Source organism: Anabrus simplex, chromosome 1 (assembly GCF_040414725.1).
Source record: "Anabrus simplex isolate iqAnaSimp1 chromosome 1, ASM4041472v1, whole genome shotgun sequence".
Classification (NCBI taxonomy): Eukaryota; Metazoa; Arthropoda; class Insecta; order Orthoptera; family Tettigoniidae; genus Anabrus; species Anabrus simplex.
Window position 1 is genome coordinate 1,319,465,371 of NC_090265.1, and position 576,716 is coordinate 1,320,042,086.

Consider the following 576,716-nt stretch of genomic DNA (forward strand, 5'->3'; position numbering starts at 1 on the left):
TCATATACTGGCTCTATTTTTATTAGCAAGACGGTGTGCAAAGTGGCTGTACTGCTAAGATGTTATTTTTCTTGCAGTCTCTCATGTGCGGCGCTGAAGAATTCGAGTGTCAAGTAATGAAACTAACACCCCTTACCTAAGCTAGCTGGCCTGCCGCCGTAAATTGCTGTCGGGGGACTGTCGAGTTAGCTGTACTTGGCTTGGCTTAGATGTTCGCAATTTTTTAAACATTATAAAAAGCGTTCTAAGGAATAATTAGAAAATGTTAATACAAAGTACTTTACCCCAGCAGCGCTGGGATAGATGGGGTTCAGTGCACGCCACTGATCTGAGTGCAGTCTTCAATAGGTTTGTTTTGTGTGGTGCAGTATTACTTTCTTTTCTTTTCTTTTCTTTTCTTTTCTTTTTTCTTAATCCGTTTACCGCCAGAGTTGAATTTTGCCTAGGACTCAGCGAGGGATCCCAAGGGCCTCAAGGGTAGTGTCCTGAAGCGTGAGACTTTGGGTCGTAGGATACAACTGGGGAGGAGGACCAGTACCGCACCCAGGCGGCCTCACTGCTCATGGGCCTTGTGGGGGGATGGAAAGATCGGAAGAGATAGACAAGGAAGGAAGCGGATATGGCCTTCAGTTAGATACCATCCCGGCATTTGCCTGGTATGAAAATGGGAAATTACGGAAAACCATCTTCAGGGCTGCCAATGGTGGGTTTCGAACTCCCGAATGCAAGTTCACAGCTATGCGACTCTAACCGCACGGCAAATTCGCTCGATTTGACCAGGTTTATGATAAAGCCCATCCAACTCCTTCCTAGGTATTGCACAGTGCTAATAAACAAAAATATGGAGTTCTTTAGAAGCAAATAAGCACTGAGAAAACTTTCTCAAATTCATTGCGCAATTGCGGTTATCGTACACATCACCTGGACTCTGAATTCCTTAAACTCTTCTATTAATCAGACTCCTCTTTGCAAATATGTAATAAAGTACGACATTTTATACTTGATAGTTGGCTGCATTGGTTGTATCATAACTCAGGTAAAAACCGCTTGCGAGCAGATAAATGGAATCGACTTTTTAAAAGTGCCTATAACTTATCTTATCAGAACTTGGTCCTTTAAGACCGGCCTGGAATGCAATAGATAGTCATAATAGTGATAATTATACAATCATGATGATCAGCATTATATCGTCATTAATAAGATATGACGATTCCAGAAACACTCTAATTTGGCCTACTTGAGATTGAAGAGCTATCGATTACACCATAAGCTGATCCTTTTTAGGAACCGAGCTCGATAGCTGCAGTCGCTTAAGTGCAGCCAGTAGCCAGTAATCGGGAGATAGTGGGTTCGAACCCCACTGTCGGCAGCCCTGAATATGGTTTTCCGTGGTTTCCCATTTTCACACCAGGCAAATGGTGGGGCTGTACCTTAATTAAGGCCACGGCCGCTTCCTTCCTATTCCTAGGCCTTTCCTATCCCATCGTCGCCATAAGACCCTTACCATTGCTCACAACGCCACATTCTCGCCTGGTGGCATAACTTGGAACTAAAATTCGCGAGCGCATTGCTTGGTTAACATATCTACGAAATTTCAGACTCCTATCATCATTACAGCCCGTGCTGTACCGCGCTGAATACCATAACTTTATGTAATTGTGCACACCCGATACTTCCCACGAGGAAAACTACTTTCGGAATATGAGAAATAAAGCGTTTTTTTAAACCATGAAAATGAAGTGAAATGGCGTATGGCTTTAAGTGCCGGGAGTGTCCGAGGATATGTTCGGCTCGCCAGGTGCAGGTCTTTATATTTGACTCCCATAGGCGACCTGCGCGTCGTGGTGAGGATGAAATGATGATGATTATGATTATGATGATCATGATCATGATCATAATGACACATACACCCAGCCCCGTGCCGGCGAAATTAATCTATGATGGTTAAAATTCCCGACCCCGCCAGGAATCGAACCCGGGAACTCTGTGACCAAAGGCCAGCACGCTAACTATTTAGCCATGGACCATGGAACTAAATAATTTATTTTGATTTTTTAAATAATACAATTGGTTACATTTAGTCCAGAATTGTCCGACTCGTTAGCTGAATGGTCAGCGTACTGGCCTTCGGTTCTGAGGGTCCCGGGTTCGACTCCCGGCCGGGTCGGGTATTTTAACCTTCATTGGTTTATTCCAATGGCTCGGGGTCTGGGTGTTTGTGCTGTCCCTAACATCCCTGCAACTCACACACGACACATAACACTATCCTTCACCACAATAACAAGCAGTTACCCACACATGGCAGATGCCGCCCACCCTCATCAGAGGGTCTGCCTTACAAGGCCTGCACTCGGGTAGAAATAGCCACACGAAATTAATTAGTTCAGTATTACCATTATACCACTTTTCTGAAAAGCGTTCAAACACATCCCATGCTTTGAATTAAAAATGAAATACTGAATAAGAAACGTCAAGCTGTCACTTTGACAGCTGCTGAAATGCACATACGCACCGATGAATTAAATGATATCATTGAGCTAAACAACAAGAAAACATGTATGAACGGTACATGTCTGGAATCTAGAAAAAACCAATATCCGTACCGGCCAATATATACATATATTTTTGAAAAATTCTTGAATATGACTGTAAGGAGGGTCGATGAACACCCAACAAACATTAATTTGAAATGCAGGAGTCAACAGTACGAGAGGAGGATGGCCATAAAATGAAAGGGTGTGTTGAGAAAAACAAAAAGAAGGAAATATTTTATGAATATAGTGAAGTATGCTTTCAAGGTCAGCTAAGTAATTCGTAGATACTATTTAAAAGTATTTTAAATACGTTTAGAAAATTCAAGCAGTGATATATACTTTCTTCAAAATTTCCACAGCTTAAATTCATTTCACTGAACCAGTATTCACAGCTTCACTGGGAACAGTTTCTGAACTGACTAAATGAGCTCTTGGAAAGAGAGAGCAGAGCTTAGGGTTTAGCATGTAAAAGAAATGAGACGAGAAATGGTGACGTTTAAATAAAGTTCCCCTCCACTGAGCAGAAAGTAAATTTATTGAAATTTAAGAGGAAGTAATAAAATATACACTGGGGACCTTAATTAAGACCACGGCCGCTTCTTTCCCACTCCCAGCTCTTTCCTGTCCCATCGTCGTCATGAGACCTATCTGTGTCGGTGCGACGTAAAGCAACTTGCATATATATATATATATAACATGTCAAAAGTATTAATCTACCTATAACTTACTTGTTATAGTTTATTTGACTACTACGTACCGTCGAGGAAAAGGAATCATGTTGATGCATCTAGTTTCCAATAGTGTTTTCTCTTTACCTAATGTTGGCAGAACCTCCTTGACAGTAGCCCTTTGATGAACTAGTCTCTTATCAGTTTGAAGTAAATTCGAGCATGCCATATTAACCTAAAGTCAAGTCTAGATGAGGAGTGAAAGGAGAGGAGTAAGCAAAAGTTAACGTGAGCGGTTGGAACGCACTGCCTTGTAAAGTGTGCTTACAGCTGACATGTGAAACAGTACTCCCCTCCAACAGTACCTCAGTGACACACACAAATGCAGTGGTGGCCACAGTCATTTTTCCCACACCTCTTTCTTGACAAATTTGACACAAAAGAGGAGAGCAAATTGAGATCTTAAGGCTGCTCTTGTTGCCACTTGGATATACACTGACTGACAAAGCAAATGCAACACCAAGAAGGAGTGGTTCGAAAGGGATGAAAGTTGGGGAAAAAACAGAGACGGCACGGACGAATAATTGATGTTTATTTCAAACCGATATGCAGGTTACACAATGCGCACGGCATCGACTCAGTAGGATGTAGGACCACCGCGAGCGGCGATGCACGCAGAAACACGTCGAGGTACAGAGTCAATAAGAGTGCAGATGGTGTCCTGAGGGATGGTTCTCCATTCTATGTCAACCATTTGCCACAGTTGGTCGTCCGTACGAGGCTGGGGCAGAGTTTGCAAACGGCGTCCAATGAGATCCCACACGTGTTCGATTGGTGAGAGATCCGGAGAGTACGCTGGCCACGGAAGCATCTGTACACCTCGTAGAGCCTGTTGGGAGATGCGAGCAGTGTGTGGGCGGGCATTATCCTGCTGAAACAGAGCATTGGGCAGCCCCTGAAGGTACGGGAGTGCCACCGGCCGCAGCACATGCTGCACGTAGCGGTGGGCATTTAACGTGCCTTGAATACGCACTAGAGGTGACGTGGAATCATACGCAATAGCGCCCCAAACCATGATGCCGCGTTGTCTAGCGGTAGGGCGCTCCACAGTTACTGCCGGATTTGACCTTTCTCCACGCCGACGCCACACTCGTCTGCGGTGACTATCACTGACAGAACAGAAGCGTGACTCATCGGAGAACACGACTTTCCGCCATTCCCTCATCCAAGTCGCTCTAGCCCGGCACCATGCCAGGCGTGCACGTCTATGCTGTGGAGTCAATGGTAGTCTTCTGAGCGGACGCCGGGAGTGCAGGCCTCCTTCAACCAATCGACGGGAAATTGTTCTGGTCGATATTGGAACAGCCAGGGTGTCTTGCACATGCTGAAGAATGGCGGTTGACGTGGCGTGCGGGGCTGCCACCGCTTGGCGGCGGATGCGCCGATCCTCGCGTGCTGACGTCACTCGGGCTGCGCCTGGACCCCTCGCACGTGCCACATGTCCCTGCGCCAACCATCTTCGCCACAGGCGCTGCACCGTCTGCCTTCATTCTTGCCTGTGCACCTGTGTGCTGCCCGGTTCATAGTTCAGAGCTATTTTCCAAGGGACTTATTTATCTCCAATTTATCTAGTTCGACAAATACAGCTTGACTAATTCCGTATATACGTGATTTTCATATCAAATCCTGAGTGATGGTATCGTTTGAATGTAATAATCATTGTGCACTGACTGACAGAGCAAATGCAACACCAAGAAGGAGTGGTCAGAACTTTATGCCAATTGCAGGGTAGACTGACGTCACTGAGGTATGCTCATGATGTGAAATGCGCCGCTGTGCTGCGCACGTAGCGAACGATAAATGGGACACGGCGTTGGCGAATGGCCCACTTCGTACCGTGATTTCTCAGCCGACAGTCATTGTAGAACGTGTTGTCGTGTGCCACAGGACACGTGTATAGCTAAGAATGCCAGGCCGCCGTCAACGGAGGCATTTCCAGCAGACAGACGACTTTACGAGGGGTATGGTGATCGGGCTGAGAAGGACAGGTTGGTCGCTTCGTCAAATCGCAGCCGATACCCATAGGGATGTGTCCACGGTGCAGCGCCTGTGGCGAAGATGGTTGGCGCAGGGACATGTGGCACGTGCGAGGGGTCCAGGCGCAGCCCGACTGACGTCAGCACGCGAGGATCGGCGCATCCGCCGCCAAGCGGTGGCAGCCCCGCACTCCACGTCAACCGCCATTCTTCAGCATGTGCAAGACACCCTGGCTGTTCCAATATCGACCAGAACAATTTCCCGTCGATTGGTTGAAGGAGGCCTGCACTCCCGGCGTCCGCTCAGAAGACTACCATTGACTCCACAGCATAGACGTGCACGCCTGGCATGGTGCCGGGCTAGAGCGACTTGGATGAGGGAATGGCGGAACGTCGTGTTCTCCGATGAGTCACGCTTCTGTTCTGTCAGTGATAGTCACCGCAGACGAGTGTGGCGTCGGCGTGGAGAAAGGTCAAATCCGGCAGTACTGTGGAGCGCCCTACCGCTAGACAACGCGGCATGATGGTTTGGGGCGCTATTGCGTATGATTCCACGTCACCTCTAGTGCGTATTCAAGGCACGTTAAATGCCCACCGCTACGTGCAGCATGTGCTGCGGCCGGTGGCACTCCCGTACCTTCAGGGGCTGCCCAATGCTCTGTTTCAGCAGGATAATGCCCGCCCACACACTGCTCGCATCTCCCAACAGGCTCTACGAGGCGTACAGATGCTTCCGTGGCCAGCGTACTCTCCGGATCTCTCACCAATCGAACACGTGTGGGATCTCATTGGACGCCGTTTGCAAACTCTGTCCCAGCCTCGTACGGACGACCAACTGTGGCAAATGGTTGACATAGAATGGAGAACCATCCCTCAGGACACCATCCGCACTCTTATTGACTCTGTACCTCGACGTGTTTCTGCGTGCATCGCCGCTCGCGGTGGTCCTACATCCTACTGAGTCGATGCCGTGCGCATTGTGTAACCTGCATATCGGTTTGAAATAAACATCAATTATTCGTCCGTGCCGTCTCTGTTTTTTCCCCAACTTTCATCCCTTTCGAACCACTCCTTCTTGGTGTTGCATTTGCTCTGTCCGTCAGTGTATAAAATCATATTTCTGACTCAAAAGCAAAGCAAAGCAAAGCAAAGTCTTCTCAGTACAGGCCATGAAGGCCCTGGGAGGGGTGGAAGGTAAAGGCTTCCACTATCCGTAACCTTGGCACTTGATGGGGTAGAGTGGTTAGCTCTACGCTCGGCCGCCTTTGCCCCCAGGAATTAACGTGGTACTCATTTTTGGTGTAGGCTGAGTGAACCTCAGGGCCATATGCATTTCTGACTCAAGTTTTTGTATATTAACGCGATACTGGGTTTTTATATTGGAAAGGACAATAATAGCCTGTTGGATTCAGTTTAATTTTTGTCTATTTGTCTCTTACGGCATCATGGGAGAACGGATTGGAGGCTTTTCACGAAACTTGGTATTTAACTTTAGGAGAAGAGCAAGTAGAATCTTAGCTATTTTCTGTTCAAAATATTCAGCAAAAAGGGGGCTTCACAGAGGTTAAAATTATAAAATTCAATGTGTATTTTTTGCGATTTTTTAAAGGAAAATTGCTCATAACAAAATGTATTTACCAACTTATTTGTTCTATATCATTGTCGGTGTGATTAAGTTCAATAGTCGATAACTAACTCTATGGAAACTGCTATGGCAATTATCATGGCAACGTTTAAGGGCTCTGAACATCTGACTATATTCTATGTTTTGGATACTAACCTGATACCTCGATTTTACACTTGAAGGAAGTTACAAAATCAAGAATAGTAACAATGCAAAAAAAAAAAAAAAAAAAGGATGAAACTACAAAGAGCCACAGAGAACAGGAAAGTGAATGGTCTGCATGAATGGTCGACAAACTTGTAATCATGCACATGTTAAGTGATTGTCCCAACAACAATAACAACAACAACAACAACAACAGCTTGTTGCAATAACTTAAAAAATAATATTAATAATTTCGTGTGGCTATTTCTAGCCGAGTGCAGCCCTCCGATGAGGGTGGGTGGCATCTGCCATGTGAAGGTAACTGCGTGTTTTAATGGTGGAGGGTAGTGTTATGTGTGGTGTGTGAGTTGCAGGGATGTTGGGGACGGCACAAATGCCCAGCCACAAACACCCAGCCTTCGAGCCATTGGAATTAATCAATGAGAGTCAAAATTCCCGACCCGGCCGGGAATCGAACCCGGGACCCTCCGAACCGAAGGCCAGTACGCTGACCATTTATCCAACGAGTCAGACAAATGTAAACTCGTGTCCTCATCCCGAGGTGGTGCAGGTCTTTTCAGGCACACCCCCACTGGAGGTGAGCTACATGTAACCCTTTCAACCACATACCAGCCCCCCTGCCATTCTTAAATTTCTGGCAGTACCGGGAATTGAACCCCGGATCCCGAGGACGACAGCTAACAACATTAACCGTTACGCTACGGAGGTGGTCACTTGGATATAATTAAAATGTATTTACTTGTATTTACAGTCTTATGAAGGAATAACGCTGTTGCAAATGATATGTTTTGTAGCCTAATATTTAAGCAGTTTCATCCCAATGATAAAGAGAAACAAAAACGAGCATTTCGTACTACATGGAACGAAATTAAATATATACTTTCAACATTTTCTAGCAAACCACTGAACATATACTTAAGCAAAGACATATGATTAGTTCTGAATATCGGTTAAGATGAAGGTTAAATTTTTACAACTTGATCTTCTAGTCATCTTGACATCGTTAGATTCTGCAACGTATATATATTGAACGCGAACAAAGAGTGAAGATAGGCTCCCAATCAACACAAGGGAATTGTTAGCACCAGATGAAGGGCAGAAACATTTTAATATTCTATAATCATCTTCTTATATTGGCAAGATTCCATGCATTCGGCTGAAATTTGCACAACTGATTCTTTCCTCACTATTGTTGATCGACGATCTGAACCACGCTGGACCAAGAGCTAATTTAGATTCGTATCGTGGTTGTAGTTACCGGTACTATATTTTCCAAACCTGATTTATTTATTCCCTCTTTTTAATTTCATTCTTGGACTACATTAATAATTATTTATGTAGTTAATGATATCTTGTAGGTGCGACTTCTGAATCAAGGTTCAACAGGGAATATAACTGGTAACAGAGTTATTGGAACAAAAGTGACAGGGATGGGAATTTGGATAGGTAAGCCAAGAAATTAGTGGGCGTAAGGTGTGGCATCAACGGACCCCGAGTTGAAATAGAAAATATCTCAATTGAGGTCGACAGTGAGAATTAAACTCATATCTCAGTGCTGGTTGGATATTAAAATTACTTTGCTATTGTACATAATAATATATTCTTAATCTGCTTTGAAATGTACAAAATTTCCCTGTAAGAGGATGCCGTAAGGAAGAGATGAAAGAATGGGCAACACTGACATAGGTTGTCAGGTTTATGCAATTATTGTTCAATATAATATTACGTGTAAGAAGGAAAAGAAAGAGCCAGTAAAAATTTTATTAACAACATATTAAATAACAGTTCCAAAAATATACAATACATGCTTTTAGTCTTTATGGCCAAATGTTAAATCTGTAATTTTCACTGCTGACTGAGGTAATTATTTACTTTGATTTTTAAAATAATTATTTCAATTTCTTAATTATTTACAAAATGTATTTTTTTTTACATTATATACAGAACACATTACTGGACACACAAAATACTCATATCCTTTTTGGCCACGACTTTAGCTACAGAGCAACTCAGAGCTCAGTGACTCTGAATCAGAGTTCACAGTGAAATATAACCCGAGAAGGGTTCTTAAATTTGACTTAACAATGCATAGGGAAAATGAGGAAGCGATAAGAAATCTACACATAAAACAAGAATTGTGTGGTTACTTCAGGAGGAGTAGTTTAAAGGCGGGTAAACATTAACAAACTGCTGCATGTAAACTAATGGTTACTGCAACCACTTCTTCACGTGGACGACATTTCCATTGCCTGTTGCAACGACGAGAACCACAGTGCTCACAATAAGCTCGCCGTAAAGACATCTTTAATATCTCGTGAGTTAATTGCTCGTGTATTGTATATCCTGATGACGGTAAGGGACCACGGTTATACAAATAAAGGACGGATTCTACTTTAATTTTGGATTTACAATAGCAAACATTTAGTGGTCATTATAAAAATGCAAACCACTTGAATCCAACGGACTTCGAATATTTGAGTCTTGTTCGACTTTTAGAATTAAAAACTGGAGCGTTAATTTAGAGAAGCAGTCTCGGTGGAAGCTACATTGGTTGTGACCTTAAGATATTGGCAGCTGAGGTTTCTATTTAAGTTTAGAGTGTCAATTCAGTATACTGAAGCAAGCTGTCAGCTCTAATGTCACATATCCACAAGATTTGCTTGTAGTTAGCACCTGCAGTATGCGTAGCAGCAGTAATTTCAATCCAAGCATCTCCTATCAGGTGTTTCTTACAGTCATTTCTATCTGTAGGCTCCCATAATATCGGCGTAATCTTATATATTTTAATCGATTCGGCCACTTCTTATTGTCTCACTTATAGTGCTTTACAACGCTACTCCTCGATCGGAGGAAACACATTAACAAACCAGCGCGTCCACGAGGCTATTATGAGCACTTTTTGAGTTCTTAGAAAAATAAAAAACAACAGGCAATTAGCTTGCACGTCACGTTACAGAGTGCGCTCAAAGCTTGGAAGGCGCACTTGCAGAATGTGGTTGCAGTAAGGAATATATTACATGCAACGGTTTGCTAGTGTGTACACGTCCTAATGATCATAATTACCGAGTTTGAGAATGATATTTCGTCTGTCATTCTAGTTTAGACATTTCAGTGATGTGCAATACTTCCCGTGATGCACAGGAACAGGGCTATTCAAACCTGAATATTGTTGCTGCATTGGAGGCTCAGCTAAATCCGCAGTATGGCTAATTCCGCAGTAAATTAAATATAACTTTACCGTGGCTTTAACCCATCTTTCGGAGGAGGTTTGATCTGTTTACTAAGTCATCTTTTACTGTGATGGTAAAAGAGGTAGGTGGTAGCATCAAGGAACAACGGCACTTATCCTATTTACTCTTCTACAACATTTAGTGCTATTTTCAAGTAGTGTTACTTGCAGTGTTATTGAACTAAAATCCATGGACTAGTGCGGAATCAATTATAACATGTGGAATTACTCAGAGTGCTGCGGATTTAGCCGAATTATTACAGTTACAATGATGTGAATGCATTGCAAATAAATAATAATATTGTTTTGAAGTACTAAATAAATATAGCATAAGTAGCAGTTGTTCCAGTAGGCCTATGTAAATATTTTGAAATTCTCAAAATGCGTCATATTCCAATTTTGCCTTAATACTGCAGATTGAGCAAGTTTCGCCTGCTGTCAACCATTAGAGATAGTGCTCATTGTATTTTCAAAAGAAGTTTACAACAATTCATTTAGGTACAGTGTATGGAGGATTATGATTTGGCAGTAGGCCCTATACATTTAACACTATTACAAATAACCATTATCATGATTTCCTACACTAAATTATTGCAGTTGTCCGTCAGAATATTGCATAGAACATTACACACGTCATAATCTATGGTTTACTTCAACAAAAAGAAACTAGTTCGATGAACTTTTTCACTTACTATGAATTGTAACACTGAGTACTGAGCAGGCCTACATTTATTTTACAGTAGTATGGTGCATGTAAATCACACGTAAATGAACATCTTAAACTGAAAATGTATGAGCATGTTAGTACTGAAATTCAAAAGTGTGAACAATTTAGTTGTGTCACTGACACGACATTGACAAGTGGCAAGATTGACTTCTGGATGTAACCTGCAATGAATGTTTCACACTGAGGTAAACTGTGGAAGTATTCTTTATCTTCGATCAGGTATGATCAGGTTGGATTCACTATGATGTGAAGCGACCGTCACGTAGCGTGCGGAGTACCTGCCCGTATTTCACCGTATGTTATAGTGCCATCAACACACACACTTTGTTAAATATTACATCTTATTATAAAACAACAGTGCCAGAGCTTGGTTGTGCCATGCCGCAAGTTAACTGGTACGTCCTGATGCTGAGGTATAGTGTGTGGTTGACTTTAGAATATGCCATGAAATTCAGACAGGTACTCGACGTGCTATGTGGCAATCGCTTCACACCATAGTTTCAAGATAGAGAATCCAACCTAGTCATCCCTGTCTTAGGTCCTGAGATATAGTTCATCTCTACAAGGAGAAAGTCTTATATTCTGACAATTTTTGAACACCACATACTCCTCGTATACTATCTGTTATCACATAATACTGCTGTGACTGGGGCAGTAAATAAAGGGCTAAGATGACGTCATTGGAGGTGGAAACCATCCACCAAAACCTTTTTCTAATTCTTCAGCGACTGCTAAGCATAACCTGTCATGGTGAGGAGCTGCAACAACCTGAAAAAATAAATATGTTTGATCCCTCTCTGTCGAAAATATGCTTTAGAACAGAGGTACACAGCTCAATATGATTATTTTTTACAACAAAACATTGAGAGTACATCGAGGTAGCTATGGAGATAAATAAATAAATACTAATCAATCCATTTAATAGGTTTCTAGATGCATGCTGGTCACCAAGCACAAATATATAATATACATTCCAAAGAGTTCTAAAGGAAAAGGAACTTCGTTTTGCATCTTGCATTACTAAGACAAGAGTTGATACAACGCAAGCAAGCAAGTTCTTTATTCGTGGCGAAGTTAGGGCTCAAGGCCATCTTGTACTCTTAACCACAACACTTCAACAAAATTTAATCGAAATGTAAAAAAAAATATTAAAAAATAATAAAGTAGTACTAGTAGCAAGTATGGAGATAGTAATAATAGACAAAATTATAGAATGCACAACATGACAAAATAAATGACGATAATAATTATACAACTAACAATAGTAAGTTAATCATAAAAGAAACACAGTAAAAACCTATAACTAGCAAATGCATATCCAATTGTTGTGAAAATATGCTCATTCACGCACTCATTCACATTTCACTCATCATACAAGTCAGCTAGAAGTATTCAGCAAGTGATTTAGGCAATCCATCCTAAATCTCGTGCGAAAATGCGCATCTGTGATGTTAGTAGGGAGTGTATTCCACAACCTCGAGGCAGTGACTACAAAGAGCGGTTGTAAGCCCTGGAGTAACTGAGAAATATAGTTAAACAGGAGCCAAATCGTGTAGGTATCGTGGTTATGATAGGAGGAGAGGTGGTTAAAGTTTGATGAAAGTTAATTCGGTACACTTGACTTTAGAATTGCATGTATAAGGGATAACATGTGGAGACTGTGATCCTCGTGCACACGAAACTATAAGAACTGCCTATAATGTGGTGAAATGTGAGAATCATAACGTAGCTTAAATATAAATCTGATATAGGTGTTTAAACTCCGTTCGAGTATCTTATTACTGTCTTGAGATATGTCCGTATGTACAGTGTCGCAGTCGTCAGTCGTCTAGAACAGGTAGAATTAGGGATTGTACCAGTTGTATTTTAAGATGTATTGGAAATATAGTAGAGTAGGGTTTGGAAGGAAAAGTGAATTCTGAACTTTACGGCATGTACACCCCGGGAAAATGAATAAGAAGACCTTGATGCTAGAGAATGAGGCCTGCCATACTTGCACGGTGCACTATGAGAGGGCAGTGCGTGCGATGATCAAACACGCAGCGCTGCGAACACACCACGGACCGCGGTATCAGCTGTGAAATGTTGCAAACTGCGCAACAGTTGGTCACCGCCAGAGCCAATAGCAGCCAGTTTGCCGTGACATATGGACCTCTGTCTTTGCCTGCAACTTTGTTAGCATGCCGCAACAGTGTGTACGTGAACCGTTTGTACAATTGGCTGAGTTTGAGCGAGGGCGTATAGTGGGCATGAGGGAGGCCGGGTGGTCGTAGCGCTGATTTGCGCAACACGTGTGGCGAGAGGTCTCCACAGTGCATCGATATTGTTACCAGTGATCAGCAAAAGGCGCACATGCCCGCCGGCCTGGGTCTCGACAGCGGCAAAGCACAGATGCACACCAAGACCGTCGCATCTAACGGAGTGCCGTATTGGATCCCACCGCGACTTCACAACAAATTTTGGACACTGTTGCTCCGGGGGTATCAGCGAATACCATTCGCGAGCGTATCTGTGAAGCGGGGCTGTGATGCTGCGTGCCGTTAGGGCGTCTTCCGCTCACGCTCAAAATTCGGGAACCCCCCTCCAGTGGTGTCGCAATAGGGGCTTATGGAAGGATGAATTGAGACGTGTCATCTTCAATGATGAGAGAAGCTTCTGCCCTGGTCGTACGCGTGTGTGGCGTCGTGCAAGTGAGTGGCAACGTCTGGAGTGTATACGACAGAGGCACACACGGCTAACCCACGGCTAACCCACGGCATCATGGCGTGGGAAGTCATATCCTACACTGGCCGTTCTCCTCTGGTGATCGTCGAGGACACCTTGACCAGTGCACGGTACGTCCAAACCATCATGCAACCCGTCGTGCTACTGTTCATGCACCAACAAGGCAATGTGCTTTCCAACAAGACAATGAACGTCCACATTTTTCCAGTGCCACCCTACGTGCTTCTCGAAGGTGTACGGCAATCACCCTGGCCAGCATGATCCCCAGATCTGTCCCCCATTGAGCATGTTTGGGACGGGATGAAACGTCATCTTGCGCGGTCTGCACGGCCGGCAGGAAATCTGGCCCAGCTGGGGCACCAGGTGGAAACTGCATGGCAGGCCATTCCGAAATACTACATTCGTCACCTCTACGATCGTCTACATGGGAGAATTTCAGCCTGCATTGCCGCAAAAGGAGTGTGTACAAGGTACTATCGCCTCAAGAGTGTATCAATAAAATTCCTCTCGCCTGGGTCCTGCGGGACACCTATTGACTTGTTATGCCATCCTGAGTACATTGTTCCCACTGATACACGTTGCCGGCTGTCAGTAAGGTAGGAGCTAAAAACTTTAAGAGATGTCCCATTAAATTTGACAGTACAGAGTTTGAGCAGTAGTAACTCAGGGCTAATGTGTCAAAGGCACTGCTTGGGTCTAGTAGTGTTGCTACAGTAACATATCGTTGGTCTATTGCATGTCCGATATCGTCTGTAACTCTCATGAATGCTGACGCGGCACAATGTCCTTTTTAAAAGCCGCATGAAGAGGATCAATGAGGGAATTCTGGGTCAGGTATTCGGTGATTTGTGCATGAATCAGACGTTCGAATATTTTTAGAGGGTTGAGAGAATGGTCACGGGGCGGTAATCTGATGAAGAATCCAAAGTAGTGTTTGTCGGTATTGGCCTTATTAGCGTCATTCCAAACGTAAGGTAAAACTCCATTGGTCAGGCAGTAGTTGAATATGTGAGAAGTATTGGCAGTACAGCCCTGATGATGTTTTTAATTAATTTTATAGAGATACCATCATTACTTATCGCATCGGAAGTGATCGAGTACAGCACACGTTTAAAATCATTTGCGCTAACGGTGCGGAAAGAGGACTGGTCACGCTTGGAAAGGCATAAGGAGCTTAAGGGGTTAGTCGGTAGTGGAACTGGTTCAACTTTGGGCTGAGAAAAGTAAATATTTAACGTATCTAGAGATATGTAAGAAATGTGCTCCTCTATGGCTTTGCCTATGCCCAAAGATCGTAGCCTTATCCAGATTTGGGTTAAATATTATTATTTTCTTTTCCACTGAGTGTTGGGAGTAGTGGTATTTACTGTTTCTAATTAGCTGTTTAACTTTGTTCCTAAGTTTCCTGTATTGCTCAAAGTCCTCTTTATCACGCGTGCGTTTGTATTGTCTGTACCAACTGTCACGGCTGGCCATAGCAGATCTTATCTCGATCGTCAGCCAGGGACAAGGGGGGCGGGTAAATCATACCTGCCTCTTCGGAACATGTTTTTCATACAAGTTCAGCACTAATGAGCTGAATCTGTTAACTTCTGAGTCAATGTTATGAAGATTACGTAATGTCATACCACGGTAAGTTACACGCATTACTCCGTAGGTCATCTAAGTCAATGTGCTATATGTCTCGTAAAACAATGTAGCGTGTTTTATACTTCGGTCCTCTGATCGAGTAACATACTGTAAGTACAATTAAGTCGTGAATTGAAATCCCAGGAGCTGGGATCTGTCCATGCATTTGCAATTATAAGGTCAATGAAGGCGTGAGTCGAGTAGGCAGGGTAGGTGACGTCGATCGTAGCGTTAAGTGGTAGGATTTCCATGCTCAGAGCATGGAATAAATGGCACAGTTTGTTCGATTCACTAGTTTGTTTTAAAAAGTCCGTATTAAAGTCATCCACGACTATGACCTCTTAGTAGACCGATATGAAATCTGTTAAAGCTGCTTCGAAGTCATCCATTCGTCTAATTTTAGCTGCTTATATACAAGTCCTATTAATATTTTCTTATTATGGTTGAGTTCAAAAAACATACTGTGGTCTTTTGTATGTAAGGATCGACTGTTGGTCTCTATCATGGAGATGAGATATGCAGAAATACCCGCCTAATTCTGAAGTTGTGATGATGCAAAATCTTGTAGATGTGTTCGTCAAGTGTATGTACATTTATCTATCTCCAATTTAAATGAATCTTCGACCAGATATGAACTATATTCATGTATCATATTCCAATAATTCATTTTATTAATTGTCGGAACCATCTGGTTATCGTAACCTACATAATTCGGACATCTACTGTCTATTTGGGTCACTCAATGACTAGTTTGCCGGACCAGTTCCGCGCCATTCTAATTTGAGACTCCGTAAGATGCATATTCTCTATTCTTACTTCTACTAGTTGACGTCGTAAGCTATAGAGTCTCCATGGGTGAAGTTTGTCATGAGAATCGTATATATTTAGAGTACGATGGGGCAAAATGGTAATTAATTTGGTGGAAAGTTACGAAATATCTACAGTATTTGTTGTGAAGCAAGCTACGAACCGCATTGAAAGTGTAAAACAGTGAATGTGTATTTGAATAACATATTTTTATATTATATACTAGCTGATGTACCCGTGCTTCGCTACGGAATTCTACATTGTATACAGAATTCTAGGCTACGTAGTGTACACGTTGTGAGCAAGATTGTATTCAATTGCATAGCATTTAACGTTAACCTAGGAACCCGACGGGGTAGTCACCAAACATCTTTTCTCATATGAAGACTGGGTTAGGCCCTCTTGCCTACCATCAGTCACAATCAGGTTGAGGAGTTTTCATTATAATGGCAGACACTCACTCTCCACCTGCTTTTTTACATCCTCAGAAAGACTGTCTTAGTATTTCCCAACTGAAATGAACATAGGTCATTACAAAGACGTCAGTAGGAATGGCCGATTAAGAGCAATGCTTTCATATGAAATATTCGATCAAATGAAAAACCACATATTTTCTCACTTTCAACGAACAGTACTACGCTGCCGATCTAACAGTCCAATGTTCGAAAGCTGGAATGACCAAGCCGCAGAAAGCCGTGAACACACTTCGTCTTATTTCAGCCGGGTGGGGGTGTCGAATTGTAGAGACTCCCAGGGCAAAAAATATGCCCTTTTACTAATCTGTTTCCTGGGAGTACCCGATGACTCGGGAAATCTCAGTTCACTGCACAGGGGGCGGAAAAATCTATCTCCAAGCCAGAGGAGAAACCCCCTATTCACTGCTAATTTAGAATAAAATGAATGTAGAATTTAATAAAAGTGAAGAGAAAGGAGCTTTTCTTAAGAAACGGCTCTTTTCAGGGCTGAATTTTGAGTTATTTAGTGAATTGTGGCGCTAGAATTTCGAATATGCCTAAATTGTAATTCTAGACCGGGTCATGCAACTACAACAACAACAACAACAACAACAACAACAACAACAACTACTACTACTACTACTACTACTACTAACTGAGCCTCTGCCTTGAGTATGCACACTGCTCATTCAAACAACCGCGTCAGAGTAGGGATCGAACAGCTGGAATAACTATGATGAACCAGTCTGTTACGTACCGGCAGTATCAGAAATTGTATGAACCAGAGGAATGTCATGTTTTACATCTCCCCAGCTATTTCCTGCCAATATTCAGTCAGGCTGTTATACTCGGTACGCAGGAGTAATCCCATTTATCTGGGTTGAGCGGCATCATAAGAGACGAAGAACATCACAACAAACAATGGTCAATATAATATTATTGTTGATCAATGTACGGTAATGAGCTTTCAGTATTGTAGGCCTTCACATTTAGTTTCCTTTCGCCTCTGAAATACCACTCTTATCATAGTCGGTATGGTAAAACTGAATAAAACATAAATGATCGAAATTGTATTCTTTATAACTTTTGTTATGTAGTACTTTTCGATAGGACCAATAACATAGGTATTTAAAAATTAAATTTTAGGCGCCTTCCCCTAAAATACAATTTTATCCAGGGTGAATAAAATTGTTTATAACTTAGACTGTAGTTTCTTATTCCCCAACTGTATATACCGACATTTATTAAATTCTGTTCACCCATTTTCTCGTGGCTTGGCGTTGATATGGACTTGGCAACACAAATACAAATTCATGAATATCTGTGTTATTTAAGCCGGTACGGTAACAATGTATGACATAAATGATCGGAAATTTAATTCTGTTCAACTTTCGTTATACAGTATTTATCGATAGGACCACACATAATATAAATATTCGAGAATTAAATTTTACGCCTTCCCCTAAACTACCATTTTACTCAGCGTGAGTTAAATTATTTATAGCCTAGATTGTAGTGGCTCATCCCCCGACTTCACATACTGATTTTCATTAAATTCTCTTCAGCCGTTTTCTCGTGATGCGTGTAGACAGACAGACAGACAGACAGACAGACAGACAGACAGACAGACAGACAGACAGACAGACAGACAGACATTACGGAAAATTAAAAAAAGTGCATTTCCCTGTTACTGTGGACACGACTGATACAGAAATCCTTTTTAAATTCTGAGCAATGTACAGACAAAACTCTTATTTTATATATTGGATATAGATAAGAGAAAATGTTATAGGACCAACCATGTAGAAGACTAAAAGAGGCGTCTGATGGTGAAATCTTTTTGCCGATATATCAAACAGTTTCAAAGCAGTAACTCTTAAATAAAGGTCTGCACTTATAGACGTGGCCGTCTATATCTGTATGAATAAAGTTGTAGGGGGTACACTCTCTGTAATTTCGTTTATTTTGCCAATTTTTCAGACATTTTGTCCGTTTCAGATCAACTCAAGACCGTATCAGTAGTTTTTATTTTTCGTGTCTGTCTGTTTGTTCCACCATCACGGTGAAACGGCTGGATAGATCTCGACCAATCTTCATATTTAGAGTATACTCATCCCGGGGAAGGTTTTCATATGCATATGATTTAAAAATTTCTGAATAGACGGGAGTTTATAGGACAACCAGAACAGTTTTCTTCGATTTTCTCTTATACTATTGATTTTCTTGTGAAATCCGTGGACTATATCTGAAAGGTCCCTTCATTATAAACAACTTTATTATGTACATAATTTCGCTTACTCTTCAAATGACGGAGAAAATTACTAGGCCTATTTTCTGCGGGTCTCATGCTTTGCATTGAGTGACCAACAGACTGACAACGAACCTGCAGGTTACCATGGCAACGTCTATGATTGCTTGCCAGCAGGGAAGTAACATATTACCATTTTCGTCATCATTCCTGTAAACTCGTGGTTGTTCCCTGGGTAGAAAGCAAGAGAGACGTCAATCGGCCATTCTGCGGGATATTGGCGGAATACCGTTATAGGTTACAATCGTCCTCAAATAACACTAAGGGGCGTTGTTAATATTTGAACAGTACCGCGGAGTGTAGCAAATTATTTCGCACCGTAATGTGTTTTCTGGCATTTGCTATAACTTTTATTGTGTTTCTATTCTACTTCTGATGTCCGCTTTAATTTCTTGCCTCTGTCTTGCTTCTTTAGTCTTAAGTAATTACACCATAAGTCATCTTATCTGTTTATCTAAGAATCCCTGCCCCTAAATTCCTCTTCTGTTGCCGCCTTCTTATATTCGTAACTCATACCATCAAATGTATTGAGTGGCCTTTTATTTTCAGATAATTCCACTTGGTATTTACATGTTTGTCCTATCCGGCTGTCCTCAGTTAACTTTTCTGGATGTATTTTTTCTTCCTTAATTACTCCGTATGTATGCGATTGCTAATCCCGAAACCTGGACATTCTTTCCTCTGAGAAAATATTCTAAGTTGTTCAAACGTATAATTTTTGGCTCCGAAAAATATCGAAATATGGATGCAATTTAATGACGATGCAGACCTTCGTTTCGGGATGATTGGTGGTTAGCGGTAAGTCGAGTTACAAAACAGATAGCAATATCGCCGTTCAATTTTGTGAGATCTACAACTTCGTTTCTATAACTTATTGTCGTGTCTCGATTGTTGATAAGTTAGATAGCGCTGCATTCCTCGATTATAATCAAATCTCTCCAGCTCGATTGTGACTGGGCATTAGGAAAAGGGCCTGTCTTTTTAGTGATATCTCTTCATCTCTACTGTGATTGACAGTTGCCAAGTGAGCCTGCCGTTCTGGTAGAAACTCCTGAACTCGACTGTGCTTGGCAGTAGGAAATGTGGCCTGCCATTATCAACGAAATTTCTCCAATGCCTACCATGCATCGCAAACAACGTATGGTGTCCTCCCTGCTTTGTTTCTCGGATAGCGCTAAGAGATATGCGATTTAATATAATCTAACTCATTGCCTTTACAGTAATTTACGGAGAAATCCGTATGCAGTGTAGAATACCGTAGCGAAGCACGGGTACATTTGCTAGTTATCAATAAATTCAATTCAATTCAGTTCAATTCAGTTCACTTCTCTCCAAGGCAGTACAAACAGTATTCCACTCCATACGTGGCGATACTCTGACTCTGGTTGGGCACAGACAATAATCAGCTCTACTGCAGTGAAGCACCAGTCACTCACTTTGCATTGGTACACGGACAGTACTCCAAGGCAGTACACATATGTACTTCATACTCCGTACTCCAATACGATGCTCGGCACTCTGACACAACAGCAGCTCCTCGTTCAGACTCTGGTGAGACACCTGCGACAGCCAACACTGCTGTCGATCCTGTCCAGCTACCAAACTCCAACACTGATTCCAACTCTGTCTGACTGTTCGCGCTAGCCTCCTTTTTATAGCTCGAATATATTTGCCATGTGGCAACATTATTATTGCACCTCCCAGAAGGTTTATTTAAAAACCATTAGGTTGTTCAGTCTGCCAAAACTAATTTTGAGTAAATTTATAAACTGATATTAATGTTCTCTTTTCTCTCCACTCTAGCATAGAATGCAAGGTGTTGTAAAATCGTGCTCTGTCCTTGGCGCGTGTCAACATCTGGCAGTCTATGCTAGAAAGGAGAAAAAATATAAGTTCCAAATTTCAAGTTTCCTGAGTATTAAAACAGAAATAAATATACATGTTTATACATTTCTAAATATTTGAGTGTGATTTGATAGAATTTGATGATGTTCCTTCAAGAACGAAGCATGTCGTTCTACTTTAATGAAAGTTTTTTCTTTTTCAAGTATAATAGTTATCATATGTTTTATTTTTCAGGTAGTTTATAAATTGGTTACTCAAAATTAGTTTCAGAAGACTGAAGAATCAAGCAGTTACAAATTAACTGAGTCAAAACTAAAATGAGACAGCTCCAGATATTACAAATTACAAACCTCCCAGAAAACTCGTGTGAAAACCAGATAAAGAGAACAATACACGGAAAGACCGGCCATGCCCTCAGTTTGGGAGCTCCCTGTTGACTCATTAGCTCCTTCCAGCAAGTATTGAAGGGGCTAAAACAGGCCTGGCGCATTACAATATTTTGAAGTTTTTCATGGAAAGCAGTTCATTGATTTTTCGCTTGAGACTCCTAACCTCAATTTGGGAGACATTTCACGCAAAAAAAGGACATAAAAATGAGAACAGTGGGGACAAATGCTAAAAAAGGGCTAGCCAAGCAGAAAAAAAGTTGGGAATAAATTGTGGATGTGGTTATTGTTGCTTTAAGAGACAGCAACAGAATTATGAACTCCACTGAAAATTTTAAGAGAAGAAGTAATAAAAAATTTCAAGCTTTGATTTGGTCAGGGAACTTTGAAAGAAAGAAAAACCTTTTTTTAATTTTACACTAGAATAAAACGAACGCACACTGCAAGGAATTACATATCTCCTGAATAATTACCACATATAAATATAAAAGCATAAAGTCCATTCTGATTCACAATGTGAATGGCAAGTTCAGAAGTTTTATCGATATTAGCTTACAATCTATATAAATAAAATCGTAACGACCGTGTTTCTGTACATTGACTATTTTGGCGAAATTTCCGTACAGTTATCCGTTTCAGATGTAATAATGACCATCGGCATAATTTTTAGCTTTGGTGTCTGTTTGTTGGTTTGTCTGTATGTCTGTTTGTCTGTTTGTCTGTCCTTCTATAACTTGAAAACTACTCGATATATTTCCACCAAACTTCATAATTAGAATCCACCTGTCCTTGGGTAGGTTTTAGCGCAAATATTGTTTCTAAATCCCTGAACTAACTGGGGATTTATACGAAAACGAAACCGTGATTTTACACTCGCTCAAAATATGTACAACCAAACTTAATGGAAATCTACTCGCCTTAATGAAAATTAATTTCTAAACCTTTTTTCTCATGTGCATCATTTCAATAACAGGATTAATAAGGGAGATATCATTAACGGACCGTTTTTCGGTACAAGTCCCACCAGATATAACTCAAGAGGGGGTGCGTGTAAAGCGTATACAACTTGAAAACTACTGAAGATATTTGAACCAAACTTTATATTTAGCACCCACCTGTCCAAGTGTAGGTTTCTTTGGTGTCTGTCTGCCTTTCTATAACTTGAAAACTACTGGATATATTTCCACCAAACTTCATATTTAGAATCCACTTGTTCTTGGGTAGGTTTCAGGGCAAATATTGCTTTAAGTCCCTGAACTGATTGGGGGTTTATACGAAACAGTGATTTTGCACTCCCTCAAAATATACACAACCATACTTAATGGAAGTCTACCTGTCCTAACGGAAAATAATTTCTAACCCTTTTTTCTCATGTGCATCATTTCGATACCAGGATTAATAAGGGAAATATCATTAACGGACCGTTTTTCGGTACAAGTCCCACCGGACTTAAACGAAGAGCGTGTGCGTGTAAAGCGTAATTATTACAACTTGAAAACTACTGAAGATATTTGAACCAATCTTTATATTTAGCATCCACGTGTGCAAGGGTAGGTTCTAAGATCAATACCATTTCAGATTCCCGGAATGGACTGGGGTTATATAGGGAAAGTAAATGGTGATTTCACTCTCCCACAATATATAAAGTACAAAACCAACCTGACTGGAAATCGACCAAACTTGATGGATATCCAATTCTAATTTTTTTCTAATGTGCATTTCTCAAAAGGAGTATTAATAAGGGAGATATCATGAAAGGTCGGTTTCTCAGCTTAAGTCCAGCGGACATAGCCAAGAAGGTGTTATACGTGGAGCAGATTCCTTATCTATCTACATAAATCATATCGTAACGTCCGTGTGACGGTGAATTGACTATTTAGGCGAAATTTCCGTACAGTTTTCCGTTTAAGGGGTTATAATGACCATATGCATATTTTTTAGCTATAGTTTCCTGAAAGTTCTAAATTTTACCCCCGTCACCCAAAATCAAGATTGTCTCACAATCTGCCACACGAGCTGGAAAATTCAAATTAAGCAATATTTATACGTTTCAGCCGGTAACGCACGGAAAACCTCCAAGATCTTTAAATTTTACACTTTTTATGCCGAAAAATATCGAAATATGGAGGCAATTTAATGACGGTGCAGACCTTCGTTTCGAGGTATTTCGCGGTTAACGGTAAGCCCTATCACAAAACGGATGTCACAATATCCATTCAATTTGGAATGATCTACAACTTTGGTCCTGTGACAACTTATAGAAAAGATACAGTCATAGAATTTGGCACGCACATTGACACGACCAAATTTGCGAAGCAAATGTCATTATTCTAGCTTCCACATAGGTATGTGAAAAATAATGTAAAATGTTAAAAATGTACCCAAATTTCACCCCATTCAAATATCGTAACTCACTCGAACCTATAAATATTGGAGATACGAGAAAGGATTTTAAGACCAAACGTGTAGATAAAAGGGATGTCTGAGGGTGCAAACCGTTTGTTGGTATGATCTACCTTTCAGGAGCAGTAAATCTCGAAATGAAGGTTTGCACTTACGAACGTGCCCATGCTTATCTGTCATCTATATAAATATAATCGTAACGACCGTCTGTCTGTACATTGACTATTTTGGCGGAATTTCCGTACAGTTATCCGTTTCAGGTGAAATAATGACCATTTGCATCTTTCTTAGCTTTGGTGTCTGTTTGTCTGTTTGATTGTATGAGTTTTTATAACTTGAAAACTACTGAATATATTGCTACCAAACTTGGGATTTAGAATCCACCTGTCCTCGAGTAGGTTTTAGGGCCAATGTTATTTCTGAATACCTAAATTTACTGGTGGTTTATCCGAAACCGGAACCACGATTTTGGACTCCCTCAAAGTATGCACATCCGAAATTAATGGATATCTACAATCCTCAATGGAAATCATTCCTAAAACTTTTTTTTCATGTGAATTTTTCGACAGGAGGATTAATAAGTGAGACATCATGAACGGTCGGCTTTGCAGGTTAAGTCCAGCGGACGTAGCTCAAAAGGTGTTGTAGGTGGAGCAGATTTCTTTCTTATCTATCTATATAAAAAAATCGTAACGACTGTGTGTGCCTGTACATTGACTATTCTGGTGAAATTTTCGTACAGCTACCCATCTGAGGGGTAATAATGACCGTCTGCATATTTTTGGTGTAGTTTCCTGAAAGTCCTAATTTTTAATCCCCTCACCCAAAATCCAGATTGCGGCATAATCTGCCAGACGAGCAAGAAAATTGAAATTTGGCAAAATTGTACGTTTTAGCCTGTAAAGGACGGAAAACTTCCAAGGTCGTTAAAATTTTCACTTTTGATCCCCGAAGAATATAGAAATATGGAGTCAATTTTAATGATGGTGCAGACCTTCCTTTCGAGGTATTTCGTGGGATAAACGGAAGGTCCTATCACATAACGGATGGCACAAGTTCCGTCGAATTTGGAGTGATCTTCAACATTGGTCTTATAACTTTTTGTTAGATTCGTCTCTATTTCTCGATTTAAAGTAAATTTGGAATTTTTACCTGCATAATTCATACTTTCAATCACTTACAGAAAAGATAGAAACATCAAACTCCACACGAACATTGGCCCACCTAGTACCCATGTTGTTGTTTCAGTTATCAGTCCATAGACTGGTTTGATGCAGCGCTCCATGCCACCCTATCCTGTGCTAACCTTTTCATTTCTACGTAACTACTGCATCCTACATCTGCTCTAATCTGCTTGTCATATTCATACCTTGGTCTACCCCTACCGTTCTTACCACCTACACTTCCCTCAAAAACCAACTAGACAAGTCCTGGGTGTCTTAAGATGTGTCCTATCATTCTATCTCTTCTTCTCATCAAATTTAGCCAAATCGATCTCCTCTCACCAATTCGATTCAGTATCTCTTCATTCGTGATTCGATCTATCCATCTCACCTTCAGCATTCTTCTGTAACACCACATTTCAAAAGCTTCTATTGTATTTCTTTCTGAGCTAGTTATCGCCCATGTTTCACTTCCATACAATGCCACGCTCCACACGAAAGTCTTCAAAAACATCTTTCTAATTCCGATATCAATGTTTGAAGTGAGCAAATTGCTTTTCTTAAGAAAGCTCTTCCTTGCTTGTGCTAGTCTGCATTTTTATGTCCTCCTTACTTCTACCATCGTTAACTACCCAAGTAACAATATTCATCTATTTCGTTTAAGACTTCATTTCCTAATCTAATATTTCCTACATCACCTGCCTTCCTTCGACTGCATTCCATTACTTTTGTTTTGGACTTATTTATTTTCATCTTGTACTCCTTACCCAAGTCTTCATCCATACCATTCAGCAACTTCTCGAGATCTTCTGCAGTCTCAGATAAAATAACAATATCATCAGCGAATTTCAAGGTTTTGATTTCCTCTCCTTGGACTGTGATTCCCTTTCCAAATTTCTCTTTGATTTCCTTTACTGCCTGTTCTATGTAAACATTGAAAAGGAGAGGGAACAAACTGCAGACTTGGCTCACTCCTTTCTGGATTGCTGCTTCTTTTTCAAAGCCTTCGATTCTTATTACTGCAGACTGATTTTTATACAGATTGTAGATAATTCTTCGTTCTCGGTATCTGATCCCTATCATCTTCAGAATCATAAATAGCTTGGTGCCATCAACATTATCGAATACCTTTTCTAGATCTACGAATGCCATGTACGTGGGCTTGTCCTTCTTGATTCGATCCTCTAAGAGTAGACGTAAAGTCAGGATTGCTTCACGTGTTCCTACATTTATTCTGAAGCCAAACTGATCTTCTCCCTCTCAGCTTCAACTTGTTTTTCCATTCTTCTGTAAATAATACGTGTTAAAATTTTGCAGGCATGAGATACTAAACTAATGGTGCGGTAGTTTTCACACCTGTCAGCAACGGCTTCCTTGGGAATAGGTATAACAACATTCTTCCGAAAATCGGATGGCACTTCTGTCTCATACATCTTGCACACTAAATGAAATAAACTTGCCATGCTGGTTTCTCCTAAGGCAGTCAGTAATTCAGAGGGAATGTCATCAATTCCAGGTGCCTTGTTCCTATTTAGGTCTCTCACAGCTCTGTCAAACTCTGACCTCAAAATTGGGTCTCCCATTTCATCAGCATTAACAGCCTCTTCATGTTCCATAACCAAATTATCTACATCTTTACCTTGATACAACTGTTGGATATGCTCCTGCCATCTTTCTGCTTTGTCTTCTTTCCCTAGAAGTGGCTTTCCATCTGAGCTCTTAATATTCATACACCTAGATTTACTTTCTCCAAAGGTTTCCTTGATTTTACTGTATGCAACATTTACCTTTCCTAGGACCATACAACTTGAACATCCTTGCACTTCTCCTTCAGCCATTCTTCCTTAGTTACCTTGCACTTTCTACCCAGTTCATTCTTTAATCGCCTGTATTCTTCTCTGCCCTCTTCATTTCTAGCATTCTTGTATTTTCGCTGTTCATCAATCAGGTCTAGTATCTCCTGAGTTATCCAGTTAGTTGATCTTTTCTTCCTTCCTAACATTTCTTCAGCAGCCCTACTGACTTCATTTTTCATGATTCTCCACTCTTCCTCTATAGTGTTTCCTTCAGCCTTTTCATTTAGTCCTTGTGCAACATGTTCCTTGAAACAATCCCTCACACTCTTTTCTTTCAACTTTTCTAGATCCCATCTTTTTGCATTCTTTCCTTTTATCAATTTCTTCAACTTTAGATGGCATTTCATGACCAACAAGTTGTGGTCAGAGTTCACGTCTGCTCCTGGGAAAGTTTTGCAATCCAAAACCTGGTTTCTGAATCTCTGCCTAATTATAATGAAGTCTATTTGATACCTTCCAGTGTCTCCAGGTCTCGTCCACTTATACAGTCGTCGTTTGTGGTGTTTGAACCAAGTATTGGCAAGGACTAAATTATGATCAGTGCAGAATTCAACCAGCCGACTTCCTCTTCCGTTCCTTCGTCCCAATCCGAATTCTCCTACTGTACTACCTTCTCTTCCTTCGCCTACCACTGCATTCCAGTCTCCCATCACAATTAGATTCTCGTCAGCTTTGACATGTTGTATTAAATCTTCTATCTTCTCATATATTCTTTCGATTTCTTCATCATCTGCTGAACTAGTAGGCATATAGACCTGCACTATTGTGATGGGCATTGGTTTGGTGTCTATCTTGCGACAATAATTCTTTCACTATGCTGGTCGTAGTAGCTTACCCGCTGCCCTATTTTCTTATTCATTATTAAACCAACTCCTGCATTTCCCCTGTTTGATTGTGTGTTGATAATTCGGTAGTCGCCTGACCAAAAATCTTGTTCTTCCTGCCAACGTACTTCACTTATACCAACTACATCTAACTTTAGCCTATCCATCTCCCTTTTCAGATTCTCTAACCTACCACAACGATTCAAACTTCTAACATTCCACGCTCCGGCTCACAGAATGTCAGTATCCATCTTCCTGATGATCACCCCTTCTCGCGTAGTCCCCACCCGGAGATCCGAATGGGGGACTTGTTTACCTCCGGAATATTTTACCCTGGAGGAAGCCATCATCAGTACATCATTCATAGAGAGCTGCATGTCCTCGGGAGGTAGTTACGGCTGTAGTTTCCCGTTGCTTTCAGCCGTGTAGCAGTATCAACACAGCTAAGCCATGTTGAGTATTATTACATGGCCGTATCAGTCAATCATCTAGACTGCCGCCCTTGCAACTACCGAAAGGCTGCTACTCCCCCTTCGATGAACCATTCGTTAGTCTGGTCTCTCAACAGATACCCATCCGATCTGGTTGCACCTGCGGCTCGGCTATCTGCATCATTGGGACACGCAAGCCTCCCCACCGCGGCAAGGTCACATCTAGTACCCATATGTGAGCTAAATGCTATATCACATAATTATTCGAAAAGTAATGCAATGTAAGATAATCTTCCACAAATTTCAACCTATTCAATGTTTCTAACTCAATCTGACCCATGAATAGATGAGATGCGACAAAAAATTCATAGGACCAGCCATTTAGGCCGCTAAATACAGCATCTTATGATACAATCTTTTGTTGATATGACGTACCGTTTAGCAGAAGTTAATCTGTAAATGAAGCTCTGCAACATTGTAAACATGCATATACAGTACTTTCGTACCGGTATGCCGATCTATATATATTCATTGATGTCGATTTGTAGCGATCGAGAAAGGGTTTGTCTGCCATTGTAATCAGTGCTCCCCACACAGACTTCTATTGGCAGTAGGAATAGGGTCCTTCTCCAACTCCTGTGTAACTGGCATTAGTAGGAAGGGCGTACCATTGTAATGAATAATTCACTTCTCGATTTGACTTGCTGAAGGCAAGGGAGCATGCAATTTTGTTCAGAACTTCCCTACCCGAATTTGGCTGTAGGTAAGGGTGCCCGCCATTATGAACAAATGTACCCATCTAAAATGAGACTAGCATTAGGCATAGTGGTCTGCTATTTTAATGGAAATTCACCAAGTCTGTGTGACTCGCAATAGGCTGGCTGGAAGAAGGTAAAGGGGCCTGTCATTATAATTATAACTGCACAACTCAATTTTGACTGGCATTAGGGAAGTTGCCTGTCATTGTAATAAAAACTCCTCAACTGTTATGTCTGGAACTAGGAAAGGGGACGTGCCGCTGTAACGAAAACTTCCCAAATCGATTGTGACCGCGCAGTAGGCAATGGGGCCTGCAATTATAATGTAAACTTCCCAACTTGATTGTGAATAGGTGTAGGCAAGTGAGCCTGCCGTTATCATCACAACTCCGCAACCCACACTTTACAATGGAAACGACGTATGGGGACCTCCCCATGCTATTTCTCGGATTTCGCGAAGAGACATGCAATTTTAAAACAATCTTATTTACTGCACGTACAGTATTTACTTCGATATCCGTATACAATGTAGAATACCGTAGCGAAGCACGGATACATGTGCTAGTATGACGTACAGGGTTTCCATAAAAGAACTCCGAGGTTTAAAAAATTCATATCTTAATAACTGTAGAAGATAGCAAAATGTAGTTAATTTCTCTGAAACGAGTAGCTCATCAAGTTTTACTCATACAAATTGGGAATGTTTTCATCAACAGTTGGACCGAGCTCGATAGCTGCAGTCGCTTAAGTGCGGCCAGTATCCAGTAGTCTGGAGATAGTGGGTTCGAGCCCCACTGTCGGCAGCCCTGAAAATGTTTTTCCTTGGTTTCCCATTTTTCACACCAGACAAATGCCGGGGCTGTACCTTAATTAAGGCCACGGCCGCTTCCTTCCACTTCCTAGGCCTTTCCTATCCCATCGTCGCCAAAAGACCTATCTGTGTCGGTGCGACGTAAAACGAATAGCAAAAAAAAATCAACAGTTGGCAGCCCTGTGGGGCGTTGACCTTGAAACAACGTAGCGGCAGTCAGTGCTGTCTGGACTGCCGCGCTATGGCGACGCCGCAACAAAAGGCTCAATGTGTTATTTGGCTAATAGAAACTCATTCTGTTGTTACGGTACAAAGAAACTTTCGACGCAATTATGGTGTTGACCCGTCTACGGATAAAAACATTCGTCAATGGTTAAGTGCTTTCAACCAAACAGGGAGTGTTTTAAAACAAAAGTCGCCGGGTAGGCCGCGTGTGTCACAAGAGAATGTGGACAGAATCCGAGCTTCATGCCTTCGAAGCCCTAAGAAATCATTGACAAGACGCAGTCTGGAGTTGGGGTTACCAAGATCAACAGTTCATAAGGTAGTTCATAAAAGACTTCGTTTAGCTGCTTACAAACTTCAACTGTTACACCACATTAAACCGACAGACAAGATTAAGAGATTTGACTTTTCTGTTTCTATGCTAAACGAAATCGATGAAAATAACGATTTTTTAAATGTTATTTTTAGTGATGAAGCGACTTTTCATGTGAACGGGTCTATAAACAGACATAACTGCAGAATTTGGGGATCAGAGCCGCCCCATGAGTTCGTAGAGTATGAATGTGACACGCCAAAAGTGAATGTTTGGTGTGGTCTTAAGCATGATAGAGTAATAGATCCCTTCATTATTTTTGAAAGAAATATCAATGGTGAGATCTAATGTGACGTTAGAGGTATATGTTTTTCCTCAGTTAGATGACATTGAGGCGGAGAAAAGTTTAGTCTACTTCCAACAAGATGGGACACCGCCACACTTCAGTTTGCGTGTGCGTGAGGCATTTGACTCTCGACTTGGCAACAGATGGATTGGAAGGGAAGGCCCTATTCCATGGCCTCCAAGGAGCCCTGATATGACTCCGTTGGACTTTTCTTCTGGGGACATATCAAGAATCTTATGTATGCGGAGAAAATTCGTGATGTTGGCCATCTCAGGGAACGAATAATCAATTGTGTGGCAACCGTTCTCCCAGACATGCTGGCCAGGACATGGGAAGAGGTGGAATACCGTTACGATGTGTGCCGTGCCACTAAAGGGGCTCATTTTGAACTTTATTAAATTGTAAAAAACTTGAAAATGCAACCTTTCCAACCGTGTATTAAATATTAATATAAGTTTTTTACTTCATTACAATATTTTGCCTCAAAACCCCGGAGTTCTTTTATGGAAACCCTGTATATTTTGTCTGTTTAAGATACCCTGTAAGATCAACAAGTTGTTCACGCTCAAACATTAATAAGTTGTGCACACTCAATCAGTTATTGTCAGCCAATAATAAGGAAAACATCTATATCTTGTTTTATATTGTTTTGTATATATCCGTTTGGCTACCAAGTACAGATTAGTCAATGCGATTATATTCCCACTGTTCATGTATGGATGTGAGAGATGGACACTGAAACAGGCAGAGAAAAGGAAGATCGACGCTTTTGAGCTCTGGTGTTGGCGAAGAATCTTACGAATACCATGGACTGCAAAAATCACCAATAAGGCAGTTTTAGAGCGCATCAAACACCGTATGTCATTGGTTGGTAAGATTTGGCCACGTTATGCGATCAGATGCATTGGGAAAAACAATCATGCGAGGAATGATCAGTGGTTCAAGAAGACATGGTCGGCAAAGGACTCGTTGGTTAGACACCATTAAAACAGACATATTTTAGAAATGGCGACTATGGCCAGTCACGTGTAAACTTGCTCCGCACTTACCTGCCTAATTATCAAGATAACTAGCAGCTGGGATTCCTTGAGTGTGTTCAACCGTCATCATGAAATTCACGTTTTGATTTAAAACGGTCAAAATGACTCTCAGGACGTCGAGAAGCGGTTGGCAGAGTACGAGAACCGTATGCCTGAATTTCAAGCTCGCTTGGAAGAAGCCATGAGGGCTTCCGACCGCATCCATTGACTATCGTACTAAACTTCTTCCGCTAGAGCATCTAGCAATCGCATATGTGTATTGCTAACCTATGTGCACGAACTTAAAGCACAAAGAATAGCCATGTTTAAAGCGTGTACTCATCACTTATCGATTTTGCATGCATCGACTATCGTACTAAACTTCTTCCGCTAGATTGTGCAGAAATTGTATAAGTGTGCTGCTATCTTAGCATAACCTATGTGCATGAACTTAAGGCACAAAGAATAGCCATGTTTCAAAGCGTGTACACATTACCTATCGATTTTGCATGCATCGACTGTCGTACTAAGCTTCTCCTGCTAGATTGTGTGCTGGTATGCTGGTATCTTAGCATTTTTAACCTATACGCACGAATTAAAGCACAAAGAATACCGATGTTTAAAAAGCTTATTTTATGAACATAGCAGTAGTAAGAATAGCAATGTTTAAAAGTGTGTACCTATCGATTATGCATGCATCGACTATGATACTTAACTTCTTCCGCTGGAGTGTACAACGATCGCATGTGTGTACTGCTATCTTAGCATAACCGATGTGCACGAACATAAAGCACAAAGAATAGCTATGTTTAAAAGCGTGTACACATCACCTATCGATGATTCATGTATCGACTATCGTACTAAATTTATTCCGCTAGATTTTACAACGTTCGCATGTGTTTGTGCTGCCATCTTAGCATGACCTATGTGCACCAACATAAAGCGCCAAAAATAGCTATGTTTACAAGTTTGTGAACATAGCAGCAGTAAGAATAGCTATGTTTAAAAATCTTGCGAACATAGCAGCAGTAAAAATAGCAAGGTTTAAAAGCGTGTACACATCACCTATCGATGGTCCATGCATCAACTATCGTACTAAACTCCTTCCACTAGAGCGTGCGACAGTCGCTTGTGTGTGCTGCTATCTTAACATGACCTATGTGCACGAAATTAAAGCATAAAGTATAGCTATGTGTAAAAATCTTGTGAACATAGCAGAGTTTTAATTACGTAGGCGTTGATTTTGAACTTCGCATGCTGACGTAGCATACCACATGACCGTGACGTCCCGACCACGTGCTCATGTTTGTAAACAAGGCCACGTGCTTTTTGACAGCTGTCATCTTGACGGACCCTAACCTCACTTTTAAGGACAATAGAGCATCGCTATCATCACTGCTGCCATCTTCACGGCGCTAAGCCTCAAGGCTGCCACCTTATGCATGTCATAGCGCGGAATTTAAAACCCAACAACAGAACAGAGCTAACCTCAATGCTGCCTTCTTGAAAAGTTCCGTGTTCCAAACACTAAAAACTATCACACAGATACTGATTTCTGTTAGAGAAACGCAACTCATTGCACTACTAATAGATCGGGGATTTTATTGGGTAATTCTGATAAGACGTGACCCCTGGGTTCCATTCCCTGTTATGTGTGGCATGGATTTCTTCGGTTCTGAACACAAAACCATTTACCAGTAAAGATTAATTTGCTACACTTAACAAAGTAGATGCGTTCTTGCTAATAACAATCGATGAGGATGTTGCTGCTGTTAAAAATGTACCCATTTCATCTAACTCCTTCTAGGAGGAGGAGGGCGTGGTGAGGCGGTAGAGGAGTCCATTTGTCCTTTAGCCCTTTATCCCTTTAGCCCATTAGCCCTTTAGCCCTTTAGCCTATTAGCCTATTAGCCCTTTAGCCCTACAAGGAATGTGCGGTAAGGAGGAGGAAGAGTCCTTTCATCCTTTTGCCCTTCTGATAAGACGTAAACCCTGGGTTCCATTCCTTATCATGTGTGTAGCACGATTACTTTTTCGGTTCAGCATTTTGCATAGAAGCCCTCGCCTGCACAAGCTACATGCTTGTAACCCATGCCAACAGATTGAAATAATATGTTTCCGAACCGATATTTAATGTGGCATATTTATGTGATAACTTGTTCAACTGCTAGGGACTTAAATGTAAGCAGTGTATTTCTTATAGCACTAAGCGTTCTGTTAAATTTTACTGTCCGCATGAGCTACATGCTTGTAACCCATGCCAACAGATTGAAACCATATGTTTCCGAACCGATATTTCATGTTACATGTTTATGCGATAACTTGTTCGACTGCTTTTCGCACAAGACAAATGATAGAAGGCAAATAATTTGAAGTTGTACTGTTGTCGTTATTCATATTATCGTTTACCGAGCGAGTTGAATACGCAGTATGTGTACTGCCTTATGCATAAGATCACGTTGTATGTTCGATAGAGATATGCCTTAACCGAGCGGGAAGAGGAGGAGGACGTTATAACAGCCGCTATCTTGCGAAAAATGTTCAGAATTCTAGTCTTATTATTTTTTTCTCTGTTCGAATCCATCTTCTTAGAACAAAGGTATCCGCTGACATGTTCTGAACACATGTTGTATCGTGTATCGTGTATCGTGTTCTATTCTAGTCTTGATCACTTATTTAGTGTTCTAAACACATCAATCAGTGTTCTAATCACATGTTGAAGTTAACGACATCGAGTACAGTGCTCGATTCTAGTCTTAATCACTTCTTTTGTAATCTAATCTTCTTAGAACAGAACAAAGGCATCCCCTGACATGTTCTAAACGCATGTTGTATCGATTCTAGTCTTGATCACTTATTTAGAGTTCTGAACACATTAATCAATGTTCCAATCACATGTTGAAGTTAACGACATCGAGTACAGTGTTCGATTCTAGTCTTGTTATATTTCAATCCCTTCTTTTGTGATCTGATCTTCTTAGAACAAAGGTATCCCCTGACATGTTCTGAACACATGTTGCATCACTTCTTTTGTGATCTGATCTTCTTAGAACAAATGTATCCCCTGACATGTTCTGAACACATGTTGCATCGACTACAGTGTTCGATTGTAGTTTTGATCACTTATTTAGTAATCTGAACACATCAAACCATGTTCTGAACACATGTTGTATTGTGTACAACCGGGCGAGTTGGCCGTGCGCGTAGAGGCGCGCGTCTGTGAGCTTGCATCCGGGAGATAGTAGGTTCGAATCCCACTATCGGCAGCCCTGAAGATGGTTTTCCGTGGTTTCCCATTTTCACACCAGGCAAATGCTATGCTGTACCTTCATTAAGGCCACGGCCGCTTCCTTCCAACTCCTAGGCTTTTCCTGTCTCATCGTCGCCATAAGACCTATCTGTGTCGGAGCGACTTAAGGCCCATAGCAAAAAGTATTGAGTATAGCGTTTGATTCTGGTCTTGTTATGTTATCTTATGTTTCTTGTTATGTTTCAACCACTTCTTTTGTCATCTGCAAGTCTAAACATACATAATGATGTTATCGCTGTACACTCTTGCCCTCGCGATGCAGGTTTAAACTTGTTCGATAGAGATATAAAGCTATGCCTTGAAATAGGAGGAGGCCTTAACAGCTTATGTATAGCCGCTATTGTTTAAAGATGGCTGCTGACAAAGAAGCACGTAGAATTTTTCAAATTACCCGCCACCACATTTCAAAGGTATGAGATTTAGTGCTGTAAAGATAGCAGCACGATGCTCTGTTGATTAAAGATGACAGCTGTCAAAAAAGCACGTAGCTTTGAAGAGCATATGGAATTTCAAATTGCCCTCCACTGCATGCATAACAGCAGCCGCCATCTTGCGCAGTAGCCTCTAAGGTAGCTTTCTTCATAAGAGCAGCCGCCATCTTGTGCGAGCACCCCTAGGCCGTCTCATAAGGAGCTGTATATAGCCGCCATCTTGTCGCTGCTATCTTGCGCAAGCAACCCTAGGGTATCTCATAAGAGAAGTAGCCATCTTGTACAAGCGCTCTTAAGCCGTCTCATAAGGAGTTATGTATAGCCGCCATTTTGTGTCCGTCATCTTGCGAAAGCATCCCTAGGGGGCTCATAAGAGCAGCAGCCATCTTGTGCAAGCATCCTTAAGCCGTCTCATAAGAAGCTATGTATGGCCGCCATCTTGTAGAATTAGATAGCTGCCAATGCCAAAAGGCCTAAGTAGGAACCGAACCGTCGATCTCATCATTAGACTACTTTTTTCTTATGCTATGATGTTCCTGATACTGCGAACCTGGGTTAGGCGGAACAATTTTGACCGTTTTGCTCTACGACGCAACGTTTTCGAGATATTTAACATTTAGCATTTAAGCCCCAAATTTAATAAATCGAACCAGCATGGTACGTTATACTCTCTACCATACGAAAACCTGATCAAGTTACGAAAACTTGCTTCAATACAAGCTAAAACAGACCGAATGCCAAAGGGCCTAAGTAAGAACCGAACCGTTGATCTCATCATTAGACTACTACTTCTTATGCTATCATGTTCCTTATACTGCGAACCTGGGTAGTAGGCAGATAAAATGTGTCCGTTTTGCTTTACGACGCACCGTTTTCGAGATATTTAATATTTTGCATTTAAGCCCCAAATTTAATGAATTGAGCCAGCACGGCACGTTATACTCTAAGCAAGCTTTCTTGATAAGAGTAACAGCCATCTTGCGCAAGCACCCATAAGGCGTCTTATAAGGAGCCGTGTATAGCCGCCATCTTGCGCAAGCATCCCTAGGGAGTCTCATAAGAGCAGCAGCCATATTGTGCAAGCACCCTTAAGCCGTCTCATAAGAGCAGCCGCCATCTTGCGCAAGCATCCCAAGGTCATCTCATAAGAGCCTATGTATAGCAGCCATCTTACAGCCACCATCTTGCGCAAGCACCCTTAAGGAGTCTCATAAGGAGTCATTTATAGCCGCCATCTTTTGCAATTGGCGTCGAGAAGTGCATCCGGCCGTAAAACTGAGGTTAGGTCCTTCTATGAGGTTAGACTTGCTGTCTTGCGTGTCAAACGTTATTGCGCAAGCATCCTTAAGGTGTCTCATACGGAGTCATTTATACCCGCCATCTTGTGCAATAGACGTCGGGAAGGGTATCCGGCCGTAAAACTGAGGTCAGGCCCTTCCATGAGGTAGGCTTGCTGTCTTGTGCGTTAAAAGTTAGGTTAAGCCCCTCTAAGATAGCGGATGTGAGGTTAGGCGGTGTCTCATAAGGAGCCATGTATAGCCGCCATCTTGTGCAACTGGCGTCGGGAAGGGCATCTGGTCGTAAAAATGAGTTTAGGCCATTTCAGGAGGTTAGGCTTGCTGTCTTGTGGATCAAAAGTTAGGTTAAGCCCCTCCAAGATAGCAGATGTAAGGTTAAGCTCACTCTCTTAGGCGTCAGGAAGGGCATACGGCCGTAAAACTGAGGTTAGGCCCTTCCGTGAGGTTAGGCTAGCTCTCTTATGCATAAAAGTTAGGTTAAGCCCCGCCAAGAAAGCGGGTGTGAGGTTAGGGTCACGCTCTTCAGCGTCGGGAAGGGCATCCGGCTGTAAAACTGAGGTTAGGCCCTTCCATGAGGTTAGGCTAGCTCTCTTATGCATAACAAGTTAGGTTAAGCCCCTCCAAGATGGCGGATGTGAGGTTAGAGTCGCGCTCTTAGCCAGCGTGAGGAGGAGGCCTCTCCCGAGAGCGTGTGGGGGAGGTGGTGGAGGAGGCCTCCCCCGAGAGCGTGAGGAGGAGGAGGATGCCTCTGAGGAGGACCGGTGGAGGTGGAGGCGGCAGAATCCCCCACTTATACTACTCATATATTCAATCACTGTCTCAGAAATGGAACTTTCCCTGCATTCTGGAGACAAGCTAATGTCATCCTAGTGCCTAAGGCCGGTCTCCACTGATTAACATTTAACAACAACATGTTAAATTTTAAAAGTGTTAAATGTTAATTGGTGACACCATCAGCATGTTAAATGTTAAATGTCAAATACTGTTTCATTTAACATTGTGTCCACACTTAATAAACATGTTAAACTTGACATTCTTTGTTTATATACAGGTAGTTCATCATATCAATTTTTTGGTAATACATTTAGGTGGTCTCTAGTATTTTTAAATAAGGACAATGGACTCAGATGAAGAGGAATTGGCCTTTGTTCTTGCCACTGTTGCTTCTTGTTATGATTTAGAAATGCAGTCTTATTAGGCACATTTTCTCCCCTCACTCTGCTCATTGCTTCAAAAGCAAACCACTTTGAAGTATAACATTCGTCCGCTCCCTACTACCCAATTTTCTAAACTTTCTGCAATTCTCGACTGTACTGGGAGCGGAGGGACGCTAGTTTTTTTTCGATTTACTCGCGGGAACAATTATAGATATTTTCGAGTTCCTGGAAACTGTCGGCTTTCTTCGCTTTATATCTGTATTCCTCTGATGAGACATCCCACAAATAAGGCCTTTCTATTAGGTATATCATTAATAAGTCCAGAGTAATCTCCTCGCTCTACTCCATTTCTGACTATACATTTTAGTGTAATGCAGAGAGAACGACACACGTGTGCGTACTGTATTTGTAGCTTATAACAAAGAGAATCAGTGTTGCAGATTGTTGTAATTATAATCCTATTTCATGAGGAGCACGTCGTTTGCGTCGTTTAGGCTATGTGTTGGCATGGAAACAGCATGGAAGCTGCCGAAGCTGTGCCGACATCGCACGAACAACGAATTGACTTGACATGTTTTCCACTTGGAGCGGAAAACACGCCAACATGTTAAAAGTGTTAACTCAACATTCTGAGTTAACATGCAAAGTCAATTGGAAGACACAATCACAATATACATGTCAACTGTAACATGTTAAATTTAACATGTTGGTGTTAAATGTTAAACAGTGGAGACCGACCTTTAAACTGACCTCTTGACTATCGCCCAGTTTCTATTCTTCCAGCTCTTTCTAAGGCTTATGAAAGACTGGTGTATGATCAAGTATTGAAATATTTAAATAACTATTCTCTCCTTGAACCATTACAATCGGGCTTTAAGAAAGGGTACAGCACTGCCACGGCTCTCCTTAAAGTGACAGAAGACATCAGACTAGCAATGGAACAACAACAAGTTACAGTACTAACGCTACTGGATTTCAGTGGCGCATTTGATACAATAGACTTAGATTGGAGGCAGCGGGTGATAACTCGCGAAAGAAATTCAGAATGACATACAAGGAAAGTGGGCACGCCACAAGGAAGTATTTTAGGACCGTTGCTTTTTACATTGTATATCAATGACATTTAATCTTCTCTAAAAACTTGTAATTATCACCTATTTTCCGATGATCTCCAAATATATTACAATTGCAGTTTAAGCGAATTACCGAACGGAGTAAAATGTATAAATGATGACATGAAACAACTGAGCGAATATGCTCTCGCAAATAGATTTCTCATGAATCCATCAAAAGCGCAAGCTATCATTATCGGTTCCCAGAAGCTCCTACACAAGATCAACGATTCGATCATTCCTCCTCTGCAAATAAATAATAGCACAATCTCGCACAGTAAAACAGTGAGAAATCTTGGGGTAACTATGACTGAAACTCTAAATTGGACAAAACATATCAAAAATGTAGGTCAGAAGGTGTTTGCTACTCTACACCCACTGAAATTAAATAAAGACATTATATCATTAAATATGCGGCAAAGACTAACACAGACCCTAATTCTTCCTATCCTTGACTACTGTGATGTAATCTTGCTAGACGCTACTAAAGAACAAACTAGGAAACTGCAGCGTATTATGAATTGTTGCCTTAGATTCATTTTTAACCTAAGGTATGATGTGCATATTACTCCTTGCTATCAAGCACTGAACTGGTTAAAACCTGATAAGAGACGTGAATATCATATATTTGTCGTAATACACAAACTTCTGCACAGTAACTCCCCGCAGTATATTTCATCTAAACTTCAATTCCTCTCTTTCTTGCATAACCATAACACTCGCTCGGGCTCCACTCTAGCTATTCCTCTTCACCACTCTTCTGTGTATAATAATTCTTTTATTGTAACCGGTTCCAGGCTTTGGAATTCCCTGCCAGTAAGTGTCAGGAGCATTGACACTTTCCTCAAATTTAAAATAACTTGCCGAGACTTCCTGTTGAAAGTAACCGATTGAAGCGTGTATATGTGCGTGTGATTGGTAATTGAAAAATTTAAAAAAATTGTTCTGTTAATTTTATATCATGTAAACGTAAGGGTAGTTGATAAGTGTGTAAATGTATGTGTGTGTGCAAGTGTCTATGTGAGAGAGAAAAGAGGACTGAATTAACGAGCTAATAAGCTAATAAGCTGCATATTGTGTGGGTGTGTACTTTAAGCTTAATTGGAAATAGTATGAGTAGTATAATTAGTATAATTAGTAATAGGCAGTCTTAATATTATTTGTTGTATTGTGGTTTAGTGTAAGAGAGGGCCGGGTGCCCTAACTTCACCACATGAAAGAAGCCATAATAAATAAATAAATAAATAAATAAATAAATAAATAAATAAATAAATAAATAAATAAATAAATAAATAAATAAATCCTCACCCTGGTAAAACTAAAGGAGGCAGTGTGGAACAGGACAACTTGGAGAGCGCTAATTCATAGAATCGCGGATGATCGTATTCGACTGAACGAATGACATCATCACCATATTTTCTTACAGCGAATGTACAAATAGCTTTTATTTCTGAAGAAGGTGAAATCAATTTAAAACTGTAATATGTTATATTTACAGATATTTACAAATGATTTTAATTCGTGGATATTTGGAGGGCCCAGTAGTTTATGGGTACATAACTAATGTCCACAATTAAGATAAAATAGCCTGTTGTTTTTCTTTCATATATATATACACAGTTTTTTTGACCCATACAAATGAATTATGTGACTGTTTCTCAAACAGACCTACATAATAATACGCCTGCTACGCATGGTGCCTTAAATGTTTTTGTGTGTAATTGAGGTGTTTTTGCTAAAACGAATCCAAGTGGTGTTCTTACTTACATCGTGAATAAGCTCTACTTTCGTCATAACAATTAGTAACTGGAAGATAAATATGAGAGACTTAAACAGTAATTGAGAAAATTTTGGATTACCTGAATTCCTATTGGCATGCCATGGCTGTTGAGGCCTAAAGGAACTTGAGTTGAAGGCATTCCGAGGAGATTGAAGATCGTCGTGTACAGCACTCCTGCGGTTGCCATGTATGACTCATTGTGGTACAACGCTGGAGTTGGGTGTGTAGGGTACAGGAATACACCATTGTCTCCTAGGGTCTCCTGTGAATAGAGAAACATGATGATGTAAATCATAATACATCACGCCATTCTGTAAAATAACTAGGGGTGACATCGAGAGAAAACTGGGAGTTATAGGTCTTACAGTAATCAGATTCTGTGGTCAGCTATGCATGAATTAACTAAGCTAACTTTTAGTGCTGCATCCTGAATTGACCAAAGCTTATATACTAGGGTAACCAGGTTTCCAAAATAAAAACAAGCGGAGCAACAAAGGGTGTGGAGAAGTAAAGGATGCCGTCATGGGCGCCCGCGAGCGGGGTGGGCAAGGGGGGCACTTGTCCACACCCCCCTGGGTTTCTAAAAAGGTTGATGCCTTTATGTAAACCTCAGAAATGTTAAGAATATTGTGGGATTAGGCACATTACCTGGTAGGGTGTGTGTAGTCCTGCTGTAAGTAGTAAAGAGCGTTGTATACACACAAGTAATTCTATTGATTCATTTCAATATAACAGATGCCACTGTGTGTTGAACCTGGGGTGAACTATGCCATTTTAAGCTAAGACTGAATGCAGTGTATAGAGTGCAGTACAAGCTTCAGCTAGTGTTTACGTTTCATAATTATGCAATGCATATTTCCATGTTCGACTGATCCAGAATTGTGCCATTGATTCAGGATAGAGACACACACACTGCAATGTCACACATAGTAGGGGTTACCCAAAATGGAATGTCAAAAACGTGGAGAAGGTACTGTAAGACCAATACTGTGAATGAGAAACAGAGGGTGACAACGTCACGTCAAAATCGGTATATCTGCATAACAGCGCAAACGAGACCAACTTCGATTGTTCAGCATTTACAATATGAGTTCTTGAGGGCAACCGGGGTCCGTGTATCTGTACAAACTGTACTCAGTCGGTTGCATAGTGCCCAGTTGAGGTAATTTTGACCGATTCAATATGGTCCACTAGTGAATCGCCATCCTGTTGGGAGGAGAAGATGGGCCATCCAACATCTTAATTGGGGGTTGGATGAATGGCATAATATCATGTTTGCAGATGAAAATGGATATCACTTAGACCAGATACACATCGACCAACAAAGGCTGTGGAGACGTAAAGGACGCAGTGGAAAGTACCAGCATGTTCAACAGGTCCATGCATTTGGAGGAGGTGGTGTAATATTTAGGTTGGAATTATACGTGGCTGGTGTACACCTTCGATAACAACTCGAGGGACGTTAACTGCCCTGCGGTATACCGATGAAATTATTCAACCATTTGTACAACCCTTTAGGAATGAATGTGGTGCTGAATTCATTTTCGTCTACGAAAATGCTCGCCCTCATCGAGGCCTATCCGTAAGACACTTCATGGGAGAGGCGGATATCAACCATTTGAATTGGCCAGCTAATTCACCAGACATGAACTGTATTTAGTATGCTTGGCACATGTTGAAAATATTTGTTTTTGATCGTCCACAACCTCCACAAACAATCACAGACAGCATTAGAATAGCCCAGATGGAATGAAAGCTTCCTTCTCAAGATTACATCAATGTACTGATCAGAAGCACGCTACAGCATATCTCTTCTCTTGAGATAACAATTGACGCTTCCTTCTCCTAATACAATAATTGATGCTATCCTCCTGATCAGAGAGGGACTGGATACTTATTGAAATGTAGTTTATTTTATTTAAAACACAAAACAAATACACTCAAGATATTGAAAGTAAACACACTAGACTACAGACGAAAATCAACAAGCAGAGAATAGGAAAAGTGTTTCCAGAAGCAGAAAGAAAATTACGTTCAGAAGGGATGAAACAGTATTGGGTTGAGAAAAAGAAGAAAAACCTCCATAAACCTGACTAAAGAGTCCTATGTTGGCTAAAAACTAAAATAAATAAATAAATAAATAAATAAATGAATAAATAAATAAATAAATAAATAAATAAATAGAACAAGAAGAAAGGAATTGGTATTATTTATCAAGTGAAATGGTCGACAAATTTCCAAGTTCTTTGGAAACACTAAAAAAAATGCTAGACAACCACTACTGATAGGGAATTGCTACCTGGGCGACAGTCCTAAATGCAGATCATTGATGATTGATTGATGATACTATCCTCCTCCTCCTCCTCCTCCTCATCCTTCCCCTCAGCGACATGTAATGAGTCATGTAATATACTGTATCTTCTTTCCGTTTCCTTTACTAATACTATCGTCTTCATCATGATGTTGTTATTTTATTCCCAATACCGATTAAGCGGGCAGTAGGCGGGCTTTCAATTTCGCCGCTGTTGCCAAGCAAATGATGAATTATGCCATTATAACATAATTTTTGCCCTATTACGATGGTACTCGTAGGGTAATGCGTTAATTTTAAATTAGTTCCTGAGTGTTTATTATTCATCACAGCATTTAAACAGGACATTAAAAGGAAAACCTAATGTCTACTCAGCAGCGGTGGTTGTTTATCCCAAGTTCCTCCGCTCGTGTTCTTCCCAAAATGCACTAGCGGAAAGTATTACACCGTGAAGTACCATATTTATCAAACTTTGTGGAGTTGTTCATCACATAACAGGTGTTAAATGATGAAACTTTCGGTCCATTTGGAACTGTCGATCATCATGATCATGAGTACGAGATATGGCCCCCATGGGCACGAATACACTCTTGTATTCGGTGTTGCAGGGAAGAAAACAACAAACATCCGAATGTCATCTTGAGCGATTACTTACCATGCCTGAAACACGTGCTCTGTCATTTCATGAAGATTGCTGGCTGGAGGCTGGTATGACCGTATGCGTCTTCCCATCACATCCCAGACATGCTCTATGGGTGACAAATCAGGGAACCGGGCAGGCCAGTCAAGGATCCGTACATTCCTCAAGGCGTTTTTGGTGTGAACTGCAGTGTGGGCTCTTGCATTATCCGCTGGAATATGCCATTTGTTACCCTCGTCACGAAGGGTATGACAACAGGGATTACCATTCTAGCTACATACTGGCGAGTATTTGGTCTTGCTTCAACAAGTACCAAATCCATCCTGTTGTCATATCTAATAGCTCTCCACATCGTGATTCCAGAAATTGGAGAGATATGCGCCTCGATAATCGCTGCTTCCTGTGACCTTCCACCAGGTCGTCTACGGTCATGTTCACGTCTATCTCACCGCAACAGACAGAAGCGAGACTCTTGATGAACACCACAGAATGCCACTTAATGTCCCAGTTGTCTCTGGCTCTACACCATGCAAGTCTCCGTTGTCTGTGGTTTGATGTCAGCGGTAAACAACGCATGGCAACTCGATATCTCAACCCAGCTTCCAGTAATCTCTTCCTGTCAGTTCGTGGTGACACTCTGCCTGTAATCTCTGCCCGGATTTCAGCTGTTGTCATCCGTCTGTTCGTCAGAGCCAGCCGACGAATCCTATGATCTTCTCTCTGTGTAGTCCGTCTGCAAGGATTCCTGCCTACTCTTCGTGCCACACTGTTGTCCTGAGTCCACTTTGTCATTACTCGTTCTGCAGTCATTGCACTACAGCCAACTGTCTGCACAAATCGGTATGTTGCTCCCTTATTCCTAATGCCAATGATTCGACCTTTCAAAAGGTCCGAAAGATGGCGATAAGCTGCCCTACACAGCCTCTAGGCATGCTGTGTTGCAATATCTAAATGAAAAGAAACAGTAACGTAAGACACACCCAACGGCCATCACGTACATACACCAGCCACCATTTCTAGGAATGGAGTTTTCCTGTACTAACAATTAGGTCGTATGAGGATGAAATTTTAATCAACATATTTCACAGGCATGGGCATACTGGGGTATCAGTTTGGTTGCATTCGGTCAAGGTGTTCGTGGTGTAACACTTTCCATTTCCGCTAGTGTATAAACATGCACTCTACAGTTCCTTATCACATTGTTACTGCACCTTAGTCCTTAATTCATACAACATTTGATTCGTTGCTGCTGTTGGCTTTGTTTCAACACATGAAATGACCAAAATTACTTTTAAATACTGCTGGTACCACAATGCTCGGCGTAAATTGAAATTGGGTACCAGTACCGGTAGCCTATGTGTTGCGCATGTGTAAGGGTTTTCTTACATCACACTTTCCTGGAGTTTACCATACTTTCACCATCAATAATTTCATTGCAATTATAGAATAAATAATTTTTGTAACATATTTCATCGGATTTGGACAATAACATTTCTAAACATCTGCTCACCTCAAAGCTTTTAAGAAGTGATGTCATCTGTTTGTAATATTGGGGATACTTGCTGCGCGGCACCATTCCGTTCATAGAAACTAATATGAAGAACAATAGCGCTGACATGGAGTACTGCGAAGTGCCCATTAACGATTTGCAGATTTCACCGATGAGATTACTCTCCACCTGAAAGGACAAACACATGGGTAATGTAAAGCCAAGGAAGCTTCTGTTTCTCATGAAGTTACTTTCTAGGTATTTTGTAAAAGCGTTCTACTTACAAAATATCAACCAAGTTTTACACTGTTTTTTGTTAACATGATGCACCCGTAACAGAGGTTTCCTCTTGGAATTTAAAATATTAAAATGTATTTAACTACAAAAATGATCATTCTCAGAATCTACATAAATATGGAGCCAGTCAATAAAAAGTTCACCTCAGATATTTTCAGAGCCGCTAAAGGTATCGATATTTTATTATCACTTTTCTATGGTATTAAAGGGATCGTAAAACAATATTCTGCCATTTTCCGTGGGGTTGTTAATGACGGAGATATCGATAAAAACAGCTTTCATCCTCCATCACATCAGAATTAAATTACGAAAATTTTGCAGTGTGCTTGTTCATGAGGAAACAATCCTTAGGGAGAAAATCAGTACTCTTTCAAACGTGACGTGGATGTTGTTCAGCAGCAGCAGCAGGAGGAGGCCATTGACACTTTAGTATTTAATGTAAACGTAATTGTTTGCTGTTAAATGTGAGATGTTCAAATGAAGCTACTAATACTTATTTAAGAGTAAATTCGGGGGTGGGGTTGAGGGCCTAATAAGTGCACTGGCTTAGCAGCTGGCCTTTCACCCGAATAACTGAGGTTCGAATCCCCGTGAATCCCAAGTCGGAATTACTTGTATTTGACTCTGACGTTCAAGTTAAGAGGTTCGTCACTGAAGAGTCGTCGAGGGTTTTTCCAAGGCTGCAGGAAAGTATTTTTGGTTTGGTATTACCGTGAGGTAGAGTGACGAGTACAAATGAAATGAAATGAAATGAAATGAAATGAAATGAAATGAAATGAAATGAAATGAAATGAAATGGCGTATGACTTTTAGTGCCGGGAGTGTCCGAGGACAAGTTCGGCTCGCCAGGTGCAGGTCTTTTGAATTGTCTCCTGTAGGCGACCTGCGCATCGTGATGAGGATGAGATGATGATGGCGACACATAGGCTACACCCAGCTCTCGTGCCAGCGAATTTAACCAATTATGGTTAAAATTCCCGACCCTGCCAGGAATCGAACCCGGGACCCCTGTGATCAAAGGTCAGCACGCTAACCATTTATCCATGGAGCCGGATAACGAGTACAATATTATGGTCTCATGAGATCCAATATTCCAACCACGTGTTGTCACTAACATACTGGGGCTATAAATATTTTACCCACAGCTGGAAGACATACGTCAACTATGTACCAAAATGTGACAGAGCCCCCCTTGCTGCTACAGCCCTGATGGGCCTTAACCTATCAACTGAACACTGCTCAGCCCAAAGGCCTGCAGATTACGAGGTAACGCGTGGTCACCACGACGTATTCACTCGGTCGTTATTCTTGGCTTTCTAGACCGGGTGCGTTGTGTATATCAGATAGTTTCTCAATTGTTCTGACGTAGGGTGATGGACCTCGAACCAGCCTTCAGATCCAGGTAAGAATACTTGACCTGGTCCGGAATCAAACTCCGGGCTTCCGAGTAGGAGGTAGATTTGCTACTCCAAACCCACGGGACCAGGCGTAATGTGATAGAATATGAAACAAAATAGAAACTTGCATTAGTACTGCAGTATTAATTCATGTGAAACATTTGCCTGACCTGGATCATTACAAGATTATACTCTATTGGGGATTAAATTACTTTAAATTGAAGAAAAATAGGTACAAATAACTATATCAATCCTATATTTCTCAGCGGTAAATGTAGATACATTAGACCCGCTCGTATCCATCACTTACGGGGCCCAGGGCAGGTACAAAAACAGCCTTTGCTATTACGCAGGACAAGCATAATCATTTTGCAGTATCTAAAAACAAAATTTCACATAACACTGTGACTGTGTAACTGTAATAATAATAGTTACATAGTTCATATATTTTGTATAATTAATTAAATGGACGCGAAGAAGCAGATTACAGTTCTGTAAGCCTACGGGTTTTTCTTTCTTTCTTAATTAGTTTACCCTCCACGGTTGGTTTTCCCAGAGACTCAGCCGGGGATCCCACTTCTACCGCCAGTGTCCTGGAGCGTGATACGTTGGATTGGGGGATACAACTGGAGAGGAGGACCAGTACCTCGCCTAGGCAGTCTCTCCTACTATGCTGAAAAGGAGCCCTGTGGGAGGATGGGAAGATAGGAAGGGAGAGACAAGTATGAGGGAAGGAAGCGGCCGTTGCCCTAAATTAGGTACCATCCCGGCATTTGCCTGGAGGAGAAGTGGGAAACAACGGAAAACCACTTCCAGAATGTCTGGGGTAGGAATCAAACCCTCTCTGCTCAGTTGACCTCCCGAGGCTGAGTGGACCCCGTTCCGTCATACTACTTTTCAAATTTTGTGGCAGAGCGGGGAATCGAGCCCGGGCCTCCGAGGTTAGCAGCTAATCAAACAAGGAGAGGCCAGACACTGCGTCCAACCGATTTCAATGAGCTTCAATGTACTTGTTGGGGGACACTTAACAGTAACTCATGTATAGGTTTAGGTCAACACGCTTTCGTTCTCGTAAAAAAAAAAAAAAAATAGAAGTCAAATGTCATGACACAGCATTCGCTTCGGACCAAATGGAGATGATAGAACACTAAAAGGCGAAGAAACGTTTACTTAAACATGTCAAGTCCGCAATCAAATAATTTCCGAAAAACTGATGAATCTCCGATTTCAATGTAACGCATATATACTTATGGGACAGAGTACGTCGGGTATTTAATCGATATTCGCAACTCGTTTGGTCCGTATTATTAATGTAATCCGGATAAAATATTTAGACAAATTGTGCCGTCTGCTTGTGGAAGAGCTTTACTGCTTTCAGCGGACTTTCATACGTCGTTGTAATCTTCAACGAGACATAACGGTATTTTATGACGTAACGTTGTTGGATTCGATGCTTTTTCTTGAAATCTGTCACCAAGGAGGAATAAGCGGTAAGTTTGAAGTCGCTATCAACTGTATACTGAAGTGCTGAACTTGAAGGCCACTGTTGCAACGTTCACGTTGTAACGTTCTCGTTACGTCACGTTGCTTCACCAAACCGATTGAACGTCCATTTATCTATGGTCTCGCACTTATCCAAGGTTTGTACCCCCTCTGTCGATATCTTTCTATCATAGCGATAAGTCTTTCTTGCATCCGAAAGCAGACGTCACTTCAATCTTCTGCAATGATCCACTTCGGATGCTCTTTCACTTGAGTTACTGCCATTATCTTAACGTCAAGTGATATAGCTTCAAAATGCGTTTTCTTGATTTTGGACGCATGGCTGTAATCGGTAAGTGATAAAGAAGGTTTTGATTGCGATGACAGTACTTCCGTCTCCGGAATAGGCACGGCTTTTCGACAGATTTCTATTTCGTCGTCGTCTTCTTTGTCAGCGAACGTCATTTCAGCTTGCACATTCCAAAATCGTTGCAAAATTTCCTCTTCTATCAGTTTCAAGCACACAGAAATACAGATGCTTGTTTCCGGATTTATAATATAACCCTTTCTCCATTGTATTGACAAAAAGGTGGACAGCATAAATCAATTCTCGTTTTGCTTCTTCCGTCACCGGTCGTAGGTCACGGAACCAGGTTAGTCTGACGGACACACGCTCGTCGAGGGATGTTTTTCATTCATAACTTACTGTGAATTGATGTAACCTCCAGAGCAACACTCGTACGCTTCAAATAGGTTATAAAACCTGTAATGATGGACGTAATTTACTTGAAATATCTTGACAAAGTACAGGTAAGTAACAACTAAATATCACACATGGAATGATTCACTCACCGTAGCTCACTGTGGTGATCACTGATCGGTAATTAAACACGTATTGCATTTATAGGCCTATCCCTATTTTACTAGTCTTTCCTAGCGTGCTCGATGGCTCAACGAACCGACAAGCAACTACCTTCCTGGCCGTTTACTATTCTTTCCTTCTTTCTTTCTTTCTTTCTTTCTTTCTTTCTTTCTTAAACCGTTTACCCTCCAGGGTTGGTTTTTCCATCGGACTCAGCGAGGCAACCCACCTCTACCGCCCCACGGGCAGTATCCTGGAGAGTGAGACTTTGGAGTTGGGGATACAACTGGGAAGGAGGGCCAGTACCTCGCCCAGGTGGTCTCAACCGCTATGCTGAACAGGGGCCTTGTGGTGGGATGGTGAGTGTAGAAGGTGTTGACCAGGAAGAGGGAAGGAAGCGGCCGTGGCCATAAGTCAGGTACCATCCTGGTATTTGCCTAGAGGAGAAGTGAGAAACCACGGAAAAGCACTTCGAGGATGGCTAAGGAGAGAATCTAACCCTCTCTACTCAGTTGTCCACCCGAGGCTGAGTGCCTGAGGAGACCCGGTTTCGATTCCCGGCTCTGCTATGAAATTTGGAAAGTGGTACGGGAGAACGGGATCCGCACAGCCTCGAAAGGTCAACTGAGTAGAGAGGGGGAGGGGGAGGGTCGATTCCCACCTCAGCTACCCTCGAAGTGATTTTCCGTGTTTCCTCACTTCTTCTCCTCCAGGCAAATGCCGGGATCAAGGCCACGGCCGCTTCCTTCCCTCCTTGTCTATCTCTTCCGATCCCCCATGTCCTCACAAAGCCCCTGTTCAGCGTAGCAGATGAGGCCACCTGGGCGAGGTACTGGTACTCCTCCCTATTGTATCCCCCGACCTAAAATCTCACGCTCCAGGACATTGCCCTTGAGGCGGTAGAGGTGGGATCCCTCGCTGAGTCCTAGGGAAAAACCTGGACGGTCAACGGATTAAGAAAAAGAAAGAAAGAAAGATGTGAATTTAAATGATCTGTTGTGATTTTTGTTTCAAATTAGAAAATTTCGGTTTTGTATTTCTATACCCAAACATGTTATCGCTGAATGTTTTCCGATGTGTTTTAGTGTGACATCGAACGTTGCTGGGAATGCACTTCAAAAACGATAAAACATGAGTGCAATTCCTCAATAATCGAGCACATTTATTTTAACGCAAGCGGGCGAGTTGGCCGTGCGGTTAGGAGCGCGCAGCTGTGAGCTCGCATCCGGGAGATAGTGGGTTCGAACCCCACTGTCGGCAGCCCTGAAGATGGTTTTCCGTGGTTTCCCATTTCACACCAGTCAAATGCTGGGGCTCTACCTTAATTAAGGCCACGGGGGCTTCCTTCCTATTCCTAGGCCTTTCCTGTCCTATCGTCGCCATAAGACCTATCTGTGTCGGTGAAACGTAAAGCAAATAGTAAAAAAAGGAATGGGTCTATGCTGCTGTTTATTGGGTAACAACATCAACGGTCTCAAGTATTCAGAACGAAATCTCCCAGGACTTCTCGCAGCTTTTGCTCGTAGCGTTGTCTCTTATTTGGATCAGTGGATTCAACTCAATCAATATCTGGAACTCCTATCTCTTCAAATTCCTGTAGAAACATACTGGGTGTTAGATGAGTCAAATGCCTGGGATTTTGAGACACATAAGTTAGGGGACGAGCATTGATGGCAGCCTCACAATTGCACAAAATTGTCTGCATCTCCGCGTAGTCAACTGATGTTCGTCCTAGGACACGACGTAGCAGTCTTCATTATTCCGATAAGCCGCTCGCGCCAACCACCCTACCAAGATGCAGTTGGAGGATTAAACTTCCATTTCATTCTTCTGGCAATGCTGAAAAGGTTAATAGTATCCCAGTCCAATTTTGACATGCATTATCAGTGCCAGAAAAGTTAGTACTGTTGTCACTATAGACAAGCGATGGCCGACCTCTTCTACTAATAAATCTCCTAAAACTCTGAATGAAGCTGTCAGGTGAGAGGAGAGATATAAGCTCCGTATGTACTGCTCGATACACTCTACAAGTTTACAAACACACCCATGCCATTTTATTACTGTCCTTCTCCTTCTTGGGGTATAGCGGACCTGCTAAATCGACAGCAGTAACTTCAAATATCTTAGCATTCTTATCTTCAGGAAGAGGTGCCAGGTTTACTTATAAATGCTTGACTGTTTGCTTCTTACATTGAAGACATTTATTCAGAACTGACCGAACAGTCAGTCTTCCACGAAGGATCCAAAACTTTTCTCTAAGGAAACTCATCATCATCTGTGGACCTGCGGGACACGATTCTTTATGTAAATCAATTATGTGTTAGGCGAAATACAACAGGATGCTCGGGACTAGGCAAAACAGCTGGTTGACAAAATCATATAGATCCTTCCTATGCGAGACTCTTGTCATTAGCCGTAGAACTCCATTACTATCAATAAATCGGACCAAATTAGACAACTGTTTCTGAACCATATTTATAACTTCAAGCTCAGCCACCACTAATTCTTCTGTTGCCAATTTACCATGGAGTCTGTCATGTTCTTTCGTTCGACAGTTCTTCACAAAGCGATATAACCAACAAATTAAACGTACGTTTTGCCTAAAAGTAGAAACATACATACATACATACATACATACATACATACATACATTATCATTAAAGACTCTTATGCCTTTCAGCGTTCAGTCTGCAAGCCTCTGAGAATTTACTAAACGTCGCCACAATCCTCGATTTGCAACTAGTGTTGTGGCCTCATTTAGTTCTATACCTCTTATCTTTAAATCGTTAGAAACCGAGTCTAACCATCGTCGTCTTGGTCTCCCTCTACTTCTCTTACCCTCCATAACAGAGTCCATTATTCTCCTAGGTAACCTATCCTCCTCCATTCGCCTCACATGACCCCACCACCGAAGCCGGTTTATGCGTACAGCTTCATCCATCGAGTTCATTCCTAAATTAGCCTTTATCTCCTCATTCCGAGTACCCTCCTGCCATTGTTCCCACGTGTTTGTACCAGCAATCATTCTCGCTACTTTCATGTCTATTACTTCTAACTTATCAATAAGATATCCTGAGTCCACCCAGCTTTCGCTCCCGTAAAGCAAAGTTGGTCTGAAAATAGACCGATGTAAAGATAGTTTCGTCTGGAAACTGACTTCCTTCTTACAGAATACTGCTGATCGCAACTGCGAGCTCACTGCATTAGCTTTACTACACCTTGATTCAATCTCACTTACTATATTACCATTCTGGGAGAACACACAACCTAAATACTTGAAATTATCGACCTGTCAGTGGCGGCGCGTGACTTTCATCACTGGGGGTTCAAAAGAAGAAAAAATTGCCTCCCCCCAACCTCTCCTCTCCCCATCTCCGCCAGCTTCTCTTCCATCGTAGGCCGTAACCTCCTAAACTAAGATGACATAAGTTCTAGAAATGTGATCAAATACGAGAGGAGCAGAAAATACGGTAGGCCTACATGCCGAGTTTTACCACATGCAAAATAAGAAATAACTGCTTCATTGAAGTCCGCAGAGTCTCGAACAAAGTTCCTTTCAATTGACAACATAACAAGAGCAATAAGTCTATCCTCGGTCATTGTACTGCGCTAGAAAGTCTTTATTCACTTCAGGGTAGAGAAACACCTTTCTGGTTCCGATGTCATGGGAATAGTATAATAACAACTATATTTAAAAGTTTTCATTGGTATTACCTTGCCGCTATTCTTTGCCTCAATGATTTTTGAGTTAAGTTTCTCTCCAAAAGGTAATTATTCCAAAGAAGGCAAATTAATAGGTGTTTAGTAAGTAATGATATGTTTGGGATAAGATATTAATTGGAATTTGACAGTTTAATGTGACTTTTGGTAGTAACGATGCTTTTCAACACTAGCGCTAGTTAGGTGCACTATTCTCTGTTGCCTTCAAATTCCCGTAAGGCCAACAGATGGCAGGCACATACCCCAACCCCAACATCACGGCTAGCTATAGTCTTGAGACAGTGGCCTATTGCGCATGCGTAAAGAACAGAGATCCGTTTCTGCGATATCCTGGTCTTGCCTTAGTGCTGGCTTTCGTCCCCCCGCACCTCGCCACTCCCTTCGCCTATGTACGGACGGAGGGATCGCCTTTGCAAGGGGGTTCATTCCAGACAAGTATCCAGCCACAGACCTTGCGCAGCTCACATGAATTGAAAGCCAGTACGAGTATATTACGCATAGAGGGACTTAGCAAGAGCTTCGAGATTGACAAGGGAGTTATGAAAATTACATAGTTGAGTACAATTTGATATAAACTGGAGGTTCATTGCTCCATTGCGCTATACCAGAAACCGCCACTGCGACCTGTTCTAGCTTTGTATCACCAATCTGACATTCAATTCTGTTGAATTTCTTACCTACTGACATCAATTTAGTCTTCGAGAGGCTAATTTTCATACCATACTCATTGCTCCTATTTTCAAGTTCCAAGATATTAGACTTCAGGCTTTCGGCACAGTCTGCCATTAAGACCAAGTCGTCAGCATAGGCCAAAATGCTTACTACATTTCCACCTAACTGAATCCCTCCCTGCCATTTTATACCTTTCAGCAGATGATCCATGTAAACTACGAACAGCAAAGGTGAAAGATTACAGCCTTGTCTAACTCCTGTAAGTACCCTGAACCAAGAACTCATTCTACCATCAATTCTCACTGAAGCCCAATTGTCAACATAAATGCCTTTGATTGATGTTAATAATCTACCTTTAATTCCATAGTCCCCCAGTATGGCGAACATCTTTTCCCTCGGTACCCTGTCATATGCTTTCTCTAGATCTACGAAACATAAACACAACTGCCCATTCCTCTCGTAGCATTTTTCAATTACCTGGCGCATACTGAAATTCTGATCCTGACAGCCTCTCTGTGGTCTGAAACAACACTGGTTTTCATCCAACTTACTCTCAACGACTGATCGCACCCTCCCTGCCAGTGAATACTTTGCCTGGTATACTAATCAATGAGATACCTCGATAGTTGTTGCAATCCTTCCTGTTCCCTTGCTTATAGATAGGTGCAATTACTGCTTTTGTCCAATCTGAAGGTACCTTACCAACACTCCACGCTAATTTTACTACTCTATGAAGCCATTTTATCCCTGCCTTCCCACTATACTTCACCATTTCAGGTCTAATTTCATCTATTCCCGCTGCCTTGTGACAATGGAGTTTATTTACTATCCTTTCCACTTCCTCAAGCATAATTTCACCAACATCCTTTTCCTCCTCCCCATGAGCTTGGCTGTTTGCAACACCACCATGATGATTTCCTTTTACATTGAGAAGATGTTCAAAATATTCCCTCCACCTCTCCAGTGATTCCCTGGGATCTATTATGAGTTCACCTGAATTATTCAAAACACTGTTCATTTCCTTTTTCCCTCCCTTCCTAAGATTCTTTATTACTGTCCAGAAAGGTTTCCCTGCTGCTTGACCTAGCCTTTCCAGGTTATTACCAAAATCTTCCCATGACTTCTCTTTGGATTCAACAACTATTTGTTTCGCTCTGTTTCTTTCATCTACGTACCAATTCCTGTCTGCCTTGGCCCTTGTTTGGAGCCATTTCTGATAAGTCTTCTTTTTTGCGTTTACAGGCTACTCTCACTTCACCATTGCACCAAGATGTTCGCCTTTTCCCATCTTTACACACAGTTGTTCCCAGGCATTCCCTTGCTGTTTCTATTACAGCATCCCTGTATGCCACACATTCACTTTCTATATCCTGAACCTGCTTACTGTCTACTGTTCGAAACTTCTCACTAATCATATCTATGTACTTCTGTCTAATTTCCTCGTCCTGGAGATTTTCTACCCTTATTCGTTTGCAGACATATTTCACTTTCTCTACCATAGGACTAGAGATATTTAGTTCACTATAGATCAGATAGTGGTCTGTATCATCGAAAAATCCGCGGAAAACTCATACATTCCTAACAGATTTCCTGAATTCAAAGTCTGTTAAGATATCGTCTGTTATGGATCTGGTACCCCTAGCCTCCCATGTGTAGCGGTGAATAGCCTTATGCTTGAAGAATGTATTCGTAACAGCTACACCCATACTAGCACAGAAGTCCAGCAAACGCTTCCCATTCCCATTAGCTTCCATATCTTCCCCACATTTACCAATCACCCTTTCGTATCCTTCAGTTCTATTCCCAACTCTCGCATTGAAATCGCCCATTAGCACTATTCTATCCTTGCTGTTGACCCTGACCACGATGTCACTCAATGCTTCATAAAACTTGTCAACTTCATCCTCATCTGCACCCTCACATGGTGAATACACGGACACAATTCTTGTCCTAATTCCTCCCACTGACAAATCTACCCACATCATTCGCTCATTTACGTGCCTAACAGAAACTATGTTCCGTGCAATGGTATTCCTGATAAAGAGCCCTACCCCAGACTCTGCCCTTCCCTTTCTAACACCCGTCAAGTACATTTTATAATCTCCCATCTCTTCCTCATTATCTCCCCTTACCCGGATATCACTTACTCCTAGCACATCCAGATGCATCCTCTTTGCTGACTCAGCCAGTTCTACCTTCTTTCTTCCATAAGCCCCATTAATATTGATAGCTCCCCATCGAATTCCATTTCGTTCGCCAAGTTGTTTCCAAGGAGTCCCTCGCCTGTCAAATGGGAGTGGGACTCCATTACTCCCATAGGTCCGAGGCTTGCTTAAAGTGTTCTGAGCTCGGTAAATTCATGAAGCAGGATGCTGCCCTACTTGCACATATTCCAAGTGAGGATCTCTCCTCTAACGGGTTATGGAGCACCGGTGAATTGTATAGTCGTAGCCGCCTGAGCACAAGGAGGGCCACGACTCAGAATATGTCCGAGATGCCCACTCCCATTCCATAGCAACTGGTATCCCGAATCTCAGGATCACTTACTAGGCCACTCAGCCGTTGCCCATGGTTCACGAACTAGGACGTGACTACAGTAACCCACAAACATGAACCAGTAGAAAAGCGGGCAAAAAACCAATCCGATTAAACTGTAGCTGAGAGCATGGAGGAAACAACTTTTCTTCTTGCCACGGGTAATCTCTTCTTCATCAAACGGTACTTCTACCTTAGGCCATGAACTTGGTTGTTCTCGTAGCCAGTTAGGTCCATCCTACCATCTTGATTCCAACAACAAGGGAAAGCAGGTCTGCAGGATTCATTGTGCTTGGAACATGCCTCGATTCCTATCCTTCGGTCAGTTCCCTGATTTCCTTCATTCGGTTGGATATGAACACATTCCATTGATCTTCCCTTTGAATCCATGCTAAGACAGTAGTTACGTCACTACAAAATATCGTCTTAACACCAGGGATGTTGAAATAATGAGCAATGTTAGAGTACATCCTAGAAGCTATTGTTGAAGCTAACAACTCCAACCTCGGGACTGTCATTTTCTTCTTAGGCTTACTACAATAGTTGGAGAGACTCTTGCTTTAACGAGAATGAGCTGGACATGAACCTGATCCTGATGTTCAACACGTAGGTAAGCCACAGCTGCATACGAGAATTGTCTTGCGTCGCAGAAAATATGAAGTGTCCAGTTTTCTTGCGAATCTGACCTCGGTAGTCATCCGGGAATTTTTATTTCTTCTAAGTATGGTAAATCCCGTATCCAGGTCAAGAATTGTGATTTAAGGTCCTCATTTACTTCCTGATCCCAGCCTATACCTGATCCTCATGTCTGCTGCAAGAGAAGTTTGGGAAGTAAGGTGACACTACAAGCTACTCCAATGGAGTCAAAAATCCGATGTGCTGCTGACAGAAAAATCTTCTTGGTGATTTTCTCCAGGCTGAGGGAATTTACATTCTCTACATTTATGTATAGGACACCTTCTGACTTATCCCACAGCAACCCAGGTAGGCTTCGCTGATGGCAAATAAGGGTTTGTGAACTCCCACCCTCGAAGCTAGAACATTTTCTCACTCATGATGGAAGTTGCTTCGTCAATGAACTGCTGCAACTGGTTTATATAATCTACACTGGCCAAACAATTGTCAACATAACCACTCTGAGCTAACAGTTCTACCAAATCTGGTCTAGTACAGACTGCAGGTGGTACTTGATTACTGTTCCAAGAAGATATGGGCTACATGTCACTCCAAACACTACACGACAGTGTTCATAGATCTTCAAGGTACCGTACCCTGACGGTCGATCCACAAAAATTTCAAAAATGGCCGGTCTCTTTTGGAGATGCTGATCTGCAGGAAAGCACGCCCGATGTCGGCCATTACTCCAATTCTCTTCAACCGGAAACGAGCCAATGCTGAAAGAAGTAGTTCTATGAGATTCGGTCCCTCTTTAATACAACTGTTAACACTGGGATTCTTATTTTCAAATGCCGATGCATCAAACACAGGACGAACAGGCGTTTTACGATGTGATGATGCGGCAAATAATGACAGGGAAATCCATTGTTTCTTCAGGTGCCTTTTCTATTACACCTTCCTATATCCACTCGTCTAGTACAGACTGATATGTATCATAGTAGCCTTCAGATTTTAGTCTTTTAACTGTGGAATGGACTCTTTCCAGCCATATTGTAGTTGTTAGGTAGTGGAGGATGATTTTCTATCCAGGGTAGGCAGCACTCAAATCTACCATCCTCATTGATCCTTACTGTGTCCAAGAAATGTTGATGAGCAGCCTCTTGAAGTTCTAATTTACTTTTCTTCTAAGCAGGGTCCATTCTGCCAAGGTCATCCAGAGTCTAAAAATCTGATACACGGGCTTCTCTTGTAAGCATAGCTGTCATCACCACAGCCAAACTTTCCTCATTACTATGTCCTGAAGGTACTTTGCCCATTAAAATTCATCCCAAACGAGTTTCCATAGCCACTAGTCCAGTACTAGTATCTTGTGTCCTTCTGTAAAAATTTGCCTGCATCATCAGCTCCAATTAATATTTATATTGGTCAATAATATTCAATGTCTCACAAAACAATGCCCTGACTACTTAGTACCTCAACCCAAGGACCTTGATGTACTGATGGCATGGTACCATAAATTCTTATCTTGTCTAGTGTTTCAAAGTGACAGTTGTAGTTGTTGCTACCATACAGACTAGAGAGATAAATAGTGTACATACAATGATGGTATACTCCAGTCGTTGTACTTTCAAACAGCGAGTGTTGGATATTTTCCTGTCAGCTAGTTTGATATTACATTTACGTGGCTATACTCTTCAAAATGTAGGAACGTCGAGATGCTGAATCAATCAATGCTCTTACAGTCCGCTCAACTCCTTGTCCGCGAACTTTGACAACTAGTGTTTGCATTAACACCCAACAACGGTTCGACAAACTAGCTAAAAACCTTACCTTTCTGGACTTGCGCAATAGAAGCCATTTTGTCTCCTGCTTGAGTTCGGTCTCTCTACGGCTGAGTCTACCTGGGTTTGTGGGAACTTATCACACATAACCACAAAATGTCCTCGACCACAAATGATGCACCTAGGCCTATTTATACATTTCTTCGCTGGAAGTCCGACCTTGAGACAAGAAAAACAACATATTTTAGTCTCAAGTGCAAGACGACGTTCTTGCAAAGTAATCTTCTGGGCCTTAATAGTCTTGATACTTGTGATTAGACGAGCAAAATACACACCCTGTTGTTTCTATTTTAGATGCAGTAAGGAGACCTGCCGCTGTACGTGTAGGAATGTTCTCATTCGGATTAGTGGTGTAATTCAAGCTCTTGTCCTTCTTTAGACCACCCTTGACAGCTACCGAAGGCAAAATAACAAAACCTGACATAGCCAAAGCAATCCTCTCTTCCTGTACTACTTCATTTCTAAGCAATTGCATCAGGCTGTCTAAACGATTCTTGGAATTCATACTCCGGTCACTGACACCAACACCCCCGATTCAGCAGCTGAACAACCTGAGGAAGACTGGCCAATGGGTGCGATTAAAGAAGTTCTTAGAATATTCTCGGGCAAACATGACTCTACTAGCGGTAAAAACATGGAATTACACTTTTCCGTTGTGACACCTAAGGTTCCTATGTGGCTCTGAAGCTTATCATAGAAGGATGATAAACATATCTTATTGGGGCTCGCAGCATTCTGTAAGATGAAACTTAACTCCCCAATGTACACTTCTACAAGCAAATCATCCTTCCCATAACGTGCTTTGAGACTTGATATTGCTTTACAATAATTTTCTCCGGTAGCAGAAAAGCTCTCAACTAAATCTCTTGCTCTGGATCCAGAAATGGAGGCCTGTACAACCCCCGTACCAACCCACTGAGACATCTCCGTCTACAGCTGCAGCAATGCCTTCGTCACCATCATCTACGCACGCTGCCGACGCCGCAATCTCTGCCACAACACCATCCACGCAATCCTCATCGACCTGGCACACCATGTACAGTTGTGTGATCCGCGGAGTGGATCCTGCTCGCCCAGCCCGAACGATTCTCGAGGAACTTCAAACCACAGGCGTCCCAGTCCGTCGCGTCTTTCAGATCAAGAACTCCTCCGGCCCGACGTATATAATCCGCGTCCACCTTCCAACTGCCGAAGATGTCCAACGACTTATTCCCAATGGAGCCTACATCTATCGCCATCGTTATAAAGTTGAGCCCTCTCTCTCCTCACCTCAAACTATTCGTCAACATGTCAATCCACCATATCGCCGCCCCCAGTCAGCCACTCCTTTTCAACCTAGTACACCCGTCTGCTTCCGCCTTTCCCCACCTAGTTTCTTCACCCAACCACCTCCGACGCTACACATCATCCGACTCCTCATCACTTCCCTCAAAAATATCACAACAATTCTGCAACTCCTCAGATTCCATCTACACCCTGTTACATTCATTTTAGCGCACAACTCCTATCATTCTTATCTAAGAAGACCCACCGTTCCTTCCCCATGACTTTTCACATCGTTCTACCCATCTTCCTCTTCTATCACACTTCCTAATTCTTTTCCCTTCTCCAGGCACGAGAGCGCGCGTTACGCTTTGAGGGACCCGCCCCGTCCTTCCGGCGGGGAATGAAAAAATGGAGGCCTGTGTGAGGTGCTAGAATTTGTCACTAGTGTCCTCGTCAATTTTCTCAAAATGCGACCAGAAAGGAAGCCAGTCTTTTAGTTCACCTCCGAACTTCTTCAGTTCCAGGCAGTTTGTATGAACGCTTAACTTGGAGTGACTTTTTTTTTTATGCTATTTGTTCGGGGCGTCGACCTATTGAGATCTTTTGCCCCTACTTGCACCATTATGAACCTGCGTGTAATTGGAATGGAGGAAGTGTAGAGTGTTGAATGTGAGGGAAGGAACGTTAAGGACAACACAAACACCCAGTCCCCAAGCCAGGGATATAAATCATTTAGGATTAAAAACCCCTGACCCAGCCGGGAATCGAATCCGGGGCCGCCGTGTGACAGGCGGACACGTCGCCCCCTACACCGCGGGGCCGGACGAGTAACGAGTTAAGATTTAACTGATAATGCAGTTGCTTATGAGTTCCGATCTTCATTTAATAATTTCGTAACAAGAGTCTTAACCGTATAAAATTTGAACTTTTACTCGTCGGCCATAATGACTTCTTTGTCTAACTCGTCATCCTTAACCCCCACGGTCTCAATCCTATTAGCGAAGATAAGAGTATCCATACCTTTTCATCATCATCATTATCTGTTTACCCTCCAGGTTCGGTTTTTCCCTCGGACTTAGCGAGGGATCCCACCTCTACCGCCTCAAGGGCAGTGTCCTGGAGCTTCAGACTCTTGGTCGGGGGATACAACTGGGGAGTATGACCAGTACCTCGCCCAGGCGGCCTCATCTGCTATGCTGAACAGGGGCCTTGTGGAGGGATGGGAAGATTGGAAGGGATAGGCAAGGAAGAGGGAAGGAAGCGGCCGTGGCCTTAAGTTAGGTACCATCCCGGCATTCGCCTGGAGGAGAAGTGGGAAACCACGGAAAACCACTTCCAGGATGGCTGAGGTGGGAATCGAACCCGCCCCTACTCAGTTGACCTCCCGAGGCTGAGTGGACCCCGTTCCAGCCCTCGTACCACTTTTCAAATTTCGTGGCAGAGCCGGGAATCGAACCCGGGCCTCCGGGGGTGGCAGCTAATCACACTAACCACTACACCACAGAGGCGGACATCCATACCTTTTAATTCATGATATTTCGTTTCTAATAGATCCATATGTGCGCTAATAATTTGCGTATCTTCCTCCGGCATCTGTAGCAACGCGTCGAGCTCATTGTAGATCTTGGTTATTGATCGTCGTAATACCGCTCATTATTTCTTTGTCACTGCTATATTCACTTCCATGCTTGAGATACTACTTATGAAACTGTTCCTATGATTATATACTGTAACTGTCTAATATGCTATCACGGTCACCAAATGTTGGGAATGCACTTCAAAAACGATAAAATACCGGTATGGGTACAGTTCCTCAATAACCGAACACATTTATTTTAACACACACACACACACACACACACACACACACACACCCACACACACACACACACACACACACACACAGAGAGAGAGAGAGAGAGAGAGAGTTCAAAATAATCGATAATATTCAAGTCTTAGGCTTATTTCTGCAAACGTATGCTTGGCCGTCATAGTGACTAATCTTTTTGTTTCCCTCTTTATCTTCATTATCAACGGCCGTAGCCGTGCTGAAACGCCGGATCCCGTGAGATCTCCGAAGTTAAGCAACATTGGGCGTGGTCAGGAGTTGGATGGGTTGCCACGCGCTGTTGGTGGGGGGTAAGGGAATGGAGGAGCGGAAAGGAACTGGCCACCCTACCGCACGTAAACTCCGGCTGAGGAACACCTCTGCGGAGGTTTGGACCTGCCTTCGGGCAGAATAACCCTTACCTTACCTTATCTTCATCGTCCCTGTAGGTGATCTCAGTGACGTCATCTTTAGCTAGCTACACTTCTACCTTGGTCTATTAAATGTCCCACTGAATAAGTTTATTGATCATGGACGATTTTTGCTTCGTCAGTATCAAGACTGCCAACAGATTCATTACTTTCGGAGTTCTCGAATTGGTTGCGAGGTCGAACTTCCAGAGCTCGAGTTGATTCCCGATAATTTTGAGTCTTCGATTAGGCTCCAGTAAGTTTTAGGTCTCGAACCATTTGATACTTATATCGAAAACTGATAATAATCACATTAGACAGTAATGGTACTTCCCTATATTTTCGGAAACCATGAAATGTTGACAGTTATATTGCTTCAGACAGCCAATACCGACTTGTAATTCGGGCAGAATTTTCATGTTCGACGGAATGTATCATTAACAGCTATGATTTTCTTCACAGCAAATTCATTGGATAGTTTTATTTCCCATATCCGTATATTCAAAGCGAAATGCAGTGCGAAAGGTACATCAAATTAAGGAGAGAAAATAAAACCATGCCTGAAAACTCGCGAAAGAAGAATATGTGCAGAAGTGGACTGAGAGGCTAAAAATGGCAGTATAACTAGATACTCATTCTAGCAAAATATCTATAAAAAAATGTAATCATCCACGACTGAAGATGGTCGCATAGGTATACTTCTTCTTAAAACAATAATCAGCACCACCACTCATCCATGACTTTTAACATAATTTTAGACTTTAATTAATTTTAACATATAAATTGATTTATTTCACCTCGAAACTGGGAAATTACTGATACTGTATAACAATATGTTTTAACCACAACTACTGTAGTAGTAGCATACAGGTCTCATTGTGTTAAAAACGAAAATGTTTACTGGATAACCGACTCCCGTACCGTCCCTTCAACAGCTTGGGAACCAACTTGAGTGCCTCCTAAAAAAAATAGTTGGGAACCAACAAACAGGCATGGGAATCAATTAAAAGATATGGGAACCAACTCCAGTCCAACCATTACCTTGCTTCATATGATTTTCGTAGAGTGGTTTCTGTGATTTCATCCCATGCATGACAAGCAAACTGCGGATGGTCGGATATCGAAAATAATTAATATGTTCTTTTCATTACAAAACTACCAGTGCACGCTTTCTGGTTTTGAACAGAAAATTAAGCGTATTTCAAAGAAGCTAGAAAGGAATTTAAATGAGATACGTGTACGTTTCCAGTCGCTCTTTTTTCATTTGGAATAAAAATGTACAGAAATTAAGTTTCCAGGTAACTATAATTAAATTCTCTCATAACTAGAATGATTGGCCTAAATAGTGCAGAAAGCAAATATGCAGTTCTTTCTTGTTGTTGAGTTATAATTAAGTTTATACTTGCATATTTATGCTGCATGGCAAGGAAACAATATATTCATTAGTACTTAACTTACCTTTGAACTGAAAATTTCCCTCATCATATCCGGCAAACCTTGCATCCCGAAGAATACTGAGCAGCTGATATCGACGGACTCTTCCAGGTATTCGAAGTTGCCCTTCAGAGAGAAGACAGATACAAAAATATATATTAGACCATTATCACCTACGATATTACCAAACTATTACGAATAATCTTTATTAAATGAGAAACAACAAAGTCTGGGATTCAGGTAATCTCGATTGAGACTTAAGACAATATTTAATATCTAAATTTGCATAAATAAAACAAAAGTTTTGTCTTTACTTTGGTCTCCATTTTTAAATATAGGTGTAGCCTATTTGTGTTGCTCTATCCATCTGTATGTATGTATGTATGTATGTATGTATGTATGTTTGTATGTATGTATGTATGTATGTATGTATGCATGTATGTATACAGGATGAAGAAATTGGCGTACCCGAAGCACCATCTTTAAGACAAAAGTTTATCTAGCAAACTAAAATCGGGTGTATCTGAAAACACAGGTAAGTGAAAGACGACCTAGTAACATTGTTACTACGAGCGATGCCTCGGATTTTAAACGGTTCACCTCTATGGTGTAGTGGTTAGATTACTGGCTCTTCCACACCATTTGAAAAGTGGTACGAAGGATGGAAAGTTGTCCACTCAGCCTCGGGAGGTCAACTGAGTAGAGGGGGATTCTATACCCACCTCAGCTGTCTTCGAAGTGATTTTCCGTGGTTTCCCACTTCTCCTCCAGGCAAATACCGGGATGCTACCTAACTTGAGGCCACGACCGCTTCCTTCCCTCTTCCTTGTTTAACCTTCCGATCTCCGCCTCCCACAAGGCCACTGTTCCACATAGCAGGCGAGGTCACCTTGACGAGGTACTGGTCCTGCTCCACCAGTTGTATTCCCCCGACCCAAAGTCTCATGCTCCAGGACACTGCCCTTGAAGTGGTAGAGTTGGGAATTCTCACCATGTCCCAGGGCAAAACCAACTCTGGAGGGTAAACGGATTAAGAAAGAAAGAAAGAATGAACGTGCATAACGTCGCCTCTGGGAGACGGGTAATTTTCGTCCACAAGTGGATAGATGTCGTCCAAGTACTAGACTCTACTCCACATATGGAGGAAGATATTCCTGAAGCTATTCACCAACAACCTCAGCGAGGTACACGTAGGATTGTAAGCCAGTTTCGGATATCTCCAAAACTGGTTGTTGGCGTATTGAACGATGAAGAACTGTATACATATCATTCATTAACTGAATATCAGCGTCCAGAAGACTGCATTCGACAAGTTCAGTTTAATGAATAGTTTCAGCAACACATGGAAGATAATGAATAAAGTGATGTGGACTAACGAATTAGCTTCACTCGAGAGGGTATTTTCAACAGGCCCAACAGCCTTTATTGGTTTGAACAAAACCCTTATGTTACCCGAGAATATGGCTTTCAGTCTCACTTTAGCATAAACACATGGAATGGAATCATGAGAGAAGTACTTCTGAACCCTTACATATTGCCAGACAGTTGAATGCGTCACTTTATCGTGCGTTTATTTGCAACATTTGCCTGACGCACTAGAAACCGTGCCACTTGATATTCGGTGACGACTGTGGTTGCAACACAATGGTGCACCCCCACGCTTTGGAATGAATGTGCGCTGATATTTAAATCGAGCCTTGCTAGGGAAATTGATTGGTCGTGGAGGTGTAATGTTCTGGCCTCACACACTGTGAGGGTATTTTCATACGTTTTTGCAAGTTTATACTACTCCGCCTGAGACCTCACGTACATATTGCTTCCGCAATGGTGAATGTAGATGTTTTGAACAGTGTTCAGAGAAGTATCCAGAGAGTGGATAAATGTTTGGAAATGCACTGTGATCACCTTGACCATCTTCTCTAAAGAGACCGTTGCCCATAAGTGTATATACTGTCTCACCAAAGAGAAACGTGTACTTCAAAAGTAAATAGTGGAATTGCATTGAACAATAGGTATCAGAGTCCTGCACAGCGGTCCAGCCCATGAGCAATAGACGGCAATGGGCTTTAGAAGGTTCGAACATAAGCAGAACGCGACGTCATCGCACGGGTCGAGCTGGGCAGCGCTATGTCGTTCGTACGCGGTGAGTAGTGCTATGGGCTGACTGCTTCAATGTGTGCAGTGTATTGCGTGTCAGCGGAGTGCGTTGCATTACGGTTGAGTGAAGACGTTCATGTTTGCTGCGGTTTTTTATTTGACTTCCCCGTCTATCCTGTTTTCGTAAATAAGTGCAGACTGTGGCTTCAAAAGAAAGGTGAAGTAAAGGAAAAACTAGAAATCGGACAATACAAGACTTCTGAACCGGATCCGAACATCAAAAGTCGTATTTGGTCGGTGTTCAAGCCTGTAGTTGACAGTGATGGGAAAGAAGTTCATTTTGTGTACTGACCGATCTGAGCAAGGCGTGTATGAGTGACGAACATTCTAAACTTTCCGGGTCATCAATCTCCATGACTATGTCATAATCTGCCAAAGTAATGAATGAAGTTTGCTTCATGGGCTAACGTTGAAGATGGCCCTATTCCTACAGATGACCTGGAAAGATATTTAAACCAACATTGTGCAATGGAAGAATATATAGCATCCTATTAGAGGATAAATGGACAAAACGATCCAAAACTTCACCAGATCGCCAAAACAGTGCTATGTATGCAAGCGTCAAGTTCGCCTTCAGAGAGAAATTTCAGTTGGTGGGCTTTATTCTCATCACATTGTGGTCTCCTGTGCACCCAGACAAAGTTGATGCTCTTCTTTTTATTATAGTAAGTACATTACCATTTATCAATGACCAATAAACTGCCCACGTCAACGAAGTAAAAGCCGTAGTCAGGTTTTTTCATATAGTTTTAGTTTGTATTTTAGTTCATTTTGAGTTAAACGTGAGAACGGCACCTTGAATATGCAACCCCTGTGGGTGGGGGGTTAGGATAACACCCACGGTATCCCCTGTCTGTCGTAAGAGGTGACTAAAAGGGGCCGAGTGACTCTTAAATTGGGAGAGTGAATTGGCTACCATGGAGCCCGTAGCTGAGTCCTGGCATTGCTTCCACTTACTTGTGCCAGGCTCCTCACTTTCATCTATCCTATCCGATCTCCCACGGTCAACTCTTGTTCTTCTCCGACCCCGACGGTATTAGAGTATCTGAGGCGTAGGGAGTCTTTCATGGTCATGCCCTTCGTGGCCCTTGCCTTTCTTTGGCTGGTATCTTAATTTCTCGAAGTGTCGGATCCCTTCCATTTTCTTTCTGTCTGATTAGCGTTAATAGAGGATGGTTGTCCAGTTGTATGCCCTCTTAAAACTGTTATTATTATTATTGCTATTGGCTTTACGTCACACCGACACAGATATGTCTTATGGCGACGATGAGACAGGAAAGGGCTAGGAGTGGGAAGGAAGCGGCCGTGGCCTTAATTAAGGTACAGCCCCAGCATTTGCCTGGTGTGAAAATGGGAAACCACGGAAAACCATCTTCAGGGCTGCCGACAGTGGGGTTCGAACCCACTATCTCCCGAATACTGGATCCTGGCCGCACTTAAGCGACTGCAGCTATCGAGCTCGGTCTTAAAACTGTAATCACCACCACAACCTTGAGTACGCTTCGTGTTATTTAGATTCGTTTTCAGTTAAGTTGATGCCAATTACAGACGAATATTAGAGTTTTTAATTAAGTTTTTATTTTTCATTATTATTATTATATTATTCCTTCGTTATGCCCATTCATAGAGCGCGTTTGAACTTGATAGTTGGTTTGATGGTTTGTGCCTTCTTATCCTCCCAAAATCTCTTCATGAATGCACTGTGTTGCATCTTGCGTTCTGTCGACCACTTCCTACCAGTTGTCTTTTTTGCTTTCTCCCTAAATTTATGATTAGCTACTTTGGTTCTAAAAGCTCCACGATTTTCCATGATGTCGTCTGTAATATTTATTTCTTGGAGGTCCGCCTTAGTTTCTTCTAGCCATTTTATTTTGACCTTCTTTGAGTTGATTACTTTGAATAATCTTTTAGTTAGTCTGTCGCTGTTCATTCTGTAGATATGGCCATAGAAATTAAGGCGCCTTTTCCGTACAGCATCAGTAAACCTGTCGGTGAAGGAGTAGAGGTCCGCTGTTTTCCTCTTAATCCACATTCCATTTTCTCTCGTAGGACCGAAAAATTAATTTATTTGATACTAAACAAAATATATTCTTTAAATACTGACTTTTAACGAGTGAGATTTACTGCGATAATTCAAAAGATAATATAAAACTCTGACATTAAACAGGAGGAAACTCTAGGCATAACATTCGAAATTCCCTTGACCGGACATTTAAAAGTTGTACAAGAAATTTATCCCTCCCCTGTTCACTTTACAGTACCTTCAATACTTTGAGAGTTATTACGACGTATTCCTTTGAATTGGTATCAGCTGTCAAGCCTAATTTGGTGATGTATCCTTTTAGTTTCACAAGCGAGATATAGCATGGCTTGAAATTATATTCACACTTCACAATCAGCTTTACAAGTAATTCACTGATAACTGTTAGTCTGCACTACGACGACTCAATATTCAGCTGTCACCGAACTGACACAAGAACTCAACCGAACAGATACACGAAACACACTCCGAACATATAATCTATTTGGTCACTGACGATTACGTATCCATATCACTGTTCCCCATTTGTCTTCTTCCAATTGACTCCAACTGACTTCAGGGCAAAACTCTCCATTCATCTTCTTCCAACCAACAGCTTCCAACCAACTGAACTATCCAACTGACTGACCGACTGAGACCTCTCCATCCAAATGACTAACACTATAGGATACAGCCCATATGTATAGCCATTAGTTGACACATGGTATAACATCCACGTCAGAGCTCCAAATAGATGTGATGTCACTCCCACTCGGCTATAAACGTTACATATTTCGTTGAAATAGCCTAAGGCACATACGGAACTCCCTAAATATGATCCCATCGCCAAATGCATACAATGACAGAGTGATGAGTCGACAGTTACGGTAGCAGTATTACACCATATGTTACAATGTCAAAAGGTTTCACAAAACATATCTACGTAATATTAGGCATTAAGTCTCACTCTACATTATTTTGATGCTAACACACACACACACGCACATTATATATATATTGTGCCATTTCACTGTGTACAAAGGTTTATCCGGAGCAAAAATGGCGACTATGTCGTACGAACGCCAGACATAGAACGTCAACGTCTGCTTGAATGATAAGAAAATGATACTCCCGTCAGGTAAAAGAAGGGAAGAAATTACAGAAGGCGGTGAAAAAAGATGACATCGAGATATTGTTAAAATATGCTTATTAAGAAAAAAATTGGTTTACACTGGACATACTAGCTGAGGAATACACAGAGCTTGTGGAGGAAGACTGATTGAGAAGAGGAAAATAGATAAGAGTTGGAGATAAATAATAACAAACATCTTCACAAGCAATAGAAGTCATCGGCGAGATAGAATTTGTAACATTTCTTAATGTAAAGCTACACAATTTAATTGTAAGAGTACCGTAGTACGATGTCACGGGAGACCAGCAAGAACTTGTATACAACGAAACGAATTCAATATTAAGAAGGCGCAGAAGAATAATAATTGTTGCGCAAGAAATAGAAAGAATTATATTGCGGTTTAATTGAAGCTTTAACGGACGTAGAGATAGATTCTAAAATATCATAAGCAACATAAGAAGCAGCAACTAGACTAATAAGTAGCTCATAGTAGGCTTTTTCCCAGCAGATGATCTGTTTTTCCATGTTCACTACGCAAGAAACCGGCTACGTCATGTGCTAGACGTACAGAGGCAGAGGCTACCTAGATGATGGTATCACGATCGACAAGTCCAGCCCATGGGAGTCGGAGACGAACGAAGACCATTGAAAACGTTCCCGACAGGCTAATGTGATGCCGTGAACCCGGAGACCACATGTCCTAATACATTGGAAATGTAACAGCAGCAACGACAGCGGGAGGAAAAGATAAGTCTCGACATTATTCTAGTAAGTAGTTTAGATATTTGTTATTTGGAAAGTACCATTTATATTTGCATTCTTTACTCGAAAGTGCTACTTTTAAGTGTCCTATGAGAGTGATGTTACGTGAATGGTTATCTGAATTCACAGTATCAGAGGTTAGTAGGTAATCTTCTAACATGCAAGACAAATCCATTCATATAGGAAGTGATTATCCAGTGATAACTTATTTTCTTTTTGCGTTCGTAATGTTGCCCTTGGTGAAGGAGAGGAGGTTAGTTCATGTAAATGCGATATTAAGCTATATTGTGTTTGACATTGGTCTATGATAATGCATGTACAATCAAGCTGAGGTAAGATATGATCATGGAAAGGTTGTTATAACATCGTTGCAAGACATAACGAGATAATTTATGGAATTCGAAGAAAGGTTGAGAATAAAATAGGATATTTGATGGATGAATAACGGCGAGGATGTAATGTGCGTCAAGTTAAGGTGAACTGTGATGTTGTTACAGTATTAAGATGAGACATGAGGCGTGTTATATGAAATAAATGAATTGTATAGGAAGAATAGTAATATGGTAGGAGTAATGATGATGATGATTACATCGCAAATGAAGAGATAGATAGTTTCTAGAAATGAAAGGAGGTAAATTGATGCTATTCGAGATAAATAATAATATAACTGTTCTCAAACATATGTTAATCTTTCAGGAAGCTTTATACATTGTCAATTACAATCCAAATATCGTATCTAACTTAGCAACTACTTATATGATAATCGAAAATGATTCCACACATAGATGATATTAGGAATGCAACTTATGTCTGTAGAATTTCCTAGCTATAGGTACTTTTACTTATATATATATTTATGCCAGGTGGCTCACGGACACCGTAATTTCTACTTATAAAGGTCCCGCATGCATAAGTGATGTGTGGGGTGTCTACCAACTGATTTTAACAGGGGAACTACTGCCAGCGGGCACATTACGTCAGAATACGAAGAGATAAGAAACAGAGTCACACTCGCAACATGTTACTCAGCGCTGCCGGTCGAATGCATCCCTTACATTCGTAAACATCGTTTTCGACCGCATAGTTCTAGCCTGGTGTATGGCACAGCCGCACTATATTTTCTGTCTGCATATCGGCAATGGCTAGTGTGATCAGCAGCGGTGAATACATAGACATTATTTTAAGCTGGACAACCTGGTCGGAATGCAACAGAAGCTACAAACAGACGTACGCCTTCTACACACATATTTCGCCGAACAGTATTCGTTTTTGTTCCATGCAATCATCTCTTTTATCGACTTGAATGTCTACACGTGTCTAAATTAATAAGTCATTAGATTTCATTTACTGCATCTTTGGCGTGTCTACAAACAGTAGCGGCGGTTAGGGGGTGGGGTGAGGAGGGACAGTCGCTCCCACCCGCACTTTGTAGATAAAATATGACATTTATTCCATTTTAGCCAGCTGGAACTATGAATTATTTTTAAAAAAAGCTATTTGTACAAGCCTTGTTGTCTTATATGCTAAATCTTTCCTTTAATGTATAGCGCTACGGCAAGTAGTGGAGACGTTGCAGGTGCTGTGAGGAAGGGTAGTAGGGGTACACATTTTTGCCGAGGTCGTGGCCACGGAGTTATAATTCACCGGCTTGCCATGCGCATTCGTCAGTCCGGCAGTCTCTTTATTGTCTGTTAGTTTCTTAGTGTGTATTCAAATACTAAATGATTATTAATTGCATAATCATGCCGTACATCTATGTAATTGTACAGGGCGGTCTGACCGTGGAGTTATGGGCGCGTAGTTGTGAGCTTGCACTCGGGAGATAGTGGTTTCGAATCCCATTGTCGACACCACTGAAGACGGCTTTCCGTGGTACCCGATTTTCATACCAGGCAAACGCTGAGGCTGTACCTTAATTAAGGCCACGGTTGCTTCCTTCCCATAAGTTCTATCTGTGTCGGTGCGACATAAAGTCAATTGTAAAAACAGATATATTTAATTGTAATTGTAATTTCAACGCGAGAGAATACAAACTTTACATTCACCGGACTAAATTATTTCCTTTATATTATGCTTTTTTATAAGTAAATGTAATTAATCAGCCCCGTGGATTAGGCTTATTCGTAATAACAGTTTTTTGAGATTTGGATTCAATGCTGTATAATAAAATTTTCACCAGGTCTCACAAACATACTACGGGGCATTTACTTAATAAATAACATAACACAAAGAAATAACGTAGGAACGTTGTTATTAGCTCCTGTTGAAATACGGTTACAACTGAATATTTTCTCTTTTACAATTGGCTTTACGTCGCAGCGAAATAGATAGGATTTATGGCGACGATGAGACAGAAAAGGGCTACGCGTGGAAAGGAAGCGATCGTGGCCTTAAATAAGGTACAGTCCCAGCATTTTCCTGGTGTAAAAATGGGAACCCACGTAAAACCATCTTCAGGTCTGCTGACAGTGGGGCTCGAACCCACTATCTCCAGATTACTGGATATTGGCCGCACTTAAGCAACTGCAGCTGTCGAGCTCGGTAACCGAATCTTCTGATGTATGAGCAGGGTTTGAATCTTATGGAAACTACCCACGCGATTTTTCTTCTTCCGTTACCTGATGGAAGAAATGCGTCAAAATGTCATCTTGCTACCTTCCTGCCTTTATTGTCTTCTTGGAAAAAATATAGGCCCAATTTTTCGTCTTGAACTGACCGAATACGAAAATACTGTGTTGTAAAGATAACTGTCTCACCATGTTAACAAATGAGATTCAGACTGGCAACGGATGCTTGTCAGGTCGAACATGTACAATATGTGATTATGTGATTATTACCCAAAACCTAATACTGGGCCTCCTTAGAGTCAAAGGGATGTGACATATTTGGGGGCAAAAAGATACAAGTACATGAAATGTATTTAAAAATATTCTTGCATCAAATCCATTGAACAGGATTCAATTATAGTGTAGTTACATTTGCATTCATGGCTCAATAAGCGAATGGTTATTGTATAAAAGTTAATAGTGTTAATCTGCCGAGATACTAATGTTTATTTGATTCACACTCTTATCACCATAATGATTTTGAATATCACGAAAGTGTTGTTTCACTATTTACAAGTTATTCTGTTTAAATATTTTAAAACTCATAGACAGAGCTAATATGCCGAGATACTCGTTATAGTTACTGGATCTACATTTCCATACTCTTATAACAATAATGACTGAATAGCCGTAAAGTATGCCTTTGCTGGCAGGATGTAGTGTTTACAGTGCACTATGTCTTCTGGTATGGGCTAGAATAAAATAATTTGTTACTTTCATTGACCGGTCTCAGTCTCATCCTTGGCTTTGACAATATGAAAGTGACCGAGGTATGAACGATTCTAGTAACACCGTTCCTTATGCAGCCAGTCCCTGTTATGAATGGTATGAAAATATCGCTCATAGTGTCGGTTGGTGCATGCATTTCATTGGGCTTGGCAGATTGATATGTATTAGCAACTTCTGACTCAGTGAGGAAAGCAACGGGAAACTACCTCACTCTTCATTTCCCTACTATGACTCTTCAGTGACACCCAGGCTATCTATGACAGCTGTTGGTGGAGCTGTAGAGGATCAAACCAGCCTTTGGGCTGAATACCCAATATACACAGCCGTAAAGTGTTGCTTTCGATATTTGCAAGAGATTCTGTTCAGATCTAAATATTTTAAACTCATAAACAGCATTAATCTGACGAGATATTTATGATTGTTTCATCCACATACCAGCATAATGATTTCGAATGGCACCGATGTGTTGTTTCGCCATTTACAAGAGATTCTGTTTACAAAATTTAAATCTCATAGACAGATATAATCTGCCGAGATACTCCTATGCTTACTGGATCCACATTTCCGTACTATGATCGCGAAAATGATCGTGAATAGCACCATAGTGTTGCTTTACAAGGCAGAGAAATAGAAAGAATAGTCTCAACCAAACCTGGTTTTAGCCTAGGCCATGGCCCTCTTCATGTAACATCAAATAAAATCTTATACCAAACATCACAGTCAAAGAAACTTCAGCAAAATTTATAAATTACTTCCCTAGAAGTAATGTGCGTTAATAGGAGCTTTATTGTATGTTGTCGCACATCATTGCCATTATATGAGAAGCCAACAGTTGTCTCACTTACAGCAATACGATCTGACGTGCTTCTGCGAGTAGATCTCTCATTACAGCTATGCGATCAGACGCGTTTCTGTGTTCAAAATAAAATAAAAATAAAAAATCTCTTTATTTGCAAATGAGATGTCTACCTCGGTGGCAAATGGTACACTAAAATACATTATTGTCAAGCACTAAATTTTAAATTAAGAAGAGAAGCAGAAAATTTTCCTAGAATACAATATTATACAATTTACACTGACAAATTCTTCTATTAAACACACAGCTCATCCTTAATAAATTTATATTGTTTAAAAAATTCTACTTATAATATCTCATGTACTTACGAACATAGTCAACTCATATACAGTATGTGGAATTACTTCAAATAATACTATACAACTGGTATAAGATTAAAATTTACATTGCATTTATTTACCTATTTATTTTTTACCCATTTTGGAACCTAAGTAGCATAACGACCTGCTGCGTCTTAACCAGAGCCCCTTTTGCCACCACTTTTCAGAGTTCCTGAAGGGCCTTCACAGCTACTGTAGCGGTTCCAGGGCCATAGACCAGGGGATGGAATTAATTTCTTCACACACATTTTTTTATTTACAATAACCTGCACTGGTTGAATGCCCTCTAACATTTCATTTATTTTCTCTGTTGCTGTTTATTCTCTTCTTGTATATCTGTATAGATTTTGGAAAAGGAACAAACACTACCCCCTGGTAAATTGTTCCACTCCTTCACACCCTTCCCAATGAATGAAAATTTACCCCAATCGCTTCTGCTAAAATTCCTTCTAAGTTTATACTTGTGGTCAGTTCTGCCGATATAATTATTTTCCAACTGAAGCCCCTCACGGATATCTGCCCATGCTTCTTCTCCTGTATAGGCTCTATATAATCCTATAAGTCTAGTTTTCTCCCTTCTCTTACTTAAAGTTTCCAACCCAAGTTCCTCTAACATTCCTGATACACTACTTTTTCTCCTGAAATCCCCTGTTACAAATCTTGCTGCTTTCCTCTGCATACTATCTATTTCTTTTATTAGGTATTCTTGGTGAGGATCCCAAACACTGTTTGCATATTCCAATAATGGACGAACGATACTTAAGTTTCTTTTAATTCTTTCTTGCATCCTTTAAGTAGCCTCATTATGACATGTAACAATCTGTATGCTTTCCTAACAATGTCATCAACATGACCCTTCCAGTGCAAATTACTTTCAAATCTCACACCTAAGTATTTGCACTTGCCATCTTTTGGGATAACTACCTCATCCAAAGTATATTAAAATTCAGTTTTAAAGCTCCTGTTTGTAAATGTTGTAACAGTTGATTTGCCTCCACTGACCTTCATATTATTTTCTTCAACCCAGTGTTGGATACTCTCAAGGTCCCTTTGTAATTCTGAACGATCCTCAATGTTATTTATTTCGCTATAAACAATTATGTCATCTGTTCTCTTACAGCTTCACATTTCAGTAACTTTCATTCGTCATACACATTAATGTATGATTAGGAGCTTTATTCTGTGTTGTCGCAGTTCATTGCGTCAGCATGTTTTGATCCTCTCTCTCTTATATCGTTCCTACTTCAATTATTTTTACATGACTCTGTGACACATCATTTTGAAGTATGTACAATATAATTTGACACTATATGTGCTATTTTATAAGGTGAGGGACTTCAGAAAATGTGGAGCCTTTGTAATCGTTAGACCGAGCAAAGCCGGAGCGGGAAGCTAGTCTGGTATAAACATACACTGATGATGTTTCTTCGTCTTTTCAATTACGACAAAATCGTGGTCGTATTCTATGTAGGAATGGCCAGAAATCAGGAACTTACGTTCTGTTTCTAAATATGTATTCGTAATTATATACTTCCAGAACTTAAAAGATATTTTCGTTTTTGTTCTGGACCTGAGAATTATCGCTAAAAACCATCGGTGAGATGCTTCACAGAGGCAGAAATTTGTTTCATATACTTTACCAGATTTTGTGAGCCCCTTGAGTCCTCACTTTCACGCCGCATAAACATGGCCTGGTCAGCAAATTGATAGATGTTGAAATTGTATGTCCACAACTATCTCATGTAATAGACTTGACTAAAATTTAAGAATGGGGTAGGTGATATTTTTTCCAGATCAAATCATATCGCTTCAACTGTTGTAGGGTTTTCTTTTGCCAGCTGTTTTGTATCACTTTTATCTGATATTGCTTTCTCAGCTCGTCGCAAATGTAAGTTGTCTGTTTACCTTGCTTAATTCAATAACCTGAGGGTCGTCATTACTTATGACTTCATTCCTAAGTACGTCACAAGTGGGACATGTGTCGGTGCGGGGGTACTTAGAACTTAGATTGTAGCTCTTTAACGGGATTTTGTATTTGATTCTTCTTACAAAGCTCCAAGTAAAGTTCATGCATCTTATGAATATTGAGATTGCCACAAAGGTGTCTCGTCTTTGGATTCTTATGACGAGGGTAATGACTCGTGTAACTAGGAAAAGATTCAACATGTTGTTTCACCTTTCGGACGTTACTTTCAGTGATCTTATTATGAAGTACAGCATGTGTCTTCCTCTCTTATCTCTCGGGGATACACCTGCATATCGACTACACTTCAGTACATTGTCATATCGTTTTTGGCTTACGTCTAGAATTAAAAAACAATTGCACAGTATTATATCTTCCAGTTTCAGAACAACGCTCACACCTTTAATGCGCAAGTGCATAGTTGGACTTTTTTGTGCTGACTAAATTCCATACATGCATAAATGAATTATGTCTGGAGATCCCACGACCCTAATTCCCAAATGTATTTTAAAATGCCTTTCCTCCCTTCTTCAGAAATACTTTTCCTTCATATCTACAATTATGTTCGTATGGTTGGACATATTTTCTTTCTTCTCCAATCCGTTTTTCCCTACATACGCTTTTCCCATACCTCGAAGTTTCTTTGAACTCTTTCTGATCCAAGTCATCTCACAAGTACCATTTTCCTTGTTCTTTTTCCTTTAATTTCACTTTCTTCGGATGAACAGATACGTTAGTCTCTTGAAAATCTCGGCCTTGATCAGGGCTATCTGCTGCTTATGTCGATAAAAACAAACATTTCTTAATATCTAAATAAAATATGTAATCGGCTTTTATGAAGCGTATGTTAAAGTATTTCATTTCTATCAGCAATAATCTCTGCCTACCTCAAAATAGAATAAATGATGATTGATCTTTCCCATTAAAGGTGTATAAAGTGGATTAAAATCACATTCATAAGCTGAAGGAGAGAATTTTACATTCTCGAAACATATACTTAAGTGTACTTATGTATTTGATCGTTTAGATATATAATACATTTTTGAATTGTATTGACAAGGCGGACCTTGACATAATTAACTATAGTAATTAAGTCAGTACGGACCATTGGTGGCTATCATGGTCAAGCTACTAGATACTGCTTAGGCGATATACCCGAAAGAAGCGTCTCGGTATAACACTACGATAATACGACCTCATCTCGGTATAACACTACGATAATACGACCTGGCCAATCACAACGCATTCTCGCAGTATGTGTGAGTGTGTAGAACCGCTGTTATTCCCATAATCCTCTCGCTTTGACGATGGTGAAAACTAGTTTGTTTACGTTGAACAGCTGATGAGGGCTTCTATGATCGAATCGTTGCTTACGCTATTACGCAAGGCTGGGAAATACAAGGCCTCGCTGTTCGTGAAACTGGTTCCCGCTCGGGTTCGTGAAATGCATCGTTTTGCCACTAGGTGCGCGCTTCTTAGTCATAAAATTGCGCGGACGAAGTACTCATTCAAACATTCACGAGCATCTCAAGACGTATTTTTGTACTTTATGAGTTTTCTTGTGCTAGTGCGGGTGATTATAATTTAGTGACTGAAATGAATGACGTATTTACGTAATTATTTATTTAATCGTATGGTGATTTTATACAATATATATTTATATATACAAGGCAAAATCAAACTTTAAAGTCTATCCTTCTCAGCCATTCAGTTAAACCGGGTGTGAGAGCGAACAATTCGTCAGGAGTGCCAGGGTACGAATGAAGAGGACAGCGTTGGACCAGGTGCTCAATCGTCTGTTCTTCCAGGTTACAATCACACATTTGTGAACTGATCCAACCCCACTTGTACCTCAAGTAATTGCAACAACCGTGTCCAGTCCTTAACCTGTTGATACGGCACCAGAGATTCCTCGGTAGGCTTCTTTGTGGGATCAAGATGGTGGACACTTGTTCCCAATGTTTTTGTTGACCAGTCATGCTTCCAACTTTAATTTAGGTCAAATCCATCTGCAATGAGTTGCCCTGCAGTGATTGATTGCAGTCGCTGCAGTGACGGGATGACAGAATTCTTGGTGCAGTGGCAAAGAGGGTGATACAAAGATTTTCTTGGCTTCCCTTAGTAGAACTTGCTTCCGCCTTGAGTGAGGTGGAGTGATGTGACTCAGCACAGGTAACCAGTGATATGGAGTTGATTTGATGGTACCAGGAATGCAACGCATTGTATCGTTCAATTTAGTGTCCACTTACTTCACATGTACACTTTCCAACCAGACAGGAGCACAGTACTCAGCAGCCGAGTAGACAAGGTCGATGCCAGTTAAGCGTAGACAATCAGCAGAGGCTCCCCAGGAGGTACCACAGAGCTTATGCAGTTTGTTGTTTCTTGCGGCGACTTTATGAGAAAGCTTAGTGATGTGCTCTTTGAAATTCAGGGTTCTATCGAAAGTGACTCCAAGATATTTTGGGAAAGGATTGTACCTCAACTTTCGTCCATTGAGCAGAACTCTTAGGTTGTAGTTTGCAGCACGATTCACTAGATGGAAACAAGAGACTTCAGTTTTTGTTGTGCTGGGGATCAATCTCCACGTCTTAAAGAAAGTTGACATCTTCTTGAGGTCCTCCGTAAGAATTTGTTCACCGTCTTCAAAGTTATTGCTCTGTGCTACCAGTGCGATGTCATCAGCATATGAACTTATTTGATGTTGTGGTTGGTCAATCATGAATGTACAAATTGAATAGCAATGGTGATAAAACAGATCCCTGTGGTAGACCGTTATTTAGTTTTCGTTTGAGGCTTGTAGTGTTGCCTAGAAATACTTCGAATTGTCTTTCGCTAAGCTTGCTATATATTAGATTTACGATTTCTCGACTTGGTACAAATTGCAGTAGTTTGTAGATCAGTCCCTGTCGCCAAACAGTGTCATATGTACCTGTCAAATCGATGAAAGCAGCTGTTGATCTTAGTTGTCCTTGAAAACCAGCTTCGATATGTATAGTTAGGGCAAGAACTTGATCGGAGCAGCTCCGTCCATGTCTCAATCCAGCTTGTTCAGGAGGAGTAACAGCTTCAATGAATGGAACTATTCTGGTTAAGAGGATACGTTTAAGAAGCTTGAATATGCAACTAAGCAGTGCTATTGGTCGATAAATTTCGGATAAACTTAAAAAACATGGTGTACTGTAGTGTTCCTTACTGTAAATCAAAGGCCTCAAAAAGATGTGGTATTTAATTGCACAGATTTCCGAAAGACGAGGCACTTAAAAATAATGTGATTGGCAATTTCTCGTCAAGGAAATAGACTGGGATCTCTGTGGAAACCTGGTGTACATTCCAGTGTTTGCAGTAGGCATTTTAAGGATTCCAATTAGAGTATAAGCACAGCACTAAAAATCTTACTTCTGAACGTCATTCCATCCGAATTTCAAGTTTTTCCCGGACACAAACAAACACGATCACATACAGGAAGACCACATAAGAGAAAGGCTACATAATTGGGAAATGAAGCAAAACTCTACAAGACAATTGAACTTCGTGTGGAACCAACCATATCTACAGCCAGTGAAGAGAATGACCCTCCTCGTGTAATTATCAGTGAAACATTATACAAAACCACAGACACACAGTGTTCTATTAAACTTAAACCCTATTGCATTACAGCAGGTTGGAAACTGAAAATAATAGTCAAAAAATGTAGGAAACAAAGAGCACTTGTAAGAAGCAGAAACACTTCAAAAGAAAGGATGCATCAACTCAAGAATGAAAAAATTAACATTTACTTGATAGTCGACTAAATAAAATTACAGGAATAGCTGAACAAGGTGATTTGAAAGCAAATCTCCTGATTGAGCAGATTCAAGCTTTTTGTAAACAAAAGTGTAAATTCAGAGAGAATACAATAAAGGTTTACGTATTACTGTTCAACTGGTCATCCACAGGCTAGAGGTTTCTAAGATGTCTTAATATTTTGCACCTACTACACCAAACAGCTTTAAAAATTTACATCGGCCATTCCAGAGAGAGTCACGAATTACTTCCTTGGTACGAGCTCGTCTGATTGCAGAAAAGAAATCCTTACAGCACGATAATGAAGAAGAAGTTTCTCTCACCATAGATTACATGGCAATAAAATCAAGGCTGGTCTATGACAGGAATTTGGATATGCTTCTTGGAATGACTGATGCGGAGAGAGATGCTGTCGGTATTGAAAACAAACTTGCTAATAAATTGCCCTGCATTCTGTTCAACGATCTTTAAACACACTACAGGATTCCTGTGTCATATCATTTTTCACACAGCCCGACAGGAGATCAACTAGCCAAATTAAGATGCGAGGCTTTACAGGTTGTTGAAGACTGTGGATTCCAAGTCGTCTGAATTGTTAAGTGAATGCGGCCATGTTTCACTCCTTGTGTGGAAAGGAGGCAGAGCTTGTACATACCTATGTAATTCAGCACCCATTAGATTACAGCAGGCCTATATATTTGAGTTTTGACCCTAGCCATATATTAAAAATTTAAGGAATGAGCAGGAATTTTAAAGTAAATGGTAACGTGGTAACTGCAGAACACGTGAAAAAGCTGTATAACCTGCAAAAACGATTGGTAGTGAAACCTGTGCGGAAAGTAACTAGTACAGTAGTATATTCTACAAATTTGGAAGAGATTAATGTTGCAAGGGCTGAAGTAATATTCTCGACAGACACTACTGCTGGCCTAAGAAGTTTGGAGAAAGTAAGCCCAGAATAAATCGGTGACAGGAACAGCTTCAATGAAACCACAAATTTTCTTGAACCGTTTCAATCATGGCATCAAATTCATGATTATTTGCACTACAACAAAAATGGATCATAAGCAACATTCAGAACACGTGGTTTCTCCGTATCATAATTAGCTATACAATGGAGAATTTTCACAAGCACTTGTCACAAGATCCATGCAGAACATAAGAAGACATTCCAAACTTGTGTCTAAGAAAGGCGATCCTAGCGGTAGAACTGAAAACTAAGTACGGTGACCCTAATTCTCATTGCTCATTTCCCAGCCTTGTATAATAGCGTAAGCAACGGATCGAATCCAGCCTACTTATGCCATATACACTACGAGTTTTTCTTTTAACCTAAAATAGAATTAAGTTGATCAAAGTAATATTTAAAACACTAATACGAAATACAATAATGCCATTTTTGCGTTTAAGGTACTATGAATGATTTCAGGTTAAGTTACTAAAAAAATCGAGGCAGTGATTTTATTAGTCCTTGTTAATAATTATGGAATGTTTTCAGGTTAAGTTACTCAGAAATCCGAGTCAGTACTTTTATTAGTCCCCCTTTACAATTACGTAACTGATAGTTTGTATAAGGTGTTAGACTTTTAAAGCTTTGTTAGCAGAAATAATGAGGATTAGGAATGTTCTTTTACTTATCATAATTTAACTGATGAATTATGAAGGATTCTATGAGGTCAATCACCACCGATCTGCATTTAAGACTGTCTATACTTCGAGGAATTCATGTCAGTGCTTTTATTAGACCACATTTACAATTACATAACCTGTGGGTTTTTACAAGTTGTCGGAATTTTCAAGCTTTCTTGCAAAAATAATGGGGATTAGGGGTGTTGCTTTACACATTTTAATATAATTATTAAATTATGAAGGATTTCATCAAGTCAATGATCACTGATCTGCATTTAGTGCTGTAGCCCAGTTGGCAGATTCCCCATTGTTTTATCTAGTCTTTTCTTAAAACATTTCAAAGAACTTGGAAATCTATCAAACATTTCCAAGCGAACTTATTGACCACATGTTGAGGCAATTCAAACAAATTGCAAAAATTATTCAAACGAATGTATTGACCATATGTTGACATAATTCAAACAATTTTTCCCTCCATCTATACATACACAGTTGCTTATCAACTGTCATATTTACTACAAATCACAGCAGCCATACTTTTCGATAATGCATTCTGATTTGCCAGGTCATATTACCGTAGTGTTATACCGATACGCTTGTATATAAATAACAGTTTGGCACCATAGAGGTGTAAGTGCACAAGTATAATTTGCCTTGAAAGGTAATATAATTTTTCTTAAACAGTTTTTAGAAACCTCACCCGAAAGCAACACAGATCTATGAGTAAACTTCTATCCCTTTGCCAATAAGCAGTTTGATATGTCTATTATGCTCTGGGTCACTTATCTCAAATTTTCATATTTTTTCACTTACACCCCTTTGAGTGCAGCGGATATCCCTTCCAAATGTATTTATATGTTTGTTAAAAGTAAGTCATTTTATTGATTCAGCTTCGTGGCAACTGAAATTGTGACCAGGTGTTTGGCGATAGCCATGCTTACTAATTCCTACTTGAGACAAGTACCGGTACGTGTTATTTTTAGTGCCGTTTCTTATTAGTTAATTTGAAGGTGTCCTTCGAGGTTTTGGAACAAATGCTTCTAGTGAGTAGTCTCAACATTATGCATAATATATTCTTCATTTTTTCTGAGAGTTATTAATTGTCCAATATTTGGGAATATAAGAATAAAAGAAAAAAAGCACGTGGATAAGTAGATATTTATAGTAGTTTCTCAATGTCCAAATTCGTTTCAATCGACTCCTCATTAAAAGAACGGTCTTGTACAATACCACAGTTTAATAATGTGATTTCATGTCACTTACAGTATAGGTGCTTGCAACTTTCGAAGATTTGTTTAAAATTTTGAATTTTCTGGAACTACTTATAGAACAATCACCGGCCACCACTGATATAATCTGTAGTTACATGTTTTATTTTTTAGATATTTTATAAATTTTATTATCCTAAATTCGTTTCAACAAATTGAAGAACCTAACAGTTGCATAATGAAAGATTTTACATAAAGTATATTGTCCAAAATGGGAGAGAAGATACCGGACAAGAAGAAGAAATCTAGAGTTGAAAGGTATGTTTAGGACAAGAAAATAAAAGGCAGCATCAAGACATGGGTATGATATGGTATAAGAATGGAAAATCAAACGAGTGTTACACTTTAAGATTGAAGGAACTCTTATAACTTGGAGACAGACTGCGTAAAACGTGGGGATGTTAGGGCTAAACTAAGAAGACCGTAAATATAATAATAATAATAATAATAATAATAATAATAATAATAATAATAATAATAATAATAATAATAATAATATAATGTGGCTATTCCTAACCGAGTGCAGCCCTTGTAGGGTAGACCCTCCGATGAGGGTGGGCAGCATCTGCCATGTGTAGGTAACTGCGTGTTATTGTGGTGGAGGATAGTGTTATGTGTAGTGTGTGAGTTGCAGGGATGTTGGGGACAGCACAAACACCCAACCCCCGAGCCACTGGAATTAACCAATGAAGGTTAAAATCCCCGACCCGACCGGGAATCGAACCCGGGACCCTATGGACCAAAGGCTAGCACGCTAACCATTTAGCCATAGAGCCGGACTTCATAAAGATAAAGAAGTGATTATGTGTTCTTAATGGTATTCAATAATAAATGCAAGTTAATTAACTTCGAAAGTTCTCAGGTCATTTGACAACGCGTCAAATGAATTACATAATTAATTAAAGTAATTACCTTTTGTACAGGTATGGAGAACTGCTCTTGTAGGTACTTGGCAGCCTGACGTAGACGATCCTTCACTTCGATGTCCACCTGCAGGGCTGCCAGGGAAAAGCCAAAATCTTCCATGTAAAACGCTTTAATTTTATGCAGGTCAACCTGAAAGACGAGAGCGTCGCATTTAATTTCCTTTATTCTTTCTGCTGTAGTGATACTGGGGATATTGATAGTGAGGACATGATTTTATTCGCAGGATATCAGGCATTTATCAACTTTTTAAGATGAATTAGATTTAGTGGTATGTAACACTAAATGGTTAGTAGCATCACACCCTAGCAACCATTGTCCCAGTGTTGGATGACATTTGTAATATATCTAATCTATATATATATAATAAAATAAGAGTTTTGTCTGTACATGGCTCAGAATTTGAAAAGAATGGTATGTCTGTATCTGTCATGTCCACAGTAACCAGGAGATGCACTTTTTACTTTTCCGTAATTTCTGTCTGTCTGTCTGTCTGTCTATCTGTCTGTATGTATGTATGTACACGCATCACTAGAAAACGGCCAAAGAGAATTTAATGAAAATCGGTATACAAAGTCGGGGAATAAGTGGCTACAATCTAAAGTATAAATAACTTTACTCAGGCTGATAGAAATGGTAGTTTAGGGGAAGGCCTAAAATTTAATTTTCAAATATTTATGTGTTTAGTAGTCCTATCTTAATAAAAATTGGTATGAAAAGTAGAGGAATACATCGTTACAATCTAGCCTTTGAATAATTTTGTTCCAGCTGAATGATATGGTAGTTTAGGGGAAGGTCTAAAATTTAATTTTTAAATATTTACGTTATTAGTGGTCCTATTTCATTGAAAATTGGTATGCAAAGTCGAAGAATGAGCCACTATAATTTAAGCTATCAGTAATTTTATTTACACTGAGTGAAATGGTACTTTAGGGGAAGGCCTAAATGCAATTCTCAAATAATTATATTATTAATTGTCGTATCGATAAATACTACAGATAATTTATAGAGAATTAAATTTCCGACCATTTATGTCTTATACATTTTTACCGTACCGGCTATGATAACACAGATATTCATGAATTTGTATTTCTGTTCCTAAGTCCATATCAACGCCGAGCCACGATAAAATGGGTAAACAGAATTTAATGAAAATCGGTATGTAGAGTCGGGGAATAAGAAACTACAGTCTAAGCTATAAACAATTTTATTCATCCTGGATAAAATTGTAGTTTAGGGGAAGGTGCCTAAAATGTAATTTTTAAATACTAATGTTATTGGTCCTATCGAAAAGTACTATATAAAAGTTATAGAGAATACAATTTCCGATCATTTATCTTTCATTCAGTTTTACCGTATTTCAGAGTCGGAAGAAAACGAAAACGAAATGTAAAATACTATAATACCGAAAGTGCATTACACTGATCAACAATAACATTACATTGATCATTGTTTATTGTAATGTTCTTTGTCTCTTATGCTGCCTCTCAACTCCGATAGATGGGATTACTGCTGCGTACCGAGTATAACAGCCTGACTGAATGTTGGCAGGAAATAGCCGGGGAGTTAGAAAACTTTCTTCTTTAGCATGCCATTCCTCCGGTTCATACATTTTCTGATACAGCTGGTACGTAACACACTGGTTTATCATAGTATTTCAGCTATTCGATCCCTACTCTGACGCGCTATTTTGAATGAGCAATGTGCATACTTAAGGCAGAGCCTCACTTAGTAGTAGTAGTAGTATTATGGCCTGGTCTAGAATAACAATTTAGGCCTTTTCCAAATTATAGCACCACAATATTCACTAAATAACTCAAAATTCAACTCTGAAGAGAGCCGTTTCCGAAGAAAAGCTTCTTTCTCTTCACTTTTATTAAATTCTACATTCAATTTATTCCAAACTAGCAGTGAAGAGGGGGTTTCTCTTCTGGCTTGGAGGAAAAATTTGCCTTCAAGTCAGATAGATTTTTCCGCCGCCAGTGTAGTGAATTGATATTTTCCGACTCATCGGGCACTCCTAGGAAAAAGAAGAGTAATTGGGCATAGTTTTTGCCCTGGGAGTCTCCAATATTCGACCCTCTCCCCGCCGAAGAAAGCCGAAGAGTGGTCACGGATCAGGGCTGTCTGCGGTTTGGTCATTCCAGGTCTGGAACTTTGGACTGTTAGATAGGCAGCGTAGTCCTGTTCGTTAAAAGTGAAAAAATGTGTGGTGTTTCATTTGAACGAGTATTTCGTATTATGAAATCATTGCTTTTAATCGCGCCATTCCTATTGACGTCATTGCATGTTCATTTCAGTTGGGAAAACCGCTAAGACAGTCTTTCTGAGGATGTAAAAAGGCATTATAATGAAAACATCCCAACCTGACTGTGACTGATGGTATGAAATTGGGTCTACCATTACAGTGAAAATTCCCACAGTCTTCATATGAGAAAAGATATTTGGTGACTTCCCGTCGCGTTTCTAGGGTAACGTTAAGAGCTATACGTACAATTTAAGGCAATCTTGCTCACAACGTGTACACTACCTAACCTAGAATTCCGTAGCGAAGCACGGGTACATCAGCTAGTATATGAATAAATATACGCCTCACACTTGGGCGCCATTTGTAATATTAAATAAGTATAAATGAAATAATTAACTGAAATGTCCGGAATTTGGACGTCAGAATTCACCTAAATGGATCCTTCGAATTTTCATAAGAGCATTATTAGGCCTATTCTTTCTCCCAGGGCAGGAGCTATTTTGAAGCTGCGTACTTGTATATCTGCTTCGGGCAATCCGAAAACGATTAAGAAGGTAGGAACTGCACCTAATCGATATATATTGAGAGCGCCAGCACAATTTAGCCCAAATTAGCAAAACAGGAAAAAACGATAAGATTTAGTGAAAATTAAAGAAATATCAATGAAAAACACATTTTCACCACAAATTTTCCAACATCTAAAAATCAACAGTTTTTGCGTTCGTCGAGCCTGCACGAAAACTTGCAAAAAAAGAGAAAACATAAAAAATAACCCAAATTAGGAAAAACGTCAAAACCCTCTAAAAATCAATCATTTCGCGAAAATCTGAAAAGTTGCCCTGAACGAACCTGAACTCAGTGCCCCAGTGTTTTAATTGTAATTATAATATATTTTTATTGACAAAACGGATTTAAATTCAATTAAAAAGCATTGAATTAGATTGTATTTATCCTCCATTTTCCTTTTAACCAAGAAGGAGGAGCTATTTTGAAGCAGGGAATGGCTGGCAGATAACAGAAAACAGCTTCAACCGGAAATTTATAATGGCTGCCGGCAACCCGTTAGGTACTGGCATCTGAAGGAAATAATAATAAATATAAATACGCCATCTGTTACTTTAAGTAGGAACTATAAGAAGTTAGTCATCTATCGGATTATATAGGAACTACTAGTATTCCATAGTTATCTCAATTAACATATCCTGTTGGGGGCAATTTGTGGTATGTCACTGATAGCTGAGTGGTTATAATATTAACATAGTGTTCCCCACATTTGCGGTTCAAATCTACCTTCTTGCAGAAATTTCTGAGGTATATCCAATATTAACTAATATATATATATAACTAATATAACTAATAAATATATCTAACTAATACTCTTAAGTTAAACGCCAATCTTTGCCTGCCGTGGTAGCTCAAGCGGCTAGGTGTTGATATGTTTAGGATTCTTATTCTTAGAAGTGTCAGGGCCCACACTTCTCTGGTTCGAAACTCTATTCATTCCTTCAATCAAGAATTGAGTGAGAAAAGAGGAGGAGTTCGAGGAAAGAGAGAGATAATCAGTGGAAAATAGCTCTCCATGCTCATAAAGTAGTCTGAGATACGAGGAAAGGAGAAGTGGCCACTTCGGGGAAAGGAAAGAGTAAAGTGTAAATGTGTGAGAACCTCTGGCGTAGATGTAAAATATCGCAAGTTCATGAATGCGAAGTAAAAATCCCTTGGATACGACGAGGATTAGAAAACCAACGCTAGCTTCGAAAAGACCCAAGAGGGTTTTCCGTGGAATCACAGTTTTGCAATTTGTTTCCTTACGCTCGCTGTTATCTCTTATCTCTTCCGATCAACCCACTCACATATAAACTATTTACAAACTAGGAAGTTTGTGACTCGCGAACTATCACCCCTAAAATGATTATATATTATCACGCATGGGTATTTCAATATCCGGAGTGCATCACTTCGATTCTGAAAACAAGTATAAACTTCTAATATCTATAACGCAAACATTTATGGACCGATTTTAACAAAACAAAGTTTATTGCGCTTTATATTAATAAGCGCATTATATTAAAGAATAAACGTGTTATATTATATTAAATTATTATTATTCTGATATCTACACTATTTATTTAAAAAATCAAAACATACAGTAAGTAACTCAAGGAATTCTTTTAACTCCTTATTCATTTATTACTAAAAATTTTCAGTTACTACTCTGTGTTTAAAATCATGGGTTAAATTCTTTTCACCCCACGTAATTATTTAAGAACTGTGTTATCAGGAGTGTTAGCATTAAATGTCGCACAAAGTTTCATAGTAGTTTTCTGAGTTGTTACCACATTTCTTCGTCTAATCATATTGATAACATATATAGGATAATACGTAATGAACTCCCGAGGATTAACAGAAGGAACCGATTTTAAAGCAGTTACACATTAAGTTCTAAAAAGTCGTCGTAGGCTTAGATATAAGTCTTAGGAGGATTTATATTCAATAATCCTTCTGAAAATATCTCGTTTCTTCCATTTTTCACGTAAATGTTTTGAAGTTCAACGTGGTCAAAATTAGAAGAATCTACATCTTGGTTACCTTTTCTATTAGTTTGTAACATAACAAAAATAAAATACCACATATCAAATTGCATTGAATTGTAGTAATTTATAATATCTATTTCGGTTTTTTCAACTAATACCAGAAATTTCTTTTGTAGGTCATAGAATGATTGGGTATATTTGGTTCGTTTAACATTGTTGCCTTTTTTCTTGCTCATAAGCTGGTTCGTATTTAACACTTGGTATTCTTTTTTCCATCGAATTTACAGTAACTTTTCCCTTGTCAGGCCCATTTCCAGCGACATCAGCTCCTTCGGCAGTTTTAGTAAACCATCTCTATAAAGCATCTTTTGCATTTTGGCACCAAGTAAAGGTATCTGTTAAATCACCTTCCCACATTACTTCACTATAACCTTTAAAAAAAGCTACCTAAGAGTCTTAAGGATATAAGACCTCATTTCATTTTCCTGCAGTTTATTATTATTAATACAATTAACTTCATACATTAGATTATCACTCTAAGTGGAAGTTAGGCGATAAAGAACTGTTGAGGTGATATTTAGACCGGGCGAGTTGGTCGTGCGGTTAGGGGCGCACGGCTGTGCGCTTGCGTCCGGGAGATAGTGGGTTCGAATCCCAATGTCGGCAGCTCTGAAGATGGTTTTCCGTGGTTTCCCATTTTCACACCAGGAAAATGCTGGGGGTGTACCTTAATTAAGGTCACGGCCGCTTCCTTTAAAATCCTAGGCCTTTTCTATACCATCGTCGCCATAAGACCTATCTGTGTTGGTTCGACGTAATGCCACTAGCAAAAAAAATATTTGGATGATCAATTCGATAGATAGCATATCCTCGCTTCATTACAGTTACTGTTTACCATAATTAAGTGGGAAAATTTTCAATTAGCTTCACATTTGATTTTCCTACATAATTAGTATACCAGTTCAATCAGCATGAGCTGCATCGAAAGTAAGATACAAATAGGCATTGTATAAATCCAACCATCATCAACTTTAATATCTATTTCTACATCCTTGTTAGGTAAATTTAATTTTTTTAAAGTTTTTCTTTGATAGGAAATGACTGCACCAACAACCTTCTGCTTCATCCATTCATTTTTATTACAAAAAGTAATTTTAAAAATTTTCAAACGTTTTACAATATTTTTATTTCATCTCTAAAATTACTGTTACTTTTGCACCATTAAAATCTATTAATTCATCATGTTCATTGGTTATAGTTATTTTTAAGTTTTGAATTATATCAACAAATGAACAAAATATTGGATGTTTTAGTTTATAAATTATTGGCATACCAAATATTAAATCCGGTTTAAAAGAAGCAATAATATTTATTTCACGGTGAAAATGTTCAGCATCTTTTATAAACATACCATCAGCATAGTTAAAATGGATTTTATCATTTCGAAAGGAATTATTTTTGGCAAGTTGTGAGCAAGTGTTTTGGTTTTCGGTTCTACAATTTAGTTATTAAAACCTAAATTTGAACTAATACTTCTCTTTATCAAAATATGTTTTAAAATTACTAATTATTTCCAATGTGTTTAGAATTTTATTTTGTAAAATACTTATCTTGGGTTCTTGACTTTGAATAGCTTTATGTAAATTTTCTACATTATATTGCCCTGTTGGAATAAGTATTTCAGTTATCGTACCTGATACCTTTTCATAGTTTAGTTTATTATTATTGTTGTAACATTTGGACTTAAGAAAGTTGAATAAAATCCTATTAATCCAACTTTTAAAAATTCAACTCGCAGTGGAACCTTTAATCTTTGTTTCTAAAACAGATCATGTACCACTTAATTAACAAATTCTATTAATTTATTATATTTTATTATATAACAAATAATAAAATGAGTGAAAATAAAAAAGTAGATTGGGATCCAAATGTAATACTTCCTGATAAAAAATAAAAATAGACATAGAACTTTTAGCAAATTCTATTCGTTGTGGAATCATTGGCCTTAGTGGTTCCGGCAAAACAACTTTAATGACTGATAACTATATTTGAAAACTTGCGTGGTTAAACTGGAGTAAAATAAGTAAACTTTATATTTATTCTAAAAGTTTAGGTCAAAGAGAGTATCAACAGTTTATGAAAGAATGTAAAAAATGAGCAAAATCAGGGAAATCAGTTGTTCATTTTATTAGTGATGAAGAAAGTGTAGTTCATTTCGATGAATGTGAAGAAAATGCAGTTGAAATATTTGATGATTTTATATTAGAAAACCAAGATACTCTACGTGAATATTTTACTGGAGGAAAACATAAAGGCATTGATTGTTTTTATTTAGCTCAAACATATTCGAGAAAAGAAAACAGTTGGTTAGAGAAAACTTAAAATTTTAAACATATTCAGACAAGATGACACCAATTTAAATTGTATTTATAAAGAATTTGTGGGGGGAGATATGAAGTTAGAAGATTTTAAGGGTATTTGTAGCAAATGTTGGAATGAAGAATTTGATTGCATCGCTATTGATATGAATAGCAAAGCTAATGATAGCAGATACCGAAATAAAATTAAAACATTTCTACAAATATAAAGACGTTAACATTAACATAAACAATTCTACAAATATAAACGTCAACATAAACATCAACATAAACATGAATGTTAACATATTTTTTCTTAAAAATAATGCTTGCTCATTATGATGCTGAGGCTCTTAAGAAAGCGAAATAATATAGGAAGAAATTTGTAGAAACGAAAGAAGAATTTAAGAACGGAAAGGCAGCCTATAAGAGAATATGGGAAATATTAAAATGGATCAACCTGTTATAGATGCTGTTAGTGTTTTAGGACATGTTAAATAATACTGGTGAAATGTTATTAAAGCTATAGAAGAAAATAGAGAAGATGAAAAACAATTAAATTCCTTATAAAATGAGTATAAGGAAAATTGTCCTTCTAGTTCGGAAGATTCTGTTGTTATAGATGAATTTGGTGATAGTAATGGGAAGAAAGAAGCTTTAATATCAGCAAGAAAAGTCGGAAAAATGTAGAATCAGAACTTCAAAAATAAATTACTATATTCTATTAAACTCTTAGGACCAACAATTTCAAAATATTTACCTAGAATGAGTGATCCTAAATTTGGGTTACGTTATGATGTGGATTTCCGTACTCATTTTATAGGTGATTCAAAAGTTGAATTTGATAATGATATTATATTTACAGGTAATAATTTTAAAGCCACCATAGGCTTAATGTTATTTTTAACATCAAATGATATACCAAACGATGAAGATTACGCTAATTAAGACAGAACTGCGTTTGAACAAATGTTAAAAATGACAAATGCAATGCATCAAAATAATGATCCAAATAATACAAAGCCTAAAATTAGTGTTGAAAAATATAGTATGTTGATTAGTGATATATGGTATTCTGAAAATCCAAATAGAATACAAAGATCTGCATCTCTATCCACACCTCCTGGGTCTGGATTTGGTTTTGTTAATAATATTCAGACGCACCAATTGAATATCTTTGTGAATGATGTTAACATTTAATAGATTAATTGTTATTTATGATGAAGAAAATGCTGGAAATAAGGCTTATCACAATGAAAAAGTTGGAATAACAAAGATGCATATGAGTAAATTTAATGATTTTGTTATTAACAATCCTAAAGGAATTCTATACCTAATTAGATATTTAAATAGCATTCCTCATACATTCTAGAAACCAGACAAACAGGGAAACGGATTTATAAATTGGGCTTTAAATAATTTACCAATACCTGAAATGCATTTGCCTCTATATAGTTACTGTGGACTAAACTTGATGAAAGATTAGCTAGAGGAGATAAAGAAATAAATCAATTAGACGAAGCTTGTAAACAACATGATATTGCTTATACAGATCACAAAGATTTAGAACATAGACATGAAGTTGATTAACAATTACAATAAGCTCCAAAAGAAATAATATTGAGTAAAGATGCAGATTATAAGGAAAGATTAGCAGCAACAGCTCTTACTGGTATTATGTTCGTAAAAATAAAATTAGGAATGGGTATTGAAACAGATGAAAATCGTTGGTGTCTTTAATAATATACATTAATTTTTCCTTTCATAAATGAAGGGATTTAGTATTGCGCCGTCTCCCGCGTCCAGGATGCTTTGTGTCGAAGAAATCCACGACTAGGTTCGGTAGGCATCTCAGGGTAAAAGTTAAATAAATTTATATATATTCTCCTCTTTTTATGTGGATCCACATATAAGAGAATTACGATTACTCACGCCTTGGTTCAAAACGCATGCGTCTCCACCAATATTCGAACGTAACGATGAATATTCAAGATGCAACTGCCTTAATATAAACGTACATACTGTATCAACTACCCATAAATAACGTCAACGTTTATCCTACAATCCAATACTTATTCAAGAGAAGAATAAATTAATATAAGGGATAAAGAAGTTTGTTAAACTCTCATTTGAGAAATCTCAAAATTAATTACTTCTCTACATCATTCTCGAATTATTAATATGCATCCGTTTAAAATCATCTGACTTTAAATAATCATCATTGAGCAGGATATTTAATTTAACTTCGCCTTGGCATGAAATGAAAAATAAATAAATTAACGAGTATTTTTAAATTTGCATGGGTAGGAATCATTTACATTAATTATTATATGGTCTTGTAGATGATAACGTCTTTCACTACAATCACAATATACTTTCTTTATCACTATTACGAAAGTCTTTGCATTTTCTTCAAGTTTCCTAAGATAGACGGATGCAAAATAAGAATAGTTTATTCCTATGTATCTTTCAATGGATACAGTTTATTTAAAATCAACTAATTATTACCTAACAGTATTGTATTAATATCACTGATACATGGAAAATGAATAATCGTATCATAAATGTAGCTTCTCTATTGAGTAATTGGAATACTACAGATGAAAATCCTAAATTATTCAGTCATTAAATGTTTCTGAGGACATATTTGTGACTATATATATGCCGATAACTGTCTGCCAATACTTGTTATAACCAATTACTACAAGGTAAGAGTAAGAATCTGTCCCTGAAATTTACCTTAAATCGAATAATTGTAGTTATCAGGACTTATTTTTGAAGCTAATGCCCTATCAGTGTTCCTCAAGTATTGTTTTTAAGTTGCTATTTATCACAGTATGGATAATTCACCATATAACTATCGTTATTGCATCAGTAACATATTATAGATCCGTGTCTGCGTCAATAAATTCCCCTTTATCACCATTTCCTTCATTTAATCTATATCATCGCAGCATTATCACCATTTATTAAATCATTCCTTCATATCACCATTAAATATCATCGCATATTCCTATTCACTTATTTCATTTCATATATCCGACGAAACGCATTTAAAAATTCATTTAACTCATATTGACGCAAAATTGTTCTCATCTTTCAATAAATTCAACCTGCGGATCAATATTGATTCTTTCAATATCAGATACGTATTCCGTATATATATTGTGCCATTTCGATGTTTGCAGTGAAGTTTATCTGGAGCAAAAATGGTGACTATGCCGTGAGAACATCGGAAATAACACGTCAGCATGTTCATAAATGTTAAAAGAATTATGCTTTCATCAGGTACAAGAAGGGAATGAAACATAGAAGGCGGTGAGAAAGAAAGACGGCAGAATATTTACAAATTTGTTATCGAAAAAATTCGATTTCACTGAAGACGTACTGGCAGAACGGTACGCAAACCAATCAAAGAAGAATGCTGAACGGGAGGAAAGAAGTATAACATTAAAGATAGATAACAATAAACGTCCACGAGAATATTTCGAAACATCGGCAGTTGAGAATTCTTACAACTTCATAATATAAAACTGCACAGTCGAATCGGCAGATTACCTCATTGCTACGTCATGAGATACCGACAAGGAGACGTACATTACGAAAGGAATCGTAAGAAGTTAGAGAATAGTAATAACTGTTATGCCAGACACAGGGATTATATTACGGTCAGATTGAAGCCTTACTAGCCATATTGAAAGACTCCAAAACATCAAAAGATATCATTATAAGAAGCAGTAATCACAGACTATCAATAGATCATAGTAGGCCTTGTATCCATAAGATGACGAAAATGACCATGTTGATGTGCTTTTCTGTTTCAACTGTGCAAGAAACCAACTACGTGATGTGCTAAGCAGAGGCGGAGACTACCTAGATGATAGTGACACGAGCCGACAAGTCGAACCCAGGATGACCGGAGATGACCAAAGACCTTCCCAGACGTTTCCGAGAGGCTGATACAATGCCGAGAACGCAAACACAGCATGTCCTAGCCAGCTGGACATGTAACAGCGACGATGGAAACAGGAGGAAAAGATACGTCATCTAAGCTCATTTTTTTCGTGGGTAATTCAGATAATATTTTGTTTGGAAAGTGCCATTTTATATTTCTTGAAAGATACATGTGAAGTGCTATTTTAAGTTTTCCAAAGAAGTGATGTTATGTGAAAAGTCAACCAAATTAACAATATTAGAGGTTATTAGGTAATCATCTAACACGAATGACAAGTCCATAGGAGTAGGAAGTGCTTAACCAATGATAATTTAAATTTGCGTTCGTAATGTTGCCAATGTTGAATGAAAAGGGGTTAATTTAGCGTAAGTGCAAATAAGATGCGATATTGTGGTTAACATTAGGTTTATGTTACGGCATGTACTGTTAAGCTGAGATGAAATAAGGTCGTATATAGGTTATAATAACGTCGTAGGAAGACACAGTAAGATAATTTATGGAATTTGAAGAAAGTTGAGAACAAAATAGAATATTTAGATGGATGGTTAATGATGAGAGAGTAACATGCATCAAGTTGAGATGAATTATAATGTTTATGGTAATATAGGGTAAGACATGAGATGTGTAATATGAAATGGATGATTTATATGTGAAGAATAGGAGAATGTTATGAATAATGATGGTGATGATTATTGTTTCGTCGTGAATGAAGAGATATATAATTTTAGCGATGATATTAGGTCGATTGACGCAATTTGAGATAGAGAATGGTTATAATTGGTTCTTCAGGAAGCCTCATATAGTACCAGTTGCGATCCATGTAACGTGCCTATGCATGGACGCCCATATGACAGTTTGCAGGGGGGCTAGACCTGGGGGTATGTAGTCCTTTTAATATTTGGAAGATGAATAGTGACTTGTATACCGCGGTAGATTAACACACAAGGTATCCCCTGCCTGTTGGTGGGGGGCGGTATTACTACTTCTACGTAATACAGACTTTCAAATAATTTCCTTGAAAGAAAAATACCTGACTGCATTACAGTTATCCTTTTCCTGAGAGCTAGAAGGGGGCCGCGGCCCTCCCTTGCCCTCGGACATGGGCGCCCTTGTGCCTATGTTAACAACTACTTATTAGATCATCACAAATAATTCCACATAGGGAGGACAGCAAAAATGTAGCTTATTTCTGTACACATTTCTAACCATAGATATTTTCATTCAGATAAGAAAAGTTAGGAAGCTTATATACTTGCAATGAATGATATCACTGGTAATATTATCCGTAACTGAAGGTTGATGGTGATTGATAGAGTCTTCTTACAAGCCGGATTACTTAATACCCAGCTGAATTCCATTAAATAGTTGTCAGATATGAATTATAGCAAAGTATCAGATCACATATAATTACTGTACTGGTACTTAAATTAATTTTTTGAAATCAATATTTATTTTAATGAACAATTCGACTAAATAACGCTAATGACATTCCCGTTATTTTATTTTAAATGGAGGTATGACTTATTGAATTATCTTTTCTTCAACTTAAATGAAATAAAACATCGAGAACTTTGAAATGTTTGAAATATATGAAATGTTTGAAAGAGTTGAGAAAATACTTTCTTTGACAAATATTATTGCTGATGATTGAATGTGGACAGCTACTGGCAAATGAATCCATCGTACTCTGAATCGATTAGGGAATATATGTAAGTAAAGCAAGTGAAAGTTTTTAGAATCAGATCATGTAATGAGTGACGAAAGGTGAAAACGTGATTTTCATTTTATTTATAATCGATTCGGTGTAAATAGTTTGTGTCTGACACATTTTCTAGCTCCCAATCAAGATTTGTAAATATTGTGAACATATTTTTAACTTAGTTGGAGGCCTCTAATTTGAAAATATTTTGAAAATAATTGATGAAATACGAAGTCAGTTGATTACTAGTCATTTCTTTAACGTGATATTTAAAATACTTAAATAATATTTCAATATCTTCTTTTATTAAATAAAATAGTATTATATAAAACTTAATTATTCTTTCCATGACTTCCTAGGATAAGTACTTAGTCTTAAGTAAATGGCAGGTTAATAATTATACCAAGGTATGCAGAAACGAACCGGATCGCGACTAGGAGACGTCCGTTGCGTAGGTTATTTTTATCCGACAGTATACCCCGACGGTGCTCTCTCGATACGGAACCCATAGCTCGAAAATTCGACTTTAGTTGGAAATTGATGTTGTATTGAGCTAGGCTGGATCTTACGCGACTCGACCTGGACGCGGGGCGGCGCAATATTTTATCCATATTTAATCTCAACTGCTTCAATTATGGCAATAAACAATCTATCTCCATACAAACTAGACTCTAGTATTCGTAACATTACGTACAGCATCCTATTCTCGAAACATTTCATCTCGGTTATGGCATGATCTATAATAACGGACTGTTGTTATCGAAATTTAACTATCATATCATACAGTCACTTCCCTACTATGATATAGCTTTAACTTTTATGAAGAATACCAAGTAACCTTTATAAATACGTCACACTGTAAGATTGCTCGTGAGAAAGGATCATATATTGAACATATCCCGAAGATATTACGACACATCACGTTCTAATCCAATGTAACCGTACAACAGTGTTACAGACTCCATTCTGTATTTATTATTATTATTATTATTATTATTATTATTATTATTATTATTATTATTATTATTATTATTATTAACCAGATTCATTAGATTTTATATATTCTGTTTCTCATCATTTAGACTGTAATAATTAGGTATCACGTATATTATTGTATTTCATCATAGGTTAAGTGAATATGTTTGTAATTATTCTGTATTGTAGTAAGTGAGATTTGTTGGTTTCATATTGTCATGCTGTGGCTTGTAACTTTGGCTAGATGAGCTGGCATAGTATTTTGCAATCGAGGCTATGTTTAACTGGGAATGTTGTGTACAAGGAGATTTCCCGGTGACGCATTCGGTATAGTCATTCTTGGTCCGCTTGGGTACGCTTAGACAGCGCGTGACTGATGACATCAGTGCGTGGACACGTGATTGCGACCAAGTGTCAGTATTCGCCAGCTACTGTATGTGGAAGTGGAAGGGATGAACAGTGAGTGGGGAGATGAGTCGTCATCGCGAGGTGATATAAGTCGAGGCAACGGTAGTGAGAGAGGCAGATGATATCATTCAGTAGATGGTACTCAGTTCATAAGCAGTTCATATCGTGCAGATCATATGTAACAGTCAGATGTATAAAATGGAAGAAGTGGTCTTAGTGTGATGGTCAGAGCTAAGAGTTGTGTTTGAAGAAGTAATAATCGAGGAGGTCTACAAGTGGTGGTTGTATCCGAGCAGAGACGGGTACTATGCTGATAAAGAAACATCATCTTCTTGTGAGGATGGACTTCACAAGATGTTTCAATAATATTTTCCAATTATTTAAAATATATTGAGTGGACGTAATTACATTGGAGCTCCCTACACGCGTACATGGTATGTAGGCCAACTCCTTGTGACATAAGAAGATTACAGCAGACGGCTCCCGACTTCAGCTCACAGGTTTTCCCAAGAATTTCAAGTTCAACAGCGGTGTATGCAGACAACAGGTAATTAAAGCATCAGACATGTTATGCATTCATAACATGAAGAAGAGTGTAATCAGCGGCGATATCACATCTCACTTCAAGTTCATGCCAATAGCTTTTTTTGTTTAGATTAAATTTTCCTTTTCTTTGTACCGCAAATCTCACGATATATTTCTTTTGTTAAAATTAAAAGACGTAAATGATTGTTCATTGTGACGTAAATTTAGTCATAAACTCAGTTTTATTTTTAATTATAATAAGTGATTCCAGTTCCATGTATAATCCTCAATTGTGGAAATGCAACAGTAATTTAATATTGTCCTGATCCATATCCCTGTATATTGCCAAATATGTGAGTTTATCACCTCACGCCTTGAGATAATTGATATAAGAGGTATGTTCTACCGAATTTTGTTGTTTTTCTTAAAAAAGCAACTGGCGCTCAAACAAATGTTATGTATATTGTGTGAAGGAGATGTAAGTATAAGAGTAGTGGTTGGAGTAGCCACACCAAGAATACACAATCTATATTACCTAAAAAAGCTACAAAAATGAACTTATTATACTATCAAACATATATCATCCTGCAATTTGCCTGCCGGGATTTGGTTTGGTTGGTCTCATACAGTACATCAGCTGCATCAGTCCTGTACGATACACATGGATTGGTCATCTGGCATCTGCTTCTTGGCAGTCAAGCTCTTGTCTGCCGGTGAATGTCGGCTGGGTTCCTCCGGTAGTCATCCCCACCTCCCAGTTTACATATCCATCATGACGTTCTCTTGAGCATTACCGGTATATAAATTCAAAGAAGAAGAAATTAGTGCATACATACTTTCCAAATGCAAAGCCTTCTTATATTAGCAATGCTGTCTATATATATCGGCATAGTTATTTTTTTCTATTTGGCTTTTGAAAACACTACAAAAATGTCGGTTTTGTTATATAGTTTTTGTCAATATGCTCTGCTATATGAATGCTTTCTTTAAGATCTGTCTGCTAATGAAATCTCTTTTCTCTTGCGGACTAGGCTTATACAATGCCTTCCTCTATTTTCTCTGCGAAGTTCCACGCCGTACTTCGTATTTAACGAAATTTGCTGGGTTTTATAATAAAATTATACGTGTTTATAGGTATTAATGTATAATATCGCCTTCTGAACTATTTAAACTTAATATCTGGACGTTTCTTCTTCCCAATACTTCTTCTTTTCTTGAAGTAGAGCGTGCTAAATTGCTTGCGAGTGTGCAGTCCTATTCTCTTGTTCCAAGTGTTGTCTTCTAACAATTTGAATGTTGCATTTTTCTCGCTCACGGTCACTATGATTCAGATTGTACCTGTATCAAATACTTGATTTTTCTAACATTGACTTCTAGTGCGTACTGATTAATTTCGTTCGCGGTTATCGCGTGTATTTTAGCTGCGTGTATTCACAAACAGAACAATGGAACGGCACAGTATTGATTATAATATTTCTGCAAAATGCGATGCAAAACCTAAAGCAATTAAATTTAAATTATCAAATGGAGATTTGAAAACTAATAACATTTACATAACTACTTAACTGATACAAAAAGAATCAGAAATCAACAAAAATAAAAAAAGAAGAAGTTTATTATTAACATTAGCAATTCCAATTGTGAAACAAATATATGATTATCTAGAAATGAAAAAAGAAGGTTCTGGATTAACAAAATATGAAGGAGGATTTTTGCCAACATTACTGGCAACATTCGGTGGTATCGGATCATTAGCTGGCGGTGCGGCAGCAATTAAAGTGCAGTTCATAAAAAAAGAAGATGCTGAACTAGCTGAACAAAAAAGACATCATTTGGAAATGGAAAATGAAGGTAGTGGAATTAGAAAACAAACTTGTAAAAATTTGAAAAAATAATTAAAAGATATAATAAACAACCGAGTAGTTTTGATTTTGAAAATTAGATAATTAATTAAAAGTAAAATATTTTAGATATGTTTCTGTAATTGATGAATTCCCTCAAAATCCTCATAAAAATGAATCAGGAATTGTTAACTCAGATACTTTTGATCATGCTGGCGCTCACTGGATTTGTTATTTTAAAACAAATAATGAAAAATTCGTTTTTGATTCATTTGGAAGTAATAAATCTGAACTACTAGTTAATGATCTAGGTTCAAATAATTTGTTTTATAATAAAAAATAATTCAAAATTTTGATAAGTATATACGTGGTCATTTGCCTATTTTTGTTCTAAAACTGTTTTCAAAAATTATAACTTTAATGCCGTTTTGAATATCATAAATGGATATACGCGAAAATAAAATTAACGATGATAAGAAAGAAATATCTCCACTTAACAAAAGTAACAAGTTTAATAAAAGCTATAGATGATAATGTTTGTAAAATGATTTGTATTGACAATAAAATTAAAAATTTAACGTCTAAAGACAATTTTGATAAAGAAAGAATATCAAAATTAATAGAAACTATAGATGATAATGTTCATTAAAAGATATAGACAACAAAATTAAACCTTTTACATCCTAAGATAAATTTCATGAAGAATCAAAAAATTGAATATAATGTTTGCAAGAAGACAGATATAGGTAATAAAATTAAGGCTTTGTTATGTAAGGTAATTTTGATAAAGGTTTTGAAAAATAATCTAAAAATGTTAGAATTAAAAATGATGTTTATACGAAGACAGATGTAGATAATAAAAGCATTCATTTGTTACCTAAAAAGAAATTTTATGATGGATCCAAAATTATATCATAATTAAGAAATAATATTGATGGTAATGTTTATAAAAAGACTGATATAGGTGGTAAAATTAAAATGTAGTTACCTAAAGAAAATTTTGTTAAAGAATTCAAAAGCATATCAAAATTAATAAATAATATTGATGATAATGTTTATAAAAAGACAAATATAGATAATAAAATTAAAGATTTGATATTTAAAGACAAATTTGTTGAAGAATTCAAAAGAAATATATGGTATACTGGTGAATATTTTGGATTTAGAAAAAAGGTATTAAGAAATATTAGGGATGGTGTTGAGGATGGTGTTGCGGTTAATTTGAAACAAGTTAATAATGCAATAGAAAAAGTCACCAGTTCTAAGGATATATCTAATGACAAGTTCAAAAAATATTATACAAAAAAGAAATAGAATTCTTGTTTAATGAACATTTAACAGCTATCGAAACAAAAACTGATGAATTAAAAGAAATGGTAGAGGAAATAGAAGAAAAGTGTTTGATAAAATTGAAATAAATAAGACCTATTCAACAAAGAAAGATGCTGAAATGGTACACACATTTTTGTATGAAGTATATATATTAAAAGTAACAAATCTCATTATTATTCCGTATTGAAGATGACGCTAGGCATAGAATCTCAAGGATAATTTAATAAAACCACCTATTCACTACTTATTCAAATACTTGAATAGGTGGTTTTACTAAATTATCTTTAAGATTCTATTCAATACTTGAATAGTCTGTTTTATTAAATTATCCCTGAGATTCTATTCAATACTTGAATAGTCGGTTTTATTAATTATCCTTGAGATTCTATGCCTGAAGTATATATAACAAAAATAATTGTTTCATTTTCTAAATCCAAATATCCCATTCCTATTAAATATTCAGGAGGTAATATTAAGGAATTTTGTTCTGTATATCTTAAAAGGGATATATTAAAATACACTATTACATATAGATTTGCGTAAATCATTTAAAATTGGTCCTTAAATTAATTTTTAAAGTGGTGATTGACCTAAGATTTTACCTACCCAAGTGAAAATTATTGTTTTGTGAAATAATGCTTGGTGCAATTGAACCTGATCCCGATGAAGGTGTAGCTTAAATAATTATATTATATTTCATGTTTAATAAATACATGATCATATTTGGTGTTTGAAATGTAAAAAATTACTGAAACATATCATCCTCATAGAATAGGAACTAAAACAGGACGAACTGTAGTGGAAGGTGTACGTTCAGAGTATGGAAGTAAAAAAGTAAATTTGTAAAAAAAAAAATAAAAAAAATATTACAGAAGAAGTAATAAATGAACTTCACAAACCCACGAGAAAAATTTACAAGACAAAAGGTTATAACTTATGATATCGATGATCTTTGGCAAGCCGATTTAGTAGAAATGGACTCTGGAAATTTCAAAGATATATACAAAATTAATAAAGGACAAACATTTATTAACAGTTATAGATATTTTTCAAAATATTCTTGGGTTATTCCTGTTGAAGATAAAAGTTGTAAAAATATTGCTAAAGTTTTCAAAACTATTTTTAAGGATATAATTTCAAAAATCTGCGAACTGATAATGGTAAAGAATTTTTAATTATGAACCCAAAAATGTAATGATGGAACACAATATTAATCATTATTCAACTTATTCAGAAATGAAGGCTTGTGTAGAAAAATTTAATAGAACTTTCCAAAATAATGTGGACAAAAATTGATATTCAAGGCCATTAAAATTGGCTGACATTTTATCTAAATTAGTGGATAATTATAATAATACATAATACTAAGCCGTATCCTGCCGGCCCATAATAATAATTAGAATATTATTTGACCCAATATGTAAAATTTATTCATAAAAGTTACAGTCTAACATGGTAAAGCATCGTATCCCAAGATAGTTGATACCGGATGTTGAGCAAGACAGTTAGTCGCTGGATATTGCTTCATATTTCCGTATGACCGTGAGAAAGGATAGCGTACCCAAGCGCTGGCAAGGATCGACACGTGTATTAGATGCTGACCAAGCAAGATATTTCAGCCAATGGGAACTTAAGGATTTGGCAAACCTCGAGGCTACACCGCGCCAAATCTTAATTCCAGGATGACCAACGTGCTCCGTTGATAAAGTCAGTTTCTGTAGGAAATCGGTTTTCCACAGTTTCAGAAGTCAGATATATTTGGAAATGTAATATAAAAATTGGTGGAAGAGATTTGCTAGTGTTTGAGCTGTGTTTTGTAAATATATTACAATAAGTATTGTGTCATCATATATGACGAACTCTCTGATTGGTGGTTGGTTCAGACACCCGGGAACCCTAGCATTAATGGCGTCACCGAAGCCTCCTCAGTAACCCAAGCTCTGGAGAGCGTCACTCTGTGTTAAATGCTTGGATAGTGCGGAAGCACAAACTTTGATTGGTAATCGTGATTAACGTGGTGTTATTCCAGTAACAGTAACTGGTTCTCAATGATACTTTAAATTGTGCAGTTGCAATATTTTACTGTACTTGAGTAAATGGAATAGTATAATTTTGGCAGAGTCTACTTTCAATTGATAAAGACGGTGTTTAGTGACCGCTGAGTAACAAGTGTAGTGGAAACGTGCTATTGTTTCACTATTTCGCGACGGGCGCGTTTTCACGTGGAACTTCCGTAACGAACCGTGTGCTGCTTTTCAAACTGTATTTTTACCCTTTAAGTGAAGTGTGTAATATATATGTGTGAATCAGTGTGTTTAGCTGATTTTGTAAAGAGAAAGGGTATTTCGGCTCGCAGCATTAAGCAGCGAAGATATTATCAACTATAGTCTTCTGTGTTCCAGTGAATTATTTTCCAGCAAGATGATGGATACGCCTGCAGAGGAAGGAAGTGCATTCCCACATGTTAATGCTGTGATTAACATGGTGTAGATCCCTAAATCAGTGGGGATGTAAGCTGCTATCCTGGTATCTCAAGAGTCGTAATGTAAATACAGTAAGGCGCATGTCTTATTTATGGCATGATATGTAAATTATGTTAAGGTACTAGGGCAGTGTAGATAGAATTTTTATTTTCATGTAAAGTAAGCCTGACGGCATGTGTTTGTTTAATTTTGTTAATATGATAGATTCGGATACGAGAATAATGCATGTTTATTTTATTTTCATTTTGCTTTATGATTAGATGTTCGGGAAAATGAGGGATTGATAGGATCAGTTGTTGTTTATTTGTGTATGTTACTTAGCGTAGGATAGTCCGAGTTTTCCTTAAATATATGCTAGAAGGTCTAGATGGACAGGTTCATTTTTATACAACGTTAAACACGTATTAGATCATTTTATTTCGGTTATTCAGAGAGACAGGTATAGCTATTCTGCATGATGCATGATTTTACAGAAGCTGATTGAAGGAGCTGCAGAACGTCGTTGTTAAAATAAGATCTTTGAAGTTAAGTTGGATTCTGTTTGCCTGATGGTCTGCCAAGGACATGAACTGCGTCTCATTATGTGGAAAGGCCAGTGGGATTCATGAGAAATAATGAGATAAAAATTGCATGCTGAATTATAATGTATTGGTGCAGGCTGATTGTATGCCTGACAAGTTAGAGTGTTGTGCAGATGTGTGTGCCTGCCTAGTGTCTTCTGAGTGTATATTGTGATCAGAATGGACAGTGTTAATTCCAGACTATTGAGTCTGATGTTGTTAAATGGCCCAAGCATGTTAAGGAGGAATGAATATACGTGAGTTTCCGTGTAGCCGATGAAAGGCGTTATCTCATGGCAAGCTGATTTCTGGCCTGTGTTTATCTGTAAGTGTGAAGGAGACAGTATTTCCTTGTGGCGGCCTCGGGAGACAAAATCCAATCTTTAGCATAGTGGAGTTCAACATTTCTTTTCAGCTCGTAATCTACCCGGAAGTACATGATGGATGACCGCGCTGTTGAGCGCTCAAACGCAGCAGAAGGAGGCAATGTTGCCCATTGCTTTCTTCATGATATCAAGGGTTATTTATATGTTTTCCCTTATAGGATGATGTTTTACATCGTTATTTGTGATTGTATACCTTGTCTTGTTTTTAAAGGGAACAGCCCGAGTGCTGAAGTATTGTTGGTTTATCTAGTTCTGTCTAGATCTTTTGCAGTGAACCGGGATTCATATTAGAATCAATGTAGCATTTAAGATTTTACTCGATATCCGATGTATATATATGTTTAGTTTGATTAATTGAATTGTTGTAAATACAGTATAGGATATGCCCCTAGTATTTTGCATAACTTACATAGCGTCCATTGCGTCTTGATTATTTTTCTTTCCGTCGTAATTTTTCTTTATAATGTAACTTTTATTTTACGGAAATAGTTTGACGATTCTCGGGATTAACTTAACTTTGAAACCGTATCGTTGAGATGCGATAGTGTGAAACTCCATACGGAAATACCACATGTCAGTGTTTGCGTACACTTGTTGCCATACAATATAAACATTGGACTATAAGAAGAAACTCAGTCTTGATTTATATGAATGTTCTTTGTTGAACTTGTTTTTTTTAATGTCAAATTTTGGTATAATCATTCAATTAACGTTTCTAATTTCGACTTATTTCAATACTTTGAGTTCATTTTTTTACAAATTATTATTTTTCTTGATTTAATTATTTTTGTACCAAGAGGAACTCTCCTTCGTCATGTACTTTTAAATTTACAATTCATACAGGTCGATCTGCATATATTATATCTTTGTAACATGTGTGTTTTTTCTTCTTATCTTAATAAAGTACAAATGTTGTCCCGTTCCCTTATGGCCCCAGGGAAATGCGAAATTATTTCCGCCCTGGTGGCACCCTCCAAATTGTGTTGGCAAGCCTTCCTCCGACCTGCGCACTTGTCGTGTTCTCTCTCCACCTTGCCCCTCCTCGCCTCTGCCGAGGGATGGCACGGTGCTCGCAGAAAACTTCGTGCAGTTCGCTTGGAGCGAGCAAGCAGCTTGGTCATCTAGCCGCGAGCGTGGAGGTAGGAAAGCTTACCAACCAACGTTAGGCTTAGGGAGGGAGTTGCCTTATATTGAGAATGTAACGTGTTTGTTCTCTTGTTAATAGAGGCTAAGGGCCTCAGTAAATAGAATAGTAAGAGGGTTTACTTCTGTAAAAGTTAATGTGTTAACGGGGTTTCTTTTAATTCAACATGTTGTCACTAAAAGGAGTTTGTTAAGAATTGAGAATTGAGAGTTGTAATATTTGAATTGTTGGAGGGCAGGTCCCCCAATGAATACGGACTTTATTTGTGCGCACTCATTATTGTAATAAATGTTCAGCATTACAACGACTCGGTTTTCGCTGACTGCGTTATGGCTCTCCTTGCTCGTCACTGGTATTCAGCCTTCGGTCTTGAAGCCCGCACCTTCCTTATTTCCATATCGCTGCCAATTGTACTTGGTGCAGCAGTCTGGTAGCAGAGCGTTTATTTGTGCTCCTACCAGTTCTTTCGGGCAATTTTGAGCGTGCGTGGTCTCTCTCTCTTTCGGTTACGGTGTTTCCCGTTCAGCTTGGTGGCCGGCGATATCTTTACCATGGCTACTCGAGACGTGGCATATCCTGGGTCTCTTAGAAAAGAAGAGTTGTTATACGAACTGTCAATTCGTAATGTAGAGTCTAAAGGGACAGTTAAAGCGGATGAGTTATTATTACGAACTAATTTAGATAAAATTGTTGTGGTACCCAAGGTCTCTGACGGTGAGGCTGCGAGTGTGGCGTCCCTTATTCAGGCCAATTTGACTGAAATATCCTCAGTTATGGATTTTTTAGAGAACGATGTAGCGTCTCTCCATCAGTTAAAACGAGTACAAGGGCGTCTAACCCATTATGTTTATCGGACGGAAGATTTACTCTCCTTAGAATTAAAGGAGGAACTAGTAAGTCAAATTGGAGCTTTGAAGGACAAGGCGGTCCAACTTTTAGGAAAGGTTGAGGCTTGGTTGGCCGCACTCTCCATTAAATCTAAACCTGTCACTCCTTCTGTTAATCGGGTTGACGAGGAATCCAATAAGGTTATTGGTAATCCTGAGTTGGATGGTGTGCAAGGCTTGCTGGAATCGCAGCAAGGTTCCTTACCTAGGATTCTCCCCCAGGCTAATCTTCCAGTTCAGCAATCGATCTTGCCTTCTGTGAATTTGCCCTTTTCTAGTATCCCTCACCCGTTAAGTAGTATGTTGAAAAACGTTCCTCGTTATTCGGTAAATTCTGCCGATGATGTAGTTACCTTTTTGCGATTTTTTGTGGAATTTCAGGATCATGCTCTTGTGTTCGGGCTAACTCACGTTCAAATATTGCAAATTCTTTATCCGTATACTACAGGAGTGCTTTCCAATAAAATAGTTAGTGCTATTTCTGATCAGTTGTCACTTCAGCAGTTTCATGCTTATTTGCTTACTCATTTTATTCCGGCTAGGGCTCTCAGCTCTCTAGTGCTGAAATTTTATTTCAGGGTTCAACGCTCGGACGAGCCTTTAACAGAATATGTTGCTGATGTTAAATTTTACGCTAGGGTGTTTGCGTTACATTATACAGAAGAGGAGATCGTTCTCACGATCGTAGAGGGCATTTCCCCGTTATACCGCTCCTGTCTTTGTTTTGCTGCTCAACCTCACAGTTTTGCGGAGCTCGAAGCGATACTGGTATCGGCTGAAGGTGTTCGCCATGCGGACTCACTTCGTATTACTAGCTTGCCCCCGGTTGGTTCTAATGACAGGGAGTCTGTGGTGGTTCGTAAGCCTAACTTATTAAGAAAGTGTTATAATTGCGGTGCTTCTAATCATTTGCGTAATAAATGCCCCTCTCGGTCTCGTAACAACAGTCAGGGTGCTAGTGCTGGTTCTAGGGTAGAGGTTCCGCCCAGAACCAGTAATATTGTATGCTTTCGGTGCGGGGTCGCAGGTCATCTTGCGCGACATTGTACCACCCATTCAAATAGCTCTTGACTACAGCGGGAGGTGGTGCAGGACAATGGTACCGCCTTGCCTTCCCCTGTTATTAATCAAACATCTTGTTCGTTTGGTGAACCGTCTCCTATTTGCCCTGTGGGCTGTTTAGAGATATCTACGGAAATTAAAGGTTTGAGTCCGTTGGTTGAGGTCGAAATAAACAATGAGCCCGTTTCGGCCCTTCTTGATTCTGGTAGTGTGGTGTCATTTATTAGTGAAAGATGGTTTGCTTTACATAAAGCTGTCTGTAAATTTCCTCATTTATCTCCGGTTTTGCATTCGTTTGTATCAGCCAATTCTTCCAGAATTGAAGTCCTGGGACTGGTAAAATGTAAAATTCGTCTTTCCAATTTTACTTGGAAATTTTCCTTGTATGTTGCGAGTAATTTACCGTATCCTGTCATTCTTGGTTCAAATTTTTCGATCATTCTGGTTTAGTCTTAGATATTCAGGAGCGTTCATGTTGGTTTAAGTTTTCACAAATGAATAAAATACCTTTGCACATTAGTAATTCTGCTTCAGCGTCGTCGGTATCGCCGCCTCAGGACGAAGTGGTGTCAGATCTTAGCCATTTGACTGAGGATGAGGCGCAGCGTATTAGGGAGTTGTGCGAGGCCTACCCGGATGTGTTTACTGAGAAATTGGGGATGACGAATATCTTAGAGTATAAAATAGAGGTCACGGATTCGGTCCCTGTCAGATTTCCGCCCTACCGTTTATCTCCTCCTAAGATGCAGGCATTAAAGGAGATCATTAACAACATGCTTGAGGAAGGGATCATCCGCCCCTCTACTTCGGCTTACTCTTCCCCCATTTTCCTGGTGCCCAAGCCCCAGGGTGGTTATAGGCCTGTTTTGGATTACAGGGCTCTTAATCGTAAAGTGGTCTTGCAGTCTGTCCCGCTCCCGGATTTACATACGTGTTTTTCATGGTTCAAGAGGGCGAGGTACTTCACTGTCCTGGACCTCAATCAAGCTTATTACCAGATTCCGCTCGCGGAGGAGTCTCGTCATCTGACGGCCTTCGCGACGGACTGGAACCTTTATGAATTTTGCCGGCTGCCTTTTGGGATCTCGACAGGCGCCGCCGTTCTCACGAGACTCCTTGATCAGTTGTTTTCCGACATTAAATTTGACTTCCTTTATCACTATCTTGATGACGTAGTTTTGTATTCGGAGACGTTCGAGGATCATCTCCAGCACCTCGATGAAGTATTGTCACGCCTGAGGAAGGCTGGCTTGACAGTCAAATTGTCCAAGGTCTCGTTCGCCAAACCTCAGATGTCCTTTTTGGGGCATATTGTATCCTCTAACGGTGTCTCGGTCGATCACTCCCGCACTCAGGCCATTCAGGATTTTCCTCCTCCGCAGGATGTGAAAGGTGTGTCCCGCTTTGTCGGAATGGTTAACTTCTTCCGAAAATTCGTCCCGAATTTTGCCAGTCGTGCGGCCCCTCTTAATGCACTCCGGCGTAAGGGAGTAAGGTTTCAGTGGGGAGCTTCTCAGCAGGCTGCTTTTGACGATCTCAAGCTGGCCATTTCTAACGCTCCGGTGTTAGCTATGCCGGATTTCACTAAGGTCTTCATAGTGCAAACCGACGCTTCTTCGTCAGCTGTCGCAGCCGTTTTGCTCCAGGAATCTGAGTTAGGGAGACGCCCCATTGCTTATGCTTCACGGGCTCTTACCCCTTTAGAAGCTAAGTACTCCGTGTACGAGCTTGAAGGCTTGGCTGTTCTTTTTGCTCTAGAACGCTTTCGTGTGTACCTAGAGCATGTTAAGTTTGAGCTTGAAACTGACAACCAGGCGTTAAGTTGGGTGCTTGGGAAACCACGGAAAACTGGTCGCTTGGCTCGTTGGGCCATTAGAATTTCCGCCTTTCAATTCAACGTCCGTCATATTCGGGGCTCTGAGAACGTTGTAGCGGATACTCTCAGCAGGATGTTTTCTGAACAACCTATTCTTGATGACGAACCAGCTCCTTCTGAGTCCTCTCTAGCAATATCCTTGGTTGGAGCGATTTTATCTGATACCCCTCTCTTGTATCACGATATAGGTAAATTTCAATTGGAAGATCCGCTCTTGGCTCCTATCGTCCAAGACTTGAAGGATGGGAAAATTGTCGATCCGTACGTATTGAGGAACGGAGTTCTTTGTTGCCCCTCCCGTCATGATCGTAAGATGAAGGTTGTAATTCCATCTGTGTTGGTCCCTATGATCTTTAAGTATTTTCATGAAACTCCCCTCGCAGGTCATCAGGGAGTATTTAAAACAAGGGAGAAGATCAGGGAAAATTTCATCTGGAAGGGAATGGACGGAGACGTTCGCGAACTTGTCAAGGCTTGTAAGATTTGTAGGATTAGTAAGCCATGTGTTAATTCTCGGGTTGGGTTGTTATCCTCTACCCAAGCTACCCGTCCTATGCAACGTCTATATATCGATTTCGTAGGATCTCTCCCGAGATCGAAATCTGAATCAAATAGGTTTATTTTGGTCTGCGTGGATGGCTTCACTCGTTTTACATGGTTATTTCCGACGAGGATGGCCAACGCTGAAACAACCATTAGATGTTTAAAAACCATATTTTCATCATTTGGTCCTAGTCAGTATTTGGTTTCAGACAATGCTAAAGCCTTTACATCTAATCTATTTAAGAACTTCTGTTTTAGCCTGTCAATTACTCACGTCACGACTTCCCCTTACTACCCCCAGCCTTCGTACGCGGAGAGAGTTAATAGGAATTTACGCTCGGCCCTCATAGCTTTCCATTACCACGATGTTCAGAGGTGGGACACCACCTTGCCGTGGCTGGCTTATGCTTTTAATACTGCGGTGCATGAGGCGCACCAGTTTTCCCCTTTCTCTCTCATGTTTTCGTTTCTTCCGAACTCGCCGCTTTCCAATTTGTGGCATATTGATGATTTGTTGCCTGAGAGGGTGGATCCTCTTAATATTCGCGCGAACTGGAAGAAAGTTAAAGAGAATCTTCAGGTCTCCTACCAGAGGAAGAAGGAGCGCTACGATAAGGGGCGTCAGCCTACCAGCCTGGCTGTCGGGGATGAGGTATTCATTAAGAATTTTGTTCCCTCTGGGAAGTTGGCACCCAGGTTCCGTGGTCCTTTCCGGATTATTGATTTTCTTACCCCGGTCACCCTGTTGGTGAGAGACCCCGTGACCGAGGGAGTTTTTCGTGTTCATCTTTCTCAGCTTCAATCTGCTCAATGAAGTTTTTGCTTTAATTGGTTGGCGAGAACCGATACGTCTGTGGTGTTCATGTTTGCGGGGTTTGTTCCCCTGTTGTTTTGCTAACTTCTGTATTTTATGGGGAGTTGTATTTTACTTAGTCTGTAAGAGTTTTTAAATTTGGTATGTGAGCCCTCCTGCAGCCCTACCTAGCCTCCTACCTCCACGCCCGGCGCGCTGACCCGGGATTGTCTTCCTCACCTTGACTCTTACATCTTATCGGCTCTTGTGAAGACAAAACTGCTGGCCTTAAACATGTATGTTTCAGCATTATGGAGGTTCCATCTTCGCCGTCGCTCCGTGAGAAGGGCCCCTCATGTGGGCGTGTTTTGGCATGCGCTGACTCCATCGGCCGTCCTTCCGGGCCGTTTTTCTGCATGTTGTATGTTTTGCGCTGGCTAGCATTCGCTGCCAGTTGTGGCACGCATCGTCCATCTGGCTTATTGCATCTTGGTGTGCCTGGTTGCCGTGTGTTCGGCATTCGTCATTCATTTTGAGCCATGCCAGTTTCGTCGTCTCTTGGACTTGCAAGCCGGTAGCTCGCCCGGCGATTCTCCTTTAACTTATTCTAATCTTGTTATTGAGATGTGCATCTTGAAATATGGATTCTCACGGACTGGCTTTTATTGCCTTTCGCCAAGCTAAAAGGTGTTTACCTAATGAAATGTTAGGCCAGTTGTTGGTGTATCCTAAGCAAAGACTCTTTCCCCAAGTGTTTTTAATTGCTTAAGCAAACTGTTATTTATTTGTTTGAAAAAAAGAACCTTTTATCAAGAGCTCTTGTGGTGTCTAAAGTAAAAGAAGAAAGACTTTTTCCAACCTGGTTGGAAACTTAGGGAGGGAGGTCTGTACCAAGAGGAACTCTCCTTCGTCATGTACTTTTAAATTTACAATTCATACAGGTCGATCTGCATATATTATATCTTTGTAACATGTGTGTTTTTTCTTCTTATCTTAATAAAGTACAAATGTTGTCCCGTTCCCTTATGGCCCCAGGGAAATGCGAAATTATTTCCGCCCTGGTGGCACCCTCCAAATTGTGTTGGCAAGCCTTCCTCCGACCTGCGCACTTGTCGTGTTCTCTCTCCACCTTGCCCCTCCTCGCCTCTGCCGAGGGATGGCACGGTGCTCGCAGAAAACTTCGTGCAGTTCGCTTGGAGCGAGCAAGCAGCTTGGTCATCTAGCCGCGAGCGTGGAGGTAGGAAAGCTTACCAACCAACGTTAGGCTTAGGGAGGGAGTTGCCTTATATTGAGAATGTAACGTGTTTGTTCTCTTGTTAATAGAGGCTAAGGGCCTCAGTAAATAGAATAGTAAGAGGGTTTACTTCTGTAAAAGTTAATGTGTTAACGGGGTTTCTTTTAATTCAACATGTTGTCACTAAAAGGAGTTTGTTAAGAATTGAGAATTGAGAGTTGTAATATTTGAATTGTTGGAGGGCAGGTCCCCCAATGAATACGGACTTTATTTGTGCGCACTCATTATTGTAATAAATGTTCAGCATTACAACGACTCGGTTTTCGCTGACTGCGTTATGGCTCTCCTTGCTCGTCACTGGTATTCAGCCTTCGGTCTTGAAGCCCGCACCTTCCTTATTTCCATATCGCTGCCAATTTTACTTGGTGCAATTTTCATGTGATATGATCGGGGATATTTATTAATAAATCCATCTTACCCCCTATGGTTGTTTCTCATTCGTGTATACCTCCATTTCCTGTCATTGATTGCTATTTTAGTGTAGAACTTCGACTTTTTATCCTGACCCAATCGACAACCAACCCACACTCTGCCCAACCCTGAGTTAGTCGGATGTTCATACAGGAATGGAGGTATCGTCCTAGAGGGTATTTACCCCTGGGTACGGTACAATACAACAAATTGAAACCAAAAGAAATAAATCAAAATAATAAAAACACATTTTATAAGATAGTTTTAATGAAGATATAACTTTGAGGAATAGTCCAAAATATAAAATTGGTGATAAAATTCGAATAAGTAAAATGAAAAGAAATTTGAAAAAGTTATACTGCAAATTGGTGCACAGGAATATTTGAAATTAAAACGTTTTACTAACTAATCCAATTACCTATAAGCTAAAAGATATAACTAATGAATGTATTGAAGGGAAATTTTATGAATTAAGAGTTACAAAAACAAAATATCCTGATATGTATATCCTGTTGAAATAGTTTTAAGGAAGAATGATGATAAAGTTTATGTTAAATTGTTAGGATTTGATAATCCACATAATAGTAGGGTAAGTAAAGATTATGTTATATTATAATTTTTCCTATATAAATGGAGCTATTTAATATTTTAAAATAATTAGATAATTGTAATATAAGTTATAACTTATTAGAAACTTCGAATGTAATATATGATAAAAATGATGAAACTTAATTTTGGAAATATATTTTTATATAAACAATTATGATAAGGAGAAATTTGATAATTCTAGAGAAGTTTTAGGAGATATTGATAATGACGATGGTTGCGAGTAGAGATGGGCACTATCGACTGAAGACCACTATCGACTAATCGGGCAATAGCCCCTTTGAACTATCGACTGAATAATCGAATGTTTTCAGTCGAACAAAAGTATTCATTACTTCCTGTCGAGAAGGCTGAATAGTCGAATGACTTTAGTCGAATGATAGTATTCATATAACGGAAGTAGTCAGTCGTTCAATGAAAAACATTCGAATGTTTCCAGTTGAAACTCTTCGTATAAAAAGCGGAGAATCGTACTTTTACGAATTCGACTTATGTTAACGCAATTTGCCCATTAGAAAAACATTAATGTTATACTGAGTGACTTACAAATGTATTCAAAGCGGCCCACGTTCGCAGCCGAGAAGTACACTCCGCTCCACATTAGGAATAAGAAGCTGCACCATCCGCAGATTCCAGGTTTGTATTCCATTCACTGACAGCGGATACCGTATCCTTAATGTAGTTTTCCATGGGGTTTTCTACATTCATTCGTTGCAAATGCCACAATAGTACTGTACCATACCCCAATCCCAGACTTATATAATCACACTATCAAGGAACTCACAGTTGCATAGGTTAAAATCTGATTTTCGCACTCGTCCGTACACGGGGCTAATAGACAGATGCCCTTAATATGAACCAATATCATACGAATGGACTTTCTTGGTGCTAACTGGACAGTGAAACGTAGAAAGACGATAATGAGGCTCTATTCCTGAACAATGCTAACAATAATATGTAAAACTACCGAGCTCGATAGCTGCAGTCACTTAAGTGCGGCCAGTATCCAGTATTCGAGAGATAATGGGTCGTACCCCACTGTCGGCAGCCTTGAAGATGGTTTTCTGTGGTTTCCCTTTTTCACACCTGGCAAATGCTGGGGTTGTACCTACCTTACTTAAGGCCACGGCCGCTTCCTTCCCGCTCCTAGCTCGTTCCTCTCCCGTCGTCGCCATAAGACCTATCTGTGTCGGTGCGACGTAAAACAACTTGTAAAAAATGTTAAATTTGTTGCTGTAGTACACAATCAGGATATAATTATATGGGAGTAGCCAAACACACTACTACGCTACTGCTGTAGTTTCTAGATTATTATTGTAGTTATGCCTTATTTATGAATGACGTAATTAATATATACAAATACCTATACAGCGAAAGAAGGAGCACATAAGCGACAAGAGAATATCACCATATCAAGTAGGTACAGTACCTATAAGTTAACATATATATTACATATTCGAAGTGACCATAAACCGATAGTCCCATTCGCTTTCGCGTCGCTGTGACGGGACTGCGACTGAATTCAGTTGACTTGTTTTTTAAGTAGTCGACTGTTACGATAGTTTAAACTATCGACTAGTTCGATAGTTATCAGTTGAAAGTGTCCATCCCTAGTTGGGAGTTCACTATTGTTCATAAGAACATATAATAGATTTATTTCTCGGTGGAGATCATTATTATATAAATACAGATATTTGATAGACCTAATTGTTTGAGAAACGATATTAGAAAAGTAAGAGTTATCGGAAGATTTTGGAAGAAAATTTGAAGATAAAGTTAATCGGAGAATAATTTCTGAAAATCAAAAATTATCAGAAGACTTTACAAGATAATTTAAAGATAAAGTGAATTGGAAAATAATTTCTGAATATCAAATATTATTAGAAGATTTTATAAAATAATTTAATGATAAAGTGAACTGGAAAATAATTTATGAGTATAAAAAATTATCAGAATATTTTATAAGCGAATTTCGATATATGTTTGATTGGAGAACTATTTCTGAATATTAAAAATTATTAGAAGGTTTAATAAGAGAATTTCAATATATGGTTGATTGGAGAAAAATTTCTGAATATCAAAAGTTATCAGAAGATTTTATAGAATAATTTAAAGGTGAAGTTGATTGGGGAATATTTTCCGAATATCAAAAATTATCAGAAGATTTTACAAGAAAATTTCAAGATTTTGATTGGAGAATAATTTCTGAATATAAAAAATTTCAGAAGATTTTATAAGAAAATTTAAAGATAAACTGAAATGGAAAGTAATTTCTGATTATCAAACATTATCAGAAGACTTTAAGAGAATATCTATGAGTCATCCACTTTTTCTATTGATAAAGTATTGCATATATAAATGGATAACGATTTAGAATATTGTCAGATCTGTGGAAATTCTAGTATATTAGATAATCAATGTTATAATTGTTGTCTACCGACGGTAAATCCACATAACAAATATAACTATAGACAAACATTTTCATAAATACTTGTTATAATATTTAAATAATTGCATTCAGTTTGTAATGACCATATGGTAAAGTATCTATTTTGTTTTCTAAAATTACTCTTTTATTATAATGGGGACTTGGAGCCTTTTTATTCACTTCTAAAATGCCGTATATATTTCATGTTTCTCACTTCTTATCACATTCATTGTTCTGTATTGCTCCTTATTATTAAAGAGGCAATCTCTATAATCTTCAAATGATATTTTATTTTTGACTACGTGTTTCTTCATCCCTTTAGACTTTCATTCCCTCTTACATCAACTTTTTACGCGTACGTTTTTGCTCTTAATCCCACAATTCTGTTATAATTTTCCCCTTACCGTCATCATTCATCTTTCCTAATACTTTCTTACTAACTTGAGGAATTTTTTAAATGTTGTCTTCTGGATAATCATTTATATCAAGTAGTTCAATCATATCTTTCATATAATTGTAAAAATCTTCTGCCTTTATATTATATATGTAACTATCCGTATATTGATAGCACAATTCAATACCATCTCCATACTTTGGTTTCATCTTATTATAATGGAACTCATATATAAGTACTTTTGATACATCTAAAATGCTCATACCCACATAAATTGGCTTATTAAACACAATTTACGTCTTCTGCATATTTATTTCAACCAAGTTTTCGTTGAATATTGTTCTCCTTTTAATGTTTGGTTTAGCTATTAATTTATCACACTTTTTAGTATCAGATACTAATCTTATATCCACTATTTTTCTTATATTTTCCATTGTTTTCCCAAACGCTGAATTGTTCATCAGTTTAAAGAAATCTTTTTCAAAATAATTTTTTGCTCTTGTTCTCATTTGAGTATTCAAGTCTATATATTTATTTAATCAATCCGAATGATTAATTTTAGTATTCTATGTATTTTTTTCATTTTCATTCCTAGACTTAAATATTGTTTTAGATTTCTGTAGTGAGCAACATATTTACTTTTTTTAAGTAATGCCGTTGTATGTATGTATGTATGTATGTATGTATGTATGTATGTATGTATGTACTGTATGTATGTATGTATGTATGTATGTATGTTTGTTGGGTATTGAGCCCGAAGGCTGGTTGGATCCTCAACAGTTTCACCATTAGCTGTCATAGATGGCCTAGGTCACTGAAGAAGCGTACTAGGGAAATTAGGTAGTTTCCCGTTGCTTTCCTTATTGAGCCAGAAATTGCTATTGCACATCAGTCTGCCAAGCCCACTGAAATGCCTGCACCAACCGACCCTATGTGCGACATTTCCACACCATTCATAGCAGGGACTGGCTGCATAAGGAATGGCATTACTAGCGTCACTCATACCTCAGCCACTTTCATATTGTCAAAGCCAAGGAAGAGACTGAGACAGGTCAATGAAAGTAATAATTTTATTCTAGCCCATACCAGAAGACATAGCGCACTGTAAACACTACATCTTGCCAGCAAAGGCATAAGTAATGTCGTTATAAGTTAATGTTCCTTTGTTCCTGGAATAATTTTTTTGGAGCAAGTGGAAGATCGTTATGTTAATCTTGTAATTATTTTGGATATTCTAAATCCATTTCAAGAATGTATCCCTGTTCTGAAATATCTTTCATATTCTTTACAGTTTTTCCCAAAACTTTAAATAATATTGTGATTAATTTATCCATTCAAATCTTCCATAAGGTAAATATTATGACATTGCGAATCCATATGAATTATTAGCTTCAAGGTACAATAAATAATGAGATTCTTTTTCTTTGTCAAAATATTTTAAATATTTGTTATTTGCTTTTACGTATCTTTTACAGCATTGTGATATTACTCCTTTAATTCCTTTTTCAATCACCATAATCATATCATAATCATGAAATAACTCAAGAGGTTGTTCAGACATTTTCAGCATCGCATCCCTACTTAATCCTGGTGCTGTATAATACCAAGCTGGATTCAAACTATAAGCTTTCATACAAGTTTCTCTAAAATTTTCAAAAACATCAGCTAGTAATAGAACATCAGTTTTTAGATATAAATCATGATACTCTCCCAGGCTCTGCATATAAAAACGTTTGCCAAACTAATTTTGCATGTTCATAACCTGCAGTAGTTATATATCTTCATAAAATTTACTATTGCATTCAGTTTTTGATGTAGTTGTGTTTCTTCAAATCTTTTCCAATTATCCATATAATCATAATATGAATTCTCTGCATTTTTGAACTATAACAGATGGATATATTTATCTTTCTTATTATTGGTTATTTTCAGAGGATAAACATTATATTTTTTAATAAAGTGAATATATATTAAGTGATATATCTAATTTCATCTCAATTTTTGAAATATCATCAATTTTAATTGGATATTCAAGTTCCTTTAATTTTTCTTCAATTTCAAGTCCAACATTTTTATATTTTGATACTCGTTGAGGATCTATATCTGCTGGATATAATGCTGATTTTATTGGATCTAGAAAACATATTTGTTCATTATTTTTTTACATTAATACAATCTTGTTTTGCTTTAATACTTTGTGGTAATTCAATATAACGGGCGGAGAGCTAACCACTCTACCCCATCAAGCGCCGAGGTTACGAATAGTGGAAGCCTTTACCTTCCACCCCTCCAAGGGCCTTCATGGCCTGTACGGAGATGACTTTGAATTCAATATAAGATGATCCTCCTAGGATATTATGTCTGTTAATTGATAATTGTAATCCAACAACTGCTTCTAATGTCCATCCTAATCCTTTTATCTCAAAATCAGCTTGTCTTGTTAATATTTCTCTTTTAGTACTCTTAAAATATGTTTTGATATCTTTTTCATAAGTAATGGTATGATTATATGAATGAAATTGAAATGTCTTAACTCGATTATTATCGGGTAAGTTAATGTTGCAGAATAATGACATTTAATTTTAAACCATTGTGAGTTAGGTTGTCTTTAATTAAATGAAACCCATTATGTTCAACAGAAGTAAGGAAACATTGTGGATCTATCAAGCTTTTTGTATTTTCAATATTGAAGGTCTGCAATCTGTCTTCAAAAGCTTTCTGAAGTAAATAAGTGTTGTTGGTATTACTTGTTCTAGGCTTTTCAGTTACATCTGTTGAGAAGGGAATATTTCCTTAATTTCTTTCTTTTTGACTTTTGAACACATCTGTAGAGAATGGAAATATTTCATCAACTCCTTACTAGTTGGCTTTTCAAATACATCTGTTGAAAATGGAAATATTTTCTTCAGTTCTTTCTTTGTTGACCTTTGAAACACATCTGTGAAGAATGGAAATATTTCCTTCAACTCCTTGTTCGTTGGCTTTTCAAATACATTTGTTGAAAATGGAAATATTTTCTTCAGATCTTTTGATTTAGATTCATAAATTTCTTCTATATCTTTATTAGGAAATGGAAGAGCATTAAGATTTTATTTCTTCACTTTATAAACAGTATAATAATGACTAGCAATGATGCTGATTAAAGTATCTTTATTCATTCTATATAATCCTCTTACACCCAGAGTCTTCGCTAGAGGTTGAAGTGCAGAAAATCTCATTGTGTTGAGATTCTGAGCTCTCAGATTTCTCTCCATTTATCTAGGAAGAAATTTTATCAATATTTATTCAATAATTTTTGTGTTCTCCATATTCGTGATTCTCTCCAAATGGGCACCTATTTTGATATTCTTTGAGATATGTTTTACAGACATATTTACCCCACTCACAGAAAATTTTCTGAAGGACTTTTTCTTTTTCATAGTATCTTTTAAGCCTATCATTATTACAATTTGTTTTTTTCTGGATTTTTTACATAGTAATGAAAATATCCTCAAATGTTATCACTGGTACTCTTACAGTATTCTTTATGCATCTCATGTTAGCATGGCTTACATGTGGTAGAATGTTTATCTCTTGTATTCTTATTTTTATAGAAATAATCTAAGCTCTTGGTCTCACCACACACATATTACACATCTTAGTTGACAACGAATTTTTTGCTTCCATTTATTTAGAATTATTTAAAATAAATAAATAAATGAATAATTTTTCCCTATATAAATAAGTACTAACATGGCTAATCAATTGTTCGCTAAGTTAAACCGTTCATATCAGTTTATGAGACTGACTGAACTTGAGATTAATAAAAAATATAAAGCATCTAACTTTGAAAATGCAAATACAAATTTCGGTAAGAAAGTCATGTGTATTTTAGATGGTCAATTTAAAATTACATTACCAGATAGATATGTTAACATATTTGGTAAAAATACTCTGAAAGCAGTGAATGATAAAAAAAATTCTTCACATATAAAGGTTTAAAATGAACAAAAACTGGAAAACAATGATGAAATACTTTTATCTAATGAATGGATCAGTGATGTTCTACATTACTCATGTGGGGTGATTTATGTTTTGGACATTGTTTATTTGCCCTGCAGGCTTGTTCAGGCTCATTCAGGGTGATTTTTCAGATTTTCGTGAAATGATTGATTTTTGGAGGTTTTTGATGTTCTTTTTCGTAAATTTGGGTGATTTGTTTATGTTTTCTCTTTTTTAGCAATTTTTCGTGCAGGTCTACGAGCTCAAAAAAAGACGAATTTGAGATGTTGGGAAATTTGTGCTAAAATATGTTTCATTAATATTTATTTAATTTTCACTAAATTTTAAAATTTTCCGTGTTTTGCTAATTTGGGCTAAATTGGCGCTGGCACTCTTAATATGTATCTAATCTCCAATAACTTCTTCACTATTGTAAAATAAGTATCTATATTCTGTCCTAACCGTAATCTGTATATTAGCACTTCATCAACACACAATAAATATAAAATAAAAACACACTCAATAAATATGTACAACTGCTGGAAGACTCCCTATGTGCATTCAATAACCCTAGAACAAACAGCATTAAAAAAGGACAGCCAAGACTGCACTACCATTTGTAGCGATCCCGTTGACCAATAGTTAAAATGCGTATATATGTTATATTGCCCTTCACTGTTGTATGTGTATCAACACAAATTGTCGGCTATCACCATCAAAACATAGTAAGCCTCTCTGATACTGTAGATCAATCAATCAATACTGATCTGCATTTAGGGCAGTCGCCCAGGTGGCAGATTCCCTATCTGTTGCTTTCCTAGCCTTTTCCTAAATGATTTCAAAGAAATTGGAAATTTATTGAACATCTCCCTTGGTAAGTTATTCCAATCCCTAATTCCCCTTCCTATAAATGAATATTTGCCCCAGTTTGTCCTCTTGAATTCCAACTTTATATTCATATTGTGATCTTTCCTACTTTTATAAACGCCATTCAAACTTATTCGTCTACTAATGTCATTCCACGCCATCTCTCCGCTGACAGCTCGGAACATACCACTTAGTCGAGCATCTCTTCTTCTTTCTCTCAATTCTTCCCAACCCAAACATTGCAACATTTTTGTAACGCTACTCTTTTGTCGGAAATCACCCAGAACAAATCGAGCTGCTTTTCTTTGGATTTTTTTTCTTGAATCAGGTAATCCTGGTGAGGGTCCCATACACTGGAACCATACTCCAGTTGGGGTCTTACCAGAGACTTATATGCCCTCTCCTTTACATCCTTACTACAACCTCTAAACACCCTCATAACCATGTGCAGAGATCTGTACCCTTTATTTACAATCTCATTTATGTGATTACCCCAATGAAGATCTTTCCTTATATTAACACCTAGATACTTACAATGATCCCCAAAAGGAACATTCACCCCATCAACGCAGTAATTAAAAGTGAGAGGACTTTTCCTATTTGTGAAACTCACAACCTGACTTTTAACCCTGTTTATCAACATACCATTGCCTGCTGTCCATCTCACAACATTATCGAGGTCACGTTGCAGTTGCTCACAATCTTGTAACTTATTTATCACTCTATAGAGAATAACATCATCCGCAAAAAGCCTTACCTCCGATTCCACTCCTTTTCTCATATCATTTTTATATATATAGAAAACATAAAGGTCCAATAATACTGCCTTGAGGAATTCCCCTCTTAATTATTACAGGGTCAGATAAAGCTTTGCAACTCAACCCATTCAGTCACTCTTTTGTCTAGTCCAATTGCACTCATTTTTGCCAGTAGTCTCCCATGATCCACCCTATCAAATGCTTTAGACAGGTCAATCGCGATACAGTCCATTTGACCTCCAGAATCCAAGATATCTGCTATATCTTGCTGGAATCCAACAAGTTGAGCTTCAGTGGAATAACCCTTCCTAAAACCGAATTGCCTTCTATCGAACCAGTTATTAATTTCACAAACATGTCTAATATAATCAGAAAGAATGCCTTCCCAAAGCTTACATACAATGCATGTCAAACTTACTGGCCTGTAATTTTCAGCTTTATGTCTATCACCCTTTCCTTTATACACAGGGGCTACTATAGCAACTCTCCATTCATCTGGTATAGCTCCTCCGACCAAACAATAATCAAATAAGTACTTCAGATATGGTACTATATCCCAACCCATTGTCTTTAGCATATCCCCAGAAATCTGATCAATTCCAGCCGCTTTTCTAGTTTTCAACTTTTGTATCTTATTGTAAATGTCATTGTTATCATACGTAAATTTTATTACTTCTTTGGCCTTAATCTCCTCCTCTATCTCGACATCATCCTTGTAACCAACAACCTTTACATACTGCTGACTGAATACTTCTGCCTTTTGAAGATCATCACATACACACTCCCCTTGTTCATTAATTATTCCTGGAATGTCCTTCTTGGAACCAGTTTCTGCCTTAAAATACATATATATACCCGTCCATTTTTCACTAAAATTCGTATGACTGCCAATTATGCTTGCCATCATGTTATCCTTAGCTGCCTTCTTTGCTAGATTCAATTTTCTAGTAAGTTCCTTCAATTTCTCCTTACTTCCACAGCCATTTCTAACTCTATTTCTTTCCAGTCTGCACCTCCTTCTTAGTCTCTTTATTTCTCTATTATAATAAGGTGGGTCTTTACCATTCCTTACCACCCTTAATGGTACAAACCTGTTTTCGCATTCCTCAACAATTTCTTTAAACCCATCCCAGAGTCTGTTTACATTTTTATTTACCGTTTTCCACCGATCATAGCTACTTTTTAGAAACTGCCTCATGCCTGCTTTATCAGCCATATGGTACTGCCTAACAGTCCTACTTTTAAGACCTTCCTTTCTATCACATTTATTTTAACTACCACAGAAACAGCTTCATGATCACTAATACCATCTATTACTTCAGTTTTCCTATAGAGCTCATCTGGTTTTATCAGCACGACATCCAGGATATTTTTCCCTCTGGTTGGTTCCATCAGTTTCTGAATCAGCTGTCCTTCCCATATTAACTTATTTGCCATTTGTTGGTCATGCTTCCTGTCGTTCGCATTTCCTTCCCAATTGACATCTGGCAAATTCAGATCTCCCGCTACAATCACATTTCTTTCCATGTCGTTTCCCACATAGCTGACTATCCTATCAAATAATTCCCAATCCGCGTCAGTGCTACCCTTTCCCGATCTTTACACTCCAAATATATCAAGTTGCCTATTATCTTTAGAAATGAGCCTTACACCTAGAATTTCACGTGTTTCATCTTTAACTTTTTCGTAGCTTACAAATTCTTCTTTCACCAGAATGAACACTCCCCCTCCCACCCTTCCTATCCTATCTCTACGATACACACTCCAGTGCCGTGAGAAAATTTCTGCATCCATTATATCATTTCTCAGCCATGATTCAACTCCTATTACAATATCTGGTAAATATATATCTATTAAATTACTTAATTCTATTCCTTTCCTTACAATACTTCTACAGTTCAACACTAACAATTTTATGTCATCCCTACTTGATTTCCAGTTCCCTGTTCCCTTATCACCGCTCCCTAGGCCATCCCGTTTCCCTGAATGTACCTCCCTATTACCCTTCCAAACAAATTTCCTAACTTATACGTACCACTGCGGTTTAAATGAAGGCCATCTGAGCGCAGATCACTATCTCCTACCCACCCATTAGGATCTAGAAATTTCACTCCCAGTTTCCCACATACCCACTCCATAGTCTCATTTAAATCCCCAATCACCCTCCAGTCAGTATCCCTTCTACACAGTATTCCACTAATAACAATCTCCGCTTTCATAAACTTCACCCGTGCTGCATTTACCAGATCCCACACATCTCCAACTATGTTGGTACTTATATCAGCTTGCCTTACATTGTTGGTACCAACGTGAAACACTACCACCTTCTCCTTCCCCTCCTCCCTCTCTTCTACTTTCCTCAACATCTGCCTCAACCTAATTCCTGGATAACACTCTACCCTGGTACCCTTTCCTCCACACACTTTCCCCACGTGTCTAACGATTGAATCCCCCATGACCAGAGCCTCAACCCTACCCACCTCATTTGATTCCCTCCCCTCCTGGTCAGCCCTATCTTTCCTGATAGCTGCAGAAGCTACTTCCTCCTCCCTTTTCTCCTTCCCATGACCCTGTTCCACCTGTCTTTTCCTACCCTCTACCCTACATTTTCCTTTCCTATCTTTTTCCTTCCTCCTACTTCCACACATCTCAGCAACAGTTCCCTGTCCCTCATCTTCCCTCTGTTGTTCTACCTGGAGTGACTCGTACCGATTTCGCACAGACACCTGTCCTGAATTCTGATCCTGAATAGAGCCCTTAGCCTGCAATCTACTTCCCCTTAGAACATTAGACCACCTGTCTTCTATAACTCCTCCCTTTCCTTCCCCTCCCTCTTGTACACCTACTGTAACCTGTACATTGTTTGAGGGAGTCCTATCTTCCTTCCTGTCTTCTGTGAGAATCCTAATTATCTCCCTCAAACTTTCCAACTCCTCCCTCATACCCCTCAATGCCTTGCCACATCCACAGTAAGTACACTCGCGCTCCTTAGCCATTCTTTACGGGGGATAAAATGAAATGAAAAAGTAAAATATCTTATTTGCAAAAAATAAATGAACGGAGGGATATATTGTCTGGGATAGTACACAACAATAAGGTAATTAATATACGACTACACTACAATACTACTTAGTCGTGCTCTATTTTTTTTATCCTACAACCCCTGACAGGATAAAACTGCTGTTAATTACTGAATATCGAAAATAATAGCCTACACAAGAACTACACAATTCCAAACTGCCATTAAGCCTATTCTAATTACAACAGTATTTTAGTAAGAGTTTCTACGGATACCAGCAAAACAGCGGACCCCATACTTTGGGATAAACGCTAGGAAAGGGAGAGACGGAGAGCTCAAGCAAGTAAACTACAACACTGCTACATTAATCAATAATCGATCTCAAATAGTCAATAGTACACTAGTTAATGTTCACAGTAACAGTCATCGTAGGTAATGTTAAAGAAGTGCCCAGGATCACGTCTTTGCGAGGTATATGTAGATTTCCTCATCCGCAGTCCATTTCGATACGTCCAATCTCGTTCACGTATCAGTCCAATCATGATCGAGAGATTTCCCACGCCATGGTAACATGTGGCTATATCCCGACTACGCCTGAACCTTTAAATTCAGGATATCCATGTCTCATGACTTGGACTCTCCGTCTCTCCCTTTCCTAGCGTTTATCCCAAAGTATGGGCCCGCTGTTTTGCTACATCTCCTCCATTTCGTCCTATTGCTGACATCTTCAGGTTTTAAACCAACGTGCATGTCGGCCTTGATATTGTTGGTCCACCGCTTTAAAGACCATCGACGTGGTCGTATTCCTCCCGGATCGACTTGGAGAGCTGTTTTAGCAACTGAGCCGTCCTGCCTTCTCATAACGTGTCCGTACCAGTGGAGACGCACTTCCCTCACTTTCTTGACAATTGGAGCGACGCCAAGCCTTTGTCGAACATCTTCATTTCTTATGTGGTCACATCGAGTCAGTCCAAGAGTCCATCGAGCCATCTTCATTTCTATTGTATGAAGATTCTGCTCATGCTTTGTTGTCATTGGACAATATTCTGTCTCGTAAATAGCTGGTAGGTGTACTACGGTCTTGTAAATTTTTGCCTGTAGACGGTGAGGCATCATTTTATCGCAGAGCACTCCGGTGACTTGTCTCCACTTGAGCCAAGCTGCATTTACCCGCGCTCGGGTATCAAAAGTAGCATCACAGTTCGAAGTGACAACTGACCCTAGGTATTTAAAATGCATGGTTTTCTGCAAGTCTTGATATTGATCATTATGGTCCCACTGGTTTGGGGGCCACATTCTAGGTATTCGGTTTTCTGGGTGTCGAGGCACCGACCATTCTCAACTAATTTGTCGGTGCTTGCTTGTGTCTGGTGTTGGAGTCCAAGGCGTGTTTGTTGGGCAAGAACCACATCATCCGCATAAAGAAGGGATGCGATGTCTGTATGTCAGCCGTTGCTGTATCCAAGCAGAGGATGAATAATAATGGTGATAGAGCCGAGCCCTGATGTACACCTACGGCGATATCAAAGGGCGGTGAGATTCCAGCTAGACTCCGGACCACACTATTTGTATTGTGATATATAAGTTGTACCCAGCTTACATAGGCTTCCGGGACTTCATGACTACGAAAAGCTCGCCAGATGAGGTCATGTGGGACTCGGTCAAATGCTTTTTCTAGGTTCAGAAATGCCATCCCCCTGTGGGTGGGGGCGGTAGAATAACACCCACGGTATCCTCTGCCTGTCGTAAGAGGCGACTAAAAGGGGCCTCAGGGGCTCTGAACTCTGGAGCGTGGGTTGGTGGCCACGGGGCCCTCAGCTGAGTCCTGACATTGGTTCCACTTACTTGTGCCAGGCTCCTCACTTTCATCCATCCTATCCGGCCTCTCTTGGTCAACTCTTGTTCTTTTCCGACCCCGACGCTGTTAGGTTTGCGAGGGCTAGGGAGTCTTTCATTTTCACGCCCTTCGTGGCCCTTGTCTTCTTTTGGCCGATATCTTCATTTTTCGAAGTGTCGGATCCCTTCCATTTTTTCCTCTGATTAGTGTTATATAGAGGATGGTTGCCTAGTTGTACTTCCTCTTAAAACAATAATCACCACCACCACCAGAAATGCCATGTGTACACTCTTCTGCCTCTCCCTACGTTTTTCCATCAATCGATGTGTGGCATTGCTGGCATCAATGGTGATGCAGCCCTTAACAAATGGATGTTATTTTGACAATGTTTCTGAGCCTGTTGCTCAGCACTCGTTCAAATAGCTTCAGTGTATGGCAGAGGAGTCGAATAGGGCGGTATATTGAGCAGTCTTTCACGTCTCCTTTGTTCTTCCAAATTGGGACTGTCGTGCTAGATGTCCATGCACTGGGAAGTTTGTTCTCGATGATGGTCTGGTTAAAGAGTGTGGCTAAGAATTCTGCAGCGGGCTTGCCAATAATTTTCTGGATTTCTGCTGGTATGCCATCTGAGCCAGTTGCTTTTCCATTCTTCATCTTCATTATGGCAATCATTACTTCCTCTGCCATAATCAAAGTCACGGATCCATAGAGGGGATCAGAGCTTGCAATCGGTGGATGATCTAATTCATTGTTGCTGATATCTGCAAAATAGTCTGACCATCGTTGAAGGATCGCTTGTTGGGCTCGTAGTAATTTGTCAGCTCTCTTGATATGCATGACATATCCAATGTCCTGGGTTGAACGGTTACGGGAATTCCCATGGCGATAAACTTTATTTTCTTCTGCTGGTGTGTCAAGTTGGTCGTACAGATCCTGGTAACAACGATATTTTGCAGCAGCCAATGCTCTTTTCTCTGCTGATTTCAGCACTTTATATCTCTGAAGGTCAGTATCCAGGCGTGTCTTCCACCAAGCCTTAAAGACTTGGACTCTCAGTATGACTCACCAAACTTTCCCTGGATGATTTTCCTAACCTGGAAAGAGCTATGTGTCTCCCAACTGCCTGTACAAAAGAAATCACTAATACCTAACATGGAGACCTTCCAGTTTCAAATATGCTTACATTAATACACCAATAAAATAATAATAATAATAATAATAATAATAATAATAATAATAATAATAATAATAATAATAATAACTACAGTGCGGGGTGTTATATATCTACCATCACAGTAGGGAACGACATTAAAAATGCCGAAAATATTGTTAGCCTCTACCTGTCATGGTATATGCACAGTATCGCTGCTTCCAGTTCTCGTCATTTTGATGTTAACATATTTAGGTGCACGGCTTTTTATGCCATTATCTCTCAGTGTAGGCTGTCCGCATTATCTGTAGATTCACGTCAATTTGTCCTTGGTTCAGTTCCCAGCTCTAGAACGAGTTTGACCTTTCCCAACCCAATTATGCAATATGGCAACACTACTTCCCATGTTAATGTGGGATGTGGATCGTTGTATTGGTCATAGCGGGGGAGGGCTTCGTGGTGTAGTGGTAGCGTGCTTGTCTCTTAGCCGGAGGCTGCAGATTTGATTCCCGGCCATGTCAGGAATTTTTACCTGAATCTGAGTGCTGGTTCGACTTCCACTCAGCCTATGTAATTAGAATTGAGGAGCTTTCTGACGGTGAGATAGCGGCTCCGGTCTAGAAAGCCAAGAATATCAGCCGAGAGGTTTCATCATGCCGACCACACGACAACTCGTAATCTGCAGGCCTTCAGGCTGAGCAGCGGTCGCTTGGTAGGCCAAGGCTCTTCAGGGCTTTAGTGCCATGAGGTTAGTTTGGGGGAGGGTTAAGGTCGGATGCTCTTACAGTCACCATGAACTATTCCTGCTGACAATCCCAGTGAAGGGACCGGTATTTGAAGTCAGGACAATCATGTTGGGAGTTGAGTGGTTAGACACTTCGCTAGCATCGTTATCTTCCTTAATAAAGTGCACTGGAAGTTTTTAAGGACGTCATGTGAGACCATGATGATATAACCTACATTCTGGTGTTAGTAACCGTACAGAAATGGTTGTTGTTTTAAGGCATGAATAGACATTTATTGGTTCACGAACCACACCTCCGCACAAACTACAAGAGGTCGCTTTGCGGGAGATCGGTGTCCATTCGTCCATCGCTCTTTCGTATCGTTAATCTGAAAAAGTCGGTGGCGGACAGTGGTGCAGTTTATACTACCTACCTTTGTTTGGACCGGTCGAAACTGGCTAAGAACAATCAGGAGCTGAATCCGGGCCTCTTAGACTAATGAACAAAGTGTAAAAGGCATGTCCCCAAAACAGAGAGACAATAACGTAGAGTAGAGGTCAATTTAAATGAATTAAGTTTATTAACATACAAGCAAATAGAAACGGTCTGAATATTAGCCTAAAACAAATTTGTGGGTATACGGGGAGTCAAATACTTAATACTTACTTACTTACTCCTCGGCGCTACAGCCCTTGCAGGGCCTTGGCCTCTCTGACGATTCTAGCCCAATCTTCACGATCTTCTGCACGCCTCCTCCATCTTCTTATTCCCATCTTTCTTAAACCCTCCTCCACCTCATCAAGCCATCTTTTCCGGGGTCTTCCTTTCCATCTTCTACCACCTGTATTTCCTTTGTAGATATTCTTGACAGCCCTATTATCCGACATTCTCTCCACGTGTCCCAACCACCTTAATCTGTTGCTTTTTATTTCGGTTACGATACTTGGATGTCCATAGAGTTCTTCCAATTCCTTGATTTTCCTTATTCTCCAAAATTCTCCTTCCTTCACTGGGCCAAAAATATTTCTCAGTATTTTTCTCTCCCATCTGTTCACCAGTTCTTCATCTGCTTTGGTCATTGCCCATGTTTCAGAACCATAAGTTACCACTGGTCGTAATACTGTTCGATAGACTGTCAACTTTAATCTACCAAGACTGCGTGATCTAAACACTTTCAGTAAAGCTAAGTAAGCCCTATTGCCTGCAGGAATCCTCGCTTTTATTTCCTCTTTCATGTCATTATCTTTTGTCACCAGCACTCCTAAATACCGTACTTAAACTTTTCACATCCCTCGTAGTTAATCCCATTCAATTGTATGCACTTGTCTTCCATAACTATGGTCCTAATAGATGCAAACAGGTAATGAGTTTCGGGATTATTCACTCTTAGACCCATTTCTCCTCCTTCCTTTTCTAATCTATCCAGTCCTTCCTCTAGGTCTTTCAATCTTCTACAAAGCATATCAACATCATCAGCATACGCCAGATTCTGTGTTACACGGTTGAACAGCGTACCGCCTGGATTACTGACCTCCACCTTTCTTATCACACGCTCCAAAATCACATTGAAGAGCAGGGTAGATAACACATCCCCTTGCCGCAAACCTTGGTTTACTGGAAACTCTTTAGTAAGATTTCCTTCTATTTTAACCATGCATTTAGTACCTGTTAGGGTCATTTATACCAGTCTTATCAATTTAGTTGGGAACTCCATGTCCATCATTGTTTGATAAAGTTTCCTCCTTTTCACTCTATCATAAGCCTGCCGAAAATCCACAAACAGCTGATGCACATCCACATTATACTCATAGCATTTCTTCATTATTTGCCTGACAGTGAAGATGTGATCTGTTGTTGATCTACCCTGTCGAAAGCCACTGTGGTAGTCTCCTAGAATCTGCTCAACCAGTGGAGTGAGTCTCATAGACAAAACCTTGGCTAAGACCTTATAGACCACACTAAGCAAAGATATACCTCTATAATTTTCACAATTTGCTTTATCTTTCTTCTTATGAATTGGACAAATAATTGCTAATCTCCAGTGCTCTGGCATTTGTTCCGTTTCCCAAACTTCCACAATTAGTCGGTGAACAAGTTGCGTCAACTGTTCACCCCCGTATTTAATCATCTCAGCCGAGATGTTTCACTTCCTGGAGCCTTATTATTCTTCAAGTACTTAATTGCCGTTCTCACTTCTTCTACAGATAGTACAGATACTGGTTTTAAATCTAGGCTAGGATCTTGCCAAGGCTGCCCAGCCTCTTCTTCCTCTGTTTTCAATCTTACTGTCTCTGCAGCCATATTCAACAGTTCACTAAAGTCTTCCGCCCATCGGTCAAGAATCCGGTCTCTTCCCTCAATCAAGTTTACTTCTTTATCTCTACAGAATACAGCATGTGGTTGAAAACCGTTCTGTAAGTCCTTTATTTTCCCAAAGAACTTCCGTACTTCTTGCATATCACATTGTTCCTCCAAATCTGTAATCCATTTCCTCTCTGCCTCTCTATTTTTTCTCCTGCAAACTCTGTCTGCCTCTTTCCTCTTCTTCCTAAATTCTTCTACATATGTTCTTGTTTCCCTGCTAAACATTTTCTTCCTTGCTTCATTTCTCTCCTCAATTGCTCTTCTTCAATCATCATCAAACCATCCTTGCCTTTCAGTCCTTGCTTCCACTCCTAGTACTTCATCTGAAGTTTCCTGCAATGCATCCCTCAATAAAGTCCACTTTCCTTCGATGTTTTCCACTGCCCAGCTTTGTTGTTTAGCCTCCAATTTCTTCTCTATCCTGGATTCATATAGCTGCGCAGTTTCGTTATCTTTAAATTATGAGACCATATATCTCCTTGGAACTTTCCCTTTCTTAGCAGATATGTAAGTTGCAATACGTTGCCTGTATTTTACACGTACCAAGTAATGATCCGAATCACAATCAGCTCCCATACAACTGTTAACTTGTAGTATATCAGATGCATGTCTCCTATCGATTACTACAGGGTCTATTTGATTAAAGGTGACACCATCTGGTGAACACCAGGTGGCTTTCCATATATTCTTTCTCTGAAACCATGTTCTCTTCACCACCATCGAGTTTCCTATGGCAAAATCAATTAGCGTCTGTCCATTATAATTCGACTCATCATGCATACTTTCCTTCCCAACTGTCTCCCTATAGGCTTCTTCTTTACCTACTTTAGCGTTGAAATCTCCAAGTATGATTTTTGCATCTTGTCTTGGGATGCATTCTATTTCTTGTTCCAATTGTCCATAGAACATATCTTTCCCTTCATCCTCAGTCTCTTCTGTAGGTGCATACACACACACAGGTCATATTGAAAAAATGGGCCTTCATCCTTAACGTGCATATTCTTTCATTTACAGGTTTAAAATTCAAAACTGCTGACTTATATCTGTCATCCACTAGGAAGCCTGTGCCACCTATTGTACCCCTGGCTCCACCACTATGCAGCACTGTATATCCACCACTTCTAAAAACACCATTTCCTTTCCATCTGACTTCTTGAATTGCTGCTATTCCAATATTATATTTCTCCATTTCTTGTTTCAGACTATTTAGGGCTCCTGGTTTATTCAGGGTTCGCACATTCCAGGTTGCTATATACATATCATATTTCCGTTTGCATCTTCCATTTCCTCGCGTGGGTCGTTTACCACTATCATCAGTCCGGCTATTCTTGTCTATGAGTTTCGTAACGAGTTGATTTTTCCGATATAAGGTTGTTAGCTCCATGATCAACCCCCAACCTGGAGGACCAGGGTATCCCTCTTAGTCTAGCCTATCACCTTTGACCTTTCCGGCTTGGGTGGCCCTACCAGGAGCTTATGCTCCCGCCCGTATAGCTCCCAGGATCACTTAGGCATGCACGCTCCCACATCGCGACAAGATGAAGATACCAGCGTGGGAGGGGGAGTCAAATACTCACATAAATAATGTATAACGATGCTCCAACCGCAGTAAAAACTACTTCACTCATCAGTCGGTTTTCTTTGAATCTGATCCAATGTATTTCTTTCTTAAAAGGGAGCCATTCACTATCTCGAGGTGAAAATAACAGCCTTCACACAATAAAATTTGACAGCTCCCAGATAACGTACAGCTTTCATAAATATGGCTTCCGACAATCCTCATAGAGATTACATTCCATAAATCAAAGACACCAGTGAATCAAGACTGGCAGAAAATTACACAAATATGGAATACAAGAGGGTAAGAAAAGAGTTGCCATAGTTACAGAAACAAATAAACATGAGTAAGAAAGCAAGTAAAATTAGAGCAAAATCCCAAAATAAACATATTAATCGGCCTAGGAAGCCGGAAACAATGTTGTTGTTTGAGTCATCAGTCCATAGACTGGTTTGATGCAGCTCTCCATGCCACCCTATCCTGTGCTAACCTTTTCATTTCTACGTAACTATTGCATCCTACGTCTGCTCTAATCTGCTTGTCATATTCATACCTTGGCCTACCCCTACCGTTCTTACCCCCTACACTTCCTTCAAAAACCAACTGAACAAGTCCTGGGTGTCTTAAGATGTGTCCTATCATTCTAACTCTTCTTCTCGTCAAATTTAGCCAAATCGATCTCCTCTCACCAATTCGATTCAGTATCTCTTCATTCGTGATTCGATCTATCCATCTCACCTTCAGCATTCTTCTGTAACACCACATTTCAAAAGCTTCTATTCTCTTTCTTTCTGAGCCAGTTATTGTCCATGTTTCACTTCCATACAATGCCACGCTCCACACGAACGTCTTCAAAAACATCTTTCTAATTCCGATATCAATGTTTGAAGTGAGCAAATTTCTTTTCTTAAGAAAGCTCTTCCTTGCTTGTGCTAGTCTGCATTTTATGTCCTCCTTACTTCTGCCATCGTTAGTTATTTTACTACCCAAGTAACAATATTCATCTACTTCCTTTAAGACTTCATTTCCTAATCTAATATTTCCCGCATCACCTGACTTCGTTCGACTGCACTCCATTACTTTTGTTTTGGACTTATTTATTTTCATCTTGTACTCCTTACCCAAGACTTCATCCACACCATTCAGCAACTTCTCGAGATCTTCTGCAGTCTCAGATAAAATAACAATATCATCGGCAAATCTCAAGGTTTTGATTTCTTCTCCTTGGACTGTGATTCCCTTTCCAAATTTCTCTTTGATTTCCCTTACTGCCTGTTCTATGTAAACATTGAAAAGGAGAGGGGACAAACTGCAGCCTTGCCTCACCCCTTTCTGGATTGCTGCTTCTTTTTCAAAGCCCTCGATTCTTATCACTGCAGACTGATTTTTATACAGATTGTAGATAATTCTTAGTTCTCGGTATCTGATCCCCATCATCTTCAGAATCATAAATAGCTTGGTCCAATCAACATTATCGAATGCCTTTTCTAGATCTACGAATGCCATGTACGTGGGCTTGTCCTTCTTGATTCGATCCTCTAAGATCAGACGTAAAGTCAGGATAGCTTCACGTGTTCCTACATTTCTTCTGAAGCCAAATTGATCTTCTTCCAACTCAGCTTCAACTTGTTTTTCCATTCTTCTGTAAATAATACGTGTTAAAATTTTGCAGGCATGAGATACTAAACTAATGGTGCGGTAGTTTTCACACCTGTCAGCACCGGCTTTCTTGGGAATAGGTATAACAACATTCTTCTGAAAATCGGATGGGACTTCTCCTGTCTCATACATCTTGCACACTAAATGAAATAACCTTGCCATGCTGGTTTCTCCTAAGGCAGTCAGTAATTCAGAGGGAATGTCATCAATTCCAGGTGCCTTGTTCCTATTTAGGTCACTCACAGCTCTGTCAAACTCTGACCTCAAAATTGGGTCTCCCATTTCATCAGCATCAACAGCCTCTTCATGTTCCAGAACCAAATTATCTACATCTTTACCTTGATACAACTGTTGGATATGCTCCTGCCATCTTTCTGCTCTGCCTTCTTTCCCTAGAAGTGGTTTTCCATCTGAGCTCTTAATATTCATACACCTAGATTTCCTTTCTCCAAAGGTTTCCTTGATTTTCCTGTATGCAGCATCTACCTTTCCCAGGACCATACAGCCTTCGACATCCTTGCACTTCTCCTTCAGCCATTCTTCCTTAGCTACCTTGCACTTTCTATCCACTTGATTCTTTAATCGCCTGTATTCTTTTCTGCCCTCTTCATTTCTAGCATTCTTGTATTTTCGTCGTTCATCAATCAGAAGATAAAATAAGAATAATGCCAAAAATATCCATAACACACTGAAAAGTAACACAGGTCCGATAACCATTCCACACCCACACACACTCTGAGACCAAACATGTGAAGCAGAGGGTATAAAAATATAATAGCAAGACACGTTACGACAAAAATTGTAACAGCATGACATGATTCAGTCAACGACTCATAAGCTTGACCTGAGTGCACAGATCAGAAATCTTAGTTGCCGCAAAGAGGCCTGGTCCACCCAGTCAAAATACATAACGTAAATAACTTGCACGCCGCACAAAACGTATTCATATCGCACATCTAGGCGAACATGAATCGTATGGTATCAACGTTAAACCACAACGCAGAACATAAGCTTGAACCAAAACATCGAAGATACAGAGAATTAAAAGGTCTCCAATCAAAACAACAAGCAAACTCATTACACACACACAAAATAATCGTACCGGTGCTACCTTTCGCTCTATTGCAGGAACGAGTACACATAAGCAGACATGAAAAGAAAGGAAGGACAGTGAAATAAGTCTGTAGATAAATTATAAAGTATAATACATTAAGCAAGGGATCTCTCAGTAAAAAAACTAGCATAACTATGGCAAGCCAGGAAAGGATAAGTAGGATAAATACCTCGAAATTGAAATAGTCATATTCACGACTCTAAACATAGAGAGCCATTTAAAATAAAGTTTACATATTTTATAGTATCATTTGTACGAGACGAAAGCCATCTCGCAGGTCAACATCTCCATGTTTTCTCCAAACTTATTGTTGTCAGACGACCAGAGATAACTCGAATCAAAGGTAAGCTAGAAAGAAATGCTTTGGCAATTCTCTGTTACATGAGGTGCCATAATACCAATATAAATGGTCCGTTATTGGACATTATAAATTTTCCAGCTAACTCATTCCTGGTTGCCAGCGTTTTGCCTTCGTGTGCTAGGTTTGGCTCATCAGTTGGTACCTAGCACACCTACCAAGACGCTGGCTAGTGCATACCGTGTAGGCCACTGCGTAGGGTACTTGGAGCCACCGGCAGTGCCAATGCACAATGATAGACTTTGAATCATTACCAAAAATTGATGCCTGCTTGGCCATCAGATGAAATAGATGTTGATTCCCATAGGGAATATGAAATATTTGTCCCGAATGAGTAAATTTATAATACCAATATAAATGGTCCGTTATTGGACATGTCCAATATTGGTATTATAAATTTACTCATTCGGGACAAATATTTCATATCCCCTATGGGAATCAACATCTATTTCATCTGATGGCCAAGCAGGCATCAATTTTTGGTAATGATTCCAAGTCTATCATTGTGCATTGGCACTGCCGGTGGCTCCAAGTACCCTACGCAGTGGCCTACACGGTATGCACTAGCCAGCGTCTTGGTAGGTGTGCTAGGTACCAACTGATGAGCCCAACCTAGCACACGAAGGCAAAACGCTAGCAACCAGGAATGAGTTAGCTGGAAAGTTTATAATGTCCAATAACGGACCATTTCTATTGGTATTATAAATTTACTCATTCGGGACAAATATTTCAGATTCCCTATGGGAATCAACATCTATTTCATTTCATGAGGTGCCATCTGTCTAATCGGGACGAACTACACGTCAAGTCTGGCATAGAGAATACTAAGCAGCCATAACAGACTGATCTATAATATCGTAAAGTTTGTGATATCTGTAAAATACACCAGCAAGATATGGAGGTAATGAGGTGCGGCAGAAGTTTCAGTTGGAAAGTCGTCACGACACATTCAAAAGTAATATCCCTTAACACTGCTTGTTCACTGTAGTAAGGTATATTTTAATTAATTTTTTACAATTTGTTTTACGTTGCACCGACACAGATAGGTCTTATGGCGACGATGGGATAGGAAAGGGCTAGGAGTGGGAAGGAAGCGCCCGTGGCCTTAATTAAGCATTTGCCTGGTATAAAATAAGAAACTACGGAAAACCATCTTCAGAGCTGACGACAGTGGCGTTCGAACCCACTATCTCCCGGATGCAAGCTCACAGCTCCGCGCCCCTAGCTGCATGACCAACTCGCCCGGTAAAGTACATTTAAGCCGTAATCAATATCTGTCGATGAATCAACAATTAATCCGTGGTTTGCCCATAATATGTTCTCAGCGGTAAAACCCTAATAGCACTGAGCAGTCTACAAGCGAGAAACGCCAAGCATTTCTGCAAAATTTAGAACCTACTCAAGATAAGAATAGGGAAACATTCCCTTATGATCCAGTGATTTGATTTTTTACTTCGACACTTCGAAGAATGAAGGTATCGGTAAAAGAGGGGGAAGGGTCACGAAGGCCGTGAAAATAAAATACTCCCAAGGCATAGCAAACCTAGTACCGTCGGGGTCGGAAAAGAACGAGAGTTGACCAAGGGAGGCTACGTAGAAGAATGACACAGCTGGGTACTACTTTTGCTCAATAAAATAAATTGTAAAAAGCATGCAAGGTTTCCATTTGGCTCATCCTTGTATACCGTAAACATCCTTGTATGGAGTAACAAGAAATTCATAATAAGGTGCTTCACTTCCGTCGAGCTTTACTTACCTTCTCGTCCAGCTTGAGTAATTCTGCCTTGTTTCCAGCCATTATCTTGAGCATTGGCTTAAGATCCATAGCGTATCTCGCCATAGGGCCCAGTACCAGGTACCGGCAGAACTCAGGGTCCTGAGAATAAGGGTAATGTCCGATCACTGGCACATAACCTGTAAAGTAAAACAGTGTGAGATGAGAGGTGAAGAGGACAACTTCCCTGACTTCAACCTTGATCGTCAGTATGATCCTGGGCAACTTTCAGGGTCGGGCATCGTCCTTGGTTCGTTACAAACTCAAAGATTCAGTGATGTGCAGTAAGTCAACACAAGTAAAGCAATTTTCTCATATTTATTGATAACTAATCCTGTTATTAGTAAGGACGAGACCTCCAGTTTTATGTCTAAACTGACCTTTGGATTTCGAAAGACACTCTTGCATCAGCCGGGATTCAAACTACATTCTGCTCATAGGTATAAGAACTATGATAATGTTTCCTGAGAAGAAAGAGAAACTTATGTGGTGCTCCGAATCTCATTATTCAACATCACCCATAGCTCAGCAGCTTCCAGGCGTCAAAGCCATGGATGAAACTGAGACTTCAGTGGAAGCTACGTATTACCCTGTCCTGTGCCAAGTGACAAAGTTCTGTATCCATCTCGAAATAGCAACAGTCCGCAGTAGAATGTACTGAAACTGGTATTGAATTCCTTCACTCCATCATTGAATATCACTCGAAACGGCTGTGACAACTGTTCAACTTAAGAGGAGTTATTCACAGACTTTTAGTTGACTAAACCTTTACAATTTTGTTCTGTTCTCATTAATCGATGCCTTTACTGGCGAGATGTAGTGTTTACAGTGCACTATGTCTTCTGGTATAGGCTATATCAAATTTGTTACTTTCATTGACCGGTCTCAGTCTCATCCTTGGCTTTGACAATATGAAAGTGACTGAGGTATGAGTGATGCTAGTAATACCATTCCTTATGCAGCCAGTCCCTATTATGAATGGTGTGAAAATATCACTCATAGGGTCGGTTGGTGCATGTATTTCAGTGGGCTTGGCAGACTGATATGTAATAGCAACTGCTGGCTCAGTGAGGAAAGCAACGAGAAAGTACCTCACTCCTCATTTCCCTAGTACGCCTCTTCAGTGACGCCTAGGAAATTTATGACAGCTGTTGGCGGAGCTGCAGAGGATCAAGCCAGCCTTCGGGCTGAATACCCAACACCTTATAAACTGAAGACTTATGTTGCTTTGCAGTTAACAGAACCTCATCCGGAAGCTATCCTGAATGTAGTAAACATAGATTTAGGATTTTGTTTTGGAAGTAGTCCCTTGTTAAGTTTATACCATTGTTTTAAGTTACTTTATAGGAAGGTCGGGCATTGCGGGGCGGATCCACTGATTGTTTTAAGTTCATAACTATTGTTTATCATCGTTGATGAAGTTTGGAATCATTTAAACTTTCGATATTGTGAGTTGGATCCGCTGATTATTTTAAATTCATATTCATTTATTCATCATCATATTTTGAATGGTAAGTAGAGGAATTTTGGAATTTTAATTGTTATCACATTTCGTCTCATCTCTTACCATTAGGCGCTGATGACCTAGCTGTTAGGCCCCTTTAAACAACAAGCATCATCATCATCATCTATAAGTCTGACACCGCGGTTAGCCGGTAGAGTCCTACTCACGGTTACTAGACTAGACGGTAGGGGTCATCAGTTGGGTGCGCAGTAGCAAGCAACGCCTCCTGACGTCACGCGGTCCTCAAGTTCGCTAAACCAAGCAGAGCTCCATTAGTCTACTGATGGTGTTTACCTTCGTAACAGTGTAAGAGTTCAATTTTTCTCTGCTGTGCCATGGTGTGTTGTGCTGTCGCTGGTTGCTTTAACCACGACAGACACCAGAAGGACTTATACATGAAATGCCATCGTTTTCCAAAGAACAGTGGCATTAAATTAAAGTGGATTAATGTCTGTAAACGGGCTGATTCGTTAACTGTTGAATTTGCTCGTGTGTGCTCTGTACACTTCGACGACTCGGACTACATAAGGGACTTGAAGAGTGAGTTATTAAACCTTCCAATTAGACGTACTGTAACTTAATTAGCGTGTCAGTACTGTAAAGATCGTGAAATAAGGGCACAAAAGCGAAATCATCGTAAGGAGATACGGAAAATTTTACGATTGCAGGCACCAATTGAAGCAGAAAATGTTAATAATGCAATCTTTAGGAAGGAATTAGATAACAAAAGTAAACATCAATGTTCCTGTGATGAGAAAATTGTTGAAGTGACTGCTGAATTGGAGTTAATTAGACTAGGAAACTGTGACTTAAAACAGCAAAATAAGGATCTTCAGGACCGTCTTAGTGTAGCTAATACCGAGATAATAAAATTTAAAAATAATCAAGTTTTCGAGGGTACTTTTTCTAAAAGTCAACAGCAAGCTTTAGTAAACGGCAGAAGCTCAAGCTGGCCATCTGAGGACATTGCTTACGGTCTATATCATTTTTTTTTTGCTAGTTGCTTTACGTCCCACCGACACAAATAGGTCTTATGGCGACGATGGGATAGGAAAGGTCTAGGATTTGCAAGGAAGGGGCCGTGGCCTTAATTAAGATACAGCCCCAGCATTTGCCTGGTGTGAAAATGAGAAACCACAGAAAGCCATCTTCAGGACTGCCGACAGTGAGGTTCGAACCCACTATCTCCCGGATGCAAGCTCACAGCCACGCGCCCCTAACCGCACAGCCAACTCGCCCGGTAAAATGAAGAAATGATTAGAGGACCCCATGATAATGTCCAAGTCATTGTAATGAGAAGTTTAGCTCAAAAGTGGATACAACCTATCTACTACAACTTTGATACAGCGATGTCAGGAGAACTGTTAGTAGGAGTAATTCATGTCGTAGAAACCACTGCATTTAAAGTTAGAGCAGTTGTATGTGACATGGGACCTTCAAATAGGAAATGTATGACTGATCTGAGTATTTCGTTGGATAAACCCTCTCTGGAAAACCCATAAAGTAAAGAACGTATCATGTGGTTTTCTTGCGATGTACCTCATGCACTTGAATTACTGCTGAAGGATATCAACTGAAAACTGGGAAATCTGTTACAAAAGAAGCATTTACAAAATTAATTGAAATGCAAAGTGAGGGCGAAGACCTGCAATATGCGCATACTCTTTCAATCAAGCATATTCCTGTGACTGGAACGGAGAGGAAAAATGTATGGAAAGCCGCTAAACTTTTATCACTGACTGTGGGTAAAGCAATATGCCACAACTTTCCAGAGCTCAGATGTGTAGAAGCGACTGTAATCACTATTAATAATGGATTTGACGTCCTAAATTCCCGTGTCCACGTGTGTGGTACAAACAGCTTAAAAAGTGGCTATGGGAATTGTATAGAGCAACAAAATTATGCTCTTGACAAATTATTCGAATTAATTTTCACCATAGGAAGCCTCTTTCCCCTAAAAACGAGTGACCCCTGACATGGTGGAAGAGGTTGACGTTTCTTGAGGGGCTTTTCACGGCCAGTACACATTTATAAATAATTACTTATACAATAATATAATGTTAGGTTTCTAGAATACTACTTAATACAACCCGCCAAAACAACGGTAAAAAGCATCCCATGCGATTGGTCATGTTTCTTTATTTTTAGTAAGTAGTTTTATAAATAAAATTGCGTATAAAGTCTTTCTAAAATCACTGGATGGATAGAAAATACGAAAATCGAAACGTAAATACTTTATTTGCGTGGCGAAAGATAGTTTAGTATTGAGAAAGCTACTAGAATTGTTCGTGTTAAGCAGTGTTATTATATTACTTGTAATGCCCTGAAAAATACTGAAATAAATTACAACATAATTATCTACACATAACAACTGGCAATTATATTTGACAAAATTGAAAAATATTAATCATTGGTTAAATAAAAACAAGCAAATCATTAACAGAAACGCAAAATTACAATGGGTCGTGTTCACTGAAAGCTCGGCAGTGGAGGCCATATGATGTCACCAGTCAAAGCGAGCCTGCGCGTGACCGTCTAGTCTAGTAACCGTGGTCCTACTGGTGAAACGAAGATCTCCGTCGGAATGTTGGCCGGCAGGGTAAGAGATGTGATGCTATACAGTGTCTGATCACTAGAATGTGTGTCAAAATCCTGGTTCCAATGTATGGGACCCTCACTATGCTTACTTGATTCAAGAACTGGGAAAAAAGAAAAAGCCAAAGGAAAACAGCTCGATTTGTTCTGGGTGATTTTCGACAAAAGAGTAGCGTTACAAAAAGGTTGCAAAGTTTGGGCTGGGAAGAACTGGGAGAAAGAAGACGAGCTACTCAACTGAGTGGTATGTTCCGAGCTGTCGGCGGAGAAATGGCGTGGAATGACATTAGTAGACGAATAAGATCGAGTGGCGTCTTTGAAAGTAGGAAAGATCACAATATGAAGATAAAGTTGGAATACAAGAGGACAAATTGGGGCAAATATTCATTTATAGAAAGGGGAGTTAGGGATTGGAATAACTTACCAAGGTAGATGTTCAATAAATTTTCAATTTCTTTGAAATCATTTAAGAAAAGGCTAGGAAAACAACAGACAGGGAATCTGTCACCTGGGCGTCTGCCCTAAATGCAGAGATTGATTGATTGATTGATTGATTGATTGATTGATTGATTGATTGATTGATTGATTGATTGATTGATTGATTGATTGATTGATTGATTGATTGATTGATTGATGTAATAGAACAAGATGATCGTACTATTTCCACCAAAAATCAATTTGTAGTTTTTGAGGAGAACAACAATTACAACATATCTAGTCTTGAAAGGTGTGCAGTTGAAGAAAGAGATGAGGGTTATGAACTGCCACAGGATGCTGGAAGTGATAGTCGTGAATCACAACATAGAATGGATGGTAAGATCGAGTTATAAATACACAAAGATTAACAATGACGAATACTTGGTACAAATATTTGCCAATATATCCCGTTTTCCTCTCTCCTCCTGTATTTGTCTTTGCAAATGGTCATTATCATTTATTGTTTGCTGTTGCTTGATCAAGGTGTTCTTGAGGAAGTTCCCGAGATTGGTACTGCCAATTACTATATTTCATCGGAAACACTAAAGTGGAAAAGACGACGTTTTGCAGACCCTGCAAACTGGAAGAGAAACGTCAAAAAGGTAAATTGGCTGGCTGGCAAGAGTTACAGCGACGTCAATGGTCGAATTATTCCAACCAAGGCTGTGAAGCTGGATGACTCTGCATGTAGATTCAGATGCCTAACGAACATCACTCAAGAACACCAACAAACACTGTTCGACAAATATTATGGTTTCGAGAATAGCGAACGCCAAAAGAATATGTTGTGCAACTTTGTTAGTGAGCAACTTGTTCAACGGAAGAGAAAAGGGCAACCGGATTCGGAATTCAATAAAGAAGTCAGTAGAAAGCATACGTTGCCAAACGTATCTGGAAATGCAGTTCGAGTAAGTCAAAGATTTTTTCTGAATACGTTTGCTATTTCGAAGAGTGTAGTAAACGTGGCTTTGGAGTATAAGAGCCCTCACGGATCCTACTTAGGGCGAGATCGGTGGGCTGGACGACCAGATCCAAATGCAACTCCAGAACGAGTTGTTCGCCACGTTCGTGCCTGCACTAATTCGTTTCGGAAGGTTCCTGCTCACTACTGTACAAAGAAGAGCAATTGTCTCTACTTGGCACCGAGCATATGCATGCGAACCTTACATTACCTGTACAGCAAGGTTGCGAATCGCCCTCAGGTGTCAGAATCTGCATTCCGGGCGATTTTTAATAAGTTCGAACCATCCTTAGCCATTTTCACCCCGAAGAAGGATCAATGCTCGAAGTGCGCCGAGGCAGAACGCACCAAGACAACTACCACCAACTCGGACTCTTTGGACCACATCACTCGTAAGCTTCAAATAGGATAAATGAAGAAAGAAGGTACGAAAACTGCGGCTGACAATCCAAAGTTTGCGTGTGGAAATTTGCGGGGGACTGCCAAATTTACTATAAGAGAAAACCCTCAGTTTTTTAACTAAACAGTTTATGATTCATTCAAGAATGGAACCTGCTACTTGTGGGATGAGACCCATGGTAGAAAAGGGAGTGCAGAAATTGGCAGCTGCCTGCTGAGTTACAATAAGCACTTGCATCCGGAAGTTGAGCATTTAGTCCTGTATGCTGATACATGTGGTGGGCAGAACAGGAACCAAATCGTAGTTTCTGCTTTGCTCTACGCAATGAATATCAAAATGTACCCTAACTTGAAAACCATCTATATTTTAATTTTTTTTATGAAAACTAAAGTCAGTCAGTCCGGCCATTCTATTCGGTCGATTTCCTTTTTTTAACTGAAAGGTATTCATGCACAAATTTGTCATCAGGTACTTGGTTCTAATTGAGGTACGGAGTTCGTTTTGGCCTATGAACACTCAGCGGATCAAGCTCTTTCTTTTCAGCTCGTAACTATTCAAATTGGTTGATTCTGAGGAAAGTTATGAGTGCACATTCAATTTGACGTCTCATTTCTTCAACACTTTTTCCCATTGAAGCAATCATATATTTCGTTCTAATATAGATACGCAGTTCGTTTTGGTCTAAAACCAATCAGTGGATCAAACGCTTTCTTTTGAGGTAATAGCTACTTAAATTGGTTGATTCTGAGAAAAGTTATGAGTACATTTGTCTCCATGACGAAGATCTTTGAAGGACTTTTTAACATTTCGGCGCGTAGTGTTGTTCCAAGGAACGTTTAATTCAATTTCTTTGTGTGATATATTTTGAAGTGTTTTGTTGACATAATACTACATTCTATTACCACAGCGGATCATGTGTTTTATTTCATTAACTCGAAACTTTCCAAATACATCCGTGAGGATAGTAACGAACAATATACTTTGTACATTGCGGGCGGAGCCAGCGGGAAACTGTTAGTAGACTTGAAATTTATGGAGAGAGGCCATAGCTACCTTGAGGCTGACTCAATTCATGCCGCAATAAATAAATGTCCAAAACACAAAACTATTTATACTCCATATGAGTATAAACTTGTAATCGAAATGGCCAGAAAGAAGCCTCGGCCTTACACTGTCATTCAACCGAGCTACAACAGCGTGTACGACTTAGAACAGCTGACAAAAAACGTCATGAAGAATCGAACAAGAGATTCTATGAATCAGAAAGTCAATTGGCTTCACGTAAAGTGGTTTCGTTTCCAAGAAAATTGTTCGACAATTCACTTCAAGTGTGGTGTGAAGTACGATCTCCACGAGTTCGTGGTGAATCCATGTACAATTGGTTGGGCAAACATTTCTCTGGAAGTAAAATACAGTGCTCAGCTGTCCATTTCAGTTCAGAAAAAGAAAGATTTATTGAATCTGGTGAAGAATGGTGTAATTCCATCTGATTACAAGGGCTTCATCAACAATTTGCCTTCTGAAAAGGATGTCTGTGATGACGTTTACGGGCACCGACAGCGGGCAAGGATGATTAGAATGTTCCAAGAATATTCCAGTGGTCGTCTTTCTGTTCTGTGTCTTTTTTACATTTGATATTCCATTGTACATTTTATCAAGAATATTCCAGTGGTCGTCTTTCTGTTCTGCGTCTTTTTTACATTTGATATTCCATTGTACATTTTATTGTATTCAAAGTGCTACAATGTCATAAATGTTTTCCTTACGGTTAAAATATTGTTTTTGTTGAAAATATCCTGTTTACGCCTTTGTGACACGTAATAAAACTGTCAGTACTATATCGAAAAATGGTATACGTGTTATTGCTCAGTTGTGCTATGTCCGAATTAAGTGCAAAAAAACATTAAAATAAAAAATTGAGAATTTTCACCTAAATTCTTTAGAATTACGGCTCAGATGCATTATGCTTCATAAGAAATCAGTGTAATAGCATATAGGAACAATGGATTATTACGAAATATCAATTTCAAGTTTTGTTATGCGATTTCCCACAACTTGTTAATAGTGGACATAGGATTAGTGTGCTTTAAGGTATTATTATCTTGGCGTCGCAAGTATCTGTCAACAATTAAGAAATATCGAGGCGAGGGATGGAACATTTTTTACACTGATGAATCATGGGTTAACACAGGGCATACAACTGGGAAAGAATGGAAAGATAAGACCATTTCAACTCTACGGGATACTTTTCTGTTAGGACTCTCATGCGGTCTTAAGTCACCTACAGGTCGTGATGCGCGGTTCGCGTTAGTGCATGCCGGTAACGACCATGGGTTCGTGCCAGGGGTGAAATACATGTTTCAGTGCAAGAATAATACCGTAGATGCTCATGACGAAATGGATGGTGATTGTTGAGAAATACTTTAAAGAACGTCTGCTACTGAGCCTGCCACGAAACTCTGTCATTGTTCTTGACAATGCCTCCTATGACAGCAGCAAGAAAGAAGGTCTGCGTACGAAGGCGTGGAAGAAAGAGAACCTGCAATCATGGTTTCGAGAATGTGGTGTAGTATATAAGAAGAACATGCTTAAAACAGACTTGGTATCCCTCGTACACAGTGTGCGATGGAAATACGATCACCACAGAATCGATGAAATGGCAAAAGAAAGTGGTGGCACGGTTCTTCGTTTACCACCATATCATTGTGAGCTGAACTCTATTGAATTGCTTGGGCGCAAGTGAAGCACTATGTTGCTATGAACAACATCACTTTCAAAATAAAGGATACGGAAAGACACATAGATGACGGTTTCTTATGCGTGTCTGCTGAAAACTGGGCGAACTACATGAAATACCTACGTGAAATATATTGAAGCGGGCATGTGAAAATCTGATCTGATGCAGGACGAAATGGAGCCCTTCATCATTGCTGTCGGCAGTGAATCTTCGTACGATTCAGAATGAGAAAGGACTTCAGCCTGCAACGGCAAGGAAGTAACATTCGGTTGGATAATTGCAGATATTTAGCTTTGGTTGTATATGGTATGGTATTATTGTGTGTTCTATTATTTTCGTACTGTACAGAATTTATTACTGAAAATTTTGGTGTTGTGGTGTGCAGCGATTCGTCAAATTCGCCATGTGTTTTATTTGTGCTTGGTTTTGTTATTTAGCTGCTCTTTCTTAAGCGCATTTTATTTTACCACTCTATTTTCGCGACCGCATTTAATTCTTACTCTTGTTTTAGTGAAGCGATACGACAGCACAGTACTACCCGGCGTTGTCTGGGGAAATGTGTTAAATGCAATTAAATGCATCCCTCACCCCTCGATCTCATAAAAATTATTATTTGTCTATTTTCTCCCCGAATTTGCCTTACACTTCGATGCTGAGGTTTGTATGTGTCGTAGTTTACCTTTGATACTGTAAAAACCGAAACTAGCTCCTGTAAACTCCCCGTCCCCTTGATTTCATATAAATAATTTGCAGCTTAGTTTCTTTCCCTTTTTACCTTGAACTTAACTACTGAGTTTCACAAATTTATGTGCCTCCGTTTTCCCTTGATGCTGTTGGGCTGAGCCGTAGGAACACGTGAAGCAATCCTGACTTTACGTCTGATATTAGAGAGCCGAATATTGAGAGGGCAAGCCCACGTACATTGTGTTCGTAGATCTAGAAAAGGCATTCGGTAATGTTGATTGGACCGAGCTATTTGAGATTCTGAAGGTTATCGGAATCAGATTACGAGAACGAAGAATGATCCACAATCGGTATAAAAATCAGTCTGCAGTGATAAGAATCGAGAGTTTTGAAAAGGAAGCAGCAATCCAGAAAGGAGTGAGGTAAGGCTGCAGTTTGCTCCCTACCCCCACCTTTTCAGTAAAGTGAAATGGCGTATGGCTTTTAGTGCCGGGAGTGTCCAATGATATGTTCGGCTCGCCAGGTGCAGGTCTTTTGATTTGACTCCCGTAGGCAACCTGCTCGTCGTGATGAGGATGAAATGATGAAGACGAAACCTACACCCAGCCCCCGTGCCAGCGAAATTAACCAATGGTGGTTAAAATTCCCGACCCTGCCGTGAATCGAACCTGGGCCCCCTGTGACCAAAGGCCAGCACGCTAACCATTTAGCCATGGAGCCGGACACCTTTCCAGTGTTTATATAGAGCAAGCGGTAAAGGAAATCAAAGAGGAATCTGGGAAGTGAATCAGAAGCCAAGGATAGGAAATCAAAAGCCTAAGATTTGCCGATGATACTGTTATTTTATCTGAGACTGCAGAAAATCTGGGGAGATTGCTGAATGGTATGGACGGAGTCTTGAGTAAGGAGTACAAGATGAAAATAAATAAGTCCAAAACTAAAGTAATGGAGTGCAGTCGAACGAAGTCAGGTGATGCAGGAAATATTAAATTAGGAAATTTAATATTTAAGATGTGTTCTACCGAGCTCGATAGCTGCAGTCGCTTAAGTGCGGCCAGTATCCAGTATTCGGGAGATAGTAGGTTCGATCCCCACTGTCGGCAGCCCTGAAGATGGTTTTCCGTGGTTTCCCATTTTCATACCAGGCAAATGGGGCTGTACCTTAAATTTAAAGGAGAATTTAAAGGATGTAGATAAATATTGTTACTTGGATATCAGAATAATTAACGATGAAGTAAGGATGACATAAAATGCAGACTAGCACAAACAAGGAAGGCCTTTCTTATGAAAAAAGTTTCCTCACTTCGAACATTGATATAGGAATTAGATGTTTTTGAAGAATTTCGTATGGAGGGTGGCATTGTATGGAAATGAAACATGGACAATAACTAGCTCAGAAAGAAGGAAAATACAAGATTTTGAAATGTGGCGTTGGAGAAGAATTCTGATGGTGGGATGGATAGACTGAATCACGACTGGAGAGATCCTGAATCGAATTGATGAGAGGAGATCGATTTGGCTAAATATGACGAGGAGAATAGAGATTGACAGAACACATCTTATTATTATTATTATTATTATTTTTTTGCTAGTTGTTTTACGTTGCACCGACACAGATAGGTCTTACGGCGACGATGGGACAGCAAAGGGCTAGGAGTGGGAAGGAAGCGGCCGTGGCCTTAATTAAGGTACAGCCCCATTTGCCTGGTATGAAAATGGGAAACCACGGAAAACCATCTTCAGGGCTGCCGACAGTGGGGATCGAACCTACTATCTCCCGAATACTGGATACTGGCCGCACTTAAGCGACTGCAGCTATCGAGCTCGGTAGAACACATCTTAACACACCCAGGATATGTTCAGTTGTTGTTTTTTTTTTTTGCTAGGGGCTTTACGTCGCACCGACACAGATAGGTCTTATGGCGACGATGGGATAGGAAAGGCCTAGGAGTTGGAAGGAAGCGGCCGTGGCCTTAATTAAGGTACAGCCCCAGCATTTGCCTGGTGTGAAAATGGGAAACCACGGAAAACCATCTTCAGGGCTGCCGATAGTGCCGATAGTGGGATTCGAACCTACTATCTCCCGGATGCAAGCTCACAGCCGCGCGCCTCTACGCGTACGGCCAACTCGCCCGGTCAGTTGGTTTTTGAGGGAAGTGTAGGTGCTAAGGTCCGCCTCTGTGGTGTAGTGGTTAGTGTGATTAGCTGCAACCTCCGAAGGCCCTGGTTCGATTCCCGGCTCTGCCACGAAATTTGAAAAGTGGTACGAGGGCTGGAACGGGGTCCACTCAGTCTCGGGAGGTCAACTGAGTAGAGGTGGGTTCGATTCCCACCTCAGCCATCCTGGAAGTGGTTTTCCGTGGCTTCTCACTTCTCCTCCAGTCAAATGCCGGGATGGTACCTAACTTAAGGCCACGGCCGCTTCCTTCCCTCTTCCTTGTCTATCCCTTCCAATCTTCCCATCCCCGGCAAGGCCCCTGTTCAACATAACAGGTGAGGCCGCCAGGGCGAGGTACCGGTTATCCTTCCCAGTTATATCCACTGACCCAGAGTCTGAAGTTTCAGGACAGTGCCCTTGAGGCGGTAGAGGTGGGATCCCTCGCTGAGTCCGAGGAAAAAGCCGACCCCGGAGGGTAAACAGATAAATACGAATAAGAAGAAGTAGGTGCTAAGAACGATAGGGGTAGACCAAGTTATGAATATGATCAGTAAATTATAGCAGATTCAGGATGTAGAAATGAAACGATTAGCACACGATAGGGTGACATGGATTGCTGCATCAAACCAGTCTATGGACTGATGACTCAAGCAACAAAACAACGACAATAGCATATTGCTCTGATGTTGGAGTATCGAATTTTCAAGCAAAGCAAGCACGCTTCTAGTTTTATGTGATTGTTCACGTCGTGATTTTAGCCATGGAACTTCCAGTTTTAGGTGGAATCTGAACCACAGTGACGTGACTTTCCTTTCCAAATAAATTCCACATTTATTGCTTGGGATTGGTCAACTTGGCGGGATGTAATGGTGGAAATCGTATTTTCAACGGAATTAAATATTAATCAACTTTACATTAATTAACTTTATCAGATAAGCTCTTGGACTTTGTGACGGGACATTATGTAGACTCCAGATCGAGTATACACACCACCGTAAAACACTGAACTGATGTGAGACACGAAAGAATCGTGCTTTATTTAGAACTTTATACGATCTGGGATACTCGCCGTTGCTCCTGGAGATATGAATCCAGGGATCAGTAATGAATGGCCGGCGACTAACTACTGTACCACAATCAAATCATGGACTGGTAGTCAAGGATCACTCACTGAAAATATCTGGGAAAATATTAAAGGTGGAGAAAACTACCGCCACTACTCCACTCCCGCTATTCTCTGTACATATTTAGATTTGTGGAGGTTTAAACCCAGGACCCTATGGGGAAAAGCCGGTAGTTAACCACCTGAGATAAGTGGAGGCTGGTAACTGGTAATTCTCAAATTCCGGTTAATGTTAATCGGTGCGAAGCCACTTTAATACAGCCCAATGTGACTAGGCTAATTCCACGATTCAGCAGGAAACGTGTATGTTCCAAAACTAACTGGAAACGTGTTTATGCATACACCAGCGAACAGAGTTAGCCAAGGTGATTCAAACTGTCCATTGGAGTTACTAAGCAAGTGAGGACTAGTGAAGAGTAAGGAAGGCCAGCAGTTAGGGAAGCCTGGGTGACGTAATTTTACCCCTTTTCCGACCGTACAACGTTTCACGGCAGAACGAGATTTATTTCCCATGGGTACGGTAACGCGTGACACAAATACCGGTACTTCAAAAACTGAGCGTTCTAGAGTCTTAAAATGAGGATTTTGGGGTCTTTGGAATTTCCGAGTTCGGTTTTTCGTAATAAGACACTTTTAATGAGCTCTGCCCAGTCCTTTTACGACAATATTAATGAACATGTTTTGACTTTCCCTTAACCTCCCCCCCCCCACTTCTCTCTCTCTCTCTCTTTCTTTTTTCTTTGTTCCCACCTTAGCCTTTATCTCTTTATTCCGAGAACCCTTCTTCTGTATTTATGCTAGGGGACAAACATGTTTTAAATAATAAATTAAAGGAAAGATTATAAATTATATTGACCGTAATTACTGCATGTGTTCTGCTGGAAGTATGAATGATATTTAAGACCTTAGCGGTCCCTTTGATGTTAGTCAGACTTCTGGTCGGTGAAAAGGCTTCCGCAGCGCCAAATAGTTCCCTAGGTTTGTTACTTGTTCCTGAAGTCAGGAGCTTCCTTCAGTTTTGTTAGATATTCTGGTGAACTGACTTGACGAATTAAAAATGTTTGCCCTGTGTAAATATGGAAAATATATCACAGGTTGTATGGTTCGTTACCAACTCTGATATTTTATACGTAGATGGCTACGAATAGTTATTGTTCTCAGTGGTGTATGTAGCAAAATAATAATTATTAAATATGATATTGATATTTTATTGCACTGTGTACTTAGTAAGCTTTGTTCGAGTTCATTCCATTGCTGATAAGTTCGCATTATATGTGCGACGTTGAAGATGGATCCAAGGAAACTGTTGGCAATACTGGGCTACTGGCTGCATGTTCAGTATTTATAATGGCTGCCAGCTGTAAGACGTGTGTGATGCTGTGACGCTTGAGTCCCCTGTGAAATACTTTAAAGCTAACAAAAGTGGAGAAAAATTAAGTGGGAAATCTAAACCAAATTGTTTTAAACGTTTACAGTAGCCTACGAGATGAGAATCCGCTGTGGACTGTGGAAGACGTGAAAAAGACCGCGCAGCTGACCGGCGTTTCTGTGTACAATGTTTACGCCGCTCGCGTGGAATTTAATCTCCACGGAAAATCCAAGTCTCCAGCGAAAGGTCGATGTGTCACTCGCCGTAAATAAAACAGGAAGGGCCTTAACACGGTATGGGAATAGGATCCTTGTCGTATTCGATAATAATAATAATTTGTACTTTGCTTTATGTTCGTAGCCGCCCTCTACCTGCAGAAATGTTGTCATGAGGGGATCTTGAGTTCGTTTTTACTTTCCGCATGACGAGACTACAATATTTACAACATTCCTGGAAACATTGTATTTTGCAATCCCACTCACAGGTGGTTTTTTCAGCCTTTTGAACTGTGAGAAACTGCCACTGACAGTCGTTGCACGAGAGCGGAATCGTATACTTATGTTGTAAGCCCCCATGTGCCTCACACAAATTGCATTATGAAATAAAAATAAACCTTGCTTCTCTTGCCTTGGTATTCATCAGTAATCTGTAGGTTTTACATGGTCAATAAAGGAATAAATAGGTATGGTACGTGATCAAAGAACAGCTATGTGAAAGGATGTGATTTCGTTTGATGCTTCACTATTTGAGAATGAAGTACTTGTCAGACAGACGCACGGTGTTAATAACAAGCTGGTTCCAGTTCCCTCTTAGCAGTGCTCGTGTGCAGTTGAGTTGACAGTTGCTGTGAGGAGGTAGCGTGGACGGTATAGAGTAGTGCTTTTGCGAGTGTAATACGTAAGTTATGGGGGAGCAAAGTGGTGGTGAGGAGTCTCCTGATCCTTCAACCCTCAAAGTTGCTCGGGAAGAGACAGTTCAAATGGAACAGGATGAGGATGATAGTCTAAGTGAGAATAGTAGTACAGTGAGTACACCTAATACACCCAATGAGGTAGTGAATAAAGAGACTACTACTTCGAATTCGAAGACTGAGTCGCAGGAACTTTATCCTAGTACTCATTATGGACCTTTCATTATTTTTGTGGAGTCCACAGCATCAGGCAATGTCGGTAACATGCATCCTATGACCCTAGGTAGGACTTTCTATGAGAACAATATTCCAGGCATAAAATCAGTGGCCCGCAAGGGACGCAATAGGGTACAAATAGAATTTGTCTATGCTGTACAGGCAAATTCATTTTTGAAACACCCTATATTAGTTGAGCTGCAGTTACGGGCATACATACCTAGCTCTAATGTATTGCGGGTAGGAGTCATCAGGGGAGTAGAGAAGACCTTGACTGAGGATGCCATATTAAAGCACTTGAAGTCTCCTGCTACAATAAAATCTGTAAAACGTTTGAACCGTCGAGTTGTTAACGAAGAAGGCACACAGTATGTACCTACTGGATCTATCAAAGTGGTTTTTCGTGCACAGAAACTTCCACAGTACGTGTCTTTATATCAAGTGCATTTAGAGGTGGAGCCATATGTTTTTGCTCCCATCATCTGCAAAAAATGCCAGCGGTACGGGCACGTTGATAAGCATTGCAGAGCAACAAGTCCCAGGTGTGGGAAATGTGCATTGCACCATACTACGGCGAACTGTACTGAAACTTTCTTTCAATGTGTGCATTGTCGCGGTTCCCATTCAACTGGCAATGTGGATTGTCCAACGCACCAACAGCAGGTCCACATTAAAAAGATAATGAGCCACCAGAATTTATCTTTCAAGGACGCTGTTCAAAAAGTCCAACCTAGGGAATATAATCTAGTAGACACTTCTCAAAATTTTCCCCCTTTAAATGGGGAGGGGCAGACTCCTACACAGTCGAATCCCCGTAAGAGGAAATTCACTCAAGTAATTTTAAAATCCCCGAGACCAGCACCAGCCCCAGGATATGATAAGGAAGGTTACCAAAATTTGGTTCGCGAGCTTCCCCGCATGGAGATGGCGGCTTCAAGACTTACACCTGTTTACGGCGGCGCAAACCGTCGGATGGAGGCACCTTTTGACGAACCTGTTGCCACGAGTAGCGCATCCATGGCGCAGCCACTTTCGTCATTTCATAGGCAAAGAGAACATCTTCAAAGTGGTCTTTATCAATCTATTCAGCAATTAGTACAATTATTGGGTGATCACCCCGCGTTAGCGCATAATGTATTCCAGTTAAGGGACAGGATTTGTAATTTTATTCAATTCTATGATCAGAATCACTCAATGGAATGCTAGAAGTCTCATGAACAAGCGTCATGAGCTATATAAATTAATACAGGAAACAGTACCTCACTTCGTAGCTATACAAGAAACTTGGTTTCATCTAGAGACTCGCATCAAGTATCCAAATTACACAGTTTTACGTAATGATGGACCCGGTTACGGGGGAGTTGCCTTTTTGGTCCACTCATCCGTGACATATAGCATCCATTTGAACATTCAGGCCATACCCCATACATATGTTATAGGTTTATATTATATGCATTTTTTACTTGTGAATATCTACTGTCCTCCTGAATTTTCCATTACTGAGAGACAATGGAACCAATTCTTTCAACAATTTACTACCGAACCATATGTTTTTATCTTTGGGGACTTTAATCTTCATCACACCCTGTGGGGAGGACATTTGGATACCCTTCAAGGTACACAGTTCCTTAATGAAGTAAATAACCATGCTTTCGCTATTTTGAATGATGGCTCTCCTACGCGTTTGACTGCGCCTTCTGCCCCTCCTAGCGCAGTAGATTTAACATTGTGTAAGCGAAATATGGTGTCTATCGCTACATGGCATACTTTGAGTGATACTTATTCCAGTGATCATTTCCCTATTGTTATTACTTATGGAGTAGGCAGACCTTTTTCTCCACCCCCCCACACTGTTTCACATAACATGATTCGATCTTTAAGGAGTTTTAAACCACAAATATATACCGCCTACATTGAGGACGCGTTACAAAAAATACCTGTAAATACTTTTTCATATCAAATTTTAATGCAGATTTTAACAGCTTATATTAACCTTCATCACCCCATCAGCGCTTCACCTCCTTTATCTTCTAGAAAACCTGTGCATGTTAAGTGGTGGGATGAAGAATGCCATTTGATGATTCAAACTCGTAAAGTACTGTTTCGACATTATAGGCAGCACGCAACACCTGAGCATTACTTCCGGCTCAAACGACACATGGCACAAACCCGCCGACTTTTCCATCGAAAACGGCGTGACGCTTGGAGGGAGTTTATATCGTCCTTCACACGCCAGGTTCCGATTGCAGACTTGTGGAATGCCATCAGGGCAATCACAAGAGTGACGCAGCACTCCCCTGCCAAGACCATCCCAGGTCAAGTATTATCAGATTTTCTTGTTAGAGAAACGCCAGATTTTGTAGTGCCACAGTATGTTCCTTACCAAGACCCACTAGACACACGTTTTTCCGTATTGCTACAACCCTGCGACTATCAGGAATTAGAAGCAGTACTCCGCTCATGCTCAAATTCTTCCCCAGGTCCAGATAATGTTTCCTATCAAATGCTCCAATTACTACCTATTCGCGCAAAGAAGGTATTACTAAATAGGTATAATGATATTTTTCGCAATCACAGTACACCTGTTAGTTGGAATGAATTTTTCCTAATCCCCATTCTTAAAAACAAGCAGTTACCCACAGAGGTAAGTAATTATCGCGGTATAGTCCTCGGTTCGTGCATCCGTAAAGTGTTTCTAAAGATCTTACTTCGAAGAATCCTATGGGTATTAGAATACTATAACTTGACGCCTCGATATCAATATGCCTTTTTTAAGGGACGCAGTACATCTGATGCATTTAATAGTTTTGTTATCGATTTACTTTTAGCTCGTCATAGAAAACATAGTACCATAGCGGTTTTTCTTGATATTCAACGGGCTTATGATTCCGTACCTTTGCACATCTTATGGGAAAAACTTGCAACTCTTAAGATTCCTGAGGGATTTATTAGCATTCTCCGACAACTGCTGACTTATAGAACACTACGATTTAAATCGACGCCTTGTACACTCCAGCCCCGGCAGGTAAGTAATGGGTTGCCTCAGGGCGATATTCTGAGTGGTATTCTTTTCGCTCTTTTTATGAAAGATTTTGAAACGGTCATTTTACGTCATGCTCGCATACAGGCGTATGCTGATGATTTTTTGATTTATTGTACACACGAAGATTTACAGCTCTGTAGACAACATATTAGTCTCGCGCTTTATGAAGCTAGAACATGGTTAGAGGCCCATGGGTTAAATCTTTCCATAGCGAAATGTCGAGCAATGATATTTACACATCGCAGAACCTATGACCGATCGCCACTTGCCTTTGATCAGTATGAAATACCAGTGGTTAGCCACCATAAATATCTTGGGTTATTTATCGATCAAAAACTTACATGGAAACATCATTTTTTATATTTGCGTTCGAAGAGTGAACGGTATATTCAGGTTATACAGGCCGTAACCCGTAGGCAATGGGGGGCAGATCCCGTTGTGGTGCTATCTCTGTACAAAACCACTATTCGGACGATATTGGATTACGGATCACATATTTTCGACGTAGCATCTTCTACTAACTTACATATTCTTAACACTTGTCAATATCAAGCAATACGATCCTGTATTGGAGCTTTAAAATCCACACCTACCAATGCCCTCCTCGTTGAAGCCTGCGAAGCTCCCTTACAAGTACGTAGAAAAATACTTGCAACGAAATATTTACTTAAAAAGTTTCCATTCACAAGTCATCCTCTAATTCCGAAGTTACAGTTACTCTCGGAGTATTATTCAGTTAGGCGCCAGGGTTTAAGCAGATTGCCTGCATTGTTTCATGCATTTAATACATTAAAGTCGAAGCAGTGTACCTTAATACACAGTGCTACTTTACTACCCTATACTTTACCCTATCCGGTTTCTCATTTTAAGCCTCAAATCATTTGGCCTATGCGTAATGGCTCTACTACATTTCCTTGTCTGCAGGGGATCGAGATATGTCCAGTTAAACGAGTGAAATTTTCTCATATTCCACGAAGCATAAACATTTTTACAGATGGGGCAAAGAACATTAATGGAGTCGGTTCCGCTTATTATATACCTTCTCTAAATTTTAGTGAACAATATGGTTTGCCTAGTGACTGTTCGATTTTTACGGAGGAGCTATTTGCCATACAGCAAGCCTTACTTTTTGTGCAGCGAAAGGGATATACGCGAGCTACAATCTATACGGATTCGCTGAGTGCATTACAATCTTTGGTTTCTGATGAGTTATCCTATAATTGGTATATTTACAATGTCAAGAGTATCCTTTATATGCTTGACAATGTCGGTATTTCCATAACTTTAGTATGGGTACCAGGTCACGTGGGTATCGCCGGTAATGAAAAAGCAGACTGTTTTGCAAAACAAGCTTCTCGTCTTCCTGTTCCGAATACTAACAATATGGTTCCAGCTTCTGATTATGTAGTTATTTTTCGACAGGAGGGACGTTCAGACTGGCAGAATTTCTTCCGACAAACTGCACAAGTCAAAGGTAAATTTTATTATCATTTACAACCAAGCCTTTTAGTTAAACCTTGGTTTATACGAGGATCTTATACTAGACGACATATTATTAACATCATTCGGTTACGGTTTAATCATGCCCTCACACCACAATATCGATCACGGTTCCATTTAACGCAAGATACCAACTGTTTGTGTGGTACAGATATCCGTAATGGCGATTCTAATCACATCCTCTTTGAATGTTCTTTGTATGCTAACCAACGTAAAAAACTTATGGCTAACCTCCAGCGACTTAAGCAGGTTTTTCCTACCAGTGTTTCTTGTTTGCTCTGTAATCCTACAGAAGAGATTATTAGAGTGCTAAATTTGTTTCTAGATGAAGCCAAGATCGTGTTATAATTTTGTCTATAATATCCAGTGAGAATTACTCATGCTTTCTCAGGTTCCATTTGAGTGATTCCTCATATCATTAGTGTATTACTTGTGAGTGCTATTTTGGATTCTTCGTGTGGGTGACGCTTTAAACGCAGTGTGATTGCAAGATTGGAAGTTTCCCGTATGACAACAGTCTATACTAGCAAAATGGGGTAGTTATGTGATATAGTGAAGTTTCGTGTTTTGTGTTTTTCTACTTGCAAGTTCAGGCATCAACTATTGAATTGAAGTGTTTTCATTTAGACTAGTGTGTTTACATGCGTAAGCGAGTATTGACTGGGTGAAATGTCGTAGACACAGCCCAATAAGCATCAGCAAGCAAGCAAGCAACAAGCTGGTTGTGGCGGAGATGGAGAACGGTGACGACGGGAAGGGGGAACAGGACACGTGCTCACGTGCGGAAGGATACTTTTCCTTAGCTCTTGACTTGAATTTCAGTTGATAACTTGCCGATGAATAAATTACGAATACCATGCTTATTGCTGATAAATAAACACATTTATTTTCTCAAATAGTATCAGTACATTTAAGTTATACTATTCGTAACATATTCACTAGCTGAGACCTTGCAATATTTTATCATAATGGAATCAAAGAACTATGCCCAAAATAAGACTTTAAGCTATAATAGGTTAAGATATCTACATTTCATGAACAATACCTATTACTTTGTAGGAGTACGAGATGCGGCTCATCTCCTGCAACAAGAGATGTAACAGACTACAGACCATTCAAAGGTAGTGAAAACAGCTGTAATCTACTTCAACCACAAAGGCTCGTTTGCATGGGTTAATCTTTCACGTTACTTGTACGAGTAAAAGCAATCAAGTGTTCAAGAAGTGAAATTTATTGAAGTAGTCGTTTACAATTGTTCAAGTGTTTTTATACGGGTAACATCAAACTGGATCGTAGGTGATGTACTGTTGTGCGATATAACGTGCAAAATATTATTAATGTATTTAATGGGCTAGAGAATATGGTTGAAGGAGTTAAGAAGAAACCGTGACTTTGAATTAGAGAATTGTTACAACGAAGGGATATCTTTCTCTTTGTGAGGCCACGTTGAAAATCCAAAGGAGTGCAAAGCTCAGTTGAGATGGACACCTGCAAGTTTTGGCAATTTATTGGAAGTGATTACGATCTCAAACTTTAATGAGGGATTCACACCAGAAATCATAACACTATCCTCCACCAAAATAACACGCAGTTACCTATACATGGCAGATGCCGCCCACCCTCACCGGAGGGTCTGCCTTACAAAGGCTGCACTCGGCCAGAAATCGCCACACGAAATTATTATATACCAGAAATAACAAAATTAGAAGTGACATTATGCTTTTTGGCCGTTAGATATAGTTATAGAAGTCTCGAACATTTTATTTTCGCGTATCAAAAGCTGCAATTTCAAATTTTATGCATTTTATGGAACCAGTTCATAGCAGGAGTGTAAACTTCATCTATTGCGGCACCGAAACTCAAGGATTTCTCAAAATTCACACGTTCCTCGGAGTAAGTTTTGCGCAAGATCTTATTATTGTTTTCCGTTTCTTGAAAGTCAAACAGTTCTATGTTCATTTCAACCAGTATCTTGTTAATAGCGGTGTCTCTCTACTGTTTATTATTAAACTGAACACGTGTCACATCCCACAGCCAAGCGGCATGTTCTCCATATAACTGAACCAATTTAAGAGTTAGCTATATCCGCTGTCCACTCCATGTAAGAAACAAAACAAAACAAAACAAAACAAAACAAAACAAAACAAAAAACTCTCATCTACAACGGAATTCTAGGCAATCACCAGACGCCTTTATATGAGGGAAGTATGGTGTCACTGGTGTTCTGCCTGCATTCCAATAAGGACTACCGTGGTGGTGGTAAACTACTTGAACAAGTATGTTGAGTGCCGTTCAACTCACTTAACTAGTCTGCATACTGGCTCAAGTACTTGATCAAGTGCTTGATTGATTGTCTATAATACTCAAGTTGCCTGCCTCTAGTTACTTGTTCAAGTAACTTGACCATCTACTCGACCCAGGAAAACCTGCCACTTCAATTCGCATTTCAAATGATAGGCTATACTAACCTGGAGTGGGCTTGTGGCCGAAGACCCCATTGTACATCGCAGGAAGGCGGATAGAACCAGCAATGTCTGAGCCTACTCCAATGACAGAAGCTCCGGATCCCAGCAGTGCCCCCTAAACAAGAAATGTATGTTTGTATTAACAGTTCATTCTTCTTCAGAAGAGATTGTTAGTATGAAATTCACACATTTTATCTCACCACTCTATAAAACATTCAGTAGGCCTATATAAGGCTTCAATTTTCATTTTTTTGAATTTCGTATTAGATTAAGTATTCATTGGTGTTTGTCTACTTAAATTAGCATCTAAGATCAGTTCACCAAGGATTTTGAACAATAACTCCCTATCTCTCGAGTCACATGTTTCTTTTAACAAATAAAATTACTATTATTACTTTCATATTTTCCCCCTTGGTGAATTCTTCACTTTGGATTCAACTGGTATTAGTTTTGGGAGGCCTAGGGAGTCTTTCCTAGCCCTTCCCTTTCTTTTGCCGTTAAATACATTCGCTGAAGTATTGGACGTATTCCAAGATTTAAGAGTAGATGATTTATCTTGTTGTATTCTCCATCATCACCACGCAGACAACCCCAGCATCAGGTAAAGAAGGACTTCCGGTCGTGACACTCAGATAAATACATAAAAGAGCAAGTGGCTGTGCGGTGTGGGTCATGTAGCTATCAGCTTGCATTCGGGAGATGGTGAGTTCGAACCCTACTATCGGCAGCTCTGAAGATGGTTTTCCGTGGTTTACCATTTTCATACCATGAAAATGCTGGGGCTGCGCCTTAATTAAGGCCACGGTCACTTCTTTATCACTCCTAGCCCTTTTATATCCCATCGTCGCATGTCGTTGTGACGTAAAGTAGATTGTAAAAATAAAAACATAAAACTGGGGAAAGACCAGGAAGAAATCTTCGTGGAATTTATGGTGCATATTTGATCTCAAAGACAGCTCGAGATTACTTGAAAGGCACCAGGAGAAATTTTCAAAGGAAAACAACCGCATTTCCACCAATTCACATAGGGCGTTAATGGTGAAAGGAGAAGGAGAAAAGATCAGACGTGAAACCTGAACAGAATGTTATGCCCTTACGTAGGTTAAATGAAAGACGAATTAATATAATTTCAATGCTCTGTGCTGTTTACTTTGCCACCAAGTCTTTAAAATTGAAATCATTTGACGTTCCGCTGACTAGAGTTCAATTTTTTTTTTTCAGACAGAGGATTGTAATGTGCATTGTTATAGAAGTGTTTTACCAGGAGCGTAGCCAGGGGGGAAGGATTTACTGGGGGTTAGAATCCCACTATGGAATTTTTACAAAAAGAAAATAAACAGAAACTGACAATAAACAAAATAACCATTCAGAGACATAATTGTAAAACCAATAGTGCTGTAATTCACGTATATCAGCGTCCCTATAATGACAAGTCATGCATGCTCCTTCATTGTGTTCCATCATCATTTTGTAACTACATCCCCACCCCTCCCAATCGGCTAATCCTGGCTACGCTACTGTGTTTTAATACTACTTACGCAGATGTATTTCATTCTTTCTTTCTTTGGAAGTATTATATAATTTATTCGACAATAGACCTGTTAATCATCTTCGTGACAGTGCCGGTCGCTAAACATTATCCTTGAGTTTGTGGGTTAGCTATTGTCATGGGTCACTTGTAGTGCGGTGAATCGAAATTCTTGGTTTCTATACTCGTAAATGAACATCTTATAAATTTTAGATATGTGTAACTAGGATTTATTCACCCTACACTTCCCACATTTCCGGGTTGCATATCGGACAAAGTATATTTAATACATTTTTAGTAGGTTTAAAGCTTGAGTGTTCGTCATGGTTTGTGTTTCTTTGTTGTTGTTGCGGTTGCTTCAGAGTGGCAATGATTCTTGAAGATGGAGATCGATTCTTTCAGGGTCAAGACTGCGAAATCTGCGAGGAGGCGAGGAATGGTTCCACGCGCTCCCACCATTATGGCGATGACTAAGATTTCTTGTATTAAAAACATCGTACTTCTTCCGGTAGTAGAAGGTAGGCTCGTAAATTTGCAGTTTTTCTGCATCAGTGTCAGTAGGCTGTCCACTGTAGCTTTCAAAGTGGACCGTTGGGTCTACTATATCACCTACTCCCACTGGATATGTAAATGTACTCGTAATTTATATTTAAATCGTATTCTTTCTCTACCAATGCAAGTTGGTAACTCTCCTCGAACTGCATCCAGTCAGCATTTACCTGTGCACCTTCGAGTTCTATTTGAGTTTGAAGATAAAGTTAAGAGATTAGCTGATAAACACCTACACCAACACATAATCGTGTAGAAAAATCTGCTCCGGCAAGTTTCTAAAAAAGTTAACAAAATGTGAGAGTGGTCAATAGTGGAAGTTGAAGACTAAAGGAATAGAAGACTTCATTACATCAACATCGATTTATGAAGCCTGCTTTAATTAGTACTCTCCAGTCAAGTCGTAAATGTCCGCGGACCAACATCATCGCAATTCGAATTGACAGAGACCTTCATCTTTTGATAAGTGTATAGCTTAAAGACTGGTTGAGAAAGACAGCATTTTCAAAATTGATAAGTGCATCATTTGAATGTTTCAGAAAATCTATTCTAGAATGTTTAGAAAGCTGTTGACTTACCTCGCCACCAGAGGATCCTCCAGATGTTCTCGTTCTGTCGAATGCATTCAAAGTCTTGCCCGTGACTAGGTTATTAGTCTCCCAGCTGAGGCAGCATTCCGGTGTTGTAGTGACTGCCAGAGGGATTGCTCCCGCCTTTCTCAGCTGATGGACGGCCTCCCCATCCTTGTCAGCTTTGATATTTGCTCTCGGAAGGTGACCAACGCAGTAACTCATCCCTGGATAAACAGAGTGGGTAAGATTTAATGAGTATTGTTGAATTTCCATATTTCAGTAAGAGAATGAGCTAAAAGTTGTTAATTACATCGTAACTCGGAACCTACATCAACCTTAAACATAATATTGAAAAGGAAAGGAGTAACAGACAAATCCCACTTAAAATTCAATACCATTCGATACCATCACCATCATCGTCATCATCAGAGTCGTAGAATTTGTCCCCATTCATCCCCATTCATCGCCATTCATCCCAAATGCACCCGGGAGATTCAACAGGAAGACTAGAGCCTACCAAATTCTTCGAAAAGCTTGATATCCGATGATTATGACCAGTGTTGCCAACTTAGCGGATTTTCCGCTAAATTTGGCGGAATTAGAAGTCTGCCGGCGGAGAAATATATCATTTAGCGGACAGCGGAATTTTTGGCGGAATTCTAGATTTATTATAGCAGAATTTAGTGTTTTGTCCATTTTACGTTTTTTTTAAATTTGTACTCCAGTCTGTCTCTGACCTATTCCGTATTTCTTGTCAGGAACTAGCAGTCACATGAGGGAAACTTGCTATTTGGATTGGATGTAATGAGATCATGGTAACATAAAATTTTAATGTGTGATGAAAGGGCACTTATCTCTTAGTTGACGAATGACGACAGATAATGAAACTGTGAGAGAGTAGTACTTATATTTATGCTATTAAGGAAGACCGTTTAATGAACTGGCTTGTTCTGTGTGTGGCCCTTAAGTTAGGGGATTCACCTAGTTTGCACCCGGCAGTAAAACGCCTACAAGTTTTAGCTCGCCGGCTCACACGCAAGGGGTTAATCTCAGTGAAGCTCACAGATCAAGTGAGTGAAGACGTTTGCTTTTATTATTATTATTATTATTATTATTGAAAAAAAGAAAACCTACAACCTGTTTTCCAGTTATTGACCGGGTCAGGGATGTAATGAATGAAGCATATATAGGCTGTTAGTTCGATGGGGTCGCCACTCCCAAAGTGATTTATTAATGACTGATAGATGCTATGAAATGAGAATGAAGAGTGTTGCTGGAATGAAAGATGACAGGGAAAACCGGAGTACCCGGAGAAAAACCTGTCTCGCCTCCGCTTTGTCCAGCACAAATCTCACATGGAGTGACCGGGATTTGAACCACGGTATCCAGCGGTGAGAGGCCGACGCGCTGCCGTCTGAGCCACGGAGGCTCATTATTATTATTATTATTATTATTATTATTATTATTATTATTATTATTATTATTATTATTATTATTATTATTATTATTATTATTATTATTGCTCAATATTTGAGATCGGATTTCTTGGCGGAATTTTAGCGGGTTTTTTAGTAGCATTTAGCGGATCTTAAAAATATAAGTTGGCAACACTGATTATGACCCCAAAATATAAATGCATATTGTACCTTAATTTTAAGGTAATCATGGTGATTATTCATGTAAAACCCTCCCCTCATGCCAAAGAAACTATTTTAGACCATTGGTCAGCACGAGAGATTTAAGATCGATGTATATTGTGTCCATAGGAATTTACCATTCCTTACTCGATACTCTTAAGGCGAATGTTATTACTGAGGGAACTATTATTGTCATAAATAATTAGGCATTATATTAATTAATTGTATTATTATTATGGCGTGTGGCCTCCGGAGAGACTTGGTGCAGGTATTTCTATTTGACTCCCGTAGGCGACCTGCACGTCGTGATGAGGATAAAATGATGATGAAGACAGCACATACGCCTAGTCTTCGTACAACAATCGTCTATACAACACTAATCATAGAAAAAATGAAGGGATCCAACACTTCGAAAATGAAGGTATCGGCCAAAGAAAGACAAGTGCCACGAAGGGCGTGAAACTGAAAGCCTCCCTAGCCCTCGCAACCTAATAGCTTCGGGGTAGGAAAAGAACAAGAGTTGACCAAGAGAGGTCAAATAGGATAGATGAAAGTAAAGAGCCTGGCACAAGTAAGTGGGAGCAATGCTACGACTGAGCTAGGGCCCCGTGGTTGTGAACCCACACCCCCAAGTTCAGAGCTCCTGGGACCCCGTTTATTCGCCTCTTACGACAGGCATGGGCTACCTTGGCTGTTAATCTACAGTCCCCAACTACAGTGGGATTTGTGCCAGAGACCTTATCAGCATGTCGCATGTATGTCGAAGGACTTCTTGTCACGGAACATATGATACTTAATTCAGTAAACAGAAGACAGAATTTTGCAATGTTACCATGTTTAATTTTATTCTTGTAATATAGGCGTAATATTTATCTTTTTAAACTTGAAAGTTTAATTTAGCTTCATTTACATAAGCATAGGCCCTACTTCCTAAATGCATCATATAATACAACACTAAGACCCTTGACTAATCACTCAACAGTCTGAATCTGAAACCTTATATGAGAAAATCACTTGGTACTGATGTTGGTTCAATGGGACGGATAGTGCTGTTATCCCGAGACCAAGCGTTTTAGACCTTGTTCAAGCATAGTCACTCGAAGCCGAAGATCAGTCTCTACATTATCTCTGTTCCTGTATTTCATTGTCATTTGTGTGAAAGCAGAAAAGGTACACTCATACAGGTACGTTGTCGCGAAAGGCATTAAACGCAATATTGCCTTTCTCGAAATTGCAGGGTATAACGGACGTGCATGGATCCAGAAATTATTCAGAGACGTGGAGGTGTGATACAGGATCTTCAAAGAAAAGTCAAAAGATACTTAGCTAGTTGATCTTCTTCAAGGGTGAGCAGTTCATGATCAGTGATCCAAGATATTTTCTTAACTAGATGCGGAAAATACTGTCTGAGTGTAGATCCTAACAATTCCAGGTTTCACCATTACAACATTTATACTTTCTGGTAGTATATCTTCATTTGTAGATAGAAAATCATGAAGTATTGGGAAAGAATCAAATTAGCTTTTGCTGATTCGGCGTGCCCATATACTAATTTTCTTAATTATTCCATCCATTTTGTCTTAGACTGAGAAGAATGTGACTTGCGTTCCTTGTAGATTTGAATTAAATTCATTAAAGTGACTGAATATATCTGCTAAATAAGTAAGTTTCGCAAGCCACGAGAAATCCTTGAAGAAGTCGTTTTGAAGTTGCATATCCCATCAAGTAGAATTACTCTAATCTTATCCCATTTCAAATAAGCGGGTCAAAACATTATCTCTCGATAACCACCAAACCTCTTTCTGCAATAGCAAATGTTCATGGACACTCCCAATCTCCTTGCATAGCACCAAAAATAACCTGGAATTTAGAGGACTGACTTTTTTTTAAATGAAATTGATAACTTTCACAGCTCTTTTCAGCACATCATCCAATTCTGTGGGCATGTTGCGAGTTGCTAGTGCTAGTGCAGCTCGATTTGTTCTGGGCAATTTCCGACAAAAGAGTAGCATTACAAAAATGTTGCTAAGTTTGGGCTGGGAAGACTTGGGAGAAAGGAGACGAGCTGCTCGACTAAGTGGTATGTTCCGAGCTGTCAGTGGAGAGATGGCGTGGGAGGACATCAGTCGACGAATAAGTTTGGACGGTGTCTTTAAAAGTAGGAAAGATCACAATATGAAGATAAAGTTGGAATTCAAGAGGACATATTGGGTCAAATATTCGTTTATAGGACGGGGAGTTAGGGATTGGAATAACTTACCAAAGGAGATGTTCAATAAATTTCCAATTTCTTTGCAATCATTTAAGAAAAGGCCAGGAAAACAACAGTAGGGAATCTGCCACCTGGGCGACTGCCCTAAATGCAGATTAGTAGTCATTGATTCACGGCGAATGCAAAAATGAGTCCGCGTTACACATGGGGTGACAGTCTTGTGTGCAATATCACATCTTTATATTTTCCAGGTAAGGTCCTAGTACGCAATGCTCCTAGTTAAGTCCATTTTCAGTCATGAAAAGATACCTTAAAGATGTCTGGCTCCATGGTTAAATGGTTAGCGTGCTGGCCTTTGGTCACAGGGTCCCCGGGTTTGATTCCCGGCAGGGTCAAGAATTTTAACCATAATTGGTTAATTTCACTGGCACGGGGGCTGGGTGTATGTGTCGTCTTCATCATCATTTCATCCTCATCACGACGCGCAGGTTGCCTATGGGAGTCAGTTCAAAAGACCTGCACCTGGCGAGCTGAACTTGTCCTCGGACACTCCCGGCACTAAAAGCCATACGCCATTTCATTTTCACCTTAAAGATTGAGACAATATTAAATAATGTGAGCCTCCCCATTATAACCATTTTGAACTGGCCCTGCGGCCTAGAATAATTTGTGTCAAACGGCTTACGCCAGTATACCTTTTTTTAAAGTTACTGTAGTCAGCGGGCCATTGTCTGGTCTTGTGATTGGTTGCGCATTACTGCGCATGCGCCCGCCGGTCGACTACCAGGCAAAACTGGCCTGCTTCCAGCTGGCCGACGCGACACTCAGTTCGCTTGAGGCAGCCATGTTGAGCTGGTGTGTATTTGTGTCCGGCGTCATGGAGTGTTGGAGTACCAAGAAACCACCGTAAATTGAATGTTAACGGGGATTTTCCCCAGGTAAACTAGTTGAAGACCTCCTGCCTTTTCTTCTGAGCGTTTTTTGGATTTATTTTCGTCTGGATACTTCACAACGAGGTCTGGATCCCGGTGGCTTGACTGTATTTCTTCGTCAACAATGTCAGGTTAAAAATTCTTCTCATTTCTTCATCACCTAAGGTACGTACCAGTGTTTGACACACTTTAAACGTCGTCCTGAAGAGGATTTTGATATTTTCGAAGATTTCTGGAAAAATAATAATAATAATAATAATAATAAATATTTGGACTTCGCCGTTAAATTTATTCCTATTTGCGTGTGTGGTATCGAAAATCTGGAAAACTGTTTCGGCAACTAATCACAGTAATGTGGAAGGTTCACCATGAACTAAATTGGAATTATTAATTTAAAATTTTACTGATCTACTTTGGCATTTTAAATTGTAACTTTCTTTGTAAACCAAGGTACAGTCTCCAAGGTACCGAACCTTACCTCTTTCGGCTTTCTGTTTGCCTTCCTGTGTTTTGTTTTCTAATTCGTTTGGTATGTTTTCTTCTCCCCCCCCCCCCCTTCTGGGGTTTGGGTGAATTTTATCACTTTCTCTGGCCTGTTTTTCCTCCGTGTATTAGGAGGCCTTGCTTGTTTTTTGGTGGTTACCTTGGCGACGGTTCGTGTGTGGATTGTTGTCGGGTGAATTGTTGTCTGGCGTGTTGTGCCTGTGTGGATCTTGGATTTTCTTCTTCGGGGCCGAGTGTATCGGTTACTGTTTAAACTAATTTGTTTATTTTCTCCTCCTTTTAATGTTGTGTTACCATTTCCTTGCCCCGCGTGAGGAGGTTTTTTAACGTAAAATTCTGTTTGTCTTGGAAACTGTCCTTGGTGGTAACTGAACGATTTCAAATTTGGTAATTATGAGAAGCGACCGCGTTGAAGATCCATTTTATTGAATAATTGTTAACTTAATATTTTTAAATTTATTTAACTATCCGTGATCGATCACATTTATTTAAAGGTAACATTTATGTAAGAAAGTCATTTTGTTTCCCGTTGTTTTCTGATCACATTTTATTTGGTACGGAGGTCACCCTTTCTTTCTTGTTGTTTTCATTAAGTTCTCTATTTATTATCTGTTAAAGAGTATTTATTTTTCATTAATTGTTATTTAGTAATGAATTAATTTTCTTTAAAACCCCACCTGGGTATATTCTAATTTATTTTACTTATTGTTAATTTCCTTTTCCATTTTTCAACCTTATGTTGATTTTATTTACATTTTGCCATTACGTTTTAAAAATAAACTTAGGCTTTATCATCTTAATAACTTGGTTTGTTACCTACCTTTGCCCTTCCATTAAATTTTTTTTTACTTCATGTAAATGCTGGTTTTCATTCGCCACGTTCGGTGGAGCACTGCCATTGATTTTCTTGTGCATTAATTTCCACGGCCTTTAGTTGTCTTCCTCGCTGCTTCCGGTAAGTTATTTCTATGATTTCTTGTTTTTAAATTGTGCTTGAACTTCGGTGTTTTTCTTCTTGTGCCCATCTTCTTCCTCGTCTTCGCTATTACTCCCATTTTGGGGCGGACACGCTAACAACCTTCTCACCAGGGTCTCTATCTCTCTCCCTCTCTCTCTCTCTCTCTCTCTCTCTCTCTCTCTCTCGCTCGCTCTCTCTCTCTCTCTCTCTCTCTCTCTCGCTCGCTCTCTCTCTCTCTCTCTCTCTCTCTCTCCGTCCTTTTTTGCTCTCTCTCCTTTTCTCTCTCCCTGGTGGATAAGGTTTTTCACCTCATCACCCCTAGGTGGTACCGGGCTCCTAGAGGGTGGTGAGCGGTGAGAGTGGTATCAGAGCGGTGGTTGTTTGTTGTTCCACTGTTGTTGCTCTGCTGCCTAATCTCTGTTGTTTCTGCCTTGCGCAACCTAACTTTCCTCCCCTCCTACCCTTGCTTGGTGCAGTGCTGTGGCGAATGTTGGTGGATGGAAACCAAAAATTAAAAAACTAAAAGTGTTATTGTCAATAACTATTGTAAAAGGGAGTGCAAGGATCTTGTGTAATTTTTTGATTATTTTGTTCCATGTTTGCTACCATGGCGCGTGCCGTTACGAACCCCTCCTTCCTGCGTCGTGCCGAATTGGAGTACGAGTTATCCATTCGTGGCCTTGAACCTGCCCGTACTGTTGCTGAGTGCGCTGCCTTGCTATCAGCCAACTCCCAGGTCCCCATTAATGTATTTTCTATTGACAGGAGTCGAGTGGGTGAGTACCTTAACCTGATCTGTGACAATCTTAACGAAATTAATATTATTCGCGAAGAGTTTATTGAATTGCCTCCGTCTAAAGCCCAAGTAAACCGGCTGAGGGCCAGAGCTGACCACTACTCGGGCCGAATTCAGGATATATTATCCATTAAGCCTGATTCTCTTTTTGTGTCAGAATGTGCTAGATTGTTAACGGTTGTTTCTGGCATCACCTCTGATTTAGACTTGCTGTTGATTAACAGAGATATGGAGAATTGTTCTATTTCTACTGCACTTAACCCTTCTGTACCTACCCAGAGTGTCTCTTCCCACCAAATGGCGTCCTCGACCCATGCCCAAGGTCCGTGTTGTGTGACTGCTCCTTTAATGGAAACCTTAGTCTCTAAGCTAAATTCGGCGTCATCGCCTAACTGTTTAAAGGAAGTTTTTCGGGGAGTGAAGTCCTTTTCTGTAAATTCTATCGATGAGTGTATTCGATTCTTACGGTTTCTGGTGGAGTTGACCGAGACTGGTAATGTGTACTCAGTTGACGATTTGGGGATTTTCCGCGCCCTCTTCCCTCATTGTGAAGGGATTCTAAAGAGAGAAATTTCTGAAGCTATCTCTAAAAATTTATCGATTAGTACCTTTCATGAACTTGTCCTTTCCAAATTTATTCCCTCTCTTGCTCTCCAAAGTCTTGTGCCCCAACACTGTTTTCGGACCCAGTTCCTGCATGAGAACTTGCTAACTTATGTGCTGGATCTGCGATTCTTTTGCAAGGTTTTTAGAATTTCTGTGCCAGAATGTGAAATGGTCTCTAGAATTTTAAAAGGAATATCTCCTGCGTACCGCTCCTATCTTTCCTTAACCCGTTGCCCTACTACCTTTCAAGAATTGGAAGAGGCCTGTTCCTTTGCTGAAGATGTCAAACATGGGGATGCCTCCAGACCTGTGAATTTCCCTCCCCCTACTACTACCAATTGTCCCGTTCTTCCGTCAACACCTAAAGTTGTGAATGCCCGTAAATGTTACAACTGTGGGTCCCGAAATCATCTAAGAAATTCCTGCCCTGACGTTAGACGTGGTCCAGGCGCTTGCTATTCCTGTGGCTCTAGACAGCATGTTAAAAGAAATTGCCCCTTGGTAGACAGAAATGGTACTCAATGACTAGAAAGGGAAAGGGCAAAGTCTGCCAATTCTAAGTTGGTAAACCCTGAATCTCGTAAGAAACCGATGTGTCCCCCAAGGTGCAATAGTATTTCTGCTCATGCCCCCTCCTCTGGCACGTGCACATTTGTCGAAGTCAACTATGAACCCGTAGATGCTCTCCTTGATACTGGAAGCGTAGTATGCTTGATGAATTATGCCTGGTATTGTCAAAAGAAATCCTCGTGTAAACTTCCGGAAATAAAACCCACTAACTTAAGATGTGTTTCGGCTAATTGTCAGTTTTTAAATATTTTGGGGACTGTGAAGGTCAAGTTGAGGATTGGGAATTTCACTTGGAAGGTCAAGTGCTTGGTGACATCCAATTTATCATGTAACATTATTCTGGGTACCAATTTTCTATCTTGGGCTGGTGTCGTTTTGGATCCTCAGTGTCGAAATTTCTTTTTTAAATTTTCTCCTGACCTGAAATTTGAATTGATTAACGTTCCCTTGAAAATGCCTCAAGTTTTGTGTGCGGGTTACCCTGAGCCAGATGAGTCTAGTGACATCGATCTGCTTGACCTGAATCATTTAGGAGATGCCGAAGCACAGCAAGTTCGTGATCTTTGCAGGGAATTTCCCGATGTGTTCACTAGCAAGTTAGGCTTGACCGACGTACTAGAGTATGACATTGAGTTGTCTGACCTGCAGCCTGTTCGATCCCCTCCTTATCGCCTTTCCCCACCCCGTATGTTGGAATTAAAGAAAATCATTGATCAAATGGAGAGAGACGGAGTGATCAGACCTTCAACTTCCCCGTATGCGTCCCCTGTGTTCTTGGTACCCAAACCTTCTGGTGGTTATCGTGCTGTGATTGATTATAGGGCCCTAAATAGTAAGATTGTACTCCAATCTATTCCCCTACCTGACCTTCATACTTGTTTTGGATGGTTCTCAGGTGCGAAATTTTTCACTGTCCTGGATTTGAACCAGGCTTATTACCAAGTGCCCTTATCGAAGAGATCAATTCCCCTCACTGCCTTCATCACCGACTGGAACTTGTATGAGTTCCTCAGACTCCCGTTCGGACTCAGCTGTGGAGCAGCTGTGTTGTCGAGGTTGTTAAATTCCATTCTCTCTGACATTAAGTTCAGCTATGTCTTTAATTACCTGGACGATTTATTAATTTATTCGAAGACCTTCGAGGAACATATGGTGCACGTTAGGGAAGTATTGCTACGGTTAAGGAAAGCCGGCCTTACAGTGAAGTTATCAAAGGTAGCTTTCGCCAGACCCAGCATGTCTTTCTTGGGACATGTAGTTTCTTCTGAGGGCGTTTCCATAGATCATTCCAGAACTCAAGCCATTAGGGATTTTCCACCTCCCAAAGATGTCAAGGGCGTTGCTCGATTCATTGGTATGGTCAATTTCTTTAGAAAATTCATCCCTAACTTTGCTGAAGTGGCTGCCCCGTTGAACGACCTTAGGAAAAAGAATGTAAAATTTACTTGGGGTAAAGCCCAGGAGGAAGCTTTCAATTCATTGAAGGTCGCACTGATTAATGCACCTTTGTTAGCTATTCCTGATTTCGAGAAACGTTTCATTGTCCAAACTGATGCCTCCGGGCGTGCTATTGCTGGCGTTCTGTTACAAGAACATGAAGATGGGCGTAGGCCGGTGGCCTACGTATCTAGGGTCCTCAATGACCTGGAGTCTAAGTACTCCATTTATGAACTAGAGTGTCTAGCAGTGCTGTTTGCACTGGAGAAATTTCGATCTTTCATTGAACACGTCAACTTCGATCTGGAAACGGATAATCAGGCTCTTTCTTGGGTGTTGAACCGACCCAAAAGGACCGGTAGGGTAACTAGATGGGCATTACGGATCTCATCCTATAATTTCAATGTTCGCCACATTCGTGGGTCTGAGAACGTCATTGCCGATGGCTTGAGCAGGATGTTTGAAGGTAATCCTTGTGCGGAAGCCAACCCATGTGTCGATGAGCTTGCTGTCAATACCGTTGGAGTTAGTGCCATCCTCACCGACTCCCCATTGCTGTATCAAGAAATTGGAGATCATCAAAAAACTGATCCGGATCTGAAAAGGATCATTGATACAATCAGTAGCGGGATCGAAGTGAAACCTTACTCCTTATCTAAGGGTGTTCTCTGTTGTAAGGGTCGCAAGGACCATAATTCCAAAATTGTCGTTCCTAAAGTTCTGGTACCTGTCATTTTCAAGTATTACCACTGTTCACCCCTTGGCGGTCATCTAGGAAATTTCAAAACTCGTTTGAAAATCAGGCAATTCTTTGTTTGGAAGAAAATGGATAGTGATATCAGGAACATGGTCAAATCTTGTAAATCTTGCGCCATCAGCAAACCTAATTTGAATAACCGAGTGGGATTATTGTCTTCATCACAAGCTTCGCGCCCCATGGAACGACTGTTCATAGATTTCGTAGGACCCCTCCCCCGATCTTCCTTGGGAAACACCCATATTTTTGTCTGTATAGATGCCTTCTCCCGGTTCTGTTGGATCTTTCCCACCAGGTCCACTAATTCACGTACCTCTATCTCCTGTCTAAATTCCATCTTTGCATCATTTGGCCCACCTAAGTTCTTAGTATCTGACAACGCTAGTTCTTTCACCAGTAACTCCTTCAAGAGGTATCTGTTTGAGTTGGGCATTTCGCATGTCACCACTATTCCATACTATCCAAATCCTTCTTATGCAGAGAGGTTGAATCGGAACTTAAAATCTGCGTTGATAGCGTATCATCATGACAACCAGTCTAAATGGGATTCCTGTCTGCATTGGTTGGCACATGCTTTCAATTCCGCTACTCATGAGTCCCATGGTAAGACGCCTATGTCTTTAATGTTTGGCTATACTCCGTACTCCCCTATGTCTAACCTGCTATGTATTGAGGATCTTCTCCCAGACCTATCTAGGCCTAATGATGTTCAAAAGATCTGGAACGAAGCAAAAAGGAATCTAGCTGTGTCATACGAAAAGGTCAAAAGGCAGTACAATAAAGGTAGGAAACCGTCAAAATTCAATGTTGGTGATCTCGTGTATGTTAAGTGCTACCCAATGAGTAAGGCTGTGAATAAGTTTTCGGCAAAACTTGCCCCTAGGTACCAAGGCCCGTGCACGGTATTGGAGTTCTTGTCTCCCGTTTCAATTTTGGTAAGTGACCCTGTAGCAAAACGTATTAGGCGCGTTCATGTTTCCCAAATTAAACCCGGTTGATCTGGCAAATCGTACCGCATCTTCCGCTGGATGGATGCACCTTTGGTAACTGACCTGTATCGTTAGTGAATTTAGCACACATACTGTGGGGTGGCGAGCGAGTCAATCTGGTCCTTTCTGTTCCTCGTGTTGGTGACTCCAATCTAGTACTCCTTGTATGTTACTGTTTCTTGGTGTGGATCCTTGTAGTTAGAAATTGTCTTTCATTAATTGTCTTGTGATGGTGGTATTAATTAATACCTTGGAATTGATATCCTCGTTATCTAACCTTATGCTTATGTAGTGCGCTAACGAAGTTCCATTGGGGAAATCTGATGACATCTAACTTAAATTGTGCTTTGTTGTCCCTCTGTTTTCTCTAGGCTTATGTAATTTCAAAGATTTGATTCTTCTGTGGCTCCGCATCGGATTCCTTCCGCTGAACCCTTCGATCATCTTGTGACTTAATCATTGCTGAGCTATGGTGTGCCTGGGATGGAATGTAAGGGAGTGTGTCTGGTGCCTGAGTGTTTACCATTTTGTCATCCTTTCATTGTGTGCGTGTGTCTGATGATGTGTGGTGCTTAGTCATGATTGGGTTGCTATTTGTGCCATTTTAGTATTGTACGATTTCTGATTGTGGTGTGTTTCGATCTATTGGTATCAGAAAAGTTCCCTGCTTGCCTTCTGCATGAACCGCGTGTCTTAAAGGTGTTTCTTTTCCGGATACTGATGGTTATATTCATCCATGATTGAGAGATCTGACTCCTCCTTTTGGGCACTCTTCGCGGCTGTTCTAAAAGTGGTTTTCTGTGCGTGAACCCTCTATATCATTTTTCCTGTAATGGGTTTTTGGGCTGAATTTATCTTCCTAACCTTTTGATTTTGGGGGTCGTTTTGGGGTTATGTAGAAAATCTGTCTCCGATTTTTTCTGTGGGCGTTCGGTTGGTGCACTCCTGCCTGCATTATGGTGGTATCTCCTGTGTTGTAACTTGGTAATGTTGTTGTGAGTTGTTTGGATCCTTTTGAATGGTGGACCGTTAGTAACATAGTGTAATTTTCCTTATCTACCGTTTGGCGTGTGGGTTTTCGGTGGTACTGTCGGACTTCCTTCCTGAGGATATTTCTCCTTTGGCGCTTCTGTGGGATGGACTAGTCCTTAATCGGTACCTGGTTTGCTGTTGTAATTTCTGCTTGGTATTGTGCTGTTGGGTTGTAGTCTGTGAGCACGCGTTGAGGATAGCTATCCTTTATCTCTCTATGAATTACCCGTGCTGCTACCTTGTTATTATTTAGGTAATCGTGTTTTGGATTACGTTGTTTGGCTGTCAAGACACCTTGGTTGGGATGTGATTTGTCCTTTAATTTACCTCTGTGTCGCGGTAGATTTGGCTCTTGGTTTGGTATCCACTACTCCGAGGAAGTACACCTTCGGGTGGGCTATTCTTAGTTATCTGTTGGCTCTGGGATTTTCGACTTGTTCTTCCTCACGCAGAATTAGGTTTGTGGTTGCTATTCTGTACAACGTTGCCCCGCGCATTTATTTTTGGTAGTTGTACCTTGATGTGGCCGTTATGGATGACTGACTGATCGCGATTTTTCCATCTGGTAACCTATAGGAGTCTCCTGATCGCCCATCGAGGCTACTGTTGCCTGTCTTACCTATCTGTAACTCGTGTAGGTTCTGCGTCCCTTCTCTCTGATGGTTTTCCGGTGGTTTGTTCAAAATTAGGTTTCTATGCTTGAGTCCTTACCTGTGTTTGTTGGTGAACTAGGATAAGTTGCCGATCCCAGTGTGGTTTGTATTTTGGCTCAACCCCTCGTTCTTGACCCTTGGACCGGTTGACGAGTTCGCCACTCTGTGGTTGTGTGTGTGTCACTCCAATATCTAAAAGTGTAATTTGATAGGTCATTCATGTGTCCTCTTAGTTTAACGTCTGGTATTCTAAACCATATGTTCCAAGGACGTCTATTCTTTGGAGTGGTCCTGTACCTTTACTTATATATTTGTCTTGTGGGTGATTTGTGCTTGAGTAATATTACTGATTTCCCTTCCGTTATGTTCTTGATCCTTAGGGATATCTGTCTTAGTCCTAGTTGGTATTATGTGGGATTGTACCCTATGTTTCTATGTGTTCTTGTTAATTGTTTCTCCACGTGTCATGGCTAAGTGTCCTTCGTGGCAGAGTAACATGGTATATTTTATGTAGTTTCCCTTTGATTTCTTAATTGTTGTTGAATGGGCCCTCCTCTTCCTTCGGTACTATATTGGACCAAGTGGAAAGCTCTGGGCTTCAGCTAGTTTGTTGGTAACTAGCCTATGTAAAGTTAATTGGCGGATCTGTGGATCCTGTAACTGAAAACTCACCTACTTTAATTTCCTGATTTGCTTTTTGTTCCTCCCTCTTCTTGTGGTTTTGCCCCCATTCGGGCTTTCCGGTGCGCTTCATTTCCCCTGTAGTCTCCCTTTGCAACACAAGATCATGCGTTTCCTTAATTTCAAAGGAGACTTGTAAAGGTATTCATGCATTAAAAATTAATTTACCACCGTGCTTGAGAAAATAACCTGAATGCGTGGACTTATAATCATGTGGTTTTGGATTAATTTTGGTCAGTATATTTGAGATTAGTGTGAGAGTTGCCAAACCTCAAGGTGAACTGTGTCATGTGTCATAAACTGTATCATAGTGTGATGCATTGAAACAATGTGTATTGGGTGAAACTGAATATTTGGCGAACTCTGGTCATTGTACTCTCTATTTGATGACAAACTTTACTCTGGTGATTTTCCGAGTGCTCGGTTAACGTTTCTGGACACTGATGTTGATCGCACCCGCCAATTATTTCTAAAAACTATGTGATATGGAACTGTGTCTTGGACTATTAACCTGGTCATGTGAACTCCTAACTAAAATTAGTTAATCTTGGTGGTCGTTTTCTGTTGGACAACTTCGCCCAGATTTAGTATATGTGTGACCACCACATCATTGATGGCATATGCATGTGATTTTGTCGTCGATTCGGGGCGGGAGGGCTGAGACAATATTAAATAATGTGAGCCTCCCCATTATAACCATTTTGAACTGGCCCTGCGGCCTAGAATAATTTGTGTCAAACGGCTTACGCCAGTATACCTTTTTTTAAAGTTACTGTAGTCAGCGGGCCATTGTCTGGTCTTGTGATTGGTTGCGCATTACTGCGCATGCGCCCGCCGGTCGACTACCAGGCAAAACTGGCCTGCTTCCAGCTGGCCGACGCGACACTCAGTTCGCTTGAGGCAGCCATGTTGAGCTGGTGTGTATTTGTGTCCGGCGTCATGGAGTGTTGGAGTACCAAGAAACCACCGTAAATTGAATGTTAACGGGGATTTTCCCCAGGTAAACTAGTTGAAGACCTCCTGCCTTTTCTTCTGAGCGTTTTTTGGATTTATTTTCGTCTGGATACTTCACAACGAGGTCTGGATCCCGGTGGCTTGACTGTATTTCTTCGTCAACAATGTCAGGTTAAAAATTCTTCTCATTTCTTCATCACCTAAGGTACGTACCAGTGTTTGACACACTTTAAACGTCGTCCTGAAGAGGATTTTGATATTTTCGAAGATTTCTGGAAAAATAATAATAATAATAATAATAATAAATATTTGGACTTCGCCGTTAAATTTATTCCTATTTGCGTGTGTGGTATCGAAAATCTGGAAAACTGTTTCGGCAACTAATCACAGTAATGTGGAAGGTTCACCATGAACTAAATTGGAATTATTAATTTAAAATTTTACTGATCTACTTTGGCATTTTAAATTGTAACTTTCTTTGTAAACCAAGGTACAGTCTCCAAGGTACCGAACCTTACCTCTTTCGGCTTTCTGTTTGCCTTCCTGTGTTTTGTTTTCTAATTCGTTTGGTATGTTTTCTTCTCCCCCCCCCCTTCTGGGGTTTGGGTGAATTTTATCACTTTCTCTGGCCTGTTTTTCCTCCGTGTATTAGGAGGCCTTGCTTGTTTTTTGGTGGTTACCTTGGCGACGGTTCGTGTGTGGATTGTTGTCGGGTGAATTGTTGTCTGGCGTGTTGTGCCTGTGTGGATCTTGGATTTTCTTCTTCGGGGCCGAGTGTATCGGTTACTGTTTAAACTAATTTGTTTATTTTCTCCTCCTTTTAATGTTGTGTTACCATTTCCTTGCCCCGCGTGAGGAGGTTTTTTAACGTAAAATTCTGTTTGTCTTGGAAACTGTCCTTGGTGGTAACTGAACGATTTCAAATTTGGTAATTATGAGAAGCGACCGCGTTGAAGATCCATTTTATTGAATAATTGTTAACTTAATATTTTTAAATTTATTTAACTATCCGTGATCGATCACATTTATTTAAAGGTAACATTTATGTAAGAAAGTCATTTTGTTTCCCGTTGTTTTCTGATCACATTTTATTTGGTACGGAGGTCACCCTTTCTTTCTTGTTGTTTTCATTAAGTTCTCTATTTATTATCTGTTAAAGAGTATTTATTTTTCATTAATTGTTATTTAGTAATGAATTAATTTTCTTTAAAACCCCACCTGGGTATATTCTAATTTATTTTACTTATTGTTAATTTCCTTTTCCATTTTTCAACCTTATGTTGATTTTATTTACATTTTGCCATTACGTTTTAAAAATAAACTTAGGCTTTATCATCTTAATAACTTGGTTTGTTACCTACCTTTGCCCTTCCATTAAATTTTTTTTTACTTCATGTAAATGCTGGTTTTCATTCGCCACGTTCGGTGGAGCACTGCCATTGATTTTCTTGTGCATTAATTTCCACGGCCTTTAGTTGTCTTCCTCGCTGCTTCCGGTAAGTTATTTCTATGATTTCTTGTTTTTAAATTGTGCTTGAACTTCGGTGTTTTTCTTCTTGTGCCCATCTTCTTCCTCGTCTTCGCTATTACTCCCATTTTGGGGCGGACACGCTAACAACCTTCTCACCAGGGTCTCTATCTCTCTCCCTCTCTCTCTCTCTCTCTCTCTCTCTCTCTCTCTCTCTCTCTCTCTCGCTCTCTCTCTCTCTCTCTCTCCGTCCTTTTTTTCTCTCTCTCCTTTTCTCTCTCCCTGGTGGATAAGGTTTTTCACCTCATCACCCCTAGGTGGTACCGGGCTCCTAGAGGGTGGTGAGCGGTGAGAAGATACATTCGGCATTCGCATGCGTGGATAAGATTGAACAAAACAGCAAACCCTAATGGATCGTATGAAAGGTAGTACGTTTGCATTGTTACAAATATCAGTGAATTCGTCGAGCTTAAGCGCGTAGCATTCGCCAGTTTTCACCCGTTCTAACAAAGTATCTCGCACATTTGCTGCCATTTGTTCTATTCTTCGCTTGACAGTGTTATCAGACAACGATATGGCACCCAACTGTTTTGAATACTTTTCACCAAGTACAGAATTTACTACAAGTTTTACTGTAGGTAGTACTAGCGTGGTCGGCCACGTTTAGCAGTTAATAGGGAAACTTGGTATAATGCTAAAACTTCATTTTCCTAGCCTCCCGTAACACTGTCTACGAGTACTTTCTTCGTTTCAAGAAGTTCAGTGAGTTTTTTTGCGAAACTACAGTAGTCGATTGGTTTGTCAGCTGCAATGCCATGCATGGTTTGGATATGTCGTTTGAATTTCGATGGTTTCATACACTCGTTTGATAAAAGGTCACCACACAACACACAATGGGGCTTCTCATCATATCCCCCTGTGGGTGGGGGCGGTAGAATAACACCAACGGCATTCGTTGCCTATCGTAATAGGTGACTAAATGGGCCCGCGGGGGCTCTGAACTTGGGAGCGTGGGTTGGTGACCACGGGGCCTCAGCTGTGTCCTGGCATTGCTTCCACTTACTTGTGACAGCTTCCTCACTTTCATCTATCATATGTCACCTCCCTTAGTCAACTGTTGCTCTTTTCCGACTCTGATGGTATTAGAGCATTCGAAGCTTAGGGAGTCTTATTTCATGCCATTCGTCGCTCTTGCCTTTCTTTGGCCAATAGCTTCGTTTTTCGAAGTGTGGGATCCCTTCCATTTTCACTCTCTGATTAGTGTTATATAGAGGATTGTTGCCTAGTTGTGGATTGCTCACTTTACAGCCATTGCTCTTATCAGCGCCTTAAGCTTGATGCAAGATGTGGCCATTAATAATTGGTGATCGAAGCCACAAATCGCGCCTAATAGCGACTTAGCTCTTCTCGGCGAGGTGCGCCAACGTGTCCGGACTAGAATATAATCTACCTGATTTTTGTAAATCATGTTCGGAGCTGTCCACCCATCTCGGATGGGAGAATGTGTTCCCTATTGTAAAACAATTGCCAGTACAGAATTGAATGAGGCGTTCCCCTCTTTAATACGTATGCCAAAGCTGCAGTGACCTGCTACAGAGCGAATGTGCTCATACGCAGTCGTGTCTCCACTCTTGGCATTGAAATCAACCATTACTATGAAAACGTCCTGATAGGGACACGGGAGACGGCAGATTCAAGGGACGCATAAAAGTTCACCATTACCTCATTCTCGGCATCCGTGGTAATATATTTAAGTTGCAGATTTTGGCTGTGATGCGCAGCGACGACAACTGCACGCTGGTAGCTTAGTACTCCAGGACGAACTAATAAGTATAATCATAGCCACGCCTTCAACACTGCTAATTCCACAGTACTGCAGACGTAGACGACGGCGTCGCTTATCGTCATGTGATCGCTTTCCTTCCAATGAGTTTTAGAAAGGCCTGCTGTGGAAATATTACATCTACTGAGCCCATTTCGTAAAACAGATAAGTTTTTCCGTTAGAAGACGGTCTCTAAAGTTCCTTGTGGCAATATGTATTCTGGCTCGAATCTGGAGAGCAACTACTGTATTTTACTTTTTTTTAAGTCTCTGGCAGCAGATTTCGCACGGGTTGCCGAGAGATCTACACTACCATGCCCAGTAACTAATTTCACAAACCTGGACGCGAAGCAGCGCCGTACATCAGCCGGGTTGCTGGACGTAACACTTACATTATTCGTCATCATTAATATATAATAGCTTTCTTAGGAAAATCATCAGGTGGTTTCTCGTTGCCTTCCTTATTCCCATGCCTTTGACTGCGAAGTAATCAGTTCTTCCGCCTTCGGGGACGATTTCTCACCCCCTGAAAAAGAGACTGCCCGGACCTTGGCAGGCTAAAGCTAGTCGAAAAATATTCGGCACGTACGTCTCCAAAATATAATTACGATTTGGCTTAAATCGCACCGGCACAGATAGGTCTTATGGCGACTATGGGATAGGAAAGGGATAGGAGCGGGAAGGAAGTGACCGTGGCCTCGATTAAGGTACTGCCCCAGAATTTGCCTAGTATGAAAATGAGAAACCACGGAAAACCATCATCAGGGGTGCCGACAGTGGGGTTCGAACCCACTATCTCCCGAATGCAAGTTCTCAGCTGCACGCTCCTAACCGCACGGCCAGCTCTCTCGCTTTACGCAATATTAATACATATTTGAGTCATTGTGTGTTCCAAATTAAAATGTAAATACTGTAAATCATTTAAATGAAAAATCATTATTGTCAGCATAATTGCACGAGTACATCGGAGTTTAAATGTTGAGCTTATCTCGTAGTGTCGTGCGCGAGCGGTGCCTGGATTAGCGTGGAATCGCATGCGAGCACTCGATTCCGTTGGACGCAACAAACCCCCCTGGCACTCCACAGCAACCAAGTGGTTATGAACGAGCAGTAGACTTCTAAAAGTTCAAAATACCCTGTTATGTCTTCTTCGTGATAACACTAAACTAGTTCAATTTTTCAGTCCAATATTATTGTTAATGCCCTGAGGGGAATTGAAATTTTACCATATTCATTTTTTACGTAGTATTTCCCGCCCGGCTACCCATTCCTGCCGTGCAGCTGACGAAAATTTCTGAGAAGTAAACTGAGTTCTGTTCTCCAATCTTCGCAGACTTTGTTCGGTACTCCCGGATATGATCACTTCAGACCAGAGAGGTTTAAAACACCGCCCGAACGTAGTTTTGATGTTCAAAAGCAGCGTGACTCGGAAGACTGCTTAATGCAGGCATTCATGTTTCCGACACTTTATACTATGTGGACATGTTCATCCTGGTAATCTTTAGCAAATAGCGAAATATGATAATAGTGGAAACTCTCCTCACTTACCACGCAGAGTAGCAGCGACAGCGCGTTGTGCTGCCATCTAGCGGCTCGAGGAGAACACTAACACAACGAGCTATTAAAACACTACATAATTCGACTTCGAAAACCCAACGAAATACAGATTTAAGACGGTTGCGTTGTTCTTGTAACATAATATAGGGACGGAAGAAGGTGAATGTTGATCTGAAAGAACCAGCGATAAGAATAAAACAAATGTACTGTATTATTAAATTAAAACATTCGATCGTCATGTTATGACTACATCTCCAAGAGCAAATCGCACATGCAATACCTTTTTCAGTTTGATATTTTTATTGGCAAGATTTTTCTCTTTTGAATCATTGGTTCTATTCACATGCGCCTTAATAAGGACTTTGAAATGCTGGTCAGTCGGTGATTTTATACAGCTGTTACGTATACCTTCACTACATTCATTCATTGATAAAAACCTATCAGTTAATTTGCTTCTAACCTCATGTGTGCTTTTCAACAAAAACTATTTTCAAATGCTCCTGATATTTTGGCAGCTCTGAGGATGGTTTTCCGTGGTTTCCTATTTTCACACCAGACAAATGCTGGGACTGTACCTTAATTAAGGCCACGGCCGCTCCCTCCTCACTCCTAGCGCTTTCCTGCCCCAGTGTCCCATCGTCGCCATAAGACCTATCTAATGTTAAGCCAATTGTAAAAAAAACTCTAAATCTGCGCTTATGATCTTCACAACCCATGCAGTACATCTGAAAATCGATTAAATGCATAGGTTTAAACAATGTTTTACAGAAAATACGTTCATGTGAACAGAAAAAAATATAGGCACTTAAACATTAACAGGTATATTCACAGTACATTGCTCTAATAATCTGTCAAGTGACTTGCGGTCACTTTATCTTTTGTAAATAAAACACCCGTGCATAGCACAAATAACTCCTCTTCCAGCCATTTCCAAAATAATGATACATATCAAGCACAAACCTATCGGAAATACAAATGTGACACTTCTAACATACACAGTTGACTGTAATAGCAAGTGTACTTATCTCTTCGAACCGCTAGATAGCATGCAGAAGTAGTGTCGCCAGTTTCTCGCAGGAGTTTCCACTATTATCATATTAAGCTATTTGTCTTTATCCAAGAGCTTCCAGCAACCCGTCCGGCTCCATGGCTAAATGGCCTTTGGCCACAGGGGTCCCGGGTTCGATTCCCGGTAGCGTCGGGAATTTTAACCATCATTGGTTAATTTCGCAGGCACGAGGGCTGCGTGTATGTGTCGTCTTCATCATCATTTCATCTTCATCACGACGCACAGGTCGCCTACGGGAGTCAAAGTCAAATCAAAAGACCTGCATCTGGCGAGCCGAATATGTCGTCGGACACTCCCGGCACTAAAAGCCATACGCCATTTCATTTTTCTTTTCCAGCAACCCATTTTTTGAACTCGGTGACTGAAAATGCTCATGATTGTAAAGTGCAGTGTAATTATCAATGGCAATTATAGTTCCCATATTTTTTGTAATGTACGTGTAAAACTCTTACTTGCAAACCAAAACTTTCTTGCAATTGCGATCACAACTTGCGCTAACTCCCTTGTCAGAAAGAATGTTGGTCTTCTGACCTAATAATGATGATGATGACTCTAAAATAAACATTAAACTTACAACTATACTGCATTATGCCACTAAGAATCAGAAAAGCCATGTGTTTTATCATCACAAGCATCAATCCCGTGCATAAAAGGGTTAAGTTTTGTGTGTTATAAGAATTGATTCATGCGAAGTCCTTGCTCCTCTGTATAGCCTGGAGAAGTATTTGAATTATTTCCCTGTGTTTCACAAATAGCACAGACAACACGAACAACAACACAGACTCACCTTGAAGTTTACAGCTCTCTTTGACCGTGAAGGGAACGCCGAGGAAAGGAGTTTCTTCTTCCAGCTCTTGCTCTGTCTTTCGCTTTGAGGCAACTAGCTTGTCTACCTCGCGAGCGTCCTCCAGTGCCGCTGAGAAGCGATCCTCTACCACAGCGTTCAGCAGAGGGTTTACTTCTTTGATCCTGCTGATGAAAGCGCGTACCACATCCTCGCTGCTCACCTGAAAGTACAAACCATACAGTTAACAAAATGACTTAAAAAAAAAAAACTAAACTACATGGCGTAATTGCCCCGAAGTATCTTGGCCTACCAAGCGACCGCTGTTCAGCCCGAAAGCCTGCAGATTACGATATGTCGTGTGGTCAGCACGACGATTCCTCTCGGCCGTTATTCTTGGCTTTGTTAGACCGGGGGCGCTATCTCACTGTCAGATTGTAATCACGTAGGCCGAGTGGACCTCGAACCAGCCCTCAGGCCCACGTAACAATCCCTGACCTGGCCGGGAATCGAAACCGGGGCCTCCGGAAAAGAGGCAGGCACTCTACCCCTACACCACGAGGCCCGCAACTAAGATTCGTATATATAGACATCAGAGTGCACAATAGGTGCATTGTAGGATGGTAATTCCCGATATAACAACATTCAGTGCCACGATATTTCACGGCCGTTATTCTTAGCTTTCGAGATCGGGATCGCTATTTCATTATCAACAACTTCTGAATTGAAAGTTTCAGATTCATAGTGCACAATGCACAGGAACTGTATATACAAACCCGATTGTGCAACAGCCCCGAAGGGCCATGCCCTACTAAGCGATCGCTGCTCAGCCCGAAGGCCTGCAGATTACGATATGTTGTATGGTCGGCACGACGAATCCTCTCGGCCGTTATTTTTGGCTTTCTAGACCGGGAGGAACTCCTATAATTCACATAAATAGATTACAAAGATCACAACATATGCACATTGTAGTTAAAATATCCATTATTCACTTTCTTTCTTTCTTTCTTTCTTTCTTTCTTTCTTTCTTTCTTTCTTTCTTTCTTTCTTTCTTTCTTAATCCGTTCGCCCTCGAGGGTTGGTTTTCCCTCGAACTCAGCGAGGGATCCCACCTCTACCGCCTCAAGAGCAGTGTTCTGGAGTATGACACTTTGGGTCGGGTGGATACAAGTTTTTATTTAATCAAGGCGCTATGGTTGCCTAGTTGTACTTCCTCTTAAAACAATAATCACCACCACCACCATTCCACAAGTTGGAAGTTTTGTGTTCTGGTGACAGACTGCTCAATCTCGTAGAGACTATTGAGTAGGGTTGGTAATCTCCTTGGTTTGTCCCTCACAAAAAAGATTCTTGCAAACCTTATACCAAAACGGACGGAAGGGAACAATAGTGAACGAAGGGAAAGATGGAATGGAGGAAGGTACGAGAAAAAGTAAGTAATGCCAGCGCAGGTTTATGACCAGTGATGCTGCATATGTCGTGAGCCCAAAGAAGAAAAAAAGAAGAAAAATGATACGATGAGTGGTTCTTATTCATCACGTCCATGAATTATATAATAACCTCGTTGACCGACCAAACTTGACAGCTGTGCTTTCCTCAGTAGTTAGCACAGCTGCTCTGGAAACAACTACTGTGCTTGGGTAATGTGCAACCTTAAATTAAGACCACTCAATTACGCGTTTAGATAGTGAAAGTCGCATTAGTGGCGTCAAACCATCGGAAAGTTCCTACCAGCTCTATAACAGTGCATTAAATATATGGGTAGTTCAGGGACAAGGTGTTACTGACTTAGTAAATGAGCTCTACTAATGTACCAATTTGAGTTCGGTCACGAATGAAAGACGTATGTACCTACTAAACTTAAATTGTACATCTCTTTTATCACCAAGTGATCAAAAGGACCGCATCTAAATCTGATATTACTTCTAGTTAATTATTTCTGGCTCTCCTTTTTCACCTCTTCTGTCCAACCTCTGCTGATCAACTCAATTCTTTTCTAATTCGGGCTATATAACTCGTAGATTTGCGAGACTTAGTGAGACGGAGGGACCGAAAATTTAAGTCTCCACAGGCTTCGTAAGCCTAACACCGCCGGCGTCGAAAGAAATCGAGAGTTGTCCAATGGATGTCAGATAGGAAGATAGAAAATGACGAGTCCGACCCAAGTAAAAGGAAATAATGCCAAACTCTGCTATAGGACCCATGGTTGCCCTTGGACTTCTGGTCGTCTTTCAGGACAGATGGATGATATCGTGGATGTACACGTCCTCACAGCCCACAGGGAAAGAGCTTAAAATCAGGTAGATAACTAATGCAGAAGCCTCCGTGGCTCAGATCGCAGTGCGTCGGTCTCTCACCGCTGGATACCGTGGTTCAAATCCCGGCCACTCCAAGTGAGATTTGTGCTGGACGAAGCGGAGGCGGGGCAGGTTTTTCTTCGGGTACTCCGGTTTTCCCTGTCATCTTACATTCCAGCAACACTCTCCATTATCATTTCATAGCATTTATCACTCATTAATAAATCACCTTGGGAGTGGCGACCCCATTGTAATTGACGTCAGAAAAGTTGGATGGCGCAGCCACGCGGTAGAATGTTGAAGCTGCAACATAGTGACTGGTGAGATTTATTTACATGGCGAAGCATTGACGTCGTGATGGAAACAGAAAGAAAATTGTCAAATTTGAGGAGGTACTGCTCTGTATACGGTTGCAAATCGTATAAAACGGATGCGAAATCTGTTCACTACTTTCCTGTACAAAAAGTTCAGAGAGAAAGATAGGTTTCCGCGCTGTCAATTGGAAAACGCGTTACGCGATATATGACAGTGTGCAGTCTGAATTCTTGTGAAGACGACTTCTTTCCACAGCGTAGGTGTCGGTACTGTTTATTGTACTCATTGATACTTATTGTCTCCAATTTGTATTCACAAAGATTTAGCTACATCAAAAATACTGATAAACTTGTAGCCTAATACTTCTGTGCCGCACATAGAATGTAATCCGCTCTTTGTAAACTTCTTCATATGTGTAACAGCAGACAGTAAATTAACTATCTACATGTGAGTAATATCTTTAACTGGTAGTAATAGCTGCCTCTGTGGATCCGTGGTAGAGTGTCGGCCTCCGGATCCCAAGATAGCGGGTTCAAACCCGGCAGAGGTAGTCGGATTTTTGAAGGGCGGAAAAAAGTCCATTCGACACTCCATGTCGTACGATGTCGGCATGTAAAAGATCTCTGGTGATACATTTGGTATTTACCCGACAAAATTAATTAAATCTCAGCCATAGACGCCCAAGAGAGATCCGGTTTACTCTAGGTCCGCTAGATGGCAGACAGAGAAAACCGGAACGTCGAAATTGACGAGCAGACAGCCAGATGGCGTCAAATCGAAATGTCTGCAAACGGTAGCTGAGGCCATACGATTATTATTATTTATTTTAACTGGTAGTAATTAAGCGCTGCATTAAAAATGCCTATAACATACTTCTAACAATGAAAGAAAATAATAAATTAACTTTTCTTGCTATTTGTTTTACGTCACACCGCCACAGATAGGTCTTATGGCGACGATGGGAAAGGAAAGGTCTAGGAATGGGAAGGAAGCGGCCGTGGCCTTAATTAAGGTACAGCCCCAGCATTTGCCTGGTGTGAAAATGGGAAACCACGGAAAACCACATTCAGGGCTGCCGACAGTGGGGTTCGAACCCACTATCTCCCGGATGCGAGCTCACAGCTTCACGATCCTAACCGCACGGCCAACTCGCCCGGTCATCTTAAATTAGAAGCCATAACCTAATTATTTGGTAGAATTGGACAAACCAAGTATTCTTCAACCCCAAACAGCTGTGACTGTAGAGGTTATAGTACTCTTAAATTATAATTTTCCAACTTTGGTCTGCATATTCTGTAGGTAGTTATAATTTTTATACTTATTATTTTCGGTTCTAAGTTCTAAATTTTGTGCTGATGGTAAAAATGGAAGAACATTAAGTTTATGTGGGCTGTTCCAACACAAGCCTGCATAAAGCCTAGGATTTATTTGCTTTACAACATTTACTTAGTAGAATTATTATTTTCTTTCTTCCCCAAGATTACAGTTTACAAAACAGGTAACTCCCCCGTCACCTGGCTAATGCTTTGGCATGGACCAAATCAATAAGAAATTACTCCATAACCTCTAATAGTGGAAAATTACAGTAGCTTAACTGTTAAGGTGAATCAGCGTGTCAACGGTAACATTTCTCAAACCCGCTTTACATGTACAGTTGCACTTCACATTTTCACCCCTTTGTTCAAGACAACATTAACTTTGTGCGGTTTTGAATCGATGTGGGATGATTGTAAACACAACGCTACAACACCAGTTTCATCTTCGGTTTCAAACTTTTTACCTACACATATCAAGTAATTACGCTTGAATATTTCTTCCCCTTCCACCAATGGACGCGTGAAATCTCCGACAACTCTCAACAGTTGCGTATACGACACCAAAGACATTTTGAATACTTAATAAATCCTATAGACGCACGCCCGATCACTGTCATGTTTACTTCCCGTCACTATCTCGCCGCCATATTGGAAACAACTGACCGTAAGCTCCTCCCCCGTTTCGGACGTCAATAACAGCCTATATATGTTTCATTCATTACATCCTTGACCCGGTCAATGACTGAAAAACAGGTTGTAGGTTTTCATTTTTCAACTAATGCAGCTCAACTTCCCTGTCTGAGATCTGAGTTTAATTTCCTATTCAGGGTCAGACCACAGAATGGCATGAGAACTGTGCTGGTTGGTCTGACGCAATAGAAAGGCTCAATAACATGTTATTAATCTACACGCCCACGTTCAACTGCATTTCCTGTCCCGAATAATCTTCCAACATGGTAACTTCCGTTTCGAATCGAGCTGGCCAAGCAACTGTTCACTTGACTTCCTAACGTATTCAATCTTAATAATTAATTGATTTGTCACCGTCCCTTTATTTAAGTTGTCACTACAGCTGCCACATCGTAAATGTAAATAACAATTACACAGCCTAGTACCAGTTGTAAATACCGCAAAATAATAATAAAATAATAAAATAATAATAATAATAATAATAATTGCGTGGTGCTATTTATAGCCTGGTGCAGCCCTTGTAAGGCACACCCTCCGACGGGGGTGGGTGGCATTTGCCGTGCATAGGGTACTGCGTGTTGCTGTAGTGGAGGATTGTGTTGTGTGTGTTGTGTGAGTTGCAGGAATGTTGGGGACAGCACAAACACCCAGTCCCCGGGCCAAGGGAATTCAAATATCCGACCAGGTCGGAAATCGAACCCGGGGCTCTCCAATCCGAAGAGCACTACGCTGACCATTCAGCCAAGGAGCCAGACAATACCGTAATGAAATGCAACATTAAAAATTGGTACTTGTTGACACTTCCATAGTAGAAGCCACGAAAGACTCCTTCCCTTACCCTCCCCCGAATCGAATCCTGGCACAGTCGATGAGCACTGAACAGTACTTAAACATAATGATACTCGACGTTAGTACGTATACTAAAACGTTCAACCAGTTGTGCTTGTGGTGCTGAGACACCAACAATCCGATATAGTTGTAAAGTTCAAGAATGCCCACTACGAGCCTTTCCTGGTGACCAGGCTGACTTCCTGGATAAGACTTTCAGGTTAACAGAATACAATATGCAATTTACTTTAGACGTTTGTTTATGATCTTTTTCTTTAATTTTAAGACTACGTAAGGTATTTATCAAGTTATATCTATTTGATAGTAAAACTCTTATTTCCGCTAGTGATGTAGAACAGTTATACGTTAAGTACATCGTTGAGGAGTGCTTAAATACGAGATCCAAGTAGTGATGGTGGTGACTGTTGTTTAAAGAGGAAATTAAACTGGCCACCCTACTCTATTAACACTAATCAGAAGGATTATTTCTGAGTACATTAGACACGTTTGCGAAATCACTAACTGGTTTGATAGAAAGCAGTTCGGGTTTAGGAGAGGTTATTCCAGTGAAGCTCAACTTGTAGGATTCCAGCAAGATATAGCAGATATTTCAGATTCAGGAGTTCAAATGTACTGTATCGCTATTGACCTACTGTATCTAACGCTTTTGATGGGGTAGATCATGGGAGATAACTAACGAAAATGAGGGCTATTGGACTGAACAAAAGAGTGATTGTGAATGGGTGGCTAAATTTCTAGAAAATATAATTCAGAAAATAAGAGAAGTTGAAGTTGCCATTGATACTTTCACGGCCCGTACTTATAGACATGATAAAGGCTTTTGGGCTTATGCCGTGTCAAGAAAATAAGGTGACAGACGAGGACAATAAAAATTTTCTTCTGATGACGCAGAGCAAAGTTCTCTGCGAAATGTAAAGAATTTCACCTTATTTTCTTGACACTGCACAATCCCAAAAGCCTATATCATGTCTAGAAGTTGAAGTGTTATCTGATCCTGTAATGATTAAGAGAGAGGTCCGGCAGGTCAGTGTTATTAGACGTTTATGTTTTCTTAATACGTTATATAAACAATATGAGTAAAGAACTGGAATCTCAGATAAGGCTATTTGTGAATTATGTTATACTGTATAGCAGGGCCTCTCAAATGCCCAAAATCTCACGCGTGTAAACAGCGGTGCAGAGTTCCTGTGCACAGTGCATCGGACCAACGCTTCGTCTCTGGGCTACTCGGCTAAGCTCGGCTCAACTCGGCTCAACTCAGCTCGGATTTGGAGCGCTACGGAGCAAGTGCGGAAGATGGAGACAGGCATGGGGAAAGAGAGAGACAGCGCTATTGCTCCAAATCGAGGAGTGGGGGTCTGCACTCTGGTCAACCAAGCGAAGTCGTCTTTTGCACCGTTCACAGTGCATGCACCCTGAGAGGCCCTGCTGTATAGAGTAGAAAAAGAGTTGCAGGATTGTGAGCGACTGCAGGGGGACCTAGACAATGTTGTGAGAAGGAGAGCGGACAATGGGATGATGATAAATGGGATGAAAAGTCAAGTTGTAAGTTTCACCAAGAGGAAAAGTCCTCTCAGATTTAATTGCTGTGTTGATAGGGTGATAGTACCTCATGGGGAACAATGTGAGTACCTAGGTTTTAATATAGGGAATGATCTTTATTGGGATAATTAAATTAATGAGGTTGTTAAGAAAGGTTACAGATCTCTTCACATGGTTATGAAAGTATTTAGGGATTATAGTAAGGATGTAAGGACCGGGCAAGTTGGCCGTGCGGTTAGGGGCGCGCAGCTGTGAGCTTGCATCCGGAAGATAGTGGGTTCGAATCCCACTATCGGCAGTCATGAAGATGGTTTTCCGTGGTTTCCCATTTTCACACCAGGCAAATGCTGGGGCTGTACCTTAATTAAGGCCACGGCTGCTTCCTTCCGACTCCCAGCCCTTTCCTATCCCATCGTTACCATAAGACCTGTCTGTGTGTGTCGGTGCGACGTAAAGCCACTAGCAAAAAAAAAAAGAATGTAGAGGAGAGGGCTACATCAGGACTACTTAATGCGAGAACTTGAAAACATCCAAAGGAAAGCAGCACGATTTGTTCTGAGTGATTTCCTACAAAGGAGTAGTGTTACGAAAATGTTGCAAACTTTGGGCTGGGATGACTTGGGAGTAAGGAGACAAGATGCTTGTCTAAGTGGTATGTTCCGGGTAGTCAGTGGAGAGATGGCGTGGAATGACATCAGTACACAAACCTAGGCGATAGCCCGAAATGCAGATCATTGATTGATTGATTGATTGATTGATTGATTGATTGATTGATTGATTGATTGAAGGAAAGCGGTAGAGATCAGACACCTCGGAGAATGACGGTTTCGGCAAACGAAAGTAAAGGGCCACGAAGGGCGTGAAAATGAAAGATACCGTAGAACTAACAAACCTGCCACCATCGGGGTCTGAGAAGATCTGACCAAGGGAGGTCGGATAGGAAAGACGAAGGCGAGGAGCATAACACACGTGAGTGGAAGCAATGAGAGAATCAGTAAGGGACCCATTTAGCCGCACCCACAGGGGTAGAGAAACATGTCATTTGATTCACTGGCATATTGAAAACGACCTTTTCAGGGTCAAGTCCCGTCATAGTGACATACGTTAAACTCGTCGATTTATCAAACAGTGAGACTCGCGTAGCAATAGCTATAAGATTATTGGAGTACACCTGTTGCTCCGTCTTGCTGAAAATATTCATATAGTCGTTCATCTTTTCTGAGTGGATCCACATATGAATTAAACAGTACCTGGACATACCGGTTAGCATTAACAGTTTGGTGAAAGAAATGATACTGTGCAGACACCAGACATTGTGCACGACACACTGATCTTGAGATTATGCAACAGCTTTTCGACGTACTGATTGGGATTTTCTGATGCATAATGGCGCATGTTCTGTGAGTTCACATACCCTGACAGGTTGTACCAGGCCTCATCTGAAGAAATGAAAAACTGAGGGTCCAAAAGTCCTGATTCCAATTCGTTTAGAAACCACCAGCAGAGCTCAACACGCAAAGGTTCATCTGGACGCTTTAACTCAGGGCCTCTCAAACGCCCAAAATCTCACGCGTGCAAGCAGCGGCGCAGAGTTCCTGTGCACAGGGCATCGGCCCCGATCGGCTCGGCTCGGACCAACGCTCGTCTCTGGGCTACTCGGCTAAGCTCGGCTCGGATTTGGAGCGCTAGCAAGTGAGGAAGAGGGAGACAGGCGGAGCGAGCGAGACAGGCATGGGGAAAGAGAGAGAGAGCGTTATTGCTCCAAATCGAGGGGTGGAGGTCTGCACTCTGGTCGAGAGGCCCTGCAGTTTAACTCATGCACAAAAGTACATTTTTAAGGATACAGATGCAGGTCCTTTTTGATAATGTTTCGGCACGACGATCTTTTAATTCCCAGTTGCACAGATAAACGGCGTTGAGATTTCGTCGGACCTCGTTCCAGGCTTTCCTTCACTCGAGCAATGGCTCCAACTCGCAGACATTGGTACATCGAAATCACGGTTTCCAGCATCTTCTGTGGTGGGCAGTTCTCCTGTTCATTAACAGGGGTCAATTATGCGCCAGTCTTATAAATAATTTCCGGGCCAGTATTATTTTGCTCACCCTGTACTTAGTGAAGCAGTAACTCAAATATAAAGTTTCATAAAAGTGCATGGTATTAGGAAGACTGATCACTCGAAAAGCGGGACATTCTTAGTTATTGTCACATTAAAAAGGAAACGATGGGTGAGCCAACACGAAGTAGAACGCCAATGCTTTTCACTCTTGCCTACGAAAGACGCTATAAATACCGCTGCGAGCATTCATTTATCACTGACCTACTACTTAAGGAGAGAAGATGACTGAATAACTATGACATGTTGAAATTACCGTATATTTTGTAATATTTGAGATGGACCAATAACATTTTACACAAGCATTCACAATAAGTTAAGCAGTGTATGTTATGATTTTTGACGTACGCCTGTTCAATGAACACTGTAACCCTACAGTAAATATTTATTTCTTTTACTTTTATCACTCACGTACATTTTTCAAAATCCAGAGAGATATAACTTAGAAAAAGTGTATACATGGTTTATGATATCAGGATTGTAATTAACTGGAAGAGTTCCTTTATACTTTAAGATCATTTTTAATAAATTTTAAAAGTTTTCAACTTTTTTGTCAGTTACCATCATAATTATTGACACACCAAAGGTATCTTCCAGTGATATGCGCATTTCCTTCCCTCCCCGCAAACTTCTGCACTTGCAAGGTGACCTAATTCCATGATAAACCCTGTATGATTGCTTCACTTTCTTGAGCATTGCATCAAACCTTAACATTCCGACTACCCAAATGTTACGTCGCACTGGCTCAGATAGGTTTCATAGCGACAAATCATCTGCATTTAGGGCTATCGCTCAGGTGGCAGATTCCATAGGCCCTATCAATTGTTTACATAGCATTTTCTTAAAAGTTGTCAAAGAACTTGGAAATTTATCGACCATTTCTCTTGATTATTCCATTCCCTTATTCCTCGTCTTATAAGTTAATATTTGCCCCAAACTCACCTCTTGAATTCCATCTATATATTCATATTATAATTTTTCGTACTCTTAAAAGCTCCACTCAAGCGTATTTGTCTACTAAGGTAATTCCACGCCATCTCTCCACTGACAACTCGGAACACACTGCTTAGTGGAGCAGCTCGTCTCCTTACTTCCAAGTATTCCCAGCACAATGTTTGCAACATTTTCGTAACACTACTCTTTTGTTGGAAATCACCACGCACACATTGTGTTATTTCCTTTGGATCCTTTCCAATTCTCGTATCAAGTAGTCCTGGTGTGGGTCCCATACACTAGAACCATACTATAATTATTGAGGTCTTACCAGATACTTATGCGCCCTCTCCTTTACATCCTTACTTTTTTCTTTCCCATGGCGCAACAGTCCCGAAGGACCATGGCCTACTAAACGACCGCTGCTCAGCCCGAAGACCTGCAGATTACGAGGATCTGTGTGGTCAACACGACGAATCCTTTCGGTCGATATTCTTGGCTTTCTAGACCGAGCCGCTATCTCACCGTCAGATAGCTCCTCAAATGTAATCACGTAGGCTAAGTGGAACCTCGAACCAGCCCTCAGATCCAGGAAGTCCCTGACCTGGCCGTGAATGGAACCCGTGGCCTCCGGATTAGAGGCAGGCAAGCTTTCCCTGCACTGCGGGGCCGGCTTTACATCCTTACTACAACCCTTAGATACTCTCATAACCATGTGAAGAAATCTGTATTCTTTCTTTGCAACGTCGTTAATTGTGATCACCACAACGCAGTAATGACAAAAATACAAGATAAAAGTAATTGGGCTGAATTACATTCCCTGAGAAGTACGTTACTAGTTACAATTACTAATTACTATGTACATTACATTACACTTCGTGAAAAGTAACTATTACAAGAAAAAATTACCAAAGAATTAATCGTTACAAGTAATTGAATTACTTCCTTTCTTTCTTCTTTCTTAATCTGTTTACCCTCCAGGGTTGGTTTTTCCCTCGAACTCAGTGAGGGATCCCACCTCTACCGCCTCAAGGCAGTGTCCTGGAGCGTGAGACTTTGGGTCTGGGTATACAACTGTGGAGGAGGACCAGTACCTCGCTCAGGTGGCCTCACCTGCTATGCTGAACAGGATCCGTGTTGGGGGGGGGGGGTGGATGGAAAGTTGGAATGGACAGACAAGGAAGAGGGAAGGAAGCGGCTGTAGCCTTAAGATAGGTGCCATCCCGGCATTTGCCTGGAGGAGAAGTGGGAAACCACGGGAAACCACGGGAAACCACTTCGAGGATGGCTGAGGTGGGAATCGAACCCACCTCTACTCAGTTGACCTCCCGAGGCTGAGTGAACTCCGTTCCAGCCCTCGTACCACTTTTCAAATTTCGTGGCAAAGCCGGGAATCGAATCCGTGCCACTGGGGGTGGCAGTTAATCACATTAACTACTACACCACAGAGGCGGACTATTCAATTACTACTCTATTTTTTCCCAACTTTGCTCTCACCCAATGAAGATCTTCCCTAGGTACTTAAAGTGGTCCCCATGAGGTACTATGATCCCATCTGCACAGTTATTAAAACTTACAGGACTTGGTGAAATGTACAACCTGACTTTTCATCTCGTTTACCATCATACCATTCTCTGCTGTCCATCTTTGGAACTCAGTACCTGAAATATAATTGGGCGCAACAGGAGGCGTGGCTACTGCAAGACCTCAAATTTGAGTAATAATCATATTTCATGCATGATATCTTTGGAATTATTTCTTAATCGTAAACCCTTAGTGTAAATATATTTCAAAAGTATTTTTTCGAAATGTTCTGCCATTAATCTCCCTTTAAATTGTAAATTCAAAGATAGCACGGTGACCATGAGGCCAGGTTTAGAGGGTGGAAACAACTTCAGCGTCGGCTGTCTTCCCTATTTTATGGATCATTTTCCCATTTTCCTGTCCCATTCGAAGACCTAGTTTCAAATCACCTGGATCGTCACTTGTCCCTAGTTGAATCTCGAAATCAAAATGGCCATACACTCCAATATAGGCTACTATCCGCTAGAACGCGAAAAAGTGATCTACCGAGCGAGTTGGCTACGCGGTTGGTCACGTAGATATGAGCTTGCATTCGGGAGATAGTGAGTTCGAACCCGTTTGTCGGCAGCCCTGAAGATGGTTTTCCATGGTTTTCCATTTTCACACCAGACTGCACCTTAATTATTTGGGCCACGGTCACTACCTTCTCAATCCCAACCCTCTAGTATTTCATCCTCTCCATCCGAGGTGAAGCTGTTTAGACTGGCTGAGTGGTCAGACAGTTGAGCGCTGTACTTCTGAGCCCAAGTTGGCTGGTCCGATCCCAGCTCACTTTGACGGTATTTGAATGTATACGAATATGACAGCCTCAGATTGTTAGATTCACCAGCACGTAATAAATGCTCCTGTGGGACAAAATTTTAGCATCTGAGCGTCCTCGAAAACCATAAAACTAGTTAAGGGGACGTAAAGCCAATAACATTACTAGAAAGAGGGCGCAGACTAATGATAATAATTTATGAAAAAGCGAAAATAAAATGAATGAATGAATGAATGAATGAATGACTGGAAATGGACGGTAACATGTCAGCCATCCCAAACCCAGAGTGCTAATTTGTCACTGACCAATAAAGCTAGTTCTGAGAGCCAATTGTTGAGTAATGATAGTCCAGTCAATTATGCAATAAGAATCGGCCTTGGTCGAGCAGTGACTGACAGTCATCTTTTTATATGCGTACGCACGTCTCTTTCCAAGGTTATTCAACCTGTGACATTGCGGAACAGCGTATTGGTCAAGCAGGTTAAGACTTCGTACCGACCCGGCAAACTACAGTAATTTCATTAGTGCCACTTAGAACCCTGTATGCGCATCATCATTTACAGAAAACATTGCTAGTATCTGTAGATCATCTTTGTATATTATTCCAATAAGTAGAGAGAAATAATAGGAGTACCGGTACTTATTTTTCAGTCCCGTACCCAATTTCGCGGCGAGTTGTTGAATCCCATTCCAAAATACATCAGAGAGGCTTCACCAATAGGTCTAACATTCGAATCTCAGAGTTGACGGCGGCTATTGTGCGCCGATTTTCTCCCAAATAATTTACTTTGCCGGGCTGAGTGGCTCAGACGGTTGAGGCGCTGGCCTTCTGATCCCAACTCGGCAGGTTCGATCCTGGCTCAGTCCGGTGGTATTTGAAGGTGCTCAAATACGTCAGCCTCGTGTCAGTAGATTTACTGGCTCGTAAAAGAACTCCTGCGGGACTAAATTCCGGCACCTCAGCGTCTCCGAAAACCGTAAAAGTAGTTAGTGGGACGTAAAGCAAATAGCATTATTATTAATAGTTTAACCGAGTAATGCATTATTTTAAAATATTATTATTAATTATTATTATTATTATTATTATTATTATTATTATTATTATTATTATTCCTCAAGAGGTCCACTGTATACCACATTCCTCGAAGAACATGATCAGTTTTAACAGAATCAGGACCAGCCACGGTAGACGTACACATATTGAACCCATGACCTTTGTGCCCTAAGAACATTATGCATAATGTAACAATTAAATTAAAAGTTGGATTCTTGATAGCATGGGTTTGACACGTGACGAGGGGGTGATTACCTTCGGTCCCACGCTCTGGGGTACGTGACGTCAACCACACGTGTCGACGGCGGAAGAATCTCAAGTCATTTTTATGAACTATTTCAAAGCGCGTGTACATGGCGTGACCACGCCAAGTCAAAAAAATATAGTGCCTATCAAACGAGGTCAATCATCTCACAAATCGAACCCTTAAAAATTTTAAATGTCCATGAACACTACCGCCAGAAATGTAGCAAGCATGTAGTCACTTTCAAAACTTTTGAAATTACAGTTTAGGTAAGTCAGGAAATTTATAAAATTTTTCTTGGCGGCAAAGGGAGAGATCCGAAGAGAGGGGGTAACTGCTATAAATATGAAGGGACGCCATGACGAAGCTTCCTTCTCCGGCATTTGTGATACAAAGCGGACGAAAAATTGTTGAGCTGCTCTGCGAAATCAAACCAACGAAAGTAGACTGAGTTCAACTGCAGATTTTAGCCATTGCGGCTAAGTCTTGACTCCATGAGGAGATAGTTTTCTTGAGTGAAATAACTGTACCAGATAGGACGGTCAAAGTACTGAAATATTCTAATGTGAATAAGTCATTCGTGTGCGGGAATAATTATAATCCATCGTGTGCGCTCCGCAAACAAGTGAAGGGTATTTCTTTTTTTTATGCTTTATTCCAGGAAACCTGAAGAAACATAATGAGATGTACAGCCATGAATGTAAAGATGGCTAAATAAAATGCCAGGGTCACAGGTGAGCCCTAAGACGAATACTGGCGTGACGACATGAGGTAGGTGGCTTTCCATCTTACTACCTCTTATATCTCGTCTCGTGATTTCTAAAAGTGTATTTGCAGGGGGATATACGACGCAGTGGTCGCCCTACTAAGTTTTGTAAATGTGAGAGTACGACTAAAAGAGTCATTTGTTTTAATTCCCACTTGGATAAAATTTTGAAGTCTTGCGAGTGTCGTATAATGTTCTAAAAGTTATTGAATAGGGTTCTGAAGTGATATCACGTCCAATGTAGATCGTCATCCGTGTGAGTGTACTGCCTGTATTTTGTGATGTCGAAGTAAGATGTTCATTCGACGTAAAATTCTTCTGTCTGCAATTTGACGTTAATAATAATAATAATCCATGGTTACTCATTTTCAATCGAGTGGAAGCGAGCTGTCGGGTGAGAGCCAAGGGTGATGAATTTGGTCACGGAGAGAAACGTTCTTTTTTAATGCCCATTTTAAACTGTGTCTGACTGACAATAAAAAGGATCTAGTAGAATGTTTCAGTCATTTCTCGTAAAAATCAAGTTATTAAATACGATATCATTTATGCGAAGTTATTCATGAGTAATGCATTGTGCGATATTAGACGTCGGGATTTCTAGTGAGGATTTTATTCCAGTTCTTTGTCGATGATAATTGTGGAGCTGGGAAACAGAGGTTAGTTTTGTGAATCAGGTTGGACCTGTCATTGAAGCCGGGATATGATAGCCCGAGGAATATTTTATAATGTTGGGAATGGAAAGAAATTCATAGAAATCCATAGCGGTATAATTGGCGACGCGTCTAATTAGTGTGGGCATCTTGAAGCATAATCTGTGCATTTTGTTGGTTAGAATATCGTATTTGTTTAATTATGTCGGCAGAGTTTAAAGAGAGCATTTTGAGAAGTCAGTCAGGTAGAACGAACCGGGTGGCTTATGTAACTGCCAAGCGAGCATGGGGTGAGAGACCTCAGCTATGATAGCGGGAAAGAAGTGGACTTGAGATTGTACTGTAATTCTCGGCCAGGGGATACGTTAAAATGCTGGATTTAGTTGAAAATTCATAGCCGGTAATGATCTAAGTATCGTGAAATACTGTAATTGAGGACGTAATGAACATTTGAAACCATGAACTTTGAGTATAAGGAACAGAGTAACCAAATTTAGGGTTGTCCAAAATATAGAGCGATGGTCGTGATTGATCGGTTTGTCTGTGAGGGGTGTGCAAAATTCATAATGGTAATGACGAGATATGACATCGTAATTATATGGCGAGTTGTTTGGTTTGTACGTAGATTATTAGGATATCCAAGTGTTAATAACGGTTAGGACTAGATTAGAATTTTAAAGTGTGATATCACGAGACGAGATATATAGCTGGACATGAATGATGTAACAAATTCTTTTCCAGCCAGATAAACATCGCAATATTGAATTCACATCACAGCTGCGTAGAAAGTTGTGAAGAAACCAGAGTCCGCGGAAATAAAATTTACTGTTCTTTAACATTTCGATAAATCATTTAAATTTATTAAATTATTAAATTCAGTGAAACCACATTTTGAAATAACTTTAATCAAGCGAATAACTTGGAGATGCATTCTGGAAATTTTAATTTGTTGTCTGGGGAATATTAAAAAATAAAGTAAAGATAAAAGGGACATATCCGAAGGAAATTGATTTTTCTGCCACAAAGTTTGTGAGCATTGCTGTTGTTGTAATTATTGAACTTTGATTGATTGAGCAGTGAATGTGCTGGGGATAGTAAAGTGGAACTTTGGTCATCAACCGATGTAACTTAATTGTGTTTAGCCTTCAGCCTAGAAACTTGGATGGTCAGGGGGTCATCAACCTCAATGACTTAGATTAGGGCCATATGCCATTGTAGCATCATTTCCTTGCGGTCATCATCCACAATGACTTTAAAGTAACTTAGAAGATTAGATGTCGGTCCATGACATAGACGCAGGTCACATCGATTCAATTAAGGGTCCATGCCGTAGAACCACTGTGTGGCACACACCGATTGGACGGCCTTAATTATACTCAGAGTCCAGAGTTCGTGTTACGAGGGCTGGACCATAACGAATCACTATGATGGTACATGTGGTCTCACATGGAAGCCGAATTTAAGGATTTCCAGACTTTCCTTTCTTAAATGATTAATAATTGAGACAATGGTTTCTAGTAAGAATGCCCATCAGGCAATTACGTTAAAGTCTCACACCAGTGTTCTGACATTTATGTAAAAAATGATTGTGGTGTCCAGTGGACACAATTGACTATGACACCGTTGACATAGTAAATTACTTCAGAATTTTCCTGAATAAATAGGAATCTTTTAAACAGACCTTTCATTCCAGTAGATAGATTAGAATTAATGAACCCTACCTTTACCTCAGCAAGTGACGAAGAACCCGAAACGACCCAAGAGACAGATCTCATGAATTTTGCTGATAGGTAAGGAAGGTAGGTATCCCTCAATATGGACCTAAAGGGTTCATTAAAATGGCTTCCAACGTGGTGGCATCAGTCACTTAACGATGGGGCATAAGTCACGATAACGATGAGGGAACCTGAGTCACGATAACGATAAGGATATTTTGAAAAAATCGTGTACTACGGGAAAAGAGAAATAATGTTGAGGCTATGCCACATTATGGATGATAAAATCGTGCGCCAGAGTTGATAGTGAACTCGAAGAAATAGATAAACGCCCGATGAGTAAGGCTAGGAGATACCACTATGAGAGTAATTTATCTACTGAATGAAAGGTATAATTTAAGTGTGTTAGTGTAATTTCCCAAATTTTTGAATACTGGTTTGAGTGTTTTGGCTGATCACTTTGATCGAGTGAACATTGCAGTTCACGTTTTATTAAATAAAAATTTTAGAGAATGTTGCATTAACAGTGTGATGTGTTAGATAGGAGGATGTTGTGATGTTTATCGTTGTAGTCCTATTATACGCCGTTGAAGTCTCGGGCTCACCGATGACCTATCGTTTTCTGTTAAATACAGTATGTTTATGCAGGAGGGAGAATTGGCCCAAGGGCCGTTGTACCAAATGATCAAGGACTTAAGTGAGAATGTTAAATGTATGAGTATGAAGTTGGATAGTACAGAGGCAGAATTAAAAGGTATGAAGGAAGTTGTTCAAAATGTTGACATTAAAGTGCAGGACACTCAGGATAGTTGTAAGGAAGCTAGCGTTGATATTAGGAAGGACATTGGTGACTTAAATGTGAAGGTGGAGCAGAACACTAAAGCACAGGTTGACTTTAAACATGAAATAAATCAGCAGTTCATAGAAACTCGCGAGCTACATCGTGTTCTCAGTGAAAATCAGGACATAATTAGAGGGGACCTCGATAGGCACGTCAACGAAAGTAGGGAACTACATCAGCAGTTGATGTCAGATCAAGCAGAGCTTAAGGCCGATCTGAAGACGGAGGTAGAGAAGTTCAACATCATGCGTGAAGACGATAAGTCAAAGGTCTTCACAGCAATGAATGAACATAAGGAAATGTTGTGTAAAGAGATAGCCGTCGTAAATGACAAAGTAGACCAGGTAGCCGAAGACGTCAAGGCAACTGTAGACCAGCGTATTGAGGCCATTGACTTTAAATTAATCCAGATGAATAAAGAGGATATGAGAAAATTAGGTACAACTCAGGAAGAAACGGCTAGGAGTATTGAGGAGGTACAAGCAGATATTGAGGAACTAGGAAAGGATCTAGGCGATACAAGGGTAGACCTATCGAAACAACTTAAAGATACCCAAGATAAGGTCATAACACTGAGCGACGAGTTGACATCTGTTCATGAGGCTCTTAAGGGGGAAGTTAGTGCCCGGAAATTGGAACTGGATGGGTTAGTGAACAATATCGTAGGAGTCCAGGCCAAGATAGAGGAAGTGGTTAGTAAATCTCGCCGCACCTCAGATATGTCGTTCAGTTGCCCTAGCAACGCTAGTAGTCCCATACATCCTGCAGGGAACGGACACTTTGACAATTCTACCCATTCTCAGGGGCAAAACGTCACTAATGTTATAAACATGATTCGTCTTAAGGAAGATCAGCCTAAGAAATTCGATGGCAGTGGTACCCAGACGCCAAAGGGTTTTCTTAGAGAACTTAGGGAGTATATTCGCGATAATAGGATACCTGAAGAGAGGCAACTAAGGACTGTGGAACGGTACCTAGACGGAGTTGCGTCGCTGTGGTTCAAAGGTTTCCGATATAGCTTTGACACGTTCGAGGAATTTCAGACCGCATTTTTGGGCAAATTTTGGAATTCTGAGATTCAGCAGAACCTAAGGCTAGAGTTATATAGTCGCCGGTATAACACAGCAGGACCGCCGAAATTTTCGCTATATTTTACCGAACAATTAGTTAAGTTCAAGGAACTGGAATCAGCCCCAAGTCAGCAAGAACTGGTTCAGGCTATCCAGAAACAGTTCCCACCGGATATCCAGTGTGGCTACTCTGACCACTACTCTTATACTTTCATATCTCCCACACAATATAAATAACATTTGTTTGAGCGCCAGTTGCTTTTTTAAGAAAAACAACAAAATTCGGTAGAGCATACCTCTTATATCAATTATCTCAAGGCGTGAGGTGATAAACTCACATATCTGGCAATATACAGGGATATGGATCAGGACAATATTAAATTACTGTTGCATTTCCACAATTGAGGATTGTACATGGAACTGGAATCACTTATTATAATTAAAAATAAAACTGAGTTTATGACTAAATTTACGTCACAATGAACAATCATTTACGTCTTTTAATTTAACAAAAGAAATATATCGTGAGATTTGCGGTACTAAGAAAAGGAAAATTTAATCTAAACAAAAAAGCTATTGGCATGAACTTGAAGTGCGATATGATATCGCCGCTGATTACACTCTTCTTCATGTTATGAATGCATAACATGTCTGATGCTTTAATTACCTGCTGTCTGCATACACCGCTGTTGAACTTGAAATTCTTGGGAAAACCTGTGAGCTGAAGTCGGGAGCCGTCTGTTGTAATCTTCTTATATAACAAGGAGTTGGCCTACATACCATGTACGCGTGTAGGGAGCTCCAATGTAATTACGTCCACTCAATATATTTTAAATAATTGGAAAATATTATTGAAACATCTTGTGAAGTCCATCCTCACAAGAAGATGATGTTTCTTTATCAGCATAGTACCCGTCTCTGCTCGGATACAACCACCACTTGTAGACTTCCTCGATGATTACCTCTTCAAACACAACTCTTAGCTCTGACCATCACACTAAGACCACTTCTTCCATTTGATACATCTGACTGTTACATATGATCTGCACGATATCAACTGCTTATGAACTGAGTAAGAACAGAATACCTCTCCCCACCGTCGCCTTGACTTTATATAACCTCGCGATGACGACTCCTCTCCCTACTCCTGTTCATCCCTTCCACTTCCACATACAGTAGCTGGCGAATACTGACACTTGGTCGCAATCACGTGTCCACGCACTGATGTCATCAGTCAAGTGTTGTCTAAGCGTACCCAAGCGGTCCGAAAATGACTATACCGAATGCGTCACCAGGAAATCTCCTTGTACACAACATTCCCAGTTAAACATAGCCTCGATTGCAAAATACAATGCCAGCTCATCTAGCCAAAGTTACAAGCCACAGCATGACAATATGAAACCAACAAATCTCACTTACTACAATACAGAATAATTACAAACATATTCACTTAACCTATGATGAAATACAATAATATACGTGATACCTAATTATTACAGTCTAATTGATGAGAAACAGAATATATGAAATCTAATGAATCAGGTTAATAATAATAATAATAATAATAATAATAATAATAATGATAATAATAATAATAATAATAATAATAATAATAATAATAATAATAATAATAATAATAATAAATACTGAATAGAATCTGTAACCATGTTGTACGGTTACAGAACGCCTCCCTCATGAAATAATCGATTAAATGAATCGATTGATTCATGAAATATCTACACAATCACCTGAAATCGAGTACACCATAGATACATGTATAAAAATGCCCTTTACAAATTTGGTACATAGTATCATCCATCTGGATGTTCGTTGTTACACATATAAAACATTTATCAATTATCATTTTCACTTTGATTATACAGTATTATTTACATACAGATTACATTTCTTTCTCACTTCTGTCGTTTCAAACGTTCATTGAGTGTTCAAAAGTAATTCTCGAAGACATTTCATTATATACACTGTCTCCAAGCACTGGAGTTTATTGCACTGCCGTGCTTCACTTATTATCACAACACACGCTAATTTCACTGAAGTCCTGTTCGCAATGCCAGCTTCATAAAACATGGTGAATTAACATAGTAATGAGAATTAATCAACAAACTCACATGATATATTTCTTAAGATTTCTTATATTGTATGTGCCTACGATATTTCCTTCCTTGTCTTCTAATGAATAAGCACATTTCCCAATCCGTTTCACTACGGTGAAGTATCCCTGATATAACAAGAAAAACTTAGAAAATTGACCCGCTTCTGCTGATGACGGGAGTGGCACTCTGAGTAAAACCTTGTCACCAAGCTCAAATTCATCCAATATAGTCTTACAAAAATTATCATGCACAATCTTACCGTGTTATCCTTCTTAGGTATAATAACAAGTGGATTCAAATTAGGACTACATGATGGTTCAATTATATTATAATCTAGCATAATGTCAATCTGCTCTTCAACAGCGCTAGCGTATTTTAACGGAATGGGATATTTCGGTCCTACAAAAGTTGAGTTATCAATAACATTAAATTTGTGTTCGTAAAGATGTGTTCTACCAGGCCGATCGCTAAAAACATCACTATGTGATATCAATAATTCACACAATTCGTCCTTCTGACTTTCCGCTAAATTACATTTCTCCACTGTCTCATACAATTCATCTCTAGAATCTCTCTGTATAGACACATGGCAGACATCAATATTTTTCCTAATATTAGGAATTTCACAAGATCCTTCCGTACTAGAACACACTTTATTCGCACTAATTTCTGACAAAACATCATATGGTAAACTGACTTCCCTGCTACTCTTTCCCCAAATAAGATTGACATTACACAGATCAAAATTTAATTTAGCCTTGTGACACGTTAACCAGTCGGTACCTAAAATAACGGCATAAACTAAATTAGGCACAACTAAGCATGGTTGGAAAATACATTCTCCACTTATGTTAATGGGGACAGCTATTTGTTTATTCACTCTTTGAGACTTGTTTCCAACAGCTGTTACTATGAACGTATTCCTCACTGGAATTTCCGCTACCTCATACTTCTCTCTTAAAACTTCTTCATACAGCTTGGAATTTACACATGACTTCTCACTACCAGAGTCCAACAAAATCTTAACTTTTCTGCCCCATATCAGCAGTTCAATCGTCGGTGTAACAGTAACACTACTTAAATTATCCTCATTACATAATATAAGATCACTTAACAAATCTTGCCTTATATCTAAATTTAAATTACACTTATAAAATTTATTGTTTACGATTAAGTCGTCACTTAAAACATTTGAATTATTGCTACTTAGGTCACAATCATGTTCACTTACAACTATAGGCTGGTCGACATTGTCATACTTATCTACCTTATACGTGAACTCACCATTTACGGACTGTCTCAGTGACCTGTTTATACAGTCCGTTGCGCGTTTAAAGTACTTGGTTCGGTTACGACTTGTTGGTTACACACCTCAGTCGGCCTCCCCTGTTGCCTATTTCCTCTAGCGTCATTATTATTATTATTATGGCCTGTATTCTCCCGCCTCCCAGCTTCTGGTTGACTACCATAATCACGCCTCCCAGTCCTGAAATTTTCCGAACTATTTTGATAATTTCTCTCCCTGTGGAAATTATTATTAGGTCTCTCCTGATATTCTCTTCTGTAGTTACGATTATTCATAGTCCTGTCCTGATTATTAGATTGGTTACCCCTTCCTTCTACATTCCTATTTAGTGTCCTACTATTATTGAAGCTACTACCTAAAGCATCAAAACTTTCCAACAAAATCTCCATTTCCTTAATAGTCTCCACTCTTTGCATACAAACAGCTTCTCTTATTCTATCGGGATAGTGCTTAGCCATAAGTCTAACTATATCAGCCTCAGGTCCAATACATTCTAAATTTCTCCACACCAAAACATGAGCCAAAAAGTATTCAGTCATTCTAACACCCTCGTTAGAATTATACCTGCCAAACATTACTCTCTCTCTCTCTCTACTCTGAACACCTTCACTCCAAAATTTAGCCATGAATTTCTCCTTAAATTCAGTTAGACTAGACATCGAGCTTTTATATACTTGAAACCAAGACTTAATCTCTCCTACGAAAGCATTAGATAAGATCTCCAATACAGTTTCCCAGCTAATAATATTGTCTCTTAATTGAACAGCAAATTTCTTCTCTACTACTCTCATAAATTCCATCGGGTTAAATTCTTTCCCAGAAAACTTAGGTAAGTCATGATCTCTAGTGATTAAACCATTATTTACAATTATTTCACGTACATTTCTACTATCACGCACTTCTTTCTGGAGTACTCTCTGGCAACTCAGAAATTTTTCTTCCAATGTTTCTTCAGCCTTTTCTTCAATTTTTCTTAACTTCTCCTGTAATTTTTCTTCCGATTCTCTCACCTTCTGTGATAATGATTTTTGTTCACTCTCTAGATCACCTACTTCTCCAAGTTTTCTTTCCACATGTTCTACCCTACTAATACATTTCCTAGTTTCTTGCCCCACTGTATTGGTTATCTTTTCAAACCTTTCTTCTACTAACTCATTGATTTCTCCTTTATTAGACTCGATCTTGGCACCTAATTCATCAATCTTATGCCCTTGTTTAATGCATGTCTCACTAACTTGCTCTATTTCCGTATGGAGATTGCTCCGACCCAATTCCATCTCAGCTCTGATGTCACTACACTCCCTATTTACCTTACTTTCTAAATTATTAATTTGCTTACTTATTTCTAACACCTTATGATCTATCTTATTACTAACATCATCGATCTTCTTATTAATACTAATACCCTGAGCTTCAATTTTCTCACTAATGACCGCTTCAATTTTCTCACTCATAATATTATTCTGAGATTCAATTTTCTCACTAATAACCGTTTCAATTTTCTCACTCATAATATTATTCTGAGATTCAATTTTCTCACTAATAATATTATTCTGAGATTCAATTTTCTCACTCATAATATTATTCTGAGATTCAATTTTCTCACTAATGATATTATTCTGCTCAGTCATTTTGGACATCAGCAAATTAAATAAACCCAGGTCAATCACCCCTTTACTTTGATCTTGCGTGACAGCGTTTTCCTCACTTTCTACTATTTTCTGACTTTCAGCAGGTCCCAACTTAGTCACCAACTTCCTATTTATGTTACCACCTTGGATTTCCTTGGACACAATAACCTCAGCCTCATCACCTGACTGCATATTGCTATCCTTGTCCATCTTCGGTTTCCTACTAATTTTTCGCGATCTCAAAGCTATTTCCCCTTGCAATTCCTCTGACATTACCCCTTAAATACAAACTTCAACAAAATGACCTTCCTAACATTACTCGGTGAATTTAACATGTGCGTACTCATTAAAAGAACTGATCCATGTATATTGCCATTCAGAAACACTTCTTCTGAACCTTTCGAGTCCCACGTTGCTGGCGACACGTTGTGGCTACTATGACCACTACTCTTATACTTTCATATCTCCCACACAATATAAATAACATTTGTTTGAGCGCCAGTTGCTTTTTTAAGAAAAACAACAAAATTCGGTAGAGCATACCTCTTATATCAATTATCTCAAGGCGTGAGGTGATAAACTCACATATCTGGCAATATACAGGGATATGGATCAGGACAATATTAAATTACTGTTGCATTTCCACAATTGAGGATTGTACATGGAACTGGAATCACTTATTATAATTAAAAATAAAACTGAGTTTATGACTAAATTTACGTCACAATGAACAATCATTTACGTCTTTTAATTTAACAAAAGAAATATATCGTGAGATTTGCGGTACTAAGAAAAGGAAAATTTAATCTAAACAAAAAAGCTATTGGCATGAACTTGAAGTGCGATATGATATCGCCGCTGATTACACTCTTCTTCATGTTATGAATGCATAACATGTCTGATGCTTTAATTACCTGCTGTCTGCATACACCGCTGTTGAACTTGAAATTCTTGGGAAAACCTGTGAGCTGAAGTCGGGAGCCGTCTGTTGTAATCTTCTTATATAACAAGGAGTTGGCCTACATACCATGTACGCGTGTAGGGAGCTCCAATGTAATTACGTCCACTCAATATATTTTAAATAATTGGAAAATATTATTGAAACATCTTGTGAAGTCCATCCTCACAAGAAGATGATGTTTCTTTATCAGCATAGTACCCGTCTCTGCTCGGATACAACCACCACTTGTAGACTTCCTCGATGATTACCTCTTCAAACACAACTCTTAGCTCTGACCATCACACTAAGACCACTTCTTCCATTTGATACATCTGACTGTTACATATGATCTGCACGATATCAACTGCTTATGAACTGAGTAAGAACAGAATACCTCTCCCCACCGTCGCCTTGACTTTATATAACCTCGCGATGACGACTCCTCTCCCTACTCCTGTTCATCCCTTCCACTTCCACATACAGTAGCTGGCGAATACTGACACTTGGTCGCAATCACGTGTCCATGCACTGATGTCATCAGTCAAGTGTTGTCTAAGCGTACCCAAGCGGTCCGAAAATGACTATACCGAATGCGTCACCAGGAAATCTCCTTGTACACAACATTCCCAGTTAAACATAGCCTCGATTGCAAAATACAATGCCAGCTCATCTAGCCAAAGTTACAAGCCACAGCATGACAATATGAAACCAACAAATCTCACTTACTACAATACAGAATAATTACAAACATATTCACTTAACCTATGATGAAATACAATAATATACGTGATACCTAATTATTACAGTCTAATTGATGAGAAACAGAATATATGAAATCTAATGAATCAGGTTAATAATAATAATAATAATAATAATGATAATAATAATAATAATAATAATAATAATAATAATAAATACTGAATAGAATCTGTAACCATGTTGTACGGTTACACCAGAGAGTATTAATTGCTGCGAAGGTCGAAACCCCGATGCAGGCAGAATTGATATTGCGACAGCTGGACCAGACCCATTCGCATCAATCAGCCCCGCGAATAGTCAGGCATTCAGAGCCCCAGGTGAATGTCGTAAATCACAGCCAGGAGAGCGCGCCAGATAGGGAAGTTTCACGAGCACCGAGATATGAGAATGAGGGGCGGCGGTTCGACACCAGGCCAATACAAGGTAGGAAGAACTGGGAACAGCCCAGATACCATCACGAAGAGTGGGACAGACGCCGAGAACAATGGAGAAGAAACCAGGGTCGATACCAGGGGAACTCAGATCTAAGACGAAGGAACCCACGCGGGAATGAAGGCAACAGAAGAGGGGACGGTTACGAAAATTCGAGACGTTCTGACCGCTGGCACGGGCCTGAAGAGAGAAGGAGAGAAGGGGACCAGTATTTGAGAGAGCTGAGGTTAGGTACCGGACAGGACAAATGGAAGGACAGCATCCAACGAAGGGAAGTCAACACTGACTGTGTAGGAGCTCAAGACATGTCCCATACTGGAGCTATCCGAAAGACCTACCACCAGGATAGGGAATTAAACCCTAACGCGCCTCATTTCGACGAAAGTCTGAACTCGTCAAATGAGCGGAAAAAAAACTCCAAATTTCCAGTAGTGGTTACGAGACAGGATTCCCACACACAGCCTGAATACGTTTCTCGCGACGGCTGGATAGTAGCCCAGATTGACTCCTGGATTATACAACCAGATGAATTAGTGGAAGACCACCTCAGACAGGAGGTTAGGAAAATAAGAGAGCTACCAATCATTAATGTCAGGATATGCAACTTTAAGGTGAGCTGTTTATTGGATACAGGCGCCAGCATCAGCTTAATTTCACAAAATTTCTTTAACGAATTGTCTACTCGGAATAAATTGCTAGAAATTCCTGTAGCAAATATCAAAATTAGAGGAGTCATTCCCGACAAAACTGCCATTTGTAAAACGCAGACATTTTTGGATTTGCAGATAGGAGACATGACATTTTCGCATCCTTTTGTCATAATTTCAAAGCTGCACTATAATGTTATTCTGGGAGCAGACTTCATTTGTGAAAGTAATGCCGTCATCGATTTAGGAAGGAGAGAGGTGAAATTTAGGAAGGATGACGGACCGGAATTAGTAGCTCTAAACGAAGAATCATTGGGTCAGACTGGGAGAAGAATGTGTGAGGAAGAAGTCCATTTCACTACCGTTTCTAAGGAGACAGAAGAGGAGATAGAACAGGGAACAGAAGAGGTCGACCAGGAAGAGTGGGATGTCCTCGAGACTGAATTGGGAAAGGCTGTAGAAGATTTGATAAATCAGAAAGTATCAGAATGCCCAGGGACGGCGGAAGAGAAGATGAAGTTGAGGGAACTACTTCTCAAATATCAGGATGTATTCGATTCAAAGCCAGGATGCATTCCAAATTTCAAATATGTGTTGGCTGTAAACAGTTGGGAGCCGTTCAAACGTAGGCCGTATCCCATTCCGGAGAAACATCGCCAGGAGGCTGGAAAAATTATTAAAGAGATGGAAGAAAGTGGGTTGATTTCCAAGGCAAATACACCATTCGTTAATTCCTTAGTTACCGTTCAGAAACCCGACGGGTCCCTGAGGGTATGCTTGGATGCGAGGGTCGTAAATGACAGGCTAATCCCTGAAAATGATAGAGCTCCTCCCATCAAAGAAGTTATTAGGAGGTGTAGGGGCAAGCGCCGCTTCACTAATATTGATCTGACCTCGTCGTATCATCATATAATGCTCGATGAGAAGTCAAAATTGTTTACTGGATTCCTGTATGACCAGCACACGTATGTTTTTAACCGTCTCGCGTTTGGAATAAAAAACGCCGGTGCAGCTCTCATACGCGCCCTAGATCGCAACCTCACCGAACAAGTTAAGGCCATAACTACGCGCTATGTCGATGACATATTGCTTTCGTCGAAGGATTTCGAGGAAAATCTTCATCATCTCGAGTTGCTGCTCGAAAATCTCAGGGTGGCTGGTTTTAAGATCAACTTGAAAAAATCAAATTTCGGACAGGAGGAAATTCTCTTCTTAGGACACATCATTGATGGTGAAGGAGTACGCCCTAACCCAGTGAAATTGCAGGCAATTGACGACTTTCCAAGGCCTATCAAGGTAAAGAACGTCCGACAGTTCTTGGGTATGAGTCAATTTTTCAGTGATCACTGTCCAAATTATACGGAGGTTGTGGCTCCATTGCAAGATTTGCTAGTAAAGAACAATCGATGGAAATGGTCTAGGGAACATGAGATTTCTTTTCGGGATACTAAGGAGATGTTAGCTAGAAGTGTGAAGCTAGGGTACCCGAATTTCGATAAGGCCTTTATCTTGCAAACTGATGCTTCCACCGTAGGGATTGGTGCAGTTTTATACCAAGAGGAAGGAGAATAACCCAAGAAGAAGAACTACTTGGCATTCTTTAGCCGTAAACTTAGGAAACACGAGCTAAAATACAGTGTCACTGAATTAGAAATGCTTGCAATTGTTCAATCACTACAGCACTGGAGAAAGATGATTTTTGGATTCCCTATAACCATTAGGACGGATCACAAGGCCTTGACCTTTGTGATGAAGACGGTAGTTGCTAGCGAGAGAGTAGCTAGGTGGGCACTGTTTATCCAGCAGTTTGATCTGACCATCGAGCACTGTTCGGGAATGTCAAATGTCCTGGCGGATGCCCTAAGTCGAAACCCAAACGATAACGAACATGAGGTGAACTTCGTGGAGTTAACTGACGAAGATAGAACCTTTCTAAATGAGCTGACACGATTACCAGAATGTCAACGACAGGACCAGTTCTGTGGCAGGTTAATTTCGTTGTTGAAGGGAGAACTTCCACATGACGACCCAGGACGTGGAGAAGTTGAGAAGCTAGCTGAGAGCTATTTGTTTGTCGACAACACCTTGTTGAAATTCATAGACAAGGATCACACTAAATCTCGAATTGTGGTACCACCACCACTTAGGAAGGGTCTTATATGGCATGCCCATAGGATAACCGGTCATGGTGGGATTGACAAGGTCACCGCTACCCTTCAGGAAACGTTCACCTGGGTTCATCTACGAGAAGACGTGAGAAGCCTTGTAATTACATGTGACACATGCCAGAGGGTTAAGGCGAACCCTTACCTCATTCGACAGGCACCGATACCTCTCTTACCAGCTAAACCTCGTGAATTGTTCGCGATGGATATTTACGGAGTCCTTCCCAAGTCACGTAGAGGGAATAGATACGTCTTGGTAACCGTGGACGTATTCTCTAAGTTCACATCGTTATGTCCATTACAGAAAGCAAACACTAAATTGGTATTAAGAGCTATAAATAGGACCATAATTCCAGCTATGGGGAAGCCCATGTTTTTATTAACGGACCACGGCACACAATTTACCTCAGCTCAATTTAAACAGGAGTTGCAAAGGCTTGAAATTCGACATATTCTTAGTTCAGTTCGCCATCCTGAGGGAAACCCGTCAGAGCGAATTATGCAGGTCATCGCGAAGTTCTGTCGGATCTTCTGTGCTCAAGAGCATTGGAGATGGATGGATGTGTTACCTATCATAGAAGATTGCGTGAATAACACAATCCACGAATCTATAGGATGCGTCCCAAATGTGGTTCACTCCGATATTTATCCTTTGAGACCATGGCACGCAGTGGTGAAGTGTCCGAGCGACCCACGGCCGACTCAAGCGATGCGCATTGAAGAGACAGCTAGGCATCTTCGTCAGCAAGCTGACCGACGTTTGAGACGCGTCAAAAATAAGAGATTTCATCGGCCCTTGAAAGAAGGCGAATAGGTGCTTGTTCGTAAACCCGCTCTTTCAAAACCTGAGGACAAGTATTACGCGAAGTTTGCACCGTTGTATATGGGTCCATTTAAAGTCATCCAGAGTATCCGAAATAATTCCTATAAAATCCAGTCGTTAGATGGACGCTCTGAGGCTATTTTCAATGCAGCCAACTTGAAGGTTTATCGCAAACCTGAAGATATGGCGGACCAGGAAGTTAACCTCATTGAATCAGTGGTGGATCAAGATGTGGAACCGCTCGAAGAAAAGCAGGATGACCCACTGAAACGATGTAGGAAATGCAGGCAAGTCCCAGATTCTGTGATATTGAGAGCATTTGAGGAGTATTGGAATCTTACAGAGAAAATCTCGATAGAACAGGGAGAATTTGAGGAAGGTTCTGAGGAGGAAGACTTTGACAGCGAGGAAGACTTTGACGGCGAGGAAGGGATAAATAGCTCAGTCGAAAATTCAGTAGAGAACTACCAGGAAGCTGAAGGCATCAACCAGTATCCGTACACCAGAAGATGAACAACTGCATAAGATAGAGGAAAGGAATTTACATTCAAAGGTCATGTTTCAACAGACGTCAAAATTAGAAATTTCGCCATCTGGAGTATCTTAAAGGAAATTCCTTGTCACTGTGCGAAAGGAATTCGTGTCTTGGGGGAAATATGAACCCATGACCTTTGTGCCCTAAGAACATTATGCATAATGTAACAATTAAATTAAAAGTTGGATTCTTGATAGCATGGGTTTGACACGTGACGAGGGGGTGATTACCTTCGGTCCCACGCTCTGGGGTACGTGACGTCAACCACACGTGTCGACGGCGGAAGAATCTCAAGTCATTTTTATGAACTATTTCAAAGCGCGTGTACATGGCGTGACCACGCCAAGTCAAAAATATATAGTGCCTATCAAAGGAGGTCAATCATCTCACAAATCGAACCCGTAAAAATTTTAAATGTCCATGAACACTACCGCCAGAAATGTAGCAAGCATGTAGTCACTTTCAAAACTTTTGAAATTACAGTTTAGGTAAGTCAGAAAATTTATAAAATTTTTCTTGGCGGCAAAGGGAGAGATCCGAAGAGAGGGGGTAACTGCTATAAATATGAAGGGACGCCATGACGAAGCTTCCTTCTCCGGCATTTGTGATACAAAGCGGACGAAAAATTGTTGAGCTGCTCTGCGAAATCAAACCAACGAAAGTAGACTGAGTTCAACTGCAGATTTTAGCCATTGCGGCTAAGTCTTGACTCCATGAGGAGATAGTTTTCTTGAGTGAAATAACTGTACCAGATAGGACGGTCAAAGTACTGAAATATTCTAATGTGATTAAGTCATTCGTGTGCGGGAATAATTATAATCCATCGTGTGCGCTCCGCAAACAAGTGAAGGGTATTTCTTTTTTTTATGCTTTATTCCAGGAAACCTGAAGAAACATAATGAGATGTACAGCCATGAATGTAAAGATGGCTAAATAAAATGCCAGGGTCACAGGTGAGCCCTAAGACGAATACTGGCGTGACGACATGAGGTAGGTGGCTTTCCATCTTACTACCTCTTATATCTCGTCTCGTGATTTCTAAAAGTGTATTTGCAGGGGGATATACGACGCAGTGGTCGCCCTACTAAGTTTTGTAAATGTGAGAGTACGACTAAAAGAGTCATTTGTTTTAATTCCCACTTGGATAAAATTTTGAAGTCTTGCGAGTGTCGTATAATGTTCTAAAAGTTATTGAATAGGGTTCTGAAGTGATATCACGTCCAATGTAGATCGTCATCCGTGTGAGTGTACTGCCTGTATTTTGTGATGTCGAAGTAAGATGTTCATTCGACGTAAAATTCTTCTGTCTGCAATTTGACGTTAATAATAATAATCCATGGTTACTCATTTTCAATCGAGTGGAAGCGCGCTGTCGGGTGAGAGCCAAGGGTGATGAATTTGGTCACGGAGAGAAACGTTCTTTTTAATGCCCATTTTAAACTGTGTCTGACTGACAATAAAAAGGATCTAGTAGAATGTTTCAGTCATTTCTCGTAAAAATCAAGTTATTAAATACGATATCATTTATGCGAAGTTATTCATGAGTAATGCATTGTGCGATATTAGACGTCGGGATTTCTAGTGAGGATTTTATTCCAGTTCTTTGTCGATGATAATTGCGGAGCTGGGAAACAGAGGTTAGTTTTGTGAATCAGGTTGGACCTGTCATTGAAGCCGGGATATGATAGCCCGAGGAATATTTTATAATGTTGGGAATGGAAAGAAATTCATAGAAATCCATAGCGGTATAATTGGCGACGCGTATAATTAGTGTGGGCATCTTGAAGCATAATCTGTGCATTTTGTTGGTTAGAATATCGCATTTGTTTAATTATGTCGGCAGAGTTTAAAGAGAGCATTTTGAGAAGTCAGTCAGGTAGAACGAACCGGGTGGTTTATGTAACTGCCAAGCGAGCATGGGGTGAGAGACCTCAGCTATGATAGCGGGAAAGAAGTGGACTTGAGATTGTACTGTAATTCTCGACCAGGGGATACGTTAAAATGCTGGATTTAGTTGAAAATTCATAGCCGGTAATGATCTAAGTATCGTGAAATACTGTAATTGAGGACGTAATGAACATTTGAAACCATGAACTTTGAGTATAAGGAACAGAGTAACCAAATTTAGGGTTGACCAAAATATAGAGCGATGGTCGTGATTGATCGGTTTGTCTGTGAGGGGTGTGCAAAATTCATAATGGTAATGACGAGATATGACATCGTAATTATATGGCGAGTTGTTTGGTTTGTACGTAGATTATTAGGATATCCAAGTGTTAATAACGGTTAGGACTAGATTAGAATTTTAAAGTGTGATATCACGAGACGAGATATATTTTTATTTTTTTGCTAGGGGCTTTACGTCGCACCGACACAGATAGGTCTTATGGCGACGATGGGATAGGAAAGGCCTAGGAGTTGGAAGGAAGCGGCCGTGGCCTTAATTAAGGTACAGCCCCAGCATTTGCCTGGTGTGAAAATGGGAAACCACGGAAAACCATTTTCAGGGCTGCCGATAGTGGGATTCGAACCTACTATCTCCCGGATGCAAGCTCACAGCCGCACGCCTCTACACGCACGGCCAACTCGCCCGGTGACGAGATATATAGCTGGACATGAATGATGTAACAAATTCTTTTCCAGCCAGATAAACATCGCAATATTGAATTCACATCACAGCTGCGTAGAAAGTTGTGAAGAAACCAGAGTCCGCGGAAATAAAATTTACTGTTCTTTAACATTTCGATAAATCATTTAAATTTATTAAATTATTAAATTCAGTGAAACCACATTTTGAAATAACTTTAATCAAGCGAATAACTTGGAGATGCATTCTGGAAATTTTAATTTGTTGTCTGGGGAATATTAAAAAATAAAGTAAAGATAAAAGGGACATATCCGAAGGAAATTGATTTTTCTGCCACAAAGTTTGTGAGCATTGCTGTTGTTGTAATTATTGAACTTTGATTGATTGAGCAGTGAATGTGCTGGGGATAGTAAAGTGGAACTTTGGTCATCAACCGATGTAACTTAATTGTGTTTAGCCTTCAGCCTAGAAACTTGGATGGTCAGGGGGTCATCAACCTCAATGACTTAGATTAGGGCCATATGCCATTGTAGCATCATTTCCTTGCGGTCATCATCCACAATGACTTTAAAGTAACTTAGAAGATTAGATGTCGGTCCATGACATAGACGCAGGTCACATCGATTCAATTAAGGGTCCATGCCGTAGAACCACTGTGTGGCACACACCGATTGGACGGCCTTAATTATACTCAGAGTCCAGAGTTCGTGTTACGAGGGCTGGACCATAACGAATCACTATGATGGTACATGTGGTCTCACATGGAAGCCGAATTTAAGGATTTCCAGACTTTCCTTTCTTAAATGATTAATAATTGAGACAATGGTTTCTAGTAAGAATGCCCATCAGGCAATTACGTTAAAGTCTCACACCAGTGTTCTGACATTTATGTAAAAAATGATTGTGGTGTCCAGTGGACACAATTGACTATGACACCGTTGACATAGTAAATTACTTCAGAATTTTCCTGAATAAATAGGAATCTTTTAAACAGACCTTTCATTCCAGTAGATAGATTAGAATTAATGAACCCTACCTTTACCTCAGCAAGTGACGAAGAACCCGAAACGACCCAAGAGACAGATCTCATGAATTTTGCTGATAGGTAAGGAAGGTAGGTATCCCTCAATATGGACCTAAAGGGTTCAATATGTTGCATAAGTGGACCAAGGTGCAATCACCAGACATCTGGTGTAAGAATGCCCGCAGCATTTGTTCAAGGAAAAGTGGAAGATTGGTTGAAAGCAACTTGGCAGCAGTTCGACGGTTCAAGAGAACTAAATATCTTGGGTTCTCTGGAAGTTCATTATAAGAAAACTGATGAGAAAATCCAGGTTGTTTTTTAAAATATGTGCTCTTTCATTATATATTTCCATGTGAGTGGGGTTGGTAGAGTAACACCTACGGAATCCCCTGGCTGTCGTAAGAGGTGACTAAGAGGGATACCAGGGGCTCTCAACTTGGGAGCGTGTGTTGGCGTCCACGGTTCCCCTAGCTGAGTCTGCCATGGTGTTACTTGTGCCAGGCTCCTCGCTTTCATCTTTCCTATCCGTACTCCCTTGGTCAACTCTTGTTCCATTTCGACCGCAACGATATTATCTTTGCGAGGCCTAGAGAGTCTCACTTTCACGCCCTATGTATGTCCTATACTTTCGTACTTCGAAGTGTAAGACCCCTTCCATATTCCCCTCTGATTTGTGTTAATAGATGATGGTTGCCCAGTTGTACTTCTTCTTAAAACAATAATCACCACCATCACCACGCCTTTTCTTATATACAGGGCACGTCTTTCCTCTATGGAAAGCAAGGTGGTCATTCGGGAAGTGATAAGGAAGAAGATAAAGTCAAGATTATAGCCCAGTTTATTGCCAGTTCTTGTGCTACAACTATTTATTTATTTATGTATTAATGTATTTCTGTACATGGCGGGGCTCAGGCTATGAAGCCTGCTATTATGCCAAACCATATAATTGTACACCTGTGTAAACAGAACATTATAACTACTTAAAATTAAAAATAAGTTTAATATAATTTAAAATTAACGTGAAATGTGATTTAATAATTTGTTTTTAACATTTTAAAATGAATTTATAGTATTTACTATTATTAAAACTATACCTCGAAAATTGTCAATGTTACCAATCTTACATTTACATTTTATTCATTTGACTTAATCTAACATTTGAGGGTACTTCTTGGAGTAAATTATTCTGATTGTAGATAAAAGTTCCAGCACATTCTATTGAATACCTTTGGGTTGCTTATGTCTCTAATTTCAGCCGGGAGGGAATTCCAGGAACGTATCGTCCTCGGTACAAATGAGTTGTTATACATCCTACTATGGTGAATGGGGATGGACAACAGGGATCGTGTGGATGACCTTGCGGGTGTTCTGCCTGAGGGAGAGAGGTAGCTGAAATCTATTCTCAGGTAGTCTGGATTACCTGTTCGCAGTATTTTGTGCACAAGAGAAACAGCATGGTGCTTGCGTCTATCGCATAATCTTAACCAAGACATCTGATATAGGAATGGGCTGATGTGGGAATGGAGCGGAACATTTAGAATGAATCGAATGCAGGTATTATGCGCCCGTTGAAGTTTGGAACCAAGTGAATAACTTATGTTATTATAGACTACGTCACCATAATCAAATATTGGTAGAATTAATCCTTGAACGATCAGTTTCCTGATTTTGACAGGAAGAAAGTCCCTCAGTTTGTGCAGTGAGTGTAATGAACCGAATACACGTTGACAAATTTTTGTTACGTGCTCTGTCCAACTTATCAAAAATTATTCCAAGGTTCTTAACGGAGTCTTTCAGTGTTATCGGTGTTTCATTGATCTTGATAACCGGTATATAGATACTTTCTTACTTGGCATGCGCCTTTTTAGATCCTATTATGATGGCTTGCGATTTTAATGGGTTTACCTTCACGCAGTGGCTGCTAGTCCATTCGTTAATGTTAAATAGGTCTTCGTTTAATTCCATGGTTGCTTCTTGTATGTCATTCGGCTTGGTATGAATATACAATTGGATATCGTCAGCATAAAAATGATATTTACAGTTCGTCACTTGTTCTGATAGGTCATTCATGTATAGGGAGGACAGAAACGGTGATAACAGCCCACCCTGTGCTACCCCCATCTCAGTATTTAGCCATCTAGACATATTGTCTCCCACTGACACACATTGTTTACGTCCACTGAGATAGGAACGTACCCAGCATAATACATTATTAGAAAATTTCATCGTTTCTAATTTGGCTAGTAAAATGTCTTTGTCTACGCAGTCAAATGCTTTTGTAAGGTCGAGAAGAATTAGAATTGTAATTTGTCCGTTATCCATTGCTAGCTGAATGTCGTTAGTTACTTTTACCAATGCTGTGTTGGTACTGTAATTCGATCTGAACCCTGATTGATATCTGTCGAGTAAGTTATGATGTAATAGATAGTCTGTCATTTGTTTGTGTACTAGTTTTTCCAGTACTTTTCCTAGTACAGGGAGGATACTAACAGGCCGGTAATCGTCAAAGGTTATAGGGGTACTATTTTTCGGCAAGGGTCTGATGATGGCATTTTTCCATTTCTCAGGAAAGATTCCCGTCATAAGAGAGGTGTTAATAATGTGCGTTATTGTTGGAAGAATGATGTCTAGAATTTTTCTTAAAAGGAACAGGTTTATTCCGTCGTGTCCGGTAGACCCTGATTTTATGTCATGGAGGGCGCTCTTTACATCACCTGGAGTCACATGAGAGAAGTAGAATGTTTCTCCACCATGCTTTCTCTTTGAAGATATTTTGTCAATAGTGGCTCTCTTGGTATTTCTGTTCGTCTGGACGTTTCTTGAGCTAAAATAATTATTCAGATCGTCCAAAGGTACGTTACAGTTACTATCCTTTGTCTTTGTTTTGCAGAGTTATGTGTATTTAAAACTTCGTACGAGTAGCGTATTTTAGCGTTTCTTATCACATGCTGTGAATACAGGAATTGCGCATTCAGACATGCATTTTATAACGCTAGAGCAACTGTCAGTGCTTAGTAACACCCATTCATTACATACGCAATATAACGCGGGAATATTCGGTGTGTACGAGAACTTTTCGAACTGCATTCTGCAGGCAGACGGTTGACGAGTGCGCCTCGTGTAACAGTGTCTAATGTACACTGGTCCGGGCGAGAAACGCGGTCGAGGAGCGTGGTAGCAACTGCCGCAGTAATCACCTTGAGCAGACCTGTTAGAAAAATGAAATGGCGTATGGCTTTTAGTGCCGGGAGTGTCCGAGGACATGTTCGGCTCGCCAAGTGCACGTCTTTTGATGTGACAACCGTAGGCGACCTGCGCGTCGTGATGAGGATGAAATGATGATGAAGACGACACATACACCCAGCCCCCGTGCCAGCGAAATTAGCCAATGATGGTTAAAATTCCCGACCCTGCCGGACAGACCTGTTGGAGGCAACGGAACACGATGTGCGTTCTCCTTCAACTTTGATAAACTGTAATAAACAAACAGTAGTAGTGTATTAGATGTCCAACTCCTTAGCTGAATGGTCATCGTTGAGGCCTTCGGTTCAGAGGGTCCTCACTTCGATTCCCGGCCAGGTCAGGGATTTTAATAGTATCGCTCGGGGAATGGTTGTTTGTGTTTTTCCAACACTCATATCTTCATATTCAGATAACATATCACACCACCAACCACCACAGAAACGTGCAATAGTGATTACATTCCTCCGCATACAGTTGGCGTCAGGAAGGGCATCCGCCCGTAAAAAAGAGCAAAATCCACATTTGCGACACAGTTCGCAACCACGATCCCACAAGGTGTGGGAAATAGTGATAGAAGAAGTACCGTAGTACTGTATTAGACCAGTAGTCGGATTTTTGAAGGGCGGAAAAAAGTCCATTCGACACTCCATGTCGTACGATGTCGGCATGTAAAAGATCTCTGGTGACACATTTGGTGTTTACCCGACAAAATTCATTAAATCTCAGCCATAGACGCCCAAAGGTAATCGCCCACTACACCGCGCCGCGCAGCGCAGCGCAGCCGAGAAGAAATTTCCGTGGTCTGCTTCTTGTGGAATGAAACGGCTTGACGGCCACTGCAGGGAGCCGCGCCGCTCCGCGCCGCGCCGCGCGGAACAAGCTTGTGGAAATTCCGCGCCAGAAGCCTCCAGGTTTCTCGAACGGAACTTTTTCCTTTCGGCGCGCTTGTGTGGGCGAAGGTGGAAGGAAGGAATAACGGAAAGAATGTGGTTTAGTGCCGTTTCGGCATTCCTCGTGAGTCCTCGACTAGTGCCAGCACGCTCGTACCTTCACGCGGTTAGTGGTATTGTGCACTGTACGCCTTTCTCGGTGAAAGGTGGTATTTTCTCGCTCTACACACGGCTGTTCTTCTTTTTTTTTTTTTTGGCTAGTTGCTTTACGTCGCACCGACACAGACTGGTCTTATGGCGACGATGGGACAGGAAAGGGCTAGGAGTGGGAAGTAAGCGGCCGGGGCCTTAATTAAGGTACAGCCCCAGCATTTGCCTGGTGTGAAAATGGGAAACCACGGAAAACCTTTTTCAGGGCTGCCGACAGTGGGGTTCGAACCTACTATCTCCCGAATACTGGATACTGGCCGCACTTAAGCGACTGCAGCTATCGAGCTCGGTACACACGGCTTCACTAGATTCAATAGTTCATAGAATTTTTCTTGGGACATACGAAAGTAGTGGAAAAATTTACTTCGGTCCTTTAGTAGATCAGGAAATAAATGGTGAAACTCTCCGTACGTTTCCCTTTTCTCATAAATGTTGTGGACCCAAACTTTTCTTTCACGTTTTTTCTTCTTCCTCATTTGCAAGTAGCGCAACCGCAAATAATATGTCCTCCTCGGAACTGGAACTCATATTTCTGTGTGATCTGCACTTCCCCAACTGGAGAGAGGCGGCGCGGCGCGGTGAGGTGTGCTGTATGGGCGAAGTCTCGGAAAATAGCCCGTGGAATGTTCCACGGGCCATTTTCCGAGACTTCGCCCATACAGCACACCTCACCGCGCCGCCTCTCTCCAGTTGGGAAAGTGCAGCTCACACAGAAATATGAGTTCCAGTTCCGAGGAGGACATATTATTTGCGGTTGCGATATTTGCAAATGAGGAAGAAGAAAAACGCGAAAGAAAAGTTTGGTTCCACAACATTTATGAGAAAAGGGAAACGTGCGGAGAGTTTCACCATTTATTTCCTGATCTACTAAAGGACCGAAGTAAATTTTCCCACTGCTTTCGTATGTCCCAAGAAAAATTCTATGAACTATTGAACCTAGTTAAGCCGTGTGTTCCGAGTTCGACAGCTGCAGTCGCTTAAGTGCGGCCAGTATCTAGTGTTCGGGAGATAGTAGGTTCGAACCCCACTGTCGGCAGCCCTGAAAATGGTTTTCCGTGGTTTCCCATTTTCACACCAGGCAAATGCTGGGGCTGTACCTTAATTAAGGCCACGACCGCTTCCTTCCCACTCCTAGCCCTTTCCTGTCCCATCGTCGCCATAAGACCTATCTGTGTCGGTGCGACGTGAAGCAACTAGCAAATAAAAAAGCCGTGTGTAGAGCGAGGAAATAATATCACCTTTCGCCGAGAAAAGCGTACAGTGCACAATACCACTAACCGCGTGAAGGTACGAGCGTGCTGGCACTAGTCGAGGACTCACGAAGACTGCCGAAACGCCACGAAACCACATTCTTTCCGTTATTCCTTCCTTCTACCCTCGCCCGTACAAGCGCGCCGAAAGGAAAAAGTTCCGTTCCAGAAACCTGGGGGCTTCTGGTGCGGAAATTCCACAAGCTTGTTCCGCGCGGCGCGGCGCGGCTCCCTGCAGTGGGCGTTAAGCCATTTCATTTCACAAGAAGCAGACCACGGAAATTTCTTCTCGGCTGCGCTGCGCGGCGCGGCGCGGTGTAGTGGGCGATTACCTTAAGAGAGTTTCGGTTTACTCGGTCTGCCATCTAGTGGGGGCCTAGAGTAAAACGGAACGTCGAAATTGACGAGCAGACAGCCAGATGGCGTCAAATTGAAATGTCTGCACACGGTAGCTGAGGCCATACGATTATTATTATTATTATTATTAGACCAGACTTCTTGACTTACTATCCTCCATATCATCACCCCACTCACTTCCTGCGTTTCCGGTAATCACAGGCCGCGATAAAAGGATCAGAATAGAAATCAATCCTTTCATTCGCACTTTTAACCCAGATTCAGTATATGCTGCATCGTGAGTAAGGGGGATTTGCCATTCTTTGTGAATACTAGCTGTATTATCGGTCGCTGATGTGCTTATTGTACAACTTACAGCGACAGAGTTAGCAAGAGAGACAAATTAAATAGCAGTACGTACAGAACAAATTAAATGAGGTATATTGCTTTATTATATAATTTGTATTTTCTATAAACAATGTTAATTCACCCGATTCCCTAACACATGTCAGAAAAGATATGATTCCCATCTAGCGCCGAAGAATTGAACTGATACATAGTATTCCACAAAAAGACATCAATGTTTCTGATTTACGTCACATGTTGCCTACAGCGCTTCAATGGCAAACTCGCCCCGGCTGCGTGCCAGCGGCGGTGTCATTGACCTTCAGTGCCATGGTGAGAGTGTGTCGCGCTTGGTGTCGTGCATTATTTGCCGGTTAGAAAATACGCCCTTCCCGCGTCGAGGATGGGTCACGTAAAAGAAATCCCGACCAATCTCTCAGGGTTCTTGAATGTATAGTTGTTTTACGGAAGAGAACCGATACGCCGAGTAATATTTTATCTCCCAGTAGACTTGGTGGACGTCTCCATCCGACGTATCCATAGTTAGTGTGATTAGCTGCCACCTCCGGAGGCCCGCGTTCTATTCCCGGTTCTGCCACGACATTTGAAAAGTGGTACGAGGGCTGGAACGGAGTCCATTCAGCCTCGAGAGGTCAATTGAGTAGAGGTGGGTTCGATTCCCACCACAGTCATCCTCGCAGTGGTTTTCCATGGTTTCCCACTTCTCCTCCAGGCAAATGATGAGATGGTACCTAATTTAAGGCCACGACCACTTTCTTCCCACTTCCTTGTCTATCTCTTCCAATCTTCCCATTCCCCCCCCCCCACATAAGGTCCCTGTTCAGCATAGCAGGTTAGGCCGTCTGGGCGAGTTACTGTTCCTCCACCCCAGTTGTATCCCCGACCCAAAGTATAACGCTCAAGGACACCGCCCTTGAGGCGGTAGAGGTGGGATCCCTCGCTGAGTCTGAGGGAAAAACCAACTCTGGAGAGTAAACAGAGTAAGTAAGAAGGAAGGAAAGAAAGGAAGAAAGAATATGATGATAAAAGGTATACTCGTGTCCTCATCCCGAGGTGGTGCAGCTCTTTTCAGGCACACCCCCATTGGAGGTGAGCTGCATGTACCATTTCAACCACATACCAGCCCTCCTGCCATTCTTAAATTTCTGGCAGTACCAGGAATCGAACCCGGGCCTCCGAGGACGGCAGCTAATAACACTAACCGTTACGCTACGGAGGCGGACATGATGATGATGATGATGATGATGATGATGTTTGTTGTTTAAAGGGGCCTAATATCTAGGTCATCGGCCCCGAAAGAAAGAAAGAAAGAAAGAAAGAAAGAAAAAGAAAAAGAAATAAATAAATAAATCAATAAATAAATAAATAAATAAATGATGTTAGTTCCTCGCCAACATTAATCCAAGGAGGAAGACTTCCTCTTAAAACAATAATCACCACCACCACCACCACCACCAAGGAGGAAGGAGACGAGTTCCGAAGGTGGAAGAAAGAGAATGGCTATGAAAAGCGTGAAATTAATTACTCTTAAGACCTCACAAACCTTTTATCATCGGAGTCGGAAAAGAAGAGTTTACCATAGTCGCATAAGAACGATGAAAGAGAAGAGTTTTGTAAAAGGACTCCGCTCAGTTTCAGTGATAGCTGAAACAGGGCGATTCTTTGTTGTCTATTACTTCTATCATTGTCCGTCTCCATGGCTAAATGGTTACTGTTTTGGCCTTTGGTCCAGGGGGCCCTGGGTTCAATTCCTGGCAGGTGGTGGTGATTATTGTTTTAAGAGGAAGTACAATTAGGCACCCATCCTCTATATAACACTAATCAGAGGGAAAATTGGAAGGGGTCCAACACTTCGAAAAATGAAGATATCGGCCAAAGTAAGACAAGGGCCACGAAGGGCGTGAAAATGAAAGGCTCCCTAGCCCTCGCAAACCTAATAGCGTCGGGGTCGGAAAAGAACAAGAGTTGACCAAGAAAGGTCGGATAGGATAGATGAAAGTGAGGAGCCTGGCACAAGTAAGTGGAAGCAATGCCAAAACTCAGCTGAGGGCCCCGTGGTCTTCCTGGCAGGGTTGAGGATTTTAACCTTCATTAGTTAATTCCGATGGCTCGAGCGCTGGGTGTGTGTAGGTCTTCATCATTAGAATCACAGACGCGCAGGTCGCCTGGTGTCAACTCGTTAGACCTGCACTAGGCCTCTTCGGAGGCCACACGCCATTATTATTACCTCTAACATTCGCCACTTACATGGATGTTAGCTTCTCAGCTGGGTCCATAACACTTCCTTAGAATTACGAACATCAGTTACTTTTCGGATAGAACAGGCATATTGTTTACTAACCGATCTACCCACCATTGATGGAAAGGGGCAGATTTCCACGTAACACAACTGAAATGGATATAAACGTAGAGCATGTCATGCAGGTGCTGAAGTAGGAAAACAGCAGGCTCATTGAAGACCTCCTGATGGATGGACTCCTATACACCGGTCGGATTACTATCCATCACCCTCTAGTGCGTTTCGTTAATCAAAACTCTTAAGTACCGTTTTGAACATCGTTCGTCTTTCACTTCAGAGCCCCTCATGGCCCATGGCCCATGGCCCATGGCCCATGTCTCTCTCTCTCTCCAGTCGTTCCACTCCTGACTGAGTATCGTGACACAAGGACTTCGTTGTTTCTTTAATAAGCTGATACCATTCTGTACGTACTTGCGTTTTCCGGACAGTAACTCTCCACGATCTCTCTTACTTGATCAACCCATCTTTTAGAGACCCATCCTCGTGTCCCTGTGCCAGAAACTTTTCCTTGGGCAATTAATTTTTTCCAGATTGTCATCATCTCTTCTCATAATATGACCAAAGAATTGCAGGATTCTCGGGTACACAATTTGGTATAGATCTTCTTGTATTCCAATATCCCGGATGACAGAATCATTTGTTCGCCTGGCTGTCCACGGTATTCGCAACATCCTTCTCCAACACCACATTTCAAAGGCGTTGATTCGGTTGCTGTCTTTAGCTTTTATGGTCCAACTTTCGCATCCATACAGGAAGATCGAGAACACAAGCGAATGGACTAATCTTTTCTTCGTATTCATAGATATTGCTCTATCTTGCCAGATCTTCTTTAATTTTCCCATAGCTGTACGGTGGTGGTGGTGGTGGTGATTATTGTTTTAAGAGGAAGTACAACTAGGCAACCATCCTCTATATAACACTAATCAGAGAGAAAAATGGAAGGGGTCCGACACTTCGAAAAATGAAGGTATCGGCCAAAGGAAGACAAAGGGCCGCGAAGGGCGTGAAAATGAAAGACTCCCTAACCCTCGCAAACCTAATAGCGTCGGGGTCGGAAAAGAACAAGAGTTGACCAAGGGAGGTCGGATAGGGTAGATGAAAGTGAGGAGCCTGGCACAAGTAAGTGGAAGAAATGCCAGGACTCAGCTGAGGGCCCCGTGGTCGCCAACTCCCGCTCCATAGTTCAGAGCCCCTGGGGCCCCTTTTAGTCGCCTATTACGACAGGCAGGGGATACCGTGGATGTTATTCTACCGCCCCCACCCACAGGGGGCCATAGCTGTACGTCCGAGAATGATGCGACGTTTGATTTCTTTTTCCCAGCTACTTGTATCCTCGATTATTGAACCAAGATAAGGAAACTGACAGACTCTTTGGAGATTGTTCAGATGCTGTGGCAGCTGAATCTCTGCACCTTTGTTGACAATCATTAGTTTTGTCTTGCTCCAATTAATTTCCATGCCAAGACTGTGACTTTCCTATTGTACACGATCCATTATCTTGACAATATCCTGTACACTGCTGGCTAAAAGTGTGGTGTCGTCTGCAAAACGGAGGTTATTAATTCTCTTCCCACCAATCGAAAATCCTCCTTCCCAACTGTCGAGGACATGCCTCATGATATATTCACCATAGATGTTAAACAATTGAGGTGATAAGATGCATCCTTGTCTCACACCTTTGGAGACTTTGAAACTTGATGATAGATCACCGTCATTTCTGACTTTGGCCAAGTTGTTATCGTATAAGACTTTTATAAGTGAAATGAGATGAGATGGAATTCCCATTTTCTCTAGAACACACCACGACTTTGACTACAAAACACAATCAAAGACCTTTTGCTAATAAATGAAGTACAGAAAAAAAGGAATGTTGAAATCTTGTGCTTTTTCAACCAACTGACGGATATTTAGAATCTGTTCTCTAGTTCCTCTTCCCTTGACAAAGCTATCCTGTTCTGACGGGAGCTGATATCTAATGTAAGGTTTCAAACGTTCATTTATGATATGCAATACTATTTTACTTACATGTGATATTAGTGAGATGGTTCGATAATTCCCATAGTTCCTTGTTGATCCCTTTTTGTGAAGTGGAATGAAGATGGAAATGAGCCAGTCTTGTGGCCATACACCACTGTCCCATATCGTGTTACAGATTAAGTGCATTCTCCCATTTCCTTATCCATTTCCCCAGTGATGCCATCACTTCCTGATGCTTTATGTTTCTTCAGATGATCTGTGGGATCTCACAGACTGAAGAAAATGACCGGAGTCTGTATCGGTCACTTTTGATTGAGAAATTTGATATTCCGATTGATGAGCTATAGAATCCAATACAATTTTCCGGAGGAAACGTACATTCTTTCAGATTATGGATTCCATTTGAGATCAATTTTAGTCTGTTGAATGTAATCGATTAGAGGGCTACATGCCCATGTAACGTGACTTAATAGGCCTACAGTTGGAAAGCTATGTCACTGCCTTTACCTGACAATTCAGCGCTAATATCCTTATTAATTTTGGGAGTTTGTATCTTATACTCGAGCCGTAACAGTACAGGCGAACCACACATCTACCACTCACCCGAGGGTATAAAACAAAGAGTTTGCCCAAATATTCGTTCTTTGATTAGTAAGTCCACGAGAGCTTTCAATTTCAAGTGATGTTATATCATGACGATCACTAGATGACTGGCCGTTTTAAAAAGGGCATTTCTTCCCACTTTAGAATCATCGTAACTGTAATCGAAAGGTCACTACGGGGACACGTACGCATGAAACATACTGAGTTCGGTCATGTATATATCAAGGTCCTCCGGTGAAAATGCGTGAAAATGAAGCTCTCTTGGCCTGACTCAAGAAATCTTTATGATGGTAGCTCTCAGCTCTTTTGATTAGTTATTATATAGACTGGTCTTTTAGTCTCTATCTTCGCAAACATGTTTACCTCGCGTTGATCAGACAGTTGATGATATAAGTACCAGTTCATATCGCTTATGGTACCATAATCTGACAAGAATAGAAAGAGAAAGACATTTTCTTTACAGGAGTCTTTCGTTCTTTGGAATTCCTAGCTTGTCACATTGCTTCCATACCAGCAACATGACTAACTTGTCTGGCGTTGTAGCGGCTTCAACTATAATCTTGTGGATGTCACCGTCCTGCATGGCTCCTAGTCATTTTCAGCTACTTCACAGGCGGGCAGCTAGTGATTTGTGGGATCTCACAGACTGAAGAAAATGACCGGAGTCTGCATCGTTCACTTTTGATTGAGAAATTTGATTTTCCGATGGATGAGCTATAGGACCCAACACAATTTTGCGGAGGATGTGTACATTCTTTCGGATTAAAGATTCCATTTGAGATCAATTTTAGGCTGTTGAATGTAATCGACAAGAGGGCTACATGCAAATATAATCGTAGTACGACTTCTAGCTTCGTTTGAGGTTGAGCTTAATTTTCAAATATTTGCAAGTCTTGCTCAGCTTCCAAGTGTCTGTGATCTTCATCAGTGGTCTCTGATATGTGTTACTCAGCTAGTCGTTTCTCCTATTTCTGTTGAGAATTCTGCATTTCGTTTGATGACTATATTGTCGTTCTGCGAATGCCTGCAAATATCTCTCAGGGGTTGGGGTTTCGTGTCTGAGTGCAAGGAGCTCTTTCCCATATTTCATTGGAGCAATCCAACAATGTTTCCCTTACACGGTACTATCCAATCCTCTGAGAGTAGAACTTGGCCTCACGATCAGCATCATCACGAGCAACGCTCAGATGACTATCGGCAGAGAGCCTGGTCCCGCATTCTGAAGCAGTCTTGCTGTTCTGAGTGGGTCAGATAGTCGAGTACTGGCTAGCTGTGACCAAGGTGGTAGGCTTAATCCCGCCTCAGTTCGATGGCATTGAAAGAGGCTCCTACGCGCAAACCTCGTGTCGCTCGATCTACTTACACATACATCAACTCTTGCGGCAAGGAATTTCCAGCACCTTGGCACCTTCGGAAAACATAACTTAGTGGGACGTAAAATGAACATTATTAAAAGTAGTCTCAGGCGGCGCAGATCTCGAATTCGTTCTCTCTGCCAGCTGAACCTGACCTGGCTATCAGCTTCGCTCTTCAAATTTCTCCCTAATTGTCTGTCAGCATACAGTCCGGCCTCCCGTTCAGAAGCGTTCTCAGATGCTCTTGATGTGGACTGGTGTTCTGTCTGTAAACCCAGCCTGAGCTTGGGCTGAAAAACATTCTCATGTACCTTGAACAATTCTATTGTTAGGTTTTGAACGATTATTTTCAAGAGTAGCTCATTTTGTACAGGCCATAGTAAAAGGTACCAACTCTCAAAAGTGTCGAAGCCCACCCATTGACTAAATAAGTACCAATTAATGGTACAATTTGCGACTTAATCATAATGTAGGAAAGAAATTCTGCAAAATATCAGTGAAAAATCAGTGAAATTTTAAGTGGTGAATCAGGTGTAGAACTAGATCTGGATTTACCTCCTGAAGACGTTGCAAGGTTTAGAATGGTCTTTATAACTTCTTGTGATGTTAAGCGGAATTTCAGTAAGAAACAACTTTAAGAGAGAATAGACGCAGTTTCACTTTTGAAACTGTAAAACAATGTTCTGTACACCCCACTCCTCACCCCTCCAAAATCAACGAAAATTACAGCAACAGCTTAACATACAATCCCAATTGTATGAAGGTTAAACTTTTATTTTGTGACTTTCCTGTACATTGTTGTGATACACGTATGCAGTCCATAATTTAATCCATATTTTGATAATACCGGGAGAGTTGGCTGTGCGGTTAGGAGCGCGCATCTGTGAGCTCGCATCCAGGAGATAGTGGGCTCAAACCGCATTGTCGGCACCTTGAAGGTAATTTTCCGTGGTTTCCCGTTTTCACACCAGGAAATTACCTTAATTAGGGCCACGGCCGCTTCCTTCCCGTTCCTAGGCATTTCCTGCCCCATCGTCGCCATAAGACCTACCTGTGTCGGTGCGACGTAAAACAAATAGAAAAAAAAAAGATAATTTTTCAGACCATATTTTACTCCATAATTTGAGAATTTTTAGCCCGTATGTACATATTTAGTCATTTTTATTTCATATAAATTCTAACCCTGGTGATTATGCGCACACGGTCACATGTCGACATTACACGTCGTGCCATCCTAGACACGCACCGCACTGCTTAGAACACACCTCTAATGCTTCCACACTAGTGCGCCTGCCAGTATTCTGATATTCAACGCGACTATGTTCAACCTCACGTCTTGCCTCCCGTATCCCCTTGCATACCGCTGAGCACCCTGTATTCACCCCAGCTTAACCCCCAGTCGTCAAACTGACGCAGTCCCTGCAACTTGTAAACTGTTCCGTACTGAAGGCTTCTTCCCGCCTCCCTTACTTGCACCGTGTTTCAGGATATCTGTCGCGAGCAGCACTTTCTAGTGGTCAACGCGATCGATATTCTCGACCTATATTTAATTAATGCTTTGTAATTCAGTTAAACTTTAAACGGAAGAATGAGCAGAACCTCATTGATAGGGAGAATAGGCGCTTTGTGGTACGAGCTTCTGTACGTCGATACACTGAACGTTGCGGTAGTTGCTGTGGGCTCATTTCAGAGGTCGAGGGACGATTTTATCAACGTTTTGTACTGGTGTATATGTAAACTATCCAATAATAATAATAATAATAATAATAATAATAATAATAATAATAATAATAATAATAATAATAATAATAATAATAATAACTCGGCTCAGTGGCTGAATGGTCAGCATAGTGGCTTTCAGTTCAGAGAGTCCCGAGTTCGATTCCCAGCCGGATCGGCGATTTTGAGCATGTGTGGTTAATTTCTTTGGTTCGGGGGCTGGATGTTCGTGTTTGCCCTGATTACAAATCTTGTTTGCACATTACACTATAGTACGAACCATCACAGAAAATACCCCTGTGGGTGGGGCCGGTAGAATAACACCCACGGTATCCCCTGCTTGTCATAAGAGGCGACTAAAAGAGGCCTCAGGGGCTGTAAACTTTGGAGCGTGGGTTGGCGACCACGGGGCTCTCAGGTGAGTCCTGGTATTGCTTCCACTTACTTGTGCCAGGCTCCTCAATTTCATCTATCCTATCCGACCTCCCTTGGTCAACTCTTGTTCTTTTCAGACCCCGACGGTATTACGTATGGAGGCCTAGGGAGTCTTTCATTTTCATGCCCTTCGTGGCCCTTGTCTTCCTTTGGCCCATACCTTCATTTGTCGAAGTGTCGGAACCCTTCCATTTTTTTCCCTGATTAGTGTTACATAGAGGATGGTTGCTTAGTTGTACTTCCTCTTAAAACAATAATCACCACCACCACCACCACCATCACCATAGGAAAAACCCAATAGTGAGAGTAACCTGCCATAAGACGAGGTTTAATCCACACATAATGCCGACCCCGAAAACATGGGAAAAAGTCAATAATAACCCCCCACCCCCCCACCCCATGGCGCAACAGCCGTGAAGGACCATGGCCTACCTAGCGACCGCTGCTCAACCCGAAGGCCTACAGATTACGAGGTGTCGTGTGGTCAGCACGACGGATCTTCTCGACCGTTATTCTTGGCTTTCTAGACCGGGGCCGCCATCTCACCATCAGATAGCTCCTCAATTGTAATCATGTAGGCTGAGTGGACCTCGAGCCAGCCCTCAGATGCAGGTAAAAATCCCTGACCTAGCCGGGAATCGGACCTGGGGCCTCCAGGTAATAGGCAGGCGCGCTACCCCTACACCACGGGGCCGGCCAATAATAATAATAATAATAATAATAATAATATAATAATAATAATAATAATAATAATAATAACATTGTTACAAGCAAAGACCGGCTCTTTGGCTGAACGGCCAACTGTCGAGGCCTTCGGTTCAGTAAGCCTCGCGTTCGATTCCCAGCCGGGTCAGGAATGTTTAAGCCGGTGTGGTTAACTCCTGGGTGTTTGCATTTGTCCCAAAACACTCCTCATCATATACACACAACACAACGCACTTCCAACCACCACAGAAACATGAAACAGTGAATGCATCCCTCCACATAGGATTGGCATCAGGAAGAGCATCCCGTCGTAAAACAGGACCAACTCACCTATGAAGCACAGTTCAAACCTTCGACCTCACTAATATGTGAAAAACGCGGTATAAGATGATGAAGATGAGATTACAAAAATTACACGAGTTAGCAGCTTACCTCACCGGTCCGTATTTTGGCTGCTAGTTCGGTAGCACTCTTCGTTAGGTACGGACTCTTCAGAGTAGGGAGCAGTCTCGTCACTTTCAAGGAACTCAGAAAATAGAATGGCTTCATAAGCCATCTTATGATCAACTGTAGCAGTCCTACCAGTCGTAAGCCCACTTCCATCCTATAAAAGAGAGAATTAACATTACAAGTTGCCCAGAGACAGCAGTTAACTCAAACTAACAAGACACCACTTAGAAGGTAACTCTTTGTGTTGGACCAGACCAGTTACAATGAAACTTGGTACAATGATCAATTAACATCATCAACTTAATGGTCAATATTAGCAATTTTGACCTAAAATAATATTTATATTAAAACAATGTTTACATACTAAAACAAATATTAATTTGTTACTGCGATTTAAAAATGGAACGTTGTATTTCCAAGGTATCAACTGCAATGAAAATTGGTAGGATAAAATTATATAATTCAGTAATGCTATTGATATCGAGGTGCAGCCCTTATAATCAGACCTTCCGATGAAGATGGGCATTTTGTAGGATGATGAATTAAGGCATCAGAATATTGCTGCATGCCTGTCCTTGTTATGTGGGCTGTTCCCAGGATGACAACATGAACATGAAAATACACAGCCTGTTTCCAGTCATTTGACTTGGTCAGGAATGGAATGAATGAAGCCCCATCTAGTGGTGAGGAATTGTGCCGGCTGCCGAAGCCTGTCGCACGCCTCTGGGGCAACGATTAATGAATTACAGGTGAAGTGTAATGATACTGGAGAGTGTTGCTGGAATTAAATATGACAGGGAAAACCGGAGTACCCGGAGAAAAACCTGTCCCCCCTCCGCTTTGTCCAGCACAAATCTCACTTGGAGTGACTGTGATTTGAACCGGGGAACCCAGCGGTGAGAGGCAGGCGCGCCCCCGCCTGAGCCACGGAGGATCTGTATGACAACATGACTGATTCTACACATGAATCCGGTAGTTTCCTTGTTCGTGCTAATACAAATTATATTAATAGAATGCATGTTTATATAGATGGCCAGGATTCCATACTATAACGAGCATTCTGTTGAAAACAGGACACCTGCTAAAATGTATAGTAGAACATTTCGTATCTCAAAATTAATCAGCAGAGTTGTTAAGATATTTATTCCACTGGGTGATGAGATGGTCAATCCCATTCTTAACAAAGCTGGTGGGCTGTCGACGGAACCAATCTGTACCTAGTTACACGTATCATCGTCTGATGCAAACCGATGTTCACAAATGTCTTTCTTTAGCTCCCCAAAGATGGGGGAAGGGAGGTTGATGAAGAGTTTCTGACACTAATCTGTGAAGCGTACTCCTCATCGAGTTGGCAGTGTGTGGGCGGGGATTGTCATGGAGGAGGATAACGTCGTTCGATAGCATGCACCGGCGTTTTGATTTTATGGCGTGCCTCAGTTTCTGCAATGTGTTTTCACAGCGCTGTGCAATGATTATGCTCGAGTTGAAGAAAGACATTCGTGGATATCGGTTTGCATCGAATGACGACTTGTGTAACTGGACACAGATGTGGTTCCTTAGACAAACGGACAGACAGACAGACATTTTTAAGAATATGTTTGACTGTCTCAACGTCCAGTGGGATAAACGTCTAAAAAATTCTGCTGATTACTTTAGAGGTAAGAAATGTTCTACTATACTCTTTGACATGTGATCCGTTTCCATTTGACTGACCTTATACATAATGTTTTAGCTTATGTTATAACGATCCTTTCTTATTCGTTTTGTTTCATAGATGAGGCGCCGTGGCTATCATAATTTAGTTAGCTAGCTGATGAACTATACTTCATCATTCTTATCTATCAAGTCTCGGAGGGGGCTCTGTAAGGAATCATTCCCTATTTCGATCCACAATGTTAGTACTCGTCATCGTGGTCTGGTTTCATGGACCTTGCCCTTAACAATAATCTTTTTAAGACTACCTTCTCGGCGCATTATATGTCCAAAATAGCATATGATCCACTAAAAGACTGCATAACTGAGCAACTTTTTATCTGTAGTTGGTTAAGAATCGACATGTTCATATTATTCCAATGATTACTCCACATTTTCTTCCATCACCACATCCTATTAGTTCACGATCGCATTGTAGAATGGTTGACGTCTGAGAAGACTTTATATTCAGTGAGATTCTTGCTGTATCGATGATGTTATCTTATTCTCAAATCTTCCGCAGACGAATCATTGCTACCTTGGCTATTTCAATTCTTCGTTTTATTGCACTTTTGGAACCACCAGAATTAGGAAGTTATAAGGAACCTAGATGTGTGTACGTACTGGTGTAGACCTACAACTTCACATCCTCCAATCTGCTGGATAAGTGGTCTGTTGTTGTTCTCACGATCGTCATGGCCTTGATTTTTTGTCGATTTAGACACAATCAAATTTCGAGACTTTTTCCTACACTCTCTTGATCAGCTCTGTCAACTCCTCTTCACATGGTACTATCAAGATGGTGTCATCAGCAAGTCTCAAGTAGTTTTAGAAGTATTAATTTTGATATATTCATCTAGTGTACATGTTAATAAAATAGGTTTGTAGAGCCTGAAATTCTGTTCATTTTGTCAACATTTCATTTTTAGTATAAGGTGTTTTATGTAACCTTAAAGTGGAATTATCGGCATATTTCTACAGTGCATAGGCAAGTTCATTCTATCATCAGTGAGCTGCCCGAATATTCTTTAGCAATAAATTATTACATTATCGTTGATTTTACGACAAAATTTATTATTACTATGAACTCCATGCAGCACAGAAAATGCTCATCGTTTGTGTCCCATCATGTACTGAAGAAGTTCAATATTTCTTCTTAATTACACATTAAAGTCCGCCTCTGTGGTGTAGTGGTTAGCGTGATTAGCTGCCACCCCCGGAGGCCCGGGTTCGATTCCCGGCTCTGCCACGAAATTTGAAAAGTGGTACGAGGGCTGGAACGGGGTCCACTCAGCCTCGGGAGGTCAACTGAATAGAGGTGGGTTCGATTCCCGCCTCAGCCATCCTGGAAGTGGTTTTCCGTGGTTTCCCCACTTCTCCTCCAGGCGAATGCCGGGATGGTACCTAACTTAAGGCCACGGCCGCTTCCTTCCCTCTTCCTTGCCTATCCCTTCCAATCTTCCCATCCCTCCACAAGGCCCCTGTTCAGCATAGCAGGTGAGGCCGCCTGGGCGATGTACTGGTCATACTCCCCAGTTGTATCCCCCGACCAAGAGTCCGAAGCTCCAGGACACTGCCCTTGAGGCGGTAGAGGTGGGATCCCTCGCTAAGTCCGAGGGAAAAACCGAACCTGGAGGGTAAACAGATGATGATGATGATGAATCACACATTAAAACTGTCTTTTATAACATAAAAATGTGATACCGGAATACTTTTTTTTGAGTTATCACATCAGTAAATGAACGAAAATGAGGGTTTAGTAACGGTATGTAAACTCGTGTTCTCGTTCCGATGTTGTGGTAAGCTCTTTTCAGGCACACCCGAAATGGAGGTGAGCTGAGCCGCTTGTACCATTTTAACCACATATCAGACCTCCTGCCATTCGTAAATCTCTGACAGTACGTAGCGGGAATCGAAACAGGGCTTCCGAGGACGGCAGCTAACAGTGCCAGTGCATGACTGAGGGGGACATCTGTAACGGTGGCCCCCATGCTAATGTCGAGAAGTTCAAAGCATGCAGTCAATGGCACTAACCACCACGTATGAACGGTCGGACAGGTTTTAGTTGGCTACGATTGTTCATCACCGTGCTGTCAAGATTTAAAGGAAGGATATGTTAATTAATAATTTACCCAAATTTCATTGAAATAGGTCTGGTCCGACCCAAATAGTTCCCTTGTTAGAATTAAGATACTTCCTCACACGATTCTTTAGAAAGCTCCTACTGGAGTTGTACACATATGTTTGAAAGCACATCCCGCTCCAGTAATGGACAATTTAGTTTGGAAGTTGCTATGGTTTTACATATACACAGAAGTATTTTAGTTAACGTCACCATGACGACTGAAATGTAGTAAGGAGAAACAGTAGTAGCCTCTTTGACAGTTCACTGTTGTGGCTGTTGAGAAAATCATCAATCATTTGAGTGTGTTTTAATTTGCTTAAGTTGAAATTTATAGCTAAATGATCTAGACTACAGTGATTGTAATTAATAGAAGGTATGTAAAATTGATTTACTTAATTTATTTGTCAAGTCACCTGCGATCATTGTGGTGCATTATCGTAATGGCTACAGAATATTTCTTGTGGTTACTCTGTTTGTTTGTAGTTTCTTTAGTGTTGTATGTTTAAGGTTGGTATCATGTCATAATATTAATGTTCTGTTTTTTTAAGTTGTTAGTATTCTGGAATAATAATTATAATGAAACTAATACGAGGCAATGAAAGAATAAGTCTGCATTATTTTATGCCAGCTACCAGTGGAATCCCAAATTTACATGCAATTTTAGGAAATAAAGTTAGGTAGGGCCTACTAGTTTACAGCGCTAGTGTGAAGTGGGATACACATACAGCGTTATCACGTACTCAGTAGTTTAAATTCAGATTATTAACTTCCGTTTCATACTTTTGGTCTTAACTGAGTAGTTCGTGTTTCTGGCAATTTGTAAATAAGTACTGTATGCACACGTAGAGTAGTTCATAATAACGTGTTAACATTGACATTTGCCACATAGCAAATTTTGTCAGCCATTTCCGTACAGCCGAGCACTATCGCCCCCCTGCGGGTGGGGGCGGTATAATAACACCCACGGTATCCCCTGCCTGTCGTAAGAGGCGACTAAAAGGGGCCCCATGGGCTCTGTACTTTGGAGCGTCGATTGGCGACCACGAGGCCCTTAGCTGAGTGCTGACATTGCTTTCACTTACTTGTGCCAGGCTCCTCACTTTCATCTATCCTATCCGACCTCCCTTGGTCAACTCTTGTTCTTTTCCGACCCCGACGGTATTACGTATGGAGGCCTAGGGAGTCCTTCATTTTCACACCCTTCGTGGCCCTTGTCTTCCTTTGGCCGATACCTTTTTTTTTTTTTTGAAGTGTCGGATCCCTTCCATTTTTCCCTATGTTTAGTGTTATATAGAGGATGGTTGCCTAATTGTACTTCCACCACCACCACCGAGCACTACCGTCATGGTGAGAAGACATCTGAAGTAAGTTTACACGTGATGCTGTTCTCAACATCACTAGTCCAGGGAAGACAAGAATTGTCCTTTGTTTCTGAAATTCGGTAGTAGAATAGAATAGAATAGAATGGAGTACGCCCATCCCCTAGTTCCGGATTCCGGAATTATGGGAGAGAGCACTCTTTTATTGCAATTTGTTCAATTTGATACATGCTTAACATTTAACATTTTCCTCTTACATTTGTTTAACTATACTGAATAAAATTTGTTTTGTCCTAGACGTTAGCATTGCTATCTTGTCTAGGACAACATGTATCTTACCTTAATTTATATATACACTTAAATTAACGAAAAAAAATCATTATCAAACAATGTAACTGTTCACCTTGCGGCAAACTAATAAGGGCAAACACTTCTACTTTACAGCAGAAATAAATTAAATAAGTGTGAATACCCACTTTTCAGCGGATATTACATATTATGTGAAACCTTTTCAGGCAAGTCACAAAGCGCCTTCACAAGCATTTAAATAACCTTTACAGGTATATCAATCTGTTACACTGCATGCTTAAATGCCACCATGTATCTTACCATTACTATATTTGACGGAAGTGCTTGTTTGACAGTAACAATACTTGTAGTTATTGCTAGTGTCTTTTCGTTTCCTTATGCTATATACTTCTTGAAATCTTATTAACTCATACATTTCTGCTATTTCCGAGATCTCTTGTTGTACAATCATCATATTATCTCTCTGCTGCGCTTGTAACTTTCATTGCCATCACACTTTACTCTAATCTGCACATACAGAAGTGCTGAGTCAACACTGGGCTTGAGATAGGTGGGCCTATCTCTTCTTCTCCCTACTCTACTATACTACAGCAGCCAAAACAAACTAATTAACAATCCCACAGCAATTAAAACAGGCTAACACACAGCAAACGACCTCATTGTAAGGAACTCATTACTGTTAGCATGTTGCTGAACTAAATCTGCTCCTTAGCAATATACAATATCTAATATATAAATGAACACTGAACAACTACAAGAGAAACATATTTTCGAGATCACTTGTTGTACAGTCATCATCATGCTCATGTATATTACATTTACCATCATTTACCAGTACTGTTATTACTTTCTGTTATTACTAATCTCATTTTAATTTCTTTCTTCCACATGTTTCTTAGAATACAGAAAAATTTAGCTAGTTTTCCTGGGGTGATCCATTCTTTATTTAACAGTTTAGTTATTGTATAAAATTCTTTCTCTCTTTCTACTTTTAATTTATATTCATCTCCAAGATATTTAGTTCTCAGTACCTCCGTTCCCTTACATGTTCTCAGTAAATGAGCTTCTCCCATTATATCGTTACAAAATAAACACTGATTTACGTTATGGTACTCACTTATTCCCTTATTTTTATATAAACCCAAAAGCCACCACAACACACCTCTTAGTTCCCTATTTGTGATTCTATTTTTTCTTATTGACATGTATTGGATGATGCCACAAAATTCTACTAGTGTTCTTTTGGTTTCACATTCTGCCCTGATCATCTGTTTCTCTATGTCCTTTACTCTAATCGTTAATATTTTAATGCAACTGTTTTCTTTACCGTTCATCTCCTTATCCCAATATAGCCCCATTCCTATTTTGTCTAGCATACCTTTTACTTTCGATAACCAATAATTCTCATCCAAGTGTCTCATCTGGTGCTGGTAGGCTAGGTTTACTATTTCCCTCCCCTCTCCTCTTTTTAATCTTAACCAATATTTTTCTATTTTCTTACTTATGTCTGCTTGGATGCTGATATCTCCACATATAGTTCTCACTCCACTATTTGCTGAACATTCTGGTAAGCCCATTATTATTTTACAGAATTTGTTACTTATGATATCTAGTTCTTTTTTGTCCACTTCTGTACCCCATATTTCAACCCCATACAGTGCTTTTGATACCACAAGGGCATTAAAAACATTTTTATGTACTTTGTATTGCAAATTAGGCATCTTCTTTTCTAAGGCCTTTATACTTGATAGGGCGGCCACACCTTTTATTTTTGCATGACGTATCTGTTCCTTCCACAACCCATTCTTTGTTAATATTATTCCTAGATATTCTAATTTATTTACAGCTTCTAATTCAACACCATCTAACAGCCATCGCCTTTCATTTCTTTTTAATTTATTTCCTCTTTTGCAAACCATTACTTTTGTTTTTTTGGTATTTATTTTCAAATTCCATGTATTACAGTATTCCACCATTTTTTTTAGGTTACTTTGCATACCTGCTGTTGTTAGTGAGAGCAGCAGGATGTCGTCTGCGAAGACTAGACCGGGGATCTCTTTATTGTATAAGCAAGGGCTAGTACTATTCTCTTTCGCTAGGCATTCTATTACATCATTAATAAAAAGCAAAAACAGTATTGGTGATAGTTTACATCCCTGCTTAAGTCCAATGTTCGAGTGGATCTTTCCTATCATTACATCTTCTTTGACTTTAACTGAACATATTACTTCGGCATATAATTCTTCTATGGCTTTAATCATTTTCATTGACATTCCTATTCCGGTCAGCTTCACAACGACAGCCCGTCTGCTGACTGAATCAAAAGCTTTTTGTAGGTCTATTGCTGCGATGTATAGTCTACCACCTTTCTTTCTTATGTACTTATCCATTAGCGTTTTGATTATAAATACATTGTCAGTAGTTCTCAATCTTTTCCTAAATCCTGATTGGTATACCGAGAGAATAGAGTAATCTTCTGCCCATTTCATAATTCTTTTCGCTAAAATCCCAGTGTAGATCTTACTTAGTGAGTCCAATAATGTAATCCCCCTATAGTTGTTCGTATTCGATCTTTCTCCCTTTCTTTTGTAGATCGGGCAAAATACTCCTTCTTGCCAAGATCTTGGAATTTTTCTTCCCTCAAATATTTTATTGAATATTTTAGTTATTATTTCAATCATCTGACCGTTGTTACCTATCTCTTTCCAGAATTCACGCGTAATTTCATTAGCAGCACCTGATTTTCCGCCCTTCCCTTTTTTTATTACATCTAGTACCTCGTCTGTGGTTATTATATCGTCTAGTATAGGCAGCGTAAACTCCATATGTCTCAGTATACCAATTTCGTTTCTGTTCTCTACCCATGTGTCCTTACCCCCTAATAACCCCTTAAAATACGTTAACCATTCCTCATTAGATATTTTTACTTGATCATAGCTTTTATAACCTTTACATATAGTGCTAATTTTGTTCCATACTTTCTTTGTTTCATTTTCTTTACAGTACTTAAGTAATATTTTCGATTCTTTGTCCTGCCATTTACTTTTCTTATCGCTTATTAAATCTTTGTATTCTTTCCTCTGATTACAAAAATCTACTCGTAAGGCCTGAGATCCCTCATTTCTATACCTTTTTAAAGCCTTAATCACTTGATTTTTCTTCTCTTTACACTCCTCCGTATACCATACATTTCTTTTATATTGTCTACTCTTACTCACAACCATTTTTTTACCAGCTACTTCTATTGATCTTTCAAGCATTCTTATTGCTTCATCTATGTTATTATCCTCTATCATATACTCCATGCCTATTCTCAGAACTTCAAAGGTTTTACCCCTATAGTAATCTCTAAATTGTTCTCTCTTTTCCTCATTCCACCTGTATCTTACTAATTTTCTCTGTTCATAGTTAAAGAATTGTTTGACTACTTTATTATCTTCCTCTCTCAGTAGCCGAATAACAACTGGGAAATGATGAGACGCTGTCCAATTTTTTACCTGGATTTCTTTAATAAGAGTTAAAGCCTCTCTAGATGCCAGTACTAGGTCTATAACACTCCCTCCTGACTCAACTATATATGTTAGGTTACCTGATTCATCTCCCGGCCATCCCCCATTTAAGATGTACAATTCCTCTATCGCGCATATTTCTAATAATTTCTCTCCATTTTTATTACACTCTTTGTCTTTGCTGCTCCTTCTTTCTATTAATATTTCCCCGATTTCTTTATCATATAATGGATTATTTAGGCCAACCCTTGCGTTAAAATCACCCATTATAATTATTCCTGCTTCTTCATTTAGTAATTTTATCTGATTTATTGCGTCGACGAGTTCTTCAAAGAAATTTTCCTTCTCAAACGGGGACCCCGAAGGGTGATTGTAGCCAAAGCCAATAAACATATCTCTCCCCTTTTGATTTCCTTTTTTTTGTTTTGACCCAGATCATTTCCTCACATCCTGATTCCCATATCTCCACTTGTTTGCAAATTTCGTCTTTTAAATTCGGTAGTACATGCTTCAATGATGACTGACAGAATAAAAACTTGCCAAAAACTCGTGGTATTGTTAAAGGGCAAATACTAGGTTAGAAATGTTTGTCAAGACATGGTAATCAAACCCTAATATACACACATCAAAAAACGTTTTGCATAACCTCGGACCGAAGAGTTTCTGACTATTTACAAAAGCCGAAAGAGAGAAATATAGAAGTACCATATCAGAGCAATTTATTGCCTAACAAAAGAACAAATGAGAGCCTCTACCACAATAGTGCTTTGTTTTCTCAGTTTGAGTTGCTAAATACAGCACACCGAGAGCTCGATAGCTGCAGTCGCTTAAGTGCGGCCAGTATCCAGTATTCGGGAGATAGTAGGTTCGAACCCCACTGTCGGCAGCCCTGAAATGGTTTTCCGTGGTTTCCCATTTTCACACCAGGCAAATGTTGGGGCTGTACCTTAATTAAGGCTACAGCCGTTACCTTCCCACTCCTGGCCCTTTCCTGTCCCATCGTCGCCGTAAGGCCTATCTGTGTCGGTGCGACGTAAAAAAGCTAGCAAAAAAAAAATACACCACATGCCAGCATATTTAATACCGAGTGACACGTCCCCTTGCATTGATGCGTGGTTGGATTCGTTTTGGCATACTGTCCACTAGTCCTTCAAGGTAATGTTGGCCGAAATTGTTCCACTCCGCACTGATGATTCAGCGTAGATCTCGCAGAGTAGTTGGTGGGTCATGACAGCCTTCTTTAATTTATTCCAGGAATGTTCTATAGATTTCATGTCGAGGTAACACGGCAGCCACTCTAGTCAAGCGATATCGTGATCACGAAGGAAGTCATTAACGAGAACTGCACGATGGATGCACGCGTCTTCTTCCATTAAAACAAATTCTTCCCCAAAATGCTAGCGATAAGGTGTCACCATGTGTCGAAGGACGTCGTCCTTTTACCTTACAGCCGTGTCATTACCCTGCATGACTAGGATTGGCGTTCGGTAACACTATATAATGCCACCCGAAAACATCAGAAAACCTCCGTCTTGCTGCATGTGCTGGGCAGTGTATCTAAGACGTGAATCCTGACAAGATTGTCTCCAACTACGTTGCGTCAGCAACAAGGCTTATGTGGCATTCATCATTGAAAAGGACTTCAAGCCTTTTTTTTTTGCTTTACGTCACACCGACACAGATATGTCCTTTGGCGACGATGGCATGGGAAAGGCCTAGGAATGGGAAGGAAGCGGCCGTGGCCTTAATTAAGGTACAGCCCCAGCATTTGCCTGGTGTGAAAATGGGAAAACACGGACAACCATCTTCAGGGCTTCGAATCCACTATCTATTCTGAAGTGTACATTCAGAATAATATCGAGCCCATACGTACCGCGACACATGACGTCTAGCTTCGAGAGCTGGGCGTCACCATGTGCGTCGAGTGAGGTTGTGCCACGTTCAACCTGTTTCTCACAGTTTGAGTTGAAACGCGGTGACCTGTGGCATCCCGAAAAATCATTACTCAGCATGGTACCATTTCGATCAGGGTCCCACCGAGCTGAAATTCGAAGAAAATGGTCATCAGCTGCAGCCATAGCACTTGGACCACCTGTGCGAGGTAAGTCATCATCAGTTCCTGTCTCCCTGAACCTCTTCCATGTTCGAACCACATTCCTTTGATGTAGACCCGTACGTCGAGCAAGTGCCCGTGTTGACCATCCTCCATGACATAATGCGATTATGCGTTATACAGTCACATGTTGACATTGCACGTCGTACCATCCTAGACGCTCAACTACACTGCTTAGAACACTCCTCTAATGCTTCCACACTAGTGCTACAACTACAACATACCTACTGCCTCTCATTTGACCGTGGCGTTCTGCCTGTAGGTTTGGGTACGTGGAGCTGTATGTTTAAATACATCCTAAGGGTCATTTTTCCGGTGTGCATAGGACAAACCAAGATAGCTACACAGTTAAATGGCACACAGGGATGACCCAAAACTTGTTATGTGTGTATATTAGTTACAAGATAGACTACAGATGCCACAGGAGAACTGACAACATTTTAATGAAATTCTAGAAAGGTTAGATTTACTAGACGAAAATCCTGATCGTAAAACAGAACGTAATGAAGGAGAAGATAGGCACTGTCATTTAAGAGCTTCATGAAGAGGAAACTTAAGGCACAAGAACCATATATCAGAATTCTCACTTTTCCTGAAGCAACAGTACGGGTATAGTGCGCATTGGTATCACACAAATATCACTATAAAATTTGTCACAAATGGAACATAATAATTGCTTTTCCACATATCAAGTGAAAAATCTGCGGCAAATTAAGAAATATTTAATTTTTGGAGAATATTATGTATACGTACTTTACCACTTTACAAGTACATTTGGTGTTGCGCTCACAGTGACACACGTATGTCTTTTGTCTTACACTTTCAACAATTTCGTGTGTGTTATCTGTGTTCACTGAAGTTCTTTGCTTTCGTTTTGATTCCTTCACTTGTCAATGACATCATTTCATGAATTGTATCGCGATATGCAATATTTAATAGGCGACAAAATGGTATGGCCAATGTACATAAGAAAAATTCAGTGGACTAGTGACTTATTGGTCCAGGGATCGAGCTACTTTCGTTCGAACAGAAATAAAAATATTTATTGGTCCAGGGATCATGCTATTTTTCTGTTGACCTCCATTTTGCTGTTTGAACTGGCCGCTCTAGTCATATGGACAAAGATAATGAGAATCTACAGACATAGCACTCCCATTCCACGGTGCTAGCCCTGGACCTGAAGAAAGTAACAAAAGACGGCACCAGCAGCGAATGGACAAAGATAATGAGAATCCACAGACATAGCCCTCCCATTCCACGGTGCTAGCCCTGGACCTGAAGAAAGTAACAAAAGACGGCACCAGCAGCGGAGTACGACATAAACCAGTCCTGTCTACAAGCCTTAAGTATGTTTTCATATTTCTCAAATAACGACGGTATTTCTTAATTTGCCGCAGATTTTTCACTTGATATGTGTAAAAGCAATTATTATGTTCCATTTGTGACAAATTTTATAGTGATATTTGGGTGATACCAATGCGCATCGTACCCCAACAGTACAAATAAAACTAACCCCCCACCCCCACAGCTTTCCTTATCACATTTCAATGGCAACATTAGCGAATGGGTCACATTCGAGGACACTCTCTTATCATTTGTAGGTATGAATTTAACCTTTTCTAACGTACAGAAATACCACTACTTGCTCTGTTCTATACATGGTGATGCTACAAAAGTTATTGAGCACATCCCTGTCAGTGATTATGGTTTTAACTCCCACGGAACATCGTATCATAAATCCATCTGCATTACTAGTGAGAATGTTTTACGACTGTTTTAAAGCAACTTAAAGGCCTGTGTTCCATGAATCAACAGACAGATAAATGGGACTCAATGATAACTGACATTGTTCAGAAATTAGATAACAAAACTAACGGGAATTACGGACTTACAATAAAGAAAACTAGATAGTTGTATGCATGTTTAGAATACAGATGTAATGCTCTGGATGGTCTTGTTAACAAGCGTAAACAACTAGAAAATAGAAATCATTTAACTAACAAGATAATACAACCATAAGGATCAATCATCCATCTTTGTAGCTAACAACGGATATGTGTGTTGTGTGCAATGGTGAGCATGCTATTCACCACTGTCTTCAATTTAAGCAACTGACAGTAGATAATAGTTAACAGTTAGTGAGGGACAATGAACTTCGTCTCAACTGCCTGAATAACATTCATCGAATAAGGCACCACAAATCAAACGGTTGTAGAGTTGTGTTAAACTTCACCCTACAATGCTTCATTGTCAACATCAGGAGCCTTCATAAACAATATACTGTATTATGAAAGAAACAAAAATGTCACATGTCTTGTTAGCTCCTGCTGAAGTTAACGTGAAAAATTGCAATGCCAGACTTTACAGGTGTTAGGATTTACTTGATAGTTGCTCCCAGTCCAACTTTATCACCGCATCCCTGTCTAATCTGTTACGGGTGAAGCAAACTAAGAATTGAAGAGTATTAGTAACATTGTATCCACAACTATGCACAGAGTTAGTATTCAAATTAATTCCAAAATACGACTACAAGATTAAGCTAGCCTGCATTATTTTACCTAGAGTAACACGTAAGATGCCAGCTGCTCGCATTATCTTTTGGAGAATTCCAAGGAGTATCAAGTTGGCAGACGAAAACTTCAATAGCCCCCATAATGTTGACATTCGTAGGTGCTGAAGCATTTTTCGACATAATACAAGATGATAGATATCGATGTGAAGGCCTAACAGTTCTGAAGAACACATGACTAGGTTCCATAGTATCAGGAACTGTGCCCCCATTGATTAAAGGATCCTGAGATGTCAAAACGACACACATTCTATGTTCGGGCTGATGCCCTACTACACCAGTTGAAAAGTTTTGATATTTTGAAGAACTAAACTGCACGGTACTGACGAGGAAAGAAAGAGAATGTGAAAATTATGTTAAGGAGAGCATTGTAAATTTGAAAAACGGAGGATACCAAGTTAGATTACCGGTACCAATAACATCAGATAACATGCAATTAGGAGAGTTACATGAAACAGCAAGGATACGAATTGATCAGTTAGAGAGAAGATTAGACAAGCAACTGTTACTTCGAATGGAATATAATAACTTCATGCATAACGAACAAATTGAACTGACTCGGACTAGTTCGCATGTTCCGCCGCTGCAGAGCGCTAATTTCATCGGTAAGCGATTGCTGAATAAAATTACATGACCGTCATATCGCATGTCATTTAAATTATTGATTGAAATTTTAAATAATTATTTTTTATTTTTTGTGCTCCGCACTTTACTAGGTTATTTACGAACATCTGCCAGAGTTTCATTTAGGAAGTATTCACGATGAAAATATAAACCATTTTTGTGATTGTGACGGGCAGCAGAGATGTTCGCCAGTGAATATTTTAAATTAGCTGTTATTATATTCAGTGACATTAATTTATTTTTGTTTATATTAATGCATAATGTAACTTATGTTTGCTCTTTTTGAATTGCATGATGCTTCATAATAATTGCACGAAAATAGCCGCGACACAAGTAACTGTTGATACTGTAACCTAAGTGAGGTGGTTTATTAAGGCGCGTCCAGACTTGTAACAGAACATCGCAACGTAACCGCGTCGCGCTCCTGTCTGGACGGTACTGCGTAACCTCGTCGCGCAACCTTAGCCCGCAACATGAACGATACGGAACGAGGTTCGCTGCGTTCCACTGCTTGTCGGTTTTCCCGCGTCACATCAAAGAGCTGCGCGCGCGGAAGTTACAGCAAGCTTGGACGTACACAGGACCTCGGCGCGTAACACACATTCGCCTCTGTCTACTTGATCAGTAAAAATGTTGTGGACCGAGCAAAACACACTGCATTTTATTGAAATGTACAGAGCTAAGGAAATGTTGTGGCTAACTAGCCATCCCAGGCATTTCAACAAAATTTTAAGGAATGACCACTCTCCCCATCCACTCCATTCTCCGGTTCACTCTACATATTCCCAATATCCCCATCATGCTGCACAACATAATGTTCATCAGCTGCCGAACCCATCACATTTTCAAGGTTACACTGTTTCAACACCCACTCCTTCAGCTTCCCTATCCTCACCGAATACTACTACTACACCCAATTCTCCTCACTCCAACTCCAATCTGTCCACTGAGTCAAATACAGTAAGCAATTCCCACGATGTGGATATGGATTTTCAGGACTTGATTAGACTTCAAAGTAGTGTTTCTGTGTTGAATAAGCAATTAAAATAGATAATGTTTGATGTATGAAACCTAGAATATCCAAGCAATAAATTCCTTACTTACGTTTATATTTTCTTTTAGTGCTTCAATCAGAGCTTATCACATTCCGGTATGATAACACTAATCGACTGTTTGGATATTTTGAAAAGATACTGCAGACTAGTGTGTGAATCACCGGTTGCTAGAAATCGTACTGTCACTGCCAGTCTCTCTTGCACCGAGATAGCCTCTCTCCTTCTTAGCAACTTTAGGCCCTATCAAATTGATGAGGTGGGATCTCTCGCTGAGTCTGAGGGAAAAGCCAACACTGGAGGGTAAACGGATTAAGAAAGAAGGAAAGACATGTATTATTATTATTATTATTATTATTATTATTATTATTATTATTATTATGGAATTTCTAATATGTTTTCATGTAATAAGATACGTATTTCCGTTTCATTGCTGTCATTTTTATTCAATTAATGTGAGTATAGCTATGCAGTATAACTTAACCTCTACAAATTATGTTATGGCAGTAAATACATTGCAAAAATTATGTTGAAGATAACTACATTAATATTTTGCCCATGTAAATTGTGTTTTTTTTTTTTTTTTTGGGCGTTTCTCTTCCTTTTAAGACTGTACCCCGCTGCTAGTCCAACAACTACAACAGCTGTTTGCCTTTCCTCTATGTTAAAACGAAATGCTATCAAACATTGCCAAATCTTTTCAAATCTCATCAAACCTTCAGCAATGTTGAACAGTCTTTGACAAGATTTGGCAAATTTCTTGTGAAATGTTGAACTGACAGGAAAATGTAATGGCGTACAACACGCATAAGACAGTGGTATTTCCTACCCCAGAAGTTCAGGCGTTGTTATAGATTAAATTTATGAATTAAATTTAAGTCCGCACATTCCTCCACACCCTCCCCGAATTATTCAGATCACGAAATGAATGAATGTAATAGAAAGACATGGAAGGGGAAAAAAAGGAGAAGTCTGCAGAGAATTACGACTTTCTTTCAAAGACGAAATGTGTATTACGGTCAGTTCAGTCACTTCACCGTTGTAAAATCTTATATACTGTAATAATATTGTAAAACTAAAGTACAGAAAACCGTCGTCAGGCCTGAAAATCGCTGAGCAGGGTCGGCTACAGTCAATCACTTGTTTATTTTCACTTGATGAAAAACGTGTTTAATAATTGTTTTACTATGCTTCCACTACCCATATTACCGGGCGAGTTGGTCGTGCGGTTAGGGGCGTGCAGCTGTGAGCTTGCATCCGGAAGATAGTGAGTTCGAACCCCACTCTCGGCAGCCCTGAAGATAGTTTTCCGTGGTTTCCCATTTTCACACCAGACAAATGCTGGGGCTGTACCTTAATTAAGGCCACGGGCGCTTCCTTCCCACTCCTAGGCTTTTCCTATACCATCGTCGCCATAAGACCTATCTGTAAAAAAAATCTACCCATATTGAAACATTTAAACCTCCGACTTGATTGCCTAAGCAATAATACTCTTGCGCGGAACTCGAAAACACAAAGCATTGGAAACGGAAACGACGCCTGGGTCAGGTTTAGCAAGTAAAATGTTTATAATGCCCACTAACTGTCTGAAACTTACTGTCAGCCAGCAAATTTGAACTACCATGTGTAGTTCTACGTGAATATAGCTGAGTTTGCCACCATCGCCTATGTTTCCGTTTAGTTGCATAATGCAAATAAATATAGGCTGCAGCAGCTAAGTCCATCTTTCAAAGCTGCACTGTCTCAACTGGCGGAACGCTGGTAGGTTACGCGTTACGACCTGCGGCGCGGGGTAGAAAAGTTTACCTCGCAACCGCGGTGCGTAACATTGCCCCGTTTAACCTTGGCGCGCGACGTGGTTACGTTACAGAGTTAGGCGCGCATGTCTGTACCCGCCTTTAGGTGTCCAAATATATTGACTAGGTAATTTATAGCAAGGAGATACGCCTAATATAACTTAAATCATCCTTCAAAGCATATGAAACAGCTATCTCATTCCAGCAATACTAAAACAATCCAGTAATCGGGAGATAGTGGGTTCGAACCCCATTGTCGGCAGCCCTGAAGATGATTTTCCGTTGTTTCCCCATTTTCACGCCAGGCAAATGCTGGGGCTGTACCTTAATTAAGGCCACGGCCGCTTCCTTCCCATTCCTAGGCCTTTCCTCTCCCATCATCGCCATAAGACCTATCTGTGTCGGTGCGACGTAAAGCAACTAGCAAAAAAAGAAAACATGCTTAAATTCAAGCAGACCTTACCGCTCTTGAGTAAATTACATCTTACGAGGTTCTAGCCCTATATTAAATTTTATATTACAGCAAGCATACATGCATTATTGAAAAATCATCTGTGGAATAAACACATATTTAAAATCGGTAACATATAACTGATCCATTAAGGTTTCTTAACTTTATGTGGAAACTTACCTCGCTTCAGTAACTCATCGACTGGGAACCTTTGACAGCTTTCGGACCGCTTTGGAGGATTTGCAGGCTTGCAATTCTTTTATCGGTTCTTTGATTCGAAAGAAAATTCAGAATCTGATGTAATGGAAAATAAATTGCGGAACAATGTCCAACACACGTTCATGACTGCAGTAACCTAGTCTACTGGTAACTATGATGTTAGGAAGATTTCTACTAGGCACTCTTGAGCCTCTGGTACAATGAGACTTCTAACTATTATCTTCTCTACATGAGAAAGTAGTGTCAACAGTTCTTCCAAAGTGTGGGTCACGTAGTTGGATGTATTTTTGTATTCTTTCAGTCTTGTTAACGCCGAATAAGCACTTTCTCTTGGTTCTTTTGAACTATCTTGAAGTGAATTAATGTATGCGACACAGTCAGTCATATGTTTAGCGTGATATAACTGCGTAAGTGGTGAAAGATACCCATTTTCAGGTGGTTTACCAAGTGGTGTTCTAATTCCCAGCTGAGTGATGGACTCTCTTCAAATGCAAGCTTTCCACGGATTTCATGTTCAAATGAATTTATAATTTCTGAATTCTGTATTGCTACTTCTTTTGCCATTGTTCTGATCTGACTTACAAATGAGGTTAGGTGTACTTCTATATCAGATGCAAACAATCCACCGTAGGGGAATGGTCATCAAAGTGTCATCAAGAGGGTCTTGGTTAAGTTTGAAAGTAAGTACATAAGAGAAACCATGTTTCTACTGGTAATCTATAATTTATATCGTGCTTTACAGTGTTACTCCTAGAGATTCAAGTGTTCTATTCACCAGCGTTCTTCACAATTTCATTAATTTTATACAAATGATCCAACTTTTCACAACCAGAAAACAGAGCCTTACGGGGCATCCGAGCATTTAAGACATGAGCAGGGACATTTATGTCTCTAGTTAAGGTTGTGGTGGTGATTATTGTTTTAAGAGGAAGTACAACTAGATTACTACCCTCTATAAACATTTATCAGAGGGAAAAATGGAAAGGGTCCAACACTTCGAAAAATGAAAGTGTCGGCCAAAGAAGGACAAGGGCCACGAAGGGCGTGAAAATGACTTTCTAGGCCTCGCAAACCTAATACTGTCGGAGTCGGAAAAGAACAAGAGTTGACCAAGGGAGGTGAGATAGGATAGATGCAAGTGAGGAGCCTGGCACAAGTACAGCAAGTGGAAAAATTGCTAGGTCTCAGTTAAGGACCAACCCACACTTACAAATTCAGAACACCTGTGGCCCCTTTTAGTCGCTTCTTACAACAGGCAGGGGATACCAAGGTGTTATTCTACCACCCCACTCGCATGGGGTTCTCTAGTAAAGATGTCTGTAGCTTCACTCCCTTCAAATCCAACGGTATGGTTTTCTCTGAAAATTGTATGGTTTTTGCCATGCTTCTGCTTAGCAGCTGAAATGCGAGAAGTGGTGGGGTTGGTATGGGAGGAAGTGACTTTAGGTCATATCACCAAACCTGAATAATCCACAACAATTATTTTCGCACTGAAGCTTGTAGTAGGTACTTGAAGCTGATGGTGTGGCCTGCACAGGTGGCGTACATGTACTACATCACAGAATGCCCAGAGTGCTCTTGAAAAATTGTAAGGAATTTGTAATAATATCTGCAAAGTTGTTTGTTTTAACAACAATACCAAGATTTAGCCAAACCTTTTTATATACTGACTTCCATCGCACATAAATTAGGCTACTTGAATCCCAGGACCTTCTAACTGAATAATTACCTATATTTTAAGGAGTATATCGCCAGGGGTAGACATTCTGCTTACATACACTGCTATAGATTGAACTCAGTGTTGCAGGAGCGGAGCAAACATAAACGCTAGGGCATGCTTGGCAAGTTTCCCTTGGCAGTCTTCAGGTGTAAGAAAGTAAAAAAAAATCGTATTAATCAATTTTCAACGAAGTGCCATTGAATCTTATTTCCTCTTTCGGTTTAACCTCATCATGTATCAGTATACCTAACCTATTGTTGTCATGGTCATCATCATTGTCAAATGTTTTAGTTATGTTTCCGAAATGCATATTAATGCCATAAAAACATTTAAGGCATTTTAACAAGCTAAGAAAACTCGTGTCCTCATCCCGAGGTGGTCCAGCTCTTTTCAGGCACACCCCCGATGGAGGTGAGCTGTACGTACCATTTCAATCACATACCAGCCCTCCTGCCATTCTTACATTTCTGGCAGTACAGGGAATCGAACCCAGACCCCCGAGTACGGCAGGTAATAATGCTAACCGTTACGCTGCGTAGGCGGACATTTTAACAATCAATCAATCAATCAATCAATCAATCAATCAATCAATCAATCAATCAATCAATACTGAACTGCATTTAGGGCAGTCGCCCAGGTGGCAGATTCCCTATCTGTTGTTTTCGTAGCCTTTTCCTAAATGATTTCAAAGAAATTGGAAATTTATTGAACATCTCCCTTGGTAAGTTACTCCAATCCCTAACTCGCCTTCCTATAAATGAATATTTGCCCCAGTTTGCCCTCTTGAATTCCAACTTTATCTTCATATTGTGATCTTTCCTACTTTTATAAACGCCACTCAAAATTATTCTGCTACTAATGTCATTCCACACCATCTCTCCGCTGACAGCTCGGAACATACCACTTAGTTGAGCAGCTCTTCTTCTTTCTCTCAATTCTTCCCAGCCCAAACTTTGCAACATATTTGTAACGCTACTCTTTTGTCGGAAATCACCCAGAACACATCGAGCAGCTTTTCTTTGGATTTTTTCCAGTTCTTGAATCAGGTAATCCTGGTGGGGGTCCCATACACTGGAACCATACTCTAGTTGGGGTCTTACCAGAGACTTATATGCCCTCTCCTTTACATCTTTACTACAACCCCTAAACACCCTCATAACCATGTGCAGAGATCTGTACCCTTTATTTACAACCCCATTTGTGTGATTACCCCAAATGAAGATCTTTCCTTATATTAACACCTAGATACTTACAATGATCCCCAAAAGGAACTTTCACCCCATCAACGCAGTATTTAAAACTCAGAGGACTTTTCCTATTTGTGAAAATCACAACCTGACTTTTAACCCCGTTTATCAACATACCATTGCCTGCTATCCATCTCACAACATTTTCGAGGTCATGTTGCAGTTGCTCACAATCTTGTAACTTATTTATCACTCTATTAGAGAATAGCATCATCCGCAAAAAGCCTTACCTCTGATTCCACTCCTTTACTCATATCATTTATATATATAAGAAAACATAAAGGTCCAATAATACTGGCTTGAGGAATTTCCCTCTTAATTATTACAGGGTCAGATAAAGCTTCACCTACCCTAATTCTCTGAGATCTATTTTCTAGAAATATAGCAACCCATTCAGTCACTCTTTTATCTAGTCCAATTGTACTCATTTTTTTCAGTATTCTCCCACGATCCACCCTATCAAATGCTTCAGACAGGTCAATCGCAATTCAGTCCATTTGACCTCCAGAATCCAAAATATCTGCTATACCTTGCTGGAATGCTACAAGTTGAGCTTCAGTGGAATAACCTTTCCTAAAATCGAATTGCCTTCTATGGAACCAGTTATCAATTTTTCAAACATGTCTAATGTAATCAGAAAGAATGCCTTCCCAAAGCTTACATGCAACGCATGTCAAACTTACTGGCCTGTAATTTTCAGCTTTATGTATGTCACCCCTTCCTTTATACACAGGGTCTACTATAGCAACTCTCCATTCATTTGGTATAGCTCCTTCAACCAAAAAATAATCAAATAAGTACTTCATTGTCTTTAACATATCCCCAGAAATCTTATCAATTCCAGCCGCTTTTCTAGTTTTCAACTTTTGTATCTTATTGTAAATATCATTGTTATCATATGTAAATTTTAATACAAGCTGAGAAGATGAGATGGAGATGGTAAGGTAAGAAGTTCATGTTGTCTGCAGTGTTTATATCCTTTTCGAGACTTTACTTTTAGCAGAAGAGCTTCCAATAATAGTTCACTATCATAGCGCATGTCTTTTGATGTTTTACTATTGCTTCTCTTAATAATGGGATCCACTTCGTTTCCTGCCGAGTCTGCCAGAGATAACCTGTGCTGTGGAGGATTTGATCTTTTTCCTAGTGGCTTTACGTCGCATCGACACAGATAAGTCTTATGGCGACGATGGGATAGGAAAGGCCTAGGAGTTGGAAGGAAGCGGCCGTGCCCTTAATTAAGGTACAGCCCAAGCATTTGTCTGATATGACAATGGGAAACCAAGGAAAATCATTCAGGGATTCGAACCCACTATCTCTCATGTGCAAGCTCACAGCCGCGCGCCCCTAACCGTACGGCCAACTGGCCCGGTGATTTGATCTTCTCCAATTCCGTAGCAAAATCAGCATTCTTCCTTTTTATCATTAATTTATCACTCAGAATGTTGACTTTAATTTCCTTTCTTTACAATGATTTTAGCGAGTCCTCTATTAATTGAAAGAAAATGGCGAATTCGGAGGATTCATTTCTTTAATCAATGTAGCACTTAATATTTTTTCCCAAATAACGCCCACGGTAATCCCTGCCTGTCGTGAGAGGCGAATAAAGGGGCCCCAGGGGCTCTGAACTTTAGGGGCGTGGGTTAGCGACCACGGGACCCTTAAGTGAGTCCTGGCATTGCTTCCACTTGTGCCTGGATCCTCAATTTCATCTATCTTATCCGACATCCCTTTATAAACTCTTTATCTCTTCCGACCCCGACGATATTAGAGCATTCGAGGCCTCGAGAGTCTTTCATTTTCACGCTCTTCGTGGCCCTTGTCTTTCCTTGGCCGACACCTTCATTGTTCGAAGTGTTGGATCCCTTCCATTCTTTTCTGTCTAATTAGTGTTATATAGAGGATGGTTGCCTAAATGTATTTCTTAAAACAATAATCACAACCACCACCTTTCACATGAGACCTTTCCACCAGAATTTTCCAGGGCATATACTTTCTAAGATTGGGGAATATGTGTAGCACTACTGAAGGGTCCAACTTCTACCTCTTTTATTACCTCGCCGTTAATAGTGAAGTGGTCACATTTCTGAAAAGGTTCATTTGCAAAATACAAGTCACAGACAACACTTTTGTGGCTTAAGGGCAAATCTTGGCGTGAGATAGCTTTCGACTTTTGGTGGCGAGAAGAAATGTACGTACTTTTTCATTATAATTACGGTTATAACCTGATTTACAACCTGGAATATAGAAGTGCGAATGTACTTTCACGCGTTTATTTTAAACGCGTATTCACATCACAAGTCTTTGTACGGACGATAGTATACTTATAAACAGTCCGGATTAAGAAAACACGAAGAAATGTCGCGCATGTAATAAGATGAGCAATACTTACAAGCCGACTTCCATATTAAGTAGGCTACCATGAATAACGCGCCAAGTTTCGAGTGCTGGAGGTGGCAGAGAACATCCAAGCCTTGGACTTACACGTGATCGAGATGGAGTCGTCACACCTGTGCCTGTGCTGATGATATACCGCTTGTTACAGTCCTTAAATCGTAGACCCTTATTGGCATTTCCCTATCTTCTCTCCACAAGATGCGTTAAGATGGGTGTCCCTAGGATCATGAAGTTGGAAGAAAATGCAGTTCTACTAAATTAAGAATTGTTTATAATGGATCGGAAATAACCAGTAAGGGAACCACATTATGATGAACTGATGGTAGGAGCTACCCATCAAGATGAAATTTATTCCATTGTTGAGTGGTTTAGAAAACATAATGTCGTTTCCTGTCCAGATATACAAGAAATGTACCACCAAGAATGAGTTGATCATCTTCAACGCATCTTGTGGGAAGAAGATAGGGAAATGCCAATAAAGGTCTACGAGCTAAGGACGGTAACATGCAGTACATCATCCGCACCATTTTTGGCTACAAGTTGTTTAAAAACAAATGATGGTAGATGAAGCCATAAAATTTCCCAATACAGCAGGTATTGCCTCCAGATATTTTATGTAGATGACTTCATTAGTGGAGCCGACACTGTAGAAGATGCCCTCAAGATTCAGAAGTATATGACAGACATGTTAAAACAGGTGGTTTCGGGCTAAGAAAGTGGACGTCGAATCATTAAGCGATTCTACAAGCAACTTTCTCTGAAGAACGAGAGATAAAATTTCCACTAGAGTTTAGGCTGAATTATACAACCAAGATATTAGGATTGCTGTGGAATCCAGCATTAGACTAGTTTGTATTTTCTGTGTACTTATATCACCGAAATAATGTAGGCCACTACTTACAATAACAACAATCTTCGATTCGCTGGGAATGCTAGGACCCATTATTGTGAAGAGTAAGGTCTTAATGCAAAATATAGGCCTACGCCATAATAAGGTCTGGGATCAAATACTTCCAAAAGACATTCATGCAGAGTTGTCCAAGATACAAAATCAGCTGTGTCTGAAAAAAACATATTTTACAATTGGCTTTACGTCGCACCGACACAGATAGGTCTTATTGCGAGGATAGGAAAGGGTCAGGAGTCTGAAGGTACAGCCCCAGCATTTACCTGGTTTGAAAATGGGAAACCACGGAAAACCATCTTTAGAGCTGCTGACATTGGGGTTCGAACCCACTCTCTTCCGAATGCAAGCTCACAGCTGCGCGTCCCTAACCGCACGGCCAGCTCGCTCGGTATTTCAGTTCTTTACTAATATAATTTTTGTACGTATATATATGAAAGCATAAAGGTCCAATAATCCTGCCTTAAGGAATTCTCCTCTTAGTGTTTACGGATCAGATAATGCTTCGCCCATTCTAATTCTCCGAGTTCTATTTTCTAGTCCAATTGCACTAATTTTTGCCAGTAGTCTTCCATGATACCATGATATTTGAATTTATATAGTTAAAACGCGATATAGTCCATTTGACTTCCTGAATCTAAGATATTTGCCATATCCTGCTTTATCCTACAACTTGAACTTCAGTGGAATAACCATTCCTAAACTTGAAGTGCCTTCTGACGCACCAGTTATTAATTCCGCAAACATGTATAATATAATCAGAAAGAATGCTTTCCCAAAGCTTACATGCAACGCACGTCAAACTGACTGGCCTGTAATTTTTGCCCTTGCGTTTATCACCCTCTCCTTTACACACAGGAGCTAACATAGCAATTCTCCATTTATTTGGTATAGCTCCTTCATGCAAACAGTAATTAGATAAGTACTTCAGATATGGTACGGTACTATATCTAATAATACTGCCTTGATTATTGCCTACTCGAAGCGATCTTATCCTCTCTCTCTCTCTCTCTCTCTCTCTCTCACACACACACACACACACACGCACACACACACACACTCCTTCTTCATTAATTATTCCTGGAATGTCCTTCTTGAAACTTGTTTCTACCTAACCCTTCCACTTTTTCCTAACATTTTCACACTTTAGTTTATCCCCAGAAACCTTATGAATTACAAGATGCAGAAAGGATATATCTAACAAAATGTGTAAAATCGACTTTTTCACATTAACTGATAGTTCGAGTGTATCTCTATAAACTGACTTCACTGGAACATACATTTTTTGCCTGTTGAATTTTATGGAAGATCCAGAAAGGGGATACCGGTATTTAACAATGTTATACCCTTACTGCAAAGTACAGAATATATGGTGTACTCTGGTGCTAGTTTGTGGCAAGTCTGCTTGATTTAAAATGTAGCAGTCTTTTGTTAAAGGCTTTTTGCTCACATTGGGTGGCAATTGTTACAATTGTGTGGGAAACATGTCGTTTAGTGAAGGAGAGGTTGATCGTGGTAAAAGAAAGAATAATTGTGACAGTTACCGAAGAAATGTAATTTAAAAAACAGGATTAAAAGGAGAGGAATATGTGAATTGGAAGGGAAATAACGTAGCAGTACAAACGACGGGAGATGCTTGTAGGTAAGCTAAATATTAACCTCAAAATGCTGAATTATTTCTTTGTAAACAATATTATAAAATAGCATTTTGAATATGTTACTAATATTTATTATTGACAGATATTTTGTTAGTATATAAATTATCTCCTAACCTATTACTACAGATGCCGACTTAAATGCTTTGAGAAAGTCTCAGAATACCAGAAGATAGAAATTTTACATCATGTCATGATTTCGGTAGTACAGATGAGCAAGATGAACCTAATAGAATGTAAGCAGGTGAGAAGAGGAACATCAGCTATGGAAGATCCTAGTAATGCTTGTACATCCAACTCTGATGCCATGTATAAGCGACAACATTCATTTCAGTACTATGTTGTGTGTGGTAAAACATGTATGCAGGTATGTAAACAAGCATATGTTTATCTGCATGGAATATCAGTGCAACGAGTCCAGCGATTGTGCACACTATTAGCCCAAGGAAAATCCCCCAAATATATGTGTGGTAAAGAACGCAGTGTCAGTGCAATATCTGGGGAGTGTTGTATAAAAATTAATGATTTTATCAACACGTTTGAGGTGAAAAAGGCCCATTATGCAGAAACTTGCAAGCTTTATCTAGATGCTAGGCTTGGTATTAAACAGTTGCATGCGATATTTTCTGAAAACATCCAGAAGACCAAATTAGCTATGATTTCTTTCGTATCTATTACAGAGAGCACTTCAATTATTCTTTTGGCCGGCCACAAATTGATGTTTGTATTACTTGTGAAGGTTTAAGCATTAATATTTAAAGTAGTAGCCTACTCTCAATGAGACAGGGAAGCGTGTTCATGCTGCTGAATATACAGTATTGTCCACAAACGAAGAGCCAAAAAGATTTACACTCAGTTAAAGGTACTGTAAGAACTTCTCGATAACGGCCCAGATTTTGCCAACGGTACATTAATTCTCTGTTTTGACATGCAATACCTTCCTCAATCCAACATTCCCATTCAAGACTTTTGTTTCTTAAGACAGTTGTCAGTATTCACCTTCTGTATACACAACCTACAGACCGGCCATGCAACTCTATGCATATCATGAAGGAACTGCCAAGAGAACCCCTGATGAAGTTTGTAGCTTTCCACTGGACTATATTCAGGAATATCGAAAAGTTCAAAATATGCAGCACTTTGTATTGTTCAGTGACGGATGTCCTGAACAAAACAAAAAAATCATACGTTGGTTCAGTTTCGGCTTAATATGGTTGATAACCATATGTTCAAAGCAGTAACTCAGTATTTCCCTGTACGAGGACATTATTATTTGCCCTGTGACCGGGATTTTGGGGCTATAAAGCGGCTCATAAGGAAGAGTGACAGAATATATACTGTGGAAGAATACTGCGAGCTCATGAAAACGTGCAGTGTATCTGGACGTTTCATTATCAAAGAGATTGGTTCTAACGATACCCTTGCATTTAAGGAATGGTGGCCAAAGCACTATAAACAATCGACTGTTTCAGACGAGACACCAGGAAGGGATGGATTGATCAAGCACACTTTTTCTCTTAGATGCTACAATGAAATACCAGGACTGCCCCAAGAGAAAGTATATCGCACTGCTAGTGTTCCCATACACAGAAACATGATTAATGATCTTCAGAAATTGCGACAACATATTCCATTAGGATACAGTCGCTTTTATGACACTCTTCCCGCATGGCCTATATCAACAACAAACAATGGAGAAAAGGAAGATGAATAAGAGGACATGACTGAATATCTGTTGACTATTGTGTACTGCAAGTAGCATTACTATTTCTATTTCCTTGAATGATGTTAAATAATAAAAAATATGTTTTGATTGTCTATTTTATTTGTGTTGCATTTAAAATATGCTCATTGCAGATAAACTGTCATACTTTGCAAAAAGTGTGTAAGTACAAGCTAAAATATACAAAATAAATCCCTAAAATTTCTGGTGGTCGAGTTATTTGTCTTTCAGAATTGTCTTTCGAGACCAGTGGAAAAGAAGGGAAAAGTTTCATACACAAGCATTGTGTAGAAACGTAACTATGATGTTTTTGGTGTCTCCTGAAAATTTTTATTTTTGTTAGATATACCCTTTTGCATCTTGTAATTTTTATCAATTCCAGCTGCTTTTCTAGTTTTCAAATTTTGTATCTTATTGTAAATGTATTTGTTATCGCAGGTAAATTTCAATACTTCGTTGGTATAAGTCACCTCCTCTATCTGGACATTATCCCTGTAACTAACAAATCTTTACATACTGCTCACTCAACATTTCTGCCTTTTGTAGATCTCACACACACACACACACACACACACACACACACACACACACACACACACACACACACACACACACACACACACACACACACACACACACACACACACACACACACACAGTACCTTTGTTCATTCATGATTCCTGGAATGTCCTTTTTGGAACTTGTTTCTGCCTTAAAGTACCTATACATACCCTTCCATTTTTTCACTAATATTTTCATGACTGTCAGTTATGCTTGCCATCATGTTATCCTTAGCTGACGTCTTTACCGAGCTCGATAGCTGCACTCGCTTAATTGCGGCCAGTATCCAGTATTCGGGAGATCGTGGGTTCGAGCCCCACTGTCGGCAGCCCTGAAGATGGTTTTCCGTGGTTTCCCATTTTCACACCAGGCAAATGCTGGGGCTGTACCTAATTAAGGCCACGGCCGCTTCCTTCCCACTCCTAGCTCCTTCCTGTCCCATTGTCGCCATAAGACCTGTCTGTGTCGGTGCGACGTAAAGCAAGTTGCAAAAAAAAAAAAAAAAAAAAAAAAAAAAAAAAAAAAAAAAAAAGCTGACGTCTTTGCTAGATTCAATATCCTTAGTAAGTTCCTTCAGTTTCTCTTCACTTCCACAACCCACAACAATTTCTATTCAAGCCAGTTATTATATTTTTGTTAGTGTTTATAATATAGAAATAAATTGAACGGAGTCTTCTCTGCACTTTTTGGGACATCCGGAGTTTTATTAAAGGACCCAATAATGGAACGAAACGAGATATGTATATTACGCAGCGGTGGATTTAATATTTTTGCATACGCCACCCTTCAAAACGGAAAAAAAAAAGAAAAGAAATGAAGTACTCAAGTATTTGTTATGACTATAAAATATGGTATACCGTACATGTGAAAATCCACAGCATGTTTCCAGTCATCTGAACGGATCAGGAATGGAATGAGTGAAGCCCCCATCTAGCGGCGAGGATAGGAATTGTGCCGGCTGCTGAAGCCTGTCGCACTCCTCTGGGGCAATGATTGATGAATAACAGATGGAATGAAATGATAATCGAGAGTGTTGCTGCAATGAATAATGACAAGGAAAACCGGAGTACCCGGAGAAAAACCTGTCCCGCCTCCGCTTTGTCCAGCACAAATCTCACATTGAGTGACCGGGATTTGAACCACGGAATCCAGCGGTGAGAGGCCGGCGCACCGCCGCTTGAGCCACAGAGGCTCTATATATGTAATAAAATTAAATCAAACCCCATTGCTCAACAGTCCCGAACGGCCTTGTACTGCCAAGCGACCGCTGCTCAGCTCGAAGACCTGTAGATTACAAGCAGTGGTATAGTGGAGCCTAGGCGCACCTGAGTTATTTTTTTTTTTTTCAAGCAAGACACCACCTGGTTACTACTCGTATTTGCTGGGTATTGTCTTTTTTAACCCTCATTACTCTGTGTTATTTCTGTAGCCGTTACTACAGTGGTTACACAAAAACAAAGCACTAAACACATTAAAGGGGGAAAGTAAGAGCAACTATTATACACAATATCAGAAACCACTACACACTCAGCGAAACATCAGCTGGACTACGCGGATCTCCGCCGACAACATACGTAAAACAGTAGGGCCAACTAGTGGATAATAAACCAGGAAGGTGGAAGGAGCTAGGACTTTACCGAGGGCATGGACATGGCTTAGATTGCAGACTCCGAAATGATCAACCGTGATCCTTAAATTTAAAAATATTATTTACAAATGGATTTTACAAATACATTCCGAACAAAATCCGTCAACTTGCAACTTACGAACTATATTCTCTGTGATACACATACTTAGAGGTTCTTTGATAATACCAAATACAAGTTCAAAATTTCAAACCAACTATACATCTAGTTACCAAATCCAGTTGTACAATGCAATTTACAGTGAAGTAAACGTACTCTCCAAAACTCTAGCGTACCTCAAGAGACACTGAACTACCAGAGGCAAACCGCAAGGTAAAATGAAATGTCGTATGGCTTTTAGTGCCGGGATATCCCAGGACGGGTTCGGCTCGCCAGTGCAGGTCTTTCTATTTGACACCCATAGGTGACCTGCGCGTCGTGATGAGGATGAAACGATGACGAAGACAACACATACACCCAGCCCCCGTGCCATTGGAATTAACCAATTAAGGTTAAAATCCCCGACCCTGCCGGGAATCGAACCCGGGACCCTCTGAACCGAAGACCAGTACGCTGACCGTTCAGCCAACGGGTCGGACAACCGCAAGGTAAATATATTAAACTACAATCTACATATTTAGTGAAACAAGAAAAGGGAATGCCTCGAAAACAAACCGGCAAGCCCAGCTGAAAAGCTAAGGCGTCATAAATAATTAATTTGGCGAATCTAGGTTAGGCTAGGGCAGACTCCTATACGAAAAAGCAACCGAACATTACGGAAATTTTAGCCGGAACGGAATTCAAGAGTACTTACCCGAAGGTGGCCCATCCCGTTAGCGAGGCATCGCACGCGACGTAAAACTTCAGACCAAGACAGACTAAGGCAGACCAGGCCAAGACAAGACAAGACAGACCGAATTATCACGAACGCTGCCTCGCTCTCAATATATAGGTAAACCCTAGCCTTGGAGTAGCCAATCAGAATGCATGAATCCGTCCATCCTCTCCTAGGTTCACCAATCACAATTCCTACTCCTGTTGCGAATTTTAAATAACATTCTCGAATACACACGCTCGCGAACCTTCCATTTCCAGAACAGTCAGAAAATATATTCTAGAAGACATAACCAACAAAATACAGCACACCCTGCTCAAAAATTCATGTAACGTTTCTGGATACTTCCAGTAAGTACAGAACTGAAATCTACTATTTACAAATACCATATGCTACAAATATTACACAGTACATGTTAGGTCATTACAAATAAAACATACTACCACACTTTACAAATAAAGTCTTCACTAAACATTTTCCACTTCCACTACATTGTTCACCTGTGACTTTCTATAATAAAGTAATACAGTTGAGTTCTAAAGGACTCCTAATAATGAAAACAAAAATAACATACGTCATGCTCAGTCATTCTGTATGTGTAAGTATTATTATTGGGGTAAAAAAATGAAATGGCGTATGGCTTTTAGTGCCGGGAGTGTCCGAGGACATGTTCGGCTCGCCAGATGCAGGTCTTTTGATTTGACACCCGTAGGCGACCTGCGCATCGTGATGAGGATGAAATGATGATGAAGACGACACATACACCCAGCCCCCGTGTCAGCGAAATTAACCAATTAAGGTTAAAATTCCCGACCCTGCCGGGAATCGAACCCGGGACTCCTGTGACCAAAGGCCAGCACGCTAACCATTTAGCCATGGAGCCGGACATTATTGGGGTTGCAAATAGCATTTACAAACCTTTGACCATGACAGTCACAGATCGTTGGCTGGCTGAGTGTTCAATGCACATGGCAGGCTACTTTGTCTCAGAAGAGTCTTGATTGACAGCTGATAACTCTGCCTGGGGCCGAACTGGTCAGGCGGCTGACAAGGGTGCCAAGCGTTTTACTAGTGGCTGCATCAGCCTTCAGGTTGAAATGAGAAAGGAGAGGGCGTGTGAAAAGTCTATAAAGCAATCTGGCAATACTGTCCGAGTTCTCCCTCCAACACGAGTAAAGCGCATTCCATTTGTCATTCGTCCAGTTATTCAGTCTCTGGCGGGCTATCGTGTGCAAGGCCCCACACCGCTGGCTGCGCAGAAGCGTGTGACTGGGGAAGACATGTCCATGCGCGTACCGCCATGTTGCGGGCGCTCCTCAGCTTGACGCGGAGATCGTATGGAATTCATGCTTTAACTTACATTTCGCACACATGAAAACATTCGCCTTATAAAATTAATGACAGCCTACACCGACTACCGTGTACACACGCAATATACATAATATCAAGACTGTGGTAATATTAAAATATACTTCTGTATAAAAACTGAACAATCTACACAAATCCTTTGGATAGCCTATAGGTGGCGCACCTAAAAAAGAAACATTTAGCAGACTGAATAAGAAGACTGAAATATACACTACTACAAAAATACACTAGCGGTGCCTCGAAAATGATCATGTCGCTCACTTTAATATAAGGGCCATGTTTGTAACTGATGTGTTTGAACATTGAACGTATGGCAAGAAGGCCAGACTCAAAGGACGAGAATCACGTGGCAATCTGTCTCTTGAGAAACCTAGGATCAACAATTATTTAGCTTTATTGAAAATATGAAGTCATGTTCAAAAAGCGATCTACAACTTAAGTAAGATTATATCGTGAGATAAAAATTACCTGTCTCTCAGCAGACTGGAGAACACATAAATTAAATATTTACAAACTCCTGTACCGATAACAATAATCTTCAATATCAACAAAAAGGGACACCTGTGAAATAAAATCTTTCTATGAAAGGTACATAGCTTATGATTCCTCTCAGATAAGTCATTACAGCAAGTTTTACTCAACTGAATAGATTGTTTAAAAAGTACATGACTGCAGAAATCTTTCTAAAACAATCAGATGCATGCTTTATCATTTTCTGAATATGAAGTGCCGGTTCTGCGGTGTAGGGGTAGCGTGTCTACTTCTTACCCGGAGGTTCCGGGTTCAATCCTTGGCCAGGTCAGAGATTTGTACCTGGATTTGAGTGCTGGTTTGAGGTCCATTCAGCATACGTGATTACAATTGCGGAGCTATCTGACGGTGACATAACGGCCGAGAGGATTCGCCGTGCTGACCACATGACATCTCGTAATCTGCAGGCCTTCAAGCTGAGCAGCGGTCGCTTGGTAGGCCATGACCTTCCGGGCCTGTTGTGCCATGGAGCTTGGTTTGGTTTGGATATGAAATAATGTAATTGGATGAGTAGAAGTTAAATTATCATGTTTGTGTGATTTGAATTTAGGTAAATGCTGCCTGACATTCGTTACACTGGTGCTAGTCTTCTATTGTGTATTTCTTAAAGTGAAATTAATGTCTAGGGTTAGTTTGAGTTTCTCTGCGTGGTTTAGGCTTAAGTTTTATTTTTTACAATTTGCTTTACGTCACACCGGCACAGATAGGTCGTATGGCGACGATGGGATAGGAAAGGCCTAGGAATGGGAAGGAAGAGCCCGTGGCTTTAATTACAAGTACAACCCCAGCATTTGCGCGGTGTGAAAATGGGAAACCATGGAAAACCATCTCCAGCCCGGATGCAAGCTAACAGCTGTGCGGTCCTAACCGCATGGCCAACTCGCCCGGTTAGGCTTAAGTAAGAATGTTATCATTTAAGATGTAAAACCCTCCTCATATTATCTTCTTAAATATTACTACTTTTACAAACACATTCTGAATTAACATTATCTGAGCACATAAAAATTGAAAGTGCTTTCTAATTTTTCTCTAACATGAGCACCATGATTTACACCAGAAAGAAAATAAAATGAAATTGCAAGTAAAGCACTTGCAAACAAAAAATTAATATCATAGTGAAAAGTTAATTTGATTAGCGTTTTCTAATGCAGACTAGGATCGACAAGATTGTAATGAGCTTTGTTTAGACTTTATATTGTCAGATTGTTCTGGATAGCGTATTAACAATTGTATTTTTTATTATAAAGCAAGTGGGAAAAATATGATAAATTAAGACATGCGATACTAATAAATCATTTTTCAGATAATTGATCATTTGAAGCGATACCTTACCCTAATATTAGAAGGTTTTATCAAGTTGAATCAATCATATCTTACGGATTCTAGGCCCAGGTATATCAAATTTGTACTCACATGTGAAAAGAAATACCAGATCCCTTCTGATAGCAGTCTGTACAAATGAAGGCTGCACAGAAATTCACCCTCGTGAATATCTTTCCATTCCACAGGTAATGCCTAACTTTAGGCCTAATATTGCCGATCAATTTAACTAACGTAATGTATCAGCTCCCACATTCCTTGAAAATAAATAAATAAATAAATAAATAAATAAATAAATAAATAAATAAATAAATAAATAAATAAATAAATAAATAAATAAATAAATATATTATCACTCCGTCACATATAATACCAAACCAGATCCGCTAACAGGCATGATTCAAATCGAAAACATGCAAGGGTCTGTAAACATTACCACGTGCTAGCCACGCATTCGATCTTAGTCTGCATTAGAAAACGCTAATCAAATTAACTTTTCACTTGGCGATGCGCGAAAGTGTTCAATATTCCGCTTAGCATCAGCGCGCTCTGTGAGTCTAGATAAGTAATATTAAAGTCTTTGATCGTGTGCGTCAGGTACTACATATTATGCGCACACTTTATCTTGGTGCATTTACACCCTAGTGCTGAATCGGTCGACCTCGGCGATCTTCGAGATTCGTACTGGCAACCTTTGAAACACAAACTATAAATCGCTTAAGCATCGTTGTGCGACATCTGGCGTACACTTTACGTACTAGTACTGTTGTTGTTTACACAACAAAGCCAAAGTATAGAATCCATGCTAGGAACAAGATTCGCATCGAGAAATGTTTTATAATGTTATATAATGTGTATGTGACATAGTTGTTGGCTTAAGATGATAACGGTTTAGAAATTTCATATCGATCGATCATATTCTCGATTCAATTCAGATTTCATTTTCATTCAGTTGGCAGCACCAGGCAGCACTATCGATACCGGGACAGCTCTCTCCTTACTCCTCACCCCCGTACACAAATGCACCAAGTTAAAGTGTACGGATAATACGTTTTTATTCTTTCTTCAATATGAAGCGAGTTAAGGAACATCAAACAAGTACGGCATCTCCAATTATTAAAAAAACAATGTATGCAAGATAAAGGTAAAAACGAGACCACATCGGAAAGTGATAAAGTTCACAATCCGACGATGTAATAAACAGTGGCAATAACAGTGTAAGTGATTCAGATGCTAAAAATGTGACCGGCCCCAACTTGTCAGGTTCGATCCTGGTTCAGTCCGGTGGTATTTGAAGGTGCTCAAATACATCAGCCTCGTGTCGGTAGATTTACTGGCACGTAAAAGAACTCCTGTTAGACTAAATTCCGGCACCGTAACGTTTCCGAAAACAGTAAAAGTAGTTAATGGGACGTAAAGCAAATAACATTATTTATTATTAAAAAGGAGACCACATCAGCCAGTGAAAGTGTTAATGTCGACGATAAAATAAGGGGCGGCAATAAAAGTGAAAGTGAATCAGGTACTGAAATATATCAAATTCCACAGCTACAACTGACTATCCAGATGTGTGGACGGAGCATCAGTGGACTGACCGGCAAAATTGACGCTCGTGGTTGCGGTGCAAAAATGGTTTTCTGCGTTGTAAATCGTGCGAAAACGTGAAAATTCTTGATGCTCATGTAAGCCAGGGTTTCAGTATAAGTTCTGAATGGAGTAATTTCAGTGTGACTTATTCTTCAAACTCAGTTAAGGCTGTGAAACGGAAATCGTCGGGAAATAAAATTAGTTTTCATCGGTCAAGCGAAACTCATAAAATAGTGGAAAATATATTTGCAAGGGACAGAGAAGAATGTTTTAGAAAACAAGTTGTCCAAAGGAATATTCAGGAATATAGCGCAACTACAATTGAAGTATTTACTACTGCTTATTACCTAGCTCAGAACAACCGTCCATTTACTGACGGTGAAGGTTTGATTCATTTGCAGAAAATAAATGCCTTGGATAGAGGTGCTACTCTACACTCTAGAATCAGTGCCAGCGGAATTATCAGCTACATTGCTAGTGAATTTAAGAAGAAAGTAGATCAAACAATTGTTCGAGAAAATTGCAAAGTTTACATCTTAATTGATGAGTCAACAAATGTTACTCAACCCAGCTCGATAGCTGCAGTCACTTAAGTGCGGCCAGTATCCAGTAATCGGGAGATAGTGGGTTCGAGCCCCCCTGTCGGCAGCCCTGAAAATGGTTTTCCGTGGTTTCCCATTTTCACACCAGGCAAATGCCGGGGCTGTATATTAATTAAGGCCACGGCCGCTTCCTTCCACTTCCTAGGCTTTTCCTCTCCCATCGTCGACATAAGACCTATCTGTGTCGGTGCGACGTAAAGCAAATAGCAAAAAAAAAAAAAAAAAAAAAAAAAAGAAGTTAGTCAAATATCATGTTTAATCTTCTATATTAGATCAGTTGTTGAAAATAGACACGCCAATTGTTTTAGATTAGACCTTGCGGAACTTGAAGATGAGAAAGCAAAACTATATTCTTATCTCTTTTGAACCGTTTAAATAATCACGGATTTCACGAACATTTTTTGAGAAACAATTTCGTATGTTTTGCCAGTGATAGGGCAAGCGTAATGCTGGGTGTTAAGTCAGGCGTTGCTGTGCCCTTAAAAGAGAGATTTCCTTCAATAGTAATCTGGCATTGTTTGAAGAACCGAATTGAACTTGCAGTCAGAGATGCAATTAGTGATCAATCTGCAATTAACTACATGGCATTTTTCATTGGTAAAATCTATTCTCTTTACCACCAGTCGCCTAAAAACAGCAGAGAATTGGAAACTATAGTTGCAGATCTCAATAAGCAGATTAAGAAAACTGGGAAAATATTTGGAGTGCATTGGGTTGCTGTCAAGGCTTTTTGGGAAAATAACAAAGCTTTGAATGAGCACTTGTTTCAGGCATCCACTGACAGCAGCAGGTCAACAACTGAGCAAACGCAGTACAAGGAACTACTAAATAGATTACAATCGACTGAATTTTTGAGAGTTCCAGCTTATATGTATGACGTACTGGAGGATCTGTCATATTTGTCACCACGTCTTCAAGAACGAAGCTGCAACATGGCAAAAGCAGATAAGTTAATCAGGTTTTCAATTGAAGCAATTGGAGAAATGCGAAAACACTCGAGAAAAGTGACAAATGCAAGGAAGTGTCTAGTTGGGTTCTTTCAAAAGGAGTTAACATAACACACAGAAAACTGACCCAGCTAAATAGAGATAATCTGAAGTCAATATATTTTTCATTTCAAGCATCAAATATACAGTGTCTCAAGCCTCGGACCATCAAATATTTGCACAACCTTCATACAGGACATAATCATCTTCGACGCAAGTACATGGCCTTCCAATGTTTCTCATTTGTACGGAAAAGAATCCAGTGTAAGACTTTGCAAAATAATGCGCATGGACAACAAGTAAGTAGAATTTGCATTCCGAGAATTTATCGACAATGAAGGGGAAGTTGTGCCGCTTATAGTAGCTTAACTGCGGTGAGTAGTGAATGTTTTACCTTGCAGCACCGCTGAGTGGGAGAGAGGATTCTCGGCAATGAACCACATACTGACAAATGAAAGGAACAGGATGACAGTAGAGAATGTGTCTTCCCAGTTATTTATAAAAATGAATGCCCCCCCCCACCACCACCACTTTGGAATTATGGCAGTCAGCCCCATATGTCCAGTCATGGCTATTGAGGCACAGTGTAGCTGACAGCACACAATCGTATCACGTTCCAACATCAAGGTACTCGAAATCAACAGCGGACAAAGAGGAGCTTTGGAAACCTTTTAAAGATAAGATAATTTCCCGTTATTTAATGTATACAAATGTATATGTACAGATTTAAACAGTCTATCCTATGTCATGTTGGTATTGAAGAAACAAAAAATCTTATCAAAATGAGACCAAGATTTTTAAAATATCTTGCACCCCAGGCACCATACACTATTTATTAAAACATAGTCCACTCTTTAAGCGCCTGGGCGCTTTTATATTTACGACTACACCACTTTTTTACGAGGTCTGGTATGGTCGGCACAACGAATCCTCTCGGCCATTATTCTTGGCTTTCTAGACCAGGACCGCTATCTCACTGTCAATAGCTCCTCAATCACGTAGGCTGAGTGGACCTCGAACCAGCCCTCAGAAAATCCTTTACCTTTCCGGGACTCGAACTCGGGACCTCCGGGTAAGAGGCAAGCATGTTGCCCCTACTCCATAGACCAGCATACAAGTAATACAGTATTTAAATTGTAAAAGACCAGAGTATTCAGAACCTGATGATTTAAAGATGAAAGAGAATCACTAATTATGGAAGTTTCCGTCTTTAGCTACCTGTCACACAATGCAGGGAATGTAATGTTAGAATAATATTCTTGTGACAACTACGGTCCTCGAACTTTCCAAGAAAGTGCACAACTTGTAGGCCTAGATGTCACACAAGACGCTCCACTTAAGTTATTATGGTTAACAAAGAATGGGGCACCGACATACCGTTAGCCAACAGCTATATTTCGAGAGACAAAACTGTCATATTGAAAGGGGTTGAGAATGATAGGTAATAAATGTATGTTTCTTTATTATAAGACCACAGGTGTGTTTTTCTAGGAACAAATAACGAAAAATTAACCAAACAACTTCAAAATGTAATTATTCGCGACATACAAAAATATGATTGTAGGAAAATTAACAAAAACTAGCTTTAGTCAAATTTTGCCGCTCATAGGTACGTGCCTAGTAGACCTACGTTGTAAATCTATTTTTACGACGAAAACTTACATGAAATTATCGAACCCATATGCCATCTCTTTACAGTACAACCTCATTCCTCTTCCCTGTCAGATTTCTTCCAGACGCACATACAGGACGTTCACATTTGCCTTTGTTCACAGAGACCAGCTCATCTCTCAGGGACAGTATGTACTTTTCTTCTAAACACCATACGACGCGTCGTGGCATAGTTCAGCAAGGTATTGTTAGTAGAAGGCTGGAGGTATGAGCAACCAGGCTATGAGTAATGCAGTCCCTTAATATAAGTATTGACGTGAGAGTGTGACAGAGTACGAAGTCCTGCAAGTGCGCAGGGGGTTGTTGACAGGAGATTTCGGAGTCCAATCAATATGCTTGAGGTCACATCTTTAAACCAAACCTATACAACTGCTCTATGGCACGACGTATTGTCAAGAAATTAATCTTCGTCATTAGGAAGAGAACGATCCATTGTAGGACGCAACCAGCCTAAAAATAAATCACGGCGGTGGGTGTATTAGAGTGCGCTTCCTAGCCGGGAGGGTAAATACGTGTGCGATCACACGGAAAGTCCCGGATTCGACTCTATCTAGAAATTTGGACACGAGACACCCATTCATTGAGAGGTAAATAGTCCTAATGTTCATTAAACCTAGGCCTGAAATGAGCACAATGTTAATTCCTTGGAGCAAAGTCGGCCAAACTTAGAGCTAACTATTACCGGGTTACGAATAGTAGAAGCATTTTCCTCCCACTAATCCAAGGGCCTCCATGACCTGTAACGGTGGGTATGCTAATAAGTTCGTCCACAAGCACCATGGTTTCATATTTTTCCTCTGAAAACTTCACCATGCACCCGACTCCACGCGATCTTAGGTTGAAAATAATAATAATAATAATAATAATAATAATAATAATAATAATAATAATAATAATAATAATAATAATAATAATAATAACAACATACATACATTATCATTAAAGACTGGTATGCCTTTCAGCGTTCAGTAATAATAATGATAATAATAATAATAATAATAATAATAATAATAATAATAATAAAGGCCGCCTCTGTGGTGTAATGGTTAGCGTGATTAGCTGCCACCCCCGGAGGTCCGGGTTCGGTTCCCGGCTCTGCCACGAAATTTGAAAAGTGGTACGAGGGCTGGAACGGGGTCCACTCAGCCTCGGGAGGTCAACTGAGTAGAGGTGGGTTCGATTCCCACCTCAGCCATCCTGGAAGTGGTTTTCCGTGGTTTCCCACTTCTCCTCCAGGCGAATGCCGGGATGGTACCTAACTTAAGGCCACGGCCGCTTCCTTCCCTCTTCCTTGCCTATCCCTTCCAATCTTCCCATCCCTCCACAAGGCCCCTGTTCAGCATAGCAGGTGAGGCCGCCTGGGCGAGGTACTGGTCATACTCCCCAGTTGTATCCCCCGACCAAGAGTCTGAAGCTCCAGGACACTGCCCTTGAGGCGGTAGAGGTGGGATCCCTCGCTAAGTCCGAGGGAAAAACCGAACCTGGAGGGTAAACGGATGATGATGATGATGATAATAATAATAATAATAATAATAATAATAATAATAATAATAATAATAATAATAATAATAGAACCAATGTAGGTGGTTCAACGACGTTTAACACACTGCGTATTACCTACTGCAACTGATTTACTTCACATACTGTACTGATCACATACAGTAGCGTAGCCAGGATCGCCCAATGGGGGGGGGTTACAGTTACAAAATTAAGATATAACATAATGAAACTGCTTGTGCGTGTCTGGTACGTGCATGTATGACTGTCATAAGGATACGCCCCAAGGGCTCTGAACTTTGGAGCGTGGGTTGGCGACCACGGGGCCCTTAGCTGAGTCCTGGCATTGCTTCCACTTACTTGTGCCAGGCTTCTCACTTTCGTCTATCCTATCCGACCTCTCTTGGTCAACTCTTGTTCTTTTCCGACCCCAACGCTATTAGGTTTGCGAGGGCTAGGGAGTCTTTCATTTTCACGCCCTTCGTGGCCCTTGTGTTCCTTTGGCCGATACCTTCATTACCTTTGGCGCTTTGCTATACGAGGAATGGTATTTTGTGTGTCCAATTGAGAAGCTTTCTTGCTTGCTTGCATAAATGTGAACTCCTCTTCTGCGTTTCCTCTGATCTTGATAATTCTGTCCTCCACAACATTAGCATATGAAAATGCTTTTGCAATGTCCAACTCTTCACTTTGAAAAAATCTGCTAAGAAGAGCACTTACATTAAATACTTGATTTAGTATATGTAGAGCATTAGTGCAGGCTTCTTTATTATTCCATTGTACTATATTTTCAAGAACTGCAACGACGGCATCAAACAGTTCTAGAAATACTGCAATTGAGTCATGGCGCTCCACCCATCTTGTTAGACACAATGCTTTAAGCCTCGTTTTGTCATTTTCAGGAACAGTGGCATCTATCGATTCTTTAAATGCATTTAACCTTTTAGGAAATCTAAGAAATGAACAAATATTCCCCACAGTACCCAAACAGTTTCTGATTCCTTGGATTGAGCATGCATGGGTTATAGCAAGATTGAGAACATGTGAACTGCAGTGCACGTACAAAGCCAACGGGTAGGTCTCCCTTATTATCGCTTGGACGCCATTAAACTGCCTACTCATAGCGTTAGTTCCATCATATCCTTGTCCTCTTAAATAATTTGACTCCTATCTTCTTAAGCACATCAATTATTTTGGCAGCCAAACCTCTTCCAGAGGCGTCAGTGATCGGTACAATCTGGAGGAAGTCCTCCCTGAGTGTCTGAGAGTCAGGGTTGACATACCGAACACAACGTGACATTTGTTCCATTCCAGAAATGTCACTTGTCTCATCGGCCATTATAGTGAAACACTGTGATCTGTTCACACTGCGCACGATGTTTTCAACAATAAAGTAATTGCATACGTGAATGATCTCGTTTTGAGTTTGTGGGCTAATGTACATAGCATTGCGGCTGCTTGTAAGCAAATGAGTTTTTAAATCCTCATCCCCATTTCTTGCACGAAAATGAAGGAATGTACTAAAATTTCCATCATTTTCAGTAGGCTCTTCATCATTCAATATAATGGGTCCATCGTCTCTATGTCCTCTAAGGGGTAAACCTTGGCGGCCACACAAAATGATAGTTTCGATAATAGGAATAATCTTCTTTCTGTTGTCTTCAATTTCCTTTTTCATGTTCTTCTTACAATTTACTTTTCGTCGCACCGACGTAGATAGGTAGATACGTAGATGGGACAGGGAAGCAACCATGGCCTTAATTAAGGTACAGCCTTAGTATTTGCCTGGTGTGAAAATGGGAAACCACGGAAAACCATTTTCAGAGCTGCCGACGGTGGGGTTCAAACCCACTATCTCCCGAATGCAAGATCACAGCTAACTGTACGGCCAACTCGCTCGATTTTACGTACATGTAACCATGTAGTTACGAAAGCATGGTAAGATAGTTAACAACTAAGTGAACTAATTTGAATGATTATAAAATGAGTAATTCATCTAAGAGGAGTCGAATATCGGTATTATTTTTATTTTATTTACAAAATCCACTTGGTGGCTGCGTAAAGACAAAGAATACACTATAACAACTTCATTAAATATAAGGATTTTTTTTGTAAATGATAAATCCATGATCTTTGTCTGGCGAATATAAGTGGTGTCTGAATGAGTGTCAGAAGAGAATCCCTGAGCGCTTTGAGGTCCTTGGTACTGATGTTGAAACTCGTCTTCTTAGGGATTGTCCCTTTTGCACCGATCATGAGACCCCTCATTTCTACGTCGTCAAGCTCGTATTTATTGTTGTTATATGGCTCTGTAGGCAGGTAGATATACTTCTTTTCTCTGTCTACTTCATCTGGTTGGTCGTACAGTAACAGATTTGGCCTAATCCAGCTTTAAAATCTAGTTCAATTTGAAGTTTAAAAACACAATTTTCGAAACGTTTGCACTTGACAAATGGGAGCATAGTATGACCCTGCTTTGAGAACAATAATGTCCTTTTTCTATGTACAACAAATACCTTACAATGCGGAGTACATTGTTCTTTTAGTAACTTGACTTGCGGTGCGGAATATGAAGCGTCTATTAACGAGTGTCAGTTCAACTTCAGGACAATGTCAATCGGAGTGTTTCTATTGAGGCGAGAAGATAAACAAACCACCGTCACCGTTTCAAAAATCTTTTCTGTTTCAAAGCATCGATGTAGCTAACATGTACGGAAGGACTGAGCTTCTGTTCACGCAACACACGGTACACGAAACGTTGTGGTGTCGAGGCATCGAGACAGCTGATTGAGCCGGCGGTGTTTCGAAACACACACACACTACGACCAAAGAGCCGGCGCGGCAGTCATGCAGACACCTCCATACTGACTTTGCATATTCCAACAGTTAATAGACATTATCTATTTTCTATTATCTATTATCTATCTATTTTAAGCAATGTTTATTTAGTTTATTGTTAACTGTCAGTTTATATTTATTTTCTTTTTGTGAAAGTTCCATGGGGGGGGGGGGGGTTCTAACCCCCAGTAACCCCCCCCCTGGCTACGCCCCTGATCACATAAATGCTCATTTAACCTACTGAGAATTAGAATATATTTGGTGAGCACAATTCTTTCCCACATTATATTTGGAATTGATTTACTAGAATTTATTGGAATTTGAAAAATGTATACTTGTGGCATACAATAGTACAGTTACAATAGTTTTTAATTGTTGATGTTGTTACTTAGGAAATATTATACTTTGGTTTTCATGTTTTAGTCATGGAAGGTGAAACAACACGGGGTAGTTTTCATATTTTTTTCCTATAGAGATTTCTTGTTTCACAAACAATATACGGACGAATATAACAGAAGATCTTATTGGTTGTGCACAAGGAGGGAAATGTGCAACAGCAGGGCTGAAACCGAAGGTGAGCTACCTGTTTTTATTAAATGTACAGAACTACAGAACATAGTCATGCATCCGGCCAGGAGCTTGTGTTGCCAGAAAAGATCACTGTAGATGTTAAGAGAAGAGCTATTGAACACGCTGAAGTGCCTCTTGCAAGAATTTTAAGGGAAAGCTCAGCTGAAGTGCCAGAAGATCCTTCGTGCGAAGAATACATTTGCGTGTTCAGTGAATTGGCACCGTCAGGCGGCTCTTCTTCCAATTCGTAGATCTCTTGCAGAGTTAAATGAAATTTCACCCGAATTTAGAATTACGTTCAGAGGAGAACGGATTTTGCTGTACGATAATTTAAAAGATCAGACATAAATAAATGTAATTAGTTTAGTCACAATCACCTTCAACGTTTTGGTCAATCAAATGTTTGGTTTATGTATGGGCTTCCAATGTGCGCCCAACAATTATTATGTCACATTTATTTACCACTCTTGGTTTTTAAAAGGCTCGCGCCTTCCATTTCGTTTAATATTTTCTCTCTACAAAAAGAACTAACTGCGTATACAAATTGTTATGACAGGAATACAGTCTTACTGTAATAAAATTGTGTCCAGACCAATAACGATTATGAGCGATTTTAAACTTGGCATTATGAATGTTCATGAAGCACTACTTTCTATTGCCAGAAAAAGATTTTTTTTTTTCATATCGGACAAAAATCGGTATGTGCAATCAGCAGGCTTACATCGGAACTATGATGATCCAGATAATAGAACATTCCGCGATGGCGTTCAATAGTTATTTAAGCCTAGGCCCTAGCTTTTGTGCCCATAGTAGACGTATCAGAAGCGTTTGATATTCTATTTGATGATATCCTGGAAGCCTTAGTAGAAATAACTCATTATTTCAGCAGAACATGTGTACTGTGGTCGTTGTGGTTATTGTTTTAAGAGGAAGCACATCTAGGCAACACTAATCAGAGAGAAAAAATGGAAGGGATCCGACACTTCGAAAAATGAAGGTATCGGCTAAAGGAAGACAAGGGCCACGAAGCACGTAAAAATGAAAGACTCCCTAGGCCTCGATACCTAATACCGTCAGGGTCGGAAAAGAATAAGAGTTGATGAAGGGAGATCCTATAGGATAGATGAAAGTGAGGAGCCTGGCACAAGTAAGTGGAAGTAATGCCAGGACTCAGCTCAGGGCACCCTGATCGCCAAACCACTCTCCCAAGTTGGGAGCTCGTGGGGTCCCCTTTAGTCGCCTCTTACGACAGACAGGGGATACCGTGGATGTTACTCTGCCACCCTCACTCACAGAGGTTAGGACATGTGTACGAGGCAGAGCTGAACGTTGGAGAAGGGCTACCCCAGTTCAATATTCACTGGCCCCTCTAGCGTATATTGTTGCTTCCATTGTTGCTAGTGGTGATCTGATACCGTGCAACAGTTGTTTACTAATTGGGCCAGGGTAAAGAGGGGGCTGGGCAATGTGCCCCCCACCTCCTTCCTCACCTGCAAGTATGGTTATTCCTGCTTTCAGCCCACGCCAGTCAGCGGCCGCCCCTTGGTCGTTTAGAAGAATGTTTTCAAAAAATAGCACTATAAGTCTGTTACTTCGGAAACCGCTCTCACATTTAACACCATATTGTTTCGATATTCTCTGCAGCTTTCCCAATGGTTCGTTGTTTTACCATTTTCTGGTACCGTATACGTTATCCCTGACGGCTCACGAACAATTTACAAGAAATGTATTTTGCAAAATCGAGGAACCGTCTCTTCATTCTCTACATTAACGAGTTAAACCATCGCCTTCTGCTGTGCTCTCCACTCCGGCTGAACTAGTGTGCAATTTCTCCACTACCCACGTCTCAGCGCTACTAGGATGTCGGTCGACGCGCTGGCAGGCACTAATTTCGTATTCCCCATCGTGCATGGTATTTTCTAAAAGTGAAGTCCTGGCGTTTTTTAGGAATGTGACACTGGTCGAATGCTGGGGACAGAGTTCGGTCTTGATTGGTAGGGTGAGGAATCTCAGACTTCAGTAAATTTCCATTGGATAGTAGTCTCATCATATTCACCTTTGTCTTGTGGTTATCTGTAACCAACTGAAAATTACGAAGCTAATAGTTTTAACCTGTTTGAAGACTGACAGTGGCAGTGTCCGATTGTACGCTTCAACTCCATGTTCTTTGTTTAATAGTGTGTACTTTTTACAGATATATTATAGTTTTATATGTGTTTTAATTAATTATTTAGACGGACTGAAAAGCCTTAAAGATACATTATACTTCAAGATAGCTTCGAAAAGAAATAGGCAACGGGAAGTTTGTACGAGATGGATATGCCACATTTAAGAAAGCATAATTAACTACTGGCAAGAGCTGCCTCTCTTTCACTGCTCTCCATTGAAATGGACATACTTCCAGAACTGTCTACATTTCGACTAGCCTCGACACGTTGTAACCGGTCCGACTGCTCTGATTACAAATCTCTTCAGATATTCCAGGCAGGATGTTGAAGCTCCAATATACTCACATACATTCTTTCAGCTCCTCTGAGTCCTCTGCAGCAAGTACTCCTCAACTTTCTTCTTCTTCTTAAACAAGAGTTGACCAAGAAAGTTTGAATAGAATAGATGAAAGTGAGGAGCCTGGCACAAGTAAGTGGAAGCAATGTCAGAACTCAGCTAAGGGCCCAGTGGCCGTCAACCCACGCTCCCAAGTTGAGAGCCCATGGGCTCCTTTCAGTCGCCTCTTACGACAGGCGGGGGATACCTTGGGTGTTATACTACCGCCTCCACCCACAGGGGGCAAACGCACGAGCAAAATCAGTGATATTGGCACTACACTTTCTTTTCGGACACTGTGATAATATGCTGGACTGTCTGCTTAGATACACCACAATCGCAGGTAGGTGTAGAAATTCTTTTCCATTTATAGTGGAAATCTGCACAGTTACCATGGCCGGATCGTATCCTGTTGGGAGTAGACCATATTTTTCGAGGAAACTTAAATCCAGGTATCTTGTCTTCCCTGCCATTCTTTAGTTATATTTAAGTTTGTATTATCTAGTTCTATTGTAGTTGTTATTGATGGATTTCGAGACCCTAGACGATTCAGATGGACATCAGCGATGTCACCATGTATCGGTAATTGCGAATTATTCATTATTTTCTTGAACTCCCTCAAGAGAGCATTTTTACGTCGAAGATCTTTTGGGGAGATTTGGCTGAGGTAGGTGGACAATGTGTGGATGTAGACATTATTGTGCCGGTGATGACGCATCGTGGTGTTGAGCTGCGTATCTATGGGGTACATTGTTGCTCACGTTCGTAGCGTTAACCTTAATAACACCCTACACGCGACCTCCGGGTGGTGGTTCTAAGCGAGCAACAGCGAACAGACGGGCAGACGTATTTCTCTCCTGGTCAAGATACAGCGATGTAATTATGTATCGGTAATTGCGAATTATTCATTATTTTCTTGAACTCCCTACACGCGACCTCCGGGTGGTGGTTCTAAGCGAGCCACAGTGAACAGACCGGCAGACATATTTCTCTCTTGGTCAAGATACAGTATAGTACGACGTACATTGTAATTCGACTAGAGCTGGTATGTCTACACGCATAATCCGAATATAAATATACTTTAAGTTTAATTACGTTAATTTATATTGATTTAACCCAGGGTGAGCCTCCGCTACCGGCCGGGTCGCAGGTGGCGGATAGCGAACGGCACTCAAATAAGGAGAAACCTGAATAAGCAGTCCCGGACCGAGGCAGACTGCTACCTTGCAGCGAGGGGGAGAAACCTGAAAGGCTAAGGGAAGAAACCCTGGCAGAAAATCTAGCAGGCCGAGGGTTATAAGGGAGGCAGCCCCTCCTACAAGGCTTTGGAGCAGGGCTGATAATCCAAGTGTCCGAGGTACAATTATTAAAAGAAACCACAGAGGGGAAACCGGACTGATTAAACTGTTGACGACCAAGCGAGGAAAAAATATCATGAATATGGCAACATGGAATGTACGAGGACTGAAGGAGTTTGAATTGATGTCGGAAATGCTGAGAGCGAGGCTGAGCGTTTCGGCAGTGACAGAGACCAAGAAAAAAGGCAATGGATGTGAACAGCTAACGGAACCAAGCAGTGGTGAAAGGTATTCAGGCATGGACAAGGAACAGTTAGCAAAGGGGGGGGGGGGGGAAATCGCTGTAGTTATCCCTGAAGGCTACAGACATTGTCAAGTGCTGGAAATTCATCAATGAAGGAATGATCTCGGTGACTTTAACCTTCAACAGCAGCACCAATGAAGACACCACTTTCATTGCCATATATGCACCCAACGAAGGTGATATTTCAGAGGAGAAAGACAGGTTCCACGACGAATTGCAGAGGACAGTGAACGACACTATGGGAACTGTCTTCGTTCTTGGTGACTTCAATGGCAGGGTTGGAAACAACACAGAGGGACTGGAGGGCCTGCTGGGGAAATACGGAGAGACGTACCAGAACGATAATGGGAGAAGACTCCTGAATATGTGTGTAGGAAACGATTTTGTAATCACAAATACTATGTTTCCACACAAAGAAGCGCACCGCTATACAAGAGAAGTCCCAAGCCGAAATGATAAATTTATCATCGACTACATCCTAGCACAGAGGAGCCAGTGGAGATTTATCTCGGATGCAATAGTGTATAGAGGTTATTCGATTGGAAGTGACCACTATCTAGTAGTTATGCGACTGCATGTTAACATCAAGATGCAAGATCCCGTTAGCAGGAGGAAACCTAAAGAAATAATAAAAGCAAAGCAAAAGCTAAGTCATCTCCGTACAGGCCATGAAGGCCCTGGGTCTGGTGGAAAGTAAAGGCTTCCACTATTCATAACCTCGGCACTTGATGGGGTAGAGTGGTTAGCTCTACGCCCGGCCACCTATGCCCCAAGGAATTGACCTGGTACTCATGTTTGGTGTAGGCTGAGTGAACCTCAGGGCCATACGCACTTGCGGAAGTGGAAATATCATTGATTACATTTTTCGACTTCCTGACGGGGATTCGAACCCGCGTCCTTCCGGGCGAACGAGTACGCCTTTGCCGCCTCGGCCAGGCAGCCCCTAAAGAAAGAATAAAAGTCCATAAATTGAAAGAAGAGGCCACCCAACAAGCCTATCAAATGGCGGTGAAACAAAGGATTGACCTACTGGAATTGCCACTTGTGGGAGAAGACCAACTGGAGGAGACTTTGAAGCCGCAGCCGAAGTCTGTGGAAAGTCCAGCGGAAGGAAACAGCAGAAGAGGACACCATGGTGGACGGAAGGGGTAAAGGAGCTGGTTAGAAAGAAGAAGGAACTCTGGAAGAAATACTTAGTCACGAAACACCCAAGTGATTACGAGGCCTACATAAACCAAAGGCTTGCAGTGAAGAACACAGTGAAAGATGCAAAACACCAATCGTGGGAAAAGTTTGGAGAAACAAATGAAGGAAACCTCCAAAACAACCAAAAGCTTTTTTATAGAGTGCTGAAATCTTTGCCAACAGAGAAGCAGTGTCCCCTTAAGTTCATAAAGGACAAAAGCGATAACCTCCTCCGAAGTGAAAATGACATCATGGAACGTTGAAAAGAACACTTTCAAGAACTGCTTGGAGGAAATAAGGAAACTAGGTATAATGATCAAGTTGGAGAAGAACAGCAGCACCAAGAGGAAGGTTGGACCTGTGAAGAATTATCCATTGAGGAAGTAAAGCGTGCATTGATGAAAATGAAACTAGGCAAAGCTGCAGGTCATGGTCAGATAGCACCTGAGATACTCAAGTTTATGGGCAAAATTGGCAAAGACTTGTTCCACCGGATTACCAATCTTGCCTGAAAAACAAAGAAGATATCAACCGACTGCGAGTACAGCGTCATTGTGCCAATATTCAAGAAAGGGGATAACAGAGATTGCAGAAACCATCGTGGGATATCGCTCCTTAGTGTGGCGGGGAAAATATATGCAAGGATTTTGGAAGACAGGCTAAGGCAAGTTATAGAACCACAGTTGGACGAGGCGCAGTGTGGGTTCCGACCAGGAAGAAGCACCCAAGACCTCATGTTTACCATCAGACAGATCAGTAAAAAGCTGATGAGGTACGGAAAAGAGGCACACCTGGTCTTCATTGACCTAGAGAAAGCCTTTGACACCATTCCGAGAGTTGAAATTTGGAAGACACTAAGCAAAGAAGTGTTAATGAACAACTAATTACAGCAATTCAAAGCCTGTACAGGAAATGTCGGAATTATGTTCGCATCTGCAATGTAGAGTCTTCTGATTTTGAGACTTGAATGGGACTTAAATAAGGGTGCATCCTTAGCCCACTTCTCTTCATTATCCTAATGGATGACGCCATCAAATCCTGCAATGGGCAGGTGCAGAAATTCAAGCTTGGCTATAAATTTCTGAGGCCAGTGTATATCACCCATTGTGCCTTTGCTGATGACACATTACTACTTGGAGACTCGGAAAGGAACCTTCAAAAGAATTTGTTAATCTGGGAAGGAGAGCTGGAAAAGAGGGGCATAAAAATCAATGCTAGAAAGACTCAGACCATGTTGATCTCACGGCAGCCTAACCCACACCAGATCGCACTGAATAACGATACGGTATTGGAGCAGACTACATATTTTAAATATCTTGGAGCTACTGTGCAGCAAAAAGGTAGAATGGATGGTGAAATTACAGCTCCATCCCAAGCCTCAGGGCGACTCAATGCAAAAAAAGCAAAGTCATCTCCGTACAGGCCATGAAGGCCCTTGGAGTGGTGGAAGGTAAAGGCTTCCAGTATTCGTAACCTCAGCACTTGATGGGGTAGAGTGGTTAGCTCTACGCCCGGCCGCCCTTGCCCCCAGGAATTAACCTGGTGCTCATTTTTGGTGCAGGCTGAGTGAACTTCAAGGCCATATGCACCTCCGGAAGTGGAAATCTCATTTCTTAATTTTTACGACTTCCTGACGGGGATTCGAACCCACGTCCTTCCGAGCGAACCGAGTACATCTTTACCGCCTCGGCCAGGCAGCCCCTTGACTGTTCAATGCACCGAAGAGAAATTTCTCAACAATCCATCTGTGACGAAATCCACGAAACTTCGTGTAAACAAAGTGATATATCTTTCTAACTTGCTCTATGGCTGTGAAACCTGGACATTAATCAATAAACATCGGAGTATAATTCAGGCATCAGAAATGCGATTTCTCCGCAAAATAGAGGGGAATACGAGAAGTGATAGAATCAGAAACCAGACCATCAGAACTAGTCTTGACGTAACACCTGTGCTCGAGAAAATTGAACAGAGCCAGTTACGATGGTTTGGACATATTCAAAGAATGGATGACACCAGGATGGCTAAACAAGCTTTGGATGCCAGAATGCAAGGAGCAAGACAGCGCGCGAAACCCAGAAGAACATGGGAAGAATATGTGAAGGCAGCTGTCGAAGGCAGGGGCGGAGAATGGAGGAGAGTGAAGAAGCTGGCCCGAAACAGAACGTGCTGGAGGACCCTCTGGAAAACCTCGACACTGCAAGGTAGAAGAGGACCGACTAAGTATATTGATTTAATATTATTTTTATCTAGTATATTCTTAGACCTGTACATATCTCACTTTATGTAGACGCTACATAAAGGGGCTTTTCAGCCTTAGTGGCATGTACAGTAAATTAATTCAATTCAATTCATTTCAGCAATTCAGTTCTCTGTGTTAAAAGTCAATATTCGACTGCTATCCAGTTTTGAGTCTACAGTTAGGATGAACGGTATTGTGCTACACTACTCATAAAGGAATACTGTAAGGTATATTTTGTACATTTTATTTAATTTCTGAGTGACTTCGTTGTAATTATGTTATGCTACATGTAAGGAGTTCCCTTATTGTCTGTACTTTTTTTACAGGTAGCCTTAATTAAGGTACAGCCCTAGAATTTGCCTGGTGCAAAAAGGAAACCACGGAAAACCATCTTCAGGCCTGCCGACCGTGGGGTTCGAACCACCATCTCCCAAATACTCGATACTGGCCGCACTTAAGCGATTGCAGCTATTTTTTTTATGTGATTGATTTTGATTATGATGTTACACTACTCGCAGTCTTCAATTGCCATGCATTTTTTCTTCTCGTTGTAATGTAGGCCTATTCCTTTTTTCGTTTCTTCTTCTCTCGTTATCATAACATTTCTTGCATTGAAATAATTCCTTGTTTTCTTATAATTGTTCGTTGTATTTTTAATGTTATATCACTTGTTTTAATTTTATTTCACTCCTATACATCTGCAACCAGGTATTGCCATAAGAATATTTTATTTTTAATGTTATATCACTTGTTTTAATTTTATTTCACTCCTATACATCTGTAACCAGGTATTCCCATAAGAATATCTGCCTTGTAAAAGTATTTATAATGCATTAGTGGAAATGGCCTCATCAGGCTGTATTTAGTAAGGGATAAATAAAACAAATTTGTTAATAATAATAATTTCACAGGTTAGAAGTATCTGGGGAGGTACGACATATTATTGGAGCAGGAGGTCAGGTACGATTCAATTAGTGCTGATTAGCATGAATTGGACAACATCAAATATCACTATCACTAACATCGCATAGCTCCTTGGTATGTCGACTTAATGGAATCTGAGATATGGCTTTTCTGGTGATTTTCCTACACCGGGGCAATCTGTGGCCTTCTAGACCTTCCATTGACTACAGCCATTGTGCGTGAACCATTAATGACGTATGATAGCGCAAGGTCACTTAACTTGCTACTTGGATCGTCATGTCAGATTTTGTGGGGAACTCTAAGTAATCAAATCAAGGCCTTCAGTTTGACACGGAGTAAGCCGTATCATTATCTAAAGCCTATTGTTGTATGTCCTTCCTCATTTCTTCGTTTAGCAGTGTGATGTTTGTAAAAAAAAGAATTCTTTCAAGCTCAATTGCCATCTGTGACTGAATATTTTACTTCAAGTATATTCAAGAATTTCAAATACTAAAAAGTATCAGTTTTTATTAATTCCCTGCTTTTTATGAACAATATCTGACAATCCTACGCTTGACGGACGAACTTCTTGAGAAGCTGGCCCCTCGCTAGCCGCGAGCTGTTCCTCTCTTGCTTCTGGATACTGCACCTGTTCTAGGTTGAGTTTCCCAGCTTTAGACGGTCAAATTTAATTTTGATTATGTTGAGCGAAGCACTTCACGGACGTACCTCAAAATATTTAACGCCTATAGATTCATCCTTGTATCTGTCCTCATCGTTTACTTTCAGTACAGTCAATGCATCGATAACGTATTCATGATGTCAGCTTACCTTATGATCTTGTTTCTCTGCTGCCAACCTCGCCAAACCGCACGTATTTCATTTATCTGCTGAGAGGACGTTACGTGCGAGCAGAGAGAGGAGAACACCGAATACGATGCGATATCTCTTACATATACTATCATATCATATACTACGTAACTTCGAGTAAACTAGTATAGTCTGGTTTTCGAAAAACTATACAAACACGATAGTCGAAAGAAGTGACCCTCTTTCTCAACCCAATGTTTGGAAAAATCATCATCAAGTTAAGGATGCCCGATAAGTAATTCTTTGTCTCAGGTAATTAGAACTAAGGAAACCCACAGCTTCATGATCGTAATTTCAGTGTTGCAGCGGCATGTTGCATTGATCCACAGTCGCAGGTGACACTTACTAACTACTAAGATAAAAGTTGGCACACGAAGTTATTAAATGGTAAAGGTACATGAGTTCAATATTAGTTCGGTTCGTGATAAGGTATCTGAAATTCAACAAGCACAACGCCCATGCTGATAACATGTACATATTCCTGAATACTACAGGATTTAGCAAGGCCATTGGGAATATAAATATTCTCCTTACATTGTGCACTTCTCTTTGGCTAAATGAAGTCCTCGCCCTACTAATGGGAATATGGATATGTTTTTAGCTTGCTCGTCAGAAAGTGACACACTATAGTTGATCTACTGTAATATTCCATTCAATGAATGGAGGTTGGGTTCACAGAGATCGAGAAGACGAGGTGAAGTTCAGCAAGTAGATACTGTAGTGGCCAGTGACGACCGGTTGTATACTGTGTATCCTATCCGCCATGTCCCACACCAGTCATGCTGAACGAACTATAGTCCGCGCACCTTTTAGCGATATTTCTTTGTACGGGGTGGTGGAGTAAGGAGGGACCTCTCACGGTTCCGGTAATGCTGCCAACTAAATGAAAATGAAAATGAAATCTGAATTGAATCGATAATATGATCGATCGATATGAATTTTCTAAACCTTTATCTTAAGCCAACAAGTTGTCATACACACTTTATATAACATTATATAACATTTTTCGATGCGAATCTTATTCCTAGAGTGAATTCTATAGTTTAGCTTTGCTGTGTAAACAACAACAGTACTACTACATAAAGTGTACGCCAGATGTCACACAGCGATGCATAAGTGATTCATAGTTTGTGTTTCAAAGGTTGCCAATACGAATCTCGAAGATGCCCGAGGTTGACCTATTCAGCAATAGGGTGTCCATGTATCGCTAAAAGGTGCGCGTACGGTACACATCAACATCTATCACAGGCCAGAGTAAAGTGTAGCTTTCACCGAAGTCCCAGTCTCATCCATGGCTGTGACAATATGGAAGCTGCTGGGGTATGGGTGGTGCTGAGTAATGGCATTCAGAGCACGACTAGTGCATCTGAGTGTTATGAAAGGTGTTGCTCATAGGGTCAGTCGTGCTGCAATAGCACTTTCTGACCCAGTGAGGAAAGCAATGGCAAACTACCTCATTCCTCGTCTTGCCTAGTACGCCTCATTTTGGTGCTGCCATTGGTTTTTGCGGTTTCCTTATAACCGCATAACCTTTGGTGGTGCTATTTGAGGATCCAACCAACCTCTGGGCTGATGACCTAACAGACAGACAGACAACTCATAGAAGATGAACCCTTCCTCGGTTCACGATTTTCCCAAAGTATTTTTCTGTACAGTGGCGTAGCAGTGTAAATTCAATTAATGCTGTTTAATTGCTATAGAAGGTTCCCATACGTCTGAACTTTTCTTCTTCTTTTTACAGAAAAGTCACATTTTGACTGGTGTGTTTTGAAAATAAACGTTCTTTCATTTACGTTGTTTCATTGGTTTTTATATAGTTGAAAGCAACTTAACTAACAAACTGTGATTTTCTTACCCCACAGTTATCATGTTATCGTGTTGCCGACCATGACTAATTCAAATCAAATATTCTAGCACAGTTGTGTGCATTTCAGCTCTCTCTCTCTCTCTCTCTCTCTCTGTGTGTGTGTGTGTGTGTGTGTGTGTTTCACAGTTAGTTTTGTTCGCCGCCAGAAGTAAGTAAAAATTAAATATTTGCTACGAATTAAACTCGACCCATTACTCATATACTGTATAATGAATTATTTGATCTAATCAAAGGAAATACTAATTTTTCCTGTATGTATAACTCTCATGAGTAATCGACAGCCAGTACCTTTCAATAACCAATGTGCTAAACTAAACATGAAAATATGTACGCCTAACGTATCTGATATATCAGTAAATGTTCAGAGATAGTTCTGCCGTATCTTACTTCTGCAATGATGATTTCATTTCCCCAGTTTCTGATTTCGAAGCTGTCGCACGTAAACACAGTCAAAATGCCACCAATTTCAGCTGTAATCCAGGCTCCTATCTTGGGAACAGAAGAACAACGGCTAACCGACTGTACCACTGCGGTTGGCTGTAATGGAATTTGCCACCTAGGAGACTGCCCTAAGTGCGGAACAAGATTGATTGATTGATTGATTGATTGATTGCTTGATTGATTGATTGATTGATTGATTGATTGATTGATTGATTGATTGATTGATTGTAAATTGCAGTTGTACGTAGCTTTTATAAAGGATGGCGATTACACACGATTAATGTACAGGGAGCATCAAAACTCAACGGCAAAACTTTTAGAATGAATTGCTTATAAAGAGAAAAGAAAAGGCGATGTGCTTTACGTCGCACCGACACAATTAGATCTTAATGGTATCGATGGAATAAGACAGGGCTAGGAGCGGGAATTAAGCGGCCGTCTCACAGCTGCGTGCCTCTAACCGCAAGGCCACCTCACTCGGTGAGAAGAAATAGAGGACATGATCACATGGGTCCGGAAATGCATTATTACAGTTACCCGACCTTCGGTAAAGTTAGTGCAAAGTGTTACACTGTAACACCAGCTGGAAAACACTATTCACGTGTGAGGTGAAATGTTCAACGTGACTTCCTCCTGCCCGAACACAAGCTACCGCTCTTCTTCGCATTGAACGATCAAAAATGCCCGCCTCAATGCGCACACGGAGAGTTAGTTTGACGTCTCCCCGAAGGTAAAAGTCCAGGAGAACGTGGTGGCTAAGCAAAGGTTGGATAACTCTGCAATTATTCATCTCCGGACCCATGTTGCCATAGAATATTTTTCTTCTCCTACTTGAGGAATCCATTCCTGAAGTTTTGCCGTTGAGTTTTCATACACCCTGTAGAAACTTGGGTTTTTCAGTCGGTCGACAAATGATAAATATTCAAATTAATATTGGTGGGTTTCTTGTTTACACCCATTATCGCGTGAACAGGTTAGATGGTTTAGGTCGGATACCTTTAAGTTTACACTAGGAAAATGCTTATGCTGCAAAGGCCTTGGGGGCTTGCTTCTCAGTTCTTTCCTATCGCAATGACGCGGAAAAAACCTACTATCGCTGACACTGCCGTGCTGAGTGGTTCCGACGGTAAAGCGCTGGCTTTTTGCGGCCAAGTTGGTGGCTTCGAGCTCGGCTCAGTCCAGTGTTATTTGAAGGTGCTCAAATACTTCAGCCTCGAGTCGATAGATTTACCAGCAGTAAAAGAATTCTTGTGGGACTAAATTTCAGCATTTCGGTGTCTGCGAAAACCGTACAAGTAGAATTGGGACATAAAACCAATAATACTGTCATTAATACAGCCTACTTTCTTTCTTTCTTTCTTTCTTTCTTTCTTTATCTGTTTGCCCTCCATGGTTGTTTGTTCCCTCGGACTCATCGGGGGATCCCTCCTCTGCCGCCTCAAAGGCAGTATCCTGGAGCGTGAGACTTTGGGTCGGAGATACAATTGGGGAGGAGGACTAATACCTCGCCCAGGTGGCCTCACCTGCTATGCTGAACAGGAGCCTTGTGTGGCGGATGGGAAGATTGGAAGGGATAGACAAGAAAGAGGGAAGGAAGCGGCCGTGGGCTTAAGTTAGGTACCATTGTGGCATTTGCTTGGATGAAAAGTGGGAAACCACGGAAAACCACTTCGAGGATGGCTGAGGTAGGAATCGAACCTACCTCTACTCAGTTGACCTCCGAGGCTGAGTGGACCCCGTTCCAGCCCTCGTACCATTTTCAAAGTTCGTGGCAGAGCCGGGAATCTAACCCAGCCTGCGGGGTTGGCAGCTAATCACGCTAACCACTACACCACAGAGGTGGACGTTAATAAACACATTATAAAAGAACTCTGTACTAAATTATTCTTGCCGATTGAACTGACAGATTCCTATCTCCGAGTAACCTGATACTGCGTGAAGTCGTTCAACATGATCAAAACCTTTGGACTCCAGGCCCATACTATTTCCCCTTATCTCCACAACCGGCTTTATTGAGACCGAGTGATCTGTTCAGAATACCAGGAAATATGGTATCGAGCTAAATTAACTTCCATCATGTAACATAAGCAGAGTTGGGAAATCGAATTACTTGTAACTACTATGGCATTCTCAGTAATTTTTATTTGCAATCGCTAGTATTTAAACATGTAATTTTTACTTGCAATTTACTTCTTGAGATGAAATTGGAATCGTTACATTCTAGTAATTGATGTACATCGCACGGAAGTCCGGCTGCATGGCTAAATGGTTAGCGTGCTGGCCTTTGGTCACAGGGGTCCCGGGTTCGATTCCCGGCAGGGTCGGGAATTTTAACCATCATTGGTTAACTTCGCTGGCATGGGGGCTAGGTGTATGTGTCGTCTTCATCATTTCATCCTCATCATGACGCGCAGGTCGCCTAGGACGTCAAATCAAAAGACTTGCATCTGGCGAGCCGAACATGTCCTCGGACACTCCCGGCACTAAAAGCCATACGCCACTTCATTTTATCGCACGGAAGCAGAAACGGGGGAAATAAATGATGATGAAGAAAACTTTTTCAGTTCTACTACAGCAGAACCAGTAGCTTCAATGGTTCTAGGTGAGGTACTTTCTTACCTCTCTGTTACTTTCAAAGACATTCCAACGATGTTCTTAAAACACAAGTGCTCCTTCAAGTGCCCCTGTACGGGCTGTTTGCAGTAAATGCAAATATGTACTTTCCCTCTTAAGACGTCGTCGATTAGCAATGAGAATTTTAAGAACCAGTTAAATTATTTGCAAAGTAAGTTTAATGGAAAATCATTTCAAACGTTGAAAGTCATTAACAAAAATAAAAAATAATGGGGAAAGATCATTTCGTAAATTCCAAGGTTTTACCTAACGATGATAGCCACTTAATGCCTCAGTGCTAAAAAAACACGCACAAAATGAAGTCATATACTCCTATTCCTTGCAAACATTTGTAAAATTCCATTCCCAAGCGAAAATAAATCAGTGATTCCCTTAATACTAACTTTCTGTTAAGTAATTGTAATTTTACTGATTACTTTTTGTGAAAGTAATTTGTAATCCTAATTTAGTAAAATATTTATCAAGGTACTGTAATTGAGCCCAATTACTTTTTCCTTCGACTATTATAGCCAAGTGGCGTCGTCACTGGCTTCCTACAAAAGAAGACGCTGGGCGCTGTTCGAATCCCTGCCACTGATATGGGTGTTTGAAATGATGTCACGACTCTAGAGTTCGAATTCCGCGTAAAACTGGAAGTATCAAGCGAGTTGGCCGTGCGGTTAGGGACCCGCAACTATAAGCTTGCATTCAAGAGACAGTGGGTTCGAAACCCCACTGTCGGCAGCCCTGAGGATGGTTTTCCGTAGTTTCCTATTTCCACACCAGGAAAATGGTGGGGATGTACCTTAATTAAGGCCATGGTCACTTCTTTCCCATTCCTAGCCCTTTCCTATCCCATCGTCGCCATAACACCTATTTGTGCGGGGCGACGTAAAGCATTGTTGGATGCGCTTGTGAACGGTCGGCTGTTGAGAGAGCTCTTGCATTATTGTAGTGATAAGTAGTTAACACCTATTGAAATTGTTTAATTTTGTGTGTGTGTGATCCATTTAGTGCTATTTATATATTGGTATTTAGTGCTTGTTGGTAGAAATTGGGAGTAGTGATATTTATTTGAATTTTATAACAAGTAATTCTGTTGGTGTTCAGTAGATTACGTTTTCTAGGTTAAGTAGGCTAGCTAGGTGTACCTTGTTTCGAATTTAGGTTTAGGAAATACTTTAGGTAATAACATTACATTGAAAAGAATATTTTTAAATATCTGTAGGTTCGTTGGTATAGTACTTAAAAGGCAGATTATCATAAGGAGTTGTAACTCATTGTAACTTCCGCCGCAACTTTTCCGTTATTTCGTACAGATATCCGTTCAAACTATCACGAAGGTAATAATGTATTAAATTCAATAACACGATACGCCTGTAAACTTCGATTTAAAAAGAAGTTAAAGAGAATACACGGTAATTTCACTGGATAATTACGGTACTTACCAGTTTTTTGGATTATTGACGATTGTTGCTACATGCACATGGTAGTTGTGTAAACAAATACAAAATCAGCTGACTACTTTATTCCGATAATATGTGGTCTAAATTTCCTGCATACTTTGTACTTTCCACCGTTTATTCATCGAGTAAAAGTTAATAATCAAATTCCTATATCCCAATAATATTGCAGTTCAAGCCCCTGGCGTAGGTTTGTCAGAAATTATTGTAGGCAACCTGTTATTTTTCAGCATTTAAGGACACTTTTATTTTCCGTCTAGCGTAGTAGGGAAAATAATAGTAATCCACCAGCGGTAAAAATTCATGAAATCACATTTCAGCTGAGAATTGTAGTGCAGATACGGTATATTTATATAGTACCGTATCTTGCCTGCTATATTCGTGTGTATCTTTGTGTTTGTATCTTTCGTGTGTATCTATTAGAGCATAGTACTAATAGTAATATGTATAAGCATTTACCTTTGTTGGTAATCTTTGAGTACAGTAGTTCTTGCAAATTTCAAATTACCAATTTTCATTTCTGTTTGTGCTTTGTACTGACATACGATACCGGTAATTTAATTAGGATACGTCTGAACATAGTTTAAAATTATTGTATTGTACAGTACAGTAGCATACGAGTAATATCTTATTACAATTTAGCGTGCTTATTTCAAGGAACATGTTGCACAAGGACTAAATGAAAAGGCCGAAGGAAACACAGTAGAGGAAGAGTGGAGAGTCATGAAAAATGAAGTCAGTAGGGCTGCTGAAGAAATGTTAGGAAGGAAGAAAAGATCAACTAAGAATCAGTGGATAACTCAGGAGATACTAGACCTGATTGATGAACGACGAAAATACAAGAATGCTAGAAATGAAGAGGGCAGAAAAGAATACAGGCGATTAAAGAATGAAGTGGATAGAAAGTGCAAGGTAGCTAAGGAAGAATGGCTGAAGGAGAAGTGCAAGGATGTCGAAGGCTGTATGGTCCTGGGAAAGGTAGATGCTGCATACAGGAAAATCAAGGAAACCTTTGGAGAAAGGAAATCTAGGTGCATGAATATTAAGAGCTTAGATGGAAAGCCACTTCTAGGGAAAGAAGACAAAGCAGAAAGATGGCAGGAGCATATCCAACAGTTGTATCAAGGTAACGATGTAGATAATTTCGTTCTGGAACATGAAGAGGCTGTTGATGCTGATGAAATGGGAGACCCAATTTTGAGGTCAGAGTTTGACAGAGCTGTGAGTGACCTAAATAGGAACAAGGCACCTGGAATTGATGATATTCCCTCTGAATTACTGACTGCCTTAGGAGAAACCAGCATGGTAAGGTTATTTCATTTAGTGTGCAAGATGTATGAGACAGGAGAAGTCCCATCCGATTTTCGGCAGAATGTTGTTATACCTATTCCCAAGAAAGCCGGTGCTGACAGGTGTGAAAACTACCGCACTATTAGTTTAGTATCTCATGCCTGCAAAATTTTAACACGTATTATTTACAGAAGAATGGAAAAACAAGTTGAAGCTGAGTTGGGGGAAGATCAATTTGGCTTCAGAAGAAATGTAGGAACACGTGAAGCAATCCTGACTTTACGTCTGATCTTAGAGGATCGAATCAAGAAGGACAAGCCCACGTACATGGCATTCGTAGATCTAGAAAAGGCATTCGATAATGTTGATTGGACCAGGCTATTTTTGATTCTGAAGATGATAGGGATCAGATACCGAGAACGAAGAATTATCTACAACCTGTATAAAAATCAGTCTGCAGTGATAAGAATCGAGGGCTTTGAAAAAGAAGCAGCAATCCAGAAAGGAGTGAGGCAAGGCTGCAGTTTGTCCCCTCTCCTTTTCAATGTTTACATAGAACAGGCAGTAAAGGAAATCAAAGAGAAATTTGGAAAGGGAATCACAGTCCAAGGAGAGGAAATCAAAACCTTGAGATTTGCCGATGATATTGTTATTTTATCTGAGACTGCAGAAGATCTCGAGAAGTTGCTGAATGGTATGGATGAAGTCTTAGGTAAGGAGTACAAGATGAAAATAAATAAGTCCAAAACAAAAGTAATGGAGTGCAGTCGAACGAAGGCAGGTGATGTAGGAAATATTAGATTAGGAAACGAAGTCTTAAAGGAAGTAGATGAATATTGTTACTTGGGTAGTAAAATAACCAACGATGGCAGAAGTAAAGAGGACATAAAATGCAGACTAGCACAAGCAAGGAAGAGCTTTCTTAAGAAAAGAAATTTGCTCACTTCAAACATTGATATCGGAATTAGAAAGAGGTTTTTGAAGACTTTTGTGTGGAGCGTGGCATTGTATGGAAGTGAAACATGGACGATAACTAGCTCAGAAAGAAAGAGAATAGAAGCTTTTGAAATGTGGTGTTACAGAAGAATGCTGAAGGTGAGCTGGATAGATCGAATCACGAATGAAGAGATACTGAATCGAATTGGTGAGAGGAGATCGATTTGGCTAAATTTGACGAGAAGAAGGGATAGAATGATAGGACACATCTTAAGACACCCAGGACTTGTTCAGTTGGTTTTTGAAGGAAGTGTAGGTGGCAAGAACGGTAGGGGTAGACCAAGGTATGAATATGACAAACAGATTAGAGCAGATGTAGGATGCAATAGTTACGTAGAAGTGAAAAGGTTAGCACAGGATAGGGTGGCATGGAGAGCTGCATCAAACCAGTCTATGGACTGATGACTCAAACAACAATATTTTATTATCGTAAAATATTTGTGCAGTAAAGTAGAGGCATCCGTAGAAAATCTCTTACTAAAATTCTGTTGTTATAATTTGGATAGGCTTAATTGCAGGTTAGAATTGTGTAATTATTGTGTATTCCTTTCGCTATTCAGTAATTAACGGCAGTTTTTATCCTGTTAGGGTGTTGTAGGATAAAAATAGTGTACGACTAAGTAGTATTGTAGTGTAGTCGTATATTAATTACCTTATTGTCGTGTGATCTTTGAGTACTATCCCAGACAGTATTTCCCTCCGTTCATTTTTTTGCACATAAGTTTCCTTATTTCTTTTCATTTTTCCGTAAAGAATGGCTAAAGAGTGCAAGTGTAGGAACTATGGGTAAGGCGAGGCATTGAGGGGTATGAGGGAGGAGTTGGAAAGTTTGAGGGAGATAGTTAGGATTCTCACAGAAGACAGGAAGGAAGATAGGCCTCCCTCAAACAATGTATAGGTTACAGTAGGTGTAAAAGAGGGAAGGGAAGGGAAGGGAAGCGAAGGGAAGGGGGAATTGTAGGAGACAGGTGGTCTAATGTTCTAAGGGGAAGGAGATTTCAGGCTAAGGGCTCTATTCAGGATCAGAATTCAGGACAGGTGTCTGTGAGAAATCAGTAAGAGTCACTGCAGGTAGAAAAACAGAGGGAAGATGAGGAACAGGGAACTGTTGCTGAGATGTGTGGAAGTAGGAGGAAGGGAAAAGGTAGGAAATGTAGAGTAGAGTATAGGAAAAGACAGGTGGAACAGGGTGATGGGAAGGATAAAAGGGAGGAGGAAGTAGCTTCTACAGCTATCAGGAAAGAAAGGGCTGACCAGGAAAGGAGGGGATAAATTAGGTGGGTAGTGTTGAGGCTCTGGTCATGGGCGATTCCATCGTTAGACATGTGGGGAAAGTGTGTGGAGGAAAGGGAACCAGGGTAGAGTGTTATCCAGGAATTAGGTTGAGGCAGATATTGAGGAAAGTAGAAGAGAAGAAGAAGGTGGTAGTGGGGTCTGGTAAATGCAGCACGGGTGAAGTTTAAGGAAGCGGAGAATGTTATCAGTGGAATACTATGTAGGAGGGATACTGATTGGAGGGTGATTGGGGATTTAAATTAGACTATGGATGGGTATGAGGGAAACTGGGAGTGAAATTTCTATATCCTAATGGGCTGGTAGGAGATAGGGATCTGCGTTCAGATGGCCTTCAATTAAACCGCAGTGGTACATATAAGTTAGGAAATTTGTTTGGAATGGTAATAGGGAGGTATATTCTTGGAAACGGGGTGGCGTAGGGAGCGGTGATAAGGGAACAGGGAACTAGAAATCAAGTAGGGATGACATAAAAATGTTAGTGTTGAACTGTAGAAGTATTGTAAAGAAAGGTATAGATATATATTTACCAGATATTTTAATAGGAGTTGAATCATGGCTGAGAAATGATATAACGGATGCAGAAATGTTCTCACGGAACTGGAGTGTGTATCTTAGAGATAGGATAGGAATGGTGGGAGGGGGAGTATTCATTCTGGTGAAAGAAGAATTTGATAGCTACGAACAAGTTAAAGATGACAAACATTAAATTCTAGGTGGTAGGCTCATTTCTAATGACAATAGTTAACTTGATATCTTTGGAGTGTACAGACCAGCAAAGGGTAGCGCTGACACGGATTAAAAATTATTTGATAAGATAATCAGCTATGTTGGAAACGACATGGAGAGGAATGTGATTGTAGACTGGAAGTAAATAGAGTTAGAAATGGCTGCGGAAGGAGAAATTGAAGGAACTTACTAGGAAATTGAATCTAGCAAAGAAGGCAACTAAGGTTAACATGATGGCAAGCATAATTGGCAGTCGAACATATTTTAGTGAAAAATGGAAGGGTATGTATAGGTATTTTAAGGAAGAAACAGGTTCCAAGAAAGACATTTCTCGAATAATTAATGAACAAGGGGAGTGTGCATGTGAGAATCTTCAAAAGGCAGAAGAATTTAGTCAGTTATGTAAAGATTGTTGGTAGCCCCTGTGTATAAAAGAAAGGGTGATAGACATAAAATTGAAAATTTCAGGCCAGTAAGTTTGACATGCCTTGCATGTAAGCTTTGGGATGGCAATCTTTCTGATTATACACTTAAGAAAATGGAAATTGCAACACCATGAAGCCATTGGTCGTTTGTATTGATTTCCAAGATATGGAACGATGCCATGTAGGTATGTAAACGATCAACGTTTCAGACCCATTAGAATGTTGCTACAGATCTCCCCACGTGATTGGTCGCGGAGGAATCAACTCCAGTATACGGGCTCTGGTGTAGCGTAGTTAACTTGCAGTTTGTGCAGTGAAGTGTTCCCCGTCAAACATGCCTCGACGACAGAGAAGAGCATGCTATCAATAATTGTCGCCGTTTGAGAGGGCTGGGATAATTGGGCTGTGTGAGGCTGGATTATCGCTAAGGACTGTCGCTGCACGTGTTGGCCGACAGGCATCTACGGTAAAACGTGTATGGCAACAGTGGTCAAATGAAGGTACCCACACTCGCAGACCTGGTACAGGCCCAGCGCGACAGACAACTGTGAGAGAGGATCGCCGCATCATTCGGATGGACAGGATGGAACCCCATGCAACAGCAGCCCAAATGCGAGCAGCTGTGGCACCCCACGTTACAAAACAAAGAGCTGGTAATCGCCTGCGTGCAGCTGGCTTACGAGCCCGTGTCCCTGTAGAAGGTGTTCCATTGACCCAACAACAGCGATGTGTAAGGCTGGCCTGGTGTCAAGAAAGATCGACGTGGGTCGACGAATGGCATAGTGTCGTCTTTAGTGATGAATCGTGCTTCTGTCTTGCCAGCAGTGATCCCCGGAATCGTGTGCGCCGACGTACCGGGGAGAGGAGCCGCCCAGATCTTATTGTCGAGAGGCACACAGAGCCAACACCAAGCATTATGGTCTGGGGAGCTATTAGCTTTAATGTGAAATCACAGTTAGTGCTTGTTAAGGGCACCATGACTGCTCGACAGTACGTTGATAGGGTACTCAATCCGCGGTTGTCCCTATGATGGCGAACATTGCTAATGGGGTGTTTCAGCAGGACAATGCCCGGTTTCACACTGCACGCATCTCCAGAGAAGCTCTCCACGACATCACAACCTTAGAATGGCCCACCAGATCCCCGGACCTCAGTCCTATTGAGTATGTGTGGGACATGATGGGTCGACAACTGGCCAACCGTCCTCAGCCACCCACAACTCTGGAACAAGTGGCCCGTGCAGTGCAGCAAGCATGGGCCACAATTCCTCAGGAAGCGATCCATGGCCTTATTGATTCCATGCCTCGACGAATTCATCAATATATTGCAGCTCGTGGTGGGCACATCCTGTATTGATTGTTGTCCAAACTTGCGGTCAGAGGGACCTGAAAGTGTAATCATCGAATCAGAACCGAACGCTCGTCCTGCATGTTCAATTGCAGCAATGTAGTTCCACTCCTTCTGGGTGTTACAATTTCCATCTTCTTCATTGTATTAGACATGTTTGTGAAATTTATAACTGGTTCGATAGTAGGCAGTTCGGTTTTAGGAAAGGTTATTCCATTGAAAGTCAACTCGTAGGATTCCAGCAAGATGTAGCAGATATCTTGGATTCAGGAGGTCAAATGGGCTGTATCGCGATTGACCTGTCTAAAGCATTTGATAGGGTAGGTCGTGGGAGACTACTGGCAAAAATGAGTGGAATTGGACTAGAAAAAAGAGTGACTGAATGGGTTGCTATATTTCTAGAAAATAGATCTCAGAGAATTAGAGTAGGTGAAAGTTTATCTGACCCTGTATAAATAAGAGGGAAAGGCAGTAATATTGGACATTTATGTTTTCTTATATATATAAATGATTTGAGTAAAGGCGTGGAATCATAGGTAAGGATTTATGCGGATGATGTTATTCTCTATAGTGTAATAAATAAGTTACAAGATTGTGAGCAACTGCAACGTGACCTCGGCAATGTTATGAGATGGACAGTAGGCAATGGTATGTTGATAAACGGGGTTAAAAGTCAGGTTATAAGTTTCAAAAATAGGAAAAGTCCTCTCTGTTTTAATTACTGCGTTGATGGGGTGAAAGTTCCTTTTGGGGACCGTTGTAAGTATCTGGGTGTTAATAAAAGGAAGGATCTTCATTGGGGTAATCACATGAATGGGATTGTAAATAAAGGGTACAGATCTCTGCACATGGTTATGAGGGTGCTTAGGGGTTGTAGTAAGGATGTAAAGTAGAGGTCGTATAAGTCTCTGGTAAGACCCCCAACTAGAGTACGGTTCCAGTTTATGGGATGTTCACCAGGATTACCTGATTCAAGAACTGGAAAAAATCCTAAGTTAAGCAGCTCGATTTGTTTTGGGCGATTTCCGACAAAAGAGTCGTGCTATAAAAATATTGGGATGTTTGGGCTGGGAAGAAATGGGAGAAATAAGACGAGCTGCTCGACTAAGTGGTATGTTCCGAGCTGTCAGCGGAGAAATGGCGTGGAATGGCGTTAGTAGAGGAATAAGTTTGAGTGGCGTCTTTAAAAGTAGGAAAGACCACAATATGAAGATAAATTTGGAATTCAAGAGGACAAATTGGGGCAGATACTCATTTATAGAAAGGGGAGTTAGGGATTGGAATAAGTTACCAAGGGAGATGTTCAATAAATTTCCAATTTCTTTGAAATCATTTAAGGAAGGGCTAGGAAAACAACAGATAGGGAATCTGCACCTGGGCGACTGCCCTAAATGCAGATCAGTATTGATGATAGATTGAAACTGTAAACAAAAGCTGGAAGTCCCGCGGTTTTTATCACGATAGCAACAGTCACGTAAAACTGCAAGCTTTCCTGTTTGCTCAAATAATTCTGTCAACACAGTTGACAAATAAAACTTACAAATATGTCTAGATATGGTGTAATGCATTAGTGCTTAATCATATTAAATGCTTCTTAACAGTTGTTCTATAGGAATATGACGTGCATTCAAGATTTCTAGAAAAATAATTCGGAGATGCTCGTTGAAGGATCATGTCATTGCCTTGGGACATGATAGGCATTGACGAATGAATGATGGTAAATAATTAGGTTACGTACAATCTGATTGTTGAAGCTCGCTAGGCGAGGGCCCAGTTCAACTGGGCAAAGATGGACAAAATTTCCCTTTAAATAATCGAGAAATTTAGATACGAGGCTTCTACTTGCGATGCACGTATGAATCTGGGAACGCCGGACAGGCCTCATATTTAACATATGGTTTCCCTGTCAGGACTCTAGTATTTTGTCGGTTACATTTTAGCCCAACATACGTAAATTGTGAAGTATGAACATATTCGGTCGTTGAGTAACGGTACAGGCTAATGGATGCATTGAAGAAGGGCGGTAGTGCGGGCATCATTTATTCGCATTTACCTTAATATCTTGGAAGAAAGAAGAAATTTCATACTAAATAGTGAAACTCAAGATAATACGAAGATTATGGATGATCTGGAATTGCTACGCGAGAAGTTCTAGGGCATGGTGCGCTAGAATGCAGAAATTTTGTAATTGCTGCTACAAAATCCAGGTACCAAAATACAGGAATTAGGTACGGAGATGCAGGCCGCAGATGAATACTCAGGCAAGTACAAGAGAATAAGCCTATACCTGCAAAAAGCTCTAAATTCTATTGATGATTGTATCTCTGACACAAACACAACCAAGAGAAAATTGAAATAGCCTGCTCTTGAGTTGAAGAAATTTCGTGGGGAGGCTAACGACTGGCTAACCTTTTGAGGGCAATTCAGAAAATAAATTATGATGCTGACATAGAGAATTCCGATAAATTTCAATATTTGTTACCAGCCAGTGGCCAAACAGTAGAGCTAGGGAAGTGGTGAAAAGATTCCCCCTATAGGCAGTAACTATAGCAAGGCTTTTGAGTGCTTGAAAGCTAGGTTTGGTCGTGATGATATGTTAGTAAAGGTCTATGTTAGGGAACAGCTGTAACCGATTTTAGCTATGAATTCTAAGCACAAGCACGTCAGTCTTCCCTCTCTCTATGACAAAATTAGTATCAATCAATCAATCAATCAATCAATCAATCAATCAATCAATCAATCAATCAATCAATCAATCAATCAATCAATCAATCAATCAATCAATCAATCAATCAATCAATCAATCAATCAATCAATCAATCAATCAATCAATCAATCAATACTGATCTGCATTTAGGGCAGTCGCCCAGGTGGCAGATTCCCTATCTGTTGCTTTCCTAGCCTTTTCCTAAATGATTTCAAAGAAATTGGAAATTTATTGAACATCTCCCTTGGTAAGTTATTCCAATCCCTAACTCCCCTTCCTATAAAAGAATATTTGCCCCAGTTTGCCCTCTTGAATTCCAACTTTATCTGCATATTGTGATCTTTCCTACCTTTATAAACGCCATTCAAACTTATTCGTCTACTAATGTCATTCCACGCCATCTCTCCGCTGACAGCTCGGAACATACCACTTAGTCGAGCAGCTCTTCTTCTTTCTCTCAATTCTTCTCAACCCAAACATTGCAACATTTTTGTAACGCTACTCTTTTGTCGGAAATCACCCAGAACAAATCGAGCTGCTTTTCTTTGGATTTTTTCCAGTTCTTGAATCAGGTAATCGTGGTGAGGGTCCCATACACTGGAACCATACTCTAGTTGGGGTCTTACCAGAGACTTATATGCACTCTCCTTTACATCCTTACTACAACCCCTAAACACCCTCATAACCATGTGCAGAGATCTGTACTCTTTATTTAAAATCCCATTTATGTGATTACCCCAATGAAGATCTTTCCTTATATTAACACCTAGATACTTACAATGATCCCCAAAAGAAACTTTCACCCCATCAACGCAGTAATTAAAACTGAGAGGACTTTTCCTATTTGTGAAACTCACAACCTGACGTTTAACCCCGTTTATCAACATACCATTGCCTGCTGTCCTTCTCACAACATTTTCGAGGTCACGTTGCAGTTGCTCACAATCTTGTAACTTATTTATCACTCTATAGAGAATAACATCATCCGCAAAAAGCCTTACCTCCGATTCCACTCCTTTACTCATATCATTTATATATATAAGAAAACATAAAGGTCCGATAATACTGCCTTGCGGAATTCCCCTCTTAATTATTACAGGGTCAGATAAAGCTTCACCTACTCTAATTCTCTGAGATCAAGGGCTCTAAAAACCCTGGGAGTAACCACAGAGAAATATGCTGCAATGCTCATTCCACTGATTGAATCGTGTCTCATCGAAGAAGTCTCACGAGCTTGGCAGAGGAACTATAACATCAATTCAGCTCAAACTGACGATAAAACCAGACTTGATAGACTAATGGATTACCTTAAATACAAGGTCGAAAATGAAGATCTAACAACTATGGTAGTCCAGAGGTTTAGGATAGGGAGTAGCTCCAAATATGGTAAGAAAGCATTAGGAGCAGAGTCAAGCAGTCATAATGATACTATTTCTGCAGCAGCTGGTCTTGTTAATTTTAAGCCTAACAAAAATTCATGGGTATTTTGTGAAGGAAATTACTTGAGTAATTACTTGAGAAAATGGAGCTTGATGAAAAGAGGAATATTGTAAATAGAAATAACTGACCGTTATTTTGCTTGTCTGAAGAATGAGCATATTAGTAGACAGTGTAAAACTATTCTGAATTGCATAATTTGTGAAGGAAAGCTTGTGTCCCAGTTATTTCAGGCAACCAACTCCAAAAGAAGATGTAACAGTTGAGAATTCCCTATCAAATGTAAACTCTAGTCAGGTTTTTCTACAAACACTCAATAGTGACCATAAGAAGTGAAAAGGAAAAACAGGTACGTGTTCTTATGGATCCTGGATCACAACGTTCATACATTAGGAAATTCACTACTCGGTGTATGGGATATGAACTCATGGGAGACGAGACTCTGATTCATGGTTTGTTTGGGGGTAAGGTAACTCATCCAAAAACACATCTCGCTTACGAGGCGAGGATGTTTCTAACTTTGAAGCACTGGATGAAGAAAACATTTGTTCACCAATTCCTGCCTTTCAGTCTCGCCCGTGGTTGACTGAGACCGTGAGAAATATATCAACCACTTCGATGAACATAAGCCAGTTGATATTTTGGTGGAAGCGGATATATGTATAAAACTTTTCACTGGAGGACTAGAGATTCTACGGTGTGGCCTTGTCGCACTTGAGGCTTATCAAGGATGGATTGTAATAGGAAAAATATAGAGTCCCAAATATTCCAATTTTGTCTATGTTTGTTGAGAATGATTCTGTGAGCAAAGTTTGGGAACTGGATACTCTTGGTATTCAAGATCCAGGTGGAATAAAAAAATAAAGAGGGAGAACAGACGACTCATTATTTTCTTGATTCTGTTAAGGTAAATAAAGAGGGCCTCTTTATAGTGAGATTACTATGGAATGTAGGACATCCACCAGTGCTTAATAATTTCAACTTGGAGAAAAGTAGAATGGAACATATCCTCAAGAAACGAAGCAATATATTATGACATTCTAAATTAATGGACACAAGAAGAAATCATTGAAGAAGTACCAGTCTCCTAGTGGGATGAAGGACACTATTTGTCACATCGACCTCTTTTTAAGGAGAACAGTATAACAAGTCATACCTGTTTTTATGCTTCTTCTAGCGAATGTGGCTATCCTTCACTGAATCAGCGCTTGGAGAAAGGGATTAATCTAATTGAAATTATACTTACACTACTTCGTTTTATTTTATACCAAGTTGGAATGATAGCAGATATAAGAAAAGCATTCTTTCAAATTAGTCTACGTGAAGAGGATCGGGACTTCCTCAAATATTTTTGGGTCGACATGGAGGAAGAACTGAAAATGTTCCGTCATACCCGTGTTGTGTTTGGGGTGACAAACAGTCGTTCTTATTGGGCGCTGTGATTGATTTTCGTTTGAAACGTCCTGAAAGTATGGGAGATGGAAGGTATTCTACAGGCACCATCAATAAGCTCAGAAAAAGTGTTTACGTTCACAAGTTTACAATCAGCTGATGACCTACGCTGTTTCCAGGAAAAAGCAACGCGAATATTTGCACATGCTAAATTTAACTTGAGAGGTTGGGAATATTCACACTACCTTAAGACTGCTTCGGCTGTTCTAGGTCTTATTTGGGACAGGAGATCGGATACTCTAACCATGAGTGGCTACAAATCTGTAGACATAAAAGTGATCACTTGAAGAACTATACAGTCAGAAAGTATTTGACCCTATTGGCTTCACGTGTCCTATGTAATTATGTCCAAAGCTTTCGATGTGGCAATGCTGGGCCATGAAAGGGGGATGGGAAGAATAAGTTAAAGATGATATGAAAAATGCATTCTTGGCATGATTACGAGAACTTTCTTTACTTGAAGAAGTTTGTAGGTTGTTCGGTGCATACATTTTGTGATGCCAGTAAGCTTGTATGTGCCGCAACAGTGTTCTTGCGTTTAGAACGGAATTCCTGTGTAAATGTGCAGCTGATACAAGCAAAATCTAGGTGTCACCACTCAAAGGGAAAACAATTCTGAGGCTGGAGCTAATAGCTGCAAACACCGGAGCGTGGTTAACTGCATCTTTGAAGAAGGAGTTTGAACTAGACACAGAATTTTCTTCTGGAGTGACTCCACTACCATCATCACGTGGATAGAGAAAGATCACTGGGGAGTCTTTGTGTGGAACCGGATTCAGGAGATTAAAAGTCTGACACTGAAGGAAGCTTAGAAACATATACCGGGCAATATGAAGCCTGCTGATCTTCCTAGTCGTAGATGCTCTGCTGTACAATTATTGCTTGAGTCTGGACTGAGGGAGGGCCCACTATGACTAAAGCTGCCTCTCGGATAATGGCCTTCAGAAACACCAGAACCGAATGAAGAAATTATAGGATTAGAGAGAAGGAAGGTTATGAATTGAATACATCTACACAATGGTAGTGATTTTGATCGGCTCTACAACTTCTCCAATTACTACGATAAAATTGTAAGGGTCATCGCTTGGATATTATGGCTCATTAATTATTGTAGAAGGAAAGATGTGGTGAATTAAAGTGTTCAGCAGAAGGTTGTTGCAACGAGAGAGTGGTGTAAAATGATATATTATCTATGTACTTTTATGAATGTTGACGGTAAAATTCGACTGAAAACGAAGATCACCGAAAGAAGAGATTTAGAGAACTTCAGGATGCCTGCAGTGCTGAATTCCAAACATCCCGTGGTTCAGAAGCTTGTGCTCTGAACACATATCAAGTCTCGTCATGCAGGAGTACAAGGTCTCCCAAGCCACTTGAGGGAAACATTTTGGATCCTCAAGAAAAGGAAAACTATTCGAGTCATTCTAGCTAGTTGTGTTGTTTGTCGGAGACATGAGGCGAGAAGTGTATCCGTTTCTACACCTGCTTTACCTGAACCACGAGTTTGGGATGCAGTTGTTTTGAGACCACTGGCACGGACTTAGCTGGTCTATTTTTTTGAGAAATAATCGCAGTGCAGTGTACCGTGCAGTCCACCTTGAGCAGACCTCGTCACTGTCCATGGATTCATTCCTACGAACTTTCAGAAAATTTGTTTCTCGCCGAGGTAGACCTTCGATTGTATATCCAGATAATGCTAGACAATGCCTTCAGTCAGTTGGACGGGAACCAGATTTCCAAATACAGCACTGATCATCAGATTGACTGGTGATTGAATCCTCCCACTCCAACGTGGTGGAGATGATGGTGGAAGCGCCTTATAAGGCTCCTCAAATAACTTCTAAGGAAAATTCCTGGCAAAGCTTCCGTGTCGTATGAAGAGTTAGAAACAGTTTTATATGACTGCAAAGCAGGGATGAACTCTCGACCCCTCATACCTGCGTCAGAAGATATTGCTGACCTAACTCCTATATGGCCCAATATGTTTTTATTAGATATCAAAGAAATGGGTGTACATGCTTGTGGTGTGGTGGATTCTACGGAACAGAAATCGTCAAAGGATAAGAGATAGCTTTTGTCAAAGATTTAGGAAAGGATATTTAGGTCAATTAACATTAACTGCCCAAAAGAAGAGTCACAAATCACGACTAGGAGAAGTTGTTCTTATTGGAGCTGTAGTGGAACAGCTTATTCTAGGACGCGATGGAAAGATTCGTTTGGTGAAACAGAAAACTGCTTCAGAGGTCCTTTTTCGACCAGTCCAAAGAGTATATCATTTGCAAAGGAGGCATTAACGTAAGACTGGTGGAGCTAGGACAACCAAGATAGTGTGGAAGGTAGTGGGGTAGTTGGTCATATGCAAACTAGGTGTGGACATAAAGTGCAGCTACGTGCTAGATTTCTGAAATGGTTTTGGTTAACTTTGAGTGACTTTATTTTATTCATTTTCTTACTCGTGTGCTGTACTCACCGACTTACTGTTTAAGTCAGAGCCGTTGAAAATTAGTCACGACTCAAAGTGGATAAATGTTGGATAACTGAATATGGCTTTGTCTTGTTGGTATGTAGAGATTCCTTGATGTATCAATCAATCAATCAATCAATCAATCAATCAATCAATCAATCAATCAATCAATCAATCAATCAATCAATCAATCAATCAATCAATCAATCAATCAATCAATCAATCAATCAATCAATCAATCAATCAATCAATCAATCAATCAATCAATCAATCAATACTGATCTGCATTTAGGGCAGTCGGCCAGGTGGCAGATTCCCTATCTGCTGTTTTCCTAGCCTTTTCTTAAATGATTGCAAAGAAATTGGAATTTATTGAACATCTCCCTTGGTAAGTTATTCCAATCCCTAACTCCCCTTCCTATAAAAGAATATTTGTCCTCTTGAATTCCAACTTTATCTTCATATTGTGATCTTTCCTAGTTTAAAGACACCACTCAAACTTATTTGTCTACTGATGTCCTCCCACGCCATCTCTCCACTGACAGCTCGGAACATACCACTTAGTCGAGCAGCTCGTCTCCTTTCTCCCAAGTCTTTCCAGCCCAAACTTTGTAACATTTTTATAACGCTACTCTTTTGTCGGAAATCGCCCAGAAAAAATCGAGCTGATTTTCTTTGGATTTTTCCAGTTCTTGAATCAAGTAATCCTGGTGAGGGTCCCATACACTGGAACCATACTCTAGTTGGGGTCTTACCAGAGACTTAAACGCCCTCTCGTTTACATCCTTACTACAACCCCTAAATACCCTCATAACCATGTGCAGAGATTTGTACCCTTCATTAACAATCATATTTATGTGATTACCCCAATGAAGGTCTTTTCTTATATTAATACCTAGGTACTTACGGTGATCCTCAAAAGGAACTTTCACCCCATCAACGCAGTAATTAAAACTGAGAGAACTTTTCCTATTTGTGAAACTCACAATCTGACTTTTAACCCCGTTTATCATCATACCATTGCCTACCGTCCATCTCACAACGCTATCGATGCCACCCTGCAGCCGCTCACAATCTTGTAACTTATTTATTACTCTGTACAGAATAATATCATCTGCAAACAGCCTTATCTATGATTCCAATTCTTTACACATATCATTGATATATATAAGAAAACATAAAGGTCCAATAACACTGCCTTGAGGAATTCCCCTCTTAATTATTACAGGGTCAGATAAAGCTTCGCCTACTCTAATTCTCTGAGTTTTATTTTCTAGAAATATAGCCACCCATTCAGTCACTCTTTTTTCTAGTCCAACAGCACTCATTTTTGCCAGTAGTCTTCCATGATATACTCTATCAAATGCCTTAGATACGACAATCGCAATGCAGTCAATTTGGCCTCCTGAATCCGGGATATCTGCTATATTTTCCTGAAATCCTACAAGCTGAGCTTCAGTGGAATAACCTTTCCTAAATCCAAACTGCCTTCTGTCAAACCCGTTATTAATTTCGCAAACATGTCTAATATAATCAGAAAGAATGCTTTCCCAAAGCTTACATGCAGTGCATGTCAAACTGACTGGCCTGTAATTTTCAGCTTTATGCCTATCACCCTTTCCTTTATACACAGGGGCTACTATAGCAACTCTCCATTCATTTGGTATAGCTCCTTCAACCAAATAATAATTAAATAAGTACTTCAGATATGGTACTATATCCCAACCAATTGCCCCTGAAATCTTATCAATTCCAGCTGCTTTTCTAGTTTTCAACTTTTCTATCTTACTGTAAATGTCATTGTTATCAAAGGTAAATTTCAATACTTCTTTAGTATTACCCACCTCCCCTATCTGGACATTGTCCTTGTAACCAACAATCTTGACATACTGCTGACTGAATACTTCTGCCTTTTGAAGATCCTCGCATACACACTCCCCTTGTTCATTAATAATTCCTGGAATGTCCTTCTTTGAACCTGTTTCTGCGCTAAAGTACCTAAACATACCCTTCCATTTTTCACTAAAATTTGTATGACCATTAATTTTGCTCGCCACCATGTTATCCTTGGCTGACTTCTTTGCTAGATTCAATTTCCTAGTAAGTTCCTTCAATTTCTCCTTACTTCCATAACCATTTCTAACTCTATTTCGTTCCAACCTGCACCTCCTTCTTAGTCTCTTTATTCTCTGTTGTAATATAGTGGATCTTTACCATTCCTTACTACCTTAAAAGGTACAAACCTATTTTCACATTCCTCAACAACTTTTTTAAACCCATCCGCGAGTCTCTTTACATTTTTATTTACCATTTTCCAGCGATCATAGTTTTTTTTAAAAACTCCCTCATGCCTGTTTGATCAGCCATATGGTACTACCTAATAGTCCTAGTTTTAATACCTTCCTTTCTTTCACATTTATTTTTAACTACGATAAAAACAGCTTCGTGATCATTAATACCATCTATTACTTCGGTTTCTCTATAGAGCTCATCTGGTTTTATCAGCACCACATCCAAAATACTCTTCCCTCTAGTTGGTTCCATCGCTTTCTGAATCAGCTGCCCTTCTGTTAGAGGAAAGAATGAGGGACAAGACAGTAAAAAGAGGGAGATTCCCATATTAACGTATTTGTCATTTGTTGTTTATGCTTCCTGTCGTTCGCATTACCTTCCCAATTGACATTTGGTAAATTGAGATCACCTGCTACTATCACATTCCTTTCCATATCATTTCCAACATAGCTGATTATCTTATCAAATAATTCTACCCTTTCCCGGTCGGTACACTCCAAATACATCAAGTTGCCTATTATGTTTAGAGATGAGCCTTACACCCAGAATTTCATGTTTTTCATCCTTAATTTTTTCGTAGCTTACAAATTCTCTTTCACCAGAAGGAATACTCCCCCTCCTACCATTCCTATTCTATCTCTACGATACACACTCCAGTTCCGTGAGAATATTTCTGCATCCATTATATCATTTCTCAGCCATGATTCAACTCCTATTACAATATCTGGTAAGTATATATCTATTAAATTAATTCGATTCCTTTGTTTACAATGCTTCTACAATCGAGCACTAACATTTTTATGTCATCCCTACTTGATTTCCAGTTCCCTGTTCGCTTAACACCGCTCCCTAGGCCACCCCGTTTCCCTGAATGTACCTGCCTATAACCCTTCTAAACAAGTTTCCTAACTTACATGTACCACTGCGGTTTAAGTGAAGACCATCTGAGCGCAGATTCCTGTCTCCTACCCATCCATTAGGATCTAGAAATCTCACTGCAGTGTCTGTTAGTTTCTTAGTGTATAATCAAATACGCTACTAAATGTTTTTAACTGTATAATCACGCCATACTTCTATTTAAGTGTAATACTTGTGTACAATTGTTCCTTTAGTAAAAAGTTGTATTGTATGGTATTGAATCAAAATCTTAAAAAGCTGTTGTTGCCCCTCTTCAGTTGGTAACCTGTCAACCTTTACCTCTCTGTTGAAATTCGCTCAGAGAACATCCGAAAACTTACAGTTTTTTTTTAATAGCTTTTCCTAAGTTGCGATGTATATACCCCCAATTCCCCCACCCGCACCCCGCAAACCGAGGTATATTGTGTTGTCTGTAATAAATTTTGCTTCCCCCCAAAAAAACTTCTAATTCCCAATCTTCGCTACTGTCCTTGATGTCCTGGATAGTGGCACTGGGAAGCAGACGTCAGTCCGTGCTGGTCCCACACGCGTTCTATCAGGGAAAGATCTGGAAATTTGTTGGCTACAGGAGCACCTCAACATCACGCAGACAGTTCATAAAGACACGTGCCGTGTGTGGACTAGCGTTGTCCTGTTGAAAAATGTCACCACGATACTGTCACATGGGAGGTAATAGATGAGGACGCAGAATGTCTGTGACGTACCGTGGTGCCGTCAGAATTTCCTCAAATACTACCAGCCGTGACCTGAACTCATACCCGATGGATCCCCATCACGCCAGAAGTAACACCGCTCTGCATCTCCAAAACATTTGAAGAATGGGACCTCTCTCCAGGTCGCCGCCATAGTCGCAGGCGATGGTCATCGGGGGTTTTGCAGAACCACGATTCATAACTGAAGACTATGCAACGCCATGTATTAACAGTATTAACAGTCCATGCTTCCCGGTCACGGCACCACTCAAAATGCAGCCGTCTGTTTTGTGATTGTAACGGCAGCTTACGGATGGAACGGTAATTCCTTAGTCCGGATGCTGTTAGTCTCCGACCAACGGTGCGGGATGATACAGAATGTTGCAGGGAATCCATTCCTTGTTTCTCGCATGGCAGGCGCAGGTGTGAAGGGGTTATGATGTGCTTGGTGCACAATACGGCGATCCACCCTGGTGGTTGTCAGACGTGGTCGACCGGAACCTTGACGACGAGTATGCCTGCCCTCATGTTCTCATGCAGTCCAACATCGGGCCACTGTCATATCCGAATGCCCCACAAATCTGGATATTGCGCGATTCGACCAGCCGGCCAAATGGAGATCCACGATAAGCAGTGCTGGATTAAGGTGTTTGGGAGCCCTGGGCTATTTAAAAATCTGGGGCCCTTCTTCGTAACATCACGTAAGACTACCATACTGAAATTGTTATAGCACTACTTCCACTTAAATTGATGAATAGGGAAGTGTTGAAATAGACTGCAATTTTTCTCTATTTTTCGTGTTAATATTTCATAATGCCAAAACACATTTTACATTTGTCTCATCATCACTATCAAATCGACATACAAAACATAACTTACGTTTTTTTGGCACCACTAGGATATATTAGATCCATTTTACAAGAACGTTACAGTTGTAACTTACGAATGATTCAATAATCAGAGGTGAACTGGAAGTTCTCTTCCTGATGCAAAGATATAGTGGAGCATGCGCATTCCACCGTACTTCCCCTGTCCCCTCCCGCTCACTTCGTAGACCTCTTCCCCCATTCCCCTATTCCCCCTCTGCCTGTACTCGCAAACTGCCAGATTTAAATTTTCGTCAACAATAACCTTTACAATAATTACAGTGCGTAAGTAGCCAGAATTCGTGTCTCCGGACGGTAATTGATTCGAGCAGTGATGAAAAACTAACGCGGACAGCTGATAAGAAGGAAGAAAGAGTGCGTGTTCGATATTTTGCGAGCGTAAATATTCATATACATGCACGGAGGTGGAGCAGCAGGCCTTTTTATACAATTTTAGGGCCGAGGCCCCTTGGCACGCGGGGCCCGGCCCTGACGATGAGGCCTCTTTCAAACTGCGTCAGGCGCTGACAACGCTGTCTCACACGAGTACGCAGCATCTCCGTGTCCTTCACAGTGATCACTCAACATCTGACGTTATTCACGCCCCTCATACGACCTAGCAGACCTGGTAACAACACTAAACACGAACAGCACTTTGTTCTACCTGTCACAGAGAATTGCAACTCTAATCAATAATCATTTACAAAGCCACCAATGATGTGTACGTGTACGAAGTTTCATTAATATCTGACCAATTTTTCTGGGTGCTTCAATTATTTTGTCAGGCAGCGTAGATACAAAGTCTGTGGTTACCCACAACCGACGTTATGTCTATAGGTTCAATTCTTTCTGAGAAAAATGTACTTGTGAGGAACTTACAGGAAACGATGCACTCATTGTTTTTTGAGCGACTGTACTGTTCATGCACATAAACTGATCAGTAATGACTAAACCACACGCAAGGAAATGTTGTGTGGTTAGGACAATACTTCCGCGGGGTCTGTTCTAGCTCGTTAACATTCTTCTCCAGTTTCGTAGTTTCTGTAAGGAATTTTTGAATTTAAATAACTTTTTCTAGAGCCTCCGTGGCTCAGACGGCAGCGCGTCGGCCTCTCACCGCTGGATACAGTGGTTCAAATCTCGGTCTCTCCATGTGAGATTTGTGCTGGACAAAGCGGAGGCGGGACAGGTTTTTCTCCGAGTACTCCGGTTTTCCCTTCATCTTTCATTCCAGCAACACTCTCCATTATCATTTCATAGCATCTATCAGTCATTAATTAATCACTTTGGGAGTGGCGACCCCATCGTACAGTAACGGTTCAAATCCCGTTACAAGATGATATCTGTATTTTTATTATTGTATGATTTTATCTGTATTTTATTATTATTATTATTATTATTATTATTATTATTATTATTATTATTATTATGTCAGTATTATTATTATGTTATCTGTGATATTGTTACTATTATTGTAATTATCAGTCTTATTCAATTCGATTTTGCAATGCCTGTTGCTTGCGAGATTGTACACTGACTGACAGAGCAAATGCAACACCAAGAAGGAGTGGTCAGAACTTTATGCCAATTGCAGGGTAGACTGACGTCACTGAGGTATGTTCATGATGTGAAATGCGCCGCTGTGCTGCGCACGTAGCGAACGATAAATGGGACACGGCGTTGGCGAATGGCCCACTTCGTACCGTGATTTCTCAGCCGACAGTCATTGTAGAACGTGTTGTGTGCCACAGGACACGTGTATAGCTAAGAATGCCAGGCCGCCGTCAACGGAGGCATTTCCAGCAGACAGACGACTTTACACGGGGTATGGTGATCGGGCTGAGAAGGGCAGGTTGGTCGCTTCGTCAAATCGCAGCCGATACCCATAGGGATGTGTCCACGGTGCAGCGTCTGTGGCGAAGATGGTTGGCGCAGGGACATGTGGCACGTGCGAGGGGTCCAGGCGCAGCCCGAGTGACGTCAGCACGCGAGGATCGGCGCATCCGCCGCCAAGCGGTGGCAGCCCCACACGCCACGTCAACCGCCATTCTTCAGCATGTGCAAGACACCCTGGCTGTTCCAATATCGACCAGAACAATTTCCCGTCGATTGGTTGAAGGAGGCCTGCACTCCCGGCGTCCGCTCAGAAGACTACCATTGACTCCACAGCATAGACGTGCACGCCTGGCATGGTGCCGGGCTAGAGCGACTTGGATGAGGGAATGGCGGAACGTCGTGTTCTCCGATGAGTCACGCTTCTGTTCTGTCAGTGATAGTCACCGCAGATGAGTGTGGCGTCGGCGAGGAGAAAGGTCAAATCCGGCAGTAACTGTGGAGCGCCCTACCACTAGACAACGCGGCATCATGGTTTGGGGCGCTATTGCGTATGATTCTACGTCATCTCTAGTGCGTATTCAAGGCACGTTAAATGCCCACCGCTACGTGCAGCATGTGCTGCGGCCGGTGGCACTCCTGTACCTTCAGGGGCTGCCCAATGCTCTGTTTCAGCAGGATAATGCCCGCCCACACACTGCTCGCATCTCCCAACAGGCTCTACGAGGTGTACAGATGCTTCCGTGGCCAGCGTACTCTCCGGATCTCTCACCAATCGAACACGTGTGGGATCTCATTGGACGCCGTTTGCAAACTCTGCCCCAGCCTCGTACGGACGACCAACTGTGGCAAATGGTTGACAGAGAATGGAGAACCATCCCTAAGGACACCATCCGCACTCTTATTGACTCTGTACCTCGACGTGTTTCTGCGTGCATCGCCGCTCGCGGTGGTCCTACATCCTACCGAGTCGATGCCGTGCGCATTGTGTAACCTGCATATCGGTTTGAAATAAACATCAATTATTCGTCCGTGCCGTCTCTGTTTTTTCCCCAACTTTCATCCCTTTCGAATCACTCCTTCTTGGTGTTGCATTTGCTCTGTCAGTCAGTGTACTTAGATGTATGCATATATACGTATGTGTAGAATAACACTCAATACCTGTACAGTGAGAATTGTTGTATATATCAGAGATGGGATGTGACGTTGGTACATTGTGCAAGATTGGTGGCGATTCTGCCAAGTCATTGCTATGCCATGGCTACGTCATCGTATTTAGTTAGCACTGAGCTCACTTTCTTTGAGAAACCCAACGAGCCGACGGCGGTTTCACAACTGTATGTAATATTTGCCGCGTTGTGGGAGTATGTCATTGTTATTTCTGGAGATTACGTAGCTGTGTCAACCAACGTCTATAAAAGGTGGGTGCATATTGTAGCGTCAGTCATTATTTAAACAGAAGCAGTACAGTGAACAAGTCTACTAGATGAAGAGGCCTCAGTCGGTCAGTCAACGAGTGTGAACGAGAGATGGAGAAGACTCAGTGAGCCATTAATTATTGGTCATTGAGAGAGTGAGGCCAAAGTTGGTCCGTCACTTAGTGGAAGACACGGACGCAAGGGCTTACCATGGAGTCAGAGAGGGCAACCCTGGACCTGCCAAGAGGTAATACCATATTGACTTACAAAGAAGTCAGATGATATGGAGAAGAAGCAGTCACAAGGATGTATCACCAAGTTAGGCGTGACACATCTACAGTAAACACCAGATCAAAGGAATACGTCGTAATTACACTCAAAGTGTTGAAGGTACAGTCAAGTTAATCAGTGAGGGAAATATTTCGTATAAATTGTTAAATGTCCGGTCAAGAAGAATTCAAATTCATGCCTAGTTTCTTTCATTTGCAATGTCATAATTTCATATTCTCATCTGTTTTATCGCAACAAGACTCACTATTTTTATATATTATTTAAAGAATATACTTTGTTCTATCAAACGAATTCATAGTTTTATTTCAATGACAGTAAAATATCTTAACCTCAAAATTAATGGGGAAACCGAACGCCAATCTCCTTTTCCCAGAACTTATATGGTATGTTGTCAAAAGTAAGCTTATTACTCCACACCCTAGAGATAGTCAAGAATCTCATTCTATTATTGCTGCACTGAGTGGCAGCTGGCGCCCTTCAAATAACGTATGTGTAAGTAAGAAGGTAACGAGTAAGTGTGAGTACAAGGTCCGACGTGTGTGTATTTTATTTAATGAATATTAATTTTCAGATTTTCCATTTTAAATGCAGATATTTCATATTTTTCAAGTTAAATGCAGATTCATAATATTTGTAAAGCTAGTAAGACAGTTTGGAAAGTCACACGGCCTCTCACCGCTGGATACAGTGGTTCAAATCTCGGTCTCTCCATGTGAGATTTGTGCTGGACAAAGCGGAGGCGGGACAGGTTTTTCTCCGAGTACTCCGGTTTTCCCTTCATCTTTCATTCCAGCAACACTCTCCATTATCATTTCATAGCATCTACCAGTCATTAATTAATCACTTTGGGAGTGGCGACCCCATCGTACTAATAGCCTATATATGACTCATTCATTACATTCCTGACCCGGTCAAAGACTGGAAAACAGGTTTAGGTTTTCATTTTCATAACTTTTTCTACCGTTGTTTTTCCCACATCCGGATGAAATCACGTCAGCGAACTCTATAGCACATATGGTCTTGGCCTTGTTCTTCGGCCGGATGCCTTTCCTGACGCCATTCTGTGTGGAGGGATGTACCGTATTCTTTTTTCTTTGCTAGCTGTTTTACGTCGCACCGACACAGATAGGTCTTACGGCGACAATGGGACAGGAAAGGGCTAGGAGTGGGAAGGAAGCGGCCGTGGCCTTAATTAAGGTACAGCCCCAGCATTTGCCTGGTGTGAAAATAGGAAACCACGGAAAACCATTTTCAGGGCTGCCGACAGTGGGGTTTGAACCTACTATATCCCGAATACTGAATACTGGCCGCACATAAGCGACTGCAGCTATCGAGCTCGGTGTGTACCGTATTCACTATTGCATGTTTCTGTGGTGGTTGGTAGTGTGGTGCTTCACTATTTGCTTTACGTCGCACCGACAGATATGGCGAGGATGGGATAAGGAAAGGGCTAGGAGTGGGAAGGAAGCGGCCGTGGTCTTATTTAAAGTACAGCTCCAGGTAGTGTGGTGTGTTTATGAAGAGGAATGTGTTGAGACAAACTCACACATCCAGGCCTCGAGTGAAGAGGAATTAATCAGGCACGATTTAAATCCCGACCCGGCCGTCAATCGAAGCCGGGGCTCTCTCAACCGGAGGCATCGACGCTGATCATTCAGCCAAGGAGCCGGGAAATATAACATGATGAATAAAATTGAAAAAAATATTATTGCTGTACTTTATATGCACTCGTAGGATAATGAGAAAGACTTTGTAAACATTAGGGAAAATCCCCACACTTTAGGGATATTAACATAGGCCTAATTATGTAACTATTACTATTTAACGTGTCTATGTTATCCTTATTTTATATCTAATTTAAACTGAGGGAAACTGAAAACAAACAATTAAGGTACGGTTTCACGAGAGAAAAATTAAGAAGTACCTACGTAAAATTGCACAGTTCCAGAAATTCCACTATTTTCCGTATTTTTCTGAAGATCTTGAATTCTTCGACATTTTCTGGGCATTTTGGATAGGATTATAAAAGTTTTACAGTCAGGTTTGGAGTCCAAACATACTTGAAATTTTGACTTCATTAAAATGGAAGAGCACTTGTTCTCACTGACGGGCCACATCAACTTCATCAATGAAAAACATGTTTTACATTTGCATTTGACCTCGCTAATGAATTTTTTCATGTATGGGACATTATCCTTTTCATTAGAAGGAGAGAGAAATTGTTCACCCACCTTTCCTCCACAGTTTTATTGTCATCAAATCGAGTATTCAAATCACGCACAACATAAGTCAATCAATTAGAACAAGCTTGATTCATTCGATTGCTTTCGACTTCAAGTGTTATCTATTATTATCTGTTAGCAAACAAATAATCGACAACTTTAACTCCAGAAATTATCTGTTTCATGAAATGAAATAAAAAACTTGGAACTGTTTAGAATTACGGCAAGAGAAATTACCAAACCTTACCAAACCCCATGGCGATACAGATCTGATAGGCTCCTTGTAGGTGATCGCTACTGAACCTGAATGTCTGCAGAGGTGATTGGCACGACGAATTTTCTCAGTCATAATTCTGGGCTTTCTAGACCGGAGCCGCTATTTCATCGTCAGATAGCTCCTCAATCGTTCTCACGTAGACTGCGTGAACCTTGAACGAGCCCTCAGATCCGACCTTGACGGTGGGGAATTGAACCCGGGGCCTCCGGGTAAGAGGCAGGTTCGCTGCCCTAGACCGCGGGACAGCAAATTACTTTTATAAAAGTTTTTTTTTTTTAAAATAAGGAAACTTGAACCACAAAGCGAGAAGTGGGGTTATACAACTAAACATCAAAATATGATTAAATACCGCCAAAATCGGGACATCGTGCAACCCTAGCACTCAGTATTAATTGTATTAAAAACGAAACTAAATCTGTACATTTTCTGACTTGACCATGTATGAGAGACCATGTATTTCGGTAGGAACCAACCCTCTATCCCTCTTCCTCAGTCTGTCTTTCTCACTTCAACAGGCGTCAAGCGCTCTGTTGTACAAAGTTGACCAGAAATTCGTAGGGACAAAGGTGGTCCACTTACTGCCCCTGCGTGGTACGCTTAAGTTTTTCTTATATGCGCTGTTGTGATTGATTTATTACGTATTTACGTTCCGGCCATAAATTCAAATCTACTTTTCTTTTCTGATATGTTAAATATCCAGATGCCATTTGCCATTCGATTATTGTTTATTTCTCGCGGAGTACTGCAATTTGTCTCGTAATCCGCATCACAATTGCATGTCAACGTCAGTGGTATCCAGCAACAGTCTGTGTAGAACTGACTCTGATATAGTACAGTATCTGCAATCAAGCGAAGTAACGACAGTTTCAAGACGGCCCACGTGGTTCCTGCCATGTACTCGGAAGTAGCCCCGTGATTCTCCAATAAGCGTTCAGATCGCGGATGGATACACAATGTTATTTCTTTACATCAGATTCGGTTCTCTCGGTGAAGGCAGAATAGCTTGTATTCGGGAGCACCATTGACAGTCCTGAAAATAGTTTTTGGTGGTTTCGCATTTTCACAACAGGCAAATGCTGGGTCTGTGCTACAATGTAGCCCAACCTCCTGTGGGTGGGGGCGTAGAATATATTCATGGTCGTAAGAGCCGACTGGAATAGGACCCAGAGGCTCTCAATTTGCAAACGTAGGTTCGCGACTGGGACCTTAGCCGAGTCTGGCATTCCTCTCACTTACTTGTTCCCGTTTCCCTACGTCTATTTTGCATATTCGACCTCCGTTGGTCAACTCTTGTTCTCTTCCGACCCTGACAGTATTAGGTTTTCGAGACCTGTGGAGTCTTTTATTTTTACGCCCTTCATAGCTCTTCCTTCCTTGCCGACAGCTTAATTCTTCGAAGTGACAGACCTCTTCCATTTTTTTCCTCTGATTAGTGTTAAGAGAGGATGATTGCCCATTCTTACTTCCTCTTCAAACAATAATCACCACCACCATGTCCGACTCGATGGCTGAATGGTCAGCGTACTGGACTTCGGTTCAGAGGGCCCCGCGTTCGATTCCCGGCCGGGTCGGGGATTTTAACCTTCATTGGTTAATTCCAATGGCTTGGGGGCTGGGTATTCGTGCTGTCCCCAACATCCCTGCAACTCACACACCAGATATAACACTATCCTCCGCCACGATAAAATGCAGTTACCTACACATGGCAGATGCCGCCCACCCTCATCGGAGGGTCTGCCTTACAAGGGCTGCACTCGGCTAGAAATAGCCGCACGAGAAAACACCACTATCACTTAATGAAGGCCACGGTCTCATTTACTTATGCCATCGTCAGCAATGAGTGCGACGTTAAAACACTAGTAAAAGAATAAAGGAACTTAATGGCGATGGAAAGGGATAGTGGACGCTTTTTTTTTTTCTACTCCTCTGTAGTCCTGGACAAAGTTTCGCTTTTCAAGCCGGTTATCATAAGAGATTAATATTCAGGTGATAACAACCCTATGCCATTCTTGGGGTCAATGGCGAAGCACTCGGTTGTCAGTCTCAAGGTGACAGAACAATAGACGATGACTACGATACGGCAACAATTCGCTGCCATCAGCATAACACGATTATGTAATTCTTAGTCCGTGCCACTGATGCGCATAGAATTACATAGTGCAGTCCGCACACGGCCAAACATCATAAATGGCAAGTACTGCAGATAGGAGCCAAGGACGGGACTGGAATCGCGAACGGTGAATAGTAAATGAAGACTGAGGAAAGTCCCAGTAAACATATGATTGAGAAATCCTACATATCAGCCGCAGTGTAGGCGGTGAATATTATTTTAAGGAGAAATGCAACGAGATATGTATCTACCCTTACTGCCAGCCAAAGAAAAAACATGGGTCCTTTTTGCTAGTGTTTAAATGTCATACCACCTAAAATGGGTTTTTGGCAACGATGGGAGGACTGGGAAGAAAACAATCGTGGTCTTAATTAAGGAACAGCCCCAGCATATGCGTGGTGCAAAAACGAGAAACTTCGAAAAACCATCTTCAGGGTTGCTGATGGCGAGGTAATAATAAATAATGGCGTGTGGCCTCCGCAAGAGGCCAGGTGCAGGTCTTTTGATTTGACCCCGTAGGCGACCTGCACGTCGTGATGAGGATAAAATGATGACGAAAACGGCACATGCACCCAGTCCCCGTGCCAGGGAAGTTAACCAATTATGGTTAAAATTCCAAACCCTGTCGGGAATCGAACCCAGGACCCCTGTGAGCAAAGACCAGCACGCTAACCATTTAGCTATGGAGCCGGACGATGACGAGATTCGAACCCATCATCTCCCGAACGCAAGCTAACAGCTGCATGACCCAAATAGCGCACCCATCTTGTTCGGTCCAACGGTAATACAATCATGAAGAGTTCCAACTCTTCGAAGAAGGGGAAGAGGCATTAAAAGACTCGAAATCTAATACCGTTGGTTGACCAAGGCAAGTCGGCTAGACAATATTACAGTGTGGAACCTGACTTAAGTAGGTGGAAGAAATGTCAGATTCAGCTAGACGTCCAGTCTTCAAATCTTCGGATTACATAATACGAGTATGAGTACTGCACTAAAGTATTGCTAATTAAACGAAAATGCGATTATTTTAACCTTGCTGTGATTGCGATAGTACTTGTAAGGTAGTGCGAACATTGTAATTACATTTTTCTAAGTTTATTCCCCGTCACTTCAGTTAATCGAAACAGCAACAACAACGATGGCTGTTTACCTCCAGTTCTTAGGCTCTCAATCGGCAAGCACGTGCAATATTCTACAGTTCCCGTATCACACCATATTTTCGTTACTGTCGTTAGTTTTGCTTTTACACATGAGGTGACGAGAACTACATTCAAGTACTGTTGGTATACAGCAATGAATAGTATGCAGTGTGCACAAAATTGTTCGAGCCCAGTGCAAGTGTGATAATCTTCATGAACAAAGACAACTTGCATAGAAGGAAAGTAATGAAGTAAACATTGATAACGATATGCTGTTTAAAATATTGAGGATTAAGACGTAAATTGTAACATTTGGAATGATGATGATGATGATGATGGTGGTAATAAATCAGGTGAACTCACAGTAGAACCCAGGCAATCACTAGATAGGTGGAAGGAATGTTTGGAAAATCTCAACGTAAAAGGAAATCTTTCTGTTGATATCGCCAACAACTGAGCACATGGTGAGGAGGACAGTGTTGTTAGTAAATTACGCTTTAGAAGAGGGAAGGATGGTAAATAAACTACATTGTCATAAAGCAGCAGGAACAGTTGAAATTAGACCAGAAATGGTGAAATACAGTGAGAAGGCGGGGATGAAATGAAATGAAATGAAATGGTGTATGAAATGGTATATGGCTGTTAGTGCCGGGAGTTTTCGAAGACAAGTTCGGGTCGCCAGATGCAGGTCTTTTGATTTGACACCCGTAGGCGGCCTGCACGTTGTGATGAGGATGAAATGATGATGAAGACGACACATACACCCAGTCCCCGTGCCACGCAGTTTTGGACCAGAATATTCGAAGCAAGCAGTGAAATGAAATGGCGTATGGCTTTTAGTGCCGAGAGATCCCAAGACGGTGCAGTAAAGGGTTAAATTGAATATGCAACTCCAATATGCCAACGTGCTTTAAAGTAGGTAAATACATAAATAGTTGCCACATTAAGGCTGCATATGTTTCATAGGTAGAAATTAAGCCACTTTCTTGGTTTTGCCGTTAAGATTTCAATGAAAGGTTTCTTATTTAGTTTTATAAATCGCTCACACTTGTGTAAATGATTTGTGACAATGTTGCTTAAAAGTCGCTATAGAAATATTTCTAAAAAGAGCTTGGAAGCCCATCATATATTTCCCTTGTGAATTTGTCTTTCATGAGATTGGAGCAGTTCAGTAATTCATTTCGAGGAAGTTAATGCGCAGCTGCAATAAGAAAATCAGAGACAATTGTCAGAAGCGATACAAAAAATGACTGGAGTCATTACAAAAAATAGTGACCTTTCATTATCAGATGGATGTAGGGGTCTATTATTTCATGCTGAAAAAGTACCATGTTCCACACATAATGTTTCAAACACTGAAATATTAACCTGGTAATTATCGGCTACTATTCGAAAAACTTGAAAACCACCGAGCGAGTTGGTTGTGCGGTTGGGGGCGCGCAGCAGTGAGCTGAAGATGGTTTTCCGTGGTTGCCCATTTTCACACCCGGCAAATGCTGGGGCTACAGCCGCATCCTTCCCACTTCTAGTCCTTTCCTATCCTATCGTCTCCATAAAGCCTACCTGTGTCGGTGCGACGTAAAAGACTGCTAAAGACTTGAAAACCATATCTATTCTTCGACTGCTTCAATGGCATCTAATGTAAATGTTACCAGCTGCTTCCCAGTTAGCGAATAAATGAAATATAATGAAACTGGTAGACTATCCTATAAAATGTTGGCAAGCCCTTGAATAGAATACATAGTAGTTTGTTAGCCAGCTTGACTTCAACGCCCTGTGTATCTAAGTCGACATCTCTCATGCCGAAACATTTCTGAAGTTTCTATCATACTGTAGTAATAGGTATTTGAACATTGGTGTCCCATTGCTATCGGAAAGTTCAATATTACAAAAGCCATAACAAATGTACGAGTTAGTAATTGTAATGATGGTACTGCCTAACATTTGGACACTGATATTTCATTACTATCCTAAGGCGCGCCAGTAAAACATAGCCGACAGATCTCACCCGAGCACTGCCGAGTATAGCCGACAAATCTCACCCGAGCGCAGCCGAGTGGCTTCACATTGTCAGGCGCTAGACATAAGTAGATACTTCTCATACTTAGGCTTACAACCATATCGGGTTGCCGTATTGTTGTTGTTGAACTACTGTCGGAGACTCCGCGCCCAGGACCAACTTCGTCCACATTTCCCTTCTATCATATCTTCTATGAATAGTTGTCTCACAATTTCAGGTACGATATCTTAGTAATTATAGTATCTAAGTGATTAACACGTTGGATTAATTCTTACGAGCGTAATTTGTTATTTCAAACATAAACATTTCACATTCCTAAAGTAATGTATAATCATCAGAAAAATAATTTCAAAATTATTTGTCAATTCAAAGCCAAAATAAGGTGAATTTGTAATGATTTTCGTACATTCAAAGCTTTGCAATTAGCTACAGATTCTACTACTACACTTCAGACCTGAGGAATATCCATGCTCATGAATGCTCTGGCAAGGGAACTGTTTAAATTGGGCGAGACAGATTTCATTGAAACTTGGGTGAACGATATTAACATATCCTGGTGATAATCAATTTGCTGTAAAATAATCGCTTGTGTTGACATTAATTGTGATCTGAAACCACACTGGTTTTCATCCAACTTCTTCTCAACCACTGATCGCATCCTACCTTCCTAGATGCCAATTAATATTTTGCCGGGTATCCTAATCAATGAAATACCTGGATAGTTGTTGCAATCCTTCCGGTTCCCTTGCTTATAGATAGGTGCAATATTATTGCTTTTGTCCAATCTGAATGTACCTTTACCAACACCCCATGCTAATCTTCTTACTCTATGAAGCTATTTCATCCCTGTCTTCCCACTATACTTCACATTTCAGGTCTAATTTCATCTATTCCTGCTGCTTTATGACAATGGAGTTTATTTACTACCTTTTCTATTACCTCAAGTGTAATTTCACCAACATCATTTTCCTCCTCCCCATGCGCTTGGTTGTTCGTAACTCCACCAGGAATATTTCCTTTTACGTTGAGAAGATTTTCAAAATATTCCCTCCACCTGTCCAGCGATTCCCTGGGATCCATTATGAGTTCACCTGAAATATCCAAAACACTGTTCATTTCCTTTCTCCCTCCCTTCCTAATATTCTCTTTTACTGGCCAGAAAGGTTTCCCTGCTGCTTGATCTAGCCCTTCCAGATTATTACCAAAATCTACCCATGATTTATTTTTGGATTCAACAACTATTTTTTCGATCTGTTTCTTTCATCTACGCACCTGTCTGCATCAGCCCTTGTTTTGCAGCCATATCTGATAAGCCTTCTTTTTATGTTTACAAGCTGCTCCCACTTCATTATTCAACCAAGATGTTCGCCTTCACCCATCTTTACACACAGTTGTTCCTAAGGCTTCCTTTGCTGTTTCTATTACAGCATCCCTGTATGCCACCCATTCTCCTTCTATATTCTCAACATGCTTACTGTCCATTGTTCGAAACTTCTCATTAATTATATCCATGTAGGCCCTACTCATGTCTACCGCCTTGCTGGCAGGACCTAGTGTTTACAGTGCACTATGTCTTCTGGTATAGGCTAAAGGAAATTTGTTACTTTCATAAATATGTCTCTGTCTTATCCTTGGCTTTGATAATATGAAAGTGACTGAGATATGAGCGATGCTAGTAATGCCAATCCTTATACAGCCAGTCCCTGCTATGAATGGTGTGAAAATGTTGCTCATAGGGTCGGTTGGTGTATGCATTTCAGTGGGCTTGGCAGACTGATATCTAATAGCAACTCTGGCTCGGTGAGGAAAGCAACGTGAAACTAGCTCTCCTCATTTCCCTAGTACGCCTCCACGCCTCTTCAGTGATTCCTAGGCCATCTATGACAGCTGATGGCAGAGCTGTTGAGGATCCCACCAGCGGCATCGCTGACGGACTGAAGATACATACACTCCTGTCTAGCTTCCCCGTCCTGGAGATTTTCTACCCTTATTCGTTTGAAGATATATTTCACTTTCTCTATCACAGGCCTAGAGATACTTAGTTCATTACAGATCTAGATAGTGGACTGTATCATCAAAAAATCCTCGGAAAATCCGTACATTCCTAACAGATTTCCTGAATTCGAAGTCGGTTAAGATATAGTCTATTATGGATCTGATACCCCTACTCTCCCACGTGTAGCGGTGAATAGCCTTATGCTTGAAGAATCTATATGTAACTGCTAAACCCATACTAGCACAGAAATCCAGCAAACGTTTCCCATTGGTATTAGCTTCCATATCTTTCCCAAATTTACCAATCACCCTTTTGTATCCTTCAGTTCTATTTCCAACTCTTGCCGATTAGCACTATCCTATCCTTGCTGTTGACCATGACTCCGATGTCAGTCAATGCTTCATAAAACTTGTCAACTTCATCCTCATCTGCACCTTCCCATGGTGAATACACTGAAACAATTCTCGTCCTAATTCCTCCAATAGCCAGAATACCCAAATCATTCGCACATGTACGTGCCTAACAGAAACTACAGCACTCTTTTTGACACCCATCAAGTATACTTTATAATCTCGTATCTCTCGTATCAAATGGGAGTGGAACTCCGTTACTCCCATAGGTCCGAGGATTCCTTAAAATGTTCTGAGCTCGGTAAATTCATGAAGCAAGATGCTACCTTATTTACACATAGTCAAGTTAGGATCTCTTCTCTAATGGGTTAGGGAGCACCGGTTTATTGTATAGTCCTAGCCGACTGAGCACAAGAAGGCCCATGACTCAGAATATGTCCAAGATGCCCACTGCCATTCCGTAACAACTGGTATCCCGAATCTCAGGACCAATTACTAGGCCACTCAGCCGTTGCCCATAGTTCACGAACTAGGACGTGACTACAGTAACCCAGTGAATAATTTTATATTTTAGTGAAACTTACATACATCCATTATCATTATAGACTGTTATGCCTTTCAGCGTTCAGTCTGCAAGCATCTGTGAATTTACTGAACGTCGCCACAATCCTCGAATTGCAACTAATGCAGTGGCCTCATTTAGTTCTATACCTCTTATCTTTAAATCGTTAGAAACTAAGTCTAAGCATCGTCGTCTTTCTCTCCCTCTACTTCTCTTACCCTCCATAACAGAGTCCATTATTCTCCTAAGTAACCTATCCTCCTTCATTCGCCTCTCGTGACCCCACCACCGAAGCCGGTTTATGCATACAACTTCATCCATTGATTTCATTCCTAAATTAGCCTTTTTCTCCTCATTCCGAGTACCCTCCTGCCATTGTTCCCACCTGTTGTACCAGCAATCATTCTCGCTACTTTCATGTTTGTTACTTATAACTTATGAATAAGATATCCTGAGTCACCCAGCTTTCGCTCCGGTAAAGCAAAGTTGATCTGAAAACAGACCGATGTAAAGATGGTTTCGTCTGGGAGCTAACTTCCTTCTTACAGAATACTGCTGATCGCAACTGCGAGCTCACTGCATTAGCTTTACTACACCTTGATTCCATCTCACTTAATATATTACCAACCTGGGAGAACACGCAACCTAAATACTTGAAATCATCTACCTCTTCTAGCTTTGTATCACCAATCTGACATTCAATTTTGTTAAATTTGTTATCTACTGACACCAATTTAGTCTTCAAAAGGCTAATTTTCATACCATACTCATTGCACCTATTTTCAAGTTGCAAGATGATATACTGTAGGCTTTCGGCACAATCTGCCATTAAGACCAAGTCGTCAGCATAGGCCAGACTGCTTACTACATTTCCACCTAACTGAATCCCTCCCTGCCATTTTATACCTTTCAGCAGATGATCCATGTAAACTACGAACAGCAAAAGTGAAAGATTGCAGTCTTGCCTAACCCCTGTAAGTACCCTGAACCAAGAACTCATTCTACCATCAATTCTCACTGCAGCCCAATTGTCAACATAAATGCCTTTGATTGATTTTAATAATCTACCTTTAATTCCATAGTCCCCCAGTATGGCGAACATCTTTTCCCTCCGTATCCTGTCGTATGCTTTCTCTAGATCTACGAAACATAAACACAACTGCCTATTCCTCTCGTAGCACTTTTCAATTACCTGCCGTATACTGAAACCATACTGGTTTTCATCCAACTTCCTCTCACGACTGATCACACCCTCCCTTCCAAGATGCCAGTAAATACTTTGCCTGGTACTCTAATCAATGAGATACCTCGATAGTTGTTGCAATCCTTCCTGTTCCCTTGCCTATAGATAGGTGCAATTACTGCCTTTGTCCAATCTAAAGGTACCTTGCCAACACTCTATGCTAATCTCATTATTCTATGAAGCCATTTCATCCCTGCCTTCCCACTATACTTCACCACTTCAGGTCTAATTTCATTTATTCCTGCTGCTTTATGACAATGGAGTTTATTTACCTTCCTTTCCACTTCCTGAAGAGTAATTTCACCAACATCATTTTCCTACTCCCCATGAGCTTGGCTGTTTGTAACACCATCAGGAAGATTTCCTTTTATGTTGAGAAGATGTTCAAAATATTCCCTCCACCTGTCCAATGATTCCCTGGGATCTATTATGAGTTCACCTGAATTACTGCAAACACCGTTCATTTCCTTTCTCCCTCCCTTCCTAAGATTTTTTATTACTGACCAGAAAGGTTTCCCTGCTGCTTGACCTAGCCTTTCCAGGTTATTACCAAAATCTTCCCATGACTTCTTTTTGGATTCAACAACTATTTGTTTCGTTCCGTTTCTTTCACCTACGTACAATTCCCTGTCTGCCTCGGCCCTTGTTTGGAGCCATTTCTGATAAGCCTTCTTTTTACGTTTCCAAGCTGCTCTCACTTCATCATTCCACCAGGATGTTCGCCTTTTCACATCTTTACACACAGTCTTCCTAGGCATTCCTTTGCTGTTTCTACTACAGCATCCCTGTATGCCACTCATTCACTTTCTATATCCTGAACCTGCTTACTGTCTACTGTTCGAAACTTCTCACTAATCATATCCATGTACTTCTGTCTAATTTCCTCGTCCTGGAGATTTTCTACCCTTATCCGTTTGCAGACAGATTTCACTTTCTCCATCCTAGGCCTAAAGAAACTTAGTTCACTACAGATCAGATAGTGGTCTGTATCATCGAAAAATCCCCGGTAATCTCGTACATTCCTAACAGATTTCCTGAATTCAAAGTCTGTTAAGATATAGTCTATTATGGATCTGGTACCCTTAGCCTCCCATGTGTAGCGGTGAATAGCCTTATGCTTGAAGAACGTATTCGTAACAGCTAAACCCATACTAGCACAGAGGTCCAGCAAACGCTTCCCATTCCTATTAGCTTCCATATCTTCCCCACATTTACCAATCACCCTTTCGTATCCTTCAGTTCTTTTTCCAACTTTCGCATTGAAATCGCCCTATCGTTGCTGTTGACCTTGAGCACGATGTCACTCAATGCTTCATAAAACTTGTCAACTTCATCCTCATCTGCGTTCTCAAAGGTTAATACACTGAGACAATTCTCGTCCTATTTCCTCCAACTGCCAAATCTACCCACATCATTCGCTCATTTACGTGCCTAACAGAAATGGTATTCCTGATAAACAGCCCTACCCCATACCCTGCCCTTCCCTTTCTAACACCTGTCAAGTACACTTTATAATCTCCTATCTTTTCTAAGTTATCTCCCCTGATCCGAATATCACTTACTCCTAGCACATCCAGATGCATCCTCTTTGTTGACTCAGCCAGTTCTACTTTCTTTCTTCCATAAGCCCCATTAATATTGATAGCTTCCCATCGAATTCCATTTCGTTCACCAAGTTGTTTCCAAGGAGTCCCTCGGCTGTCAAATGGGAGTGGGACTCCGTTACTCTTATAGGTCCGAGGTTTGCTTAAAATGTTCTGAGCTCGGTAGATTCATGAAGCAGGATGCTACCCTACTTACACATAGTCCAAGTGAGGATCTCTCCTCTATACCACCGGTGGATTGTATAGTCCTAGCCGCTTGAGCATAAGGAGGGCCATGACTCAGAATATGTCAGAGATGCCCACTCCCATTCCATGGCAACTGGTATCCCGACTCTCGGGACCAGTTACTAGGCCACTCAACCGTTGCCCATGGTTCACGAACTAGGACGTGACTACAGTAACCCACACCATGAACCATCCACACCACAAAATTATCCGTCTATTAAAAGAAAATGAAGTTGTTGACAAGGCTCATAGTAATGATATCTTCATTGCTCCACCTGACGTAAATGAAGATGCCGTCGAAGATAGCGGTGACGAAGACTGTGGTAGGACATGCGATAATCTTATTGAAAGACAGCTGGCTGCAGAGACCGAAACTGTTCTTAGAGGTGCAGATGAGGCCGTTGTTGTAGGTGATGAGTGCGAGGATAGTGTGTTCAAATTGTCGTACAGTAATATTCTAGTGCCGTGAGCGGGAAACTAAATAAAGGCAGGGAAATTCCTAAATTGCTAATTCTAATAAAACTCTTAGCTTGGTCACGAAACCGCAAAGAGAAAAAAAGACGTTGAGGCTACGGGCAATTACCGGAAATGGCAGAATGAGGACTTGCCACATCAGAATTGCATAAGAAATAAAGTTTACAAAATGAACCTCTGATTTATAGACCCCAGTTTATTGATCAGCCATATACCCCATTCCAAATGTTTTAGTTATTTTTCACAGGCAAACTTCTTGACATTATTGTAAAGGAAAATGTGAAGTATGCTGTTCAGAAGGGAAAGACAAACGTTCAGCTTTCCATTGAGGAACTCAAAGTGTGTTTTGGCATTTTAATTCTGGGTGGTTATATACCTGTACCTCGAAGGAGTATGTATTGGGATGAACGGTCCGACACAAAAAACGAGGTTGTGATTAATTCTATGAGACGAAATCGGTTTGAGGGGGTTATGCGCTATCTCCATTTGAATGATAATACGTCTCTAGACACGAGGGACAAAATATCAAAACACAGGCTACACTTAGATTCACTTAGACCCTCGTTCCTAGAGTAGACCGAGCTCGATAGCTGCAGTCTCTTAATTGCGGCCAGTATCCAGTATTCGGGAGTGTGTTCGAATCCCACTGTCGGCAGCCCTGAAGATGGTTTTCTGTGGTTTCCCATTTTCACACCAGGCAAATGCTGGGGCTGTACCTTAATTAAGGCCACGGTCGCTTCCTTCCCTCTCCTAGCTCTATCCTGTCCACCGTCGCCGTAAGACATATCTGGGTTGGTGCGACGTAAAGCAACTTGCAAAAAACTATAGTACACCATCTGGCAAAAGAAATCTAGCTGTAATGAAGCCATGATTCCCCATTGCGGGCGCCACGGTTTGAAGCTGCATATAAAAGACAAACCCATTCGCATTGGATATAACCAGTGATTTAGTTGGAACAAAATATTTACAGGAACTCACCTTATTAATTCAGCAATTTCCAAATGGACTCATATTGGGTGTCAAAATCAGCGGCCTCATGTTTCCGACAAGTTGTTTCATCAGCTGAACGTCTCCCCTTTCGTAGCCGTGACTTGACATATGGTTGTGGGCTAAATATATGCACAGCAGGTCCAACGCTGCTTATGAAAATAAGTCCTCTTGATCTTGCAACCAACAGCCTAATTCTCTTTTCGGTGTGGATCTCATTCATGGTACTGAAAGCTCTTTCAACTTTTGCTGAAGAGATGGGAATGGTCTGTACAGTCTTGATTAAAGGCATCAGCTCCACTGGAATTTCCTTGGTCTCGACATACTTTCTAAAAGCATTAATGTACTTCCTCTTGTCTGACATGTGGAAAAAGTCACAAAGGTTGCCAACACTCTCATCACCATAGCAGATATCCAAAGTAAGTGGAGGGCCAATTATTTTTGTATAGTACCTTTGAATCACTGATAACTTTTGTCATTCTCTCATGTCTCTGCTGACTAGAGCTGGAAACAAGATGAGATGATGTGGACATATTTTTCATAAGCCTGTTATTTAAATTGTTCACAAGACTTCTGAAAAACTGCTTTATGTCAATTTTCACAAGTTTTTTAGAATCATGCAATCCTATGTTTCTAAACTTGTTGTTTCCTGCTCCTTTTAGGACTGTTCTGTAGTATTCTCCAGAAGCTGAGTTACACATAGATTCTAACAATTTTATAGTGCGCTTGATTGCATTTTGAGCGTCTGTCAGACTTGTCTCTTTTTTCTGGAACTCTAATGACAAATCAGCTAACTCAACAAGAGCATCATACATAATTGCAATATTTTTTAGAAATTCTACACATGTTAACATATTTTCTAGCCCTTGGAATTTTGCCTTTTCTTTGGAGTCTCTCTGGTGGTCAGTTTTGGTCTCACTAAAATGTTTTAATAGTGCACTATAGTTTTCCCAGACAGCGTTTACAGTTCTCTGGCTTGATGCTTCCCATCTTACTGTAAATATTTTCCCAAACTTCTTAAATCTTTGTTCCGGTAAAGCAGCACAAATGTTGAGTTCCCTTTGGTTTTTGGGAGAAATGCTGTATAAAGAATACAATTTGTCAAAGAAAGAATGGAAATGGTTAACACCTGTAACTTCATTTCCTGTATCAGAAACGGCCAATTCAAAGTGATGGTTTAAACAGTGCCAGATTACTATATCTGGAAATAACTTTAAAAACTGTGCTCCAACTCAGTTTTTTTTCTACCTAACATTACAGAGGCCCCATCAAATGCTAGACCAACTAAATGTTCTGCCAGAAAGTTTTCATTCAGCCCATATGAAGAAAGATTTTTCAATATCTCTCGAGTAATAACATCTGCTGTAGTTGATTCAAGTTCTATCAAGTCCCAGAAAAAGAAACAACTTCAGAATTATCTGAAAGAGCACATCTCAAACATAATACTAAAACAGATTTTACACAAACGGTTGTTGATTCGTGAATCATAATACTGATTCTCCTCCGATTTTCTGTTATAGATTTTGCTATTTTATTTCTCATTTCCTGTGAAATGTGTTCAATAATATTAGCACAACTAAAATTTGTATGAAAAACTCGTCCCATATCTAAACCATTTAATTGTTGAAGTTCAACATAAGCCTGTAGGTCTACGAAGGGTCTATTTCTTTTCGCAATTGAGTATGCTGTTCGAAATACTCGAACGATGGTTTCTAGGTGATTGACATTCATAGTGTCCAAGCAACTTTCAAATATCTTTTTATTAGATTCTGATATTTTTAACATAGCTTTTTTTGTGAGATTCTGAATTTTTGTGCTCAAATATTTATTCCGAAGGCTTATTTGTTGTTGATTAATATTATTTCCGTTGGGATGAACCTTGCATTCTACCCATACTTTCATTAGCTTAAGTTCTGCCCCTTTAAAAACTCCTAATCCTAATTTACTTTCCTCTTTACATATATTGCAGCCTAAATTTTTATTTTCTGCAAATAACCACTTGTTCTCTGACAAAAAATAACAGTACTAAGACTCATTCCAACAGTCTGGAAAATCTTGTTTTCGGTAGTTGAGTCCTTGAATTTCACAGTCGATGGTAGAAGGTGTAGAACCATAACCTAGATTCTCCATTGAATCTGCATCGCATGTTTCAGCAACATTTAACCCAGGCTCTGTCTTTATACTCACGTCTTTAATGAAACTAATGTTCTCGGAACTCCATTCAGTTTCGTTTTTACTTAGCCATCACACACCTTTTTAACATTCTTTGATTCTTCATCTTCATCCCCATCACGTTTTTTTGAACCCAGCCACTTCAGTAAACTCATGGTCACAATCAAAACTCGCTTTCGCAGCCACTGGAAAACTGCAGAGAGATTCCATAATATCTGCTTCACAGCAACACATTGAGCAAAACGTAAAATAAAACTTGGATTCACACAAACATAACAAGTGGAAGAATGTTGTTGTGCTCACTTCCCGCTCTCCGAATCCAATAGCAGTGTAGCCAACCTTAGAGAACCAGAAAACCGCCCAGGAGTGTAAAAACGACCGTAACGTACGAACATAAAATCGTAAGTTTCGATATTAGTCCGCTAGAGTACACCCATGACGTTTCAGCGCTATGTATAGATTATAAGATTTTCTTACTGAATGTAAAAATGTTACGTCTTTCTAAAGCGGGAAAATATTTTCCGGAACGGCGTTCCGTCCCGTTCCGGTCCAATATAAACCACTGGGTATAACGTTTGGTGCCTCGATCAATCCCTTGGATATGACTGATATATATACACACTGAAGAAAATGTAAATTGCAACACCCAGAAGGAGTGGTGCCACATTGCTGCAATCGAACATGCAGGACAAGTGTTCGGTTGTGCTTCGATGATTACACTTTCAGATCCCTCTGACGGCAAGTTTGGACAACAATCAATACAGGATGTGCCTACCACGAGCTGCAATACATTGATGAATTCGTCGAGGCATGGAGTCAATAAGGCCCTGGATCACTTCCTGAGGAATTGTAGCCCATGCTTGCTGCGCTGCACGGGTCACTTGTTCCAGAGTTGTGGGTGGCTGAGGACGGTTGGCCAGTTGTCGACCCATCATGTCCCACACATGCTCAATAGGACTGAGGTCCGGGGATCTGGCGGGCCATTCTAAGGTTGTGATGTCGTGGAGAGCTCCTCTGGAGATGCGTGCAGTGTGAACCTGGGCATTGTCCCGCTGAAACATCCCATTAGCAATGTTCGCCATCATAAGGACAACCACTGGATTGAGTACCATATCAACGTACTGTCGAGCAGTCATAGTGCCCTCAACAAGCACTAATTGTGATTTCACATTAAAGCCAATAGCTCCCCAGACCATAATGCTTGGTGTTGGCCCTGTATGCCTCTCGACAATAAGATCTGGAATGCCCCTCTCCCCGGTACGTCGGCGCACACGATTCCGGCGATCACTGCGGGCAAGACAGAAGCGTGATTCATCACTGAAGACGACCCTGTGCCATTCGTCGACCCACGTCGATCTTTCTCGACACCAGGCCAACCTTACACGTCGCTGTTGTGGGGTCAATGGAACACCTTCTGCAGGGACACGGGCTCGTAAGCCAGCTGCACGCAGGCGGTTACCAACTGTTTGTTGTGTAAGGTGGGGTACCGCAGTTGCTCGAATTTGCGCTGCTGTTGCATGGGGTTCCATCCGGTCCATCCGAATGATGCGGCGATCCTCTGTCACAGTTGTCTGTCGCGCTGGGCCGTGTCATGTCTACGAGTGTGGGTACCTTCATTTGACCACTGCTGCCATACACGTTGTACCGTAGATGCCTGTCGGCCAACACGTGCAGCGACAGACCTTAACGATAATCCAGCCGCACACAGCCCAATTATCCCAGCCCTCTCAAACGGCGACAGTTGTTGATAGCGTGCTCTTCTCTGTCGTCGAGGCATGTTTGACGGGGAACACTTCACTGCACAGACTGCAAGTCAACTACGCTACACCAGACAGAGCCCGTATACTGGAGTTGATTTCTCCGCGACCAATCACGTGGGGAGACCTGTAGCAACAATCCAATGGGTCTGAAACTTTGATCGTTTACATACCTACATGGCATCGTTCCATATCTTGAAAATCACCACAAACGACCAATGCCTTCATGGTGTTGCAATTTCCAATTTCTTAAGTGTATCAAGGAACAAAAGGGCCTGAAAACGATTACAAGAAAAACTTCGGTTTAGGTGATAGTGTACTTACAAACTTCACAGAATATCATACAAGGGTCATAGCTGGGAATGTAGCTTCACACTATATGTTCGCTGGCAATTACTTCATCAGCATAAAAGTAGTTAAATAAATTCACAAACCTTGGCTTGGTATCAAACTGTTTGGAAAAATCTTCACACAGACGTTTCTCATCAATTTCATCGAACATGTCAGTTTTACTAATAGTAGATTGTATGTAAACGGTGAATTTTATATTCCATACATGAACTTCATTGAGGTTCTGGATCTGCCCAGTGTTGCATTTTCGCAACATATAATTTTGAACACATGGAACTTTACTACTGCCTAATTTTGAGTTATTTTTGTATATCCTTAACCAAGTATTCAGATGTGTAAAAATTATCAAAATCACTAAAAAAACTTCTTGTCATAAAAAGATAATATAACATCTGCAGGCGTGCAACGATGTTTTATATCTTATTGATCATCCTATCAAGTTTCATTGCAATCGATGCCTTCGAAACACCACGCTCCAATAAAAAAACTGCGGAAACAAATTGCTGTTTATAGGTACGTGAATATTTTTTTCGGCAGAATACCCATTATCGTTTTTAAAATGCCTTAATTCATCATTCTACCAGGTCTCATTGCAATCGGTATGGTCCAACCCAAACTCCAGGTCGTCCAGAAAGTGGTGAAGCCGAAAGGTCACGCTGGCCAGCAGATTTCCAGCCACGTTTCAGAGGTGGGGGAACAGCCCTCGCAGTGAGTATCCGTCCTCCGTGCGGTCGACATATTTTATAATCATAGCATGCAATCGCCCGAATTTTAGAACACGTCTAACGAAACCCACTTAATTATCTGAGGTGCCGGTTGTCATAAAGCCGGCCTCGGATATTTTAATAACTACCATTGTCGTAAGAGGAGCGCTAAGACGCGCCGGGTACGACACCACACCTCGGGGAAGCGGTACAGGGGGTGGGGGGACACAGACCAATGGAGTGGTTGAGCGCAGCGCAGAACTCGAAACAGCCACGTGAGAGGTCTTCTCCTCCAGCCCTGCAGCTCCCCACGACTGGTGGCGCGCGACCTTGAGTCTTCACCACTCGCCGGAGGAGGTGTAGCATGAGAAGTCTTGAAACACACGATTGTTCAGCGGCACCAAGCGAGTTCATATGCAAATGGACTATTGTCGCGGCCACCAAATTAGGCGGGTGAGGAAAACTGCGCTGTCGTCAGATATGGGAACGGCGAAGCGACATATGGTCGAGAGTCGCTTACCCCCGGGCACGGATTGGCAACGCTGACCGTGCAGTGCTGTCAAACTGAACCCCATCCGCTCCAGGCCAGTCATTCCCTGTCAAGCAGCTGTTGAGCTCGCATCGTAAGTGCAGTTAAAGATGGATAGTGAACGTGAATTGATTTGGGCTCAAGTCAAGAGAGAAGTGGCAGAGAGGAACAAGGCATTCAAAATAAAGGGCGTAGAAAAACTAACGTCAGAAGCCATCGACCGTGTGACTGCTGCAGATTGGGAAAAGTGCTTCAATCGCGCGGAGGATGTTCAAACAGACGATTGGGCCAAGGAAATAGTAAGGGACGAAAGAAAGGAGCCATTCATCATCAGTGTAAAAGACGACTCGACAGATAGTGAGATGAGTGATGACAGTGACTAAGACTGCCTTGAAGCCAGAAACCGATTCTTACTTCATTGTAAATTAATGTAAACCTATTCTTTAAAGTAGTTCTTTTCCTATATTACTCGGTTCAATATACAGTACTCAAATATGTATAATGTAATAAAACTGATACGGATTAATATGTAATCCGAAAGTATTTACGGTCCTGCAGTCTGTGCTGGTGCGCGCGCCCCGAACTGCCTCAGCTAGCGACATTTACATGATCGCTTTCCGGGCCATTTTCCAGGAAAATTACAAGACTCACGGAAATATGTTTCAGATAAAAAATATAAGTCAGGCGATTTTTTACATTTTTCCCGCAGACAGAATTTTATTGGCTGAAGAAATAAAAACTTGGCCGCTTACTGAAATTTTCAATACATTATTCTACGAATTTAAACTTACTCCTTCAAGATTTTATTTTTGATAATTATTTAAAATGGTTTATATGGAAAATAGTTATACCACTGGAATCAGCAGTCTTTTCTGAAGCTTGCAGTATAATTTGTTTTGAAACATTGTATGAAGTAACAACAGGAGCTTGAGAGAGAACAACTTGCCTCGCGCTCCGAAATGATGTGTTCATTTAGACATTTCTTCGCCAGTTGCTACATACCTTGGCAACAGCGTAATTTCTCTGACCTGCCTAATTTCGTGGCCGCGACAATAGTGATGTGCGCGAGTGATGTCTGGAATCGCGGTACTCGACACTTTCGAGTCGAGGCTCGGACTCGTTTCGCTTGCGAAGGCTCGACGACAGCATGATGTCACACGTTCGCTCTCTCGACCGCTCTTGGATGGATAAAGCATGCGTACAAGTCGTCCCTGAGGTTTTATATGATTACGATAGTGCGGTACGATATAAAAAAATCATAATGAATGAGCTAAAGGAATAACCTAAATTTGATGATGACTTGAGAACGATAAGTGGAGGTGATTATTGTTTTAAGAGGAAGTACAACTAGGCAACCATCCTCTTGAGAACGATAATACTACAGCTATATACGCATAATAAAATATGAAAATATCCGTTTACGGCGTCTCTCACCCACTCCGCTGAAAATGCCCTCTATTCTAAGTAGTAGGCCTATTGATAACATGGCTTATCTGGCCTTCTGAGCCCAACTTGGCAGGTTCGATACTGGCTCAGTCCGGTTGTATTTAAAGGTGCTCAGATACATCAGCCTTGTGTCGGTAGAATTACTGGCACGTAAAAGAACTGGGGGACTACGGTAAATTCCGGCACCTCGGCATCTCCGAAAACCATGAGAATGTACGTAGTTGGACGTAAAAAACATGATTATTATTATTATTATTATTATTGTTGTTGTTGTTGTTGTTGTTGTTTAAAATCACTGTCACGGTATGTATGTTGTATTTAGTGTATTTTAAACACGTGTTATTTTTATTCACGATCTTTCTGCACACATTGTATTGCTTCGCTACTGGAAAGTAAGATCTCATGTAGCCATTATGCCATAGATACGCTAACATGATCGGTAGTATGACAGAATTATTGTAACCTTAGCCTATTGCTAACCGCGCCAAAGCCTACAATCGTCCGGGGGAACAGGTGAATAGTTTACATCCACATCATACTTTCGGCAGATATAATATAGGGTATTAAGATTAGGCGTCCAGAATGTGATGTATGTACACGCAGCAAATCATCAGACAGAACGTCATTCTGTTCGGGGTTGGAACACTTGCACGGAGTGACATTTGCACGGAGCCTTTCACTCTACTTGATGAGTCAGAAGTAGGATGGTGACACTTGTACGGAGTGACACTTGCACGGAGCTTTCACTCTACCTGATGAGTCAGAAGTAGGATGGTCATACTAACATAAATTTTGGATACCTAATCTAATTTGATAGGTACTTTGACGAAGATGCACATAAATACTGGTCTCTCCTGGAAATCCTATACCACACGCGTAAATGCTTCAACATGTAAGAAAATGACTCAAAAAGTATAAAAAATTGTTCGGCTCGCCAGGTGCAGGTCTTTTTGATTTGACTCCTGTAGGCGACCTGCGGGTCGTACACCCATCCTCCGTGCCAGCGGAACGAACCCAGAACCCATTATGGTTAAACTTCCCGACCATGCCGGGAATCGAACCCGGGACCCCTCTGACCAGAGGCCAGCACGCTAACCATTTAGCCATGGAGCCGGACAATAAATTCCATAAAATGACCGCATAATGACTAACACATTTATAAAATGACCTAATATTACAAAATGGCAAAAAATGACAAAAATAACCTAATAAATTAGCATTTTGTTGCTATTTCTTTAACGTCGCACTAACATATCGAAGGTTTTCGGCGACGGAAGGGTGGGAGATTGGAAAGGTAGCGGCCGTGGCCTTCATTAAGGTAGAACCCCAGCATTTGCCTGGTGTGAAAATGGGAAACCACGGAAAACCATCTTCAGGGCTGCCGACACTATCTCCCGAATGCAAGCTCAAGGCTGTGCGACCCTAACCGCACGGCCACGTGCTCGGTAATCAGCATTTCTACAATGTGGGAACTATGATAAGGATTTCTATTCAAGTTAGCAATGTCTATTTAGAATCAATTAAAAGATTACATGTCATCAAAAATCCTAGCTCTGGTAATAACGGTAGTGAATTTAGATGCAATTTATAAGTAACTGTTAATTTTATAAATGCCGGCCCCATGGTGTAGGAGTAGCGTTCATGCCTCTTACCCGGAAGCCCCGGGTTCGATTCCCGGCCAGGTCAGGAATTTTTTACCTGAATCTGAGGGCTGGTTCGAGGTGGTTAGATTAGAATTGAGGAGCTATCTGATGGCGAGATAGCGGCGCTGGTGTAGAGAGCCAAGAATAACTACTGTGACGATTCGTCATGCTGACCACACGTCACCTCGTAATCTGCAGGCCTTCGGGATGAGCAGCGGTCACTTGGTAGACCAAGACCCTTCAAGGGCTGTTGCGCCATGGGGTTTGTTTTTCTGGTTAATTTTATACATTGTAAGAGACATTTAGCCGACTTAGCGCCGTTTCCAGGAAACACCACGGGGAGGTAGTCTCTTTGCGTTCCTCATAGATATTTTTTTTTCACTTTATGCAAGTTCGTCCAGTTTTTATTTTTTAAGTGCTGATTCAAGATATTCGCATGGTTATGCAGTGATATTCCACTGTCACGTTTTCTCTTTATTAATTATGATTCAGTATATTTATATATTTACATGATTTACAAATCCTGTAATATTCCAGGGTAGTTTCACTGCAGTTTCTGAGCGTAAGCAACACAGACTAGGAATGATCTTAGTTTGCCATCAACTTAAAGTATTTTTAAGACCTTTGAAATACTCTCAACGATCTTCACTGCTGATTTCTTTCTTCTCTTCCCATCGATATTCAAAACTATCCTGTCAAATTGGTGAGCGTAGTACTCTGCGTCATCTCGAAAAGTCTTGATCAGCGAATATACATTCGGATGCGCTCTCAAAATTAAACTGTTTATTCTTTGGTTCCAGCCTTCAGAAACGTTATTGGTCCGATGCCGCCTTCCACAAATTCCTTGGCATGTGATCGTTATCCAGCCATTGATCGACGACATGGTCGTAAAACACCTGTAGATTCTGATTTTCAGGCGAGCTCTCCTGAATACATAGCCAACCATCATCAATCACTTCTAGGGAAATGTGCGCTAGTGCTGAACACATTCGAATATGAAGTCCAATTTCTTCATTTTCCCTGTACGCAGTAACAATCTAGTATATTCCTCCTAGACATTGATTAAAATGATAGTTCCAACCAAAAATCTCAGCTTGAGGAAACATCGTTTTACAGGGTGTCACAGGGTCCCATCCTGGTACGTTTTTTTTTTTTTTTTTTTTGCTAGGGGCTTTACGTCGCACCGACACAGATAGGTCTTATGGCGACGATGGGATAGGAAAGGCCTAGGAGTTGGAAGGAAGCGGCCGTGGCCTTAATTAAGGTACAGCCCCAGCATTTGCCTGGTGTGAAAATGGGAAACCACGGAAAACCATCTTCAGGGCTGCCGATAGTGGGATTCGAACCTACTATCTCCTGGATGCAATCTCACAGCCGCGCGCCTCTACGCGCACGGCCAACTCGCCCGGTGGTACGTTGTTTTTAACAGCTTCGAAGAAACGAGCATAACGTTTCCCGTTTCTTGTTTGGTAACAACGCGTAGACAGCTGGTATTGTGTTGGTTTCTTCCCAAAAACTTCCAAAATCGGCGTGGGTGTTAATAACTGCCCAAACTGCTTGTTTGAACTTTTGAAAGCCTCGTCAACAAAGAAGGAAGAGCAACTTGATAAAGCAGATTTTCCTTTCTCGCTGGCAAACACTAATATCCTGTCTTTAATCCTCCTGTTGTCGTCTTCAAGTAGGAATTTTCCACCATCGTTCATTGCTGTGTCTTTTCTGTATTATTACACCTCAAGAATCGATCGGGTCTTTTGTAGGTCCCATTCTTTTCCGTCGGATGCGATGTCATGACTGTTTGCACTTCTATGTGATGGCAGCGATGTCACATGTGCCTTACCCTCTATTGAAGAGCTGGCCTACTTCACCGGTGTAAACTGTTGAAGTCATACTGTCTGTTTCCCTTGCACTTTTTTTTTTTTCATTTACTACACTTTTTTTCACTTCATTCGCCGCGTCGTCCGGAATGCAAACATGACTTGTCTCGCCTAAAACTGTATTATCTTTCGTTGTTATTCTTCCTTCACATTTACTTTTCTTGAAATATACTCACCGCCAATAAGTCATTTAATCTTTATTGGTATAGTCCACAATATACTGATGTCCGTCGTAAATCAATAAAGACGGTCTCAGTGAACTCCATAGCTGCAGATAAATTATCACGAGTTCAACACGGAACACTACATGTCACACACGTATCAACTGTAGCAATGAATTCCACTTACCGGGTGGGCATTCCCCTCCCCTGTTTCTGGTTTTCCAGCCCTCCTTGGGCCTCCGTGCAAGTGTCACTGTTTGAAATAGTCATGCTTAGTAATTTCCAGGAATTTTTGTCTTTCCGTGCAAGTGTCAACACATTCCATCTCCGTGCAAGTGTCACTCCGTACAAGTGTCACAAATTCTGTTCTAGCTAAACAGCTGATGGAACGCAATGAACAAAATACGCCCTCCGTTTTGACGTTTATCATTACAATACATGATTGTGCAAAGGAACAAAATAAATGTATTGCAGTCTTTAGAAGTTGATCGAAGGTCGAAGAACAGTTGTGAGATTTCAGCAGTACTGTAAACATCAATAAGTAGGAAGAGATTGGCTCTATGGGTCGTCATTGATGTCTCTGAAACTGTTCCTAATAAACCTGTATGCAAGATATGTAATAATACTTTAAGTTACAACAGAAGTACAAACAACATGCTAAAACACCAGAATGCAGTGCATGAAATCAGTGTGAGAATGCCTGAAGGACAATTACATTACCATCGTGGGATTGACAAGGATCATATTACCGGTATATACCCAGGCAAATACTGTAACATAGTTATGTAAACGTCCGCCTCTGTGGTGTAGTGGTTAGTGTGATTAGCTGCCACCCCCGAAGTTCCGGGTTCGATTCCCGGCTCTGCCACGAAATTTGAAAAGTGGTACGAGGGCTGGAACGGGGTCCACTCAGCCTCGGGAGGTCAACTGAGTAGAGGTGGGTTCGATTCTCACCTCAGCCAACCTGGAAGTGGTTTTCCGTGGTTTCCCACTTCTCCTCCAGGCAAATGCCGGGATAGTACCTAACTTAACATCTTTTCAACACGTACTAAATGTACGTAACAGGACCTAATAGGTTGAAAGTCGGTTTCGAATGTGAACGTAGTTTAATAACAGAAAATCAATTTTGTAATGTATTACTTACATAAAACAATCTATTAGTCTACTTTTCTCTAGGTCGATGAATACTAATATTTTTTCTTCCTACAGCAACAAAAATATATACTGTAATTCCGTTGCTGGTCAAGGGTGATCGAAGCGCTCACAGTTGTAAGAGGGTTCTGTAAATACAGCAATTCTCTCTCACACAGGAAACATGATGTAGAGCAACAATGTTCGACACCTACAACCCTAATGTTGTCATTTAAAGGTTGAAATGAACCCAGTTCTTTGTGTGTTAATTGTCTGATGAAATATTCAATTACAGGTATTAAAGGGAGCACCCCACTTAGCCACTGGCCAGTGAATGTTAATGTGATGTAATCAAATAGGAATCAGATGAGATTTGCATGTTATTTATGCAGACTGCGTGAACACAATACCAATAAGTGATACTACAGCACATAATTATGTTTCTGAACGCCCTACACATGTACCTTTGCAATAAATTTCTCTGACACTAATACTGTCATTATTTCGCACAATATTATTACACGTTTTCCTACAAGGGCGTCGCGGGAATAATATTGCGTAGCTATCAACAAGTCCCTGGTGGCTACTTCCAGGCTGCACAATAATAAAAGAAATAATAATAATAGAACGCTGCTGTTATCGGCATTAGAAAAGATGGGGGACACAGTGGGGGAACTGTCCCCATCCCACGCTCATCTTCGGTCATACTTGTCTATCTTTCAAGTTGAGTGTTTGTTAGTCATAAATGTCAGTGCCTATGATGATAATAATTATCGTAACAATCAAATTATTGACGGCCGATGACTCAACAAAACCAATCATCAGCAGCAAACATACTGCAACCCACACCAAAAAATAATCTGCGGGTGACCCTGAATGCCGTGCACTCCAGTACAGTAGATTACAGTTCTAAGACATGTCCACAGATAGCGACTCTAGTATGCTTGGACTCGAGTCTGGAGGAGAGTATACCGATTCTAAGAGCACATTACGCGATTCTACTCGATTCCGTCGCTAGCCCATCACTAATAATGCACACTTCTGCAAACTTGTGAAGCCGAAATAACAACACTCAAGTCTAAGAGAATTTATAACGAGGAAGTAAATTCTCCTTTACACCTATACGTTTAAGGGTTACGGACAACTAAGTCGAGTAATAGAAAACTGCATGTAGCAGCAGCCATGATAGTTATGAATTGTCAAGAATCGTCCAGTTCCGGCTCTTGGGTTGAATGGTCAGCGTACTGACCTTCGGCTCAGGGGACCCGAGGTTTGATACCTGGCCAGGCCGGGAGTTTTAGCCTATTTGGTTCAGTCCTCTAGGTCGGTGGTTGGGTGTTTATGTTTATTTGAATATACATCTTCATTTACATGCAACACATTCCTTTACAATCCACCAGAGAAATAAGCAATTGTGAATACATCCATTCACAGAGCCATCCGGCCGAAAATCTGGGCTTAATCCAGACGCAGTGCCGACTTCAAGTAATTGGGAAGGCAGGAAGGAGAATCGTCCATATAGGCATACCGTTCAAGTGCAAGTGATCAAGTTACATTGAAACAGTTCGACCACGCATGTTACAGATGTGTTACGATTGAATGGAACGTTACTGACGTTGAATCAACCGGCCAGTCTATTCATTGTCAGTAAGTAGGTGTGTTGGCAGTTAGTGCGAGCACAGGCTTAGCCATAGAAATTATGAATTCGTTCCTGGAATGCATGTCCAAGCAAGCTGCGAAGCTCAGGTACTTTTAATCATTTCCTAAGCTCAAGGTGTCAGCATCGAATTACGGAAGTTTTTAAACACGCGAAACCCGTGACATACAGTACATACAATGGCAGGTTTAAGAACCCAGCAAAATGTTGGCAACGCATGCACGGATTATTATTATTATTATTATTATTATTATTATTATTATTATTATTATTATTATTATTATTATTATTAGGAGGAGGAGGGTCGAGTCATAAATCATGGCAACTATTTTTTTTCTCGCGAACAGGAGACAACACGGAAAATCTGAGATTTGTTTTTGGAAATATAGGGCATGTACTTATTCATAGTGCCTGAAGACAAATTCTGACTTCAGGAGATTCTCGTAGGAAAGTGACAGAACACAGGCGATTGGTAAACATTGTTTTATTATGGGATAGACAGCAAATACACAAGACTACGTACAAAGGACAGGTCTCCACTGGTTACAGACCTCCGAAATAATCACCCAAGGTTTCCACTGTGCGTTGTCAGCGGTGAGGCAAATCGGCAGTTGATACTCTACCCCGTTTGAACGTCTCCACCCACCTCGCCACTATTCTAGAGGGCAGGGCATCCAAACAGCGCTAGCGCTCTAGCCGCGCTCTAAAGCCAGTGCTCTGAGCGCTTCGGGGAAGGTAGTTTCGGTAGTGGTGGGAGGAGCTTGGCTGGCTCGCCGAGCGGTCTGCGTAGCCGCGCCAAAGAGAGCAGCCGATCCATCAGTCACTAGCAATCTCTATAGAGATCTGTATAGAGATCAGTGGTCGCTAGTCTAGTCTACAGTGACTCTATACGTATAGAGTGGTCTTTACGTGGTCTACGTACGGGGTTCCTCAGCTATGTAAAATGAGCGGTAGTACCCTAATGCCGGCGATCCAGTGCTTGATACACCAGGAGGCAATCTGTGCAAAAGTCGCCAAGCTTAAAGACGTAAGGGGAACAGTTGTGGGAATGGTAAATTTTCTTCGCTCCCATGGACTCACGCACCGTCAATTCAAAGAGTACCGGGCGAGTTGGCCGTGCGGTTTTAGGGGCGCGCATTGTGAGCTCGCAATCCGGAGTTAGTGGGTTCGAACTGTTGGCAGCCCTTAAGGTGGTTTTCCGTGGTTTCCCATTTTCACACCAGGCAAATGCTGGAGCTGTACTTTATTTAATACCTTAATTAAGGCCACGGCCGCTTCCTTCCCATTCCTGGGCCTTTCTTGTCCCATCGTCGCCATAAGGCCTATCTGTGTCGGTGCGACGTAAAGCAAATAGCAAAAAAAAAAAAAAAAAAAAAAAAGGAAAAAAAGAAATTCAAAGAGTTCTTGGATGACATCAAAGCGGAGTGTTCAGATATCCCGTACAATGTAGAAGTAAGATGGCTGAGCAAGGCGAAGGTGCTTCGTCGAGTTTTTTTGCTTGCGGAATACAATAGATACCGTTACCTTTTATGACATGAAAGGGCGACCCGAAGTTCTTTTGCGTGATCCTAAGTGGGTGGCGGACTTGGCCATTTTAAGTGACTTTACTGCCAATCTGAATACTTGGAACACTTCGCTTCAGGATTAGAAGCACAATATCTGCGTTTTGGTGGAAGAAAATCAAGCGATCAAAAGAAAATTGACTTTGTGGGAAACCCAGTTGCATGCAAGGAACACAAGACATTTTCCATTGCTTGAAACAGTGAAATAAAGTGTTGACTTTGATGAGTACTTGCAGGTAATCCGCCAATTACAAGAAGAGTTTGAAAAGAGATTTTGAAAATTATCAGAACTCCAAGCGGTGTTAGATGTATTTGTTCGACCATTTTCTCTTAGTTCAGACGGTGCTCCACATATATTTCAAATAGAGTTACTTGAACTGCAGTGTAATATTCGTCTTAAAGACCACTTTCTGATGTCACGAAGTTTAGAATAATTTTACAATGGCTTTCCGCAAGAAGAATAGCCTACCCCCTTTTGTATAAACATGCATGTAAAGTTCTAACAATGTTCGGCTCAACGTACATTTGTGAGCGTTTCTTTTCAGTTCTTAAGCTTACCCAAAGTAAACATCGTGCAGCAATGAGCGATAGAAACTTGCGCAATTGTTTAAGAATAGCTGTGTCCAGAAATATTGTAGGCCTACTCAATTTGGAAAAGATTGTTTGCACCAAAAGTAAAAGCTCGTAAAAACGGCTGAGCCAAAGTCACTCAAGGTCTGTACTAGCTCTGTAACGATTGTGAAAAACCGTGTAACTGACAATGCACTTCCTAACCATTATTTTCCTTAAGACTGGTTACGCCTCTCAGCTACGTACGGATATGCAGTCCATCAGAACAATATTGTCGTTGTGTTAATTTTCATATGCTGATGTGTACAGGAAAATGAACCTTACATACCTTGAGCATAAGCCTGCTGCAGAAATGTATGCATGATTCCCTCCAACAGTATAATGCATGTAACGTTCATTTTCCTGTACACATAGGCATAGGAATATCAACACAAGGACAATTGTTCTGATGGACTGCGTATCCGTACCTGCCTGAGAGGCGTGACGAGTCTTAAGGAAAATAATGATTAGCAAAGCAAAGAGCAAAGCAAAGTCTTCTCCGTACAGGCCATGAAGGCCGTGGGAGTGGTGGAAGGTAAAGGCTTCCACTATTCGTAACCGTGGCACTTGATGGAGTAGAGTGGTTAGCTCTACGCCCGGCCGCCTTTGCCCCCAGGAATTAACCTAGTACTCATTTTTGGTGTAGGCTGAGTGAACCTCAGGGCCAAATGCACCTCCGGAAGTGGAAATCTCATTTCTTAATCTTTACGACTTCCTGACGGGGATTCGAACCCACGTCCTTCCGAGCGAACCGAGCACGCCTTTACCGCCTCGGCCAGGCAGTCCCTAAATAATGGTTAGGAAGTGCATTGTCACTTACCTGGTTTTTCACAATCGTTACCGAGCTGTTCATATTGGTAACATTTTGTTGAATTTTCCTCTCAGATGTGTTCAAATTTCAGTTTTGAATAAATCACGTTACTGTATATTTTACTTAACACTTGATTTCGTTTCCTGCATATTCCATACATCGGAGTACCTTTCGATTTGTATATGCGGTATATTTATTATGGTAAAACAGCCCTATCGATGTCCGACTCGTTGGCCGAACGGTCAGCGTACTGGCCTTCGGTTCAGAGGGTCCTGGGTTCGATTCCCGGCCGGGTCGGGGATTTTAACCTTAATTGGTTAATTCCAATGGCACGGGGGCTGGATGTACGTGTTGTCTTCATCATCATTTCATCCTCATCACGACGCGCAGATCGCCTACGGCCGTCAAATCAAAAGACCTGCACCTGGCGAGCCGAACCCGTCTTGGGATATCCCGGCACTAAAAGCCATACGACATTTCAAGCCCTATCAATATGATGTCAACAAACCCACAAAAGCCGTCGGACGCACGACTGTACGTACGTATCTAGTCAGCGCGGTCCGAACATCGTCCGTCTCAAGTCTCCTCGCTGCCACACTGTAGTGGTGGTAGGGGAAGGAGAGCTAGTCTGACTGCTCAGTGCTCCCCGAGCGCGGCCGCGCTCCCGGAGCGCAATGACTGGATGGCCCTGCTTTAGGGCATGGCATCCACACCTAATGCTTCCCGCAGCTCTGCATGGCATTGGCGTGCATTTCTACCGCGGAGAACTGCTATTTTAATATACCCTACGATCCTTGCTCCTGCTTCTTGACTTCCATTTTGTGACGCTCTCACTTTTTTTTCTCAGATAATTATTTTATTTTCTAGAGCGAAGAAAAGGATACATAATTAATTACAGTGCTGCTTAAATTAAACATACTGTTACAGATAAACATCAAATACAAAATCAGCAAACAAATCTTCAGAGGTACACGACCATTAAGATATCTCGTTTAAAAAAAATAATTAACACACGTGATCCATCACTTTTAAAATAAGGAACAGAGAGGCGATTCACTTTCGTCGGTGACCGATACACTATACAATTACATCGTTAATTTAAATTATTAAATAGAGAAATAAATGCATACAGAAACAAAGTAGTTTTTACACAAGCTGTATCATCACAAGGTTCATTGAATTTCTCCTGCCCTCCAGAAGCACTATACACTCTCAGTTTTTGTCTTGCTGTGAGAAACTGCCTAAAACATTGTACAGAGCATTTCTTATTGATCTGCCCATAATGAAGAAAGACCATTGCTAGCCATACTAGGGCAAACTTGTTCCTGTTGGGTATGTCCAAAGCTAGCAAAATACGATATATATCGTTAGGGTTATTGGAAGATGTTAACTGCTGCACCAGAGTCAGTGTCCATTGCCAAACGTCCATCATACCATCACATCGTGTTAGTCTGTGGAGTTGTGTGTCAATAGTTGGAATCTCACATTTTTGACACAAGGGTGACTGGACCAAGTTGTGGCGAAATTTTTTCTCCTCGGTTGGTATGGCATCTTGAATGGCTCTGTATGCTGAACTTTTCCAGTCTGTTGGGATCTCTTGTATTGTGAACTGCTTCCAGATATTTTTCCAATTTCTGTTGGGGAATTTTTCCATGATCTGTGGGGTAATACGATGGCGGGTTAAAAGGCGACGGTAGATAATTTTCGTGGGTGGAATGCACTGTTGATTCACATGAGGATAGAAAGATTCAATAGTATGCAGTACTCGTGCAAAGCTTCCAGTCTGAGGTGATGTCCAAAAATGCATATCATTAATATCTCCGAGTCCGTTCTTTGCCATTAGAATTGATCTCAGAAGCAGAGCCTGGCATTTAGCGGAGACGGCGATGAGGCCTAGGCCCCCTTGGTCAACTGGCCTTCTGAGATGATTTCTTGATATGCGATAGATGTATCCTCTCCATAGATAATAAGTCATTCCAAGTTCCACTCTTTGCGCATGTTTCTCTGAAATGGGGAGGACCTGAGCCGCGTACCATATCTTGGACAGAGCGAATGAGTTAATGTGCCATACTTTCTGTATTAGATTAAGATTTCTGCTGAGATGCTTCGTCATTGTGTTCCGGACAGTGTTGATGACTGCAGTCCAATTCTTTTCGACTGTCTCCTGAAATTTGCCCGTAAATTTCAAACCGAGAATTGTTATTTCTTCCTTGACAGGGATTCCAGCAATTGCGATGTGGTTTGGCCAGGTACCGAGAGGTAACAAGGCAGATTTATGATAATTCACTTTCGCGTTGGCGGCTCTTTCGTACACAGATATCATTCCAATCAGTTGATCCGCTTGGGCTCGGTTCCGTAATAAAAGTGTTACGTCGTCAGCATACGCTCGGACGGTAAACATCTTGTGCGGATTTGGTACATCCTTTAGGTGATGGACAGCTCGAATGAAGGGTTCTACACTAAAGGCGAAGAGGATCATAAATAGAGGACATCCTTGTCGCACTGAATTTCGTATTGGAATAGGTTTGGAGAAATGACCATTGAGGAGTATTCGGGAATGAGCATGAGTGTATAGAGTTCTAATGATACTACATGTTGACTGTGGAATACCAAACTTATCGAGAATCGTAAACAAATAACCATGGTAAACTCGATCAAATGCCTTTTCAAAGTCAAGATTAAGTATTGCTGCGTCATTGTGGGCGTAGTGTTCACATAATAATATAGCATCTCTAATTGCTTGGAGATTGAAAGTGATTTTCTTGTTCGGAATGCCACACGTCTGCCCTAGCTCAATGATGGTTTCCAGAAACGGCCGTAACCTGTTGGCGAGGACGTTCATAAATAATTTGTAGTCTGCATTTAGTAAGGTTATAGGCCGATAGTCTGATAAAGTTCGGGGTATTGACACTTTTGGAATGAGAATGATTATGCCTTCGCTGAATCCAGGTGATTCTTCGGAGTTGTTTAACAGAATGTTTATCAATTCTACGAGCGTATCTTTAATGACAGGCCAGTACTTTTTGTAGAAGTTGAAGCTGAGACCGTCTGGGAAAGGAGCTGATCTGTCACTTGCAGTGCGCAGGGCCTTTAGAACTTCCTCCTCGGCGATCGCACGGATCAGCTGCTGTTTTCCTTCCTCAGGCAAACGTTGATCTAAGTAGGATAGTATTTTGTTTTGGTCGGGTATCGATATCTCACCTTCACTACATGTTATTTGGAAGAAATTTTCGGCTTCAGTAATGCAGTCTCTTGTAGTGGTAAGAATCCTATTATCATCTGTAATTAACAAGTGAATGTATTTATTTTTCGCGTTATTCTTTTCGGAGGCAAGGTGGTACAACTGTGCTTTCTCTTCATGTATGACTGATGTTGCACGGGAGCGAATGACTGCTCCTCGTAGAATAGTTTCCTGAATTGAGTTGATTCGGCGTTTTACAGCGGTCAAATGATTGGATACGTCATTTCCGGCTTGCTGACGGGTGACAAGATCGTGAAGAATCACGTAATAAGAATGAAACGTACGGCGTCTGTTGATGGCCTTTTCTACTCCCTTTCGTTTGAAAAAGCTCTGAATAGCCGGCTTAAACTTGTATAGCCAAGATTTGATCGAAAGTTGTCCACCTCTTCGCACTCTAGTTTCTAGATCATTCCACAGGAGTGAAAATTCATGTTGTATATCGTCGTCAGACAGTACGGAGCTGTTTGTTTTCCAGTAACCCCTTCCCATCTGTGCCGCCGGTCTATGCCCCGTAGTCTTCATCACTACTGCATGATGATCGCTGAATGGTGCAACATTAACAGTTACTGGTCGGATATTATTCTCTGATTCTTTATTTACATAAAATCGGTCGATACGTGAAGCAACCGTACCTCGGAAGAAAGTATACTCGACTCTGTTACCATGAATAACTTCCCACACATCACAAAGCCTAAGTTCGCGATATACCCTCCCTAATGCCAGGGAGGGATGGAATTCACCTGTCTGATCTTTTGCATTTAATACACAGTTGAAATCACCTCCGAGAATAATGTTATCAAATTGTGACGCAGAAAATAAGGTAGTTCCTTCTGAACGAATTCTTCCCGTTCTTGGCGTCTGTGTGTTCCTGAGTGTAGATATATATTAATCATGTATTATCTTCGGTAAGTATGGATGCAATTCTTCCACTCGGGTGACATTCACTGAGTTTGATAGTTATCCCTGCTCTATAGACTACGGCAGTTCCTCTGAAATTTTCTCTGGCATTGATTATATAACTGTATTGGGGTCCAAGGAAAGCTAAGTTCGTGACGTTAACCTCTTGCAAGAAAACTACGTCTAAATCATTATCTTTAATAAATTATTTTAGCAAGACCTGCTTGCTCTGACCTCGGAGGCAGTTCATATTCAGAGTACCGTAGCAGCTAACTACTGACGTCACAGCTAAGGTTAGCAAGAAAAATACATTAGCAGCTTCCATACTCGTTTGGCGTTATCCAACAGCACGTAATTAATCTTCAGATTAGGTTTGCGGAAGAAATTTACTTAATTTTATTGCTTTCTTCCTATCATTCCCCTCAACCGCTCTTTTTAATCTTGGATCCCTGTGACTAACTGCTTGGTGGGATTTTGAATTGGTGGTTTCCATTTCCATTAAACTACCTTCGTCACCGCCTACTTTGTTTGTGTACTGTGCGGAATGCGTCTGCACAGACGGTGTGGTGGTGTCATTTTTTAAGCCAGTCATGTCACTGGTAGGTGTCGGGAACTTTTCGTTGACAGGTTCACAAAGTTGAATCTGTTGCTGTGAGGGTGGCTCTGATAGTACCGGTACATTATTTAACAGGGTATTATTCTGGCAGGTTGATGAGCTGAGCGACTGTTCCACTGGGGAATTTCTATCGCAAACAGGTTCTGTAGTCTCCTCAAGGTGGTTGTGTGCTGGCTGTGCTACTTGTGTCTCTTCCTCTTCTGTGGTAATTTCTGCCCGTTGTGCGGACGGTGTGTTTACATGTGAGTCTAGTGTATCAGCCGTTGCGTGGGTAACTTCCCCAAGGCTGAAGTTAAGGTCGCCCAGGTTGGCTTGTCGCGTATAGCAGGTGTTTGAACTGGTAAACGTCGCGTTGGGCACTCACTACGGTAATGGCCTATCTTACTGCAACTGGCGCAGGTTGGTGGTTGGTTATCATAACTTACTAAAGCCTTATTTCCTGCTATGTCTACGGAGGAAGGGATATGCGTACTGCACGTATACCATTGTGCACCTTATATCGAAAATTGGAACTCCAGGTTTCATCACTTACTGAAAGTACAGTCCCATACTGACGCAAAACGTCTGAAATGTGTCCATGAGATGTTTCGGTAGGGAGATTAAAAACTCTCACAAGTTTAATCCCTAGGCCGGCCGAATCAACAGTTATTTTACTACGATAGCCAATGCTATGAACAAAATATTGCTCACCTGCATAGTGCTTGAGAAGATGATCAACTGTCTCTTGCCTCCTGCACTTAATGAACACTTGTCGGGAAATTCCGTTGAGCTGTAATGTTTCGATGTCGGCTTCATCAAGTTTCAAATTTTCAAAAATCCACTCATGGATTTCATAGGGGGCTGGTCTCGGAATATCTCGTTCTGTGAAAGTGATGACGATTGTATTTTTCCTTTCAACTATCATCGTTCCGGAATGTCTTTAGTTACGTAAGCGTATAATACGCAAAACACTTAAACCAAACGGGCTTTCCCCACTTCACTGTACGATTCCACACTTGTACACACTTGCTCGAGATACGTGTTGCTCGTGCTAAGGCTAAACTCTCACTCACACTGAATTTGGGAGCATGCTTAGACCCACACTTTTGTTTACATACACCATCTACTGAGAGTCAACTTAAGACCTTAGCGGTCCCTTTGATGTTAGTCAGACTTCTGGTCGGTGAAAAGGCTTCCGCAGCGCCAAATAGTTCCCTAGGTTTGTTACTTGTTCCTGAAGTCAGGAGCTTCCTTCAGTTTGGTTAGATATTCTGGTGAACTGACTTGATGAATTAAAATTTTTGCCCTGTATAAATATGGAAAATATGTCACAGGTTGTATGTTATTCGGGTTCGTTACCAACTCTTATATTTCATACGTAGATGGCTGTGAATAGTTATTGTTCTCAGTGGTGTATGTAGCAAAATAATAATAATTTAATATGATATTGATATCTTATTGCACTGTGTACTTAGTAAGTTTGTTCGAGTTCATTCCACTGTTGATAAGTTCGCATAATAGGTGGGACGTTGAAGGTGGATCCAAGAAAACTATTGGCAATACTGGCTGCAACAGCGTGTCACTGTTCAGTATTCATAATGGCTGCCAGCTGTGAGCAAAACGTGTGTGATGCTGTGACGCTTGAGTTCCCTGTGAAATACTTTAAAGCTAACAAAAGTAGAGGAAAATAAAGTAGAAAATCTAAACCAATTTTTTTTAAACGTTTACAGTAGCCTACGAGATTAGAATCCACTGTGGACTGTGGAAGACGTGAAAAAGTCCGCGCAGCTGATCGGCGTTTCTGTGTACAGTGTTTACGCCGCTCGCTTGGAATGGAAAATCCAAGTCTCCAGGGAAAGAACGATGTGTCAGCTCAGCACTCACCGTAAATAAAACAGGAAGGGCCTTAACACGGTATGGGAATAGGATCTTTGGCGTATTCGATAATAATAATAATAATAATAATAATAATAATAATAATAATGTGTACTTTACTTTATATTCGCAACCGCACTCTACCTACAGAAATGTTGTCATGAGAGGATCATGAGTTCGTTTTTACCTTCCGAATGACGAGACTACAATATTTACAACATTCCTGGAAGCATTGTATTTTGCAATCCCACTCACCGGTGGGTTTTTCAGCTTTTTTAACTATGAGAAACTGCCACTGACAGTCGTTGCAAAGCGGAATCGTATACGTATGTTGTAAGTCTCCATGTGCCTCACACAAATCGCATTATGAAACAAAAATAATTCTTGCTTCTCTTGCCTCGGAATTCGTCAGTAATCTGTAGGTTTTATATGGTCAATGAAGGAATAAATAGGTATGGTACGTAATCAAAGTACAGCTATGTGAAAGGCAGTGATTTCGTTTGATGCTTCACTATTTCAGAATGAAGTATAGTCCGCACACTTTATGTTGGTGCATTTGTGTACGGGGGTGAGGAGTAAGGAGGGAGGTGTCCCGGTATCGATACTGCTGCCAACCGAAGGAAAATGAAATCTGAATTGAATCGAGAATATGATCGATCGATACGACCGTTATCATCTTAAGCCAACAACTATGTCACATACACATTATATAACATTATAAAACATTTCTCTCGATGCGAATCTTGTTCCTAGCATGAATTCTATACTTTGGATTTATTGTGTAAACAACAACAGTACTAGTACGTAAAGTGTACGCCAGATGTCGCACAACGATGCTTAAGCGATTCATAGTTTGTGTTTCAAAGGTTGCCAGTACGAATCTCGAAGATCGCCGAGGTCGACCGATTCAGCACTAGGGTGTAAATGCACCAACATAAAGTGTGCGGATAATACTGTACTTGTCAGATGGACGCACGGCGTTAATGATAAGCTGGTTGTGGCGGAGATGGAGAATGGCGACGAGACGGGAAGGGGGAACAAGGCACGTGCTCACATGCGGAAGGATACTTTTCCTAAGCTCTTAACTTGAATTTCAGTATAGTAGCATCATATGGAAGTACATACCGTACGTTTCCAAATGCATATCTTAGATTTTCCGTGTTGTCACCTGTTCGCGAGAAAAAAAATAGTTGCCATGACTTCTCGACTTACATATTATGGTCCGGCTCCGTAGCGAAACGGTTATCCCTATTAGCTGTCGTCCTCGGGGGCCCGGGTTCGATTCCCCATACTGCCAGAAATGTAAGAATTGCATGAGGGCTGGCATGTGGTTAAACAGATACACGCAGCTCACCTCCATTGCGGGTGTGCTTGAAAATAGCTTCACCACCTCGGGATGAGGACACGAGTTTACTTATTATTATTATTATTATTATTATTATTATTTTCAACCTTATAGGGGCATGTATAGTACAATGACTTAGCTACTGACTTTCTACCAGATGACTGAGGCTCAAATCCTTGTAGATCCTAAAATAGAATTTTCACCTGAAAGTTCGTGTGGCGTCAGGAAGGGTATGCGATTTTAAAGCCCCGATCAAAACGCAAATTGAGTTATAGTGTCTCAAGGAATCCCACAGACAACTGGGTCAAGGAAAGTATTGAGAACGCCGACTTAATGGTGCAGTCGATTAGCTAATATTCTCCTCTCCCCATCATGGCGAATTCGATCCTGTCCGAGCATTCCATTTTGTTAATTGCGGTCAAAAAACTTGGATGAACGTTTATTGTGAAAGATTTTTAAAAAGAGGATTGTTAAAGACCTCCGGCGGAGAACTTAACGTTCACCTATCAAAATTAAGTACTATATCTTAAAAAAATGTAGGTAAAATTCTGCTTTCGAAACCACTGTCGGATATTTCACGTCCAACATAATCTTCTTCGTTCACATCCACGTTTTTCACGTGTGTTGATGTGAAGAGCTACCTGAATGTTTCTAGAACATCACCGTTAACATGAATAATACAGTTTCAAAAAGAGCTTTCTCCTTTTTGGTTGTGGAGGTCATCGGGAGGTTTAATTCCACCTATAAGCCTATGTAAAATGCATCTGTACAGATTTTTTCATTATTTTGAAAAACCCAATTGATACTTTCGCTCCTGGCAAGACCTGCACAAAGGAATGATGCTTGGAGAATAGGACTGTTGACAGATTACCAATGGCGGTTGCCTCTCAAGAACACATTAGCAGGTGGACACCCACTTGTAATGCATATTTACGCATTCATAGATAATTCTAAATTGGTTGGTTTGTTTCGACCTGATTTCATCAATCCATCGAAAGCATTCGATTTACAGTATATCGAAGCTCCGTTACACTGACAGCTGTTCGTTTCGATCGGCAATGCAAGGAGCACACTGGATATTGTGCTACGAGCCTGAAGACTATATGCATGCGCATGCAGATGTCGTCCTGGTTTATGCACAGATATCCCCATAAGCGAGGAGCACATTTAGGTATGTACCTTTCCATCTAAAAACCCCTTCAAACCGGAGACAGTATTACATTTGACTACAAGGGTCTGCCTCCTCCCCTGTTACTGTTCGCTGTAGCCTCTCAGAAGTTACTATTGCATTACATTGCAGGAAGATTTCGCTAGTGCGTAATTCTGAACAGATGTTTGTAATCATGGGACGAAATTTGCTTTACGGTGTGAGTGGAGAGTCGTTTCAAGTGAAACTGAGTACCAGTTAATGTGGTACCGGTACGTATTATTTTTATGTTGCTGTCGTATCTAGGTGAACTTCGTGCTATGTAAAACCAAGAATAGTGCTCGCATCTTTTAATATTCGGTCGGTACAACTTTGTACCGTGCTGTCCGACTCCATGGCTAAATGGTTAGCGAGCTGGCCTTTGGTCACAGGGGTCCCAGGTTCGAATCACGGCTGGGTCGGGAATTTTAACCATAATTGGTTAATTCCGGTGGCACGCGGACTGGGTGTATGTGTCGTCTTCATGATTATTTCATCCCCATCATGACGCGCAGGTCACCTACGGACGTCAAATTAAAAGACCTGTATCTGGCGAGCCGAACTTGTCCTCGGACACTCCCGCCACTAAAACCAACATGCCATTTTTCTGTACTATGTTGCTATGAATTTTACTTTCGCCGAGCTGGCCTCGGCTTTACCGTAGATTTTCAGATCTGCATTCGGAAGGTGATGGGCTGGTCATCTCCGTCGGCTGCCCTGAGAATGGTTTTCCGTGGTTTTCTATTCTCCTCACTAAGACGAATGACAGGACAGTTCCTTTCATAGGCAACGGGTGCTTCCCTCTCACCTTCTTCGCTCCTCAAATCACAGGCAACGCATCTCCTGGCCGAGCGAGGACGTTACTCCCCATGAGGGTACGGAATGAAAACATTTTAGTAGTACTAGTAGTAGGAGAAGGAGGATGAGCAGGAAGAGGAGGAGGAGTAATTGAGGAGTTGGATGCAATAACAGCGTAAGTAGATTTACGTTATTTTGAGAAACAGAAGCTTGAAGTTTATAAATGTTCTGAGTTAAAAGTAATATTAGGAATCAACCTGAATTTCATTAAAAGACGTTTGAAACAGCCAGGAAATGTATTTCCCAAAGAATTTTATTGATCTGTTAGCATATAAGAAAGACAGAGTTATTTAAAATTTCCTTTTATACGCTGCTATTGCACGAAGAGCAGGAATATTATATTTTGCCATACACCAGTATTGATCAGGGAGATAGAAAAGCATGATCACCCACTATAGAGGAACAAAAGTGGCAGTTTATCACACCTCAGTTCTCAAAAATGTCTAAACTTACTCAAATTAACAACAAATTAATTAAAATAATTGTCAACTAAGAAAGGTAAAAAATAAGTTTATTCGTTATATAATATTCACCTTTTTCGTTCTTTATTGAGCAAAGGGCAGAGAGAGAGGTTTGTTACAGTGTTCTCCCCAACTATAGTATTAGGCTACGGTAATTCCCCACCTTCCCCAACAAATATTTGAAATGTTACAAAATTAGAAACATAGCTTTCTGAACAACTTTTATTCCTATTTTCATTTAAAAAGTGATTCTCTAAACTTAAAAAATGAAAAGAAACCAAAAACATATCACAAAGTATATAATTAGGATTTAGACATTGTATGTCTTACTTGTTTAAAATAATTAAATACCGCATCATTGACCAAAATCAGGATGATTCACCTTTCACATGCTGCATTAGCAGACTCTAGGGAATCATTACGCACACATGACTTTCACACACAACTCAAAATTTTCAGGTTTTAAGTATTTCATTAGTGAAAGAACATCAACCCTTTTGTCTGCACTAGCCACAAAACCTTCTCTTGCGCTCGCTGACATCTTCTCTACCCAAAGAACTGGCAGCAACTGAACGTGCCGCTCGTGAAGCATGCTTCATGCAATAACAGCGTAGCGCATGGTACTGGTTTTAGTGAGCTCCTGACCTCTATCGGCACCCTAGCGAACTAAGACCTGGACTAGGTTGTAGTGAAGGGACCGAGAAATCCAAAAACGGTATTTATGCAATAACAGCGTAAGTAGACTTACGCCGTTATTGCATCTAGCTCCTCAATTTTAGTTTTGTTGTAGCCTACACTCACAGTTTAGTCTCGGAGAAATGCATCCTCGATTATGGGGGTTTTACCATATTGTCAGTAGAGAAAGAACCGTACAAGGAACGTTTAGTGAAATGATTTAAATATGCTATTTTGTACTGATTTGCGTTCTACTTTGGCACATTTGAGACGTGAACAAAACGGTTGTTGTGCTATATTTTTAATTTTTTTTTTTTTTTTGCTAGGGACTTTACGTCGCACCTACACAGATAGGTCTTATGGCGGCGATGGGATAGGAAAGGACAAGGAGTTGGAAGGAAGCGGCCGTGGCCTTATTTGAGGTACAGCCCCAGCATTTGCCTGGTGTGAAAATGGGAAACCACGGAAAACCATTTTCAGGGCTGCCGATAGTGGGATTCGAACCTACTATCTCCCTCTACGCCTCTACGCGCACGGCCAAAAACGGTTGTTGCGAACCCCCTGAAAATGTTGTCGCGAGCCGCCACTGCAGTTTACTAAATACACCGCTTTTCCTGCCGCTTTTTCCCACACCTGTGGGGTCGCGGGTGCGAACTGCGTCGCACATGTGGATTTGGCCCTGTTTTTACGGCCGGATGCCCTTCCTGACGCCAACCCTCTATGGAAGGATGTAAGCACTATTGCGTGTTTCTGTGGTGGTTGGTAGTGTAGTTTGTTGTCTGAATATGATGAGGAGAGTGTTGGGACGGACATATACACCCAGTCCCCGAGCCAGAAGAATTAATCATAAGCGATTAAAATCCCCGACCCGGCCGGGAATCGAACCCGGGACCCTCTGAACCGAAGGCCAGTACGCTGACCATTCAGCCAACGAGTCGGACAGTTTACTAAATACACCATTTCCCTTAAATCTCTAGCAAAGTAGGTCTGAAAGCAAAGCATTTTTTTCTGTATACTTATTTTTTGTTGGCTTAAAATTGTACCACATTCTTCTTTACTATCACGAGTCATCACCGGCCGATCACACTTCCACGGACACCTAAGAGAGGGACATCTGATACAAACATTAATGTTATTAAAATAGGAAGCGAGTTTGCTAAACTCAGGTATACGCCTTGAACGCAGAAAACATTGAAAGTGTCCAAGTTTGACTAGACAGTAATTATTCATTTACGACAGGGACCGGTTTTACCATGTGATATAGTCCAAGGACAGAGATAAGTTGCAATTAGTGACGACTATCCTATACAATTATCCACCTTATCAAGAGAGTTCATTTCCGGACAGAAAGTGTTACTGCATGGCAAGACGTCACGGTCAGTAATAATAATAATTATGTTGTATAGCCTCCGGAGAGGCCTGGTGCGGGTCTTTTTCTCGTAGACGGCCTATTAGGCGACCTGCATGTCTGTGAAGATGAGTGTCCTACCTAGGATGATTTCTAATGATGAATACGTCACACACACACCCAGCCCCGAGCGATTGGAATTAACCAACTAAGGTTAAAATCCCCGACCCGGCCGGGAATCGAACTCCGGATCCTCTGAACTGAAGGCCAGTACGCTGACCATTCAGCCAGCGAGTCGGACGGCACAGTCAGTGAGACGATGAGACTGAGATTCCAGTGGAAGTTTCAGTATTCTCTGATCTGTGCCAAGAGGTAGATGTAAAAATATTGCATCCCTCATGAAACAGCAACAGGTGGGACCTTCGATCAAGAGAAAAGTAAATATAGTAATAGTTTGAAGCCCCTTCTGAATAACGATGCCTCGTAAAACCTTGACACAAAAAATACTGAACATGCCAACATTGTTGGTAATCTAGCGAGTGCACACTGTTAATATTCACTCTTCTTGTTGGTTTGCGGAAAAATACTCACGTCACTTCCATAGTCGTGTGAAATATCTTAATGGAAGATAACACTACATCAGAGGAAATGCTTCACTCGAGCAGTTCTAATTATTAGAGACAACTAAACGTGATTCCACCCAAATGTGAGTCGGATGATGAGACTCCAACTAGCGTCTCCAAATTATAATACCTTGAGCAGTCATATTCAACCATAACAAATGTCATTAAGAGAGGCTATTTCTTACCCTCTAATCATTTTACATCGAGTGAAACATCATTCATTGGACTACATTTGTTTCTCGGCAATTTTAAAATATTCTTGGTATAAGTTTGTACGTCCCACCGACTCAGACAGGTCTCATGGTGATGATAGGATAGGATAGGGATGGGTCGAGGTCTGGGAAGGAAGGGCCGTTGGCCTCAATTGATGTTCAGCCTTAGCATTTGACGGGTGTGAAAATGGGAAATCACGGGAAACCACTTCCAGGGCTTCCGACAGTGCGGTTTGAACCCACTGTCTAGCTAATGCAAGCTCGCAGCAACGTGGCCCAAACCCCATAGCCAGCTCGCTTGGTTCATTTCAGCCTGATTTCAAGACGTTGGTGCGAATTGTGAAATTAGGTTTATTTTTCTTTATTTTATTTGCTGGTGGTTTAAAGTTGCAAGGCTAGGACTTGAAAAGGCGTCATCATTGCCCTTATTAAGGTACTGGGCTGCAGACGGTGGGATTTGAACCTACCATCTACCGAATGCAAATTTACAGCTGCACGACTCGTAATGCTTAGCCGACTATGTCGGTGCAGCTAAGAAAACGAGTTACGAATGAAACTTACCAGTTTCGTGTTGTTACATCATACAGTATTTAGACCAGTTTGCCGTTCGTGAGCGGAGCTAAAAGACTGGAAGTCACCTGACTCGTAAACTGTTACATGCATACAATAACCGACATCGATTATAGAAATCAATCTGGGGTTGCAATATTGTAATATACACCTATATCATATTACTATGTTTATTGACCTTACGTCGCACTAACTACTTATATGACCGAGCTCGATAGCTGCAGTCGCTTAAGTGCGACCAGTATCCGGTATTCGGGAGATAGTTGGTTGGTTCGAAACCCACGGCCGCTTCCTTCCCTTTCCTAGCCCTTTCCTGTTCCATCGTCGCCAAAAGAACTATCTGTATCGGTGCGACGAAAAGCAACTTGCAAAGAAAAAACTACTTATATGGGTTTTGGAAATGCCCAGTACCGGAATTTTGTCCCACAGAAGTTATTTTACTTGCCAGCAAATTTACGAACATAAGGCTGGAGTATGTGAACACCATCAAATACCACCGGACCACAGGATTAAATCAATCAATCAATCAATCAATCAATCAATCAATCAATCAATCAATCAATCAATCAATCAATCAATCAATCAATCAATCAATCAATCAATCAATCAATCAATCAATCAATCAATCAATCAATCACTACTGATCTGCATTTAGGGCAGTCGCCCAAGTGGTAGATTCCCTATCTGTTGTTTTCCTAGCCTTTTCTTAAATGATTGCAAAGAATTGAACATCTCCCTTGGTAAGTTATTCCAATCCCTAACTCCCCTTCCTTTAAACGAATATTTACCCCAATTTGTCCTCTTGAATTCCAACTGTATCTTCATATTTTGATCTTTACTACTTTTAAAGACACCACTCAAACTTATTCGTCTACTGATGTCCTCCCACGCCATCTCTCCACTGACAGGTCGGAACATACCACTTAGTCGAGCAGCTCGTCTCCTTTCTTCCAAGTCTTCCCAGCCCAAACTTTGAAACGTTTTTGTAACGCTACTCTTTTGTCGGAAATCGCCCAGAACAAATCGAGCTGCTTTTCTTTGGATTTTTTCCAGTTCCTGAATCAAGTATCCTGGTGAGGGTCCCATACGCTGCAAACATACCCTAGTTGGGGTCTCACCAGAGACAAATATGCTCTCTCCTTTACATTCTTACTACAACCCCTAAATACCCTCATAACCATGTGCAGAGAACTGTACCCTTTATTTACAATCATATTTATGTGATTACCCCAATGAAGATCTTTCCTTATACTAATACCTAGGTATTTACAATGATCCCCAAAGGGAACTTTCACCCCATCAAAGCAGTAATTAAAACTGAAAGTACTTTTCCTACTTGTGAAACTCACAACCTGAGTTTTAACCCCGTTTATCATCATACCATTGCTTACTGTACATCTCACAACATTATCGAGGTCATTTTGCAGTTGCTCACAATCTTGTAACTTATTTATTACTCTGTAGAGAATAACATCATCTGTGAAAAGCCTTATCTCTGATTCCACTTCTTTACACATATCATTGATATATATAAGAAAACATAAAGGTTCAATATTACTGCCTTGAGGAATTTCCCTCTTAATTATTACAGGGACAGATAAAGCTTCACCTGCTCTAATTCTCTGAGTTCTATGAGTTGAGTTCTTGTGCTCAGAAGGCCAGTGCTCTACTGTCTGAACTACTCAGCCCGGCGAACCTATAGGATTTCAATCCATGATTTGAGCATATTTTCAATGGAAGAGTCGGTTTGTTGATTTTCTTCTGCTGCCAAGATCGCGAATTGTATTCCGAGTAAGGTTGGAGGTATTTGAGGATGCTCATATATTTCGACTAATTCGTGTTAGCTAGTTGCTTTACGTCGCACCGACACAGATAGATGTTACGGCGACGATGGGACAGGGAAGGGCTAGGAGTGGGAAGGAAGCTGCCGTGGCCTTAATTAAGGTACAGCCCCAGCATTTTCCTGATGTGAAAATGGGAAACCACGCAAAACCATATTCAGGGCTGCCGGCAGTGGGGTTCGAACCCACTATCTCCCGAATACTGGGTACTGGCCGCACTTAAGCGACTACAGCTATCGAGCTCGGTAGCAGCATTTTGACCGGATCAGAAAACAACGAAGGTCATCAAAGAATCACTCATGGAGACCAAATCCAAGATAAAATTTATGGAGAACTGAGTACAGAATTTCAAATAAACACAAGAGTACGTCAAGGGGATGGTTTATCCCGTTGGTATTCAATTTGTGCGCTTGAAACGGTCGCAAGAGAATGGAGAAAAGCAAGTGCACCAACACATAGACTAGAACCAAAACTAAAAGTTTTCCCATTTTCACACCAGGCAAATGCTGAGGCTGTACCATAATTAAGGCCACGGCCGCTTCCTTCCAACTCCTAGCCCTTTTCTCTCCCATCGTCGCCATAAGACCTATCTGTGTCGATGCGACGTAGAGCAAATTGTAAAAGATAAAGGTAGCAAATCTAAAAGGCATAGAAATAGACAGCTTGGCATTTGCAGATGAAATGTTATTAATTGACCAGACATCACCGATGCATAAAAGCAACTTCAACTATTACAAGGACAAGCAGAAAAAATCGGATTACAAGTTTTTTGAAAAACAAAATTTATGTCAAATATCAAAACTGCACCCGTTGAATTCCATATTGGCAACAAGAAGGTATCTCGAGTGAAAGATTTCAAATATTTAGGTGAATGGATTAAAGCAAATTGTAACGAAAAGACATCTATTGAATCGAGAATTCAAAAACTGGAGACATCTTCAGTTAACAAAAACATTTACAACCAAAAACATCTCTCCTGAAACGGCAAAATCCGACAATACGCAACAGTAATTAAACTTGAAGTTCTCTACTCGTATGAAACACTTACCTTTCAACATAAAATAAAAGGGTAAATGGAAATGAATGAACGTAAAATAATGAGACAAATCCTAGAACCAAGAACCAAAGACGAAGTACATTATCTAAATCCTAACGCAGAAATATACAACTTTTCCAGAAACAGTCGCAGTGTACAGCCGAAGAATCTAATTCACGGGGCACTTAACTTGTTGGAAAGAATGGACTAAAAAAGACTAACTCACAAAATCCACACATTTTTAAAGAACTAGGCTACCCGGCCGACTTGGTAAAAAAACAGGCAGAGAAAGATCTAAAAGTACTAGGTTCACCACATCTACACGACCGACATGAAATCAGAAGGATTACTCACACGCGGGGTTTCGAGGAAGAAGAGAGGAACACTCACCAAACTTCATGGTCAGAGCAACGAGAAAACACTTAGTCGTTGCATACGAAGGAATACTGGGCTAAAGGAAGGGCTTAAAAATATTGAATCCGTGTGGTCCTTAGTTACCCATTCGCGAAGAAGAAGAAGAAGAAGAAGAAGAAGAAGAAGAAGAAGAAGAAGAAGTAAAATCTATTGATGAAATGACTCCAGGACATTCATGGGTGTCTGGCTCTTATCCAGAGTCACATGTTTGGTGTACGTGTAGGGGTAGCGCGCCCGGCTCCTACCAGGAGACATAAGTTTAATGTACAGGTGTAGGGGTAGCGCGCCCGGCTCCTACCAAGAGACATAAGTTTAATGTACAGGTGTAGGGGTAGCGCGCCCGGCTCCTACCAGGAGACATAAGTTTAATGTACAGGTGTAGGGGTAGCACGCCCGGCTCCTACCAGGAGACATAAGTATGTACAGCGGTAGGAGTAGCGCGCCCTATTCTTACCAGAAGTCACATGCCTGATGTAGGTGTAGGGATGCGTGCCTGAACCCGGCGTCACAAGTTCGATTCCCCACTTGTTGTGATATGAGAGCTGGTACGGGGATCACTCAGCCTCGTGAGAGTAACAGTGAATCTTACTGATATTAGAGGCAGTGAAATTGGTGAAGAAATTCAAGCATTGGAGTAGAGGATGTCGCCACGCACACCACACTTAAACTCTGGCTCAGAATGCCTGCTAAGTCATTCCTTGAGTTATTGTTAGCTGGAACAGCTGATCAGATCACCAGCCTGAAGGACTCAATAAATGGTAGTAATGTTTCTTTTTTACCATCTGCGACGATAGGACAGGAAAGGGATAGGAGTGGGATCTCGGCCGTGGCCTTAATTAAGGTGTGTCTGGTGTGAAAATCGGAAACTACGGAAAACCATCTTCAGGGCTGCCGACAGTGGGGTTCGAACCCACTATCTCCCGAATACTGGATACTGGCCGCATTTAAGCGACTGCAGCTATCGTGCTCGGTGGTAGTAATGGGATTATTATTTTGAAACTATAGGATTATCAATCTCTTGTAGGATTTGATAATGCACAAGGTTTATTATGTAAGGTTTTTCGTTTTTTGTAAATATAATTCTAATATCTGAGGTAATTAATTCTGAAAATATTTGGTACATTTCTTGAGTAGGTTATGCGGCTATAAGTTGGTTATTACTTTCTCCTAGCCGTTCAACGTTGTACTAACACATGCACTGTAGTTTACGGCGAGAAGAGCCGCTAGGACTGGGAAGGAAGAAACCTTGGCCTTAATTTAAGGTATAGCCACAGCATTTGTCTGTAGTGAAAATGTGAAACCAGAGATTATCATGGTCAGAGGTGCTGGTAGAGAGGTCCGAACTATGAATGTCTCTCGCAGATAAGCTTACTGTGCAGCTGGAAAGTTCCTGATTGCTGCGTGCGAGGTTGTGGGGTCAAATCCTGGTATAGTCGAAAGTCATTTACAAGACCTTGCTCAGACGTGAGAGATCAATGTAAACGAAATTAAAGTAGAACATTTACGAACCTTCTGCAGGCCGAAATCCAATCTCTCAGTTTCTATTTTCGTTCACACAGCATATACAGCATCAATATTCTTGATCTCCACGTGTCGGCGGTTGCAGAGTGGGCTTCGGCTGGTCCGACAGCTCTGCACTCCGACCGACCAACCGAGCAGCTGATAGGACGCTCTGCCGTGGCTCTACGCCTCTGCATTCGGGAGACGGAGAGGGGCTGGTCCCCACCGTCCGCTGTCCTGAGAATGGTTTTTCATGGTTTTCCATTCTCCTGCACTAAGGTGAATGCGGGACAGTTCCTAGTATAGGCCACGGCCGCCAACCCCCTCACCTCCACACACCTCCTTCACCGTAACAAATATCCTGGTCTGAGAGACGGCGTCACCGTCTAGGAGGCCCGCCTCCCCCTTCAGGGGAGGAATGAAAACATGTCAGTAATAGTAGTTGATCAACACGTTCTTCAATTGAAAATCCTTAATCTTGAATGTCCAAAATATTAGAAAATAGGAGAAGTTATTTTTACAAGAGTGTTGATAGCTTGGTTATATTGAAGTGTAGGAAACAAGAAATCATTTATATTGACTGGCTATTTTTTCAATTGAATCGGAATAAATATGTACAGTTACTGCACTAGATTCAGTCATCAACTTGTGTTGATCTAACACTAGCCTTAGCAGGAGGATATTCAAAACATATTGTGACATATGTTTACAAAGATAACCTTTCTAAACAGAGCCAAACTGTAAATTGTTAAGTAACAGTTATGCAATACTAGGAACAAAACTTCCATTGCTCAATTCTGTACACAAAATAAGCAGTACCATACCTTTACTGGTTTTCAGGTTAGAAGGACTAAGATATCAGTCCAGTTATACTAGTCGAGTATTAAAAAGAAAAGTGTCGTGATTATTATAAGTATTACTATTTTTGCACATACAGTTGGGGTTAGGATGGACATCCGGCCGTACAAATGGGTTCATTCCACACAAATTGCTGACCTCAGGTAAGTGTAAGATGACCAGGATTATTATTATGATGATTATGATGATTAGTAGTAGTAATAGTAAGAACAACGGTTCGATTCAACATCAGGTAGTCGGATATTTAGAAACGAAACCTTCACTACTGGAGATGCACATGACTCGAAAATCAGTCAGCCTACAACAGAAAGAAGTACCAGGGGAAAAAGCGGACAAACAAAAGGCTACTCACTAACCAATTCGTCCCGTCGAGCTGAGTCACTCAGACGGAAGAGCGGTGGCCATCTGTCCTTAAGTAGACAGCTTCCATTCCCGCTCTGTCCGGTGGTGTTGTAAGTTGCTCAAATACGCCACCTTGTATAGAAAGATTTACTGGCACGTAAAAGAACACCTGTGGACATAATTCTGGCACCTTCACGTCTCCGAAAATCGTAAAAGTAGTTAGCGGTCGTAAAAATAATATCATTATTTTGTTATTATTCAGTACGACTCCTTGGCTGAATGGTCAGCGTGGAGACTTTCGTTTCAGAGAGTTCCGGGTTCATTTCCAGGCCGGGTTGGCGATTTTAAGGAGCTGCCTGGCCGAGGCGGTAAAGGCGTGCTCGGTTCGCCCGGAAGGACGTGGGTTCGAATCCCCGTAAGGAAGTCGTAAAATTTTAGAAACGAGATTTCCACTTCCGGAGGTGCATATGGCCTTGAGGTTCACTCAGCCTACACCAAAAATGAGTACGAGGTTAATTCCTGGAGAAAACGTGGCCGGGCGTAGAGCTAACCACTCCACCCCATCAAGTGCCGAGGTTACGACTAGTGGAAGCCTTTTCCTTCCACCCCTCCAAGGGCCTTCGTGGCCTGTATGGAGATGACGTGGCTTGCTTTGTTGGTGACTGTAACTGCGTCTGGTTAACTCTTATTTGGGGACTGGGTATCCATATTTGCTTTGATACACAACTCACCATTACCAACCACCACAGAAGTACACAAGAGTGCATATATCCCTTCATAGGAAGGGCATCGGGCGAAGTCCAATCTGCACAGTTTACACCCACGATTGAAAGCGTGCAAGCGAAGCAGACATGTGTGCTTGACTCGAGGCCTAGGGAGTCTTTCATTTTTACGCCCTTCGTGGCCCTTATCTTTCTTTGCCTGATACCTTCATTTTTCGAAGTGTCAGATCCCTTCCATTTTTTCTCTCTGATTAGTGTTATATAGAGGTTGGTTGCCTAGTTGTACTTCCTCTTAAAACAATAATCACAACCACCACCACTATGTGCGTGATTCTGAGTGGTGTAAGCGAAATGGGAATAAGTGTTGGAAAGGCGGCAGAAAGAGATTATTTTCCAAGTAATGCCATGGTTAAGAATAATGAAAGCATTTAACTTCAACTTTTGCAAGGTCCGTCAAGATCTTGATGGAAATAGTTTTGCTTTCGTGACGAAACTCGAGCAATACGGCCAAAGATATCGTCGCACTGACCACGTGATAATCCAGTAAGTTATGTGGCAATTGTCCTGGTGGGCCAACACATTTAATGGGCCGTCTATGCCACAGGTTTCTTAAATAATAATAATAATAATAATAATAATAATAATAATAATAATAATAATAATAATAATAATAATAATAATAATAATAATAATAATAATAATAATAATCACGTGAAGGCGATCTTCGCCTTCCAGAAGAACAGAAAGACGCAAGTCCCATGGGCCATGGGTTATTATTTATTTAGCGTGTGGCTTTTAATGCCGGGGGTGTCCGAGGATATGTTTGGCTCACCTGGTGCATGTCTATTTGACATCTATGGGCGACCTGCGCGTCAGGGTATGAGATGATGATGATGAGGAGGAGGAGGAGGTAGGGAGAGGGTGAAACCCGGTGTCAGCACATAGTCTACTGCTGTCGAATAACACGAACGTGGCTGCCCAAGGTTTGACTTCCCCATCCAACGGACGAACCACCATCAATAGCGTCGTCATATGCTTCACTCCGGAGGGGTTTGGAATTGAAGGCAAGTTTTTGGACGCAATGAATTGATTAGAAATTGTATCCCCCACTTCTCCTGCCCTGCCGGCCTACATTCCGACGGTGAAAATGTTGTCCACCTACGGGACTGGAACTGGCTAACCACGGTGTCAGATCATGGAGACTTGACGCTTTAACGATCATGACTAGCAGGCGGGTTAGTTCCAGAGGTGAAATAAGCCCATCACGTTCTAGAAAAGTGTGCTATCAAGGCGGAAACATAGTTATCAGAGAATGGTTTAGTCTTTAGACGGAAAATTGAGCGATAAAGGATCTGTTCGAAGAGAATCCGTGAAAATCAAATGCGGTATTCTCTGAAGAATAACGAACAAGTGCACGTCAGAGAATAAAGAAACACTGGCGAAAGGAAACAGTGAGAAAAAATGAAATACACTGACTGACAGTGACAATGCAACACCAAGGAGGAGTGGTTCGAAAGGGATGAAAGTTGGGGAAAAAACAGAGTCGGCACGGAAGAATAATTGATGTTTATTTCAAACCGATATGCAGGTTACACAATGCGCACGGCATCGACTCAGTAGGATGTAGGACCACCGCGAGCGGCGATGCACGCAGAAACACGTCGAGGTACAGAGTCAGTAAGATTGCGGATGGTGTCCTGAGGGATGGTTCTCCATTCTCGGTCAACCATTTGCCACAGTTGGCCGTCCGTACGAGGCTGGGGCAGAGTTTGCAAACGGCGTCCAATGAGATCCCACACGTGTTCGATTGGTGAGAGATCCGGAGAGTACGCTGGCCACGGAAGCATCTGTACACCTCGTAGAGCCTGTTGGGAGATGCGAGCAGTGTGTGGGCGGGCATTATCCTGCTGAAACAGAGCATTGGGCAGCCCCTGAAGGTACGGGAGTGCCACCGGCCGCAGCACATGCTGCACGTAGCGGTGGGCATTTAACGTGCCTTGAATACGCACTAGAGGTGACGTGGAATCATACGCAATAGCGCCCCAAACCATGATGCCGCGTTGTCTAGCGGTAGGGCGCTCCACAGTTACTGCCGGATTTGACCTTTCTCCACGCCGACGCCTCGTCTCACACTCGTCTGCGGTGACTATCACTGACAGAACAGAAGCGTGACTCATCGGAGAACACGACGTTCCGTCATTCCCTCATCCAAGTTGCTCTAGCCCGGCACCATGCCAGGCGTGCACGTCTATGCTGTGGAGTCAATGGTAGTCTTCTGAGCGGGCGCCGGGAGTGCAGGCCTCCTTCAACCAATCGACGGGAAATTGTTCTGGTCGATATTGGAACAGCCAGGGTGTCTTGCACATGCTGAAGAATGGCGGTTGACGTGGCGTGCGGGGCTGCCACCGCTTGGCGGCGGATGCGCCGATCCTCGCGTGCTGACGTCACTCGGGCTGCGCCTGGACCCCTCGCACGTGCCACATGTCCCTGCGCCAACCATCTTCGCCACAGGCGCTGCACCGTGGACACATCCCTATGGGTATGGGCTGCGATTTGACGAAGCGACCAACCTGCCCTTCTCAGCCCGATCACCATACCCCTCGTAAAGTCGTCTGTCTGCTGGAAATGCCTCCGTTGACGGCGGCCTGGCATTCTTAGCTATACACGTGTCCTGTGGCACACGTCAACACGTTCTACAATTACTGTCGGCTGAGAAATCACGGTACGAAGTGGTCCATTCGCCAACGCCGTGTCCCATTTATCGTTCGCTACGTGCGCAGCACAGCGGCGCATTTCACATCATGAGCATACCTCAGTGACGTCAGTCTACCCTGCAATTGGCATAAAGTTCTGACCACTCCTTCTTGGTGTTGCATTTGCTCTGTCAGTCAGTGTAATTGGAGTAATCGCAGCTCAGTGTAATAATAATAATAATAATAATAATAATAATAATAATAATAATAACTACCTTAACGGTTTTCGGAGATAGCAAACTGCCGAATTTTCCCCCCAAAGATGTTATTTTACGTGCCAGTAAATCTACCCACACGAAGCAGCCCTCAATGGCTGAAACAGCAAGACATGGAATTTTTTACCACAGTATCCTACTTTTCATACCGGTGACTCAATATGAAATTTGGACTAGACTTAGCGAAAGCAGGCGAGCATTTATCCTGTATCTCCAGTTTCCCCTCCAATTTAATTCCAGTAACTTTCCCTTGTGACAAATCTCGCAAGCAAGCGTGTCCTCGATCTTGTCACAATCTTCAATTTCGTCACCTGAGCTCGCAGTAGGCTGAAAACAGGCTAAGCATAACATTATTATTATTATCATAAAAGACAATTAAAGGTAGTCTTGTTGCCGTCCGTCTTCAATGAAATGGAAATTGGCGTATGGCTTTTAGTGCCGGGATGTGTCCGTGGACTTCGGCTCACCAGGTGCAGATCTTTTGATTCGACTCCCGTACGCGACCTGCGCGTCGTGATGAGGATGAAATGATGATGAAGACGTCACATACACCCAGTCCCCGTGAGAGAGGAATTAACCATTTATGGTTAAAATTCCCGACCCTGCCTGGAATCGAACCCGGGACCCCTGTGGTAAAGGCCAGCACTCTAACCATTTAGCCATGGAGCCGGACCGTCTGAAATGAAGTTGCATGCAGTTAAGTATGGGAGATAAAGGTGGACTTACTTAGTGTTAAGAAATTAGAAACTTAGCGGTTTGATTTGTACATATAGTTAACCTTTTGTAGGGTTTTGAGGAAGAACGTTGAATTAATATAATTTGTTAATGCTGTATTAATGTGAAGATAATATATCATTTCCATAGGGTAACATGAAAATGTAAGAAATATGATAAAATAATACACTAATTTAAAAAACCGAGTGGAGTAGCCGTGCGTGATAACACTTTGGAGCCAAGCTCTGCATTCGGGAGGCGAGTGGGTTTAAACCCCAAAATCGGCTGTCCTGAGAATGTTTATTTTTTGTGGTTTCCCATTTTCATTTCCGGGAAAATGCTCGGATAGTTCCGGTTCATAAGCCACAGCCGATTTCTTCCACCTCCTTACCCAATCTCATTCACGATCATGCACTTCATATTCATTAGCCCTTCAAGGGAGGTTATCGTTAGGAAGGGAATCCGGCCGTGAAAATGTGCCATGTAATTTCATCTCACCTCATACTCGACCCCGTATCAGGAAACGGGACTAAGGGGTAGACCAGGGCCTCTCAGAGTGCATGCACTGTGCGCGGTGCAAAGGACGACTGCGCTTGGTTGACCAGAGTGCAGACCCCCACTCCTCGATTTGGAGTAATAGCGCTGTCTCTCTCTTTCCCCACGACTGCCTCGCTAGCTCCGCATGTCTCCCTCTTCCTCACTTGCTCTGTAGCGCTCCAAATTCGAGCCGAGTTGAGCCGAGTTGAGCCGAGCTTAGCCGAGTAGCCCAGAGACGAAGCGTTGGTCCGAGCCAAGCCGAGTGGGACCGATGCACTGTGCACAGGAACTCTGCGCCTCAGTTTGCACGCGTGAGATTTTGGGCGTTTGAGAGGCCCTGGGGTAGACGGACAGTACATTTATTTTAAAGTGATATAGGGTAAGTCCGCCTCTGTGGTGTAGTGGTTAGTGTGATTCGCTGCCATCCCCGGAGGCCCGGGTTCGATTCCAGGCTCTGACACGAAATTTGAAAAGTGGTACGAGGGCTGGAACGGGGTCCACTCAGCCTCGGGAGGTCAACTGAGTAGAGGTGGGTTCGATTCCCGCCTCAGCCATCCTGGAAGTGGTTTTCCATGGTTTCCCACTTCTCCTCCATGCAAATGCCGGGATGTACCTAACTTAAGGCCACTGCCGCTTCCCTCTTCCTTGTCTATCCCTTCCAATCATCCCATCCTTCCGCAAGGCCCCTGTTCAGCATAGCAGGTGAGGCCGCCTGGGCGAGGTACTGGTCATCCTCCCCAGTTGTATCCCCGACCCAGAGTCTGAAGCTTTAGGACACTGCCCTTGACGGTAGAGGTGGGATTCCTCTGAGCATCCTCCGTAGCTCAGGCGGCAGCATGTCGGCCTCTCACCTCTGGGTCCCGTGGTTCAAATTCCGGTCACTCCATGTGAGATTTGTGCTGGACAAAGCGGATGCGGGAGAGGTTTTTCTCCGGGTACTCCGGTTTTCCCTGTCATCATTCATTACAGTTACACTCTCTACAAACATTTCATTTCATCTGTCAGTCATTAATCATTGCCCCAGAGGAGTGCGACAGGCTTCGGCAGCCGGCACAATTCCTATCCTCGCCGCAAGATGGGAGCTTCTTTCATTCTATCCCTGACCCGGTCACTGACTGGACAACAGGTTGTAGGTTTTCATTTTCACTCTGATTCCTCTGATGCAGCCTTCTCCTACCCAGGAGTCTTGCTGATCAGGGAATAAATTATAGATGATTCACGCTGGACATATTTTCTTAAACTTTTAACTTGGGCTTAGCAATGAGACGACATATCTCGGTATTTTGTCTGGCAAAAGTGAATCCGTCACAGGTTGAACTGACCGATGTGTACGCCCTGGAAATGCATGAAATTTACCATAATTCATTTTTTAAAAACCAGCCTGAATCATTCCCTTTTTTTGACAGTGCCCTTCAATTCGAAAAGCACTAATAATATTATTTTTTACGTCCCACTAACTACTTTTACGGTTTTCGGAGACGCCGAGGTGCCGGAATGTTGTCCCGCAGGAGTTCATTTACGTGCCAGTAAATCTACCAATGTGGGGATGACGTAATTGAGAACCTTCAAATACCAATGGACTGAGCCAGGATCGAACCTGCCAACTTGGGCTCAGAAAACCAGCGCCTTAACCGTCTGAGCCACTCAGCACAGCTGGTTCCGGAAGTACCTCATGTCATAAATTTTAAGATAGAAGGTTGACTAAAAATTATGCAACGAATGTGATTGATATCCCGGGCGTTCTCACAAATACATTCCCGAGCTGGCTTAGTGTGCTAAAGCACTGACCGGTGGAGCGGAGACAAAATAGGTTAAATTCCGCTGTCGATAATCATCGAGATAGCTTTACTTGGTTCCCAAGTATTCTGAAAGACACTGTCTCTTGTTTCGCTGTTCTATTCTTATTTATTATATATAATCCGGCTCTAGTAGACACCACGTGTTGTCAGACCGTATCCAATAATAATAATAATAATAATAATAATAATAATAATAATAATAATAATAATAATAATAATAATGGGTGTACGCAAATATTGGTTTACGCCCCACTAACTACTTTTACGGTTGTCGGAGACGTCGAGATGTCAGAATTTTGTCACACAGGAGTCCTTTTGCGTGCCCCTAAATCTACCAATACAAGCCTGAGCACTTTCAAACACCACCTGGCTGGGCTGGCATGGTACAGGCCTTCCTCTTAAAACAGTAATCGCCACCACCATCACTCTTCACGACAATTCGAGTGTAGGTTATGTTTAATGTTCTGATTTATCAAAGCAAGCACGTTTGTAGTTTTATGTTATATCGTAGTCATAACCATGGTACCTGCAGTTTTGATGTGAAATCCGGACACCAGAGACGTGAGTTTATATTTTTTTAATCCCACAGCATTGTCCGGGATTCCAACCGCGACCACCTTGGCAAGAAGGAAGTGACGATGTCATCCGGCTATTGTGCTCCTATTGTGATTTATGATCTGTGTGGTGAGTAATGAGGTTTAACTTGCAATTTTGTAATCTGTTCTTCTCTTCCAGCATTGCAACATTTTTCAATTAGTAAACACATAGGTATAGAATATAGTTCTTATATGTATTTCCGAATGTATTTTTTATTTGATTTGGCCAATTTGAGTACGTCCTGTTGTTCGGATGAAACATACCACTATAAGTTTAATAACAGCATGTTCCTTTCAGCTTCTATGTGTTAACATGTTTTAAATGTCCTGTGGTGCAGTGGTTAGTGTGATTAGCTGCCACCCCGGGAGGCCCGAGTTCGATTCCCGGCTCTGCTGCGAACTTTGAAAACTTTTTTTTTTTTTTTTTTTTGCTACTTGCTTTACGTCGCACCGACACAGATATGTCTTATGGCGACGATGGGATGGGAAAGGCCCAGGAGTTGGAAGGAAGCGGCCGTGGCCTTAATTAAGGTACAGCCCCAGCATTTGCCTGGTGTGAAAATGGGAAACCACGGAAAACCATGACTTTGAAAACTGGTTCAAGGGCTGGAATGGGGTCTTCTCAGCCTCGGGATTTCAACCGAGTACAGGATGGTTAGATTCGCACCTCAGCCATCCTCGAAGTGGTTTTCCGTTGTTTCCTACTTCTCCTCCAGGCAAAATGCCGAAATGGTACCTAACTTAAGGCTACGGCCGCTTCCTTCCCTCTTCCTTGTCTATCCCTTCCAATCTTCCCATCCCCTACAAGGCCCCTGTTCAGCACAGCAGGTGAGACCACCTGGGCGAGGTACTGGTCCTCCACCCCAGTTGTAACGCTCCAACCCAACGTCTCACGCTCCAGGACACTGCCCTTGAGGCGGTAGAGGTGGGATCCCTCGCTAAGTCCCAGGGAAAACCAACCATGGAGGGTAAACAGATTAAGAAAGAAAAGAAGAAAAACAACTTGTCGTTTTACCTAACCGTGGCGTTAAAGGTGTACTCGGTTCATCCGGAAGAACGTGGCGTCAGTTTCCCGCCAGGAAGTGGAAACATTTAGAAGAGATTTCCACTTCTGGAGAGGCACGGCCCTTGAGATTCTTTCAGCACGCACGCTGCGCCAAAAATGAGTAGGTACCAGGTTAATTCCTGGCAGCAAAGGCGACCGGGTATTGAGCTTACCACTCTATCACACTTCTTGCCAAGGTTACAAATAGTGGAAGATCTTACCTTCCACTCTTTCAACGGACTTCATAGCATCTACATAGGTCTCTGAGCAGTTTTATGTGATTGTGAGTACGTTCACGGGACTTTCAGATTTACGTAAAATCCTAACCACGGGGGCGTGGCTTTTAATTTCTAAAATCCCATATGCATTGGCTGGGATACAACTCGGGACATAAGTTACTGATTTTAGTGAATATTGGTAGAAAGTTCCCACGAAGCAGAATAGGTGTTCCGGTCGTAAGACGGTATACTCTAATGGAAGAGTGTCGGCCTCACGATCCCAACATCACGGGTTCAAACACGGCACATGCAGTCCAGTTCTTGAAGGGCGGAAAAATTCCACTTGGAAATCCGTGTCACACAATGTCGGCATGGTGACATATTTGGTTTTTATCTGACAACGTTCATTAAAAACTCACTGATAGACAGCCAATCAGAGATCCGTTTCTCTGACATCTCGTTGAGTAAATCGAAACCTCGAAATTGACACGCACGCAGCCTAATGGCATCAACTCAAAATGCCTGTCATACGATTATTATTTATCGTTACCATTATTATTATTATTATTATTATTATTTAAAAGTGTACTACATTTGGTGACAATACAAAGTCTCATGCTTCACTTACTTTTCTTAACATGGAACGCTCTCCCCTGATTCCTACTCCACAGTCGAAGGATAGCTCGTCACTACTTTCAGGCTTTGACTGACGAGGAGCTGGACGACACGCACTACTTCAGCCTGGGAGCACTTGAACCACCCACTGTGGCGCGTGGCTCACTGACGGACAGTCGAGTACACTGCTTGTAAACACACGGTCGACTGACAAGTCACGTCACGTGGTACCGCGAAACATTACGTCACTACAGTAGGAAGAGATGCACTTATTAGTGTCCATGCAAAGGTTATCAATTACTTACATTCTTCACTCACGTGACTCAACTTGATGGAGAATGTGAATCAAGTAGTCCACAACAATTCATTTAACCTCATCAGAATTTCTGGATAACAAATTACATTGATTTTCAAGTGGTACATATTTGACATGATGTTTACTATTTCAAAATCAGTTTTGCATGCTGATTTCAAATCTGAAAACCTTTTTTCTCTATCATGTCAGGTTTTGAAGATGTTGCCAGAGTTTTATTTTTCATGGAACAGTATTCATCGAGAGTTTATCGTTATTTTTTCATACAAATCCAAACCTTTTTACTTGCCTCTCTTTTTTTTATTGTCAGTGACAGTGGACATTATGGCATCCAGAAGTTACATAAATTCACCAGATCTGTTTTTCTACGTGTGCGGCTATGTAAAAAGAAAAAAAAAAATCCAATAAGTGCCATCTAAGTTAACGCCATGTTCATTAGTACTCCATGTAGCAACCAGTGCTCTAGTGAAACTTCTGTCTGTGAGTTGTTTTCCTTGATACAATGTTAAACATACGTAAATTGTTCATGTCGTAGGCCTATATCTCAAGGACGGTGGGTGATAGAGAAAAGTCGGTTACCTATTTTGAATCAACATGTTTCAGTTGCAAAGAAATGCACCGGAAGTACTTTCATGTTGATCAGTATTATTATTATTATTATTATTATTATTATTATTATTATTATTACCGGGCGAGTTGGCCGTGCGTGTAGAGGCGCGCGGCTGTGAGCTTGCATCCGGGAGATAGTAGGTTCGAATCCCACTATCGGCAGCCCCGAAAATGGTTTTCCGTGGTTTCCCATTTTCACACCAGGCAAATGCTGGGGCTGTACCTTAATTAAGGCCACGGCCGCTTCCTTCCAACTCCTAGGCTTTTCCTATCCCATCGTCGCCATAAGACCTATCTGTGTCGGTGCGACGTAAAGCCCCTAGCAAAAAAAATATTATTATTATTATTATTTGTTGCTGTTGTTATTCTTATGCCCTTTGTGTGTGTGTGTATGTGTGTGTATCCAAATCTTAGTCGGGTCACTCATGAAAATACCGGAAAAACAACACGGATCTATTAGACTTAAATATCCTTGAATGTCTCCGTTCTCTGTCGGGATCGAAGCTGCTATCTTGAGAACATAAGATCTGTGCTTAACCGCTTGCGCCTCTGAGATCGGCATTTGAACTCTTTGAGCATCTCCGAATAACACTCATCATACAGGTTACAGTCACTTCTGACCTAACCCTTTTCTCAGATAATTACAAATACACCCTCTACCATAGTCGCACAGACTTCAGTAGCACAACTTTATACAGGATTCTTGACCACAGAGCCTCCGTGGCTCAGGCGGCAGCGTGGCGGCCTCTCACCGCTGGGTTCCCTGGTTCACGTCCCGGTCACACCATGTGAGATTTGTGCTGGATAAAGCAGAGGTGGGACAGGTTTATCTCCGGGTACTCCGGTTTTCCCTGTTATCTTTCATTCCAGCAACACTCTCAAATATAATTTCATTTCATCTTTCAATCATTAAGCATTGCCCCAGAGGAGTGCGACAGGCTTCGGCAGCCGGCACGTTTCCTAACCTCGCCACTAGGTGGGGCTTCATTCATTCCATTCCTGACCCGGTCGAACGACTGGAAACAGGCTGTGGATTATCAGTCTACCCGGCGAGTTGGCCGTGCGGTTAGGGGCGCGCAGCTGTGAGCTTGCATCCGGGAGATAGTGGGTTCGAGCCCCACTGTCGGCAGCCCTGAAGATGGTTTTCCGTAGTTTCCCACTTTCACACCAGGAAAATGCTGGGACTGTACTTTAGTGGAGGCCACGGTCGCCTCCTTCCCATTCCTAGGCCTTTCCTATCCCATCGTCACCATAAGACATATCTGTGTCGGTGCGACGTAAAGCAAACAGCGATTATGAATCTTGACCACAATGTCTGAAGGCCGCTGCATGAAGCAACACACGCACACGTATTAACTACGCGGTCCTGTTAACAATGAGCTGAAAGATTTCACCACCTGTTAGTAAAGAAGGTATTGTCGTAGAAAACATTCTACAACTAAACTCGTGCCCTAATTGCGAGGTGGTGTGGCTCCTTTTGGGTTCAACCTCAATGAAGGTGAGCTGCATGTATATGCTACTCAACCGCACAAAAATTGGCCGTCGCAGATGACTTTCTTTGAAAATCCTCTTGTTTGCAATACGATGCACATACTGTGCAGGTTGTATGATTCCAAGTATCATCTCTTCGGCCACCGGCTATCCACAGTTTACGAATATCCTTGCGTTTCGAGAATGTATAAAGTAATTCTTTACCGGCCAACTTTTGTTCGATTGATTGTGCAGTACATTTTTTAACCACATACAAGCCCTTATCCCAATATTCAGTTTCTGGCAGTACTGGGAATCAATTCCGAGCCCTCCAGAACGGCAGCTAAGAGCGCTAACTGTTACGCTACAGAGGTGGGCATAACGATAATTCATTTTTTATTATTGGTTTTACGCTCCACTAACAACTTTGACGAGGTGGTGAAAATTTTGTACCTCAAGAGCTCTTTCATGCGCCGATATACTTACGGTCTACCTCTACTATCAGCTCCCTCTGTGGATCAGTGGTTGAGCGTCGGGCACGGGACCTCAAACCCGGCAGCGGTAGTCGTAGTTTTCAATGGAAAATAAAAGTTCAATTCGTACGGCGTCGACCATGTAAAAAGAGTTCTGGAAACACATTTAGTATTTACCCGACAAAGTTCAAACTCAGCCAACAAAGCTACCTCCGGTTCATGTGACATAGAACTGTACATGTGAGAAACAGCCCAATCTGAAGTCGAAAAAACATTTTTGTAAAAGAAATTCCAAACACCAATTTCCACGTCTGTAACATCTGCAGTTTTTCAGATATAAGTATACCCATAAATGCAGATATTTTACTCCTTTTTCAGCCCCCCCCCCCTCCCGACCCTTAAGTGTATTTTCCCAAAACAAACAAAATACGTGTTTCTTTATTTTTAAATGAGATTCTAAATACCAATCTCTAAGACTGTAACATCTCCAGTTTTTGAGAAATGACTATCCTCATAAAAATAATTCAACTCCTTCTTTACTTCATTTCACCCCCACGCCTTAAGTCAGGCCATTCCAACTCGAGCACTTAGTGCTGCGGCGCACCAGCGCTGCATTCAGCAGCACCGTTCCCCACCTATCCCACGCAGTGGTCGGTGTATGTGTGCATAAGAGACAGTACATTCATTCTCATTCTCTCTTTGTGTGTGTCATTCTCATTGGAATCAATTCCATAGAAAGATAGCGGAGCAGTTGGTTTCACCTTCGTTAAAAATGTCGTTTAATCCTTCATGGGTGGATTCATATTTTGTTCTCAATACCGAAGGAAAAGATCAATGTTTAGTTTGTCATGTAATTTTACGCGTGAAGTCTTCAACCGTTCGACTACACTACCACAATATAAACATGTTTCAACCTATGATGACATTGTTGGCACAGCAAGAACCGAACGAAATGCTAAGTTAAAATCGGAATTGCCAAGTTCTTCAGAGATAAATAATAACTTTGCTCATTAGGAATCAGGGGATTTGTTTTCGTTTTGGGGTTTGCATTATTAAGAACTGTTCAGAATTAGATGTGCTGCTAAGAAAACACAAAGATAATTATTTTATCTCCCTGTCCTACAGATACTTGATCCGAACATTTTAGAAGGCGCAGTGCGAGCAAGTTATGGGCTATTGTTGCTCTGAAACTTGCAAAAAGTGGGGGACCCTTTACTGATGGTGAATTTGTAAAAGAATGTTTCATAGAGTGCTCGGAAATATTATGTCCACGTGCTGTGGCCCACTTTGAGGCGATAAGCTTGTCAAGTAAACCTCTCGTCGTGTACTGGAACTTGGTGCCGACTAGAAATAGCAATTGCGGAACAAATGCGGCACTTTCTAGAAGTACTCGATTGTTCTCGATGAGACTACTGAAAAAAGTGACACCGCACAGCTATCTATTTCCGTTAGGAGTGTCGAAAAAGATTTCGCTATAACTGAGGAACTACTGGACATCATTCCCCTCAAGGATACTACCACCGGCGCAGATATATTTGCAGCTGTTGAAGATGGGCTTATCACTCGGAAATCTGTCTAGTGTTGCTACTGAAGGAGCATCAGCGAAGTTGTCGGGTGCGTAAGGTTTTACACGCCTCATCAAAACGAAGGTGCGCTATACTGGGTTACCTCCGATATTATCGGTACCGGTACATTGTGTTTTACATCAAAAACTATTATGCGCCAAGAACTTTCGCAACTTTAAATCTGTTATGGATACTGTGTCAAAATGTGTAAATTTCTGCAGAAAGCAATGTTTGAACCATCGGCAGTTCAAAGAAATTTTAAAATATCTCGAGGCAGAATGTAGCGACGTTCCCTTTTATTGTATTGTGCGCTGGTTAATTGAAGAAATTGCTCTGTTCATGGAGATGAAAGGTTATACACAACCAACTTTGCGGAATAAACAATGGGTAGCTGACCTCTCTTTCTTGGCAGACATAACGTTTTATTTGAATGATTTAAATATTTCATTGCAAGGGAGAAACAAACTGATTAACACTATGTGTGATAAAATTAAGGCTTTCAAAATGCAGAGTTTGTTATTGAAAAGTCAGCTTGAAGCTGGAAATTTTGACAATTTTCCTTCATAAAAATCATTACATTTTCTACTTATGAAAATCTTTGAGACTATCAGACGTTGTTACAGACTTTGCACTCTGAATTCAGTGCCCAATTCAAAGAAATGAATAATATGGCACCTCAATTTGAAATATTTATGACCTCATTTTCAGCCCGTTTTGAAAAATTACCATCATATTTCCAAAAAAGAGCTGATAAAACTACAGTGTGACGCAATCCTAAAGGACAGGTACTACCGCTACAGCGGTGATTCAATTTCCTTTTACAAAGGTGTTCATCCACAAGAATTTCCTATACTTCAAGCACTTGCCTTAAAATTTACGTCAATGCTCGGGACAACGTATGCATGCGAACAGATGTTTTCAGTTCTGAATTTAAATAAATGGAAAACTAGGTTTCTCTGTCTGATGCTGAGTTAGAGACCGTAATTAGAATTTCTACTGCCAAATCGATTGTACCCATTAGTGGTAAATTAGTTGCCGCAAAACGATGCCAACAATCGACTTAAACGCTAACTGTACATCAAGGCAAATGCAATGTATGTACAGAATAAATTGTGTGTTTATGTGTTCACCGAATTGTCATAAATAATATTGTTTTCGTAAGCTGCGCGCTGACTTGACGACCTGTGGTTCTGCCTCTGCCACTTCCCCTCCTTCCCCCACCACCTCAACGGTGCTACAGCACTGCACCGGGGCTGCTGCCGGGGCCAGCCGGGGCTATATGAGCACCTCAGTTGGAATCGCTTGCCTTAAGTGGATTTTCAGAAAATAAAAAGATATGAGTTCTTTATTTTTAAAGGAAATTCCAAAAAACATTTTTCACCGTCTGTTACATCACCAGTTCTTGAGATATAAGTATCCACATAAAAGGTATTCAACCCGTTTCTCACATTTTCTCGTCCTCCTTAAGGGGATTTTCCAAAAATAAAAAATACCTGTTTCATTATTTTTAAAGGAGTTTAAAAATAACAATGTTTACGACTGTAACATCCTCAGTTCTTGAGATATATCCTCATAAAAATAATCTGACTCCTTTGTCACTTCTTTTCACCTGCCCCCTCCCCCACCCCCACCTTAAGTGGATATTCAAAAACAAAAATACAGGGGTTTCTTTCATTTTAAAGGAGATTCCAAATACCAATTATGACGTGTATAATATCTTCATTTATTGAAATATAAGAATCTTCATAAAAAATAATTCATTTTTTCACTTTTTAACCCCCTCTAAGTGGGTCTTCCGAAAACAAAAAGTACGTATACATCATACATACATACATACATACATACATACATACATACATACATCATTATAGGCGGTTTTGCCTTTCAGCGTTCAGTCTGCAAGCCTCTGTGAATTTACTAAGTGTCGTCACAATCCTCTATTTGCAACTAGTGCTGTGGCCTCATTTCGCTCTATACCTCTTATCTTTAAATCATTAGAAAATGAGTCTAACCATCGTCGTCTTGGTCTCCCTCTACTTCTCCTACCCTCCACAACTGAGTCCATTATTCTCCTAGGTAATATATCCTCCTCCATTCGCCTCACATGACCCCACCACCGAAGCCGGTTTATGGGCACCTACAGCTCCATCCATTGAGTTCATTCCTAACTTACCCTTTATCTCCTCATTCCGAGTACCCTCCTGTCATTGTTCCCACCAGATTGTACTAGCAACCATTCTCGCTACTTTCATGTCTGTTACTTCTATCTTATGAATAACATATCCTGAGTCCACCCATCTTTCGCTCCCGTAAAGCAAAGTTGGTCTGAAAATAGACCGATGTAAAGATAATTTGGTCCGGGAGCTGACTTCCTTCTTACAGAATACTGTTGATCGCAACTGCGAGCTCACTGCAGTAGCTTTACTGCACCTTGATTCATCTCACTATATTACCATCCTGGGAGAACACACGTCCTAAATACTTGAATTTATCTACCTGTTGCAGCTTTGTATCACCGATCTGACATTCAATTCTCTCAAATTTCCTACCTACTGGCATCAACTTAGTCTTCGAAAGGCTAATTTTCAACCATACTCATTACACCTATTTTCAAGTTGCACGATATTAGACTGCAGGCTTTCGGCACAATCTGCCCCTAAGACCAAGTCGTCAGCATAGGCCAGACTGCTTACTACATTTCCACCTAACTGAATCCCTCCCTGCCACTTCATACATTTCAGCAGATGATCCATGTAAACTACAAACAACAAAGGTGAAAGATTACAGCCTTGTCTAACCCCTGTAAGTACCCTGAACCAAGAACTCATTCTACCGACCTCACTACATCCCAATTATCAACATAAATGCCTTTGATTGTAATAATCTACCCTTAATCCCATAGTCCCCCAGTATGCTGAACATCTTTTCCCTCAGTATACTTTTTCTAGATCTACGAAACATAAACACAACTGTCTATTCCTCTCGTAGCACCTTTCAATTACCTGGCGCATACTGGAAACCGGCCCCTCTGTGGTCTGAAACCACACTGGTTTTCATCCAACTTTCTCTCAACGACTGATCGCACCCTCCGTTCCAAGATGCCGGTGATTACTTTGCCTGGTACACTTATCAACGAGATACTTCGATAGTTGTTGCAATCCTTCCTGTTCCCTTGTTCATAGATAGGTAAAATTACCAGTAGTATAATAGGACAGTTCGGACGCCACCACCACCACCGGGCTCCCAGAGGCCTCCTCCACCACCACCATAGCCAGAGGCCTCCCAGAGGCCCCCTCCGCCTCCGCCTCACGGGTGGCCCACCCAGAGGCCTCCTCCGCCTCCCGCGGGAAATTTGAATTGGTAAACAAAGCCACGTGCTTTTTGACAGCTGTCATCGACAACAACGCATCTTTAACCTCACTGCTGCCATCTTGACGGGCCTAAACCTCAGTGGTACCAACTTAACCTAACTAGCGCGAGAATTGAATCGGTAAACAAATCCACGTGTTTTTTGACAGCCACGTGCTTTTTGACAGACAACAACGTATCGCTAACCTCAGTACTACCATCTTGACGGGCCTAAACCTTAGTAGTACCAACTTAACCTCACTAGCGCGAGATTTGAATCGGTAAACAAATCCACGTGCTTTTTGACAGCTGTCATCCGCCATCTTTAAACTACAGAGCACCGTGCTGCCCTCTTTATCGCAGTAGCTGCAAATTCGTCACCTGTCATCCGCAGTGCTGCCATCTTAACGGGCTTAAACCTTAGTGCTACCAACTTAACCTTACTAGCGCGAGATTTGAATCGGTAAACAAATCCACGTGCTTTTTTGACAGCTGTCATCCACCATCTTTAATCCATAGAGCACAGTGGTGTCCTCTTTAGCTACTTACCTTTGAAATGTGGTGGCGGATAATTTGAAAAATGCTTTTTGATAGCAGCCATCTTTAATCCAGAGAGCACCGTGCTGCCCTCTTTAGCTAGATACCTGTGGTGGCAGGCAATTCCACGTGACAGCAGCCATCTTTAATCAAGAGGGCACCAGGCTGCCCTCTTTATGGCGGTGGCAATTTCCACGTACTCTTGTTTGGAAACAAACTCTCGTGCTTTTAGCTGACAGTTGTCATCCACCATCTTGCATCAAAAACCTCAGTGCTGCACGCTTTAGCTAGATACCTTTGAAATGTGGTGGCTGCAAATTCCACGTGCTCTTGTTTGGAAAAAAAGCCACGTGCTTTTTTGACAGCTGTCATCCACCCTCTTTAATCAATAGAGCACTGTGCTGCTATCATGCGGGCAATTTCGTCAGCTGTCATCCGCCATCTTTAATCCACAGAGCACCGTGCTACCCTCTGTAGTAGCGGGCAAATTGAAAAGTTCTGTTACCTGTCATCCACCATCTTTAATCAAGAGAGCACCGTGCTGCCATCTTTAGCTAGATACCTTTGAAATGTGGTGGCGGCAAATTGAAAAATTCCACGTGCTCTTCTTTAGTAAACAAACTCACGCGCTTTTTGTCAGCTGTCATCCGCCATCTTACATCGCAAACCTCAGTGCTACACTCTTTAGTTGAAATATGGTGGCGGATAATTTAAAAAGAAAAATTCTACAGCAGCCATCTCTCGACGCTAATTGCACAAGATGGTGGCTACACATGACTCCTTAAAGCAGCATATGCAAGATGGCCGCTATACATAGGTTCTTATGAGACTCCCTTGGGATGCTTGCGCAAGATGGCGGTTATACAAGGCTCCTTATGAGACGCCCTAGGGATGCTTGCGCAAGATGGCGATTGCTCTTATGAGGTGGCTTAAGGGTCCTCGCACAAATGACTAGAGACGCCCTAAGGATGCTTGCGCAAGATGGCGGTTATGCAAGGCTCCTTATGACACGCCCTAGGGATGCTTGCGCAAGATGGCGGTTGCTCTTATGAGGTGGCTTAAGGGTCCTTGCACAAGATGACTAGAGACGCCCTAAGGATGCTTGCGCAAGATGGCGGTTATACAAGGCTCCTTATGACACGCCCTAGGGATGCTTGCGCAAGATGGCGGTTGCTCTTATGAGGTGGCTTAAGGGACCTTGCACAAGATGACTACAGACTCCCTAAGGATGCTTGCGCAAGATGGCGGACGCAAGATGGCGGCTATACACGACTCCTTATGAGACGCCTTAAGGGTGCTTGCGCAAGATGGCTGCTGCTCTTAGCTTAGAGGCTAACGTGTCATGCTAGTTCGATTCATTAAATTTGGGGCTTAAATGCAAAATGTTAAATATCTCGAAAACGGTGCATCGTAGAGCAAAACGGACAACATTTTTTCTGCCCAATACCTCGGTCCGCAGTACGAGGAACAAGAAAAACATAGTCTAATGATGAGATCAACGGTTCAGTTCCTACTTAGGCCCTTTGGCATTCGCTCTGTTTTAGCTTGTATTGAAGCAAGTCTTCGTAACATGATCAGGTCTAGCTATGGTAGAGAGTATGACGTGCCGTGCAGGTTCGATTCATTAAATTTGGGGCTTAAATGCAAAATGTTAAATATCTCGATAACGAACAAATTTTTTTCCACCTGATACCTAGGTTTGCAGTATCAGGAACACGATAGCATAAGAAAAACATAGTCTAATGATGAGATCGACGGTTCGATCCCTACTTAGGCCCTTTGGCATTGGCAGCTATCTAATTCTACAAGATGGCGGCTATACTTAAATGCCCCAAGTACAGACCTAAATTAATTACATTCAGAGATCTAAAACGTATAAATAACGAAGCCCTATTAGAAGATGCTGCAAACATACCTTGGCATAATGTCCATATTTTAGATAATATAGATGATAAAGTGGAGTTCTTAAACACACAACTGCTAGCTCTCCTTAATAAACACGCGCCAAAACGCACTGCTCGTGTAACACGCCCTGCGGCTCCATGGATGACGCAGGAAATACGAGACTTAATGACAGAGAGAGACAAAGCTTTCAGAAAATTTAAAACTAGCCAAATACCAAACGATTTTGACCTGTACAAGGCCCTTCGTAACAGAACCACACAGGCCGTAAGGAATGCTAAAATAAGACACTCACAGAACATTTTGCTAACCCGAAACACGACAACAATCCGGAAAACCGTTAAAAAAATGGGCATAGGCAGAAATAAAATACATACTGCTGACGTTAAAATATCACTGGATGATTTAAACCAATACTTTACTACAAGACCCGTTAACATTGACGAGACAACAAAAGAACAGACGATTAACAAAATTCTACACAATGGCAATACTAACAATGGAGGAGAACAGTTATATTTTTCCCTCGTAACTCCTGCAGAAGTAAGACAAATTGCACGATCAATAAAGACAACTGCGACAGGATGTGACGAGATTGTTCCACAGTTACTGTTAAAAACTCTAGATGTAATCCTACTAACTCTAACCCACATCATAAATACCTCACTGATAACCGGCATATTCCCTTCCCTTTGGAAATATGCAATTGTTCGCCCCCTCCCCAAGACCAACAATCCCGTGGAACCCAAAGACTATCGATCCATTTGCATTTTACCATTTCTGTCCAAAAGTTTGGAGAAAATAGTTCACAGACAAATAACCGCATATTTAAATAACAATATGCTTCTTGACAAATACCAGTCTGGTTTTAGAAGCAATCATAGCACAACTACTGCACTGCTTAAAGTTACAAACGACATAGGAGTAGCTATGGATAAGGGAGAAGTTACTGTTTTAACTCTTCTAGACCTTAGTAAGGCCTTTGACTGCGTTGACACGGACATACTAATAGCAAAATTACGTGCTCTTAATTTCTCACAAAGCACACTATCCTGGATGTATTCCTATCTCTCTGATCGCCGGCAGTGTGTATCTACAGGTGAAAATTTTTCTTCATGGCAATCTGTAGAGACTGGAATACAACAGGGGTCAGTGCTAGCGCCACTCCTATTTTCGATCTTCATTTCAGGACTAACACAAGTAATTAAACATTGTCAATATCATGTGTACGCAGACGACATACAGATATATACACATGCACACCCTCGTGACTTACCGACTGCAATAAATAATATGAACGACGACCTAGGAAGAATATGTAGGTGGACCGATGACCATGCACTAAAAATCAATGCCCAAAAATCACAGTGTATTCTTTTAGCTACCCAAAAAACCCACGCACGACTTACAGACATCCATACCCACTCAGTAACATTAAGAGGCACTCAGTTACAATTCAAAGACACAGTTAAAAACTCAGGGATGATAATGGATAAAAACCTTAGTTGGAACGATCATGTAACAGGTATATGTCAGCGAGTGTTTTATTCCTTACATTCCCTTAAAAAACTCAGAGATCTACTCCCCCAAAATGTAAGAAAACTGCTTATCCAAAGTATGGTAATGCCAATATTCGACTACTGTGACGTAGTATACAGTAACCTGAATGCCTCACTTTCCATCAAGCTCCAAAAGGCACATAACGCATGCGTTCGATTTATTTCAGATATACCAAAGTTTAGCCATATTTCTCCCGCATTTGGTAGGCTTTCATGGCTACGCTTAAGAGAGCGACGAAATTTACACACTCTTTCCCTGTTACATCGTATACTGAACCTTAACACACCTGAATACCTTGCCACACAATTCCATTACCTAGCATCACCTTCTAGTATTCCTACCAGATCATCATCCACCGCAGTACTAAGCATTCCCATTCACCGCTCAACTGGCTACAGTAGATCATTTATAGTCGCCGCCAGCCGAATTTGGAATTCCCTACCTGCTGAAATTAGGAGCGTGTCAAACAACCTCCGCTTTAAGAAACTCTGTCAAACCTGGTTAATAAATAATAATGATTTCTTATAACATAGTAGGATTAGATCATAGTTAAGTTTTAGATTAATTAAAACATTTAATTGCTACCTTAAGATATTAAACTGTAGATAATTTAGTGTATATTTAACTCTTCATGTAGGTGTATGTATGGTCGGACAGAATAGCAGGCTTCATAGCCTGAGTCCCGCCATATAAAACAAGACAATAAATAAATAAATAAATAAATAAATAAATAAATAAATAAATAAATAAATAAATAAATAAATAAATAAATAAATAAATAAATAAATAAATAAATAAATAAATAAATAAATAAATAAATAAATAAATAAATAAATAAATAAATAAATAAATAAATAAATAAAATACATAGCTTCTTATGAGGCAGCTTAAGAGCGCTTGCACAAGATGGCTGCTGCTCTTATGAGACGCCCTAGGGGTGCTTGCGCAAGGTAGCAGCGACAAGACGGTGAATATACACAGCTCCTTATGATACGGCCTAGAGGTGCTCACACAAGATGGTGGCTGCTCTGATGAAGAAAGCTAGCTTTGCATCGTGCAGGTATCTTTATAGCATTAAACCTCATACCTTTGAAATGTGGTGGCGGGTAATTTGAAAAATTCTACGTGCTTTTTCTTTTTTTTTGCTAGGGGCTTTACGTCGCACCGACACAGATAGGTCTTATGGCGACGATGGGATAGGAAAGGCCTAGGAGTCGGAAGGAAGCGGCCGTGGCCTTAATTAAGGTACAGCCCCAGCATTTGCCTGGTGTGAAAATGGGAAACCACGGAAAACCATCTTCAGGGCTGCCGATAGTGGGATTCGAACCTACTATCTCCCGGATGCAAGCTCACAGCCGCGCGCCTCTACGCGCACGGCCTACTCGCCCGGTGTGCTTTTTCTTAACAGCAGCTATCTTTAAACAATAGCGGCTATACATAAGCTGTTAAGGCCTCCTCTTATGTCAAGGCATAGCTCTATCGGGATAGCTAGAGTAAGCACGTGCTGCAGTGATGACGTCATTAAGCATGTTTAGACTTGCAAATCACTAAAGAATCATATCAAGACTAGAATCGAACACTGCACTCTATGTCGTGAACTTTATCATGTGATCGGAACATTGATTGAAGTGTTTAGAAACTAAATAAGTGATCAAGACTAAAATAGAACACTGTACTCGATACAACATGTGTTTAGAACATGTCAGGGGATACCTTTGTTCTAAGAAGATTAGGTTACCGCACATTCCTTGTAGGGCTAATAGGCTAAAGGGCTAATGGGCTAAAGGGCTAAAGGGCTAATGGGCTAATGGGCTAAAGGGCTAAAGGGCTAGGGTGCCTCTCCTCTCTTTATCCGGGCTTGAGACCGGCTCTACAACTAGAGGCGGAGTTAACACCCTAAGGAAGGAAGAATGTTGGGGAATAATCTATACGAATATAGCTACTCGATCGACTATATACTACAGATGGATGACTTAGGTGAGGGTAAGCGCTTACTTAATACGACGTAATTCAGGCTCTATTTCAAAAATACCTTCTTTGTACTTTGTGTAACCAGCATCATGATAGGCTCTTAGCAGTTGTAAACGTTTTACGAGTACGTTGGGGTCTTTACAGTATCTTATATCTACATAGGGTAACAGAGGCTTGTTGTGAACTTTGAGTCTATATGCAGACAGTTGATGTGTAGGGACTTGTTTTGATGTAATACGTGCTTCAGCAGTAGCGTTTCTAGGTGCAAACTTAACTTGTTTCGATAGCGATGAAGCGTTGACATTTCCTTCTTCTTTACCTTGCATCTCTTCTTGAGATGTTTGCACTGCGACAGAACGTGTAGTAGGCTTAGGAAATGAAGTAAAATCATCAAGCTGTAATGGCAATGAAACATTAAGATTTTCTTCTTCTTCTACTTTCCCTTTACTACTGTTTTGATCAACATCATTATCCTTATTATCATATTCATGATCTTGCCTCTCTTTATCTTGAAGTTTGTGCTTAGTAACAGAACTTGCAGCAGGCCTAGACAACAAGGGAGAATTAAAAATCTCTCGCAGAGGTGTACTTTTTAAACATAAATCAGTGTTCGCTTGAATATGGTTGAGCTCTTTGTATTTTGTTCCCGATGAGGCTACATTACACGCGGCTTCATGACGTTGAGCGTTGTAAGCGTTCTTGAACTCTCTTCTACAATGTTTGCATTGAAAAATTGTCCTACATGATATCTCATGACGTCTCTTGTGATAGCTCCGGGAAAATGTTTTTCCACACTCTTCGCAAACATACCTAGAAATAGGTTTTTCCATGACGGACTTTTATCTTCTGCTAACAGATTCTTCTTTAAATCTACTTGACATTTGATACTCTCTACTTCGATGATGCGAACAGCTTAGCGATTAACAGTAAACTAACACAAAAGCGTATAACCAAGGTAGCAACAGTAAGGTTTAAGCCCATCAAGATGGCAAGAGTGAGGTTAGCGACGTTCTGTTGTTGGATTTTAAATTCCGCGCTATAACATGCATAAGGTGGTAGCCTTGAGGTTTATCGCCGTAAAGATGGCAGCAGTGAGGTTAGCGACGCTCTATTGTCCTTCAAAGTGAGGTTAGGGTTCGTCAAGAAGACAGCTGTCAAAAAAGCACGTAGCTTGGTTTACCAAACAAGAGCACGTGGCTGTGACGTCACCGTTACGCGGTATGCTACGTCAGCATCAGAAGTTGGAAAATCCTCGCCTACGCAGTTAACACTCTGCTATGTTCACAAGATTTTTTACAGATAGTTATTCTTTATGCTTTAAGTTCGTGCACATACGTTATGTTAAATTTGCAGCACATGTACAAGCGATGGTCGCAAGCTCGCGTAGAAGTTGTTTAGTACGATAGTTGATGTATGCATTATCAAACGGTGATATGTACACGCTTTTAAACCTTGCTATTCTTACTGCTACTATGTTCGCAAGATTTTCAAATATCGCTATTCTTTGTGCTTTAAGTTTGTGCGCATAGGTCATGCTAAAGTAGCAGCGCAAACACATGTGAACGTTGTACATTCTAGCGGGATGTGTTTAGTACGATAGTTGATGCATGCAAAATCGATAGGTGATGTGTACACGCTTTGAAACTTAACTATTCTTCGTGCTTTAAATCCGTGCACATGGGTTATAGTAAGATAGCAGTACACTCTAGCGGGAGAAGTTTAGTACACTAGTTGATGCGTGTATAATCGATCGGCAATGCGTACACGCTTTTAAAACATTGCTATTCTTACTGCTGCTGCTATGTTCACAAGATTTTTATACATCGCTATTCTTTATGCTTTAAGTTCATGCGTATAAGTTATACTAAGTTAGCAGCATACTTATAAGGTTGTTGATCGCTCTAGTGGAAAAAGTTTAGTACGAAAGACGATGCATGCAAAATCGATAGGTGATGTGTACACGCTTTGAACTTGGCTATTCTTTGTGCTTTAAGTTCGTGCACATGGGTTATGTTAAGATTGGAGCACACACAAGCAATGATCGCACGCTCTAGTAGAAGAAGTTTAGTACAAGAGTTAATGCGTGCAAAATTGTCAGTTGTTGTGTACACGCTATTCTTTGTGCTTTAATTCACGCACATAGGTAGCAGCACACAATTGCGAACGTTGTACACTCTAGCGGCAGAAGTTTAGTACGATAGTCGATGCATGCAAAATCGATAGGTGATGTGTACGCGCTTTGGAACATAGCTATTCTTTGTGCTTTAACTTTATACACATACGTTAGCAATACACATATGCGATCGTTGTACACTCTGGCGGTAAAAAATAGTCGATGCATGCAAAATCAATAGGTGAGGTGTACACGCTGTTAAACATCGTTATTTGATGTGCTTTATGTTCCCACGTATAGGTTACGCTAAGATAGCAGTGCAATCTAGCGGAAGAAGTTCGGGGTGATGCGTACACGCTTTGAAACATGGCTATTCTTTGCATTTTAAGTTCATGCACATAGGTTATGCTAAGATAGCAGCACAATCTATCGGAAGAAGTTTAGTATGAGAGTCGATGCATACAAAATCGATAGGTGATGTGTACACGCTTTGAAACACGACTATTCTTTGTAGTTTAAATTCATGCGTATAAGTTATGCTAAGATAGCAGCACAATCTAGCGGAAAAATTTAGTATGACAGTCGATGCATGAAAAATCAATAGGTGATGTGTACACGCTTTTAAAACATGGCTATTCCTTGTACTTTAAGTTCATGCGTATAGGTTGTGCTAAGATAGCAGTACAATCTAGCGGAAGAAGTTTAGTACGATAGCTGATGCATGCAAAATCGATAGATGATGTGTACACGCTGTGAAACATGGCTATTCTTTGCACTTTAAGTTCGTGCGTATAGGTTATGCTAAGATTGCAGCACAATCTAGAAGAAGAAGTTAAGTATGATAGTCGATTCATGTAAAATCAATAGGTAATGTGTGCATGCTTTGAAACATGGCTATTCTTTGTACTTTAATTTCATGTGTATAGGTTATGCTAAGATAGCGGAAGAAAATTAGTCCGATATTTGATGCATGCAAAATCGATAGATAATGTGTACACGCTTTGAAACATTTCTATTCTCTGTACATTAAGTTCATGTGTATAAATTATGCTTAGATAGCAGCACAATCTATCGGAAGAAGTTTAGTATGAGAGTCGATGCATGCAAAATCGATAGGTAATGTGTACACGCTTTGAAACATGGCTATTCTTTATACTTTAAGTTCATACGTATAGGTTATGCTAAGATAGCAGCACGATCTAGCAGAAGAAGATTAGTGCGATATTTCATGCATGTAAAATCGATAGGTGATGTGTACACACTTTAAAACTTGGCTATTCATACTGCTGCTCTGTTCCCAAGATTTTTAAACACAGCTAATCCTAATGCTGCTCTTAACGACGTAGAGCTAAGGATTGATTACGTGACCGTGACGTCACTGCCACGTGCTCTTGTTTGGTAAACCAAGCTACGTGCTTTTTTGACAGCTGTCTTCTTGACGAACCCTAACCTCACTTTGAAGGGCAATAGAGCGTCGCTAACCTCACTGCTGCCATCTTTACGGCGATAAACCTCAAGGCTGCCACCTTATGCATGTTATAGCGCGGAATTTAAAATCCAACAACAGAACGTCGCTAACCTCACTCTTGCCATCTTGATGGGCTTAAACCTTACTGTTGCTACCTTGGTTATACGCTTTTGTGTTAGTTTACTGTTAATCGCTAAGCTGTTCGCATCATCGAAGTAGAGAGTATCAAATGTCAAGTAGATTTAAAGAAGAATCTGTTAGCAGAAGATAAAAGTCCGTCATGGAAAACCTATTTCTAGGTATGTTTGCGAAGAGTGTGGAAAAACATTTTCCCGGAGCTATCACAAGAGACGTCATGAGATATCATGTAGGACAATTTTTCAATGCAAACATTGTAGAAGAGAGTTCAAGAACGCTTACAACGCTCAACGTCATGAAGCCGCGTGTAATGTAGCCTCATCGGGAACAAAATACAAAGAGCTCAACCATATTCAAGCGAACACTGATTTATGTTTAAAAAGTACACCTCTGCGAGAGATTTTTAATTCTCCCTTGTTGTCTAGGCCTGCTGCAAGTTCTGTTACTAAGCACAAACTTCAAGATAAAGAGAGGCAAGATCATGAATATGATAATAAGGATAATGATGTTGATCAAAACAGTAGTAAAGGGAAAGTAGAAGAAGAAGAAAATCTTAATGTTTCATTGCCATTACAGCTTGATGATTTTACTTCATTTCCTAAGCCTACTACACGTTCTGTCGCAGTGCAAACATCTCAAGAAGAGATGCAAGGTAAAGAAGAAGGAAATGTCAACGCTTCATCGCTATCGAAACAAGTTAAGTTTGCACCTAGAAACGCTACTGCTGAAGCACGTATTACATCAAAACAAGTCCCTACACATCAACTGTCTGCATATAGACTCAAAGTTCACAACAAGCCTCTGTTACCCTATGTAGATATAAGATACTGTAAAGACCCCAACGTACTCGTAAAACGTTTACAACTGCTAAGAGCCTATCATGATGCTGGTTACACACAGTACAAAGAAGATATTTTTGAAATAGAGCATGAATTACGTCGTATTAAGTAAGCGCTTACCCTCACCTAAGTCATCCATCTGTAGAATATAGTCGATCGAGTAGCTATATTCGTATAGATTATTTCCCAACATTCTTCCTTCCTTAGGGTGTTAACTCCGTCTCTAGTTGTAGAGCCGGTCTCAAGCCCGGATAAAGAGAGGAGAGGCACCCTAGCCCTTTAGCCCTTTAGCCCATTAGCCCATTAGCCCTTTAGCCCTTTAGCCAATTAGCCCTTTAGCCTATTAGCCCTACAAGGAATGTGCGGTAACCTAATCTTCTTAGAACAAAGGTATCCCCTGACATGTTCTAAACACATGTTGTATCGAGTACAGTGTTCTATTTTAGTCTTGATCACTTATTTAGTTTCTAAACACTTCAATCAATGTTCCGATCACATGATAAAGTTCACGACATAGAGTGCAGTGTTCGATTCTAGTCTTGATATGATTCTTTAGTGATTTGCAAGTCTAAACATGCTTAATGACGTCATCACTGCAGCACGTGCTTACTCTAGCTATCCCGATAGAGCTATGCCTTGACATAAGAGGAGGCCTTAACAGCTTATATATAGCCGCTATTATTTAAAGATAGCTGCTGTTAAGGAAAAGCACGTAGAAATTTTCAAATTACCCGCCACCACATTTCAAAGGTATGAGGTTTACTGCTGTAAAGATACCTGCACGATGCAAAGCCAGCTTTCTTCATCAGAGCAGCCACCATCTTGTGTGAGCACCTCTAGGCCGTATCATAAGGAGCTGTGTATATTCACCGTCTTGTCGCTGCTACCTTGCGCAAGCACCCCTAGGGAGTCTCATAAGGGCAGCAGCCATCTTGTGCAAGCGCTCTTAAGCTGCCTCATAAGAAGCTATGTATAGCCGCCATCTTGTAGAATTAGATAGCTGCCAATGCCAAAGGGCCTAAGTAGGGATCGAACCGTCGATCTCATCATTAGACTATGTTTTTCTTATGCTACCATGTTCCTGATACTGCAAACCTACGTATCAGGAGGAAAAAAATTTGTCCATTTTCGAGATATTTAACATTTTGCATTTAAACCCCAAATTTAATGAATCGAACCTGCACGGCACGTTATACTCTCTACCATAACTAGACCTGATCATGTTACGAAGACTTGCTTCAATACAAGCTAAAACAGAGCGAATGCCAAAGGGCCTAAGTAGGAACTGAACCGTTGATCTCATCATTAGACTATGTTTTTCTTGTTCCTCGTACTGCGGACCGAGGTATTGGGCAGAAAAAATGTTGTCCGTTTTGCTCTACGATGCACCGTTTTCGAGATATTTAACATTTTGCATTTAAGCCCCAAATTGAATGAATCGAACTAGCATGACACGTTAGCCTCTAAGCTAAGAGCAGCAGCCATCTTGCGCAAGCACCCTTAAGGCCTCTCATAAGGAGTCGTGTATAGCCGCCATCTTGTGTCCGCCATCTTGCGCAAGCATCCTTATGGAGTCTGTAGTCATCTTGTGCAAGGTCCCTTAAGCCACCTCATAAGAGCAACCGCCATCTTGCGCAAGCATCCCTAGGGCGTGTCATAAGGAGCCTTGTATAACCGCCATCTTGCGCAAGCATCCTTAGGGCGTCTCTAGTCATCTTGTGCAAGGACCCTTAAGCCACCTCATAAGAGCAACCGCCATCTTGCGCAATCATCCCTAGGGCGTCTCATAAGGAGCCTTGTATAACCGCCATCTTGCGCAAACATCCCAAGGGAGTCTCTTAAGAACCTACGTATAGCGGCCATCTTGCATAAGCACCTTTAAGGAGTCATGTATAGCCACCATCTTGTGCTATTAGCGTCGAGAGTTGGCTGCTGTAGAATTTTCCTTTTTAAATTATCCGCCACCATATTTCAACTAAAGAGTGTAGCACTGAGGTTTGCGATGTAAGATGGCGGATGACAGCTGACAAAAAGCGCGTGAGTTTGTTTACTAAACAAGAGCACGTGGAATTTTTCAATTTGTCGCCATCACATTTCAAAGGTAACTAGCTAAAGATGGCAGTACGGTGCTCTCTTGATTAAAGATGGCGGATGACAGCTGTCAAAAATGCACGTGGCTTTGTTTCCAAACAAGAGCACGTGGAATTTGCCGCTACCACATTTCAAAGGTATCTGACTAAAGAGTGCAGCATTGAGGTTTGTGATGCAAGATGGCGGATGACAACTGTCAGAAAAAAGCACGTGAGTTTGTTTCCAAACAAGAGTACGTGGAATTTGCCACCGCCACAAAGAGGGCAGCCTGGTGCCCTCTTGATTAAAGATGGCTGCTGTCACGTGGAATTGCCTGCCACCACAGGTATCTAGCTAAAGAGGGCAGCACGGTGCTCTCTGGATTAAAGATGGCTGCTATCAAAAAGCATTTTTCAAATTATCCGCCACCACATTTCAAAGGTAAGTAGCTAAAGAGGGCACCACTGTGCTCTATGGATTAAAGATAGTGGATGACAGCTGTCAAAAAAGCACGTGGATTTGTTTATCGATTCAAATCTCGCGCTAGTAAGGTTAAGTTGGTAGCACTAAGGTTTAAGCCCGTTAAGATGGCAGCACTGCGGATGACAGGTGACGAATTGCAGCTACTGCGATAAAGAGGGCAGCACGGTGCTCTGTAGTTTAAAGATGGCGGATGATAGCTGTCAAAAAGCACGTGGATTTGTTTACCGATTCAAATCTCGCGCTAGTGAGGTTAAGTTGGTACTACTAAGGTTTAGGCCCGTCAAGATGGTAGTACTGAGGTTAGCGATACGTTGTTGTCTGTCAAAAAGCACGTGGCTGTCAAAAACACGTGGATTTGTTTACCGATTCAAATCTCGCGCTAGTTAGGTTAAGTTGGTACCACTGAGGTTTAGGCCCGTCAAGATGGCAGCAGTGAGGTTAACGATGCGTTGTTGTCGATGACAGCTGTCGAAAAGCACGTGGCTTTGTTTACCAATTCAAATTTCCCGCGGGAGGCGGAGGAGGCCTCTGGGTGGGCCACCCGTGAGGCGGAGGCGGAGGGGGCCTCTGGGAGGCCTCTGGCTGTGGTGGTGGTGGAGGAGGCCTCTGGGAGCCCGGTGGTGGTGGTGGCGCCCGAACTGTCCTATTATACTACTATTACCGCTTTTCCCGATCTGCAGGTACCTTACCAACACTCCATGCTAATCTTATTATTCTATGAAGCCATTTCATCCCTGCCTTCCCACTCTACTTCACCATTACAAGTCTAATTTCATATGTTCCTGCTGCTTGATGACAGTGGAGTTTATTTACCATCCTTTCCACTTTCTTAAGCGTAATTTCACCAACATCATTTTCCTCCTCCCCACGAGCTCCGTTGTTCGCTACACCACCATGAAGATTTCCTTTTACGTTGAGAAGATTTTCAAAATATTCCTTCCACCTGTTGAGTGATTCGCTGGGATCTATTGTGAGTTCACCTGAATGACCCAAAACACTGTTCATATCCTTTTTCCCTCCCTTCCTAAGATTCTTTATTACTGCCCATAAAGGTGTCCCTGCTGCTTGACCTAGCCTTTCCAGGTTATTACCAAAATCTCCCTACGACTTCTTTTTGGATTCAGCAACTGTTTTTTCGCTCTGTTTCTTTCATCTGTACAGAATTCCCTGTCTGCATCAGCCCTTGTTTTGAGCCATTTCTGATAAGCCTTCTTTTTACGTTTACAAGCTGCTCTCACTTCATCATTCCACCAAGATGTTTGCTTTTTCCCATCTTTACACACAGTTGTTCCTAGGCATTCACTTTTTGTAGCTACTACAGCATCCCTGTATGCCACCCATTCTCTTTCTATATCCTGAACCTGCTTACTGTCCACAGTTCGGAACTTCCTATTAATTATATCCACGCACTTCTGCCTAATTTCCTCGTCCTGGAGATTATCTATCCTTATTCGTTTACAGACAGATTTCACTTTCTCTATTTTAGGCCTAGAGATAGTTCACTACAGATCATATAGTGGTCTTTTTCATCGAAAAATCCCCGAAAACCCGTACATTTCTAACAGATTTCCTGAATTCGAAGTCACTTAAGATGTAGTCTGTTCTAGGCAAACGAGTTGGCATCTATGTGGGAGACTCGGTCTTGCGCGAGTACAGCGTACCACTAGCAATCAGTAGTTCGTACGTATGATGTAACGCCATGTCGTCCTTGTCCTGGCATGTTTCGAGGTTAATTTGACACGTGTTGTACAGTATGTGTTATTATGTGAATGCTATTTTTAACATCATTATGAATGAACAAAATTCTAATTAAAAAAAGAAAAGTTGAAGATAGGTCGCTGACAGAATCTAACAGGTGATTATTGTTTTAAGAGGAAGTTCAACTGGGCAACCATCCTTTCTTAACGCTGATAAATAAAGAGGTCAGACCCTTCCGAGAATGAAGGTATCGGCTAAAGAAAGGGAAGGGTTACGAAGGGCATGAAAATGAAATACTAGGCCTCGCAAATGTAACACCGTCGGTGTCGGATGAGAACATGTGTTGACAGGAAGCTTGGATAGGAAAGATGAAAGTGAGGAGCCTGACGCAAGTAAGTAAAAGTAATGTGAGACTCAATTACAGCCCCGTGGACGCAACCCTAGTTGAGAGACGCTGATACTCTCTTTCAGTCATCTCTTACGACAATAAGGAAATACCGTTGGTGTATTCTACCACCCCTACCAACAGGAGATGCAGAATCTAACAGTAACAAAATTAAAAACAAAACGATTCCAGGGATAAGCACAGTCGAAGAGACATGAAATCTTCTGGAACCATTCGTAAGTACCTACCAAAATAGTAATTTAAATTTCGAATTTACTTTCAGTGGACCTAAAAAACGGTCTGTACCACGATGTGACGTGTGTGTGTGTGGTCCTTAGATAAACTAAAAAAGCATTTGAATATCAAACACAGCGAAATGGCTAGAAGACACGTTATAAGAACTTAGTAATTTTGTTGTCAGCGATCGAGTTGGCCTTGAAGTTAGAGACACGTAGCTATGAGCTAGTTTTCGGGAGATGGTAGGTTCTAATCCCACCGTCGGCAGCCCTGAAGATGGTTTTCCGTGGTTTCCTATTTTCACCCCAGGAAAATGTTGGCCACGGCTACTTCCTTCCCAGTCCTAGCCCTTTCCCATCCTTGCGTCTCCGAAAACCTTTATTAATGTGTCAGTGAGACGTTAGACTACTAGCAAAAGGAATAAATAAATATTATTTTGGTGTCATCTGAAGCAAATCAAGCAGAAACTATGGTGCGGAGAACAACTCTTTCTGAAAGTACACAAGAAACCAGCTGTAAAACTGCCGAACTAAAGGATTATTCAGCTAAGTTGAAAATGAAAACCTACAACCTGTTTTCCAGTCATTAACCGGACCAGGGATGGAATGAATGAAGCCCTCATCTTGCGGCGAGGATGGAAATTGCGCCGGCTGCCGAAGCCTGTCGCACTCCTCTGGGGTAATGAATAATGACTGACAGATGAAATGAAATGATAATGGAGAGTGTTGCTGGAATGAAAGACCTGTCCCGCCTCCGCTTTGTCCAGCACAAATCTCACTTTGAGTGACCGGGATTTGAACCACGGAACCCAGCGGTGAGAGGCCGATGCGCTGCAGCCTGACCCACGGAGGCTTCATTCAGCTAAGTTGTCCTCCTCAAGTATCTTCTGATCCATTAAAGATATAAACATAATGTTTCCAAAATTCTTAAATTGCAATAAGGGGCTCATTAAACACTGTCCAACCGAGCTCGATAGCTGCAGTCGCTTAAGTGCGGCCAGTATCCAGTAATCGGGAGATAGTGAGTTCGAGCCCCACTGTCGGCAGCCCTGAAGATGGTTTTCCGTGGTTTCCCATTTTCACACCAGGCAAATGCCGGGGCTGTACCTTAATTAAGGCCACGGCCGCTTTCTTCCAATTCCTAGGCCTTTCCTATCCCATCGTCGCCATAAGACGTATCTGTGTCGGTGCGACGTAAAGCAAAATAGCAACAATAAACACTGTCCAATTCGTCTCCATCACGTACGTGATTTAGCGATTTAGCATCTTTATTTTTTTTAATGGGGCTATACTGATCTCACCCAATAGAACAACTGAGAATCGAGCACATCTTGCTTATCTTGCAAATCCGACGAGTGCTTTTGGAGATTTGGAGATATTAAAACGTTTCATATTAGGTGCAGAAAGCGATGCGACCCTTGCTGTAAGGCTGCGTGACTCACGCCTTGTTGACAAACACATGTACTTCGCCCTTATCTCGAGCGAGCTCCGAGAAATTTACTATACAGCATTTCTGAGTTACAAAACTTTTGTTTCACTGACATTGAATCGGAAAGAGACGAGACAACACAGTAAAATTGGAATGCTTCAAGTGCTTTATTGTCCTACTCACGTGTACACGGTGCATGAAATTAAATTTTAAAAACTTCAAAATCCAATGAATGACAGGGTCATTAGAAAAAATGGATGCAAAAATTAACGGAGAACGTTATCCTTGGGCTCTTTAGCCCTCAAAGCCAACATATAAGATTGATGTTCTTAACAGGCAGTGGTCGTAGTTGAAAATAAATTACCGCTGGTATGCTAGCATACACCGCTGTTTACACAATATGGTTCAGATATTTTATTTTTAGCAGGTTTCATTTCCCCCCCCCCCCCCTTTTAACCACTTCCATTGCACATGTACAGTCGCTCAAGAAGTGATTGAGGTATGTGAGTTTGTCAATAAGGCGTGAGTCACGCAACATTCCCTCTTCATCAGAGCGAATGGCACATCACTTTCAGTCTAATGCCAGGACGTATAAAACCCTTTAATATCTCCAAACGTACTCGTCGAATTTGCAAAATAAGCACATCAGTGAACTTGTCGCTCGTTGTTAAGTGTTCTATTGGGCAAAATTAATATAGTCCCATTAAAAAATCAAAGATGCTACCGGTTTCTTAGTAATTACGTACAGGTACGTGATGGAGACGAATTGGACAGAGTTTTATGAGCTCCTTAATACAATTTAAGAATAACCCTATATACACCTCAAAAAGAGTTGGGAATATTACGGGATTAGACACGTTATGAAATAGGGCGTGTGTAGTCCTGTTGTAAGTGGTAGATAGCACTGTATAAGCACAAGTAATTCGATTGCTTGCTTACAATACAGAAGATGCCACTGCCTACGGTCTGTGTTGATCCTAGTGTGAACTATGCCATTTCAGGTGGAGACTGTTAGTAGTTTATATATAGTGCAGTACGAGCTACAGCTAGAATAGCATAGAATAGAATAGAATAGAATAGAATAGAATAGAATACTCCCCTTCCCATATCACCTGAATCTGTGCAGGGCATGATAATTTATTGTAATCCAAATTTTGTTTTGATACATGCTTTCTTCTCCCTATTACAACATTTATTGTAATACAAAATGTGTTTTGATACATGCGTTCTTCTCCCTATTACAACATTTATTGTAATACAAAATGTGTTTTGATACATGCGTTCTTCTCCCTATTACAACGTTTATTGTAATACAAAATGTGTTTTGATACATGCATTTTCTCCCTATAACAACAATTATTGTAATACAAAATGTGTTTTGATACATGCATTCATCTCCCTATAACAACAATTATTGTAATACAAAATGTGTTTTGATACATGCGTTCATCTCCCTATTACAACGTTTATTGTAATACAAAATGTGTTTTGATACATGCGTTCATCTCCCTATAACAACGTTTATTATAATACAAAATGTGTTTTGATACATGCATTCATCTCCCTATAACAACAATTATTGTAATACAAAATGTGTTTTGATACATGCATTCATCTCCCTATAACAACAATTATTGTAATACAAAATGTGTTTTGATACATGCATTCATCTCCATATTACAGCATTTATTGTAATACAAAATGTGTTTTGATACATGCATTCATCTCCCTATAACAACGTTTATTATAACACAAAATGTGTTTTGATACATGCATTCATCTCCCTATAACAACAATTATTGTAATACAAAATGTGTTTTGATACATGCATTCTTCTCCCTATAACAACAATTATTGTAATACAAAATGTGTTTTGATACATGCGTTCTTCTCCCTATAACAACAATTATTGTAATACAAAATGTGTTTTGATACATGCATTCTTCTCCCTATTACAACAATTATTGTAATACAAAATGTGTTTTGATACATGCATTCATCTCCCTATAACAACAATTATTGTAATACAAAATGTGTTTTGATACATGCATTCTTCTCCCTATAACAACAATTATTGTAATACAAAATGTGTTTTGATACATGCATTCTTCTCCCTATAACAACAATTATTGTAATACAAAATGTGTTTTGATACATGCATTCATCTCCCTATAACAACAATTATTGTAATACAAAATGTGTTTTGAATCATGCTTTCTTCTCCCTATTACAACATTTATTGTAATACAAAATGTGTTTTGATACATGCGTTCTTCTCCCTATTACAGCATTTATTGTAATACGAAATGTGTTTTGATACATGCATTCATCTCCCTATTACAACGTTTATTGTAATACAAAACGTGTTTTGATACATGCATTCATCTCCCTATAACAACAATTATTGTAATACAAAATGTGTTTTGATACATGCATTCATCTCCCTATAACAACAATTATTGTAATGCAAAATGTGTTTTGATACATGCATTCATCTCCCTATAACAACAATTATTGTAAGAAAAATGTGTTTTGATACATGCATTCTTCTCCCTATAACAACATTTATTGTAATAAAAATGTGTTTTGATACATTCATTCTTCTCCTTATTACAACATTTATTGTAATCCAAAATGTGTTGATACATGCATTCTTCTCCCTATTACAACTTTGCATTAAACATTAATTCATATTCTTCTTTTCCTTCCGCTTTTCCCACATCTGTGTGGACGCAGGTGCGAACTGCGTCACACATGTGGATTTCGCCCTGTTTTAAAGCCGAATGCCCTTCCTGACGCAACCCTATATGGTGGGATGTAATCACTATTGCGTGTTTCTGTGATGGTTGGTAGTGTGGTGTGTTATCTGAATATGAAGAGGGGAGTGTTGGGCATACACAAAAACCCAGCCTCCGAGCCAGAAGTATTAATCAGAAGCGATTAAACTCCCCGACCCGGCCGGGAATCGAACCCGGGACCCTCTGAACCGAAAGGCAGTACGCTGACCATTCAGCCAACGTGTCGGACAATTGAATTTATTAATTATTTCAATCTGTCCACCTCTGTGGTGTAGTGGTTAGTGTGATTAGCTGCCACCCCCGGAGGCCCGGGTTCGATTCCCGGCTCTGCCACGAAATTTGAAAAGTGGTACGAGGGCTGGAACGGGGTCCACTCAGCCTCGGGAGGTCAACTGAGTAGAGGTGGGTTCGATTCCCACCTCAGCCATCCTGGAAGTGGTTTTCCGTGGTTTCCCACTTCTCCTCCAGGCAAATGCCGGGATGGTACCTAAGTTAAGGCCGCGGCCGCTTCCTTCCCTCTTCCTTGTCTATCCCTTCCAATTTTCCCATTCCCCCGCAAGGCCCCTGTTCAGCATAGCAGGTGAGGCTGCCTGGGTGAGGTACTGGTCATCCTCCCCAGTTGTATCCCCCAACCCAGAGTCTGAAGCTCCAGGATACTGCCCTTGAGGCGATAGAGGTGGGATCCCTCGCTGAGTCCGAGGGAGAAACTAACCCTGGAGGGTAAGCAGATTAAGAAAGAAATGATTTCAATCTAATTTCTAAATTGTAGTGTGTTTTAAGTTTATTTTATTATTTTGTCCTAGACGTTAACAGAGCTTCAACTAGCGTTTACGTTGCCAGAATTGTGGTAATGATTCAAGGTGGGTATACACGGGCAGCAGTATCGCGCATCGTATGGTTTACTCAAAGTGCAGTGTCAAAATCGTGGCAAAGACACCTTGAGACCAATGATGGGACTAACAGACCGGGGGAAGTTTGACCGAGGGTGACAACGCCACGCCCTATAACAACGCATAGAAGACCAAATTCGACTACTCAGCAATTACGAGATGATTTCGGCACAAACTGTACGCAGTCGGCAGCACAGTGCCCAGTTAAGAACATTTCGACTGATTCGACGCGTTCCACTAGAGAATCGTCATCGTGTTGTGGGCCATCCATCATCTTCATTGGGGCATGGATTAATGGCAATAATGTCATGTTTGCAGATGAAACACAGATATCACTTAGACCAGATATACGACGACAAACAGTGTGGAGACGTAAAGGATGTGGTGGAAAGTACTAGCATGTTCAAGAGGTCCATGCCTTTGGAAATGGCGGTGTATTGTTTTGGCCTGGGATTATGCATGGCCATCGTACACCTTTGATAGCAATTCGAGGGACGTCAACTGCCCAGCATTATACCGATAAAATTCTTCGAGCATTTGTACAAGTGGTGGTGGAGATGGTGATTACTGTATTAAGAGGAAGTACAAGTAGGCAACGATCCTCTGTATAACACCAATCAGAGGGAAAAATGGAAGAGATCCGATACTTCGAAAAATGAATATATCGGCCAAAGAAAGACAAGAGCCACGAAGGGCGTGGAAATGAAAGACTCCCTAGGCCTTGAGTGCTGTAATATCGTCGGGGTTGGAAAAGAACAAGGGTTGAACAAGGGAGGTCGGATATAATAGATGAAAGTGAGGAGCCTGGCACAAGTACATTTGTACAACGAATTAACGTCAACGACCTCGTCCTCATCGAGGTGCAACAATGAACAACTTCATGAGACACGCGGGTATCAACCATGTGAATTGGCCAGCTTATTCACCGGACACGAACTGCACTGAGCATGTATGGGACAGGTGGAAAATGGTTGTGTTTTATAGTTCATAACTTCCATAGACACTCCCAGACCTCATCAGAGTTGTTCAGATGGAATGGGAGCTTCTCACTCAAGATGACATCAATGTACTGATCACAAGTATGCCGCAGCGTATCAGTGTCTTGAAGAATGCCAGAGGAGACCATACACCGTACTAAGGCAGAGTGAAGAAGGGACAACTTTCACTTAAAAAAAAAAAAAAAACCAGCACAATTGTAAACTCGTCGTTATCACTGTTATTTACGTCAGATATTGGAAGAAACGCATTTGAGTTTGTAAAAGTTGACGTTTCCAGGCTCTGTATCTCTGTGATACAATAAACACCATTCTGTAACTTTATTGTTGCATTGCATCCTTGACATGTCCGACTCGTTGGCCGAATGGTCAGCGTACTAGCCTTCGGTTCTGAGGGTCCCGGGTTCGATTCCCGCCCGGATCGGGGATTTTAACCTTAATTGGTTAATTCCAATGGCTGGGGGCTGGGCGTGTGTGGCGTATTCAACATTAGAAATCATTCTAGATAGGGCCCTCATCTTCACAGACATGCAGGTCGCCTAATAGGCCGTCTACGAGAAAAAGACCCGCACCAGGCCTCTCCGGAGGCCATACGCCATTATTAGTATCCTTGACATTCCAAACTTATTTTGGGGTGCATAGTAGCGAATTATTGAAACTCTCTGTGAGGGACTTCTGTCAGTTAAACAGGAGATGTGTGTGTTTTTCTTTAATTCTACCACGATAGATCTCCAGTGTAAAAATCGGCAGCTTCAAGGTCTCATTAAAATCTCAAATATTTTATTAAGGCGTAAGCCAATACATGCACTGTAAAGTAAATATGTTTAGGCTCATGAGTATTTTTCTTTTGTTTCCTTCTCAAAATCAATATAGAGTGAAATTTTTAGTTAATTTTACTAGCAATATTGCAAAGTATCCCCCGGAGGCCTGGGTTCGTATCCCGGCTGTGCTAGGAAATTTGAAAAGTGTTACGAGGGCTGGAACGGGGTCATCTCAGCCTCGGGAGGTCAACTGAGTAGAGGTGGGTTCGATTCCCACCTCAGCCATCCTGGAAGTGGTTTTCCGTGGTTTCCCACTTCTCCTCCAGGTAAATACCGGGATGGTACCTAACTTAAGGCCACGGCCGCTTTCTTCCCTCTTCCTTGTCTATCCGTTCCAATCTCCCCATCCTCCAGCAAGGCCCCTGTTCAGCATAGCAGGTGAGGGCGCCTGGGTGAGGTACTGGTCATGCTCCCCAGTTGTATCCCCGACCCAGCGTCTGAACCTCCAGGCCACTGCCCTTGAGGCGGTAGAGGTGGGATCCCTCGCTAAGTCCGAGGGAAAAACCGACCCTGGAGGATAAACAGATAAAGAAGAAGAAGAAGAAGAAGAAGAAGAGTAGTTAATATTAAGTTTATGAATTAAAAGTTTATCGGCACAGTAGTGGAGAAGCACTTCTAGTCTGTCTGAGAGTAGAGCCTTAATCCATCCGACTCATTGGCTGAAAGGTAAGCGTTGAGGCCTTCGGTTCAGAGGGTCCCAGGTTCGATTCCCGGTCGGGTCGAGGGTTTTAATCGCCACTGATTAATTCTTCTAGCCCGGGGACTGGGTATTTGTGTTTGTCCCAACACTTCCCTCTTCATATTCAGACAACACCCCATACTACCAACCACCGCAGAAACACGCAATAGTGATTACATCCCTTCATATAGGCATCCGGCCCTAAAACAGGGCCATATCCACATGTGCGACACAGTTCGCACCCGCGACCCCACAGGTGTGGGAAAAGCGGTAGAAAAAGAAGAAGGAGACTGAATGCAGCCATTTACATCTCTTTAGACTAGTATTTGAACCGTACGTGTTTGTCTTGCGGTTAGGTACGCGCTGCTGTGAGGTTGTATTCGTGAGACAGTGGGTTCAAACCCCACTGTCGGCAACCGTGCATATGGTTTTCCGTGGTTTCCCCTTTTCACGCCAGGCGAATGCTTGGGTTGTACCTTAATTAAGGCCACCGCTGCTTCCTTCAAACTCATAGCCCTTTCCTTTTTTATTGCTTTCATTCCTCACCCTGAAGGGTTGAGGTAGGCTACCCTGAGGGCAACATCCTCTCCCTCGCCAGAGCCCCCTTTCTTATCCCATCGTCGCTCTAAGACCAATATGTGTCGGTGCGACGTAAAGTAAATAGAATAGAAAAAAGTGTCAGAGTCGGGAATAGAAGTTTTGTCGGCAGTGAAGTTCGAGATCTTTAAAATACGCCAATTTGTTGAGTTAGGTGCACGTGGAGATGCGTAAGATGGATGGTTGCATGAGGAAAGGTTTATGACCGTTGGCTGTATTTGCAACACTTATAATCACCTCCAAGATACTTTCTCTTTTCTTTGCCTAGAATGGAACAAGTATAACTAGTGGTAATAGTTTATGGGAATAATTGTATTTACTTTTGTATTTAGAAGGTGATTTGCCAACAACATCTTACATCTCATACTTACATCGTCTGGCGTCATTTCCAGGAAAACTGAGACTTATGTAAGGGAACTCTTTACACATGACTTGCTGAAACAGTTGTAGATAGATCTTTTCGAACAGTAAACAATTAGGATATTCTTGGAAGAAAAGCATAACACCTTACAAAGATAGGCTACATACATACATACATACATACATACATACTGTACATCAACGGAGTTGGCTGCGCGGTTCGGGTCACGTCGCTGCGAACGTGTATTCCCCAAATGGTAGACCATCAGCAAATCTGAATATGGTTTTCCGTTTCCCTTTTTCACACTAGCCAAATGCTGGGACTGTACCGTAAATAAGGCTACGACTGCTTCCAACCCAGTCCTACATAGTATGGTATTCCTGTCATCGTTCAATCTGTAAGCCTCTGTGAATTAACTGAGCCCCTTCACTGTCCTATCAGTACACCTCTTATTCTTAAATGATTAAAAACTGAGTCTAAACATTGTCATCGTCGTCTCTCTCTCTCTCTCTCTGTCTCTCTCTCTCTCTGCTTCTGTTACCCTATACTTCTCCATTCGCCTCGCATGAGTTGGTTTATAAACACAGCTCCATCTATCGAATTCATTCCTAACTTTGTCATTATATCCTCATTCCTAGTACCCTCCATCCATTGTTCTCAACCAACTTTTTTACTAGTATTCACTTTCGGTTCAGTAATTATTAACTATAATGACTATCAATTAATCATTTAACCATTTCAAACTCTAATTCCACAAATGTGCACCTCCACTTCTTAATTACCTACACCAGTGACAGTTTTTCACCAAGGTAAGGATATGCTAGAGAAAATAATTCAGTAATGTCAAGATGTCGGACAGGGCTCCTCGGCTGAACGGTCAACGTAGTGGCCTTCGGTTCATAAGATCCCGGGTTCGATTCCCGGCCGGTTCGGGGACTTTAACTTCGCCCGGTTAACTCCTCTAGCTTGCGGTCTGAGTATTTGTGTTCGTCCTAATGCGCAACTTCATTTAAACACATCATACATCGAACCACCAAAGAAACACGCAATAGTTAATACACTTAGGTTCGGCGTCACGAAAGGCGGCCGGCCGTAAAATCGGGCTGAACAAATACAAAGTGCTGGGCCCAGTTAACTGGGAAAAGGCCAGAAAGGAGAAAATCAAAATGTCGGAAAGAAACAAGATATCTTTGGGTGAATTTGTTTTGTAATGTTTTATAGATCCCAGATAGTGTGACTTTCAAATATTTTCTTCTCGCGCCTTCCTACTTGATAGCTTCATTCATTACACAACTATTTAAATAATATTTTCCAAAATATTTTCATTCAGTATAAACTAGCGTATCCGGGCAGAATATATACGCTCTTTGCGTTGTACCATTAGAAAATGTATTCGTTAAAGAAGTCCTTTCATTTTCCTGTGTAGGTAATACATTTTCCTTTAAGAGACACTTGCATTCCCATTCCTTTGGAGAAGCAAACCATGTTTGAACCATAACTTACATTCTCATTCCATCCTGGCAATATTCTGCTAATTTCTCTGAATACATCATTTGAATACACAGTTTGTCATTTCATGACTTCGTAATTTGTTTTACAAGATATTAGAATCATTCCGTATTGACGGTTTTCCTTTACAAAGGTAAAAACTTGAGTGTATCCTCCTAATTCAATACCGTACAATAACCCCTGATGATGGCTCAAACAAACCGAAACATGTTTGAATTTGATTACTCCGCCTAATGATGGAATCATATGATGTACTGAATTCGGAGGACCTTCATGATTTGAACAATTGTTTTATTTTCTTAATCTCTGTTATGTTTCGTATATTTTATTATCAAAGTTTAGGCGTGCTACTGTGTCTGTTGGAGATTGAAGCAGTATCTTGTGCTTTTTTAATAAATACATAAATTAAATAAATAAACAATAAATAAATAAACTCTCATCGAGGCGTCGGAACCCATCCTATTCATAAACAAAGACAAAGTCATCTCCGTACAGGCCATGAAGGCCCTTGGAGGAGTGGAAGGTAAAGGCTTCCACCATTGTTAACCGCGGTACGTGATGGCCCGCCGCCTTTGTCCCCAGGAATTAACCTGGTACTTCTGGTGTAGGCTGAGTGAACCTCAGGGCCATATGCACTTCCGGAAGTGGAAATCTCGTTTCTTAAATTTTACGACTTCCGGGCGAACCGAGCACGCCTTTACCGCCTCGGCCAGGCAGCCCCATATCCTACTCATTCTTTAAATAATATTAACAGAGGACGATAATCTTGTAGTCCTTCCCCTAAAAATAGCAATCATCTCCACTCACCAATCGACATGGATAGTTAGTTCGTTCGTTCGTTCGTAATCTGTTTACCCTCCAGGTTCGGTTTTTCCCTCGGACTCAGCGAGGGATCCCACCTTTACCGCCTCAAGGGCAGTGTCCTGGAGCTTCAGATTCTGGGTCGGGGGATACAACTGGGGAGTATGACCAGTACCTCGCCCAGGCGGCCTCACCTGCTATGCTGAACAGGGGCCTTGTGGGGGATGGGAAGATTGGAAGAGAGAGACAAGGAAGTGGGAAGGAAGCGGCCGTGGCCTTAAGTTAGGTACCATCCCGGCATTTGCCTGAAGGAGAAGTGGGAAACCACGGAAAACCACTTCTAGGATGGCTGAGGTGAGAATCGAACCCTCCTCTACTCAGTTGACCTCCCGAGGCTGAGTGGACCCCGTTCCAGCCCTCGTACCACTTTTCACATTTCGTGGCAGAGCCGGGAATCGAACCCGGACCTCCAGGGGTGGCAGCTAATCACACTAACCACTACACCACAGAGGCGGACGACATGGATAGTTCCCAAGTAATTATTTATACTATATGGTAAACAAATCATGTAGGAGTGCTTTGTGATGTGGGTTTCTAGTCGCATCCTAGTTCATGAACCATGGGCAACGGCTAAATGTCCTTGTTATCTTGAGAGTCGAGATATCACGTGCTATGGGATAGGAGTGGCTATCTGGAAAATATTCTGAGCCGTGATCCTCTTTGCACTCAAGCGGCACAATGAGGCTACTTTATCTCTTAATAAGACTAGCATCCTATTTCACACAAACTTACCGAGCAACTGAACATGTTTTAAGAAAGCCTCAGACATGTGGGAGTAACGGGGTCCCATCTTCATCTGACAGGCTAGGGACATCTTGGAAACAACTTGGTTAACGAAACAGAAGTTGACTGAGTCCTATCAATATCAATGGGACTTACGGATCAAGAAAATAGAACTGGTTCTTTCAGAAAAGAGAATGCGTTCGAAGTTTTCAAGAATTAATGGTATTCGATTAAAAAATAATTTCAAGGATTATAAGGTGTTGGAAGAGGAATGGTGGAATGTTGGATAGGGTTGTTCATTAGGACGTCAAACCTGGAGGATTTGAGAAGATAATGAGTAAATGTAGGAAGATATGAGAGCTTATAGGAACAGAAAGTGCTTACTCGATTTCTGTGCTAGTATGGAATTAGCAGTTAAGAATTCGTTTTTCAAGGATAAGGTTATTCACCGTTACATGGGAGAGGGAAGGAGCACCAGATTCATAATATACTATATCATAATGGACTTTGAATTCAGAACATCTATGTTTTTTGCAAGTTGATTTACGTCGCACCGACACAGATAGGTCTTATGACGACGATGGGATAGGAAAGGGCTAGGAATGGGAAGGAAGAGGCCGTGGCCTTAATTAAGGTATAGCCGCTGCATTTTCCTGGTGTGAAAATGGGAAACCACGGAAAACCATCTTCAGGGCTGCTGATAGTGGGGTTCGAACCCACTATCTCCCGAATACTGGATACTGGCCGCACTTAAAGCGACTATTAGGAACGTACTGATATTCCGAAGAGTTTTCGTTGATACAGCCACTCTGATCTGTAGTGAGCTAACAAAGTATAACTAGGTCTACTTCTAGGACAGAGAAAGATATGTCTGTGTGTAGACGTACAGTACAGTAGCCTATAAGGGTATACATTCTTCAGGAGGAAGAAACAAAACAGGAATACATTGATATGATTAGTGAAAGTTCCAGAAAATAGACAACAATAATAATAATGTTATTGCTTTTATGTCCTACTAATTACTCAGAGACTCTTAAGTGCCGGAATTTATCCCGCAGGAGTTCTTTTACGTGCCCGTAAATCTACCGACACGAGACTATCGTATTTGATCACCTTCATATTGTGCCCTAGTGGACTCTAAAGTTCCGGCCAGGCGAAAGCCGGTCTCGAACCCAGAGTACAGTAGTGAAAGAACTCTCACAGACGTGAGCTGGTGCACATAGTCTTACCTGAACACAGTCCTCTTCATTCAGCCGGATAAGCGCTCTTCTCAGGGATAACATGGGGATAACGGGGCAACATAAAGATAAAACACTAGGACATGTGCCTACTCAGGTAAGAGTTCGCTAAATCTAACAGAAAACATCGCTGCATTCAAAGTTTAACAAATAGGGATTTATTACACAAAATTGAATTATTTACAAATGAAAGAGCTTTTCAATATGATAGGGTAAAATAACGCTGAGCCGATGACAACCAGTTCACCGCCTTCACGAAAACAGCTGTGCTGCAACAAGCATGTTACAATAGTGTAAGTAACGAAGTTTCGAAAGATGGATATCGGCTTAAATACTCATAAACAGTGATTCCCATAAAATTTACAATGCCTCGCGCCGTCGAACCCCGGTGCTAACAAATATCACGACAAAATGTACAATGACCTGACACGGTCATGAACCCTAGTCCCATGACGAGTAAGGCGTAAAAGATACATATGCAAACAATATAAAAAGGACACACCCAACATATACACGGGTGTCAATATCGAACGGGCCAGTGTTAAAAATCAACGTAGAACAAATAGGACATAAAAAGATCTCTCCCTGCTTTCAAAACATGAAGGTCGTTTCTTCCCCCCTGGCACACTTGACAAACTGCAGACGACAATAACCAATTCTCAAGACTGTGACGTCCGGCGCAGCACCCTCACCCCTGTAACCACTTCACCAGCGACAGTCCACATAATTGATGGGCTCAGCTGACTGCCAGAAAAACATCTCGCCTCTCAAAATACCTCACGTAACCTGGCTGCTAAAAAGTACTTTTTTAAATACACCTGGGCGATCTGCCCTCATCTCAATATCCCCAGCGATATAACTCATCTTATTTCCGCCTCCCATGGGCTCAACCTTGATACGACAAAGACACAAATCAATATGCGATAAACACATGGCCATACTAGGCCTCTCCAATACATACTCTCAACTGCGCTGGGCTCTCTCATATCAATCGCAAATCTTATTTCTGCCTCTCATGGGCTCATATCTCTCAAATATTCGGACTCGCTCGCTGTATTAGTGAATCTGGGTGAATTACTGGTTACGTCTTGGTCACAACTATACACATCTACGTCTGCAGAAACAAATGCCTAAATGCGATATAAAAAAACCTATCTGTAAGACTAACCTCCTATGACCACAGGAGTTCGATCAGACCCATAAAATCACACATACGTAAAATAATACCATCGAAATAAAATACACACGCTAACAAGGAATCTACAAAAATCATCTACCTTAAAGTACGGGGTTCGAGCTTGAGGCCTAGCTCTAAATTACAAGGAAAATTCCTACCATAACTAATCTGTTGACTGACGGCCCCCATATTCCTATCTAAATTTAAATGACATGCTTGAAACAGAATTGGAAAGCTCTGACCTTATGTTATCGCTGACATAACGGAGCGGCCCTCCCTGTGGACCACTAAATCTACCACATCATGATAGACTGCAGCGCTGGCATCAGATACTGTTGACCACTTGGAGACATTCTTTCTTGTGTGGCGTCTTCGTACAGCTCCCTCTGTAGTTGGAAAGTGTCCCCTTCGACGTCGCGCTGATCAGGTGCTCCCAACGTTCCTGGATCGATGCCCGTTGTCGTGTTGGCTTCAGCTCCTGGTTGTGGCTTCCTTGCAATGATGATGTCAAACACTCGTTCTGACTTGATGCTGGGGTAATTCCTCGCAGATCTAGCTGTACTCGTCGTCTGTGCTGCTCGAAGACAAAGCGTTGTTCTCAGTACCAACACGCAGTATGACGACTCGTTCAAGCGGTCTTCTTGTCCAAGAATGAGCCTGATATGCCAGGCGGCCTTATTTTATAATCCCGGAGAGCGTCATCATGCCGCTTGGTCGCGTGCAATCCGCGCGCGCCCGCGAAATTTTTCCCGCACTAAGTATATCATGAGCTCTAATTAACGAATGCATTAATGCATGCAGCCCTAATGCATATCAAAATAAAGCAGAAATTATACAGGTTGCAATTCTTGTCTCAAATCCAATGCAACTCCTCCGTAACCAAAGATATTATTAATTTAATTCTTTCTTCCCTCTTAATATAAGTTTTGCCGGGATCTGGGAAGCGTCCCCAATCTTCATCAAGAGGCTTGGCTTGTTACATAACTCCTTTTAATGAGTTTCTGGAGATTTCTCATAATGACGCTCGCGCTCACTTCACACAAGAACGCTTCTTCTGGACTCCTTTATGACATTTACTGTAAGACACTGGCTTCGTGGGTGGCCTCGTGTGATTCCAATATCCAATACTAAAATTAATCCAATTGTCCCAATGAACAGGATGGTTCATAGCCCCCCGTGAACGACAAAATAAAATTTTGTCAAGAATTTTATTTTCCTAAATGCCGAGATCATCTTCTCATTGCAATCATATATGCTGTCAATATTCAAAACTTCATGGCACGGGACTATCTTCAGCTACAGACATGATAGCCTCCCTATCCTTCCTAACTTGGTAAAAAGCATCCAGCAGAGCTAGAAATCTCCGGTGGTTACTCTCGCAGTCTTGACACTCCGTTTCTTCGCGCTGCTCAGATAGCTGTTTCTGGTTCCCTGGAGAAATCATATTCACTTCTTCTTCTTCTTCACCATTGGGTACCTCTGGTTGTTCTTCTTCGCCGTCATGTTCATCTTCTTCCGGAATGGCAACCTCCTCTCTGACAATATCTTCGGTGTCTTCCTCCCCAAGTTCTTCTTCCTCTTCTTCGCCTCCTTCTTCTTCCTGATTGTCTAATTGATATTGGCCTGGTTGGAAAAATGGCTCAAGATTTGATGAGTCAAAGACCTTAGTCATTGTAGCGTCCAAACTTTGTACCTTGTATGAGTTATTTTCATAACTATGAATTATTCTATACGGTCCAGTATATAGTTCAGCGAACTTGTGGTAGTATCTCTCCGTAGGGTTAGAGACAGTGGGTGTCTTAACTAACACCAACTCGCCCACTTGTAGAGGTCTATGAAATCGCTTGTTCTTTGTTCTTCGCAGCCGCTTCTCAGCCTGTGCTTTTAAGTGTTCCGCAACGTTACTAACACATATCTCTCGAGCTAGTTGAGGATCCCTAGGGCACGGAATTACATTTTCCCAAGGACGTTTAGGCAGCTCATTATTGTGAATCCATGCTGGAATCATACCGGTCGATTCGTGTCGGGTTGTGTTAATACACTCTGTAATAATGGGCACTACAGTGTTCCACTTATAATGTTCTCTCGGGCAGTATATCCTACAATACTTGGATATCTCCCTCATGATACGTTCACTCGGGTTAGCTTGCGGATGTCTGATGCTGGATAAAACATGCTTGATCCCTAGTCTTTCTAGTTCACGCTTAAACCCTGCAGCAGTGAATTGGCTCCCATGATCACTTAAGATGCTCTCAGGCTTACCCATAATGGGTATTGTTGTATGTCCGGCGCTCCCTTCTCGCTCCGCCAGCCAGCTGCACGCGCGCCTGTGTATCATTCTGCTAGCTTCGACGCGCAGCCCTCAGTGCGCGTGCCTGACCATCGAGTGTACTATAAATAGGAGCTCCCTGCCTGCTCACTTGCCCACTTGCCCCGGTGTCCAGCTCCAGAATACACCCTACGTCGAGCACGGAGGCTACTCCTCTTGAAAATGTGCTTCGACCAGGTGGACTGAATTTCTGGCAGTACGAGGTTTCACCTCTGGTCACCGCTCCCTTACCTGTTTCCGCTGCCTATGTTCCGTAATTCTTTTACAAGCCATTTTCATTCCCTAAGTTATGCAAGCTCCCTTAGTTTCGCTAGGTGGAATTTCTTCAATCAATTGAACTTGCTTTTTAGGAATTCAGGCACTTCAACAAACAAGGACTCTCATGAACATTTATGTTAGTGTGCCAGATAGTTCTCGACTATCAACGTGTCAATTCACAAAGACTATCTTTTCAAGATAGAAGTGTATATAAAGACTGCAAACCTGTACATATTGTATAAAGACAGACCTTTCTCAAGATTCAATATTCCTTTTTGCTTCAAAATAAATTTCAGTTATTTGTGTAAATATTATAAAGTGAAGCAAATAAAGTTGTGTTCTGTAAACTTCAACCTTGGTTACAACACAACTCTATGGCGACGAGGTAAAAAGCGACACTCCAATTCCTCGGCCCCAGTCGCCAACTCTATGGCGACGAGGTAAAAAAGCAACAAACTACAATTCTTCGGCCCCAGTTGCCAACTCTATAGCGACGAGGTACACACGAAACCAACACTACAATTCCACGGGCCCAGTTGTCAACTCTACGGCGACGTGCTAAACAACAACGACACTCCCACCAGTTCTGACACAGCTTACCTTACTCTTTCTTGCACGCATCTCGCAATGGCTACTGCGGAACAACTCGCTACGATCTTCCAAGCCTTACAGCAGCAACAACAACAGTTTATGCAACAACAACAGGCAGCATTAATTCAGGCTATTCAAGCTATTTCTGTCTCTACACAGCCATCAGCTATTCCTCCGTTCTCTGCTTTTGATCCGGCTAAGGAAGAATGGTCAGTTTATTTAGCCCGCTTGCAACAGCATTTCATCTGCCATTCTGTCCCAGATGATCAACGCCGCCGCGCACTATTTCTTAGTTCGGTTGGCAATGCTACGTGTGAATTACTACGTAAATTAAGTCCAGAAGAACACTTATCTGAGGTACCTTTCACGCAGCTCTTAGCCCGTCTCACGGAACACTATGCCAAAGCTCCTCACATAGTGGCTGCTCGCTATAAATTTTTTCAGAGCAGAAAGCAACCCCATCAGACACATACTGAATGGATAACTGAATTGCGTGGTCTAGCTAAACCCTGCCAGTTCATCTGCTCCAAGGACGGTTGTGGTTCATCCTACACTGATTCTCTCATTCGGGACATGATAATTTTACATACTCCTGAAGACAAAATACGTTTTGACGCTGTCAAGCAGAGTAACCCTTCTTTAGAAGACGTCCAGCGTATTGCTACGGTTTATGAGCTTACTACCAAGACTGCCGCAGCCATAGCTTCTCCACACGAAGTTGCACAAGTCTCGCCTCAGGCCCGCAAGTCCTCTGCTACAGTGAACCGTACGGATAAGGCGCTCTCCACCAAGCATTCTCGCCAGGTTCCCTCTCGTAATGCTACACGGAAGCCCAATTCTAAAAGCACCTCGAAACTCCTGCCTTCCTGCCGAGGTTGTTTCAAGCATCATGAACGTCGTGACTGTCGTTTTTTCAAAGCTACTTGTGAACGATGTAATAAACTTGGACATATTCAGACTGTCTGTCAAAGTTCGCTCCGCCCTGCTAAGACTACTGCAGCGCGCCGGAAGCATATACAGCCCCGCCAAGACATGGAAGTTGATCAGATCAATCTTATTCTTCCCACAAAGGATTCTCACAAAATCATCATTCCTCTCTCATTCTCTGATCGATCTGTCGATTTTCAATTAGACACTGGATCACCTGTCTCTCTTATTAACCTGACTACCTACCACGACTTAGGTTCACCTTCATACTCTCCAGCTGACATCCAGCTCGTGACATTTAACAAGAAGAAAATTGACATCAAAGGTCAAATTAAGCTTCAGGCTAGTTATAAAGGAATTCAGAAGGCCATTCCTCTTCTCGTAGTTAACAACTACACTGCATCAAACATTATGGGCATGGATCTATTTAACTTATTTGGTTTCCAGATACATGACAACATTAACGTCGTATCTACATTGCATCCTACTTCTGACGTTACCGCTCTCCTAGCGCAGTTTCCTGAAGTCTTCGACTCTCAGCTCGGAACAGCAAAAGACTATACAGCTCACATACAGCTGAAATCCGGAGCTAAGCCTCGCTTCCTCAAAGCCCGTCCAGTACCCCTAGCACTTCAAGACCAGGTCACGAAAGAATTAGAAAGATGGATACACACTGGAATTGTAGTACCAGTTACTTCTAGTCAATGGGCTACTCCACTCGTGGTAATCAAGAAACCTGATGGTAATGTTCGACTTTGTGGCGATTTTCGATCTACAGTCAACGCACAACTCGAAACCGATATCTTTCCTATTCCACGTCCAGAAGACTTATTCCGTCGTCTCTCTGGTGGACAATTCTTCTCTCGAGTTGATCTTAAAGAAGCATATCTCCAGCTACTTTTAGACGAAGAATCTAAGAAATTTCTCACACTCAACACTCCTCTAGGACTGCTCCAGCTCCAGCGGCTCCCATTCGGTGTTTCATCCTCAGCGGCTATTTTTCAGCGCTATTTGGCTCAACTCACCGCCTCAATTCCCGGTTGTGCTAACTACCTGGATGATATTATTGTTACTGGAAAAGATCATCAGGAACATCTAACCAACCTCCGCCTTCTTCTCCAGAAATTGACAGACAATGGCCTACGAGCGAATCTCGCTAAATGTACCTTCTTTCAGCCTCAAGTTCACTACCTCGGACATATACTTGATAAGAATGGAATTCGTCCTAGTATACAGAATGTCTCCGCGATAGTAAACATGCCAGCACCTCAGAACCTCAAGCAGCTTCAGTCCTTCATAGGCAAAGCGAACTATTATAATAAATTCATTCCACGCTTCGCTACAGTGGCAGCTCCATTAAACGCTCTACGTAAAAAAGGTGTTAAGTTTCAATGGACTCCGCAATGCCAACAGGCCTGGAAAACAATCAACAACGCCTTAATTCAAGCTATACAACTCACTCATTTTCAGCCCGACAAGATCATCACGCTAGCTACTGACGCTTCAGACTACGGTGTCGGTGCCGTTCTCTCCCAGAAGGATCGTCATGGACAAGAACGCCCCATCGCCTTCGCTTCGAAAACACTTAATGACCATCAACGTCGATACTCACAGATAGAGAAAGAAGCTTTAGCCATCATCTTTGGTATTCGCCGTTTCAATGAATATCTTTATGGCAACCATTTCCTGATCATTACCGATCATAAGCCTCTCGTACACTTATTCCATCCTGGTAATAAGATCCCAGAGAATTCCCTCAGAAAGCTTCAAAGATGGTCCATGTTCCTTTCTGATTATTCCTATCAGATTGTATATCGAGCCACATCCCAGCATTGTAATGCTGATGCCCTCTCCCGCTTACCCGTTGGTCCTGATACTGCCTTCGATGCTCAAGAATCTGAATGTCTTCAGTTGGACATAGAACTTGAAGATACTGTATCCAGTTTTCCTATTGATGCTACCTGCATAGCTAACGCTACGGATAAGGACAGTACACTTGCTACTGTACGTACTTACATCCGCAACGGTTGGCCTCTTCAGAGCACACTTCCTGCCCACCTGGCACCTTATCATCGTATGCAGCATCGTCTCACGACTCGTGTCGGAGTTGTACTACTAGAAGCAGGCACCATCTTCCGAGTGGTTATCCCACTTAGCCTACAGAAACAAGTTCTCGAATTATTACACCAAAGCCATTGGGGTATATCCAGAACAAAGCAACTCGCCCGTCAACACTGCTACTGGCCCGGTATTGATGCCGCCATCGAAAAGCTAATACGTCATTGTGAGCAATGTCAAACGAATCAGAACGCCCCGTCTTCTGATCTTGCTTCATGGCCTCCTGCTACTACTCCATGGGAACGAGTTCACATCGATTTCGCAGGTCCTTTCCTCAATTCCATGTGGTTAATAGTCATCGATTCACTGTCAAACTTTCCATATGTCGTGGATATGCATTCGACTACTACAACCGAAGCTACCATTCGTGCTCTCCAGAAAATCTTTACTACAGAAGGTTTACCGCAAGTACTCATTTCGGACAACGGACCTCAATTTACAGCTACTGCTTTTCAGAACTTTTGTACACATAATGGCATTCGTCATATCCTAGCACCACCTTTTCACCCTCAATCTAATGGTGAAGCTGAACGCTTCGTACAAACATTTCAAAGAAATATGAAGAAAGCTGTCTCTTCAGGCTTAACTAAAGACCAAGCCTTGCTCCAACTCTTAAACAACTACAGAACTCTACCCGGCGCTGATAATATCACTCCTGCACAGACGCTCCATGGACGACCTCACAGAACTTTACTTTCTCTGTTACAGCCTCTTCCGGCCCAGCATAAGACCTCACCAACGAAGTTCTCCCTCAACGACAAGGTCTACACCAGGACATTCAAATCCAACCCACTCTGGATACCTGGAGTCATCTGCAGATCTTTGGGTCATCGTCTCTACGAGATACAGACTACGGAGAAACGTATCTGCCGCCATCAAGATCAGATACGTCTGCGCTACCGCCCCTGTCCAGCTATTGATGCTATTGCTAAACCAGATAAATCTATTGCTGAACGCGCTTTAGATCATTTAATAACAATGGGTTCCTTTCAGGACGAGACAGCGCCACTCCGCCCAGTTCCAGCTCCGGACAATACAACAGAGACATCAGCAGCTCCGCCCCAGCATCGCAGTCGCCGCCAGCGCCGCCGCCGTTTCACGCCGTACCGGCGTATTTAGGAGGGGAGGGTGTTGTATGTCCGGCGCTCCCTTCTCGCTCCGCCAGCCAGCTGCACGCGCGCCTGTGTATCATTCTGCTAGCTTCGACGCGCAGCCCTCAGTGCGCGTGCCTGACCATCGAGTGTACTATAAATAGGAGCTCCCTGCCTGCTCACTTGCCCACTTGCCCCGGTGTCCAGCTCCAGAATACACCCTACGTCGAGCACGGAGGCTACTCCTCTTGAAAATGTGCTTCGACCAGGTGGACTGAATTTCTGGCAGTACGAGGTTTCACCTCTGGTCACCGCTCCCTTACCTGTTTCCGCTGCCTATGTTCCGTAATTCTTTTACAAGCCATTTTCATTCCCTAAGTTATGCAAGCTCCCTTAGTTTCGCTAGGTGGAATTTCTTCAATCAATTGAACTTGCTTTTTAGGAATTCAGGCACTTCAACAAACAAGGACTCTCATGAACATTTATGTTAGTGTGCCAGATAGTTCTCGACTATCAACGTGTCAATTCACAAAGACTATCTTTTCAAGATAGAAGTGTATATAAAGACTGCAAACCTGTACATATTGTATAAAGACAGACCTTTCTCAAGATTCAATATTCCTTTTTGCTTCAAAATAAATTTCAGTTATTTGTGTAAATATTATAAAGTGAAGCAAATAAAGTTGTGTTCTGTAAACTTCAACCTTGGTTACAACAGGTATTATCTTCCTTTTGATCTGCGATAACGTCGAACGAGTATTTGCCTTTTGAATAGGGCATAATGTAACAAATTTACTGAAGACGTCCATACAGACAAGGATGTACTTTAAGCCCCTAGTAGCAGAGGGTAAGGGACCGAAGAAGTCTATTGCATATAATTTACGTGGTCCCGTAGGTATCAGTGGTCGTGGCGGTTGCTTCAGAAGGTACGGATTTGGTTTCACCCTCTGACAGATGTCACAGGTACGCAGGATTTTCTGTACCATCGACCTCATTTTAGGCCACACGAAAGTTTCCTGCAGTATTGCTACCACTTTATCGATTCCTGAATGTCCTGTAGAGTGATGAGCTATCCACACCAAGTCAATCTGTAATCGAGGAGGTACAACAATTCTAAATTTCGTATGATTCTCATCCACAAATTTATGCAAAATGTTGTTAAAGTAGTGATAATTTGCCGCTTTGCGCTCCGCTTCAGCGTACTGCGGAGTCCCGGGTTGGAGTTCTTTCCGAAAGTACTGGATTAGCCGTCCGATCTCTGGGTAATTTTCCTGTTCCTCATGAATATTCCGAGGTCTCTCCAGTATATTCTGATCCTCTTGGTCTAACATAGTTAAGTGTATTGTAAGTTCCTCCGGATTAGGATTTCTACTCAACGCGTCAGCTAGTATGTTCAATTTCCCTGGGCAATTTTCTACCGTGAGGTCGAACTGCTGGACGTAAAGTGCCCATCTACTGACCCGTGCATTAGCCATGTCCGTCTTAAGAATGAAGATAAGTGCTTTGTGATCTGTTCTAATCACTACTGGGAATCCGTATACATACTTTCTCCAGTGTGCTAAGGCAGTAACTATGGCTAACATCTCCAACTCGGTGGTAGTGTATTTCAACTCGTGTCCTCGTAATTTTCTACGCATGAAAGCCAAATATGATATGTTATGCTCCCTCTCGGGTGTTTCCTGGTAAAGCACTGCTCCGACTCCTACTGCAGAAGCGTCCGTCTGTATGATGAACTTCCTATCGAAGCTAGGGTAGCCCAATTTTACGGAATTTTCTAAAAGTACCTTAGTGTTTACAAAAGCTTTTTCTTGCTCTTCTCCCCATTTCCATCTATTATTGGTCTTCAACATCTCTTGAAGAGGCGCCACTGTATCCGTGTAACCGGGACAATGATTGGAGAAAAAGTTCGTTAGGCCCAAGAACTGCCTAACGTGTTTAATCTTGATCGGCCTAGGAAAATTCTGTATCGCTGCAATTTTAGCTGGGTTCGGCCGAATGCCTTGACCGTCGACAACATGTCCCAGGAACAATACCCTGCGCTGACAGAAGTGTGATTTTTCAAAATTAACCTTGAAATTGCATCGCTCGAGGTCCTGAAAGAGTAAATTCAATTTTTCCATGTGTTCTTCTAGGGTTTTAGTGCAGATTAAAATATCGTCGATATACCGAATCGTAAACTCTTTTACCTCGGGACTGAGGTTCGATTCCAGTGCCCGTATCAAAGCGGCATAACTTGAGGCCAGGCCAAAGGGAAGACGTAGGAAAATATACGTTTGCTTATCAAATAAAAATCCAGTGAGCATATTTGTACTTGGATCCAAGACGATATGGTGAAAGCTTGAGGTCATGTCTACCGTACTGAAAAATTCCATATCTCCGAATTTCTTAAGAATATCCTTAAGGTTTGGAGGTCTCTCATACTCGGGGACTAGGCGTTGGTTCAAAGATCGTGCGTCTAGGCACACGCGCACAGTTCCATTTGCCTTGGGCACTGCACATAACGGGTTTAAAAACGGACTCGGGGACTTGGCAATTATCCCGTTCCTCTCCATGTCTTCGATTACCTCCCGGACCTGGGGTAGCATCTTCTCTGGAATCGGATATGGTCTCTGTTTGAAAGGCTCCCAGTTATTTACACATAATTTGTATTGGTAATTCGGGATCTTTCCAGGCCTCGAACCAAAGACCGTCTCATGCCTCATCAATAACTCCTGCAGCCGCCCCTTGTCTTCCGGACTAATCTTTGCTTCTTCGATTTTACTCGGCAACAGTTACAAAAAAATTTCTTTCTCTCGCTGTTCTTCCAATTCGGATACCATAATTTCGAACTCCGGAATAATTTCTTCGTGACCCTGTAGCCACCTTTCTGAATCAAGTTCTTCCGTCTGCATGTCCATTGTCCAAATACGTTCACCGGGTTGGTAATCCTGGTTCTTGTTTAACTCTATTCGTTCCTGGTTACCATTTAATTTCAACTGGATAGAGTTTGTACCCATGTCAATAACAGCTTCGTATTCTCTTAAGAACTCGGCTCCTAATATAAGATTGTATTCCATTTTAGGAAGCACAATACATGGATGGGACACCAGTAAATCTCCAATCTGGATGTCAAGTAATACCTGCTCCTTACAGGACGTTACTTTGTCAGGTATAATACAATTAATTTTGACCTTTGAAATTGGTATGGACGGGATACGAACTCTGCTTTGAATTTCCGAAACTAAGGCCTGTGATACGACACTGACCGTGGCTCCAGTGTCCGCCAGACAGCGTACGTTTAAACCGTGAATTCTCGTATAAATTACAGGTAATTATTTAGGTCGGGGCAAGTTACTTTTATTAGGATCCTCTAGTAGATCATCAGGAGTGATAACCCAATTATGAATAGCTATAGTCATCCAACCGGCATCCTCGCGAAATATTCTATCTCCTGGCACTAAATTTCTCGTTTTTTTTATCCTCCCTCTCGATCTCAGCAAAGCTGGGTGCATTTGGGTTGAGACCCTTCTGCCTGGCTCCATTGTGAAATTCTTGGTACGCCAAGCTCGCAGCTCCAGGAGAGTTGGCAGCACTGTGATTTCGTATTGCTTCCTACCATGTGTCGTGTGTTGACATATCCCCCGATTCTCTTACTCTTGAGTGGTAGGCGCCTTCTTGTCTCTCACCATTTCTCGGGCGCAGTGAACTCTCCCTAGGCCTGTCATATCTCGCTCGGTTCCCATTCCACCGCTGGCTGTTACTTCTGGGGTTGTAACGCTCACCGTCTCGTCTCCAGTACGGCCGGTCATTCCGCCGCTGTTCGAATGAATTCCTTCGGCGTTCTTGCCCTCTCCATCGGTCCGGTTCCTCCTGCCATGTGCTCCATCTTCGAGGTCGCCAGTTCGTATCTCCTCTGGGTTTAGGATTTTCTTCATCTCGTTCCCTCCGGATAGGCGTTTGAGTGCCGGAATTTTGACACTCCTTGTGGCTCCTTTCTCCCATCTGCTCTTCCGCCTGTACGTTCTCATTATGGACAGTCTCTATGGCCCGTATACGTGGCTGATGCAGTGCAGACGTCTGGTCCCAGAGCCTAAGCATTTCTTCCGCTGCCACCGCCGTCGTAACATTTGCCGCGATAAGAGCCCTCTGTACCTCTACAGGCAGCTGTCTGATAATGGTTGTGACGATTTCCATTTCTTCGGGCTGATGATCTAGCTCTTGCAAACGTAAATATTGGGAAATAAAGAACTCGCTTAGTCTTGTGGGAGTACTATTCGCATATCTACGAGCTCCATTCTAAGCGCCAGCTGATGTCCCTGATTCCAGAATTTATTCAGGAATGCCCGTTTAAACTCATCATAATTCTTAAATGATTGCCCAAACGCCTTAAACCAGGCTCCAGCAATCCCTCCAAGATACTTTTCTGCCGTGCGTAGTCTGCGCTCTGGTGGTATCTGGCCTTCGTCCATGTAGGTCTCTAACTCTTTAAGGAATGAACGGGGCGTGACCTCTCCATTTCCCTCGAATTTCTTCGGTTTCTCCTCAGGTGCCCTAATCCAATGGTAACCCGGGAAAACACTGTCCTGACTGAATATGGTTGAATTTCCTATCCTTGGCTTAGCCCTAAATGATTCTCCTAGTATCTCATGTCCCTCTTCCTGACTTTCATTCAGGCTGTCATCTCCATACTGGCGTTCCATCGGGCTATGAGTCCTACTCAGCTTCCGCTTCTTTACTCCGTTGTCTTCCTCGATTTTTAATTGGTCCAACTTATCACGCATATTCTCCATTTCATGTTCTAACCCTTGTATACGTTTCTCAGTTGTCCGTTGTTCCTGCTCACGGCACTTCTTCAAACCCTGGACCTCCGCGCTGATTTCCTTCCTAGTTTGTTGTAAATCCAATTCTAGTCCAGCAATTTTAGCCTTATTTTTCTCGGTCGTCCTTTCATATTTGTCTACCACTTCTTGAGTCCTAGCCTCTAGTTTTTCTTCTATTCTGACTAGTTCTTCTTGAGTATGATCCATACGGACTACTACTGCCACCAGGTTTTCTCTAAATGTTCCTAGTTCGGACTGAGTCTCCTTATCTTTTTCTTCCATGCGCTGTTCTATTCCCTCGATACTATTCTTTACTTCCCGAATTTGCTTCTCTACCGTTCTGTGCGATTCTTCAACCTGTTGACTCAACTTCTCGGTCGTGGTAACACAGCACAGCCGTACATTCTCTATTTTGGTATCTAATTCTGCTATGGTTTCCCTAGTCGCTTCATTTTCAGAGGCCAATTGCTCCAAACGAATGCTAGTGTGTTCCTTTAGCTCAGTGATTTGGGTCGCTACCCGGATTTCTGTGAGTACTAATTGTTCGGTCAAGTGTTCCTTAAGTTCTTTTACTTGTTCCGAGTTCCTAATTTCCTGTTCTTTAAATTGTGCACTGACTTGGTCGTTCAAACGCTCACCGTTCTGAACCAATAGCTCACTATTCCTAATCACTTGTTCGTTCAAACGTTCACCTATATCCTCCCTAAGTTCCTCTTTAAGCGCCACAAACTGTTCATTGAATCGCTCACTATCCCTGGTCTGTTGTCCTTTAATCATTCCTATATCCTCTTTAAGTTCCTCTTTAAGCACCACTAACTGTGCCTCACTTTTGGCACCCTGTTCTTTTATCTGCTCGCTGAGTTGCCTCAGCACCTCTCCTATGTCTACCGACATTCAACTCACTTGTCATAAGATCCGGCGATTAAATTTCAAGTATTATCAATTTCCTACAATTTCTAATTTATAAAATGTTCCTAACTGCTAAACTCTCGAACTTCCAAAGCCTAAATTGGCTACCTCAATCTAACATCATGTCATTCAAACATATGGTAACCGTCAGCACAATACTATGATACAAAATATATATACAACACAAACACAAAATTCTCCAACAAAAGTCATAAAACAGCAAAAAACTACAACATGCAAAAATCCAAGCTATACGATTATACACCTGTAAAACACAACACCCTGCAGGTCAAATCCCCGCACGAATATCATCCATCACTCCAAGGAAACCACAAAATCAGCACATCCTCGCTAAACACCATCAACAGCAATATCCATATACTAATGGTAAGACCAAAGACATAACATCACAAAATACCTCTCTGAACTGGCAGTCATTCAACCTCACAAGTTTAACAACATACTCCAAATATATCACAAAGCTAACAATACAGATCAAAGACCAAACTTGGTATATCTGCACAACAAATAATTGAATGCAGCTGTCATAACATCTGCCTGAAATCAAGCCTTGCACGACCTTTATTCACCAAAATATCAGGTCCTGCTTTTATAGACACACGTTATGACCTATAGCCCTATTCTATGGGAAAAATCAGCAAAATATCCCTTGGTTGTGTGAGCTCGTTTATACAAATATCAAGCTTCACCTGACGGCATAATAAAACAAGCTGTATGACCCTCCTTACTGCAATATCGGGTCCTCAGTTAGCCACACCAAGTTCACAATGTAGACAATGGCGCAATGGTCCCTTTTACTGAAATACCGGGCCATTCGTTACTCGTCGTCATTAATACCATGGCGCTATGGTTAGCCCTTTACGAAAATTCGGCCAACACGTTGCTCGGCGACCAAATACTATGGCGCTATGTCATAATGACAAAATGGGCCCCTTTTTACAAAGTTATCGAGCCCCATCGTTGCTTGGCGCCATAAATACTATGTGCCCTACTGGACTCTAAAGTTTCGGCCAGGCGAAAGCCGGTCTCGAACCCAGAGTACAGTAGTGAAAGAACTCTCACAGACGTGAGCTGGTGCACATAGTCTTACCTGAACACAGTCCTCTTCATTCAGCCGGATAAGCGCTCTTCTCAGGGATAACATGGGGATAACGGGGCAACATAAAGATAAAACACTAGGACATGTGCCTACTCAGGTAAGAGTTCGCTAAATCTAACAGAAAACATCGCTGCATTCAAAGTTTAACAAATAGGGATTTATTACACAAAATTGAATTATTTACAAATGAAAGAGCTTTTCAATATGATAGGGTAAAATAACGCTGAGCCGATGACAACCAGTTCACCGCCTTCACGAAAACAGCTGTGCTGCAACAAGCATGTTACAATAGTGTAAGTAACGAAGTTTCGAAAGATGGATATCGGCTTAAATACTCATAAACAGTGATTCCCATAAAATTTACAATGCCTCGCGCCGTCGAACCCCGGTGCTAACAAATATCACGACAAAATGTACAATGACCTGACACGGTCATGAACCCTAGTCCCATGACGAGTAAGGCGTAAAAGATACATATGCAAACAATATAAAAAGGACACACCCAACATATACACGGGTGTCAATATCGAACGGGCCAGTGTTAAAAATCAACGTAGAACAAATAGGACATAAAAAGATCTCTCCCTGCTTTCAAAACATGAAGGTCGTTTCTTCCCCCCTGGCACACTTGACAAACTGCAGACGACAATAACCAATTCTCAAGACTGTGACGTCCGGCGCAGCACCCTCACCCCTGTAACCACTTCACCAGCGACAGTCCACATAATTGATGGGCTCAGCTGACTGCCAGAAAAACATCTCGCCTCTCAAAATACCTCACGTAACCTGGCTGCTAAAAAGTACTTTTTTAAATACACCTGGGCGATCTGCCCTCATCTCAATATCCCCAGCGATATAACTCATCTTATTTCCGCCTCCCATGGGCTCAACCTTGATACGACAAAGACACAAATCAATATGCGATAAACACATGGCCATACTAGGCCTCTCCAATACATACTCTCAACTGCGCTGGGCTCTCTCATATCAATCGCAAATCTTATTTCTGCCTCTCATGGGCTCATATCTCTCAAATATTCGGACTCGCTCGCTGTATTAGTGAATCTGGGTGAATTACTGGTTACGTCTTGGTCACAACTATACACATCTACGTCTGCAGAAACAAATGCCTAAATGCGATATAAAAAAACCTATCTGTAAGACTAACCTCCTATGACCACAGGAGTTCGATCAGACCCATAAAATCACACATACTGTGCCGTTTCACAGTTCTTTATACGAGCTGTAGTAACAAAGATGGAGTCTCTGCGGTCAAATGTCAAATAAAATGCATTTAACATCAGTACGGGCCGAATTGTAAGTCTTTTCGTCGGTCGGTTACAGTAATGGCCGCGTATAGAAGGCGCAGAAAAAATGACAGATGGACATTATTTGAAACCATTATTCAAGAAAAAAAATGCTCATCATTTATTATATAATCTGACTTCGATGTGTTAAGAAGACGCAAGACTCGATTTAAAAAGGATTATCCAGCGGAGCTAATTAGTAGGAACTGGAAGACGAAAGTTAAATCGCGACTACACGCTAATCAGCGGAGATCAAGATTTAAATGCCGCGCGGGAGATTAAATACGTAAAAAGAAGAGATAAAGTATATCACAGTAGAACTACGTCACGCAGTGACGCAAGCCCTCGGTGAAATTTTCCCGATACCGTTTAACATTGAAAGACACCTACGGACCAGTGGTTGAATGCATTTAGACTAATAAAAGGATAGCGGAAAGAAATTTATTTTCAAATCAGAATATACATAACATCTGTCTTAGACGGTTTTGAACTATTTATTGGATCAACTGCACCCCAGTAAAAACTATGCAATCTGAGCAACGCAAGAGCTATATTAATTGGAAGATGTCAGCAATGAGTCAAATATTCTATCATTGTTCTGTTTCATACGCACGAGTCTTCACCATGGGTCTGTAAGGAAGCAAGGCGATGCTGCTTGGATCCTGACGAGGTGAGACGATGTTGGCTGTCCCGGATGACCAGTGATCAATGTTGAGAAGCTACGATGTACCCGACCACTTGTGGAGGAACCAGATGACGAGATCCTAGTCTCAGATGACCGGAGATGAGGAAACGCCGAGACCATCTTGAGCAAAGCTAAGTCCATTATCCAAGTCGTTTTCGTAAGTAAGAGTATATTATTTTTTTTTATTGCATGTTGATGTTTGTTTTGTGCGAAGACAGTGCGTAGATAAACATCTAGCTGAGATGATTGGAAGTAGGTACTCATCCGTATGAAACGTCAATTCCATTTGTAGGCGTGGTCACCAAGTGATTTTCCGATCGCAATGTTTTCCAGTGATATGTGAGGAGAGATAGCTTGAGTTATTATTATTATCAGTGAAGTGTAAAGAGTGAAGTTGGCTTTAATACCTGCGTGTCCTAAATTTAAGTAATGTCAATCAGTTCGAGATCATACATAGGATGTGTTTTATGAAGGAATATGGCAGTAGACTACTCCAAGTCCATGTTAAATTTGGCACTATGACAGTAGTAAGTAAAGTAGGTATTTTAGGAATGTCACGGCACGTTGATGTGCAAGTCAAGGTAATGATCTACGTATGATGAAGTGATAGAGCGGCTTTATATGAAATATGAGTAGTAATTGACGCGTCATGGATATGATATAGAGTTGTTAATGATGTATGATGGTTGTAGTTATTGTTTTCTTCGAGAGTAATAGTCATAGTTGTACGAAGTAAGATCTCGTGACTTCAAATGATGTAGCTGAGAAGGTCACTGATTTCTCGCCAATTCCACGCAATAATTCTGGAGCCTACGCATTTTACCTAGCTCAGGATATGATCTCGAGACGTGTAGTGCAATGTTTTTATCCATATTAGGTTACCTAGAGGAGCATATATGTACTCTAGATAAGACTTGAGCCTTCACAGATTTACTTAGGACGATCTTGAATACTCTCACGGTATATAATTACATTTCTGGATAAATTTCAACCTATAGGCCGATCACTGGTGACCTAGATTTTCAAAGGAGAATCACTTTTCTTTTGTCGGAGATGGTGTCATACGATTAAGTAGATTTTCCATTGGTAGTATGTGTTATAATAACTCTGTATGACAAGCGTGGTGACGTTTCTTGCTACTTCGTACGCACGTAGTCTATGTCAATAAGCTAAGGTCATATTACCTTAAGTTCATAAATTAAATCTTGCGAGAATGTTACTTGTAGGGTGATTACGGCTTACAATGGACGTAGCTTAGCTCATGATGTGTAACACAAGGAAATATGAGCGTCTAAGAAACAACTAAGTAGGCATAAACGAATGTTTAAAATGTAAAACATATAAGAGTGTACTTGTCAAAACAATGCAAGAAGAGCTTTATAATAGCCTTATTGATAGTCTTAAAACTGCAGCAGACAATCAGTCAGTGAAAATTTAAGTAATGTGACAGTTTTTAGAGTAGGTATTAGGTGTTAATTAACCGAATCTAATGCGGATCCCAAGAATGATTGACTCAGACAACTTGAACTCCATTTCTTGACTGAGCATTAACTCAGAAATTCCATTTTGTTTCTTTATTTTCTTAGGAGAATATCACTAGATAGACTGTAAATAATAGTTAATAGGATTTTTTTAAATTTTATTCTTTGTGGATGCATCCTATATTCTTAAAGTACTTAATTTTAATGTTTATTTTCTTGCCAAGAAGGCACTTGTAAATACCATTATCTGTGTTCAATTTAATTTATTTGGTCATCACTCAGCTCTGTAGGTGAATTATATACGAAGGAAAACGTAGCTTTTTCAAGAATTTCCCAGATGGTACATGTAATTTATGCTAATAATTGATGATTTCGGAGATGAATGAGTTTAGGAAAGGAAGCAATTTAAGCCGAGAAGGCATTCATTTAGGTTGAAGTCGGAAGATGTGATTTCTCTAAAGTTGTTGACGGACATGAATTATTAGGTTGACAATGAGTCACTCATTACAAGAGCTACTTCATTAGTAAAAATTTGAGATAATTCCTTGAATATTTGGTTTAATATTTAAATAAATATGGAATAGTGAAACCTAAACACTCTTTCTCTGTGTTCTTATAATAAGAATTAGTTGTAAGACTGTAGTAGTAACAAGCGACGACAATTTCCATAAGAGTTAATGAGAATGGTACCTAACTAGATACGAGCAAGAGACGTCTTTCTGCGTTAGTTAGAGACTACCGTTGATCGACCTGGACGTTTTTCTGTTACGGAACTCACACCCGTAGAACTTAGTTACCAGATTTATTGAAGTTAGAGCTAGTCAGGATCTCTTGTGTCCATGCCTGGACGCGGGAACGGCGCAATACGTAAAATAATACCATCGAAATAAAATACACACGCTAACAAGGAATCTACAAAAATCATCTACCTTAAAGTACGGGGTTCGAGCTTGAGGCCTAGCTCTAAATTACAAGGAAAATTCCTACCATAACTAATCTGTTGACTGACGGCCCCCATATTCCCATCTAAATTTAAATGACATGCTTGAAACAGAATTGGAAAGCTCTGACCTTATGTTATCGCTGACATAACGGAGCGGCCCTCCCTGTGGACCACTGAATCTACCACATCATGATAGACTGCGGCGCTGGCATCAGATACTGTTGACCACTTGGAGACATTCTTTCTTGTGTGGCGTCTTCGTACAGCTCCCTCTGTAGTTGGAAAGTGTCCCCTTCGACGTCGCGCTGATCAGGTGCTCCCAACGTTCCTGGATCGATGCCCGTTGTCGTGTTGGCTTCAGCTCCTGGTTGTGGCTTCCTTGCAATGATGATGTCAAACACTCGTTCTGACTTGATGCTGGGGTAATTCCTCGCAGATCTAGCTGTACTCGTCGTCTGTGCTGCTCGAAGACAAAGCGTTGTTCTCAGTACCAACACGCAGTATGACGACTCATTCAAGCGGTCTTCTTGTCCAAGAATGAGCCTGATATGCCAGGCGGCCTTATTTTATAATCCCGGATAGCGTCATCAAGCCGCTTGGTCGCGTGCAATCCGCGCGTGCCCGCGAAATTTTTCCCGCACTAAGTATATCATGAGCTCTAATTAACGAATGCATTAATGCATGCAGCCCTAATGCATATCAAAATAAAGCAGAAATTATACAGGTTGCAATTCTTGTCTCAAATCCAATGCAACTCCTCCGTAACCAAAGATATTAATTTAATTCTTTCTTCCCTCTTAATATAAGTTTTGCCGGGATCTGGGAAGCGTCCCCAATCTTCATCAAGAGGCTTGGCTTGGGACATAACTCCTTTTAATGAGTTTCTGGAGATTTCTCATAATGACGCTCGCGCTCACTTCACACAAGAACGCTTCTTCTGGACTCCTTTATGACATTTACTGTAAGACACTGGCTTCGTGGGTGGCCTCGTGTGATTCCAATATCCAATACTAAAATTAATCCAATTGTCCCAATGAACAGGATGGTTCAATATACCACCGGACTGAGCCAGGATCGAACTTGCCAAGTTGGGGTCAGAAAGCCTGCGCCTCAACCGTCTGAGCCACTCAGCCCGGCAAAAAAAAAGACAGTAAACATGTTCAGTGCATAGAAAGGGAATCGGAAAAATATAGATATGCTGTAGTAGGAATGTAAAGGGAATATATAAAAACAAATGTGTGTAAAGACGAGAGAAATCCAACGTCTTCTTGGAATGATGTAGTCAGAGCAGCCTGTAAACTAAAAACGCGTATGACGTATATAAGAAACTATACGTAGATGAAAGAAACAGAGCATAAGAGATCATTGTGAAGTCAAAAAGAAATCTTGCGAATATTCTGGAATTCGGAAAAGCTAGGTCAAGCGGTAAGGAAACATTTTTGCAATGTAATGGAGATAGTAATTAGAAAAGAAAAGAAATTAAACGCGTGTTGACCGAGTTCGATAGCTGCAGTCGCTTAAGTGCGGCCAATATCCAGTGTTCGGGAGATAGTAGGTTCGAATCCCACTCTCGGCAGCCCACTCCTAGCCCTTTCCTGTCCCATCGTCGCCGTAAGACCTATCTGTGTCGGTGCGACGTAAAACAACTAGCAAAAAAAAATAGAAAGATAAGCGTGTTGGGTAAATTAGGTGAACTCATTGCAGATTATAGGCAAACCCTCAACAGATGACATGAATATTTTGAAAATGTTCTCAGTGTACTGTGAGGGGGAATCTTTCTGTTAAAATCACAAACAACCGTGTTCATGCGGAGGAAAACAATGACGGCAGTGAAATTACGCTACCGGGCAAGTTGGGCGTGCGGTTAGGGGCGCGCCGCTGTGAGCTTGCATCCGGGAGTTAGCAGGTTCGAACCCCACTGCCGTCAGCCCTAAAATTGGCTTTCCTGATTTCCCATTTTCACACCAGGCAAATACTGGGGCTGTACCTTAGATAAGGCCACGGCTGCTTCCTGCCCCACTCTTAGGCTTTTCCTATCTCATCGTTGCCATAAGACCTATCTGTGTCGGTGCGACGTGAAACAAAATGAAAAAAAAAAAGAGATGAAATTACGCTAGAGGAAGTAGAAAGAAAATCCACCTCATGGCGGGTCTTGGCTTACAAATTACGAGATATGCGATCAGAGCGTTGAAACTTATCAGTTGCTCTCATATAGTCTGGGTAGACCTCGAACCCGTCCTACATACTAGTAAAAATCCCTGACCTGGCCGGGAATCGAACCCGAGGCCTCCGGTTCAGGGGCAGACGCGCTACCTCTTGACAACGGGGCCGGCTTTGTCCTGCAAAGCAAACAATAATATTACTATAGGTATACAGTATAACTGTACATCTTCATTATAGACTGTTATGCCTTTCAGCGTAAGTCTATCGGTGGAAAATGAAAACCTGCAACCTGTTTTCCAGTCAACGACCGGTTCAGGGATGGAATGAATGAAGCCCCCAAACTTGCGACAAGGATAGGAATTGTGCCGGCTGCCGAGGCCTGTCGCACTCCTCTGGGGCAAATATGAATGTCTGACAGCTGAAATGAAATGATAGTGGAGAGTGTTGCTGGAATGAAAGACGACAGGGAAAACCGGAGTACCCGGAGGAAAACCTGTCCCGCCTCCGCTTTGTCCAGCACAAATCTCACATGGATTGACCGGGATTTGAACCACGGTATCCAGCGGTGACAGGCCAGCGCGCTGCCGCCTGAGCCATGGAGGCTTGCGTAAGTCTATAGGTATTCACAAAAAGTGCTATCAGCCAAATTTGTCGCCATCCTGTGTCACATGCCTAGTGAACCCCTCTATAATAAATCCGCCTTAGGGAAGAAAATGTTACCGGTACCTAGGAGAATAATACACTCGACTATGGCGGGTAAGAGAAGCAAGAGACCTGACAACGATGGTCAGGCTCGGTTTTTAATTTTGGAGGTCGTTTCCGGCCGCGTTCTATTTACAACGAGCAATCCGTATCTCTTGGACTGGAGAGGAAATAAAATATACGAGTGAGACAAGTTATTAGAACGCGCTTACATTAGTATCTGACCTACAAGTTCTGAAATCGTCCTCTTCTTTGAGTCATTAAAGCTAATGGTTTATAAATGGGCTGTAGGTTGCGGATGACGGTATGCTGTATTTCAACAGTTTCAACAACGTATGGCGCGCCGCCAGCTCATTGAATATGCGTGTTGAGTTTAGGGCCCCTGCCATGTGTCCTGTAATACAGAATCGGCATACACGTTGATAGTTCTCAAAACGTTTACAAATATAAAAATACTGCAATGTTAAGCTTTATTATAGAAACCTTAGAGGGCACCTTTGCTACTGTAATTAACATACCCATTCCAACTATAGTGTTAGTCATGCGTGGTGTATATCTATATTTCCTTAAATATTAAATGAATTGTCACCTCTACTCTCACTCGAATATCATTTTTCTTTTCCAGTCTATTGACTACTTATCTGCCTGAAACTGCCACATCTATATATTCAAATAAAACTAACTTATAATTTTGTCTGTACGCTTCAAATTCTTCCCTCGTACTCCGTTTTTATTTCAGATTAGGCATACGAAAGTCAAAAGTAGGTGTTTTCTTGTCTGGACATAATGTTAGTTGTGCAAAAATATCACTTTTCTGTCTTTTGTGTTTCATACGTCTTTACCTTCTTTCTTTCTTTCTTTCTTTCTTTCTTTCTTAATCCGTTTACCCTCCGCGGTTGGTTTTTCCCTCGGACTCAGCGAGAGATTCTACCTCTACCGTCTTAAGGGCAGTGTCCTGGAGCGTGAGACATTGGGTCGGGGTATACAACTGGGAAGGAAGACCAGTACTTCGCCCAAGCCGCCTCTCCTGCTATGCTGGGGGGATGGAAAATAGGAAGGGATAGACAAGGAAGAGGGAAGGAAGCGTCCGTGGTCTTAAGTTAGGTACCATACCGGCATTTCCCTGAAAGAGAAATGGGAAACCTAGATAATTTTGTACAGGTACTCACACGAAGAATATTTAACATATTCACTATCTCAAGTTCGTACCAGCCCAGTCCCGAAAAAGGGGTGTGAAAACAATGACTAAGTGGTAGAAATCTTATCATCATCTATGAGTATATTTTCCTCTGGTCTTACCACACTTATCTTATGCTAACGTAGTGTGTAATTTCACATACCTGCGCACTCCTCCTAATTCAAAATCAAACACTTTTAAATACACATGAAAGTGCACACACTGTACGAGCTCAAGTTATAAAACAGTTTTTGTATCAACAGAAAATATTACGGTTGAATGAGGTGGGTAATATGCTGCCACCCAACAAAATTATTGTGTTACTAGAGATCTACGTGAGACTGGATCATCGGAAATACACTTTAACAAAAAAGCGATCTGATTTAGTTAGTTATCTGGTTCTCTGCCAACAAGACAATGTGCTTATTGCTATAACAACAATGACTTATTGTCAAGATAACATATGAATACAGCTGAAAATTAAGGTATCGGTACGTAATTGCGTAGAGTAGTAATTGGTACGTGATTATGATAACGATAACAACAGTCACCTAAAAGAAAAGTTTGTTTGCCTTTTAGTATGTGTGAGGATTCAACAACAATGATATGCACATTAAATTTATGTTCTAGAAATTATAAAAGCGATGTCCGAGTGATTACTAAAAGATGAACACAGAGGGCAATAAAAAAGGGAAAGTCATTTCATGACATAAGAACATAGAAGTTAACAGTAAGTAGAGAAAATAGTCGTGCTCAATTAAGAATCTTTCCTTCAATTGAATTTATACAAACCACTGTTACATAAAATTAGTTTACCGAAGAAATACAGTAGAATCATCATCATCATTAATGTCCCACCCCAGTCGACCGGGTGTGGTTAACAAGCTTCTTCCACTCCTTTCTGTCCTTCCACTTTCCCTGCTCCATTATTTCCGCCACATCCAATCCAGCTTCTCTAATGTCCTTCCAAATCTGATTCATCCACCTTCTTCTCGGTCTTCCAACTGGTCTCTTTCCCTTAACTTCTCTTTCCAATTCCCTTCTTGTTACCGATGCCTTTCCCATTCTCTTTACATATCCGAACCATCTCATTCTTGCTTTCTGTTATCTTCTGTACTAACGGTTCTATGTATGCTTAACTCTTCTCTGATTTTACTATTTTGAATTCTATCTCTTCTTGTCCTTTTAACCGATGTCCTTAAAAATTCAATTTGTACTGCTTGAATCTTACTATCTTGTCTCTTATTAGTTACCAGAGTTTCTAGTCCGTATGTTACAATTGGTATGAAATACTGTTTATATAATGTTAATTTCGTTCTCTTGGGTACATTATCATCCTATAAAAGCTCTCTGATTTGATGATAAAATGTTGTACCTTTACTTAGTCTGTTATTCATTTCAGGGTTGATTTAATTACTCCCATTAATAATGCAACCCAGATATGTAAACTGTTCTACATTCTCTAGCCGTTCTCCGTCTATGTTCACTTCTCTTTTTCTCTTTTCCACAGTGCATGACTACAGTTTTCTTTTAACTAATTACCATTCCAAACTCCTTCATATTTTCATTCCAAATGTCTAGTCTCTTTTGTACTTCCGTTTCTCCTTTTCTCCAAATCACCACATCAGATGCACAATACCAAAGCATTGACTTCATCACTACTGATACCCTGTTTTGCACGTTTTATGATTTCATCCATTAAAATAATAAACAATAATGGTGACAGTGCACTTCATTGCTTGAGACCTTTTTTGTATAAAATGTTTCAGTCACCACTCCCCACTTGTACACTGCTTTTACTGTCATGATACAAATTTTTATCTTGCTAATTAATTATGTTGGTACATTCCTTTTCGGTAGGCATTCCCATACGTGTTTTATTTTAACTGTATCATAAGCCTTTTCCAAATTAAAAAAATATGAAGATGGTTTCCTTGTTCCTTTCCAGATGTTTTTCCATTATCGTTCGCGCTGTAAATATCAAGTCTATTGTTGATCTATTCGGTCTAAAAGCACATTGTTCTAGCAAAGAATCTAGCAAAGAAGTCAGCTACGGATAACATGATGGCAAGCATAATTGGCGGCCATACAAATTTTGGTGAAAAATGGGAGAGTATGTATAGGTACTTTAAGGCAGAAACAGGTTCCAAGAAGGACATTCCAGGAATCATTAATGAACAAGGAGGGTGTGTATGTGAGGACCTTCAAAAGGCAGAAGTATTCAGTCAGCAGTATATAAAGATTATTGGTTAGAAGGATAATGTCCAGATAAAGGAGGTGACTAATACTAAAGAAGTATTAAAATTTACCTATGACAGCAATGACATTTACAGTAATATACAAAAGTTGAAAACTAGAAAAGCAGCTGAAATTGATAAGGTTTCGGGGGATATACTAAAGCCAAATGAGTTGGGATATAGTACGATATCTGAAGTACTTATTCGATTATTGTTTGCATGAAGGAACTTTACCAAATGAATGAAGAGTTGCTATAGTAGCCCCTGTATATAAAGGAAAGGGTGATAGACATAAAGGTGAAAATTACATGCCAGTCAGTTTGACATGCATTGCATGTAAGCTTTGGGAAAGCATTCTTTCTCATTATATAAGACATGTTTGCAAAATTAGCAACTGGTTTGATAGAAGTCAGTTTGGGTTTAGGAAAGGTTATTCCACTGAAGCCCAACTTGTAGGATTCCAACAACATATAGCAGATATCCTGGATTCAGGAGGTCAATTGGACTGTATCGCGATTGACCTGTCTAAGGCATTTGATAGGGTAGGTCATGGGAGACTGCTGGCAAAAATGAGTGAAATTGGACTTGACAAAAGAGTGACTGAATGGGTGGCTATGTTTCTAGAAAATAGAACTCAGAGAATTAGAATAGGTGAACCTTTATCTGACCCTGTAATAATTAAAAGGGGAATTCCTCAGGCAGTATTATTGGACCTTTATGTTTTCTTATTTAAATCAATTATACGTGTAAAGAAGTGGAATCAGAGATAAGGCTTTTTGCAGAAGATGTTATTCTGTACAGAGTAATAAATAAGTTACAAGATTGTGATCAACTGCAAACTGAACTCGATAATGTTGTGAGATGGACAGTAGGCAATGGTATGATGATAAACGGGGATAAAAGTCAGGTTGTGAGTCCTCTCAGTTTTAATTACTGCGTTGATGGGCTAAAAGTTCCCTTTGGGGATCATTGTAAATACCTAGGTATTAATTTAAGGAAAGATTTTCATTGGGGTATTCACATAAATATGACTGTAAATAAAGGATACAAATCTCTGCACATGGTTATGAGGGTATTTAGGGGTTGTAGTATGAATGTAAAGGAAATAGCATATTTGTCTCTTATGAGAGCCCAACCAGAGTATGGTTCCAGCGTATGGGACCCTCACCAGGATTACTTGATTCAGGAACTGGAAAAAATGCAAAGAAAAGCAGCTCGATTTGTTCTGGGCGATTACCGACAAAGAGTAGCGTTACAAAAATGTTGCAAAGTTTGAGCTGGGAAGACTTGGGAGAAATCAGACGAGCTGCTCGACTAAGTGGTAAGTTCCGAGCTGTCAGTGGAGAGATGGCGTGGGAGGCCATCAGTAGACGAATGTTTGAGTGGTGTCTTTAAAAGTAGGAAAGATCACAATATGAAGATAAAGTTGGAATTCAAGAGGACAAATTGGGGCAAATATTCGTTTATAGGAAGGGGAGTTAGGGATTGGAATAACTTACTAAGGGAGATGTTCAATAAATTTCCAATGTCTTTGCAATCATTTAAGAACAGTCCAGGAAAACAACAGATAGAGAATCTGCCACCTGGGCGACTGCCCTAAATGCAGATCAGTAGTGTTTTATTGTTCTTCTTCTCGAAACCACGGAAAACCACTTCGAGGATGGCTGAGGTGGAAATCGAATTCCACTCTACTCAGTTGAACTCAGGCTGAGTGAACCATGTTCCAGCCTTCGTACCACTTTTCAAATTTCTTGGCAGAGCCGGGAATCGAACTCGGGCCTCCTGTGGGCAGCTAATCACACTAACCACTACTTCAGAGAGGCGGATGCATCTTTTCTTTACCAGGAGTAATGACAGAGATATTCGCGATTATTGCATTTTTCACGAACGTCCAAGTAGGTGATTATAATGTTAAGAGGATGTGCAACTTGGGCAACTATCCTTTCTTAACACTAATCAGAGGGAAAATGAAGGTATCGGATAAAGAAGTGCAAGGGCAACGAAGATCGTGAAAATGAACAAATCCTTAAGCCTCGCAAACCTAATAGTGTCGGGGTCGGTAAAGGGAAGTGAGATAGGAATGATGACAGTGAGAAGATTATCACAAGTGGAAACAATGCAGGATTCAGTAATTGGAAACCAACTCACACTCCCAAGGTTACAGCCGCTGGTCCTCTCTTACGACAGACAAGTGACCAGTGGCGTATACTGAGGGCTACCTAGGCTATCGGTGAAGCCCAAACCTCAATTGAAAGTGATGGAAGTCTAAAGCACATTATAATGTAAGCATCTGACACATTGTTCCATTTGCAAAACTTGAAAGCAGTGAGAAAAAAGCGTCGTACCTATTTCTGAGAGCTAAGCATCGGAGACTGATATCGCAGCCCTGACTCTCGTCCCTCCTCCCTCTACTCACCGCTTGCGGCATGCTGCTGTACGTCGGATAGAAGCGGGGCCCGAGGGGGATAGGTGAGCTAGGCTTCGATCCGTCAGATCGCCACTGCTAACTATCAGCCATGCGTTACTTATAGTATATACTTCCTCATCTCATACTTCTGACTTAATCATATAGGTAACACAGTGCTGGTATTTCACTCCCCTTTCCTTCTACATCCTTGTAGGAAGACACTGCAGGGCTGCTATTGTTGGAGCAATATAGTTTTATTTTTATAGGTGCAACTGCTAAAATGAAATGCAATCTTTCAGGTTCTCTTTTGTTGGTTGGAATCGAACCCGTGATCATGGGTCAGACATCATCACTGATCTCCCGAGAAAGCTAATAAACCAGTGAACGATGGGTACGACCGCTGTAATATTCAGCATTTGTATTTAATAATAATAATAATAATAATATTAATAATAATAATAGTGCATGGCATCTGTGTAGGGTTGGTGATGTCCTAATGAGGATAAAATGAATAGCAAAGACGTCATAAAAATCCAATCCCCAAGCCAGGGGAATTAACGGTATGAGGGGGTTGATTCTGAAATTTGATCCGGGGCCCCCGGACCAAAGGCAAGCATTCTATTCATTTAGCCACAAAGCCGGACTTTAATTTGCTAAACCTTCGGCTACCATATCCACTGATCAGGGATTGAGCATTGGCAGCAGCAGAGGCAAAGGCAGTAGTTTGTGAAGCAGATTTCACAATACAACGGGTTCTCCGTTGGCCATTGGCTGCAGCTTAAAACGCTGAATACTTGGCGTTCACTAAACCTACCATCGAAAAGGGGTAACCTAGATCTACTGGTAGTCCACGTCTTGATCCCAGCATAAGCCGCTGATCAATCAATCAATCAATCAATCAATCAATCAATCAATCAATCAATCAATCAATCAATCAATCAATCAATCAATCAATCAATCAATCAATCAATCAATCAATCAATCAATCAATCAATCAATCAATCAATCAATCAATCAATCAATCAATCAATCAATCAATCAATCAATCAATCAATCGATTTCCTAGGTGGTTGCAGTAGAATAACACCCACGATATCTCCTGCCTGCCAATCATTCAGTCCCCTAGCCTTTTCTTAAATAATTGCAAATAATTTGGAAATTTATTGAACATCTACCTTGGTAAATTATTCCAATCCCTATCCCCTCCTATAAACGAATATTTGCCCCATTTTCCTCTTGAATTCCAACTTTGTCTTCACACTTCTTTCCTACTTTTAAAAACACCACTCAAGTTTATTCGTCTACTTATATCATTCCACGCGAACTCTCCACTGACAGTTCGAAACATACCACATAGTCGAGCATCTCGTCCCCTTACTTCCAAGTCTTCCCAGCCCAAAGTTTGTGACATTTTCGTAATACTATTCCTTTGTCGGAAAACACCCAGAACAAGTCGTGCTGCTTTCCTTTGAATCATTTTCAGTTCTCGTATCAAGTAGTCCTGGTGAGGATCCCATACACTAGAACCATACTTTAGTTGGGGTCTTACCAGAAACTTAACACGCCCTCTCCTTACATCCTTACTACACCCCCTAAATACTTTCATAACTATGTGGAGAGATCTGCAACCTTTCTTGACAGCTTCCTTAATATGATTTCTGCAATATACCTTGCCCTGTACTATTCGTTAGTTTCTAGTCAAACAACCAGTAGTAACAAGGTTAATATTACGGGGAATTACTTCCAGAAGACCGGAGATGAATGCTAGTCGAGATGTATTGCTCGCCATGCCAGTTATTTCTCTTCTACCAGACGTAAAGTTTGTGGGAGATCTTTAATATACTTTAACTTGCCTTGTGGGTGGGGGCAGTAGATTAACACCCACGATATCTCCTGCCTGTCGTAAGAGGCGACTAAAAGAGTCTCTAGGAATTCTTAACTTGGGAGCATAGGTTGGCGACCACGTGGTCTTTAGCTGACCTCTGGCATTGCCTGTGCCAGGCTCCTAAATTCCATCTGTCATACACGACGTCAGTTGATCAACTCTTGTTCATTTCAAACCCCGACGGTATTAGCTCACGAGGCCTAGGGAGTCTTTCATTTTCATGCCCGTAGTGGACTTTATATTTCTTTTCCTTGGCTGATACATTCAGTTTTCTAATTGTCGGTTCCCCTATACTACCCCCCCCCCCCCCTCCGTATGATTAGTGTTATCGGAGATTGCCCAGTTGTACGTGCACTTAAAACAATATTCACCGCCACCGCTATGACAACAATGGTGCGGCACCACATTCTCTATGTGGTCCGTCCTTAATGTAATAAGTGGTATTGGGGAGAGCTTTTGCATTATCCCATCCGCATGGTCGTTTGCAAGACTACTTTTTATTTATTTATTCTCTCTCGACCGCGCGTCAAAATTTCTTTTTCATTTTATTCTCCGTTTTCTACCTTGAAAGCCTTGCAGGCGGCCATGTGCCGGGGGTGACAGTGGCTCTTGAGCGGCAGTGGTCTAGCGCCAGGGATGTCTTGGTATGACCGCGACAGGGTAACCAGTGCCGAAAGGAGATATGGGATTGCCTGGTGGGTTTAGGGAGGTTTCTCATAACTTCTCCTTTACGGAGGGGTGGAAGTGGCTGGCAGAAGACTAGCCTTTACACCTCAAGTTATTCTGTACTCTTGTACTAGGCTATGTTCCTGCGTTATTACTCGCTTGTCGGTCATTTGTCCAAACAGGTAGGTCACCACGGGCTGTGAGGCGGGGCGGAGCCTCACGGCCCCCCCCCCCCCAAAAAGACACATACTAATACAGCTGTTTTAACCAACATCGATGTCTTGATGTAGAAGAACAAGAGCTTGGGTAAGAATAGTAAGTATGTTGAATAGCAATGTGTACTACTATGTATTCTTTTATGTGCCTGTAAAATAAAGTTTCTCCGTGCAAAATCTTGTTTCCTTATTTTTTTTAAAGGTACATTGTACTTATAACACATCGTGCCCGTCATCCTTGAAGGGTCTGCCTTGCAAAAGCTGCACCACTCTTAGTAATAAGCCATAGAAAATACACCCTGGGGTGTACAAAATTCCCTGTACTTGCGGCAAGGTATACATTGGCCAAACATTCCGGTTCCATTGGTACTCGTATCAAGGAACACCAACGTAATATCCGTCTTAATCAGCCAGGCAAATCAGCAATAGGTGAGCACGCCCTATCTATGTCGCGTCCGGAAATGTTCGACTACTACGAACATAATTTCATTCCTTCCTTGAAGAAGGAGGTGAGCCTCTTAGACGGTTACGCCGTCTCTGAGACCGGAAGATGCTTGGAGAAAGTGAGGGAGTAGGCGTTCGTTGCCTATAATAGGAACTGTGTCAGCATTCACCTTAATGCAGGAAAACGGAAAACCACGGAAAGCAATTTTCAAGACAGCCGAAGGTGGGGACCAGTCTTTCTCCACCTCCCGAATACAGGGGCGTAGATCTTCGGTAGAGCCGTGGCCATCCCTCCTCTTCTCGATTGGCAGGTCAGAGTGCAGAGCTGTCGGACCACGGACCAGCGGTGGCCACGTGTGGGCTCAAACTCACCCTGCATCCGCCGACCCGATGTTCGAGCTCTTATCTACACTAAACACTACAGGTCTGGGATTATACGGGAAGCTGTGGAAATACGCATTTCAACAGGGACACTCACTGTCACTTACGTAATACGTGGTTGCCAGCCATTAAGGATTTATATAGGTGTCCTTTCACTATTATTATTTCTTTCCGATTTTTTCCAAACTCGTATTCTCCTCATCACGAGATGGTTCACACCTTCGAGAATAGAAATAGAGAGGGCGCTCCGTGTGTTTCTACCGGCCAAGTGTGTAACCAACATCAAGCTCTGAGCGATCAGCTGATGTAGGGCAAAAGAAGGCGGTCTTCTGTAAGAGAAGCATTGCGGAGTGTTTTAAAATCTGGATTTAAGCGTGCTGCTTATGATTAATTGATTTAAACTATTGAAGATGGTAATAAATGCAATTCCCTAGGAATATTTCCGTTCCTTTTTGTATGAAAAGTGTTGAGTATCATTTTATATGTGTGATATTCTGATGTGTTTATGTATCAGTTAAGCGATACGGTGACGTGAAAAGGTCTCACGTTGTTAACCTATTTTAGTTATTTGTCTCCTAATTTCACAAGTTTAACTTTTCTCCGTAATATTAATCTGAAATAGTTGTTTTTAAAATATTTTCACAGTGCTGCAAATAATAAACTAAAAAAAAAAACCATACCAATAACCTGCCTTTATAATAATGCCGATTTTATGCTGGTTAAGACTTACAAATCAAGAAATGTGACCGATAATAACGCAATCGTCATCACTGCACCTATAATAATTATCGTCAAAGAAACTTTGAAATTACCAATACTTAATGCAGGTGATAACCCCAAGGCTCTGTCGTTAAAAGAAAAAAACAGCCACCACCATCACCATACTAATTCACAGACCTTCACATTTATTTTACAGATGTACATTTAGGCATGATGATAATTATTGTTTTACAGGGCCTAACATCTAGGTTATCAGCCACTATCAGATATGAATAAGCGCACCACCCCCCATTGTTATCCCCCTCCCCAAATTTATATCTTACATTAAATAAATGATGTTGTTACTTCATTTGAGTGGCTTGGGGTTATATTGACCATCACCCCCTTATACTTAGTGTTTGTTGAATTTGTCTTAACCTAGTGTGTGTAACTAGTTTTTAAGGTCTGGGATTCAGGTAGGTGAGGGTGGGGGGAGCTTTAAACAACGTAACATCCCGGAATTTTCCTGGAAGGATTATTGGAAAACCGGGGAAAATTACTACTTTAAGGATGGCCAGTCAGCACCGATATTCGAACTTTCTATCTCCGGACATCCGGCTCAGCCGCTAGTCATGGTGCGCGACTTACGGCAATGCTGTGAGGTACAGTAATCAATTTAGGCTACCAGGAAAAACGAGTATGTCAAAAAGTTCAAAGTAAGATAAGTCCACGATGTAGTTATATGTCAGAACTAAACTATATCAACCTAGACCTAATATTTCATTTGGTCCCAACGGTACAAGTAAACATGTCAATATCTATCTATGGAAGAAGAGTACAAGTTATTTTCTGACTTATACTCGTTTTCCCTGGCAACCTAGATACCGTATGAAATCAAGACTGTCTTTTCAGTTACAGATTTAAATCCTTACCTGTGAAAAGATATCTTACTCCCCTTTTCAAACCTCTGACTGCAATTGTAAGCAAACCATTTTTGCTATATTATTTCAGACTAGTGTACTTCACTTATCACGTCAACGAAAATACGTGTTTTTTATGTTTGTAACACATTTTTTTGCTAGGGGCTTTACGTCGCACCGACACCGACGATGGGATAGGAAAGGCCTAGGAGTTGGAAGGAAGCGGCCGTAACATTAATTAAGGTACAGCCCCAGCATTTGCCTGGTGTGAAAATGGGAAACCACGGAAAACCATCTTCTGGGCTGCCGATAGTGGGATTCGAACCTACTATCTCCCGGATGTGTTTGTAACACATTAAAATTGCATATAAAAAGCCTGGTTTGTCGACAATGAATCTTTGAAATCTCTCCGCTTACACCGATGGCCCGTGCAATTTACAATAGGTGCCTAACATCAGCTGATTTATATCTTAGCGCCATGTTCTGTTGGCAGCGGTCTCTCTATCTATTTGTATACTGGAAGGTTCACATTGCGCACAGGGAGCCATCTAGTGGCGAACGAGAGTTCAAGTGATTCAAACTTTCATTTTTAGAGAAGTCTTGCTCGTGAACAGTCGAGATTATCTTTTCAAGGCGCAGAGCAAAGTTCTCTGTGAAAAAAGAGAGCTTATTATCGTATCTACATACAAACTATTATTATCTATGTAATGTCATCATCATTCACTGTGCAAAATTTGAATCACCAGTATACTGCATTTCAAGGAAAGTGTGTGTTTGGTGGTTACTTACACTAATGCGTGTATTTTATGTACATTACCCTTTAATTGGTCAATTTCATTTGTAAATGGCCTGAACAAATGCGGTTTATTAAGTTTCTATTGACTCAAGGAGAAGTATAACTGGGCAACCATCATAAGCAAAATATGAAAATGTCCAACAATGCTTAGAGTGAATGTATTGGTGAAAGAAATATAAGCACCATAAAGGGATTGAAAATGAAAGACTCGCCAGGCCTCGGAAACCTAATAACGTCAGGACAGAGAAAGAACAATAATTGACCAAGGGAGGTCGGAAAACAAAATATGAAAGTGAGTAGCCTGATACAAATAACTGGAAGCAATGTCAGGCTCGAAAGTGCTACAAAAATGAAAGCCTCTGGGACTCCTTTTAGTCGCTTTTTACAGCAGGCTAGAGATACCGTGAGTGTATTCTACCGGCCCCACTCACAGGGGGAAAGTAACATTATTATTGCTATTGATATTCCTGTTCTATTACTAAATTCATTAGTCAGCCCGTACCGTAGTTAGGTCTAGTTTTTCGGCTGAATATTCTTCCTGGCGCCAACGCTGTCTGGTGGGACGTCATCAGAATTACGTTTTTCTGTGGTGGATGGTAGTGTGATGTGTTTTGTGTATATGGAGTGTATGAAGATGATAATAATAATAATAATAATAATAATAATACTAAATAATAATAGTACCAGGGTGTAACTGTTCGACCCTAAGCTTCTCACTAGAGGAGACGAAAGTTAATACCTTGGGACACATGAATATCAAATAAACTATATGTGGCTTGCCCGCAAATTGCCACGCAAATAGAAACAATTAACATTCCATGGTTTCCCATTTCTCTATGTGACGTATGGGCGCCAGCGTTACAGTTTTAAACAAAAGTGTAAAGCAAAATTCATATTTACTAGCATAGAAACTTATATTTAAATCACAGGAGTAGGATTTTAAATAATTAACCATTAAGTATCGCTTAAGAAAAAAAATTAACGCAATATAAAATACAAATGAATTTATTATACAAAAAATGAGATGAATCGGAAAAGTTCCTTAAAGCGTGGAGGGATTTAGAATTTACGTTACTGAAATTACTAATTGCCTGCTTTATCTAATTGAAGCTCACCAATTGCAGTTTCCGTTGAAGTCATCTGGTTTCCGTGGTTACTCGTTCTCTTCTTCTCGATGTAGAATTGGCTCCATGGACATCCTTCCTTCTCTGATGTGGTACGGGCTATCTGGACTAGCACTCCCTAATTGCCTAGTCTTTAAATTAGACATTGGCCCTATACTTGTAAAAACTGATCAGCGTTGATCGCATGAGGAGAAAATTCAGAGATATGAATTTTTCCATGTTAGTAGAAATCTCAATGTAACTGAGCTATACTATTTATACGATACAGACTTGTACCAAATTCCATGGACTTGAACTAAACATAGTTCTTCGTCCAGAAGATTTACTGAATATAACACAAGCCGTAAGCTTGTTTTGTCTCACGTAGATCCGATAACATTACCGCAGCTGAGTAAAGTGTTGAAGCGACAACACACTGTACAAAAATAACTATGTCTCGGAGAGACCACAGACTGTCTCAAAATCAATAACGTCGTTCAAAGTAGATGTTCACAGTAGAAGTAGCGATGTGAGTCAGTATCCGAGACTCCGTGTTAGATAATATCACCGGGCGCTCCCCACTCTTGGTAGCAGCTCAATCTCAGATCTCTATATAACGAAGCATCTGATTCGTAGATCGCATTATCATCTCCCTCTTCTTTCTTCTTGACAAGACCAGTAGGCGTGGCGATGATGTAGTCTGCTGGTATGCAAGCCTCGCGCGCAAGTCGCTGTTTACTGCCTTGGCTCATGAGTTTAACCCAATGACTCATGTAATTTTCCCCCGCTATAAGAATAACCTTTTCCTTATACACAAGTATGAGATGAAATGACAACAACTATGTCTCAACATATTGACCATATTTACAGTACATAATGAATACCTATCCTACCTAATATAATAATTTAAATAATAAATTATGTTAAAACTATATAATATGATTCCTTGTTTACAAATGATTGACGTAGAATAAATATGTTATTACAAATAATTGCCGATGGCGGATAAACTTGATATCACATTATATCGCGTAAAATGATAGTACACTAAATTAGTAGGGCTGGAGAAGCCTGGACGGTTACAAGGGGTTCCCGGCTATTTAAACTACGCGCCTGGTCTACGGTCATCTATTCCAACGGACTTGAACTTGTGAATTCCCAAAGAATTTCTTTTTCTACAGTTAGATGGCTCTAACATTGATTTTCTAGCTCACTCTCACGCCCTAGAAATGACCATAGAACTTAGGAAATTTCATTTTTGTTATTTGTAAACCTTTTCCTGAAGACTGTTTTATTAAAGTACCGAAGTTGTCAACACTTCGGCTGGTTCCTCCTCTACTGTAATCTAACTATCAGATGCTTGTAAATATGTTCTCTAGCCAATCCATACCGGGGTTGTGTACAGGAATCCAGCCTATCAGCAAAGTGTGGTTCAATTTAATCGGGAAGCTTCCTCTTATGGGACTACATAAGCAGGGCACTTTAGGGCCATCTTGTCTGAATTGCTTCAGTGCCTGGGAGCGTGAATGACGGAGGCCTAGGAGGCAGGGGCGCAGCCTGCTTGAAGAATATTCAGCGATACATGGTAATGACAGAATTTTCTTAAACATGTGATAGCGCCTGCGGGTAGTTTGAGGGGAAGGTTTTAGCCGGTTTCTTTCAATGTAATTTTGTAAACTGATGGTTTAAATGTAGGATTTTCGGCCAAGCCTGAGGACTCTGTTTCTATTCCCTACCGGGAAATATGTAATGTAAGGGAAAGAAAAGTGGTGAACCTCTGCCGTCTCCCATTCAACCTTGCAATCGGGTAACGAAAGTTTTCAAACTCTAAATTTTGTAAATCTCAAGTGCTTTAAAGGTTCCTCCTTTAGTTATCCTCTTGTACTTCGTAGTATGGGATTAACCTCTGTATCTTTGGACTGTAAGCCCACTTAGGTTTTTAGTCATTTCTATAAGGAGTGTTGGAGTTTCGCTTCCTTGCCTTTTGTTAATGGCCGGTTATGTGCAACATTTTCTCGTTTACTCTCAAGGCCAAGTAGTATGGGTAAATATGCCCCTCTTTATTCGTATTATCCATAAGGCAACTGTTCTTCGTTGCAGCTCAAAACTCTTAAAAGGCTTGTAATTCACTAAACCAACCATCTCAAAGGGGTAACCTAAGTCTAGTGGTAGCCCACCTCTTGGACTCAGCATACACCGCTGCAAGGGACAGTTACTCCACGGCGCTACGGTCCTCTGAGGACCTCGGCCTCCTTGATCACAGATTTCTTCTACACAACTACGCCATCTCCTCGCTCCAGTAGCTCTCAAGTCCGCCTTCACTTTATCCAACCATCTCAAACGGGGTCGACCTCTCATTCTTCTACCAGCAGGATGTCCTGTTAGAGCCTTCTTTGGGTATCTGTCTTCTTCCATCCGTTGTACGTGCCTTAACCATCTTATTCTTCCCATTTTGACTGAGGCTACCATGTCAAGTTCTTTATATTTCTTATTATTCATTGGTTCTGATCCTCCATATCTCTCCATCTTTCACAGGGCCAAATATCTTCCTCAACAATAATCATAATTTTATTGGATTTACGTCCCACTAACTACTTTTATGGTTTTCGGAGACGCTAAAGTGCCAGAATTTAGTCCCGCAGGAGTTCTTTTACGTGCCAGTAAATCTAGCGACACGAGGCTAACGTATTTGGGCACCTTTAAATACCACCAGACTGAGTCAGGATTGAATCTGCCAAATAGGGGTCAGAAGGCCAGCGCCTCAACCGTCTGAGACACTCAGATCGGCTCTTCCTCAACACTTTCCTTCCCCAGACAGTCCGTTTTTCTACATAGCCTCAGTAAATGCCCATGCCTCACTGCCGTACATTAGGACTGATTTGATCCGTGTTTTAGAGGGAGTCGGTTTTAATTTCCTGCTTAAACTTTTACTGCGCAGGAGAGAGTACAATGCTCTGTATGTTACATTCGCAGCCTTAATGCGATTTGTTACATCTGCCTACTCTTTGTTTTCTGATGTTACAATCGATCCAAGATATATGAAGCCGTCTACTGCTTCAAAGATGTACCCTCCAACATTGAGACTCTCTCTGTTTCTTCTTGTCCTTTCAGTTATGTTCTTAGACTTTGGTTCCCTGATTTCTAAACCAAGGACTGAACTCTCTGAACTCTGATTTTAGAGCGCCTGTCCCCCACCATGGCACTACAGCCCCTGAAAGGCCTTGGCTTACTAAGCGACCGCTGCTCAGCCCGAAGGCCTGCAGATTACGAGGTGTCGTGTGGTCAGTATGACGAATCCTCTCGGCCATTATTCCTGGCTTTCTAGACCGTCTCACCATCTCACCGTCAGATAGCTCCTCAATTGTAATCGCGTAGGCTGAGTGGACCTCGAACCAGCCCTCAGATCCAGGTAAAAATCCCTGACCTCCGGGTAAGAGGCAGGCACGCTACTCCTACACCACGGGGCCGGCATTTAGAGCGACTGTATTTCTATAATATTATGGTCATTTGCTTTACGTCCCACTAACTACTTTTACGGTTGTCGGAGCTTCTGTACTTCTAGCAGTTATCATAATGTCATCTGCATAGGTTAGGATTTGCCTCCTAGGTTTGTGGTTCTCGCTCCAATGCTAGGTTAAAGAAAACTGGAGATAATGGGCCCCCTGCCTCAGACCTTCTTCCATTAAAAATGACCTTGAGAGACACCCTTGCACTTTAACCTAACTTCTGCTATTCTACAGGGTCATTTTAGTTAATTTTATTAGCTTGTGTTGGAAATCGAAACTTTGCATTGTTTTCCTGAGTGCTGACCTCTTTAATCTATCATAGGATAAGCAAGTGGATGTATTCTACCACCTCCACCAACAGGAGAAAGGTATGACTGGGATAAGCTGAAGAGAGTGAAGTGTCTAATTATATCTGCAAATTATATTTCTATCCGGATACTATAGTTTACATAACATCAGCTGAAGAAAATGCACTTACCGCCCTTTTACGACTCATATATTTTCACACTTGGGACATATGGGAAAAATTCAATCAAGAATTCATGCTGTTCTAACTATGTTTATTATTTTGAGTTTTAAATTCCACCATATGCACTAGGCCACTTGAGATCCCTTGGCACGATTACGCAACATACAAGACACACCAGCTGCATTATCTAAACAGTTAACAATAATGGAATAGACCGAAACAGAAATTCGTAATCAGGCGTATGTCCAAGTGCGATTTCTAACTGCTCCGGTCCGTTAAAGTGAACAACTCGTTCTGAAAAGTGCAACAGGATCGTGCGTAGTGTGTTCACGTCCCCTCCACTGCAATGTCCGCATGCTGCCCGCAGTCGATTTTCTGGTCCACATTTGGGGGAAGACAAATGGTTCAGGAACCTGTATGGTAGACATATGCCATACTATATGAAATATTTTAATTTCCACTTAGGATGATCTAATGAAACGATCAAACAAAGAAAGCACACAAACAACAAACAAACCCCATGGCATTGCGGCTCTGATGGGCCTTAGCCTATCAAGCAAATTGACAGATCCTGCCGGTCATTATTCCTGGCTTTCTAAAAAAGAGCTGTTATCTCACTGTCAGATACCTCCTCTATTTCTCTCACGCAGGAAAACCTCAAACCAGCCCTTAGGTCCAGGCAAAAATCCCTGTCCTGTCCGGAAATCGAACCCCGAGTCTCCAGCTAAAAAAGGCAAGCTCACTACCCGTAGACCGCGAGGCCGGCATCAATAACGACCAACTGCTAAACAATAACATAACGCTTCTTCTTGCAGTCCCTGTGCAATAATTTCTTGACAGGATTATCCTAAAACGTGTATACAGCTCCTTGGCTGAATGGTTAGCGTACTGGTCTTCGGTTCCGAGTGCCTCGAGCTTGATTCTCGGCCAGGCAGGAGAGTTTAACTGCGCTTTGTTAATTCCTCTTTCTCGGGGACTGGGTGTTCGTGTTTCAGTCATTATTGATCGCCCAAATGGCAGGTTTCCTACCAATTGTTTAGCTACTCCTTTCTAAACGATTGCAAAGAACTTGGAAATGTGTCTGTCATTTCCCTTGGTAACGGTGTAGGCAGAGCGTGCCTGCCTCTCACCCGAAGGCCCCGGGTCTGATTCCCGGCCAGACCAGGGATTTTTACCTGGATCTGAGGGCTGGTTCAAGGTCCACTCAGCCTACGTGATTACAGTTGAGGAGCTATCTGACGGTGAGATGGCAGCCCCGCTCTAGAAAGCCAAGAATAACGGCCGAGAGGATTCGTCGTACTGACCATACGGCACGGCTTTCGGGCTGAGCAGCGGTCGCTTGGTAGGCCATGGCCCTTCGGTACTGTTGCCATTAACCGCACGGCCAATTCACCCGGTCTTGCTGAAACTTACAAGCTGACTTTTCATCCCGTACACCACCATACCACTGTCCGCTGTCCACCTCACAACATTGTGGAGGTCTTTTCGCAGTCACTCATAATCCTGTAACTTATTTATTAAAGCCTTATCTGTGACTCCAGTCCTTTACTCATATCATTTATATCCATAAGAAACATAGAGGTCCATAGTACTGCCCTGTAGGACACCGCTGTTAATTGTTCCGGGATCAGATAGTGCTTCACCTACTCTAACTCTCTGAGTTCTGTTTTCTGGACATTGAGCTACCCATTCAACCACCCTTTTGTCTTGTCCAATAGCACTCATTTTCATCAGAAGTTTCCCATGATCTACCCTATCCAAAACCTTTGTATCCGTAGCAATACAGTCTTTGTCTTAATACGCATCTCTTCATCTACACACAACACACTGCACTACTGTACTAACCATATACAGAAACACATAATTGTGAAAATATACCTCCATATAGGGTTGGCGTCATGAAGGACATCCGGTCATAAAAATCAGGCAAATCTTTATCAAGTGCCGACCCCAATAAATTGTAAAGACACGGATGAAGAATGTATCCTTGTCGTCGACGATACAGGAACTTAATTGTTATGAGCATACACTCATGAAGTCGTATCGATCTCAGGAGGTGGTTGCTGTCCATTGTGGTCACATCGTCTTCTGATCGACAGGGTAATAGGAAGATATTAACTATTTAAAATGAAAGAATTTTCTTGATTCGATATTTATTTTAATATAAACAATTAAAGTTGGAAAAAGGAAGAAAAATTAAGAAAAATTATCAATCAATCAATCAATCAATCAATCAATCAATCATGTGCATTTAGGTCTGTTGCCCAGGTGGTAGATTCCCTATCAATTGTCTATCTTATTCCTCGTCCTATAAATAAATATTTGCCCCAATCTGTCCTCTTGAATTCCAACTTTATCTTCATAACTTATTATGATCTTCCCTACTTTTAAAAGCGCGTCATGTGGACAAAGAAGAATAACAATCAGAGTAAACTCTGTGAAAATAAACATTACAAATACATTGCTCTGGCCTAGTCAAGGGCTTTCTAAGGTTCAATTTACTTGACGATTAATTATAAGAAACAAACCTTAAAACTAAAACGGATTTCAAATTAAGCCATAGGTAAAGTTGTTTGCGTGTTTCTCGAACAATCGATTACCAAATTTCATCTATAGTAAGGATGTCCAATGATTAAAATCGCCATCATTGTACCAGACAATCATCAAATGAACTGCTAATTGTTACGACCAAACCTCCACTAACGTGAGCTATTGTTAATTCTTAACCAACATTTGATGAAGTCAAATGTACTTCTAACCTGAGCTTATATGCTCCAAAGTTCAGTTTCTAATAACTGGAAACCAAGACTAAGCAAGAATAGAAAAAGTGCATCACTCTCAATAAGAACTGGCATCATCACCATGTCACCAAAAAGGCTTGGAATCAGCACCAAGAAAACTATGTCCTAACTGAACATAAAACTGACTTGAAATAAATCTTGAATTATTCTCATACTGTTTCATTTGAAAATGAATCATGGAATTAATCTTCAGGTTCATAAGGAATAATTACGAATTGAAAAAGCGAGTATGCTCAGTGCGAGCATTCGAGTTGCTTGAATACGAAAAATTGTCGTGGATTCAAAAACATATTTCACTGTTTGTTCACGGATGGATGTGAGCTGCTGACCGAAAGTGTATATTTAACATGTTTGTAAGTTATAACGTTATAACGTTCCGTCACGTTAAGAAGAAAAAATTACACAACATAAAAATCAATTAACGCATGTGAACAGCTAACAAGTACATCGGCTTTGCTAACGCTGAGTCTAATCGCATTCGAAAAACAAACAACAACGTGTTGTAATGATCGAAGTAATTATTTACAACCCTTGACTAATAATCAAAATGAATACGCGTAAACTCGCCAATAACAAATATCACTAACAATTAACACTGAACACGAAAATTCACTAACAGAATCTAATAACTGTATGCTAGTGGTCAGAGTCAATCACCATTTTATGATTTCATGGGACGAGAAACCAAATACTGTACGTCAGACTAGGTTACGCAGTACTGGCTCTGAAAGTGCACCCCCAGCTGACAATGTTGCAACACCGGAAATGACCGCTGTATCCCACTGAAACATCTTCCGAGATCAGACACTAGCAATAATACATACAAATACAGCATTACTCATTAAACCCTTGAGATAAGTAAACCCAAAAGAAAAATAAATCAACTAGCAGGTCAAGTGACAGGCACAGTCATATCGGGTATAACATCCAACTAAGTCCATAGACTAGTTTGATGCAGCACTCCATGCCACCCTGCCCTGTGCTAACGTTTCCATTTATCGTAACTACTACGTCCTACATCTACTCCAACCTGTTTGTCATATTCATACCTTGGTCTATCCCTGCCGTTTGTACCACCTATACTTCTCTCAAAAACTAACTGAACAAGTCCTGGGTGTCTTAAGATGTGCCCTATCATTCTATCTCTTCTTCCGGCCAAATTTCGCCTAATCGTTCCTCTTTCACCAATTCACTTCAGTATATCTTCATTCGTGATTCGATCTACTCATCTCACCTTTAGAATTCTTCTGTAACACCACACTTCTCTTTCATTCTGAGCTAGATATAGTCCACGTTTCACTTCCATAGAATGCCACGCTCCTGACGAAAGTTTCTAATCTTTCTAATTCCAATATCAATGGTCGAAGTGAGCAAATGTATTTTCTTAAAAAAGCTCTTCCTTGCTTGTGCTAGTCTGCATTTTATGTCCTCCTTACTTCTGCCATCGTTCGTTATTCTACTATCCAAGTAACAATATTCATCTACTTCCTTTTTCATTTCCTAATCTAATATTTCCTGCATCACGTGTCGTCATTCGACTGTACTGCATTTTGTACTTATTTATTTATTTTCATTTTGTACTCCTTCTCCAAGACGGTGTCCATACCATTCAGCAATTTTTACAGATCTTTTGCAGACTCAGATAGAATAACATTATCATCGATAAATTTCAGAGTTTTCTTTCTCGGCATCTGATTCCGATCACCTACAGTATCTCAAATAGCTCGGTCCAATCAACATTATCGAATGCCTTTTCTAGATCTACGAATGGTATGTACATGGGCTTGCGTTTCTTTATTCGATCATCTCAGATCAGCCGTAAATTCAGAATTACTTCACGTGTTCCAACATTTCTTCTGAAGCCAAACAGATCTTCTCTCAACTCAGTTTCAACTTGCCTTTCCCTTCGTCTGTAAATAATAAGTGTTAAAAATTTGAAAGCATGAGATACTAAACTAATAGTGCGGTAGTTTTCACACTTGTCAGTGCCTGATTCCTTAGGAATATGTATAACAACCTTCCATCTAACATCGGATCCTTTCCTGTATTATACATATTACACACTAAATGGAATAACTTCCCGATGCTGGTTTCTCGTATGGTGGTCAGTAATTCTATTGGTATGTCATCAATTCCAGGTGCCTTGTTCTTATTTACTGTAGGTTTCTCAAAGCTCTGGCAAATTCTGACCTCGAAATTGGGTTTTCCATTTCATCAGCATCAACAGCCTCTTCTTGTTCCGAACTTTATATCTACATCCTTCCCTTGATATTATCGTTTAATACGTTTCTGCCATCTTTCTGTCTTGCCTTCTTTCCCCAGAAGTGGTTTTCCATCTGAGCTCTTAATATTCATAGACCTAGATTTCCTTTATCTAAAGTTTTCCTTGATTTCCCTGTATGCAGCATCTACCTTTCCTACAAACATACAACCTTCAACATCCTTGCGCTTCTACTTCAGTCATTCCTCCTTAGCTGCCCTACATTTTCTACCTACTTCATTCTTTAATCGGCTGTATTTTTTTCTGTTCTCATCTTTTTTGCATTCTTATGTTTTCACCGTTCGTCGATCAGGCCTAATATATCCCGAGTTATCCACTTACTTGATCTTATCTTATCTTGTGTTTCCTTCAGTCTTTTCATTTTGTCCTTGTGCAACATGTTCCTTGAAGCAATCCTTCACACACTTTTCTTTCAACTTACATGTAACCTGATACCTTCCAGTGCCTCCAGGCCTCGTCCACGTATACAGCCGTCGTTTGTGGTGTTTCAGCCAAGTATTAGCAAGGAGTAAGTTATGATCAATGCAGAATTTGACTACTCGACTAGGTACCTCCATACCTATGCCCCAGTCCGAATTTCCCTACAGCATTACCCTATAATCCTTGGTCTACCTCTGTATTCCAGTCTCCCATCACAATTAGATTATCATCTCCTTTTGCATATTGTATCTCTCTTCACATATGCGTTGGTTTTATTCATCATCTGCTGATCTAGTAGGCACATACATCTCCACTGTTTTTAAGGGAATTGGCTTGATGTTTATCTTGATTCTTGACAACAATAATATGTTCAGTATGCTGGTCGTAGTAGCTTACCCACTACCCTATTTTCTTATTCAATATTAAACCAACTCCCGCGTTTCCCATTCTTGATTTTGTGTTGATAGTTCTGTAGTTGTCTGACCAAAAATCCTCCCGCCAACGTACTTTGCTTTTACCAACTAGATATAATTTTAGTCTATCGATTTCCCTTTTCAGATTTTCTAACCTACCACAATTATTCAAACTTCTGACGTTCCACTCTCCGATTCGCAATATGTCAGTGTTCATCTTCCTGATTATTGTCCGCTCCCGTGTAGTATCCAGCCGGAGAGGCGAATGAGAGATGAACCATGAAATTATTAACATGAGTAACGTGACGTAAGATGCATAACCAGATCTACCCATCTACTCCTTAAATTCAGACCATTGAGGCCACGCAATGTTCTACTCTCAATAAGCTTCACTTGGAAATTAATAGGCGTTTTACTGAACTACCGATATTACGTGGAATCAGAACCAAGGGGACAACAATTCAGATAATCACTTCAGATGTTCAAAACCATCATGTGTACCCTCTAGGCTAAACCACAGATACTAAAATCGTGTGCACGTAATCCCAAACTACACCACACACTTAACATCGACAAAAAAACTCACTTAGCCACACCCTGTCCCAAAAAACGTGTACACATACACATTTCTGGATAAGATTCCACTCACTGGAACAAATACAACATAGTCTGAAATTAATCGATTCCCCATGATTTAATATAATACCGCCTACTCCAACTCCATCGGCGTAGGCCTACAACTGCACTTAAATCTTGAGCCTCAAATATATCTCCAAATACAGTATTTCGCAACTCAAAAAATCCACAAGAAGTTAATAGCCATGTAATAAAAATATCACTCTCTTTATTTACGTGACACAACATATTATTATTAATATTATTATTATTACTATTATTATTATAAATTTCGTAACATTGAATTTCCTTCGGACACAATCTCGATGACAAAATAAATAAAACTGTTGGACAATTATACATGCGAATGTGTTTTCCGGGATGCGCAAATACATTCAGATACATTATTTTTCATGCTCATATGTTGTCTTAATCCTCAAAACCGAGATCTACTTTACCACATAAAAATAATACGGCATTAACTCACAAGGGAAGTAACAGGTAAGATGGGTCGAAACCTATCCTGATTTCTTTTTTGACACAATCGTTGTACTACAAGATGATAGTGTGCGGAGAATCGTCCTTCACATTTAACTGCAAGGCTACGAAATCCTACCTGGAATCCTGGTACGCAAGCATAACGAGTGGCGCAGCTGGACAATCCTGAGCCAGCTCGGAGTTGTGGTGTGGCGGACCATATATACATGCAGTCCCTCGACCGCTCTGAAGCTGTATTGTTTCACACACTTGTCAGTCACACAAATGACTGGTATAAACTGCATGATGTTAGCATAAGTTTTTTGTACACCAAGACAACGAATTAGAACTTAATTTTCGCACTGTGCTTCACGCTTGTATGTCCTCTTCTCCAAACAACATTTAGCGGGCACTACGAACTCGGGAGGTCACTCTCTTGTGTAATTCGTTGCAAGCCATAAATATTTTGTCATATCCCGAAATCGTAATGATGAAAACTTAAAATGAATGAAAGCCTGCAATTTAAAGATTGTGTCTCTGTAGTGAACCTGAACTTTAACATCATCACGAGAAGTTAGAATTCTGTTAGATTAGCACTTAGCCAAGTTTGTAATGCTCCTCCTTTCTCGGGAATTCAGATTGAGAGAGAAATGCTGCAGTCCGGCCTCGCGGCGTCCCCGTATTCGATTCCCGGCCGGGTCAGGGGTTTTTAATTGTAAATGATTAATATCACTGGCCTAGGGACTGGGTGTTTGTGTCGTTCTTAACGTTCCTTTCCTCACTTTCAACACTTTACACTTCCGGAATTACACTTAGGCCGCGTGCGCACCGAGCGCGCTTCGCATAGTGTGTCGCGTGTTGCTCAACGCTAAGCGTCACGCTAAGCATAACCAGTGCTTTGTTCCTAAGCCAGATGTTCACACAGCCCGCGCGCTGCTGCGCTGAACCAAGACCAACTACAATATATCAGACCTTAATGCAGCTATCGATATTAGCTAAAATGGCGGCCCGATCGGTTTGTTCAAATGTAAACATGAGCATGTGCGAAGCAGCAGTTTAGTTCTTTCTGTTGCTTTGGTTTGATTAAGAAACGTTAGTGTAGTGATGTTTTTATTGAAATTTGGTTTAAAAACTATTTTGATATATTAGGACATGTCGATCGTATTGAATGCCTGGATGTAATTCATATTACAGCAGATGAACTTACATTCAGATCAATGTACGTAATGCATCGTGATGATTTCGCAGTTACAAGTCGTTTATTAGGGTGCATTGAAACAATCGGGGATAAATTTGTCAATAGAGAGGATGTGTTCAGTGTTCTTAATGAGCTGTGTGTTGTTTTTTTTCTCGGATAAGGGCAAAACTTTGTGTTGGTGCCAATCCTAGTACATATCTCAATTACTGTACCTTTTTTTTTTGCTAGGGGCTTTACGTCGCACCGACACAGATAGGTCTTATGGCGACGATGGGATAGGAAAGGCCTAGGAGTTGGAAGGAAGCGGCCGTGGCCTTAATTAAGGTACAGCCCCAGCATTTGCCTGGTGTGAAAATGGGAAACCACGGAAAACCATCTTCAGGGCTGCCGATAGTGGGATTCGAACCTACTATCTCCCGGATGCAAGCTCACAGCCGCGCGCCTCTACGCGCACGGCCAACTCGCCCGGTACTGTACCTTTTGAGGACTTTTAAAGTGAGCCTATAAAAAGTGATAAAGCTATTTATTTTATCTGTGAATGAAGATTACATTCTCTTTGATAAATAAGAGGACAAGGTATCAACTGATATACTGTCGCTTACAGTACGTATTTACGTTGCCAACGATTTGGGTGTTAAGTGTATTATACGAAAATGCATACGCTACCAGAGAATTTCAAATTGATTCTCCTAGTGATTATCTGAAGTGAAACATATGTAGCAGTTTGGTGGATCATTATCAGAATCATTGTTATGAGAGAATTGAAATTCGTGACAAGGTTTCGTTTCTAACAAATTTCTTGAACGAGGTAGGCTATTATATTTAAAAGCGCATGGTAATAGCAATGTCATTCAAATTAATGTATTCCTAAAACAAGTACTGATTTATAGGAAGAAGAATTACGGTCTGGAATAATTTGACAAGGGTGCCCCCTACTATATCTACATCAATGAGATAAATTTCCAACTTCTTTGAAATCACTTAAGAAAAGACTACCGTAGGTAGAGAATTGATACGCAATTGCCACTTGCACGACAGCCCTAAATTCGGTTCATTGGTGATCGATTAATTAATTAATTGACACCTGAAACGCATAAAATATTCCCCCAAGACTGTTATTTTAGAATGCAGTCCTATATTACCGATTTTCTTTACCATACTAGTTCACAGAAAATATTTATATTTTGAATTATCCACATACTGCTTATCTTAATTTAGGGTATTTCTAGAAAGAATTGGTCTATTACCCAAAGTTAAGTGTTCTGTTCTTTATTATTGACAGCTTAGCAACTCAATACGATAATCAAAAGGTTATGTTTATGCATCACAGGCGTGTTTACATGGAACCGATGCGTCGGCCATGTTGTTTTTGTATTAAGGTCTGATATTATTGTAGATGGTCTTGGCTGAACGCCTACCTTACAGCTAAGCGAAACGCCAGACAACGCGCAGTGTTGGTTAATTGCTTAGGTCACGTGCACACCGAGCGCGCTCCGCATAGTGTGTCGCGTGTAGCGTGAAATGCTATGCATAGCGCATGGCGTGCTTGCTGTTCACACCGAAAACTCTACGAAGTGTTCTCAGCGTAGTTTGGTGCGAGGCGTTTTAGGGTGGTCGCAAACTAATGCCGTTATCCAAGTACACTAGAAACAGTTTACTGATGGATAACAGTTACCTAAAATTGAAAATTAGGAAAGAATCGAAAGTGGGTTCATAAATTTAATGAAGAACAAATTACGGTACTTTCATAGAATTCCATCGTTTGCACAGAGATGCAAGACTTTATCGCGATAAATTTTATGATTACTTAAGAATGGCAAAAAATACCTTTGACCTTCCAAACCCTGCAACTGAAATGTGGCATCAAGTAGCAGAGAAGTATTGGAAGAAATTCAATTTTCCGAATTATCTAGGAGCACCGTGCAGCGAACACGTAGAAATTAAATTTGCGGCTAAATCACGCTCTTTATATAATAATTACAAATAGTATTTTGCAATATTGTTACAATTAGCATACACAATTAATCATCGTAACAAAAGTGGAGTAAATGTGTGACAAATATAATTAATAGACAGAAATATTTACTTCCAAGCCCACTACTGGCCTGCAGAGTGATATTCTTCATATTACCACCCTCCATTGGCAAAATTATAAACCGACATGACAGAGTCTGGGAGATTGTACGCACTTTGTCACAAAGTCCCGGTTCGATTCCCGGCAGAATCGGGAATTGTAATCATAATTAGTAAATTGCATTAGCACGGGGGCTGGGTGTATGTGTATTTATAATCATTTCATTCTCATCATGATGCAGGTCATCTACGGGTGTCAATTCAAAAGACCTGCACCTGGCAAGCCGAACTTCTCCTCGGACACTTCCGACACTAAAATCCATACACAATTTCATCCTGTCACAATGTTAAGCCCAGTAAAGTGTGACAGTAGAAGTAATATTACTGTATATGTTTACTGTAAGAATGCGATACAACTGTTGTAGATACTTAAGTCCACTTATTTTGCAAAACTGTTACATTTTTAATAGTTTGTGTCTTGGGTTCCATATTTCTTCTCTTTGAAACACTGCATGAATAATTTCTTCTTCCATAGATTCAGAACCAGCTAGATAACGCTAAGCAATTAACCAACACTGCGCGTTGTCTGGCTCTTCGCTTAGCTGTAAGATAGACGTTAAGCGCAGCAGAGCGCGGACGGTGTGAACACCTGGATCACGAACAAAGCACTGGTTATGCTTAGCGTGACGCTCAGCGTTGAGCAACACGCGACACACTATGCGAAGCGCGCTCGGTGTGCACGCGGCCGTAGTGTTGGTTAATTGCTTAGCGTTACCTAGCTTGTTCTGAAGCTATGGAAGAAGAAATTATTCATGCAATGTTTCAAAGAGAAGAAATATGGAACCCAAGACACAAAAACTATAAAAATGTAACTGTTTTGCAAAATAAGTGGACTTACGTATCTACAATAGTTTTATCGCATTCCTACAGTAAACATGTACAGTAATATTACTTCTACTGTCACACTTTACTGGGCTTAACATTGTGACAGGATAAAATTGCGTATGGATTTTAGTGTCGGAAGTGTCAGAGGAGAAGTTCGGTTTGCCAGGTGCAGGTCTTTTGAATTGACTCCCGTAGGTGACCTGCGTCGTGATGAGGATGAAATGATTATGAATACACACATACACCCAGCCCCTGTGCCAATGGAATTTACTTATTATGATTACAATTCCCGACTCTGCCGGAAATCGAACCCGGGACTCCTGTGACCAAAGGCCAGTATGGTAACCATTTAGCCATGTAGCCGAACACTTTGTGACAAAGTGCATAGAATCTATAATTTTGCAAATGGAGGGTGGTAACATGAAGAATATCACTCTGCAGGCTAGGAGTGGGTTTGGAAGTAAATATAATATTTGTCACACATTTACTTCACTTTTGTTACGATGATAAATTGTGTATGCTAATTGTAACAGTGTTGTAAAATACTATTTATAATTATTATATAAAGAGCGTGATTTAGCCGGAAATTTAATTTCCACGTGTTTGCTGCACGGTGCTCCTGGACAATTGGGAAAATTGAATTTCTCCCAATACTTCTCTGCTACTTGTCGCCACATTTCAGTTGTAGGGTCTGGAAGGTCAAAAGTATTTTTTGTCATTCTTAAGTAATCATAAAATTTATCGCGATAAAGTCTTGCATCTCTGTACAAACGATGGAATTCTCCGAAAGTAATTCGTTCTTCATTAAATTCACGAATCCACTTTCGATTCTTCTTTCTAATTTTTAATTTTAGGTAACTGTTATCCATCAGTAAACTGTTTCTAGTGTACTTGGATAACGGCATTAGTTTGTGACGACCCTAAAACGCCTCGCGCCAAAGTAAGCTGAGAGCACGGCGTAGAGTTTTCAGTGTGAACAGCAAGCACGCCTTGCGCTACGCATAGCATTTCACGCTACACGCGACACACTGTGCGAAGCGCGCTCGGTGTGCACGCAGCCTTACACGCAGGTTCCTCTCATGTGGTGAAAGTAGTGGCAAAAGATTTGCAGAGGTCGACGCCACGAACAAATATCATTTTAAAAAAAATGCTCCACCTATGGAAACGCACTCCACCCTTACAACAGTGAGTTTTCCTGTATATAAAAGGGCAATTTCACTAGCTAGTAGTGAAACAACTAATCCCGATCCTCCTGATAGCAAAAATCCATACCGGCCTCTCCTGAACAAATACAAAACAATAAGATAAATCACACTTCTGAGAAACCCAAGACAGATACGCAAAAATCAACAATAAGTGATATGATCCTGCTAGTTCTGGAAGCCAACCCGTCACTGTTCCCCGTCAGTTACCTACAGCTCCAATCCTTCTTCGAAAATACAGTTGGTGCCAAGGGCGTATAAGGAATTGCTTCCACACAAGACATAGACGGTCTTCCTAAAGGCCTACAAAAACTTTATCTTTACTACACAGATAAAGGCATCAAAAACAAAAGCACTCGAATAGTAAAAAAATTACTGAATTCCGCCAGTCAAAGTGAAAACCCAACGCATATCAATGTAACACTAGACAATTCCAGTGACGACACTGGCGTAGCCAAGGGGGGTGGGGTGGCAAAGGGGCCTCCTCCCCACCAAAAAAAAAAGTGTTTCCTGAAACTAGAGCGAGTATCAGCCGCTGTTTTACGTACGGTACGAACAACTTAAAGACTTACGCCGAAATGTTAAATTAACGTAGCGACAAAGAATCTACTACCAAGGCTCAATAGGACCATACATAATTCTCCATATTTGTACTGCTTGAATGAAAGGAATACACTTAGGATTGTGATGCGCGGGGATATTTTCCTGTAGAGGCCTCAGTATAGGGAATGTAACCGTGTGTTGACAAATGCCAAGACACGAGGAAAGGGGCAATTAGCAAGGGATTACTCAGTAGGGGGCCGGAAGGTGATCACCGAGATAACGGGGGCCACGGCCATACACAGTTGCAAGCTTACAATATCGTGTCAGCTTTTGCACATCGGTTCCCGGAAACAACAATGTCCTAGTGTAACCGTTAGGGCTTTAATCGTCGCACCAAATTAAGTATGAACCAGCTCTGAGCACATCGGGCGACAAAATGAAACTGGTCCCAGTAATTGGCAACAAAAATGAGGCTTACATCAGGTATAATCAGGGCAATATTACTTAATTTGGTTTTACAAACAGATGTAGAGATGGAACATTTGGATGAGAACCGCCAGAAGTCACTTACCAGGCTTGAAGTCTCATCCTCCCTACTTTCATAAGATCACCGGCTGAATTCGTAGAGCAATATCGGCACTGAAGTGTTCAATAAAGAAATAAAATAGGCACTATCTAAAATAATGAAAGTAGGATTCTATAATATGAGAGGAATATGCTAATATTTGTTAAATGAGAAGAATCTCCGTTCAAGTATATATTCTAAACATTTTATTTATACTGATGTGAACCACACAAATAATGTTCTATCTCAACATGTGAGCAAAAGAAACAATTAAGCTGACACAATTATATACATTGTATGCCTTCTTTCTTGAAATTGGCCAGGCACAATTAGCTCTTGACGTACACCAATTCATTCGATCAACATACACTGATGTATGAGTTTATTTATTTATAAAAAAATGGATATTGAATGGTATCCTTTATTTGTTAAACTCTCGTCACAAATGGATATTAAATATGGTCCCGGTACCGGGGATCGAACTCGAGCCTCCTGGATAAGAACCAGGTATCCTTTATTTACTAGTCATGATTTGGATAGAGAGAGAAAAAAATGACATTATAAGCACATCTGTTATACACACAAGATTGCATTGCCGAGTATCGAACATGTGATCCATTTGACCACGACAAATGTATATTTACATTGAACACTTACGATGAACATACACGCTGAACATATATGTGCGTATCCTGGGTTTACCTAACAAATTATATATTTAAAGAAAATCAGTCAAAGCTGGAATCAAACCCATCACCATCACTTTGGGAAATAATAAAACACACAGAAACATACATATAAAAAATATCAAATATATTTACACAACACATCTTGAAGATATGGCTTAACTAAGCCATAATATCTGGTTAAATCTTCGCTCCAGCATCATTCGAACCAACAGGCTTCGGCTTCCAAGGTAAAAATTTTTGGACTCCAATCAGAGGCTAAATTAATGCTTAGCATGAGAAGGGATCTATCCTACACAAAATCCGGAAATTATCCGTGTTACTCGCAACGTATTATTAGAATAGGATTGAGACTACTTTGGTGAATGAAAAGAGCTTGGCCCGTTAACATCGCTTTGCTAGAGACTGCAAAGTTTGCTCGGCCTACAGTCGACCGGCATATACCTGTCAATCACAATAACAGCTGTAACTAGTCCTGGGTTGCGGACACCATAAATCGTCTTTCACTCTTCCTTTCATTTTTCTTACATATCTTCTCGGCTTATTGTCAAGTATGCACTCACTTGAAAGCCATTATTTCTTATTATTCATTATTTGGCTATATATTCAGCCCAATTCAATATCTCACAACAGATATAATTATTTATTATTCCTTACCACTACAACAACATGACATGTTACTGCTTCGCCCTCTCATGTCACGCCATCGTATCTCAATCCGTTCATTTAACTCACATAGAAGACTCCATTCTTTCAGGCTATTTATTTCTTCTCACATTTTTATATATAATTATAAATTAATTTATACCTCGGTTTGGATCCACTCCAATGATTATTTAATATTATCCGGAATCACAAATACCTGAATCGCAAACGTATAATTTATATCTAAACTACTCTGAAGATCTTTACCAGACGAAGAAATATAAGTCTAGCTAACTTGCCGTTTTTCCCAAAGATAGTTCATATAAGCTAAGAACTTTGAAGTCTATATAATAATTCATACAAATGAATTTTGTTAAATATCAATGATTATCTTAAAAATCACTTGATGATCCTAACTAATAATAATAAATCTTTCCCAGTCATACGCGCATAATGTTCCCTACATATTTAATATTTAATTATGACATTATAATATTTACAAATATTATTATTACTGGCATGCATCTCTCGTGTTTAGGGTATATAAAAGTATGTACTTAACACTTGGTGAGTAAGGCTTGCTGTCATCTAGGGTACATCATAGATCTTTACACGAACATGATGAATATTCTTGTTTCTGGTAGTCCTCGATTCCTCTTCATACGACGATCCATGACTCGAACTGTTGTTTTCTCAGTTGAATTTCTGGAGGATCCTTGTAAAGCTGATCGCAGGCACTCAGGCGCGACTTTTCTAGTTTCCCAGTCTTGGGTTCAACGACCACTCACGAACATACAGAAAAATTGAGAATGAGTTATCAAATACTGTTTTATGCACTTTCAAAGGGGGTCTACTTGTAACAAGATCCACTCTTAAGTTGAAATAGATTAACGCAAGTAGTGATAAGTTGTAAAAATCACTGTTCATTCCCTGACCGTCACACAATCACAACGAATGTCCCTGGAGGGTGCGAATATTAATTTTGTCAAGAACAGTTATTTAATTTTTGCTAAAATATCACTTGTTCGTAAATACTCAGGAGCGGTGATAATTAACCCTCGTATATTAATTGACTGTCTCACCACGCCAAATAACCTGAAGCGTTTGCCCTCCGTTGGTGATTGCACCATAAGTCATAACTGACTATCTTCAACGATTGTGATATTAAAATGCCAAATTAAGGCTTCTATTCGGCAATTATGTACATTAACTTGTACCACACGGCTTATTCCGTAAAAATATTTACATCACATTGATGTGTTTCTTCAATGGCACAACACTTGGTACACTGATATCCAAGTAACTGATATCCAGGTCCACATCTAATGTGTTGAGCTGCAACTACACAGACGACAACGAGGTAACGTGTTACCACTGCAGCTACACGGATGAGAATGAGATGCAGTATCTGGGTCCAGGCTATATTTATAACCTCCGGACAAATGGTCAGGAGGGAGATGAATTATGTTCCTGTTGAAAATGACGGTCCGGTAATCGGAGTCTTTGAATGACGTGATCACAATCGAATTAAAGCTCATGACCACTACTTTCTACTGAACATATGTGAAACCAAAGCGATCAGTAGGTCATTCATAATTTCCAAAGCGTCCTTTTGGAAAATCACGCGTCATGTTTCATCATGCAATATCTCCCACTTTTTTCCACATGTCAGATTTCAGTAGTCGCCTTTGATCTGCGTACTACTGTATGATAGGCGTCAGTACTGATCCATATTTAAAGTATTGTATTAATATGCAATGACAGTCAGCCTAAAATACATTGGTTCGAATGGGACCTGATTTATAAATTTAGAAAAATTATTTCATATAGAAGTATTCTTCTTCTTCCTCTTTTTCGTAAATTATGGTGAAGTGGCACTAATGAATGCGGTGTTGAATCTATAGTGGGCATTTATTTTTCAAAAGTTAACACACCTTAATTCGGCCCAGTCTCCAATAACCTCCATCTCCGTGCGTAGCGTTATCATCCCTTCTCGCTCGCTCGAAAAGAGAGCGCGGTTTCAAGGTTAGCAATACTGCGTTGCCCTCTTCTCATTACAGCGTAGGAAAATGCTCCTTCCGGACTGGCGCGTCGCGGATCATACCCCGGTTTGACATACAGAATGCTAACTACTGTGTTATATGTCACAGGATGTTGCGGAAAACGGCATATATAATTAGCCAGACCTCCTAACATGTCCATAGCATGATGATGAACGGTCACACTAGGGATCCTCGGATTGTACCGTGGTTGAGAGATGTGCTGTGTTTAAGTTGCAGTGTTCGGAAGACTGTGACATGATTGTGAGCTGCACGTTAGTTCCTCATTTTGTGCCATTTACGTACCTTTTTTGAAGAGGGACCGTTTTGTCACTGAGAAGCCAAAACTATGTGCATCCTCGGTAAGCTATGAAAAAGTTTTTCTTTTTAAATTCTAACAGTAGCAAGACAATCGCGGATGCTTGCCTAAGTTCGATAGGTAGGCCTATATGTTTTGTCAAATGCCCGGGGACTGATTGGAACCTCAAATGGCACCATCAAATGTGCGGGTAACCATTTTGTAATTGGAGGGCGTGATAACTCAGTTCCAATGGTTCTATCTTCTCATCAGGACGGCCCAGGCTTGAATTGCAGTCGATGCATGAAACATTTTTAAAATGAGAAATCACGTTCTATTGATACGGATTCTACTTAAAACACTAGATCCCGCCCCTTACCTTTCATTATACTTTTGAGCCATAACCGCATCATTTATGGGGGTGTATTATGAGTATCCAACCATTCTTCGGGCTTACCTTGTACCTTAAATGGTGAGTGGATGCAGTGGCGTACCAACAAAATAATTTCAGTGGGTGGAGTGCAAGTCCAGGCCAGTAGCACGGATATAACTTTTCCTTGGAAGGGGTTGTGAAAGGATTTTTTTTTAAATTTTTATTTAGAATTTGCTTTACGTCACACCGTAGGTCTTATGGCGACGATGGGAAAGGAAAGGGCTCGGAGTGGGAAGGAAGCGGCCGTGGCCTTAATTAAGGTACATCCCCAGCATTTCATTGGTATGATAATGGGAAAAGACGGAAAACCAACCTTATGGCTGCCGACAGTGGGGTTTGAACCCACTATCTCCCGGATGCAAGCACACAGCTGTGCGCCCCTAACCGCACGGCCAACTCGCCCGGTGGATATGAAAAGAAAGCCGGTCCTACCGAGTGCGGTGACGGATCTTCAGTAGATATTGGTGGTTTTGATTGTTACCATGTACAATCATAGCTTCTGTACTATTAACGTAAACCGGCTGCATTAGTGAAACTATTCGTAAAATTGATAATATCGTTCTTCGTCTGTGAGGAAGTAAAATCTTCATTTAATTTGTCTTCTTAAAAAAGGAACCACTTTGGTACTACACCCCGTGATGGTGACTACCTTCCAGGTCGTAGATATTTCGATTACGGAAGCCTCAAGACCAACTCTACTGCACCCAAGAACAAGTCTGTATCTTCCCCATCCCATGCCTTTCTTAACTCTGTCAATGCCGGGAATCGAATGCGGATGCTTTAAGTCAAATTCTAAAATAAGGAGACCTAAAAGTAACCAGCCGGTCCCGCGGTGTAGGGGTAGCGTGGCTGCCTCTTACCGAAAGCCCCGGGTTCGATGCCCGGCCAGGTCATGGATTTTTACCTGGATCTGAGGGCTGGTTCGAGGTACACTCAGCTCACGTGTTTATAATTGAGGAGCTATCTGACGGTGATATGGCAGCCCCGGTCTAGAAAGCCAAGAATAACGGCGGAGAGGATTCGTCGTTCTGACCACACGACACCTCGTAATCTGCAGGCCTCCGGGCTGAACGGAGGTCGCTTGGTAGGCGATGGCCGTTCGGGGCTGTTACGCCATGGAGTTTGGTTTGGAAAAGTGAACAGAGAAGGAAACGACACCCCTGCAAGGCTCTTTAGCTTCCAGCTAGTTCTTCTGTCCGGCCTCGTGCATTTAGGACAGTTGGAAAACGTACGCCTTAATAAATGCTCCTCATAAAACCTTTGTAAAAATACTAACTGCATCTGTTTATAACAATAATAACAAGCGCCTCCTTTTCATGTGGATCAGTTGGTTGAGTCGCTGTCCTTCTGAGTCCGAGTTTGCAGGTTCAAATCCCGGCTTGGATCGGTGGCCCTTAAAACGGTGTTGAAATGGCAACAGCTCCGTGTCGTTGGTTTCTGGCACGTTAATAAAAATTATACACACGAATATTAGCGTCACAAAACTGTAACGTTATACTACGATATTCTGTATCCCAGGCTTGTGAAGGAAAGTAAATAATAATTTGTTTTACGTCGCACCGACACAGATAGGTCTTATGGCGACGGTGGGACAGGAAAGGCCTAGGAGTGGGAAGGAAGCGGCCGTGGCCTTAATTAAGGTACAGCCCAAGGATTTGCTTGGTGTGAAAATGGTAAACTACGGGAAACCATTTTTCAGGGCTGCAGACAGTGGGGTTTGAATCCACTATCTCTCGGATGCAAGCTCACAGCTGCGTGGCCCTAACCGCGAGGGAAACTAATATGACGAGGTAAACCCTACCTAGCATATGTTGTGACGTGTATTTTTCTTTACCAACGAACGAAATATCTATACCCATGTGCTTTACATTCTATATTTATTTATTTATTTATTTATTTATTTATTTATTTATTTATTTATTTATTTATTTATTTATTTATTTATTAGCGCCTTCTGTACAGTGGTAAAGTTAGGGCTCCAGGCTCTCTCGTACACTTAACCATACATTAATCAGTATCTGAAATAAAGTACCGGGATACTTAAAATAGTTAAAACTACACAAATTAATATAGTTGAAAATGAATTTAAATAAACTACTATTTAAATTAATATAAGAACTTATTAATATTAAAAACTCTTAAAAATGACTAATCCCCAGGCACGCACACATTCATTTTTCAACCATTCAGTCAGCTATCCTCAGCAGGTAGTCTCGACAGGTGACCTTAAATCGTGATTTAAAAAAAAAAGCTAGTTTCTCTGACCTGAGCTGGCAGGGAATTCTATAATCTGGCGACTGTCATCACAAATGATATATTAATTTTATTTGTGCGGTGCAGTGGAATAGAAAGAAAGAATCTAGAACGTGTATTTAAGTTGTGAAATTATGATGTTAAAAAAGGTGAATTTAGAAGAAATTTACAGTGGCTGACTTTCAGCTATCACTCTTAACACCATCGTTAAAGTGTGTGGTAGCTGCCGGCTTTTATCAGACATCAGCCATTAGACAGCCTGATAGTATGAGGTGATATGAACATCGTACCCGATATTGTAAATAAATCGCTGGCAGGAATTCGGTGCTCGTTGATGTTTAAGTGTTTCTTCTCTCGTCATGTCAACTAAAACAACGTCACAATAATCAAGAATAGGGAGAACCAGTGTCTGTATTTGTTTGGCCCTAGCTCAAATGAAAATACATCCCTCTGCCGTTTAAGAGGGTGAAGAACTCCAAAAATCTTTTTGCGTATTTCTTTCGTATGATCAGACCAATCAGCTGTTTCATTCATCATTACGCTGAGATTTTTAACCGTTTTACTGTAGGGAATAATGTTACCATTCAGTAGGATAGGAGGGATTGCGACATTGTTTGAGCAGATCAGTAATTTTCGTGATCCAATTACGATTGCATGAGATTTTGTTCAATTTAGTATAAGAGAGTTTCGTTGTGATTATACAGCGAGTCGTCGGAGGTCATTGTTAATATCTTGTCTTGCAGTGTCAATACATTGTACAGAAGGCTATATGAGATCGTTAGCATAGAGATGGTGTGTGTTATTTCCTGTCACAGATGGTGTCATTGATATAAATACGGGAAATTAGGGGCCCTGGAATAGTGCCCTGTGAGGCAACACTACGTTTCATTTTGTCCGGTCCCGTGGTGTACAGGGCAACGCGTCCACCTCTCACCTGGCGGTCCCGGGTTCGATTCCCCGCCGGGTCAGTGGTTTTTAATTGTAATGATTAATATCCCAAGCCTGGGGACTAGGTGTTTGTGACGTCCTTAATCTGCCTTTCCTCACACACAACATTCCCCACTACCGCCATTCCAATTACACGCAGGGGCAAAAGATCCACATGGGTCGACGGGTCGACACCCCGAACAAATAGCACTTTTTTAAAGTTTCATTTTCCATTTAGAGGTCTTATCGTTTACTGTTACACGCTGTTGACGGTTACTCAAATAAGAACTAAAAACCTTAAGCGCAGCCAGGTCGAAATTTAGCAGTTCCATTTTCTTCATCATAGTTGGAATTACTATTGTGTCAAAGGCGCTACTGAAGTCAAGAAGGATAAGTATAGTGAGCAGTCGTTTGTCCATAGCGTTTCTAATGTCTTCTGTACCCTTCAAAAGTGCTGTCGCGGTACTATGACCCTTCTTAAATCCAGATTGGAAAGGGTCCAAAAGAGCATTTTTATTTACGTATTCCAGAACTTGCTCGCATACTAAAAGTTCAAAGGCTTTAGAAAGCGCAGGGAGTATGGACATACGACGATAGTCAGATGGTGTTTGGGGTCCAAACTCTTAGGTACCGGAATAATATTGGCTGTTTTCCAGACAGTAGGGAAAGTTCCGTTTAGTAAACAGTAGTTCAGTATGTGCGTCAGTATAGGCAGGACAGCACCCATAATGTTAGGTACGGTATGTGCCCTGTGAAATGCGAATGGTGGATTGGCTAGAGGGGAGGGCGGTTGTGCAGTTAATCGGAGTAGGTTGAATATTTATTCTACTAAAGTAATCGTTCAGTTCGTCAAATGGAATGCCAGGAGTTGTCTGTCTCTGTTGATGTTTTCCTATTCCCAGAGCTCTAAGTTGGTCCCATGCGCGATTAGAATTTTTGTTAACTAAATTCCGGAAATATATATACTGTACATTTTTTATTTCAGATTAACTGCTTTGTGCGATTTCTTAAGATGCGGTAAGATTCGAAGTCTGTGTTATCTAGGGCTTGTTTATAATGTCAAAATAACGAGTCACGGTGGGCCATCGTTCTCTTGGCTTCATCATCTAGCAATGGACAGGAAGGGCAAAAAACCTGTATTCGACGTGTGAGTGTGTTTGCGCGCGCGCGCGCGCGCGCGCGTGTGTGTGTGTTTGTGTATTTCTTTGCCGCATTATTTATATAAAATGTCACTTCTTTATTGCTTATCACATGACCATTATCATAATAACATTACCGTATTTATTCTAAACCAGAATATTGCATCCTTGCTCAAACTGTTTATTCTTGCATTCATTTCACTTGCATTCGGAATATATGAAATGCTGCAGTTATGTTGGGATGGGAGTAACAGAGGTAGCCGGTGGGCGGGTTGTCGCCCAAGGAGTCCAGACACCCCAGGAGTTTTAACTAATGTACTTTTATTAAGCATTTTATATACAATGTGTATTAATATGAGCTTCCGGAGTCCGACTCGTTGGCTGAATGATCAGTGTTGAGGCCTTCGGTTCAGAGGGTCCCGGGTTCGATTCCCGGCCGGGTCGGAGATTTTAATCGCGTGTGATTAATTCTCCTGGCTAGAGGACTGAGTGTTTGTCCCAAAACTTTCCTCTTTATATTCAGACAACATACTACACTACCAACAACTAAAGAAACACACAACTGTGATTACATCCCTGTATATAAGGTTGGCGTCGGGAAGGACATCCAGCCGTAAAACAGCGCCAAATCCACATGTGCGACCCCACAGATGTGGGAAAGGCAGGGGAAGAAGAAGAAGATTACTATTAGCTTCAAGAATCTACCACTCTTACTTGAATCCAAGGACACTCATTTCCTTTTCAGGTATTCTATAGCACCTAAACTCTGGAAGTTTGGACACCTATCAAAATAAAATTCTGGATGAATGCCCCCCCTCAAACTGAAATCTTGGCTACGCCACTGAGTGACGACAATTACTTCCCAGTATAATAATGGTGATAAATCTCTTTCTGCTTTTGATCATTATTATGACAACATTACTCCAATGGAATCTTAACAGTTATCGATCACAGATAGAATATCTACAACTCAAATAAACACCAACCATCCGTTATCTGTCTTCAAGAAACAAACTTTCAGAATGACTTTGCTGCCAATCTAAGACTCTACAATGTCTATCACACAAATAGAACTAATGTGAATCATGGAAGTGGAGGAGTAGCTACTTATATCAAAAAGAATATCTATCTCAAAAATATTACTGTTAACACTAATTTGGAAGCTGTAGCAAATTCAGTCCATCTACCGCCTTCTCTATGTATCTGCAATGTTTATATTCCAAACATTTATTTGTGTCAAGTTGATGATATACGAAATCTTATCCATCAACTACCTCAACCATTCAGCCTAATGGGTGACTTCAACAGCCACAACACGTTATGGGGTAATCATAATTCTGATGAAAGAGAAAAAGAGATAGGTAAGATACTTAGCGAATTTGATTTGATTCCAATGAATTCTTCAGCGGCGACTGGGGTTTAAATAAAACAATTATAAGAATTTTTGGAACATTAATTAAAATTTAAAATCGTTAAAACCATATCATAAATTCGAAATTAAACAAGGTAAAGTACACGGAAACTAACGGCAGGATGTGGACAGCGGAAAAAACCCTACGAGGTTGTGGATCGAAGAACATATGTGGCCGAAATTTCGGTCAAAGAATAATTTAGTTAATACCTACTTATAGTAAATACTTACTTATAAAACATTAAAGATAAAGGAAAAGAGGAACACTACCACTAACAAACACAAAATAGAAAAATAAATCCTGTTGTAATTAAGCTGCAGTCTTACAATCTTGCCAGTACTAATCTTCATGGTAAAATACTTTTAATGTGAAGCGACCACCTTCACCAAAGAAATAAAACACAGGTCATAGGAAAACATTTTAAAATGAAGCCGAATTAATGAGGTCAAGGTTATTGACAAGTTAATTTAAATTACAAACTGTTAGGAAAAGCTTGCTTCGTGGCGACGTGAAGATGGATGTAAGGCCTCGTTTCACCATCGTACATTACAATTGATTTCTGATAGACAAATCGACGGATAAACTCCTGTGACAAATTAAAACGTGAAATAAAATATCATTAAGCTACATTAGGAAATTTAAGATTTGCTTACACCAAGAGAAAGCAGATCCGCCATGGAGCATAGAGCTCTTGGACACACGTCCGCTCTACATGTTGCCGAAGACAGAATTCAGACATCCTGCGACGCGCTTCCCGAAGGTAGCCCGCGCTGGATGGTGCAACCGGAAGTGGCACAGCAAAGTGAATGACGAATTACCACACAGGAGTTACCTTTTGATTTATTTAATTCAATCACATTTAAATGTTTAATTGGACGCTTGTTAGGAAACATCTAGAAGCTTGTATCTTGTGCAAGTCCCAGAAAAATAGGCACGTGCAATACAGGGCGTCCCACAAATTTCGACGACAAAATTTAATACAATTTTAAATGATCTAGAATTTACTTGAATAAGGCCAAATATATAAACTCTCGCAGCACACGTGACATCCTAGCCCAATTAAAATGGAGCCAGCGCTCACTAAAAAACTTTAAATTTTGGGGAGGAAGAAGCACACGACACAACACTGACATCTTGATGGCGTTCTCAACTTAAACGTCCATTATGAATCAAAGCATTCCATCTTGACCTCTGGTTTAGCTGACACTGATGTAAGGCCAATGACACCGACCACATGCCAACACCACCTAGCACCGCCTTACAGTCCAATCAAGCGATCTGGCAACTTTCAGCCCAGCTCACCCATTTAGTGATCTGACTAGAAACTGAGACAGTGATGTATCGCCCAAGATAGCGTAACTGCAGCAAGCTGGAATATGACACACAACCAGCAGAAGAAAGTCTCCACACAAGAACAGCGCCCAAAAAGGATCGGAAGACGAAGAAGCGACGCTATGAATGATCTTGAAGAGAGGTCACTTGATCATTCTTTCTACTAAAACTTAACTGTAGTGTTCTTCTTCAAAATTTAAAATTTACAGAACTTGAAGTAACTAGATACATGCCCAAGAAGACAAACTTTACTGACGTCTAGCTCCACAGAGCTATCACGCCCTTCTCTCGCTGAGGAGTCCACCAACCTCTGGTGTAAGCAAAATTTAGAAAAGAAAACGAAAAATAATTTTAGAAATAAAATTCAAGAGTTTACCCATTGAAGAATATTCCAATTTAAGTGAACCTACATTTTAAAGAAAACAATAGCAAACTTTACACAATCTAAAATTTAAAAAAATTAATTCATTTACCAAGGAACTTATGCCAATGGGGATATTGTACAAACACATTACGATTCAAAAAAGTACCTTTACACATAGTTTACTTCCAAACGATTTGAGCACAGCAGGTATGATAGGTCAGCACGAAAGAGAAAATATCCTCCAGGTAAATCAAATTACACAAACTATACCTTCATTACCAACTGAAGTATTACACACAAGAAACTTACACTTTTAGGGCAAATTAATATACTAGACCATATCTTTATCAAACACTCAAAATTAAATTGAAGTTACTAACCTAAGGTGCATTATTAATGTTTTTAAAAAAGAATGGGAAGTTAAATTTTAAATGTTGCAAGTGAATCCAAACTCGGGTGATAATTACACTTTATTACATTAGCTTGCAACGTTGCTCGCATGACCCATTCGAAGGACAAGTCACAGAATGGAGGTTAGTGCGTCACTATCCACTTCATCATGTTATCATATACATTGCATAAACAATTTATTTTGTACTGATAAAAGTCACATTACGTAGCACGTGTAATCACACCAAACAAGAAAATACAACTTAAGCCTGAATACTGAATAGAAGATTTCATTAAATTAACAGTCAAGGGGCGTATCCAAATGAAAATAAAAATAGTAGAAGAGTGCGCATACCAAAATCCGACTCACTGATACAGAAAATAAAAAGGCACAAATAACAGGTTTATGCCAGGAAATATCAGATCACAGCATGACACACAACGAACACCATGCCTATATATCTTCCAACGAACAAAAATATAAGGACACAATAAATTCACACAAACACTCCAGTGAGGTGACTCAAAATCAAGAAGTACCAACAGAAGGAAAAAGGCAAATTATGACCTTCTGTACTACTTGAATTCATCACACTACATGAGACTACCCTAGGACCAGTATCATACTCCCACCAAGGCGATAAAACCTCAGCACCTTAAGTCCTAATTCTCAATTCACGTGTCTTTCCAAGGCACCAAGGACAAATACAAATTACATCACCATATTTACATATTAACAAAAATATTGATGGACAGATAGGACAAGGCTCGGTACCAAATTAAGATTTCCTTACTCAGCCTACAGAACACCATAATCTAGCAAACTGGGTAAATTAATTTAGAAGACACAGCTATTCCGAAACTGTTGAAGTAAAAATAAGAACCGTGAAAATAAAAAATAAATACAGAGTAGTTAAGGATCATTAATGCCTTTGCTGGCGAGATGTAGTGTTTACAGTGCACTATGTCTTCTGGTATGGGCTATATCAACTTTGTTACTTTCATTGACCTGTCACAGTCTCATCCTTGGCTTTGACAATATGAAAGTGACTGAGGTATGAGTGATGCTAGTAATACCATTCCTTATGCAGCCAGTCCCTGTTATGAATGGTGTGAAAATATCGCTCATAGGGTCAGTTGGTGCATACATTTCAGTGGGCTTGGCAGACTGATATGTAAGAGCAACTGCTGGCTCGGTGTGGAAAGCAACGGGAAACTACCTCACTCCTCGCTTCCCTAGTACGCCTCTTCAGTGACGCCTAGGCTATTTATGACAGCTGTTGGCGAAGCTGCAGAGGATCAAACCAGCCTTCGGGCTGATTACCCAACATACACACATACAAGGATCATTAATTAAAGATCTTTTACATAATCGCAACACCTGAAAATTTACCACAAAATTTTGCGATGAATTTAGAATAACCATGAAGAACAGATCTTAATAACCCGCGATATAAATGAAATAAACAGCTCAAGGTTAATTTTAAAGAAACCAAACTTTTGAAGAAAACCCTCCCGGCACGTCTAATCACCTAATACCAAGAAGAAAGATTGCAAAAGAATCTCACATTAGGTGAACGCCAGACTTCAAATACATGTCATGAGCATAGGTGCACAAACATCACCCGTCAAAATTGCCTTTAAGGCCACAGCATTACCTGGTCTAATAATATGTTGAGCATCGTTCCACCCAATGAGGCTGCCCAAGTCCTCACAGACACCCTTCCTACCAAATATAGGAACGCACGGAATAAAATAAAATATAAATGACAAAGAAGTCGAAAATTGCACGATTGAAAAGCTCAACAGATTATCAAGGAACTTTTCGGACAGAGTAAGAGACCATATAACGTCCTATCTGGTTTAACAATTTAACAACTGACTAGGAACATTCTAAGTAATCCCATACTTACCCAGAATCGAACCATGGTCCAGTAGAGGAGCGAAATACAATACAACACGTGTAATGTTACAAGGGTGACAACCAGAAATTTACACATAACACTGAGCCATAATGCGACATTGCATAAAATGTTAAATGAACACACACCGGTACGAACAATAATGTACTTGCACAGCAGGCGAGTAGAAACGAAATTAGAAATTCGCAAAATAATTTACCGGAACATCAGATTTGCAAAACAGAATAGCCTAAAGCAACAGGTAATTACGTAGACGTTATAATCGAAACACACGGATCGAGTAAACTTTATATTAATAACATATTGAAATTTATCACGGAAGACTTTCAAAACACGGCACACGCAATGTGATGATATAGCTTTAAAATATTCAGTCGATTATCAGAAAGCTTAGCACAGGCATAACATTTTAACATAAATTGACAACAGACTGAAATAAAATGTCATGGAGTGTGACTTACCATTACCTTCAACGTTCAAGTAATACAGGTTGAAAACAGAAAAACACGGATTCCACATCACGAATAGAATGACAAACACATTCAGATGCCTTATACGGAGATAATAGGCGACTCCCTAGGGATGTGAACATTGAGTGGGAGTAACCATTATGAAAAAACACAATTTAACAAGGATTAGAAATGCACACAAAGTAATTACATCTTTTAAAAGAAATTAATATTAACTAAATTACCCTTTACAAAGATTCAGTTCACAAAAAGAACGGTCTCGCTACCAATGTTGCTGCGACTGGGGCTTAAATAAAATCATTGTAAAAAACTTTTGGAACAGTAAATAAAATTTAGAATCGTTGAAACCATATCATAAAATTAAAATTAAACAAGGTAAAATACACGGAAAATAATGGCAGGATGTGGACAGCGAAAGGAACCCTACGAGTTTGTGGATCGAAGAACATTTGTAGCCGAAACTTCGACCAAAGAATAATTTAGTTAAAACCTACTTAACAAACCTACTTACCTACTAACAAAACAGGAAAAGAAATTCTGATGTAGTTAATTTGCAGTACTAAAACCTTGCCAGTACTAATCTTCATGATAAAATACTTTTAATGTGAAGCGACCACCTTCACCAAAGAAGTAAGATACCATTCAAAGGAAAACATTTTAAAATGAAGCTGAATTACTGAGGTCAAGCTTAATGAAAAGTTAATTTAAATTACAAACTGTAAGCTTGCCTCGTGCAACGTGGAGATGGATGTAAGACCTCTTTACGCCATAGTAAATTACAATTGATTTCTGATATTCAAATGGACGGGTAAATTCCTGTGACAAATTAAAGCGTGAAATAAAATAAAATTAAGTTACTTGCTGACCCCAAGAGAAGGCAGGTCTGCCATGGAGCACAGAGTTCCTGGACAACTCGTCCGCTCTACATGTTTCCCGAAGACTGAATTCAGATACACTGCGACGCGCTTCCCGAAGGTAGTCCGCGCTGGGTGGTGCAACCGGAAGCGGCACAGCAAAATGACTGCAAAGGAGTTACCTTTCGATTTATTTAAACCAATCAAATGTCAACGTTTAATTGGACGCTTGTTAGGAAACATCTCGAAGCTTGTACCTTGTGCAAGTCCCAGAAAAATAAGCATGTGTAGTACAGGGTGTCCCACAAATTTCAACAATAAAATTTAATACAATTTTAATGATCCAGAATTTACTTGAAGAAGGCCAAATATATAAACTCTCGCAGTACACGTCACAAATTCTACTACTCCAACTCGCTTTGACATACCCCACGGCACCTGCAGACCTAACTATCTGCATGCCGGACATAGCAAGTCAACTGGTCTGATTATTCAACACTCCAAGGAAATAGTAACCACTTACCGATACTAATCAATAACAAAAATCCTTATGTCAAATCCTCGATTATCAACAACCCTAAATGGAAGTTAAATAAAGCAGATTGGGTGAAATTTAGGCAGACAGTCAATAATCACTTAAATTACTTAACCCCCCTCCAAGTGATTTCCCTTCTAAGCACATAAATACCATTTTTCAAGATTTCACAGAAGTTCTCGTTAAATCTGCGGACATGAGTGTTCCAAAAGTAGTCTCAAATTCCTTTAAGAGAACAGTACCTTGGTGGAACGACACTTGTAAGGAGTTTATTAAGAATAAATCACGCTTTCTGCCTCTACAAAAAACACACCTGAAAATAAAGCCCAGTTTCAGAAATGTAGAGCAATCGTTCGAAAAGAAATAAAACTTAGCAAAAATAATTCATGGCTATCATATGTCTCCTCGTTATGTTCTCAAACCCCACAAAATGAAATAGGGAATAAACTTCAAAGAATAAATGGCAAATATAATCACTTCTATATTTCTTCCCTCAGAAACTCGATTGACGGACCCTTCATAAACGAACCTCAAAACATCGCTGATAAATTAGCGGACACATTTGACGAGATTTCTAGTGACAATAATTATGATATCGAATTTCTCCATACAGAGTAATCCAGTGAATCCCTTGATCTAAGTAAAGCGACCTCTGACCCAACTATAATCCGAACGATGCTTTTCAACTAAAGGAAATAATTATTTAGCTTGACAAATGTGGCAAATCTAGTCCTGGCCCAGATACGGTCCCTTACGAATTTCTAAAACAGCTTCCACTAAATGCATTAAATGATATTCTGGGCATTTTAAACCACATAGGCCTATGGAGTTCCAAGACGTTTCTTGATCAATGACGCAATGCCATTGTGGTTCCAGTACCCAAACCAGGGAAAGACAACTCAACTGCAGGAAATTATTGTCCTATTGCTTTAACTAATGCGATGTGTAAACTTACGGAGAAAATAGTCAACAAAAGATTATGTTGGTATCTCGAGCACATACATCTCTTCAGTAATGTGTAAAACGAGTGCCGAAAAGCACACTCTACAACAGACACCTTGATAAGTCTGGAATCTGAAATACTGGAAGCGTTCCTCAATAACCAACACCTAATAGCAGTCAGTTTAGATATTAATAAGGCATAAGGTAAGGGTTATTCTGCCCGAAGGCAGGTTCGAACCTCCGCAGAGGTGTTCCTGAGCCGGAGTTTACGTGCGGTAGGGTGGCCAGTTCCTTTACGCTCCTCCATTCCCTTACCCCACCAACAGCGCGTGGCAACCCATCCAACTCCTGACCACGCTCAATGTTGCTTAACTTCGGAGATCTCACGGGATCCGGTGTTTCAACACGGCTACGGCCGTTGGCTAATAAGGCATATGACATGGTATGGAAAGATTATGTAATCGAAGTATTAATGACACATAATATATCCGGAAATATGCTGTATTTCATTTATAATCTTCTCCAAATGCACCGAATTAAAGTTAAGAATGAATGGAATTCTCTCAAAGGAGGTAGTAGTTAATAATGGAGTCCCACAAGGATCAGTTATCAGTGTAAAACTGTTTCGTAGAAATTAATGGTATAGTCATTATCATCATCCTAAACCATCTCCAGTTTCCCGGGTGTGGTATATGAGCCTCCTCCATCTCATCCTGTCCTTGTACCATTCTTCCCCCACCAACTTGTCCCAATCATGACCTCTCAGCATTACATCGCTCTTAACTAAATCTATCCATTTCCTTCGTGGCCTTCCCACGGGTCGTCTTCCTTCTACCTTTCTGTCAAATTCCTTCCTTGCAGTTCTGTTTACTGACATCCTCTTCATGTGACCAAACCACTTCAGTCTTGATATCTGAATCTTATTTAGGAGAGAATTGTCTATTCCTACTTCTTCTCTAATTTTCTCATTCCTAATTTTGTCTTTCCTGGTTTTCTGGATCATAGTGCGTAGGAATTTCATTTCAGCTGCCTGAAGTTTGGAATTATCTCTATTGGTCAGTGTTTTGGTTTCGAGACTGTATGTAAGTATTGGTGTATAATAGGACTTGTACAATGTCATTTTTGTTTTCATGGGTATTTGCTCATCCCACAGCAGGTGTCTTACCTGGTGGTAAAATTGTGCTGCCTTATTGATTCGATTGTTCACCTCATGTTTTGCTAGGTTGTCATTTGTTATAACGCTACCCAAGTATTTGTAAACTGGAACGCTGTCCAGTTGAGCTTCATTTAACATGACTACTGATTCTGCTCCTTCCCCATACACTTTCATCACCACCGTCTTGGTCTTGCTGATGTTTAAACCATATTTCTTAAACTCCTCATTCCAGCTTTGTATTCTCTCTCCCAATTCATCTTCTGAGTCACTCCAGATCGCAACATCATCTGCAAATGTGAAGGCTTTGATATCTCCGTGTTCTTTCCTTTTAATAGATTTCATTACTACATCCATTACAATAATAAATAGAAGTGGTGACAATGAGCTGCCCTGCTGCACTCCTCTCTTTGTTTCAAACCAGTCCGACAAACCACATCCTACTTGAATACAGCTTCTGTTCCCACTATACAACATTTTCACTTTGTGTATGAGGCTGTCTCGCACTTGAAGTTCTTTCATGCATTGCCAAATTCTTTCCCTTGGTACACTATCGTATGCTTTCTCAATGTCCAAAAATATTAGGAATAAAGGCTTGTTCTTCTCCCAGTCTCCAATATTAATTCACCAGTTAATTGTTGCCTTTTTGCTGACGATTTGATAATCTTCTGCCCAGGAAAAATGCATTACAACGACTCAACTTCTATTACAAGAATCAATTGTAAATATTCAGAACTGGACTAAAACCACAGGGTTGATATTTTCTAAAATTAAAACCAAATGTATTCTCTTCTCCGAAAATAAACATACCATCCCCAACCCTGAATTATAAATGGAAGACCATAAAATGGAATCAGTTAAAACTATATTAAAGTTCAATAACAAGCTAACCTGGACCCCGTACCTTTGAGATGTTTAAGACGAGTGTCAAAGAAGAATGAACGTCATAAAAATTATCTCAGCAAAAACTAGGGAGCAGACTAACAAGTCCTAATGAACACATACAGAGCCACAATCAGGGCCATACTGGACTATGGCAGTATAGTATATTGTTCTGCTAGACCATCTACTCTCAAGATCCTTGATGCCATCCAATCCTCAGCTCTTCGAATTGCCCTGGGAGCCCATCGTAGCAGCCCAATAGCTAGTATAGAGATTGAAGCCAACAAAACACGACTAGAAATCAGACGTAAACAGCTGAGTTTAACATACACACTAAAGATAGCTGGTACAAGTAACCATTACTTAAAGTCTGTCCTATTTTCAAAGAGACATTAAAGAAAACTAACTAGATCTCAACCCTAACCCTTTAAAATCAGAATATACAATCTTCTTGAAGAACTGAACCTAAGCCTTCCACCCATTTTACTTCCACACAACTCACTAGATATCCCTCCATGAAAGGCTGACTTGCCTCAAATCAACCAGGAATTGAACAACAATCTTAAATCTCAAACTGATACAGCACTTATAGTGCAATTTATACTGATACTTCAATGAGGGAAGTGGTTGTGTGGTGAAATACAGTATAAAGACTATAGTATGCTACGCAGATTACCAGATCGTTTCCCAGCTTTTTACAAGTGAACTGTATGGTCTTAAACAGGTCATGATTCATATTTCAAAAGTAAGCTACATTGACTAATTCAAAATGTTCTCTGATTCCAAAACTGCATTAACTTCAATACAAAATCCATCAACAACACACCTCCTTGTTAAAGAAATTCAAATGCTGTACCACAAGATCAAGATTGTAGGAAAAGATGTTACTTCTAGGTGGATACAGAGGAATATCAGGCAACGAATCAGCTAATCAAGCAGCAAAAGAGGCAACTAGTCTTCCAATCAGCGACTCTCAAATTGCCCCTCCACATTCCGGTACTATCGCGTACGTCAATATAAAACTGGCTTAAAACTTCCACTAGCAGCCTCCCAAACATTAAAATGATATCTGCGAGAATATATCCTCTCCAAAACCTTACCAGACATGAACAGGTCTTAATCTCCCGACTAAGGATAGGACACACCAAGGTCACCCACAACTATCTCCTAGAAAAGAAACAACCTCCCACCTGAAGTAAATTTAACTGTTCTCTCACTGTCAAGCATATCATCTCAGAATGTCGACTGTATCGCCATTGGTGCCAACACCACAACATACTTAAGGAAGTGGAAGTGACATGGGCTTCCCCAGCACTGAGTTATCAAGACATCAACTTCATCAAGGACACTGGCTTGCACTCCAAAATACAAGTCCTCTCATTGAGTAAAATGCATTTACATACATTATACTTATTTATATGTTTCCCTTATAATTACAATATTATTATTATTACTCTGCAATATTCTGTAAGAGTCGCGATAGGACCCTGGAGTTAAAGCGACTATAAACAACCCTAATTGAAAAAATATTTTAAAAATCTGTTAATCGGCGGTAAAAAGCTTTCCATTGCCAGAAGAAGAATTTGTCTAACAGTTGAATTAAGCCCATGGTACCTGAAGGAACGTGAAGTAGTTATATTGTTTTGCGTGGAGGGATGTCTTCAAGACAAGTTTTATCAATGTATGCGGTCCACGAATCAAAAATCGGGGCACAGGTGTCTTCAGAGAACGGAAAAGAGGCTTCACTAAACCATATTTTCAGCTCTGTTTTCCCCAAATTTTCTGATTTTGTGGCTGTGACAACGGTGTTATCTGCTTTATACATTTTTCGAAATCATAGTACCGAATGTACAGGTCGGCTCCTCCAGTACAATAAATAATGTAGGGAACAAAGAACCGTCCATATTGATTGTTGACATTATGAGGTATGAATGTGTGAGTGAACCAACCTATTGGGCTATCGTGTGCGTGTGTGTTTCTCACCTACAAAAGATCGCATTTCGCACTCGAACGCGCTTTGATCGGGTTGTATTTAGAGGGCGGGGTGTAATGAAGAATTCGCTCTCGAGCCCTCATCAGAAATTCTTCTTGTTTTTGTTCATCGTCTTGAATATTCGAACGTGTTACACATTTCGTAACTTTCCTACCTCCAATTCTGTGTCGTGCGAAGAAATTGTTTCTTTCGAACGATAGTTCAGGTGCAATTTCCAAAGCCCCACAGTCGCAAATCATCATTTACATTTCGCCTTCCCTTTCTTGCCTCTTGGAAATGGGAATAGAGTTTTTCATACATTTTTTTCTGTTCAATCGGATTTGCCGACTTACCCGTATTTTCCAATTGCTTCTTCTACAAGTAAAGATATAGCTCCCACTTCACTAAACTAAAGTATTTGTGGACGTGTGAAAGTGAAAATAGCTTTTTACAATCTTTGTTAAGCCAGAATTTTAAAGCCCTCCTCTTGTACTCCACACTGATGTTTTCTCGCACATTCTTTTACGGAACTAGGAACATATTGTAACGGATCAAACACCCGATATAGATAATTAACAACAATTGCACTCTGGACGCCGGGCTTCGAAATTAAATGTAATTTGAAACCGAATTTAGATATAAAAAGTACTAAACTCAATTTAATAAGACTATCTCGGTCGTGAGGTATAAGAATACTAACCATTAAATACCATGTGGAAAAACATAGGAAACCTACTAAAAGTAAATTATTTAACGATGTATAAAAAAAAAGTTTTATTCCAAAAAAAGATGACGAGTTTTTACCAAAATTAAAAGTTACTGACTGAGATTACAATTCAATACTACATGCGCGGACTTGTGATAACAGGACTTACTAATGCTCACCGGAGGTTGATCTTTTCGTCGTCTGCTTCCGTGGTTGATAGTTGTCGTCCCTCTTCCAACAGCATCATCCTCGTCATCTGCTTCATGGAATGGATTCCACCCTGAATCTATCACTCCCTATTTTACTGAGTACCAAAACATAGTACCGGCCTTACAATGTGAAATTCCACATCGGAATTAATTGAATAGGGAGAACAGAAACATCCAGTCCTTCTATATTATATGAACTTGTCTTTCTAAATAATCTGAGTAAGTCTCACAGAGCCGATAAGAAATGTTGAGTATAAGCACATTGTAAGCGATGCACTCAGATAGCAGAGTGACTCTCTAAAAGCCCGTAGACTACCTGAGAATGGAGACTCAAGAAAGCTGGATGCAGAATGCAGAATGCCGAATGATCTTCACCACACCGTGTAGATCTATAGAAATCTTCTTCATATTCCTACTTCTTCCCTTGATGTCACATGACATCTCGTTCCAATGAGAGCCGATATACGTCACCACCCTGTCGATATATAGATGAAGTGTCTGTCCTTGACAGAAAAAACCCTCCTGATAGGAGCACGTGATATGGGGTGATTTAGCGTCCCAACAACGAAATTATGTATCTTCCTCTTGCTGTTGCGTACGTTTCCAAGAACCTTCCAAAATTAACCTTCCTGGACTATTGCGAGACACCAAGTCTCACAGAGCCGATAAGAAATGTTGAGTATAAGCACATCGTAAGTATAAGATACCTGTCTTGACATTACCACGGAATATTCTAATATATTACAATTAAAAATTATTTCTCGTTCTTACGTACAATTACATAAATGATGGTGATGGACGGTAATAATGAATAAAATTACATATGATACATGATACATATATATACAATTAATTCGGGTGGGCAATCAAATTATGTAAATGTCGTGGCGACCACGATTATTACAATATCTAGAACTGAACGATTTGCATGGCGATGGACTCTTAGCATCACTAGATTCCGGGGAGTCATATTCTAGTTTCGAACTCGGACTCGGAGCTTTACTTGAGATCGGCCACAAGGTTTCGACAAACGGAATCACCTGAGTCGCTTTCACTGTCTCGACTATGTACATCAATACGTTACACTCCTCTACAATTATTTTCCATCAAATTAATCAGATATTGCCCAATTTCCTTTTCTTTCAATCTAATTTCTGCGGAAAGCAAAAACTCCATTTCATGGAAATACCTCATTACAAACTGCGCTACATTAACAGCATTTAAAACGTCATTCTCCGAGGAACTCATTTTTTTCACCGTCTTGCTTTCTTTAAAACAATCATCAAAACAGTTATGTTAGTGGTTATTACTGTATGCAGTGAAACAGCCCACAGCTGACTAGCGCGTGCGGCTCTACTTATCACTGGCCTTGACTACCTGGGACGTCAGCGCTGTCCACTCAAACAACATGTACGCTCGAAATCTTCAGTATCTCGTGGCCAGAAATATTTATTTCAGGCAATAAATCAGTACAGCCCTCAGAGCCACCCAGTACCTGCTTACACACACTCTCTCTCATTGGTCACATCCATCAGACGCGTACGGAAGTACGAGGATATCTAGCATGAACGAAACACACGTGGAGGGGAAGGTATTTGCTTCCCCGCCTGCCCACACGTCCCACTGGCTCGAAAATGAAGGGAGAAGGGAATGAAGGGCACACGCCTCCTTCAAGGCAACAGACGTAATGTCTCCTTAAGGGTCAAATTCTCCAGTTTCTTTGTGATTCTTGTGTGCGAGGTCTGGCTGAAATGTTAGCGGTCTCGACTATGATTTCATTATCAAATGGCATTGCGCTCAACCACTGTAAGAAAGAAATACCCTTATTTTCGCCAATATAGGCCCTGTTAAATACTACTACTGCAACTAATAATAATAATAATAATTTTTATCCTCAAAAACTAAAGTAAAAATAACCTGGCATTAATTAATTATGATTATCAGAGTCGCAAGGGCGTTTGGAAAACTGTTCCTATGAAGTTATTGTCACCGCTGATCAAATAATTAAATGCCACTTGGGGTTAGATTACATCGTGCACATTTCATCGCAATTAAATTGCAGTTAATTAATTGTTTCCTTGATTAGGAAAAGCTAGTACAGCCAGAAAGTTTAACCATAAAAACTAAGCTATCTTCCAATATAAATATCCGTCACGCTGCATATTTAACATTGTCAGCTCTCGATCTCTGGAACGACACAGAGCGTCACAGACCTAGTCCGCAAGACTACAACAGAATGAATGATCAGCCTCGTATAATGTAGCTTAAGTAAGCAAATACTTTGGTGGCAAACTTCCCTCGCAATTCGGAGGTAAAAAGGTCCTTTTCGCGATTGCACTGTGGCTACAAAAAACCCACATCTTCTGGCACACGAATTCGCGTTGATATCGAGTACGTACTTACTGCAGTTCTCTCCGCGCGACCCGCGAAACTGCAGTGTGTCTTACTTTCAGAACCGGGATTTTCAGACACTGTCTCGACACGATTGTCAATACAGGTGTTCCATTTCAAACACCCCTCTACCCTCGGCTGAAACAAACGCTATCTTCCAATATAAATATCCGTCACGCTGCATATTTAACATTGTCAGCTCTGGATCTCTGGAACGACACATAGCGTCACAGACCTAGTCCGCAAGACTACAACAGAATGAATGATCAGCCTCGTATAATGTAGCTTAAGTAAGCAAATACTTTGGTGGCAAACTTCCCTCGCAATTCGGAGGTAAAAAGGTCCTTTTCGCGATCCTGCAGGAATGCTCCACTTCAAAATAGTTGGTCTGGCTCCAAACACTCAGGCCATTGCACTGGTGCTGAAGACAATAACTGTCCCTTCGTAGATACTGAACAAAAGTCCATAAGCGTTCGTAGATCCATCTTCTCATCCTAAGACGGAGTAGCCATGTTAAACAAAAGAGCTGTGCAGTTAACCTTGTGACCGCCTGTTGTAACACGTATTGAATTAAAACTTTGCTTTATTACTTTAATGGCCCAGGAAAATCACTTTTAATACTAGCATTAAATTGCGGTATTCTATATATTCTGTAATTTCTTCAGTTTTCCGGAAAATATTTCTTTAACAACACGAAACATCGCAGGTTATGTGCGCCTCTGGCTCCTTGGAGATAAATTTTGCGGACACTGCTGTTTCCTATGAGATCGGAGACTCGTGTTCTCTCTCTTCTGCAAACATATGGCCTTCGACCAAGTATTGATCCGCCTCCAGACGGCCACAGAAGAAAACTTGGAGAAAGGGTTAAGCCATTTCCAGAACTCAAAATAACGATACCCTGTACTGTGCCCTTTTCAAGGCATGCAATGCGGTATTCTTCTTGTTGGATTGATGCGCCGGCTGCTCCTGTAAAAAATGACATCACATAATACCTACCGCTCATGTAGACTCTTATCTTCTCAGGGATGGTCACGTCCTTCAGCTTTCCTCGGGTTGACAGGCCACACACGATCGGGGGTGAGGAAATGAAAGATGAGGGGTCCATTAACTACCAAAATGACGGTACCCAGACACTGAATTAAATTTGAATAATTATAATGGTTTATTAACAAAATCGATAAAATATGTAAATAAATGAAAATTTAAAATGAAATGAAGTGAAGTTAAATTAAAATGCAATAAGGTTACATGGAAAATACCACAATTCAAAATCTCCTCAACAAAAATAAAACATCTGCCTTAATGAACTTGACTGAAGGTCGATAAATTGAATAATACTCATCACCATCGAACTAGTGCCTTTTATGTTCGAGACACAACCACAACAGACCACTGGTCCACTAATATACAGATTTTGAATAAGACACGCATGAAATGCATTTAAATCAAATCTCAAATAACTGGACTTGCGTAACATTAAATAAATGATTTAATTAATTACACTGATTTCAAAATGTGGATGTCCTAAGCTTGTTTACTCCAAGTTCACTTTATGTTGATAACTGCCCAACTGTAAAAACATTATTGTGTATAATAACCATGGTTAATAAAGGAAAACCCATGAACACGGTATATCTTTACCATATCTAATTCTTAGCCACAAACTTAAATAAACAGTGGCTGAACCAAGAAGAGTTATCAAATCAAACGTTGAGGATGAACAGTCACTTATTTAGCTAATTTACACATTACTAGCTGTGATAGCCTGGACACTTTACAAATAGAACAAGTTTGGCCAAGTGCCTTAGTTTTACCTTATTAAATGAATTTCGTCCCTTTTACAATATTAATTTTATCTAACTTGCCGCTGTCTGTATTTGTACAGAGAATGATTAAAATCGTCAATGGAGGCAGATTCCATCTTGTCTACTTATTTCGCGGCACTTATGACATAACATTTTATCAAAGGTCGAAAATTAAACTTTTGTAGTGGGGTTCAAAGGTTTTGTGATTTACGATGTCCTACAGCATAAATGTTTACTTTGATTCTGACTATGAACGATCTGTGGTCTTGCTAACCTAACACATGGGATTTATTATTTACAAAATGTGCATGACAATGGAGCAATTAAATTCAAAATGACCTAACTACTCCTATCTTATTTACATTATTTAAATCATGAACAATCTTTCACGTACCTTCTGTCACTATAAAAATTTAAGACACGGTGACAAATAAATATCTGCGCAAGAGAAAAAAATAAACATTAAGGATAAATCCCAATATGGACGTGATCACTGCCTATCAAATTTAAATAAAATGCACTCTATCAAAATGCAGAAAAATCGTTATCAAACTGATTTTAAAGTAACAACTGGGTGAATTTGACGGCAATCTCGCGACATCAGACGTAAATGTCTGGACATGACGTCTCACCACTTTCAAGAATACTAACTAAGAATATTACACGTCATCATGATTACAATTGACTTTCAAAATTTTACACATTGCACGGTCAGTCTGTTCCATGTCTCTACTCGGCCTTTGATTTGCATATTTCCGAGTGATATGTTCGTCCCTGGAAAATGTATGAATATGTAAGCCTTCTACCTACAATTATCACATATATCGTCGAAGATTTAACTATGCTAGTTAAATTATTTACGTCTCAATTCACATTCACCTCATTATTCTCAAAGTATCATTTACTTGTCAACGTGGCCTCGTTCATTTGAATACGGGCCAATCTTTAATAATACACTGTGTCGTTCACATTCATTATTACGACACCATAATACAACATGGCCCTCAAGCTTCATATTTTCCATTTTTCAATTACTATCATCAGGGGCATTACTATCTCTTTGCTCATCTTGAGACAATAATTTACCATACCCTCATTTGTTGGACATATACATTTGTGTGTGGGGACTTTTATCTGCAATTCTCGGCCATTGTTTGCATTGTCGTTAAATTATGTGCCTGAAACTGTGGCGATTTAAAATGTATCTTCTTGCCATTGTTACGTCGGTTGCTTCGAAATTCTGATTGGCTCAATAACCAAATTGACTTGAGCGTGCGCAGTGTCGATCTTCAACTGAGCGACCCGCGGCTTGACTGGACTGAACGCCAGTCTGTTCCCGGCAGATCGCCAAGATGGACGCGTTTGGAGAAGTTGTGTGCAAAGTGCAATTGAAAGTTGTTGGAGTGGAGTTTGATAAACCAGGCTAATAGCCTCGTTAATTAAGGCATTGCCTTAATTGAAGCGCGAAAATGTTGTGTGTTTCATATTTACAGTTTTTTTAATATTAGTGTGACCGAACTATCTGAAGGAGGGTTCTTCATTACAAAATGAGCTAGAATGTAAGCTATTGGATTACAGTATATTAAATTGGACACCCAAAAATGTAAGTACAAGTATCTACTTAATTGTTTCGAAACTGTTCTGCTGCCGGATTATTTGGAGAAGAACGTGTGTATCAAGCTATCTGCGACAACTATTATATTAGAAGAAATGTTTTGGCAACGCTGTTAATATTACTTCGTCTCTACTCCGCTACTGTAATTGAAATTAGGCCTATAGTTTATGGACCTGGCGACCACCGTTTATTCATTAAATTAAGCTGGACTTTCTTCTTCATCGGACATTTTAATGATATAAATTGTATCTGCTAAATATTAAAATGTAACTTAACGTGATTTTGGTAATGTTCTATATCCAAATTATTCTTATGGAGTAATTCTGGAACATGGTATATGCGCGGGTGAGAGACCTATTATTCCATTACTTTAATTTAACTGAGATTATCGTTGTGCTGCCTTTTTCTGTTTCTTAAAGTTATTATTATTATTAATTTTGTTGGTGGATTACTTTTTACATTTCTTGGTTCATATTTGTGGCATCCGATGGACTGTTGACAACGTTTTGAAAGACGTTATGTACTAGTATTGTTTTCGTAATGGCTCATTGTTTAATTACTTAATGGGATAGTTTATTTCCGGTCTTATTCGGCCATTACCGTTTTCCAAGGCCTCCTGAAATTAAAATTGTGTAACCGGCATTTAAATCCTTTATTAATATTTTGGTTGGAAGAAATGTTAAATTTAAAAGACTATACATAATTATTGTAATATTCTGGTTATAATAAACTGGAATTTGTTCCCTATTTCTTGATGATACTTTTGCCCTCCTCAGATTATTCGCGTCCGTTTTTCTTTCCTTCTTCTTTCATTATTGCGTGCCATGTTTTTATCTTATCTCCGGTACGCTAATTTTGTGTGGGCTTTGCCTATTGTCTCTTTAAGTCGGATGTTGGCTTCGGTTTTGGGAAGCTGTATGCTTCGTGTTTACCATTGTTTTGATGTCTGTGAAATTTTATGTGTTTCCCTTCGTAATTTGTAGTTTATTTGAGACATATTTTTATTCGGGTTCGTGCGATTTTCTCTTGTGTCCTTTCAATTATTTACGTGTGGAACCTTTTTTTGGGTCTGCTATCGTTGCCTTAAATATTGAGTGTGTTTCCGTGTTTCGGGGTGATTGAAATCCTTGTGTACTGGTTCCGGAAGCAAATTCCAGTTTATTGTGATTAATTGTAGTATACTTACTCACAAAGAAAAGCTGGCCAGTTATGTAATTAATATTTAATGCACGGATCCGTTTTAACATTTGTCATTCATTGATTCTAAGGCAAAGTGTAGCTTGTAATCTGAGTGTGTTTTCACGATTTTATTTATCCTAAAAATAGACATTTGTCTCCTAATTTAATGAGTTGAATTATTACAATTTTTATCTTTCTTCTATTTACTTATTTATTACTACATAAAAATTATTTTACGTTGTTATCCGAGTGCGCACTCATAGTATATTTTGCTTTGAAAATTGATTTTTATCTATAATTTAAAGACATTATTTACAGATTTTTTTTTTGCTCTGCAGTTTTCATTCCTAAATTCTGTTTAAATTTTTCCTAATTTTAAGTAAAGTTCAAGTTATTTAAACATTAATCTTGCTTTCATTTAGCAATCTTGACCTGGCAACCCCTCAAGTAGTTAGCTCGATCCAGTCCTTTCCCTTATGTTCTGTGCCCTCCACGCTGGTTTTGTTAATACTGCTCCTGCTCGATGGTAAGTATTTTGCTTCTTGTGCACATTTGGTTATTTATGGGGTTTTATTATCATTCCTGTTTTTATCTTTGTCGGGTTGCACATCTATTTGATCTTATTTCACACTCACATGCCATGAATTATCAGACTTGACCTGCAATGGTTTCCCTATCCTTATTTATTGACTGTAACAGCAAGATTTGCCTGTCAAATACACAGCTATCGAAAATATGAATCCACGTACTCACAAAGAAAATAAAAATTACGTATTAAACACTATATCGCAAAATATAAGGTATGATATCCAACGAAAATAATCATCGCAAATGAATAATAAAATCGGATGCGCTATAATTACAGCTAGTTAAATTCAAAAACAACTCGGCAGCGTCCACAAAATCAAATATCACCAACACACATTATTATTTTTATATTCCTATTTATGTTAAAATCTGAAATGGCACTGGACATAAAATATCTACAGAAATTTAGATTCACGTATGTTAAAATAGTAACCCATATCAAAATTTTATCCAGAAATATATGAGAGAAGCTCCTGAGAAAAATACGACTATTTCCTGATTATTATATCATTTGTTATTATGACACCATGGCACTCGCATCCCGAGTCATCAGATTTGATTGTCCTAGTCTCACTTCTAACTCTAACTGCAAATGACATCTAAAATATAATTACACCATTCGGTACGTGAAATTTTATTATTTATAAGCCTACATAAATCACTACCCTATATTTGACCACTGATTGTTCATAGCCCTCAAGTATATTGTTACATCTATACATATAAAATAAGAGTTTTGTCTGTACATTGCTCAGAATTGGAAAAGAATGGTATTTCTGCATCGGTCATGACCACAGTAACAAGAAAATGCACTTTTTACTTTTCCGTAATGTCTGTCTGTCTGTCTGTCTGTCTGTCTGTCTGTCTGTCTGTCTGTCTGTCTGTCTGTCTGTCTGTCTGTCTGTCTGTATGTATGTATGTATGTATGTATGTATGTATGTATGTATGTATGTATGTATGTACACGCATCACGAGAAAACGGCTGAAGGGAATTTAATGAAAATCGGTATGTGAAGTCGGGGGATGAGCCGCTACAATCTAGGCTATAAATCATTTTATTCACGCTGAGTGAAATGGTAGTTTAGGGGAAGGCCTAAAATTTAACTTTCAAATATTTATATTATTAGTGGTCCTATCGATAAATATTGCACAACTGAAGTTATACAGAATTAAATTTCCGGTCATTTCTGTCATATATTGTTACCGTACCCGCTATGATAAGACAGATATTAATGAATTTGTATTTTTGTTGCTAAGTCCATATCAAAGCCGAGCCACGAGAAAATGGGTTAACAGAATTTAATGAAAATCGGTATATAGAGTCGGGGAATAAGATACTACAGTCTAATTTATAAACAAATTTATTCACCCTGGATGAAATTGTAATTTAGGGGAAGGCGCCTAAAATTTAATTTTTAAGTACCGATTTTATTGGTCCCATCTGTAATAAGTTGATGACTACTGATAAATAAATAAAATAAAAATATATAAATAAAATTACTCAAAAACTTAATAAAATTAATAAGCATAATTAACCGAAATGTCCGTAGTATGGGCGCCAGAGTTCACCAGAATGGATCCCTCGAATTTAGATAAGAGCATGATAAACTTTATATCCCAGGGCGTGTACATAATGCTGCGTACTGGTACATCTGCTGCAGGCCTTACCTAACCTCCTGAAAACGACTAATTAGGTAGGAACTGCACCTAGGTTTATCAATAACACTGATTCTAAAATAGCTAACTATATTCTGAACAAATTCCGTGCATGAGCACCTCATCAACATACAACATTAGACATATAATACACACATAAAATATTGCTGGAAGACTCCATATTTACAACAACAACAACAATAATAATGAAAATCGTGGGAAAACGAAAGTGAGAACTAAGCTACCATTTGCAGATAGTCCGATGAACAATGTACATGTATGAAGATAAATACCCTTCACTGTCTCTATATCAATTCGACTTACCGATTCTCATAATCGGCAGTTATCACTTCACACAGATACTGTACCTTGTACTACTGTGTTCACATATTTTAACACTTGTAAAGATATATACACACGTCTGTCGATCCTCAACATATAAATTTATGGAAAGTCTGAGATAGCTTTCACCAACATATAATGCTAGGCCGCCACAAGTGCTGCAATACTTAATGCGCAAGCACTCTCCACAAACATAACACGACTACGCTCCACGAACGTTTGAAGTCCAGTCCATTGCTGCCGTGTCAATCCAGTACCGTGTCTCAGCACCACTTCCTTCCCGTACAGTGCCTCAGTTGTAGTTGTAGTTATCTTCCTTCTCGTTCCTTTACAATCACCTCTACAATCACCCTTACAATGTTTCTTACAATCTCCTATACAATCATCTGGTTGCCGCCGTATGACCAACCTTTATAGACATCAACATCCCCCTCCTTTCAGATGAGACGTCTGGATTGGTGCTTGCCAGCCAATCATGAGTGATCTCAAATCAAGACCAAGCCCTGAACTACTTCTTCCTCCCAAGACAATAACAAACTCTGGGGAGTTTTCATGAATCACCAAACTTTCCCTGGTACAACAACAAGCTCATCTCATCAGGCTGGGATATATACACGAGTAATGGAATTTCCTGACACAAGTACATCACAACAGACACTGGGGTAGCCAGATGACTCATTCAAATTACCAGAGTTATTACAGCAATGTTTTCCCACTCGTGCAAAACAAATTACTCATACCTACATATGTGGATATCTTCCAGCTTACCAATATAAATGGCAAAGTATACAAATGAAATAATAATAATAATAAAATAGAATACTGACAATAATATCTCTAACTTCTACATATAATTCGGGGGTGTGATATATGTACTATCACATAACGCCCCCTTGGTGAATCGATGATATCATATATTATGATTCACCATAAAACAGAACTTCATAAATTATATAACTGAACTCTTAATTTACTGTAATAATGATATATACATTGCGTCTACTGCATTGTATTCGCACACACGAAATACAATTTGTCCAAACAATAATAATAATAATAATATGGCTATATACACACAACTCCGATTGTTTCATATAGCATTGAACACAATCCCTTCTTGCTACTGTACACATACATTAAAATTGATAATATATATATATATATATATCCAAAGTGCAGATCCTATCTCTTATATCTGCGAAGGCTATAGATATTAAATGTCCCAAGGACCTTATTTTCAGCGGTTAGGAGCCTATAAGCACACTTGCCTATTCTACTGTCCACGGTATACGGACCCTGATATAATGAAAAAAACTATACATAAACTTAACATTGGCATCGATAAGCGAGGAATGCGTACCGCAATAAAAACTAACTACGTCTAGAATCCACTCTATCTCACACACAAACATTCATCCCATCCAGTCACACAAGAATCATACAAACTTTCATTCGGAACATTCATAACCAAGAAATCCCTCTTTCTGAAATGCGCGGGAATCTCACTACGTTTACTCTTCCACAAACTCATAATTAATGCAAGCAAACAGATCACATACTTTTTCACACATTCAACATCGATATCACTCAGCACGTCATTCAAATCATTCACACAACTCTCAGCCTTAAATAAAACATTACGCACTCGCTTGTCAAATATACTCACTTCATTCTCACTCACGCTCACTCGATTACAGAAATTCTTACCATAATACACTTTGAACTTCCTGTCATTACTACTTAATGACCCAACAATTAATCTATCTTCACCACCTTCCATATCAGTTCCTACTTGCACCACTTTCATGCCAACAACACTGCTACTTTCGACTCTCTTATCAGAAGTTTCATTAATCTCAAAGTCACCATTTTTACACATAATGGACCTAACCTTACTCTCCTCACGTACACTTAAATCAACAAAAACATCCTCATGATGTATACTCCGTGAACACTCTTCACTTACTAAACAACCTTCATCAACTTCACAAAAAACTTCACTTTCAATTTCAGAAACTTCTACAAGATTATCGATCGCAACACCGCTATTACCATCACCACTAGCACAAAGTAAGTCATCCGACACATCTTTCTTACCTTCATCACGCCCCTTATTCTCAAAATCTCCCTGAACACAAAACACATGGTCATACAATAATTCCTCTTTCACGTCTACCTCGTAACTTACCTGTTTCATCGCGTGAATAGGAATTTCGGTATCGGACTGCCTATCTGACCCAACTAAGAAGTCCGATTCCGGTTTAAATTACTTGACATGGACTGTTCACTATTATCATGTCTCTGCACTTGATCTGGAGGTCTTTGATCCGTACGCCCCCTACTTTCTGATTCCCCTTGATTAGGTCTTCTGCCATAATATTCCTGGTGATTACCTCCTTGGTTAGAGTGTCTGTTTCCCCTTCCGGAATTACCACCCTGATTCCCTTGCCTAGAATGACTGAAATTCTGATTATTCCTATCTCCCGCTACCTGATTACCTTGTCTCCCATTATCCCCGTAATTTCTACCTTCACTTTGCCTAGTCCTCCCCTGCCCTTCCAAAGCATCAAACCTCTCTAACAGCTGCTCTAATTCCTTAATCGTAACAATATTCTGCATACATGCAGCTAATCCGACCTTCTCAGGAAAATGCCTCAACATCTGGCGGACTGTATCTCTCTCCGATGCTAGACCTTCAATATTCTGGCTGATCAGAACATGCGCTAAGAAATATTCCGTCATAGACACACCTTCCTGAGGTCTATATTTGCCAAATAGCACGCGATCTCTTTCCCTTCCCTGAATAGCTTCACTCCAAAATTTAGAACTAAATTTCTCCCTAAATTCCTCCAAACTCGAAATACCCTGTCTGTAAACTTGAAACCAAGATCTCGCTTCTCCAACAAATGCAACATCCAACAGCTCATCAACCATACTCCAATCAATCAAACCATCGTCAAGATTCTTGGAAAACCGTTTCTCCACTGTTTTCAAGAATTCCATCGGATTAAACTGCCGACCATTAAACTTGGGTAATTCAGAGTCCTTCGTACAAGAAACGTACCTATTACATATACTGCTACCTATTTGGATTTGACTGATCTCCTGCCTTAACTTTACATGACATGCTTTAATTCCTTCTTCAACTACCATTCTGGCATTTCCTTCTACTGACTTGAGGTCATCTTTTACCGACTTAAGGTCTTTCTCCAATTTCTCATCCTTCTCATCTATACGCTTCGCTAGAACGTTCTGATTGGATTTAATTCTATCTATTTCTTCGACTTTGTCTTCCACTATTTTTATTCTCTTGTCACATTCCTTGCTGTTTTCAACAAATTCTTTCCTAACTACATTAAATCGGCATTCAATTTTCTCAGTCAATTCCAAGCGTTGAGATTCAACCTTATTGTTGACTTCCTGAATTTCCCTGCTTTGATGGTCAAACTTCTGGTTTAATTCATCTATTCTACCATTCACAGCACTGCTTAAACTATCAATTTTACTAGACAATTCAACACTCACTAAATTTAACTCCTTACTTTGATTCTCAATCTTACTGGACAATTCCGTACTAACTGAATTTAATTCACTATTAATACTGTATATTTCATTACTTAAAAAACTCAATTCACTCTTCAACTCTTTACTCTGACTATCAATCTTGCTAGACAATTCAACATTATTATTATCGATTTTACTGGACAGTTCAACAATATTATTATTAATTTTACTGGATAATTCATCACTCTTACTGGACAATACATCACTCTTACTGTTAAATTCACCTTTCAACTCTTTACTGAACTGATTAAATAGTGATTGAAGCATACTAAGAGTTAAGGTCGCCCCTTGATCCCCTACATTCTGAGTTTGAGTCGGATTACTCGATTCCTCACCTATCGTTGTCAATTGATCTTTCCTACTATCAGCCATTTCGCTATTCTCACTTAAATTAGATAAACTCAATGTGGTGGAATTCTTTTGACTTCTCTTATCCTGATTCATGGTACCAGCAACTTTAACAACCTCTCTACTTCTCAATTTTATAATACTCGACTCGCTACAACATTTCTTCATACTCCAAAATACACATGAAACATATAAAACACTTCACTGACATAGTTTGCAGAATTCCAACCACACCTGACAAGTGCACCTACGCTTATAAGCCTAACAGATGTACCAATCATTCAGCCACACGTTGGGAAGCCAATTGTAATATGTTGATAATAATAACAAATAATAAATAAAATCATGAATAAAAATATATAAATAAAATTACTCAAAAACTTAATAAAATTAATAAGCATAATTAACCGAAATGTCCGTAGTATGGGCGCCAGAGTTCACCAGAATGGATCCCTCGAATTTAGATAAGAGCATGATAAACTTTATATCCCAGGGCGTGTACATAATGCTGCGTACTGGTACATCTGCTGCAGGCCTTACCTAACCTCCTGAAAACGACTAATTAGGTAGGAACTGCACCTAGGTTTATCAATAACACTGATTCTAAAATAGCTAACTATATTCTGAACAAATTCCGTGCATGAGCACCTCATCAACATACAACATTAGACATATAATACACACATAAAATATTGCTGGAAGACTCCATATTTACAACAACAACAACAATAATAATGAAAATCGTGGGAAAACGAAAGTGAGAACTAAGCTACCATTTGCAGATAGTCCGATGAACAATGTACATGTATGAAGATAAATACCCTTCACTGTCTCTATATCAATTCGACTTACCGATTCTCATAATCGGCAGTTATCACTTCACACAGATACTGTACCTTGTACTACTGTGTTCACATATTTTAACACTTGTAAAGATATATACACACGTCTGTCGATCCTCAACATATAAATTTATGGAAAGTCTGAGATAGCTTTCACCAACATATAATGCTAGGCCGCCACAAGTGCTGCAATACTTAATGCGCAAGCACTCTCCACAAACATAACACGACTACGCTCCACGAACGTTTGAAGTCCAGTCCATTGCTGCCGTGTCAATCCAGTACCGTGTCTCAGCACCACTTCCTTCCCGTACAGTGCCTCAGTTGTAGTTGTAGTTATCTTCCTTCTCGTTCCTTTACAATCACCTCTACAATCACCCTTACAATGTTTCTTACAATCTCCTATACAATCATCTGGTTGCCGCCGTATGACCAACCTTTATAGACATCAACATCCCCCTCCTTTCAGATGAGACGTCTGGATTGGTGCTTGCCAGCCAATCATGAGTGATCTCAAATCAAGACCAAGCCCTGAACTACTTCTTCCTCCCAAGACAATAACAAACTCTGGGGAGTTTTCATGAATCACCAAACTTTCCCTGGTACAACAACAAGCTCATCTCATCAGGCTGGGATATATACACGAGTAATGGAATTTCCTGACACAAGTACATCACAACAGACACTGGGGTAGCCAGATGACTCATTCAAATTACCAGAGTTATTACAGCAATGTTTTCCCACTCGTGCAAAACAAATTACTCATACCTACATATGTGGATATCTTCCAGCTTACCAATATAAATGGCAAAGTATACAAATGAAATAATAATAATAATAAAATAGAATACTGACAATAATATCTCTAACTTCTACATATAATTCGGGGGTGTGATATATGTACTATCACACATCGAAAAGTACTAAATAACAAAATAATGTTATAGAGAATGCAATTTCCGATCATTTACGTTTTATTCAGTTTTACTGTACCGACTGTCCGACTCGTTGGCTGAACGGTCAGCGTACTGGCCTTCGGTTCAGAGGGTCCCGGGTTCGATTCCCGGCCGGGTCGGGGATTTTAACCTTAATTGGTTAATTCCAGTGGCACGGGGGCTGGGTGTATGTGCTGTCTTCATCATCATTTCATCCCCATCACGACGCGCAGGTCACCTACGGGTGTCGAATAGAAAGACCTGCCCCTGGCGAGCCGAACTTGTCTTCGGACACTCCCGGCATTAAAAGCCATACGCCATTTCATTTTTCATACTGTACCGACTATCATAAGAGTGGTATTTCAGAGTTGGAAGAAAACTAAATGTGAAGACCTACAATATCGAAAGCGCATAGCATTGATCAACAATAACATTACACTGACCATTGTTTGTTGTGATGTTCTTTGTTTCTTATGCTGCCGCTCAACTCCGATAGATGGGATTACCGAGTTTAACAGCCTGACTGAATACTGGCGGGAAATAGCTGGCGGAGTTAGAAAACTTTCTTCTTTAGCATGACATTGCTCTGGTTCGTAAATTTTCTGATACTGCTGGTACATAATACACTGATTCATCATAGTAGTAGCAGTAGTAGTAGTAGTAGTAGTAGTAATATGACCTGGTCTAGAAATATAATTTAAGCCTATTCCAAATTATAGAACCACAATTAACTAAATAACTCAAAATTTAACACTGAAAGAGCCGTTTCTTAAGAAGAGCTTCTTCCTCTTCACTTTTATTAAGTTCTACATTCATTTTAGTTCAAATTAGCAGTGAAAAGGGCGTTTCTCCTCTGGCTTGTAGGAAAAATTTGCCTCCAAGTCAGATAGATTTTTCTGCCCCCAGTGTAGTGAATTGAGATTTTCCGACTCATCGGGTACTCCTAGGAAACAGATTAGTAAAAGGGCATTATTAACCTGGGACTCTCCACTATTCGACCCCCCTCCCCCAAAAAAAACTCCGAGTGTTCTCGGATCACGGCTGTCTGCAGCCTGGTCATTCCAGCTCTGGAACATGGAATGTTAGATCGGCAACGTAGTACTGTTCGTTAAACGTGAGAAAATAGTTGGTTTTTAATTTGATCGAGTAGGTAGTTCATATGAAAGCATTGCTTTTAGTCGCGCCATTCCAACTGACGTCATTGTAATGACCTATGTTCGTTTCAGTTGGGAAAAACACTAAGACAGTTTTTCTGAGAATTTAAACAGGCAGGTGGAGAGTGAGTGTCTGCCATTATAATGAAATTCCCCAACCTTATTGTGACTGATGGTAGGCAAGTGGGCCTACCATTACAATGAAAATTCCCTAACCCAGTCTTCATATGAGAAAAGACGTTTGGTCATTTCCCCGTCGCGTGTATAGGGCAACGTTAAGAGCTATAAAATTTAATACAATCTTGCTCACAACGTATACACTACCTAACCTAGAATTCTGTATAAGGTGTAGAATCCCGTAGCGAAGCACGGGTACATCAGCTAGTGTTTTATAAAATGCTCATTTTACCTTTGTGCTGGAAGGCAGGTTGGATCCTCCACAGTCCCCGCTACATAATTTTACTCCATCTTCTTAATCTTGCCGAGGATATTCGACACTTTATACACACGAATTGGATCCATTCTCATGCTTGAGTCGCACACGTAAGATTATTTCCGCACACGCCTTTTAACAATCATATGAAGAAAAACGTAAATTACACAGCAATAGCTCTCGATGAGTTGACGTGTACTGTCAGGAAAATCAGCTACCTGGTGTGGTCTCCTCCTGGTCGTCTCTGTCCAGCTCCCTCCTTTACCGCTTGTTTACACAAGGGATTTAGCAGCCATCGACCTCACTCTGACAAATGAAAGTAGACACCAGTCCTTGTACTGTTAAGCTCCACTAGTAATTTAGCTCACCTAATGTTTGCTCCCAAATGTCTCAGATGAAATAGCCATTTTATAGACTGCGCACGTTTAATTGTGATGTTCCCATGTAAGACATGAAGAAATGTTTATGAAAATACAGTCCTCCAAAACAATACTTCTCCACTAGAATACTAACGTGCAAGTTACGTGTGAGCTAAGGAATGTTGTATAATTACATGTTACGAAAACTCCTATTGTCCATCTCCGTTCTCCGCCTGTCTCACTACGTTAAATGTTCATTTATGAAAAGTTTGTAAAATAACTACCATTATCATTTTTGCTATGATAATTGTCTGATTGTTTCCTATGATCTGATGTTACTTTAGAGTTCTCCCTGAATGTTCACTCCTTGCCTAAAACTCTACTCACACAAATGTTGAATCGTCTCAGCGCTGCACTTTCTGAAGAATCGCCTGTCTGCACTAAAATTTCACGTAGGACTGAGATATCACCACACTGCGGCTACCGCTTTTATAAATTCTCAGACCCAACTTCAAAAATAGTCCGATTGGAGGGGATGCGGCGTAGTAATACGGCGCCTTGGATCGTTTTTCCACTTGTCCGTAGGTTAAAATGTTCGGAAATGCACTCTAAATATTCCAAAATTTGGTTTGATTTGTATGTTGCACTGCGTTATCAGAAACGATCGTAGCTTATTTTATAAATTGAAATGCGTCATAGGGCCTATTTATACTTGGAGCACGCCGCCTTGCCGCCATGACACATTGCTCTTTGGGCGCAACCACTCTTTCACACAATGTTGAAAACTTATATTTTGAGAAATAATTAACCACGTATTTGCGTGAAATATTCATTAAATATTATTTGCAGGTCAGGACACAGTATTTCACTACTACCTTCAACACCAAATCACGAAACACTGGATACAGATTCCCGCTAGGACATAACAATTAAATTTTGTAAATTGTGATTGGTTAAAATCTTGCCGCGCATCGTGGCTCGCGTGCAAACATTCTCTGCCAAGGGGTGACCGGTATTTTCTCTTTCCTTGTCACACACTAGGGATGGGCACATTCCGTATTGCCGATTTCCCGTGAGAAACTAAGTAGAAAGTCTGCACTTTTCGGTGCCTGTTCGTGACTTAAAGCATATTCGACGGATGTACTTCCAGCCAACGCGGCTCCTGGGTGGCGCTTTGTGAGACTGCTAGCTTTCCCCTGCCTCTGCAGCATTCACATATACGAAATTCAATAATTTAATTATCACTTCCCTTAGGCTCATTCGATTATGGGTGCAGTACATGCAAGGGTTCAAGAAGAATATCCTAAAGCATGTAAAAACTGGTTACGAATATGTCAAAATAGTTTGTAATCTAAGCTATAGATATTTTTCACTGCGAATCTTCTTCTTCTTCTTCTTCCTCCACTTTTCGCACTTCTGTGGGGTCGCGGGTGTGAACTGTGTCGCACATCTGGATTTGGCCATGTTTTACGGCCGGATGTCCTTCCTGACGCCAACCCTATATGGAGGGATGTAATTACTATTGCGTGTTTCTGTGGTGGTTGGTAGTGAAGTGTGTTGTCTAAATATGAAGAGGAAAGTGTTGGAACAAACACGAAGAAACTTCCAGTCCCCGGAACAGAAGAATTAATCAGACGCGATTAAAATCCTCGATCCGGCCGGAAATTGAACACGGACCCTCTGAACCGAGGGCCTCAACGCTCACCATTCAGCCAATGAGTCGGACATATTTTTTTCTGCGAATATCCTTTAAAATATTCACATATGTTAGGTTATGTGTCTAACAAACAATTTTTCATTTGTGTTTCAAGTATGTTCAGGAAACTTCTAGGTATGCTTGTGCTGATTCAAGAGAACTCTGGAACTATGACTTACGAAGAACGTCCGTGCATTAATTCTATAACATTATAGATATTTTGTGGATTATGTAAACGTGTGTAACAATGGATGATGAATAAAACGTTTAAAAAATTATACGACTAGTCGGTGATTGTGATTGTATTTTGCAACATCAGCGTTGTCGATAGTAGTTTGACACCCTCCCCCGTAAAGAAAATTACATCGTAATACGTGAGCGTAAGATAATTTCTTCCGTAACGCTAACTTCAAATAGAGTTATAAAATGTGACTCCATTCGACCCTGTTAAAACTCTATATGACTGCATCCGTGAACTTAACTTTTAAAATATGCATTCATTTTTTGCGCTTATTTGCACTAATAAGAGATATATATTATATTTTTTCAGTGGCGCTGCATATGCTATCCAGGATGCACCTTTTTCAAGTAACCGGAGCAGAGCAGCGCGAAGTCTAGGAAAGATGACATTTTCAGATATATAGTACAGCATTTAAAAATACAAGGTAGATCAGGTGACTGAAGCAAAAACTTACAGAAATAGGGTGTTTTCGGGGAAAATTCTCCTGCATAGGGCAAAATTTCACAGGCACAATAGCAGATTCTTAGAAAGAAATTCTGAATGGCTTGGTGGAGATTTAATTTCGCCGGAAGAAATACACAACCTTGAGGCTAAAATTTCAAGGAGTATTGTACTTGGGCTAAGTATGGGTACAAGGAGACGATATCCTAGGAAGTTACTACAAAACACCAGTGCGGATGTTTTCTTTACTGCAGAATCTAATTTTGAGCTGTAGGAAAGAGATATGCTGTAGAAATGTTTAAAGAGGTTCCATCAGCGTCTCCACAGAGAACCACAAAAATTAAGAAATTGAAGGAATCAAGCTCATCATCAAATGCTGTCCTGTATAGCGACGAAGAAGCACTGGCAATTTTCCTCTATGCCAGATTGACTGTACATCAGTATAAACTTGTTCACCGGACGAGTTGGCTATGCGGTTAGGAGCGCGCAGCTGTGAGCTTGCATCCGGGAGATAGTGGGTACGAATCCCACTGTTGGCAGCCCTGAAGATGGTTTTCCGTGGTTTCCCATTTTCACACCAGGCAAATGCTGGGGGTTGTACCTTAATTAAGCCCACGGCCGCTTCCTTCCAACTCCTAGGCCTTTCCTCTCCCATCGTCGCCATAAGACCTATCAGCGTCGGTGCAACGTAAAACCACTAGCAAAAACCGAAATCCTTGTTCAGTCTCAGGCCAAAACTAGACAATGCAAATATTTATCCAAAATTCAAAACTCAAAAAAGTTATGTTATCCATCGGTAGAAGCAACTATAGTACAGCATAGAAATTTCAACCGTAATAGTGTTTTGCACCAATGATTACTCTTCACTTATTTTACTTTTAGTACTGTAACGGTTCAAATCTCGTTACAAGGTGATATCTGTATTATTATTATTATTATTATTATTATTATTATGTCCGTACTATCATTTTACCTGTCAGATAGCTATTATTGTATTATAATTGTTATTCAATTCAATGCTGCAATGCTTGTCGCTTGCCTGATTGTGGTTAGGTGTATGCATATATACGTGTGTGTAAATTAACACTAAAGACATGTACAGTGGGAGTTGCTGCGTATCAGATGTGGATATGACATTGCTACATTGTGCAATACTGCTGATGTTACTGTCAAGTCATCGCTACGTCATCGTGCGTATTTAGAGGTGAGCTCACTTCGTGGGAGTTACCTAGGGAGCCCCGGGAGATTTCGCCATAGTGTGTAATATTTGTCGCGAGGTGGGAGTAGATCATAGTTATTTCTGGCGATTACGTACGTGCGTCAACCAACGTCTATAAAAGGTGGCTGCATATTGTAGCGTCAGTCATTATTCTACTGGAAGGAGAGGCCACAGTTTGCCATTCAGTGAACGAGATGGAGTGGCCTCAGTCAGTCAACGGGAGTCATTAGTTAAACGTAAGGTGAAGAGATAAGTAAAAGTGGATGGTGAACAGTGATGGAGTCATAGAAGGATACACTTGCAATGAAGTCATACCGTGCAGACTTGCCAATAAGTCACATGACATGGAGAAAAAGCAGTCGCATGGATACATCACCAAATTAGGCGTGACACATCTATAGTAAACACCAGATCTAAGGAATACGTCGTAATTACACTCAAAGTGTTGAAGGTACAGTCAAGTGAACCAGTGAGGGATATATTTCGTATAAAATTGTTAAATGTCCGGTCAAGAAGAATTCAAATTCATGCCTAGTTTCTTTCAGTTGCAATGTCATAATTTCATATTCTCATCTGTTTTATCGCAACAAGACTTACTATTTTTTATATACAATTTCAAGAATATATTTTGTTCTATCAAATTAATCTTTCGTTTCATTTATACAGTAAAATTTCTTAACCTCAAACTTAATGGGGAAACCGAACGCCTATCTCCTTTTCCCAGAACTTATATGGTATGTTGTCAAAAGTAAGCTTATTACCTCACACCCTAGAGATAGTCAAGATTCTCATTCTATTATTGCTGCACTGAGTGGTAGCTGGCGCCCTTCAAATAACGTATATGTAAGTAAGCAGGTAAGAACCAAGTGTGACTACGAGGTCCAACGATTGTGTATTTTATTTAATGAATATTAATTTTCAAAATTTTCAAAATAAATTCAGATTAGCATGTCTTTAAAATTTAGTAAAGGAGTTAGGAACTTCTCAGTACTGCTATCAGTACCGGTAACTTATTTTCTAGGACGCCCCCATCTACTCATACTTGGCCAAGGTAAAACTACCCTCAAAAGTGCCTCAACATTGTGAATTTTTGGGGTGAAATTAAATTTTCACCCAACCATTAAAAATGCCTTTCCAAGAATCTGCCATTGTGCCTGTGACATTTCGTCCATTGCAGGAGAATTTCCCCCGAAAACACCTTGAATGTTTCTTTACGTTTCTGTTCCTGAAATACCTTGTATTCTTAAATGGTGTACTATATATATAAGAATGTCATCGTTCCTTGACTCCACGTTGATCCGTTACCATACTTGAAAAAGATGAATGCGACGCCACTGAAATACATTGATTTCTCTTATTAGCGCAAATAAGTGCAAAAATGAATGCATTTTCAAAGGTTTAAAAGTTCACGGATACTGCTATATATGGTTTTAGTAGGGTCGAATGGAGTCGATGTTTATATTTATTACGAAAAGAACAATCTGACGTTCACATTTTACAATCTAATCTCCTTTACGGGGGTCAAACTATTATTGACAACATTGATTTTCACCTCATGCAAAACTACATACATGTGTCAATTATTTTCGTGCCTTCCACACACAAGGTTCACTCATTTAGCATCACTTGCAGCTCTGTTGACATACCTAGCCAACTTCACCGCAAACGAAGAACGACAGCAAGTAAGCGAAGCAGTTGGGGGTTGGTTATGCTATTATATAGCCATAACAAATAGCTGGCGTCCCAACATTCCTTGTACAGTCAAGAACGTAAGTCAGTAAACTTTTCGGCCTAAGTCGAGAGGTCGAAAAATGATTTCTGTCCAGCTAGATGGGGAAAATTGCGCACTGTGCGACAGTGGGATTCGAATCCAGCATCTCTCGAATGCAAGCTCACAGCTACATGACCCAAAACGCACAGTCAACGAGATCGGATTTGGAAACTTCATAGAAAAATGTCGATAGGTCATACGAAAACATGGTGATGTCTATTCCTATTCCGGTGGTTAGTTGCTGAGAACAGTTCTTTCCAAATGGTTGGAAATATGCCATTGAAGTAAATTATACATATTATCTGCGCTCTTTTTAGCGATAGATTTACACCCTAGTGCTGAATCGGTCGACTTCGGTTATCTTCGAGATTCGTATTGGTAACCTTTGAAACACAAACTAAGAATCACTTATGATCGCTGTGCGACATCTGACGTACATTTTACGTACTCGTACTGTTGTTGTTTACACAGCAAAGCTAAACTATAGAATTCATGTTAGGAACAAGTTTCGCATCGAGAAATGTTATATAGTATTATATATTGTGTGTGTGATACAGTTGTTGGCGTAAGATAATAAAGGTTTAGAAAACTCATATCGATCGATCATATTATCGATTCAATTCAGATTTCATTTACATTCAGTTGGCAGTATTACCGGAACCGGCAGTGCTCCCTCCTTACTCTTCAACCCAGTACAAAAATCTATCACTAAAAAGTGAGCGCACAATACACACATCTTCATTATAGACCGTTATGTCTTTCAGTGCTGAATCTGCAAACCTCCGTAAATTAATTGCCTCTACAATCCTCTATTTGCAACTAGCTCTGCGGCCTCGTTTAGTTACACACCTCTTCCCATTAAGCAATTAGAAACTGAGCCTGACCACCGCCAACTTGGTCTCCCTTTACTTCTCTTACTCTCAATGACCGAGTTCATTATTCTCCTAGGTAACCTCTCCTCCTCCTTCAGCCTACGTGACTCCATCACCGAAGCCGGTTTATGTGTACATTACATCGACATTCCTAACTGTTACCCTTCGTTTTCTCATTCAGAGAACCCTCCTCCAATGGCTCCCACTTGCTTGCACCAGCTGTTATTTTCACTGCTTACTTTTCAGTTGCTTCTATTTTCTAAGTCCATACAGTGTTCACTCCCGTACATCAATGTCGGTCTGAAAAAAGAAACCAATGTAAAGGTAGTTTTGTCCGAGAACTCGCTTCTTCCTTACAGAATACTGTTGTTCGCAACTGGGAGTTCACTACATTTTAGCTTTGTTACACCTGAATTCGATTTCACACTCTATAGTAGGCCCTACCATTCTGGGGGACTGCACATCTTAAATACAGGGACATTCTTTTATCTAGAGTCTCCGTGGCTCAGGCGGCAGCGCACCGTCTCTCACCGCTGGGTTCCGTGGTTCAAATCCCGGTCATTCCATGTGAGATTTGTGCTGGACAAAGTGGAGGCGGGACAGGTTTTTCTTCGAGTTCTCCGATTTTCCCTGTCATCTTTCATTCCAGCAACATTTTCCTATATCATTTCATTTCATTTGCCATTCATTGATCATTATCCCAGAAGAGTGCGACCGGCTTCGGCAGCCGGCACAGTTCCTATCCTAACCGATAGATGGGGGCTTCATTCATTCCATTCCTGCCCCGGTTGAAACTGGAAACAGGCAGTTGATTTTTCACATTCTATCATCTATGGAGGGGATTGTCGCTCGTCCGGTCGCCTGCTCTGCGAGCCTGACTCCCGCCAAGAACTTCGCCATAATGCGGATAGCTCTCGCTCGGCACTGAGTTATACTCTTATAGAGTGTCCTCGCATAAGATTTCCTGTACTTTATTACGGTATTGTGCATATATATATATGCTCACGTATTGAAAATGGCATTGAAATGACACACTGAGCACTAAACACGTGAACACTTGACTAAACCGAACATTACGCTTAAAGAGCTCTCAGCAGACTGCAAAGGAGGGAAACTAGTGGGGCCGAGAAGCGCATTATGGCAAATTGCTTGGTGGGAGACAAGCTCGCAGCGCTGGCAACCAGGCAAGTGACAATTCTCTGCATAAGCCTAGATAAAAGAATGTGCCTGTGCTTGAAATGGTCCATCCGTTCCAGTTTTGTATTCCCAAACTGTCATTCAAGTCATCTTAGGGTTTCTTTCCTACTGACATCACGTTAGACTTGAAACGTTAATTTTCATATCATACTCACTGCACCTCGTTTCAAACTCGAAGATATTAGATTACAGACTTTCAGTGCAGCCTGCCATCAAGATCAAGTCGTCGGCACAAGCCAAGTTACTTCCTACAGGTAGCCTAGTATATTTACCATTAAATTGACAGTCAAAACGAAATAACTCTGAATTCTCGATCTCAATGTAAACTAATAAAGATGATAACAGTTTTCTTATTCTCTTCAGGAATAACGTAAGGGATGAATTCTTCTAGTGGTCACTTGAGTTTTCTTGAATGACCATTCTGAACTGAATGAGAATCAGAAGATACGTAACCAAGATCGATATCATCTGTAAAAGAAGACAACAATGGAAACACAATATTTATTTCTTGCTAAGGATATTATAGTAATTGTAGTACTTCATCCAAGATCGGAGATCGACACCACCTGTAAATAAAGACAGCAAAGGAAACGCATTGTTTCTCTTGCGGAGGATATACTGTAGTATGTAGTACATCACCGAAGACCGGATATTGATAGCCTACAAAAGAAGACAGCAATGGAAACAGAAAATCAATCGTATAAGGAAAACGGTTCTGGTTTTCCTATAAACTCCCAGTCTATTAAAAGATTTTAAAATCATATGCATATCAAAACATTCCCTGGGATGAGTGTACTCTAAATGTGACGTTTGGTAAGATGTATGCAGCCATTGCCGTGATGGTTGAAATAACAGACAAACAGACACAAAAAATAACAACCATCCGTTCGGTCTTGAGTTTACCCAAAACGGATAAAAATCTGAAAAATTGGCAAAACAAACGAAATTACAGAGAGCGAACCCCCTACAACTTTATTTATATAGATTGATAAGAGGGAGTGACTTGTCCAATCTATAAGCAGAAAGGAGAGAAATCAAACCCAAATAATAGAGAAGCATAACGCGGTTAGATACTTTAAGTAAAATATACAGAGGTGTGTTATAAAAAAAGGATTATGAAGAGGACAGAGGAGTGTTTCGATCCTGGAGAGACTCCAGTCAGGTTTCAGAGAAATACGGCTAAATATGTAAAAACGAAAGGTGGAAAATTGTATATTACTGCTAATGTTTTGGAGAAAGCATTTGATTCTGTGAGTAGAGGGGCTGTCGTAGCAAAGATGGGAAGTATGGGGGTGTTTCATAAGACGATAAGAGCGGTCGAGAACATTTATTCAGAAGTGAAGTGTTCGATTAAAATTAAGAAGGGTCTAGTATTTAGGGAAATATTCTCCAAAGTAGGGCCGAAACAGATTTTTACTGTTTATAAATGATATTTTTCAATCGAAAGGCTTCGAGTCTGGAATTTACCCAAGTCTTGAGAATCAGGATATTCCAGGCCTCATTTTTCCGAATGACATCCTTCTGCTCATGATGGGAAGTATAAATAAAGTGGCAAATTACTGTAAAGATTGGAATTTAAAAATTAATGCATAGAGAACCAAGGAGTAGTATGTAAAAAAGGATATAAATTGTCAAAGAATGAAAAATGGTGGATGGATGAGATAATATTAGAAGTTGTCAAGAAAGTAGAGTATTTGGGCGTGGTATCAAGTGCAAATGGACGGTCAAAACAAATAAAAAGAGAAAACTAAAGGGAATGAGTGCATTGCCAGCTATTAACGTTTTAGGTAAAAAGGTACCCAAGACTGATTTCAGAGTGTATAAAAATATTTTTAATGCATTAGTTAAATCTAGGGTACTGTACGGAGCAGAGATCTGGCGAGTTGAAGGGAAAGTTTCCACACTTGATGCAATCACAAGTAGATTTGCTACAACATTATGACACTACCCAGTTGTACAGCTAGCTGTGGAGTGAGAATGATGTCCAATGTTGTAAGTCTATATGCAGATATTTTTAAAAAGAGAATCAAGTATTGGCAAGAGACTGAAGTTGGGATCAAGTGGTGAAGTGTTACAGATAGCCTACCAACACCAAAATGAAATAGCAGAACCAAGGATACTAGGTGGATGGGGTACGGAACAGTTTGGAATCCATAGGAATGGGATACTACTGGGAAAGAGGTTGCACAGAACAACAATTAATGTGTAAAAGAATAGTTCTAAGAGTTAAGGATATTAAAAAGCAACAAATTGCTTCACAGTGTAAAAATAAGAGGTCACAAGGGGAATTTTGTAATATAATTGGGAGAATGAGGACAAACGTAGTTAATATAACAAAAAGGGAGATGAGGGGTATAATATGGTAGTTCATGGGGCTACACAAAAATAAAGCATACGGAAAAAATAGAGATGGAAATAAATGTTTACTACGTTCTGAAGAAATGGGACGGGCACACATTATTAAAGACTGTATAGAGACAAGAGAAATGAGAGAGAAAATTATATGTGAAAAGTATATGAGAAGAATCGATAACGAAAATCAGCTGTATACGATTGAAAAGTTGTTGAACAGAAAGTGGATGTACCCGGGAAGAATGGTAAAATTATTCATCGTTATTAGGGGAATGTGGGGAAGTAAATTGGTGGAAGAAAAAATAATGATACATGCTACGGTAGTTATTAACAGAATTGTGCCTAAGGCAATCTAGACAATATAACTCAGTTGAAGTCCAGGGCATTTAGGAAAACAGATTATACTTACAGCACGTAAATAATTTGCCGTCGTAGTCTAACTAGTCTACATGATTTTGTAAAGGGTATGAGTACATTGCCAGCTATTAACATGTTGGGTGAATCCAATTGGGATATCGTTCCACGCACAGAGCGAACAGCATTCTTCATTCCCCATTAACCATTAACATGTCGGCTTTATTAGCATTGGTAAATACCATCTTCCACCATGCCCTACTTCTTGAACTATCACAAAGTAACTGACCAGGAAGTTGCAATGGAATCAGTGTACTTTAAAGGAAACAAACATAAGAATATCACAGCCTCGTAACTAAGCAGTTGAATGGAGCAGACAACTGTTGGTATTTACAATTTTCAAACTACGATTGCTCGTTAACTACTTGTCCTAGAATCCTAAAATACAAACCACCATTGGCATTCTAATTTCCTCTGATTTTATTGTGTTAATGTCAATAGGCATTGTTCCATTTGGAAAATGTAACTTTCTAACATAAATACACATTCTAATAATTATTAAAATCTGTGCTTGGACTACAATTATGAGCCTTCGGTTACACATCATTTCTGTGGAAACAGTGCCTACATCAATAGCACCTTCCATTTCAGAAATATTTGATTTTAGGTTATTCACCGTGTTATCTGCCATGCATATCTACTCTTTTATAGTCTATCGCTGTTATAGGACTGATGAATATACAGGGAAGGAGGCGCACCCGAATTTTTTCTTGAAGGGAGGAGTTTACTGAAATATATCAAGTTATTTAAACAAGCTATAATAAACAGCATTTTTCTCTATATTTATGAATATTTTATGTCAACGTATAGTGCATTAATAAAATCCTGGGATATATTAGATAGCTTACCACCAGACTGTTAAATTCTAGTCCTTTCAATGACATTATTGTCAAACACTCGATCTGACTCTGTACATTGTGTAAACTCAATAACAACATATAATCATAATCGACTACAGACTTGGTAGACAACAATTAACTTCACTGATCAAAGAATACCCATGGCACACAACCAAAAGACAAAGAGTAAAAGTACTACACAATTCAAAACAATTTAAATTCTCCCACCCTGAAATCGTGAGAATAATTTCAGTCACTTTAATATCACACATAACTTATGCCTGTAAATATCACAGGACGTTTCTTTCAGCACAGTTCCATTGTATATAACTTAAGAGGAGTATTTTGGATTGGGGGCCACTCTGCGACCACTACGGATTATGCACTCTTGGGGAATGTTATCGGGTGAAGAGGCTTTGAAAACTAAGAGGTCTTCACGAGTGTCTATCTCCAGAGGGTACAGTAGTTCAATAGGTCTTATCAGTGTTCCATCTTTCAGTCTTAGCTTGGCTGCCCGAGATACACCGCCCTTGCCAGGAAAGAGCGACAATATTCTTGCTAATGGCCACTCCACTCTCTTTTGTTGCTCGCAACCAACGAGAACTACATCACCTTCCTTCAAAATCGATGTTCCTTTTCCTATGCGGTACTGGAACAGCTGGGGCAGATATTCCTTCCTCAAGCATTGTTTTAGTTCTTGCATCAGGTGTTGTCGATAGCGCAGGTAGCCTGGAACTTCTCCTTCTCGAGATGATCAATATCTTGCACAAAACCCTCTCCAACATCATTAACAAACATCGATGGTGTTAAAGGATTTAAATCCTCAGGATCCTCTGATATGTAAGTCAGTGGGCGTCCATTGATAACAGCCTCTACGTCACAAAGCGAAGTCGGTAAATTTCTTCATAAGTGAGTACAGACCTTCCGAGCATTCGTCTCAATAATTATATAATGGAACGGACCAAACGTTCCCACCATCCTCCCCACCAACTCGCAGTAGGAGAATTGAACTTCCACTCTATTTCTTGAAACCTAGATTGTTGTTGAAGTCTTTGGAGATCTAGGTTTTTTAATGCATTGGAAGCCCCAACAATATTAGTACCGTTGTCAGGGTAGATAAAGAATGGACGGCCCCTTTTAGCTATAAATCTTCTCAATGCAAGAATGAAAGCTTCAGTACTTAATGGCGAAACTAGTTCCAAATAGATTGCTCGGAAGACGGCACAGGTGTAGAGAACAATCCATACCTTAGAATTACCTCTTAGAATCAATGGTCCTGCCATGAAAATGCCAACCACTCCAAAAACATTGGCATCCTTCACTCGACCCTTAGGTCTTTAGTTTATGACGCTTACACTGCAGACAACTTGCTATCTGCCTCTTTACAGTCCTCCTAGTTTGCATTATCTAATATCTTTTACTCAAATAGGCTATTAAACTCTGCAAACCTGCATGAAAATAAAGTCGATGTTGTTTCATAATCATGTTTCAACTATTTTATGTTTCTTAGGTAGCAACAATGGGTATCTGAAGTTCATTAGATCATCTCTGATCACAATATTGGTTTTCACTCGGATGAAACCTTCCTCGTCCCTGACAACTTTTATCCATTAACGTTATCGCTTTCAGCTGGGAATGAATCTGATTAATACCTTTGATGACAATCAGCTCTACTGCCTTTATTTCTGAAAAATGTAGGGGACCTGCATGGGAGATAGTCTTCCTTGCATTACTACATAATCTAAGAATCCATGCCGCAACCCTTACTCGTCGAGAAAAGCTGGAATTTCTTGTTATTTCTAGACTTAGCATTGTCATAGTGTAATCCAACTTCTTCCTTTCTGCTAGGATAGTGGTTTCATACCCATTGTCTTCCAGCTGATTAAATGGCCACTCTTCTTCTAGTCGTTTTAACCATTCCGGACCTTTCCACCATGACGAGTCCTTCATCTGGGCCGGATAACATCCTCTTGATATGAGATCAGCCGGATTGTGTATTCCTGGAATATGTTTCCAGTCCTCTGGACATGTTAAACTCCTGATCTCTTTTACTCTGTTGCCAGCAAATGTAGCCCATGGTTCGTCTCTTCTTATCCAAGCTAATGCGAATGAAGAATCGCTCCAGAAACATACTCTCACATTTTATAGATGTAGAGCCGATTGAACTGTTGATGCGAGTCTACTTCCGACTAGGCAGCCTACTAATTCCAGCCTGACAATAGTGATGGTTTTGAGAGGGACTACCCTGGCTTTAGCTAACAGAAGCTGCACTGAAACTTCCTGGTCACGTTCAGTTCGTAAAAAGGTCACAACAGCATAAGCCTGTTGGCTAGCGTCTACGAAGGTATGAAGCGACCATTGATTCCTTTAGTTCACAACACCCATGATTAGTCAAGGAACTTCCACTTCCCTTAAACAGTTTATTTCCTGATAACGCTTCCGAAATTCATCAGTGATACTCTCGGGCATTGGCGAGTTCCCCTTCTGTGCTCAAATTTCTTGTTATTTCTAGACTTACCATTTGAATAGTGTAGTCGAACTTCTTCCTTTCTGCTAGGATTGTGCTTTCATCCTCATTGTCTTCCAGCTGTTTAAATGGGCACTCTTCTTCTGGTCGTTTTAACCTTTACGGACCTTTCCACCATGACGAGCAACAATAGCTTGAATGGTAGAAGTGCTGGAGTGAGAAACCCAATGATATAAAAAATCTCGTGTATTAAGGAGAGCATGTTTCTTTTCGTCAACACTTCTGGGAGAGCTAAAAATTATGTATTAAATTCAACACTCAGTGTGTCAGATCTTCTGTTTCACTGTAGTCCGAGAACGTTTGTGATGTATCTCTTCTCATTTTCACTGTCCTCCATCGGTGTGATTCCTTCTGTTGAATATTCCCAGTTCCTGAGTTCCATTTTTGCATCATTAAGCAGTTTAACGCTCTCAGTTCGAAATGTATCAAATTCTTCCTTCGAAGTTACCGATGTCACATAGTTGTTGATATATATCGACTCCATCAATTTATGTGCTGTTGATTCTTCTTCCTTACGGACGTTGGAATATGGTGTTCTACTACAGCGGCGAGGATAAACGGACTGCAGGTAGTCCCGAAAACCACTCGAGAGTGTATGTAAACTTTAATTTTCTTCATATATCAATTCTTCCACCATAGGAAACGCAGGAAATCACGATCTTCCGTCGCAAACTCAATCATTTGAAAGGCTTTCCGGATGTTTGAAGTAACTCCAATTACGTCCTCTCGAAATATGAAGAGTATATCTGGAATTAACTGAACATGTTTTGGGCCCCTTCTCTAGACAGTCATTCAGTGGAACACCTTCTTCTGTCTTGCAGGATGCGTCGAAATTGGACGAACAGGAGTTGTCAAGCTTGTTAATTCAATTACTGGCCGATGAGGAAGATAATAACAGCGTCTTTCCAATTCTTCATTCGGTACCTCTTCTATGAATCCTTTTTTCTTCCATCCGGTGAAATCTGATCGTAACTGGTGAATAGGTTTGTCTTCATCAGCTTGTCAGTTGTAGACTCAAGTCTCTTCTCTGCAATATGCTTATTGCAATTGATCTCGGGCTGAACTTTTCTCTACGGGAGGTTCATTATATAGCGAAAACTTGCCATGTCTTTTCAAAGTGCTAAGGAGATTCTTTTTGACCTCTTCAGGCGTTTTGTCTTCTACCTGATCACATACACCAATAGTCTCCATGTTCCATAGCTCAGATATGGTTCGCATACCGGCACAGGCCATTGAGATGGTGAGGATACTCAGACTAACATCAACAGATTGGTCTTGCTAGCCAAAGTCCATCCGAGTTTCGTTTCACGGTTAGGAGTCCATCCTTCAACTGAACTGCATTTTCTGTGAGAATCTTGGCGTATACATCCATTTCTGTGAGGAGTTCAATCTCGGAGAAATCATCAGCCAGGTCCATCATTTCTTCCTATGTTGATTTTATATATCTTGTGTTTAATGCTAGAAGTTTGATCTTCACCAAACAAAATATGGGTTATATTTCTTCTGCACACGGTTCTGGCCTCAACTCTTTACCTGTACTCTGAAGGAGGTAAGTTCGTTGTGAGCCACAGTATAAGAATGCTCGTACTGTTTTCTGTTTACCATTCCCTTGTAATTTGACCATCAGTGTTTGTAGGACAACTTGATTGATACAAGTATGGTTAGGTAGGTCGAATGCGACTTGTGTTTACTGTGTTTCTTTCTCAGTCTTAGATTCACTCTTCTCATCTCGTGATCTGCTTATTTCCATACCGAGCTCGATAGCTGCAGTCGCTTAAGTGCGGCCAGTATCCAGTATTCGGGAGATAGTAGGTTCGAACCCCACTATCGGCAGCCCTGAAAATGGTTTTCCGTGGTTTCCCATTTTCACACCAGGCAAATGCTGGGGCTGTACCTTAATTAAGGCCACGGCCGCTTCCTTCCCACTCCTAGCCCTTCCCTGTCCCATCGTCGCCACAAGACCTATCTGTGTCGGTGCGACGTAAAGCAACTAAGCAAAAGCAAAGCTTATTTCCATAAAGTATGCAATGGACGGAAGACTTGCATTTCTTAGCTAAGTGGTTAGGTTTTGTACACAAATAGCAACGACCTTTTCCTTTCACTTTTGATCTCCAGTCTTCTTTACTCATTTTCCTAGTAAAAGAACATTTATCACTTTAATGAGATTTACTACAGTAAATGCATAGCACTGAAAGGCTGTTGTTGTAAAGTGCAGCAACAATATAACGGGTCTATCTACATGTCCTTCTCATTCTTACTTTTGACAGCCAAATTACTAAATCCTGCTTGAGCCAATAGAATCTGCTGCTCGTTTTGGACTTCAGTACGTAGAAATTCCATGAGTCGAGACCCAATTTCTCCATTTGTACTTCCTTCTTGTTTTGAGAACCTACTTCTTTGGCAGGCTTTTAATGTCTCTTCTGGGAGGCTAGATTCGACTAATGGAAAGAGCCATATACTTGGGTCTGCAGATGCTAGATTTAAACTATTTGGGGATCGAAGGTGAGACTGTAGCCTGATTAACAAGGTGGGTAATGAGTGCTTGTACTCTTGTGTCGCATTTGAAATAATTAACTTCAATAATTCCCTTACATACATTTGTAATAGAAGATCCGCTCTTTCAAATCGTTCTTGTTTAGTTTGAATGACCTTCGGATAATTTTCTGACGTCTGACGTCAATTACTGGCCGATGAGGAAGATAATAGCAGCGTCTTTCCAATTCTTCATTCGGTACCTCTTCTATGAATCCTTTTTTCTTCCATCCGGTGAGGTTCACAATTTCATGAGGTTCAGTTCCTGTTTCCATAACTTGCAAGAGATACTGACATTTGTCACTATCATGCAAACTATCATCTTCGTGAATCTTCCGAAATTGCGACCAAAAACATAACCACTCCCGTAAATCACCGTTAAATTTCTTAATTTCAATCTTAGGAAGTTTATAAGTTCTTCTCCTATCCTGACTGTGATACGAGGGCTCTTCATGTACGTCACTTAAAGAGCTGTCTGTTTTACGGGGCATCAAAACATTATTCACCTGTACCCGTATAATCCCAAATTCGTCGTTATACTTCTCGGAAGTTTTTTCAGATACAATTAGAGTCATGTCGTCACTGCTGTCTAAAAGTGCATCCATTATTTTGCAGTGTAATTCATGAAGCTCCGACATTAATGCCTCTAAATGACAAACTTTAAGTAAGTGATCATTCAAATCGGGAGATGTACGGTACCTGTTTCGAGAATTCCCTTTATGTCGTTTATCTAGTTTGTGAAGCATTTTCTCACAGCTATCCTACCTTTCTTCAGTTTCTCCATATTTGTTCCTTCTCGACTTGGAAGAATTAGTGACTCGGTACGTACCACGCGCTACTGAACTTCAAATTCCTTCTCTTCTAGGACAGGAATAAGCTCACAGCATCTGTCACGTCGGGGTCACCAAAATGTTGTAATACACTTGATCTGACTCTATACATTCATTATATTTATTGTGTAAACTCAATAACAACAATTAACTTCACTGATCAAAGAATAGCCATCATACACAACCAAAACACAAAAAGTAAAAGTAGAAACAACAGCTCTGCTTTTCTTCTGCCTACTAGCCGGCGATCCTTCAACTCCAGCGCACCTCCCTCTGCACACCTTACTTGGATCAGAGATGCGCGCGGCTGGGTGCGCAGTTAATCTGAGGCAAGCTTGGCGATAACACGTCTCCCTAACAGTGCACTTTGCGTTGTGACTGTTGACTTGTGCGAAATAGTCAAGGTAAGTAGACTAGTATAAGGTAGGCCACTCCCGCCCGTTCAGCGGAGAATTTACCCACACTGCTTTGCGCGCTGTGACGTCATGTGGCGGATAACTGAGGCCCCGGCAGGCTTACGAGTGAGTGAAAGCGAGGTAACTAGTGAGTGTGCGTGAGGAACCAGTAAAAAGGAAGCGTTGTGAGAAAAGCTAGTCATCCATTAATAAAAATAACAGTAATTGTGCAGTTTAAAATTGCAACAATTATGGCCGTAAGACGAGTGGTATAGTGTATCATCGTTTCCCTAAAGATGTAGTGACACAGAGAGAACGGTTATCGCGGTGTAAGCGTGCCGATGAAATCAGCGTGAACAATGCACGTACAGTATATGCTCAGCTCATTTCCTTCCGGAGGATTACGGGCGTGATTTAAAGAATGATCTGCTCGGTTTACTACTAAATAAGAAACTAAAAGCAAATGCAGTCCCATCACAGCATTTACCAAATCGGCACGGAGAAGTATAGTATGCGCACTTTTTAGTGATAGATTTTTGTACTCGTTGGAGAAGTAAGAAGGGTTCAGTTAATACTGCCAACTGAATGGAAATGAAATCTGAATTGAATCGATAATATGATCGATCGATATGAATTTTATAAACCTTTATTATTTTAAGCAAACAACTGTGTCACACACACAATAGGCCTATGTAATACTATATAACATTTCCCGTTGCGAAACGTGTTCCTAGCATGAATTCTATAGTTTGGCTTTGCTGTGTAAACAACAACAGTACGAGTACTTAAAGTGTACGCCAGATGTCGCACAGCGATGATAAGCGATTCTTAGTTTGTGTTTCAAAGGTTGCCAATACGAATCTCGAAGATAACCGAAGTCGACCACTTCAGCAGTAGGGTGTAAATCTATCACTAAAAAGTGCGCAGATAGTACGTACAGCTGAATGTGGCACGAATAGCGAAGCAGTCGAAGAGGTAAGGATGCTAAAGATTTTTCCACATAAGTACTGTTGAACTGATTAACCTTGATTTACAGTATTCATGTGTTTACTTTTATCTTCTCGAATGACTTTTGTTTTATTCATAGGTAGTTATGATTCCTCATTTGTTGGAAATAAAACAGCCGACCTCGTTGGTGTAGTAGTAGCGTTATTGACTACTATCCCCGAGGTTCCGGGTTCGATCCCCGATCCCGCCAAGTAATTTAATCTGGCATGGGGAATTGGTACAGGGTCCCACCAGCCTCGTGAGGTCAGTCGGAGGATTGGGACACGTAGAACATCATCGGCGTCCAAGTATAAGACCCACGAGGTTACATGTGTTACGTTACTTAGAAATAGAACAGGAAACCTGGAACTGTGGCAATTATCTACCTTATTTCTTACAAGTTGCTCTTTTTTCCTTTTAGGCTGTACGTGATCGTGTTCAACGGCATCAAAGTAGAGAATTGCGAAAGAGTAATTGCAACCGTTGAGTCTATATCCGCGAAGAAAAGTAAACTGGACCAAGTCACAAATACAGAGCCCATCTGTGAACTATCTGATATGAGACTAAAGGACGAAGAAATTAAAAGACTGAAAACCGAAATAGAAGTCCTAAAGAAGAAAAATGCAGTCCAAGAAATCGCCTTAAAAAGTGTGATGCAGCCCTGAAAAAGGCCAAAGCTGTAAGGCACATGTTGCCAAACAAGAGAAAATTATCCAGAACTCTGAAAGAATGTGTCGTGAGGAAGAAAGTGGAAAGTGTGCTGTCTAAGTGTTTCAGTCCCGGACAAATTCGTTGCTTGTTACGAGGCAACAAACGAGTGAGATGGAGCTCCGAGGATATTGCCAACGCACTGACTTTAAAGGCCCTTTCTCGAAAGGCTTATACCTATTTAAGAAAGCGCACCATTCCTTTGCCGTGTCGTGCTACGCTTCAGAATTGGACTAGGAATTTTAAGTGCAGTCCGGGTGTTTCGGAAAAAGTTATGTCAATTTTGAAAGTTAAGGCCCGTACATTTAGCGAGTTAAAGAAGAAAACTGTGTTGTACTTTGACGAAATTAACATTGATGGCCGTGTCTACTATGATGCCTCGGAAGACAGGATTTTAGGATCTCATAGCAATGTTCAAGTTGTGATGATTCGCGGTTTGTGTAAATCTTGGAAGCAACCACTTTATTACGATTTTGATGTGACAATGAACAGCAAATTGCTCCAAGATATAATAATGAGAGTTGAAGAGTTAGGGCTACATGTCGTGGCGGTAACGTGTGATATGGGGGGAAAGAATTCAAAAGTGTAGAACGAACTCTGCGTCAACACATCCAAACCTTTTTTCATAAATCCAGCGAACAAGGAAAGAAAGATCTGGGTTTTTTATGACGTGCCTCACTTACTGAAGCTCCTTCGAAACCATTTTTTAGATGAGGGGGTAGTTTTGCCTGATGGAACTGAGATAAGGAGGAAGATAATTGAGGACGTATTAGATAGCCAGAAAGGCGATTTATCTATTACGCATCACAGAAGCTCACATCAGTGTCACAGGTCGAGCGCGACAGAATGTAAGAATGGCTGCGCGCTTGTTTTCACACCGTACAGCTAAAGCATTGAAGTATGTTCTAGGTAAGGAACGCGAGAGCATTTTCTTTGAATTAATGAATGATGTTTTCGATGTTCTGAATTCTCGAGTTCCCTTTGACCATGGTACACCTCTCCGTAGCGGATTCGGTCTCAGTCTTCCGAGCCAGGAGAATACATTAAGAAGGTTCATAAATGTTTGCCGTGGCATGCGCTTTGGAAGTAGAAAAGGTTTGTTGCCGTTTCAAAAGGGATTTCTCATCTCCATCACATCACTTCTGGCACTATTTCAAGAAATCAGAGAAGAGAATGGAAGATACATCCTAACATCTCGACTAAATCAAGACTGTCTAGAAAATTATTTTTCGAGAATTCGAGATCTTGGTGCCTTTTATAACAACCCTACAGCATTTGAGCTGAAACACAGGATTCGGCTTCTTATCTTAACAGGAAACTCAAATGACATACCCTTATCAGCAAGTACATCAGTTGCTGAAGAAAGAAACAGTACAGCTGTGGCAGGCGTTGAAACACGGGACGAGGAAACAGATGAGGAATTCTTCAAATTCATAAGTAGTGAAATTTGCATTGAAGTAACAGAAGAAAGCCCAGCGACTATTATACGTAGTTCTGACATTGAAGACATTAAAGATGACGAAGAAGAGTTACTGAATAAAGTCCACGAGTTGGGGCAGAACTATTCTTCTAATAATGAGGACGTTTCTTCCGATACTGCCCAGTACATGGCGGGCTATCTCGCATTTAAATGCCGAGCGATTGATAAATCCTTGGGATCACGAACTGAAATGTGCCCGATTCCTTGGGCAAGTTCTAATTCCTGGATATCTACTGTTTCTCGAGGAGCCTTTTTACTCCGACAAAAGATAGGGTGAACACAGTCAAACAGTTCGAAATTATATTTGCTGGTTTTCATGGACATGACAGTTTGAAGTGTGACAAAGTGATTAAAACTTTGTCTTCAGTTATTAAATCGAAATTTCCTCAGGTGCCTGAAAATATAATTCATTTGTATACAAGGACGAGGACATTTATTCGCATCAGGCATTTGAATAAGGAAAGGCAGTTGCAAGCAGCAAAGAAATATACTGCAAAGAAGAATCTGATGTAGACTGCATCTCAGCCAGTAAAATAATGAGGATACCCTTCACTCTCCTGCATACAGGTATGTTCGGTTTACGACAAATTAATTTAAATTAATGCATGGTGGCCGTGGAACTCGTTCAATTTTATATAGTACCGTATTAATTTTGCATGCTATGTATTTGTGTTTATTTTACACATTTTTAAAACGTGTGAATTGCGAAAGTAGTACGTTCTCGCAACCTACACAGCATGCGCTGTCTCAAGGCTATCCGCCTTAGGGCTCTCTAAAGACTAGGTATGCTCGCCCGCCATTATGGTTCATTCCTGCACTACGTTGGTAAGGCAGTTGACCGCCCCAGCCTTGTATATCCTTCTTTTGTACTGTTCTCCACGCTAGAAAATAACGCTAAACATACTGTAAAAATACTCATTCTCAGTATTACTCAAACGGTTACTCAATATAAATATTGTATACTTAGTATATTATCGTGTAATGTTTACTCGAGACGGTGATTTAAAAGCGAAGTCGTACATAATTTGCCTTTTAATGAACAAACAAACTAGGCATATACTCTCACTGGGGAAATATTAGAAAAAAAATAGCTTACTAATTAATCGATTTTTTATTATTATTGATAAGTAGAATACGTTGTTCTGAAGCTATGCGTTGCGGTACCGTGAAATGAAATGAAGGGAGACCGTGGTATTCATATAGGCTACTGTCATTCTTAAATCGTGGAATTTGACGTGGTAATCGGTCAATGTCGAAGATATATAAATTATGATAGAAGATTTTGATACAATATGATCTCAGTCAGTATTTCATATTTGCGTGAAATTGAGTCAGCGCTATTTTGAATGTTGTCGAAATAATAAGGAAAATATTCTTCGAACAAAAATAACGCTGAAATGTGATGTACGAACACATTCAAGTAACTGAGATTCTTTAAATTTATGTCTTTCTTCTAAAATTTAGTCCCTTTTCTTATTTACCAGTATTTAAAAAATGCATTCTATGTGTAAAATAGACTTAATTTTCAGTGAGTGTTATGAATCTCATCAGCTTATGCAGTCGTAATGAATAGAGGATTTTAGTTTATTCAACAGAATATTCATGAAACAAATGTTATGTTGTTATAAATCACATTCGGGAAGAAAATAGGAATAAAGTAACTACTTCTATAGCTGAATCTTCTCTCCCAACTGATAATCAGTTACCAGTGACTTCTAAGAGGAGTAATATTTTACAAATTTATTGTCTCCTTTTATAACAGTTTTTAAAAAACAATAACATTCCTTGTTTAGATTTTTCTCTTCTTTTCTGAAGCAAGCTCGTTTCCGTACATTCTTGTAAATGTCCACAACAGCATAGGATCGAATTTTGAAGAAGTGTCTAACAATGTTTTCTTTTAAATTACAGCATGTACTGGCACATTTATCATTCAACATTTTCTCCATTACAAGATTTGCACCATTTTGCATTATATAATGCGTTATAGTGCCTAGAGAAGACCTCACAGTTACATATTCATTTCATAACTTCACATTTTGGTTTCTTTAGACCACCCAAATTTTTTAATACCGTACGAATGTTTCAGAGCTTGAGTCAGAAAGCTCATAGTTTAAGACCTGTCTGCATGTAGGCCTAACACAGATCTTGGTTTTCAATAATGCATTTGTGTACTACCACCGACGTTAAACAAATTATTTCTGTCATATGAAGTTCATTTTGACAAATATTGTAACTGTGATGTTTGGATGTTGAACTCCTGTTTCCGGACTTTGGGGGTAGAACTGAATATTGCATGCCCAGTGTGACTGAATTAAGGGGTAGTAGTAGGCCTAATGTCAGTTGGAGCTGGATGCAGGTTTGAGTCAGTAGTTGAAGTAGGTGTAGCAGAAGCAGTGGACGCAAAATGCACCGGAAGAGAATCTAGACAACCTGTATCCCGCAGTAGACACATTACTACAATTAGGTGCAGAACAACCCACCATTATGTAATAAATATCCACAGAAATATAGCACTATTCTGTCCCTGCACGCGGTGATTAAAGCGATACGTTCAATGTGACGAAGCGAGCGCTCGTAGGAGAAACTAGAGTTTGATCACATGGCCCATTGTGCATGCATGAACCAAAATGGCGGTTAAGCATACCCATCTTATAGAGCCTTAATCCGCCTGTTGACGTCACGCGACAGCGACCAATGGCAGCTTCCATTGCCAGACTGCCCCCCCCCCCCTGCGAAATAGTAGTGATAACAATATGCCTCCCGTCCTTTTAAAACTATACAGAAAAACTCTTCATTCTCAGGGTCGATAAATAGTGTCTAACATGTTACAGTTCATGCAGAAAGAAGCCGATGAGAACAAATTTATTACTCCAGCCAAAAAAGTGCAGGAGCGTGTGTGTGCTGCAACTCGTGTAAGTGCGTGCACCGAGAAGTCCGTGAAGAAACAACTGCTACAGGTCCAGGCAGGAACATTGGCATCGTTCAATACCTCGCAAGAACAAAGGGAAAAAGCGCCCGTGCACTGGATTAGATGATTTTGAGATGTGCGTTGTTCGAAGGACAATCAATGAATTTTATATAACTGAGAAAGAAATTCCGACTGTGAAATCTGTGTTGGCAAAACTAAAAAAAAAAAGTATACAGTACAAGGGCCAATGCGGTAGTTTGCGAACAATTTTCAAAGAACTTGGGTTTCGGTGGAAAAGGGTAGATACCAACAGGTGTTTGCTGATTGAGCGTAATGATATTCGAAGTGCTCGAATCACATTTTTGCGTTCTGTTGTTAGGTATCGTCAGGAGGGTCGCCCAATAGTTTACAGTGATGAAACCTACATTAACAGCTCCCACACAACACCGAAGGCTTGGTGTGACACCACATCTCCTATAGAGGGTCTTAAATCGCCGTTATCGGAAGGACAGCGCCTTATTATTGTACATGCAGGCTATGAGCTGGGTTTTATTCCGAATGCCCTCTTGATATTTAAATCAAATCAGACATCCGGCGATTACCATGCCACGAACTACATGAAATGGGTGAAAGAAATGCTTCTGCCAAACTTGCCACCAAAATCTGTTCTTGTGATAGACAATGCATCCTATCACAACGTTTAGTATGATAAATGCCCTACTTCTAACGCTCGCAAAGAGGAAATGCAGAACTGGCTAACAAAGCACAACATACCTTGCGGAAATGATATGTTCAAGTCTGAACTTTATGAACTTATAAATATCAATAAGCCTCGAACTAAGAGCTATATTCTGAGCCGTCTTTTGCATGAATACGGGCACACTGTTCTTCGCTTGCCGGCTTATCATCCAGATTTGAACAGCATCGAAAAAATTTGGGGTGATGTGAAACAATGGGTGACACAGAAAAACACAACCTTTAAGCTGGATGATGTTAGAAATCTTTGCGTTCAGAGATTTTCTGAAATTGGTGCGGAAGAGTGGAGTTCAGTATGCCGTCATGTCAGAGAGATTGAGGAACAATATATACAGTCGGAAGGCCTTTTGGAACCTGAAACTAAGCGCCTAACAATTAAAGTGACTAACAGCAGCAGCGGTGAGGACGAATCATCAAGCAGTGGCTCGGATAGTGAAAGTGAAGTTGACATGGCTGGGACTGAAGAACTCCAGCCTTAGCTCTTTACATTATGAGCTCTATAAACATGATGTTATTTTTGTTAAGTGTTTGCGAGGCAACAGAGTTCTTGTGATAAGGTACCGTTGTTTTTCAGGTTTTGAATAAAGTACCATAACCGGTATAATTATGATTCCTGCGTTTCTAGTTTGACGTTAAGCAATGGACTCGTGAAGTGAGAAATAAAATTTACCACTCCAGCAAAAATATAAATTGAAAATGGAAGGCGACTGTAGCTGTAGGGAATAACAGCCTATATTAGATACACTTTCTTTCTTTTGCTATTCTGTGTACTGTACGGCACCTTCCATCTTTGTAAAATGAGTCTGTTACAGGAGGGTTCATGCTGGCTATAATTCGCCATTTATCTTTCGTACAAAGTTTTTTGTAAACTGTAAGAAATAAACAACGTATTCTTTTAAAAAAGATTTCTATGTGCTGATCATTTCACTAGAGACCCTTATTTCAAATGACTAGGGTATCATCATATTTGCCATGAAATAACATTACTACTACTGCTATAATAATAATAATAATAATAATATGAATGAACTTTTAGTTGGAAAGTTTTCTTAATGTTAATATAGACGTCGGTAACATTCCAAACTTCATTTGTGTATAGATGTTCACGATTTTGTAGCTGCATTACCAATTGTGATATAGGAGAAATGAATCACACCAGGTTAAAGCTCTAAGCAATTCGTCGCTCTTACGTGCAATATAAAAAGGAAACGCGACTATAAGCGATTGTCCGTTCAAGCGAGGGAATATATGGGAGTTGTGGGGATATTCTTTGCATTATGCGGTATATAGTATGATGTGAACATAGCGCTGGTTACAGGCGTTAACGCTACTGGATTCGGTTTTGTAATCAAAATATGGAAACGCTAGACCAACCTCAACAACAGCTCACGCCTCACGTACTCTGGCGGCAGCTGCTTGGCGCTCTGGCTCTTGAGATGGTATAGGTTGGTGTGGCCTGTGAACTCCGTGGAGAGACTCGCACTCAAGTTTCTCATTAACTGCACCCAGAGCTGTTGTTTGATTGCGCGGGCTCTACTACACAATTCTTTTCATTTTCTTTACAATTTGTTTTACGTCGCACCGGCACAGATAGGACATATTGAACTTTGTATTATAATAATAATAATAGTAATAATAAAAATACAATTCATAATAATAGTAACAAATAATTAATACCGCTTCCTCCAACTGGAGGCTGCTATGTACAAAGTGTACCTAAAGCAAGGATACCGAAATGGACATTGCATAAAAAATAAATTACAAAAAAGTACTTTTTAAAATATACAATTATTCATGGGACACGATCAATTAAGATCTTTTCTACTAAGTACCATACAAATGATTTTTCAGAATTCGTAATGATCCTCTGAGAGTACACAGAACCACTCACTTGATGAATCTAAAATGGAAAGAATTACAGAATTAAACTCCTGATTGTCCTCTTTTCATTATTTAGTCATATTAAAAGTAAGGCAAAAAATTAATTTTGGTTTCTGTGTAGGGAGCGTCCAGGCCCGATGCACCACCTCTGTAAGTGTGCCCTTGTACGGGGAAGTAACGAACGTGTGGCATAGTCACTGGTTTCTCATGAAGATGGCTGCGACTCGAATCGAGGCAAGTGTACTCTTATATGGGATCTTTGTAAAGAAAATTAATTTCCCCTTGAAACTGGGATGTCCCTTGGCTATGTTCACAATATCGAAAGTCACATAAAACTAAAAGTTGGACATAGTTGTTCATATTTGAAAATACTAGCTGCAAGATGAGTATGATCACGTTACTCACCGCTATGGGCAACTCTTTACTTATACCAACGTATCCTCCAAGTGTTGGTATTGGCGGGTTCATGATTATGTTCTGCAGAAACAGCTTTATCTGCAAGGAAGAGCAATAAAAAGCGCTATATACTAATTGGTTATTTATCAGTAGAAAGGTGCAAAGTAGCAAATTTAAAAATCACTAGGAAAGCGGTAAGTGTCAAGGAACATAACATATCATAGGGGCTAGGTCCAGAGAAGACTGCAGAGAGTTCTTAAGACCACTAGAACTGGCAGTGGTGCTCAGTCCCTAAGCATTCACATGAAAGGAGCTGTGTGCCAGTCATTTGTTTTGATCAGTGTTTCTTTATCCTTTTCTGGTGTCAAGTGGGTTACTTGAAAGTATACTGCAATATGTTTTTTACCGTGCATTGAATCCTTCCCTGTAATTCTAATTTCGCTCATATACAGACAAAAATGACAGTCAAAAGGCACATTTTTGCCAGTGATCTCCATAAAATAGAGGAAGAAGCTAAGGTACTAAAACCCTTCTAAGTAGACGAATGGTGCACATTTGTTTGACAATTTCCCTGATGCGCCACGCATCGAACTAGGCCAATCCAAATTACAGTTCGTGTTAGTTTCAACCAATCACGGTCGACTATCACTGAAATTGTATCAAAATGAGGTTTTCGCACCTGACAGGCGACTATTGGGAAATTATCGAAGGTGATTCGCAAGTTTCGATTTGTAACCTAACGCGTTGTATTTACAAGTCAGTTAATAAATCAAATATGGCGGCAATTACAAAAAAATTGCAGAAGCGACGTTATCACACTGGTATACGGTAAGTTCGATTAAATAATAGCAGTGATGTGAAAAGCACAAAATAAAAGTACTGTAATTGGGCCCAATTACAGTTATCCGAGAAAAAAGTTACTCAATTATAAATACTAGTTACGTTTTCAAGAAATAATCAGTAAAATTACAATTGAGGCAGTCGACGTAAAAAGGGCACATACACTAGGTAAAAACTCATTTTGGAGAAAAAATGAAATATTTGTCTTGGTTTTTCTTCGGTGTTTATTTCTTTTTCCATACTGTAGTGTTTGTTATTATTTAGAATGTTTAATTCAGATATGAATAATTCATGTAAAATGTGACTTAAATGGCTCATGAATTAAATAAATAAAATCTTTAAAATCAATATTATGAGCCCTTTATACGCAGAAAGAATTTTCGGTGGTAAAATTCAATAAACAAGACTTAAATACAGTGCTTTAAATTAAATGTAATCCAATATTAATACCAAAGGTTGAGTTTGTGGAAAAAAATTTATGGCTACAATAGAACGATATTGTCAGGGAATAGAATTTCCTATTCAGACTTGCTTTATTAACATTGTCAGAGAATAATGCCAAAAGGCTCTATTTCATGTACTGTTCGGTATTATCATCTCCTCAATAAAAGTAACATCGTCTTCAGACACAAATTTGTACAGGCTTCTTATGTCCTTGTCTTTCCTTTGGTTGATGTCCGAGGGAGATGTCTTTACAATAGCGAAGTTTTATTGTCTGTAAGGACATTTTCAAATGCAAAAAAGTTTGAAATCTGCAGTGAATGTGTGTGAACCTCTCATTGTATTTATGATCGCATATTGAATTATTGTGAATGGGACATTATTTATGGATACTGGCTTGTTCAGAAAGAATGAAGATGAAATCTTATCCCACTGTGGCAGTAGTTCCAGATTCATTGTAACTTAAAAATATGGAGAAGGGTTCTGCGGCACAATACCATTGCAGTAATATAAGGCATGGCATTCCCAATCACTGCTTTCTGGTGAATGTGGTGTCAGATAAGTTCAAAAATCGTACCACACTGTGAGAAGCTGCGACAACGAACTGGGAAAAGTTGCACGGCTAAATTTAAACAGGTGTAACAACATCAGTTTTCAATATATCCCGCTGAATCTTTCGCCATTATTAACTAGAGAAAATGGCGGATGAACCTATGTATTCTGCGAAAAATGGGTCCATAGGTCTATGTGCCCTTTTTATGTCGACCGCCTCAATCACAATTAAATCACATAACGCGAATCTTCAGGGAATCACTGGCATTTTTTCAGTTGGGAATGGAATGATACGACAGTGTGCAAGCAAAAATACGTTACCCAATTTTGCGCTTTTTAGCATCGAGGCATAAAGTGGCTATTATTACTAGGTGAAACTAATCAGACTTTCAAAATTATTGCTCCCAAGCAAAATTTCTATGACACTTTCGAGTTGCCATTATTTCCAGGATAACTAATTCAAAATAGTTATACAAATAGGGGAATTGAAATGCGTTAACCCCTTCGCCATCACATGTTTATTCCGGCTCCATTCTCGACCATGTAAACCCCGTGGATGGGGGCGGTAGAATAACATTCACGGTATCGCCGGTCAGTCGTAAGAGGCGACTAAAACGGATACCAACGACTCTCAACTTGAGAGCATGGTTTGGCTACCACGGTTCCACTTGCTGAGCCTGCCATTGCTTCCATTCACTTTTGTCAGTGTCCTCGATATCATCATTCCTATCTAATCTCCCGTGGTCAGTTCTTCTTTCACGACCTCCACGGTATTAGATTTGCAAGGTCTAGGGATTCTTTCATTTTCACGCCCTTCGTGGCCTTTCCCTTTCTTTTGCCGATACCTTCACTTTTCGAAGTGTTGGGTCTCCTCCATTTTCCTTCTGATCAGTGCCAATAGAGGGTGGTTACCCAGTTGTACTTACTCTTAAAACAATAATCACCACCGCCATCTGCAAAACGTAGTACAAATTAACCAAACTTTAACTGCGAGTACATGAACGGGCAGTGGTTTAGATGGACCGGAACGGGCAGTGGTTTAGTTGTACCGGAACGGGCCGGAACGCCGTTCCGGAAAATATTTTGCCGCTTTAGAATGACGTAACATTTTTACACTCAGTAAGAATATCTTATATCTATACATAGCGCTGAAACGTCATGGGTGTACAATGAGATCCACGCCGAAAAGAGAAATAGGCTGCTGGTTGCAAGATCAAGCTTACTTATTTTCATAAGCAGCGTTGGACCCCCTGTGCATATATTTAACCCACAACCATATGTCAAGTCATGGCTACGAAAGGGGAAACGTTCAGCTGATGAAACAACTTGTCGGAAACATAAGCCCTCTGATTTTGACACCTAATACGAGTCCATTTGGAAATTGCTGAATTAATAGGGTGAGTTCCTGTAAATATTTTGTTCCAACTACATCACTGTGAACGGGTGCGCTTCGTTCCTGGAATGATATCCTTGACACGACGTATTGCGAGTGCTCGGGCTCCAAAGTTGCCAAGCTATCGATGCGATGTATATCGATTACTAGAATGTAACGATTACAATATTATTTTCAAAAGTGCATCTCGAGTAAAAAGTGACATTTTGTGAAAAGTAACGATTACGAGTATAAATTACTAAAAATGTAATCGTTACAAGTACCAGTAATTAAACTGCTTTTACTTACTTCCCCACTCTGAATATTAGTATATAAACTAGAAGTTATTAATTCTATTAATATGGCTTATTAACCATTTCAGTCATTGCTAGGCAGCAGCACAGACGGAATGCCAAATTGTTCGGCAGACCGCCTAGAAGACACAACCTCAGAAGGTCAGCACCACGATAGCTGAGGCCAACTATTATTATTATTATTATTATTATTATTATTATTATTATTATTATTATTATTATTCTTTTCGTTTCAGCCGTCTATGGGCTACGATTACGCAACTTCATTGCTTTCTCAAGTTCTTTCTCCTTCCTCTTTCGCCAGTATTCCTTCATCCGTTGGCTTGCTCGTGCTCGTTCTTCTGCCGAGAATAATCTATTCTTCCTCGTTTTCTCATCAGTTAGGTCCTTCACCTCCGCAACTCTCCGCCTGAAGATTTTTCTGTTTGTTATATCTTCTGCCGTGATCCCACATTTTTCTAAATCTCGGTGTGGGACTTGTGTCTTCCTGTTCTCCTCGAAGGTGAGGTCCTGTTGGCGAGTCTCTCCGATCCCATCCTTTTAATTTGTCCGTAGAACGTCAGTCTCCTCTTTTTCCTTGTTGTGGAGATGTTTTCAAATTGATAGTATAGTTCTCGGTTTGGTCTCATGCGAAACGTTAACTTGTCTGATGATTTTATGGGTCCAAGAATCTTTCTAAGGAACCTCCTTTCTTTCTTTTCCAAATCTGAGAGTCCCTTCGTGGCTATTGTCTCATCTGCGTATAAACATTCAGGTTTGACTATCGTTCTGTAGTGCTTGAATTTGGCCTGGTAGGAGAGTGACTTAGATTTGTAGGTATTCTGACATAATCTAAACGCAGTTTGCATCTTTCTTGCACGTTCTTAAATGGCTGCTTTCTCATTCATGTTTGGATTATTATTATTATTATTATTATTATTATTATTATTATTATTATTATTATTATTATTATTATTATTATTATTATTATTATTATTATTATTATTATTATTATTATTATTATTATTCCAAATTTTGTGATGAGTTTGGATTTAAATTTTCAGCTGATAATATAGGATAACCACTCCGCACGATGAGTTTAGGCACCCCAGAATTCGATAACTGGTTCGATAGAAGGTAGTTCGGGTTTAGGAAAGGTTATTACACTGAAGATCAACTTGTAGGATTCCAGCAAGATACAGCAGATATCCTGGATTCAGGAGGTCAAATGGACTGTGTCGCGATGGACCTATCTAAGTCATCTGACAGGGTAGATCATGGGTGACTACTGGCAAAAATGAGTGCAATTGGCCTAGACAAAAGAGTGACTGAATGGGTGGCTATATTTCTACATAGCAGAACTCAGAGAATTAGAGTAGGCGAAGCTTTATCTGACCCTGTAATAATTAAGAGGGGAATTCCTCAAGGCAGTATATTAGACCTTTATGTTTTCTTATATATCTCGATGATATGAGTAAAGAAGTAGAATCAGAGATAAGGCTTTTTGCAGATGATGTTATTCTGTACAGAGTAATAAATAAGTTACAAGATTGTGAGCGGCTGCAGAGTGACCTCGATAGTGTTGTGAGATGGACGGTGGACAATAGTATGATGATAAACGGGGTTAAAAGTCAGGTTGTGAGTTTCACAAATAGGAAAAGTCCTCTCAGTTTAAATTATTGCGTTGATGAGATGAAAGTTCCTTTTGGGGATCATTGTAAGTACCCAGGTGTTAATATAAGGAAAGATCTTCATAGGGGTAATCACATAAATATGATTGTAATAAAAGGTATAGATCTTTGCACATGATTATGAGAGTTTAGGGGTTGTAGTAAAGGATGTAAAGGAGAGGGCATATAAGTCTCTAGTAATACCCCAAATAGAGTATTACGGGACCCTCACCAGGATTACTTGATTCAAGAACTGGAAAAATCCAAAGAAAAGCAGCTCGATTTGTTCTGGATGATTTCCGACAAAAGAGTAGCGTTACAAAAATGTTGCAAAGTTTGGGCTGGGAACACTTGAGAGAAAGGAGACGAGCTGCTCGACTAAAAGGTATGTTCGAGCTGTCAGTGGAGAGATGGCGTGGAATGACATCGGTAGACGAATAAGTTTGAGTGGTGTCTTTAAAAGTAGGAAAGATCACAATATGAAGATACAGTTGAAATTCAAGTGGACAAATTGGGGCAAATATCTGCTTGCAGGAAGGGGAGTTGGGGATTGGAATAACTTACTAATAAATTTCTTTTCAATCTTTTAAGAAAATGCTAGGAAAACAACAGAGAGGGAATCTGCCACCTGGGCGACTGCCCTAAATGCAGATCAGTATTTATTGATTGATTGATTGATTGATTGATTGATTGATTGATTGATTGATTGATTGATTGATTGATTGATTGATTGATCGATTGATTGATTGATTGATTGAGGGCCTGAATGCGCCACCGTTGGTGACGGTAGATTGGATACTCCCTATGATAGTGACATCTGCATCGTCGTTTACCATCGTATAGAGACTAGTAAAGGGACTTAGGAAAGATAAAGACCGAGGGTCTTCAGGGTTGCCCACTCTGAATCTTATTCAAGAGCGTTGGTGAATGTTACGGAGCAACTGCTAGTCACTCCAGACAAGGATGGTAAGGAACTTCCCTATCCCTCGATTACTCTAGTGGCATCGAGACTTGAAGTGTGAAGAATCCTAACAGGAAACATTAAAGAAGACTTGCACAAGTAAGTGGAAGCAGTACCAGACTGGAATAATATGCATCAAAGACGTGAAGAAAGGAAGAATTAGAGCTCTGAGGAGGCTAAATGCAATGTTCTACAAACCACTGGGTGATGGGGTTGCAACATCCCTACGCCTGCTACGATCCTAAATTCAGGTAAGTCGAACCTCCCTTCTGCGGAAACCGTCGGTCCCGTAGAAAAATGTCTGTTACGAGAGGAGTCCGCTAAAACAACATACATACATACATACATACATACATACATACATACATACATACATACATACATACATACATACATACATACATACATACATACATACATACATACATACAAACATACATACATACATACATACATACATACATACATTATCATTATAGACTGTTATGCCTTTCAGCGTTCAGTCTGCAAGCCTCTGAGAATTTACTAAGCGTCGCCACAATCCTCGATTTGCAACTAGTGTTCTGGCCTCATTTAGTTATATACCTCTTATCTTTAAATCGTTAGAAACCGAGTCTAACCATCGTCGTCTTGGTCTCCCTCTACTTCTCTTACCCTCCATAACAGAGTCCATTATTCTCCTAGGTAACCTATCCTCCTCCATTCGTCTCACATGACCCCACCACCGAAGCCGGTTTATGCGTACAGCTTCATCCATCGAGTTCATTCCTAAATTAGCCTTTATCTCCTCACTCCGAGTACCCTCCTGCCATTGTTCCCACCTGTTTGTACCAGCAATCATTCTTGCTACTTTCATGTCTGTTACTTCTAACTTATGAATAAGATATCCTGAGTCCACCCAGCTTTCGCTCCCGTAAAGCAAAGTTGGTCTGAAAACAAACCGATGTAAAGATAGTTTCGTCTGGGAGCTGACTTCCTTCTTACAGAATACTGCTGATCGAAACTGCGAGCTCACTGCATTAGCTTTACTACACCTTGATTCAATCTCACTTACTATATTACCATCCTGGGAGAACACACAACCTAAATACTTGAAATTATCGACCTGTTCTAGCTTTGTATCACCAATCTGACATTCAGTTCTGTTGAATTTCTTACCTACTGACATCAATTTAGTCTTCGAGAGGCTAATTTTCATACCATACTCATTGCACCTATTTTCAAGTTCCAAGATATTAGACTGCAGGCTTTCGGCACAGTCTGCCATTAAGACCAAGTCGTCAGCATAGACCAAACTGCTTACTACATTTCCACCTAACTGAGTCCCTCCCTGCCATTTTATACCTTTCAGCAGATGATCCATGTAAACTATGAACAGCAAAGGTGAAAGATTACAGCCTTGTCTAACTCCTGTAAGTACCCTGAACCAAGAACTCATTCTACCATCAATTCTCACTGAAGCCCAATTGTCAACATAAATGCCTTTGATTGATTTTAATAATCTACATTTAATTCCATAGTCCCCCAGTATGGCGAACATCTTTTCCCTCGGTACACTGTCATATGCTTTCTCTAGATCTACGAAACATAAACACAACTGCCTATTCCTCTCGTAGCATTTTTCAATTACCTGGCGCATACTGAAAATCTGATCCTGACAGCCTCTCTGTGGTCTGAAACCACACTGGTTTTCATCCAACTTCCTCTCAACGACTGATCGCACCCTCCCTTCCAAGATGCCAGTGAATACTTTGCCTGGTATACTAATCAATGAGATACCTCGATAGTTGTTGCAATCCTTCCTGTTTCCTTGCTTGTAGATAGGTGCAATTACTGCTTTTGTCCAATCTGAAGGTACGTTACCAACACTCCATGCTAATTTTACTACTCTATGAAGCCATTTCATCCCTGCCTTCCCACTGTACTTCACCATTTCAGGTCTAATTTCATCTATTCCTGCTGCCTTATGACAATGGAGTTTACTTACTATCCTTTCCACTTCCTCAAGCATAATTTCACCAACATCATTTTCCTCCTCCCCATGAGCTTGGCTGTTTGCAACACCACCATGATGATTTCCTTTTAGATTGAGAAGATGTTCAAAATATTCCCTCCACCTCTCCAGTGATTCCCTGGGGTCTATTATGAGTTCACCTGAATTACTCAAAACACTGTTCATTTCCTTTTTCCCTCCCTTCCTAAGACTTTTTATTACTGTCCAGAAAGGTTTCCCTGCTGCTTGACCTAGCCTTTCCAGGTTATTACCAAAATCTTCCCATGACTTCTTTTTGGATTCAACAACTATTTGTTTCGCTCTGTTTCTTTCATCTACGTACCAATCCCTGTCTGCCTCGGCCCTTGTTTGGAGCCATTTCTGATAAGCATTCTTTTTACGTTTACAGGCTGCTCTCACTTCATCATTCCACCAAGATGTTCGCCTTTTCCCATCTTTACACACAGTTGTTCCTAGGCATTCCCTTGCTGTTTCTACTACAGCATCCCTGTATGCCACCCATTCACTTTCTATATCCTGAACCTGCTTACTGTCTACTGTTCGAAACTTCTCACTAATCATATCCATGTACTTCTGTCTAATTTCCTCGTCCTGGAGATTTTCTACTCTTATTCGTTTGCAGACAGATTTCACTTTCTCTACCCTAGGCCTAGAGATACTTAGTTCACTACAGATCAGATAGTGGTCTGTATCATCGAAAAATCCCCGAAAAACTCTTACATTCCTAACAGATTTCCTGAATTCAAAGTCTGTTAAGATATAGTCTATTATGGATCTGGTACCCCTAGCCTCCCATGTGTAGCGGTGAATAGCCTTATGCTTGAAGAATGTATTCGTAACAGCTAAACCCATACTAGCACAGAAGTCCAGCAAACGCTTCCCATTCCCATTAGCTTCCATATCTTCCCCACATTTACCAATCACCCTTTCGTATCCTTCAGTTCTATTCCCAACTCTCGCATTGAAATCGCCCATTAGCACTATTCTATCCTTGCTGTTGACCCTGACCACGATGTCACTCAATGCTTCATAAAACTTGTCAACTTCATCCTCATCTGCACAATCACATGGTGAATACACGGACACAATTCTTGTCTTAATTCCTCCCACTGACAAATCTACCCACATCATTCGCTCATTTACGTGCCTAACAGAAACTATGTTGCGTGCAATGGTATTCCTGATAAAGAGCCCTACCCCAGACTCTGCCCTTCCCTTTCTAACACCCGTCAAGTACACCTTATAATCTCCTATCTCTTCCTCATTATCTCCCCTTACCCGAATATCACTTACTCCTAGCACATCCAGATGCATCCTCTTTGCTGACTCAGCCAGTTCTACCTTCTTTCTTCCATTAATATTGATAGCTCCCCATCGAAATCCATTTCGTTCGCCAAGTTGTTTCCAAGGAGTCCCTCGCCTGTCAAATGGGAGTGGGACTCCATTACTCCCATAGGTCCGAGGCTTGCTTAAAGTGTTCTGAGCTCGGTAAATGCATGAAGCAGGATGCTGCCCTACTTGCACATAGTCCAAGTGAGGATCTCTCCTCTAACGGGTTATGGACCACCGGTGAATTGTATAGTCCTAGCCGCCTGAGCACAAGGAGGGCCACGACTCAGAATATGTCCGAGATGCCCACTCCTATTCCATAGCAACTGTTATCCCGACTCTCAGGACCACTTACTAGGCCACTCAGCCGTTGCCCATGGTTCACGAACTAGGACGTGACTACAGTAACCCACAAACATGAGCACCAGAAGATGTACCTTAAAAAATGAGCACTAAAACAACTTCCATTTTTCTGGTAAAAATTCTTTGAAAACTTACAACCATTCCCATTCTAATAAAGCTTGAACTAGCCTCCAATCCATAGTGGTTTACGTACTGTGCAGCTTCGCAGCAAACCTTGCAACTGCCCATATTTGCCAAACTCTTAATGTAATATGGGCATATTTGTCGGGAATATGGGCACAAGTTATTAAATGATAATTAGAGTAACAGACATGATTACATTCATTTTGTATTATAACAAGGTGGTTGTATTGAACATGCATATATGAAAAAAGGGGTAAATATATATTATAATTAAGCACTGATCATGAACAAATGCAACCAAGGGAGTAGAACTAGCACCAATATTAAGTTATCAACTAGGAATCACTTGTACTGTACTAGAAAATGTAAATAACATAAAACTAGCCCAAATTGTGTGTAATATAAAAGGAAAAAGTATTAATCTAACAAAACTAATTACACGAGAGCATTCTGAGTCATAAATATTGACAAAGTTTTATTAAGTACACTCGTCACAATAGAAAGAATCACCTTTCATCTCTACGCAGTCCTCATGGAACCACTTAGCACATGAACCACAGCACTTAGTCCACTTCTGCCCTTAATTTTCATCATAATAATTCTCCTTATGCACAGGACAAATACAGGGAACTGTGTTGCTCCTTATGGCTTTAGGGTACGTCCAAGATGCACGCTGGTTTTCTGAGTCAGACAGTCGGCGCTGAATGTCTGACTCTGAGTGGCAGGTGGGATGTGGCCATTATGAAAGCTGGTTGTCAGCGCAGACAGAGCTGCCACAAAAGAAAAGATATGAAATACAACTGATCAGTGTAGCATGGAACTAACAAGAGAACAGGCTGCAGCTCTATTGCTGCTAAGTGACAATGTTACAACCAAGTTAAAACGAAGGAGAAGTGATATACATCCAATAAATGAATTAAAATATATTTACGGAAAGTACAAACACCTTTTTCCACAGTTACTTGTCGACGAAAAAAGATTTTTGAATATTTCAGAATGAGTTCGTATACGTTTTGTTTTATTTTGTTAAAATTTGAACACAGGCTTACGAAGAACTGGGCGAATTACCACACTCAACACGAAAATCAACAGCCTGCGCGGCAGGTTGTCTGAAACCAGAATGAACGAATCATTCCGGTAAATATCTGAGTCAGACTACCAGTGCGCAGGCTTCCTGCGCGCAGGTGCATTATGGCCAGTCCCGCTTAAAAACACAGGACATACTTATGTCGACTCGGCGCCGACTGTCTGACTCAGAAAACCAGCGTGCATCTTGGACGTACCCTTACGCTTTGCCGCTATACCTCCTTCACTGGCTCCGGCGATAGGCCTGCGCTGAAGCCAGATTTCCTTGCAGAACACTTACGTCTTCCCCAGTTGCTAATCAGTCGTCATCTTCATTTCTGGAACTGGCCTAAATTCCTTAAAGAGGGCTAGGTACTGCTCTCACTGGTGAAGAGAAAGGGACAGATGAAGGAAGTTAGGATGGTCCATGAACGGACATGGTCCGTTCATCTTTCGTCAAATACCGCTGCAAAGTTTATCTAGGCACATTATAAGTTCTAGATGCTTGTAACTGGTTACAATTGCCATTTCCTACAGCTATTACAGCAAGCGACATATCCTCTTTATCCCATTTCTGGCAGATATCCGCTCGTTCATTCCTATTTTGCATCATCACCTGGAAAAATATATACAGTTTTTGTGAAACACCTATGTGCTATAGGGTATATTAATCGATTTGCATTAACAACATAAAGATTGTTGTGAAAATGAATAATAAGTCTCACTCAGAGCGCGTCACTTAAATACAATGAAATTTGATGATGCTCATATTACCTACAATGTCACTGCCCATTTTTGCCCTAGTGACACTTTTTAGAATTTGGCATTACTGAGAAAGAACTAACTCCCAAGCGCGCGTCCACTCGCTACAACATATGCTACACTAACCTTGAAAGCAGCTCGTAATAACATTTCTTGAAATATAAACCTATTTGCGCGTAGTGCCTTTACTTATTTAACTGATTTATTTTAACAGCTAAATTTTGGAAGAGTAGACTGGTATACTTACCTCAAAACATGTTCTTTTCAGCTTATTTTAACACATTAGAGGACAATCTTCAACACACTGAGCAGCTATGACAATTCAGGATCACGCTACCATTGCGTAAAATATGACCAATTTCTTAAATATGCCCATATTACCTTAGTGCCCATATTTGCCAAGTTTACCCTACATCTTTATTTTGATTGTTCTAAATAATTTTCTAATTAAGTATTTTCCTGTGAGATATTATAAGTGATTTTACAGCCTTTACATTCATAACAGCTTCGGGAAGTAATCATTCAGCTGGATGTACAAATTTAGCACCGTTTTCTTAACCGCGACATTCTCGAAAAGAGAATAACGACCCGGCGTGACACACAAATTCTTTATTTAATTAACCTCAACTTTCAGATTATTTGTGATTTCCCGTGCTTTACTCACTTACAGTTTGTTTGCTCGAACACATTTGAACCACTCATATACCGCAATATCCCTCCTGTTCATGTTTACTGGGCGATTTAAATGTTACGGTATCTCTGTCTCAATATTCAGCACATGAAATTCTCTTCCGTTTAACTGAACTAGCTGACCTTGAAGTTATTAGCGACAATCTGAGTTTTTTAATAAAATAATGACGGCTGCGTTGGAAAATCCTTGGTAACTTGTGAGTTAGCAGTCACTCGCACATTCCCGGGCAACTAGAATTCTCAGAATGTACACTAATTAGAAGACAAGACGACTCTAATGAAAGGTTTGAAAAGAGCCCTGTACAGAACTATTAACTTCACGGCTACTACGGTATACCTATGTACGTTTCTTTGTTTTCCTTGGACACGAAATAGTACAAACATTCAAAAGGAAACCCCGTATGTTTGCACAATGATATTAATAGAAACGATGACAGAACCCTTGTAAAGGCAGTGTCCTGGAACGCGTAAAGTGTCCGCTTAAGACAAGTGGACGAGACTAATGGCGATGTCCGCTGCCCGGAATTCGAGGTGTCCGCTTAAATGAGGTTTGTTTTACACGTGTCTTATGTAAAATAAAATCGGTTCCGTGGAATTTGTCCATATAAGTAGGTATCCGCTGAATAAAGGTGTCTGTTAAAATAGGTTGGACTGTATATTATAATCGTCTGATGACACGTCACTTCAGGTTATGTGGATAAATACCACAAGAAATGCATTTCGAAGAATGCCAAGATCCGTCACTACAGAACTGTAGGCAGACCCCCGTTCCTATACTTTGCTGATGAGCAGGAAATATATCATGGATGACCTGGAAAAAGTTGAAAGACGTATCTTCAGGAAAATGTCTGGAAACAGAGTACTTCCAGATGTAATCTACAGACTAAAAGCGAACTTTGAACTATACCGACAGTTGGAAACGGCCAACACCGGCATGCGACATATACGGCTGAAGTTCAAAGGGCATTTTCACGAATGGACAATAATAGGCTTACGAGAAAAGTTCTTCACATTTATATAAAGCTGAATAAATATTTGGCTCAACGAAGTCCAAAAATATACCTACATTCCAGTTGGGACTGGGATTTCTGATCGTAATGTTCTACAGTATACCGCTCCAAATTCTGTGATATGGTTCATTCTTGGAAACCATTCTCACAGAAAAGAAAGGAAAAATTATCAGCTGAGCTCAATACATTATAAGCATTCGGGCTTAAACCAATAATAATATTAATAACATAAATATATTCTCATCAGTAACTTATCGCTTATAAATGTGGTACTTTTCACTTTTCCACTGATAAGTATCTAGTTATACTATGATCTGAACTCTCTAGCTTCTAAATTGACGTTTTGGCCTATTTTGGCGCTGTCTACTGGTTGTGGGTGGAAAAATAGACATCCAACCAATACCAAGGTGCCACTCATAACGATTGATGTCGGTAGAGTGCGATTGCCAGCTTTATTCACTACATGGTTAAGTGTATGTGGATTAGGTTACTATGAAAAATAAGCGGTTTACAGTTTTCAAAATGGAAAAACTGTCAGCCTAAGCTGTGCCGAATGTAAGTGCTGATGATTGGAGGAAAGTTGTACGCCATTTACTAACAGTACTACGTGAAGCGTGGGAAAATGGTGAGGTGGAGAACTACGTCGAAAGTTTAATAATCTATTTGGGAGTTAGTGACAGTTGGTTCCAGTAACTCTGACTGAGATCAGCGAAATGTTCCCTTTGTGGGCCAGAACCTCCTTCCTGTACTAGCCATTAGCGGTGACTAATTTTTATTTCCTCATCTATATATTTAAAACACTAGGCTGATATTTGTGACCGCGAGTTAGAAAAAACGGCTGAACAGATTGGCATCGTAAAGCATTCTGACGAAAGCTCTTCGCCTGTAGATTTGTAACGTTTCTTTAAACACATAAACATTTCTTGATGTATATTTTTAAATTCATTAAAGAAAATGTAGCATTCTGATTGGCTAAAGCACTCGCCAGTATTTCAAGGCCGCCTGAACCGTAAGAGCGCTGAGCAAGAGGCACGGTAGGGGAAGTGAAAGGGGGTAACCATGCGTATGCAGTCAGACGTCTTCCTAGCCAGCTGTACTTCGTGGACAGGAATAGCCGCTGTTTTGGTGCGCAGTAATTGAACAGTGCACATCTCATTCAAAATTGCTCTAAATTTAATTGAGAGTTCGGAGCCTGGATTAAAATTAAATTCCAAAGCAGCTGACAATATTCGATTAGCACGGCTCAACAGGGGATAAAGCCCCAATGGCAAATAGTCATTCATTAATGTGTGTAAATCGTCTTCTAAAATATATCATTGGTAATGACATTTCATTCCTTCTGGAGGGAAAATTGTTGTTCTTGGGGGAGATTCCATAAAGGTTTTGCCTGTTTTGCCACATACTTATCGCCAAACAATTATTTGTAATTGTATTAAATACTCTCCTTTTTTGACCCTTCTTGAAAACACGCCGCTTGCATAAAAGTATGCGGGCAAAACCACAAACAAATGGAAATCACTGATTCTTTTTTTGCAAGAAATTGCTAACGGCGACTACCCCTCTGTAGACGTAACGGATCAAATGTTGCTGAACTACAGCCAGAATTTCAATACATATTATATTGTGATTGTAATTTGTAGGAAAACGTTCACTTCTGCGAAAGATATAATCATTTTCTCGAAAGTTGCCGTTCTTAATTAATTTGAAAGTCATTGGGCTCATACCCGGTAGATCAAAACCATAAACTAGCGTCAACAGATTAAGACTGAGACGATGAAAACTAACTACTTCGATTTCCTACATCATTCTTGAATTGCTTGGAATTAATGGTTTGCCTCTGCATATTCTTATTCTAAAAATTGGAGCCATAGTTATGATCCTTAGAAATCGGAATGTGTTCCAACGGCTCCTAAACGGAACCAGATTAGGGTATGTACGAAAATTTATTAGATTTGGAAATAATAAGCGGATGTAAAGCTGCACAGAGAGCTCTAATCGCTCGAGTTGACTTAACAACATCCGATAAAACAATTCCATGTTCTTTCAAGAGGCATAAGTTTCGAATTTGGTTGACATTTTGTATCACGATCAATAAATTTCAAGGGACGTTAAGGTCTCTTTTACTTCAGCCATGACCAGTTAAATGTTGCAGTGTCAGGAGAACGATATTTTACAGTTTCAATCGTGTTAAAAGGCAATTGTACAAGGGGTGCACCAAGCAATTGGCTGCGTGGTTTGGTTCACTTAGCTACCAGCTTGCATTCGGGAGATAGTGGGTTTCGAACCCCACTGTCGACAGCCCTGAAGATGGCTTTCTGCGGTTTCACATTTTCACACCAGGCGTGCTGGGGCTGTACCTTAATTGAGGCCACGGTCGCTTCCTTTCTACTTCTAGCCATTTCCTGTCTAATCGTCACTGTAAGACCTACCTGTGTCGATGCGACGTAAAAAAAATTATAAAAGAAATCAAGTAGGCTACAAGACAGTATATAAGGAAATTCTTCAATAAATATTTACCCCATTGACGGTCATGTCTTAACAGGTTCCAGCTAGTTCTCTTTTATTCTTGATAATTTACGTTCCTCGTTTCAGTGTTTAGTAGGACCTAAGTGCATTCAACGAGCGTCTTCAGTTTTTTATAAATGTATTTTCACTCGTGAGGACTGTGTTACATTTCACGAGGGTTATGTTCTTGTATTGCATCAGCTGTTCTCGCAGCAATGAAGCGTTGGCAGCATAGATAAGGCATTGGTCACGTGGTTTGCGAACTGTCAATTTAGAAGTAAAGCCGTACGGAGCATACTCACAGTATACTGCAGGTTACTTACTTCTAGTTTGGTGACATAACTGTGGTCGCGTGAATTTAAAATTGAATCCACTTCTTCCTTCACCGCTGCACCAACCTAGAGATAGAGAATAAGACACTATTAGATCGATCTATCTGTGAACAAGGAAGAGAATTTCCCATAAATCATACCCACTATTTTCCAAACTTGAGGATGTCCCTAACTAAGAATGAGAGGGACAGGTCATAAAATAGAGCACAACGATGGATCGGATTGAGTTGCTCAGACAGCAGAACACTCGTTATCTGAGCACAGATAGCCTAGGTGGGTTCAATTCTGGCTCAGTCTGTGGTATCTAAAGCTCAAATATGACATGTAAAAGAACTTCAGCTGGACAAAACTTGGGCAACTCAGCGTCTGCAAATCTGTACAAGTGGATAGTGGGACATAAAGACAATAACATTATTATTATTATTATTATTATTATTATTATTATTATTATTATTATTATTATTATTATTATTATTAATATTGCTCAGACTGCCATGAACAAAACACTCTGGAAATATGCATATCGTACATTTATGCCCTAGAAAGTACCAAAATATGGCATAAGAACTTGGAAACATTGTGCAAAGGAAATTAAGTAGGTACTGTCAGAAATTTCCCTAGAGGAAAAGAAAATACACAGCCTATTTCCAGTCATTCGACCCGGTCAGGAATAGAATGAATGAAGCCCCCATGTAGCGGTGAGTATAGAAAATTGCGCCGACTGCCGAAGACTATCGCACTCCTTTGGGGCAATGATTAACTGACAGATGAAATGAAATGATATTGGAGAGCGTTGCTGGAATGAAAGATGACAGGAAAAACAGGAGTATCCGGAGAAAACCCTGTCCCGCCTCCACTTTGTCCAGCATAAATCTCACATGGAGTGATCGGGATTTGAACCTCGGAATCCAGCGGTGAGAGGCCGGCGCATTGCCGTCTGAGCCACGGAGACCCTCCAAAGTTTCCCTAGAGAACCTGTTGAATCCTGGCCACGTTATTATTTTCCCTTCTATTTTTACACTTATTGCTCACGGAATCAATTACTTTCAAATTTAATTTAAGGGAAGGAAATAAAAAATAATCAAACACAAGAAAATTACATTGCATTATCGGTACAAACATGTGAATAATACTCGGGGAAAGGACAAAATGATTATAGTATGACAAAAATATTATTTTGTAGTCTACCATTATTGGTCAAATAAGAGTTAAAGATATGAATTAATTTGACAAGAATAACCATGTCATCGTGTTTACAAAAGTTGCGCTTTAATTTAATGTAAGTTTGTAGAAAGAGACCGAGTTTTCCTTTGTGGTGTAGTGGTTAATGTGATTAGCTGCCATCTCTGGAGGCATGAAAAGTGGTACGAGGGCTGGAACGGGGTCCACCGAATCTCGGGACGTCAACTGAGTAGAGTGGGTTCGGTTCCCACCTCAACCATCGTCGAAGTGGTTTTCTGTGGTTTCCCACTTCTTCTCCAGGCAAATGCCGGGATGAAACCTAACTTACGGCCACGGACGCTTCCTTCCCTCTTTCGTGTCTATCCCTTCCATTCTTCCCATCCCCGTACAACGCCCCTGTTCACCATAGCAGGTGAGGCCGTGTGGGTGAGGTGCTGGTCCTCCTCCCCTGTTGTAGTATATCCCCGACTGCTCAAAGTCGCACGCTCCAGGACACTGCCCTTGAGGTGGTGGAGGTCGGATCCCTCACTGAGTTCGGGGGAAAAACCAACCCTGGTAGTTAAACGGATAAAGAAATGGAATAATTATAATAATTTCGTGTGGCTATTTCTAGCCGAGTGCAGCCCTTGTAAGGCAGACCCTCTGATGAGGATGGGCGGCATCTGCCATGTGCAGGTAACTGCGTGTTATTGTGGTGAAGGATAGCGTGGCGTGTGAGTTGGAGAGATGTTGGGGACAGCACAAACACCCAGCCGCCGGGCCACTAGAATTAACCAATGAAGGTTAAAATCCCCGACCCGGCCGGGAATCGAACACGGCACACTCAGAACCGAAGGCCAGTACGCTGACCATTCAGCCAACGGTCGGACAAGAAATGGAACGAAATGAATAATAATAATACTACTACTACTACTACTACTACTAATAATAATAATAATAATAATAATAATGCCGAGCTCGATAGCTGCAGTCGCTTAAGTGCGGCCAGTATCCAGTATTCTGGAGATAGTAGGTTCGAATCCCACTGTCGGCAGCCCTGAAAATGGTTTTCCGTGGTTTCCCATTTTCACACCAGGCAAATGCTGGGGCTGTACCTTAATTAAGGCCACGGCCGCTTCCTTCCCACTCCTAGCCCTTTCCTGTCCCATCGTCGCCAAAAGACCTATCTGTGTCGGTGCGACGTAAAGCAACTAGCACAATAATAATAATAATAATAATAATAATAATAATAATAATAATAATAATAATAATAATAATAATAATAATAATATTGGTTTTACGTCTCATAAACTACTTTTATGTTTTCAATAATATTACTGACATGAGGATGACGTATTTGAACACCTTCAAATACCATCGGACTGAGCCGGAATCCAAAGCATCAATTTGAGTTCAAATGGCCAGGGCTTCTACCACCTGACCCACTCAGCCTGTGAAACGTACGTGCGGTTCAACCAGAAGGGCGGTGGTCGGTTTCTCATCAGGAAATTAAACAGGACTATCACTCCTGGTGATGCACTTGGCCTTAAAGTTCACTACATTTTTACTAGAAATGTGTATCATAATTGATTTCTAAGGGCAAAGGCGATTGGGCATGGAGGTAACCACTCCATTCTACTTAGAGCAGAGGTTAGATTTACCTTGAACTCCTCCTGGGAGCTTTATGTCCTATGCAGTGATGGCGGTTAATCTTCCCTTCCACTCTTACGTGGAGCTCTATGACCTATACAGATATTGGTGGTTAATCTTCCCTTCCACTCTTACGTAGAGCTTTATGTCCTATACAGAGATGGTGGTTAATCTTCCCTTCCACTCTTACGTGAAGCTCTATGCCCTATACAGATATTGGTGGTTAATCTTCCCTTCCACTCTTACGTGGAGCTCTATGCCCTATACAGACATTGGTGGTTAATCTTCCCTTCCACTCTTACGTGGAGCTTTATGCCCTACACAGAGATGTGGTTAATCTTCCCTTCCACTCTTACGTGGAGCTTTATGTCCTCTACGGAGATGGTGGTTAACCTTCCCTTCCACTCTTAAATGAAGCTTTATGGTATATGCTGACATGGTATTCAGCCACCTTCTACTACTCCAGGGAGCTTTATATTCTGCACGAAGGTGCTGAAAAAAATTGCTAATGCTATACAAATACCACACACCATGGACGAGAACGTCAACAGCCCCAGTATTTTCTATATCTTACCAACACACCAATATACTAAAAAACTCAATATAGTAAATCAAAAGCTCATGATGGCTTAGTGTCCGAGTACCGGCATATAAAATGTTTAGGTAGTCCGCTGTCGTACCTGCTTAGTTGCACGGCTTGCAGCTATGACAGTGGTGAAGATCTTGAAAAGCACTGTAGCACTGACCACGAAGAAGACAACCACTTTATCTGGCAACCGATTCTCGAGTAACACCTGAGCCAGCATCATATAGGAGCTCACAATCAGTTTGGTGAAAAGTTGAACTAAAGAAGCTGCACAGAGTGGCGAAAATGTCGTCCCAGTTATCTGTACAAGATCGCTGAGTCGAAGCCATAGAAGACGGTAACCGTGAAGAACTGGAACGATAAAAGAAGTAAACTTTAACATCCTTACAATGAATAGTAATATAACGATGAAACCAGTTGCAGTGATGTACACTAGGGAAAATAGACTTCGTTACACCATGAAAGGGTATGCCTACAACGCCCCAAGTGTGAATGGTGGACGGGTGTGAGGCAATGATTCGATAGTAATATATTCAGGTGCCTCTTTACACACATGTGAACACGGATTAGTAGAGTGTGTGCCCACCCCGAGCTGAAATATTTTGCTTTATCCTTCGCAGTATGGATTATGGATTCAATAAGATCCGGGATCATGTCCTGCGAAATTGCGGCTCATCCTTGCTGCACCGCGAAGATCTGTTCTTCCACAGTACGGGGTGACTGTGGGTTGTTGTGCAGGCATCTGTCCTTCATGTCCCACACGTGTCCAATAGGGCTTAGATCCGGAGACCTGGTGCCCATTAGAGGTGCCTGTAGTATGAGTGCGGATATTGTCCTGCTGAAAAGTCCGATTTACAACAGTCACCATCAGGGGGACAATCACTCGATCGGCAACCTGTCCATATACTGTCGATCTCAACTATCACTAATGGTGATTTCACATGAAAGACAATAGCTCCCCAGAATATAATGGCTGGATTAGGCCCCGTGTGTACCTCGACATTAGGGTGCGTCAGATTCGTCCTCTACCAGGTCCCTAAGCATGTCTCCCTTCATTTCACTACTGCTGCCTTACGCGTTGTACCGCAGAGGTGTTTCGGCCCACATCTGCTGCTACAGATCACATAGATAATTCGCTTTCATGCAGACCAATTATTTGGGCCTTCTCAACCAGTTAAATGTGTTGATATTTTGTTCACACGCGTCGGCGAGGCGTGCTTCGCAAGCGGAACAATTCACATCACTGTACGGTATATCATAGACTACACGTCATATAAGTTCTACTGGGCTTCGCATACAGGAGACGATTCGCAGGTATGGAGTACATACGTGCGTATGCATGTATTTATTTATTTATTTATTTATTTATTTATTTATTTATTTATTTATTTATTTATTTATTTATTTATTTATTTATTTATTTATTTATTTATTTATTTATTTATTTATTTATTTATTTATTTATTTATTGTGACGGTGTCCGCCATTTTGTTTAAGACTTTGGGGAGGAACAAGAGGGGTCGGTTTGGCCTTTGTAATCACCACCGTTACTACCCAGATGTGATTGTCGCGCAGCCAACCAATCAGGAACGAGACTAACGGGCAAGGCCAGCCCCTCCCCGTTACCATTCTGTCATCTCACTGAAGGCCTCCCGACGGTGCGAGAAAGACTTGGAATGTGAACCCTGATCGTTCCGAATTGAGAGGACTCTCACGACTTCTTCTTTCGGGAAGAACCTCGAAGGGTTGGCCTTCCTATTTAAGGCGGGCCAGAAGAGCTCAAGCGTGTTCTCAGACAGTGTTAAGCGTCATTTGAGCAGTGCAGTGAGCGTTCTGTCCGTGGAACTGAGCCTGTCGTTCTGTTTTGTCTGTCGTCGAGGAATGAGTCTCTGCTATGAAGTGAACGTTGTGTCTTTGGCGCAGCGTGGGAGACTTCGACGAGAGATCGTCAAGGGACAGCGAACGAAGAATGTTGTGAGTGTACAGACAGTGTACGTTGTACAGAAATATGAGACTGGTTTGTGCGCAAGCTCTGCACTAAGTGGCTGTGATAGAGTACAAAGAGTGCACTGTAAGTGTGGAACTGCCGTAGAGCATAACTGACAGTAGTGGAACAGTGTGTGCTATGTAGCTAGCGTGATTGTGTTAGTTTGTAAGTGGTAGAATGAATAACCAGTGTGATCGAGTTAGGGAGAGTAGAGAGAGAGATCGCGAACTTGGTGTACTTGTGTGTCTGTGTAGTGTGTAAGAATTAGCGGTAAACAGTCCGTCTCCGTAACGTAATGTAGCACTATTAGCTGCTGTCTTCGAAGGCCCGGATACTATCGGAGATTTAAGATTGGCAAGAGGTCTGGTATGTAGTTAAAATGATCTATGGAGCTTACCTCCATTGGGGAGTATTCCTGAATATAGCTGCATTACCACGAGATGAGGACAGGATTTACTTATGAACGGTAAATAAACACTACCATTTGTTGTATATTTATTTTACCACTCCATCCACGTTGCAGTATGCATATGTACAGTATGTATGTACTGTATGTGCGATTGTCTGTCCGTTTGTTGGTTTGTTTGTTTGTTTGTTTGTTTGTTTGTTTGTTTAGACGTCAATTCAAAGGCTGGTAGGATCCCCAAGAGTTCCCGCATCGTACTCGTACAAAGCCCGATGTACTCGGGAAGTAAAGAGTCAGAAAATGCTATTACATTCACCAACTGACTCTACGAGCGACATCTTCCTACCATTCATCACTGGAACAGGCTGCTTAAGGAGCGGTTTTACTAGCATCGTTCGTAGTCAATGATAGTATGAAACATGTTGCAGACCGTACTAGAAGAGTGCACTGTAAACGCATACTCGAAGGAGATTAACCCACACTTCAACTTTCAAAAAAATTATATCTTTATATTTCACTTTTCAGTGAAGGTATCAATTTCTTAAAAAAATTTCCCAGAACGTCATCACCTCAGTTTTGCCACTCACCGAGCTCGATAGCTGCAGTCGCTTAAGTGCGGCCAGTATCCAGTATTCGGGAGATAGTAGGTTCGAACCCCACTCTCGGGAGCCCTGAAAATGGTTTTCCGTGGTTTCCCATTTTCACACCAGGCAAATGCTGGGGCTGTACCTTACTTAAGGCCACAGCCGCTTTCTTCCAACTCTTAGGCCTTTCCTATCCCATCATCGCTATAAGACCTATCTGTGTCGGTGCGACGTAAAGCCACTAGCATAATAATAATAATAATAATAATAATAATTCCCTACAATTATCCTTTTCTACACTTCTGTTGGCCGACCTCAGCATTCTGTGCTGAAATAGAGCCACATGTTACAAGGGATCAAGACCCTAACTAAGATTTCACCATACGTTTATAGGCACAATCTTGTCGAGTCGACCGGCTTACTCATCCAGTTGGCCATACTGTGTACGACAGAAAAAATAGGTTAGCAGACTAAATTTGTCGTTAGTGACAATGTAGTACGAGTAGTGAAGGTGAAAACTGCTGCTAGAGAATTCATCCGGCCAATACAACTCATCTGTCTCTTGGACATGTGTTTCTCTCCCAGAAGCACAGGTAAAGGCGCAACACTAGACGTTACCACAAAAAAGTACCAAGGTACCTGTTCCAAGGTTTCCAGATCCTAGTATCCCCGTGCAAGGTGCCAAAGTTACCAGAACAGGCAGGAAAGTGAACATCCCTTCACGTTTTCTTGAGTGAAAGAACTTAAACTGTGTTTGAAACTTTGTTTAATATATCTTGTCAATGTGTAAATTAATTTGTTTTGACAGTGTAAAATCAAAGGTGGGAGGATGTTGCGTCTGGACAAGCAATGTTATTGTGAATCAAGAAGGCGGTGAACTTGTGAGTTAAGTTTTAAAAACGAAGAAGAATGATCCTTTTGTTGTGTTATGTGATTGCTGTGAAATTGGCTGAATCTCTAAATATACGGTTTGAGAATTTGGGGAAGGAGTGAAACGGGTAGTTTCATTGCTGTTCCAACACCACCCAACCCGTTTGACGTTTTATTATTCTATCCCAAGCTACCTCGATGCTTTCAACCTCTTTGCTCGAGATGTCTTTCTGCCACTAAACTAGCCCGTCGAACGCTCAGTTGTCCATGGTGTGTTGCAGGAGAAGTAGTGCGAGGTACTGAGAGTGTATCAGAGAGAAGTACACGCACTGGCTAAACTGCCGCACAACTGCACTAATGACGAATATGCATATGGTGTATGGCTTCTGCGATGGTAGTGCTCCTGCTGCTGTCGAGGAATACCGTCGGCGCTTTCCGACATGTCGAATTCCTGATCGTAGAGTGTTTATCAGAGTTTTTCAGCACATTGCGTGGATCAGAAATTATTCCAAGTTCCCATTTTCTTCTGAACGTGTAGTTCAACAACCTGTGCAGGAACAGCAACAACCGAGCTCGATAACTGCAGTCGCTTAATTGCGGCCACTATCCAGTATTCGGGAGATCGTGGGTTCGAACCCCACTGTCGGCAGCCCTGAAGATGGTTTTCCGTGGTTTCCTATTTTCACACCAGGCAAATGCTGGGGCTGTACCTTAAATAAGGCCACGGCCGCTTCCTTCGCACTTCTAGCCCTTTCTTGTCCCATCTTCGCCATGAGACCTAACTGTGTCGGTGCGACGTAAAGCAGCTTGCAAAAAAAAAAAAAAAAAAAAAAAAAAAAAGGAACAGCAACATATTGTTGAAATGCAGCGTAGCCCTACTACCAGTACACGGCGGCTTTCTGCACGTATCAGTGTCCCAAGAACACGTGGATGGCGAACATTAGTCTACATGCGGAAAACTTGTAGCCTACCCATTTCAAAACGTCAAAGAGGCGTGTATGTGCGCGCCACTAGGCCAAAACAAATGTACATTAAAAGTGTTCTACCTCGGAAACAATTCGGAGTAGGACATATGGCCATATGCATTTTTTGGCTTCAAATGATCATTCCTGTCATAACCCTGATTATTGACCATTCCTCCTGGGACACACTGTACAGGTATTGTCGGTGCCTTTGCTGGCGAGACCTAGCGTTTACAGTGCACTTTGACTTCTGGTATGGGATAGATTAAGTTTGTTACTTTCATTGACCTGTCTCTGTCTCAGCCTTGGCTTTGACGAAGTATGAGCGATACTAGTAACACCATTCCTTATGGAGCCAGTCCTTGTTATGAATAGTGTGAAAATGTCGCTCATAGGGTCTGTTGGTGCATGAATTTCAGTGAGCATGGCAAACTGATATATAATAGCAACTTCTGGCTCGGTGAGGAAAGCAACGTGAAATCTCCACCTTTCCCTAGTATTCCTCTTCAGCGACGCCTAGGCCACCTACGACAGCTGATAGCGGAACTGTTGAGGATCAAACCAGCCTTTGGGCTGAATATTCAACATATAGGTACAGTCACAGCTAACGGACTAACTTCGTGGGAAGCTGACCTCTTGCTTGCTGTGAGCAATTCCCACCAGTTGGTGGTTGCAGAAGGTTGTGTTTCACGATGATGTCCTGCACTCCTGCGACATTTTGACAGTAAATTGTTGAAGGTAGAGAAGAGCTAAATAAATTCTCCCAAACGTCAAGAAATCGAAAATCGTTAAAATCTTGTATGCCTTTTCAGTAATCTATGCCTACGTTCATTTTCAACACCGCAGTAATCAATCAGTCCGCAAGCCTATGGGTTGTGCGTTAACCCTCGTGTGTTTGAATGAAACAAGTTATAATTATATTTAAACTAAGGGTTTGTATATCATCTTGTTGTAATACGTATGGTTAGCCTACGTTATATTCTACCGATGCATCTTCATAACTACAACAACATAATACTGTAACTTACCAAACATTGCAATACTCACCTCTTTCCAGTTTTCCATTTGATTCATGGATGTAAAATATATCTTCGTTTTCTTTAAATGGATTAGGACAGTCTGCCGCCTTTCGTAAGTTTTGAATTAACTTACGGCAAGCCGTAACAGTAGCCTGACAACTCATGATCCATAAAATGTACTGCAACAATGTCAAAGAGAGGCAGTAAATGAACAACGGTAGGTACCACACGCGGAATGTGATCATTGTCGAGAAGTCCATAGCATTGACAAACAAGGTAATCCCCGCTGTAAAAACGCTGAGGGCTATAGCTTTGGTACGCAGATCAAGTATCAGACGAGTACTCGTTACGTGGTGGAATAGAATACCGAATTCCCGCCATTGTTCAAGCAACTTGGGTGCTGCCCTCATACTTAACCACCAAGTGACGGGGATCAATAGCTGGACACATACAAGGTTCATCTCGTCCATAAACTGAATGCTCTCATCATATTTCCACTGCATGCTGGAGGATCTGTCTCGGAACACGAGGACTGTGAACGAGAAACAGCAGAGATACCCACAAATAGTATATGTCATTTGAAACTTCGTATTAGTGCCCGATTGAAGGTTGCAGGGCGATAAAAAGAGGAACTCAAAGATGTAAAATAGGAAACCTAATTCTTCTTTATAGATATTACGAAAACCATTCGTTTGTTTCGCTAGCTTCGATTCCAAAATTTGCAGCTGAATTCTCCTTTTACGCACTTTATTATCCATTACGGAATATTTAGGTCTATATGTGAAAACTCACAGTACTAGTCAGAATCCATTTTCAGTTCGGATGACACTGCCACTTGCTACGGATCTGTATATTAAGAGAGAGAATATTTATTTCAATATAAAATGTATATTATTGTGAACTATTTCACTGCAACATTCTAGAGATGCATTTAGGTCGAGTAGAAACCAACAATTCAGGAATATCACGGTACGCAAAACATGGTACACAATTGACAGAACCTCTTTCTTCAGTCATGACAATCACATAAGTGCACAATTACGCGTGCTGTTTCAATATATGGAACAAAGAGATGTAAAATTACCGTAAGACATCAACACAAAGGTCATAATTCGAAATGTTTCCTTGCTTACACTGTAATTCACATACAATCTCCGGTGATCATCGGTGAGCTTTCCATTCACAGGAAAGCAGGTATATAATTTATTTTGTCAATTTCTTGAATAAAATATGAGAGAGTTATTGCATTGCGGTACTTCACTAGGTGATTTGCTGCTTGCTATTTGATACAGCCGTATGTCGCTAGCTTTTGTTCTTTTTCTTTTCCAATACTACTCTATTATTATCGGTGAGCATGTTATTTTTATATTAGGCCTACGTCTGACGTAAGTTGGTTGAGCCATCAAGCTTCAAGGTCATGATATACGAAGTGATTCATGAGTAGAGGTGTGAATTACAGGCACTAAATCAGCTAAAATAGGCAGGCGTGTAGACTCTTAAAATAGCCAAAATAGGCACGTAATTAGGCACTAACATGTAAAATAGGCAACAAAATAGGCATGGAAAAGTCACATATAATTTAATAACACGCTCTATTACTAACTTATAAAAGGAATTTACAACAAGCAACTTTTCAATGTTTTCCGGTAACAATCTTGTTCTCCTGTCATGCAGTTTCTGTAGTGAGAGAAGTATCTCTCAACATCACATTAAGTGATCGGACAAAACTTCAATGAAGTCACGTCATCTGGTCTTAGTTCCAGTGTTTCGTCTACTTCACCTAGTAGGACCCTGGCTACTTTTACCATCGCTTTCCATCCTAGATTCCGCTGCAGGACCCTTGCAAACTTTGCGGTGACAGCGGCTACCTTCCCAGAGGTTCGGTCAAAACTTCCCCTGACTTCTTCCACAATCCTAAATGACTCCACCAAGGGCATGCCACTCTTCTCCAACTCGGTGATTGCTCCCGGTACGTTGTTCAAGTTTGCTTTCAGGAATGGAAAATCGGATGGAACCGTTGGGCAGGACAAGGCCTTCTTAGCTTCTCTTATGCAGACAGCATCCTCTACCTCCATGGCCTGAATGACCTGCAGGGACTGGACAACTGTCAGGGCAGTGAAATAAAATCCTGAACATTTGGGCAGTATTGTACCCATTTCTCATCCACAGGGAAGATTAAACCGTAGGTTGAATCTAACTTGGTGCTTACTGCTATAACATTACTTTTTAAACTTAATAAGTACGATGACTGCAGGTAATTTTTCCGTAGCGTTGGGGGACATGGTATTACTTTACTCGTGTATTTTCTTAAATATTCTTTGAATGTTGGATGCTCCAGTTTATAATGCTAGAAAGAGCATTGTAATTATTAGTTCAAAATGGATCAGTGATGCTTTTAACTTTAAACTGCTCCAGTTTCTGCCGGAGGATATTAGCTCCTACCATTGCAGTGCATAGGTCTGAAGAAAATTGTTGTTGGTCACTGTTCACAGTGGACTGGTAGAAAGGCTGCGTTGATACAGCTTTCTGTACTCGTGTCAGATGCATCATAGTATTTCTATGTTGATCTATATGTTGTTGTTTTTTCTTTCACATTTGATCTGAAAAATAATAAAATTGACTTAAATTGCAATGCTCCTATATCTTAAATTTCTACAATTGGACTAATTGGCAATAATGCTTAGTATGTCAGGTGTACGTAAGTTTTCACCGGTTTTTGTGGTAAAGAAAACACGTAATTTTCAAGGGAAATCATTTTTCATTCGTTCAAAATATTGGCCATCGGCTTTGCCCATCTTTCAGGTAAGTTATGAATACCACGCCAGCAAAACAGCTTGTCTTTTGCGGCAAACCATTCGTCGAGCCACTTTCCAACTTCCTCTAAATTGGTAAGTGCTGCTCTGCAAGCGAAGAGGTGATAGTCACATGGCACCAGGTCGGGGTGGTACGGCGGGTGCGAAAGTATGTCCTATCCAAGCGATTTCAAGGTGTCTTTCACTGGTGTTGCTGTGTGAGACGGCGCATTGCCATGCAAAAAAATAACACTTTGCCATGTCTTTTGGTCCATTCCGGTGGCTTTTCGATCAATGCGTGATTTAAATTAATCATTTGTTGGCGATAGCGTTGTGCATTAACGGTTTCGCCGGGCTTCAAGAGTTCACAATACACATTACAGCTCTGGTCCCACCAGGCAAAAACCACACGTTTAAATTGTCGAAACCATGTCTCACATGTTCTAATCGATGGAGCGTGTTCACCCTATGTTTCTACCAGCAAACGATGACTTTCTACAGCCTTTTTCTTTTGATCGGCAAATAAGAAAAGCAATGCGTGCCGCAAATGTTCTTGTTCAGGCACAAACGTCGACATGATCACAGAATGATACAACACAGACGCTAGTGGTTGGCGAACTCAACTTGTGTGTGTTGGCAGGTTAATGTCAGACGAACAAACTGACGTATGTGTCAAATTCATACGCTGAGTACTGTTCGCTAGCGCTATCTCTCAGTGAAACCGGAAAAGACTTATGCATAGGCTACACCTGGTAGCCATGTCTTCTGGTCCATTCCGGTGGCTTTTCGACCTGGTAGCCTATATTACGCATTTGTTTCATTAAAAAAAATTAGTGATGTTTCCAGAAGTACAAAACATCAAAGCAGAAACAAAGGAATTCGTAACTTTCATGGAAATATGTACTCAAAGATTTTTCAGTTATAATGTTCTTACTTATATAGAAAAATTAAGGCGAGTCACTATACAACTCAGATTTATGAACATTTTATTTGTTGCTATTCGCCGGCTTTGGTCAGCCGAGTGAGCTGTCATGAAGACTATATTCTGTTGCCTGCAATAGATCCTGCATCATGTGTGCCCACATGGCTGCCACCCTCACTGAGAATTAGAAAACGGCGTAATTTGAATTTGTCGTGGCATTCGCCCATAACCTTACTTTTTGTCACAATTTAGCAGAACTCTAGGGAATGCTAGAGGTTTGTTGACCACTTTTCAGACCTAACCTGGGGGCTTACGCTCCACAGAACACTCTTTGCTTATCTCCCAGCACAATGGTTAAAACCGCACCTCACCAATCCAGACCGTGGTCTTTTCACTTGCCTGGCCTTGAAAAACATGCTGTGACATCATCAGAACCGTGCCATTTTGTATGTCTAGCGTCTGTGCCATCGTCCTAGCCGTGTCACAGTGGATCTGCTACCTATGTTTCGCGAAGGCATAGCGGAAGCATAATAGATTTTAATAGAGCCTATACATAAGTGTGGTAAAATATGATGATTTTAAAGGGAATTTTGAAAATTGCATTTCAGTTGCAAATCTTTATTTTCACAGGAATGAATTACAGTTAAAAATAACAATTTTTAAATTTTCATCCACTCTGTTGAAAGAGACCACCGGTATACTAACTCCTCGCCCACTAATTAAATTATTATTTACAATTTAGCAATATAAATTACTGAAAGTTCAGACTAATACAGAATTGCAACACAACAACTTGCCATAACACATAAATTAATAGGTCTATTAATGATACAGTGAAATGCAATCATAATTCTCAATCATAAAAAATGATAAAAGGAACAAACGAACTTACCTCCTTACAGCGAGCTTGGCAGAAGACTACCCTTCCATCCGTAGTGAAATTGGGATACCCTGTGATTCACTGCTTCAGCCAGTAAGACTTCGACAATTTTTCTTTGGGCACTTCTGCGTATACACTTCTTCTTCTTCTTCACAATAAATCGCAATAGTTCGCATCGAAAGGGAGGTAGGGGAAACATGTGCAACATAGTTCTACGTTGTTTGGTTCTCACATATGTCTTAGGAGCTTGGAGGGTTTCAAGGGTTCGAGGTCAAATTGTTCCTTGTTTCTCCTGTTCTGGTGACTTCCGAGAATTCCTGTTTATGTTCGTGGGCTAAACAGATCGACGGGGCCGGTATTATAATGAGGGTTTAAACTGAAGATTGGGTTAAACTATAATTTGAGTTTAAACCGATGTTGAGTCTTATAATGGCCGGCCTAATTTAAACTAAGGTGAAGAAGGAAATATACGATCTTGGTAGCAGTGACTTGTAAGAAAAGATGACTATCGATAATGTTTTGTTTACTTCTTGTAGACAAAATGGCGGATAAAAGCAATAAACGTTGTCCTAATTTTACTTGTAAGGAAATAGAATTGCTTCTGCAATTAGTACAGAAATATTTATATAGTCCGTGAAACAGTGGCCTTATGAATTCCTATGAAATCTCCCATTTTAATAAACATACTGCAGGAGGCATAAATCCGCAATGCTATTAGTAGCTGACTGAGGGGTTCTACAGCATGATTTCTGAAATAGAAGGAAGTTACTTTTTTTTTTAATTTACACTTTTGACATGCAAACAGTTCAAAAAGTCATTTGTACATTCTTACGTTTTCGTTGGATGTTTTATTCTAGCACCAATTTGCTGAAATAGGGTTAAGTCAGTCAGTTTTGTAAGACTAAACCTACCGGTATTTAAAAATATTTTTTATTCCATATTTGAAAATGACGTCCCCTTGCTCGGAAATCTCGTAGTGCCCATGGTCGTTCAATAATTTGAACCACTTCTTCGTCATCGCTTAGTATTTCTTCAAATACCTCAAAAATATCTCTCAGATCCATTCGTTCTGCCATGTTGTAAGGTTATGTATTCTTAAACTTCAGTTTAAACGGTAGATGAGTGGCAGTAAAATTAATATCTAGTTAAACTTAAGATTAAGTTTTATAGTACACGACTAACAGATACACCGAAGTTTAAACTGAACCAACAGTTTAAACCTGTATTATAATACCGGCCCCGAGAAAATAATTCTGTTGAACACACCACCTACTGGAAGAAAACTGGCTTCTTTAAAATAGAGTCAAAATGCATCAAACAGGCAATTATACTCCAAATAGGCACAAAGCCCTGAAATAGGCATTTGTAGGAACAATAAAACCAACAAAATCTAGCTAAAAAGACCCTACAACAGATTTATATTTCAAAAGCCTATGTTTCTTAAACGCGAGTCAATGCATTCACTTAAGCCCTTATAACTAAATTCGGTGTTGACATTTTTGAAAAATCAAGAAACGCCTGAGGGTATTGAACCACGGAACATATTACAGAAAGAATTATGTAAATAAGTTAATTTGGCCAGGATTTGAATAAAAAAGAAAATGAGTAAAGAAACAAGCAATTAGTTAAAAATAAATGTAATAGGAAAATGTCATAAAAGTAGGACAATTAGGCAATACCACATGGTTGATAAGTGAATTATGGGGAAATTTTTAAAAAGCAATTATGATCAATGGAAAATGTAAACATCCTATGGGATGCGTTTAAAACAGTTGTTGAGGAATGTGAAAAGAGGTATGTACTTTTAAAGGCGGTAAGGACTGGTAAAGACCAAATATTTTGTAACAGAGAAGTAAAGAGACTTAGGAGGTGCAGGTTGGAAAGAAATAGAGTTAGAAATAGCTGTGCAAGCAAGGACAAATTGAAGAAACTTTATAGGAAATTGAAGTCAGCTAAGGATAACATGAGAGCAAGCATAACTGGCACTCACACAAATTTTAGTGAAAAGTGGAAGGGCATGCATAAATACTTGAAGGCAGAAGCAAGTTCCAAAAAGGACATTTCAGGAATCATTAATGAACAAGGATAGTATGTACGTGAGGACTTACAGAAGGCAGAATAGCAATCAGTCACCAGTATGTAAAGGTAGTTGGATATAAAGATAATGCCCAGATAGAAGGGGCGCTAATACTGACGAAGTATTGACATTAACATACGATAACAAAGACATTTACAAAAAGATACAAAAGTTAAAAATTAGAAAAGCTGTATTATATCTGAAAATTTATTTAATCACTGTTTGCATGAAGGAGCTACACGAAAGGAATGAAGAGTTGCTGAAAAGGAAAGAGTGATAACATAAAGCCAAAAATTACAGGCCAGTCAGTTTGGCATGTTTTGCACGTAAGTTTTGGTAAAGCATTCTTTCTGATTATGTTAGACATGTTTGCAAAATTAATAATCTGCTCTATATTGCTGGAATCCTACAAGTCGAGACTTACTGGAATTATTTTTCCTAAACCCGAACTGCCTTCTCTGAAATCAGTTAGTAATTTTGCAAATGTGTCTAATAAGAAAGAATGGTTTCCCAAAGCTTACAAACAACACCTGTAAGGCTGACTGGCCTGTAATTATCCACTTTATGTTCGACTCGTTGGCTGAACGGTCAGCGTACTGGCCTTCGGTTCAGAGGGTCCTGGGTTCGATTCCCGGCCGGGTCGGGGATTTTAACCTTAATTGGTTAATTCCAATGGCACAGGGGCTGGGTGTATGTGTTGTCTTCATCATCATTTCATCCTCATCACGAAGCGCAGGTCGCCTACGGGAGTCAAATAGAAAGACCTGCACCTGGCAAGCCGAACCCGTCCTGGGATATCCCGGCACTAAAAGCCATACGACATTTCATTTTTCATCCACTTTATGTTTTATCACCCTGTCCCTTGCATACTGGGACAATTCTCCACTCATTTGGCATTGCTCCTTCATACAAACAGTACTCAAATAATTATTTCAGATATGGAGCTATATCCTAACCCATAGCCTTTAAAATATCCCCAGAAATCTTATCAATTCCAGATGCTTTTAATTTTGTATCTTTATGTAAATCTCGTTATTACCGGTATCCTAAGTAAATTTCAGGAATTCACCACTATCCTTATCCTTATATCCAACTAACTTTACATAATGCCAACTTAATATTTCAGCTTTCTGCCAATTCCTCACATGTACACTCTCCTTGTCCATTAATGATCTCGGGAATGTCCTTCCTTGAATCTGTTTATGCCTTAATATATCTACGTATATATCGTATACCATACAGTATATCCTTTCATTGTTCCCAAAAATTCATTTGGCTTCCATTTGTTTGCCATCATGTTATCCCTTAAAGTTTTCCACCAAATTCAGCTTCCTAGTATGCTCCTTTAATATCTCCTTACTCTCACAATTGTTACTAACTCTATTTTGCACTAATCTGCATCTCCTTATTAAAATCATTACTTCCATGTCATAATGTAATAGATCCTCACCAATCCTTACCACTTTTAAGGACACCACGTACTCTTGCATGGTGAAAAAATCGATTTTTTTATTTTGGCACCATAAAATTTTTCATTCTTTTCTGAATCCAAATATATATAGTTTGTTGGGGTTTAGACGTCTAAAAGTACCTTAAATTCGAAATAAGCGTCCCAAGCGTCACGCCTACCTTAAATGTCATCAGTGTACTGTTGGTTATCATTAGACATAACACAGAAGGTCCCTTGTTTAGCATCTTGAAAAATGTATGAATTCCTTGGTTGGCAATCCTGGCTTATGTTTTAACTCCTTGAAATATTTCTGCTTGCCCATGTATTTGTATAGATTGTTTATGTTGAACATCGTCTTGCTTGGATATCATCATTAAATGTTTTATTTTGTGGTGGCGAAACATTGTCAGGACGAGGTAGATTAACTGATGGGGAAATAGATGTACATCAAAATTATTATGGTCTAGTTATCAGGAGAACTGCATCATCGAATGATGTACATGTAATGAGAAGGGCAGTGTGGGCCACATTTTTTCATAAGTGCTCCACAGACGTTCACCCAATTCACGAGCTCTATCCAAAGGGTAGTGAGACTTGGTGTGATTATCAAAGAGCACTGGTATCTGGTGAGCTCTACATTCATAAGCATTCTCTTCCTGCAGCGGTAATGGCAGCCATTAAACCAATTTACAGAGATCTGGGTGACACAAAACTCCTCGCCAAGGGCTTACATGGTGGCACTCAGAATCCTAATGCAAGTTTGAACCATGTATTTGGGGATGAGCACCAAAAAATGCTTTCGTTGGGCATAATACTCTCAAGATAAGTGTTTTAGATGCAGTGATGCAGTTGTAACAGCTAGAATGAATGTATTAAAGAACTTCGGGATAAAATGTGGACCTAACATGAAAAATAGTGTCATCACTGTTGACAAGGTGGAGAGAACAAGATGCCAAAAAGTATGCTGAAGAGATCACAAAAGAGGCCAGGATGAGAAATAGGAATATAAATAGGAAGAGGGAAGATTCAGAACTGGAGAAAGATCATGATTATTGAGCTGGGATGTTCTAAAATACAGGTAACTTTCTGAAAAATATCCTTTTAACTTTGCCAGATGTTTCCCGTTAATACTCATTTTTCATTTTTAGGTACCAATAACTAGGAAACCATTTATGATAGAGGGCTAAATTTTTGTACATTAACTAACCTAATGGAGTACTCGAATTTTAACCTATTTTCATTTCCAAAAAAAATAGTAGGCCTGGATTGGGAAGAGAAGAATGTATACATGTTTTTGAATAAATTTGAAAAGAAAGCGCTCGGAATTTGTTTCTTGCATTCTGTCCCAATAATAATGTAACAAAGTGGTTACTCATCTGCCAACGTCTATTCCCAGTATGTTAACAAAATTTGAGGCTACTTGAATCAAAAACAACTGATAAATGTGTACCTGAAGTAACTTATACAATTTTTTTTGAAAACGGATCTGTCCAAATTTTTATTCATTTCACACATCCTATAAAAGCAAAATAGTACTACATGATCATAAACAGCTCAGAATATACTGCTTTTTATATGTTACAAGAATCATAGCTGTACCTTTAGCACAAATACACTTTTCAACGTGTAAGAGTACGTGGTGTCCTTAAAGGTACACACATATTTTTACACTCAACAAATGCTTTAAACCCATCACATAGGCTTGTTTAAATTTTATTTACCATTTTTCATTGATCATAACTGCCTTTTTTAAATTCCCCATTCCTCTATTATCAACACTATTCTATTGCCTAATAGTCCTACATTATGACATCCCTTTCTAATCAAAGTTTATAATTTTTAAGTGTTTTAAGATATTTATTTGGTAGTGGCTTTACGTCGCACCGACACAGATAGGTCTTATGGCGATGATGGGATAGGAAAGGCCTAGGAGTTGGAAGGAAGCAGCCCCAGCATTTGCCTGGTGTTAAAATGGCTGATGATGGCCTAATACCAATAGACCGAAACTAGTACCATGATTAAATTAAACTGAAGAGGAAAAGGAATAACATTCTCAGAAAATGAAGGATGTTTGGAAACGAAGAAAGTTAAATACAAAGGACAGTAACCAAAGTCGATTTATCATACCCTCAAAAGGGTATCACAGATGTTTTTCATGTTTTTAAAAACTTGTATAACGAGAAACTTCTAATTACGCTCTCAGACTCAAAAGACACTTAAAGACACTTGAAGTGCTCCTGTGCTATGAGTTGAGTGTATTTTCTGTTTCAACATTGGTTGTTCCCCCTCCTGTTTCTTCCCCTTCCCTTCTCAAGCGTAGTCTTGGTGGCTGGTTGTGTCCAGCGTTTGTATCTCATTATTTGTTTATCGCTCTACCAGAGCATCTACTTTGGGGTTCCTTTCGAACCCGAGGCTGCTGGGCTGCGAACATCGGAGCGTAAGTCGTGAGTGAATGTTGCATGTGTACATTGAGTGAAAGGTTAATGCTTCTGGCCGCTAATGGGTGTGTAATTGGGTAGAGTTGTGCTTCTGTGTGTGTTGTGCTTTGTGGATGTGCCGGGTTCGTAGCACAGGGACCTATGGCCAGTTGAAGGCCGTTTCTTTTTCGTAATATGTATTTCTTTGATGTTACATTCTAGTACGACTTGTGTTTCTGTTATATTACCTGTGGGTAATAGATCTTCTGTTCTCTGTTGTATGTACGAGGCCAATAGAAGTTTATTGGTTTACTTTTGAAAGGGTGCTTCAGTTATGATATTGTAAATATTTTGTTACCTTTGAATAAATGACGGATGAATTTACGGATGGAAAACTCTCTAACCTCGGTCCACCTCGCTTCCTTTCTGGGTATGTTCCTGTTTTCCTAGGCCCTAATGCTAGCACCTTCTCAGTTGGTAGCAGAGCGTGGTTTCCATCAGTAAATTCAATCTTGTCTATTATTCTTTCGTATTTAAAGTAGCAAATATGACTGACCCTAGTACAGATGCACAAGGGTCAATGGGACCTGTTAATGAAGATAAGATACGCGAAAGTTTCGGTCTCGAATTGCTACGAACCGAGCAGCTGGGATATGAACTGAGTATTAGAGGTGTTTCTCCAGCTGGCCTATTAGAAGATAACATTATATTACTTCGTTCCTAGTAAAGAAAACCCGTTAATTTATCGAGCTGTCAACCTTCCATTGTTGTAGAAAGTGCGTTAGGTCGTATCTGGGATTCTCTGTCTCAAATAGAGTCCACGTTGGACGAGTTTAGTCAATGTCAAGGTGATGTCACACGAAAGCAGATACGTCGTATTAAAGCTCGCCTGTTTCATTACAGGAACCGTGTGTCTGATCTCCAGGTATTATTTGGTGATAGTATGGGCGATGATGTGAAAACCTTATTAGTTCTGTGGTCTAGTAATATTGAGTCGTTTTGAGGATGGGAGATAGTTTGTTTTCTGTCTCCGTTGAAAATAAGCCCGCCGAAGTTGCTGAACTTACTGAACAGGGGATTTCGCAACCACCGCCTGGTCACCCCCATTTCATCCGGCGATGATTCATGTGCGACAGAGAATATTTCTTCAGTCGTTCATTTCACAAAGCTACCACATTCGCTGCAATTAATTATTGAAGGGATGAAGTCTTATTCTATAGACTCTATCGAACAAGTTATTGAGTTCTTGCGCACTCTAATTGAATATCTCGAGCACAGTGCTGGTGTCAAAGATGATCTGATTTTTCAAATCATTTATCCGCATGCTTCTGGAAACTTAGCCAGTTGCATAACTGTGGCTATGACTGAACGTGATTCTCTTGGGGATTTCCATGCGAAACTATTACGTGAATGTATTCCTACCAGAGCACTATCATCTCTAGTGCAGCGACACGTATTTCGAGTACAACGAAGTAATGAATCACTCTCAAAGCACGCTAGGGACATTAAAATATTTTCGAGAGTTTTCCGCTTGAAATATTCAGAAGATGAGGTTGTGAGTTCTATTGCTAAAGGTCTGACGCCTGAGTATAGGTTTTACTTGTCATTTTCATCAAGGCCTAATTCTTTCCTTGAGCTAGAAAACGCTTGTGTCGATGTAAAAGGAGTGAAGTATGCGGACTCACTCCGTAATATCGATAGGCCGTCATCTAGTAGCACTTCTGTCCCTGTTTCGCCTTCTGTAGACAAAACACGACGTTGTTTTCTGTGTAAATCGGCTGATCATCTACGAAATGCTTGTCCTAGGCGGCAATTTTCTAAACCTAGCGGTGGTAAATCCGGTTCTCAGCCCGTAGAACGTAAGTGTTACGAGTGTGGGTCTGACACACATTTACGTCCTAACTGTCCTGTACTTCAACGAAATCGTACCCAATCACCTAGCGGTGACCGCGGCATTAGGAGTTGACTAGAAAAGCTATCATGTAACAGAGTGACAGAAGGAGTGTCTGCCGCACTCGACGGTTATCCGCCGATGTTCATTACTGAAACTGAAGGTCAAGTTTGTTTGAAAGCCGTTTGTTTGGGTCTCCTAGTAATTTGCGAGATTGGACTCGAGTAAAGGCCATTCATCGACCTCACCTGCCCTATTTGAATGTTAAATTAAACAAGGTACCCATGTCTGCCCTAGTGGATTCGGGGAGCGTACTGTCCTTAATTAATAAGGAACTTTATGAACTGCTAAAGAGCTCCAATAAGTTTAATAGACTAGAACCTGTGTCTTCTAAGTATGTGACGGTGAATGGCAGTAAGCTAGCTATTCTTGGCATATTTAGAGTTTCTGTAAGAATAGCTTCCTTTTCTTGGAAATTCAGCTTCGTGGTTGTCAACGAGTTATCCTGTGCAGTCATACTGGGAGCCGAATTCATTGCACATTCTGGGCTCATTCTTAATTTGTCTGCAGGTTCTATTCATTTTCAGTTTCAGACCAAGGTATTGATCGCTGTGTTTCATCAATATCCTTCGAATGGAAAGCTCAAGTCGAATGAGACTATGTTGTCGTCTGTTGATGTTGCCCTACCTGATGTGTCTCATCTGACGTCAAAGCAAGCACTGTGTATTCAGAGTTTGTGTAAGGAATTTTCCAATGTCCTTACGGATAAACTTGGGCCAACAAACGTCCTAGAGTACAAGATCGAACTTACCAATCACACCCCTACTAAATCACCGCCGTATCGTTCAGCACCGCACAAAATGAAAGTCCTCAAGGAGCAAATCCAAGCTATGTTAGATCAAGGTGTCATTCGGAGGTCTACATCTGCTTACTCGTCACCTGTATTTCTGGTTCCTAAGCCACGAGGTGGATTTCGGCTGATTATTGACTGTAGGGTACTGAATAGAAATATTGCTATTGAATCTGTCCCATTGCCTGATTTACAGTCCTGTTTTTCTTAATCCAGTAAGGCCAGTGTCTTCACTTCCTTAGATCTGAATCAGGCATATTTTCAAATTCCCCTGGCAGAGGAATATAAACATTTAACAGCTTTTGCTGCAGATTGGAACCTTTTCGAATTCGAGAGAATTCCTTTCGTTTAGCCACGGGTGCTTCTGTTTTAGCGCGTTTGTTTGACACAGTTCTTTCTGACATCAAATTCAAGTTCGTCATCAATTATTTTGACGATCTGATTAAATTCAGTGAGGATTTTGATCAACATGTCAATCACGTTCGGGAAGTTTTTAGCCGTCTTCAGAAGGCAGGTTTGTCAAATCTACCAAGGTCTCGTTCGCCAGACCACAGATTTCGTTCTTGGGACATATTGTGTCATCAAGTGGAGTAATTATTCATCCTGATCGTACCAAATCTATAAGCGAGTTCCCTCCGCCTCGTAACGTCAAAGCTGTTGCCCGTTTCATTGGAACGTGTAATGTCTTTAGGAAGTTCGTGCCCAGAGGGCTATTCCTTGAACTATCTTCGGAAGAAAGGAGCCAAGTTTGTTGGGGATCTGAACAGCAAGTTGTTTTTGAGGATTTAAAATCTGCTATTGCTAACCCTCCTGTCTTAAATATCCCGGATTTCTCCAAGCGATTTATTGTTCAGACGAATGGTTCTGGGAGCGCTATTGCTGGGGTTCTTCTCCGAGACACTGAGCTAGGGCGCCGTCCGGTTGCTTATGCGTCCAGAACGTTAACCTCTGCGGAAGTAAAATTCTCTGTGTACGCGCTCGAAGCGCTCGCTGTCTTGTTCGTTTTGGAAAATATCCGTTTTTATATTGAGCACTCTGATTTCGACTTTGAGATCGAAAATCAGGCTCTTGGGTTTTACGGCAGCCTCGCTCGACTGGTAGACTTGCTCGCCGAGCCGTCCGTATTTCCGCTTCTAAGTTCTCTCTGAAGCATGTTAAGGGCTCCCAGAATGTCGTTGCTGACGCTTTGAGTCGTATGTTTTACCGTGGTACTGATGATCTCGTAGAAGAAGAAAAGTTTGGGATTGCTAATTCTGTTCTTCTAGAAATTTCCGAATTGTTTCAGGGATCGCTTGAGCATCAGGGAAATGATGAAACTCTCGCTGGCATTATCCGAAGAATTTCTGAAGGAGAAGTCAAACCATACGTCATCAAGGATGGTGTGCTGCTTTGTGTTTCTCGTTATGATCGTAAGTTGGAAGTCGTTCTTCCATCTACCATGGTCCCTATGATTTTCAAATATTTCCACGTTTCCCCTTTGGGTGGTCATCTTGGGATCTTCAAAACTCGAGCAAAGGTCGGAAATCAATTTATATGGAAGGGTATGGATGGTGATATTCGTAAGTACATTCGATCTTGTACTGTCTGTTCTTTAAGTAAACCAGCTCAGAACACTTAATTAGGTTTCCTTGCTTGCCTCGGAACAAGCTAATCCCCCTATGGAGAAGCTGTTTGTAGACCATTTAGGACCTCTTCCTCGTTCCCGGTGAGGCCGTAGATATGAGCTAGTTTGTGTTGATGCATTTTCCCGTTTCATTTGGTTATTTCCCACGCGTGATGCCTCAACCAAAAGTACTGTCTTATGTTTGAAACAGATTTTTGGAACGTTTGGTCCTTGCCAGTATCTGGTGTCGGACAATGCTTCAGTGTTCACTTTTCATGCATTTAAGAAGTTCTGCTTTGGGTTGGGGACAACCCATATTACTACTTCTCCCTACTATCCAAATCCTTCATATGCGGAACGTTTTAACAGCAACTTGAGATCAGCCTTGATTGCCTATCACTCTAATGATCACTCTCGTTGGGACTCTAATTTGGAATGGTTGACCTTGGTTTTCAAATCAGCTAAGCATGAATCGCATGGGCAAACTCCTATCAAGCTCATGTTCGCGTTATCTCCTAATACTCCATTAGCCAATCTCTGACCAATTAACGACCTTTTGCCGGAGGTTATTGAACTCTCTTCCATCCGTGAGACTTGGACTAAAGCCCGTCGTAATCTCCTTGCTTCTCACGCTCGTGTGGAGCGTTATTATAATAAGGGTCGCAAAGCTGGTGATTTCAAGGTTGGAGATTCTGTCTTCATTAGGAATTATCCTGTGAGTTCTAAGGCCAATCATCAGGCTGCTAAACTAGCTCCTCGATATCGAGGTCCGTGGGAAATTGTGAAGTATTTGACGCCCGTCACTCTTTCGGTTCGGGATAATTCAAACGGGAAATTGACCCATGTACATCTTTCTCAGGTGAAGGCCACGTAATGCTTTATTGAGGGAATGTCTCGGTAAATTTCGTTCTCGCCAAGTTTCGGTAATATTCACTGACTGAGCAAATGTCATGGGGTAGCGGAGCACTGATGCACAGGTATGTTGTCTGCGCACCACATGCCCCCTGTGCCAGCGGCAGTTGTATAGGAGACCTTGTGAGCAGTGAGCAGTGGCTGTGCATGTGACAGGTATAACGTGGAACGTCGTCGTGAGCTGACACCGTTCGAACGGGGTATGGTGGTCGGTGCCCGACGAATGGGAAGTGTGATTTTGGAAGTGGTGCGGGAATTCGGCTTCACACGATCAACCGCATCCAGGGTGCATTGTGAATGGTTGAATGCGGGTGTCACCGTCCACAACAGATGAACGACCGGCCGTCCAGCCACCCTCGATGACCGTGACCGGCGACATCTGAGACGGATTGTCAATAGTGACAGACGGGCAACCGTGCAACAAATCACGATTCAATCCAATACAGGCCGTGCTAGACACGTCTCCCAGTGGACAATCCGTAGGAACATGGGTTCTATGGGGGTATGGGAGCCGGCGCCGCACACGGGTGCCACTGTTAACCCAACGTCATCGGGCACAATGATGCGCATTTGTCGCCAGTTACCAAGGATGGACACTGGAACAATGGCGTAACGTGATATGGTCGGATGAATCACGATTTCATCTGCACCATGCCGATGGGAGGTACCGTGTATGGCGCAGACCTCATGAAGCGATGGATCCCGCCTCCCTCGAAGGTGTGGTCCAGGGCCCTGGTGTCTCTGTTATGGTCTGCGGTGCATTTTCCTGGTATGGAATGGGCCCCCTAGGTGTTCTGGAAGAGACTTTGAATGGTACGCGGTATGTTGAGCTGCTCGGAGACCATCTCCACCCATTTTTGGCCTTCCAGCGCCCAGACGGCTCTGCGGTGTTTCAAGATGATAACACGCCGCCACATCGCTCCCACGTCGCCCAGGAATGGTTCCAGGAAAATGCAGCGGAGGTCCATCGACTGCCATGGGCACCCAGGAGCCCCGATATGAACCCTATCGAGCATATCTGAGATGTCCTGGAACGCAGGCTCCGTGCCATGGATCCTGCACCCACGAACAGACCAGCATTGGCGGCCGCTCTGCAAACGATTTGGTGTCAGCTGCGTCCAGAGGACTACCAGGGACTTGTTGACTCACTTCCACGGCGTCTCACTGCAGTTCACAGGGCCAGAGGAGGCCCTACACGCTATTAGGTGATTATTCCATGACATTTGCTAAGTCAGTGTACTATTTGTCTCATGGTAAAGTCTAAGTTATGAGGTATTCTGCCTTTTAATATTGTAACTTATTCAGAAACTGAATACCGAGATGGTAAATGTTTGGACCGCTCACTGTGTGTCAGGTCAGTAATAGGATATGTATTAATCTATTTCCCTAAACTTATGCCTGGAGCTATGATTTGTCAGGTCACATTTAGGATATTGTAAAGTTTATTTCCAGGTTACTTACTATTGTAAGTTCTGTATAGGCCTATATATTTCTTCTCTGTTTAACATGTCAATTCTTTGATTTGAGGCCTCATGTTAGATTAAGTATATGTAGGCCTACTGTGTGTGTAATGTTCTGTCTTCACTAGTTTACTACTTTTGAGAAGTATTCCTTGTTCCCCAGTCCTTTTACCTCATTTTGGTGCCGCCTTTCTGCTGTGTTTGATTTATGTCGCAGGAATTCTTCTTGGAGCAAGCGTGGTGTTAACAAGACTTGGGAGAATTCTGAAATCCGATCCTAATGGTTCGAGATGGCCAGTCGATCCACTAGGTGAAATTTACAGCCTCCCTCTTTGGTGCTTGGTGCTGTGATAAGTGATGTTGGGGCATCATTATTCTATTCCTGTAACCCGCTGCCTCATCGTGGATATGCTGTGTGGTGTCCTGTAACACTGCGTGTCACCTCTGCGATCTAGTTTGCTGTCCAGTTGTTGGAGACTTCAGTCTCCTCTGTGGAGAGTGTGCTACCTGCTCTGTTTGCCTTCTATGAACTCGTATCGACATTCGGCACACCTGGTGTAGTGTGTGTGTCGCGTGCTGGGAAAACCGGTCGGGTAACTGACCTTGTCAACTCTCTCCCAGAGGCCTAGCTACGTGTTATATCGACAGCTACAGTGTGAAGTGTTTTTTTTAAATATATATTCACTGCCACGCACATGTGTATATTGCATCCCCGATGGACGAATAAAACTGTGTAAAGTGAGTTGTAAGGGCTTGGCCCGGTCTCAGGCGGGGAGGATATACCATATGTTTTTCATGTATTTACAAAATTGTATAACGAGTAACTTCTAATTACGCTCTGAGACTCAAAAGATGCTTAAAGACACTTGAAGTGCGCCTGCGCTGTAAGTTCTTGTTTATCGCTCTACCAGAGCATCTACTTTGGGTTTCCTTTCGAACCCGAGGCTGCTGGGCTGCGAACATCGGAGCGTAAGTCGTGAGTAAATGTTGCATGCGTATATTGAGTGAAAGGTTAATGCTTATGGGCGCGAATGGGTGTGTAATTGGGTAGAGTTGTGCTTCTGTGTGTGCTATGCTGTGTGGATGTGCCGAGTTCGTAGCCCAGGGGCCTATGGCCAGTTGAAGGCCGTTCCTTTTTCGTAATGTATATTTCTTTGATGTTACATTCTAGTTCTACTTGGATTTCTGTTATATTACCTGTGGGTAATAGATCTTCTGTTCTCTGTTGTATGTACGAGGCCAATAGAAGTTTATTGGTTTACTTTTGAAAGGGTGCTTCAGTCACTGGCGAAGCGAGGATCAGCCGTTGTTTTACGTACGGTACGAACAACTTAAAAACTTACGCCGAAATATTAAATTAACGTAGCGACAAAGAATCTACTAGCAGGGCTCAATACGGCCATTCATAATTCTCCATATTTGTACTGCTTGAATGAAAGGAAAACACTTAGGATTGTGATGCGCGGGGATATTTCACTGTAGAGGCCTCAGTATTGGGAATGCAACTGTGTGTTGACAAATACCAAAGATGAGGAAAAGGGCAATTAGCCAGGGATTACTCAATAGGGGGCCGGAACGTGACCACCGAGATAACAGTGTCCACGGCCAGAAACAGTTCAAAGTTTACAACATCGTGTCAGCTTTTGCAGATCGGTTCCAGGAAACTGGGGTTGTACCGTGGTTGAAAGATGTGCTATGTTTAAATTGCAGCGTTCGGAAGACTGTGACAGGATTGTGAGCTGCACGTTAGTTCCTCATTTTGTGCCGTATAAGTAACTTTATTTGAAGACGGACCGTTTTGTCACTAAGGGCAAAATAATGTACATCCTCGGTAAGTTATTTTTTTAAATTCTAACAGTAGCAAGACAGATCGCAGATGCGTGCCTTAGTTCTATAGGTAGGTCTATATATTTTGTCAAATGCCCGGGGACTGATTGGAACCTCAAATGGCACCATCAAAAGTGCATGTAGGCCCTAATTATCTTGTAATTAGCGGACGTGATAACTCAGTTCCAATAGTTCTATCTTCTCATCAAGACGGCCGAGGCTTGAGTCGCAGTCGATGCATGAAACATTTTTAAAATGGGAAGTCACATTCTATTCAGATTCTACTTAAAACACTAGGCCACGTGACTTACCTTTCTTTAGTACTTTTGAGTCATAACCGCATCATTTATGATGGTGTATTTTGAGTATCAACCATTCTGCGGACTTACCTTGTACCTTAAATGGCGAGTGGATGCAGTGGCGTACCCACGAATAATTTCAGTGGCCAGGTCTAGGCCAGTAGCGTGGATACAACTTTTCTTTGGAAGGGGTTGTGAAAAGATGTTTTATTTTGTATTTAGAATTTGCTTTACGTCGCACCGTAGTCTTACGGCAACGATGGGAAAGTAAAGGGTTAGGAGTGGGAAGGAAGCGGCCGTAGCCTTAATTGTATGTTGTATGTTCAGTCTTCAGCCCTAAGGCTGGTTGGATCCTCAACAGCTCCGCCATCAGGTGTTAAAATGGGAAACCACGGAAAACCATCTTAAGGGCTGCCGGCAGTGGGGTTCGAAGCGAATGCAAGCACACAATTGTGCGCCCTTAACCGCACGGCAAACTCGCCCGGTGGATATGAAAAGAAAGCCGGTCCTACCGAGTGCGGTGACGGATCTTCTGTAGATATTGATGGTTTTGATTGTTACCATGTAATTATATCCAACAATCGAAATCATAGCTTCTGTACTCTAAACCGGCTGCATTATTGAAACTATTCCTTATATCGTTCTTCGTTTGTGAGGAAGTAGAATCTTCATTTAATTGTTTTCTTAAAAAAAAGGAACTACTTTGGTACTACGCCCGTGAAGGTGACTACCTGCCAGGTCGTAGATATTTCGATCACGGGAGGCTCATGTCCAACTCGATTGCACCCACAAACAAGGCAGTATCTTCCCGATCCCATGCCTTTCTTAACTCTGTCAGTGGCGGGCATCGAATGCAGGATGCCTTAAGTCTAATTCTAAAATAAGGGTACCTAAAAGTAACAAGCCAACCCCGCGGTGTAGGGGTAGCTTGCCTGCCTCTTATCGGAGGCTCCGGGTTCGATTCCCGGCCAGGTCAGGGTTTTTTACCTGGATCTGAGGACTGGTTCGAGGTACACTCAGCCCACGAGATTATAATTGAGGAGCTATCTGACGGTGAGATGGCGGCCCCGGTCTAGAAAGCCTAGAATAACGGCGGAGAGGATTCGTCGTGCTGACCACAGGATACCTCGTAATTTGCAGGACTTCGGGCTGAACAGCGGTCACTTGGTAGGCGATGGCCCTTCGGGGCTGTTATGCCATGGAGTTTGGTTTGAAAAAGTGTACAGAGAAGGAAGCGACAACCCTGCAAGGCTCTTTAGCTTCCAGCTAGTTCTTCCGTCTGGTCTCGTGCATTTAGGACAGTTGGAAAACGTACGCCTTAATAATGCTCTTTATTAAACCTGTGTAAACATACTAACTGAATCTATTTATAACAATAATCACAAACGACTCCTTTTCATGTGGTTCAGTTGGTTGAGTCGCTGTCCTTCTGAGTCCGAGTTCGCAGGTTCAAATCCCGACTTTGGTCGGTGGCCCTCAAAACGGTGTTGAAATGGCAACAGCTCCATGTCGTTGGTTTCTGGTCCATTAATAAAAATTATACATACGAATATTAGCGTCACAAAACTGTAACGTTATACTACTATATTCTGCACCCCAGGCTTGCGAGGGAAACGAATTAACAATTTGCTTTACGTCGCAACGACACTGATAGGCCTTATGGTGACGGTGGAATAGGAAAGGCGTAGGAGTGGGAAGGAAGCGGCCGAGGCCTTACTTAAGGTACAGCCCCAGCATTTGCCTGGTGTGAAAATGGGAAACCACGGGAAACCATTTTCAGGGCTGCCGACAGAAGGGTTCGAATCCACTGGCTCCCGGATGCAAGCTCACAGCTGCGCTGCCCTAACCGCTAGGGAAACTAATAGGACAAGGTAAACACTCCGTAGCATATGTTGTGACGTAAATTTTTCTTTACCAACTAACAGAATATCTATACCCATACCCTTACATTCTATATTTATTTATTTATTAGTGCCTTTTTTACAGTGGCGAAGTTAGGGTTCGAGGCCCTCTCGTGCACTTAACCACACACTAATCAAAATCTTAAATAAAATACTGAGATACGTAAAACAGTTAAAACTACATAAATTAATATAATTAAAATTAAATTTAAATAAATTACTAAATTAATATTAAAACGAATTCATATTAAAAAGTGCGGCTCCATGGCTAAATGGTTAGCGAGTTGGCCTTTGGTCACAGGGGTCCTGGGTTCGATTCCCAGCAGGGT

The 576,716-nt window shown here is 40.7% G+C and overlaps 1 protein-coding gene across 2 annotated transcripts; it reads right to left on the bottom strand.

Annotated features, from left to right (window-relative positions):
- Positions 1-8,772: 8,772 nt before the first annotated feature.
- LOC136858301 (fatty-acid amide hydrolase 2-B) lies at positions 8,773-375,466 on the bottom strand. 2 transcript variants are annotated; one of them, XM_067137740.2, is made up of 11 exons: positions 375,300-375,466; positions 232,966-233,137; positions 183,446-183,665; positions 162,031-162,248; positions 159,379-159,490; positions 137,216-137,373; positions 83,317-83,460; positions 63,201-63,302; positions 44,836-45,003; positions 40,454-40,636; positions 8,773-11,751 (listed from the first exon to the last, which is right to left on the bottom strand). In XM_067137740.2, the coding sequence occupies exons 2-11, from the start codon at positions 233,134-233,136 to the stop codon at positions 11,650-11,652; spliced, it is 1,578 nt and encodes a 525-aa protein (XP_066993841.2). In that variant the 5' UTR covers position 233,137; positions 375,300-375,466; the 3' UTR covers positions 8,773-11,649. The 2 variants fall into 2 exon arrangements, with proteins under 2 accessions (XP_066993841.2, XP_066993842.2); XM_067137741.2 differs by lacking the exon at positions 375,300-375,466 and adding an exon at positions 285,707-285,774.
- Between the last annotated feature and the right edge of the window lie 201,250 nt (positions 375,467-576,716).

Coding starts and splice junctions, on each gene's coding strand:
- LOC136858301 (XM_067137740.2), bottom strand. CDS start 233,136: ATGGAAGTGGGCTTACGACTGGTAGGACTGCTACAGTTGATCATAAGA. Junction 83,461..137,215: donor TACTCAAGCTGGACGAGAAG/GTAAGTAAAGCT, acceptor CTCGTCTTTCAG/GTTGACCTGCATAAAATTAA. Junction 11,752..40,453: donor GCATGCCAATAGGAATTCAG/GTAATCCAAAAT, acceptor TTATTTTTTCAG/GTTGTTGCAGCTCCTCACCA.